The sequence below is a fragment of the Coccinella septempunctata genome, chromosome 6 (assembly GCF_907165205.1).
Source record: "Coccinella septempunctata chromosome 6, icCocSept1.1, whole genome shotgun sequence".
Lineage (NCBI taxonomy): Eukaryota > Metazoa > Arthropoda > Insecta > Coleoptera > Coccinellidae > Coccinella > Coccinella septempunctata.
In genome coordinates, this window is record NC_058194.1 from 29,212,454 (window position 1) to 29,789,169 (window position 576,716).

Here is a 576,716-nt window from a genome sequence, read left to right on the forward strand (position 1 = left end):
GTTTATAAAAGTTCTTTTATGCAATTCAAACAATCCTTTACTTAATCAAAACGTTGAATAATTTTAAGTGATTCGGGTGATATGGTATAGTCTTTTCATATCCGCCTCTAACGAAGATTACGAAATGAATTTCTTGGTTTGGATTTTTTCGAAACATATCCCTAAAGTATCAGAAGCTTTTGTAATCTGCGCTCATTGTATACACATAAAAATCGTTGTGACATTTTTAAACAGTCGAATGAATTGACGATTCGTTATATTTTCGAAGAATTGAATACTTGTCCCCAGAAGCATTTTACTCAGATCAGAACTGACAAGAACGTAATTGATTCACGCATTTGGAAAAGGTTCATTTTTGGAATGTATCGATCTTCATCTTATCTTACTGAGAAGTATCCATGACAACATTCAATGCCAATGAAGATTAAATTATTTGAAGTGTTAGTGAGATTCATTTCCTTATCTAAAACTAATACTTTTTTTCATGAGCAATAATAATAATTCAAAAAAACGTAATTCCACCAAAAAATGTACAGAAGCATTGAAGAGTAGTCGTGGAAAATTCTCAAATGACGATTTCATTGAATCCCCCAGAAATCAAGATTCTACTAATGTAACGCCTAGATATTTTTCCAAAAAAACCTAGAATTCCCACGTTAGTAGGTTGGTTTCAGATCTTAAATTTCTTCAAATCACAATTCGCGAATGAACATCTATTCAAAACGTCAAAGTTTCTATCATGACAGACAAATATATTTCTGAAGCCAACCGATAAACCTTTAGAACCTTAGAGAACCAACCAATGCATATTCTTGACCAATCTAGCTGCACTGATGAGATTCAGTACCTATTTTTCCAAAAAAAATATAATCAGGTGTCTCGCTTTCGATAAAGTGTATATTTACGTTCGTAGAGGAATTAAAACTAAATATTTGTTTTTGTGTATTTGGATAGGAGAAAATTGTACATATTGTAAATAAAAAGTATATATCAATGTTTCTGTTGATTATTGTGCCGGCAGATACTATTATTACCAATGTTGAATTGTATAAGTAAAAATAAATAGTTTAAAAGAAGCTTTTTACTTTTTCCTTGTCCTTTCGTTGTGGTGCAAATGTAGGCGGAATGTTCAAGTAGATTGGTGAGGTAATTTTGGGAACAATCACTCAGTGATGGCTTAGAATAAATACAGTTTATTACGAAAGCGCTGAAGTGCCACATAAAAAATGATATAAATGTCAGAATTGACTTGAAAGTCAGAATTCTGACTTGCAACTCCGAATTCTGAGATACAAGTCAGAATTCCAACATGCAAGTCTGCTCTACAGAGGGCGTTTTGCTCACATGATTCGGCAACAATCGAATGCAACAAAGCAAATGTCATTCGACCAATTCTAGCCCCATTACTGTCTTGCATCTCAGAATTCCGACTTGTATCTCAGAATACAGACTTTTATCTCAGAATTCCAACTTGTACTCAGAATTCCGACTTGTAACTCAGAATTCCGACTTGTAACTCGGAATTCCGACTTGTAACTCGGAATTCCGACTTGTAACTCGGAATTCCGACTTGTAACTCGGAATTCCGACTTGTGTCTCGGAATTCCGACTTGTAACTCGGAATTCCGACTTGTAACTCGGAATTCCAACATGCAAGTCGGAATTCCTACTTGTATCTCAGAATTCCGACTTGTTACTCGGAATTCCGACTTGTAACTCGGGATTCCGACTTGCAAGTCGGAATTCCGACTTGTGTCTTAGAATTCCGACTTAGCAAATCGGAATTATACATTTGGATTTTTTTGTGTGTGACTTGTAACTCGGAATTCCGACTTGTATCTCAGAATTCCGACTTGTAACTCAGAATTCCGACTTGTATCTCAGAATTCCGACTTGTAACTGAGAATTCTGACTTAGCAAATCGGAATTATACATTTGGATTTTTTTGTGTGTGACTTGTAACTCGGAATTCCGACTTGTATCTCAGAATTCCGACTTGTAACTCAGAATTCCGACTTGTATCTCAGAATTCCGACTTTTATCTCAGAATTCCAACTTGTACTCAGAATTGCGACTTGTAACTCAGAATTCCGACTTGTAACTCGGAATTCCGACTTGTAACTCGGAATTCCGACTTGTGTCTCAGAATTCCGACTTGTAACTCGGAATTCCGACTTGTAACTCGGAATTCCAACATGCAAGTCGGAATTCCTACTTGTATCTCAGAATTCCGACTTGTTACTCGGAATTCCGACTTGTAACTCGGGATTCCGACTAAGACACAAGTCGGAATTCCGACTTGTGTCTTAGAATTCCGACTTAGCAAATCGGAATTATACATTTGGATTTTTTTGTGTGTGACTTGTAACTCGGAATTCCGACTTGTAACTCAGAATTCCAACATGCAAGTCGGAATTCCTACTTGTATCTCAGAATTCCGACTTGTTACTCGGAATTCCGACTTGTAACTCGGGATTCCGACTTGCAAGTCGGAATTCCGACTTGTGTCTTAGAATTCCGACTTAGCAAATCGGAATTATACATTTGGATTTTTTTGTGTGTGACTTGTAACTCGGAATTCCGACTTGTATCTCAGAATTCCGACTTGTAACTCAGAATTCCGACTTGTATCTCAGAATTCCGACTTGTAACTGAGAATTCTGACTTACCAAATCGGAATTATACATTTGGATTTTTTTGTGTGTGACTTGTAACTCGGAATTCCGACTTGTATATCAGAATTCCGACTTGTAACTCAGAATTCCGACTTGTATCTCAGAATTCCGACTTGTAACTGAGAATTCTGACTTAGCAAATCGGAATTATACATTTGGATTTTTTTGTGTGTAACTTGTAACTCGGAATTCCGACTTGTATCTCAGAGATCGCAAAGATAGATATCATCTTTGTTCTCCAAAGAGACATTTATTTTTATAAAACCGTTAATGCCCGTGCAGCTCAACCCCTGTAATTTAAAAGGGTGAGGGTTGTAAATGATTACAGAGTCAATGTGAGGAGTTAGGAGAGGCTTAACTGCACTTCTGAAAAGACCCTTATACGGGGTGTTAATGAATAAGTACAACGGACTTCAGAGGGTGATTCTGCATGAAAAAATAATGATATTAAGTTCATTTTCATGGAAAACTTTTTGGCCCATTATGAATTTTAAAAAATATTTTAGGCCTTAAGCGTTCCCATAAAAATGAAGATTACCCTCCTGTATAGCAAACTGTCATTATTTTTCATGCAAAATCAACCTCCGAAGTTAGTCGCACTTATTCACGGACACCCTGTATATTTCTCACCTGGCTGCCCTTCCCACCAAACAAACAATACCTCACGTCACATATTTATTTCAAAGTGGGGGAAATGCACACGGTTGAGGGGTCCAAAATGGAGTGGTAATCGCATATAAGGGCTCGCATCAAATATGCAAATGTTTCCATTGTCCAATTCACCATTCGGTGCTGCACAAAGCCTCGGAGATTGGCGTCGAGAACGTCGAATTTCTCTTGAACGGATTCTTCGGATCAGTGACTCTGGTGAATTTGGCTGGCTGCGTCTCGTCCCGACGACGTTCGAATTTATGTTGCCAAAACGACATCGCTGACGAGCCGTATAACGGATACTTTTGGTATAGCTGAAAAGGAGACGGGTCTGTGAGATTCTTGGCGAAAAAATACGGTGTTTATCTGGGTTCAGTGTTGGTCTCAGACAATTTACAGAAATGAAATTGAGTAGATATTCTATGATAGCAAGAAGGCAATACAAGAAAAATTGGTGTGTTTCCTAATAATTTCAAGAAGCAGACGAATCCACCCCTAAAATCAGTTTTGGTTGAATATATCTGGCAATGTTTTGTAGAAAACCGTCTGAAAGTATCAGGAATAGGAATAGGGAAGCACAGACAAAAGAATAAAGCGAGAAAAGTTATAAGAAATACGGCCAATATAATATAGGTATATATTCTTTTGAAATAGAGTGATACAAACTTTTACAATCTAAAAACAATACATAGAACCAAAAAAAATTTCACTCTCATATTAAATAACTCAATATATTCTCCTCTTAATTAGATACAGTTATTATAGCAAACCTGCAACGTCTCTAGACCTTTAAAAAAACTGTTTCTTCTTGCGTGGCAAACCAGACCTCCACAGCTTTTGTTACCTCCTCGTTGGAAGAAAATTTACGACCTTTTAAACTTTTTTCAGTTGAGGAAAGAGATGACGAATGGAACCAAATCTGGTGAATAAGGGGGGTGCTCTAGTAATGCAAACCCTAAATCATGAATTTTTTGCATGGCAACATGAGAATTGTGTGCAGGGGCGTAGTCTTGCAAAAACAAAACCCCTTTGGATAGCTTTCCGCGTCTTTTCTCTTTGATTTTTTCCGTAGAGTGGTCAGTAATATCGAATAGTAATATCCGGTTATTGTTCTACCATCATCTAAAAAATCAATCATGATTACCCCATGACAATCTGAAAAAACTGAATCAAGAACTCTTCCAGCAGATTTTTGGACATGAAACTTCTTAGGTCTTGGACTACCAAAGTGTCGCCATTCCACATTGCTTTGGTTCTGGATCGTAGAAATGTACCAAAGTCTCAATAGTCTCATCCTTAGTAACAATTCGGTTTAAGAATTCTACATCGTTTTCAAATTGAGCACAGATCGAACGCGATGCTTCTATCCTTGCACGCTTTTGGTCAACATTCAAGCATTTGGGGATCCATTTTGCACCAATTTTTCTCTTGTCCAAATTGGCGTGAACTATATGATGAACGCGTTCGTATGAAATATTCTGTGCTTCAGATGTCCGTTTTAGCCCAATTCGACGGTCTGATAAAATCCTGTCATGAACTGCATCGATATTTTCGGGGACTGTCACAGAAACTACAGAGTTTTGTCAAGAAAACGACAGAAAATATTTTGTATGCAACTGAACAGTGAATTCTACCGAAAGTATGTAACTGCAGAACATGAATTCACGACTAAATTCTCCAGAGAATTTTCGGCTGTTGCAAACGGACTTCAGTATATTTTGTTCAAATAGAACAGGAGTGTAAACCCAAATTTTAAGAACAATCCTATGATCCGTTCTCTGTTAACATAGAGACATGGACTGAGGAATGTCAGCATGAAATTGGCTTTTTTATACAAAGAGAGAAAAGGTCGTCGGGCATTTACCTGTCTCTTTTTTGTTCACACAGAGGTGAGTGTGAACCAATCGAAATTCTAGAAAAAGACAAATGCATGCCCGATGTTCAGTTTGTCTCTGTCACTTTTTTTGACCTTATCTCATGCATAGATGGAAAGGCACAGTCCATGTATATATGTCTATGTCTGTAAACAGTGTGAACATCTAAGAATTCACACAACGTGGCATACTCTGTGAAGATAAACGTCAGTTTGACAGAAGTGAAGTTGGCAGCGACCACAGAAGATCGTGAGTTTCATCAATTAGACTCGTAGAGCGAAATGTGGTCTCGCTAAAAATCATGTTTTTCCTCATTTCCAGCCCCTAATCTTTCCTTCGACGGAAGTCAAGAGTTTCACAATCTCGAAATTCGATTACTAACATGATATCACTTCGTGAATAGCGTGAAAACACGGGGACAAACCTCGCGCATATTGGAATGAGCAATGACAAAGTTTCCCGAGCAGAAATCACACCATAACTTTAGGCCATCACGCGATACGTGCCACCCCCCAATCCCGGCCGTACACAAAAACGAAACCACCCCCAACCCCCTCGTTGTACTCGCGGACGAACATCGCACGCCTCCAAACTTAGATTTGCTCTTTCGCGTCGTCCTGGAGGAAAATTGGAGAAATTCGGAGGCGGTTAGACAAAACAGTTCCACTTCCAAATTGCGCGGAAATATTCGTGCAAAGTTCCCTCCGCCGCGTTTGACACGTTTCCGGTGCTTATAATGAATGTTGCCAAATATCCAGTCGAAGGGATGATTGATACTCGGCCCGTTTCGAACGCTATCTATCAATTCGCCCTCCCGGTAGATTGGTAGAAATGGGTCGGGTTCCCAAAACTGCCGAAGTAATAAAATTCCTTTCGGTTTCGGAAATAACTTGTTCTTGTGAGGAATTAGGCCCCGAAACTTTCAACTTTCGGGAGGAGACGGAGATTCCGAGCCAATAAGACGGTACCATCTTTGATTTAGGAGCAGGAGGGAGGAGGAGATCATTCGATTCTCGATTCGCAAGTCGGTTCGGGTCGGATTTTCGATTTGCTAGTTTTCCATTCAATCTACACCAAATTGGGTATTTCAACGAAAGGTGAAGACGACTTTCGTTTCCGGAACTGTGTTACTCTGTTACTCCAGATGTAATTTCTCATTGTACGAGGATATATTGAAAAATTCTTAGCCTACTTATAGAACCAAACAAAATTTCAAAGTCAAAATATTTTATTAGTCAACATATTCTCCTCTTACGTCCAGTTGCAGGAAAGTCCATTTAAATTTAATACTTCATTAAAATCTTAATCCTTCATTTTCCCCTTCAAAAATGACAGTTTTAAATTTTGATAGGGCATCAAATCTTAATGGACTTTCCTGCAACTGAGCCTATATTGGATACATTTATTACAGCGAACCTGCAACGTATCTAGACCTTTCAAAAAAAATGTTTCTTCTTGCTCTGCAAGCCAGACCTCCACAGCTTTCATTAGCTCCTCGTTGGAAGAAAATTTACGACCTTTTAAACTTTTTTTCAGTTGAGGAAAGAGATGATAGTCGGATGGAGCTAAATCTGATGAATAAGGAGGGTGTTCTAATTCAAAACCTAAATCACGACTTTTGCATGGCAACATGACATTTGTGTTCAGGGGCGACAGGGGCGTTGTCCTGCAAAAACAAATCACCTTTGGATAGCTTTCCGCGTCTTTCCTCTTTAATTTTTTCCCATAGAGTGGTAAGTAATGTCGAATAGTAATCTCCGGTTATTGTTCTACCCTTATCCAAAAAATCAATCATGATTACTCCCTGGCAATCCCAAAAAACTGAAGCAAGAACTTTTCCAAAAGTTTTTGGGACACGAAACTTCTTAGGTCTTGAAGAATCGGAGTATCGCCATTCCATCGATTGTTGCTTTGTTTATGGATCGTAGAAATGTACCCAAGTCTCATCCATAGTAACAATTCGGTTTAAGAAGTCTACATCGTTTTCAAATCGAGCACAGATCGAACGCGATGCTTCTACCCTTGCACGCCTTTAGTCAACATTCAAACATTTGGGAATCCATTCTGCAGCAATTTTTGTCATGTTGACGTGAAAAATTGGACTGCAACTTCAAAAGAAGTAAATTTTCCATTGAAGATGATGACCGATCGGGAAGGCCAGTTTCTGTGTCAGTCCCCGAAAATATCGATGCAGTTCATGACATGATTTTATCAGACCGTCGAATTGGGCTAAAACGGATATCTGAAGCACTGAATATTTCATACGAACGCGTTCATCATATAGTTCACGTCAATTTGGACATGAGGAAAATTGCTGCAAAATGGATTCCCAAATGTTTGAATGTTGACCAAGAGCGTGTAAGGGTAGAAGCATGGAGTTCGATCTGTGCTCGATTTGAAAACGATGTTGACTTCTCAACCGAATTGTTACTATGTATGAGATTAGGGTACATTTTTACGATACAGAAACAAAGCAACAATCGATGGAATGGCGACACTCTGGTTCTCCAAGACCTAAGAAGTTTCGTATCCAAAAATCTGCTGGAAAAGTTCTTGCTTCGGTTTTTTGGGATTGCCATGGAGTAATCATGATTGAGTTTTTGGATAAGGGTAGAATAATAACCAGGGATTACTATTCGACATTACTGACCACTCTCCGGGAAAAAATTCAAGAGAAAATTTGCAGAAAGCTATCCAAAGGTGTTATGTTTTTGTAGGACAACGCCCCTGCACACAAATCTCATGTTGCCATGTAAAAAATTCGTGATTTAGGGTTTGAATTACTAAAATCCCCCCTTATTCACCAGATTTGGCTCCATCCGACTATCATCTATTTCCTCAACTGAAAAAAAGTTTAGAAGGTCTTAAATTTTCTTCCAACGAGGAGGTAATAAAAGCTGTGAAGGTTATTTGGTTTCAAGAGCAAGAAGAAACATTTTTTTGAAAGGTCTAGAGACGTTGCAAATATATCCAATTAAGAGGAGAATATGTTGAGTAATAAAATATTTTGAGATTGAAATCTTGTTTGGTTCTATAGTAGGCTAAGAATTGTTCAATATATCCTCGTATAGATAGTAAGCACCTGTGGAATGAGCATATTGAGAAGGCTGCTAGTGCCTGCCTTGATTTCGTGCAGAAATCTGGCTGGTAAAACTTGGGAATGTAACCCATAAATACTGCGATGGGTCATGACTGTGAGACTCATCAATTATGGGATGAAATTCAGAATATTGAACCAGTTATAATCAATGAAAATAATCGATGACAAAATGCAGTATGTCCACAATTTCATTCAATTTTCAACAATTTTCAACACCAGAGATCTTCATGATGCTCTTATAAAACGAAAATTTTTTTTTATCCGGGCCAGATTCGAGGCAAGCCACCTGATAAAAATCGAGCCGAGGCGAGGGTGGAAACAGCTGATGGCCCTCGAAATTTCACGGACATATCCGTTCAATAGCCCTCTCCGAGCAAAGAGCGCGGAGTGCTCTCTTAGAATGCGAATTTCTTCCTTGGTCGCGGAGGATACTTTCATCGAATATTACACGTTTTTGAAAAGGAAATTTCTAGGTGCGACTTCAAAAGGAATCGATGGAGCTCCTCCACGAAGAGGGAGTTTCCCCGAATTGGATTGATAAAGAGATCAGATCCATCATTGAACAAAATACGGTGGCGCGATTAGAAAATGGATTTTTGAGATTAGCCCCGTTCGGAGTCTTGTCAGATCCTGAGAGGAGCTAATTTATTTAAGAGATTTAACGACATCATCCTGTATGGTCGCAGGATGAAAAGTTCAAGGACTGCGACAGTCAGCGCCGTATTATATAGACTTGTTTGAACCCCTATAGGCCCATGACACTCTGTTGCCGTTTTTTATTGAGTGAATAATTTCGGAAATATGCTCAATAATTCATTCGATGCGTTCTCTGATCTTCACCAGAGACATTGGGGAATAAAACTACTGTTTTCTCGGGGTCTTTCACGATTTTTTGTAGTTTTCAATTCACATTCTTATCGAAGTCGCGTATGATTTTGATTGTATTAGTAGAAACCTTTTCAAAAGTCGTCGAGACTGTAGATGAGCATCTCGAAGTCTTCGACGAACTGTCTGCTGCATGATTCTGAACGTAGGCTCTTTACTGATAGACACAGTCCCGCCCGATCTTGTGCAAGAGTGGTAGATCGTGGGCGTCCACTTCTCGGTGTTTCTGTCACATTTCCATCATTTTCTCGGTATTGATGGACGAGACGGAAAACTACGTTTTCACTAACTTCAAAGAAATTCGCAGCATTCCTCTGATTACGTCCTGCCTTGATCTTACCAATGGCCCTATTTACTTCATTGACAATAAGTTTACATGTAAGCATGATTGCAAAACGAATTTTCAGTCGAAGTTACTTGTAAGAACGTGAAACAGTAATCAGTAACTGATCCAACATTCTTAGAAACGCAAATGACAACAAGTTGCCTGAAAATTAAAAAAAATGTCAATGGAGGAGCAAAAAACCATTCAGATATAGAGGGTGAGTCTTTGACTCGTATAAATATTCCAACATTCGATTCTTGAGGTCAAAAGAAACACTTTCTATACCATTTTTTCCGATTCGGCCCTGATAAAAAGATATAGCCATTTTAAGTTGTCATAATGAGCTATGCCACCCCTGGAAAAACAAAATTACCTTCAGAATAACTAGCTTAATCAGTGACACTACATATTTATGGATCTTTTAAACAGTGTTGTATTCAGCCAAAGTACCCAATTTTTCAAATTTCACAGATACATTTTAATTTTTGGACATCAAATTACGCGAAAACGGCGTATTACACGAGAAAATATAAATAATACTTTTATTTCGTTCAAATATTCATTAGATAGCATCCAACTTAGTTTCAAGAGTTGGTTTCTTTGAATTTTTGTTATTTTTATGGTACGTGATGGCTATATTGGGAAAATTGGAAGACGTGGGTGATATCTTGTGTTCGAAAAAGATTAATCAAATAAATCAAAAACTATATTCCGAAATTCATTTCATTCGATGAAACCGTTTATGAGATAGAACTGAAAATAAAAATTTTTCATGGTTTTTCAACAGCCTGTATCTATTAAACTGAGCCGATTCGGGAAAAATGGTGAAGGAAAAAAGTATTTATTTTGATCTCAAGAATCTACTGTTGAAATATTCGTACGAGTCAAAAACTCACATTTGGCGAAGTTCCACAAGTAATATGGAGTAGGACAGGATGGGCAAAATTCGTTGTCTACTGAGAGGATCTCGAGAACTATAGCAGCTAGAAGAAAACGGATGACACATTCTCGAGCTCTTTTTTCTTGACTAATCCAAATCTGAAAACAGAATCGGCCTATCATTTTTAGATTTCGAGTTATAAAAAAAATTGAGATTTTGACGATTCCGAAAAGTTCTCATAACTTTTTTGTCTTCGAACTAACAGATATGAAACTTGAACCTTGTTAGGCACTTTTATACTTAGAATCTACTGACAAAAGATTATTTTCCAATTCAAAAATAACAAATTCAATAAAAGTTCACATTAAAAAAAAATAAAAATCAGTAATGATTCGAAATGAAAAAATATTTTGAGCTCATCAGTGGATTCTACGTAGAAAATTGCCTGTAAAAGGTTCAAGTTTTAGATTGGTGCTTCAAGGACAAAAAAGTTATGAGAACTTACGAAATGGTCAAACTCAAAAACGTATCGTAGGAGGCTGCGGTTTTCACCATTCTTTGTTTGACCGTAAATGAGCTCGGAAATGTGTCATCCGTTTTCTTATAGCTGCTATAGTTCTCGAGATCCTTTCAGTAGACAACGAATTTTGTCCACCTTGTATATCAGCGAGACAGCGACGACGGAATCAATCTGCAATCTTCGATGTGCGGCCGTCTGAATCCCATCGCGACGGCTAATTGTGATTAATGCAACGCTGCGGTTCCGCCTTATTAGAGAGGCGGTCAGAACGCTGACGTTAAAGGAAATTGAAACGCTGAATATAGAATTCACGAACGTTCCGGCGCCCTCCAGTCCCCCGTCGCGACGCCCTTACATCCGGTTTCGCCAATTCTAGCACGCACGGCCTTCTGCGGTCGACCGCAACCGTGACGCGACGCAACAACTATCGTTAAGGGTCGCTCGATTTGTACCGAGTGAAATAGAAACCGAAAAACACATAATGAAAGCTGCAAGCTCATCGCCAGTGCCAGAAAAAATGGAAAAAATATAATTTGACAGTTTCAGCAAGCTGAAACAATAAAAATTGGTCATAAAGGTCACAAAAAATCATTGTTTTTGAATTATCTCCTCTCCTGGGCTTCAAATTGTTTCCGCATGCATTATAAAAATTGTAGGGCATAACATTTTCTACAAACTTTGTCCGAAGCAATTTCTTCTGCGTTTGAACGTTTTTGAGATATATGGCGACGAATGTACATTATACTAGGTTTCTACATTGACCTTGGCCTTTCGCCAAGCTGTGGTTTAGCTCCTCGCTCTTATTGGCCGTCTAACTCGAAAACGGTTAGAAGTAGGTAAAATTGTTTCAGACAAAAGTTTTATAGAATTTTATTATCTACAACTTTCATAATGAATACAGAATCGTTTGGAGGTAGAGGAAGGGAGATATTTCAAAAAAATTTCGTGTTATCAACCACAAACTGCCAGATTAAGAAAACCCCCCATGCTTAGTGTCAGATCAATGGGTCAACACGTCTGCAACACCGAGATTAACCATCAGTTTGAAAATCTGACACGCTCGAGTATGTACAACGATTTTTTTGCATTTTCAACACGTCCGAACTGTCAGTCCCTTGAAAAGTAGCTTACTTTGGGTCCAATTAACATATCCTCTACTCACCGCGAAAAGTGTCAGATCAATATGAGTTCATTATCAGAGACACGTAGGCCATATACAGTATCTTAATCTGACACGCTCGAGTATGTACACTTGACGATTTTTTTTACATCTTTGAGGACCTGCAGACGCTTTCCCCACCGCTGAAAGTGCATACATCATAGCACCTTTTTTTCTTTCTACCATCTAATCTTAAAAATCCACTTGGTCTCCACGACGCTGGAGTAAATCCCGATTTAGCATCGTCGGCTCCCCAACTATAAGCATCTGATGATTTTAAGCTACGTAATAAGTATGAGTACTTTGACCAAATGTAACTCTTTTTAAGAGATCCACAGATGTATAGTGTCACAGTTTTAGCTAGTTATTCTGAAGCATAGAATACTCAAAGTTCTGAAGGTAATTTCTTTGACCTCAACAATCTACTGTTAAAATATCTGTACGAGTCAAAGACTGACACTGTCTACGGTCTCATGGATATTGGGACAAACGATCAAATGGTTTCAGTACTGAAAGACTGAATGCTACCTAACCATCAGACATTACCTACCATTGTGGATACCAGCTTATTGATATAGAGTCATTCGGGGCAACTGTGCGCACTTTTGTCTTCAAATGTTGAAGCTAGGAAAATTAAAACATATTCATAAGATAGAGAATTTTCTAATCTATAAGAAAACATTAAAAAGCAAACAAACGAAAACGTATCTTTCCGCAAAAAAAGAATTTAATAGAGAAAGTCGGAGTGCGTTCACATGCCCCGTATTGCGGGTAAGTGTGCGCACCCTCACGGGGTAAGTGAACGCAGTGCTTAGTGAACCACACAATCAAAACAAATTACAAAATAATCTCATCAAAATGTTACAATATTAGAGAAATGCTGTTTATTGTCAATACAGAAGCGCCTTTTTACAAGCAGTGCATTATTGTTCGTGCCACAATTCTTTTGGTGAACACAACACTTGATACATTCCCCTGTTGGTGGCTCTTCATATTTTTCTGAACAAATAGGACAATATTGATCGAGTCTTAACCAAGAAAATCAACAATGTCATAATTTATTCCTCACTGAACTGATGCCCATATAATGAATCTATGCGCACACTTACCCGCGCACACTTTCCCCAGTGAGCCAAAATTTGAATTGACGTTATTATAGAGTTGAGCAGCTAAGAGAACCTAAAATTTTTTATTATATATTTAGATCAATATGCCCATGATCGAATAAAATATTGTTTAACACTGTCGGACTCGGAACTTGGACCTGGCAGAATTTGCAGAGATGCTAAAAATTAACAAGAAAACTAGTGAATTTAATTGATTGCAAATAAAAAGTTAAAGAAACGTGGCACGGCTCACTCCTATGAAAAACTAATATGGCGATTCTGCGCCCTTGCTTCACCCAAATGAACCCCTCTTTCATACATTGCATAGTCGAGATATACGCACTGCGCACACTTACCCACTGCGCTCAGTTACCCCGAATGACTCTAACTGCTGCTGCTGTTTATCCATGTGTGGTTATAATTTTCAAGAGAGAGTTGCTGGTTGCACATACTCATCGTAGCCCCCAAAGTTACGTGAAGTACATCTTTGGTACACTATACAACTCTGCATATCAATAACCAAGAGTTAACACGATAATTTTTCAGAATTCTCGAATTCTGCATGTGCACCTTCCACGTAGGTACAGTTGCTCCAATAAATGTACAATTTTCCTCGCATAGTCGGATAAGCCGAAACCAATGTTTGCGGAGTTTCCGCACTCGTGAAGTATCCGCATACAAGATTCAAAAAAATAGCAAACAACCCGATGTTGAACTTCGGCACTCCAATCTCGACTACCTACTCCATTCGCATAGGGGCTCTGTGTGTTTCCGAAATAACGAGGCTAAAATAAATGGTTGTTCCTTTTCATTTCACGCTTTAGATAGGTTGCGCTACCAACTTCAAAACGTTATTTCCAGAGATTACTATTAGGGATGATGTATTCCTCTAATATATTATAATGGGCCTGCAGGGAACTGTTCCATATTTTCCGCTTTACGCCCGAAATTTTGATACAGCGGGAACTGATACGTTGTTGAACTGAAGGGAGGGAGATTAGGTTATTTCTGTTACATTATCTTCGGCCGGGTTCAGGTATTCCGAGTGGAAATTAATCCGAGGGAGGTCTGAAGGGAGAGGTTTCGAATTTCTTAGAGTGAATAGAGAATAACGTCGAAGGGACCATTTCCAAAATCGGATACTACTAGACTTTCGCTTCTCAATCGAAAATTTTGTTTTCAATTTCGAAATTCTGATGATTTTAAGATATCTGAGAACATGATGTGTGCACTGATTAGATTTTGTTTTCCAATTCTGAGAATATGGGATAAGTTTCGTTTTTTTTTCACTGCAGCTAGCGCTGTTTACGAATTGATAGCATTGACAGCTTATTGATATTTGAAAATACTTAATTTAAATACAATATACGAGGATGTATTGATATCTAGTTACTCTAGACCAGTTCCATGCATAAAAAAAATATTACGTTGCCATAGCAAGAGACAATAACTGTGTCGGTGTTAAGTTTGACGTCAAAAAAGTAAACCAGAGTTACGCAATAAATTGAAAGAGAGAAGATCCACCGAAATTGTGAAAATCGAAAAATTGGAGTATGGAACCATCATCAAGTATTTAAAAGGGTTAAAAGGTAAGCGGATTTACGAAGATATGCTTAATACCCTTGGTGATCAATGACGTTCGTATGAACACCAAGGGTATTAAGCATATCTTCGTAAATCTACTTACCTCTTAACCCTTTTAAACACAGGTACTTGATGATGGCTCGATACTCCAATTTTTCGATTTTCACAATTTCGGTGGACATCTTCTCTCTTTTAATTTATTGCGTAACTCTGATTTACTTTTTTGACCTCAAACTTCACACTGACACTTCTTTTGAGTTATTGTTCGTTGCTATGGTAACGCAATATTTTTTTTATGTATGGAGTAGGTCTAGGCTAACTAGATATCAATACATCGTCGTAGAATAGGGATATTTCCAGACTTCCACTCTCAACGGTGTATTTCTGCACTTAAGTAACCAATATTACGAATATATTGAATAGATAATGTGCAATATCAGTGAAAATACCTACTAGTTCAAATGAAGAATGTTCGTGGATGATTAAAAGACGAAGAAACATAATTTCCGAGCGAATGTTTAATCAATAAGGCCCGCGTACGTATTTCCCATTTCATTTATGTGCTTTCATGCCGCAGGCTTCTGGGGAATTCGAATTAATTCGTTGGTATATCAAGGGAACACTTATTTCATGGCATTCAATATGGGGGAAGAGAAAATCTGGCTGTGAGATGTTGTGGTGTTGGGTATTGTACCTGCTCAATTGCTCGAGGCTTCATCTGGAACGTTTTTCGCCAAATAAGGCAGGAATCAAAGCAAGGAAACTGCCTTTTCTTACCAGACATCCCAACTTGTTTCAAACGTGGAGAAAACTCACCTCTTCGTGTTGGGAATGTAGAACATCCTCCGGTACAGGTTCGAAACCTGGAGAGTGATAGTTTCCATCATATTCCGTGCAATATTCCTCGACTGGTGGAGGCTTTTTCCTGTCTTGTATAGCCTCCTCGTAGGATTTCTCGTAGCATTCCTTGATGAAAAGGGCCCTCCTTTTTCCTGCAAAAAAAAACCTTATCGAAGAGTTGTCTACAGAATATTACTACTTTCATTGTATCAAATAGATATTGGGAGAAAAAACTGACTGAGACGAAACATTCTCTTCGTATTCTGAACTTGATTGAGCTAGGAGCTGACAATCTCTTCTTCTAGGAGAGTAATTTCAAGGCAGGCAAAGCCATAGCTTCCAAATCTTTTGTTTCATTAACATTTCGCGCAATTCCTGGCCAATTTGTCTAAAGCGAGTAAGTACCTAAATAACCGAGTACTTTGAAAAACGTGACTGAGAACAGAATCATTCGTTGATGGGGATTTCGCTGGAAGATAGACGTATAAGTAGCTTACCGCTCAGAAAGGGCAATAATAACATCCCCTAGGGAAGATCCACTTGGGTATAACGAGAATTTGTTACCCTATAAAGTTCTCTTTATTAAGTGTTGTCGGTGCTTCATGCATATAACCTGTGTTTTGCCGGAGACGAACTAACTGAGTGTACACTTTATACACTCGGTGACTGCCAGGAAACGACATGTTGGCAAAACAATAAATCCTTTTCCGTTCTGCTTCCTCGATTCGTGGAAATTCCTTGTTTTCATTGCATGATTAGATTGAATATTGAATAGATGCATCATTATTTCCGAGTGCTTCTACATTAACAATGAAGCTTTGAAAATATCATGATAACTGAGTTAACTCAGCAACATCGACTAATGGAAAGAGAGGGTAGGAAAAGCCCTCTTTTCACCCAGGCAGCACCAGACCTAAGCCAACTGTTTTCATGGCACGATCGAACTGAAAAAATCAAAATCTCCCCTAAAGTTTCGAAATCAATGTCCATCAACGAATTATACAGTTTAGGCCACTTGAAGTGTGAAATACGATTGTCGTTTGTAGGTTGCTGCTGAGCTGAAAATGTTCGATTCATCACTGTCGTAAAGGGGATAACCTAAGGGTTGAATTCAAGGGTTCTCATTCGTATAAAATTTGCATTACTACGGACAGGTAGGAGAGATAGACTACCCAGTTGTCCCAGTTAAGAAATCAACGCCATTTCACTCTGAATATAGAGCGAAATATTATAGGTACACACTAAACTGTTACGAGAAATTTTTACTTCTTCACAAATTTTTCGTCATATCTAACATCTACCTGTCTACGCCCATGGAAATCTTATAAGTATTATACAAACGTAAAGTTCGAGTAGTGTTATAATTCATTTTCTCTGTTGCTGTTCTGTCAGTATCTCATGTTATGACATGTTGGTATTTCTAACCTTCTTTCCTCAGGCTTTTTATTATCAGTTTTCTGTACTTTTTGAAAGTTTCTCACTGGGGATAAATTTTGCCCATTCAATTTTGTTTCTGGTAACTGAATTGAATTTACTCCCAGCTCCCCCAATTTGTAGTATTTGCTGCCATTCGCTATTGTCTGCAAGGAATCAAGGAATGTTACACACCTTCGTAAGAGGGTGCATCTATGTTACCAATATATTTGAAACGGTAGGGAATTGAATTCAAGAAACTATGAACTAGAGTCATCTTTCGAACAACTCAAATAATCTTCACTATTCCCGTTTACCGATAAGCCTCGAAATAATTCATAACTACATTAGGTTTACTCCGTTCAAAAAAAAAACAAAATGAAACATCTTTATCTATACAGATTTCCCAAAAAGTTCTGGATTACATTTCATTCAGATGAAATGCAAGAAATTATTATTATTTTTGATCTCAGGATCAACTTACATATGTCATGTATTTCTATTCCTCAAAAACTATTTTCTCTTTCGAAAATAAATGTTATTGAATGAATTCAAAACGATAAAAGTACACTCTCATAAGAACCATCTCTGTTAAAAAAACCTTCATTTAATTACAAATTCGACAACAAATTTCATCATCAATAAAGGAAATTCTTTATCCTATTCAATATATTGTCCTCCTGTCTCACAATTTGAAAGACACAATCTGATAATGAGAAAAATTAGATAAATCTTCATTTTTTCTCTTATCATCAAAATCAGCGATGTGAACCATCAAGATACATAGTGTCTTATGGATTTTGTCTATTTTTTGGATTACCCATAACTTTCGAACCACTCTATATATTTTGTTGATATGTGGTACGTTTATTCTGTGCAACAACTGCATAGTTCATACTGACATAGGCACTGAATTTTTTTTCAGGTGCATTCTAGGAAAAATTGAGAAATAAGGTTCAACCCAAAAAAAACTTATATATATCAAAATTCCTCATTCTTGATAAGAGATTGATTGAGTTGTACCCTCTATTCCGATCTCATTTCAGTGCGGGAAAGTTGATTTTTCCCTGCTATTGGCTGAAAGTGATTTTTCTTCCACTGGTGCGGGAAAATGATAGTTTAAAACTGAAATGAGTTAGTGCAGATGAAATGGTCGTAGAAAAAAAATTTCCCATACCATGAGTAGATACTGAAGCTACTGATTTTTACGCCAGTATCGTGGATAGTAAAAATGAATAGTTTCACACTCACAAATCGAATAGAAGATACAATTTTGTTTGATTCACCTAACTGGAACACATGGAGTTACGGGTAGAATTCTTAGAATGCCTTCTAACCCGCATCCACACTGTTCGAAGATACTTCGGAAAATACGGCAATTATTTCAAATCGTTGGCGATAAATTCGACGAAATTAATTCCAACGCCATCCAACGGGCAACAAGTAATCTGCATGACTGAAACTGAAGCATCGCGCAAGCAGATGTTTTAAATAATACCGAGTAACTTTTTAGATCTCACACATTTGATGATTATTTCTCTCTCAGAACTATTTGAGTGTTAACTGTGTTAAACATGGTGTAGATTAAGAGTTGCGAGGAAATTCAAGGATCAAAAATAGTGTGGGTCTTTCATATAACTGTTTTTGAGCTGCCCCCTCCTAGATACGTATAGCCCCCAAGACTGCACCTGAAAAGCAATTTGTGTCAGCTTAATTTGCTCAATTATCAAGTATAATCAGCAAAATACGTCATGCAAATATTGGAGTTGTTCAATAAATCGTCTATTTCTATTCTGAAATAAGCAGAGAAAATGATAGATGGCCCATATCCTTTAGTTAACATATCTGGTATCAAAGCCAAGGAGAAATCAACTGCACATGGGAGACCATATTTGGAAAGTTTGCTCGGTACCTAATTGAGTTTCAAGATATTCCGAACTCACCTTAGGTATTTATAGGTGACATAAGTTACCTTATCGTAAATAACTTAGTTGTACGTCCACCAATTAGAGTGTCGCCCTTTGCGAAAGTTATAACAAAGTTCTGACTTCCCCAACTTCAGATCTCAATTGATTTATGCCGTTCTGCGTAAGTAGGGCATAATATTCGGCGGTAATTTTTTTATCGGTAATAAAGGAAACGTGACGTCGTTTGGTTTCCTCGCTTTTTTGCTCATCTACATTCTTATTAAAAACTGAAATCAGCAGATGTTGATGGCTTATGCCAAGGGAGTACATAAAGCAAATAAAGTGATGACTTAATATTTAATATAACTAATACAGATTGAGAGATTATCAATTGCAATCGGAGAATCTTTTCGGTTCGTATAGGACACCTTTATATGTACCAATGTTCTCTCCTACTTCCTCTAAAATAAATAGAAGAACAGTGATCGATATTGAAGACTGTGTAGATGAATAAGATGGTGAAAGATGAATTCCCAAAACTCACCGACGTACTGATGTACATCTTCCTCAGGGGGTGAATAAGAAGCTCTCATTGTTGAATAAATCCTGTGAGGAGGGATTTTCTTCTGTCCGTCCCTCATCAGCCATTTTCGGCTGTCTCCGCGGTGGTTTTCCTGCCAGCAACGTTCTGATATTACGCTGTCATCGTCTTTCTGCTCTCTACACCCGAAATCTTCATCTAATTTCTCCATAATGAGTTCGGAGATTAATGAAGGAAACTCATTGACAACTCTCAGCCAGCTCTCAGCTCAATGGCACACCATTTGCCAGTTTTGATAGATCAATTTGCGGTGGCGTTCGTTGAGTTTTGGCGAGTTATTTGTATCAACCATAATAACGATCAAATAATATAAACTTCGTGTCCTGGTTTCTAGGCGACCCCAATTGTGGCTTCATTTTGTAGTTATAAAGATTGGGAAATAAAAGGGGAACCTAATATGGTTAATATGAGATCAAATCATCAATTTCATGGCTAGTATTATTGATGAATATTATGATTTGTGAATCTATATCATCACTTATATATTTGTTTCTTTAGTTTTTCAAGTTATCTAAATATTATCAACTTTTAATGAAATGTTTATCTGTCTGACTGATATTTACAGGTTTATTGAAAGAATTCCTTTTAAACCAAGAGCATAGGCTAGCCTATACCATCTATTAAAACAGAATATTTCCTTAAAAAAATCGAAGAAAATCTTTTATTCCTTCTATAACTATCGAGTTAGGTAATTTTCTCGGAAATTCACAAAATGATAGGACTAAAGCTTCAGTAAATATTTTATTCAATATAATCAACTTATAATACTACATCCCGCATAAGTGTACACCTTACGAGAAGAAAATGAAGTATGTTCTCTTCAATTGAGCCCAAATATCTGTATGTACATAAAATTCAGGATAGGATGGTTCAACAAAAGCATCAGGTTTGCTTTCATAAATAGGTTCTCCGTAATATGTTCCTACTTTCCATCCTTCAACGTCCTTCATAAGCTCCCTTTCAGCATCTCTATTGCGACGAAGTTGTTTAAGGTAATTACGATCCCTTTCAGCCAATAACAATGGATGTATTGCAAGTCTGCCTGACCTACGTTCAAGATCCTCTCTGTGAACTTGAACTCGGTTGAGGTAATAGAGATATGCTGCACCTGCAGTTATACCGAGATAACCAGCAATTAAGGTAGTTCCTGAAAATGAGTTTCTTTTGAGGTGACGATAGTTGTCTCAATATTGAAGACATTACATAATAGTAGCACCCACCTGAAAAATATTGCCTAGCAGGAATTTTTTTATAGGGAATTGCTTTGTAGCCTCCCACTGGGGGCATGTCTTGTTTTCCAGATACAGCAGCCATACTGGTAATTTGTTCTCTATTTTTTGGAAAATTGTTTTGATTAATTCTGTAATGACATCTCGATTTCGAGGTTATGTGTCCGATCAGCTGTCAGCCTGTCAAACAATTGAAATGACAATTTCTTAATTCTGGAAATAATTGGTCTGTCCTGTTAATAGTTCCCAAAAGTAATATAATCGATCTTAATTTTAAACCTCTTCAAAATCCATATCAACTTCAAGTATACAAGAATAATTAGGTGATTATGAATTAGCCTTCAGCCCGGTGAGTTCTCCTAGAATAAAAAGAAAACGAACTTCTTTTAATTTTCCATTCTATGAAATGGACAAAAGCACATTGATCAGAAATTTTATTATGTCCTCTGATAACAAATTGTGATGGTGTCAAAATACTCGAACGAAATTGGTAATGTATCGAAAATGACTTATATGGCTATATGGTACTTGAAAACCATTATTCAGAAAAATAATTTACTGAAATCTTGACCGGGGTAATGAATAAAATGAGTTGAAATGAAGAAGAGATTCAGCTCCGCAGATATTAATCAAAAACATGGCAATGAGCTATCAAAAAAGTTATATAGGTTAGTACGATTCAATTTTTTATACTGTTTCAATCAACTCAATGCAATAATAATATCTTGGATCTCGTTTCAGAACTATAACAGACCAAACCAAACGTTTGGATGATGCTCGAAGCTGTGCCAGAAGTATTTGTGACTTATTCACACCCAACCTCTTGATACAACGACGCAAATTATGTGAATACTGCGAAAGATTGATATTTTCTGATCCAGCCTTGTACGGCAGAAAAGGTGAGGAACTCCTTTGGCGGAAAGTCTTTTATGATACAGTCTCAGCTGCAAAGAAGTTGAAGAAGAATGTGTATACACAGGATGAGATTTCTTACCTCCACAATCATATCTATGCTGGCATTGGTTTTTATCACCACCTGATATCAAAACTTCAAACAACCTACAATTTAAGCCTTCCCAATGTCATTGATTTTCCTATTAGTGAAAATGAGACTGTTCAGAATGGAGAATTGAAGGAATATCATCAAGAATGGGCAGAATTAGCTGTACATCAGTGTTTGATATACCTAGGGGATTTGAACAGATATAAGCTTGAGATTACTCCCAGCTCTAATACGACTTTACCTATTCGTTTTTATATGCAAGCGATATCTTATAAACCTGATTATGGAATGCCGCATAACCAAATGGGTACACTGGCTCTCAGCCAAGAAAATCATCTGGATGCTGTTTATCATTACATGCGGTGTATGGCATGCAAATATCCATTTGATGGAACATCTAATAATTTGATATCACTATTTGAGAAAAATTCTCATTACTTAGAGCAACTACCCCAGCAACATAATGACGCAGATTGTGCTGTTTTGCTTCCGAAAGGTGAACAAGTTAAAAGATTCATTGCTAGGTTTCTCTTATTGATTGATATTTGGTATTTCAATAAGAATATACCCAAAGTATTCAACTTGTGTCATTTGACTTTTAAAGATTTGGACAATTGCTTGTCTTATTCCAAACCAAGTAGTGAAAGTGGCGAGACACCCACAGATGCAGATTCATTAGACTCCGAAAATTCAAATTCACCAACGTATTTAAACAGTCGTATTCTCTTTAAAATCACAGTTATTTGTCTACTTTGTATTTCCAAGTTGCAGTCTGGTAATTCACAGCAAGTTTCAACTGTCACAGCTTTCACTTTAGCAGTTTATTCCCAGTTAGTCCAGAAAATAACTAATCACATACAAGTCAGTGTTCTCAACTATCCGTTGGCCGAAGTAGATGTCAAAAAGCAGAAAAAGAAACATTTTGGTAAAAAACTGAGGAGGCGTAGGAAACTGAAGAAAGATTTAAATGAAGATTCTGAATCTAGTGATGACGATATATCGATGTGTTCATCAGATGGGTCTTTTATATCCGATCAGGAAGATATTCTTGTGGAATCGTCTGAAGACGAACTGGACGTAACCCTTGATACCACAACTTCAGAAGGTGCTGATAAAACCATTGAAAATCATGAAGAAACTGACAAAGCTCTGACAGATTCACAACAAAAGGAGGAAGTGTTGAAAAAAGTGAAGAAGATGGACATGAATGATATGATCGAGATTATTTCCGAGGAGAACTTGCTCCAAAGTATAAAGATCTTGAATGATTGGTTGATGTTGGACACGGCGATACTCAAATCCTGTTGTACTAACACCCGTTGCTTAATTCGTCAAATCACTTATTTGTTGAATTTAGTCAATTTGGAAATCACCGAAAAGCAACTGAAGCATGTGGGTGTCGATTTAACGAACGTGGACAAGGTAAATGAGGAAATTCCACTGACTGAGGATGTAGTTTTGAAAGGTTGGGACTTTTTATCTGGCTCCCAGAAAAAGTTGGATTGGAAACGACTGTCGAAAAAGACTTTTACAGTAAAAGAGGAAGCTATGATACGAATAATAAAACTGAAGGCTTTCGGAAAGCATCTAATGTCTATTTCAGAAGCGGGTATCACATTTGATGAGAAAGAGAAAGTTTATGTTTGTAAAGCAGATGATAAAGAGAAGAAGACAGGTGAAGACGAATTGGTAAGTCCTAACCTTTATTTAATTTGGGTTTGACAGATTGAGTTTGGACAATTATTATTTTCTATGTTCAGCTTTCAAAGTTTTTTGTTGTGGAATCTGCAAAAACAACTTGTATGTTCCAGAACACTCAAGATTTCTCGGAAACTCCAGAAACTCCACCATTAATCAACGGAAAAACAAGAGAAGCATCTACCCCTTCCCCGAACAATTCTCGTGGAGGCCAGTTGATCAAAATGAAGCACATGGGGCAGTTATGGTTGGCATCGGAGGTCAGCGCACTAGAGAATAGAGTGAGGGGAAAAACCTCTCTGTCCCCGTATCTAGTCATAGATGCTGATGCCTTGACCAAGTATAATTTCATGGTGAAATACTTGGTACAGTCTAGGAAATTCATCGTGTTGGTTCCTACTGCCGGTAAGTGTAACATTGTTGGTATTTCTTGTGTTTTTCGATATTTGTTGTGTCGTACGAAATATTGATGACTTTTTTACAGTCGTGTCTGCGCTGGACGATTTGAAGAGGGAGAAACCAGAAGCGAGAGACGCCATCCGATGGCTGGAGACCCAGTTCCAGCGTGGCAACCGGTTTTTCAGATCCCAAAGGCCCCAAGAAAGAGCCTCCATTCCGTTGATCAAGTATCCCAAGAAGAAGGACAAGGAAATGTTCAACTACATCCAAATCATTGAGTGTTGTTACTATCTGTCCGAACAACAAAAAGGTGCAACGAACGTTGTGACTCTGCTGATCGGCAATCAGAACCTACTGACCAATGGGGAAAACAAGGAATTCAGTTACGTTGGTCTTGCTAAGACCGCTGGAATAACTATCGAATCGATCACTCAATTTTACAACAAATGGAAGAAAACGAGCAGAGATAACAGGTGAAATTGAAGATGGGGATGTTGAATTCGGTTAATTTCTGAAAGGTTCGAGAACCTAATCGAGACCAGCCAGCTGACTCGGAGCCAAGTTAAAGTGAATTATTATAATTCAGTATGGAATATTATTATTCATATCAATATTATTTCGCGGGAAGCGTGGTACTTCCGATATGTTTTTGGGCAGACTTTCATTTATGTAATTTAGTTATGTTGAGATGTAATAAAGTCTCAGTTTTTTCAAGTTTTTGTTTTATTCAGTGCCTATTTTGGCTGAGAAATTCTCTTGCAGGAAGTATAGGGAAGGAACGAAGATTTGAGGTTATATTAAGCTTTATTTTATGTAAAGTCGAACTTTAAATTTAGGTTAAGTTCATTGATACCACTTTGAGTGACGTAAATTAGTTATAGCTTTCATTAATACGTTTGACCTGAGTGGATTATTATGATTATATCAAAAGTTCAAAGGGTAGATGAACAATCTTGAAGTTTAAAGGAAAGGTTCTCCATACAATGATACAATGCCACTAAGAAAAATATATTTTTATTCTCCAGCTCTCAACTGGCCTCCAAATAAGGAATTCCACTCAGCACAGCGAGTTGAGCACTTTAAAATATTCGAAAGCGATTGTTTTCTCGTAAATACCGTCGACATTTGTGTATATTAGTTGTTAAAACTCGCGACACAAAAATTCTTCAAATATATTACCTAATTTTCAAGTTTAGAGTTCAAATATGAGCGTTTTCTTATAATCTGAATTCACGATTTGGCCTTAAAAACATGCACGACATTCACTAATACTGCATCAAGAAACGAACGTTAAGAAAAATGGGCTCTGTCAAGATTATATGAACAATATACACATTTTCAGGGTTGGTTTCCAGAAACTTTCCATTGGCTTAACTCTGAAGAAATAAAGGGCATGAAAACACATTTAAAATGTTCAATTTTATGAAAAAATTGTTCGGAACGTCATGCTTTGGACGCAGTCATTCGGTCTGTTTTTCAATTTATAATCCGTATAATCGTGCCTAATCTGAGCACCTGTTTTTGGTTTGTTCTCATAAATAATATGGATATAGGATAGTGGTCTTACATTTCCATTTCTATTGAAATATGTTCTTCCATTTTTCCTAACTTTTCCTAATATAATTGTAAAGAATTCTATATGTACAAGGTTTAAAATGGAGTATCACAAGTAGGGGGTTGCCATTTGGATTTCCTGTTCTGGGGTTTAAGGTTATCTTCAAACCTACATAATGCTCTTTCAAAAACTTCCCTAGTTTGAGCTAATGATGTGTTAAGTGGGTGAATTAGAATGATGCTGACTAGATATATAGTAAGCATTCAATGAAAAATCAGCAGTAGATAAAAACGTTTTAAGAGTATGTCTCGTCAATAATATTGTGAATGTTATTTGTTTTGTTTGGCTGTAATGAAGATTTTTTTTCTCCCTCAAAACTCACTCAATACATTAAATTGGATGCTCATCTGAAATTCGAGGGATGATTAACATCTGGAGAGAATGCTAATGGACAGTAACTTTAAGGTTATTGGGGTATGGAAGAAGGTTTTGGGGTGGAGAAGTTATCGATGTTATATCTAATAGAATATCCACTATAAATGTATAAACGAAATTCAGGAAATAACAAATAAATTCGTCAAGGACAGTCATGATTCATGGATAGCCCATAATCTACTATGTCAAATGAAAATTTCGGTTATTCAGTGAGAAAGAACGCATCAATGAAAGATGAATTCAATATTTATCATAACCTGACAAGAAAGTAACCCAAAATTCGGTAAGGTAAAACTGTTGGGCATTAGAGGCACAATGCTCCTCAATCAGCTATATAAGCCAGGCAGATTTGAAGCTGCCCTATCTGCGGGCAAAGATTTTCTCTAATCTTTGTCTGCAGATGTTTCGCTGTAGTTGCATTCATATTGACTGACCCTGTGAGAGAGAATGCAACAACATTATCACCCCCTTTTGCATGATGCACTTAATTTAAAGTCACTTAAGACCAGAGACAACCAAGGTTGTCTCTGCTTAAGACAATAATGCTTCAAGTGGAGTCACAGATAAACAGTGTCTGAAGTAAAGAGACTAATAAAAATCAAGACATAAATTTCGAAGACGACAGTGATAATACTAGTAAACCAGGATATATAATTTGCAGTTTTTTTGGTCGTGCTCAATTCCGAAGCTTTACTATTGGAAATAAACCCAAAACGTTACCTCTTCAGGTTATGTACCCTTCACACTATAAATCGGGGATCATAAACATTTATGGTATAGCGCACGTAGCAATTCGGTGCAGGGGAATTCAAATTAACCAAGGCATGATACGATGACTGACAGCCTCTTCCATTAGCTGTTATGGCTTGTTTATCGCTCTTCCGGGTTTAACCCACATCATGCATAATGGAGGCTGCTATCGCTCTACGAATTGTACCCGGTCAGAATACGTTAACTGGAAATTATATGGGTATAATTGTTGCGAACAGGTCGATCGTTATGCGCTGAATTATGCAGACTCAAGACCTGAGGATTTGCTTGGTGAGAAAGGTTTAAAGAGTCATACATAGAATAAGCAATGTACTCTTGGACAAGCAATTCTTCTACGACTTCTCTATCTAGAATGATTTTTGAAATTTTCATGGATTTCCCATTCATTTTTCTCTAGTGATAGGCATTTTTATCTTGATTTGTTTTGATATCGAATTTTTAGTTAACTATAGAAAATCATGAAGAGACTCACGAAACTGTGACAGACTTCACAGCAGTTTATTTCCATAGATTCTCCCGGTTCAATTAGTCTGTGTTTATTTACAGTTAATCTAAAACAAGAAGACAAGAACTTAATATAGCATAATCTTTGCTAGAACTAATTATATACTAAATTTCTCAACCATTCAATTGTTCTTTGTCAACTATTCAATGGCTGAAGTAAACGTCAATAAGAAGTAGGTAAAAGAAGCAATATTTCAGTAAGAAACTGAGAGGATGTAAGATGCAGAAAAAAGAATCAAACAGAGATAATTGGTAAGTTCTTAAGCTTTTTTTCAGTTGTATTCGAGAATTTTTAAACATGGTTTCGCTAATCAAGCCATACTTTGATTTGGTTACACCAGATTTTTAAGTGCCCTGTGAAAGAGTCCAACTAAATTCTGACATTTTAGCTTGAAACAGTCCAATGGCTGAAGAAAATCTCAATGAGAAGTAGAAAAAGCATCATTTCAGTATGAAACTGAGTAAGATACTGTAAAAAGATTCAAACAAAAACGAATTGGTAAGTTTTTGATCTATTTTCCAATTAAATTAGGAGTTAAAGATTCGGTTATACATAGTTTTGAGAATCGAGCTATACTCTGATTTGGTTACAACAGGTTTTGAGGCATCCAGTGAAAGAATCCAACCAAATAATGATCTACCCTCAACATTTTAGCTTCAGACAGTCGTTCATTTGATAAGACCCTTCAATTCTTTGAAGGGTCTTATTAAATGAGTTGTAGGTACAACTCTGTATGTAAAAAAAGGCGAACTAAAAGTTTTGCCTCAAATTCTATATCGCCTAAGAATCAAACAAGATCTTGTACTTTTTACTTGGAAAATGGGCAATGAAACGGTGATGATTGCGTGCAAAGCAGCGTGTCGTGAGTGAATTGAATAACATTGCCCAAAGATTTACCATCACCGAGCTAGAAGTCCATTACTTATGAAACAATGGTCACGAATGGCTATGATTCACGTTCATGTTGAATGCTCTGAAACTGCGGTGGGATCATTGGATCGTTTTGGTCGAACAAGTGTAGAGAATTCTCTGGTGAAGGCAGTTTGTTTGAGATGTTTGAGTTGAGATATTTGTTTTTTTCAATTGGTGAAATCGGCTATCTAAAAATCAGGTATTCCTACTACGGTCCTACGAGTGCATAGTTGTTGTTCTGTAGATTCCAGGGAATCCAACAATTGACAAATTATTTTTTCCCAGACAGTTTGGTATGAAAATATAGGTTTTCGGACACGCTGCATCTATTGCAAGCAATTTCGAAAGCCTATCTCTATTCCTTTAGATTTTCATCTTGGAAATGGCATTTTTCGAAAATTGCAATTTTCAATCTGCGATATCTCCTGTTATATTCGTCTGATCCAATTGGGATTTCTGGATATATAATCAGCGTTGCCTAGGCTTCCACCCTAGCACAAAAACTCGATTTCGAAAATCTCGAATTTTTGGGTCAAAAATGAGCAAGGGGTTAGACCCCCCTAAAATGACCTATTTGCTACTTTGTCTTAAAATCAGGATATTCTATTACTCTCCTAGGATATGGAGTGCATAGAATTTGTTTTGAAGATTCTAAAAAACCAAACAGTTGATGATTCAATAGAGAATTGCATTCCAGAGAGCTCTTCGAAGTCAACTCGAAAATGAAAAGTGGAAAAATAAAAAAAATTATTTTCTCCTGAACAGTGTCAGATATTGAAAATTTTGGTATGTAAATATAGGTTTTCGGACACGCTGCATCTATTGCAAGCAATTTCGAAAGCCTATCTCTGTTCGTTTAGATTTTCATCTTGAAAATGGCATTTTTCAAAAATTGCAATTTTCAATCTGCGATATCTCCTGTTATATTCGTCTGATTCAATTGGGATTTCCGGTTATATAATCATCGTTGCCTAGGCTTCCACCCTAGCACAAAAACTCGATTTCGAAAATCTCGATTTTTTGGGTCAAAAATGAGCAAGGGGTTAGACCCCCCTAAAATGACCTATTTGCTACTCTGTCTTGAAATCAGGATATTCTATTACTGTCCTTGGATATGGAGTGCATAGAATTTGTTTTGAAGATTCTAAAAAACCAAACAGTTGATGATTCAATAGAGAATTGCATTCCAGAGAGCTCTTCGAAGTCAACTCGAAAATGAAAAGTGGAAAAATAAAAAAAATTATTTTCTCCTAAACAGTGTCAGATATTGGAAATTTTGGTATGTAAATATAGGTTTTCGGACACGCTGCATCTATTGCAAGCAATTTCGAAAGCTTTTCTCTGTTCGTTTAGATTTTCATCTTGAAAATGGCATTTTTCAAAAATTGCAATTTTCAATCTGCGATATCTCCTGTTATATTCGTCTGATTCAATTGGGATTTCCGGTTATATAATCAGCGTTGCCTAGGCTTCCACCCTAGCACAAAAACTCGATTTCGAAAATCTCGATTTTTTGGGTCAAAAATGAGCAAGGGGTTAGACCCCCCTAAAATGACCTATTTGCTACTCTGTCTTGAAATCAGGATATTCTATTACTGTCCTTGGATATGTGCATAGAATTTGTTTTGAAGATTCTAAAAAACCAAACAGTTGATGATTCAATAGAGAATTGCATTCCAGAGAGCTCTTCGAAGTCAACTCGAAAATGAAAAGTGGAAAAATAAAAAAAATTATTTTCTCCTGAACAGTGTCAGATATTGAAAATTTTGGTATGTAAATATAGGTTTTCGGACACGCTGCATCTATTGCAAGCAATTTCGAAAGCCTATCTCTGTTCGTTTAGATTTTCATCTTGAAAATGGCATTTTTCAAAAATTGCAATTTTCAATCTGCGATATCTCCTGTTATATTCGTCTGATTCAATTGGGATTTCCGGTTATATAATCATCGTTGCCTAGGCTTCCACCCTAGCACAAAAACTCGATTTCGAAAATCTCGATTTTTTGGGTCAAAAATGAGCAAGGGGTTAGACCCCCCTAAAATGACCTATTTGCTACTCTGTCTTGAAATCAGGATATTCTATTACTGTCCTTGGATATGGAGTGCATAGAATTTGTTTTGAAGATTCTAAAAAACCAAACAGTTGATGATTCAATAGAGAATTGCATTCCAGAGAGCTCTTCGAAGTCAACTCGAAAATGAAAAGTGGAAAAATAAAAAAAATTATTTTCTCCTAAACAGTGTCAGATATTGGAAATTTTGGTATGTAAATATAGGTTTTCGGACACGCTGCATCTATTGCAAGCAATTTCGAAAGCCTATCTCCGTTCGTTTAGATTTTCATCTTGAAAATGGCATTTTTCGAAAATTGCAATTTTCAATCTGCGATATCTCCTGTTATATTCGTCTGATTCAATTGGGATTTCCGGTTATATAATCAGCGTTGCCTAGGCTTCCACCCTAGCACAAAAACTCGATTTCGAAAATCTCGATTTTTTGGGTCAAAAATGAGCAAGGGTTTAGACCCCCCTAAAATGACCTATTTGCTACTCTGTCTTGAAATCAGGATATTCTATTACTGTCCTTGGATATGGAGTGCATAGAATTTGTTTTGAAGATTCTAAAAAACCAAACAGTTGATGATTCAATAGAGAATTGCATTCCAGAGAGCTCTTCGAAGTCAACTCGAAAATGAAAAGTGGAAAAATAAAAAAAATTATTTTCTCCTAAACAGTGTCAGATATGGAAATTTTGGTAAGTAAATATAGGTTTTCGGACACGCTGCATCTATTGCAAGCAATTTCGAAAGCCTATCCCTGTTCGTTTAGATTTTCATCTTGAAAATGGCATTTTTCAAAAATTGCAATTTTCAATCTGCGATATCTCCTGTTATATTGGTCTGATTCAATTGGGATTTCCGGTTATATAATCAGCGTTGCCTAGGCTTCCACCCTAGCACAAAAACTCGATTTCGAAAATCCCGATTTTTTGGGTCAAAAATGAGCAAGGGGTTAGACCCCCCTAAAATGACCTATTTGCTACTCTGTCTTGAAATCAGGATATTCTATTACTGTCCTTGGATATGGAGTGCATAGAATTTGTTTTGAAGATTCTAAAAAACCAAACAGTTGATGATTCAATAGAGAATTGCATTCCAGAGAGCTCTTCGAAGTCAACTCGAAAATGAAAAGTGGAAAAATAAAAAAAATTATTTTCTCCTAAACAGTGTCAGATATGGAAATTTTGGTAAGTAAATATAGGTTTTCGGACACGCTGCATCTATTGCAAGCAATTTCGAAAGCCTATCTCTGTTCGTTTAGATTTTCATCTTGAAAATGGCATTTTTCAAAAATTGCAATTTTCAATCTGCGATATCTCCTGTTATATTCGTCTGATTCAATTGGGATTTCCGGTTATATAATCAGCGTTGCCTAGGCTTCCACCCTAGCATAAAAACTCGATTTCGAAAATCTCGATTTTTTGGGTCAAAAATGAGCAAGGGGTTAGACCCCCCTAAAATGACCTATTTGCTACTCTGTCTTGAAATCAGGATATTCTATTACTGTCCTTGGATATGGAGTGCATAGAATTTGTTTTGAAGATTCTAAAAAACCAAACAGTTGATGATTCAATAGAGAATTGCATTCCAGAGAGCTCTTCGAAGTCAACTCGAAAATGAAAAGTGGAAAAATAAAAAAAATTATTTTCTCCTGAACAGTATCAGATATTGGAAATTTTGGTATGTAAATATAGGTTTTCGGACACGCTGCATCTATTGCAAGCAATTTCGAAAGCCTATCTCTGTTCGTTTAGATTTTCATCTTGAAAATGGCATTTTTCAAAAATTGCAATTTTCAATCTGCGATATCTCCTGTTATATTGGTCTGATTCAATTGGGATTTCCGGTTATATAATCAGCGTTGCCTAGGCTTCCACCCTAGCACAAAAACTCGATTTCGAAAATCTCGATTTTTTGGGTCAAAAATGAGCAAGGGGTTAGACCCCCCTAAAATGACCTATTTGCTACTCTGTCTTGAAATCAGGATATTCTATTACTGTCCTTGGATATGGAGTGCATAGAATTTGTTTTGAAGATTCTAAAAAACCAAACAGTTGATGATTCAATAGAGAATTGCATTCCAGAGAGCTCTTCGAAGTCAACTCGAAAATGAAAAGTGGAAAAATAAAAAAAATTATTTTCTCCTAAACAGTGTCAGATATGGAAATTTTGGTAAGTAAATATAGGTTTTCGGACACGCTGCATCTATTGCAAGCAATTTCGAAAGCCTATCTCTGTTCGTTTAGATTTTCATCTTGAAAATGGCATTTTTCAAAAATTGCAATTTTCAATCTGCGATATCTCCTGTTATATTCGTCTGATTCAATTGGGATTTCCGGTTATATAATCAGCGTTGCCTAGGCTTCCACCCTAGCATAAAAACTCGATTTCGAAAATCTCGATTTTTTGGGTCAAAAATGAGCAAGGGGTTAGACCCCCCTAAAATGACCTATTTGCTACTCTGTCTTGAAATCAGGATATTCTATTACTGTCCTTGGATATGGAGTGCATAGAATTTGTTTTGAAGATTCTAAAAAACCAAACAGTTGATGATTCAATAGAGAATTGCATTCCAGAGAGCTCTTCGAAGTCAACTCGAAAATGAAAAGTGGAAAAATAAAAAAAATTATTTTCTCCTGAACAGTATCAGATATTGGAAATTTTGGTATGTAAATATAGGTTTTCGGACACGCTGCATCTATTGCAAGCAATTTCGAAAGCCTATCTCTGTTCGTTTAGATTTTCATCTTGAAAATGGCATTTTTCAAAAATTGCAATTTTCAATCTGCGATATCTCCTGTTATATTCGTCTGATTCAATTGGGATTTCCGGTTATATAATCAGCGTTGCCTAGGCTTCCACCCTAGCACAAAAACTCGATTTCGAAAATCTCGATTTTTTGGGTCAAAAATGAGCAAGGGGTTAGACCCCCCTAAAATGACCTATTTGCTACTCTGTCTTGAAATCAGGATATTCTATTACTGTCCTTGGATATGGAGTGCATAGAATTTGTTTTGAAGATTCTAAAAAACCAAACAGTTGATGATTCAATAGAGAATTGCATTCCAGAGAGCTCTTCGAAGTCAACTCGAAAATGAAAAGTGGAAAAATAAAAAAAATTATTTTCTCCTGAACAGTATTAGATATTGGAAATTTTGGTATGTGAATATAGGTTTTCGGACACGCTGCATCTATTGCAAGCAATTTCGAAAGCCTATCTCTGTTCGTTTAGATTTTCATCTTGAAAATGGCATTTTTCAAAAATTGCAATTTTCAATCTGCGATATCTCCTGTTATATTCGTCTGATTCAATTGGGATTTCCGGTTATATAATCAGCGTTGCCTAGGCTTCCACCCTAGCACAAAAACTCGATTTCGAAAATCTCGATTTTTTGGGTCAAAAATGAGCAAGGGGTTAGACCCCCCTAAAATGACCTATTTGCTACTCTGTCTTGAAATCAGGATATTCTATTACTGTCCTTGGATATGGAGTGCATAGAATTTGTTTTGAAGATTCTAAAAAACCAAACAGTTGATGATTCAATAGAGAATTGCATTCCAGAGAGCTCTTGGAAGTCAACTCGAAAATGAGAAGTGGAAAAATAAAAAAAATTATTTTCTCCTAAACAGTGTCAGATATTGGAAATTTTGGTATGTAAATATAGGTTTTTGGACCCGCTGCATCTATTGCAAGCAATTTCGAAAGCCTATCTCTGTTCGTTTAGATTTTCATCTTGAAAATGGCATTTTTCAAAAATTGCAATTTTCAATCTGCGATATCTCCTGTTATATTCGTCTGATTCAATTGGGATTTCCGGTTATATAATCAGCGTTGCCTAGGCTTCCACCCTAGCACAAAAACTCGATTTCGAAAATCTCGATTTTTTGGGTCAAAAATGAGCAAGGGGTTAGACCCCCCTAAAATGACCTATTTGCTACTCTGTCTTGAAATCAGGATATTCTATTACTGTCCTTGGATATGGAGTGCATAGAATTTGTTTTGAAGATTCTAAAAAACCAAACAGTTGATGATTCAATAGAGAATTGCATTCCAGAGAGCTCTTCGAAGTCAACTCGAAAATGAAAAGTGGAAAAATAAAAAAAATTATTTTCTCCTGAACAGTGTCAGATATTGGAAATTTTGGTATGTAAATATAGGTTTTCAGACACGCTGCATCTATTGCAAGCAATTTCGAAAGCCTATCTCTGTTCGTTTAGATTTTCATCTTGAAAATGGCATTTTTCAAAAATTGCAATTTTCAATCTGCGATATCTCCTGTTATATTCGTCTGATTCAATTGGGATTTCCGGTTATATAATCAGCGTTGCCTAGGCTTCCACCCTAGCACAAAAACTCGATTTCGAAAATCTCGATTTTTTGGGTCAAAAATGAGCAAGGGGTTAGACCCCCCTAAAATGACCTATTTGCTACTCTGTCTTGTAATCAGGATATTCTATTACTGTCCTTGTATATGGAGTGCATAGAATTTGTTTTGAAGATTCTAAAAAACCAAACAGTTGATGATTCAATAGAGAATTGCATTCCAGAGAGCTCTTCGAAGTCAACTCGAAAATGAAAAGTGGAAAAATAAAAAAAATTATTTTCTCCTAAACAGTGTCAGATATTGGAAATTTTGGTATGTAAATATAGGTTTTCGGACACGCTGCATCTATTGCAAGCAATTTCGAAAGCCTATCTCTGTTCGTTTAGATTTTCATCTTGAAAATGGCATTTTTCAAAAATTGCAATTTTCAATCTGCGATATCTCCTGTTATATTCGTCTGATTCAATTGGGATTTCCGGTTATTTAATCAGCGTTGCCTAGGCTTCCACCCTAGCACAAAAACTCGATTTCGAAAATCTCGAATTTTTGGGTCAAAAATGAGCAAGGGGTTAGACCCCCCTAAAATGACCTATTTGCTACTTTGTCTTAAAATCAGGATATTCTATTACTCTCCTAGGATATGGAGTGCATAGAATTTGTTTTGAAGATTCTAAAAAACCAAACAGTTGATGATTCAATAGAGAATTGCATTCCAGAGAGCTCTTCGAAGTCAACTCGAAAATGAAAAGTGGAAAAATAAAAAAAATTATTTTCTCCTGAACAGTGTCAGATATTGGAAATTTTGGTATGTAAATATAGGTTTTCGGACACGCTGCATCTATTGCAAGCAATTTCGAAAGCTTATCTCTGTTCGTTTAGATTTTCATTTTGAAAATGGCATTTTTCAAAAATTGCAATTTTCAATCTGCGATATCTCCTGTTATATTCGTCTGATTCAATTGGGATTTCCGGTTATATAATCAGCGTTGCCTAGGCTTCCACCCTAGCACAAAAACTCGATTTCGAAAATCTCGATTTTTTGGGTCAAAAATGAGCAAGGGGTTAAACCCCCCTAAAATGACCTATTTGCTACTCTGTCTTGAAATCAGGATATTCTATTACTGTCCTTGCATATGGAGTGCATAGAATTTGTTTTGAAGATTCTAAAAAACCAAACAGTTGATGATTCAATAGAGAATTGCATTCCAGAGAGCTCTTCGAAGTCAACTCGAAAATGAAAAGTGGAAAAATAAAAAAAATTATTTTCTCCTAAACAGTGTCAGATATTGGAAATTTTGGTATGTAAATATTGGTTTTCGGACACGCTGCATCTATTGCAAGCAATTTCGAAAGCCTATCTTCGTTCGTTTAGATTTTCATCTTGAAAATGGCATTTTTCGAAAATTGCAATTTTCAATCTGCGATATCTCCTGTTATATTCGTCTGATTCAATTGGGATTTCCGGTTATATAATCAGCGTTGCCTAGGCTTCCACCCTAGCACAAAAACTCGATTTCGAAAATCTCGAATTTTTGGGTCAAAAATGAGCAAGGGGTTAGACCCCCCTAAAATGACCTATTTGCTACTTTGTCTTAAAATCAGGATATTCTATTACTCTCCTAGGATATGGAGTGCATAGAATTTGTTTTGAAGATTCTAAAAAACCAAACAGTTGATGATTCAATAGAGAATTGCATTCCAGAGAGCTCTTCGAAGTCAACTCGAAAATGAAAAGTGGAAAAATAAAAAAAATTATTTTCTCCTGAACAGTGTCAGATATTGGAAATTTTGGTATGTAAATATAGGTTTTCGGACACGCTGCATCTATTGCAAGCAATTTCGAAAGCTTATCTCTGTTCGTTTAGATTTTCATTTTGAAAATGGCATTTTTCAAAAATTGCAATTTTCAATCTGCGATATCTCCTGTTATATTCGTCTGATTCAATTGGGATTTCCGGTTATATAATCAGCGTTGCCTAGGCTTCCACCCTAGCACAAAAACTCGATTTCGAAAATCTCGATTTTTTGGGTCAAAAATGAGCAAGGGGTTAGACCCCCCTAAAATGACCTATTTGCTACTCTGTCTTGAAATCAGGATATTCTATTACTGTCCTTGGATATGGAGTGCATGGAATTTGTTTTGAAGATTCTAAAAAACCAAACGGTTGATGATTCAATAGAGAATTGCATTCCAGAGAGCTCTTCGAAGTCAACTCGAAAATGAAAAGTGGAAAAATAAAAAAAATTATTTTCTCCTAAACAGTGTCAGATATTGGAAATTTTGGTATGTAAATATAGGTTTTCGGACACGCTGCATCTATTGCAAGCAATTTCGAAAGCCTATCTCCGTTCGTTTAGATTTTCATCTTGAAAATGGCATTTTTCGAAAATTGCAATTTTCAATCTGCGATATCTCCTGTTATATTCGTCTGATTCAATTGGGATTTCCGGTTATATAATCAGCGTTGCCTAGGCTTCCACCCTAGCACAAAAACTCGATTTCGAAAATCTCGATTTTTTGGGTCAAAAATGAGCAAGGGGTTAGACCCCCCTAAAATGACATATTTGCTACTCTGTCTTGAAATCAGGATATTCTATTACTGTCCTTGGATATGGAGTGCATAGAATTTGTTTTGAAGATTCTAAAAAACCAAACAGTTGATGATTCAATAGAGAATTGCATTCCAGAGAGCTCTTCGAAGTCAACTCGAAAATGAAAAGTGGAAAAATAAAAAAAATTATTTTCTCCTAAACAGTGTCAGATATTGGAAATTTCGGTATGAAAATATAGGTTTTCGGACACGCTGCATCTATTGCAAGCAATTTCGAAAGCCTATCTCTATTCGTTTAGATTTTCATCTTGGAAATGGCATTTTTCGAAAATTGCAATTTTCAATCTGCGATATCTCCTGTTATATTCGTCTGATCTAATTGGGATTTCTGGATATATAATCAGCGTTGCCTAGGCTTCCACCCTAGCACAAAAACTCGATTTCGAAAATCTCGAATTTTTGGGTCAAAAATGAGCAAGGGGTTAGACCCCCCTAAAATGACCTATTTGCTACTTTGTCTTAAAATCAGGATATTCTATTACTCTCCTAGGATATGGAGTGCATAGAATTTGTTTTGAAGATTCTAAAAAACCAAACAGTTGATGATTCAATAGAGAAGTGCACTCCAGAGAACTCTTCGAAGTCAACTCGAAAATGAAAAGTGGAAAAATAAAAAAAATTATTTTCTCCTAAACAGTGTCAGATATTGGAAATTTTGGTATGTAAATATAGGTTTTCGGACACGCTGCATCTATTGCAAGCAATTTCGAAAGCCTATCTTTGTTCGTTTAGATTTTCATCTTGAAAATGGCATTTTTCGAAAATTGCAATTTTCAATCTGCGATATCTCCTGTTATATTCGTCTGATCTAATTGGGATTTCTGGATATATAATCAGCGTTGCCTAGGCTTCCACCCTAGCACAAAAACTCGATTTCGAAAATCTCGAATTTTTGGGTCAAAAATGAGCAAGGGGTTAGACCCCCCTAAAATGACCTATTTGCTACTCTGTCTTGAAATCAGGATATTCTATTACTCTCCTAGGATATGGAGTGCATAGAATTTGTTTTGAAGATTCTAAAAAACCAAACAGTTGATGATTCAATAGAGAAGTGCACTCCAGAGAACTCTTCGAAGTCAACTCGAAAATGAAAAGTGGAAAAATAAAAAAAATTATTTTCTCCTAAACAGTGTCAGATATTGGAAATTTTGGTATGTAAATATAGGTTTTCGGACACGCTGCATCTATTGCAAGCAATTTCGAAAGCCTATCTCTGTTCGTTTAGATTTTCATCTTGAAAATGGCATTTTTCAAAAATTGCAATTTTCAATCTGCGATATCTCCTGTTATATTCGTCTGATTCAATTGGGATTTCCGGTTATATAATCAGCGTTGCCTAGGCTTCCACCCTAGCACAAAAACTCGATTTCGAAAATCTCGATTTTTTGGGTCAAAAATGAGCAAGGGGTTAGACCCCCCTAAAATGACCTATTTGCTACTCTGTCTTGAAATCAGGATATTCTATTACTGTCCTTGGATATGGAGTGCATAGAATTTGTTTTGAAGATTCTAAAAAACCAAACAGTTGATGATTCAATAGAGAATTGCATTCCAGAGAGCTCTTGGAAGTCAACTCGAAAATGAGAAGTGGAAAAATAAAAAAAATTATTTTCTCCTAAACAGTGTCAGATATTGGAAATTTTGGTATGTAAATATAGGTTTTTGGACCCGCTGCATCTATTGCAAGCAATTTCGAAAGCCTATCTCTGTTCGTTTAGATTTTCATCTTGAAAATGGCATTTTTCAAAAATTGCAATTTTCAATCTGCGATATCTCCTGTTATATTCGTCTGATTCAATTGGGATTTCCGGTTATTTAATCAGCGTTGCCTAGGCTTCCACCCTAGCACAAAAACTCGATTTCGAAAATCTCGAATTTTTGGGTCAAAAATGAGCAAGGGGTTAGACCCCCCTAAAATGACCTATTTGCTACTTTGTCTTAAAATCAGGATATTCTATTACTCTCCTAGGATATGGAGTGCATAGAATTTGTTTTGAAGATTCTAAAAAACCAAACAGTTGATGATTCAATAGAGAATTGCATTCCAGAGAGCTCTTCGAAGTCAACTCGAAAATGAAAAGTGGAAAAATAAAAAAAATTATTTTCTCCTGAACAGTGTCAGATATTGGAAATTTTGGTATGTAAATATAGGTTTTCGGACACGCTGCATCTATTGCAAGCAATTTCGAAAGCTTATCTCTGTTCGTTTAGATTTTCATTTTGAAAATGGCATTTTTCAAAAATTGCAATTTTCAATCTGCGATATCTCCTGTTATATTCGTCTGATTCAATTGGGATTTCCGGTTATATAATCAGCGTTGCCTAGGCTTCCACCCTAGCACAAAAACTCGATTTCGAAAATCTCGATTTTTTGGGTCAAAAATGAGCAAGGGGTTAGACCCCCCTAAAATGACCTATTTGCTACTCTGTCTTGAAATCAGGATATTCTATTACTGTCCTTGGATATGGAGTGCATAGAATTTGTTTTGAAGATTCTAAAAAACCAAACAGTTGATGATTCAATAGAGAATTGCATTCCAGAGAGCTCTTCGAAGTCAACTCGAAAATGAAAAGTGGAAAAATAAAAAAAAATTATTTTCTCCTAAACAGTGTCAGATATTGGAAATTTTGGTATGTAAATATTGGTTTTCGGACACGCTGCATCTATTGCAAGCAATTTCGAAAGCCTATCTTCGTTCGTTTAGATTTTCATCTTGAAAATGGCATTTTTCGAAAATTGCAATTTTCAATCTGCGATATCTCCTGTTATATTCGTCTGATTCAATTGGGATTTCCGGTTATATAATCAGCGTTGCCTAGGCTTCCACCCTAGCACAAAAACTCGATTTCGAAAATCTCGAATTTTTGGGTCAAAAATGAGCAAGGGGTTAGACCCCCCTAAAATGACCTATTTGCTACTTTGTCTTAAAATCAGGATATTCTATTACTCTCCTAGGATATGGAGTGCATAGAATTTGTTTTGAAGATTCTAAAAAACCAAACAGTTGATGATTCAATAGAGAATTGCATTCCAGAGAGCTCTTCGAAGTCAACTCGAAAATGAAAAGTGGAAAAATAAAAAAAATTATTTTCTCCTGAACAGTGTCAGATATTGGAAATTTTGGTATGTAAATATAGGTTTTCGGACACGCTGCATCTATTGCAAGCAATTTCGAAAGCTTATCTCTGTTCGTTTAGATTTTCATTTTGAAAATGGCATTTTTCAAAAATTGCAATTTTCAATCTGCGATATCTCCTGTTATATTCGTCTGATTCAATTGGGATTTCCGGTTATATAATCAGCGTTGCCTAGGCTTCCACCCTAGCACAAAAACTCGATTTCGAAAATCTCGATTTTTTGGGTCAAAAATGAGCAAGGGGTTAGACCCCCCTAAAATGACCTATTTGCTACTCTGTCTTGAAATCAGGATATTCTATTACTGTCCTTGGATATGGAGTGCATGGAATTTGTTTTGAAGATTCTAAAAAACCAAACGGTTGATGATTCAATAGAGAATTGCATTCCAGAGAGCTCTTCGAAGTCAACTCGAAAATGAAAAGTGGAAAAATAAAAAAAATTATTTTCTCCTAAACAGTGTCAGATATTGGAAATTTTGGTATGTAAATATAGGTTTTCGGACACGCTGCATCTATTGCAAGCAATTTCGAAAGCCTATCTCCGTTCGTTTAGATTTTCATCTTGAAAATTGCAATTTTTGAAAAATGCCATTTTCAATCTGCGATATCTCCTGTTATATTCGTCTGATTCAATTGGGATTTCCGGTTATATAATCAGCGTTGCCTAGGCTTCCACCCTAGCACAAAAACTCGATTTCGAAAATCTCGATTTTTTGGGTCAAAAATGAGCAAGGGGTTAGACCCCCCTAAAATGACATATTTGCTACTCTGTCTTGAAATCAGGATATTCTATTACTGTCCTTGGATATGGAGTGCATAGAATTTGTTTTGAAGATTCTAAAAAACCAAACAGTTGATGATTCAATAGAGAATTGCATTCCAGAGAGCTCTTCGAAGTCAACTCGAAAATGAAAAGTGGAAAAATAAAAAAAATTATTTTCTCCTAAACAGTGTCAGATATTGGAAATTTCGGTATGAAAATATAGGTTTTCGGACACGCTGCATCTATTGCAAGCAATTTCGAAAGCCTATCTCTATTCGTTTAGATTTTCATCTTGGAAATGGCATTTTTCGAAAATTGCAATTTTCAATCTGCGATATCTCCTGTTATATTCGTCTGATCTAATTGGGATTTCTGGATATATAATCAGCGTTGCCTAGGCTTCCACCCTAGCACAAAAACTCGATTTCGAAAATCTCGAATTTTTGGGTCAAAAATGAGCAAGGGGTTAGACCCCCCTAAAATGACCTATTTGCTACTTTGTCTTAAAATCAGGATATTCTATTACTCTCCTAGGATATGGAGTGCATAGAATTTGTTTTGAAGATTCTAAAAAACCAAACAGTTGATGATTCAATAGAGAAGTGCACTCCAGAGAACTCTTCGAAGTCAACTCGAAAATGAAAAGTGGAAAAATAAAAAAAATTATTTTCTCCTAAACAGTGTCAGATATTGGAAATTTTGGTATGTAAATATAGGTTTTCGGACACGCTGCATCTATTGCAAGCAATTTCGAAAGCCTATCTCTGTTCGTTTAGATTTTCATCTTGAAAATGGCATTTTTCGAAAATTGCAATTTTCAATCTGCGATATCTCCTGTTATATTCGTCTGATTCAATTGGGATTTCCGGTTATATAATCAGCGTTGCCTAGGCTTCCACCCTAGCACAAAAACTCGATTTCGAAAATCTCGATTTTTTGGGTCAAAAATGAGCAAGGGGTTAGACCCCCCTAAAATGACCTATTTGCTACTCTGTCTTGAAATCAGGATATTCTATTACTGTCCTTGGATATGGAGTGCATAGAATTTGTTTTGAAGATTCTAAAAAACCAAACAGTTGATGATTCAATAGAGAATTGCATTCCAGAGAGCTCTTCGAAGTCAACTCGAAAATGAAAAGTGGAAAAATAAAAAAAATTATTTTCTCCTCAACAGTGTCAGATATTGGGAATTTTGGTATGTAAATATAGGTTTTCGGACACGATGCATCTATTGCAAGCAATTTCGAAATCCTATCTCTGTTCGTTTAGATTTTCATCTTGAAAATGGCATTTTTCAAAAATTGCAATTTTCAATCTGCGATATCTCCTGTTATATTCGTCTGATTCAATTGGGATTTCCGGTTATATAATCAGCGTTGCCTAGGCTTCCACCCTAGCACAAAAACTCGATTTCGAAAATCTCGATTTTTTGGGTCAAAAATGAGCAAGGGGTTAGACCCCCCTAAAATGACCTATTTGCTACTCTGTCTTGAAATCAGGATATTCTATTACTGTCCTTGGATATGGAGTGCATAGAATTTGTTTTGAAGATTCTAAAAAACCAAACAGTTGATGATTCAATAGAGAATTGCATTCCAGAGAGCTCTTCGAAGTCAACTCGAAAATGAAAAGTGGAAAAATAAAAAAAATTATTTTCTCCTGAACAGTGTCAGATATTGGAAATTTTGGTATGTAAATATAGGTTTTCGGACACGCTGCATCTATTGCAAGCAATTTCGAAAGCCTATCTCTGTTCGTTTAGATTTTCATCTTGAAAATGGCATTTTTCAAAAATTGCAATTTTCAATCTGCGATATCTCCTGTTATATTCGTCTGATTCAATTGGGATTTCCGGTTATTTAATCAGCGTTGCCTAGGCTTCCACCCTAGCACAAAAACTCGATTTCGAAAATCTCGAATTTTTGGGTCAAAAATGAGCAAGGGGTTAGACCCCCCTAAAATGACCTATTTGCTACTTTGTCTTAAAATCAGGATATTCTATTACTCTCCTAGGATATGGAGTGCATAGAATTTGTTTTGAAGATTCTAAAAAACCAAACAGTTGATGATTCAATAGAGAATTGCATTCCAGAGAGCTCTTCGAAGTCAACTCGAAAATGAAAAGTGGAAAAATAAAAAAAATTATTTTCTCCTAAACAGTGTCAGATATTGGAAATTTTGGTATGTAAATATAGGTTTTCGGACACGCTGCATCTATTGCAAGCAATTTCGAAAGCCTATCTCTGTTCGTTTAGATTTTCATCTTGAAAATGGCATTTTTCAAAAATTGCAATTTTCAATCTGCGATATCTCCTGTTATATTCGTCTGATTCAATTGGGATTTCCGGTTATTTAATCAGCGTTGCCTAGGCTTCCACCCTAGCACAAAAACTCGATTTCGAAAATCTCGAATTTTTGGGTCAAAAATGAGCAAGGGGTTAGACCCCCCTAAAATGACTTATTTGCTACTTTGTCTTAAAATCAGGATATTCTATTACTCTCCTAGGATATGGAGTGCATAGAATTTGTTTTGAAGATTCTAAAAAACCAAACAGTTGATGATTCAATAGAGAATTGCATTCCAGAGAGCTCTTCGAAGTCAACTCGAAAATGAAAAGTGGAAAAATAAAAAAAATTATTTTCTCCTCAACAGTGTCAGATATTGGGAATTTTGGTATGTAAATATAGGTTTTCGGACACGCTGCATCTATTGCAAGCAATTTCGAAAGCCTATCTCTGTTCGTTTAGATTTTCATCTTGAAAATGGCATTTTTCAAAAATTGCAATTTTCAATCTGCGATATCTCCTGTTATATTCGTCTGATTCAATTGGGATTTCCGGTTATATAATCAGCGTTGCCTAGGCTTCCACCCTAGCACAAAAACTCGATTTCGAAAATCTCGATTTTTTGGGTCAAAAATGAGCAAGGGGTTAGACCCCCCTAAAATGACCTATTTGCTACTCTGTCTTGAAATCAGGATATTCTATTACTGTCCTTGGATATGGAGTGCATAGAATTTGTTTTGAAGATTCTAAAAAACCAAACAGTTGATGATTCAATAGAGAATTGCATTCCAGAGAGCTCTTCGAAGTCAACTCGAAAATGAAAAGTGGAAAAATAAAAAAAATTATTTTCTCCTGAACAGTGTCAGATATTGGAAATTTTGGTATGTTTATATTAGTTTTCGGACACGCTGCATCTATTGCAAGCAATTTCGAAAGCCTATCTCTGTTCGTTTAGATTTTCATCTTGAAAATGGCATTTTTCAAAAATTGCAATTTTCAATCTGCGATATCTCCTGTTATATTCGTCTGATTCAATTGGGATTTCCGGTTATATAATCAGCGTTGCCTAGGCTTCCACCCTAGCACAAAAACCCGATTTCGAAAATCTCGATTTTTTGGGTAAAAAATGAGCAAGGGGTTAGACCCCCCTAAAATGACCTATTTGCTACTCTGTCTTGAAATCAGGATATTCTATTACTGTCCTTGGATATGGAGTGCATAGAATTTGTTTTGAAGATTCTAAAAAACCAAACAGTTGATGATTCAATAGAGAATTGCATTCCAGAGAGCTCTTCGAAGTCAACTCGAAAATGAAAAGTGGAAAAATAAAAAAAATTATTTTCTCCTAAACAGTGTCAGATATTGGAAATTTTGGTATGTAAATATAGGTTTTCGGACACGCTGCATCTATTGCAAGCAATTTCGAAAGCCTATCTCTGTTCGTTTAGATTTTCATCTTGAAAATGGCATTTTTCAAAAATTGCAATTTTCAATCTGCGATATCTCCTGTTATATTCGTCTGATTCAATTGGGATTTCCGGTTATTTAATCAGCGTTGCCTAGGCTTCCACCCTAGCACAAAAACTCGATTTCGAAAATCTCGAATTTTTGGGTCAAAAATGAGCAAGGGGTTAGACCCCCCTAAAATGACCTATTTGCTACTTTGTCTTAAAATCAGGATATTCTATTACTCTCCTAGGATATGGAGTGCATAGAATTTGTTTTGAAGATTCTAAAAAACCAAACAGTTGATGATTCAATAGAGAATTGCATTCCAGAGAGCTCTTCGAAGTCAACTCGAAAATGAAAAGTGGAAAAATAAAAAAAATTATTTTCTCCTGAACAGTGTCAGATATTGGAAATTTTGGTATGTAAATATTAGTTTTCGGACACGCTGCATCTATTGCAAGCAATTTCGAAAGCCTATCTCTGTTCGTTTAGATTTTCATCTTGAAAATGGCATTTTTCAAAAATTGCAATTTTCAATCTGCGATATCTCCTGTTATATTCGTCTGATTCAATTGGGATTTCCGGTTATATAATCAGCGTTGCCTAGGCTTCCACCCTAGCACAAAAACCCGATTTCGAAAATCTCGATTTTTTGGGTAAAAAATGAGCAAGGGGTTAGACCCCCCTAAAATGACCTATTTGCTACTCTGTCTTGAAATCAGGATATTCTATTACTGTCCTTGGATATGGAGTGCATAGAATTTGTTTTGAAGATTCTAAAAAACCAAACAGTTGATGATTCAATAGAGAATTGCATTCCAGAGAGCTCTTCGAAGTCAACTCGAAAATGAAAAGTGGAAAAATAAAAAAAATTATTTTCTCCTCAACAGTGTCAGATATTGGGAATTTTGGTATGTAAATATAGGTTTTCGGACACGCTGCATCTATTGCAAGCAATTTCGAAAGCCTATCTCTGTTCGTTTAGATTTTCATCTTGAAAATGGCATTTTTCAAAAATTGCAATTTTCAATCTGCGATATCTCCTGTTATATTCGTCTGATTCAATTGGGATTTCCGGTTATATAATCAGTGTTGCCTAGGCTTCCACCCTAGCACAAAAACTCGATTTCGAAAATCTCGATTTTTTGGGTCAAAAATGAGCAAGGGGTTAGACCCCCCTAAAATGACCTATTTGCTACTCTGTCTTGAAATCAGGATATTCTATTACTGTCCTTGGATATGGAGTGCATAGAATTTGTTTTGAAGATTCTAAAAAACCAAACAGTTGATGATTCAATAGAGAATTGCATTCCAGAGAGCTCTTCGAAGTCAACTCGAAAATGAAAAGTGGAAAAATAAAAAAAATTATTTTCTCCTCAACAGTGTCAGATATTGGGAATTTTGGTATGTAAATATAGGTTTTCGGACACGCTGCATCTATATTGCAAGCAATTTCGAAAGCCTATCTCTGTTCGTTTAGATTTTCATCCTAAAAATGGCATTTTTCAAAAATTGCAATTTTCAATCTGCGATATCTCCTGTTATATTCGTCTGATTCAATTGGGATTTCCGGTTATATAATCAGCGTTGCCTAGGCTTCCACCCTAGCACAAAAACTCGATTTCGAAAATCTCGATTTTTTGGGTCAAAAATGAGCAAGGGGTTAGACCCCCCTAAAATGACCTATTTGCTACTCTGTCTTAAAATCAGGATATTCTATTACTCTCCTAGGATATGGAGTGCATAGAATTTGTTTTGAAGATTCTAAAAAACCAAACAGTTGATGATTCAATAGAGAATTGCATTCCAGAGAGCTCTTCGAAGTCAACTCGAAAATGAAAAGGGGAAAAATAAAAAAAATTATTTTCTCCTCAACAGTGTCAGATATTGGGAATTTTGGTATGTAAATATAGGTTTTCGGACACGCTGCATCTATTGCAAGCAATTTCGAAAGCCTATCTCTGTTCGTTTAGATTTTCATCTTGAAAATGGCATTTTTCAAAAATTGCAATTTTCAATCTGCGATATCTCCTGTTATATTCGTCTGATTCAATTGGGATTTCCGGTTATATAATCAGCGTTGCCTAGGCTTCCACCCTAGCACAAAAACTCGATTTCGAAAATCTCGATTTTTTGGGTCAAAAATGAGCAAGGGGTTAGACCCCCCTAAAATGACCTATTTGCTACTCTGTCTTGAAATCAGAATATTCTATTACTGTCCTTGGATATGGAGTGCATAGAATTTGTTTTGAAGATTCTAAAAAACCAAACAGTTGATGATTCAATAGAGAATTGCATTCCAGAGAGCTCTTCGAAGTCAACTCGAAAATGAAAAGTGGAAAAATAAAAAAAATTATTTTCTCCTGAACAGTGTCAGATATTGGAAATTTTGGTATGTAAATATAGGTTTTCGGACACGCTGCATCTATTGCAAGCAATTTCGAAAGCCTATCTCTGTTCGTTTAGATTTTCATCTTGAAAATGGCATTTTTCAAAAATTGCAATTTTCAATCTGCGATATCTCCTGTTATATTCGTCTGATTCAATTGGGATTTCCGGTTATATAATCAGCGTTGCCTAGGCTTCCACCCTAGCACAAAAACCCGATTTCGAAAATCTCGATTTTTTGGGTAAAAAATGAGCAAGGGGTTAGACCCCCCTAAAATGACCTATTTGCTACTCTGTCTTGAAATCAGGATATTCTATTACTGTCCTTGGATATGGAGTGCATAGAATTTGTTTTGAAGATTCTAAAAAACCAAACAGTTGAAGATTCAATAGAGAATTGCATTCCAGAGAGCTCTTCGAAGTCAACTCGAAAATGAAAAGTGGAAAAATAAAAAAAATTATTTTCTCCTCAACAGTGTCAGATATTGGGAATTTTGGTATGTAAATATAGGTTTTCGGACACGCTGCATCTATTGCAAGCAATTTCGAAAGCCTATCTCTGTTCGTTTAGATTTTCATCTTGAAAATGGCATTTTTCAAAAATTGCAATTTTCAATCTGCGATATCTCCTGTTATATTCGTCTGATTCAATTGGGATTTCCGGTTATATAATCAGCGTTGCCTAGGCTTCCACCCTAGCACAAAAACTCGATTTCGAAAATCTCGATCTTTTGGGTCAAAAATGAGCAAGGGGTTAGACCCCCCTAAAATGACCTATTTGCTACTCTGTCTTGAAATCAGGATATTCTATTACTGTCCTTGGATATGGAGTGCATAGAATTTGTTTTGAAGATTCTAAAAAACCAAACAGTTGATGATTCAATAGAGAATTGCATTCCAGAGAGCTCTTCGAAGTCAACTCGAAAATGAAAAGTGGAAAAATAAAAAAAATTATTTTCTCCTCAACAGTGTCAGATATTGGGAATTTTGGTATGTAAATATAGGTTTTCGGACACGCTGCATCTATATTGCAAGCAATTTCGAAAGCCTATCTCTGTTCGTTTAGATTTTCATCCTAAAAATGGCATTTTTCAAAAATTGCAATTTTCAATCTGCGATATCTCCTGTTATATTCGTCTGATTCAATTGGGATTTCCGGTTATATAATCAGCGTTGCCTAGGCTTCCACCCTAGCACAAAAACTCGATTTCGAAAATCTCGATTTTTTGGGTCAAAAATGAGCAAGGGGTTAGACCCCCCTAAAATGACCTATTTGCTACTCTGTCTTGAAATCAGGATATTCTATTACTGTCCTTGGATATGGAGTGCATAGAATTTGTTTTGAAGATTCTAAAAAACCAAACAGTTGATGATTCAATAGAGAATTGCATTCCAGAGAGCTCTTCGAAGTCAACTCGAAAATGAAAAGTGGAAAAATAAAAAAAATTATTTTCTCCTAAACAGTGTCAGATATTGGAAATTTTGGTGAGTAAATATAGGTTTTCAGACACGCTGCATCTATTGCAAGCAATTTCGAAAGCCTATCTCTGTTCGTTTAGATTTTCATCTTGAAAATGGCATTTTTCAAAAATTGCAATTTTCAATCTGCGATATCTCCTGTTATATTCGTCTGATTCAATTGGGATTTCCGGTTATTTAATCAGCGTTGCCTAAGCTTCCACCCTAGCACAAAAACTCGATTTCGAAAATCTCGAATTTTTGGACCCCCCTAAAATGACCTATTTGCTACTCTGTCTTGAAATCAGGATATTCTATTACTGTCCTTGGATATGGAGTGCATAGAATTTGTTTTGAAGATTCTAAAAAACCAAACAGTTGATGATTCAATAGAGAATTGCATTCCAGAGAGCTCTTCGAAGTCAACTCGAAAATGAAAAGTGGAAAAATAAAAAAAATTATTTTCTCCTAAACAGTGTCAGATATTGGAAATTTTGGTATGTAAATATAGGTTTTCGGACACGCTGCATCTATTGCAAGCAATTTCGAAAGCCTATCTCTGTTCGTTTAGATTTTCATCTTGAAAATGGCATGTTTCAAAAATTGCAATTTTCAATCTGCGATATCTCCTGTTACATTCGTCTGATTCAATTGGGATTTCCGGTTATATAATCAGCGTTGCCTAGGCTTCCACCCTAGCACAAAAACTCGATTTCGAAAATCTCGAATTTTTGGGTCAAAAATGAGCAAGGGGTTAGACCCCCCTAAAATGACCTAATTGCTACTTTGTCTTAAAATCAGGATATTCTATTACTCTCCTAGGATATGGAGTGCATAGAATTTGTTTTGAAGATTCTAAAAAACCAAACAGTTGATGATTCAATAGAGAATTGCATGCCAGAGAGCTCTTCGAAGTCAACTCGAAAATGAAAAGTGGAAAAATAAAAAAAATTATTTTCTCCTGAACAGTGTCAGATATTGGAAATTTTGGTATGTAAATATAGGTTTTCGGACACGCTGCATCTATTGCAAGCAATTTCGAAAGCCTATCTCTGTTCGTTTAGATTTTCATCTTGAAAATGGCATGTTTCAAAAATTGCAATTTTCAATCTGCGATATCTCCTGTTACATTCGTCTGATTCAATTGGGATTTCCGGTTATATAATCAGCGTTGCCTAGGCTTCCACCCTAGCACAAAAACTCGATTTCGAAAATCTCGAATTTTTGGGTCAAAAATGAGCAAGGGGTTAGACCCCCCTAAAATGACATAATTGCTACTTTGTCTTAAAATCAGGATATTCTATTACTCTCCTAGGATATGGAGTGCATAGAATTTGTTTTGAAGATTCTAAAAAACCAAACAGTTGATGATTCAATAGAGAATGGCACTCCAGAGAGCTTTTCGAAGTCAACTCGAAAATGAAAAGTGGAAAAACAAAAAAAATTATTTTCTCCTAAACAGTGTCAGATATTGGAAATTCTGGTATGAAAATATAGGTTTTCGGACACGCTGCATCTATTGCAAGCAATTTCGAAAGCCTATCTCTGTTCGTTTAGATTTTCATCTTGAAAATGGCATGTTTCAAAAATTGCAATTTTCAATCTGCGATATCTCCTGTTATATTCGTCTGATTCAATTGGGATTTCCGGTTATATAATCAGCGTTGCCTAGGCTTCCACCCTAGCACAAAAACTCGATTTCGAAAATCTCGAATTTTTGGGTCAAAAATGAGCAAGGGGTTAGACCCCCCTAAAATGACCTATTTGCTACTTTGTCTTAAAATCAGGATATTCTATTACTCTCCTAGGATATGGAGTGCATAGAATTTGTTTTGAAGATTCTAAAAAACCAAACAGTTGATGATTCAATAGAGAATTGCATTCCAGAGAGCTCTTCGAAGTCAACTCGAAAATGAAAAGTGGAAAAATAAAAAAAATTATTTTCTCCTAAACAGTGTCAGATATTGGAAATTTTGGTATGAAAATATAGGTTTTCGGACACGCTGCATCTATTGCAAGCAATTTCGAAAGCCTATCTCTGTTCGTTTAGATTTTCATCTTGGAAATGGCATGTTTCAAAAATTGCAATTTTCAATCTGCGATATCTCCTGTTATATTCGTCTGATCCAATTGGGATTTCCGGTTATATAATCAGCGTTGCCTAGGCTTAAACCCTAGCACAAAAACTCGATTTCGAAAATCTCGAATTTTTGGGTCAAAAATGAGCAAGGGGTTAGACCCCCCTAAAATGACCTATTTGCTACTTTGTCTTAAAATCAGGATATTCTATTACTCTCCTAGGATATGGAGTGCATAGAATTTGTTTTGAAGATTCTAAAAAACCAAACAGTTGATGATTCAATAGAGAATGGCACTCCAGAGAGCTCTTCGAAGTCAACTCGAAAATGAAAAGTGGAAAAAACAAAAAAAATATTTTCTCCTAAACATTGTCAGATATTCGAATTTTTGGTATGTAAATATAGGTTTTCGGACACGCTGCATCTATTGCAAGCAATATCCTATCTTTGTTCGTTTAGATTTTCATCTTGGAAATGGCATTTTTCAAAAATTGCAATTTTCAATCTGCGATATCTCCCGTTATATTCGTCTGATCCAATTGGGATTTCTGGTTTTATAATCAGCGTTGCCTAGGCTTCCACCCTAGCACAAAAACTCGATTTCGAAAACCTCGATTTTTTGGGTCAAAAATGAGCAAGGGGTTAGACCCCCCTAAAATGACATATTTGCTACTCTGTCTTGAAATCAGGATATTCTATTACTGTCCTAGGATATGGAGTGCATAAAATTTGTTTTGAAGATACTAAAAAACTAAACAGTTGAAGATTCAATAGAGAATTGCACTCCAGAGTGCTCTTCGAAGTCAACTCAAAAATGAAAAGTGGAAACTCAAAAAAAAATTAATTTCTCCTAAACAGTGTCAGATATTGAAAAGTTTGGTATGAAAACATAGATTTTCGAACACGCTGAATCTACTGCGAGCAATTTTGAAAGCCTATATATTCGTTTAGATTTTCATTTTCGAAATGACATTTTTCAAATATTGCAAATTTCAGTCTCTCTTTTTAAATATCCTCGAGTAACCACTTCAACTAACCGGAAAACGCCCATTAGGAATTGGCGAATTTACTGAGTGAGGATTTGGGGTTAATTGCATCCCTCAACTCCTACAAATCGACAGGACGGAACACGTTACATATATAGACCCGAAACCGGGCAAAGTGGTCGCTGATCCCGTATAAAAATGACGGCACGCTCGGCAATCGATAAATCCAGACTAATTCTGAGAGTATTGCCGCTATACCCCGCCCAACTCTTCAGATTCCGCTGTTTTACCGGTTTTACCGCGACTGGCGGTCTGTGCAGGATCTCGCTACAGGGGCGGTGTCCGAAAATTCGAAGGACACGAAGGGAAATTGTTGATTATCGACAGATTTAATGTCTGAATCGACAGTTGGGGTCGAGCTGCTCTGAAGAGTACCAATAAGTCCGAAATCATGTTTAATGCCGGGATCAGAACCACCCCAGATAAGGCATCACAGGGTGTTCTGCTGTCAATAAACACAATAAACACTAGAACAAGGGGAAAAGTTCTGCGGGTTCAAATTGTTAGCCAGATATGTCTTCCATTAATGTGCTGAACTCTGGTAGAATTATGGTCATCGTATACAGGATGAGTCTTTGACTCGTGAATATATGAGGAATACTTTTATTTTACAAAACGTTCAAATATTCATAAGATAGCGTCCACCTTAGTTTCAACAGTCAAGTTCTTTGAATTCTTTTCATTCGATGAAGCCATTTGTGAGATGAACTAAAAATAACATTTTTTTATGGTTTTTCGTCAGCCTGTACCTCTTAAACCTCGGAAAAAATGTTGATTGAAAAAAGTATGATTCTTTGAACTCAAGAATCTACCGTTAAAATATATCTACGAGTCAAAGACACACCCTGTATAATATCCCCACGTCTATACACATTACTCAATAATTGATAGGTATCACATCACCTTTAAATTTATCTTCCTTCATCTTATCTCATCAGTTATCTGCAACCGTTCTACATGTGTTCATTCAGGAGAAAGGTCTTTTTACCACATCCTACCAAATATTGTATTTCTATTCCAAATATTTGGATTTTATGTATAGAATAAGTAAAAGCACGTAGAATATGAGATGGAATTTGCATTTAGCAATACAGATAATGTTCTGGAAAATTATCGATAACTAAGCATCATTCCGAAGAGAAATGCTTAACAAATATTGTATCTATGCGTTAGATTAGAGACTGTCTTTAGTGTCTTTTATTTTCGCTGTTTGTATTGTTTTAAAAGTTTTCAAACAAATAGAAATAACAGTTCATTTTACTCCTTTCGTTGATCCATACTTTTTTAACTTTAAACTGTCTAACTGTCATCTGTCAGCTGTCGAATCTCACAACTGCAGAAAACTATCTTGAATAGAAATAACGGTTCATTTTTCTCACTTCGTTGATCCATGAAGTAATTTTTTTCAATATTGCCCCTTTCTTTACTTTTTTAACCTTAAACTGTCCAACTGTCATCTGTCAGCTGTCGAATCTCACAACAGCAGAAACCTATCTTGAATAGTTTTCTCCTCCCCTACTTCTCCTATACCACTCATCCGATCAACTTTAATTTGCAGTATGGCTTTCAAACGAATTACGCCTCCAAAATTATGATCTCATCTCGCGTTTTCCCTACGAAAGGCAATGAATTGGCAATTAAGAGCAACCATTCCTTAGGAAGCGCCCCCGAACTTGACTCGTTATCAATTCAAATGAAGCTATTCACATTTACCACTTAACTTCGTACCTAATTAGTTCCCTGCCAAGACCACTGATATTCTGCGTTATTATCGAATAACTCGGCTATCCCCAATCTACTGCCGCCTTAAATTACCCTCTTCTACCCCTTTTTACGTCGTGTCTATCGCGCCTTGGTACAACGGTTGGCGTGATTCTAGCGTTTCTCACATTTGCGCGGAGTTTACACCCTCGCCCGATGAAAGCAGATAACAAGAATTGCCGAGGCATAAATTGGAAACCTTGCCGGCTTTCGTCGTCAATACGGAAAGGATTTTGCAGTTGGAAAACTGGAAATATGAACAAGAGTCATGGACACCTGGACACTGATGTCATTTATTCTATTGGTCTGGCTTTACTTAGGTACTCTCGAAGCTAAGATGGCGTATCGTGGTAATCAAGCAGCGAGAGGGATAGTGGAAACTTTCGAGCTCATGGTAGTAACCTTTTGCCCCGAACAAATCATATAATGTAAGGCAGTTGAATAATAAACGATATTAGGGAATTTTTTATGATATATCTTTGAAACGTCTCATTTTGAGATGACCATTTCAACTGTTTCCCAAAAAAAATTATTTCGAGTACTTAAAAATGAATAATAAAAATGGGTATTTAAAATTTAAAGCGTTTCGTTTCTATTGCACAAGTTGGCAACATCGACTGAAATATTCGTTGATTATAAAGGACAACAAATACGCTATCTTGTTGATATAGACAAAGATGGCTGTCTATGAAGTCTGCGACGAACGAGGAAGGTCGTAAAATTTTATGGGATTTTTATAACCGGTTGCTGTTGAGACTCGCCAGCGAGTACGCGCCTTGTGATGGCTGAAAAACAACAGCTGTTATTTTATGAACAAGCCATTGTTCTTTTTATTTTCTAGTAGGCGCTGATGCCAAATTGTAAACTAGAAACGAAGCGATTTAAATTTTAAAACCTCATACTTGATTTTGAATAGTTTCCGCGGTGCATTTGAAAAATTCATGAATGAAACTCATAATTATTCAGTTTAAACTTGCTTATGCTGTGATAACCCAAATTGAGGAGAATTCCCCATTCAGAACTAAACGTCGCCTCAGAATAAGTCAATCTTAGTTGAGAGTATCCTTATTTTTTTAATCACTCAATTGCAACTTTTTAGTAGTTCAACGTTTCAGCCTAGTTGGCCTAGAAATTTCAACTTCTGTCTTCGAAGACACTAAGAATAAATTCAGGGTATCAAAAAAAAACAGGTGACAGAATATTCATCGTTCGGATATATTGAGGTAGAAAATCGGTTTTACAAAATATCCCTACTTGGTTTTCATCCATAATACTGATGTTTTTCTTTGTTCTCATGAACATATCCTTCGTTATCATAATGAAGTTTCTTATCTTCAATAGTATTTTTAACGGTTTCACTAGTTTCGTTTGAATGTTCTTCTTTTGTCCTTCCAAACTTAGGATCTGGAATATTTTTCGTTTCAGTATTTTTACATGCTTGTTCCGCGTTTTTGTCATCATTTTTCCCGATCTCTCCATTTTGAATCCCTTGTGGCACGACTGTACTTGAAGTTTTTCTTTCGATATCATCTGTCGATCTTTTCACATCAACTTTGTGCATCAGATATATCCAGCTGAAAATATAAGTAAGGAAAGTTAATTCAAATAGATCTAACTAATGCGTTTTGCATTTTGTTGAAATTGTACTCTTAATGTAAGTCGATAACCGTTAAAAGCTTGACTTTCGCACCAAACTTCATCAATTCATCTTGAGTAGTATGAGAAAAAGTGAGGAATTTGAATAGGCCTTCCGCCTCCAGTTAAAAATTTCAGTGCCTGCCTCAATACAGGATTGATAAACTGAAAATATTCTAAGAAATCATCCAGAGGTACTCACAGAAATATGAAGAAGGCAACTACATGAAACATTCCACTGACAAAAAAGAACGCCCCTGGCATGAAGGCGATGGTGCTGTTGTAAACGAAACTGTATAAAGGCCCGCAAATCAAGGGCGTCAAGGCTTCGCACATACCAAACAGCGAATTAGTTTGTCCAAGTTCTTGAACAGAAACCAGCTTCGACATGATCGACCTCAGAGCTATGTGAGAACTCCCGTTGAAAACTTCTGTGAAAGCAGCTGTAACATAATTGGAGTAGAGGAAATTCGAATGAAGACAATTCAGTTCAAGAACTAATAAATTAGCTCATCCCTAACTCACATAGATAAAAATATAGGGGGTCAGGTGCCAGTCCATAGGCCACAGATCCCACGATTTTGCTGGCCATGGCTATCATCCCCAGAGTTGCATCGTCTACCTTCATCCATTTCACGAATATCGTCAAGCATGCTGCAGCACCTGAAATCAGGATATCAACCCTGCCTCACAGGAATCCAGAAGAAGAATCTCACCTGCCATTTGCGTTATACAATGGAATGTATTGAACGCGCTGAAGCTTAACTCATCCCATGCGAATTTTCTCCTCGTGAACATATACATCACACTCATTTCACCTGAAATTGCATCAAGAAATATGACACATTATGTGTTAACTAAACAGCATTAACAGGTTTTAGTTTTCTACTTCGATTGGAAGAAAAGTGCAGCTGTAGCCCTTACTATAGAAGCATTCCTCTTGCTTTTCCTTACCTCTAGAAGGCCCGACGATGACCAGAACCAAGACCATAATACCACAAATCTTCTTCTTCCTATTGTTCGGCCCCTCCTTGAAGCAAATGGAGAAAGTATTCTTTATATGCTGCAGATCGAAGAGGTCGACCAAAAACGGTTTCTTCTTGCCCCCCTTCTCGTCTTTCGCGTCACCAGGTATATCATCCTTGATTATGATGAACCCGTATGTGATCGATATGGCGAAGAACACGATGGATATAATGTAGACTCCGTAGAAACCCAGTACTCTGAATGTCACCCCGCTGAGGGCAATACCAAACGTAGCTGCTACATGGGTCATCATTGCTGCAGTTCCAACCCTCATGGTCTTCGTTTCCAAGCTGCTCTTTCCTCCAACGTAACTGTATATTCCCACGAAGAAGCAGAACCATCCACCTGTCACAGAAGGTGGTACAGCTTCGAAGAAAATGGCGTATTCGACTGATAACTGTAGGAAGAAATAGGTGCAGAGGATGAAGCCTAAGGTACTGACTACTTCTCCGAATATAGGCATGAGAATGAACGGCTTTCTTTTCCCATGTCTATCACTCCATGAACCCAGGAAAATCATGAGGAAAAACGGTACAATTCCCTGTATGGCCGTTCTGATTGCCAGCATGGTAGAAACCAGCTTCTGGACTTGTATCTCCTGCTCAGCGCTGTAACCTGAGGTGTTCCGAACGACCATGGCATCGCAGATCTCTTGGTCGAATCCAATGTTTACCCGGCAGGCTTTTTCTAGATTCAGATTTTCTGTGGCTAAGCTTCCCATAACGGAGGGTCCGATGTAGAGGAGAAGCATGGGTTCCACCGATATGTTGGACAGTGCTGATTGGAGCTTCGAGATCACTGAAGATTTCTTTTTGGTCGCTTTCGCTTTAGCCATGATCAAAGCCGAATTGTTAGCTTGAGGTGTCTTCGTTTCGAACATTGTGTGGATGGATATTGAGTTCAGTTGCTACGAAAACTCTGATGTTGATTTGTGAACTGATGATTTGGCAGTAATAGCATCTTTCATACCTGGAATACAGTAACAATTCGAAGCTTTAGTTTTGAAGTTATCAAATCTAAAACGTGTTATCCGAAAAAAAATAGAGAAGTAAATTAGTAAGGGTAGTTAAGGTTTGCAGCTCCCTAATAGTCTGACTCTAGTGGTGCAATTTTTGGGTTCTTTTTGGACAGAAGAGGCTGTAATTTACCTCTGTTAGCAATAAACAGTAGGTCTTCGTGCCAAAAGGATACCCGAAAAGGCAAAAGGTTTATAATAACCAAAAAGTATTCATAACACTTACCAATGATTTTTTTGTAAAGATTTTCACTCAATTTTTTCTCTGCCGATATCAACCTCCAATCCACTGAACCCTCCAAAGACAGATCAACAATGAAACAAGTGTGAAATCCCATGACTATGTCCTCTGTGAACGATATTTAACAATGTCACATCACAATCATTATTCCATCAAGTCGCCTATAATTTTCGCGAATTCTTCCAACATTATCTATGTTTTTCCGATGCGCAGTTTTTTTCTACCGAATACTGCATGCCCGTGAAGCAGGAAATGGTTACCAGCAATTATTTCTCAATTTATGTACGTATAATGTAATGACGGCCTGCAGAAGTCCTTTGTTTGGAAGTGCTCGAGGAGGGTTTGAGATAATGGCGATATCAATTTCGCATGACCATCGTTTTTATTCTACGTAAGATTTGTAGTGAAAAACGAGAGGTGTGACCTCCTTGGCCTCGTATGGAAATTCATAACTTGTGTGTTTTCCAATAGGACTAGTTTTATTAGCGAAATTCATTGTATATTGCTGGAGTTGCTGACCTGCTCTTCCCACAGATAAACTACATCTCTAAACTGAATCTAGAACCCATACCCAAAACCTGAACCCAAACTGAAAACCTGAACCCAAACCCAAAACCTGAACCCAAACCCGAAGCCTGAACCCAAACCCAAAACCTAAACCCAAACCCAAAACCTGAACCCAAACCCAAAACCTGAACCCAAACCAAAAACCTGAACCCAAAACCAAAACCTGAACACAAACCCTAAATCTAAACCCTAAACCTTGACCCAAGACCGAAACCAAAACCCAGTGGTGAATTCATGTGTATAGGACAGACCGAGAAAAAATGGAACAACTAGTTTTCGTTCCACTCTTGAACTCTTATCAAATTCTGAGTATGTCGTGTGTAAAATATCTTATACTTCAACCAAATGGTTATTGACTAATTCACTATTGAACATAATAATCATGTTATGATAAAATGAGGAAGCGAATGAGATAGTCTGAATTACAGCAGGATAAATACATCTCCATATCGTGAGTCCTCGCAATCCATAAACGTCTATCCGAAACGATCAATAAAAATAATGATAAGGCTACGCCACTGGATTTCGAGTTACGTACAATCTCTTGTATAAATTAAACAGCCAAAGCCGTTAGCTAAACGGAGTGTACATTCACACATGCTTAGTACATGAATGTTGACACTGTATCTTACACATGCTGGTGTGTGTAAGTAGTGAGGTAAGGTTAGGACTCCGGCACTGTGTATACCTACATACACATTGAACCGGTGCTATTATAGTAGCTACTCGTCGATCCGCCGACAAGGACGCTATTATGCCCACATCGTCGGCGAAAGGGATTTTTTCTCTCGCTCGCATAACAGGTCTTCGTTCTGTTAAAGCGGGACACCCAGTCAGGGACTTGCCCGAAAGGTTTAGTAAGAGTCAAGGTCCCTAAAGCTCCAACCTAAACCCTACAGCTGCAATAATAAACCTACATCAGACTATTTGACAAGAGACTTCATCATCACACACTACAGAATAAGTGAAAGGTTGTCGAATTTCGAAAAGCTATATTCGAAATGTGAAAGTGGCATCTTCAGAGCGGATTGGTGGTACCTAAAACCTGAAACCTGTAACCTAAAACCTAAACCTGTAATGAAAATCTTAAAGTCTAAACCTGAAACCTAAAGCTAATACACTGATTTTTAACCCAACAGCCCAACACAAAACCCTAAACACGAAACCTAAACCCCAACTTTTCAACTCAAACCTAAAAACCTAAACCTAAACAGTATAAACTCTTAAGATGAAAACTAGTGACAACCAAAGCTGAAACGGTGTATGAACACATCCTGAGTTCAACTTACCTAACTTAACCTGACCTTACTCAAACCAGAAACCTTAAATTGAAACTACAAACCTAAACAGGTTATAAACGTGAGACCTAGGAATTGTGATCAGTTTTTAATAGTTCTCGCCAAAACCTAAACCTTAAATATAAAACTAAAACCTAACCAAACCAAATCAAACCTCACAAAATCTAACCTAACCTGACTAAACCCAAACCTGTAGCCTGAAACCTAACTCAACTGAATTCAACCTAACCTGACGGTGTATCATGTAACCTAACACTAAAACCTAAAACCAGAACATTAAACTTCTAATCTAAAACCCATAAAAACTTGAACCTTAACCTTAACCGTGGAACCTAAAATTTGAACTCATTCTTGTGAAAATAATGTCAAAATAAAATTGATTTTCATCAGGTATCCGCCATATCATTTCAATATTTGAAAATGGATTTCTTTCTACCATAACTGTGTCATCGTCAATTGAAAACTGAGATCTTTCCTGCTCTAATTATAAGTAACTTAGTTTAGGTTTCGAGTTTGGGTTTTAGGTTTCAGATTTTAGATTTAGGTTTCAAGTTTGAGGTTTTAGGGCTTTTTTATTGGTATTAGAATCTCGTATCAGGTTTTAGGCTTGATTTTCATTCATTCTTAACTTAAAATTGTATATTTGAGTTTCAATGCTTTAGTTCAAGTAGTTAAGTTGTGGTTTAGGTTTCTGATGCAGATAAAATGGATCGAACTGTGCAAAGTATCGAGTATTTGGAATAAATCCATTGTCCATCTTAAGAGTGTTGCTCTATAGGAGGAGTAGGAGGGGTTGAGGTATGATTCCCCTATATCTATCATCAAAATCAGTAAATTTCGTCTAGTTGGAATTTTTTTTCGATGATCCTACACGATGGAAAGACCTGTAGTGTGAGGATGACCTTAGTTTAAGTGTTCCTCTTTATCCAATAAGTAAGGAGGCGTTTTCGGCTTCCCCTATTCGTTCCTCCGGATTACAGGCAACCATCAACTCCACGTGGAGCGTCGACCACCTCTTTCACTCCGGCGCTCGACGAAGCCATAAGGCCGTCCTTCTCTCCGGAAATCTAACCGGAATGAAGAGCGAAAAGCGGCCGAAACGAGTCAGAAGAAGACGGGAACACAATCTTAAGAAACTGGAATTTGCAGTACGATTCTCATCTTTTCGAGACAGTCCAAGCGTATACTTACGGGGGGGCGCTGGGGGGTGTAGTAGGGGAATTTATATGTTTCCTAGGGGTACAGTCCGTTTCACAAACCGAGATGTCTCGCTCTGCCGGAGCTCACCGATTAAATACGCTTGGGATAATGACAAGTTTTTAATTAATTACTTGCCGAGGAGCAAGTATTCGTTTTAATTCAATAAGACTTCATCCGCAGGTGGAGCACTTTGTAGCGGACTGATATTTTAATTGTTCAGACTCGGTCGTTTGCTGTTTTCAGCGATATGATGGAACTGACGGATGATAGGGGGATCGATTGCTTGTTTCCGGTTGTTCCGTGGAATTTTTCAATGGAAGATGAACAGATTGCCAAGTGTAATCATTACTCTGTGAAATTGGGGCCAGTTTTTAGATATTTCTGCCAAAACTAAAGCATAAAAGCTGACCTAAACGAATCTAACTCAATTTCATCCTTACCAAACAAGAATCCTAAAACTAAAACCAAAAACCTAAACACTAAAAATTCAATCTGAAACCAATTGTTGAAACTAACACCTATGAACCAAAACGTGAAGCGCAACAGTAAAATTGTGTTCACTTTTGAGGAATTTCCACCAAACACTGATCCCGAAACATAAAACTCAAACATCGAACCTAACCAACCCTTACCTAGTCTAACCCAACGTTGTCTTAACCATTAAACCAAACCTAGAACCTCAACAGAAAACTTCTAATCTAAAACCCATGATTAAAGCTTGGACCTGAATCATATGACACAAAATTTGAAACCAAACCTAACCAAATTTATGGTAGGTTCATGCAGAGCTTTTGAAAACTAACACCTCAGAAAGTAACCAATTTAAAGTGCAAACACGTTACCGCCTTCTGCCAATTAGATTGGTTCCTTCCTCAGGTCTGAGGGTAGGTTTATGCAGCAAACCCTCACTTCAACTAAGCTAGCTTGACCTGACCTTGCACAAACCTAAAACCTAAATACTAAAACCTACTTTTGCGAATTGTGTTCAGTTTTTAATGAATTCCGGCAAGAACTAAACCTCAACCATCAAATTTAAAACTACCCAAACCGAACCAAACCTAACAGAATCTAACCTAACCTAACCTGACTAAAACCACATCTGTAACCTTACCTAACTCAACCGAATCCAACCTAACCAAACCTAACCTGATCGTGTATCATGTAACCTAAGACTAAAACCTAAACGTTAAACTTCTTATATAAATCCATATAAACTTAAGACCATATAGTGTTTCTTCATGTGTACAACATCAGGAGAAAACCATAAAAAGGATATAATATATACCTTAACCATAAAACCAAAACCTGGCCAAACCAAATCAAACCCAACAGAATCTAACCTAACCTGACTAAAATCAAACCTGTAACCTAACTCAACCGAATCCAACCTAGTCTAACCTAACCTGACGGTGTATCGTGTAACCTTAGACCAAAACCTCGAACCTGCACATTAAATTTCTCATTAAAACCCATAAAATCTCAAGACCACCAAGCGTCTCCTCATGTGTACAAAATGGCGAATGCGACGAAGAATTTTTAACCTTTTATTGAAGCCCATCAATGAAATTGCTTAGATTTTCCTAATGTTGACTGAGTTTTTCCAAGACAATAGATTTTATGCAAGAAAAAGAGATTTGGGAATAAAACGATTTCTAATATTCGAAATTTACAGGCCATGAAACAGTCAACCTTCTTGTGAGCGTCAGAAATTGTCTCCTTCCAAGATTACGCTGAAGTATCCAGGATACTCGGGTTTAACGAACGAAACCAGCCGTAAAAATTGTTTATCAGTTCATTATTCGTCCCTGTTTTTCCTAAAATTATTAGGAAATAAAACGGCTTTTACTGCAAGGAAGAAATATTAAACGTTTTTATAGTCGTATCACGAATGCTAATGTTGTGAAATTATTAATTGAATCGGCCCTCGGTTATGTTCATCTTGATGGGTCCTAAAAGCGATTTTAAACGTTTTACTTTATTAGCCCATCAAGCTGCAGAGTCGTGATTGAGTTGGCGTCTATGAGGAATGGGCATTTAATATTACGATATTGGAAACGTTCACGTATCCAAGGTTTACAAGGTACGTATGAGATTAGGTCACGTCTGAACACTTCTATCAACTTCTGTAAATGAGCAAAAGCCTTCCTTGAATCATCCTGAAGGAAAATTTGAGTCCTTTAGGCTGGACGCGCGATCTTTCATCGCCAAAAGTAAGCTCCTTTAGTAAGGCGTTGATATTACCATTATCTCCGAGTAGAATATTGAAATAGAAATCGGGCTCCCACACGATATTCAATAATCATGCCTATCAACCAGTGTAAACACCCACAAACCCACTTTTCAACAATGAGAATTGATTCTTTCGTTACAGCTCCTTTAGATCGATAAATATTAAATATACAACTGTTCTTATGTAAATTGGATTAAAGTTTCAATTTAGAAGCGCTCTGTTTGGACTGTCGCTTCCTACACATGAATAAATTTTTTATTCGGTGATGCCTCGTTATTATCTACGCTTTTCTTTAAGATGCAACGACTACTGTCATATCTTTCTTCTTTCATTTCATGGATCTCCTTCAAAGCCATTTTTTGAATCGGACTAACTTGTACTAGAAAATACAGTATCAATTTTGTGCGTTAATTTTTAGACACGCTCTATACAGGGTGAATCTTTGACTCGTACAAATATTTCAACAGTAGATTCTTGGGGTAAAAAGAAACACTTTTTTCTCTTACCATTTTTTCCGAATCGGCTCGGTTGAAAAGATACAGGCTGTTGAAAAACCATAAAAAAATTAATTTTTAGTTCTATCTCAGAGACAGTTTTATCGAATGAAATGAATTTCGGAATATAGTTTTTCATTTCGTTGATGAATCTTTTTCGAACACAAGATATCACCCACGTCTTCCAGTTTTCACATTATGACCATTACGTACCATAAAAATACCAAAAATTCAAAGAACCCAACTCCTGCAACTAAATTGTATGCTATCTAAAGAATATTTGAACGTTTTGTAAAAGTACTCTTCATGTTTTCTCGTATAATGCTCCGTTTTCGAGTAATTTGATGTTCAAAAACTGAAAAGTATCTGCGAAATTTGAACAATGGGGAACTTTGGCTGAATGCCACTCTATCTAAAAGATCCACAGGTGTGTAGTGTCACAGATTTAGCTAGTTATTCTGAAGGTAATTTTCTTTTTCCAGTGGTGGCACAGCTCATTATGAAAACTCGAAATGGCTATATCTTTTTGTCAGGGCCGAATCAGAAAAAACTCTTTCCTTTGATATCAAGAATCCACTGTTGAGATGTTTGTACGAGTCAAAGACTCACCCTGTAAAACCACCCCATCTGTCGTTCTGAAGACTATTTTTTGGGAGTTTACTGTCAATGTTTTAAGAAACAACCAGTTGAAAATATTCAAAAAGGTAGTTATATCAGCTTAAGTAATTATAAACACCTAATATGAAGAGGGACGTACCTACTAGTACTAATCAACTTCTACAAACAAATTTCGAAAACCAAGATGAGTGGAAAGTTGTAATCTACGACGAATTTAATACAATAATTACTCCGACACTATTTCAAGCCCAGAACGATAATTAGCGTCGGGTGTATTAAAACGGAGGAAACTTTCCCTAAATTACAGTGTACCCCACACTGATACCTATATTTAATGCGGAGAGTACATAATACATTAAACGAGAATATTTTATATCCTTACCCCGTGTAATTTACTTCGACATGCAAATATAAATGTTACGATATATTTGCGTTTAATATTCGTCGTAGGTTGCGGAGGTATATTTAGAGTCAATTAGGGTTTTCTTCTGATGGCACACATGATACATGTTCGACTGGGTTAGGTTAACGAGATGAAATGACATTTTCCTTTATTTCCCGAAAGCACGGAATGCTTTCATGTTTTGGAGTGCAGCGATGGAATGTCTGATATGACCACGATATTATATTTATGACTTTGACGTGGAGCAAGCCTAAAATGAGTCTTCTCTCTATAAATACATACGAAATGTTGAATTTCCTTTATTTTGTCACTCCCCAACACCGCTCTGTAAATATTGGGTGGGTTATTGTTATGCATAAATGGAAAATCAACTGACAAAAGACCTGTCTTTTTTTCATTTTGTTTTTGTAAAATTCCCGAATCTCCCAAACCAACTCATCATCCGACGACATCAATTGATGATTAAATTTGCGAATGAACTCGATATGATTGATATACCCCAATAAATTACTGAATGAAATGCGTTTACGGGAATAGAAACTGCATAAGTGATGCGGTTTTAATTACCGATTTCCAATAAAACTGGTATTCGTTAGTTGATGGTTGAAAACGGTTTGGATCAACAAGGTCATTATCAATTTGATGTTTTCTGCTCGTATGAAATGGAAGTATACTGCATTCACATTTATTTTAGCAGTCGGTTGGCCATGAAATAATTTTCTCAAGTTTTTGTAACTAGAACGGAGTAAGGTTGGCACTCATGAAATGTCGTTAATGTCATAACGCCGTTGCCACAACTAATATAAATTTTTATTACGAAAATGCCGAAAGTGATTGAAAAAAGAGACACGGTTTGAGGAAGTACTATTTCGAATTCAGGTCCGCTCATTCAAATAGTTATACACTGATATTCTACAATCCACAATAAGTCAGACGGTGGCGAACATATTCAATGTAAGAGAATTTATATAATGTTTCATCTGAATCTAAACGACTTATATTTCAGCTGAATATTTCCACAATAAGAAAGATTGTGAATGAAGAGAATGACAAAGAATTTCCTTCTATTGGGGGACCCAAAAAAGTGGTGGCATTTGACAATTTTATGTTTGATTGAAATAATGCGAAAAGTTTACTACAGGATTTTCGATGAATGTCATCGTAGAATAAGTTCCCTAAAATTGATTTTTCTATTTTTCATTTGACTTGTCCTTTACATTGTGAATGTCTTAAGGTACCAATAAATACCTAATTATTATTATTATATCAATGTATTAAGATGAACAGCCACAAAAACGCGCCAGTTGTCCGGTTAATTGTTTATTCATGTGAAGTTTTTGTTCAAAGGTGAAGTTCATCTTGACTCGAAACTTCCTTTAATTCCTTTTACTTATATTGATGCAAGATGATTTTTGTTGAAGAATTTAACATTATGTAATGTTGTAATTATCTGTTAATTCCTTCGGGAGATACCCATTCCCAACCACTGCATTATATGCATTTCAACTTCGGGTTAATATTTTTGAAATCTACAACTGATTAACGATTCAAACTTTAGCCAAAGATCATTATGATATTATACTGATCTCTTGTATTTTCCATGCAAATAACTGGATTTGTTATGCCTTGAATCAGTTTGTATAAACTTCAATTATGTTCGTTACATATTATCCGAAGAGATTCGACATGGTGATAAAATACGTAATAACAGAAACTTTTACGTAGAAAGGGCAACATAGCGTTGATTTAATACCCAAAAATGTTTTGACAAGTGTCATAACCCCACATTTTCGTACTATACAGAGTGAAATGTGTCAAATTTCCATGGCCAACCGACTGCTAAAATAAAAGTGAATGGACTATAGAAATGAAAATGTAATGAGCTTAAATCCTAGTGGTGTAGCAAGGTTATTCCCGAAATATTTTTATTAAGCCTTCAATATCCGAGAGTGTAGATCTCACAAACAGCAAAGATTTTTCAATTTCTGGAGCCACAATAAATCAACCATTTCATCTTTATTGATAATGGATTAAACGAATAGTGTTTTGACGTTTCTTATTTGACAGTTAATGAGAATCATCGAATCCATAGAATAAATGAGTGAAAAACTTACTTTCAAAACCACCATCAAGGTGGTATAACTTGATCCATCTTCCCTATTCAAAATGTAGGAGATGGGGTTGTTACATTAAGGGTCGAAGAGACATAGACGTGAGTATGGTCTTGGAAAAGGTTCTCCCCCAATCAAAAACCTTTTTTTTGGAACGTATTAATTCCGTTATCTCCCGTGTTTGTTTTTTGAAAGCTCACCAAATGAGAACAATCGCAAAAATTCCATCTGAACGATACATTTCCAGCGCGCACTCACCCAATTCATTATTCACGAGCCCAGATTTCATTTGACAGGAGTTATATTCCCCTTCAAATCCACTCGCACAGATAAAGTCGTAAAAGTTTGCCAGAATTGGCCAACAGCCATCTCGTAATAAATGTGTGGGGTCTTTCTGTCGAAAACGATACGAGCAAAAAAAAACTTCGCAGCTCGGCATAAATCCTATCTGTACCGAATTCAATTTTACTTTCGTTATTGTTCGCGGAAACAGTAAAATAACCATTAATATTTTAACGGCCGGTTTTAATGACCATCAAGTAACACGAATTTATGCTCGTGCAAATGATCCATCAAATTAAAAACAAACAGGTCACGTTTAATTGGAACCAGATGTTTCGGACTGTATCCAAGCTTATTTTTGGCGACACCAATCTGCGATAGAGAGATGCTTGGAGATTCTCCACTTTTATGACAGAACCGAAGAAAGTGTCATCTGCGACATTGTAGGCCCGGTTAGGTCACGCATGGGACAAGTTGTCACAGTTACTCAACAAGAGATCATGATCACAGTTTTGCAGCTCTTTCATTCTACTCGCCCAGCTTCTAACTTTCGGTTTTTCCTCTCCTGAAACCCTTCCTTGTAGGTTCCTTTTCTCCTATTTCACAGAAATATTCTAGGCAAATGAAAGTTTGAGTTTGTGCTCCTTTCTAGATACACTTGTCAGGAAAGGATCATAAACTCTTTTCATTGACTCGTGAATATTTCTGTGGTCTAGGAAAATGTACCTACAAGAAAGAGTTTCAGGAGAAAGAAAACCGAAAGATAACAGTACCTAGTTATGCTAAGAGAGTTCTGGCTCATTCTAAACTTTAAATGTGAACGTCTACGATCCTCATTGTGAGAGACCCACTGACATGGGGGCTTTCATAATGGGGATAGTGGACTTAGACATTTTAGGGTTAGAATGAGCCAGAACTCTTATGAAATAACTGCTGGAGGAATTTTCCAAGACGAAACACTCTAAAGAGTTCCTTGGGAACATTAACACTGTGAGATCCAAGAATCTGGACCTTATCTGAGATATAGACGACAAAAACATCTCTGATGGGACGCAATGGATCTTAAGGTCCCCTTTGAAAACTAAAATCTACTTCGGTATTTCAGAGTTCCATCAACACGGGATAGTCGGGAGAGAGGGACAACAAATATTAGACGAGGCCATTTAATACGAGGATGTATTGATATCTAGTTAGCCTAGAACAGTTCCATGCATAAAAAAATATTGCGTTACCGTAGCAACTAACAATAACTCATTGAAAGTATCAGTGTGAAGTTTGAGGTCAAAAAAGTAAACCACAGTTACGCAATAAATTAAAAGAAAGAAGATGTCCACCGAAATTGTGAAAATCGAAAAATTGAGGTATCGAGCCCTCATCAAGTACCTGTATTTAAAAGAGTTAAGAGGTAACAAGATTTACGACGATATGCTAAATACCTTTGGTGATCAATGTCTTTTGTATGCGACCGTGAAAAATTGGACTGCAAGCTTCAAAAGAGGTAAATTTTCCATTGAAGATGATCGATCGAGAAGGCCAGTTTCTGTGTCAATCCCCGAAAATATCGATGTAGTTCATGACATGTTTTTATCAGATCATCGAATTGGGCTAAAACGGATATCTGAAGCACTGATTATTTCATACGAACGAGTTCATCATATAGTTCACGTCAATTTGGACATGAGGAAGATTGCTGCAGAATGGATCCCCAAATGTTTGAATGTTGACCAAGAGCGTGCAAGGGTAGAAGCATCGCGTTCGATCTGTGCTCGATTCTAAAACGATGTAGACTTCTTAAACCGAATCGTTACTATGGATGAGACTGTGTCGAGTGTCAAGTGTCGTATGTCGTATGTCGAGTGTCGAGTGTCGAGTGTCAAGTGTCGAGTTTCAAGTGTCGTGTGTCGTGTGTCAAGTGTCGAGTGTCGAGTGTCGAGTGTCGAGTGTCGAGTGTCAAGTGTCGTGTGTCGAGTGTCGAGTGTCGAGTGTCGAGTGTCAAGTGTCGAGTGTCAAGTGTCGAGTGTCGAGTGTCGAGTGTCGAGTGTGATCTGTGCTCGATTTGGAAACGATGTAGACTTCTTAAACCGAATTGTTACTATGGATGAGACTTGGGTACATTTCTACGATCCAGAAACAAAGCAACAATCGATGGAATGGCGACACTCTGGTTCTGCAAGACCTAAGAAGTTTCGTGTCCAAAAATCTGCTGGAAAAGTTCTTGCTTCAGTTTTTTAGGATTTCCATGGACTAATCATGATTGATTTTTTGGATAAGGGTAGAACAATAACTGGAGATTACTATTCGACATTACTGACCACTCTACGGGAAAAAATTAAAGAGAAAACACTCGGAAAGCTATTCAAATATGTTTTGTTTATGCAGGACGACGCCCCTGCACACAAATCTTATGATGCCATGCTAAAAACTCGTGATTTAGGGTTTGAATTACTAGAACACCTCCCCTATTCACCAGATTTGGCTCCATCCGACTATCATCTCCTTCCTCAACCGAAAAAAAGTTTAAAAGGTCGTAAATTTTCTTCCAACGAGAAGGTAATAAAAGCTGTGGAGGTCTGGTTTGCAGAGCAAGAAGAAACATTTTTTTTGAGAGGTCTAGAGACGTTGTAGGTTCGCTGTAATAAATGTATCCAATTAAGAGGAGAATATGTTGAGTAATGAAATATTTTGACATTGAAATTTTGTTTGGTTCTATAGTAGGCTAAGAATTTTTCAATATATCTTCGAAATATCACCATAAGTAGTCCTAGGAAATTGTACCTTTAGGATGATCGACCCCAGCAATAACGAATGATCTACAGTTGTTGTTACTAGACGAACAGTGGCAGATTTACGTTTATTCTACCATGAAGACCTCGTTTATTAGACACGCTAAACGGCTTTCATCAAAAAGTAGATAAGAGTTTTCATTAATACGATCGTACTGGGTTTGGAGCCCATTTTGAGCCACCCTCAAGTCAACAACCACCCCAATCCTCAAAAACGTTCGGATCAGCATAATTCCGGTGTCCAAAACAACCCCTCGGCCAGAAACGATAATAAATTCATCAGATATCGAATGGGCATTAACGCAAACGTTTCGTACCACTATAGAGAAGTAATTATGGTGTTCCTGACTCCGGGGTGGGGACCTGGAGAGGTTGTTAAACCGGCAAGAGTCATTCTTTATGCGGCATCAATATTAATTAAGTTACTAATTGGATATAGAAGAGGCAGCCCGGTCTTGCGGTCGCATGGGAATGCAGCGGTGGCGCTGCCCGATCCACAGAGCGCGCCCTTATTTAATAGCCAAACCACAGAATTCCAGCGAGCGGTCGCGTTAGCCGTGCGGTCGGCTAGGCCAACTTGGACGTCCGTAAGCCCATGGTCGGAACTCTTTATAATAGTAATTACTGCGCGGTTTGCGTATATGAAGGTGGTTCGGTAGGGTGGAGTTTTTTTTTTCGGAAATGCGGTTTTGGAATGATGAATCGAGCGGGAGGGAAAAATGAGGTTGGTTTGAGGCGAAGGGGTCGGCTACGAAAGGAAATGCAACGTTTCTCGTCAATCGTGTGGGTGGGCTGCTTTGTGTAATGTTTCTTCTATGAATTAGTAGGCCATGAGATCCACTTGTATACTGCATTCACTCGGTTGGCCATGGGAATTTGACACATTTCACTCTGTATAGTACGAAAATGTGGGGTTATGAAGCTTGTCAAAACATTTTTGGGTTTTAAATTAACGCTATGTTGCCCGTTCTACGTAAATGTGTATGTTATTACGTATTTTATCATCATAATGTTGAATCTCTTCGGAAAATATGTGACGAACATAATTGAAGTTTATACAAACTGATTGAAGGCATACCAAATTCAGTTATTTGCATGGAAAATACAGGAGATCAGTATTATGTCATAATATGCAGTAGCTTGAGGAGAGTTAATGTTCGTTATCTTCTTTGGCTAAAGTTTGAATACCTTACATCAGTTGTAGATTTCAAAAATATTAACCCGAAGATGAAATACATATGATGCAGTGGTTGGGAAAGGGTATCTCCCGAAGGAATTAGCAGATAATTACAAGAATGTTAAATTCTTCAACAGTAATTAAAGGAAGTTTCAAGTTAAGATGAACCTTTGAATACGAATTTCACATGAATAAACAATTAGCAGGACAACTGGTTTGTATTTATGGCTGTTCATCTTAATACGTTGATATAATAATAATAATAATTGGGTATTTATTGGTACCTCAAGACATTAACAATGTATAGGACAAGTCAAATGAAAAATAGAAAAATAAATTTTCGGGAACTTATTCTACGATGACATTCATCGAAAATCCTGTAGTAAACTTTTCGCATTAATTCACTCAAACATAAAATTCTCAAATGCCACCACTTTTTTGGGTCTCCCAATAAAAGGAAATTCTTTGTCATCCTCTTCACTCACAATCTTTTTGATTGTGGAAATATTCAGCTGAAATATAAATTGTTTAGATTCAGATGAAACATTATATAAATTCTCTTACATTGAGTATGTTCGCTTCCGTCTGAAGTATTGTGGATTTTAGAATATCAGGGTATAACTATTTGAATGAGCGGACCTGAATTCTAAATAGCACCTGAAACCTTGTCTCTTTTTTCAATAACTTTCGGCACTTTCGTAATAAAAATTGAGATTAGTTGTGGCAAGGGCGTTATGACATCAACGACATTTCATGAGTGCCAACCTTACTCCGGTCTAGTTACAAAAACTTGAGAAAATTATTTCATGGCCAACCGACTGCTAAAATGAATCTGAATGGAGTATATGTGCTGATTCGCCTTCAAAAGCAATTAAATGAAATCCATAAGTACTGAGGCCACAAACATTCATTTTCGATCTATGAATCGATTTACACTGCGTTCTGTGCTCAAATTTCATTTGTTTCGAGTTCAACGATTGAAATTGAAATTGAGAAATGTGTTCTTCAGATTTTTATGGACGACCGGCGCATTCGCCATTCTGCAAAAACGGACAACTATTATTTATTTCAGTATCGATCATGCAGACCATAGCATTACTTAATAATAAACCCATAATACTGGTTTCTGTATAATCTAAATTGAGGGAAAAATCAAAAAGTTCTCAAAATTCTTCATAGAAAACAACCTTCACATATAATCTATAGATATTCCCTGCCTAAAACTGAGTTGATACTGCTTCTATAGGTCATATCTAGGTTGTTATGAAGAATTGCTACATCGAAGTTATTGTTTTGACTCTGTATTGAAATTAAAACTTCACCAACGTTAATGGAATGCACAAAATGCAACTCATACAATCGAACAATGAAATATTGTCATTCATAACCAAGTAACGATAGGAAAATAAGTATGAAGCTTATGAAAGATTCATTGGAATGTCCATTCCATTATGATATTTCACGTAGAGTATGGAAGTAGATAGAGAGTCAATCATGTACACAGGGGAAAGAAATAACTTTTGCCCATACCATTTTTTCCGATTCGGCCCTGATAAAAAGAAATAGCCATTTTGAGTTTTCATAATAAGCTGTGCCACCCCTGGAAAGAGAAAATTACCTTCAGAATAACTGGCCAAATCTGTGACACTACACATCTGTAGATCTTTTTGACAGAGTTATATTCAGCCTAAGTACCCAATTTTTCAAATTTCACAGATAGGTACTATAATTTTTGAACATCAAATTACTCGGAAACGTTACAGGAGAAAATATGAAGAATACTTTTATTTTACAAAACGTTCAAATATTTATTAGATAGCGTCCAACTTTCAAGAGTTGGGTTCTTTGAATTTTGGTACTTTTATGGTACGTGAAGGTCATAATGAGAAAACTGGAAGACCTGGGTGATATCTTGTGTTCGAAAAAGATTTATCAGATAAATGAAAAACTATATTCCGAAATTCATTTCATTCGATGAAACCGTTTGTAAGACATAACTAAAAATAACATTTTTTATGTTTTTTCAAGAGCCTGTATCTATTGAACCGAGCCGATTCGGAAAAAATGGTAGGGAAGAAAATTGTTTCTTTTGACCTCAAGAATCTACCCTTAAAATATTCTTATGATTCAAAAATTCGCCCTGTGGAGTCAATTCAAGAATTGGCAAACACAATCGAAAAGCATATTCTCCTAGAATCAAAGAGTAACAAGTTGTTACTCTTAAGTAAAATATTGTATCCAATAAATGTTGTTTCGAGTGAAAATTATGTTCACTTATATTCTATTATTGTCTGCAATAAATGAAGAGTTGAAACAAACTGAGAATTAAATGTAAAATTTGAAAGGGAAACACTTTCTGGACTGAACGTCCTTAAAAGAATCAGAAGTTTAGTGGAGTAGCAAGTAATTTAGTTTAATACTGCCCTACTCGACTAAATTCTTGATTGTCACTTGCCACTAATGTGGTTATACATTTTAGCTGAGCAATCAATTCAAAGAAAGAAATAAGTTTGTCACCTTTCGGCTTTCAAAGGAATGTAGTCAAATCTTTTTCAGCCATCAGTCAATAGATATACCGAAAAATACTACATAATTGCATATTTATCGCCTCTATCATCAAAACTCATGCGACAGAATAACAAGTCCCTCGAAATCGTCCGTTCCCCAACAATGTGATTTATGCAAATCATTATTTTTCCAGCAAACACACCGAGATTATAATAAAGCAAACATAATATTCCTTTTTCTCGCCGACTATTTTCGGTGTACCGCTTTCGCTCGCGTGTTCAAGATCGAAATCTTGCTCGGAATGCGGTGTATTTATTCGAAGACGGTATCTTGATCAATAAACGGAAAACTTCGAAATTACCAGGGCCGGAGTTCGGGATGCAGGTCCGGCGATCAAGCCCGACAGTTTTTGGAATGTTAAAACATATCGATTTCTCGATACTGTTGGGTTTTCATTCATTTCTCGAAAAATGAGATCATGTGTCCATCTGTGAAAATTGTGGAGTTGAAAAGGTACACGAAATTTTTGGGAATTCATCGAAGGACTTCGTGAGACTTCTCGTGACTTTCTGGGACTTGCCCAGACTTACGACCTCCAGTGAAATCATATGACCATTATTGTTATTATAACTGGATAGTCGTATGAGTTTTTTCATGAAAAATCAGGGATAATAATAGTATGATACTAGAAACAATAGAGTGCTATCAACTAGTGAAAAATCTTGTAGTTGTGGTACTCAGTTTGCTGATTGAAAAAACATGCACAATCCACCATTCTATAGCCGAATCTTTTCAAGGGAGGCTTCGAAACAAAACTAGAAACTGAAAAGTAAAAAATATATACTCCATTCACTTTTATTTTCATTCACATTTATCTTAGCACTCGGTTGGCCATGGAAATTTGACACATTTACGAAAATGTGGGGTTATGAAGCTTGTCAAAACATTTTTGGGTTTTGAATGAACGCTATGTTGCTCGTTCTACGTAAAAGTTTCTGTTATTACGTATTTTATCACAATGTTGAATCTCTTCGGAAAATATGTGACGAACATAATTGAAGTTTATACAAACTGATTGAAGGCATACCAAATACAGTTATTTGCATGGAAAATACAAGAGATCACTATAATATCATAATATGCACTGACTTGAGGAGAGTTAATGTTCGTTATCTTCTTTGGCTAAAGTTTGAATACGTTACATCAGTTGTAGATTTCAAAAATATTAACCCGAAGATGAAATGCATATGATGCAGTGGTTGGGAATGGGTATCTCCCGAAGGAATTAACAGATAATTACAAGAATGTTAAATTCTTCAACAAAAATCATTTTTCATCAATATAAGTAAAAGGAATGGGGTATTTTCCTAAATTTCAAAATATATGTCATAAAAATCCTTATAACTCAAATATCTCGAAATATATTTTTTTCGAATTTTAACATATTGCATTTTGTCTGTATTCGATTACGAAAATTCTGATTTCAGAAGTGCTCTTGTGAACATTCTACGTCATTTTTACAATCCGGCAACGCCCATTTGTGTCAGTAATGGTCATGAAAGTTTTCTGATCACCATAGACGTAATAAATATCAAGTTTGATGATCACATTTGACAAGAAAAACACATAATGACACAAAATGTCATCGGTTTTAAGAAGGTAAAGACACAGATTACAGAAACAATTTTTTGTAATCTGTGGATATCTTCTTGATCGGTTCCAGTGTTGTCGAATTAACAAAAATTACTATACTTTAATGAAGGCATTCTACGTCACAAGCTTTCCATAGTCGAAGTTTCGAAGGGTGTTTTTCTGAAATGTCTGAATTTTGAAGCGAATCTTTTACGTGTTGGATAACAAGTAGAAAAGGCTTTCCATTAATAATCTCAAATTCGGTTTTGGAGTTTTAGGAAACTAGCCCATTGAAGGAAGTTTCAAGTCCAGATGAACTTCACCTTTGAGCAAAAACTTCACATGAATAAACAATTAACAGGACAACTGGCGCGTATTTGTGGCTGTTCATCTTAATACATTGATATAATAATAATAATTAGGTATTTATTGGTACCTTGAGACATTAATAATGTATAGGACAAGTCAAATGTTAATTCTGCTGAAATTTTTGTTTAAAGGTGAAGTTCCTCTTGCCTTGAAACTTCCTTCAAATCTTTCGACTTCCATTGATGCAAATGGATTTTTGTTGAAGAATTCAACATTCTTGTTGAATTCCTTCGAGAGATACGCATTTTTTACCACAGCATCATATGCATTTCATCTTCACGTTGATTAATCTAAATTCTACAACTGATGTAACGTCTTCAACCTAGCCAAAGAAGATAACCAACAATAACTCTCCGCAAGTTACTGCATATTGTGTCACTAACTCAAAAGTAAAAATAATTATATTTAAAAACTTATCTCTTGTATTTTCCAGGCAAATAAGTAGATTTGGTATGCTTTCAATCAGTAAAAACGTCAGTTATGTTCGTCACATATTTTCCGAAGTGATTCGAATGTGTCAAATTTCCATGGCCAACCGAGTGCTGAAATAAAAGTGAATTGAGTTTATATCTTCGATTTACTCGGAATTTGTGAAGAGTAACCGGGAATTTGGTGGGAAATCATGGGTTTTCGAATACGCCGTTTTCAATTGTGTGAAATCAGAAGGCTAATTTGTTTGAGCTCCATGCAACACCGAAAAACAATAGAAGAGCGAAGATTTATCACAATTTATACAGTTCTTATAGAGCACCGTCGAAATATAAGAGAGGTTTCGCGTAAATTTCAATTAGATATGGGTCGTGTTCGAAATGAAGCCTTTGTGATACGCCGTGTATAATACCAACTGTGCGAAAATTACGACGCAATTAAATCCGCGCATTTCTATGAAGTCATTCCGTTGCAGAATAATGGGCCTGAGATTCTCAATAACTCATTCGGAACAAAAACACTGCCGTTGGAAATACCGAACATATAAAATGTGCAATGTGTCTCTGAACGGCGAAAAATGTTAATTTCATCGGTGCAAACATCAATCTTCGTTGACGTAAAACATGAATACTCGAAAACAGCATACAAAAAAAAATGTTAATGAGTTGATACGACTATCAATTTCCAACTCCTAAGATTTCATTTAGCCACGACATAAGTTTAATTGAAGTTAAAAGAACAATCAATAAACCATTGATCATTACTTCATCTGCATACTTCAATGCGCATCTGCAGCCCTTTTCTTCTATCTATACTCCATTCAGATTTATTTTAGCAGTTGGTTGGCCATAAAATAATTTTCTCAAGTTTTTGAAACTAGAACGGAGTGAGTTTGGCACCCACATTTTCGGACTATACAGAGTGAAATGTGACAAATTTCCATGGCCAACCCACTGCTAAAATAACCATTCTTCCTTATTTCATTATTACGCTTCTCATTATCGATTGATGTTTCGAACGAGTTGGATTAAAACTGGATTCAATCATTGTCTGGCTAATTATGACAGGACTGTTCACGGAGGATTCAAGAACAATCCCTTACCTCCTCGTAGTCGGTTCAAACAATGTTATTAGTTTAATCGCACGCTAGCCCCTATCATTATTTCTGCACGTGAATTGGCAATAATTATCAGTATGCGGTATTATTATTTTCTATTACGCTTATTGGGCGAATCAAGATGATTACACGGTGCCGTGTCTTAGACCCAGTCCTGGGAAGCGAAGCAGAAATGATGGAAATTGTGTGGTTAACTGTGTTTCACACGTTTTTCGTGTAGGATTAGTTGAGATCGTGTGGAAATTATGTAATGAGCGCGTTTTACGCTCGAAATCAAACACCAGCCTTGATTGATATAACTTCTGACCAATTTTTTTGGATTTCAAAGGGGAGGCACTGCTACCTCATGATCTATCATCACATCAGAGCTGTTGTCGCCTTCAAGTTCCACAGTTCTAATGAACTCCAGTATCTGGAATGGCTCCAAGGAGATCTCCAACCAAGGAGACCTTCTTTTGCAAGTTCTGACATCCCAAGCTTTTTCTGCTGTGACTTTACTCCATTCACTTTTATTTTAGCACTCGGTTGGCTATGGAAATTTCACACATTTCACTCTGTATAGTACGAAAATGTGGAGTTACGACGCTTGTCAAAACATTTTTGGGTCTAAAATCAACGCTATGTTGCCCATTCTACGTAAATGCTTCGGTTATTACGTATTTTATCACAATGTCGAATCTCTTCGGAAAATATGTGACGAATATAATTGAAGTTTATACAAACTGATTGAAGGCATACCAAATCCAGTTATTTGCATGGGAAATACAAGAGATCAGTATAATATAAGCTGAAATATAAGTCGTTTAGATTCAGATGAAACATTATATAAATTCTCTTACATTGAATATGTTCGCTACCATCTGACGTATTGTGTATTTTAGAATATCAGGGTATAACTATTTGAATGAGCGGACCTGAATTCTAAATAGCACTTCCTGAAACCCTATCTCTTTTTTCAATTACTTTCGGCATTTTCGTAATAAAAATTGATATTAGTTGTGGCAACGGCGTTATGACATTAACGACATTTCATGAGTGCCAACCTCACTCCGTTCTAGTTACAAAAACTTGAGAAAATTATTTCATGGCCAACCGACTGCTAAAATAAATGTAAATGCAGTATAGCAATGGAAAGGCATTCTGTCACAAGGTGTTTTGTTTCCTCCAGTCACTTTTTGCTAGATCCAATATCTCCTAGTCTTGCCTATAGAATTCGTTCAGTTTTCTTCTGCACTTCCATATCATCTTAGAAGGATAGAGAAGTGAATGCAGGGCATTTTAGGTAGGAGAATATCAATTTGAAGTTTTGTAAAACAGGTAGATGTTGAGTTGGTGACTTGATTCGGTATCTATTGAAAGTCCAGTCCTGTCTTCTAGTTCGAACCGAGCTCCATCATTGCAATAAGGCCAAGTTTGTAATTTTATGCACATTTAATGACACCAGCAATAGAGGAGGAATAATAAAGATAAATCAATACCGTTATTCGATAAAGTCGATTAAGGAGAAATACGATATATCAATTTAGTCTAGGAAATGGACATTCATCGGTAATTCTGCCCAACATAGACGTTATTGTTATAAATCGACACAAAAACATTCCAGGATCTTTCTACTGCCAAGTTAATAGCCATAGATGATTTATTACCAATCACTTACGACTCGTTTCATGATCATTTTTGTTACATTAGGGCCGATATAATCTAAAATAACTATTAGTGGCTAGATACTAGATCCCAAACTTGAGCACCTGGAGAAATTGGAATACTCATAACCAATGTAGGGACGTTAGAGACTTATAAAAGTTACCTACCTATCACATTTCTAGTCAGATTGCTCAAGTTTATGAGAAACTCCTTTATCCTCGTAGGACTACCTATTTTCGAAAAATGAAACTTAATGAATACTAGTATTTCAAGAAATATTTGTACTCAGTTAGGCTAGAGGATAGATTTTGTTACTGTAGCTGAACGATTCTCCAGAAAATTCAGTTCTGAGACATTACTTGCTCGTCGGATGTTGTGGATAATGAATGAATTTGAGTTTCCTCACAATTTTTCTTTACTATTGATATTTAGAGCTTTTCAAGTTAGGAATATAAACTTTCAGAAAAACTATGTATTCAGTGTAAACCTACCTCTGAAATAGTAGGCCAACAGCTTGATCAGTAAGCCAACGCCAAAATCAGTTAGCTAAGGTCAGTAAACCTGGTAGAAATTGTAGCAATGGCTAGATCAGTGAGCCAACAGCTAGATCAGTGAGTTAATCAGCGGCCAGCTCAGTGAGGCAGCGGCTAAATCAGTGAGCCAAAGGTAACTTCAAAAGCCAATGGCTAAATGAGTAAGACAATGGCTATATCGCTAAGCCAATAGCTATGTTATTCAGCTAATAGCTCTTTCAGGTAGACGACGACGGCTAGTACAGTAAGCTAGAGGCAGAATCAGTAAGCCTACTGCTGAAATAGTAGGCCCAACAGCTTCATCAGTAAGCCAACGCTAAAATTATTTAGCCAAAGGAACAATACAACAGTAAGCCACCGCCTAGGTCAGTAAACCAACAAGTATCAATGGCCTAGATCAGTGGGTTAGTGAGTCAACAGCTAACAGCTAGAACACTAAGTCAATCAGCGGCTAGCCCAGTAAGCCAGCGGCTAAATCAGCGAGCCAATGGTGGGTTAGAAAGACAATGGCTACATTAGTAAAACAACGTCTATATCGCTAAGTCAACATATATTTCATTCAGGTAGTTGGACGACGACAGTACAGTAAGCCAGAGGGAGAATCAGTAAGCCTACTGCTTCATCAGTAAGCCAACGCCGAAATCAGTTAGCCAAAGGAACAATACAGTAAGCCAACGCCTAGGTCGGTAAACCAACAAGTATCAATGGCCTAGATCAGTGAGCCAACAGCTGGATCAGTGAGTCAACAGCTAACAGCTAGAACATTAAGTCAATCAGCGGCTAGCCCAGTAAGCCAGCGGCTAAATCAGTGAGCCAAAGGTGGGTTAGAAAGACAATGGCTATATTAGTAGAACAACGTCTATATCGCTAAGAGAATAGATATTTCATTCAGGTAGGTAGAAGACGGCTAGTACAGTAAGCTAGAGGGAGAATCAGTAAGCCTACTGCTGAAATAGTAGGCCAACAGCTTCATCAGTAAGCCAACGCCAAAATCAGTTAGCCAAAGGGACAACACAACAGTCAGCCAACGCCTAGGTCGGGAAACCAACAAGTATCAATGGCCTAGATCAGTGAGCCTACAGCTGGATCAGTGAGTCAACAGCTAGAACACTAAGTTAATCAGCTGCTAGCCCAGTAAGCCAGCGACTAAATCAGCGAGCCAAAGGTGGGTTAGAAAGACAATGGCTACATTAGTAAAACAACGTCTATATCGCTAGGTCAGTAGCTGGACGACGCGCGACGGCTAGATCAGTAAGCCAGATGCAGAATTAATAAGCCTACTGCTGAAATAGTAGGCCCACAGCTTGATCAGTAAACCAATATCGAAATCATTCAGGCGAAGGCAAATTCAAGTTAACGCCAAAATCAGTTAGACAAAGGAATAAATCAACAGTGAGCCAACGCCTAGGTCAGTAAATCAACAGGTAAATCATTGTACTAATGGCTAGATCAGTGAGCCAAGAGGTATATCAATTAGCCCACAGCTAGACCAGTAAGTTAGTCAGGAGCCAGCTGAGTTTGGAAATTGCCGAATGGATGAGTCAAAGATTAGTTTAAAAGCCAATGGCTACATCAGTAAGACAACCGCTATATCGCTTAGTCAAGGACCTTTTTATTCCGCTTACGACTAGATCAGGTGCTGAATCAGTGAGCCAATGGTTTGTCAGCTAAGTCAACGGCATTATCACTAAACAAGAGAGAGGATCAGTAGTAGCACTAGGCTAACTGCTTGATCAGCCAACGACAACGCCAAAATTAGTAATGCAGTAACATGCAACAGTGAGTTGCAAGATAGCTAGATCATAGAGCAATTCACTCACGTTTGTTGCAGAACAGGAAGCAAACAGATTCGTCGTCGTGCCATTCGAGAAGAAATTGTCTCATCTTCAGAGCATCGACTTTTGCCGCAATTTTACGCTGTCATCTAGCCGAAGACAATATTCGTTTCATGTTTAATTCTGCGGTAGCTTCGTCGAGGACCTCGGGGAAAGCCACGGACGGAAATAGGAAAGGCGGACGAGCAGGCGAAACGTAACGGATACCGTAGCTTTGATTTTCCGCGAATCACCCTCAAGAAAGAGAGTATCCCTCGGAAAGTAAACGTTAAATATTTAGCGAACCAGGCCGGCGCTGCCTATCCACTCCTCGTCTTCTTATTCCGTAATTTAAAAGTTAGCCCCAAGACACGGCGCGCCATAAGCGCTGCCTCGTATTATTTATCCTTCTCAAATGACTCCGACCAGCCCGCGTTTGCGTTCAGACACGTTAAATATTTTATTAGAAGTTATTAAAATTTCAGCTTTCGGAACTTGTTCGCCTTCGTCCGTGCCAACTTTCGGGTACAAGATTCATTAGGCTTTATAACAATTACGTAAAAGCCAGCTGATTAATTCAGGCGAAAGTGCTCGGATTGGGTTTGGATGAGCCGTTTTTTTTTTTGGCGAGGTGGTTCGTGGAAGGAGAGACTGTTCGAGATTTGGAAAACGGTGATCGATATCTCCTTGGATTCGTTTCGGCGGATTTTCAGATTCCACGAATTTTATAGCCTTGTGTATGTATATGAACCTCAAAGGCACGCCGAGGTCCCTGGAATCACACTGCCAGAGATCTCTGCTGACATGGGAGTGCCGTAATACGATAAAGCAACTGGCCAGAGACAACAACTGACTCTACTGTGGGTACCAGGGCACTGTGGTGTTGATGGAAACAAGAAAGCCGATGAACTTGCAAAAAGAGCATCAAGGTAAATACCTGCTGTACCTGAGCCTTTTTTTGGGCTTGGAAAGTACCAATACAAGGCAGCGGTCCAACAATAGGAGTTGAACAACAGAATAACCCTCTGGAGAAACACTCCTGGACTTTCTCAGTCAAAGAAATTCGTGATGATTTCACCGACCTACACCAGAAAACTGCTAAAGCTGTCACGAGCAGAGCTTCGGGTGATGGTGGGACTGCTGACAGGGCACTGTCGGTACAAATACCATTTGCACCCTATGGGAAAGTCAGCAGATGATATTTGTAGGCTCCGTGGATCAGAAGCAGAAACAGCTGACCACATGGTAAGCAAGTATCCAGAGCTGGCGGATCTAAGAACCACTCATATGGGGAAACCGGTCCTGGATACTCACGAGGTAACTGCTAAGGCCCCTTAGGATGTTGTCGGTTTTATCAACACCATTGACGATCTCCTTGGGTTCTTATGAATGAGTAAGGTAGAGAACAAAAGATCTACATGGTCGCAGTTCTCGTTCAAATAATAATAATAGCCTTATGTTCAGCTGCATTTTTTGCGATCAACAACATGCATGCCAATGCACCTCTGTTGATGGAGCCTAGTAGTGGATGAGCTGCTCCACAGACCCACAGAGCCTGGCTGCCAAAGTGTAGGCTATGCTGACGACAACTATACTTCCAGCTATACAATCCATCTCTCTGAATAGAGTGGAAGTTTGAAGTTGAGTATCTGGAAATAACCATTCATTCATTCATCTCGTTACCGAGAATAAATCTACAAAAAGACACAAAAACAAAACTATCGGTGCGATCAAACTTCTAATTTCTTAGGGCTACTTGCGACTGTGTGTCCTCCTGTGACTGAAGAGACCCAACCGTGACCAACACATCCTTCCACACTCCGGGCATGGATAGTCACCAAACAGATCTTGCCGCCGCTGTATTCTCCTCGAGTCTTCATTATAACTGTGCACCAAAGACCTCCACTGTGATCTGTCTAACGCTAGTTGTTCCCAGTTATGATTGGCGTCAACTGATTTTAGAGAATGATGCAGTATATCCTTAAACCGCTTATACTGGCCTCCTGGTTTCCGAGCTCCCTCTGTGAATTCGCCGTGCAGAGCTATTTTGGAGAGTCTTGTGTTCTGCATCCTCAGAATGTGGCCGCTCCATCTGAGTCGGGCCCTCGTTACTTGAGTCTCAATTGTTGTACAACTCGCGCGCTGCAAGACTTCTGCATTTGATACTTTGTGGAACCATCTGATGTACATTATTTGTCTTATATGTTGTTGCGTTTGTTCAAGCTGTTTGATATGTCGCCAGTAGGGCGTCCAGCTTTCGCTTCCGTAAAGAAGCGTTGGGAGGACCACTGCTTTGTAAACAGCTGTCTTGGAGTTCAGATTGAGATCGTGATTTTGAAACACTCTGTCCTTTAGCTTCCAGAAGGCCCGTGATGCCGAATTGATACGGTTGTGTATTTTCGTGTCTAGGTTAGCCCTACTATTCATGAAGCTTCCCGAATATTTGAACTGCTTGACCTGATCTAGAGTTTCACCCTGATTTCAGGCTGATATATGTTTGAAGGCCTTCTGGCTTGAATATCTGGGAATAACCATAGATACTAAGTTTCTGTGGAATAATCATATTGGGATGGCTGCTAACGTCATGATTGTGAGACCATTAATCACTTATAAGGCAATAGTCTGGGAGTGCCAAGTGCCAAGGCAAGTTGTAATAGTACGAAAAAAACCCTCGGTGTAATCCAAAGGCTAGCCTATGTTTTCATCAAGCTTTCAGAGCCTATCCAGCTAGGGCACTGGAGATCACTACAGATCTCACACCCCTTCATCTTGTAGAATATAGATCAGCCCATGAGGCTATCCTAGAGCAAATGGTGATGGGATAATTAGAAAGGGACTGAGGGACCCACTGACTTAGCTATCGGCTAATATTCCTGTGAAACTCCAAGCTTGCTAACTCCCATATTTCAAGCATCGACCTGTCATGACATGTGTCATCATGACAGTTAAAATGTCAAGCAATGTTCAATTCAGGTCATGACTTCAAAAATCTCTCCGAAGAGAAATGAAAACGAAAGGATGCGGAATCTGCATCATTTCACGAAATTACCGGCAATTACTGGTCATGACGTTATCCTGCGCATCATCCATGTAACGTACCGTTGCCTGATCGGCCTCGGGCAAACCTATGTAGAACAAATATCGTCATGGATTAAGTCAGCAATACATCCCCGCGGCCATCAATCGTTTTTGCCCGGTCACGATCATAGAACGTAAGTGGGTGTCCGCCTTTAGGTGTATCCTCTACACATCCCAAGAATTAATTTCAGATGCACGCCGTGTAATTGATTCAGAGACGACTGATTTCGATTAAGTTTACAATCGACCCATAACAAGATTTTATGAATATTAACTGGTGGTATGTTAGCCGGATAGAAACCCGTAGTCTACAATCTATAAACATGTATTAAGAGACTAGGCGGCATATTGCCTAGGTGGAGACTTGTATTGGCTGTGTGGAGCCTAACCAAATTTATTCATCGGGTGTGTGGTTTGTTATTTTTTGCCAGTTGCAAGAGTTAAATTACCGTAAAAAATGTACCCTTATCAGTATGAAGAAATGATCAGATTTAGGTTAAGATACATCCAATGGTGAACTACGCTGTTGAGGATAAATGGAAAAAGATTTCACTACTGAACTGATATACTACGATTGGAGAACTCTTCGGCAGATCAGTGTGGATGGGGTAGGAACTGGCGGAGAAAATATAACTGATGATTCCCTCAGAAAAAAACCATAAAAAGCAACTTCGTTTATGTACTGATGTATTGAGTTAGTTGTTTACAGTTGTAACGACGTTCTTTGGATATCTTGAGCGCCAGCTATTCTTTGAAGGGAAAAATAGCAAACCTAACTCAGTGGCTTTGAATTGAAGGCAAGGCAATAAGGAACACAATAGCCACTATTATTAAAATCAGTCAAGTGAGAAGCGTATTACAATTGGTGGAATAGGGACAGTTTCTGCACCCAACGGGTTTGCACGCCAGCCAGAAAATCTTACTCCCAGAAATGATAGAACTGAGTAGGATAGGGGAAAAAGCACTCTTTTCACTCTCTAGTTTCTGCTTTCAACGGGTTTTCACTCCAATCAGAATATCGTACTCCCAGAAGTAGGATATGGGGTTGAAACTGAGGTGTTTACAGTTGTAACGACGTTCTTTGGATATCTTGAGCGCCAGCTATTCTTTAAATGGAAAAATAGCAAACCTACCTTGGTGGCTTTGAATTGAAGGCAAGGCAATAAGGAACACAACAGCTACTATTATTAAAATCAGTCAAGTGAGAAGCGTATTACAATTGGTGGAATAGGGACAGTTTCTGCACCCAACGGGTTTGCACGCCAGCCAGAAAGTCGTACTCCCAGAAGTGATAGAACTGATTAGGATAGGGGAAAAAGCACACTTCTCACTCTCTAGTTTTTGCTTTCAACGGGTTTTCACTCCAACCAGAATATCGTACTCCCAGAAGTAGGATATGGGGTTGAAACTGAGGTGTTTACAGTTGTAACGACGTTCTTTGGATATCTTGAGCGCCAGCTATTCTTTAAATGGAAAAATAGCAAACCTACCTTGGTGGCTTTGAATTGAAGGCAAGGCAATAAGGAACACAACAGCTACTATTATTAAAATCAGTCAAGTGAGAAGCGTATTACAATTGGTGGAATAGGGACAGTTTCTGCTTCCAACGGGTTTGCACGCCAGCCAGAAAGTCGTACTCCCAGAAGTGATAGAACTGATTAGGATAGGGGAAAAAGCACACTTCTCACTCTCTAGTTTCTGTTTTCAACGGGTTTTCACTCCAATCAGAATATCGTACTCCCAGAAGTAGGATATGGGGTTGAAACTGAGGTGTTTACAGTTGTAACGACGTTCTTTGGATATCTTGAGCGCCAGCTATTCTTTAAAGGAAAAAATGGTGGTTTTGAATTGAAGGCAAGGCAATAAGGAACACAAAAGCCACAATTATCAAAATCAGTCAAGTGAGGAGCGTATTACAATGGGTGGAATAGGGACAGTTTCTGCACCCAACGGGTTTGCACGCCAGCCAGAAAATCGTACTCCCAGAAGTGATAAAACTGATTAGGATAGGGGAAAAAGCACATTTTTCACTCTCTAGTTTCTGCTTTCAACGGGTTTTCGCTCCAATCAGAATATCGTACTCCCAGAAGTAGGATATGGGGTCGAAACTGAGGTGTTTACAGTTGTAACGACGTTCTTTGGATATCTTGAGCGCCAGCTATTCTTTAAAGGGAAAAATAGCAAACCTACCTTGGTGGCTTTGAATTGAAGGCAAGGCAATAAGGAACACAACAGCCACTATTATTAAAATCAGTCAAGTGAGAAGCGTATTAAAATTGGTGGAATAGGGACAGTTTCTGCACCCAACGGGTTTGCACGCCAGAAAATCTTACTTCCAGAAGTGATAGAACTGATTAGAATAGGGGAAAAAGCACACTTTTCACTATCTAGTTTCTGCTTTCAACGGGTTTTCACTCCAATCAGAATATCGTACTCCCAGGAGTAGGATATGGGGTTGAAACTGAAGTTCCCAAGAAGACCGTTCGGATTCGACTCACTTGTGATACTACCGTCCGTGGTCCCCCTTAGACCCGCTGTCCTCTCAGACAATTGGTATGGCGAACACCAGATGACCGGTGTATTTGGTCACTTGGCGCGGATATCTTGCCAAGTCATGAGCACGGCTCATTTACGACCAGTCGTTTATGTTCTGCTCTCCCGTCGATTTTTCGCCTTTAATCACGCCTAAACCGTATAACGCATTCTTCATAGGACGCGCAAATTATATTTATTTTAGCAATTTCCTATTCGAGCGGCCCGTGAACGTTTTGTAGCAATTACACACTGTGACTGATTCTTTGATCTCGGTTTTGCAATTGGAATTTCGTATCGGAATTCCAATAAAAAGTTATGGCTTCCATTTAGCGATAGCTGGCCTCGGCGCTATATGGAGAGGTCGTAACTTATCTGCATCTAATAGCCGGTAATTTTCTTGTGGATGTGGAGGTATTGGATTGGGTGGATATTTTATTCGCAATAATACACTTACGCCTTTCATATTGTCCCTTCCTAAAAATATAAAGTGGAATCTCTCAATTGTTGGCTCTCTGCACTGGAAAGATGCCGAGAAGGACAAATTTAATGGTTCTGAATGCTGTATCGAGTGTTTAGGCCGTTATCAACGATAGTTTTTTGCCTTTTTGGGTCGAGTGATTCATAAAGTTACTTATCTTCAAAATAAATGTAGAAGCAGGCTGGCGTGCAAACACGTTGGAGTCAGAAACTAGAATGGTGATCGAGTGTGTCTTTTATCCTATCTTAATCAGTTCTATCACTGCTGGGAGTACGATTTTTTGTTGCCTCGTCTGGCGTTTAAACCTATTGGAAACAGAAACCAGAGTGTAGAGAATTCATTGCCCGTTAAGTGTAAGTCTTGGTTCTGACTGGCGAAGGAATCCGTAACACCACTTTTCTGTTGCTATTTTTTAACTTTTTTTATTTCTGATCAAATCAATGGAAGGTTTGGCGATTTTATTAGTACATCGGACAAAGGAGAAGCGAGTTGCTCCTTGCCTTGTTGGCAACAGTTTAAGAACCGCTGTTTCCACCGATACCATCTTCCAAAGATAGACGTTTCGTCGAATTCGGCTTCGTACTTCAATGCCGCATCAGATATGGGAAAACGCCGGCAAATCAATCAGTCAACCGTAGAATTTGGGTCGCGTCAGAGATCCAAAAATTCAAGCTCGTAGATAGATAGCCTCAATTACCGCATAAAGTGCAATTTCATCCAGTATGAATGCCTGCGATCTCCACTCAAAAATGGTATCGAACGACTCTCTGATTAACATCTATCGAGTGGCATCTGAATGGCTTTCGACCGTGAAATCTTGGTGGGGCTCGAGGTAAATGTTTCCTGTGGCATTGCCACCCAAATCTCGGGGCATTGGATATCCTCGAATTGTTGGATCAACATAAGGAACCTAAAAAAAAACGAAAATCACTGAATTTGGTACAGAGGAGTTTCATGGTGCTACTTATTTCGAAGATGGACTCCCTCAAGATACTTTTTACTGAGCAATTCGTGATTTTCCCGTAGAATTTCATTGAAAATATTTTCCACGATAACAATTATTAGAGAAAAATCATAAGAAGTTGCTATTTTCAATCCCTAATTATATATACTCAATTCAAATTTATTTTAGCAGTCGGTTGGCCATGAAATAATTTTCTCAAGTTTTTGTAACTAGAACGGAGTAAGGTTGGCACTCATGCAATGTCCAAAGATTATAGAGTAGAAAGATAGGAAACGAAGCGACTAGAGTGATGTGAGCGCCATCTGTGTTTCAAATGTGTTTTTAAGGCCCTAAGACTGGTTAAAATTTCAATTCGAGGGACATATGAAATTTTGCGAGATGTCAGAGTCAGATGGCCATTTTGATCAAACCGGTTTTGAATGTTTTGATTCTCGTATCCATAGACAACCTCGTATCGCCTTTTGTTTTTCGAGCCCCTTCTAGTTGCTGATTATTGAAATTGTTGACTAATTTCTTGGCGAAAACCTCAGAATATCGTTCGAAAATTATTGTATGGTGAAGAACTGTGAATCAAATAAAACGAATTTTTTCCTAACAAAAATGGGAATGTAAGTATTAACTGGTAACATGTGACTCGGTCATTCATTGATTTTTGTTTTCAGTGCTACGAAGTGGATAAAATTTTCAGGGCGTAAAGGCCTGCAAACACTACTGACTACACCATGTGCAATGAACATTTTACTGCAAGTCGATTGAGAAGTGTTTATCCACGTGAATTTTTGTATGCAGGAAGCATCCCTTACATGAAGGGCTCATTTACTTTAGGGGAAATTATGACTTTTACACGTCCATTCAAAGATTCTCAATTGCCTCCAATATATTCAGAAATGCAAAAGTTTTATGGATTTCGATTTGGGAATCGGGTGACTGTCAAATTGTTGTTTGGAAAGTCAAAGTTTTATGAAACCTTCTGTGAGTGTTCATTCGTCAATCAATTTGTATATTGTGTCATAAAGAGACCATACCATGAAGAAATCATGAAAAATCATGAAGAAATTATACTGACGGGCTTGAATACAAGGCTTGTATACCTCTGTAAGGTTTTTTTCAATTGTGGTTCTGAAAATTTTGTAAATAATATGTAAGTACCGGAAATAAGTATCCTATGACGGTAAATTGAATATTCGTTCATATCAATTTCTGATATAAATTGTAAAAATTCAACTCAGTTTATTGATTCGAAACTTTTTCACAGAAAAAACACCTTTCACGTAACTATAGCAGATAACCATGTACTCTCGTATCCTAGTCAAAGCTCTATTCGTTGTCCATAATTTCAAATTTTTGTAAATTTTTTATAGATTGCAAATAAAAATTTATCACATCCAACAGCGTATTTCATTGATACCAATCGATTCCAAACAATGCTCAGATGAAAACTAACATCCTGGTCACAAAACAAAACCATCCTTTCGTTTTGTCGCTCAGGATGTTTGTTTTCTAGTCTCAACAAGGTCAATATTGTAATTGAATACAAGGAATAGAATTCGAATTTCGCGCCCCTCAATTATAAAAGAGAAAACTGTTATTAAACAGTTTTTCTGTATTGATAATACGTTTTCAGCGCCATCTCATTGTCAAATGTGTTTTCACTGGCCAAAATGTAGTCGGTTTTTAGTACTAGCGATATGAGGGCGTTTCCTATCTTTCTACTCTATAATCTTTGGCAATGTCGTTAATGTCCTAACGCCGTTGCCACAACTAATATCAATTTTTACTACGAAAATGCCGAAAGTGATTGAAAAAATAGACAGGGTTTCAGGAAGGGCTATTTAGAATTCAGGTCCGCTCATTCAAACAGTTATACCCTGATATTCTAAAATCCACAATACGTCAGACGGTAGCGAACATATTCAATGTAAGAGAATTTATATAATGTTTTATCTGAATCTAAACGACTTATATTTCAGCTGAATATTTCCACAATCAGAAAAATTGTGAATGAAGAAGATGACTAAGAATTTCCTTCTATTGGGAGACCCAAAAAAGTGGTGGCATTTGAGAATTTTATGTTTGAGTGAATTAATGCGAAAAGTTTACTACAGGATTTTCGATGAATGTCATCATAGAATAAGTTCACGAAATTTTTCATTTGACTTTTCCTTTGTACATTGTAAATGTCTTAAGGTACCAATAAATACCTAATTATTATTATTATATCAATGTATTAGGATGAGCAACCACATAAACGCGCCAATTGTCCTGTTGATTGTTTATTCATGTGAAATTTTTGTTCAAAGGTTCAACTTGACTTGAAACTTCCTTTGATTCCTTTTACTTATATTGATGCAAAATGATTTTTGTTGAAGAATTTAACATTCTTGTAATTATCTGTTAATTCCTTCGGGAGATACCCATTCCCAACCACTGCAACATATGCATTTCATAGTCGGGTGAATGTTTTTGAAATCTACAACTGATGTAGGGAATTCAAACTTTAGCCAAAGAAGATAACGAACATTAACTCTCCTCAAGCTAGTGCATATTATGATATTATACTAATCTCTTGTATTTTCCATGCAAATAACTGGGTTTGGTATGCCTTCAATCAGTTTGTGAATAAACTTCAATTATGTTCGTCACATATTTTCCGAAGAGATTCGACATTGTGATTGTGATTAAATACGTAATAACATGCAGAAACTTTTACGTAGAACGGGCAACACAGCGTTGATTTAAAACCCAAAAATGTTTTGACAGCGTCATAACCCCACATTTTCGTACTATACAGAGTGAAATGTGTCAAATTTCCATGGCCAACCGAGTGCTAAAATAAATGTGAATGGAGTATAGTTATGAGATCGAAATAAATTGTGTTAGGAATATCTACTTAGGGCTTCATATATTATGTAGAGTATGACTCAGTGTCTTTCAGTAGAAAAAATTTAGAACCCTAAATTCGAAAAAAATTTATATGATATATATGTGAAGTCCTTCGCATTTATTTACACAGACCCTGTATTCTGTACAGTTCGGTTCTACCGATCTACAGAGCCGCTGTTTCGTTTTCAATGGCTCACTCTGTATTATACTTTTTGTGCGATTTAGGGTAGGTACAGCGTAAAATGAGACGTCGTTTTAAGAAGTGATTTCGATGTGACAAATCGATGTGTTGAATGCGCATCGTTCGTCTTGTGAGTTTTTCATCGCGTATATTTTCGGAGGGTTCCTCAAAAATAATGAACCTCCTCCTGCTCGCGAACTTTTCCATCGTGACCCCATTTTCCGTCCGACGCCCGTGACTCCGAAATGAGAATGTGTCCCAAGTGTCATCCCGCGCCGAACCATGTTTCGTCGCATTAAGCATCATCCGGTTACGAGTTGTTTCGTCCCATACGTGCTTCGAATAGCGATTTCCTCCATGATTTCGTATTTGGACGCCCGCCTACTTACTATACGAACCCTCCGTATACCTCTTTATATTCAATTTCTATTTATAAGCACCTCTTGAATATTCAACGGGCGGATGGCAGAGGTGACTATTTATTCAATAAACGGACCATTGTTCATATGGTCCAGAAGGGGAATCATGAAAAATACGCCTGTCGCGTTTTTTGTATTGGTTATTGTTGCAGTTTTGTCAATACAAAGTTCTTACACGCGGCTTCAACGATAGTTGGGGAGCCGACGATGCTGAATCGGGGTTCACTCGAGCTTCGTGGAGACCTAGTGGATTTTTAAGATGGTAGAAAGAAAAAAGTTCATGATGTATACACTTTCAGCGGTGGGGAAAGCGTCTGCAGGTTTTCAAAGATGTAAAAAAAAATCGTCAGGTCAGGCGTGTCAGATTTTCATACTGATGATTAATCTAGCTGTTGCAGAAGTGCTGACCCAATAATCTGACACTAATCAGGGAGGGTTTTCTTAATCTGCTGTTTGGAGATGATAACAAGTCTTTTTTTTTAATATATCCCTCCCTGTATCTCTAATCATTTCTGTATTCATTATGAAAGTTGTAGATAATAAAATTCTATACAACTTTTGTCTGAAGCAATTTTACATACTCACAACCGTTTTCGAGTTAGAGGACGATAGGGCGAGGAGCTTAGTCACACATGCGAAAGGCCAAGGTCAATGTAGAAACACACTCTAATGTACATTCATCGCCATTTATCTCGAAAACGTTCAAACGTACAAAAAATTGCTTCGGACAAAATTTGTAGAGAACGTTATGCCCTGCAACTTCTATAATGGATGCGAAAACAATTTGAAGTCCAGGAGAGGAGATAATTAAAAAAAACGGATTTTTGTGACCTTTATGGCCAATTTTTATTGTTCCGGTTTGCTGAAACTGTCATATTATATTTTTTCCGTTATTCTTCAATCATGTAAACGTGACTTTTTTTTTGCGAGTTTGGCGCCCACCCACACATTTTCGTCACGCTTAAATTGTCAGATGAAGACAATATATACTTTTCAACATGTAATCAACCACATATATGTTAATCTGACACGCTCGAGTAAATCCCGAATTTCCCTCTTGGGCTCCCCAACTACACGAGTTGCACCTTTAAAATTGGCAGAATTGGTTGATGCAAAACAGTTTGAACCATAAGTCTTATGCAACTTATCGCTATGCCGAAAGATCTACATTCTTACGATGAACCGTTTGGGGTATAAGCTAATTAGAACGTTAATCGATAAAAACACATTCCGCATGAACCGAGAGAGATAATATTTATGGAGGAATTTAATAAGTATGCTGACTCAACACCAAGATACAGTTCCAAAGCAACACATAACCATATTTCCATTTCTCGGCATAAAGTGAGAGGTTGAATTATCCAGATGCTGATCGTTCAAAGTAATCAGCAGTCTCTATTTAATTCTCCTCAGGAAAGCTAGCCACATGTAGAGAAAGCTGTAAAAATTAACTCTATTGTAATTTGGCTATAATGTTCGACCTTTGTAAACTCGCCTTGGTCTCTAATAACTAGTAGGCCGGGCACGGCTTTTGTTCTGCTAGGATGGAACCCGCACCCCAACCCACTAGATTTTATCTCTACTCATATATATTTTTTTTGGTCGGCTCTTATTTTTGCTGGTTCGCCCGCTGCGTACAGATCCAGCAAGCCATGTACTGGCACCTCGGCAGTCCACGTGGACCAGACGCTGGCCGTCACACACGTCTAACGCGACGAGCCGAAACGGTCGCCCTGATTCGTTGCAACTTGCAAATCGTCAGAGTTAACGCTTGCAACTTCAGGAAACTCGTCCGTTTAGGGCGTGTCGACAGAATCGGTCGCTCCTATTGGCCCCGAGACCGCTTTCGGTCGCCCCCATTGGCGGAACTTTGGCTACGAGTTTACAGCGAACGTGGACTCTCAAGCAGCTTGGTATACTGGCAATCAGGGCGCCATATTTATAAGGGTGAAAGGGACCAAAGTGAAATCGCGCGGGTGGGACAAGGACGGATTCGATCCCCGTTTCAGCTAAAATGAGATGCTTTCTGCCAGGCAGCCATTTTGAGGGTAGTTTTTTCTGTTTTTATTTCTATACTTTTCTGTAGCGAATATGTACCCATCGTTTGGGGGTGTGAGTGTAAGCAAATGTAGAAGTGGCGCAGTCAGGTGACCGGACCGGGGGTGGGGTTAACTAGGGGTAAACCGGAGTTTAATAGCGTTATCAACTTGGCATCGGGACAATTAATATTTTCTTGGGATCTGAACATCCAAAACTAATTTCCTCTTTGTCAGATGGAGTTGGGGGTAACTTTCATTATTGCTATCATTGACAAATAAAACTGGGAGATATTAATTCAACTAGTTTGGCTTCAATGCAGGTTGAGTACAACTTGCATTGCAAAATTAATATTTTTTGAAAAATCTTGGGGTCGAAGATCCAACCCCTCTGAGATATGAAACTTTCTCATCCTTTTCTCTTTTCATTTTATTTAGTCAAAATTATCTTTAGGATATAGGTACATTCAATAGAAATCAGCATTGTCCATAAAAATTTTAATTGGATTGGGTGATTATTCATTTTTGAAATAATAATACCATATTTATTGGAATAAAAATTTAGGTAAAAAAAGATTGAAAATGATAATCCTTATTCTATTTTTGAAAAATTATTCCATATTTGTTGAAGCAAAAATCAAAGTGAAAATAATCTTTCAATTTTAATGTGAAAAAGGGGTAATCTACCTGCTGCTTCTGTAATATACCTTAAACACTATGACTACCAAAATATTATGAAAATGTTTGAATAAAATTCCACCCCTATGTTCACGAAATATGAAATTGAGATATTGAAAATTCCTGTTAACAACAATACTGTAATTTAGTATATTGGAATAGTAAATAAATATAAATCATTATGAATTATAAAATTCATAAGTAGGGAGTGAGTAAAAAGTTAAGCACTGAATTCGTATCGTCGATATTTATTATTTTGCAAAAAATGCTCGAACAGGTTGATTTTTATTTGAAATTACGCATCTTTTTATGCATAATTGAGGAATTTGCCATGCACCCTCTACGAGCTATGGGGTTGATTGTTGAAGGGTTGTTTTGAAAGGCAAACGTAACTTTTTTTTTTGTCAGAAATGTATGCATCATTTATTGCTGATGTTGATTTGAACATTACCGGGTTTTTTGTATTAACCATTTTTTTATTATAGGGGTGAAATTGTCGAATTCATTGAAATCGATTTTTTAGGGAACGTTTGCGATAAGATTTCGAAAATATCAATCATTCCTAAAGTGTATGTCATTGATCTTAAAATACATAAAAATATGAAAAATAAAAATTCGAATTAAATAATTTTAGCAATTCCGTCGCTATAATAAAAAAAGGGTTGATACAAAAACTACATAAATGACCGAATTATAATCAGCAAAAAAAGGTCTATACATTTCTCGGGTTAATTAAAATTAATTGAGTACCTTATTCAACCCCTCTTAGGGGGTTAAATGAAAATAGACCTTTTCTGTAATTTTTCTACAAAATATAACCGAAGATATCAGTTTTGTGCGTTACTTTTAATCACTCAGTCTGTCCATCCCCCTATACGATTATTTAGTATTTCCAGGGGGGGAGGGGGTATCAGAGAAATAATCTCACAGTCGGATCGGTCAAATATTCAACAGCCCATTAAAACAAATTCGAATAGCGATCGGCGTATAAATATTGCACTCAACAGTTTCTGAAATGGAGCCAATTCGAGCAATCTATTATGTATTAATTTAGGAATGATGACGTTATGCGTGGGCGTTAATGTAGTTTTGTCCTGGGTGGTATGGAAACGGTTAAATTGAAGCAAATGTTCCCTGTGTCGTGTGCACTAACTGTTGGCATTTTCGGGGTGTAGCTTTTTGTAGTAAGAGAGAATTGGGGTTCTCCGTGTATGTTTGCGGTTTGGCGGGGAGTGCGACGCCAGGGGAAGGAGCGTCAGGGTGGGGATGCCGAGCAGTCAGTCGTTTGTGTGACGCAGAACCGTGCGCTCGTCCATGTACGTTCCGTTCATTGTATAGTGCTGTGTTGAATCGCTGGATCTTCAACTAGTGAAAGTCACATTCTCAGATCGAGCAATTTTTTATTTTTTTCGAGTGGCCAGTGAGTGTGGTGTGTGGTGTTTGAGAGTGTTTTCTTCGATTTTTTTTTCTTTTTGGGTTGGATACACTGACTCGTCGACACGCGTTCCCGATCCGACAACGCGCGCGGGGTATCTCCTTGTTCCGGTGGGATTTTAGAGAAAATGTTTTGCTAACGGAAGATGTACCCGAGTGCTGGAATGAACGCAGCTGCAGCCGCAGCGGCCGTGGCCGCCCGTCATCCGGTGAGTGACTTCCGGTTCTCCTTGATCCGATGCTTATTAAAACTGGATTAGTGGGATCTGCCATTTATTCGTCTTGCGTCTAGACATAATTTGATACCGTTCAGAATCCCGCATTTTTGTCCAATTGAGCTTTTGCAACCCACCCTGCTTTTTCACGCGGTCGGTCGCTGCCGCCGTCGCAAAGAATGGCCCACCTCATTCCCATGTCAACAACTTAAAATCACCTTGATATATACATACAACCTAAACTTTTGGCGCAAAAACAGGTCGATATTGACCTAAAAGATAAAATTTGATCAAGTAAACTTCGAATTTGGACAGCTGATGTTCTGTGGTCCGCAATTCAAAGCACACCTTGATAGTTTTTAGCGTAACTGTGTTTTTATTTTTCCTTATTGAGTTTTAACTCAGATTGGAGTAGATTAAAGGCAGTATTCGAAATGGCTGTATAGTGTTTTGCGAAAGAGGCTGATGCTTGCAGAGTGGTGAGAACGAGGTGTTTGACTGGAAAAAACTGGTCGAATAGCTTCGAAAATGTTGAGAAGGAGTGTGTGACAAGGTTTTAGATCGGAGAGTTCCACATTCACATAAATTTTCTATCGTTGTGTGTACATAATGAGCAATACAAATCTGATAAACCTAATCGTCTCTATTATTTGCATAATTGAAAATCGAAAACAACGTTAAATTAAACAAAAGGCACTTTTACTACTAAAAATCAACACAGAAACAAAAAACATGCAAATAAACGCGTCAGTTAACTAGTCAGAGTAACCACAAAAGACGTTGCAAAAACTCTTCGATCTACTCCAACTGACAGATGAGCGTTTTTCGCATAATTTTATTATTCCTGCCAAAAACCTCGAGACTACTCATTGTATGGTTCCACTGGATACCTAACCTAACATCCATGAAATTGAAGCCCGAAAATCAGAAGAATTGCTGGAGACTAACGTCAAGTAAAATACCTACAGGTAAAATTCTATTCAAACTTTCTCTTTGTCGAGATACCCGTGACGTTTTGAATCTTCCTGTAACGGAATTTATGACGAATGTCAACTCGGGTATTAGGCGTTGACCAGTTGACTAACGCCACGATAAGTTTTTTCATTTCGCTACAATTTGAACGTAGGTATCTCTATAATTTGATGCTGGGACGAAACGTTTTCACTGTGAAATCTCGAAACAACTTGCTATGGATGCCTTCACAGCCTGTTTCGAAGTAGCAGGTAGTTGTCAGACAGGTGGTCCGTCTGCTGAGGTATTTGGTTTGTTACGGCCGTTTCGTTCTTGGTTTATGTAAGTGAATTCGATTGTGCACCTTGTAGGCCAACGAAATTGACGATATTTGGATTTATACTGCAATAACTGTGTATAGTGTAAACTCATTTAAAAGAGCGATTCTATGAAGATGTTCACTACGAGGTTCACTACCTAGTTTTATTTGGTCGTTGAGAATTTGACGACTTACCTCTTTTCTTCGTTCCCTAAGGCGAACCTTCGTTCGACTAAGCATTCTAATTGCTTCGACCATTTCCGGCATTTTTGTCCACTAAGCCATCTTTCGATTCTGAGAAGCTGAACTGCTAGACCGTTGTTTTTATTTCTCGAAAAAATGATACCAGTTTCTTGCTTACAAAACTTCCTTGAAATTTATTCGATACAAGACCGAATGACGGGCTGGGAGGCTTATTGTTCTGTCCACTTGACGTTTTTCTCATTCTACAGAATCTGCATTAATGCGAATGGTTGAGGTCATGTAATTTGATATTAACCAATCTGAATTCTGAACCGATTAAGTTGTGTGTGGTCTGTGATGATTTTATTTTGCGGTTGACGGTACAAACACAGGGTGTTTATTGATGCAAAAGCAAGAAGAAACATGGAATCGAATTATTATGCATCCCTTCTGAGATATACAGGGTGAGTCAGTAACTCGTGCGAATATTCCAACAGTAGTTTCTTGAGGTCAAAAGAAACACTTTTTTCCTTTACCATTTTTTCCGAATCGGCTCGGTTTAAAAGATACAGGCTGTTGAAAAACCATAAAAAAATGTTATTTTTAGTTCTCACAAACGGTTTTATCGAATGAGATGAATTTCGGAATATAAGTTTTCATTTATTTGATGAATCTTTTTCGAACACAAAATATCACCAACGTCTTCCAGTTTTCTCATTATGTCCATTACGTACCATAAAAAAATCAAAAACCCAACTCTTGTAACTAAGTTAATGAATATTTGAACGTTTTGTAAAATAAAAGTATTCCTATTATTTTCTCCTATAATACGCCGTTTTCGAGTAATTTGATATTAAAAAAAATTGCGTGCTACATATTTGCATATGGCGAAAAGTTAAAGTGGTTTTTAGGGGTGGTTTCCCCTTTAAAACACAACCTTAAAACGAACAGTAGGCGATTGACCTTGTTTTCTATATAGGGTAACTTTAAAATCTCGCCATTTTGCAGGATATGAGCGTTTTAAAAAAAACCCAAAAATCGTTATCTTTATTCAGTTCTTCAGGGAGTATGAAAGATTGCACCTGAAGATAACAGAGTGTTGCTTATTACTTTATGACAACTTCGAACGTTTGAAAAAACTATCAACATATGTAGGTGGACGTACGTTACTAAAAAGTACTTTTTCTTCGTAATGTGAACTGATAAAACTCACTATGATCATTTTCGGAAGTGGTGTAATTTACATATGAATTAGACAGTTTTTCTGGTATAATATCGATAATTGCAACTTTTCTATAATGTGTTTTCTTATCATCATAATTAATTTTGAGTGTAGTAACGAATGAATTGCATAGAAGCATCAAGGAAACGTAAAAATAAAAAAGCTATTTACTTCTACATTTTCTTCTTTGCTGTCAAGCTTATGACCACAATTTTTTCCTTATTGTTCATTAAATATCATTCGCTGAATAATAAATGTTTCTTTGTGAAATAAAAAATCATCATAAATGAATTCTCGCGTACTTACATCTGAAAACAGCTCTCTCTTTCGTAGTATTTTCCATAACGATTAATACCCCCATTAATTATCGTAAATTTGTCATTCGAGTTCCCGAAAAAACATAAAAATACCATTTAATTACTGCCATAATGCTGGAACACAACCTGTTGCAAATTAAGTATTCCAGATTTCTGTTTTCGCATTATAGCATGCATATAAATCGTTCGATTTATTCTTGTAGGTAGCTCCTGCACCTGCATATCGATAAATTATAAAGTTATTCAACGTATTGATTCCATTCTCCTATTTAATTCGCGATTAAAAAGTCCATTTGAGTTATGTTATTGTGCTATTTGCTGGCGCGACTGCATATTAAATTAATCGAAAAGTTGTCGTTGCAACAAATGTATACATTTGTTGAATTCACCCAGTAATTATGATACATAATAATTACGAGGAACGTGGGGAGTCAATGACCCCTTTTTTCGTATCGATTATTGAGTATAAAGAGGCGAAACAGTAAAATTAATAGTGTCTTGTTGATGAACGTTCATTATGGATTCATGAGAAGCGAATGAGAAATCGTTTCATTCGATTTATTCAGTTCCAAAGATCGTTTTATTGGTGCAACGTGAATCATGGAGCAGCGATAAACCTATAGGGTGTCCCAACTAAACTTACACACAATTGACTTTCCTAGAATCATCAATTCTTGTTCGGATACAGCCTGAGCTAGGTTATATTCTAGAGTACACGTTTCAACAATGAATCATCGATACATTTTTTATTATATCTGTTAGGTGGATAGAAAATATACCCCCCATGCCATTGACCGAGAAATAGGAGAGTGGAAATCACATTACCAATTTTTTAAAATCCAATATTTACATTGACAACAAAAGGAAACATTCCGGTTTCTGTTAAGTTGGGGTGTCTAATTGTTAGGGTGTCTGCAAGGTTTATAACGATCCTACAATAAAAGTTAAATACCAAACGGGCGTTGAGGAGGGAGAGGGGATGTCACAGAAAGACCCTGGCAATGAATAGGGACAGCTGATATGAATACCCTATTCAAGAAGATTGAAATGCCCTTAGAGCACCCTTCAGTGCAGGTATACAGGGGGGGAAATTTGAGGTTGAGAATTCATAGAATTGCCTTCTTCAAACATGAGGGTTCTATGAGAATTCATAATGGCGGCTTTTATGATGATCAATTTAGTTCCAAGATTTAAGCAACGACTGAGGCAAATACGTGCTTGGGATTTGAGGTGATAAATTTGACGAATTTTCCTGAAAAATCATCCAATTGTGCAGCTAAACAAAGCGGATGACCCTATAAGTTCCCCAAAAAAAGACATCATCCATAACATCCTTAAATTTATACAGTCTTTGACTCGTACAAATATTTTAACGGTAGATTCTTCAGGTTAAAACAAACACTTCTTTTACCATTTTTTCAGAATCGGCTCGGTTTGAAAGATACGAGCTGTTGAGTAATCATCAAAAAATTATTTTTACGTCCATCCCACAAACGGGAAATTAATTTCGGAATATAGTTTTTCATTTATTTGATGCAGAACATCAGATATCACTCGCGTGTTCCAGTTTTCTCATTATGACCATTAAGTATCATAAAAATACCAAAAATTCAAAGAACCCAGCTCTTGAAACTAAGTTGCCCGCTACCTAATGAATATTTGAATGTTTTGTAAAATAAAAGTACCTAGTCTTCATATTTTCTCGTATAATGCGCCGTTTTCGAGTAATTTGATGTTCAAAAATCATAAATTATGACTGAAATTTGAAAAATTGATTACTTAGGCTGAATACTACTCTGTTTAAAAGATTTGCAGATGTGTGGTGTCACAGATTAGCTAGTTATTCTGAAGGTAATTTTGTTTTTACAGCTCATTATAGAAACTTGAAATGGCTATATCTTTTCATCAGGGCCGAATTAGAAAAAAGAGTTTCTTTTGACCCCAAGAATCTACTGGTAAAATATTTGTAGATACAAGTCAAAGACCTAATAGAGGATCATATTAGGAGTTGGGAATGAGCACTAGAAACATCCCTTATGCCCACTACATACTGGGTGTCTTCTGGAAATCATATAATATTCAAACACCTATAGTTTCTAAACTGCTGAATCGATTTTGCTCAAATTTTATTAGCTTATTGTCACTGAGACATTCAGAAGAATCTAATAAAGAACATCCAAAAAGCTGTACTGAAGTAGATCATTAATATTTTATGTCCGAATACCAAAACATCACTATACACGAAAAAAATATTTTCACTTCGTGAAGAGAAGAGAAAAAGCTAATTCGAATAGTACAATTTTTTTGTATCGAGTAGAGGCATCTGAAAAACAAAATATTCCCATTTTTCTCGATTTTTCCATCGAAAAACTGAATAATTCTCGAAATATTCGATCGATTTCAATGAAATTCGAAACTATGATTAAATATAGGGTGTGTAAAAATACCTTCAATATAAAAGACTGTTTCTGATACTTTGTTCTGGAGATCAGGTATCAAAACACAAAAATGTGTATATGACTATCTGTGTTAAATTAGTTATAGGTACGGTCCTGCTTTTTTCTTGTTTTTTCGCTTTTGGATTCTTTTGAGAATCCATTGAACAGGCTCGAATTTATGGGGGTTGAACATTCTATGATTTTCAGAAAACCCCCAGTATCTAAGAAACTAGTATGCACAAGGGATTCGAGCTCGAGTGAAGAGTATCCACAAAATAGCGGATTATACAATTACTTCAGAGTACACTCGATCTAGAAACATTTCACGAACGATGGGAACTGAGCGAGAAACTCTCTAATTTACAGGCCCATTACAGACTTAATAATATCATCACGGGTTTATAACACTTGGTGGTTGGAATTTTCATTTAATGATTATAATCACTTGTGAAATAAGGCAATAACGCCATATGTTGTTGCCCTCGCTCTGGGGTGGATGTCGGAGAGGAACACACAATATAAGCAACTAAAAGCTCAACCCCTACAAATGAGGGTCGAACACCCCGAAACTGCCGACTATATTGCATTACAAAAGGGGCAACAGGAAGTTTGAAGGGCCCTCGCCACGCCATGCGAAGGTCCTCCTGCCGTAGGGGCATCCGAATTTATTTCTTGGAGTGTTTTTTTAGGGACTTCGTTTTTCTGGGAATTCATCCTGAAATTTCGGGCCTCTTCCGTTCATATCGAGTGGTTTTGAAGCCGTTAGAAGTGAGGTCTCTTGGAAGAATCGTCCGTTTTTCGTTAGAATCTCGAATCGGCCGATACAAGGAGTATACAGGGTGTTCCTCATCAAAGTATTCTTTCTCAGGATACCTTTTTTTTCGTTTAATATTTTTTCAGTTCGTTTCCACCATTGGACACCATGTTTTAGTCGGGATATCGACAGGATTATTTCGTCGATGAATTAACGCCATTGTTTGTCGCGCAAATGGTACTTTTTGTTTATTTATCCGAGCCGTTTATCTCGTATTCTATGTATGAACTCAAAACCAACAGTTTCACCGAAGAATTTACCTACATATTCAAGTGGTCTCTCAATATTTGTTCATTAGAGCTCTGGCAATGTTTAACTTTAGACAGAAAGGCAAACTTCAGTTTAAGGTACTTAATAACCGCCTATGAATAATCTGTTGATAATACAATTTACACATTCTGCGGGAGATAGGTGTTTTCCTCACTTATTCTATCGGACGTTGTATGTGATTTGATGTTTGAGACACACAATCGTCGAATATATATTTACCTTCGGAGTTATTTCTTTGTTGATTTGAGATTGCGCGTAGTATACACAGGCAGATTTGTGAAGTGAAGTCGAAGGCATTGCCTCGTCCGCGTCACACGATAAAAATTCGAGTGTATTTACAATTTACATCGGATCTTATCTGGAATTGTAGATTTTCGAACCTCGAGTACTTGCGCAACGACTGAATGAATTGCGAGAGCAATTTGATACCCTAAAACTTGACTGCAATTCAGTTCAAAGCCATATGGACGGGTGATGACGTAGAAGGTGGCAAAGTCAAGTTTAATTGACAGAACTGGGTTCCTTAGCAGTGGCGTATCGATAGATGATAGTGATGGAAAAGGTAAAAAGAAGATAATTTGGAGAGGCAGTGGACCAATATATTCAGTTAATGCCATGCGTGCTCACTCTCGAACAAGAAACCTTTCATAACACACGACGAATAACACGCAAAAAACATAACAAAACGATGTGCTCGCACTCATGCACCATCGAACCTGTAAAATATGTTAAACAATGAAGAAGATAACGTCCACGCTACAGTGGATACAGGGTCTGGTTAAAGTCACGGTGCTGAGTCCGTAAGAGCGCGATTTAAAGAAAACATGTAAACGATACCACGGTGGCGTGGAAAAATGGGCGCCGAATTAGTCACGGTTTCGTGGAGCGAGGAAATATACCTCGTTTCACACTGATACGCACATGGCTCGCTTTGATTAGATCGGAATACGATAAAGTGCTAATGATGTGATTCTGGGTCAGTACCGAGGTCGGCCTGCACGGTGAGTTTTGGCAATTAGTGCGGAATTTCTATGACTGACGCATTAAATGCAGCATTAACGTCATAGAAACCCAAAAAAATTTTTGCGGCGCGTTTCATCCCCTTTTTTCGGGAAATTCACCACCGGTCAATTAAAGGTTGTTGCTTCCAGGAGTCACGTCAAATATCATCGGGAAATTATGTAATCAATTCCGTTTCATAACTCGCGTTGAAAAATCAACATAATTCCTGCAGAAATGGTTTGCGAACACGCGAAAACGACCCCTGTCACGTGAAAGTGCGTGTTTGGAAAAATCTATCTCTTCCCTTTTCCGCCATAAATATATTGACATTTCATTATGATGGGGAAAGACGCCGAGTTAGTAAAGGTCATCGTAGATCCAAATGTGATACATATTCTACGAGAGCAACTCTTCTAGTGGCGAATCTGAAAGTTTCATCGAGCTCGGTGCAACCGTTCGTTCTTGACTTCTTCATATTTTTCGGAATTTATCTTCCAGGAAAATCATCGTAGATCCAAATGCGATACATATTCTGAAAGAGTATTTCTTCTAGTTTCAGATCTGAGAATTTTATCCATTTCGGCAGAACCGTTCGGTCTTGAGGAAGTTTTAACCGAACCCGAGACTTTTTGGGAATTTTTCGAAGGTTATCTTTCGAGTCGATTATCTTCCAGGAAAATTATCGTAGACCTGAATGTGATACTTATTCTGAAAGAGCATTTCTTCCTGTTATAAATTTGAGAATTTCATCCATTTCGGCACAACCCGAGGCACAACCGTTCGGTCCTGAGGAAGTTTTAACTGAACCCAACTTTTTGGGAAGTTTTCAAAGGTCATCTTTAGAGAAATTTCTCTTCCAGGAAAATCATCGTAGATCCAAATGCGATACATATTCTGAAAGAGCATTTCTTATAGTTTTAAATCTGAGAATTTTATCCATTTCGGCACAACCGTTCGGTCTTGAGGAAGTTTAAACCGAACCCGAGACCGAACCCAACTTTTTGGGAATTTTTCGAAGGTCATCTTTCGAGTCTATTATCTTCCAGGAAAATTATCATAGATCTAAATGTGATACATATTCTAAAAGTGCCTTTCTTCCTGTTATAAATCTGAGAATTTCATCCATTTCGGCACAACCCGAGGCACAACCGTTCGGTCCTGAAGAAGTTTTAACTGAACCCAACTTTTTGGGAAGTTTTCGAAGGTCATCTTTAGAGAAATTTCTCTTCCAGGAAAATCATCGTAGATCCAAATGCGATACATATTCTGAAAGAGCATTTCTTATAGTTTTAAATCTGAGAATTTTATCCATTTCGGCACAACCGTTCGGTCTTGAGGAAATTTCAACCGAACCCGAGACCGAACCCATCTTTTTGGGAATTTTTCGAAGGTCATCTTTCGAGTCTATTATCTTCAGGGAAAATTACCATAGACCTTAATGTGATACATATTCTGAAAGAGCATTTCTTCCTGTTATAAAGCTGAGAATTTCATCCATTTCGTCACAACCGTTCGGTCTTGAGGAAGTTTTAACTGACCCCATTTTTTTGGGAATTTTTCGAAGGTAATTTTATCTCCAGAAAAATCATCATAGTTCTAAATGTGATACATATTCTGAAAGACCATTCCTTCTTGTTATAAATCTGAGAATTTCATTAATCTCGGCACAACCGTTCGGCCTTGAGCAAGTTTCAACTGACCTCATCTTTTTGGTCAATTTTCGACACGCGTATACCCTAGAAAAATCATCCGTAGATGTAAATGTGATACATATTGTGATGTGAGCTCCACGGCGTCCATGTTGTCTTGACGTTTTAAATGTCAAACATTTGACATTTGCAAGTTACAATTTGACGTTTGACATTTAGAAATGTGGGACATAGAACATAAATTGTTTGTACGATTAAGATCGAGAACGTCATTGAAAAATCGATCGATTGAATGAAAAAAAGGAAGTGAACGCGTGATTGATGCCAGTGAGGTTGAGATCCTGTGAAATTCTTGACAAATTCTCTGCGGACCGTGAATCCCGTCTCTGGAAACCCCTCGTCGGGATGCTCATCGAGACTGAATTTTACACGGTGTGGTCCGCAAGAGATAAGGTTTCGAACCTTAACAAGGACGTAATTCAATACATCTCATCCGGATGGATAACAGACGCTGGACAAACTCAGCAAACCGCTCTCTTGATAATGGTATGTTTGGATAGAAACAAGAGGGTTGTGTGGGCCCCAAAATGGACCACTCACAACTTTTGTCATGTTCCCGGTGATTGATCCAATTTTATCGAAGTGTTTCGCGAATGTTCTGGTTTAAAATCAGCCCTTTCTGTTGACACAAATATGCTTTGGGATGTTGAGAAGTAAATTAAACATGGATTTTCTCGAAAATTGACCTAGATAATAATAATAATAATAATAATAATAATAACGTTTATTGATCCTTTGAGACATTTATAATGTATAGGACAAGTCATAAGGTGGAAAATAGAAATTACATTAGCTAAGCAATATAACATCATTAAGGTATTCATTTACTGTATAATAACATTTGTTCAGCATCAAGTTCTTAACAGTTTTTCTAAAATTTCTGGAATCGAGAGATCGAACACTATGAGGCAAATGATTATAAAGTCTAATACATTGATAGGAAGGAGACATCTCAAACTTAGTTGTTTTATGCTTAGGGACAAATAGAGTTCTTTCACTTCTGGTACCATAGTTATGAAAACTAGACAACCGAACAATATTTTCCTCATTTTCTTTCACGTGCAGAAGACATTTGAAAATAAAAATGGAAGGTAAGGTTAGTATTCTATGCTCTGTAAATATGGGTCTACAGGATGAACGTGAAGGTATACTGAATATCAATCGCAAGATACGCTTCTGTAATATAAAAGCTCTTCCAACGTCCGAACAGTTTCCCCACAGCAGAATATTATAGGATAAGTGGCTATAAGCCAAACTGTAGTAGATGTTTATGAGTGACTCTAGCGGAAGTAAGTTTTTAACCCTATTCATGGCATAGTAAGAACTGTTCAACTTTTTGCATACGGACTCTACGTGCAAGCCCCATTTCAAGTGGTTGTCAAGGTGAATGCCAAGAAATTTAGTATCATTCTTAGACAAAATAACATTATTTAAATGGTCAAGCACCAGAATACGATTACTTTGCCCGATTGTAAAGTAAATACATTCGGTTTTATTTATGTTTATCATTAAGTTATTTTTATGACACCAGGTTACGAAATTTTCTATTAATAGCTGACATAGAGCCTGAAGCTCATCGAATGTTAGGGCTGAAACCACTACCGAAACATCTATATCTGATAGTTTATTGGTATTGAAATATGTATAAGTTTTCGAACATGCTTGATCTATTGCGATTAACATCGATAGCCTATCTCTCTAGGTTCAGATTTTCGTCTTCAAAATGCCATTTTTGAAATTTGCCAATTTCAATTTGTGATATCTAGTGTTTTTTGTACAGATTTGATTGAAATTTGATTTTTAATCAGCATTAATGATGTTCTCATATCATATTATAAAATCGAATTTTGAAATTTCAAATTTTTGTGTCTGTAATGAGCGGAAATTAGCTGGTGGATTTCGAATACAAGGAATCAGAGTTTTTTACAGCAGACAATTCTGGCCCAGACAAAAATACGTATTCGTTCGTGTAATTCAGGACAAAATACCACGTCTAGAGGGACAGGTAGTTATAAAGAGTCGTCATTAAAAAGTGCTCCTGCCAGAATTCTCAGAATGACCCGAAAAACGTGGCAGGTATTCGAAAGAGACCTGAATTCGATGCTATCTGGGAGCTTACCCCACAGGTATATTTACATAAAAGGAAGTTGTCCAACGAGATTTGCTGTGCGAAATTGGTATCTCTGTTGGCATATTTTTTCTAGCTTTCGGTCTATTATTTCCAATAATACAAAAAACTGAAGCAAGAACTTCTCCAGCAGATTTTTGGACACGAAACTTCTTAGATCTTGGAGAACCAGAGTGTCGCCATTCCATCGATTGTTGCTTTGTTTCTGGATCGTAGAAATGTACCCAAGTCTCATCCATGGTAACAATTCGGTTTAAGAAGTCTACATCGTTTTCAAATCGAGCACAGATCGAACGCGATGCTTCTACCCTTGCACGCTTTTGGTCAACATTCAAACATTTGGGGATCCATTTTGCAGCAATTTTTCTCATGTCCAAATTGACGTGAACTATTTGATGAACGCATTCGTATGAGATATTCAGTGCTTCAGATATCCGTTTCAGCCCAATTCGATGGTCTGATAAAATCATGTCATGAACTGCATCGATATTTTCACTGACACTTCTAGTTATTGTTCGTTGCTATGGTAAATTTCGTGCCTCAATTCTTCTACTTCGGAAAACAGCCTGTCTAGCAAACGTCGAATAAATCAGACTTAGAGAGAAGGCGGTATTCGGCTGATGTCTGGCATCGAAATACCGTTTACGTATACCTATTAACCTCCTCGTTCCAATGGATTTTCTAACGTCTAAGGCAATACATCCAACTGGAGATGCCGATCTTCGATTGTTTCAACGTATCCGAACATGCGGATAAATTCCTACGTTTACTAGATTTGCGGTCGTTACCAGAAGCAATCCTCCGATGCCATTGTGCTCTCGTGAAAATCCTCCAGATCAAATCTTGGATCTAAAGGTCGGTCCACACGCTAGATAAGACCTCCATCAGAAGAAACTCCGATGGAATTTTTCTCGATAATTAATCGAAATGAAAGAAATGTTAACATAGATGAAAACGCAGCCTTAGTCTTGTAGATCGTATCAATAGGTCTCTCTGTTTGTAACGGCTCCTCCCCAAACATTTGTGGACAATACAGGTAGTATCGTCTGAAATTCGGGCACACCTGCCCTATGAAATCATTTTTGTCGTGGGTTGACATCTCTGCCTACACATGCTCGATGCAATTCATGTCTGGAGAGCGAGAGGGCCGGTCCATCCTTTCAATACCATGTGTAGAGGACCCAGTTGATACGAAAATTCGATGGTGTCGCTTGTAATTGATATCAGTCCGATCGAAAAAATTGTAAAGACCAAATAGTCATTCCAGTGGCGGAACAGAACGAACGATCAAAGGAATCGGTGGAATAGTCCGCCTATCTCACATTTCCTGCATATTATCTGTACGGATCTCCGCAGGAATGCCCTCGCCGTGTACACCTTCCTTTGGAGTATCTGCCGACCGCAATCTTTGATGTATGGATGCTGGCGAAGTGCCTCGATTTGATATAATTGGATGATAAAGTTCGGAATCCTCTCGGGAGACCGTTCCTCCGCTGTTGTCGGACCTGAATTATCTCCATCCGATGATCCGGCATTTCCCTAACGTTTATCCATTATCTTTCGGAATATATCTTATAAATTGCGTCACGGTTACCAGGAATTGAATGTAATGGTTTATTAAATGGTTTTTGATTGCACGTTCTCGCTACGAAGAGGTGTTTTCTCAGGGCATTGTGTTCCGGAATGAGGAAGCGATGTATCACGAGATCTGCATATATCGATTCTTCGGTACAAAGGCGGTTATATGCTGAGCCCTCATGAAAATGTGTGATCCGCTCTGCAAACAAAGCCGCTCCTGAAATTGGCGCGTGTTTTGGGACCTGTAGATTAATTATTTCTCACATTCTCAAACCTGAACTGAATGAATATAATTATACTGCTCGAACAATTCGTGGTATTCGGAGACGAATCAGTTACATAAATTTCTTGTGAAACATGTTCAATCATTTTATGATCGTGTGTGTCAAAAACGCACATTTTAATCAGATCATACACAATCAAAAATCGAATTTTCTTTGTGCCAAGGCAAGTTTTATCTGATGGTGATGCCAATAGAGCATTTGAGATAATCCAAGTTGATCAATTTATTCGATGTTAGCCAATGTGTGGTATCATCTTCACTCACACGCTACTCTGTCTTCAGAACTGTTGGTCAAAGACCCAGAAGTGATAGATATCGTGCTACAACGCCGTTTTTTAAATTTTTGGCTTCTCAGCACAAGCCGAGGCACAAGCAAAATGGCAAGTCAAAGTTTTCGAGGTGCCACAGGTACTTCAGTTTCCCTAAGGATAGTCGGAATACGTCTCAATAGAGTCAATTTAACATCAAGCGCTTGCTAAGAAGAGTTCCACTCGGCCGCGAACGCCAGCGTTAAATATTAGAGTGGGCAATGGGATCAGTACACTGTCGATATGAGGGACGTCAAGTACTCTTCACTCAGGAGTCTAAATATGGCCGTTTTTTGAAGGTAATAGTACCTCCGGGAGCCATGAACTCTCAAACATATCTTGATGACGTTAACAACTGAGGAGTCCCATAATTTGGCTCAGCTATTGGCGAAAATATTGTTTTTCTGGATGATCATGTGTATGGATCCCAGTATGTGATTACTGCTAGGAAAAATCAGGGTGTTCCAAATCTAGAATTAGTTCCACGATCTTAATCCAATCAAGCAAGCTTTGTATCATATCAAAAAAGCCTTCGATGCCCACAGAGCACAGCCAAATTAATTTTTGACGGGCAGTTTATTTCCCCGTGGTCAATTCCAAAAGCTCGTTATTCTCATGACTGAAAAAATGGACCAGAAATCCATTCGCAGGGTATGAACCGGGTGCAAATTACCGTAATGGAATCTTGGGACTTGAACACAAGGAGATAAGGTTGGAAAATGGTACAGGGTCGTCCGAGCAACCGGTTCAGCTCCCATATAGCCCATTCCGAACCGTACGCGAAGTCATTAATTAGGGCGAAATTTCAAAAACGCTTTATAAATAACCACTATTAAAGCTTTACTCTGTAGGTACTTAGTTGGAACGGCAGCGATTACGAAAGAGGAGCAAGAATGCTGCCGATGTTTACGGCTTGTAATTCGATTAATTGGTCTGTTGGTTCTTTCGTGTTCTCCCCTCCTAGGTGTCGTTAATAAGAGAGAATCGATGTGTTTTTCGAATTGATATACCGACCGGTACTGGTTTAACAGCTTCTAGATGACGGGGATCACATTGGTAAGATATCTTCACGGTGTATCATATTAGAAGGGGGATATAGGCCTCTTCAGGTAGAAATATATCGAATTTCCCAGATAATACAGGATGTTCCGAAAGAAGATGGAACTCTTTAGAATAAATGCATCCTTGGACCAAGAATCGCGTGAATGGTTCTTAGGCCAGCCAGCTTTGGACACTTGCATACCATGTGTTCAGCTGTTTCTGCTTCTGATCCAGAGCCTACAAATCTCATCTGCTGACTTTCCCATACGGTACAAATGACATTTGCATCGACAGAGCCCTGTCACCAGTCCCACCATTACCTGAAACTCAGCTCGTGACAGATTCAGCAGCTTTCTGGTGTAGGTCGGTGAAATCATCAGGAATTTCTTTGACTCAGTAAGTCCAGAAGTGTTTCTCCAGAGAGTTATCCTGTTCTTCAACCCCCATTGTCGGACTGCTGTCTTATATTGGTCTTTTTCAAGCCCACAGGAAGGCTCAGGTCCAGCAGGTGTTAACCTTGATGCTCTTTCTGCAAGTTCATCGGCTTTTTCATCATCTTCAACACCGCAATGACCTGGTAACCCTAGTAGAGTCACTTGTTGCCTCTGGCCATTTGATTTATGGTTTTACGGGACTCCCATGTCAGCAGTCCGTGATATCGATATGTGCCCCTTTGAGGTTCATTTTAAGACACTCCTGAGCGCATGCGTACACAGCCAGTGTCTGTAAAATAGAAGGTTCACTTCCAAGGGCTCTTGAGTAACATATTCTTAGTGCGAAAAGTAAGATCGAGGGTTTGGAGATGGCGGATCAAAGTGTAAAATTGGAGCTATTTTCGTCGCCGTTCCCTGCCCGCCAAATTGACGCTATATAATCACGGAGAAAGGACGTTGCGGTCAGTAATTATTCGACAACAATGGATATCGGTTCTGTGCTGATTCATCGCGATTAATTTCGTGTAATGGTTTCGCTTTACCGCGACCGAAAGATAAAATCGAACCTCGAGAGAGGAGCAATCGAGACTGCGTTGTGGAACGCAGAACAAATCAGGAAGTCATTTGGAAATTGCTGCGGTTTTTGGATGCGGTCGTTTTATCAGCGCGCGCGATAGCCGCGCACATGTGACTTGGGGGCTTCCTGACAGAAGAAGGATCATACGGTTGCGGTATGGGGAATGGAAGGTCTTATCCTTGATGTGGTGTGAAGAAAAACTGGCGTCCTGGTATTGAACCTTTCATTTTCCCACGCGGTTCTATAGTTTTTGAAACATCAATTCGGAAAAATTTCGAGTCTGCTGGGGATTCAACCTTTTTCTTGCTCATCACCACCTGCACGGTTTGTGAAACTTGTTTCTTAGTTTTAGACGTTAAAAGTACTCGTGAAACTTGAGTGTGAGGGGCAGAATGAAATTGCAACGTTATTTCAGTAGAATTTTTGTACAAAAAAAATGGTTGTTACGTATAAGAAACCTACCTAGAATAAACGTGAGGAAAACACTTTAAATTTGAACTAAGATGAAACATTTTTCCTAACGACACTTCATTCGTTCTTTCAACGATAAGTGATAGTAGCGTTAGTAGAAGAATAAAACGTTTCTTCCTTGCGACTAATTGTAGTCGATATTTTATGGGAATCTCTCTGGCTCAGATTAAGGGAGGTCTAGGAGATAACAGGTCTCTTGTATATCACTTCAAAGCTGTTCTCACCATCACATGGATTGCGACTACTGGTAGAAAGCTTTTCAAGTAGTTGAGCTAAGAGAGTTCTGGCTCATCCCTATCTCAAAATGTGCGCGTCTACAATCCTCATTATGAGAGCTCCCCTGACATCACCAACGTAACCCAAGGTGGTTGTGGTTATCTTGGACCCTCATGATGAGTACGTCATTATGGGGGCTCCCATGGTATCGACACCCTCCATCTTGTAAGTACTTTACAAGGAAAACTACGACCGATATTGGATAATTCGAGGCAACTACCAAGTAGTTGATCAATGTTGTTGTTGACGTCCCCCATACGCTCAGCTGACAGCAACGATGCAACATCTGCGTAATCTCTTGTGGTTTTAATGACCCCTCGTCGAAAGCAGAGGCAACACGGAAAAGGTGGTTGATGCGTATATATTTCAGACATCGTGTTCTATCCGAAGACGGTTCTATTCGAGCGAGATCATGGGGTTGCCAACGGCACACGTGCAAATCACTCGCGTTAGGGATGTCAACGTGGTTCATGGATGTAGGTCTACGAAGTTTGAAGGGGTTGAAACCGCACTCCCTTGACCTTGGACTTTGATAGCATCGTATTTCCTCGCTTCTTGGTTTAATCAGATATATAGTTTCATATAAATTACTAATGAATGGTTGAGGATATTGAATTGATTTGGGTTTTATCTTCAGAACAACCAAATTTTCTTGTGGAACATGTGTGTGTTGAGTTTTTTTTTAGGTTAGAATGGTGATGTTTCAGAGAAGTGATGTATTCATATTGACAATTACTTGTTGGCCTCTTATCTGCATGCTTTCCTCCAAGTTATTGAGAGCTCATTTTGTTGCCAAAGTTGTGGCAAAAGATCTTGGAGCTGTTGAAGCATTTCTGTCTGTGTTTTGTTGGCACCAGGGGCTCTTTCTGTTTGTTCCCATAATGCTCGATTGGATTTAGATTGGGGGGATCGTGGAGGTGCTGTTAGATGTGGAATGGGCTTATTTTTTCCAGCAGTAATCACCCAGTGGTTTCTGTATGCAGTATCTTCAAGAAAAACGAAATTTTCACCGATAGCTGCGCGAAATTGTGGTACTCCTCAGTTCATCAACATATATGTTTGAGACTTCATGGCTCCTGGAAGTAATAGTAAACCAATACATTGATACATAGCTGTATATAAATTGTTCGTGAATGGTTGAGGATATCGAATTACATTGTGGTTTCCCTTCAGAAAAACAAATTTTTCTTTTGGAACATGTGTATGTAGAGTTCTTTAGGTCAGAATGGTAATGTTTCAGATAAGTGATGCATTCATATTGACAATAACTTGTTGACATCTTATCTGCATGCTTTCCACATGGCTTTTTACCAAGTTATTTGGAAAAATCCTGCTCAGTTTGTTGTGGCAAAAGATCTTGGAGCTGTTGAAGCATTTCTGGCTCTGTTTTGTTGGCACCAAGGGCTCTTTGTGTTTGTTCGCCTAACGCTGTATTGGATTTAGATTGAGGGATCGTGGAGGTAATGTTAGATGTGGAATAGCCTGATTGTCTCCAGTAGTAATCACCTAGTGGGATCATAGCATGTTCATCAACATACATGTTTGAGACTTCATGGCTCTTGGATGTGATGGTAAACCAGTCCCAAGAGCTGCATCCTCGAGTCTGACCTCATTGAAAAGGGAAGAATCATTTCGCACTGAAGATCCCTCTGAGAATCCAGTCGGACATTCCCAGATCGGCTCGTCGTGGCTTCGCATGATTAACCGTTTCATCGGCTCCGGTAATCGTGGGAACACGGCAAACACCGTAATCTACTTAGCTACCGGATTACGGAGTATCGGCCGGATTCTATCCAAACATAACCCGTAATGACTCACCTCCGATGCCAGTTTCATTAGGTGTGTGCAATTTCGTGAGCGCGCCCGCGGCCAGCCGAAACGGCGCGGGGAAGGGGGGCTGAAGCAGGACCGGCAAGCCGGGCTGTTTCGTGAGAGGGTCTTGAAAGGCGGCCGTCGAAGTGTGACGGATTGGCTCGGAGATCATGCGAGTAATTTGCGTGTGCGGTCCGGGGCTTGTAATTGAACGCGTCTGTTATTATTTTGTATGTTTTAATTGCGCGGTTTAGTTGTTGGCGGTCTTTTTCGTGTCGAGATAAAGAATTCGAGTTCTTCAGCGATTGTTCGTTCTGTTTTGTTACTTTCCAATTGATCCTATTACCGGTAGCATTCGCGTAATAGATCAAGCAGCAGGGAACCGAAGCGTAAGATCAAAATTCCGTTGACTTGCTCCGAATTGATCCATTTTGTGATGCGTGATTGGGGAGAACGCTGTATAATTTAAACCAAAGGTGAGAGTCACAGGAAGGCACACAGTCGCAATTAGCCCTAAGAAATTATAAGTCTGATCACACCGCTAGTTATTTTTTTGAATGAGTTCTCCCGTCATCGTTTCTAAGATGATTTCGTAGGATTGCTGAAGGAAACTCAACGAATTAGCCAATAATAAAAAGGTCTGCTTAGCTTGGATTCCCGGTCCATCAAAGGAAGAAGAGAGGCTAATATACTTGCCAGGAAAGGAGCGCAAACAACTTTCATTACCCTGGAACCTTTCTCTAATGAGATATTATCGAGGAACTGTGTGAAATACAGACGCTTTCGCTTCCAGATATCTGGAAGCAGGAGTACCCCAGGGATCAGTACTAGGACCCTGGCATTCTGAAGATCCAAGAAATACTCAGGAATATCTAGATAGAAGGGTATCAAGAGAACGTTTGTAGTTTTCATTATTTGCGATTAAGGTTCTTGTAATCATGAATAACTGGACCCAAATCTTTAGGATGAAGCATTGGACGCTAGAAGGAAGTGGGGAAGTGAAATCTCAGTTCATCGATGCGTGGCTAGGTATAAAGGGTGGACTCTCTGGTTCGGTATACCTGGTGTATCGCAGTGCGCTACCTTCTCGACGACGTCGTTCTCGGTGAATGCACCTGAAACGAGCCCGACCCCCGCAGGCTCCCCCCGTCTCGGACCGAGCACCACCTGGCCCTAAATTACTCGAGGAAATGGCTCATTCGCGATCCTGCACGCCCGAAGGGCAATCCAATTCGGACCCGCCCGGCCTCTCTGCGGCGTTGCCCAATTTATGGGCCCCGTATCTACCAAATGTCGCCTTTTCCCCGATATTACCTGTTTCCGACCCCTCGTTTCTACCCTCTCGCGTACAGGGGGATGGGGGCGACGACACCCTTATTTCCTCTCGCACGATAACCCGGAGTCTAGGAAGCAAATTGGCTCACGTGGATGAATTTATTAGTTTCTAGGTCGGGATCGAACGGCTGGAAAGGCGAGAGATTGGATTGAAATTGATGGAAGCGTCGGGGTGAGTCTGAATTTATTCAGACAAATGGGGTTGTCATCCGTCTGCGGGGAATTCTTCGGGGGGGATGAGGGGGCGAAGCTTGCGGGGACAGTTTTTTTGCTGTGGGGTTTCGGCAGGGAAAGGAGACTGGAGAAGGTGTTGGAAGAAACAGAAATACCTTTACATTTCGTGTAGCATGTCTTCATGATCTCAAATCCAGTGGAGGAGTTGAGGCAGAACAATACATCCGGGACAAAATTGTCTTACATCGCCTTCCTGACCCAACGCAGACGTTACAACAGCTCTCCAATGCCTTGATGGACATTTGGCAGAACATTCTTAGAATTGACACAATTCCGAATAGAGCGAGAGCACTACGGAGAGCTAGAGTAGGCCTCACTTGATATTAAACGCTGATTTCGAAGTATTTGTAAGAGAAGAAACCTTTTCCAAGCCTGCAGACTCCACCTGGTAAAGTTAGGTTAAAATGACTCTCCATTTCCCAGAACGATCCTGTGTCCTGGCGCAGAGTTTGTTTCTGACCACAACTGGCATTGTCAGCGTGGTTCAACCGTAAACTCCGACAACAGTTACTCAAATGTTACATGGTACAAGGAACCTTTTTCAAGCCTGCAGACTCCACGAGGTAGAATTTCATTTCAACCTACCCTTCCATTTCCCAGAATGCTCCTGTGTCCTGGCGCGAGTTGTTTTTCCTGAGGAGAACTGGCATTGTCAGCGTGGCATAACCATAAAAGCCAGCAACAGTTGCTAAATTGTTACATGCAAGGACAAGGAACCTTTTTCAAGCCTGCAGACTCCACGAGGTAGAATTTCATTTCAACCTACCCTTCCATTTCCCAGAATACTCTTGTGTCCTGGCGCTAGTTGTTTTTCCTGACGAGAACTGGCATTGTCAGCGTGGCATAACCATAAACGCCAGCAACAGTTGCTAAATTGTTACATGCAAGGACAAGGAACCTTTTTCAAGCCTGCAGACTCCACGAGGTAGAATTTCATTTCAACCTACCCTTCCATTTCCCAGAATACTCTTGTGTCCTGGCGCTAGTTGTTTTTCCTTTGGAGAACTGGCATTGTCAGCGTGGTATAACCGTAAATGCCAGCAACAGTTACCCAATTGTTACATGCAAGGACAAGGAAGCTTTTTCAAGCCCGCACACTCCATCTGGTAGAATTTCATTTCAACCTACTCTTCCATTTTCCAGGATGCTCCTGTGTCCTGGCGCGAGTTGTTTTGTTTTACGAGAACTGGCATTGTCAGGTGGTATAACCATAAAAGCCGACAACACTTGCTAAATTGTTACATGCAAGGATAAGACATCTTTTTTATCCTCCAAACTCCACTAGGTAGAAATTTAATTAAAACCAACCATTCCATTCCTTAGAATGCTCCTGTGTCCTACTGACGAGAACTGGCATTGTCAGCGTGGTACGCCAGCATTTGTTACATGCGAGGACTGGTAGGTTTTCCCAGCACTCCCAGACCTGCTTGGGCCAGTGTCCTTGGTTACAAGAGCTCTAAGAGCAATCTTAAAGACGAGAAAGTCCCTTGAGGAGCTCAAGTGACCGTAATCCTTGACAGTTTACCAAAAGCAATCCGAACAAATTGAGGTGAATTCCAAAATCGTCGGGAAACAAGAAACTTCAATTCTGAACGAAATAATACACGCCGACATCAAAGACCCACCGGTGGTGCTCGCACCAACTTCTTCACATACCCTCGAATAAATGAGATTCCTCCTCGGTTCTCACCAGTTCCGTGTTCAGCATAAAGCCGAGCACAACCCGCCGAACATCTAATTGAAATTTACACCCAGAATTCGAATTCCAGTTCATTCCGGCACTCCGCATCCTTGCGACTGCTACCGACAGTTTTCCTTCCCCTATCTATTAATCGCAACACTCCGCCACTCTAATTGCCTCTTAAATAATCAAGCCGAAACTATCTTAACACCGCTGTAGTCCCGTACTTAGAATTGCGCCTAATGTATTTGCATCAGTCTAACTCGAAAACACATTACCCACTAATTGATTCCTTGCCTTTTCTACGATGTAAATTGGATACAAACACCAGCTTTGTTCTCGGGTAGCATAAAAGTTTCGCCAACGATACGTTGATCGTGTTATCTCATTACGTGCTAGGTTTCGGGAATCCTTTCTGGAGGGTGGATACAGTCTGCCATATTATCCCTGCCAGATAAGGCATCTGAATTGGGAGATTGAAGCTAACTTTGTTGCTGTTTTGTTGTGTCTATCCTACGTTATCACCAACTTTGGATGAACTGGAGGTGATTTTAGATTTTGAAGAGGGTTGCGTTGCACTGCGACTTTGAGATCTATGGTGCCCTGTCTTCTGAAGGTCACTGTCCAGTTCCAGTGTTCTAGATGCCTTCGTGGAGGCATTTTTTGCCTTGGCTGGTGATCTGGAGTTTTATCCTCCTCTCCACATAATCTGCACTAGTCAGCATACTCTTGCTACACTTCAGATACTTCTTGGATCAACCAGATCAAGATCGAGGAGTTTATGCTCCTTTCGTGGCAAGTTTATTGGCCTCAAATCTCTATAGAGCCACCTGTAATGTTATTATCCAAGCCTATAGAAAGGTTCTCGTTCAGCAAGTGTAATTTGATGTATTTCTTTGTCAGCTTTATCAGTTCTTCCTCCACATGGCTCCCAGGAGTGTTACGTCTGGCCGATTCTGTTATGGTGTTAGGGCGTTTCCATTACACTGTAAATCTCTGTGATGAGCGCATCAATTTTGAAGACTCTCGGAGGTGAACTAGAAGTTTGGCGTATAACTGTTTATTAGTCCTTGTTATGTGCCGTAAATTGTCATAATCGTTCATTAAATCTGCCGTTAGCAGCTGTAAATAAACGGGAATACTGGAGCTTTCTTCGAACTCAGTTTATGCATCTCTGGCGACGCCATTAACTAAATTGGATGGAACTTGGCTGTTAGTAGACTTGGCGATAATAATTTAATAGGCCGCGTGTACTTACATCAATTAATTATTTCGTAGTAGGGATTTCGGGCAAGAATGGACAGTAGTTTGACAGAAAAAGCCTGAACGGATTTCTTCAAAGCTATTTTTACGAGAATCTATAATAGTGTATGTAATTCACCATAACTGTCCTACGTTAAATAATTCTTGATGGCTGAGAATTGCGGAATAAGAACATCAAAAAGCCATATTTCGGCAGTTATCACATCAAAACTTGTAATATTTCTTCTACATAAAATACTTTTTCAAATATTTATTGAGTTCAATTTGTTTTTAGCCAGCAAACATTTTAATCGCTTATGACAGAATTTATGGCGTGTTACATTGAAAAAGAACATGCTTTTCGGAACACAGAGCTCATTTCCTATTGACCAACAAAAAACTTTCTATTCTTCTACTCATATTATTAATCTTGCATAAAATGGGCTTAATCTTACTTCTTTACGTCCATATTTTCCTCTTTTTAATAATTTTTGTTTTTTTTTTCAGGTAAGACCATTATCGTCCTGTCCGAATGACAAGAGTGGCAACGAGCTACGTCGATGTCCAAACAGGTGGTATCGAATGTTCTTCATTTGATGCAGAATCTTCCGCCGAATTGCGTTATGGCTAGCTGGCCTTAAGATTTCTTCGCGTTTCGTCGGTAAATAGAAAATTACGAAGTATCAATCGGATCTGTCGGATTTTCCAGTCCGGCTCTGCCCTCCTCCTCGAAGGCGCAGTCGGTTAATTTCGTTTTGTTTTTACCGGACAGGTTTTTGCGGATGGCGAGGCAACATTATCTCAAACATGTGTTGTGTATTAGCGTGTCTCACAGGAGAGTATAATAAATTTATCTCACGCGGTTCTTCTGAGCAGAGCCGGCTACCTCCGTACACTTTTTACTCGTTATTTGACCGTGATGCGGGTCAAGATTAGCCTTCTCGCATTTTCGACCTACCAGAAAAAGGCCACATTTACGTCTGTACGTTTTTATGCGGGTACACGAAGTGTATGAAAATGGCAACGCAAGGAATTGAAAGAAACGTTTTACGATTCTGAAAAGTAGCATTTGGTTTAGCGATTCCAAGCTACACCAGTCAAGTCAACCAGCCAAAACCAGTAGCTCATTTTATCACATCAGCACCTAATTTTATTACACACGTTCAGAACCTTTGGTCAAGCTAGATGGTGCTCCAAGACGCTTCCAATTAAGTTTCAGCAACAACTGTCAAAAAAAGCGCGTTACTATACAATACATATGGCCGCCAGTACTGCCTGATTTACTTATCCAGTGAGCAGCGTGTGCCAGAATGGATTCTGCTCTCAATTTGCCAGCTCGTGCGTTAACTATCCCCATTGATGATTAAACGTTGCCCATCTAATTCCAGCTGGCGATGAATCCAGGTAGAAGAGTACGGATGCGTGACCCGGGGCAGGATAGCGTTGATTGGCGATTTGTCAGGAACCCTGTACATTGCTGGTCCTACACGTAATTACACGCCGTATGCTGATTGTCATCTCATTCGGTATTGCCCTCTACAGATAGGATCTGTTCAAAACAAGGCGCTTGTTGCACCGACAAAGCTATCGGTGTGTTACACATTATAAGTAGAGGGCGTATGAACAGTTCGGTTTGCTGCAGTAACGCTTATAGTCGGATTCGATCCAGAGGATTAGGGGGTCAAACTTTGAGCGCTCACCTTCAGATGGGAAATATTCATTTGTTGAAAGTTCGAGAGGCCAAAGGAACACAAACTCCTTCCGTTGGCCTGGAAGCTTTCTGTGGTATAGTAAACTGTACCTACAAAAAGAGTTTTAGGAGAAAGAAAAACTGGAGAGGACACTCTGGCAGAATCTCCTGAGGCTGGATCTAAGAAGTATCTGGATCATATTAAGAATATGCCGAACGTCTTTACTGGACTTCTCACAGGGCATTGGCTGGCTAGGAAGCACCCACTGAGAATGGCTTTAGCAAAAACCGACCAGTGAAGATTCTTTGGGGAGGATGGAAAAGCTCCAGACCACCGGGTGAGGGAATGCTGCGACATCCTAAGCCAACGCTTTGGACGAGAAACCTTCTTGAAGCATCCCAGATACTGGGTTCATTAGAACTCTGGAACTGGAGGGTGATCTGTTGATGGCGAAGAGGTTATAGCTGCTCTGATGGTGGCACCACACTGATTCAACTCCAGCAGCTACCAAGAGAAGACCAAAATAGTCTTGGCTTGGAAACAATTGTCAACTACTCCGCCTGAACCTGCTGACTTAGAGCGATTAGGTTAGATTACCTTGACTTCGAGGTAAATGCTTGATACAGGAGAATCGGTGACTTCATCTTTGGGTCTCTCGACCTAGGCTAAACTATTGGTATAGACCTGCGACTTCTGAATTAACCATGGGAATAGTCAGAGCGACATCCAGAATGCAGCATAAGCGACGCGGCCTGAAAAGGAGTTATTGAAACGACAATCGACTCGTTATTTTGCAATGTTCATTCGATTATTTCTTCACTGTCGCCGATGCTGCGATACGGCGAGAATAAATAAGATCCGCGGTCTTATTAAACTTCGCAGCGACCTCATGTGGTCCGTTTGAACCGCCACCCACGATCTCTCATAGTTATTAAGTCGCGATTGAGGCTCGTCGGCGTGAGCGAGATCACTCGTGTGATACGCCGGTAGGTGGCGCTGTTTCGCGTGAAAAACTTCACGGCCTTCCATGGATTTAATAATCGAAAGGTGCTGTGGCCGTTATTTATTACGTCGATGCGGCATAGAGAGAGCTATTTTTACGTTACGACCGGCTATGATTTACTCGTGTGGCACTTCGATGATAATCTTGATAGTTTTTATGGATGTAAACGGCCATTATGGTTCGTTACATATTGTAATTTTTTTTGAGGACTTCATTACGTGGGTTTTTTAGGTTATGCCATTATTTTTTTGCGTTTTCTTGATTTGTACCCTCTTTTGTTGTTTTTTTTTTGTTCTATTCATTCGAGAGCTGTGTGTGACTTTGTCCAGGAATTGGATTATACATTTTTCCAATAGGAAAAGGTATATCAATCAGGGTTTGTTGTATGTTTGCTTCGAATAAACCCAAAGTAGAAAAAGAAAATAAAGAACAAGGAAAAAAACATCTTTTCATGCGTTGAAGTCATGGATATTATGAACAACTCACAAACGACTTCCAGTTCAAGCTCTAATCTTTCCTTTCGGTATCCATAGGAAATACATTAGGAATTTATGTGGTTTCGAATACACCGCAAGAGGAGAAACGATAAATACATCAGTAATTACATCAGAATTTTCCCGAGAACACTCTGTCTCTATTTATTTACACTGATAACAGTAACAATGTCGTCTCTATTTGCCTGTTTGCGTAGATAAACGAAGCACACTGATCCAATGTACTCCATTTACGTCTCCACGATAATTCCAGTTTCTCAATGAAACTAGACTGTCGATTTATTTTTTGTTGTGAACTGGGTGATCGGTCAGTCGATAACGATTTTCCTTGTGGTATTTCTACGCTATCCGAAAGCGATAAGGTGAACAACGTCAAGTGGCGTCAATGTAGAAATTTGACCCTAGATATATCAAGGATTTCAGTATTTTCCCCATCCTACAATTTCCAGAAATAAAAGGAAATAGAAAATGGTCATTTTAAAATGAAGAATGAATGTATCAATTGGAAAAATATAAATTCAGACATTGCTGGAATACGAATAGTTACAGGCAGACAAGTATGCTCAAATTCCTATGAGATTTTTTCAAAAACTGCCCCAACAAGTCGCCCTTCAGAGATAACTAAGGAAAATTGACATTTTTAGATACTTTCTGGACGTGAACTTGTGAAGATACCCCGCATTGAAATACTGTTTGAAAGGTTTTGAAAAATCAATTATGTGAGTAGTTTTAGTGAGAGTTTCATTCGGAACACGCTGTGGGACTAGACTATCTCCTCTGCCCGTTGGAACAAACTTTCCTCTAATCGAATTAATGGTTAGATCCCTCACAATGGGATATCTCAGCATACAGCTCACGTTCTTGAACGGCTTACTTCCGCGACAAATTAATTGTATTCCCTATAACAACTTCGTGAGAAAAGAGTATTTGAACTGTTCGATAAAATAAACAATGCCGCAGCTTCGTCCGAAGAAACAAAGAACAACAGTTTGCTTATGGCAAGATGCAAGAGGAGGCGTGTTGAGGCCCATTGGTCGATCAGGACTGGCTTAAGGTCATTTCGCGAAGAATGGTTCAGGGACGGCTTCGGTATCATTTCAAATTCTGTTCTACTACTTTAGAAGCCTTTTTTCCAAATTTAACCAGCTTTCTTTCGAAAGTCAGAACTACCAACGAACTTAGGTAATCAGTTATAGAACCTGCAATAAAATTCCCAAGTCTGTTGCGAATGCCATGAGTATTGCCTGCTAAATTGGTCTCCCACATATTGATTGTCGTCATCCTTACATGGAGAGCTTATTAGAGGTACTAGAATTGACGACGTATAATTTAATGGGAAAATCAACCCACAATTCCCAGTAAACAGTTAATGCCAGTATTTATAATAGTACCCGAGGTAATGGTTTTAATGGGATAGGTACACTTTAGGTGCAACATTCTTGATACTAATTATTGGATGATTCTTGAAATCAGGAAGTAATTAATACGCAGTTTGATGTAATTTTATAGCTTGTTCCTTCCTTGATAAACTTGGAGCATCTGTGATTTTATGCCATCAAATATGTTAATTTTTACTGTGGAAAAAAAGGAATAGTTTTGTGTAAAGGTTCAAGAGATTCAAACTTTTAAAACTCAGTAACCAATTGAGCTCAACTAATGCGATAGGAAGGTTTGTTCATACCAAGTTTTATCTTGCTATTTATGATCCTTTCAGCTTGTTCTCTTCTTAATAACTCTTTTTACATATCCATCCCTGTCAGGTTAAAACGAATATTTCCTAGCCAAAAATAGGCCCTTGTGGAAGCCCTGTTCTCAAATGAAAACGTATTCGTAACTCTATTTTATATTTGTCAAACAAACATTGGTAATATATGAAGTTTTGCTTCCTATCAATCATCGAGGAACTCGTAAAGACGTCCCTGGTTTGAAATAGAATGGGTTGTTGAAGATTAAACGGTATAGCTGCCGGATATTGCGTCTGAGTGTACTTATTTGTCCTGTGTCAATATTAGCAGTCACTCATTCAGGTGTGTATTCAAGCTGCATATCATTTCCTTCACAAATATTCATAGAACCCGTCATCATTGTTGATTCTCAAGGCGCGTCTCTATTATAGATTATGCCGTTTTGTTCATTTAGCTAGGCAACTTTTTCTAACCTTGAGTAGTTGACATATCTCAATCATTGTATTAGTTTTGTGTAACAAAATCGGAGCATACGCTTTCAACAACACAGATTTCTATTGAACTTGTAGAAAAATTGATTTTTCTTTACATCTGCCGTTTATTAGAAAAAAAATTGGCAACGAGGCAGGGACAACTACCAACGTGGATATGGAAATGTTGCGGTTGTTGTAACAAACGAACTGCAGTTAAATTTCCACTTCCATCAGCACTCATTCCAGCCTTTATCAGGACCAAATTCAATTATTTCGAAATTGTCGTCGAACTACGAAAATATAACCTAATTAATTCGCCCAAATGGGAAATTAACTCGAAAATAATACGCCTCCCTATAAATTAATTTTTCCCGTCTCGAAATGCACATGCAATTTCAATTTGGCGATAAATTATATAGAGTCCAATCCAGACACTGTAATTACATATGTTTAAGCTGAATTACCGCTGAAACTATGTAGTTGTGTTTTTGTATAAATATAGCTGACAATTAACCCAGATAAAAGCATGAACCCCCTACTATAATTATCATCACATTCTAAGTTGGCAGTTATTATGGTAAATTATCCGTGCGCAACTTAAACGATAGCGTTTGCCAAGTTTAATAGCTTTGTTGAATTCGAATACGGCTCATTTAATCTTCCAATGGAGTTTGTGATGAATTACCAGGCATTCGCACCGAGATGTGTGAGATGCTGTCTAGATAATTTGAGGTGACACTTTCTAGGTGTTGAAAGTGAGATTTGGTCCATGGGATTGTTCAACAAAGCTATAGGAATAGGGAGAAAATAAAAAACTAATTCTCAATCTGTCAGGTCAGAAGAAACTGAAGGACCAAATTTTATTTCATGAGGAATAATCAAAAAAAAAATGTTTATTACATTATGTTACCTAAAAACATTTGATAAATTTCCCTCCTGGTTGTAACACTATTTAACGATAATACTTGAAATTACTCTCGCTTTTTACGACTCAATATATGTAATCGCACTTAAATTTACTTTAGCGAAACAATTTATTCAGAACAATATGAGGTTGTTGATGTTCTACGAAATTTTCGCATGCTCTGTTTGTACTGCTTGTCCGACATGAGCACTCAAAATAACATAATGAACATGTTCCAAACACTCGCGTAATTTCTGCTTGTAAAATCTATATTTGATTTCATCTGGAGTGGACGCGGGCGGTCTACTCGGTTTCGAATGGATTTGTTATGTTTGTATTATCAGGGTGAGGGATTTCAGCGCATTTCCGAGATTGATCACTCAGATCTGCATGCTTAAGAATCAAAACCAACAAACAATCCCTTGAAATATTTCGATCTAAATAGATTTCAAAATATGGTTAGGTTAATACTGACGTGATTCAGGAGTAAAAAGCTCCTGAATGCACAGGGTATCTCAAATTCCTTGATTCCCAATATCCACACTATACAGGGTGAATCTTTAACTCGTACCTACTAATATTGTAACAGTGCATTCTTGAGGTCAGAAGAAACACTTTTTCCCATACCATTTTTTCCGTGTAGACAAGGTTTAAAAGATACCAGCTGTTGAAAAACCTTAAAAAAGTTATCCTTAGTTCTATCTCACGAACGGTTTTATCGAAAGAAATTAATTTCGAAATATAGTTTTCCACTTATTTGATGAATCTTTTTCGAACACAAGATATCACCTACGTCTTCCAGTTTTCTCATTATGACCATTGTGTACCATAAAAATACCAAAAATTTAAAGAACCCAACTCTTGAAACTAAGTTGGTCGCTATATAATGAGTATAGGCAAGATTTTTTCTGGTATCGGTATTTTAGGAAATGAATCATTTTTAGTAAAAAATTTCAAAAAAATTGGTGATCTTTGAAGAGCTATAGCAGCTAGTCACTGGACTATGCTCATTTTTTTTGTGATAGATTGATTCTTTGCTAATAGAAAAATCCAACTTTCATTCACCTACCGCGAGCAGTTTAGATTTTATGATTTTTCCGTGAAGGTCTAAAGTTTCGGATTTTCCATCGACCATAACTTGAAAACTAATTCTTTCAGCAAAGTTCTGTTTGCATATTCGAAATCAACGCCCTCGAATTAATTAATACTTAAATTTTGGTGGAAATCGGAGAGATAAATTTTTTTTCAAATTTTCCATACATATGTATGAAAAAAATTGCGATTTTTTGAAAAATATTTTTGATCTCCGATCTGAACCAAATTTATTCTGTCGACTAATTCAAGGGCGTAGATAACGAATGTGCAAACAGATATTTTTTGAAAAATTTATTTTTCAAGTTATGGCCGATGAAAAATTGGAAATTTTTGACTTTCGCGGAAAAAATCATAAAATTGAAACTGTTCCCGGTAGATGGATGAAAATGAGAATTTTCTATGTGCAAATGATCAATATATCACCAAAAAAATCAGAATATGTCTAATTCTTTTTCTCTAGGCTGCTACAGCTCCTCAAAGTTGACAAATTTATTCGAAATTTTCCACTAAAAGTGATTTATTCCCTAAAATACTGATCTTACAAAAAATCTAATTGCATATTCGTAATCTACGATGTCGAATTGGTGAACAAAATGACCCAAGTCGATATATATTTTGTACTATTTAACGAAACAGGACCGAAACGCGGCTACCGCCCCTGTGCTGGGCATGCGCTGGACCCCCACTAGGTACGGTCCTGCACAGCTCATTATGAAAACTTAAAATGGCTGTATCTTTATATCAGGGCCGAATCGGATAAAATTGTATAGGAAAAAAGTGTTTCTCTTGACTTCAAGAATCTACTGTTAAAATATTTTGTATGAGTCACAGACACAACCTGTATGTAGTCGTCAGTGGTGACAGACAAAAAGGACTTTAATACCTGAAGTACCTGCGTCCTTTTGTTTCTCTTCTCTGAACCACCCTGTAAATCTGAAATGGGAGAATGCACCCCTGTCATGAAATATCGAATAATATCCGGACAGACATGGATTAATAACATCGGCTATAGTATCCCAGTTGCCCATTTAGGGATGCGTAAAACCCAGTCATGTACTACAATAACAATTGAACGTGTTGCTCGGTGATAGCACTAGCCGACTAGATTGATTTCAGCACTCGACAATGCCGCTGCATTATCCCATCTCCAATTAACAATTCCGACGGTTTTCATTAGCATCAGTTTATTTTATCGGGCGCCATCGAATGCAAGTGTTTTGTTTCGGTCGCCGGTCACTAATTAAATGTTCATTATGCCCGCGTCGGGCGGTAATTGGGAATTTCGATATGTAAATTATTTTCGGTGAATAATGGACAACAACGTTTTGTTTCCACATGTAATCGTTGGAATGCTGAGAATTGGGGTACCCTAACGCGTTGAAGTGACATCGAAAAAAATTGTCGACGTTTTGTACCAGAATGAGGGTGGTTCTTGACTCATTTCAGCTTGTCTAAGAACGAAACATCGTTTTAACTGCAACAAAACAAAAGTATGATTTTCTGTAACTTTACGAACGAAACATTCCAACCTGCGACTGTTTTCATATCCTGACATGTACAGGGTGGGCAAATTTCGATGTTTTAGCACTACAGCTTTTAAAGCAGAGGAGATAGACAAAATCTGATACCCCATTCTCGTTCTCTTTTTCTGAGAAACTCACAATAGTATTAGTGATTTTTGGCCACTTTCTTTTGTTTTCGAGTTATAAGCAAAAATTGGAAAAATGGCGTTATCAAAATAAATTTATATCTCTGCTAATACTGATGATAGAGCTCTGAAATTGAAACATTATACAGGCACTTTTTTACGTAGAATCCAGTTGCGTGCTCGCCTTTTTAGCAGGATTTTTAATTACGAAGCTATGACACAAAGTTATGTTTTTTTTAAATGGGAACATTGAATTTCTGTGCAATTTTTTGAAAGCTTAATTTTTACTGATTTCAAAAATATATAACATCATATGGTTTGTATCAATATAAATAATAGAAAATGGTCAAAAACACTTTTTCCCAATATTTCTATGGTTTCAACTTTTGACGAGCACAGAGAAATGGAGTTTCCTATAACAAAAGCAGTCTCTTTCCGGCAATGTCATTATTTCTATGCTCTTTACCAATTTTCACAAAATTTGAATCAAGATATCTTTTATAAATTTTCATAATAATGAAAATACTTATAGAAGGAGGCAGTGGTAATCATACGATGCTATATTTTTCTATGCTCATCAAAAGTTGAAACCATAGAAATATTGAGAAAAAAAGTTTTTGATCATTTGCTATTATTTATGTTGATACAAACCATATGATGTTATATATTTTTGAAATCAGTAAAAATTAAGCTTTCAAAAAATTGCACAGAATACTATTGTTCCCATTTAAAAAAACATAACTTTGGGTCATAGCTTCGTAATTAAAAATCCTGATAAAAAGGCGAGGACGCCACTGGATTCTACGTAAAAAAGTGCCTGTATAATGTTTCAATTTTAGAGCTCTATCATCATTATTAGCGGAGATATAAATTTATTTCGATATCGCCATTTTTCCAATTTTTGCTTATAACTCGAAAACAAAAGAAAGTGGCCAAAAATGACTACTACTATTGTTAGTTTCTCAGAAAAGAGAACGAGAATGGGGTATCAGATTTTGTGTATCTCCTCTGGTTTAAAAACTGTAGTGCTAAAACATCGAAATTTGCCCATCCTGTACATTTGGCCACCCTGTATACCTCAGGCTTGGAGGAGCCTCTTTGTCTAACCGCAAAAGCGAATCCAATTCCACGAAATACTCGAAAAATTCTCATTGTTGCGACCACCGTCGTTAAAAAAAATATGGGCGATATATTTCATGAATTTTCACGAAATGGAAATAGTATTCGGCTAATTCATGTACCTACGCGCACCAATGAATAATTCAATTTCGCAAATTCGTCCATTTCGATATGGTTATTCGATTGAACATTTTCACGCTCATTGATTTAAATGGACCAATTTGGAGTTTTGTAAATGTTTTGTAGTTGGAGCCTATTTTGCCGTTTCGTTTGGTGGTTGTCTGGACTGGTGCTGCTTCATGATTTATATAAATTATGATGAATAACTGATAGGTTGCACGTTGCTTGCCCAACATTGGGTAACCACACGCAGAAACGATTAGAAATTGAAATATTTCTTATTTTCTATAATCTAATTCGAAAAAAACCCAAAAACTTTGGGACTGGCTTGTATTTTGCTTCACGTGTTTAGGTTCATTGCAAATAATAATTAGCTCCGAAATACTTTCGTATATCGTAGATGAAAAGCATAACTAGGACATACACAAAAAGTCCTTCGTGAAAGAAAAGACAAAAAACATCTAATATAGCATCAATTTCGTTTTCAACTGAAACATCCCCGCTATATCAACTCTTTTCTCTATTGAAAGTGATTAAAATTTTTTTTTGCAGGGTCCACCCCAACCAGGACAACCATTCAAATTCACAGTAGGCGAATCATGTGATAGGATAAAAGAGGAATTCAATTTTCTTCAAGCACAATACCACAAGTGAGTATATATTATCTCATCATTAGGGATTAGTTTGATCTATATGAGAACAGGCTCTATATTCCAAATAAGGCATATCTCAGGGTTGTAGGATTTATCTCAGCATGTCATGAGAGTAGGTAGGGTGAGAAAGCAAAGCAGTGGTCCTCCCAACGCTTCTTTACGGAAGCGAAGGCTGGACTTCCTACAGGCGACACATTAAACAGCTGGAACAAACACAACAACGTCATCAAAGACGAATAATGCACATCAGATGGTTCCACAAAGTTTCAAATGCAGAAGTCTTGCAGCGCACGAGTTGTATAACAATTGAGACTCAGGTAACGAGGGCCCGACTCAGATGGAGCGGCCACATGCAAGACACAAGACTCCCCAAAATAGCTATGTATGGCGAATTTACAGAGGGAGCTCGGAAACCAGGAAGCCAGTGTAAGCGGTTTAAGGATATACTGCATCAATCCCTAAAATCAGTTAATGGCAATCATAACTGGAAGCAACTAGCGTTAGACAGATCACAGTGGAAGTCTTTGGCACACAGTTATAATAGATACTCGAGAAGAATACAGCAGCGTCCAGATCTGGTTGGTGACTATCCATGCCCGGAGTGTGGAAGGATCTATAGGTCACGGTTGGGTCTCTTCAGTCACAGGAGGGCACACAGTCGCAAATAGTCCGAATTTTTAGTCTTTTTGTAGATTTATTCTCGGTAACGAGATTCAGCAATGAATGGATTAGCAGATATGGTGTCCATACTAAGATGACGTGGGCCATTTAATGTCTTCCCCCTAGTTGTCAATTTTGTCTATCACCAGCACCAGTTTCACCAGATATGATAAATAATCATATGGAGGAATTCAGCATCAGAAATCTCGCTAGCAAAAATCAAATATATGCGGATCTCTTGATGCGTATAATAGCCACGTTAGAATTCCGTTACAGCTTCTCTCCGGAACACATGTCCACTGCGAATTGGTTTCGTGCAAAGTCACAGGAATGATTGTCCCATTAGGCGTTTTTTACGCGAATTCCAACGTTTGCATCCACGGTTAATTCAAAAATCGTAATTGGCTGGAAAAGGTCTCGTTAATTTTAATAACATTCCAATCCTCGTCTACTTCCTGCGCAAGAGTGGATGTCGTTTTGGTCTGAAACGATTTTTTGTTGCTGCTGTAATCATGTAAAAGAGGAATTTACCATTTCTAGGATATATCATGGGGTTCTCAGGTCGTATCGTAGATATTTCGATGGAGTAGATCTTCATTTAATCTCAGTTGGATTTGATTGGGAACAATTAATTTGTCAGCAAGATTCCTATGCCATCAGTCGTTAATTGATGATTTGTTATATCATTATATAGTTAATCTAGCATCCATACAAAATAAGTTGTTCTCCTTGAAGGAAAGGTGGATCTGAAAATAAAGAAAAGTAACTTTTCGGGTTGTAAGTGGAATTCTAATTCGAAGTACGAGGATGTATTGATATCTAGTTAGCCTAAACCAGTTCCATGCATAAAAAAAATATTGCGTTACCATAGAAACGAACAATAACTCGTTAGAAGTATCAGTGTGAAGTTTGAGGTCAAAAAAGTAAACCAGAGTTACGCAATAAATTAAAAGAAAGAAGATGTCCACCGAAATTTTGAAAATCCAAAAATTAGAGTATCGAGCCATCATCAAGTTCCTGTATTTAAAAGGGTTAAGAGGTAAGCAGATTTACGAAGATATGCTTAATACCCTTGGTGATCAATGTCCTTCTTATGTGACCGTGAAAAATTGGACTGCAAGCTCCAAAAGAGCTAAATTTTCCATTGAAGATGATGATCGATCAGGAAGGCCAGTTTCTGTGTCAGTCCCCGAAAATATCGATGCAAGTCATGACATTTTATCAGATCGTCGAATTGGGCTAAAACGAATATCTGAAGCACTGAATATTTCATACGAACGAGTTCATCATATAGTTCACGTCAATTTGAACATGAAAAAAATTGCTGCAAAATAGATCTCCCTCGAGATCTCCAATGTTTGAATGTTGACTAGAAGCGTGCAAGGGTAGAAGCATCGCTTTCGACCTGTGCTCGATTTGAAAACGATGTAGACTTCCTAAACCAAATCATTCCTATGGATGAGACTTGGGTACATTTCTAAGATCCAGAAACAAAGCAACAATCGGGGGAATGACGACACTCTGGCTCTCCAAGACCTTAGAAGTTTCGTGTCCAAAATTCTGCTAGAAAAGTTCTTGCTTCAGTTTTTGGGATTGAAATGGAGTAATCATGATTGATTTTTTGGATAAGGGTAGAACAATAACCGAAGATTACTATTCGACATAACTGATCACTCTACGGGAGAAAATTAAAGAGAAAAGACGCGGAAAGCTATCCAAAGGTGTTTTGTTTTTGCAGGACAACGCCCTTGCACTCTAATCTCATGTTGCCATGCAAAAAATTCTTGATTAAGGGTTTGAATTACTAGAACACCCCCCTTATTCATTAGATTTGGCTCCATCAGACTATAATAGACTATAATCTCTTTTCTCAACTGAAAAAAAGTTTAATAGGTCGTAAATTTTCCTCCAACGAGGAGGTAATACAGGCTGTGGAGGTCTGCTTTGCAAAGCAGGAGGAAACATCTTTTTTGAAAGTAGGACTACAACGTCTGTGGACGTTGTAGGTCCGCTGTGATGAATATGTCCCATCAAGAGAAGAATATGTTGAGTAATAAACTATTTCGACAATGATATTTTGTTTGGTTCTATAGTAGGCTAACAATTTTTCAATACATCCTCGTATCAAATGGACAGGTTTTGGTGTAGTCCATTGTTGTGGAGGGAGATAAGTGAAAAATTGAACGACAGATGATTCTTAAACTTTGTATGAGTACAGGGGACAGTCGTAGCAGCCGTGATTGAGATTTTCAGTTATTCCTTTAGAAAAGGTTCTTACGTAGAGAAGACTGTTCCTGGCCTCTACAACTTCTACAGTTGTAATGAATTCCACACGTGGAATATAGATAGAGCCTGGCCAGCTCGACAAACACTCAAAAAATCAAAATACCCTTTTCCCATTGCTAGTGTACAGATTCTCAATCCACTAACAGCCAGATAATCATCATCATCATCATCAATAAATGGGCATCTGAATATCCGTTGAAACATTTCCTAGAACACTAATAGGTCATTTCATATTCTCGTCAAGCTGCTACAACGTGAACCTGCATTCTGAATTAATGAAACGTCCATCGGGAATCGATAATTAGTATCGAATGGTTTCTAATACACCGTAGACATGCCATGTCATCAATCCTATCAATTACATTCATTAAAAATTCTGTTGAATTTCATTACGGTTGAAAGTGGAAATACTACTGGATTACATTTTCGATAAGGAGTTATCGCTGATGGCCATTACGGTCATCGTCGAACTTGCCCGCAGTCAAATATTTGATTTTTCTTCATTATTCGTATATGGATGTACGTATGGAGAAGTTTTCAGATCATTTCTTGATTTCGAGGCCCATATTCAATTGAGCAATTGAGTAACTTGTATGGGTAAAGCTGCTAGCTGATTGATTTATATTTAAAAATGAATAGACGTGTATAATAAAATATTATATTGAATAATGTGAAAACTTTTCATTTCTCTACTACAATATTCCAGAACTTTCACAATATCGTGGAAAAAAACACCGAAAATTTATGGGTTAGGATCACAGAGTACTGTTTAAAAAATTTTTTTGACAAGGGAGCACAGAAGTCATCAAACATAATCCCGATTATTGTCAAAAGAATTTTTTAAACAGTACTCTGTGATCCTAACCCATAAATTTTCGGTGTTTTTTTCCACGATATTGTGAAAGTTCTGGAATATTGAAGTAGAGAAATAGAAAATAGACCTGAATGTATGGCCATTTTAAAAGGAATACGGTGGAACAGATTGATATATGTTTTTATTGTGATGACTCAATTCCTGTAGAATCATTAATGTAAATCTTGTGAAATTTGTCATGTTCTAATTTTAATCTGTTTTATTTTTGTAGCCTTGATAAAGGTCCGATTTGAGACCGAAACGTCGGTGTTTTTGATGTAAAAGAGGAATATCGAAATATACATGTCCAAATACCTGAAAAGTTTTCACATTATTACATAACATGGATGATAATATGCAACATAAATTATATTGAATTTTTTTGACTTTCATTGATATATGTTTTCTTTTTTTCCAGTTTGAAGTTAGAATGTGAAAAGTTAGCCAGTGAAAAGATCGAAATTCAACGACATTATGTGATGGTAAGTTTAGACATCATAGTAATTATATGAATTCTGAATTGTATTTGATCCTAACTTCTCCTGAATGTGCTACGACCATTGAATCTTTTTCTGGAAGGGAGGAAATTGGGATGAATTGGGAACTCAATTACACGGAACGCCTTGCAATAATTAATATCCTCGAGAATTAAGTCCCCCTTTCAGAACAAATATTTTCATATTTGAGAAAGCGTAGTAGAAATTGATGAGAACCTCTTCAAGTTCACGACCGCTGTGGGGTAAAAAACTGTTGGAAGTAATTACCTTCCTGAGCCACTTTGGCTTTGTTGGAATTTTGTCGATTTCGGGGAAGATACTTCAGAGTGTAATAACTAAAAGATTCCTCTGAAAATTCTTGCGTTTTTTTTTGTTATTTTTTACAGTATCAATACATGGAAACCATTAGGAGCTTTTGAAGAGGGTTATGAAAAGAGTTAGGAAGAGCTCTTCATGTCACAGTATATAAAGCGAAATAAACCATTCGTGGCAAGAACTCAGTGGAAAACCTTCAATTAGAAACTGAGGACACTTTGTTCAACATAGGACTAACAACCTATTCTTATAATAGACATAATTGTGACATAACACTGAGTAGCTGAAAGTCTCTATTACTGCATCGTCTAGTGATTTCATCACTCGTTCATAACGCGTCAAATCATGAATGAGACACCCTGTATCATTTCTGCACCGTTTTCTGTAAGCACGAATCCCAGAAACCAGTTCGACGTTTCGTTCAAGATAATCGTCCCACTTTTGAGCTGTTCAAATTGATATTCACGAGATAATAGCTATAATTTCACAGCGTCCGACATTATGATGGATGATTCGCAGGTACGAAAAACATATGTTCGAATAGTCGGTTTCGATGTACAAATTATTAATTTAACCAGGGAACACCCGTGCTTCGATGTTTGTCCTTTCACTTGTACCATTCGAATCGCGGAGCTCTATAAATTACCGATGAACAAAGGTCAAGTTTCATTTATGATATGTTTTTTATCCATATCCGACGATATCTGCTGGAACTGTTGATTTGGCAACGAATGTTTTGTTACGGATTATCGGAGATGATGCATTTTGTAAACTGTTTCAGCGATATCATGCAAGGCTCAGTCTAGATGAAATTTTCGTTCTATATGTTCTTGAACTCCATTCATTAGATCATGTTGCACGTCAAATATTAAATTATCCATATCATAATCGAGAAAAACAGTTTTGATTGGAGCCATCACAAATGCTTGAGCATTCAAAGCCAAAGCATTCTCATGAATAATTCGTAGGAAAAAACTTCAGCAGACAGAAGTTGACGGAAGAATTTTGATTTCAGTCAGTCTGTACAATGCCAACAAAGTTGAAATTTTTATACCATGGGTAATTTTTCATGGACATCAATCCTCTCTTGAGGAACAGTGTTGGAGTCCTTACACTCCAGAGTGGTTGGTTATCCACCAAACTAATCCTGCTTGTTTTTACGGGAATTTGCCTAATATATAATTTTTTCATTAGTTCTTGGTTCTGATGTGCCTTCATCGTTCGGAATCGCACCTTAGCTCTACTCTCCTTTCATTGCCCTTCTTCTACATCTTTTTTTTTGGTGTAGCAGGGGGAAAATCAGCAAGTCAGACGAACCACCCTCTCCTGAGGGGAAACAAGTGTGAGGATTCTCACTCTCCTGAGCTCGAGACCCACTAAAAACGCTTAACTGCTTCTTGAATATTGGTTCCAGGCATTTGCCTATAAACCGTTCATCTCTTAGTCGGTTTTCTTCTCGCACACTATCGTGCTGGGATTTATGTGTTTATCCTCTATTGGATAACACTTTATTGGATTTTCAATAAGTTTCTGTTCTTATTTTAATCTCTTTTTAATTGATCTCTTGGTCTCCTTCGGTAGAAACGCATTCTCCTTTTGTCTTCCTCTGGGTCGTAGTCCACTAGTCTCCTGAGTTTTTGTTTCGGATGGTTTTTCGCTGTTTCGAATAATTTCTCTGCTTTTCTGTTCATGAATTCCGTTTTGGTTTCCCATTTTAGGTCCCTATAAATCTGTCTATTCCTGACAAACCAAGGTGCATCTATTGCACATTGTAGCAGCTTGTTTTCAGTGGTCTGAATTATTTTGATATGGCTGTTTGCCGAGAAACCCCAGGCAACTGATCCATGAGTCAGTTGAGGCAGTTGGCTCGATTCTTCCAATCGATTTCTTCGCTGTCAACATCTAGATTCGTTGTGGGTCGCAGTCTTCTCTTCTGAAGTAATATTGCTTGGCTCTTTTGTCCATTGAGCTTGATTTTCGCACCAGTCATTTGTTTCGTCAATAGTTTCTTTTAGAACTCGTGCTATGACTTCTGGGCTTTGGTGTCGAGTTGCTCTGCCTGTGTCGTCAGCATATAACGTTAGCATGGTTCTTGGATTCTGCGGAATATCGTGAATGTATATGTTGTACAGGAGTGGCCCAAGTAATGACCCTTGGGTTACACCAGCCTCTATATCTCTTGTTGTGGAGCTTTCTCCTTCCACTTAAACGTAAAATCTTCTATTTTTGAGATAATTCCTGATCAGCTTGCATATTTTGATCGAATATCCAGCACATCTCATCTTATATATTAATCCTTCATGCCATACTCTGTGGCTTGTTTATTTTGGAATCCCTCTGTAATGTATTCTGTGAGCCTCAATAATTGTTGCTCTGTTCTGAATCCGACTTGGTGGTATATTTATTTTATTTTCGTTGGGTCTTAGTCCGTAAGATGGGAACTAAGACCTTAGAAATTCACCAATCTAATGTGCAACACGTGAACGCCATCTGCAATAGGATGGGTCTCCGTCTAAGGGTCCTAGTTCTTAGTAACGCTGTATGAGCCCATCCTGAGAAAAAAAATGTGTTCTTCACCAAGTGCAAAGTACGGAGTGAAGGAGTATCGATCGTTAACATCGCGAACTGACATTTGACGGGTCACGAATCGGTAACCGTTCATTTTACAAGGCTGCCAACAGAGAAACCCCAAAGTCGTTCGACTGCCGAGTGATTTGTACGTTATCGGGCAACATATCTTGTACGAGGAACCGCGGAAAGTGGCAGCCAGTCGTGGGTGGAGGCAAACGGCGAGAAGAAAAGAAGACGGATGCACTCTTGACAGCAGAACGGCCGGCCGAATGCAATGGAACTTGAAATTATCGGCTGGTCCTGTTGTTTAACGGTGCCAGTTGGCTCGTGAAGGACGCTCGATCATGAGTAGGCTCGGTCTTTTGTGTGTGTATTGACCCCTCTCTATTATTAGTCGACGCTTCACTTCCGTGCCTAATTGATTTTGTCATTTTGTGTTTTTTTTCTCCGTTCTCCGAGCAGACTTGTCCGCCCGGATGAACCGAGGGGTATAAATCACGACCAAACAAACGTTCGAGCTCTTTCACGCATTGAAATTTCCGATGGAGGATTGTTGGGAGAGGTTCGAATGGTTTAGACGTGTGGGGGGGGGAATGCTTATGGTTTATGTTCGAAATGGAAGGCAATTTCGTCGATTCCACGTCAGCTTGACAGTGAACAAAAAGCATAATGATATGAAAATCCCGTCAAATTCTACCTACCATTTGTTTTCGAACGTAGAAATTGATGTAGAAGAATTATTAAGGCTCACAGAATACATTACAGAGGGATTCCAAAGTAAACAACCCACAGGTCTTGTTTTGCTAGACGTCGCCAGAGCATGGCATGAAGAATTAATATATAAGATGAGATGTGCTGGATATTCGATCAAAATATGCAAGTTGATCCGGAATTATCTCAAATATAGAAGGTTTTACGTGAAAGCGGAAGGAGAATGCTCCACAACAAGAGATATAGAGGCTGGAGTACCCCAAGGGTCAGTACTTGGGCCACTTCTGTACAACATAGACATTCACGATATTTCGAAGAATCCAAGAACCATGCTTACGTTATATGCTGACGCCACAGGCATAGCAACTCGACACCGCAACCCAGAAGTAATAGAACGACTTCTACAAGAAACGATTGACGAAACAAATGACTGGTGCATAAAGTGGAAAATCAAACTCAATGGGCAAAAGAGCCAAGCAATATCACTACAGAAGAGAAGACTGCGACCCACAACGAATCTAGAAGTTGAAGACGAAGAAATCGATTGGAAAAATGAAGCCAAATATTTAGGAATAACGCTTGACAAAGGACTTACTTGGAAAAGTCATATCAGACAAGCAATCCACAAAACGAAAGCAGCGATGAAAATAGTCTCTACCCTCTGATAGGGAGAAGAAGCCACATGTCGAAAGAAACAAAATTGAAGATAATCAAAGCCGTTGCTAGGCCTCAACTGACTTGTGGATCAGTTGCCTGCGGTTTCTCGGCAAACAGCCATATCAAAAAAATTCAGGCCACTGAAAACAAGCTGCTACGATGTGCACCTTGGTTTGTCAGGAATAGGCAGATTTATAGGGACCTAAAATGGAAAACCATAACGGAATTCATGAACAGAAAAGCAGAGAAATTATTCGGAACAGCGAAAAACCATCCGAATTAAGAACTCAGGAGACTTGTGGACTACGACCCAGAGGAAGACAAAAGGAGAATGCGAATTTACCGAAGGAGACCAAGAGATCTATTAAAAAGAGATTAAAATAAGAACAGAAACTTATTGAAAAATCCAATAAAGTGTTATCCAATAGAGAATAGACACATAAATCCCAGCAGGATAGTGTGCGGGAAGAAAACTGACTAAGAGATGAACGGTTTATAGGCAAATGCACGGAACCAATAATCAAGAAGCAGTTAAGAGATTTTAGTGAGTCTTTAGCTCAGGAGAGTGAGAATCCCCTCACTTGATACCCCTCAGGAGAGGGTGGTTCGTCTGACTTGCAGATTTTCCCCCTGCTCCAAAAAAAACAATCTATTCTACAGTTTTGGATATGCTTTTTTACATGATTCGTTTTTGGTCAATAGCAAGGAGAGATAGACGAAAATGATCAGACAAAAACTGTCTGGTGCATCGAATAAGTCCTCATTCATCCCATACGTCATCTTGAAACGATCATGTCACAGAATTGTTAATGAAGATACCCAAACAGATGATACAAAAGAACATCGTTCGGATAAATCCTTGAATAGCCACCTCCCAGGTCGTCTAACCCATTCGGAGTTTCTAACGATTCAGGAATGGGAAGGATGCCCCATCTCTTCAACCGTTCAACCCGTCACGTAGCTTTTGTACCTTGTTTCGGATTTCTCCGCCAACGTCAGAAACGGTAGCTCGCATGTACGAGAGACTTGCTATACGCTTCACAACAAGTTTTCACGTTTGGTGCATGTTACACGGGCAATCAAGTCGTAGGGAGGATGTTGAGGCAGGAATTTATAGGCTGTCTCTTCGAGCGGCGTAAAGGCGCGGCTCCACTCTCCGTTTTGTCCGTCGAGAAACAATTTATGAGTCACAAAATGAAATGTTGTTTTCTGTCTGACTAAATACAGGAACAGTGGGGTAAAAAGTTGTATTGATGACTGAAGGAAGAATGAGTTTGCCACGATGAGAAATGATTCCAAACTCGATGACACTGGAAGAAAATTAACAAGATGTTGGGAAATGCTATCTCATTCACTCCTAAACAAGCATCGTCGTTGGGGAATGAAAAATCTCGCTTATTGCAGCGTAAACCCCGATCTACAATATTTGAACATCTAACTACCAAGAATCGACAAACCACACGTACACAGATATGTGTTTACATTTGATCACAATATCAAACGATAGTTAAATATTTAATACACGTCAAACATCCAATCCAATATCGGGGATTACGTCGAACCATCGATCAATAAACCATTACATCCGGCTATATATGCTGTATATCGAAGTAGATACGACCAAGCAGCAAACTGGATTGATACCGTATTATCTATATTACGGATTGATTTTAATGATATATCGTTAAAACGGCGACCGGGTTGATAATGAGATTAGTAGATGGGTTTGTAGCTCGTTAAAGTGGTTAGATGAAACGTTATCTTAGGTAAATGTCGGGACATAAGTGGGATACGATAGCACGGACAAGTGGAACAATGGATGAGTCAATTACGATCGATTGGATGAACTGGGGGAGAGGCGACTATGCATTTCGTCGATATGTTTTGGGAATTTCAGTGTATCTGTAAATAATGCGACCGATAAAATTCCAGCGGTATCAGGAATTTGTTTTTTATTTTCGAAACCGTTTCAGAGCGGTGTTTTTGATTTACCCACACAATCTATCATAGATACTCCCAAAAAAATACCATTAAATTGTATACAGAGGGTTTCAGAAGCATTAAAAGAGCTGGCGGTGGAGTATTCGAGATTTGAAGTGCGGGATTTGAAAATTTCTAATATCATTTTCCTTCACTTAATGTGACTGGTGATTTAAATTATAAGGGAATTAAAGGGAAATACAGGGTGTTCCTAAATTGAACGTACAAACGACAAGGGGAGATTCCTTAAGTGAGTTTAAGAAAAAAAAGTCCCATAAGCATGGGGTCGCAAACGTTTCGTTTTCGAGATCCAGAGTGTTGAAGTTTGAATTTTTTTCGAGTTTTTTTCTCATAGTAACTACACTTCACAAGATATTCAACTGAAATTTGGCATAGATATTACATTTTAGAGTTCTCACCACGTGACATGGCAATTTCGATAGAAGATCTACAGGGTGATATTTTTTCTGGAACACTGCCACCTGTTCTTCTGATCGTTCAAAATTTTTTTTCTCGAAATCGTTGGTAGATACGACAAAACTACAAGAGACCGAAAAGTTTAGTATAAGAACAAAGCTTCTTTTTACATTTTTTCAAATTAACAGTTGCTCACCAAAAAAAAGTTCTGCAGAAGAACAGGTGGCAGTGTTCCAGAAAAAATATCACCCTGTAGATCTTCTATCGAAATTGCCATGTCACGTGGTGAGAACTCTAAAATGTAATATCTATGCCAAATTTCAGTTGAATATCTTGTGAAGTGTATATACTATGAGAAAAAAACTGGAAAAAATTCAAACTTCAACACTCTGTATCTCGAAAACGAAACGTTTGCGACCCCATGTTCATGGGACTTTTTTTTCTTAAACTCACTTGAGGAATCTCCCCTTTTCGTTTGTACGTTCAATTTAGGAACACCCTGTATAGAACTTGAGCAATTTTTTCTTGATTTTGCAATGAAATATAAGTCTCACTCAATACGATCTTGGGTTCCTTGAATCTTTTCACTTCGTTGTGAAAATGAAAGTTGGAATATTTCATGTTTTCGCAAATTTGAGACCGCTGTTTAAAAGTATCACCATTTTTTCTCGCCGTTTCTTCCCCTTCTAATCTGACTTTTTTGTTTCAGTATTACGAAATGTCATATGGACTCAACGTGGAAATGCATAAACAGGTAAGTCCCCGAAAATTTCAGGAATCCCCGAACACCAAACATCCCCCGACATTCCCCAAAGTCGAACGAGCTACGAGCTCAAAAATTAGGATCAGTCGCCCCGGTTCGAACCCCCGAAACTTCCTACCCGTGTTATCAAACGGCGTACTACGCTTAGGTATGTAAACTTCGTAGGGGTTGAAACGTCAAAGCGTGGAAACCGTACCTTTGGCAATTAACACACCCCTAATCTAACCGACTCTCTTTAAATACATATACCCTGGTTGTTCAACCCCACGCTTACGCCGGGGTTGTTTGTAGAGGCGGATAATAAAGATCGGGGAGAAAATTACCATGGGAATTTCTGAATCTCATTCGTTTTCATGAATTTTTGTATTTAGGGTTTCTGAAAGTTAGGAAGAGTTTTGCTTGCGATTTAATAAATTGCGCAAATATCTGAGAGTTTTCACTACATTTGAAGCAATTTATCGAAGGATTTCAAAAATTGTATTTGTCACATATACAGGGTGTCCCAAAACTAGTGAATCAAAAGTCACATTACGATAGAGTAGATCAAATACTATCTATCGAATGACACCAACATTAGTTGAGCGAAAATGTACCGTTTCCAAAAAAACCTAACCTCAAATTGCCGATTTTCGGTCTACTTTTCTCTTCACAGGGCCAATTTGTGATTAAGGACAGCGTTTTTTGACCATATTATCACCCCTATAGAGGGGCTCTATTCTGTGTAATAAAAATTATGTAGAAAAAACAATTGTTTCAATTTACATTTACTTGGGTTTTCGATTAACCACTTGGAATCATTTCAATTAGGTGTGATAAAACAATAACCTAGAATTAATATGATGTACAATCGCTATTATTAGTCACAAACTGACCCTGTAATTGAAAAAAATTGTTTGAAATTCGGCAACTTTAGGTATTTTCATAAAATTCTCATTATTTAGGAAACGGTACATTTTCGCTGAACTAATATTGGTGTCATTCAATAATATATTTAGTCTACTCTATCGTGGTGTAACATTTAATCCACTAGTTTTGGGACACCCTGTATAGGGAGAGTTTTTGACTCGTACAAATAGTTTGATAGTAGATTCTTGACGTCAAAAGAAACATTATTTTCCTTTGCCATTTTTCCCGAATCGGCTCGTTTCAAAAGATACAGGCTGTTGAAAAATCATAAAAAAAAATTATTTTCAGTTTTATCTCACAAACGGTTTCATCGGATGAAATGAATTTCGGAATTTAGTTTTTCATTTATTTGATGAATCTTTTTCGAATACAAGATACCACCCACGTCGTCTAATTTTCTCATTACGTACCATAAAAATACAAAAAATTCAAGGAACCCAACCCTTGAACTAGGTTGGAAGATATCCTATGAATATTTGAACGTTTTGTAAAATAAAAGTATTCTTCATATTTTCTCGTATAATGCGCCGTTTTCGAGTAATTTGATGTGCAAAAATTAAAAAGTATCTGTGAAATTTGGAAAATTGGGTACTTTGACTGATTGCAACTCTGTTCAAAAGATCCACAGATGTGCAGTGTCATAGATCCAGCTTGTTATTCTGAAGGGAATTTTGTTCCCCCAAGGCTGGCATAGCTCATTGTGAAAACTTAAAATGGCTATCAGCGGGTTTCATAAAACTTTGATTGTCCGATCAATTATTTGACAGTCACTCGATTTATAAAACGAAATCACTGAAATCTTTTCATTTCTGAATATATTGAAGAAGTAGTAATTGGGAATAATTGAATGGACGTATAAACATCAGAATTTGATAGTAGAATGATATTCTGAATAATCATGACTGAATTATTCATCGAAATCAAATTGACGTCTATTCGTCAATCAAGCGTTGATTCCCCGATCAAGCTTTATGAAACCAGGGGTATATCTTTTCATCATGGCCGAATCCGAAAAAATGGTATAGGAAAAAAGTGTTCCTTTTGACTTCAAGAATCTACTGTTGAAATATTTGTACAAGTCGAGGACCCATCCTGTAGACATGGGATTAACGAAAATCCAGTTGCTTTGCAAACCGAAAAAAAATATACCCCATGAGATTTTCCCCGACTAATGACCGATATAAAGACGAGAATGCTCGACTTGGGTCGCAGCTAAATTACCGGAATTCTGCTCCCGACAAGATAACGGCAAATAACTTAACAGTAGGGCAATTACATAGTTAGTGAGGCCGAATTACAGGGTACTCAACAAACAGGCGCGGGGACTGTAAATCTTGGCTGGAGCTTTGCGGCAAGACACAACAAACTTTACAGCAGACGATCTGCGAAAACTACTGCTTCTGTGGTCCGGAGTTCGGTGTAGATTTGGGGGTAGTGATTAAGTTTATCTCACCTCGCGTATGGAAGGAAATGATAGTTATGGAAGGTTAAAATTGAGCTTATTCATTTTTGCATCGCTTTTGAGGGTACGCAGATACGGCAGTTTTAAAACCGCCGTACCTGGCTAATGAAGACAAAAGAAGAGCGATGAGTTTTGTCTTAACAAATTTTGGTTGCTGCAGTTTCGGATTATGATGAATATTCAATTCAACTCTTACTTATGCTCCCTTCAGGCTTAATATATGATATTTTCCAGTTGATTTCGTATATTATTACGATTCCGGGATATCTTGGCTATACTTTAGTAATTTATCGTGTTATTCCATAAAGTTTATGAATATTCATAGTGAATATTATTCCCATTCACTTTGTGAACTCAATATGTTCAAAGTTACTGCCCATTTTATTGATGTAGTATCCTCGGCTCAATACAGAGGGACGGCAGAATGTTGTTTGCCGTACGTGGGGGAAAAGCGTAGACATCTCTGGACTCGCCTAGCTGTATGAGCCATTTGAAAAGAAACAGTGAAAAGTCATTTATTATAAACATTATTGTTGTATTAAATTAATTGATCGTCTGGAATTTTGTTAACCTAATTTATTATATTATTTATTATATTTGACTTAAATAAATTAGGTTAACAAAATTCCAGACGATCAATCAATTTAATACAAAAATAAACTGGTGGAATAAATATATCAACAAACAAAATAAACATTATTGTTATTGACGTGAGCAAATTGGCAAAATACCAAGTGAGAAAATTGCTTTTTGTTGGAAATCTAAACAGAATCAATTGATACGATGAAAAATTCGTCCTTGTGGACAAATTCAGGGTGGTTCAGAAACCGCATGTACAGGGTGGGCAAAATTCGTTGTCCTTGAGAGGATCTCGAGAATTATAGCAGATAAAAGAAAACGGACGACACATTTCCTAGCTCATTTCCGGCGAAACAAAGTATGGTGAAAACCGCAGCCTCCTACGATACGTTTTTGAGTTTGACAATTTCGTAAAGTTCTCCTAACTTTTTTGTCTTTGATGTTACAAATCTGAAACTTGAACCTTCTAAAGGACTTTTTTACGTAGAATCCACCGATGAGCTCAAAATATTTTTTCATTTCGAATCGTGAAGTGAACTTTCATTTTTTTTAATGCAAACTTTTATTGAATTTGTTATTTTCGAATTGGAAAAAATCTTTTGTCAGTAGATTCTACGTATGAAAGTGCCTGAGAAGGTTCAAGTTTCAGACCTGTAACTTCGAAGACAAAAAAGTTATGACAACTTTTCGGAATCGTCAAAATCTCGATTTTTGTTTATAACTCGAAATCTAAAACTGATAGGCCGATTCTGTTTTCAGAGTTGGATTAGTCATGAAAAAGGAGGTCGAGAATGTGTCATCCGTTTTCTTTTAGCTGCTATAGTTCTCGAGATGCCCTCAGTAGACAACGAGTTTTTCGCCCACCCTGTACTTTCTACCGGCCGATATTTGCAGAAGGAAAGAAAAATTTGTAAAACTGCGTAGATGGCGTTGCATTCGAGTTCGAATATTTTTCAGTTGGCTGGGATAATTTTGTTGAATTTTATTCTTGCGTGAAAGCCCTGGGTGGCTTGCGTTGTTTAATTTCCAGTGGCTGACATCACTCTATATGTCGCAGGGGTGCCGGTTAATGGAGAGCGACTATCGATATCTCCCTCCAGCCCGATTGATAATAAACAAGAAAAAATATACTGCAACTGTCGAACATAGCTCGCGCAATAAAAGCCCCGGCCGAGAAACGCGGCGGTCAGCCTTTTTACGACCCGGCAGCGGCGTAAAAGCGCCCATTTTCGGCCGGAAAAACGACCGAGCTCCGCATATAAAACGCCCCTCGAATACCCGCGCCACGACGAGGGCAATAAAGCGCGGGGGAAGTCCGGGAAGCCCCTCTCGAAAAATGACACGTACGGTAGTTTCTCGGAATGGCGGAAAAATCCAATTCTCGCCGGTTTCCACCCCGCGCAAAAAGTGTATCTCGGCGAGATTGAGACCTCGGGTAATGCCGTCGGCGGGCAGAGATGCCGGCCGAATATCAATTGTCCGAAGTCGGCTTGTACGCCACTTTGCGCCAACGTCTTGATTTAATGCGGTTAAACGGGACAAAATGGCCGCTTTCACGTCGTTTCGTCGGCGACTTATGTCCCGGAAGGGTCTCGGGGTTCTGACTCGAATATTTAGGCTTTTCGGTCCACTTACAGCGGTCCAAGGGAGGATGGTTTGCATTGGGTTGATGTAGATCTCGATACGTGGAACGAACGGCTGTATAGTTGAATATAGTGGTAGATAGGGCAGCCTATGAGGCTATCTAGTAGATACAGGTGGTAATGAGTGAATTAAAAGTCAGAGAGCATACCTAGTCCTCTCCAAACATCAACAAGCATTGAGAAGAAATTTAACAAGGTGCTATGTAAATGGGAAGAATGGGAAAAGGAAAACACTGCCCAAAATTTCCAAGTTAATACCATTAAATGGTATACAGATGGTTCAAAAACTATGCCAGGGGTTGTTGCTGGAATATACGAGGCAAGCACTTAGTGTGCACTATCGTTAGGCTGCTGCTCGAGTGTTTTCCAGGCAGAAATACTTGAAATCAAAAGATTCGTGGACATAAACCTGGAAAGGAACTATCAAGGATGTGACACAGCGATCAATTCTGATAGTCAAGCCGCTATCAGAGCACTCAACTCCTATGTCATCGACTCAAAGCTGACATGAGAATGCCCAAGGAAAATCAATGAAATAGGCAAGAGCAACAAGATCTATCTAGTCTTGGTTATAGGTCACTCTGGAATCAAAAGAAACGAGCAAACCAGAAAGGGAGCACAAACGTCACTCACTGGCCCAGACCTTTTTTGTAGTATAGGAAAATGCACCTATAAGAAAGAGTTTCTGGACAAGAAAGAAACCAAAAAAATCTTCTCATTGAGAGACCGTCCTCTGTAACTGACGTCAAAAAATTCTTGGCACTTGAGAGGAAATAGCTGAGTCTAGTGACTGGAGCAATGACTGGCCATCTGTTTGATAAACACTTAAATAGAATGGGACTGATTGGCTGTTCCCTGTGCCGCTGGTGTAGGAGCACTGATGAAATGGTCTGTTGATCTGCAGCAACCTTGAAGGGTTAAGGATGACACACCTAAGGAATACAACAGCCACGATTCCTATGGTGAGAGGGACTCCACTCGGTCAACTTGTGGCGTTTTTGTCAGCGTGTCTCAGGGTTTGAGTCTCTCCAACTACAAGCAGATGAACAATGGGTCATTAGGCCTCAGATCAGCCCAGTGGGACACCGCACGTAGAAGAAAAAGAAGAAAACCAAAAAAAAAATACTCTGGAGGAAACTGAATACGTCTACCGTGGAGTTCAGTGAAGAGTAGGCGGCAAATGTCTTGGCAGAAAGTTCAGCTTTGCATTTAGGAGAGGTCATTATGGAGCCATCGTCTACTGTAAGTGAAAGGAACAAGCTTATGAAGTTGGTATTCCCGTGTTGACTGGTAAGTCCGCCAGAAAGCCTTCAAACAGTTATCAGCCTGGAAGATGAAACTCTAGAACAAGTCAAACAATTCAAGCTTCATGAATACTAGGGCTAACCTAGACACGGAAATACACAACCGTATCAATTCGGCATCACGGGCATTCTGGAAGCTAAAGGACAGATTCTTTCAAAATCACGACCCCAATCTGAAGACCAAGACGGCTCTTTACAAAGCAGTGGTCCTCCCAACGCTTCTTTACGGAAGCGAAAGCTGGACGCCCTACAGGCGACATATTAAATAGCTTGAACAAACGCAACAACGTCATCTAAGACAAATAATGCACATCAGAATGTTCCACAAAGTTTTAAATGCAGAAGTCTTGCAGCGCGCGAGTTGTATAACTATTGAGACCCAAGTAACGAGACCCAGACTCAGATGGAGCGCCCACATTCTAAGGATGCAAGACACAAGACTCCCCAAAATGGCTTTGTATGGTAAATTCACAGAGGGAGCTCGTAAACTAGGAGACCAGTATAAACGGTTTGAGGATATACTGCATCAATCCCTAAAATCAGTTAATGCCAATCTTAACTGGAAACAACTAGCGTTAGACAGATCACAGTGGAGGTCTTTGGTCCACAGTTATAATGGAGACTCGAGAAGAATACAGCGGCGGCCAGATCTGGTTGGTGACTATCCATGCCCGGAGTGTGGAAGGATCTGTAGGTCACGGTTGGGTCTCTTCAGTCACAGGAGGGCACACAGTCGCAAGTAGCCCTAAGAAATTATAAGTTTGATAGCACCGATGGTTTTATTTTTGAGTCTTTTTGTAGATTTATTCTCGGTAACGGGATACAGCAATGGATGAATCAATGAGTCTGCATTGTGTGTGTTTAGTTAGTGTTTATGTCGTCTTCGAACTTTAAGAGAATTGATTGTTATGGTCTATGGCCTAGAGTTCTAAACCAAACGGGGTTCTATGTTGGGTTTGTGCAGTCTTCCTTAAAACCATGACCAGGATCAAGAACTCCTCGAGATTATATCTATTGGCCCAGTAATAATGACACTGAATAGTAATTATGAAAAAAAACTCATTTCGAAATGTTGAAAAGAAGTATTCAACCCATAACAAACCAGTGTGCAGTCAAGACGTATCAAGGGAAATAATATATCGATGTAACTTTTTTCCTCCATTCCCGCAACAATTGATGTGACAGTCGACGACCATCAACAGCGCCCAATTTATAGGGTATCGTTTCCCCCGACGAAAGGGGCGCTATTTTTGGATTTATCGACCCAAACCGTGTTCTTCCCATCGGCCGTCTCCCCTGCGTTGCATTTAGCAGGGCGATTATACCCGTCTATCTGTTTAATCTCTCTCCATTGTTCAATTAAAAACGGAACATTGGGAAAGGGGGACCCTGGTAGTGTGCAGATCCCCCTCGGCGATGTCGAAATGGAAATATTTCGTTAATCAATTTCGCGCCGTGTCCCCTCGTATCACGGAAACCTTCCTTTCGGGCGTTCGAAGATAAAAATGATTGATCTCGGCCGATAACGAGCGCTGTAAAGGCCTTTCGCGCCGGAGTTGTATGATTGGCTGATGACGACAGGACGCCACCTGTTGATAATTTTTTTTTCTCGAAAACCGTTACTTTTAGCGAGAAGTAACAAGGATATTATTTGTTTCTAATGAATCAAGCTATCAGGAATTAATTATGACATGGGAAGCAAGTGTCTCACTCTACTATAGCGAAGAATGAGCTTTTTTATCTGCTACAGACTAAATCAATGGGATTGAACCATCTCAAATTTCTATCTACCACAATCCTTAGATTGGTGTATGTGCGAAGAACAAGTTTCTTGCCACATTTACTTACTGAAAAATGAATACATTCAGTCTTTTTCGATGCTGATGGCAAGATTATTTGTATGGCACCATTTCACAAAACGATTGAGTTGAAACTCGCACAAAATTTGAAGCTTATCGAAAAAAGAAGCCCTAGCAACAAATGGCCTGTCATCAGCAAACAAAATCATCAAACGCATCTCTTATAATTGCATTGATAAAGAGAAAAGGAACAACAGAGGCCCTAGGACGGATCCCTGTGGTACTCCTAATTTCAAAGTGAACTCAGATCATACACTATCGTCGACTTTGACAGTTGCTGGTCTCTTTCCTAGATAACTTTTCAACCAATCCAGAAATATTCCCCTGAAACCAAGTAAAATAATTTTTCAAGGATAGAGTTCAAAGAGAGAGTGTAAAAAGCCCTTGAGAGGTCGAAAAAAAAACCATAGTAACATAGAACCCGTTATCAAGACATTCGTATATGTGTTCAGTGAATTGGACAGTTGAAAGACCCCACACTATTTTTTGACAGGGAATCCCCTGTCTATTAATTACCACCATGTCGCTTCGTCATGCCATAACTTGCGAACTACTCAACCGATTGGAAAAATCTCTTCCTGCGAAGTTTTCAGTTACTTCGTAGAAGCATCTTTGGAAAATAAAAATCAGGTAGACTATGCAGAAAATTTGAAAATTCCATAAAAATCAACTTGGCGCCTACAGAACTTTTTTCTTGAATGGCAGTTATGATTTTGATGAAATTTTGTGGGTGGGTTTGGGTGAAGCTTCGGATAGTTTGAAGTCGCAATCGAGCCCGGTAGGTGGCGTTCCAGTGAAGTTTGGGGATTGTTTTTCAAACGCTTGAGAAGATCTGAAGTAAACTTACATTCGCGCCCTAAATACAAGGTGAGTCTTTGAATTGTTCGAGTATTTCAATAGTAGATTCATGAGGTCAAAAGAAACACTTTTCTCCTATACCATTTTCTCCGAATCGGCTCGGTTTGAAAGATACAGGCTGTTGAAAAACCATAAAAAAATGGTTTTTTTAGTTCTATCTCACAAACGGTTTTATCGAATGAAATGATTTTTGGAATATAGTTTTTCATTTATTTGATTAATCTTTTTCAAACACAAGATATCACCCACGTCTTCCAGTTTTCTCATTATGACCATTACGTACCATGAAAATACCAAAAATTCAAAGAACCAAACTGTTGAAACTGAGTTGGACGTTTTCCAATTAATATTTGAACGTTTTGTAGAATAAAGTATTCTTCATATTTTCTCGTATAATGCGCCGTTTTCGAGTAATTTGATGTTCATAAATTAAAAATTTGATTCCTTGGCTGAATACAACTCTGTTTAATTGATCCACAGATGTGTAGTATCACAGATTTATCTGTTTATTTGGAAGGTAATTTTGTTATTCCAGGGGTGGCACAGCTCATTAGGAAAACTTGAAATGGCTATATTTTTTTATCAGGGCCGAATCGGAAAAAATGGTATAGGAAAAAAGTGTTTCTTTTGGCCTCAAGAATCTACTGTTGAATAATTTGTACGAGTCAAAGACCCACCCTGTAGGGATTCTATTATTCTATCGACAACACTTAATGAATGTTCAGTAATCTTTTACAGTTTTCCCTGAAGGCGAATTTATCGTAAAAATCAAATGTCGTGCAAGCGAGGGACGTTGATAAAGCTCCGCGCTCCGGCGGAATTATTGTTATTAAAATTCATAGTGCCAGTGTATGTTGCGTAAACACCGAACGAGCACGACCGTTCCAATTATAATCGGTGGTGTGGCGATGGTAATCACGCGGAAAGCTAAAGCGGGGGTTGCCGAATAAATTTATCATTTTTCCCATCATCCGTCATCCGTTGGATCGGAACACGAAAACCGCTTTTTAATTAAAACCGCGTCGACCCCTCGCCCCCTATTAGTTATTCAGCCCCCCGGCAAGTTCTTTCCGGGCGCGGTTTTATTTTTATTAATTTCGGCGCTCCGCGATTGCGCTTGTTGATTTTTCCCGCGTATGCATTCTCCCGTTTGAGTCCCGTTCATTACGGATTCATTCTGTTGCGAAATATGCAATCCCGGGCTCCGCTGCCGGTCGTTTTTTTTTTTGGTCGTCGTGTGGCTCCCGGTCCTGCAGGGAAATTGACTTTTTTTTTTGTCGTAGTGATTTTCAGCGATGTCCTGTTACGGTTGACGCGACAAGGTTTCTCTGTTGTTATTGCGGAATTTTCTTGAAACCCCGTTAGTTGGGGAGCCCGAGAGGGAAATTCGGGATTTACTCGAGCGTGTCAGATATAAGGAGAGATACCTCGGACCCTGTGTAGTACCTCTACCAAAAATTAGTTCTGTATTTAGGGGGAATTGTCTAGGATAGCCTGTCAGAATAATAAAAAAAAAAAACGATCATTGTACATACTCGAGCGTGTCAGATTAAGACGTATGGGGTTAATACCATGTTGAAAAGTATATATTCTCTTAATTTCACAATTTAAGCTTGACGAAAATGTGTGGGAGGGCGCCAAATTGAAAAAAAAAACACGTCAAGTGTACATTCTCGAGCACGGTGGCTTTTTTTTCTTATATTGAAGCAAATGATTCAAGATTAACGGAAAAAATATAATATGACAGTTTCAGCAAGCCGACACAATAAAAATTGACCGTAAAGATCACAAAAATCAGTTTTTTTGAATTATCTCTTTTCCTGGGCTTCAAATTGTTTTCGCTTTCATTATAAAAGTTGTAGGGCATAACATTTTCTACAAATTTTGTCCGAAGCAATTTTTTCTACGTTTGAACGTTTTTGAGATATATGGCAATTAATGTACATTAGACTGGGTTTCTACATTGACCTTGGCCTTTCGCATGTGTGGCTAAGCTCCTCGCGCTTATCGCCCTTTAACTCGAAAACTGTTGAGAGTATGTAAAATTGCTTCAGACAAAAGTTGTATAGAATTCTGTTATCTACAACTTTCATAATGATTACATCGAAAATTAGAGGTACAGGAAGGGAGATATTAGAAAAAAATGCCTTATCATCATCTTCAAACTGTCAGATCAAGAAAACCCCCCCTGATTAGGGTCAGATTAATGGGTCAACACGTCTGCAACACCGGGATTAACCATCTAAATAAAAAATCCTACACGCTCGAGTATGTACAAGTAACGATTTTTTTGCATTTTAAAAGGACCGCTGTGACCTTACGTCACGTTCGAATTGTCAGTCTCTGACCCCTCGAGCCCACCGCGCGTCTTTCATATCAATACGCCCCTGTTCGAGAATACTCTCGCAGCACCTCGAGCGATATACGCGATGTTCCCGATGTTTTCGAACGGCGGCAGGGACGTATTCAGGTGATTCGGACGTTACAACATCCAAACACTTCTTAAGATCTAGCAATATTTTTTGAATATGCAACCAGGAAGATTCTATCAGTGTTCTTATTTCTTCTTACTGAAACTCATTTCTGTAGGTATTTCAACCTATACAGCTTACGAGTTAGGGGGCGATAAGCGCGAGGAGCTTAGCCGCACATGCGAAAGGCCAAGGTCAATGTAGAAACCTAGTCTAATGTAAATTCATCGCCATATATCTCGAAAACGTTCAATCGTAGAAAAAATTGCTTCGAACAAAATTCGTAGAAAATGTTATGCTCTACAACTTTTATCATGAATGCGAATACAATTTGAAGCCCAGGAGAGGAGATAATTCAAAAAAACTGATTTTGGTGACGTTTATGGCCAATTTTTATTGTTTTGGCTTGCTGAAACTGTCATGTCAGATCAGATTTTTCCCGTTATTATTGAATCATTAGCTTTAATATAAAAAAAGTCACCGCGCTGGATAATGTACACGTGACGTTTTCAATTGGCAAGTTCGGCGCCTTCCCACACATATTCGTCACACTTAAATTGTCAGATTAAGAGAGTATATACTTTTCAACATGTAATTAACCACATATATCTTTATATGACACGCTTGGGTATGTACAATGATCGTTCTTTTTTACATTTCTGACAGGCTGTCATAGACAATTCCCCCTATATGCAGGTCTAATTTTTGGTAGAGGTACTCTACAGGGTACTCATCTTTGTTAATCTGACACTCTCGAATAAATCCGGAATTTCCCTCTTGGGCTCCCCAACTACTTCTTGTCTTAATCGACTAAACACACGAAATCCGAGGGACGTCATAATTAACGAAGATGAACGAAGAGATTTCCGACGATTATCTCGGCGATAATTAAAACCGCAGAGGTGCCTCGGAAACCTCTCGAGAAATAATATAACGATCCGGCCGGAATCAATAAGCGGTCATAAATTAATGATGTGCTTCGCAGTTCATATATCTCTGCCGTTGGAGGAGCGGACCATAAAAAGGGAAGTGGTTTATTACTAGTGGAGAATCCCGTCGTCGGAACGGCGGCGCGGCGTCGGTGGGGGAGAGAAAAGCGGAGGGTGGTTCGAGGGGTGAAACGAACATCGATTTGCACGGTTCGTGATCACATCAGTGGCCACTTTCCCTCGGGCTGCGGATACGGCGTTACACAAAGGATTTCGGCTGCAGGGCCGGTGTCAGTACCGATGCGATTTATACATCCAAATATTGGCCATTACAAGGTCGAGTTTTTGGCAAGTACAGGGTGGGCAGAATTCGTTGTCTACTGAGAGGATTTCGAGAACTATAGAAGCTAGAAGAAAACGGATGACACATTTCCGAGCTCTTTTTCAGAGAAACAAAGAAGGGTGACAACCGCAGCCTCCTACGAAACTTCGTTTTTGAGTTTGACAATTTCGTAAAGTTCTCATAACTTTTTTGTCTTTGAAGTTACACATCTGAAACTTGAACCTTCTACAGGCACTTTTTACGTAGAATCCGCTGATGAGCTCAAATTATTTTTTCATTACTAATCATTAGGTGAACTTTAATTTTTTTAAATGCACACTTTTATTGAATTTGTTATTTTTGAATTGAAAAAATCGTCTGTCACTAGATTCTACTCACGAAAGTGCCTAAGAAGGTTCAAGTTTCAGATCTGTAACTCCAAAGACAAAAAAGTTATGAGAACTTTTCGGAATCGTCAAAATCTCAATTTTTGTTTATAACTCGAAATCTAAAAATGATAGGCCGATACTGTTTTCAGATTTGGATTAGTCACGAAAAAAGAGCTGGAGAATGTGTCATCCGTTTTCTTCTAGCTGATATAGTTCTCTAGATCCAGTCAGTAGACTACGAATTTTGCCCACCCTGTACATATACAGGGTGAGTCTTTGATTCGTACAAATATTTTAAGAGTAGATTCGTGAAGTCAAAAGAAACACTTTTTTCCTATACCATTTTTCCAATTTGGTCCTGATAAAAAGATATAGCCATTTTAACTTTTCATAATGAGCTGTGCCACCCCTGGAAAGAATAACTAGCTAAATCTGTGACACCACACATCTGCGGATCTTTTAAACAGAGTTGTTTTCAGCCAAAGTACCCAATTTTTCAAATTTCACAGATACTTTTTAATTTTGGAACATCAAATCACTTATAAACCGAGCATTATACGAGAAAATATAAAGAATACTTTTATTTTACGAAACGTTCAAATATTCATTAGCTAGCATCCACCTTACTCTCAAGAGTTGTGTTCTTTGAATTTTCTGTATTTTTTGTAAGTAAGAGTCATAATGAGAAAACTGGAAGGTGTGGGTGATATCTTGTGTTGGAAGAAGATTAATCGAATAATTGAAAAACTATTTTCCGAAATTCATTTCATTCGATAAAACCCTTGAGATAGAGCGAAAAATATATTTTTTTAATGGTTTTTCAACAGTCTGTATCTTTTGAACCGAGCCGATTCGGAAAAAATAGTAAAAAAATGTTTCCCTTGACCTCAAGAATCTACTGTTGAAATATTTGTGCGAGTCCAAGACTCGCCCTGTATTTGAAAAAAAGATTCCCATCCAATCGTTCGAGAACGTTCTCAACTCAAAGTTTGAAAACTGCCTATATCTTTTTCTTTGGAAATTTTGTTGAAACCCAAGCAGCGTTTGTCGTGTTCTGTACCTGCTTTCAGCAGGAACATGTTCTGAATCGATTAGGTTCCTTATCAAAAGACACCACCACCACCAGTCAAACACTCCGATAATCAAATGATCATAACTCAAATCTCTCCTACTACCGCTGATAATCCAACTTGCAGTCCCATCAGCATGTGTGCACAAATCGAATAATGAGATAGATGGGAATAATAAACAAAATTACCGAGATCCTATCCCCCTAACGTGAAATCTATAATTAAACAGACTGAATACACGAGAGACAAACATAATGATAGGTCATGCTTGAACGTTCGACGATCCACCCCATTGCCAAGGGTGCAACTTCTGCAAACATCCCGTTTCACTCCCCCTCGGTCCCGCGGAATAGGGGTCCCTTTTACCCCTCTTCGTCGTGCCGGTGCGGCTTCTTTGGTTCTTTGTCTGCGTTATTTGTTTGGTTAGATTGTTCGATATAAGCATCAGTGCCGTATCTTATTACTGACACTGAATGGAACCCCTGTATTCACCCGAATGGATTAAATGTGCGAAACACCGTCACGATTTTAGTCAGAGGGAGGGCAATCTGTTACAGATATTTTGATAGGGAAAAAGCTCACTTTTCATTATGGAAAATCGAAACATATTGCACAATGGGGGTTCGTTTGATAGAAGGGGACTACAGTGTTGTTAACCCGTGATATTCCCTTCAAAAAATCAAGCCAACAAAGTATACGAATATGATGATGTCCTCCAGTCCTTAATCCCTGAATCAGTTGAAGGAAGCAATGAAATTGACTCCACTACTTCTGTCTTTCCCCAAATGTAAATGTGGGACGCGGTACATTAAAGGAATGTTTGTTAACCGAAACTTTTTTAACGGTTTACAACTTAAAATTGACTGCGATGAGGGCGAAGATTACAAATCTTGACGAATCAAAACAAATATTGGTACATTCGATAGAGTTTGTCAAGATTTAACTGAAGAGTGGAGGTGTACACTAATTTTCATTATTATTACTATAACTTCCGGCTGAGGTGATATTTTCATCAGCAGATACACATCAGTGATGTCAAGTAGCACCCACAACATTTTACTCTGTTAAAACTGTAACGAAAAACTCAATTGCGACCAGAAACGTCTATAAAATCGCGAATTTCCATGTTGAATTTTCCGGGAAACCGCTTCAAACATCCCCCTCATCCGTATTCTCCCCCCCCGGCCCGCCCCTGTGTTTACATAACGCGTGCGAGGTTAATAAAGCGCCACGTTACGTTCGGAGCCAGTGCATGTACAAATTGCGTGTATTTTCAGCGTACGTACGATGTTTATTGAGCCATTCTACATGTGATATTCGTTTTTTAGTGTTACGCGTTGCCGCGGTAGGGGTACCGGAGGGAGATACAGGGGTGCCGCTCGGCTGACAGATGGGGCGCCCTACAAAAGCACACGCGTCAACGCCAATTTGCATTCATGACGGTTACGGGGTATTTTCGTTCAGTTCGGAAATTAGGGGCTTGCTTTCCGCACTTCGCGTTAATTTTGGCCTGTCCCCCCTCGCAGGGGGTGCAAAGGATGGCGGCAAGTTGACGAGGGTACCGGAAAATGGGTCAGTGGTGACTATGAATTGGGACAAGTTGTCTTGAATGGTCTGTGACACTCATTGGTCGTTTTATTCGACCAATTTCAAGTTTTCATAGATACCTAGAGAAGGTATAGCCGCTCTAACAAATATCGCGAATGGAATTATGAGGACAGAACACTACCCAGAAAAATGGAATACAGCAGAAGTCATAGTGTTCAATAAACCATTCAAAGAAAAGAAGTTCCCGCAAAACTACAGACCGATAAGTCTACTGTCGGCGTTAGGAAAAGTAGTAGAAAGAATTATAGCCACGAGGCTAAATGAGGAAACCGAAAATCTGAAACTAATACCACCAGTTCGGATTCAGAAGAGAGCATTCAACAAAGCAACAATTATCAAGGCTCACAGAATACATTATTGAGGGATTCCAAAATAAACAAGCTACAGGTCTTGTTTTACTAGACGTCGCCAGAGCATTCGACAGAGTATGGCATGAAGGATTAATATATAAGATGAGATGTGCTGGATATTCGTTCAAAATATGCAAGTTGATCAGGAATTATCTCAAAAATAGAAGATTTTGCGTGAAAGTGGAAGGAGAATGCTCCACAACAAGAGATATAGAGGCTGGAGTACCCCATGGGTCAGTACTTGGGCCACTTCTGTACAACATATACATTCACGATATTCCAAAGAATCCAAGAACCATGCTAACGTTATATGCTGACGACACAGGCGTAGCAACTCGACACCGCAACCCAGAAGTAATAGAAGGAGTTCTACAAGAAACGATTGACTAAACAAATGACTGGTGCATAAAGTGGAAAATCAAGATCAATGCAATATTACTACAGAAGAGAAAACTGCGACCCACAACGAATCTAGAAGTTGACGGCGAAGAAATCGACTGGAAAAATGAAGCCAAATATTTAGGAATAACGCTTGACAAAGGACTTAGTTGGAAGAGTCATATCAAACAAGCAATCGACAAGACGAAAGCAGCGATGAATAGACCCTACCCTCTGATAGGAAGAAGAAGCCACATGTCGAAAGAGACAAAATTGAAGATAATCAAAGCCGTTGCTAGGCCTCAACTGACTTATGGATCAGTTGCCAGGGGTTTTGCGGCAAAGAGCCATATCGAAAGAATTCAGGCCACTGAAAATAAGCTGCTACGATGTGCAATAGATTCACCTTGGTTTGTCAGGAATACACAGATTTATAGGGACTTAAAATGGGAAACCATAACGGAATTCATGAACAGAAAAGCAGAGAAATTATTCGAAACAGCGAAAAACCATCCGAATCAAGAACTCAGGAGACTAGTGGACTACGACCCAGAGGAAGACCAAAGGAGAATTCGAATTTACCGAAGGAGACTAAGAGATCAATCAAAAAGAGATTAAAATAAGAACAGAAACTTATTGAAAAATCCAGTAAAGTGTTATCCAATAGAGGATAAAATTTCATAGATCCCACTCACTGAGATGATTTCTCGATTTGCCTGTTTTTTTTTGTGCTACAAGGTAGATTGTTAGGTCAACACCTGGTGATGTCTTTGCTATTTTTCGGATACCATTTTTCCTCTTAATTCTAGATTTAACATTACATCTTGGCTTAAAAATCCAACATCACCAAAGTGATGTCGAAGTTATAGCTAAATTTTTATCCCACTTCATATGCTGTTTAGGAAATAGTCTTGTGATAGTTGATAAAATTGTCTCTTTAGTTAAGAAATGGTGTCCACAATCAATCATCCTCTTCGCTCTATTTCTCTAACTTTTCTTTTGAGGATTTCCTTCAGCACTCCTCAAGATCGACTTTGACATCTTACATTTAAGCAGACTCTGAGGAGCATTAAGGGATGGCCCTAAATACACGATTAAAGATCAGAAAACAACCCCTCAAAATCTCCCTCCATTCCAGACGGATTGTTCGACGTGCACCACCTAGTGTTCCACCCCATTACAAACCGCCAGCGGACGCATCGCAGAGCCAATAAAACGCACACATGAACGTACAAATTCCACTCGCGGCTTTAAGTGCGCCACGTGTTCACCCCGATAATACGATAATCAAGGGAACCCCAGCAATCCTACCCCAGTAATGGGACCGGGACGTGGTCGAATTGCTAATTTCCACGCGGCACCCCTTCTCATTCTTCCCCGACGGCGTCCAGACGTGTGTGTTGGTGGTGCCGACGACGAGAGCGTCCGTATCTGACCGGAATGTAACATCGGGATTCTGGGTAATTGAGTGGTTTCGGGAGATGAGAACTACGGTCGTCGAAGTGGGTGATTAGGTTCGGAAGAATCGATTGAAATACTTGGTGAATTGTGATAGATCGCTCAACTTTTCGAGTGGTTTGAGTATCTTAATTTGACACGGCCGAGTATGTTCACCTGACTTTTTTTTTACATCATTGAGAACCGGCAGACGCTTTCCCCACCGCTCAAAGTGCCTTTTCTTCTTTCCACCATCTGATCTTCAAAATCCACTAGGTCTCCACGGCGCTCATGTAAATCCTAGGAAAGCGCTGAAGTGCCACAGAAAAAAAAATTCCAAATGTACAATTTCGACATGCAAGTCGGAATTTTGAGATACAAGTCGGAATTCTGAGATACAACTCCGAATTCTGAGATACAAGTCGGAATCCTGAGAAACAAGTCGGAATTCTGGGGTACAAGTTGGAATTCTGAGATACAAGTCGGAGTTCTGAGATACAACTCCGAATTCTGAGATACAAGTCGGAATTCTGAGGTACAAGTCGGAATTCTGAGTAACAAGTCGGAATTCTGAGATACAAGTCGGAGTTCTGAGATACAACTCCGAATTCTGAGATACAAGTCGGAATTTTGAGATGCAAGGCAGGAGGAGGGCTAAAATAGGCCTAATGACTTTTGTTTTCTTGCATGTGATCCGTGAATGTGTTTTTAGCTACTTGGAGGAATTTCGGATGAATGAAATGATATTCTATTTTTCTCTTCGGTTGCACCATAGCTGAGCTGCCCCAAAGCTTCGTGCTCAGTGCTTGTGAAAGCACTTGTATTATTTTTGTACTCCCGAGAATTATGCTCCTGTGAACTTTTCAAAACCTTCCTTACTGCTTAGTGATTCGAGCACTTTATCGAAATTCCTACATCCACTATCATAATCAAGTTCAAAGTCACTTTAAGTTTCGTTTAGAGTCAGTTTCGGTAGGGTTAAAAAAAAGCTTTAAAATTGATGGGGCTTTAAGTTTGATTATGAAACTGGCCGTTAGTCCCTAGTAATCCCTATAAAGTGCTCGCGAGAGGCCTTCGGAAATAGTGTCAAAACACGAAGAAGCGATCGCCTTATCGTCACCCTACGAGCATATATGGATACTACAGATACATTATATATTATCATATTATCCTGATTCCCGGTAGGTTACGACGAACCACTCAGAAGCTCTGTGAGCTTGTCAGAATCAAAAAAGTCCGTTGAAACTTTTCAAAGAAAAGAGATAGGGTATGCGTAGGTTAAGCTTCCAAATGTGCCTATACATGCCTTAAATGAGACAAATCTGCTCTACTGAGGGCATTTTGCTCACATGATTCGGCAACAATCGAATACAACAAAGCATTCGACTGATTCTAGCCCCACTACTGTTTTGCATGTCAGAATTCTGACTTGTATCACAGAATTCCGACTTGTATCTCAGAATTCCGACTTGTAACTCAGAATTCCGACTTGCAGCACAGAATTCCGACTTGTAACTCAGAATTCCGACTTGTAACTCAGAATTCCGACTTGCAGCACAGAATTCCGACTTGTAACTCAGAATTCCGACTTGTATCTCAGAATTGCGACTTGCAGCACAGAATTCCGACTTGTAACTCAGAATTCCGACTTGCAACTCAGAATTCCGACTTGTAACTCAGAATTCCGACTTGTTACTCAGAATTCCGACTTGCAAGTCGGAATTCCGAATTGTATCTCAGAATTCTGACCTAGCAAGTCGGAATTATAACATTTGGATAATTTTTTTTTTGTGGCCCTTCAGCGCTTTCGTAAAATCTCGATTTAACATCGTCGGCTCCCCAACTATCACTTTATCGAGCTCAGAAGTGAAAATACGGCAAATTTCCCGCTTCTTCCCCTCCTAAACTGCACCCATCAAACGGTCCAACCACGTGACCCTAATTAAACCCATCGCGATCCACCCCGCATTCCCCGAGACCAGAAAATTGCAACGCGCCGTTCGAGCAGCGCTGGCTGCTTCGGCAACATCCTCCCACGGCTATTTATCTGCGGATCCGTCCGGGCTCATCCAACGGCCGCGAGTTATCAGTAATTGCGGAAACTACCGCCGTACAAAGATTAATTATTTCACGGATGGGAACGTTCGAACTTCGGCTCTGCGGTCGAATTTATGTTGAAACAATGGTCGGCCGACCGACTCCGGGCCGAAGGATGTGGAACGGACACCGCAGAAAATCCGCGGTCAGAGTTCAGACCGCAAGGGAGATATATATTTGCAATTAGATAAAGTTCTGCGCTGCGGCGGAATTAAATCCTCCGCTGCGCCGTGTCGGTTAACGGACTTGGGGGGTGTATGACGTTGGTTGGATGCTGCTGAGGCCGTCTTGGGAATCCTTCCGGATATGTTTTATGTGGGGGGAAAGGCAGGTAGGGTGGGTGCTGGATAGTGAACGTGGTGAAACGGTTCTTTGCGAATAAAAATAACCAACTTCCATACATCTACCGTGAATGGTCAAGTTGTTATGATTTTTTCCACGAAGGTCCAAAATTTCGACGAAATTAAGCGACCCGGGTCATTATATTTACTAATTCGAGGTGGGAAATCACGAATATGCGATTAGATTTTTTTAGGTTCAGTATTTTGGGAAATGAATCACTTTTAGTGGAAAATTTCCAAAAAAAATTGGTCAACTTTGAGAAACTGAAGCAGGCAGAAAAAAGGGCACTGAACAGGAGCTGATTTTTTGGTGATTAATTGGTTCTTTGCGAATAGAAAATATGACATTTCATTCATTTACCGCGAACAGTTCAGTTTTTATGATTTTTTTCGCGAAGGTCCAAAATTTCCGATTTTATGTCGACCATAACTTGAAAAATAAATTTTTCAAAAATATCTGTTTGCATATTCGTGTTCTACGCCCTTGAATTAGTGAACAGTATAAATCTGGTTTCGATCGGAGACCAAAAATTTTTTTCAAAAAATCGCGATTTTTTCCATGCATATGTATGGAAAATTTGAAAAACTTTCGATCTCTCCAATTTTCACCAAAATTGGCGTATTCACTAAATCGAGGGCGTAGATTACGAATATGCAAACAGAATTTTGCTGAAGGGATTAATTTTCAAGTTATGGTCGATGGAAAACCGGAAATTTTGGACCTTCGCGGAAAAAATCATAAAATACAAACTGTTCGCGGTAGATAAATGAAATGTAGTTATTTCTATTCGTAAAGAACCAATTTATCACCAAAAAAATCAGCTCAACTCCAGCCCTCTTTTTCGGGCTGCTGCAGCTTCTCGAAGTTGACCTATTTTTTCGAAATTTTCCACTAAAAGTGATTTATTCCCCAAAATACTGATCCCACAAAAAATCTAATTGCACATTCGGGATCTACGACCTCCAATTACTAAGTAAAATGACTCGGGTTGATATCGTTCGAAAAATAAAAAAAAATTCATTCAGAAGAATGTCTGCTACCCGCGCTCCACCATTTCAGTCAAAAATCCCTGAAACCATTCGAGGGTTGAGGTTGTAAATTAGGCATAATGATGATTCGGTCCGATATCAATATAATACTACACTCAGGTACTAATCCAATCATCGAAACCCTTTCGAACTCATTTTTAGGACTCTTACACCCAACCATAGATAATACCCCGATGGAACCGACGACGAACAGTCATAAATCATCGACTGACAGTATTACACCAAACTCTCACTTATAAACTAATACATTTCAATTTCATCCCAACCCCATTCACCCTACACGATCCTCGTCCTCATGTGTAATCATTCCGTCAATATATCATGTGTAACTGTGACCGGAGAGCAGGTTATGCGATAAAAAGCCCGCCAGCCCCTGCATTACGTCGAACGTTCGTGAATGAACTCGGGGTGGAAGGGGGTTGATGGTCGTTAAGGGTCGGAAGTGGAAAAGCGAGGCGGTCAAACCAGTCCCAACCCTCCCCTGTTTTCGGCGAATGCCTTTATGTGAGCCTCGATCTGGGCATCGACTGCTCTACGAATTATATTGTTTAGAGGTTCGATCAACCCTTATTTATCGGGGTGGAACTTGTATTTTAAACTGAAAAACAGGATTTTTAGCGAGAAGAAAAGATTAAATGAACGCTCTAATAATTCAAGTTAGTTCTGCTGAATTCGAATGTAAAAGTTTCAAAATGAAATGGACATTTGGGCAATATACAAGGGGGTGAAAGAATAGTCGAGAAAAAATTTAAGGGGTAATCCCTGGTCGAAAAATAGTGTGGGTGATTGGCTTAAATATGATTTCTTCTATCGCGAATGCCTCATACAGTAATTCCCACGAGATTCAGTGGGAACAATTAATTTTACCGAACCGAGAACTGACCCTTGCGGAACACCACATTCAAAAACTATTCTGACGGACTTCCAAACGTGTCTCTATGGTGAATAAACTACTTAGTACATACCTAGAATTACTGTATATGAATGTCCGCTGATCCAAGCTGGTTTTGCACAAATAAATCGAAAGCTGATTGGAAAACCGAGCTCAATTTCTTTCTCAAATACGTTCGTGACCACGAACGTTATAAAGGGATCCACTCTTCGTGGTAGAAACGCAATATTACCAATCAGAATATTAATTACCGCATTAGGCCGGTAGAAGGGGTTGTTGCGGGCGGCCCATTAATAGTTAATTATTCATCAATGACCGCCAGTGGTGGCGCGACAATCGGCACAGTATCGCCGGACACGTCGATATACGTGTACTGCCATTTATCAATGGGAGCGCAATTACGAATGCATTATATCAAATTGCCAGGCAACTGCATATGTTAATGTTGATGCGTCCACAAGCCGCACCGGGCGGTAGACCACTTTGTGTGACGTCACTGTTGTTCTGAGGCTGACCACGGACAACCGACAACATTCCATAGTTTGCCGGATCAGCGGAGCTGGGACAGGACCGTATGGCAGCCATTTCTGGCAGGAAAATATCCTAAGGCAATATTAACAACGACGTTTCCTATTGCATGAATGCATATTCAGTTTTATGGAACACCAAAGTCTCGTTTTCGAGACGAGACTAGACTTTTCCTAGGCTCGCCCAATACAAGAATCTAGCGTTAGACTCTTCGTGAAATTTAGACGAAAACATATTGCCTCTGGATTCGAAAACTCTGGAATAAGTCCAGGTGTAAAAGCTTCAAAGTATTATCAAAATGTGCCTCAGCTTATGCTTCTGCGAAAGTTAAGGACGAGGCTAATGGACGAGACTCGAGCATTTTTTATATGGCCAGATTAACAATGATGTTTTGTATTGCAGGAATGCATATTCAATGTTATGGAACTCAAAAGCCTCGTTTTCGAGACGAGACTAGACTTTTCCCAGACTCGCCCAATACAAGAATCTAGCGTTAGTCTCGTCGTGAAATTTAGACAAAAACATATTGCCTCTGGATTCGAAAACTCTGGAATAAGTCCAGGTGTAAAAGCTTCAAAGTATTATCAAAATGTGCCTCAGCATATGCTTCTGCGAAAGTTAAGGACGAGGCTAATAGACGAGACTCGAGCATTTTTTATATGGCCAGATTAACAATGATGTTTTGTATTGCAGGAATGCATATTCAATGTTATAGAACTCAAAAGCCTCGTTTTCGAGACGAGACTAAACTTTTCCCTGGCTTGCTCCATTTGAGAGTCTAGTATTAGTCTCGTCGTGAAATCTAGACAAAAACATATTGCCTCTGGATTCGAAAACTCTGGAATAAGTCCAGGTGTAAAAGCTTCGAAGTATTATCAAAATGTGCCTCAGCATATGCTTCTGCGAAAGTTGAGGACGAGGCTAATAGCCGAGACTCGAGCAATTTTTGTATGGCCGAGACTAGGCCTGACTTAATGTTATGTCAGCGATGCAGGGGGAGATTTCAAGTCATTCCGACAAAACGAGACTTATGGGATGAAGTCGAGGCTTATGGAAGCCCCTCTGCATCAGTGACAATAGCGGTAAAATACAAATGAATCGAGTTTGAAACACTTGTCATGAGTCAATCAATAGCTTCAGCTTAGTATTGTTGATCACTGTCCATTTTAACACATCGCAAAGTTGGTAGTCACGCCAGAAAAATTCCGTCGAAGCTTCTGCTCCATCAACCCTTGTGGCACCTTGAATTGGGCCTAATAAAGTGGATTTTTTGTGGTTTTCCTGAGCCTTCATTACCTACTCCTCATTTCTGTGGGAATATCATGCTGGCAAATCGTCGAGGCTTTGCCTAGACTTATTTTTGCTAGGGTATAGTCATTAATTATTAATTCTCTTTTCCACTTCATCATATGGGACTTTTCCAATATCTGATATTGCTTCACGAAACCTTTCGCTGCTTTTGAGTTCGTACATTCAATTTCTCATTAATCTCATGTCCAATCATACCGTCCCAAACACCATTCGCGTACAGCGCAGCTCAATTTATGCATCCGAATATCGCTTTCTTACGCTCCAAACATTATTCGTGTATCGTCTATGTGCCATTCCGGTTAGGGAGCTCCGTGATATGACAGCGGGATTAGGAATTCGTATTCATGTCAGGGATGCAGCATACACATCCTATCGAACCTTAACTGGCTCTACCTATCGTTGTATATGCGGGAAACATACGTAATGTACATACGTATCCATCCAGGCTGAATTGACTCGAATTAAACCAACGTGGCTAGGGCGATTGGAATGTTTCGGTATAGGATGAGTTTCCGAATGAGAGAAAGGGATTTTTATGGGGGTAAAATCAGGATGTTTTATCGGAAATACCAATAAGTGTTTCCTGTTGTGCTATTCTTCTTGTAATGCGCTGAAAATTCCGGTACAAAATGCAAATTTCTCGTTTTGCGTTCGATTTCAATCCTCACGAGGATAAAGTTCAACTAGAAGGGTCTGTGGAAACTTCTACCACTCCTGATTGCAGCCTGCCTCTCAGATACACTAATCCAATATAGAAGCGACAGGGTAAGCATGTTTTATATCGCTTCCCAGTCACGTCGCAAGCACCCTAATAACAACCGTCATTCTATATGACCAAATATTGACACTCCGTGGTCTGTACATACTTCCCGTATGCCCGGGCCCCCTGTACGTCTCCCCCACATCAAACGTCATAGTCCACAGGCAGCCCTGAGCAAACTACCGGCTGCAGCAGTTCTAACGGGTAAATTATTTGAGTTGCTGAACTAACAAAACTAACGGCCCCGTGTTTACACTGCGTATTATCTGTGATGAAAATGTGGCTCGTTCGTCTACAAACACAGAACTGTACGCGACAGCGCAAACTAGTCCTTGTGTGTTCCGATATAGAGTTTCTAGACGACGAAGGGAAAGATAATATGAAACTCCCAGTGATGGTGCTGAAATACTGAAGGTTATGGGAGATCCAGCACTGGAGGCATCAATGAATTGAAGAGTTCGTCTTTGAGTTGTTCGTTTGTTGATGACCAAACGTAATTGACGAAAGAATCGTACGCTTTCGAGAGAGAATGGTGTTCGTTCTTTTAATCAAAATCCACAATTCCCCACGACTGTAATCCGGGAGAAGCGAAATCCCTGGAACTCCTAATGAAGTGGGATACAACCCCGAAGACGCCACCTGTTCCTGACTCCCCGAAGAACTATTCCGACCCGGATCCGGAGTGGAGGCAACTCTAATTGAGATTTTAATTACTCTGCTTAGCGTACGTCGAGAACGGTCCTGTAATAGGCTGTCTAATTATCATGCTGCTCCGCTCCCAACCACTTCCCTCAGACCGCCTACCAACCAGTTTATTTTTTCCATTAGCGAAAGCCGTCTGATGTTTACCTGGATGGTAACAGTGTAGTCATTAGTTAATTACATGAATTATACTCGGCTTTTGTTGTTGTGCCAATTCCCCGATGCAGGACAAGCGTTGAATCAATGCTACACCGCTGATTAGCAGTTTGCTCATGCAAGCGACCACTGGTCCTTATTCTGGACGATCTGGGAGCCTGTACAGCGGCCAATGCCTACAAGAAACAACATCGACTCGAAATGGGACCTTAAAAAGCACCCTCTGAAGAATAATAAACAACTGGGTACAAAGGGATTGTCAACCCTCCTTTTCTATGTTGTGTGAGAACAAATTAGACCTCATTGTGTATATGAAGCTTTTTTTCGACTATACAAGTGATAATGATGCATCTACAATTCCCAGGCCCTATCCCTAAAGATTTGCCCTCTTCCAGGATACTTGTTTCCTTAATTTAATATCTTACGAACCATCAGCTACATCAGAATGATTTCTGGAGTAGTTCCAAAGACCATGCATCGTCTAAAAATAGATCAAATCAGACCCAAGTAACTCTCCTATCGAAAAACTAATCTGATTTTCTTCATGGCATCAGAGTTGCGGTTGGCATGGTCTTCAGAATTATTACCTCGATATCCTGTTTACGTAAGTGATGTAATTAACCCAATGACTATCAGTGAATAATTCATAACACTTAGGTCAGTTCCTTGAATCGACGAGTAATCTCAGCATCGTCATTCATTTCACCTCGAGAATCTTCTGTTGAAATATCTCACCCTGTATAACCGGATGATAAATTGTGACTTCTTCAATGCTTGTCTCATTTAATTTCACATGCATTTTCCTGCTGTTTTCGTGATTTCATGTAACCTTTTACTTATTGGTTCTTGAAGGTTTTGTGACTGGTTTCACCAGGTTGTGGATCATTGGAAAGATTCAATCACTTAACTCTCCTTATTCATTTCAATTTCCTTATGATTGAGCGTATATCGAACGAGTCGATTGATACATATATAAGAGATAACAGTGAACTTCCTAGACCCTTCGTCGATAAGCAAGGCAGTTTCTATTTATGTCCGCAAACCATCTTCCTTCCATATTTCACGTCTGTGTGTCGAGGAAACGAGATGATAGATAAAACTTCCCTTCTGGCTCATATTCACGTGTAAATTTTACCCTCTCGACGTGTTTATCTTTCGCGGCTTATCTACCCCCAGTTGAATCACGTCAGTATTTCACTAGGTACTTCATTCTTTTCATGCAAGTTCCACACTTCAGTCAAGCTCCTAAGCCTCTCTTGATCCTGACGTCTGCAGTGTATATCAGCGTGTTCATCTTCCTCGGGGGCTTTGTGAGTCGAAGCTGTTGTATATGGGAAGATATAGGTTATGTAAGGTGCGATGGGCTTATCGCGGATTGTTGGGAGTTTGGCCTGTCATTAGCGGATTCCCTCCCAGATAATGTGCTACTAGGATATATTGAAAAATTCTTGGCCTACTATAAAACCAAACAAATTACCAATGTCAAAATATTTTATTACTCAACATATTCTTGGAGAGCTTTCCGCGTCTTTTCTCTTTATTTTTTTCCCGCAGAGTGGTCAGTAATGTCGTATAGTAATCTTCCGTTATTGTTCTACCCTTATCCAAAAAATCAATCACTTTTCCAGCAGATTCTTGGACACGAAACTTCTCAGGTCTAGGAGAACCAGAGTGTCGCCATTCCATCGATTGTTTCTTTGTTTCTGGATCGTAGAAATGTACCCAAGTTTCATCCATAGTAACCATTCGGTTTAAGAAGTCTACATCGTTTTCAAATCGAGCACAGATCGAACGCGATGCTTCTAACCTTGCACGCTTTTGGTCAACATTCAAACATTTGGGGATCCATTCTGCAGCAATTTTTCTCATGTCCAAATTGACGTGAACTGTATGATGAACGCGCTCGTATGAAATATTCAGTGCTTCAGATATCCGTTTTAGCCCAATTCGACGGTCTGATAAAATCATGTCATGAACTGCATCGATATTTTCGGGGACTGTCACAGAAACTGGCCTTCTCGATCGGTCATCATCTTAAATGGAAAATTTACCTCTTTTGAAGCTTGCAGTCCAATTTTTCACTGTCGCATACGAAGGACATTGATCACCAAGGGTATTGAGCATATCTTCGTAAATCTGCTTATATCTTAACCCTTTTAAATACAGGTACTTGAAGATGGCTCGATACTCCAATTTTTATTTTCACAATTTCGGTGGACATCTTCTTTCTTTTTATTTATGGCGTAACTTTGGTTTACTTTTTCGACCTTACACTTTACACTGATACTCCTAATGAGTTATTGTTCGTTGCTATGGTAACGCAATATTTTTTATGCTTGGAACTGGTCTAGGATAACTAGATATCAACACATCCTCGTAAGTCTGGATATTCATTGGACGTTTTTTGGTTCATTATTTCCTATGATGAATCTTTAGTATCAAATACGAAAGAATAAAATGAAATTGTTTTTTCGGTGCTCCACTGAACCTTTCTTCAGTTGTGGGTTAGTAATAACGAACCAAAAATCTCTGAACGACCAAAATCGCGGAATGTGAACCTGTGAAATTTACGACACATCACGTAACGGTATAAATGATTTGTTAGATGGGAGCAATGAAAACGCGGAAACTAAAACTGACATCCGGACAATATGGGATAAATCCACTCGCGGAAAACGCGATTTCCAAACATTTTCGACAACGTTCATTCGCTTTTTCAATTAGCCGAAATGAAAAAGCAGAAGCGGCGCGTACTTGAACCGGAAAAATGAATAGTGAAAACACATTGTTTACACTGCACTATGTAAACACTAGTCAGCGAGGATTCACGGTAGCGTAAAAAGAATATATGGGGATACATTACCCGCTTCGGATGGTCGTATTTGCATTCGTAGAATCGGGAGATTCTCAGCTGAATGTCTCCCTTTATTTTCCGAGCCATAAATATGTTAACGGGGCTATTTTTCATCGTATGTCCCATAACTTTCTGGCAACAGTTAGGCGGAGGGCGATTTTCGTTTTATACGAGGGGATGATGTTTCCAAGGGTGCTTGATTGATCGCGCGATTTGTGTTACAGAATTGGATTTTGATATCTGAATATACAGGATGTTTCGCCTGGCAAAAACTGGAAAATAATCGGGGTTCACTTGGTGAAAATTATGTTTTGGGAGCAGATAACTCCCATGAATTTGTTTTTATATCTGATTCTCGTAGAGGGCGCTAGTTGCAAACGAGATATCACCCACGTCTTCCAGTTTTCTCATTATGACCAAAACGTACCCTAAAAATACCAAAAACTCAAAGAACACGACTCTTGAAACTAGGTTTTACGCTGTCTAACGAATATTTGAGACTTTTGTAAAATGGAACTTATATTTTCTCGTATAATGCGCCGTTTTCGAGTAATTTGATGTTTCAAAATCAAAAAGTATCTGTGAAATTTGAAAAATTGGGTAATTTGGCTGAACACAACTGTTTCAAAGATCCACAAATGTGTAGTGTCAAAGATTTAACTAGTGATTCTGAAGGTCCTTTTGTTATCTTTTTATCAAGACCGAATCGGAAAAAGTGGTATGGAAAGAAAGTGTTCCTTTTGACCGCAAGAATCTACTGTTAAAATATTTGTACAAGTCAAAGGCTAACCCTGGGTACAGGATGAGTCCTCGTCTGTCACCTTTTCAATTCTTGGTTCACTAATTCCAGAGAGGACTTCTTCTTTTAAGCTACCTCCACTGGTTGTAAATTTATTTATGCTGGTTGTCTCTTTTCTATCGTACTTTCTTCCTTTCCCATAACGTAAATCCTCTGACTCGTTACTAATGTTATTTTCCTTTTGTTTCAGACTGAAATAGCAAAGAGACTGAATGGTATTATAGCTCAAATACTGCCATTTTTATCGCAAGATCATCAACAACAGGTAGCTACAGCTGTAGAGAGGGCGAAACAAGTGACTATGTCAGAACTAAACGCAATTATTGGAGTAAGTACAACATTTTCATACCTCCGGATTTACAGAAGACAAATGACGTTTTCGAATAAATTCTCCTTTTCGTTGTTGTTTTGCCAACATCGTTGAAAATTTACCAATGAAAAATATCCGTGTGGAATTTTTCCTTTATAAATATTTAATCGGGGTTCGAAATCAATGTGGGGGTAAATGGATGCAAGACAACGTGAAAGAGAAATTACTGTTTGCTCAACAAATTAGCTCTGTTGACAAGAACAGGCTGTCATAAAATAGTGAGTAAATATGAAACACGGTCCATTATAGAACTTCGTATTGTTTACAATAGGAGTTTTTCTCGCGCTTGTTTGCCGTATTCACACATTGACCTAACCTATATTTCGAGTGACTTTGTGCAAATATGCCCACGTACGAAACGGAAACTCTGAAAGTCGTGTTTTGTTCGATTCGACAACGTCGGATCTATTTTTGTTTCGTACGCATTAGATTCGAAAAGAGATTCCTACTTGATTTTATTGGCTGACGTGGATAAAAATGTCGAAATAGTTGAGGGGAATTCTCCTAAATTTGGGTTATCACTGCATATGCAAGTTTAAACTGAAGTTTCATTCATGATTTTTTCAAATTCACCGCGAAAACTATTCAAAATCATCCTTCAAATATGGGGTTTTAAAATTTGAATCGCTTTGTGCGGAGTTTACGATTTGGCAACAGCGCATACAAGACAATGAAAAGAACAATGTCCGATCAGCTTATTTATAAAATGACAGCTGTTGATCTACAGGCGCGTTCTTACTGGCGAGCTTCAACTGCAACCGACCATAAAAATCCGATAAAATTTTACGACCTTCCTCGTTCGTCGCAGACTTCATAGACAGCCATCTTTGTCTATCTGATCAAGATAATGCATTTATTGTCCCTTAATATCAAGGCATATTTCAGTCGATGTTGCCAGCTTGTGCAATTCTCACAAAACTCTTCAAACTTTAAATACCCATTTTTATTTTTCATTTTTGAGTGCTTAAAATAATTTTTTTGGGATTGAAATGGTTATTTCAAAATGTGACGTTTCAAAGATATTTCATAAAAAATACATCATATTCGTCAGAAGGAGTATTCCCTATTACCAGATGATGCTGTAACTGTGGAGGGCACGGGAAATACTGAAATCCTTTCTTCTCAACACTTAGCTTGGGAGATTGTCCATGTAATGGATGACAGCAATGTTTCGCTTCTGTACCACAAGGATTAGAGTACAGAAGGTTTTAATGTAGCTATACTCGCTATTAATCCACCGCGAAATAAAAAATAACTCGACATATTTAGATTTTTTTATGATTACCTTGATGCCTTGTCGGATATAAACTTCATCAATCCTAAATTACACATGAAATCATAAGTTTGCGTACTTGTGCCAAATATAGAAATCTCCGGACTGTAGTTTCGGGATTCCTGGTCCTCCTCAGAGGAACACAAACACAAGTATCTATTTTTAGAAGTTTTCGACGAAAAACGAGATAACATATCAGTTTCATTTCCTATTTCCCTTCCATAAACAATAATGAACCTAGTGAGGGATTTTCAGGCTTCGATAAATCGAACTTGGCGATGGTAATCGAATCGGGAATCTATTGGGTTCCGGAACCGGGTAAAACCGTATCACGCACCGGGTTGTACGGACACGTTGGCCTATTTAATTATCCCCTCAACCTCCAGAATGTCATTAGCCGGCACCCCTCACATAATGTGGAGTGTTTTCCGTACTCGGATACAGTTTCACGTGTCGCATTGGCCCTATTCATCATCATCATCGTTCGGAGAGATGCTGAGTTTTGGGTTAGCGTCGATTCGTCACGCGTTTACGCGGACAGACGCAATTTGTTGGCCTGTTTCGGCGCATTTTTCATGCCTGGGCGTTACCTGGACACTACATCAATTTGTTTTTGTGATTCGGGGAAATATGAGGATGAATTGGAGCGGGAACACTCTCAAGAACAACTAGGCCATGAGATGAGGGGAATAACACCTTTTTTACTGTAACTGTGAAAAGTACGTGGCTATGAGCCATTGTCCCTCATCAGTACAGTGTAGAGTTAAATATTCCGACGAAATTGGTTCTTGGACTACTGTACTCCACTTTTACTGTATTTGCTGACCTAATATGGCCTGCAGTCGCTTGACAAATTGTTGTAGTTTCGTTGACTGAAGGTAGTAGAAGACCAAGACAGCTGTTTACAAAGCAGTCGTCCTCCCAATGCTTCTTTACGGAAGCGAAAGCTGGGCGACCTACAGAGGCGACATATTAAACAGCTAGAACAAACGCAACAACGTCATCTAAGACAGATAATGCAAATCAGATAGTTCTACAAAGTTTCGAATGCAGAAGTCTTGCAACCCGCGAGTTGTACAACAATTGAGAGTCAAGTAACGAGGGCCCGACTCAGATGGAGCGACCACATTCTGAGGATGCAAGACACAGGACTCCCCAAAATAGCTCTGTATGGCGAATTCGCAGAGGGAGCTCGAAAACCAGGAGGTCAGTATGAACGGTTTAAGGATACACTACATCAATCCCTAAAATCAGTTAATGCCAATCGTAACTGGGAACAACTAGCGTTAGAAAGGTCACAGTGGAGATCTATGGTGCACGGTTATAATGGAGACTCGAGAAGAATTCAGCGGCGGCCAGATCTAGTTGGTGACTGTCCATGCCCGGAGTGTGGAAGGTTCTGTAGGTCACGGTTGGGTCTCTTCAGTCACAGGAGGTCACACAGTCGCAACTAGCCCTAAGAAATTATAAGTCTGTTCTTTTTTTATGTATTTTTGTAGATTAATTCCCGGTAACGGGATACAGCAATGAATGAATGGTAGTATGTGAACCTGGGGCCATGGGTTGGTCTGCAGAGAAAGTGAGGGTTTTGTTCAGTCCCCATCCTCCGGTTGGAAAATTTAACGCTACACTGTACTTATGAGGGACAACGATCCCGAAACCGGTCTACAGTTGCGTTCAGACATTTTGACTTCTCTGGGATTTCCTACGATCGTTAAGGACTAGCTTGCGTTATTGGCACGACAAAGAAGGAATACAAATACAGAGAAATTGTTGGCCATGTATTCTGACTGTCGTGTGTTGAAATGATCCCGAGTGTTGTAGGTTTTAGTACTCTTCTTCAAGACGCTTAGATATGCAGGCTCATGAGCTCTCGTAACATTGAAGTCCAACATAAATGGCCCCAATAACGAGAGTCTTTCTTGTCGCCAGTTTTTTTGAGAAGATGTAGCTGATATATAGTACAATAAAACTATTATGGAAGCAAATTCAAGACGCATCCAAGACAAAACTTTCCACGTAATCCGTGGAGCCCATTAATCGGCCTTTCATTATTTAATACCGAATAGATCCCTTCAGTCAACTCCCCACACAAGAACGATAAAACGGATCTCCACCACCACCGATCCGAAGTCGAAAGAAACTAACGAACAGAGCCGTGAAAGGGAGTTTACTGAGCGGAATAAAAATCCGCTAATGATTCCGAGATAGCCCTCGAGGCTTAAAGGGGCGACGGGTCCATCAATTCCCGGCGATGTGGAGCACAAGACGTCGGAATTGCGAGCATCATTTCTCACGGCTCGTAAACGAGACGGCCGGCGACACAAAAACATCCCACTTAAGGGGGCGCTAGGATCCTGTCAGACGGAACAATCAACGATTGCGACGCGGGTCCATTAAGAGCGGTTCACGAACCGTGGAGCGTTTTCTCTCAAGCCGCTCGCACGCTACACGGCGAATTAACGCGTCCACTACGCGAGGAACGCATGCGTTAGATTGATGTGGCTGTGAGTGGCTCGAGCAACGAACGCATGTCCTCTATGACCTGACAGCGATCGAGCAATGCAAAAAGGTAGAGATTGTCCTGCTATATCTCTTATCTTCTGAAATGAGACGAACTCGTCAAAGATTCACACTGAATACCGACCAATCGAACTTCATCTAAAAAATTAAAGAGTCCAGGCGATTCTTCCTCGAGCGTCTGTGAAATACCTGACACAGTAGGGTATTTCGGGTTCACAGAGCGGATGAAATCGCGGGCGCAAATGGGAGAACTCCATCCAATCCCTTCCCGACAGGATATATATATACGTTATTCTATGGCCGAGAAGGCGATGGAACGATATCGGGCCGGGGAACAAGGGCCGCGTTCCGGAATGAGCTCGAACGATTCCTCGGGGGATTTCCATCCACTCGGCACGGTTGGAATAATGAAAATTCGGAAACCTCACAAGGGGAGTAATGTAATGTAATGGGGCGGCAAGCACGGCATCGGGAACTTTGTTTTATTCTTTTCGGACGCGTTGTACCGCAGTCGTTCCGCAGATTGTTGAGGGGCTGATTGGATGGCTCGTCCTTTATTAGAGCTCGGCGAAGATTGGATGAATAACTTGGACGCTCTCGAACTTCTGCGTAGGAAAATTGTGAATTTATCAACAACTAGCCCTACTCTAACCTGCTCTACCCACTCCACTCTACTCTAACCTACTTTACCTTACTCTACTCTACCCCATACTCCACAATATTCTACCCAACACCACTCTATCCAACAACACTATCCTACTCCACTCAATCCTACTCTACACATCCATACCCTACTCCACTCTACCCTAATCTACTCTAACCTACTCTTCCCTAATCTACTCTAACCTACTCTGCTCTTCCCTACTCTAACCTACTCTATCCTACTCCACTCTACTCTATCCAATACCACTCTATCCAACAACACTCTATCCTACTCCACTCAACCCTACTCCACTCTACCCTACTCTTCTCTACCCTACTCCACTCTAACCTGCTCTTCTGTACCCTATTCCTCTCTACCCTAATTTACTCTAACCTACTCTGCTCTGTCCTACTCTAACCTACGCTACCCTAACCTAATCTAACCTACTCTGCTCTTCCCTACTCCACTCAACCTACTACACTCAACCCTACTCTACTCAACCCTACTCCACTCAATCCTACTCTTATCTACCCTACTCCACACTAACCTGCTCTTCTGTACCCTATTCCTCTCTAACCTAATTTACTCTAACCTACTCTGCTCTGTCCTACTCTAACCTACGCTACCCTAACCTAATCTAACCTACTCTGCTCTTCCCTACTCCACTCAACCTACTCCACTCAACCCTACTCTACTCAACCCTACTCCACTCAACCCTACTCCACTCAACCCTACTCCACTCAACCCTACTCTTCTCTACCCTACTCCACTCTAACCTGCTCTTCTGTACCCTATTCCTCTCTACCCTAATTTACTCTAACCTACTCTGCTCTGTCCTACTCTAACCTACGCTACCCTAACCTAATCTTACCTACTCTGCTCTTCCCCACTCCACTCAACCTACTACACTCAACCCTACTCTACTCCACTCAACCCTACTCTTCTCTACCCTACTCCACTCTAACTTGCTCTTCTGTACCCTATTCCTCTCTAACCTAATTTACTCTAACCTACTCTGCTCTTCCCTACTCCACTCAACCTACTCCACTCAACCCTACTCTACTCAACCCTACTCCACTCAACCCTACTCCACTCAACCCTACTCCACTCAACCCTACTCTTCTCTACCCTACTCCACTCTAACCTGCTCTTCTGTACCCTATTCCTCTCTACCCTAATTTACTCTAACCTACTCTGCTCTGTCCTACTCTAACCTACGCTACCCTAACCTAATCTTACCTACTCTGCTCTTCCCCACTCCACTCAACCTACTACACTCAACCCTACTCTACTCCACTCAACCCTACTCTTCTCTACCCTACTCCACTCTAACTTGCTCTTCTGTACCCTATTCCTCTCTAACCTAATTTACTCTAACCTACTCTGCTCTGTCCTACTCTAACCTACGCTACCCTAACCTAATCTAACCTACTCTGCTCTTCCCTACTCCACTCAACCTACTCCACTCAACCCTACTCTACTCAACCCTACTCCACTCAATCCTACTCCACTCTACCCTACTCTTCTCTACCCTACTCCACTCTAACCTGCTCTTCTCTACCCTACTCCACTCTACCCTACTCTAACCTGCTCTTCTGTACCCTATTTCTCTCTACCCTAATTTACTCTAACCTACTCTGCTCTGTCCTACTCTAACCTACGCTACCCTAACCTACTCTAACCTACTCTGCTCTTCCCTACTCCACTCAACCCTACTCTTCTCTAACCTACTCCACTCTAACCTGCTCTTGTGTACCCTACTCCACTTTACTCTATCCAATACCACTCTATCCTACTCCACTCAACCTTACTCTTCTCTGCTGTACTCTGCTCTGCTTCACTCACCATTCCAATTAAATTTGTTACTATGTATATAGACTTAAATTGAAAAAATTGAAAACCAATCCAAAAATTCTTCAATACAATCGTTCCTAATTATTCAAACTTGTTTGTTGTCCGAACACTTTTGCCTGACCTAACAAGTAGAATTAATATCACGTAGACCATGAACAATTGAACAGGTACTTTCTATGCTGCGTCAAATTTCTTCCACACTCTTACAGATATCAGTGATATTACAGGCGTGGGATTCTTTCAAACAAACGGTCATATTGCACTCACCATAAACTACAATAATGTCAAATTCTACAAACACAGAAGACTCTCACGAACTGATTTCTATGTATTTATTAATGATTCTGATTCACTGATCATATTGCTGACTTGAGTCAGCACAGATCCCCATTCAAAATTTCACAGAATCGCATTCAACTTTGAGTAATGGTAGTAGAGAGTGATGGTGGGTACTTTACACAAAATGTACTGGTAAAATGGTTCGTTCTTCTGCAATGAAGTCCCTATTTTTAAAAGCTTAATCGTACCCCTTGCTGAGCTTAAGAAGGCTCCATCTTTTCTAATCCATTCAAACGAATCTTTCCTCCTGAGATTCTCAGCCACCCCAATCTGCCCCGTATCCCCGAACCATCAATAACCGCGTGAAACTCCCCCTCTCTTGAAAATTCAGAAAACGTACTTCGTAGGGTAGTCACGCCGCGCAGGAAACGATAAAACGTCCCCGAATGTGTACACACATAAAAAGGGCACGGGAAAGGGTGGAAACTGCGGAAATAAAAAAGTGATAAAACGGTTACTCTCCGAGAATGGCTGATGTATTCGGTTACTTATACTTAAAGTGTTACAAAGTATGACATGCCGAGGGGCATAAAAAGGGGAACAACTAAATTCACATAAAACTTCAATAAAAGGTCCGGACCCTACCTTCCCGCTTTACGATCATCCGGCTGCTCCTTGAACTCGACTCGCGAGTCCATAAGAACTCCATGAGATGTAGTAAAATATCGAAATATAGTTTTCCGCTGTTGCCGAGACGTAGGCCAGGAAAGACCCATTGAAAATTGGAAATTTCCACAAGTCCTGCGATTCTATTTGTGTTTCCAAGGTTCCAGTGATCAATCATCAGCTAACCATTTGATGCCTGACCTTCTAACCACGTGACTCATGTGTGGACATATCCAAAGCCACCGATTAGGTCCTTTCTAAATAAGCTATCCTTTAATGTTACTAAAAAAACTGGACTAGCACAGTTAACTATAGGAAACGTGTCGACATCGAAGGAGACTATCGATAGACAGGTTTCGCTCTTATTAGAGCTCATCAGAACCGCATATACGTTGATTCTCCCTGGACAAGCTCACCGAGCTGGCAACCCCGCCTGCCTGGCGAAAACCGTAAAATATTAATATACTTTTCCGAGTCGGTGCAGGGCTTCTAATCCCAAGGCGTAGCTGCAGCCTCCTCACCTAATCAACATTCCAATCACCTCCCGACTTTATCGGTACGGGCGTTCGGCAATTCCCGGCCGGAAAATTAAGTGGAGTCGGGAAATTTTATCCCCCAGACACCCTAAGGTTCGGGAAAATCTTATTTTATGCTGCAATCGATCGTAATGTATTGCCGACATGAAGCGAGCCAGATGCTTGAGGCGGGAAGGAATCCGGATCGATGGGGGAGTTTTCATTCTCCGATGGGGTTTTCCGGGAATTTTCCGGCTGATAGATCGCCGTCACGGAATCGTTCGACCGACCCACCGAAAAGGAGCTTTTTGTATACGTGTATGCTTTGTGCGGTGAAGGTTTTGTAATGCGGAAAAGGAAGGGACTGCTTTTCGCTTGACTGCGGCACAGAAACTTGCTGATTTCTTCCTGCTGTCGTCAAGAGACCAGAGGCTAGACGAGATTAGGAAAAGCCCTATTCAACAGTAGATTTCCTGACTTTTCGTGTCTTCAAAAGTCACTGGACATCGTCCAATGAAAGATGAGCTGGCATATTTACTTGAGGTGCATACTTTTCCTCTTCGTTGTTAATTATTGTATCCGTTATTCGAAAATTTAATCCTTTCACTGCAAAGCAGAAGAACCTGCGATATTTCCAGAAAAATCTCCTGAAAACTGATAGAGTTGATTAGTTGATTTCACAATTCCAATCGTCGATCTGGTGATCCTTGAACGGTTCAAGATATCCCACAATAAATCACATTCCTTAATGAGTATACTCAGTTTGACCCGGCGTGAACCATAACTTCCATCAGCGTTATTATATGCACCAGTTTCACACGTATTCCGATAAGAAACAGTTATCATCGACTTGCCACAGAGTCAAGTCAATGTTAACCGACTGAAACTGATAAGTAGGGTATATATTTTGATTTTTCATCGAGATATATCGGGTAATTTATGTGCTCAGACATAGACTTAACATAAACATATTTCCGGCTGAATATGGAAAAGGTAAACAACTCTGGAATCGAGCACAAACAGAAAAATTCCGAATGGCAAGTCTTCCTGACTTTTCGAGTCGAAAAATTGTGAATTTGCAGGCCTTATTTTACTTATAGAAGAGGTGAACCTCCGTATGATACCCCGGTAGTGTCAAATTTATATCCAGTGCCTTTTTCTGGCTGCTACAGCTCCTCAAAGTTGACCAATTTTTTCGAGATTTTGCACTGAAAGTGTTTCATTCCCCAAAATACCGATCCTACGAAAAATCTAATTACATATTCGTGATTTACGATCTCGAATTAGTAGGTGAAATGACCTGGGTCGATATAGCTAAATGAATACATTTTTTTCGGATTTCGTTGGTGGAGCGTGGTTAGCAGACGGCATTCTTCAAAATCAAAATTTTTTTATTTTTCGAACGATAGCAACCCGGGTCATTTTACTAACTAACTCGAGGTCGTAGATCACGAATATGCAATCAGATTTTTTGTAGGATCAGTATTTTGGGATACAAATCACTTTAAGTGGAAAATTTCGAAAAAATAGGTAAACTTTGAGAAGCTGCAACAGCCAGAAAAAAAAAAGACTGGACATAAGCTGATTTTTTTATTATAGAATGGTTCTTCGCGAATAAAAAAACCAACTTTTATTCATCTACCGTTAACAGTTTAGATTTTATGATTTTTTTCAGCGAAGGTTCAAAATTTACGATTTTTTATGGACCATATCTTGAAAACTAATTCTTTCAGCAAAATTCCGTTTGCATACTCGTAATCTATGTCCTCAATTTAGTAAATACTCTAATTTTGGTGGAAATCGGAGAGATCGAAAATTTTTCAAATTTTCCATACATATGCATGGAAAAAATTGCGATTTTTCGAAAAATATTCTTGGTATCCGATCAAAACCAAATTGATACTGTACAATAATTCGAGAGCGTAGAACACGAATATGCAAACAGATATTTTTTTCAAAACTTATTTTTCAAGTTATGGTTGATGGAAAATTCGAAAATTTGGACCTTCGCGGAAAAAAATCATAAAATCTCAATTTTTCGCGGTAGATAAATGAAAGTTAGATTTTTCTATTCGCAAAAGATTAACCTTTCACCAAAAAAATCAGCATAAGTCCACTGCCTTTTTTCTGGCTGCTACAGCTCTTCAAAGTTGACCAAATGTAAAATAATTGAGGAAACTTTTTGGAGTGTTTCAGCCTATAGGAAGATTCTCTTCTGGTTTTTTTCTTCCTGGAAGGTATAATTTTCCACAGAAGTTATGCAGGAAAATGAAAGTTCTTGCACTTTGTATCTGTGCATTTCAGTATTTCAATTTTTCTTCGGTGGTGTTGCTGTCATCTCTGTATCTTTGCTTGTAACTGTTTTCGCAGGTTTCAAGTTTCTCCTATTCTCCTGTTGTTCAGTATCTTTAGTTCTTGGTTCTTCTTGCTTTGGTGGTAACCTAGTGTGACTCCTAGGTATGTCTAGTTCTTGTCCATGTGGTTCCTTCCTATAAATAGATCAGGAACAAAGTTTCCATCGAGTGACACTCAAATTCACATAATCCTTTTGTTTGCCGACCGCTGTAGAGCACAGTCGAATGATCAATAGTGCCGGAAGATAGAAACAACAATCCCATTAATGTCGACGTAACTGACTGGGGCTGGGGCGGCATCTCGATCCTCAGTAGCCGGAGGACTTTTAATTTAAAAAGTTCACTCCAGCGGCGCGTCACTCACGTCGAATGCTAATTGGATTATGATGGTCCCTGCCGGTTGGCACTTTTTATGGCGGCATCATCTGGCAGTCCCTTTTATGCTCAGACAAGCCGGTCGCTGCGCTGCCCTGGTTTTCATCGAATTAAAAATCGAGCGTTCTCTGCCATTCAGCTCGCGGAGGAAGCTGAGGACCTTTAAACTTTGGTATTCATTGGCTTCGGATCGATGGGACTCTTCGTATCTTCGGGAATGGTGTTTCCGTTTATGTTATGTTTTTGGTCCGTTCAAGTTGAAAAAAGTGTCTCACGCGCGAATAAAGAGGTTCTAGATAGGGGGCTGAGGATTCAATCTAAGTGCCACTTGGTACTGGTATTTATCTGGATAAAAATTAACTCAAAAGGCGAGGTTCAGGGGGGTCTTTGAATCTAGTTCATTTCTAGCAATTGGCAGCCCTTGTATATCATTCCAATAGTCATGGTAGGTCATGGACTTGTTGGCATAGACCTGAGACATGAGATCATGGCTTCCATTTCACTTCCTACAGCAGGAGTTGACAATATCAAAAGAAGACACAACTTTCGTCATTCGTTATGGGTTTATGCAAGCCTACTGAGAATAACTAGGTCTGTTTGGCTTCCCGATTACTCAGAAATCAAGGGAAATGAAGAGGCCACTACACTTGCCAGTAAAGAAGTGATATAGGAAGACTTTCAGGAGAAGGCAAACACTGTGAATTCTATTTCTCTCCTTGATGTGACTCACGTTTGTGATTTCACGTCTTCTGGACTAGAATGAAGCACACTTCTCTTAAGAGATGATACAGTAATCCCTCTCTACATTCACCGGAAATCTTCGATCCGTTACCAACCTACCAACTCTAAAAAAATCCCCCATCAACTTGCGTAAACAATGTGGCAGACACGGCATATCTACACGACGTATTCCGGAAAACACAAGTATCGAAAGAGTCATCTGCCATCTGTCCGATAGACGTCTTTCTAATTATTACAAGCGGTTAATTAATGGTCGCTCCGGGGAACTACATAACACCGCCAATTAAATATAAATCTGAAGGCGTACGTATTAATCACAAATTACTTAGCCGGATTTAAATTACATCTCGCCGCAATACTGACCTGTCAAACCATAACCGGTTGATTAATTGATTCTAACTCGCTGTTTTCCGCATCCTTCTTCGTTTGGATTATGATGTGAGTCTACAAAGTAGCTCCTGAGCGTCTTCGATGGTAAACAAAGAAGAAACTATTAGTTTTTATTCAGAATTTTGGCTCGCATCTCAAAATTCTGACTTGTACCTCAGGATTCTGACTTATTTTTATAGAATTATGCCTTGAATCTCAGAATGCTGACTTATATTTCAGAATTCTGTCTTGTATCTCAGGATTCTGACTTGTTTTCATAGAATTTTGACTTGTGTCTCAGAATTATGCCTTGTAACTCAGAATGCTGACTTATATTTCAGAATTCTGTCTTGTTTCTCAGATTTCTGACTTGTCTCTCAGAATTCTGACTTGTATCTCAGAATTCTGACTTGTATCTCAGAATTCTGATTTGTATCTCAGAATTTTGACTTGTTTTTATAGAATTTTGACTTGTTTTTATAGAATTTTGACTTGTGTTTAGGATTATGCCTTGTAACTCGGAATGGTGACTTATATTTCAGAATTCTGTCTTGTTTCTCAGAATTCTGACTTGTATCTCAGGATTATGCATTGTAACTCAGAATTCTGACTCGTATCTCAGAATTTCGCCTTGTTAATTCTTATATGGCACTTCAACGCTTTCGTAGCTTCCAGAAAAATTCTTATGATGTTAAATCCAGAGAACTTTTTCTATCGAATCCACTCTTGATCCGACTGGCATCACAAGTTCCCACCCCTCGGAAAGATTTCACCCCTAAACCTCCCCGTACACCGCACATCTTGATTTGTTATTCTCACGTCGTGTGAACCACGTCGACCTTATGCGACTTAGCCTGACGTGAAACGTAAAATAGTGCGGAAAACATTGAGATTCATGTGGCTGCGTAGCGTATTGAGTCGAACGCTTCCTTCCCTTCTGTCTGACCGGATTAGGGAACAACGAGCTACATTCTGTCCGGTCAGGTGCGGAGAGAATCCCTAATATGCCGACGTCATTTATTCCTGATTCGGGGAGTAAGCGGTAAAGTTTCGGGATAACAAACACTGCTCTCACGGGGGTTGGATTAGTTGGATTTTGCCGGAGAAGCGATGGTTTTTGCTCTGGGAGAGGGTTTCGAATTGCAGAAGGACTCTCGATTCGACAACAACTTGAGGAAGTGATTGAAGTGGGATGGTGGAATTTTCCAGGTTTATAATTGGTTATTGCCTCCAATTTTGATCCAATGCGACCTTTTCGGATATTGAAGTTGCAGGTAGATACACAAGCTGTCTATATTTATACTCAAGAACATCTCAAAATTGATTGATTTTGGACGCTCATATCATTAAATCGAAGAGGTGCTTTCGAGGGCTACTCTGTCGAGTACGCCATCTGTGGTCTGGTAGGCGAATGCCACTCGGGTCGCCTGTAGAACCCTGCCATATGCGGACTTGAATAATCGACACACCGTTAACAACAACGAACAATTCTGACCAATTTCATATCAAGTTATGTTGTGACCAAAAATGTTTTTGTAAAATACCGAGTGCTACTAAATAAGTTTGCCTGTGCATATTGAAAAAGAGTGTTCGAGAATGAGTCCATCGCTGAAAAGACTTCCCAGCCTTTTCGGCGTTTAGGGGCGAACCCGTGAGCACTCACCAGATCGGAAAGTCTCCCCTAAGGGCCATAATTTGTCCACCCCCCACCCCCCTAAACCGTGCGGTGTACGCCTCGGAGGAAAAAGGACCCGAGACCCAGGGCTGCTGCAAATGTAGTGTAAACACGATTCGAACTTTAAATTGAGCAGAATGGATCGGCGTCACGTGACAAGAAGTTATATTTTCATCTTGGGAAAGAGGCGATCGCCCAGCGCCACTCTTGCAGGTCGGGTCTGCACCCCCAACCCCTCCTACCCCATCTTCCCCGTTTGACTCGCGCTGAGGTTGCCATTATTTAAATTTCGCATTGCCGAGAGCCTGCAAATTGATTTCTTCGCCGTCTTTTCCACCCTTCCCGCTCCGCGACGACAGGGGAGGGTGGAGGGCTGATGGATTTACTTATAATTACATTTTTCCGGGGTTCGGAGTTGATATTTAATTAACTGGAAAATGCGGCAGCCGTTTCGCGTCCCGAGCGATGAGCCGCTTAGGGCGGGGTGGATGAGGATTAGTCGAATTGTTATTAAGACGAATCTCTGACCCCCGCTGATATCGATATACCGAATTTATCGCTTAATTCCGCTCTGAGGAATTGGCGAATTCATTTCGGCGCGCCCTCTGGGATTTTCGTTGACGCTTCAAAGCTTGAAGGCTGCTAATGGCTGGCAGATTGATTGCGTTGTGCGTGATTCAGCCCTCAAAATAAGTCATTTCAACAAAATCATCTATATAACATATAAAATATTCAAGATGGCTGAGCTACAACCCCTGGAAGTTCGACAAAATTTCAGTAAATTTCGATACGGGACTGTGGAAGTTGAAAGAATGGTTCAATACTGCCGAGTCTATCTGATTAGTTGCATCAGGTCACACGAAAAAATTGTTGTATCTTGCCATACAAGTTTCGTGGCACCTAGCTGATATAGAAGACACAAGGAACTTCGCTCAAAGTAGCTCAATATAGTTCTGTTTTCATTCAATATAGATGATTTCAAAATAATAGAGATGACCGCAAGGTGTCGCTAGCAACTGGGACAAAAACCGCCTGACAAACTTTAGTCAGACAAACCTAATGTTCATGCTTGGTTAAGGCTCGCTGGATAAAAAATAAGAAAAAACTAGAAATGGTAAATAACTTATTGAAAAAACGTACGAATCAGTTCTTCGCAAAGTAGGCCCTTCTCTTGCTCCCCATCCCTGTTCATTTATTCCTTGGGAGTACGAATTTCCTCGCTTTTCCCGTTTGCCGATCTCTTCCTCGCGTTTTTTCCCATCAATTCGAATCATATTCAGAAAGAGATAAATCTGAATCTGCCTGCGCCCCAAGATACCGGGGAAGGATCTCGTCCCTGAATCAGGGTCGCCATCCCCCTTCCTTTTATAAACCCCAAAATGCGGCTTCCGAAGCGGCGTAGCATGAATAACAAAGGAGCTCGAAAGTTTTTGTCTTCTGCCGGTAAAATGTCGACATTTCTCTTCCGCGAAATTCCGTGCAAATTTCGCTCCAGCTCGATTCCCATGCCCCCTCGTATTTCTTTTACCGATATGAGGCCTCATTATCCTTTCAGGGGTGTTCTCGCTGCTTCTTTTCAACAGACTCGTCCCATGTTGGTCTGTTTTTCATGCGCGATGGGATTCGTAACTTGTTTAATTTTAGAGGAGAGAATAAACCTTTGAATATATTATGTATTTCTCTCCAATTTCCGCTGTGTAGTGATTTCAAAATTCCGTCAACTTGATCTTCGATAGGTGAATCAATATCTATTTTCCTCGATTTGTTCTTGGTCCTATAAGCCAATTGCACTCGTTTTACCCGTATCAATAAACTTTTTTAAATGAATTGATTAATTACTCTGCTGGTGACTTAGTAACCTCAATATTGGCTTATTTGCAGATGAGCGGCATCCCTTACCGAAATGAGAAAGGAAAACCCTGAATGTACAGATAGTTGTTATATTTGATACTCAGAGTTTTATGTCTTGTAATTGTAATTTTACAGTCTTTGTGTTAGTTTGTTATTTATCAGAAAATTTGTTGCTATTCTTCAAATATACTGTGAAAGAAATATTAGTTTCATTGATTCTGTCTTAGATAGTATAGAGTGCAGAGTGATATTCAAGTCAACCTAAAAGAATTCAAAACAAAGACAATCAGTTTCCAAAATAAACCTCTAAGGATAAAAAAATGAAGATTCTGATTTCGAGGCAGTTCCAGAGAACCAATAAAGAAATAGTCCTTTGTCTACTGGACTCAAATGTGTGAAATTTGTCACCGGACAAAGGAAAACTTATAGAAGAGATAATTAAAAAAAAAACTGATGTTAGAAAGATAGATAGTTACTTAGTCAGGTCAAAATAAAATAAACCGATCTTTCGATGAAAATCTGTAGACGGCATCCCGTTCTTCGAATCAAAGCGCCCCCTACACTCCGTTGAATCTATTCAGGAATTAATCAGAACCTCTCGACATCATCCCCTTTGGGAAAAAATTAAAAATAACCCTCCCTCTCCCAGATGAAGTTCGAGATGCTTTCTCCGCATCTTCATATTAAGAATTTAGAACACGAAAATTGAATACCATGCAGAATAAGATGACGGAAAAATCCAATTACATTTTTCAAAGCGGATTTCATAAAGTTTTCCGACGACCTGGAAAAAAGAAAAGGCGTTCGGTTTCGGCCTCGTCTACTCATTTTAATTTTATTACGTTAAGCAATTTAATTTCGGTCTCTGGGGCGTCCCTTTCGACTGGAAGTTTTTCCGGGTGCTGCTGCCCCCGTAGCCCGCCCCTCCTGAGACGGGGGACAGGATTATCTCCGAGGGCTTCTTTGTCCTATCTTCACCTTACGCGTGAGTTGCTGGATCAATGAACTTCGGAATTCCTCTTCGAATGATGCCGAGAACGGAGACGATGAGGGTTTCTGGGTATAGGGGGGGGTTTCAGCAGGGGAAAACAGCCCCAACCAGAAGTTTTGATCTGATACAAGAGTTTCGATTTAAATGGACTCTAGCGAGAATAGAGAAAACACGAGGTATCATAATTTTTTCTCGAGAATCTGTGACCAAATTCTGTTGGATTAATTTTGGGACACTCTGTAGAGCAACCTTCGAAAAGGCAACAAATTATAACCAAAGGTTGCATAAGTATTTGACCTGAATCAAACAATCTAAAACATATCTACGAGTTCACGAAAAATAACCCATTATTTCCAAAGGTACAAAACCAATCAGACTGAAAAACTTTCGTGTTTTTCGTCATATCCCTGCATCAGTTATTGCCCGAATTGGATGATTCTCCAAAATGAAAGACTTACCCCAATTTCCTCCTTTTTAATGGAAACGACGGGGATAATCCAACATAAATCACGTGGGGGTATGAAAGACTGGATACAAGTCACATTGTAAGGACAAAGGGTGGCTTAATACTTCCCATCCGACATTAATCCACCCTTCTGCTTAAAATGAAAGGCGGAAAAGAGAGCGGCGTCTGCTAGCGGGGTGGGAAAGTTTACCCTTGGAGAAATATTTGGTTTTTGTCCTTTGAGCGCACTGTAAAAATATATCCGGTCTTTTGCGACTTACTGGATGCCTTCTTTTGGATTTTACGAGGAAGTTTCCAAGCTGATTAATTTCTGTGAAAAGGGCTTATAACTTTTGAGTGCATCTAAATATATTTGTTTTGATTGTACCATTCTACTTCAATGAAACTCTCAAAAGGTGATATCCCTTTTATAGTTCCATCATGAAGATGGCATTTTATGGTACAAATTGGAGGCAAGAATGACTTGAAGGGTATCCTTTGGTAACAGAGAGTGTACAGTTATTAAAAACACACCGATCATCTAAGAACAAGCCATCAATTTGGCTTCTGAAAAGATACCGAAAGAACTATGTTATGATTCAACTGACTCAAGAATTTCAGTAAAATGATCATGCACAGCGAAGGGACTTCCTTCAATGGATTGTTTAACATCAACAATTTAATGCTGATTTTTCGAGTCAAATCAAACCAGAAGATAAAGCTCCTTTTTATCAAGATAGCCTCGTTAGTTGTACAAATCAATATATTAACGTTGATAATACACATTAACAGGAATAGAAGAGAAAGAGAATCGAATAAATAAATTAAGAGTATGTGGGTTTCGTGCTAAATGGTTGAATTCTAAATTCACGCCTAAGATTTAAAACCAGAGACCATCTGCCAAGAGGTCTATGAAAATCTCTGTTAGTTTTCAGTCCTTAGTTCCTAGAAAGGATAAATAAGCTTGATTCTGGTAATCATTTTCCTCTTCTGGCTCTTTCCTTTGGTTTTTGATTTCCCGCACCAGCCTTTAATTTCGTCGACAGCTTCTTGTCATATTCGTTCTATGGTCTTTGCTAGGGATGTCGAATTGCTATTCTAGCCTCCTCAGCGTATATCGCCAGCTGACGCCCTTCATTCTCACACCCGACATAAATTATTCCGATCTTTTTTCAATTTCCACTTTCACCCCGCTACGGCACTGCCCATACCTCCCCTATCCGCTCTCCCCCTTCGCTCTGACTTACCGCTTTATCCGCCAGATTTCAGGCGCACTCACCCGCAAAGTTGAGTGAGCAGATAAGCCGATTTCTGATCCCCCAGAATGTCACATCCCTGTGCGCCTCGTGTGTGCCGTCGACTTAGCAGATCCTTTGACAAGCTACAACGCCAGAATGAAATGTTTATCGCGACAACGGATATTATTGAAGCCCTCTATTGTTACGCGAGCTAGGGCGCAAAAAAGGGATATCGACGACACGGGGTGGTGGTTGGAAATTTCTAATTGATTCTCTTCAACGTCGGTCGAATGGGCTTGGGGATATTTGATGAATGGAATAGGAGCTAGACCTCATTATTTATGTGTGGTGGCTTCCTCTGTTGAAGATGTAAGGGAATGAGCCCAGTGACTTCCACCTACTGCACCTGTGGCCTTTGGGAAGGTGATCATTATCGAATCTTTGACTGAGGAAGTTCCAGTAGGGATCAAGAACTTGGCACAAGCTAGTCCGAAGAATGAGGCCCACCTATCAACATCATACAACGTAAACAACATTCGCTGTTAGGCAGACGCCATTGCTAAACGATGTTTTGAGGCCTCTCCTATTGTCCAGAGCTGACCATCAGGATAACCGAAGGACTGCAAGATGATACATGACTCTGTGGATAAAATACCAACAGTAGATATGCTTTTGCAACTTTATCTTAGGTCTGCGACTATTTAGGCTGTCATTCACTCTCATGCTGCCTTAACAGAATTTCTTCAATCTCCATTTCATCTATGTACATTCAAACTACCTCGTACTAGACCTACTGGCCTCTACTACTAGCAAGCACAAGCACTTTCACCAATTTTTTTTGTGTGTAGCAGGGGTACACCCTCTCCTGAGGGAGAACGAGTCTGAGGATTCTCACTCTCCTGAGCTCGAGACCCACTAAAAACCCTTAACTGCTTCTTGAACATTGGTTCCGGGCATTCGCCTATAAACCGTCCATCTCTTAGTCGGTTTTTTTCTCGCATACTATCGTGCTGGGATTTATGTGTTTATCTTCTATTGGATAACACTTTATTGGATTTTTCAATAAGTTTCCGTACTTATTTTAATCTCTTTTTAATTGATCTCTTGGTCTCCTTCGGTAAATTCGCAATCTCCTTTTGTCTTCCTCTGGGTCGTACTCCACTAGTCTCCTGAGTTCTTGATTCGTATGGTTTTTCGCTGTTTTGAATAATTTCTCTGCTTTTCTGTTCATGAATTCCTTTATGGTTTCCCATTTTAGGTCCCTACAAATCTGTCTATTCCTGACAAACCAAGGTGCATCTATTGCACATCGCAGCAGCTTGTTTTCAGTGGCCTGAATTCTTTTGATATGGCTCTTTGTCGCGAAACCCCAGGCAACTGATCCATAATTTAGTTGAGGCCTAGCAACGGTTTTGATTATCTTCAATTTTGTCTACATGTGGCTTCTCCTTCCTATCAGAGGGTAGAGTCTTTTCAACACTGCTTTCGTTTTGTCGATTGCTTGTTCGATATGACTTTTCCAAGTACATCCTTTGTCAAGAGTTATTCCTAAATATTTGGCTTCATTTTTCACATCGAAAGGTTGATGGTTAAAATAAGAATTATATTCACAACATAACCACACCCAAAATACGATTGTATCTAAGGGGTCTACCTGAGAAAATCCTGAAGATCTTTCTCGAAGCTGTTGCACGTCTAACATTGTATTTTTTTTTTCCAGCAACAAAGACCCGACCTGCCAAGACTCCTGCAACAGATGCATGCGCAACAACTACCATCCCACGCCGCTCCACCGTTACCCATGATGCCTCATCCAGGTCTAGCTGGAGCACCACCAAGTTCAGCTGCCAGTTTGTTGGGTTTATCTGGGGCCTTAGGAGCCCCCGGTCAACATCCCCTGGCTATGCTGGCCGGCAAGCCGGACATGCACAGGTCGGATGACGTCAAGTCGAACAGCGGTGAGTAAAATCTTATTTTCATCCGATTTACCGGAAGTGTGTGACATGGAAACCGCGAAAGAAGGCTCATATGTTGGGAAATCATCTCCAAATATCCTCACGTTTGGCAACCGTGCTCTTTTACTCGAATTTGATTAACGCGCGGGGTCCCGACGCGTCGAAGAAGGTTGTTTGTTTCGCCCCGGAGAAGTCCTCGTGCCTTTTATGTCACATTATCGTGAACGAGCCATAAACGATGTGGTGGCTGAGAGCGAACAAGAAGAGATCTCTCGGGTTGTCATGCCAACCGGATATTACGGGCGTTCTCGCCGATGCTCCATTTCGTCGGCCCCCCCGTCTCGTCTACGACTCGAGCACGTTCTAGACGGTGCAGACGGCATGTTAACTCATCGCAGAAAGAGATAAACCTTCTAAGGAGAAACGAAACGGTTTGGCGGAAGCTGAGGGGTTTTCAATTGGCAACATTGTTTCAAGTGACAGATAGTTTGACAGTTGACAGATAGTTTGACAGTTGACAGATAGTTTGACAGTTGACAGTTGAATTATGACATTTCATCATGAATCTGTGACGATGAAATCGGGAGTACTTTCGAGCATATTCAAATGATTCTGGTTTGCGCTGGGTTTGTCCTGTCCTGTGTTCCTGGCTCTTCGTGTGATCTATATTGGTTGTGCTGTCGTGTCCCAAGCAATTTTATTTCATACTGTTGTGATTGCAGCCTAAACCCTTTCCTGCACCGAACATCACCGATTGGAGAAAGCTCAGGCGTTCGGAGTGGATTCTCTAACTTCTTGAAGGTACTGGAGTTGTAACACCTCATCCATATGGTCCTTATTGACAGCTCTAGAATGCAGTTGGTGGACACGCCATCAACAGTCCCGTGAACATGACAAGGGCTTGAATGGCTACACCAGAACTCGGAACAAGGGTGTGGAAGAACCTGATAATTGATAACGCCTATAACTTCGTCTGCAAATTGCCCCGATACGGCCCTGTTACTCGTGAAACGTTTCGCCGCCTGTAGGAAACGGATCCATACACGTTCGCCGATTCCGCGTCATTTCCTCCTTCTTTTTACGGTTCTCGTGTGAGGCAAAGGCGTTAAAGGAACTGGAAGTCGCTCAAGTGTCGGTAATGCCATCTAACAACCGCGCATAAACGATAGGCTATAGGAGCCGTGCCGGTTCTCGAAGCGAATAAATTACTTCGGGAGCCGCCAGGACCGGGCCGGCGTAGATGGTTTGTCGGCGGAGATCAAAGTCGATGAATTCACATCGGTGTTTGGATATTTTGGAATGTTGGCATGAATTTGGACGACGTTTAAGGCTTGTATTGGATTGAAATAATGCAATAACTGAGATATACAATCGAATTTATCTCGATTTTGCTGTGACCAAATGGTAAAAGCACAGTAGTCACATTTCAGTATCATAACCGATCTGTACAGAACAAGGTGAAAGACCAATTTGGCGCTGGGTGATTTCGCCTCATTTTGAGAATAATTCGCTCTAGGAAAATCCTGTGTTTTATCCATCCCTGAACTGGCTGACGCAATCATCAGTGAGGTAAGCTAAGCCTCTTTCCACCCTACATATCTATCGAAGCAAATGTGAAGAATTCGTTTCTTGGATCTTTACTATTTCAAATAGGGAGGCCCCATCATAGGATACTTTAGATGAGTGCGCCATCTCTCGTTCGGTAGGCGAGTGTTTCACCTAGGCAGCGCATGCCGTTTGTAGATTCCTGTCAAGTGGAGCCACGGTGTAGCTTTGCCCCAACGGATATTATTGAAGCCCTCTATTGTTACGCGAGATAGGGCGCAAAAAAGGGATATCGACGACACGGGGTGGTGGTGGTGGTTGGAAATTTCTAATTGATTCTCTTCAACGTCGGTCGAATGGACTTGGGGATATTTGATGAATGGAATAGGAGCTAGACCTCATTATTTATGTGAGGTGGCTTTCTCTGTTGAAGATGTAAGGGAATGAGCCCAGTGACTTCCACCTACTCTGGGAAGGTGATCTTTATCGAATCTTTGATTGAGGAAGTTCCAGTAGGGATCAAGAGCTTGGCACAAGCTAGTCCTAAGAATGAGGCCCACCTATCAACATCATACAACGTAAACAACATTCGCTGTTAGGCAGACGCCATTGCTAAACGATGTTTAAAGGCCTGTCCTATTGTCCAGAGCTGACCATCAGGATAACCGAAGGACTGCAAGATGATACATGACTCTGTGGATAAAATACCAACAGTAGACATGCTTTTGCAACTTTATCTTAGGTCTGCGACTATTTAGGCTGTCATTCACTCTCATGCTGCCTTAACAGAATTTCTTCAATCTCCATTTCATCTATGTACATTCAAACTACCTCGTAGTAGTCCACTAGTCTCTTGAGTTCTTGATTCGGATGGTTTTTCGCTGTTTCGAATAATTTCTCCGCTTTTCTAACCATGAATTCCGTTATGGTTTCCCATTTTAGGTTCTTATAAATCTGTCTATTACTGACAGGTGACAGGGTTAAAGACCAATTTGGCGCTGGGTGATTTCGCCTCATTTTGAGAATAATTCGCCCTAGGAAAATCCTGTGTTTTATCCATCCCTGAACTGGCTGACGCAATCATCAGTAAGGTTAGCTAAGCCTCTTTCCACCCTACATATCTATCGAAGCAAATGTGAAGAATTCGTTTCTTGGATCTTTACTATTTCAAATAGGGAGGCCCCATCATAGGATACTATAGATGAGTGCTCCATCTCTCGTTCGGTAGGCGAATCTTTTACCTAGGCAGCGTATACCGTTTGTAGATTCCTGTCAAGTGGAGCCACGGTGTAGCTTTGCCTCACAGTAAACAAATGAATGTAGGACATAGTGGAAACCGTATTCGAGAGAATTTTCTCTGCCATATATAAATTCGAGAACACAACGCGCCGTGCCTCGATGCGGACCTGCCCCCAAATGCAAATAAATTACTTCCATATGCAAGTTCTCGATGCCGAATAAGTTATCGGATTCTTTGATCCCCAGCTCCCGGAATCGGCAAAGGACATTTCATGTAAATTTTCCATCGATACTTGGGCCCCGCATTCCAAACATATCAAATATTAGATTTCCGTGAACGCTGAATTCATGCCGCCGTCAAGTTACGCCTCGACGCATCTGGGTTCTGATTCAGGATCCCTTTGAACTCGTCTCAGATACCCGCAGATTTGCGGGGGAGACGTCTTCTCCTCGGGTTTGAGATGTCTATCGGGAGATGTATCGGATTAGGAACGTTTCCGTGGGAGTGGGACACTTCAGGTGGCGGTTTTTGATCTTAGAACTCGAGAAAACCTTTTATAATATTCCTAGTATGTACGAAGAAAGGAATTGAAATGGTCTGTTTGAATTCACTTGAATAGCGTACAGTTATTCGATGTTGGAGCGCTTTTATTAAGGATCAAGGTACAGTGGTACTAGAACCTATCCACATGCGCACGCGCTAATGCAGTAATGGCGCGTTTAACGCAAGGCTTCGCAGAAACATCGACATGCGCGTTTCGAGGTTCTAGGGTGTCAGCGAGGGCGTCTAATATACACGCGTCGGTTGCTTCACGCAGGATAAAATTACGCGGACAGTTAATCGCTGTATCTGGACAAAGTCTTCACCTCCCATACACTCTGACGCCGTTGGGACGAATTCTGCCGCATAAATTCCGCTCGTGCATCGTCCTTCTTCAAGTGGGAACGCCGCTCAAGACTTTCAGTTGGGGATTCGCTGAGAATTGAGGCGATTAAGCCCCGTTTTCCCAAAAGTAAATCTCCTGGATGTTTTGAAGGCTCGTTAAAAAGCCGCCGCTCCCATTTGACGGTTCTGGCCGGTCAATTATACCGTTCAGCGGCGCGAACCGCAACTCCCAGCATTCACACTCAATTTGGGACTAATTCGCTTACAATGAATCTTCGTTCAAGTTTTCTCTCCGCGCCCTAATGGGGTATCGACCCCGGAGTTGGAAAGAACTTCGCGATCTCCCCTCGCCCGGAGTTTTCCCGAGATGGAATCGCTTTATTACCATTTGGTAACGTCAAATTTATACAAAGGCCGACCGGGATCCGGCATTAAGAATTGAACAACCCCTTTCCATAATAGAACGCGTTAAATCGCTCGAGAAATTCGCAGGCTACAGGTCGTAAATAAGAGCAGTCTTTGCAGCCGCGTTTTCAGACAAGAGCGTTAAATGGGGTGATGGCCCATACATTTTTCTACGCTTTGACTGTTGGCCGCTTTAGGCCGATAGAAGCAGATTATTGTAGGTGCCATAGATGACAACTATCAGCATGAAGAATCGGGAAACTGATTACTAAGATGCAATGACAATATCTCCCAGATTCATCTTGGATTTGCAGACAAAACCTGAAAAACATTTTTTAGTCATAACCCATGCTCAGCTTCTTTAAGTTAAATGAACATTCTCATGGTGATTATCTGGAGAAAACGAAAGAAAAACTCATTGTTTATAGATGAGGAAATAACTAACCAATCTGCAGAATCCACCCTTTTTTCCTTGAAGTTGAAAGTTTCGAGTTTTTCCCCAGTTGAATCGAAATAATAGAATCAATTCTGAGCGAACAACTCTCCAAGATCATCAAAAAAGTTGCAGCAGGGGAGCGAACTTTTCGCGAACTCCACAAACAACCCTTACCCACGCCTTATTGTATAATTACCGCTAAACAAAGAGCCCAGTTCCAAAAATTATTCCGCGTCGTAGACACGACTTCCTCACCCTTGCAGCGCATCCCCCAAAAACGGGGAAGAGACCGCAGAATACGACCGGGGGGGGGGGCACTGAACACATATTTACAAAGCCACCGCCATCAAGTGCCCTCATTGCGATGGAAATTAGAATCTCGAGTGTTCGCCGGAACATCGGGAGAAAAGTTGGGAATATTTTCCGGGACCCTTGATAATAAGGGTGACTGGGAATATTCTACGTTTTCACATCTAATAGAGGGAGGCTTCACGAAGTGCTTTATAATGGAAAAGTGACTTTTCTCTCGGAGTCTGCCGAGTGTTTTATCGCTATCGAGTTCGCGATCGATGCGTTAGGTGAGAAAATCAAAATTCCGTCAACTTGCCTCTATATACACACCGCTATATGAACGAAAATGAGAGAAGATATAATTTCCATACACAGTTTCATCGAGGGACCAGAATGAATAAAGAATGACGAGAAACAATACGTCTGTCGTATGACAGAACTTGCTTCCGCCACTATAGATACTCCGTGATGAAACACGAAAAGTTTAGCACGGAAAATGCGCAATTTCCTAGACTACGAACGGCAATAAATCACATTTACTGGCGATGGAGAGAGTCAACGGACTAGAAACAGGAAGGAGGAGTTGCATTCGAACCCCAGTACAGAAATTGAAACATATTTTGCTACATTTTCCCTGGACGGGGACGATAAAGCAGTTCCCGATTTATTATACCGCTTGAGCTGCCACTCATGGACCATAAAAATTCTGCCTTTACAAATGTCGATGTCGCTGAAAATGTTCTCGTGGTTTTTTCGGGTCATGTTTGCTCTTACGGGGGAGTTTTTGCTCCCCCATTGTTGCCTCTTGAATAATTTCACGTCCCTCGGGAAAATAAGTTTCAATATGTTCGAACAAATTGTTGGGTTGAAACTCGTGTACTCCTCATCATATCTTATAACAAGGAATGCCTCAATTGAAGTTTCAGTGTGTGACATTCCAGTCCTAAAAATCGATAATGGAATTAACAAAAATTAACTGAAGAAAACGCAATGTTTCACAAAACTTAATGTCATAAAGTTTCGACATGTGCAGATAACACAGCTGTGATCAAGAGATTAAACAATACAACGAAACAATAATTTATAGGATGTCTCTTGACGAATAGTTGTACTTCCGTCGACACAGGTGTAATTATGTCTGGGAGTCATGGATGGGTGTAGGATTCTACAGAGTAAGTAAGGCTTGGTTCAGTCTTGGTGGTACAGGTGGCGTCGTCATGATAATTGTAAAATATTCCTCAAGACGTCCCCCTAGTTTCGCTTAAAGATACCATCTCACGGTTTTGTAGCACTGCACTGTACTTTAGAGGGACAATATTCTCGAAACTGGTCTACAGTTTGTATTTACTCTTGAAATTCCTGCGCTGATTCATGACTAGCTCGCATTAATTGTCGTCTCCATTATGGAAACTGTCAATTTCAGTTTTGGGAGTGTGTTTAAGCTCCAGCTTCGTTTCCTTTTCGTTCAGAGATCTCCTATGTCATTCATAATATGGCTGATAATGTGGGCACTTGTACTGGTTGAAGAGCAGAGCTTAATTCGGTTGGGACACCCTGTAACGATTCAAAAGCGGATAGCCCACTGCGAATACTGCGATAGAGGCTCGAAACGAGAGAGCCCGCATAGAATTTCCATGTCACGTACTTTTTGTTCAAATCACAAGAGCACACAGATCTGACACACGAATGCATCGACGTAAAAACAACGACACGTTCTGTACATTTTATCTCAATTGTTTTCGTCTCGATTGTTCCATGTTGCCGCCGATTGGCCCCGTGTTTGCCGTTTGAATCCCGTTGCCATGGATGCTGCAGGTATCAACTCTGCCGAGGAACGTCACGTGAGTAGTGACTGAATTCGTAATTTCATTATGTTATGTTGTTTGCCCGACGTTGCCTCCGCTCCTTTCCGCCATGTTTTTTTTTTCGTTCGATGTTCTAGGGAAGGAGGGGAAGCGATGCGAAGGTGAAATGAAACCATTATTGATGCATGAACATTTTCAGGATTTGTTTTTTTTCCCGTTTATTCCAGGGATTCTACCTGAATTTTAAGCTACATTCTGTTGCATAATGTTGAAGAGAGGATTACGGCAAGCTGATTTTATTTGATCACTTGATATCGATTTTTTCCAAATAAGTCATGCACGAGGCACGACTTTGATTTGAGGCTCTTATGGCCGAAGCTGTGTGAACTATGGGAGATAAAGAATAATGAAGAAATACAATTCTGCAGAGGGCAGATGTCTATCTTCCCTAGATCACTTTCCGAACTATACAGGGTGAGTCTTCAACTCGTACAAACATTTCAGCATTAGATTCTTGAAGTCAAAAGAAACACTTTGTTTTTGTACCATTTTTCCCGATTCGGCCCTGATAAAAAGATATGGCCGTTTTAAGTTTCCATAATGTGCTATGCCGCCTCCGGAAAAACAAAATTCCCTTCAGAATGACAAGCTGAATCCATGATACTAAACATCTGTGGATCTTTTGAACAGAGTTGTATTCAGCCGAAGTACCCAATTTTTCGAATTTCACAGATATTTTTATTTTTGAACATCATATTACTCGGAAACAGAGCAATGTAGGAGAAAGTATGAAGAATACGTTTATTTCACAAAATGTTCAAATATTCATTAGAGAGCGTCCAACTTAATTACAAGAGTTAGGTTCTTCGAATTTTTGGTTTTTTATAGTACGTTATAGTCGTACTGAGAGAACTGGAAGACTTGGGTGATATCTTGTGTTCGAAAAAGATTCATCAAATAAGTAAAGAACTATATTCCGAAATTCACGTCATTCGATAAAACCGTTTGTGAGATAAAACTAAAAATAATTTTTTTATCGTTTTTCAACAGCCTGTATCTTTTGAACCGAGCCGATTCGGAAAAAATGATAAAGGAAAAAAGTGTTTCTTTCAACCTCAAGAATCTATTGTTAAAATATTTGTACCAATCGAAGACTCACCCTGTATATGACATTTCAAACCGAAAGGAATCTACTTCGATATATTCAATTGTCCGTATTCTGTAGAATTAAGACTTCCCGCCACCTCCGTCGATAATTCCTCAGTTTTTCCTTTCTGTCGGGGCGAATTACAAAACTCCCCATCAGAATTTTAATTTCGCCCTCGCCGACCAACTTATGGAAATGTTTATTCAGATCCGATGCGGCAATTTTAATCTCCCCTCTGAGACCGACGAAAACCCCGAAAACTTCCCTACGAGAGAGCGAGAGAGACGTCTGGGAGACGCCGAACGACACGACGCTCGACGTCGAATAAAATACGGGGCCACGCCGTATCCCATAAGTCGGGCATTAGAAATAATATTTCGTTTTGTTGAGTTAACAGCCCGGCCCGGATGGGGCATATTTCTTGCCGAAAGTGAAATATGGTTTGTAATTTCGCTCAGCCATGAAGTTTGCGGTTTTCGTTGGCCTAGAGGGCGCTCGTAAAATGAAATGTGTAAGACGGCCGAGCAGATCAACGCCGCTGATATACGGCGTTCTCCGCTGTGACTTTTGTGTTGCCCTTTCGACAAATCATTATCTGGTTTTTTGATGGGGGGGAGAGTGGAAGAGTATACTCCATTCACATTTATTTTAGCAGTCGGTTGGCCATGAAATAATTTTCTCAAGTTTTCGTAACTAGAAAGTAAATTTGGCACTCATGAAATGACGGTAATGTCATAACGCCGTTGCCACAACTAATATCAATTTTTATTACGAAAATGCCGAAAGTGATTGAAAAAAGAGACAGGGTTTCAGGAAGTGCTATTTAGAATTCAGGTCAGCTCATTCAAATAGTTATACCCTGATATTCTAAAATCCACAATACGCCAGACGGTAGCGAACATATTCAATGTAAGAGAATTTATATAATATTTCATCTGAGTCTAAACGACTCATATTTCAGCTGAATATTTCCACAATCAGAAAGATTGTGAATGAAGAGAATGACAAAGAATGTCCTTCTATTGGCAGACCCAAAAAAGTGGTGGCATTTGAGAATTTTATGTTTGAGTGAATTAATGCGAAAAGTTTACTACAGGATTTTCGATGAAAATCATCGTAGAATGAGTTCCCGAATATTGATTTTTCAATTTTTCATTTGACTTATCCTATACATTGTTAATGTCTTAAGGTACCAATAAATACCTGATTATTATTATTATCTCGAAGCATTAAGATGAACAACCACAAAAACGCGCCAGATGTCCTATCAATTGTTTATTCATGTGAAATTTTTGTTCAAAGGTGTTCAAAGTTCATCATGTCTTGAAACTTCCTTTAATTCCTTTAACTTATATTGATGCAAGATGATTTTTGTTGAAGAATTTAACATTCTTGTAATTATCTGTCAATTCCTTCGGGAGGTACCCATTCCCAACCACTGCATCATATGCATTTCATTTTGGGGTTGATATTTTTGAAATCTACAACTGATGTTGATTGTTTCTCATGACCTCAAGTATCTACAGTTAAGATATTTGGATGAAATTCCGAAAAGAAACGGCCCATAATTTCATCCGATGATTGATTCCGATGAAACCCACGTTCGAAAAAATTCTTTAAATCGATCATGGAAACGGTTTTCGACAAGCGTTACTTATCCTCTTGTTTACAATTCCATTTTCATTAGGGCCTCCGCTGTTACAACATTTACCGTAGGAAATTATGGGGGTCTCGGGAAAAAAACGGGCTAATTTCCAAGCTGGGGAAACGTGGCCTGCGTCCATTTCGTCCCCTTTCGGACATTTGCCGAATAAATAAACCTGGGGACAGAGCTGCCGCTCGCTCCGTTCTATTTGCCTTTGGGTGCTGTTGGCCGGATATTTATCAGCGCGTTCTGTTTTATATGTAAACAAATTAAACGGACCCCTAGCCCATCTTGCGCTGACCGAAAAACGACGACCTGAATAATTGCTTTACTCTGGGGGCTCTCTTTCGATAATCAAGGGTTGCAGATGCGAATAAATAAGTGGAGTTCTCAGCCAAACAAGTTGCTTCGGCGTTTGAGAAAAACCATTTTAGAAGAGGGTTGAACCAATGTATGGTATACGCCAAGACACTAGCTAAATTGGCGCCAAAAGCGAGGACATATAGAATACCAAGGTATAGAAAAACGCCAAGGACTGGAAAATCCTGGGTGACAAACGGGAAAAGCCAAGACTCCCCCCCCCCGTCCGAAGTTATTATACCGACACAAACTATCCCCCGAAATTCCGAATCAAATTAGCCGGGGGAAGCTGGAGAGGGTCGAACAAGTGACAGATCGTAATGTCTTTCCTCCCCTCCCCCCTTGCCGACGTCGTGCCTTCGGGTGGCGGCCGACACGTGCAATCACACCCTTGAATCTCGATTACAACATTAACAACCCCCGGGGTTCGCATCCCCTACGCCCGAAAGTTTCCGTTCTTGGATATTGAGACGCTTGCGGTGGAAGTTCGAAACTCGACACGACGTTACGCGTTCATTTTGACCTTTTAGGAGGTTACAAGGGGACGCTTCAATTTGCACGCCGGAAGTCCCATGTTGGTAGGCTTTATGGGGTATCACCTGGCCTCTAAAGTTCATTATATCCAAGAATGTCCTCTTCGTTGCCTGTCGCGCTCTGGAAATAATTGGTGCGCAATTGACTTTCGGACGTGAAGCGGTCCCGTATAGTCAAAAGCCTGAGACTGCGATCTCACAGAGGCGTCGTTCTTCTGACACCTGTACGACCTTTTTGACGGCATAATCGACAAACGTATTTACACGTTCTTTTCTTCTCGTGGCCTTTTCTCTGACGGACAAACCAGCCCGCGTAAGCCCACTATTTATACAAATATTAGAAATTCTCACGTATAAATAGACCCGTTTGCACCAAACGCACTTAGTGTTAAGTGTCCCTTAAAACGAACCCTTAATTTAAATTACGTTGCACCAACTGTTGAGTAACATTTAAATGGCTAAAGCTAGCCTTAAATTCAAGCGCTCCTGTAATGACCACTTAGGTATTTAAGGACGGGATTCCAACCTAAAATAATTTGTCGAACTCATAAACTGGCTGTAGAACTGCTGTGGTTTTTCTAATAACGTCAAGTACCTTTTATTTGACAATTATCAATAATAATGCTAATTCAGCAACAATAAAATGTCACTCTTTGATAATAATATAATAGTTTACTTGACAATGACTGACAGGACAATGAAGTCAGGTTAATGAAATGACAACGATCATCGGCAACCGACTAACCAATGAAAAGGCTTTATTGGACTAGAATGAAGTTCCACCAAAATAAAAAATTGAAATATCACTAGATATCAAAACTTAAGGGCCCCTTACTTAAGATTCTGCAGTCGTGCAACTGGCAATAAAATTAAGCGTCCATTAACTTTAAACTAAGCTTAGTTAAGTACCCATTCTAAGGGGGATTGGTGCGAACGGGCCTTAGAAATTCTTACGTATAAATAGACCCGTTTGCACCAAACGCACTTATTGTTAAGTGTCCCTTAAAACGAACCCTTAATTTAAATTACGTGGCACCAACTGTTGAGTGACATTTAAATGGCTAAAGCTAGCCTTAAATTCAAGCGCTCCTGTAATGACCACTTAGGTATTTAAGGACGGGATTCTAACCTGAAATAATTTGTTGAATTCATAAACTGGCTGCAGAACTGTGGTTTTTCTAATAACGTCAAGTACCTTTTATTTGACAATCCATTTCATTGTCAATAGTAATGCTAATTCAGCAACAAAAATTAGTCAGTCTTTGATAATAATAGTTTACTTGACACTGACTGACAGGACAATAAAGTTAGGTTAATGGAATGACAACGATCATCGGCAATCGGACAACCAATGAAAAGGCTTTATTGGACTAGAATGAAGTTGCACCAAAATAAAAAACTGAAATATCACTAGATATCAAAACTTAAGGGCCCCTTACTTAAGATTCTGTTAAGCCGCAGTCGTGCAACTGGAAATAAAATAAAGCGTCCATTAACTTTAAGCGACACTTAGTTAAGAACTCATTTTAAGGGGGATTGGTGCAAACGGGCCTTAGTGCTGTGTGTTCTGTTCCCTATGCCACTTAGTATAGTTCCTGGTGTGATAAATCTTTATATTTTTCATTATAAATAAAGATTGAGCCCTGTTTTACATTGTCATAGCATCACGTGAAAACGGCTGCACCGATTTTATTATTTTTTCTAGTGAGACCTTCTTCATACTTCAAAGAAGGTTTTAATGAAAGCAAAATTACAAGAAGTTGCCTGGGAAACAAGAAAAATCATACTTCTCATAACGATCGTTCGAAGTCCTCGAATAGCTCGAGGAAAATAAAGTTTCCGAAACGGTACGTAATTCCCGAACTTTCCCACCCCGACCTCGACCGCAATTGTCGCGTGGGGTAGGAGAATTTCCGCTGAAAATAATCAACAGAATTCGCTTCATTATATTCAAAACCCGACCCCCGTTCGCCTCAAACGCGGGCGAAATATGCGGAGACAATGTAATAAAACAAAACATTACCATAAATTGGACAAAGTGGCGCGGAAAAAAGCCCGGTCGGAAACAAAGAATTCCGGCGGCGAGAGGGGGTGGTCGGGAAATCGTGCTTCAAATTACGCCCCGGCTGAGGGAGCGACAAAAAAGCCGTCGCCGAGAAGGTCTCGGCGACCGAATTAGTTCCGAGGACGCGGGGAAAACATAAGCGACCCCATCTCGATTTATTTTTGCCCGGTCGCGTGGGACTTAATCTATTTTTATGAGGAAGAAGCCGACGGTTTTTCCGGGTGTCATTTTTCGTCGGCAGGTGCGTTTAACGAAGGGGTTGGGGGCGTTTTATTCGCAGGATGGTCTTTGTGTTTAAGGGGCCGAGCACTAAGCGGCCAGGAGTTTGATGAGGTTGGGGATGGAGTTTCATTTTCCCCCACAGTCTTCTTCTCGTGATGCGTCTATTTCGGGTTGAGCGGAAGCCAAACTGTCGCACTGAGTTAGAAGGAAGTCCGAAATTTATTACTAGAAGAACTACACTTTCAGAATATGTATCACGTTCAGCTGTAGGAGATTTCTGGGAGATATACGTGTGGAACACTGACCTTCGAAAATTCCCAAAAAGATGGCGTAACGTTACCGAGAATAAGGGCCTTAGCAAAGCAACGCAACGCAATAGCGACGCGACAACGATCCGATATCCCCACCGTGTATCCAAAGAGTATCAACTCTTGATACTCTTGATACTCTTGATACTCTTTGATGTATCTTTCGGGTTCATCCCATGTTTTACCACCATGTTGTCCCACCAAAACCACGCAACAGCGACGCTACAGCAACACAATTTGATTGCGTTTAAATCATGTCGCTGTTGCGTAGCTCTGGTGGGACAACGACCTAAATCTACAAAAAGACTCAAAAACAGAACTATCGGTGCCATCGAACAACTTATAATTTCTTAGGGCTACTTGCGACTGTTTGCCCTGCTGTGACTGAAGAGACCCAACCGTGACCTACAGATCCTTCCACACTCCGGGCATGGATAGTCACCAACTAGATCTGGCCGCCGCTGTATTCTTCTCGAGTCTACATTATAACTGTGGACCAAAGACCTCCACTGTGATCTGTCTAACGCTACTTGTTCGCAGTTATGATTGGCATTAACTGAGTTTAGGGATTGATGCAGTATATCCTTGAATCGCTTATACTGGCCTGCTGGTTTCCGAACCCCCTCTGTGAATTCGCCGTACAGAGCTATTTTGGGGAGTCTTGAGTCTTGCATCCTCAGAATATGGACGCTCCAACCGAGTCGGGTCCTCGTTACTTGAGTCTCAATTGATATACAACTCGAGCGCTGCAAGACATCTGTATTTGAAAATTTGTGGAACCATCTGATGAGCAATATTTGTCTTGGATGACGTTGTTGCGTTTGTTCAAGCTGTTTAATGTGTCGCCTGTAGGGCGTCCAGCTTTCGCTTCCGTAAAGAAGCGTTGGGAAGACCACTGCTTTGTAAACAGCTGTCTTGGTCTTCAGATTGAGGTCGTGATTTTGAAACAAGCTGTCTTTTAGCTTCCAGAATGCCCGTGATGCCGAATTGATACGGTTGTGTATTTCCGTGTCTAGGTTAGCCCTAGTATTTATGAAGCTTACCAAGTATTTGAACTGCTCGACCTGTTCCAGAGTTTCATCCTCAAGGCTGATATCTGTTTGAAGGCTTTCTGGCAGATTTACCAGGATTTTGGTTTCGTCAATATTGATTCTAAGGCCTAAAGTTTTGTATATATGTTTATAGGGGTCCAACATCATCTGTAGATCCTCTGAGCTGCTAGCGATAAGTGCGCAGTCGATTCGTTAAGAAATAAACATTCGAAGTGGTTCAGAGGATGGGTAGATTTCATTGAATCTACTTGCTTTCGGAAGGTCAACTTTGGACACGCGTATCTCTCAGAAAAATCTCTCTGAAGCTAAAACTGATACATACTCTGGAAAAGCAACTCTTGTAGTAATAAATGCGGGGTTCAGATTTGAAGTGAACCAAGTCCATACAGCCTAGTTTTGAGATGAATGGCTTAGAAGTTGTTTATCACCCATTAATTCAAAAGTGACTTCTTTAGATTCTGAAAGGTTAGAATGTAAGCATATGCTTACATAAGAATAATAATAAATAAAGAAGTCACTTTTGTATTAATGGGTGATAAACAACTTCTAAGCCATTCATCTCAAAACTAGGCTGTATGGACTTGGTTCACTTCAAATCTGAACCCCGCATTTATTACTACAAGAGTTGCTTTTCCAGAGTATGTATCAGTTTTAGCTTCAGAGAGATTTTTCTGAGAGATACGCGTGTCCAAAGTTGACCTTCCGAAAGCAAGTAGATTCAATGAAATCTACCCATCCTCTGAACCACTTCGAATGTTTATTTCTTAACGAATCGTCCTTAAAATTACTCGTTTTTGGGTTTCAATCAAGGACCAAGGACCTCCTTCAAACCACCAGCTCATCCAGTCGTCCTACCCGATCCTACACTCCGGAAGTTTCCAGCTAAGCACGACATTCGGGAGCGGCGACTATTGACTGATCCCGGAGGAATGTCGGGGGGGCAGTTAGACCACCCCCTTCCCCGTGCCCGTAACCGCAACATCAACCCGACCGGCGGGGCGGCTGCGGTCTAGTTGTAAACTTGTGTAGCGCCGCGGTCTGGTGGCGGCTCTGGAGAGAAACACGACACCGACGACATCGCCGCCTCCGCTTTCGGCTGATATCGTCGTAGACAAATCTCGCCGCTCCCAGCAGAAGGAGCTGTTAATAATCGAGAGCGTAAACATCCTGAGGTCTATATTTCTCCCGTTGCGGGAAGCTAAGGGTCCGCATGGACGTGTGGGATCCCTATCATCGTTTATTTATGATGAAGGGATGAGGAGAACTTGCTGACGAATGTCTTGAGCGTTAACTTCATTTCTACATACCTCAGTATTGAAAAAACGGATTTTTGTTGAAGAAACAGGGATGTTTGTCATTCCCAGACTCTTCGGAATACTCTTGTCCAACTATTTCGTCCCAGGCAGTGAATTTGCGCTGCTGTTGAAGAAAGATTAAGAAAGGTCAAGTCCCTTATTGCCTTCTCATCTATCTTTCATAGTGTATGAACCCATGGGTAGAAGGGGCATCATTTGCCGTCTATCCATCAAGCCATATCTCATATGGTATTCTCCATACCTGTCTCGATGATTGCTGACATGTGTATGCCTGTAAGAGGTGTTAGATTCAGATTCAGATTTGATGGAGGCCTGTTTAACCTCAGAGCAAAACCCCGTACAAAGTTTATCACGGAACTTCAATATGCAGACGACTGTGCACTTATCGCTAGCAGCTCAGAGGATCTACAGATAATGTTGGACACCTATAAACATATATACGAAGCTTTAGGCCTTAGACTCAATATTGAAAAAACCAGAATCCTGGTAAGTCCGCCAGAAAGCCTTCAACCAGATATCAGCCTGGAGGATGAAACTCTAGAACAGGTCGAGCAGTTCAAACACTTGGGAAGCTTCATAACTACTAGGGCTAACCTGGACACGAAAATAAACAATCATCAGCATCACAGGCATTCTGGAAGCTAAAGGACAGAGTGTTTCGAAATCAAGACCTCAATCTGAAAACCAGGACAGCTGTTAACAAAGCAGTGGTGCTCCCAACGCTTTTTTATACGGATGTGAAAGCTGGACGCCCTACAGGCTACATATTAAACAGCTTGAACAAACGCAAAAACGTCATCTAAGGCAGATAATGCACATCAGATGGTTCCACAAAGTTTCAAATGCAGAAGTATTGCAACGCGCGAGTTGTACAACAATTGAGACTCATAACGAGGGCCTGACTTAGATGGAGTAGCCACATTCTGAGGATACAAGACACAAGACTCCCCAAAATAGCTCTGTATGGCTAATTCACAGAGGGAGCTCGGAAACCTGGTGGCCAGTATAAGCGGTTTAAGGATATTACTGCATCAATCCCTGAAATCAGTCGATGCCAATCATAACTGGGAACAACTAGCGTTAGACAGGTCACAGTGGAGGTCTTTGGTCCACAGTTATAATGTAGACTCGAGAAGAATACAGCGGCGGCCAGATCTGTTTGGTGACGATCCATGCCCGGAGTGTGGAAGGATCTGTAGGTCACGGTTGGGTCTCTTCAGTCACAGTTGTAGATTTATTCTCGGTAACGGGATACAGCAATGAAATGAAATCTCAATGGTCTGGTGACAAAGATTCCCTAACGGTTTTTTTGGTCTACCTCTCATAGTTTGTGAATCCATGGCAGAAAGGGAAAACCCAAACATCCTTAATAGACCTCTGCTCATTTGAAAGATATCCTTTGTCCTCTATTGCCCACAGCGCTTGTGGAAACAAACTCAGGTGACAGGGTTACCAAAATGGTGCCTTCTCCTGTGTTTTTCATGGTGTGCGAACTCACTGGTTATAGTGCAATGCACAAACACGATCAAACTTCAACAACCTGCAACATTGTTTCGATTGATGTTGCAGGTACGGTTCGCCAGTGAGTACCTGCCTTTACGTCACGAACATTACTCCAACTTCCAAGAACGAAAGAATTCCCACGGAGCGTCTCGTAGATAAATAAATCCCGTACATGCTTCGTGTTCACCATCAGCTGTAACGATTTTCGTAAAGCAAATATTTATACGTTGCAACTCAATATTTTCACCAATAAATTCCGCGCCAACAGAATAGATGAAAAGCTCCCATGAATTATTCAAACGCAATATATGAATGTTTAGCAGTTTCAAACGTCTCATTGGCTCGTAAATCGTCGGCGTAAACATACATTCCAAATGGATGTGGTCAAATGATTTCCGATTCTGTTTTCGCGATTTTATCGCACGGAAAATTTCAGCTCAATTCGAGGGTGACATGCACTTCATCTTCGTATTCCAGAATTGTAGTGGGGGAGAATCCATAAATTGAAGATAGAAACTAGGTTGAATTGGATTTGTATTAATTTTCACTTAGTCTCGATACCCTAGTACCTGCCAGAAATGAAAATTATGACTTTCGTGGCCAAAATTGTCACAAACATAACTTCTTGAGTCTTCTTGTGTGCTTTCGTTCGTTGTGGTATGTTTATTGCAGTATAATGAAGAATTTACGCAACTTATTTTTCGGACCTTTGAAATCTTGTAACTCATGTGACTTAAGCTCTGCTAAAAGTTGAATTTTTCGCTTACCCAGAGGTCTTGATGACAGACCTCTTCTGTCATCCTTCACCATTAGGAGACCTGAGTTTCATAGTCCAAAATTTATCGGCGTCAACAAAAATCTTCAAATACAAACTTCTGGAAGATTAAACTGGTGATGAAGGACCAAGAGCTATCAGAAGACAACAACAACAGCATTCTTTGCAGCTTGTGAACGTCAGAGCGAAATGATTGATTGAGGGTCCACACTGAAGGGTGATTTAGTCTGTAGAAGTCAAAACATAGAAGAGTAGTAGCGAATATAGGTTTTTTTAACATGACAGACTAGAAGTTAACGAGCGTCTAGCCAATAGTTATGGTGATATTCTATTCTTGCAGCAATTTTTAGGTAATTGAGTAATTGTCCACCAGGTACATAATTCTTCCTCCAGGCACTTCAGAAGCGGACGTGGTAGTGCGGACCAACCCTAACGCTAATATCCACTCAGACTCCCTCGACCTAGTTGTAAACTCCCGTTGACAGATCTGGCTTGTTGCCTTCAGATTGGTTTGTTTTAGCATACAGATATATGTAATATGTATAAGTCGAGACGCGTACGGAATAGCTGGGGTTCGAGCCGACCGAACGTAATGTAATATTATTATCTCCTGAATGGTTGTTTCCAACAAGCGGTAACGGAAGCTGGAATAGATCGTTGATGTAGATTGGGGATGTGACGTATGGAACAGCGCGGTTGGAGGTATGTTTTTTTTGTTGTTGAAATGTCCTTCAGTTATAATTGAAATCAAGAATGATTATCTTCTTTTTGAAGAGTTGAATACTGTACTACGAAAAAGAGTGAAAGATGTTCTTCTGTTGAATGGAAGTTCTCAGAAACTTCAGTGAGAGGGTATGATGGTTTCACAATGCTAGTGTTGCCATTTGATAATTAGGTGAGAGTTTTCAGGAGTACCATCCTATGCTCATCCAGAATGAATACTGCTACTCTGCTACGTGTTCTGAACGTGAATCTCCATTTGGTTACAGGACATACAACGTCCGTGGCTTGGTGGTTACAGCGTCGGCTTTGTATTACGCAACCGCAAGGTACTGAGTTCGAATCCGAGCTAGAGAAGAAATTTTCTAGTCGATACGAGTATGGGCCACCATTCACCGTGCCTAAGGTGGTGTAAGGACACAGTTACTAAACCTACACTGAATACAATTGGTTCTCCGAACTCGTACAAGCTCACAGAACTTCTGAGGGGTACTTTGGTTCCTACGGAATATATATGGAAAGAAGAGGGAAAAAATGCTGAACCAGCGAAGGGGACTTCATGGTTTGCTGCTAGATCTGAACCCCCCTGTGGACCTGTAAAAAGAACATTAAGGGAGCCATCTTCCAGTGAGAGTTGAGCAATGAAAGAATTCTTCAGGGAAATACACCTCAACTATAGTTGTGGGTCAATTGATAAGGCACTATGGGTACTAAGACATAATTTCTGACTTAGCTAAGGAGAATCAGATGTTTCAGTCAGTTGAGTTCAGCATCCATTCATTGCAACTCTTGGATTCGAACTATAGTAGACCAGGTACGACTGATGGACTGTCCAACACTACCACCAATACCAAGACTCCTGTGGAGAAACCAAATTTAGGTACCCTGGTCAGCCCTTAAAACACACATTTGGGCTATCCAGTTCTCAGTCTTAATGATGCGAAAGTCATGGCTCTTTTCATGTCTCCCAACCTATTCCTTCGATTATTGGGTATCAGTGCATTGAAGAGTAATCTTCGTATAAATCCAAAGCTTGGTATCCCCAATTACCCTCGAAATCGCCATGCAGTCATTTCGTCCCCCCGAATCGATAACAAGAATTACGTCGGACCAATAACGAAGCAATTAAATATTCGTCTCCATTAACATTGCGATTACGCGCCAACGCGGGTTAATTAAATGTGTGACTCCGCTGGCAGGGGAAGCGAGAACCAGGATGCCGCTTTAATTACATTTAGTATGCTTGCGGGCGCGGCTGCACAAGACGTCTCTCCGAACCCTCCGACACAATCTCCCTTTTCTCGCCTTCACCTCAATTCGCCAAAACATCCCCTCTCGATGCGCTCCTCTCTTTGTCTCTTTCCGCCTTCTCAGTTTCCGACCCGAGGCAGGACCGCACTCGGCAGCTTTTCGACGTGCTCGATGCGGTTCTTGCGGCTGCCGCATGCAGGTCGTGCTACGGCAGAGTACTACCAAGGAGTTTCAACAAATGTGGGAAATAAGAAGACAGAGAATGGTTGTTACCATAGCATTGAGCTCATGTCGCTCTCAAGATGGTAAAGGATGTTGAGGCATCACTTTTCCATTGAGGGAACTGCGCAAGAACCAGCTTCTGCTTTGAGGAACTCTCGAGTCTTGTGGTCTTGATAAACCAGGCTTCTGGTGCCTGAAGATCCTATTTGGTTCACCGATGGTTCTGGAATGTCTACAGGGACTGGTGACTGGTGTGGTCTTTTCCCCTAGGGAAGTACTGCTCGGTGCAGGCTGAACTGTAACCTGTTCTTTCATGCGCTCTGGAAAATATCCGTAGAGGTTACTCCGTCAATAAACAGTCAGAGAACCCTGACATCCCTTCCTGAAGAGAAGTTTGAGTACCTAGAGAATGCGGTAAAGTTCTGAGTGAGTTGAGCTGAGGTAACGTTTTGAGTTTTTGGTGTTTGGTAAAGGAAGAGGTTCCTGGAAACGAGAAGCCAGCATACAAGCGAAAAGCACTCTCATCCCTGCTGTCGTACATCTGTCGTGAACTTCCACATTGAGAGATTGTACTCTAAGCATGAGATCAAGAAACTTTTGTCCCTTGGGAGGAAACAGCCAAGTCTGATGACTGGTGCATTCATTGTGCACCAGTTCAATAAACATTTGAAGAAAATGGGACTTGTTGTTTCTCGTGCCTCTGGTGCAGGAGACTTTTTAAACATATTCTGTTCACCAAATGTGGGAAATAAGAAGACAGAGAATGGTTGTCACCATAGCATTGAGCTCATGTCGCTCTCAAGATGGTAAAGGATGTTGAGGCATCACTTTTCTATTGAGGGAACTGCGCAAGAACCAGCTTCTGCTTTGAGGAACTCTCGAGTCTTGTGGTCTTGATAAACCAGGCTTCTGGTGCCTGAAGATCCTATTTGGTTCACCGATGGTTCTGTAATGTCTACAGGGACTGGTGACTGGTGTGGTCTTTTCCCCTAGAGAAGTACTGCTCCATGGTGCTGGCTGAACTGTAAGCTGTTCTTTCATGCGCTCTGGACAATATCCGTAGAGGTTACTCCGTCAATAAACAGTCAGAGAACCCTGACATCCCTTCCTGAAGAGAAGTTTGAGTACCTAGAGAATGCAGTCAAGTTCTGAGTGAGTTGAGCTGAGGTAACGTTTTGAGTTTTTGGTGTTTGGTAAATGAAGAGGTTCCTGGAAACGAGAAGCCAGCATACAAGCGAAAAGCACTCTCATCCCTTCTGTCGTACATCTGTCGTGAACTTCCACATTGAGAGATTGTACTCTAAGCCTGAGATCAAGAAACTTTTATCCCTTGGGAGGAAACATCCAAGTCAGATGACTGATGCATTGATTGTGCACCTGTTCAATAAACATTTGAAGATAATGGGACTTGTTGTTCCTTGTGCCTCTGGTGCAGGAGACTTTTTAAACATATTCTGTTCACCAAATGTGGGAAATGAGAAGACAGAGAATGGTTGTCACCATAGCATTGAGCTCATGTCGCTCTCAAGATGGTAAAGGATGTTGAGGCATCACTTTTCCATTGAGGGAACTGCGCAAGAACCAGCTTCTGCGTTGAGGAACTCTCGAGTCTTGTAGTCTTGATAAACCAGGCTTCTGGTGCCTGAAGATCCTATTTGGTTCACCGATGGTTCTGTAATGTTTACAGGGACTGGTGACTGGTGTGGTCTTTTCCCCTAGAGAAGTACTGCTCCATGGTGCAGGCTGAACTGTAAGCTGTTCTTTCATGCGCTCTGGACAATATCCGTAGAGGTTACTCCGTCAATAAACAGTCAGAGAACCCTGACATCCCTTCCTGAAGAGAAGTTTAAGTACCTAGAGAATGCAGTAAAGTTCTGAGTGAGTTGAGCTGAAGTAACGTTTTGAGTTTTTGGTGTTTGGTAAAGGAAGAGGTTCCTGGAAACAAGAAGCCAGCATACAAGCGAAAAGCACTCTCATCCCTTCTGTCGTGAACTTCCACATTGCGAGATTGTACTCTAAGCCTGAGATCAAGAAACTTTTGTCCCTTGGGAGGAAACAGCCAAGTCTGATGACTGGTGCATTCATTGTGCACCAGTTCAATAAGCATTTGAAGAAAATGGGACTTGTTGTTCCTCGTGCCTCTGGTGCAGGAGACTTTTTGAACATATTCTGTTCACCTCAAAGTGTTAAAGAAAACATAGCTAGGAAACACAACACCTACTTTTATTATAGTGTTCTCTGTAGACTTGTGGAATTTTTGTCGGTGTGTCTCAGGGTTTGAGTCTCTACAACTGCAAGTGGATGAACAATGGGCCACAAGGCCTCAGTTAAGTCCGGAGAACCACCCTGGCCTTTACGTAGAATGTGAAGGAACTCATAGATCTTGTCATAGATATGCTAGATCTGAGACATGAAACGCGACATTCTCAAGTGGCGATCGAGCTAACGACTAAATAGTTTTCCCTGCAAGGTCATGGACTAGTCAGACCACCAATCCAATAAGCCTTCACCATCTGGCGATGCTCCATGAAGGAAACGTTGAAAAAATATTCCACGACTATCTTCTGGAAAGTCTTGGCCTAATAAATTCTGAACAAGGTGATTGCCATCTTCCAGGAAATTGGAATAGAATTTAGCCTCAGCAGAAGCTCAAGCTTGATGCTGTTATCAAGGACTAAGTCCCTCGAAGGAGTGCAATCTATTGCTGGAGGTTTATTGTTAGACCGTTTAATCATACTGCTGTCGAATTTTTGACGCTTTCAGTTCGCCCCTGTCACCATACAAGCGGCACATCGCCCACCCTGTGGTAGACATATCCAAATACAAATATTCCCCGAATGGAACTGAATTTTTATCGGAAATCCGGAGAGTGGTTCGTATAAATATTCAATTTCCATCCATTGAAATTCCCCTCTTACAACTGACGACGGATTCAAAATCACATCAGGACGCGCTCTCGTTCCATCCCCCTTCCTCCCCCAACCCCCCGCGACAGTCAATGGTCCAATCGACGACCTGAAAATTCCGAATACACCCTCGCGTTTCCTTCTAACGGATGAAATATTACTCTTTTCCAATTAGTATGGAATTTGGGGAGATCAATTGGACACTCGATCGGAAATTTTTACGTCGCATTTTTCGTCTGAAGTCTGGAGTGGCCGCTCGACTTGCAACGGATGAAAATAACAAAGCCACTCGTCCGCTCGGTACGGAATATTGAACGTTTTATGCGGTCGTTTCGAGCGGTGCATACCGATGGTTTTGGCTGCAGTTGCAGATTATAATAATCGATGTTTTCTGATGGAAACGTACACTCATCGACAGAAAGAGCCCATCTACTATTGATCGGTTTATTTGAGAAACATTCGGTACATATTCATAACAGAATGAGAAAGATTTGAGTTGTATCAGATTTATGCGACTGTAGAACTCTCAATAACACGACGAATAAACTTCATTGCGTTGGACAACTAAATGGAGAACGTTCCACCGAAGAAGATTAGATGCTGACCATGGTTTCGGTACAACTTGACCTCGTCAGAGCATCACAACTCCTTCTCCGATGGAAAAACGAGTGCAATTGATCGCTAGCAGCCCAGAGGATCTACAGATAATGTTGGACAACATATATACGAAGCTTTAGGCCTTAAACTCAATATTGATAAAACCAAAATCCTGGTAAGTCCGCCAGAAAGCTTTCAAACAGATATCAGCCTGGAGGATGAAATTCTAGAACAGGCCGAGCAGTTCAAATACTTGGGAAGCTTCATGAGTACTAGGGCTACCCTGGACACGGGCATTCTGGAAGCTAAAGGACAGAGTGTTTCAAAATCACGACCCTAATCTGAAGACCAAGACAGCTGTTTACCAAGCAGTTGTCCTCCCAACGCTTCTTTACGGAAGCGAAAGCTGGACTACCTACAAGCGACATATTAAACAGCTTGAACAGACGCAACAACGTCATCTAAGACAAATAATGCTCATCAGATGGTTCCACAGATTTTCAAATGCAGAAGTCTTGCAGCGCTCGAGTTGTATAACATTTGAGACTCAGGTAACGAGGGCACGACTCAGTTGGAGCGTCCATATTCTGAGGATGCAAGACTCAAGACTCCCCAAAATAGCTCTGTACGGCGAATTCACAGAGGGAGCTCGGAAACCAGCAGGCCAGTATAAGCGGTTCAAGGATATACTGCATCAATCCCTAAACTCAGTTAATGCCAATCATAACTGGGAACAACTAGTGTTAGCCAGATCACAGTGAAGGTCTTTAGTCCACAGTTATAATAGAGTCTTGAGAAGAATACAGCGGCGGCCAGATCTAGTTGGTGACTATACATGCCCGGAGTGTGGAAGGATCTGTAGGTCACGGTTGGGTCTCTTCAGTCACGGGAGTGCACACAGTCGCAAGTAGCCCTAAGAAATTATAAGTTTGATCGCACCAACAGTTTTGTTTTTGAGTCTTTTTGGAGATTTATTCTCGGTGACGAGATTCAGCAATGATGAATGAATGGAATTGATGGACCCTAATTAAATACTGGTAGTAGCTTCTGAGTATTATCGAGTGGTACTCGAGCGCCATCCAGATTGAAACGAGATCCAGTTCAATCCCTCACAGATTGAAACCCAGACGAAGGCAATGGCATATTAACGAAACCATGGTCAGCATTTGCTCTTTTTCGGTGGAACGTTCTCCATTTAGTTGTCCCGACGATGGCAAATTGGCTGGTTCAATACAGATAATTATTGTATTCATTGCCTCCCTGTTGAGGCGTTATCTTCTTTCATTATAAATAACTATTTAACAAGAATACGGAGTGAGATGAGATGCGCCGACAGCAAATTAGCCCCAGACTCCGTCGCGACAAACTTCCTAATCGAATCTAGCCGGTCAGAGCCAATCGTCGACAGCCAGTCAAGTCTGAAAAAAAAAGGCGACAACGTCTCATGTCTCTCGCGGCATCGGCAAATCTCACTCCCAGAAACTAGCAGCCCCTAAATGACTAACGAATTTCAAAGTTTATAATCTAATGCGTTCGCGCGGGGAATTACCGAGTTAACCTCGGAATAAGAAGGGAGGCAACGCGATTTAAAGTTGCGACAGTCGGTAGTGAGTTAACCAAATTAAATTTGGAGAAACCTCTCCTTGGCGAACACGGCCATAATTCAGACTTAATTAAATTAAGAATGCCGTCCCAGGGAGACTGCGGCCCCCGTAGTAATTTTTGGCGCGAGGCAGTGGCGTCCAGGAGGAGTTTACGGGAAATGCGGACAAAAAACGTAGAGTTTGCTTTTGAAACTTTCGTTTCCTCTTCGCGATTTCACTAATGAATTCAATTGAATTATGGAATTTGTAAGGTGTATCTTATGGATTTGAATATACTGCAAGCTTATGGGATTTTAGAATTCTGCTTGAACTGATAAGCAGCTGTCCACAACGTACTGAACAGGGTGGGCAAAATTCGATGAGCTGGAATGGCAGCTCTGTAACCGTGAGAGCTAGAGAAAAATGGATAGCACGTTTTCGACCTCTATTTTCAAAAGATGGATAATGAACAAAACTGCATCCATCTATCTTCTTTTGTTTTGAAGTTATAAGTGAAAACTCGGCTTTTTGAGTTGATGCCTCTACTTCGTGAAATTTCATTGATATCGAAAAAAAAGTAACATTCTATAGATACTTTTTTATGTAGAATGCAATAGCATTCAATACCATCGAATTTTGCCCACCCTGTACTGTAATGTAGATATTGTATTCTCATCCTGATAAGCAAATACAAGGTGAGTCTTTGACAAATATTTTAACAGTAGATTCTTGAGGTCAAAAGAAACACTTTTTCCTTTACCATTTTTTCCGAATCGGCTCGGCTTGAAAGATACAGGCTGTTGAAAAATCATAAAAAAATGTATTTTTAGTTTTATCTCACAAACGGTTTCATCGAATTAAATGAATTTCGAAATATAGTTTTTCATTTATTCGATTAATCTTTTTTGATTATGACCATATCGTGCCATAAAAATACCAAAAATTCAAAACCCAACACTTGAAACTTAGTTGAACGCTATCTAATGAATATTTGAACGTTCGGTAAAATAAAAGTATTCCTCATATTTTCTCGTGTAATGCGCCGTTTTCGAGTAATTTGGTTTTAAAAAAATAAAAATTATCTGTGAAATTTGAAAAATTGAGTACTTTGGCTGAATACAACCCTGTTCAAAAAATTCCACAGATGTGTTATGCCACAGATTTAGCTAGTTATTCTGAAGATAATTTTGTTCTTCCAGGGGTGGCATAGCTCATTTTGAAAACTCAAAATGGCTGTATATTTTTAACAGGGCCGAATTGGAAAAAATGGTATAGGAAAAAAGTGTTTCTTTTGACCTTAGGAATCTACTGTTAAAATATTAAAATATTTGTACGAGTTAAAGGCTCACCCCGTATATTCCTAGAAACTCTTCGTATTTTCTTTGTCACCCAATAAATCAGTTTCACAGCCTCATTTCGTTCAACTCGAGATGAGCATCAAGAACATGGTGAATGAGAATCATCCCCTAAACTCTCACTCCCTCATGGTAACGAGCAGCTGTTAGGCTGATACGCCCCTGCTTCCTTCGCCCCGCTCGTCGTTTTGTACGTTCCAGATGGTTTTACGAGGGCGTTGTTTTGAAAGATCCGCGGCATAATTGTACCTCGAGGGTGTCGTGTCCCCCCCATCTTCTCCGTTGGAGTTGTTCTCACCACCCTCCTCCCTCCCGTACACTAATTGTGTAATTTATTGGAGCGAGGCCACTTAATGGGGATGACAACGGGGCTAGATTCATTCGAGCTGTTTTTGGATGTCTTGTGCCGAAAACTTGAGGGAAATGGAATTTCGTCTTCTGGATTTACCATGTTAATTTCCTTGTCATGTCTCCCCTTCTACAAATCAACCCTGAGACTTCAATGTACATTTCTTCGGAATACAGTCTACTCTGAAGAACTGTGCGATTAATTTTTTTACAGTCTTCAGAAACACCCATTTTTTTTTCTATATTACCATGCAGAGTTTGCCGTCAAGATTACAAAGAAACTATGTATTCACAGTAACAAGAATTCATAGCTCTATCCACCCTCAGCCCAGAGTATGGCCTCCACTGCCTGGATTTTGTGAGGTATAGAAACAACCACATGATACCCTGTAAATGGTCATCATCATTGCTCTATCCCGTGACCGAGAATAAATCTACAAAAATACTCAAAAACAGAACTATCAGTGCGATCAAACTCATAATTTCTTAGGGCTATTTGCGACTGTGTTCCTTACTGTGACTGAAGAGATCCAACCGTGACCTACAGATCCTTCCACACTCCGGGCATGGATAGTCACCAAGCAGATCTGGCCGCCGCTGTATTCTTCTCAAGTCTTCATTATATCTGTGGACCAAAAACCTCCACTGTGATTTGTCTAACGCTAGTTGTTCCTAGTTATGATTGGCATTAACTGGTTGTAGAGATTGATGCAGTATATCCTTAAACCGCTTATACTGGCCTCCTGGTTTCCGAGCTCCCTCTGTAAATTGGCCATACAGAGCTCTTTTGGGGAGTCTTGTGTCTTGCATCTTCAGAATGTGGCCGCTCCATCTGAGCCCGGCCCTCGTTACTTGAGTCTCAATTGTTATACAACTCGCGCACTGCAAGACTTCTGCATCTGAATCTTGGTGGAACCATCTGTAACCTTAATTACTGATAATTTAACCACAGCTAGTTTTTGTAGTGGAGACGGGGTGGATTCAAAAACAAACCTTTCTTTGAGATGTATTAACATGAAATAAATGGGCGCCAACGTATTTGAAATAACTTGGGTGTATAACGGTTGAACAAAATACGTAAATTCCAACCTTAGAAATTGGTTGTTGACTGTTGAGTGAGGTTGAAAATGTCTGAATTTCTCCCGGATCGTGATCACGAACGGTTCACAAGTAATTTACAAGATTTAAGTGTACATAAAAACTATGGGGAAAGCAAAATGATGTGACGTCTGTTGAAAAAAACTTGCGGTTGTCTCCAAGGTTCTCCAAACCAAATCCTCTAGGGTTTCAGGCCGATCAACACAAAATGGCGTCGGTGTCCGGCGAATAATGGCCTCCTCCAAATCGTCCCTTTCCACGATCAAGGAAAATGCAAAGTAGATAGCCCAAGAAAACCCTAAAAAACCCAAATAACAATTGGAATACCTATTTTTCATCAATTTTATTGAAGACAATTCGGTTTATTCTCACCTCTGTAAGAGGGTTCTATCTCCCAAGTCCACGTGAAACCGGAATTCTGAATTTGATATATCCCCAAATTGGGCTCGGATGATCTATCTCTTCCAAAAAATACCATAAACCAGATCTCCTATCCGGAAATTTCGAATAATCCCCTTGCAGGTACCCAGAATTTCAAATTCCAGTCTTCTTCCGAAAAATTCCGTCAAAATCCAGCACCTGATTTCACACCTCTCAAATCTCTTTCTCGAATCTTCGTCCTTTTTCTGTTTTTCTTCCTCAACCTCACTTTCCACTATCCCCAATTATGCCAACATTAGATCCCGATACAAAAATTAACATTGTTCTCGAAATATGAAGAATATTTTCCACATCTGTGACCGCCGAAAACACGTTACATTGTTGGCTACCTTGATACCGTCGATACACAGTTGAAGACAACAAAAATAAACAAACAATATAACCTCATTCCCAATTAATTATTAGTTAAAATAAAACCGTTACATTTCCCCCCTCTGCTTCAATATGATTAACCGCTCACGGTTAATCAGGTATCTGGTAACTCTTCAAGTCCTTCGAATGCCACACTCCTTGACTTTCGCCTGCATCATTCTTCAACACATAAGTCCATGGTGAAATTTTCTGAGATATCGTGTAGGGGCCAATATATTTCGGGGCTAGCTTTTTATTAAAATATTTAGTGGCGTCCGATAAAGCGTAATTTCTTCTCCAAACCTTATCGCCAACAGAATACTCCTCGTCTCTCCTTCTCAAATTATAACGAAGTGCACTCTTCTGCCCAGCGACCTCTAACCTCTTCTTAACGTCGGCAAATAGTTGCTTAAAAGCTTCATTTCTGGGAACTCCCGCTGAAGATTCATCTTCCCCCTCCTGAGTTAACAAATTCTTCTCATAATCATTTCCGGACAACGACATGTTTCTCCCAAAATTAACAAAATACGGTGACAACTTAGTGGTCTCCTGGCGGGCCGTCCTTAGGGCACAGGCAATTTTGTGAATCTCTGAATCCCATTTCCTATGGTTATCCTTAACATACATCGCTAACATGGTCTTGATCGTTTGGTTCTGTCTTTCTGTCGGGTTTGCTCGTGGATGATAGTTAGCATTATATTTAATTTTACATTGATAGCGATCTACAAATTTTCGGAAATCTGAGCTTCTGTACTGAGGACCATTATCACACAACAATAATCTCGGTACTCCAAAAATCAAAAAGACTTCTTCCTCTATTCTCCTTATAATGACTGCAGAAGTGGCTTTTCGCAACGCAAAAATCAATGAAAACTTGCTCAGATAATCGGATACCACAAGAATGTAAGTGTTTCCTTTCGTTGACCTCGGTAGTGGACCCATCAAATCAGTCGATATAACTTCCCATGGTCTTGATGGTTTGGAGTGAGATACTATCTGATCCCGAACGCCCTTAGGGTCATGTTTATACGCAGCACATACTGTACATTTTCTCACATAATTAGCTACATCTTGACGCATTTTCGGCCAGTAATATTTTTCCGTTAGTCGGGAATACGTTTTATATACCCCCATGTGTCCAGCTAACGGAGAGTCATGGGCTGACCTAATGAGTTCTGATCTTCGTTCCTTCGGAATGACTAATTTCCAGAAATCTTCCTTTACTAGCAGATCAGGATAGTCTTGTTTCACATATTTATATAATCTGCCATCCTGTATGCGCCAGCTAAGAAACTTCAGCGGTACTCTCTCCACTTTCATCACCATCCTGTTATACCATTCGTCTTCCACCTTATGTTCAGAGCCTCCTCCAGTCTTTACTTCATCCAACACAGGCATGGTCCTAGACAGCATGTCTGGAAGAGCCATTTCACGTCCACTTCGATGCTGAACTTTGAAATCGTACATCTGCAGTTTAATGGACCAACGACCCAAACGACCAGTTGGATCTTTCAAATTCAGTAGCCATTTCAAACAATGATGGTCAGTTACCACTGTAAAGGGAACACCTTCGATATAAGGTCGAAGCTTCTGTATGGCCCATACCACAGCAAGCATTTCTCTTTCCGATGTCGTGTATAACCTTTCTTGTTTGGATAGTGATCGACTTAGATAACAAATAACCTTGTCTCCCTGGTCATGAGGTTGATATAGTACAGCTCCAATCCCATATCCAGAAGCATCCGTGGCGATTAAGAACTCTTTAGTGTAATCAGGACAGCTCAAAATCGGCGCTCTTACCAGCAGTTCTTTTACCTTTTTAAAAGCGATGTCACACTCCGAATTCCATTCAAACTTCTTATTTTTCTTTGTCAATGCTGTAATTGGAGTCATTATAGTAGAGAAGTCCTGGATGAATCGACGATACCACGAGAAGCTGCCAACGATTCTTCTGACTTCTTTCACCGATGTTGGAGGTTTCAACTCTAGCATAACCCTCACCTTATCAGGGTCTACTCTCAGTCCTTGTTGGTCGATCACATATCCCAAATACTTCATTTCCGGACGACAGAATTGGCACTTGTCCCAACTGATAGTCACGCCTGCGCTCTTGAGCCTTCTAAGGACTTCCTCTAAAACTCTAAGGTGTTCCTCAAACGTTTGAGTCACAATCACGATATCGTCCAAATAAACAAACACAAAGGGTGCCAAATCTGCCAGGACCGTATCGATGAATCTCTGCCATGTCGCTGCAGCGTTGTGCAGACCAAACGGCATTCTCTTAAACTGAAATAGTCCCTTGTGGCAAATAAATGCAGTAAGGGGCTTCGACGATTTTTCCATAGGAATCTGCCAATACGCACTCTTCACATCAACAGTGGATAAATACTTCGCATCTCTGAGTTTGTCCAGTGTTTCTGAAACCAGAGGAAGAGGATAGCTGTCGCGTTCGGTTTTACTATTCAAAATCCTAAAGTCGACACAGAATCGGTATTTATCGGTGTTCTTCTTCTTGACCAGGACAACTGGGGAAGCCCAGGGGCTATTTGACGGCTCAATCACATCTTGCTCCAACATTACATTAACTTCGTCTTCAATCACCTTCTGTAGTACAGGAGAAACTCGATAACTTCTTTGTCTTATAGGTTGTGATGTGGTCTCAATTTTATGCTCAACCATGTTCGTACAACCTATCCCATCTCCCATAGTTTGTCGATGCTCGTGTACCAGCTCTTCTAGTCGTTTCCTCTGCTCGTCATTCAAACTGTCATGCAAATTATTCAGTTCCATGCTACATAAATCATTAGGGTTTTCTGCAAAATGCCATTCATTATGTTTCAAATCAGGGATGATACCCATAACAACCCAGAAATCATATCCCAAGATCAACGTATGAGGAATATCGGGCACAACAAGCATTTCAACAATCTTTACTCTGTCTCTCAGTTTAACTGGTACCTCAACAGTTCCTATGCTCTTTGCTCTCTGACCATTTGCCACTCTGCAATCCGTTGTGAATTCTGTATTAAGCTTTAACTGTAACTTTTTTAAAATCTCCCAACCTTTTCTTCCAACAAAAGTCCTTGATGCACCTGAGTCTAGTAGTCCCAACATTTCATAACCCAGTATATCCACCTTCAAATATGGCCTCTCATCCCCAACGGCGTGGTCCAAGATAAAGTCTAAAACAGGTTTGTAGCCGGACGAAATATTTGATCCCTCTCTAGTCCGACTTTCTAGAAGGGTCGTCGTCCGTTTCCCGAGGAACAGGTAGGACAATTCCGTTTAGTGACACCAACCTTCTTACATCCATAACAGTAAATCTTTCTCTTTTCAGCGCATCCAATAGCCTTATGTCCCGCCTTATTGCAGTTGAAACAAATAATCTCCTTCTGCCTCACTGAATCAGTAGTTCCACCTATCTCAGTGCTTGCTCCTGAAATATCCATTTCTGAAAGCTGTTCCTCTAATTTAACATAGGCAAGGTCTGGCTCTAAAGAACAATTTCTTCGGGATGACGGACCAGGATCAGCAGGGGACATTCTATATTCTATCCGTTTACACAACATTTTCAACTGAGCAATGTTATCAATTTCGAGAGCTCCCAATTGATTCCTGTAAAATGGAGAGATATTTCTCATCAGAATTGCTAGTTTAGCCTCTTCGGAAATTGGACAATGTAATCTTTGAAAATATCTTGACATTATAGCCATGTAGGTCCCTATCGATTCGTCCGGGCCCTGTGTTCTTCGTTTTATTTCCTCCAAGAGATGCTCGGAATAGAAGGGTGGTTGATACTCCTCCTTAAATTTATTTACTAACTCGTCCCAAGTCTGGACCTCTGCTCGACAATCCTGATAAAACTCGTATGCTCTCCCCTCGAAAAGATCAATTCCAGATTCCAACAATATCTCCTTTGTGACGTTTCTTGCTCGCCTCAGCTCTTCCACTCGTTCAAAAAATGCTGTAACTGACATTTTCTTCTTATCTCCAGCAAATTTGATTCCCCATTTGTGAGGTAGTATGGGCTTTATGTTACTAGGTCCAACTGTATTGGAGGTATTTGGTGTACTTGTGCCAATCGGCATCTGAGCAGCAGCACCAGCAAAAGGATCAGGCAAGGCCGCAGCCTGTATACTTCCTTGAAGAACGCATAAATTTGGGGGAATAGGTTCGATTTTTCCTTCAGCCTGGGTAGCCTTCGTGTTCAACTTGTTAATCATAGATAAAGTTTGGGCCACCAAAAGCCCTCGTTGCTTGAATTCATCAGCCTTGGAGCAGGCCATGTTATCTAGACGTCCTAAAACATGATTAAGTTTCGTCTGTAATTTCACGAATGTAGAGCTCTTCGAATTGTCTGAGAAATCCTCTATCACTTGGACGAGATCATCCAATTTCTGTGCAACTGCAACCATATCCTCCTGTACTGTGAAAGGGTAAGGGGGATAATGTAAACTTTCTCCAGACTTTTCCATTTGGCGTGCTAGGGCTAGGTGACTTCTCATTTCTTCTACGGTTCCAGGTGCAATTCCTCTCCATGCTAGTTCATAAGTCAATTCTTCCTTATCAAGGCGATTTATTTCAATTTTTCGCGACATATTTGGTATCTTATCACAACAGTGTTCGAGAACAATCAGCTTCAACAATACTCAGAAAATACTCCAAAAAAAGATTACAGAATCAATGGATCGGATGAAAACCCCTTCGACAAATGTAGGCCCCACGTTGGGCGCCAAAAATGTAACCTTAATTACTGATAATTTAACCACAGCTAGTTTTTGTAGTGGAGACGGGGTGGATTCAAAAACAAACCTTTCTTTGAGATGTATTAACATGAAATAAATGGGCGCCAACGTATTTGAAATAACTTGGGTGTATAACGGTTGAACAAAATACGTAAATTCCAACCTTAGAAATTGGTTGTTGACTGTTGAGTGAGGTTGAAAATGTCTGAATTTCTCCCGGATCGTGATCACGAACGGTTCACAAGTAATTTACAAGATTTAAGTGTACATAAAAACTATGGGGAAAGCAAAATGATGTGACGTCTGTTGAAAAAAACTTGCGGTTGTCTCCAAGGTTCTCCAAACCAAATCCTCTAGGGTTTCAGGCCGATCAACACAAAATGGCGTCGGTGTCCGGCGAATAATGGCCTCCTCCAAATCGTCCCTTTCCACGATCAAGGAAAATGCAAAGTAGATAGCCCAAGAAAACCCTAAAAAACCCAAATAACAATTGGAATACCTATTTTTCATCAATTTTATTGAAGACAATTCGGTTTATTCTCACCTCTGTAAGAGGGTTCTATCTCCCAAGTCCACGTGAAACCGGAATTCTGAATTTGATATATCCCCAAATTGGGCTCGGATGATCTATCTCTTCCAAAAAATACCATAAACCAGATCTCCTATCCGGAAATTTCGAATAATCCCCTTGCAGGTACCCAGAATTTCAAATTCCAGTCTTCTTCCGAAAAATTCCGTCAAAATCCAGCACCTGATTTCACACCTCTCAAATCTCTTTCTCGAATCTTCGTCCTTTTTCTGTTTTTCTTCCTCAACCTCACTTTCCACTATCCCCAATTATGCCAACATTAGATCCCGATACAAAAATTAACATTGTTCTCGAAATATGAAGAATATTTTCCACATCTGTGACCGCCGAAAACACGTTACATTGTTGGCTACCTTGATACCGTCGATACACAGTTGAAGACAACAAAAATAAACAAACAATATAACCTCATTCCCAATTAATTATTAGTTAAAATAAAACCGTTACACATCTGATGTGCATTATTTGTCTTAGATAAACTTGTTGTGTTTGTTCAAGCTGTTTAATATGTCGCCTATAGGGCGTCCAGCTTTCGCTTCCGTGAAGATGCGTTGGGAGGACCACTGCTTTGTAAACAGCTGTCTTGGTCTTCAGATTGAGGTCGTGATTTTGAAACACTCTGTCCTTCAGCTTCCAGAATGCCCGTGATGCCGAATTGATATGGTTGTGTATTTCCGTGTCTAGGTTAGCCCTAGTATTTATGAAGCTTCCCAAGTATTTGAACTGCTCGGCCTGTTCTAGACCTTCATCCTCAAGGCTTATATCTGTTTAAAGGTTTTCTGGCGGACCTACCAGGATTTTGGTTTTGTCAATATTGAGTCTTAAGGCCTAAAGCTTCGTATATATGTTTATAGGTGTCCAACATTATTTGTAGATCCTCTGAGCTGCTAGCGATAAGTGCGCAGTCGTCTGCATATTGAAGTTCCGTGATAAACTTTGTACTGGTTTTTGCTCTGAGGCGCTTCAGATTAAATTGGTACCTATGGTTAGAGGGGGATATTCCTTCAACACTTGACCTGACAGAATTAAGATTTTCTCCACTGAAAGTGGATCATTATGAAGCCAAAAAATTGGCTTTGGAAGGCTTTGAAACCCTCCCTGACTGTCCTTAGTCTCCAAATATCGCTTACGTTCCACAGTTCTGTTTTTTCCACTCCATCAGCTCCACGAGGAAAATCGGCGCATGCTCGGCGTTTCATTATCACATCATTTCTCGCCAACTCGTCCCCCATCTCCCCCCCTCCCCAATTATCATAATAATGAGACAGCGGCGGGGCCGTCTTCAAATAACGTCGCTATCTAAAGGCAAGCGCACATACAACGGCATCGGACGGACGGCATGGATCGGAATAAATTACTTTCAATGGAACTGAATGGAGCAACGCACATATGTGCGGACGGCAGGCATCGCATCGCATCGCATCCGACGGAATTGAGGAACGAGAATTAAATTCCGACCGATGCGTGCTGTGCCGGCCGATCCCGACATATGTGCGATACCAATCGGAGATTGCCGCGGCATCTGCGTCATTTTACAAGTCTCTACATGCAGCGGCTTGTACGGGTAGTCATACGAAATACGAATTCACGGCAAAAGCATGAGTTTTCAGGAGAACTTAATACTGCGCGTACAAAATTATAATGAATTGTACAGGGTGGGCAAATTTCGATGTTTTAGCACTACAGAAAGCTGCTAAAACATCGAAATTACCCGTTTAAAAGTAAACCAGAGGAAATAGACAAAATCTGATACCCCATTCTCGTTCTCTTTTTCCGAGAAACTTACAATAGTAGTAGTGATTTTTGGCCACTTTCTTTTGTTTTCGAGTTATAAGCAAAAATTGGAAAAATGGCGATATCGAAATAAATTTATATCTCCGCTTATACTGATGATAGAGCTCTGAAATCGAAACATTATACAGGCACTTTTTTACGTAGAATCCAGTGGCGTGCTCGCCTTTTTAGCAGGAATTTTAATTACGAAGCTATGATCCAAAGTATGGTTTTTTAAATGGGAACCCTAGTTTTCTGTGCAATTTTTGGAAAGCTTAATTTTTACTGATTTCAAAAATATATAACATCATATGGTTTGTATCAATATAAATGATAAAAAATGGTCAAAAACCTTTCTTCTCAATATTTCTATGGTTTCAACTTTTGATGAGCACAGAAACATATAGCATCGTATGATTACCACTGTCTCCTTCTTTAAGTCTTTTCATTATTATGAAAATTTATTAATTATATCTGATTCAAATTTTGTGAAAATTGGTAAACTGCATAGAAAGAATGACATTGCTGGAAGGAGACGGCTTTTGTTATAGGAAACTCTATTTTTCTGTGCTCGTCTAAATTTAAAACCATAGAAATATTGAGAAAAAAGGTTTTTGACCATTTTCTATTATTTATATTGATACAAACCATAAGATGTTATATATTTTTGAAATCAGTAAAAATTAAGCTTTCAAAAAATTGCACAGAAAACTAGTGTTCCCATTTAAAAAAACAAAACTTTGGATCATAGCTTCGTAATTAAAAATCCTGCTAAAAAGGCGAGCACGCCACTGGATTCTACGTAAAAAAGTGCCTGTATAATGTTTCGATTTCAGAGCTCTATCATCAGTATTAGCGGAGATATAAATTTATTTCGATATCGCCATTTTTCCAATTTTTGCTTATAACTCAAAAACAAAAGAAAGTGGCTAAAAATCACTAGTAACTATTGTAAGTTTCTCAGAAAAAGAGAACGAGAATGGGGTATCAGATTTTGTCTATACCCTCTGGTTTAAAAGCTGTAGTGCAAAAACATCGAAATTTGCCCACCCTGTACAATTTAAGTGACAGAAATTATAGCAACCATTTTTTTTTCGTCCTTCATCAAGTCCGGAAATAAATAAACATATTCTCCAAAATCCTTCCTTTTTTACATATGTCATGTATCCACATTCGTCTACGATTCCTTCGCTTTTGAAACTCTTCTTCCTCCAGAACGAACGCTGGTTCCTCACCGCAACTAATCTATTCCTCCGGAGTCCGGCGATTCCGATGTTATATGTGCGATACCTTCATAAAAATTCCGCCGCTGCCGTGCCGTTCCTTCCATGCCGTCCGTCCGATGCCGTTGTATGTGCGCTTACCTTATAAGTGCACAACCGCACATGGGGGATTTTCAATTTAGGAAATTGAAAGCGGGCAAAGGAATGGGGCGTAGAGCGAGAGAGTGAGGAAGCGGAAAAGAATGAGGGCTCCCCCTTTTTATTTAACGATGCTGTAGGGGTTTCTCGAATGGATATAAAACGCGGTATTAAGCTCGCTTGACAGCCGGAGGGGAGGCCTGACTCGCCCCTAAATGGATTAGATACAGACCGGGGGAATAGGAAAATATTACACAACTAGCGATGATAAAAAAGGTGCGATTTTAATCTCCGACTTGGGGGGGTGGGGGGTGGATAAACCCAGATTTAGCCCTGGGTGTTATGCGCCAGAATCGGGTTAGTGGAAGAGCGTTGAGGCTTGCTTTGGGGTAGTCGTTTGGTGTTTGGCATCGAGTATCTGTGCTGGTACCAAAGGTCGACTACATATTCTCAATTTGAAAATTCTTTGAGGCCTTTTTCGGTATTTTCTTATACTGTTTTGAAAAACTATCAGAATGCATAAGAAATGGAGTGGTAGTAGATATAACAATCGACCAACTTGCTCCACTTGAAGAGCAGATGATGATGAAAAGGACTGTCGACGCTCTGGACAAGTGTTACTAGACAAACTCAGAATATATCAGTGTAGTTGGATAATTGATATTTCATCGCGAATATCTGGTCACCAGTCTGAGAAGCACTATCTTTTTTATAGTTGGAAAGCACAAGAGGGAAATTCGGGATTTACTCGAACGTGTCAAATATGAGGAGAGATACCTTGGACCCTGTAGTACCTCTGCCAAGAATTAGACCCGCATATAGTAGTTGGGGAGCCGAAGAGGGAAATTCGGGATTTACTAGAGCGTGTCAGATTAATATAAGGGGACATACCTTGGATCCTGTGGAGCACCTCTACCAAAAATTAGATCTGTATATAGGGAGAATCGTCTAGGACAGCCTGTCAGAATAGTAACAAAAAAAAACGATCATTGTACATACTCGAGCGTGTCAGATTGAGATATATGTGGTTAATTACATATTGAAAAGTATATATTCTCTTAATCTGACAATTTAAGCGTTAATCGAAAATGTGTGGGAGGGCGCCAACGTTACAAAAAATAACGTCACGTGTACATTCTCGAGCGCGGTGGCGTTTTTTCTTATTTTGAAGCTCATGATTCAAGAATAACGGAAAAAATATAATCTGACAGTTTTAGCGAGCCGAAACAATAAAAATTGGCCATAAAAGTCACAAAAATCAGTTTTTTCGTATTATCTCCTTCCCTGGGCTTCAAATCTTTTTCGCATTCATTATAAAAGTTGTAGAGCATAACATTTTCTACAAATTTTGTCCCAAGCAATTTTTCTACGTTCAAACGTTTTTGAGATATATGGCGATTAATGCGAGGTGTTTAGCAATACATGCTGAAGCGAAAATTCACTCGTTGGAAAATTGTACATTCTAAGGTTCAGTCACAGACAACACTGAAATTTTCGTGACTAATTTCGAAATTGTCATTATAGAAATACCTTGTCATTTTGACGATTGTAGATTAGACTGGGATTCTACATTGACCTTGCCCTTTCGCATGTGTGGCTAAGCTTCTCGCCCTTATCGCCCTCTAACTCGAGAACGGTAAAGAGTATGTAAAATTGCTGCAGACAAAAGTTGTGTAGAATTTAACTATCTACAACTTTCATAATGAATACAAAAACGATTAGAGGTACAGGGAGGGATTTTTATCATCTTCAAAGTGTCAGATTAAGAAAACCCCTTCTGATTAGTGTCAAATTAATGTCAACACGTCTAAAACAGCCAGATTTACCATTTGTATGAAAATCTGACTCGCTCGAGTATGTACAAGTAACGATTTTTTTTTACATTTTCAAAGGACCACTGTGACCTTGCGTCACGTCCAAATTGTCAGTCCCTTGAAAAGTAGCTTCCTTTGGTTCCAATTAATCCTTCAAAAATGTGACACGTTGGAACAATTTTAACATTTTCAACTCTTAAGTACGGCCAGCCCCACCACGCAAACTGTCAGATTAACATGAATTCATTATCAGAGACACGCAGAGCATATGCAGTATCCTAATCTGACATGCTCGAGTACACCTGACGACTTTTTTAACATCTTTGAAAACCTGCAGACGCTTTCCCCACCGCTGAGAGTGCATACATCATAGAACCTTTTTTTCTTTCTACCATCTAATCTTCAAAATCCACTAGGTTGAGTAAATCTCGATTCAGCAACTATTACGCATTGTGACTTTATTTCCTATTTTACTTCCCAAACCAGTATATCTCATTTCCCATGTACCTACCTGTAGAGAATCTCGAGAAGTGCAAGACTGAACTGAAATTCACCTGTTTCTACCCCAATCATGAGAGCCCTTCCTTTGGCCTCCCGGACACGTTCGTCCCCTTTCAAATTACCCCTCCCCCTGTCTCCACTTCCAGGCTCGAATATAATTACCGACTTGCATCGCGACATGCAGAAAAAGCTGCACATCACAGGGTACAATAAAAACGCCTCTCGCATTCCGCGTAGGCGCGCAAAAAAACGGTGTCGCGAAGTTTGACACGTAGCTGGAGGTGCACAGACAACCTGACTTATTACATTTCACTCCGATGCATTTTACAATTTGCGTGCTGGCGCATTCTGTTGCACGTCACGTGATTAAAGCCTTTTATCTCGCGACTCGACGTCATAAAAGGTCGGCCGATTTTTCAAAGGCCTTTGATCATGGCAGCGCTGGGCAGTATAAACATGACGCCTAGCGTCGCAGGGAAGGGTTGTTGGAATAGTCCGTCGCCATCAGTGAGGACCCTAGATGTACGTTTAGTTTCTACATTTCACAACATACGAGGATATTGAAAAATTCTTAGACTACTATAGAGCCAAACAAAATTTTAATGTCAAAATATTTTATTACTCAACATATTCTCCTCTTAATTGGATACATTTATTACTGCGAACCTGCAACGTCTCTAGACCTTTGAAAGAAAATGTTTTTTCTTGCCTTGCTTACCAGACCTCCACAGCTCTCATTGGAAGAAAATTTACGACCTTTTAAACTTTTTTTCAGTTGAGAAAAGAGATGATTAAGTCAAATCTTTTGAATAAGGGGAGCGTTCTAGTAATTCAAACCCCAAATCACGAATTTTTTGCATGGCAACAAGAGATTTGTGTGCAGTAGCGTTGTCCTGCAAAAACAAAACACCTTTGGATAGCTTTCCGCGTCTTTTCTCTTCAATTTTTACCCGTAGAGTGGTTAGTAATGTCGAATAGTAATCTCCGGTTATTGTTCTACCCTTATCCGAAAAATCAATCATGATTACTCCATGGCAATCCCAAAAAACTGAAGCAAGAACTTTTCCAGCAGATTTTTGGACATGAAACTTCTTAGGTCTTGGAGAACCAGAGTGTCGCCTTTCCATCGATTGTTGCTTTGTTTGTTTTCCTACGTGAAATAAGTATACAGAGTGGACTATTGAAAACGAGCGTGGATGCTGAGTAATAGATGCTACACCATAGATCGAAAATATAATACTTGACCAGATACCAATGAAAATTTTCGATACGAATAAATTATTTCACCTTGTTTTAGTCATGAAGCGTGAAATCTGGACGACCTAAATCTTATAATTAATTCAGATTTGTGTCGGGTAGGGTGATTATTCCTTGACTGTGCCAAATTTGTTATTGCTTTCACGAAGGGGTGCCATTAAAGAACATATTGCCTTCATAGAGTCCACAGCTTTCATATCGACTCGGAAAATCTGCAGACAAATTTGAAGGGGGACATTTTTATGGCTTTCACCCTTTTATAGTCCTCCCTTCGAGAACAGGGACGTACTTACGACGTCTGAGTTCGAAAATGACACGAATCTTGAGCTTCAACGCGTTTAATCGGTGAAACCAAGCGCCGTCAACACTCGAAGTGCTAACAATTCGAACTGATCCAATCCACGAGAATTAAAACCTACCAAGATCAATTCCAGATCCCGTTAAATCCGCCGCTAATCCGTCCCTGTACAGTTGCTGCTATTTCCCCTTCCGCCTTCTCCCAAAACCACCCCTATTCGAGCCGAGACCGTTGCTAATCTGTTGTTATTGTACAGAACCCTTGTCATCTCTTTATTTCTCCCCAATTATGAACTACCCTCTTTACATTAGGGTCGGGAGTCCCGTAAGATTTCTCTGTGGATTCATCCGAAAAACAAGTAATGGAGGATTGGCGGTGAATTGATGTCAAGTGAGGCCATTAAAATGACATTATAGTTCGCGAAAGAAAAATAAGAATCTTGATTACATGTGAAATGAGGTATGGTTGGGTGAGATATGAGAAAGTTAGGTTAGGTTAGGAAGCGTCATTCACAGAGCGGTTTCTATACCAAAAATTATGTAACAAAGTTTGATAAGCACAAGGTTCTGAAAGAGAAACCTTCCCGAAAAGATACTAGCAACACATATCGATATCGATTTAATAAATCTCGATTTGGCAACGTCGCCGTATCGAATTTCCTATTGGCAAGCGTATATTTCTCGCGTCGTCTTCAATCTGCATCACTGAGAAAAATCGAACACGAGACTCTAAGCTCGATGAAAAAAATAACGACTGAACAAGCGCTGGCACTTCAACATGCCAAAACCAGCCGACTGCGACGCTTTAGAAAATTAATTGAGCGTGAAAGCGGGCGGCAAAAAGTGAAAATTAATGTTAACAATATTAAATCCAAGTTGCAAAATGGCGCCATAAACATGTCCGCCAAGTCAAAACAATAATCAAATCAGCAGCAGTCTCGGGGATATAAAATGTGACGCTCTGTGCAACCGCAGCGACGTTTTTCTACACGAGAGTTCGGAATCAGGGCCGTATCAGTGCAGGAATTCATAGAGGAGAGTTTCCAAGGAATGGTATCTTTTATTGTGTAAAATTTTTCGTCCACATTACGATGTTTTTTTGTACTGTAACTGAATTAGCAAGTTTCTTCGTTTTTATTTCATTATTTTGTTTTTTGACTTCAATATACCTAGCAACGTATTCTGTAGTTGTACCTAGTGACAGTTCCACTCTCGGTTGTTAAAGCTCATCGTGGATCTGATACTTCTGATCTCCCAAACACATTAGGTTGGTGTTCATTAACTTCGCCAAAACAGCTTGTTATTCTTGCATCAACCTCATTGACAGCTTAAAACAGAGTTTACCTTCATCCACCTGAAGATGTGATTGTGATAGCGAAACACGCGTTGTCATTAAAACTCAATTTCGTGAAAATCATATAATCTGTTTCAATTTGAATCCTTAGTTCGCGAATGTGTAGAGTGACCATCTCTCGCTGTCATCTTAAGAAAAATCAGGCATTCTCATCGTAGATTCCTAACACGCTCCATCAGCCGAAGAACGTGAAACTGCTCGGCACTCGGAAAAACTTCATTACCTCGAATGGAATGGTCCGCAGTTAGCTTTTATGGTGATTGAAAATTTCACGATGCAATTAGGTCAAGTTCTTCTACGAAAGCAATAAATCTTCTGTGTAGTTGTTTCGGTTTGGGACGATTCGCATTGAATTGTAGCCTTCGGTGAAAAAGTGTTATTGGTACTGGTGGTACTAATGCGTGGAAAATTAGGATATTTATATTTGCCAAGACAGAAAGTTCTGAAGGACCCTCATTATAGGGTATCATCAACAGGTTATGGGCCACAAAACTCTGTGAGGGAGTTAACAGCGAGCTTTAGTTAGTATACGAATGATTTCTACGCTCCTTAGTACAAAAAAATTCAAAAATGCATTGTTGCCAGATCTGGCGTTATTTCCTGAAATCCAACGAAATTAATCCATGAATCCGCTGTTTCAAGGGCCGAATTTCCGTCTGTATTATCCGCCCTTCGAATTCCATCGCAACCGCCCATTTCAACAGTTCGACGAACGTGTAATTCGATGCTCGTCGGTCCATCGGGAATAAGGCTCATCAAACGGCTCCCATATATGCGTGTTTCATAATGGGGTCCGTTCGCAAACGGACAAGCGAATGAATTTATGTGTTTGTGATGCGGCCGCCTCGATAACTGGCGCAAACATTAAAATTATGTATGCCGGTCCCGATATATCATCGAATTAATTGTAGCTATCACATCGTTAATGTTCGATGCGACGATGGGACGGAATTGAATTTGTCCCGATCATCATGCGGATGCGTATTCGCGTATAGACCTTTCAGCAGTAATTCGGATTTCCCCGATACTCGGATTTCTTGTACGAATTGGCAACATTGCATTTCCAATATTCTATGATTTTTCAAAATCATATTCTCGAATTGACTGATTGAAGTTTCGACTAAGTGCCACTTGTCAATATGTTAAATTCAGATGTTCAGATTTTTTTGGTGTAGCAGGGGGAAAATCTGCAAGTCAGACGAACCGCCCTCTCCTGAGGGGAAACAAGTATGAGGATTCTCACTCTCCTGAGGTCGAGACCCACTAAAAACCCTTAACTGCTTCTTGGTTCCGGGCATTTGCCTATAAACCGTTCATCTCTTAGTCGGTTTTCTTCTCGCACACTATCGTTCTGGGATTTATGTGTTCATCCTCTATTGGATAACACTTTATTGGATTTCTCAATAATTTTCTGTTCTTATTTCAATCTCTTTTTAATTGATCTCTTGGTCTCCTTCGGTAAATTCGCATTCTCCTTTTGTCTTCCTCTGGGTCGTAGTCCACTAGTCTTCTGAGTTCTTGATTCGGATGGTTTTTCGCTGTTTCGAATAATTTCTCTGATTTTCCGTTCATGAATTCCGTTATGGTTTCCCATTTTAGGTCCCTATAAATCTGTCTATTCCTGACAAACCAAGGTACATCTATTGCACATCGTAGCAGCTTGTTTCCAATGGCCTGAATTCTTTTGATGTGGCTCTTTGCCGCGAAACCCCAAGCAACTGATCCATAAGTCAGTTGAGGCCTAGCAACGGCTTTGATTTATCTTCAATTTTGTCTCTTTCGACATGTGGCTTCTTCTTCCTATCAGAGGGTAGAGTCTATTCATCGCTGCTTTCGTTTTGTCTACTGCTTGCTTGATATGACTTTTCCAAGTAAGTCCTTTGTCCAGCGTTATTCCTGAATATTTGACTTCATTTTTCCAGTCTTCGCCGTCAACTTCTAGATTCGTTGTGGGTCGCAGTCTTCTCTTCTTAAGTGATATTGCTTGTCTCTTTTGTCCATTGAGCTTGATTTTCCACTTTATGCACCAGTCATTTGTTTTGTCAATCGTTTCTTGTCTTGAAGAACTCGTTCTATTACTTCTGGGTTGCGGTGTCGAGTTGCTATGCCTGTATCGTCAGCATATAACGTTAGCATAGTTCTTGGATTCTTCGTGAATGTATGTGTTGTACAGAAGTGGCCCAAATACTGACCTTTGGGGTAATCCAGCCTCTATATCTCTTGTTAAATCTTATGTATACATATTTCACCAAAAAGGTAAACTGAGAAATCAAAATTCCGTCAACTTCGCTCAATTCCTCTTTGTTTCAAGCGTTTTTTTCAATTCTAAGGGATTAACTTATGGCAAACTGGCCTCCAATATAATTTCTGAAGTCAATCAATATGAATAGTATCAATAACATACTAAAAAAGCAAGAAATTCAACCCCTACTCCATCAAAATGCCTTTGGACTCATATTCTCCTTTTTTGGGAGCTTCTTTCTCCATCAGCAAACTATCACTCGATAATCTGCATCAAATCATCCGATTTATGCCAGCTATTTTGCCAAACCTTCATCGCCTTACACCCTTTCCAGTTCCCGCTCGTCCCAAAAATATCTCCTTTTAATTTGCCGTTCGCCAATCCCTCAGATATAATCCCAGGCGTAATCTTCAGTGAATTGCCGACTTTCATCTTCGCCCACCCCGTTTTTGCGCCCCAACGGGGGAAACTCATTCAGGCTCGGCCTGCTCCGGGATCCAACCCGGAATGCTGGCCCCTTCGAGCGTAATAAACACCGCAGAAACCGCTGTCGAGCATGGCTACGGATCCGGGCGACTGACCGGACTTTATCACTGTTTGCCTCAACCACTTAGCGGATTGCCGGATGTACAAAGCGATTTTGGGCTTTCGGAATTGCTCCTCTTCTATTAGGGACTGTTCGAACTGCTAGAAGTTTACTTATGTTCTTAGGAGTTCGATCAACGGACGAGTTCTGTTCATTTTGAAGTGCAACAATACGAAAAAGAAGGAAAACCAAGAAAAATTATCTCAAAAATGGAGACGGCAAGTCATTAAAGCGAGCTGGTCATGAATCAGCGATGGAATGTTCAGAAAGGCTGAAATACCTTATAACAAACTCTGTCCCTCATTTTTACAGTGTAGTGATGAACATTTCAACAGGAGGATGGTGTCTTCAAGCGAAAACGAGGAATATTTTCTGTTATCATCACGATGCGATGATTCAGATAACGTAGACCAAGCGTTTGTGACCATTTCCTACTCAAAACACGAAAATTATACAGACATATAGGCCGAATGATTCCATCGACAACGCTCTCGCCCCAGAAACAAACGCCCGAAAATTAATTCTCTTCCATAATCACAGTGATAACCATGCTGCCGAAATACAGGAACAAAACTGCAAAATACACAATAGCAATTTTTCATTTGACACGATAGAACCGACGCAGTATAATTAATTGGGTTCTGGTATAGGTGCATACATCAAATCATTCAATTTTGTGTTAACTAATGAAATGAAAACAGCGAACAATTGCACGAACATGAAAAGATTACAAAGCTGCAACTGTTGTTGCCCAAATATTCACTTATCTCGATTAATTGCTGATTGCGAGAGATCCCATTCACGAATTATTCCATAATTTGCGATTGTCTGTCGAAATTGGGATGTTCTATTGAAAGTTGCAATAATGCCTGGTCTAGTGTGTGTTCCATATGTCTGATATGATTGTCGACAAACTCCCTATTATAACCTAGACAGGTTACAACTTATGCACATCTAAATAGTTTTATGTTTTCATAATGGTTTCAATGATCCTAAACTCTTAATTCGTAGTTCGTTTGTTCGTAGAGTGGTTTTCAACGTGTGAACTGCACAGAGCAAGCGCAATTCCATTTTAGGTTAGCGCAAATCCATTTGCGCTTGCTCTATACAGTTCACAACCGTTGTGAACCACTCTACGAACAAGCCTAATATTTGCCGATTGCAAATGAAGAAATTCAATTCTATTTTTGTTACAGAGGAATTCGATTTCACCTGGAGACAGAGAAAAATACCGATCTAGGACCCCGCAAGAAAACGAACACAAAAAGGCTAAAAAGGAAGAAAAAGATATGGGCCACGTAAGTATTAAAGTACGTAAATTTTTAAACTCTATAGTTTTTGTTGTGTGTTACATTGAACAAAATGAAATAGAGAGTTACTTTTTACTCGCTCTGTATTCAGCTTTGTCCTATGATATTTTGGTGTAAAAAGCTTGCAGTTGAGTGTTCAAACATCGGAAATAACTGAAAATTTATACAAAAGTATAAAGCGATTTCAAGATTGTAAATAGAGATGCAAAAATTTGAAATTCGTAAGACAATATCGAGTTGTGAAAAGATCAGGAGGAATATATACAGTTAACCCGTCTGAAAAGGAACAATGTCGGTCCTAGACGAATGCCTTGGGGTATTCCTTCACAACACTCGAATAAGTTAGGTGTAATAACTGGCCTGTAAAAAGCGTGATGCTCAAAGCCAATTATGGAGAATGAGCAGTCCAAAACTGCTATTCCTTTCGTGATTAATATATTAGTACCATTTGGAGATGGAGGTGTCGAATTTATTGAAAGAGAACGTAACTAATTCCGGATCGACGGTCGGCATTAATGAGACAGAAGATTGTGGGGGAATTACCGATCCCAGAAAAGCAGCACGTATAATTTAACTGCTACATATTACTCTCGGTTTGTGGATAATAGGCCAAAACATTAAATAATAATAACACGTTCAGCATATATAGCTCGGGGTCCGAGTAATTTAAAACTGAAAGCGGTAACGTTAATGGCTCTGCGCTGCTAGCTGCCAGGAAATTACTTCATTCTCGTATTTGGCCTGATCATTCCGCGAATATGGACAAAACGGGGTATAAAAGTCGGAAGAAATATTCAGGCATAAAACGGTCGTAAATGCGGTTTTCCTGGATTCCTGCGCTCGATTCTTATTGCTGATTAGCAATGGAAATTTTCCCTGGAGAATTCCCCGTAGAGGCTGGCTGAATTCATTCATTTGATTGGCGTATCTTCCAGAACAATTGTGTTTTCATTCACAATGATATATCCCAAATATCTCGACTCATTTGTGAACAATACAGACCTGCATCCATTTCAAAAGGATATGTCTTCTTTTCTCCTATAAGTTCAAGGTAAAGATATATTCTTACACTTGCCTATGAAGAGAACTTGAGTTTTGAGAGCGCTGATACAAATTCATGAATGAGAAACAAAAATTTGTCTGGTTTTTCGTAACGCACTGGTTGCCATGAATTCCATGAATGCATTCAATTCCCTTTCAGCAGACCGACCAACATAAACCCATATCTGCGGTCATCCAAACGACATTCTTCAATTACAATACCACATCCCACCTCGTGTTCCAACAGAGCCTCTGTTTATAGCGCGTTATTTTTACGGCTTTGGCTACGAACGACTTTCGCACATAAAAATATAACGCCCTCGCTTTAAATCCGCTTCAGCGCCAAAAACGCCCCAACAACCACCGGAAATTTCAAATGCTAACCCTAAACTACACGGTTGATAGTTTTCCCCATTTATTTTGCGCTTCGTCTCACTCCAACTGTAGATAAGAACGTATAAAGGAAATTAAGGGCTGTTCTCACCAGTGCAGATCTTCTTTTTGTTCTTCCGAAGCTCTGGTGGGTACAAAATCGTCAAAGTTCGCAGAACGAGGTAGAACTATCCTTGAACTAACTCCCTTCGGTAGATCGCAACCTCAGGTATCTCCATCAAGGTGAAGACAACGACTATTTACCATATAATGGGGCAGTAACCGAGTCTATTTAATATCTTGATATCACGCTACTGCTATAAATTCAGACGGTCTTCACAATGGACAACGTATGCCACCATATGTTCTCATGCAGAAATTCCAAGAAGTGGTCTAACAAGGCGACTAAGATACAAGACACATCGTGCACCGTCTTTGGTACGAGCGATGTCAACAAAAAAGTAGAATTCGAAAGTTGTTCTCTCTCGGGAATTCTCGGTTTTATTGGATTGCGTACCGTACACTGGGATTTTCAGTATGCGATATGAATCTGAGGCAATTTATATCCGCTGCATTCTTCGGGTGCTTCTGTTTCTTTTTTTATCGAACTTTGGCGAGCGCTTTTATCTCATTCATGGATTCTCTTGATGAAAATATGCGAATTGATGCCCCAAATTATTGTTGGAAACTGGAAGAAAAGGCATTTAATTAACGTAATTCACTTTCTTTTGTTGGCCTTGCATTCTCCTGTGACCAGTTGAAGCTTGTGGAAACTCGATCTCATAACGTTTCTTTTACAGCATAGTGACGGCGAGAAGAGCGACCAGGACTTGGTGGTCGACGACGCGTCCGAAGATCCAATATCTCCACCAAACGGTACTGCGTCACCGAGGGAAAACGGCTTGGACAAACTGAACGCCAAGAAGGATCATCCGGGTCCGCACAGCCCCCGTTCAGGTACGTCCAGTAACGCATCGACGCCATCGACCAAAAAATTGGACGGCGACAAGCCCAGTACACCGATTTCCAAACCGGTAACTCCGACATCGGCCGCTGGACCGTCCAGTGGCGCTGGAGGTCTCAAGCCAGTCGTCAAACCGCCGACGCTTGGTCAGTATCCGCCCTACCTGGCGGGTATTTCAAATGGTAAGATGATCATTATTCGACCATTTGAGAGAACGAACATAAGGCTCGTTCGTAGAGTGGTTCACAGCGGTTGTGAACTGTGCAGAGCAAGCGCAATTCCATTTCAGGGTGACGAAAATCCATTTGCGCTTGCTCTGTATAGTTCACAACCTTCGGCTTGTTCGTAAAGTGGTTCAAAACGGTTGTGAACTGTACAGAGCAAGCGCGATTCCTTTTTACTGTGACGAAAATCCATTTGCGCTTGCTCTGTATAGTTCACAACCTTCGGCTTGTTCGTTGAGTGGTTCACAACGGTTGTGAACTGCACAGAGCAAGCGCGATTCCATTTTAGGGTGACGAAAATCCATTTGCGCTTGCTCTGTATAGTTCACAACCTTCGGCTTGTCCGTTGAGTGGTTCACAACGGTTGTGAACTGCACAGAGCAAGCGCGATTCCATTTTAGGGTGACGAAAATCCATTTGCGCTTGCTCTGTATAGTTCACAACCTTCGGCTTGTCCGTTGAGTGGTTCACAACGGTTGTGAACTGCACAGAGCAAGCGCGATTCCATTTTAGAGTGACGAAAATCCATTTGCGCTTGCTCTGTATAGTTCACAACCTTCGGCTTGTCCGTTGAGTGGTTCACAACGGTTGTGAACTGCACAGAGCAAGCGCAATTCCATTTTAGGGAGACGAAAATCCATTTGCGCTTGCTCTGCATAGTTCACAATCTTTAGCTTGTTCATTGAGTGATTCACAATGGTTGTGAACTGTACTGAGCAAGCGCAATTCCGTTTTAGGGTGACGAAAATCCATTTGCGCTTGCTCTGTATAGTTCACAACCTTTGGCTTTTTCGTAGAGTGGTTCACAGCGGTTGTGAACTGTACAGAGCAAGCGCAATTCCATTTTAGGGAGACGAAAATCCATTTGCGCTTGCTCTGCATAGTTCACAATCTTTAGCTTGTTCATTGAGTGATTCACAATGGTTGTGAACTGCACAGAGCAAGCGCGATTCCATTTTAGGGTGACGAAAATCCATTTGCGCTTGCTCTGTATAGTTCACAACCTTCGGCTTGTCCGTTGAGTGGTTCACAACGGTTGTGAACTGCACAGAGCAAGCGCGATTCCATTTTAGAGTGACGAAAATCCATTTGCGCTTGCTCTGTATAGTTCACAACCTTCGGCTTGTCCGTTGAGTGGTTCACAACGGTTGTGAACTGCACAGAGCAAGCGCAATTCCATTTTAGGGAGACGAAAATCCATTTGCGCTTGCTCTGCATAGTTCACAATCTTTAGCTTGTTCATTGAGTGATTCACAACGGTTGTGAACTGTACAGAGCAAGCGCAATTCCATTTTAGGGTGACGAAAATCCATTTGCGCTTGTTCTGTATAGTTCACAACCTTCGGCTTGTTCGTACAGTGGTTCACAACGGTTGTGAACTGTACAGAGCAAGCGCAATTTCATTTTAGGGTGACGAAAATCCATTTGCGCTTGCTCTGTATAGTTCACAACCTTTGGCTTGTTCGTTGAGTGGTTCACAACGGTTGTGAACTGTACAGAGCAAGCGCAATTCCATTTTACTGTGACGAAAATCCATTTGCGCTTGCTCTGTATAGTTCACAACCTTTGGCTTGTTCGTAGAGTGGTTCACAACGGTTGTGAACTGTACAGAGCAAGCGCAATTCCATTTTAGGGTGACGAAAATCCATTTGCGCTTGCTCTGTATAGTTCACAACCTTCGGCTTGTTCGTAGAGTGGTTCACAACGGTTGTGAACTGTACAGAGCAAGCGCAATTCCATTTTAGGGTGACGAAAATCGATTTGCGCTTGCTCTGTATAGTTCACAACCTTTGGCTTGTTCGTAGAGTGGTTCACAACGGTTGTGAACTGTACAGAGCGAGCGCAATTCCATTTTAGGGTGACAAAAATCGATTTGCGCTTGCTCTGTATAGTTCACAACCTTTGGCTTGTTCGTAGAGTGGATCAAAACGGTTGTGAACTGTACAGAACAAGCGCAATTCCATTTTAGGGTGACGAAAATCCATTTGCGCTTGCTCTGTGTAGTCCACAACCGTTGTGAACCACTCTACGAGCAAGCCTATCAGTAGTATAGTTTCGAGTCAAGGCATCATCATTTCGATTTGAATTTCGCGCCAGTTTAACGACCATAGGCAGATTGGAGTTCCTCATCTCACCTTTCTCTCTTTTCGAAACATGTTTGCATTGATTGGATATGACTGTAATGGAATATTTTGCAGGCGCTGCGCCACATGAACTGCAGGCTGCTGCCGCCGCTGCTGGAGCATATGGTGGACTACACAACAACCTGCCACCTGCTTTGAACAATTACCCGAGGCCACCACTACAAGTCGGGTACGATCCTCATTCGCAGATGAGGGCACCAGTGGTACCAGGACTGGGGATTCCTGGTGGAAAACCGTAAGTGTAAATTTTGAATTAAACAATTATTATCTTTATTCGAAAAGTTCGAATGAATGGTTGCACCTTGGTTCTTGACGAACCAACTATTGCACATCGTAGCAGCTTGTTTTCCTTTGATATGGGAGTTCGTCACTAATATCCAAGCAACTGAGACTTGGCAACGAATTTGAATGTTTTCAGTTTTGACTATTTCTACTTGTGGGTCCTTCTATCTTCCACTGGTTGAAGCCTATTCATCGCGCCTTGGTTTTGTCAATAATTTGCTCAATATGACTTTTTAAAGTCAGTCCTTTGTCATTTTTGAACCCATTTGGAAGACTTCAGAATCGAAGACAAATTCGCAGCTTCTTTTTTTCAGTGTGTTATATGAAAAATCTTTTTTTCCAGAGCCTATTCCTTTCATGTGAGTGCAGAGGGCCAGATGCAACCCGTTCCATTCCCTCCTGATGCCTTAATAGGACCGGGAATACCCAGGCACGCGCGGCAAATAAATACTCTGAGCCATGGCGAGGTGGTTTGTGCGGTCACGATATCGAACCCAACGAAATACGTCTACACCGGAGGAAAGGGGTGCGTCAAGGTCTGGGACATCAGTCAGCCCGGATCCAAGAGTCCTGTCTCGCAATTAGATTGCCTGGTGAGTATATTCGCAGATTATTTCCATGGCGTTCCTCAGGGTTCCCATTTGGTCCCCGAATTATTCCCTCCAGTACATATCCTATCCAATAGACCTGTCTGGATTAAACTTCGCCACGTACAAATGGCTTTTTGATACGTCTATAAGCTTGGTTGGGAGTTCACAAGCTATTCTAACAGAAGGGTACTTGTTGTCTCACCTAGATTCAAGCAGAATGGTTGCCAACCACTTAGTTGTCAGTAGGTTCTCTTTACATTCTTCACCTGCTTCATAGAGCGCTTATTGAGAGCTCGTCAATGATTCCGTAAATCCCAACATCCTCTGTTGTAGGAAAGCAGAGGTTTCTCCATAAAAACAGATCAAGGTTGGTTGTAAAATCCTAGACATAAATGAATCCCATAATCCTGTGCGACAACGACCTGTTTAATTAGTACTCTTATCCTTGTAAGAACCATAGTTAGTCAGTTAAAGATTCAACAATTGCTCAAGCTAGTTATTCAACCTTCTTGGACCTTACAATACAAGAGGATGATATTTTAGTTTGCAGCTTGAGCAAATACAAAATTTTGGCAGAAACTTGTAGAATATTGTAGATATTAAAAGCTACCTCCTGGAGTCGATGCACAAACTGCACAAATGCATTGATCTAAGAAAGATGTAGAGGGTCTTAGAGGATATGTGGTCATCCTTCAACATATATTGGTGCATCAGTTCAGTAAACTTACCATTTTTCCTTTTCCAGCAAAGAGATAACTATATAAGGTCAGTCAAACTTCTACCAGACGGAAGAACCCTGATAGTCGGAGGAGAAGCTAGCAATCTTTCAATATGGGATCTGGCCAGCCCCACGCCACGCATCAAGGCGGAGCTCACCTCGAGCGCGCCAGCCTGCTACGCCCTCGCCATCAGCCCCGACTCCAAAGTGTGCTTCAGCTGCTGCAGCGACGGAAACATAGCCGTCTGGGACCTGCACAATCAGACGCTCGTAAGGCAGTTCCAAGGACACACGGATGGCGCTTCCTGCATAGACATTTCGGCCGACGGCACCAAGCTATGGACCGGTGGACTAGACAATACCGTCCGTAGCTGGGACTTGAGAGAGGGCAGACAGCTCCAACAACACGACTTCAGTTCGCAGATCTTCTCATTGGGGTATTGTCCCACCGGCGAGTGGCTAGCCGTTGGCATGGAGAACTCCAACGTTGAAGTTCTGCATGCCTCCAAGCCGGACAAGTATCAGCTCCACCTGCACGAAAGTTGCGTTTTGAGCCTCAGGTTCGCCGCGTGCGGCAAGTGGTTCGTCTCGACCGGCAAGGACAACTTGCTGAACGCCTGGAGAACACCCTATGGAGCTAGCATATTCCAGGTAACTATACATCACCTTATTCTTCAGCGGACGTCTTCTCCCTGAGGTTTTTCCTACGGAGTTTAGATTCTTTGCATGACATTATTGTAAACCTAGTGTGAAATAGGCAAGAACAACATGGTCTCTTTAGTCTGGGTCACTCTGGAATCAAAGAAAACGAAGAGGCTAAACACACACGCCAGAAAGGGAGCACAACCTCCATTTACCAGCCCAGAACTTTTCCGTGGTATAGGAGAAAAAGGGAGAAACCAAAAGAGTAACACTCTGGAGGAATCTTCCAAGATTTTTCGGGGTTTTGAAAACTGCATGATCCAAGAAATATTTGGATCTCAGTAAGAATAAGTTACGCCTTCTCGCTGTCTTCCTCACAGGATATTGTCGCCTAAGGAAGCATATGAGGAGAAGTATCAGAAACTGACGAGAGTAGATTATGTTGGGAAGAGGAGGAAACTTCTGTTCATCTTGTTACAAAATGCCTCGCCCTTGCAAGCCTATGCAAGGAATGTCTTGGACGAAAAAATTATTGGAGGATTGACTTAGCCTCTTTAAAGCACTCTCAGACACTGGAGTTCATTGGAACTCTGGAGATAGAGGGCTAGCTGTAGAGGTGCTTTTTAAGTAGTAGGGAGGTGTTGCATCTTCTTACTACCCTGGAAAATGGCTCTTTGAAGCCCTCGCAGATACTGATACCCTCTTTGATAGCAAGGACGGTTCCAGAGGGTTAGGGGGGACTTTCGCATTTTTATTATGGTAGAGTTAGGATATTTATCGTAGAATTCAAATCTAGACTGAGCGAAATCGAAATTATTATTTTTTTTTACAGTCTAAGGAATCATCGAGTGTGCTGAGTTGTGACATCTCAGCGGATGACAAATACATAGTGACAGGTTCCGGTGACAAGAAGGCGACCGTCTACGAAGTGATCTATTAAAAAAAAAACGTTAGGTTTATTGATGGTTTCGTTGGACGACCAGTTCGAATAAAAGTGCAAGACTTCAGTAGATTAATAAAAGAAATGTGATACTTATCTATAATTACTATTTTCTGGTTGGAAATTTATGAGTTGATTGAAATTTTTAAGTGATCTGACGCTTGAAGGGTTTGTTGATTTCGGTGATCTCCATGACAATTTGATGATATATAGTTATCCAATTTGTATATATCAGGATCAGAAGATGAAGAAGAGTTGGAACAAGTTGGTGGCCATCCAACGCATGAACTCTAAAATGAATAATTTTAACTTTGAATATTGTAAATACAACTGACGAAAATGAGCACATTGTTTTTTGTTATTTAATATGTAGCGCATTATCGAGAATGCAAACAAGATAAAGACAAATGTATATTATCTATATATTTGTAATTAATGCTATTTTAGCGAAGTGTGAAATTCCGAAGTATCTCAGTGTTGCTCCAACTTCGCATGTGCAAAATAGTACCTTTTATGTATATCAATGTGTTTTCGTTCTCCAACTAGATAGCATTTAATACATCCTGAATTTATGTTATAGATTTGTAGATAACTGAAATATTTTATTCTTGTTTTTATTTTCATATTTGATAATTATAGGTTTCTTTTTTCTTTCTTAGATACTTATGTGAGCATTGTGACAAAAACAATGACATTCATTCAACAGGATTTCTTTCGAAATCACCACAATCTTCGAATTATGAAGTCAATATCAATTGTTCAGTATTTCGTATCTTTTGTAATAAAAGACATCAACATTGCATACCTCAGCAGAACAAGAGAAACAATAGCCCAGATGTATTTTTACCAGAAATCGAAAATAAATTATGTTATTTTCATTCTTAAGTGAGATTTTTTTTTCGCCCTACCATGAAGCATTTTCGTGAATTCCAAGGGTTTTCTTCGTTCATCTACATCGAATAAAGAGAAATTAAACACAATCTTACTAAGAGACTGAGTTACACACAAATCTCGGTTGTGAAAAGGTTTTTCTAGTTTTTTTTTAGGAATGGGATAATTCTCGAGTTGATAAATCAGAAGTTTCTGACTACTCAGTATGGGAAAACATTCACTACGGTGAAGTAGAGAGGAAGTTTGGGAAAGGGAACCCAAAACCACCGCTAGACCGCTCTTCGATCGTCTTACAGGCAGAAATATTGGCAATCCAAAGATGTATCAGAAATGTTACATTCATTCATTGCTGAATCTCGTTGCCGAGATTGAATCTACAAAAAGACAAAAAAAGACTATCGGTGCGATCAAATTTATAATTTCCCAGGGCTAGTTGCGACTGTGTGTCCTGTGACTGAAGAGACCCAACCGTGACCTACAGATCCTTTCACACTCCGGGCATAGATAGTCACCAACCAGATCTGGCCGCCGCTGTATTTTTCGAGTCTGCATTATAACTGTGGACCAAAGACCTCCACTGTGATCTATCTAACGCTAGTTCTTCTCAGTTAGATTGGCATTAACTGATTATAGGGATTGATGCAGTATATCCTTAAACCGCTTATACTGGCCTCCTGGTTTCCGAGCTCCCTCTGTGAATTCGCAGTATAGAGCGTTTTTGGGGAGTCTTGTGTCTTGCATCCTCAGAATGTGGCAGCTCCATCTGAGTCGGGCACTCGTTACTTGAGTCTCAATTGTTGTACAACTCGCGCGCTGCAAGACTTCTGCATTTGAAACATTATTTGTCTTAGCTTTGGAAGGACCACTGCTTTGTAAACAGCTGTCCTCGTCTTCAGATTGAGGTTGTGATTTTGAAACGCTCTGCCTTTTATTTTCTAGAATGCCTGTGATGCCGAACTGATACGGTTGTGTATTTCCGTGTCCAGGTTAGCCCTAGTATTTATGAAGCTTTCCAAGCATTTGAACTGCTCGACCTGTTCTTGAGTTTCATCCTCTAGGCTGATATCTGTTTGTGAGCTTTCTGGCGGACTTACCAGGATTTTGGTTTTGCCAATATTGAATCTGAGGCCTAAGGCTTTGTATATATGTTTATAGGGAGTCCAGCTTTCGCTTCCGTGAAGAAGCGTTGTGACATTGCAATTCTGGCAGTCAGGCTTTGATCAAAGCACTAAGCTCGCACGTTATCGATTCTCAGGGTTTGTTCATACAGCGTTACTGAGAATTAATATCTAAGAAAGTGACCAATCTGATTGGCAGATCGCGTTCACGTGTTTGCCGTTAGATTTGTCCCTTCCTTAGGTCTTAGTTCTTAGTAACTTTGAATAAACCAACCATAAGATGATGGAAGTGGCCAATACACTTTTCAGGCAAGGCGCAGAAACTCCTTTCATTGGCCAGGAACCTTTCTGTGGTATAGAAAATGTACCTAGAGGAAAGAGATTCAGGAGAAGGAAAAAACCGAAAGAGGATTACTCTGGAGAAATCTTCTGAGACTGGAACACTCAAAAAAGTACCTTGGGGACTTAAAAACAGCGAGATCTAGCAAATATTGGTGAGCAATCAATTTCTGATTCGAGGGGAAACAATTTTTCCGCTTTTTTCATCTCCGTAACTTCACCCCCCAAACGGAAGTTTATGGATGATTTGCAAACTCGAATTATTAATGAATGCCGTCAAATTACACCAGAAATTAGAGTAATGTACGTGAACTTTTTCAGCAAAAGTTGTATTACTGCATGGAAGTGAATATTTGCTATTTCCAGCATTAAATAAAGTAATCACAAAAGTAAGTACTCTTTCACTATTTTACCTGTCATTTCGTTATCGATGAAAATTTTTAAGTGAAATTTCAAGATCAGAGAGTACTCGAAAAGATCTTCAAAATGAGTTATCGTAACACCTATTCAAAATCAAGTGGTTGTGCTCACCCCCGTTAGGGGGTGGCAGTTACGGGGATGCAAAGAGCGGAAACGTTTTTTTCCCCTCGAATTAGAAATTGACTGGTCCGAGCGATTTTCACATTTTCATTTTAAAACCCGAAAACCGAGGTGTTATATTTTCATTTCTGATATGAAAAATATGATATTTTTGAGGATCTCTCAGTATTTTGCTCTATTTTTCGTTCATTTATTTTTTGTTCTTCTGAGCGAAGAAAATATTCTGATTGAGCATTGAGTATATAAAATACTTTTTTAATACTCACTGGATTGAGTCCATCATATAGGCGTATTCGCCATTTTGTATCTTTGGAAAGACATCGGGAATTGGAAAATCACCATAATCTCGTCATTTCTGGAACGAAAAAGCATTTTAAGGGAAGAAAAGATTTAGAATCTCCTGAAAAGCAACTTAGTTGAATCTCTGATAACTACAAGAGATATTTATTAATGCAACAGTAAAGGCAAGAGAAATTATTCAATTTCGAAAATCCTGCTTGTATGCCGAATGAAAAAAAGGTCCATTCGACTTTCTTATATGAAAAATTCGAGAAAAATTACCGTATACAAGTTCAAGGAACGAAAATTCCTAATTTATCTCAAAATTGTAACATGGTTTTGATTTTGGATTACCCTCCATAGTTTTCATACTACAGATACATACGTACAGATTTCTATTGAAATGAAGGCATAAATTTGAAATGGTGAGTCCAAAATATGAAGAAAATTCTGGTCCAGCCCCCTGGCACTACAGATAAACTCGTGCAGATGGCGTAACCTACACAGAAGCGACCCTAATATGCCGAAATGTTAAGGACCATGTTGATCGAAGTGCTCCAGCATCCCTTGCGATGAATTATCCGAATTACAGAAGAGAAATCCAATATTTTTCTAAGGAATGGATTCGTTCAATGATCCACCAATGTTCATGAATGAAATGAACTTTTACCACCTGTGAATGGTAGGTATAGCTGAGCTGAGTGGATTTGGAAAAGAGATGTTTTAAGAATTACAGTATAGGCATTCAAAGAGTGTTATAATCTGGGGAAAATTTCTTTAATTTGTTTTTTAGCAACAGAATATGCATTGGAATGGTGAAAATTTCAAAGAATCAAACAATTCAATAAATTTTCGCATAATACGATCTCATGGGAGCATTCATAGATACCAATGTCCCAACTTCCGGATGATTTTTGGAAGAATTCTTCGGAATTTGCATAAAGTGGGATAAGTTCCTCTTTCTCCCTTGTGGTTGGTCCATTAATCACACTGGCGTATTCGATTTTGGACAGGAAATTCACACGGTGTCTGTTCGGAACCAATAACCGAAAATACTCAGGTATATGGTCTGAAACCGCATACCTACTTCAAGGTGATTAAAAAAAGGTTACCGCTGGAGCAGCTGCTAAATGGAACAAAATGCTCTGGCACCTGAAATACATTTTTTTTGCACGAACGGTTTTTTTGTAGACAACCCTGCGAATAACCCACAATATTCTATGTTCAATATGTTGGGAAAAAAATACCTTCTCTAATCAGTCTTTTTTTATCTGAGACAGAATCCAGTCATACGAAAGTCACTGTATTTGGTACACAGGAAAATTGTTGAACCGTTGGAAAGTCCATTCAATTGAAAAATTTTCTTGCCTTTTGCCTATTGCAATTTTTTCATGGAACGCAAGATTTTTAGAGACATAATTCAGAGGGCTATAACACAGAAAGAGTGGGCCTGATTTTTGCTGTAATGTTTTATAATTTGACCAGTTCTACCTTCTGTAAAAAAACCTCACCTTTAAATACCTGTATGTCTGATTTCCTCGGCAGTTTTGTGTTCCCAATATTGAGGATAAATATCGTTGCCACATTACCGAGAAATTTACAACAATTTCGGTCTGAAATACGAGCTGGAAAAATCACCACAGAACCTTCTTTGAAATTTGGGCAAAGGAAAAGGCGCACCAATTAATTTTTTGTCGGATTTAACCTTTCAACTCTATCGGTTGATGATGAAAGGAAGCCCAGGTACATTTCCAATTAGCTCGACAAACATTTCTTTGAAAACGGAGATCGTTAAACGGCTTCAAGGTTGACGAAGTCAGTCACTAAAAAGATCGATAAGTTTCGATCTATTACATGGTCTGTGATTGTATAATTACTGCTTGGTCTGGGTACCGTGGTTGAGGATCAGAAGATAATCGAACCAACGCTGTTCTTCAGACATGTAAAATCCATTTGCCAATCGTGGTCACCTTGTTTTGTTGGTTTTATCTGTCGATCTGTTTATTGGTGTGAAGAGACGTTTCATTGTTCATTCGGAATTCAACAGATTAATTAACTGTTTCATTTCAGTGTGAATCGTCTTTAAAACACAAATTGTTATTTCCTAGTGGACGAAGTTCACAAGGATTTATGTGCATTCATAACCATATTTCACAGCTTCATTAAGACATATATACTACATTGATATGAAAAATAAAACGTAGTATATACAAATATTAAGTCCTTTTTATTCTATGCAATCATTTACCTCAAAATAAAGCTGTTACAGAATATATGTCTTGGAATTGATTATTTAAAACGCCTGTTTGAATAGAGTGGCAATCATGATCATCTTCAGAGTTTACCTCCAACCACCTTCAAGATGATACTGTGAAAAAAGCAATTGAAGTTGCGTAATTTCTTCTATTCAATTTCAGGGTTTTATGATGGAGAATAATCAAAAGAAATACTTATAATTTCATAAATAAAACATTCCTCAGAATACGGATTGTAAATGAATAGTAGCCAACCCTGAAAGTTTCTAAGAGTCTCGATTTTCATCTTGGAAATGGCATTTTTGAAAAAATGCAAATTTCACTTGAAGGCTGCATCGAGCTCGATAAAATTTTCAGATTTTTAACTAGAAGAGTAGCTCTTTCAGAATATGTATCACATTTCCATCTGCGGTTATTTTTATTGAGAAAAAAACGGTGACTATCGAAAAATTCCCAAAAAGATGGAACCACCTTCGAGAGGGTGTTTTTGAGCAAGGTCTGCTCGAAAAAAAATGACACGAAAGACCTACATTATTGTTTGACAAGGAATCCAACCTTAAATTGTTATTTACAGCCTGTATAATGAAATGTCTTGAATTTGTTTGTATTTATATAACTAAAACAGTTCGTTTCTACAACCCATCTTGAATCAATTGTTGAGTCGTTCATATAAAGATGTCATTATGAAATAACAAAGATTTTTCCTGATAAAAAAGTGGATATGAAACTTGAACGGCTTGTCCTAGATCGTGATTCTCAAAGAACGCATTGATTTTTTCATGAATTATGTAAGAAGCATCAATCCAATCGACATAATGATTGAACAGCTGCCCGTGTAACAGCTGCTCGGTCGCCCAAATTAAATAGAAAAGAATTCGTTCAAGAAAAGAGGGATCAGCTGCCATATACCTGGAGGACACTCGCAAATTCTTCTTTCAAATGGAAACATCCGAAATCCTGGCTTTGTTCAAATTTCAAAGACGGCGAAACGATGTGAATTCTTGGATTCAAGAAAGAACCGCCAAAAACGCCCTTGTTCGAATGTTCAAACGATGGATTTTAGGTACAAGCGGTGCTGCCTTCAGGGCATACATATTTATTATAATGGTGCTTAGAGACCTAGAGATATGGATCTTGTCCAAGCTGAACCAGGCTGGAATAATACGTGAATAATGAAGTAAGGGGGTGTAAAATATGGGTTTGGCCTCATACAAAGACTCAATTCATCTTCCTGGCAAGAAACAATCAAGTTCAAATTATTGTCGAAATCCTTCATGTCGCTGAGTTGGTACAAATGTCATTTAGGTTCTTTACAGTGCATTAATTCTTCTTTGTGATATTTCCAAGAGATGTTGAAGGAGAATCTGTCAGGGAATCTGCATGGCAAATGCAATTTCTTAAGCGAAAGCGCTGAAAATATTGTTAAACCAAAGTACACCATCAAAGCATTCAGATAGGGTCAAGATGTGTTGATATATTTGAATCGCTCTAACCTAACCTAACTTAACTCAACCTAACCAAACCTAACAACTTTGTTAGGGGGCACAATAGATCTTGGTCGCAGTGAACTGTAACCCCTTCTCACTATAACTATAACCTAACTTAACCTGCCATCAAAGTCTTCAACTGAACTCAACATATGCAGGTGACAGAAAAAGTCCTTCAAGTTTAAGTGGCTGAATTTTCTTCCTAGCAAATAGATTAATTTGACTTGAAACACTATGACAAGTACCGAGAGATCATCTCACGAGGTTATCATTTTGATTTTACGTGGAAATCAGCAGCAACAACTAAAAATCAGATGTAATTTCATTAATCAGGTGTTTTGTTTTGAAATGTAATGCAGAACTCTTCAAAATATTGCAACGATTCTACCAGCAGCTGGAATAGAAAGACTACGCTGTAATTCTGATGAATATCACGTCAAGTTTGAACATAAAACGATATTTTCTTAAATTTGAGTAGCTTTTAGAGGAATAATGAGCTGAAACATGCGTTCCGCCATGATGAATTAACTGTCAAACCATACGAATTGAAATGACAGCCAGTATTATTCTATGATTTCAAATATGGCTACCATGACGTTTCAGGGATATTGACATTGATTATCGCGGGATAAAACGGAGCTAAGAAGATGAAAATGATTATTGCCACTTGAAGTTAGCGACAAGGCTCAGATATAACCCTAACTGCTAACTGGATGAATTCAGATACAGAAGAATCTGATGGAACAATTTTTACGTCTCTATTTCTCAGGTAGGCAGCTGAATGTGAGAAACGTTTCTCTTGGGCTCGAGGTGATCAGGTCCATGAGGACAATGTTTTGCAGTCCATTTTTCTTGTGAGGAAACCTGGTGGCGGTGTCTGCCACCTGGCGTCCCTGGCTTCACCTGGAGGTAGGTCCGCCGTGCCATTTCCCGCATACAGCACGTGTTGCTCCTTTGTTATAAACAATTTCGCAACGTAAAGTACGTCCTGTATGCGCGGCAGAGGGGATTTCGAATATCCAGGCAGCAGGAGGTTTCAAAGTTGGCGGCGGCTGAGAGCGCGAGCGCACGCGCACAACCTTGAATCGTGCGCACATGGCTTCCTATGAACACGCTACCGGCAAATTTCCAGTCAGTTACAAGCAAGCACGGGATACGTCTGCTTGTGCAATTAAGTTCGTTTACCCAAAGAGATATTGAAATTAAAATATATTTTTGTACGAGTGCAACATTTTTTAACTTAAATAAAATCGTTTTTTATGTCTCTAGTGACATCGTTACCTATTCAATTTTGAAAATAACCGAGATAACAGTGTCTGTGTCAGAAATTTTCCGGACAATCAACCTTTCCTCGAACTGTGCTTAAGGGTGGATATGCCTACCAGTTTATTCTCAGACATGGATCGTTCTAGTGGCATCGGCGACGAGAGGGCCCTCCAGTTGGCCCTGGAACTCTCAATGTTGGGTTTCAACGATCCTCTCTCATCCGTGGGAGAACCAGAAACTCCGGGGGACATTTCCTCCTTCGTTAACCCGCTCGTCGGTTTAGAGGAGGTTAGATCGAAGAAATCCCAAAATATGACTGAATGTGTGCCTGTTCCCAGTTCTGAGCATGTGGCTGAGATCGTTGGACGACAAGGTGGGTTTAACTTGTTATCATCGACAACAATATTTATGCGATATTTCGTAAAAAATCAGCCGCCGATCGAGCACAGAAACGTTCTAAGGTCATGGGAATTTAGATTCTACCATCGGCCGAGTTTCTTCGGCGCTTTAACTTCCTGGTATCGCTCAAATTCTGCAACTTGTCTGAAATTCTACACGACTCGTAATATAAATATTTTCCTTTCTTTTATCTTGTGTGCGGAATGTGCCAGTTGTTCCAGGTCAGATTCCGTACACGAAAAGCGCAATTTTTCCTTCGGCGGAGTTGTCAGTTTGTATTACGTTACAGGCAGAATTTTGCAATTACCTCATTAAAGCCAAACTGGTGATATATTCCAGATTAATCTAGATCGACAATTATATGGTTCAAATATATAATAGGGGCTTCGCCTTGTAATACACAAAAACCACCCCTTCCTTGAAAAATAACATTTGTTCAATAAACTGCCAATTGGGTGCTGTGCGTTTAAAATTCGTCTAAACTGGCTAGACCTAAAAATATTGTGTATTAATCATGTGTCTGCGTCTATTCATGTGAAAATCCCCATATTTCACCCTCGCGCTGAGGCCTCTTTGTGGCCGCTTCGAACATCTGCCTTTCTCATATACATAACCTCTTCCAAACTGGTCGAATTACATTTGTGAATCGTGGGAAAAACACCTCTCTAGCCTGGAAACTAAGTACTTCCAAATCTCGAATTATCAAACCGAGCGTTATCAACCTTATCAGTACTATCGTCAGTTTTGAACTTTTTTAAGGTTATGTGTGTTTTTATTGATGTTAATTGTGTGCCATTAGTTTAATTTCCACGATCCACGATGACTTCAAGATACGACCAGACCTTCTATTCTTTTTCGATGGGGAATCGGGAAGGTTAATTCAAATATCTCATGAATAAGCGAGTAACGACGATGACATTGATGATAAACAACTTAACCTCAAATTTTATTTCGCCTATTGAATTTCGCTCTCAGATGTTCGGACTGCGTTAATTTTGGAACAGTTCGATTAATAACCGCATGTAATGGTTATTGGCTATTGCCAATCGGTTGCAGTGGTTTTAAAAGCGCCACTGTGGGCTAGAATTGTTTGGATACGTAGTTGTCGCTCTCTGAACGGCGAGACTGTTATAAAATCGATACGGTGCAGCCAGCCAGAAGTGGGAAAGTCGTTGAAATATTAATGAAAATACACTTGCGCTTCCTATTGATGTAATTTATATAGTTTCCTGTCGCTTCAACTCGCGATAAATTTTTACAGGCGGTGAATGTTAAAGAGTCAAGGTTAAATCGCGTTTTGGCAAAAGGCCCTAGTATCTTCATAGAACGAAGGACGAACCCCATACAGAATCAACGTTTTTTTCAGTATTTATTGCCTGTAGTTTCATCACAATATTCCAGACGCTAGAGATGCTATTCCTCCTAGCAGAAATTTCAAAATATACTAAAACAAATCGCTAAAAACGCTGAAAATTCAATTCCACGACCAGAATTTCATGAATAATTCATGTCAAACACCGTTGGAGCCACGTTTTGCTATCTTTCGACAACTGGAGAAAAAATAAATGAGATTGCTTATTCTTCGGGTAGACCCTCGCGTGTGTGGCGCCTTTAGCACGAAATTTTCGTGGCCCACTGGATCGTGTGATTCCGAACTTCCTGTTCGATCTAGCGTAAGAAAACACTCCGAGATCGAACAAAAACTCTCCCGATAAATTCGAACGCAACAAAAGCGAACGCTCTGAGAATCGGTGTCCGAAGTGTGGGCTCCACATCCTGCGGATGGTATCGGGTATCGATTGATGGGTCCTGTCTACACGAGAAGTATTGGATTTCGCCCTTTGTGAAATCCCAATAACGTACCTAATTAAGCCGGTGTTGCCCGAACGTTGGGAAGAGTGTAGGATACAGAAAAAAGAGCTTTTACGGTTGGTTGGCCAAGGGGCTGATTCCCACACGCTGTTCTGATGTCGTTCGTTTCATTAATTTTCGGTATGGACTCATTTTTGCGTTATATTTGATGGCCTGGAATATTTTTTCTTTTCTGATATGAAACCAGGTATCCTCGACTAGTAAACCTAAATTCTGGTGCGACATAACCACAAAATCGTACGTCTTTGACAGTTCCCAATCTGTCAACTTCACAACTGTCGCCCGGATCCGTCAGCTGCCATTGTCAAAAATGAAAAGGATGGTCAAGGTTTCTGTTTCGAAAATCGTAAACTTGTTCTCGGTCCGTTTGACTTTTCTGGTGCGAAATAGTCACAAAGCCATATTCCCCTGAATTGTTTACTCCACAAGCAGTCGTTCTGTGAAGTCAGCAGGCAATAAAAGACCTCTGGCACCGAAATTTTTTCCCCATATTGACGTAGGTGGCAGTTTTACGAAACCCGAAGGCAGATGTAGCGGTACTTTTGTCGTTAGGCTGTTGAAATGCGCTGACCTTCGATGGTAGGGGTCTTACCCACCCTTATTTTCTCATCTGCCGTCCCTAGAACAGGTAAAAAAATACCTGAGAATTCACGAGAAACGGAGAGATAATGGCAGATGTTCGAAACCAGTTGCCTTCTCATTTTGTTGCTAGCGGAATAATCTAGAAAAGGTCCTTTTTTGTGATGCAGTCGAGTGGGTTCAAAACAGCCCATTTAAGTACCATCTCGAGGGCCCAGGGACAAAAGTCCCTGACGATCTCAATTAGTGGTTTTTATTCCGAACAAAAACTTTCTGAATTACCCAGAAAAAATTCACTTCACCAGAAATGTTCACAGTAAATGTGCAAATTATCCCTACACCATAGATTTTATTTTCATTTTATGTATTCACAAACGGATCTGACAGATCGGAAATATATTTTTCAATCAGTTAATGGAGTGTATTCCCATTTTAATGGATGCGATAACTTATCGAAAATACGTGATTTCAAGAGTGGTAACTGTTCATATAGAGCCTCTTTCAAACTGTTACAACATACTCGCATTAGGAAAAACCGCGCGTGTTTCCTCATTAACTGTCAATATTGAAGAAGGTGCTGACGCATGGTCAGAATACTTTGTTCTTGTACATATTTCTCTTTATGTTGCGCAAATTTCAAAACAAAGATTTTATTCTTCAATAAATTCTTCCAACTATATCGTAATTCAATTCAAGATGTCATTAGTCACTTGTCATCTGTCAGAAATGAAGTAAACATTGTGTATTTTCTCCCATATGCATCCTATTCTGAATAAATTGAGTTGTTTATAAGTCATTCTGAATACCTTGATGATATTTTTACGCACAAATACATCATACCATTTACTTACACACAAATCTGCAAAGACCAACCCTGTACGGTTCGCTCTATTTCATAATTGAATAATAAAAAGCTTGAAAGAAAGGCGAAACTCCGAAACCAGACTCGTTAACTCTCGAATTGTAGCATCGAATTGAAAAAAAATATAAAGCGATAAAAAATTTTACATGTAGTTCGGCCCGTTCATTGGTTGTGCTCCTTTAGCGCTGTAATGAGAAGCGCAGAAAAAGGAAACCGAAGAGGTGCTTCAGAACATTGCAATATATGGTTACAAAGACCTTATTCCTTTCTGCTCATTTGACGTAGGGTAGTAAAGACTGGTATGAACATAAATACATTTGTGAAGTCGGCGTTGCTGTAAGATATTGAAATCGGTTATCGATTTTTTTCCTCTTGGAATGATGCATGGTCTGGTTATGCGAATACTATGGTGGGGTCAAGCCTGGACATTGCCTTCGTTGGAATCAGTTGTTAAACATGCGCTGAAATGTACATTCTTTCGAGGGAATTCCTCATTATACTACGAGGATTTTCATGAATTAGCATTTTTTAGAACCAATTTATGATGATAAGTACATTAAAAACGTTGGAATCAAGAAAAAATCATAACTTTACCATAAATTTTCACAGTTTTTTTAATGTTTTTATTTTTTTATTTTTTTTATTTGTTGACAAAAATAATTTAGTATGTAAAGGTGAAGTAATTGATTGAATATTTGGCTGGATTATAACGAATCAAGCGTAAATTTCTCACCTTTTTTTACTATCGGTGGTTCTGGGCAATTCTCTGTATTTGCTGCAATTTTTTTTTAGTTCCCATGCAGTTTGAATAATCACGAGTAAAGAATTCCCTATCTGCTCGGTTTGGCTAACGAGCGCATCCAGAAATCGACTGAAACCTCGAATATCATCAGCATAAACCAGTCAAAATCGAAAATCTTTTCTGGCGCTTATTATTATTAGATCATTCTTGCATAGGATTCGCGATATAATGAAATTTTATGGCCTCAACAAGGCGAGTCATTTAAAGTTTTATTGGTCATCAGTATCATGAGATTGCAATTCTATTCCAAGGAGCTATTCATTCAGCTCAGCATCGTTCAGGTAGACGATGCTGCTTTATCTTTTTGATCCTCGGATATACGATGACCATAAAGACGTTTTTATTCTGTTTCAATTCATTAATTGATCCCTTATTAATTTGAGGCATGAAAAAAGTGGTGATTTCAGTTTTTTTCGGTCATTCATAAATGCCAACAACATTGTCGCCGACGAATTCTTTTCATTGTTTATGTTTGTATTCGTATAGTAAAGTCAAGTAAAATAATGAAGACGAACATGAATAAAAACAGACAAAGAAGATAAGGAAATAAAAATAATATTTCATGACAATTATAATTATGTATTGTTAAACATGTTAGAAATTATTGCAACATAACTTTGCTTTGATTGAATTTGAAACCATTAAATTGTCTCAGTTTTTTCTCACATTATATTCTAATTTTTCAACAATATTTTCGCTGATTTTCAGAATTCAGAGAAATCAAATTTACTGTTAATTCTTTGGCTTTGGATTGTTAAATCCTATCAGATCGATTTCAGTTTAACAATACTCGCTAGTAAAGGCGATAAGCATCGTTAAATCTCAATGTTTTTTTTAATCCATCATTATTGTTGGGATTGGAGGAACGTGTTAATTTTCTGTTTACTCACTACATTCATATAGTCGCTTCAATGTAAACTGTGCAGAGAAACATGAATTCCACATTCAAGGAGGATTGTGATTTTTTGTTGATATTGTTTATTCAACTTTAGAATTAATTAACTGCCCAATTAATTTTATTTCTCTGGTTACCGTGCATAGTAAATGTGGACGATGTACATAGAATATCTTGAATGAATATCATTTCGACTATTTTTCGATTTTCGTCGGCATCTTTTTTTTGTAATTTTTTTGCGCTGCTCTGGTTTGACTCTTCGACAGTTATCTCAACACTGACACTTCTGATAATTCACGGATAGGAACCGACTTAGGCCAACTAGGCAGAGTGGGCATTTAAAAACGAAATAGTGGCTCTGTAAAATTTTATAAAAACGCTCGATTTTTCATTCTAGGGGGAGATACTTCTGAGATTCAAAATCTTATCTCTTCAACCCCTACAGGTACAACCCCAACCCCTATATTTTGAATAGGGAAGAAGGGGTGATACCTCGTTTGAAAGGCCTTTTATTCAAGATATTCAATTTTTCTTCATTCAATCGATTCGTTTTCGAAATATTCACATTTAAATTTCAAACATCGTAGGTTTTCCTTTCAAGCGTGCAGCGTAAATCAATCGAATTTTCACTCAGTTATTCTGCAAGTTCCTTGATTAATATGCTGTGCACTTTTTTCCTATACCATTTTTTCCAATTCGGCCCTGATAAAAAGATATGGCCGTTTTAAGTTTTCATAATGAGCTATGCCACACCTGCAGAGACAAAATTCCCTTCAGAATAACAAGCTAAATCTATGACACTACATATATGTGCATCTTTTAAACAAAGTTGCAGTTCAGCCAAAGTACCAAATTTCCAAATTTTTTATTTTTGAACATCAATTTACTCGAAAACGGCGCATTACACGAGAAAATATGAGGACTACTTCTATTTCACAAAACGTTCAAATATTCATTAGACAGCGTCTAACTTAGTTTCAAGAGTTAAGTTCTTCAAATTTTTGGTATTTTTATGATGCGTAATGTTCATACTTTGAAAACTGGATGACGTAGGTGATATCTTGTGTTCGGTGAAGATTCATCAATTAAATGGAAAACCATATCCCGAAATTTATTTGATTCGACAAAACTGTTCGTGAGATAGAAGTAAAAATAACATTTTTTCGTAGTTTTTCAACAGCCTGTATCTTCCAAACCGAGGTGATTTGGAAAAAATGGTAAAGGAAAAAAGTGTTTCTTTTGACCTCAGGAATCTACTGTTAAAATATTTGTATGAGTCGAAGAATCACCCTGTATATAGTGATTTAGCAGAATTTAAAAGTGATATTGTAAAAATATCCAACATACGCACAGAAAGTAATATTACAGTGATACTTAGCGTAATTCGAATTGAGAATTGATAGAGTGTTTCCTTGACGCACACTGTATATCCCGCTACGCCTACGCCCAATATTCCGCGGTAGATCTCCTAGAGCCCCAATCACCAGCCGATACCAGCTATCAATTGAACTCCAGTTTCTGTGAGAACTAAACAGGCACACACATATCTCCAGACCAAATCGAATTTCAGCCATTAAAGCGAATCAATCAGTACGATAATGGTACTGATTGAATTTCAGGTGCCCGGACAATAGCTCCTAATTCGATGTGGATTTCCATTCAATAATCGCCAGAACGATTATTTGCGTACGTGCTCTGTCGATGCGATAAATTCGGCGTAAACGTTATTGTTAATAAAACTTATATTCTACCGCTTTTAGGCGATTCGGAAAAGTGGGAAACGCGTTCACTTCTGGAGTTCGAAAAGCTCTCCAAACGAGGCATTGCCACGGAAAACACTCGGAGCTTATTTACAAAAAAATTCTCCCAGAAGAAAAAAACAAATTCGGGACATAATTTTTCCCCCTGTCTTCAAAAATAAATTGTTTGGGTCGAAAAATTTTTGCGATTAAATTATTTACTTCGAGACCTCCTCTTGAGCCTGCAGAACGCCAGCCTCGACCACAAAACTGGATTCGTGATACGTCAGAATCGATTGATACCAATATTTAATTCATTTATAAATGTCAGGGAGTAGTATTGACCCTGTGTATGATAATATTGTTTGTCGGGATTCTTTTTCGATGTATTTATATCTTCTCTCGTGAAAAATGTATCTCCTTTTCGCCGACCTCGGCTTCAATATACTGAACGCAGTAAGTAGATGGTGTTACTTAGCCTAGCGTAACATTTTCCTTGACCTTACCACAATGTGCTCTTCCAAGGTCGCGGGTTATTCACTAGGAAAGGAAGAAAGAGACGGCTGCAGCGTCTGAGTGTACACTCTGTTGATTTCTTCGTTCTCCACAATAGAATGGAATCGACCGCAGTGTCATTACCAGTCATCGACATTTAATACACGTACACCACGGATATTCTGTGGATATGTACGTCTGTGATCGGCGGGCCCTTTGATACCCAATTTGGAGACCAAGAAGAACATAAAATGTTCTTTTTCTTTCCGAATTTGCATTGTCAATATTGGGGAAAGGCCACTAAATCGCAAAATTTTTTGTTCTGATTATTACAACACAGAAAATCTAATCTTCTCTTGGTGAAACGATATATTTTCGATGGCTGTTCAGTGGGATGATTCATTTCATCGCCCCATATTGCTCAATATGAATCACGATGACGACAAGTACTGGGGTTGTCTCCACTGAATATCCTTCGAAATAACCACTCCCTTTTAAGGGGATGTGGATAATGATGTCATTCTTTTCCCTCTAGCTGACTCTCTGGGAAATACACCAAATGAACAATTTGGCCTAAACATCCAAGACGTCTTCCTGACAGTAAACACACTCTCTTGACATTTGTCAAATTCAAAATTATGTTCTATGGACATTCATGATGAATCTTGATATCATCACTGAGGGATAAATAATGAACTACGTTATCTCATTGAAGATTTATAAAAAAGACTCGAAATCATGAACTTAACCAAGACTCTTGTGCTCCTCAGTGGTCCTGTCAAAGCTGATTTGAAATGCCCTATTGGGAAAATTTCTCTATGTCAAGAGACACTTTTGACGTGAAATCTTGAGGCCCAACACAACTTTCAGCCAATAAAAGACATGATGAATTCCTTATGCAGGGGTTGAACATTCTGAAAATCTTCGACTTGGAAAATTGTCGCAATCAAGTCCGTTCGACGATTTCCGCAATTTCCCGGACTTTTCCGCGGATTTGCAACGTCGCGAAGGGTCCGGCCGCCATCCCACCGACGACCATAGCAATGGCGATCGGTAAACAAAGGCCGGAGAGCATAAAAAATGACGATCCCATTTTTATGGTCGATTTCATCGCGTTAGGAGTTCTGCATAAGGCGAAGGTTCAATTCGGTGTTCTCGGCCAGACAAAGAGGAGATCGGATAACCGCGCCCGAACGCTAAACGCAATCTGATCTGGTCGCCATTTTATTGCTCCTTCCGAGCCGGCCAACCACCCAGGCCAGACGTTAAAAAACGAAATCCTTCCGAGAATTATTCGCGGAATTCTGACGGAGAAGAAAAAATCCACTTCGCGTTTCTCTGCGCGCACGGTCAGGTGACCATTAGACGGTCAGGTATCCCTTTGAAATGCTGATCAATTCCGAAGAGGTTTTCAGCATCTCTTCGCGATATTCGTGGCTTTTAGAAGGCATGAGCTGGCCAAGGGGAGGGTTAATACCTCTGTGTATGTATGTGTACAAAACATTTGGCATATCGAGCATGCAACTGCCTCCAGCTTCTCTATTGGCATCAAACTATAGCCCTAGGCTCATTATCCTGAAGATACAAAACGTGGCTATACCAATATAGGCTTTATTTTGACTCCAACATTGATATCCTACACAAACAGTGATGAAACATCGTGTCTTCTTGTTCTTGATTGGCAACTCTGTAAGCAGAACTCGTCAATCGTTTCCAAACCCCATAATTTCATGATAGATCAGCTGGTTTGAGGAATTTACTTAATAAAGCTACCTATAAATTGATAGACGACTCAAATACATCGAAAAACATCGATATTTACACTGCGTTGTTCTTGCACCTCTCTTGGCAACGTGGCACTACGTTACTATGGTGATGACGTTTACCGGCGGCGCTTAGAGAGTGAGATTTTACCTAGGCCCTTACACCATTGGTCAGCGCAACTGACAGCGTTTCAAATGTACTAACTAGGATTTCCTTGATACTGTGGCAGTGTTAGTAAATCTGTTCTGAATCCAACAACGAATATATGAACGGTTAGCTCGATGGAACACACGTGGAAAGCGATCGAACGCAATGTAATTCGCTCGAAATGATCGTAGCGAATCGAATGTCACATTAAAATTTTCCTGTAAGATTGCGCTAAGTTGAACGGTGTGAAATTGAACAACAAATGTCAATTCCGATATTCTCGAGTATTGTTATCTTATCTCGACGAAATGAGGTCGTCGAATCAACGGAAGTAGAAGGTATATACTTAATTTATTTCAATAAAATTGTTGTTGATGACTTTGCCTCCTATGCGGTGACTGTGTTTCCTTTTTCACTGAGGCAATTACAGCATTTAAGAGTTTATTAACTCCGCGCTGCCTCCGTGAGCCATTTGATTTGGAATTGAGAATTTCGGTTGGTTTCTGGGAGCAAATACGGTAAACGCGATAATTTTTATCAGGATCAATATTTTCTTTTGTTATCTTAACGTCAACCGTCCTTTTTTGACGAGATTTGGCCACTCAAGACGCAGTTACACAAGTTTTAATAACGGACACTTGACACGTGAACCTAGTTCGAAATTTACTTTGCCATCGAAGCCAAAAACAGTATGACTCGAACTAACTAGCAAACTTGTCTTCTATCAAACTGACGTAAAACTATAGAACATTTCGGATTGACGTCAAGCTGAAGGGCTAACACACCATCTATTATCATGAACCGTTGAATTATACGAGTCAATATTGTCAATAATGGTCAGTTTTCTATCATACCGCACTTTTATATCACCACTGACGGATAAATAATATTCTCTTTAGGCCCTAAGGCAAACTGGCGGTCCTGTCAAAGTCAGAAGTACGAACGGCCATGTTCGAATTCTATGGTCCCTGAGAGTTCTGCATAAACGTCAAAGTGTTTAGGTTCTTTTCGAGCATTTTTTGGATGTCAGAAATTAAATCCCAGAAAGAATTGAAACTTTTAAAAGAATCCATTATTAGAAATGTGACAATATTATGAAACATAATCAGAATTAATTGAATAAAATCAGGACACAACTGTCAATTAAACAATATGAGAGAAAAAGTACGTAATATCGATAAAGGCGGAATGCCAATGGATTAAAAATCGATGTTAAGCAAAAATTTTCAGATTATCTAGCAATATGTGTCCGTATTTGCAATGCCTGAAGTGCAACACCACCGACTGATAACACATTCGCAAAGATATTAGATAATACTTAATTGAAATGTACTTTCGCCACTCCACACACCGTTTGTCTCTTTATTTGTCCACGCCGAAAAAATGACCGATTTATTGTTTCGAGAAGGGAATTGCAACAGAAACTAGTACCAAGGCGTTGTTTGTAACGTTCCATATTCCATTTTTCTCGGTTTAGATAGACACCCACACCCTTATTTTTCGTAAAAATACAGCAGCTGTTTCATAAGCTCGGAATATCTAGCGCAGATACAGGATTTACCGCCGTATTGATTGTTGGCAAATGTTGAATTGCGAAAACGCTGTATTTTTAGTCACAACGCGATACGAAGAAAATTTTACTGATTTTTTGATCTGCAACGAATAGAAATTATCGAAGAAATCGCCCACCTTTTCAATCGACTTAGTATTTAGCTTAAGAATTTTATGGTTTCATTGGCTAACAGATCAGAGCAAACTAAAAGTCTATAATCAGCAATTTCTTATAGAAACTACATCTTATCGGTCAGTGGAACTCGTTATCTTCATTAGCTTTTATTAATTATGGATCGATGCTAATTGCACATAATATACATAGATGATATTTTTATCCCTAATCTTTTTAACATTGAAATCATCTGAGCAGAGTCGAACCTTATAAAATTATCGATAGTGTTTATTATTGCCTATCGAATCTTCAGTCTACCGACCATTATTGACTGCTCAGCTAATATACAAGGTGTTAAAAAGGATTCCTTGTCAAAAATGAATCTTAGTACGTAGTTGTGCGTGTATATTTCATACACAACATAATTTTAAGTATGTCAACTTTGAGAGAGTTAATGGCGTAGTTGACAATCGTTCTGTAAGTCGTTATATGGAAGTTCTTATAGGTAATTGAGAAAAGTTACGGAATTATGCTTTTCCTCGCAGCTAGTTCTCGAATTTCCATAGGTTATTCGAGTAGGTTTAAGTACGTAATGCCCCAACTGAACTCGTAAAATCCCCATTCTGGACCTTGCCTCGAATTTAAATATTTAGCGATGTAAATTTCTCCCAGCTCCTTCGAACTGGTCGAGGGATCTCCTGCAGGATTAAAATCCAATCAGAATTGGCTTCCAGTCAAGATAGGGTATCGGAAAAACATCCACGCCAATTTGCAATTCGGTCTTTTAATGCAGAAGCAGATTGCCGTTGTTAGACGGCTCGATAATTCCTCATCGGAAAATAGAGGATAACATCCGGTTTAATATTCGGGGTGATGAATATTCGGGTCTCGGGGACTAATGAATTTAAAATCGGAATTTGAAACATCCACGGATTGGCAACAGGATGGCAGAGGGATACAGTTTTAATTGGTATTTCCCCCATGGAAAATTGAAGCGAGTATCTTGTGGGGAAAAAATCAATTTACGAATTATCGTAGGGTTCAATGTGATAAACAGTCAGAGAGGGCACCTCTTCTAGTAATAAATTTCGAAGTTTCATCCAGCTCGGTGAAACCGTTTGTTCTTGAGGAAGCTTTGAGTGGCCCTATCTTTTTGGGAATTTTTCGAAGGTCATCTTTCGAGTAGATTATGTTCCAGGAAAATTATCGTAGATATAAACGTGATACATATTCTGAAAGTGCAACTCTTCTAGTATTAAATCTGAGAATTTCATTCATCTCGGCACAACCGTTCGGTCTTGACGAATTCTCAAGTGAAATTCGCAATTTTTGAAAAATGCCATTTCCAAGATGAAAATCTAAACGAACAGAGATATGCTTTCGAAATTGCTTGCAATAGATTCAGCATGTTCGAAAACCTATATTTTCATACCAAACTTTTCAATATCTGACCCTGTTTAGGAGAAAATAATTTTTTTTGTTTTTACACTTTTCATTTTCGAGTTGACTTCGAAGAGCTCTGTGGAGTGCAGTTCTCTATTGAATCATCAACTGTTTGGTTTTCTAGAATCTTCAAAACAAATTCTATGCACTCCATATCCTAGGACAGCAATAGAACATCCTGATTTCAAGGCAGAGTAGCAAATAGGTCATTTTAGGGAAGTCTAACCCCTTGCTCATTTTTGACCAAAAAAATAGAGATTTTCGAAATGGAGTTTTTGTGTTATGGTGGAAGCCTAGGCAACGCTGATTATATAACCGGAAATCCCAATTGGATCAGACGAATATAACAGGAGATATCGCAGATTGAAAATAGCAGTTTTTGAAAAATGCCATTTCCGAGATGAAAATCTAAACGAACGGAGATAGGCTTTCGAAATTTCTTGCAATAGATTCAGCGTGTTCGAAAACCTATATTTTCATACCAAAATTTCCAATATCTGTCACTGTTTAGGAGAAAATAATTTTTTTTGTTTTTCCACTTTTCATTTTCGAGTTGATTTCGAAGAGCTCTCTGGAGTGCAATTTTCTATTTAATCATCAACTGTTTGGTTTCCTAGAATCTTCAAAACAAATTCTATGCACTCCATATCCTAGGACAGCAATAGAACATCCTGAATTTAAGACAGAGTAGCAAATAGGTGATTTAGGGGGGTTCTAATGCCTTGCTCATTTTTGTCCCAAAAAAATCGAGTTTTTGTCCTAGGCAATGCTGATTATAGAACCAGGGAATTTTTCGAAGGTCAACTTTTGACTCAAGTATCTCCCAGAAAAATCATTGTAGAGCTTTTTGTGATACAAAGTCTGAAAAACCAACTGTTCTGTTCTGACCCAAAAAAACTTGGGTATCTTTCCGTAAAGAATATAATTTTTTCTGAGACGTCTTAAATCGAAGGTTTTTTGACGAATCTGGCGTATTATTCTAATTTTCCGATTAGCATAAATTGAAGGTGAGCTGTGCTATAATGGTCTAATCTGTCATGACGAAACTCTGAATTAATATTTTCAAGTTCACTCTTGTAGTTTATTGCCTTCCCTCGGGTCAATTATCTTGTAAAAATTTATATTGCGTAACTCTTTTGTGCGGATTACATGGCAAATTTCGAGAGAACCTTTCACGGTACAGCGATCCGCAGAACGAACTCTGGATCTTCACGAAAAATGATCCGAATCGAGTAATTCAGAATTTTAAGTTGTTATTCTTACGTTTTCCTCGGTTGTGTTGAAGTCTGATTTATTCCTTCTAAATTATACATCTGGCAGCCTAGACAGCTCAAGAAAAACGCTTTTTACCACGTCAGAAATAGGTGCATACTCAATATTGGAGAAAATCTAAGAAAATTAAAACCCAGACTGATTTTTGACATGAATATATTCCTTAACTTTACACCATGCATATTTATTTTCATATACACCCAGTTATCAAGTGTTATTTCCCATAAAAAGAACGAATCCTTAAGGGAGAGAAAGGTATCAAGAGGTATCAATATTTTCGCAAGGATTTTCGGTCTCTTGGTGCTCAGAGGACAAAATATGTTCGCACGCCACTTCTTCGAGATTTATATCGAAACCCAAGGACTCACATTGTTCGATTTTTTTACAGACCGTCGAGACATCTCAATAAATAACTTGCACTCGTCTGAAGTACTGTTTTTAAATTCTGCTCCATGCTTTCATTCCATCGATGGTTTCTTATTGCAATGCTCATGAAGTTAGTGTCACTTTCCATAAGATCCACTGGACTGATTGAAGGGGACTTCTGTACATCTGTTATCGGAGGTTAAATTTTCAGCTTTATCTCATATGCATACCATCGAATCTGACGAAAAACTTAGCCCCATTGATATCGACTGGCTACTCCCACATTATCTGCCACTTGTAACTTTCTCTCGTCGATTATTCCATAGAGAACAAGTCAAATTACATAATCCCACCATATTTTGGACCTTGATTTCGCTTCAGACCTCAATCTGGCAAACGGCAATTTGCAAAATTGGCTCGATATTCCATAATGACGTGTCTGGAGATCGTAAAATTGGAACAAGAATAGAAGATAGGGGCGTAATCTACCAGAATGCATCTACTGGTTAGACGGAGGGAAACAGAGGTTATAAATCGGGTTATAATGGAAGGTTAGTAATACCACAAATGCGTTGCAATTAAACGTGATTTAGTATCGATTCGAAGGATGATTTACACGGGGAAACTTGTTCCTCTTGTTTATGGCATAACTACGAAAATTTCTGGGCAGGATGAAGGGTTCATTGAGAATTACATATCTTCTATGTTCCCTGGAAATGTACAGGTTTTTCCAGTTACAGTTTCTTTTTTTTTATGTATAGGAAAAACCTGTTTTTTGTGAGCAATAATTAAATTTTTATACCATTCAATAGAGCAAAGGTTTGCTATTTAATAATGAAAAACAATATGAGCCAACTGGCCACCACAGCTACGTATTAATGGAAAATCTTGTTGTGATGGAAATTAGGAAATATTCCATATGAAAGGCAGATCTGTGTACAAGTGTACGATGATTTCTTTAAATGGCAATTACTTTATATTTATTGAATATCTTTCTTACAACAGAGCATTTGAATTATACATACGGTATGCATGTATAACTTGATATAGCCCTTGAAAATGGTCAAATATCCAGAAAAAATAGGATTGCTATTCGAAGAAACCATCGATCACGTTATATCTCAATTGGGACACACTGTACAACATTTTCCTACATCGAAAAGAGCGCAATTTAAAATACTCTTCGATTCACAGAATTCAGTTAGTTATCTTGGCTTATTTCATTCGAAATATTTGATCTGGACGGATTCTGGACGCATGGTTGTTTGACGTGTACCACCTGTCATTCGCGACAGATGTCGCAACCGTTTCCTGCGTTTCTGCATCCTCACCCACTTCAGTTCACATCCATCCACTCGTTTTTTCTGTGAGAAATCCATCGGTGAACGGAAGTGGTTTAATCTCAGGTTTACAGACCTCCATTATGAACACATGCTCGGATGAGCATCTAGGAAAGTATGTGTTTACTTTCAGATTGGTTTATCAATATCTTATGTACCTTATAAACATCTGTACTGAAGTTTTCGGAAAAAATAGTGGTAAGTTTCAAGAGTTGTCGATAAAGAAGCTCTCGTATAAGACTTTTTCACCGTTTCTGATTGACGATGTGATGAAGAGTCCTTTGTTGTCTGCTCACCTTGATGTTGAGCTTGATACCAAAGCAGCCTCTTCAAGAATTTGACCTCTATCGATTAAAATTCGTGATGTTCGTTAAGCTGGTATTTCTAAGAAATTCCAGCATATGTCAGATTCTAATATGGATCTATACATCATCAGCACTCTGGCACATCTAGCAGGAAGTGTCACCAGAGCATAAATTTACACGTCTAAATTTATCCTAAGGGATCTCAAAACCCAATTCGCTTGTCTTTCTATCCCGTTACATCAAGAACTGTATTTTGAGGTTCTAGAAAGGACCTGTACCTGTGTTCCCTTTCAGGATTGATCTCGTTATCTGTTCAAACTCCAATTAGACTTTAAACCTGGTGATTTTCACTTTAAAATCCGATTTTTATACCCATTTCAGACTCCTTCTCGATGCAACTAACACAGCGGCTTTGTTGTAGAGATAACAGCCTAATTTACGACTTACTTGCGCAATATTATTTATATTAAGAGTGGTTCATTCAAATATTTGTGTTTACCTGAGTCACATGTAATCCATCTAACTTTTCTTAGTTACATTATACACCACTCCATTCTCGTTTCTCTGTTGAAAATTTTCTCAAAGATTCGTACATGGGAAAACCATGGTAGTGTACAATATATTATTATGTAGATGTAGTGAATTTTTTGTGGTATCAAATGTTAATTTTTTTTCCTTTTGCAGGTACGTACACTGACGAAATTATTTCAACTCACGTAAGTTCAACAATCAATCGTAAATTCAATTGAATGATGCTCTCGATGCACTTTGGATGTAGATTCTGTTCGACAAGGACGAATGTTAGGTATATTTGGAGTTGTTCCATTGTACCCAACATTTCGAATTTAACGACAAATTTCGAGTCTTTCTTTGATTTTCAATTTTCGGCAGTGAGAGCATTGTAGCATATTCAGAATCATTGATCATGAAGAAGAAGGTTTTAAACTTTCAAATCAACAACTTAAGATCAGAGATGTCCCTGATAACAGATGTTTCAATAGTTTATTTATTTCTGAACAAACAAAATCGATGCATGTGTTGAGAGGAGATCCTAACCCAGTTCACTTCCCATCAACCATCTACAAACGGACGATCAACATTTGAATGGTAACATCCACCTGGCAACGCATAAAAAAAAATGAAACAATCGTCTTAGAACCGGATCCGAAAGAATGAATTTTTTAACGAGAGCCTCAACTTTTCCGTCGAAAGATCACTTTATCTGAATATAATGTTGAAACATTAAAGGTAATCTCGAGAAAACATCGAGGGAATATGAAGTAGGCATTGACACATGACTGGTACGAGACGGCCATGTCCGGTGGTCGATGAGCCCAGCACTATCTGAGCATAACACAGGAAGATGGTGATGGGAACTCACCATGGAGGACGAGCGATCGTTGGCATTTCTTGGTACTCCTTCGCAAACATTATATGCTTGATTTAGCGACGATACCCATGTGATCGATGACCACCTTAGGCATTTCCGAACATCGGCTTGAGCGACTAGACGACATAGTTCTCCAACTGCACGAGCACAATTTCGGAACTTTGGATCGGAGGAGTTATGCGTCTGAAGAACTGCTCACTGCGGAATGTTGGTAGATACTCGGGATTCCGCATAAAACGTGGGAAATTCCGAGGGTTTTCTAGCATTTTCCGGAACGGAAAACGTTTTTCCTCGAAACTATCGAAGATACTAAACGCTGCTTGATTCTTCGCGAACGAATTTCCTAATAAGTCCGGAAATAAACATGAAAACTGGAACCTGCCTACATAACTACGTTTTGAGGATTCCTACAAAATTTGAGGGTCATCTGGTGAATACCTACTGAGATACTAAATTTTTCTATACGAAATTTAGCAAAGGAAAGGTCTCTAGACCTTTCAAAAAAATGTTTCTTCTTGCTCTGCATACTAGACCTCCACAGCTTTTATTACCTCCTTGTTGAAAGAAAATTTACGACCTTTTGAACTTTTATGGAGCCAAATCTGGAGAATAAGGGGCGTGTTCTAGTAATTCAAACCCTAATAAACGAATTTTTTGCATGGCAACATGTGATTTGTGTGCAGGGGCGTTGTCCTGCAGAAACAAAACACCTTTGGATAGCTTTCCGCGTCTTTTCTCTTTAATTTTTTTCCCGTAGAGTGGTCAGTAATGTCGAATAGTAATCTCCAGTTATTGTTCCACCCTTATCCAAAAAATCAATCATGATTACCCCATGGCAATCTCAAAAATCTGAAGCAAGAACTTTTCTAGCAGATTTTTGGGCACGAAACTTCTTTGGTCTTGGAGAACCAGAGTGTCGCCATCCCATCGATTGTTACTTTGTTTCTAGATCGTAGAAATTTACTCAAGTCTCATCCATGGTAACAATTCGGTTTAAGAAGTCTACATCGTTTTCAAATCGAGCACTGATCGAACGCGATGCTTCTACCCTTGCACGCTTTTGGTCAACATTCAAACATTTGTGGATCCATTTTGCAGCAATTTTTCTCATGTTCAAATTGACGTGAACTATATGATGAACGCGTTCGTATGAAATACTCAGTACTTCAGATATCCGTTTTAGATCAATTCGACGGTCTGATAAAATCTTGTCATGAACTGCATCGATATGGGGACCGACACAGAAACTGGCCTTCCCGATCGGTCATCATCTTCAATGGAAAATTTACCTCTTTTGAAGCTTGCAGTACTATTTTTCACGGTCGCATACGAAGGACATTGATCACCAAGGGTATTAAGCGTATCTTCGTAAATCTTCTTACCTCTTAACCCTTTTGAATACTTTACTTGATTATGATGGCTCAACTCTTGTTTACTCTTTACTTTTTTTGTTCGTTGATGGTTACGCAATATTTTTTTTATGCATAGAACTGGTCTAGGCTAACTAGATATCAATGAATCCTCGTAGGCCTACGTACGTCTCAACTTATACTGATTTTTTTCTTGTTCATTCATTTTTTCATATCTGAATTCGGCTATTTCTCAATTTCCTCCGCAATCAACCACTTATGTAGGACGTTCCACACTGATACTGCCCTCCAGATGGCGCTAGCAAAACGCGAAACTCCAAAAACATATCGTTACCGACCTTCCGAGGTAATCACATAATTCATGGGGTGAAATAATAATCATTCATCCTTATTAGAATCTCATTAATAAAATATCCTTTGTGGATACGAGGCCCAATACTTAAGTTAATAGAGGTTAAGAATGGCAGTCGGCCGTTTTTTCGGCGAGCGGCCTTAGTATCCGGCTCACGAAGGACCATAATGGCGCGTCAGCCGGCAGACCGACAGCTGGCCGGAAAGGCGGCCATGCGATCCCACAATGAGAGTCCTTGGGCGAGGTCTGTTTTGCAGCTGCCACCCCAGAGTTCTCCGGTGGTTGCGGCAAACTGGCGTTTGACGGATGGTGGTTCCCAGAATTCGGATACGATACACGATTCGGATAAGAGGATGGGACGGGTCGTGGGTATCTTTTTGTGGGCCCCGTTTACCTGCTGCCTGACATGCCTGGCGCTCATGGGTAGTTTGGAAGATTTGATTAGGGACCGGGGCGACGCGGTAAGTCTTAATTTTAAGACGCTTTTAGCGCCGGGTTTGCGTAAGTGAATGGGGATTCGGAAGATGGAGTATCTGGCCATCACGCTAGGAAATTTTGTGGGTTAATGTACATGTTTTGAGCGGCCACCATCGGAGCAAGAATAGGTGTGAAGGGTATTGCTGTACTCTCTGTAATCAGTTGACTGTTTGGCGATAGATTTACTTGTACAAGCTTCTTCTCCAAACCATTGGATTGGGGTTCATAGACAAGCCCTTTGTTCCACTGACACAGCTACTCCTCAGAGCTAGATCTGACGAAGCTTCGGCTGGCACACCTTGAGTATTGAAGACATGCCAGCCCAGATATGTAGCCAGTCCTCATAGCTTCCTTTATGGTGTTGCTTCGTCAGATCTGACGAAGCTTCGGTTGACACACCTTGAGTATTGAAGGCACGCTAGTCCAGATATGTTCTTGGGCTGACAGCTTGTGGATATTCCATCTGCAACCATGCGTATTTGTACCAACAGCGCTCTGTCAGCGGACCTGAAGCCTATCCCTTATCTACTTCTGGTACTTTTCGGTGTAGGATGGCATGATTTCCTCCAAATGATGTTGGATATGTTGTGTTTTATACAAGCTAACATAAAGATTGGTCTCCAACAGGTGTAACCCTTGATGTTCTCTTGGCAAGTTCGTCAGATTCTTCAATTCCATCAAAACCGCATTGCCATATGATCGATATTAGAGTCAGAGTTTTGGATTTGTCCAGTTACTTTATGGTACAACGGCATTCTCAAGTTAGCTTAGCTTAATTGTTTGTTGGGATGTATACAGGGTGTTCCTATATTGAACTTGAAAAAAATTCAAACTTCAACACTCTGTATCTCGAAAACGAAACGTTTGCGACCCCATGTTCATGGGACTTTTTTTTCTTAAACTCACTTAAGGAATCTCCCCTTTTCGTTTGTACTTTCAATTTAGGAACACCCTGTATATCTGCTACTTTTGAGCGTTTACTTGAAGAGCTAGGGTTTCTGCTTGCAGAACACAGCAATCTAGTCCTTAGGAAGTGGAAACCCTCAGTTTGCCTTCTCCAAAACGATGTGTCACCAAAACTGTACGAAATCTTCGAATTCTGAGCCAAAAAGCTTCTCGAATGTTTTTCTCGAAGTCACCGATGAAAGAATTCAGAATTCATCTGTCAAGTCGACAGATAAGGGCTACTCTAGCGATAGGAATGGAGGGTATTCGATATTCTGGGTGCTTTGTCTCAAACCGTTAGGGTTCTTACAGGTGAACAGAATGTGTTCAGAGCTCTGGTTTGTGTTTTTGCAATAACTTCAGCCAATCTACCCTATTTGTTTTTTTATTCTTATAAAGTGGTAGCCAGTTGGACTCTAGTTTAATCTAAAGTTCAATCCTCACGAGGGCCAGAAGCTTTTTCATCACAGGCTTGGAGGTGAACACTCCACTTTCGAAGAAAGTTAGCTAGTGATATAAATAAAAAAAAAATCTTTACCTTGGAAAATAATCATAAAACAAAGCTCAAACTCTGCTCGAACTTTCAAACCGGCATTTCTGAGCCAAATGCTAGTTTTCAAATTGCTCTTTATCTCTGGAAATGCTGTGATTTTTTTTTTTATATTCCGATTTTGAGCCAAAAAGCATCTCGGATGTTTTTCTCGAAGTCACCGATGAAATAATTCAGAATTCATCTGTCAAGTCGACAGATAAGGGCTACTCTAGCGGTAGGAATGGAGGGTATTCGATATTCTGGGTGCTTTGTCTCAAATCGTTAGGGTTCTTACAGGTAACAGAATGTTTTCAGAGCTCTGGTTTGTGTTTTTGCAATAACTTCAGCCTATCTACCCTATTTGTTTTTTTATTCTTATAAAGTGGTAGCCAGTTGGACTCTTGTTTAATCTAAAGTTTAATCCTCACGAGGGCCAGAAGTTTTTTCATCACAGGCTTGGAGGTGAACACTCCACTTTCGAAGAAAGTTAGCTAGCGATATAAATAAGAAGAAAAAATCTTTACCTTGGAAAATCATCGTAAGACGATGCTTAAACTCTGCTCGAACCTTCAAACGGTCATCTCTGAGACAAATGCTAGTTTTCAACTTGCTCTTTATCTCTGGAAATGCTGTGATTTTTTTTTTATTCCGAGGGAAGCATAGCATCATCGTTCCGGTGCGAGGATGGGTGAGCACCCTGGTTATGAATAAAAAAAAGGCGCATTTCTACTCGCAATCGCCCAAAATTTATCTGATACCTCATCTCGAAGCTCTCGACTGATAACTTGCAGACGTTATCTCCTAAACTTAACGTTCATTGAAAGATTGGTCGTTTAGAATTGAAATATACGTGATTGGTGCATGTCTCTCGACAATCTCCGAATCAGCATCCAATTCATCCGGTATAATGGATGTCATTTTTCCTCGAATGGAATTTTGAAGCAGCCGAATCGCGCGCTTTGAAAACGACGTAGCCAGAGCACACACAGCCCATAATGGATAACGCATTGAAACGGCTGCTTTGTATTCTATAAATGTAATGCCGTATAAAACGCGTGTTCCTAATGCTATTGAGGTTGAAGAGCCATAACTTATTTCTGACGTTATCGTTTTCTACGACTATCTGATAACTCCCAGTTATTTGGAACCAGAGGTGAAGACGAAGTGCTTGATGAAGATGATCTACCGGTGCTAGAGAAGCCAATACATACACATTCCTTCTGCAGTACTCGAGAAAGAACGATCGAAAGTAAAACGTGAAAAAACTCAATGCATTTGATGAACTTCCACACTTTACTCAGCTCTTTCGAATTCCTGTCAAAAATGTCAACTTCCGATGGAAACAAAAACAAACTTTCAACGCTACCTCCCCACTCTCCCCTCAACAGTCCAGATAGGCGACTATCGTTGAAATTTTCATGTTTAATTCGAGGAAATTCTCGAAACATCTGCAGTCAATGTCAAAGACATCGACCGTCTATTTTAAAACGCTCCAGGACGTCGACATGACAAAGTATCAAGTTCACATATACAGGAGACGCACTTCCATTCAAACTTTACCCGCGCGAATTGAAGAACAAGTATTTCTCGTGTTCATTCAAAAAAACGACGACCCTGAGTATCCACCAGCCATAGATAGGTTCTCACGTCGATTATTAACCTTGAGTCCGGCACTGATTCGAGTCTGTTGAACCACAGAACCAGTCGTTCACTTCTCTCCTCCGTCACTCGAGTGCTGCTGATGCTAATTAGAAAAATCGACCTGCATATAAACACTCACATGGCACTTTTTATCGAAAACCAGCGCCAATAATGATTTAGACATCCGGCCTCAGGCTGTCACGCTGTTCGATGGTATCCTGTGTCCTTGGCTTGTCATCGTTCAGGGAACACCAGCATAGGTGCATCGTGGAGACGAGGGCGAAAGTGATACCTCGTCCAATATGCCCTCATGTCTTGGTGCATTGCTGTAGGTCGCTTCGTGGAGGTTGCAGAACACTTTTTTTCGGCAGTTCATGTTACTTCGCTCAAACTGGTTCTGGAAACATTCTGAATGCGATTTTCTGTGCCTATATTCGCCATTTTCGAAGTTCGAAAATGTTTGACACTGACATTCGAAATGTCAAGAATTATTGACACATGTAACGTCAAAAGGTTAGAACGAATTTAGTTGTCAATTCATGTAAGGTTAAGCTGGAAACCAATTTTCACTGAATCTTACTTCTATTTTCAATTCATCAAATGAATTCACATCTAGAGATGCTATTGAGATAGCTTAACCCTTGGTAGATTGTGATATTTCGTTTGAGATTGAGAGAAAATGAGACGGGTTTAAATTTCGAATGGAGTAAGATTCACAGAGTGATGGTTATACATTCTGAAACGAGTCCGTCTTTCTATTCTGTGGAGCTCCATAATTATGATTTCTGCGGTACAAGAACTCAGTTATTTCGGAAATTATAACTCCGCTTGTATCATTTCCATCGAAACCAATGATTTCGTTATTAACGATAACCTTAATCTAAATCCCCCGTCTGCAATTTGTCCAAAACCGCGTTTTTATATGCTGCTTCTCTACGGGAAGAGTTGAGAAGGTTTCCTTTGGCCCAAAAACCTCGAGCGTGTCCTTAATTCAGATCGATTGAATTTCAAAACATAGCGGGAGAAGTTTGGGCGACGATAAAAAGTTCAGGTGATAGATTACATTAGACCCAGTGAGTTTAATGAATAATTGAAGCCACTTGAATAACTCAAACAACTATCTGTGTTAAGTTAGGCAAGATCACAAACATAATCTGATGCTGTATCTTACGGTATCATAAATTTTTTAATAGAGAAGATGTCCCATTCCCCTGAGAACAAAACAGGAAACGAGTTTTGGTAAACATACCTACATTTAAGCGAGAACAACTAAACTTCAACTTGAGATGTTTTGGAGATGGATGGAGTTTCCAACACTTTTCTACAATGATTGTTTGGAGATACAAAGGCTTCTTCAGCTGATTTCCAAGAGATTGATGATGTCAAAGTTTTGGACCATGGTTTCCACAGAGACTCTTTCGTTTTCAATAAAAGTGAGCCTATACTCGAAGTCTCTTGAAATGGCTCACTCTGTGCAGTCCAAAAAGCATTAAAATTTCACAAGTGCTTTTGTTTGACATTCAACTTGTCCCAATTCACATGCACAACAGCTTGGGTGGCTCATAGGTCTAACGATATGGTAATATGTATGAATTTTGCAGCATTTGGATACTCTGCTGAAATTTCTTCTGTATGTTGCTCCCCTGGTGAATTTATGCCAAGGCATGTGAACACGCAACAGAAGATAAACGCTATCTTATCTGGGCCAGCGACCGTGAGATTTTTCTATATTTACCTGAGAACCCTGGGTCCCCAGGTAAAAGAACCTTTGTTGAATTTAGAAACGAGAAACAAAACTCTTAACAGGCAAAAAAGACGAAATCGTAACTGTCTATAAGTATTTGGCTGTGCCGCCTTGCCTAAGGCAAAACCGAGATCAACACACTACAAATATGTGCCCCCTTTTTGGCGCCTGGTCTCGTGATAGTCTACCCTGTCTTTTTTTTTACCACGATCTGTCATAGCGATGCCGAAATTTGCATTGCTAATCGAGGTATGCATTTCGCGATCCTAGGCAGACTAGATTTTTTCTACGTTTTTCGACTCTAATGAAGGAATCTGCGATTTTTTGCCGCTTGACCCCGATTAGAAAATGTCGAAATGACGGCTTAGAACAAAGGACGACCGAAACGTTATGGTTCTTTTTCGCCCAAGCCGCCTTGAGTTCCGATATTAAATTACCGTCAAGTCGTTTATAATCGATCATGACGTTTGCCTCGCTAAATTGCGTTAGGATACCCAGAATCTTGGGGTTTGGGTGAATGGGAGATGTATGTTCGAAGAAAACTGCTTGTTCCATGCAAAAATCAAGGATTTGAGTATACTCCATTCACTTTTATTTTAGCACTCGGTTGACCAAGGAAATTTGACACATTTCACTCTGTATACTACGTAAATGGGGGGTTATGACGCTTGTCAAAACATTTTTTGGTTTTAAATCAACGCTATGTTGTCCGTTTTACGTTGAAGTTTCTGTTATTACGTATTTTATTACAATGTCGAATCTCTTCGGAAAATATGTGACGAACATAATTGAAGTTTATACAAACTGATTGAAGGCATACCAAATTCAGTTATTTGCATGGAAAATACAAGAGATCAGTATAATATCATAATATGCACTAGCTTGAGGAGAGTTAATGTTCGTTATCTTCTTTGGCTAAAGTTTGAATACGTTACATCAGTTGTAGATTTCAAAAATATTAACCCAAAGATGAAATGCATATGATGCAGTGGTTGGGAATGGGCATCTCTCGAAGGAATTGACAGATAATTACAAGAATGTTAAATTCTTCAACAAAAATCATCTTGCATCAATATAATTGAAGGAATTAAACGAAGTTTCAAGTCTAGATGAACTTCACCTTTGAACAAAAATTTCACATGAATAAACAATTAACAGGACAACAGGCGCGTATTTGTGGCTGTTCATCTTGAAACATTGATATAATAATAATAATTAGGTATTTATCGGTACCTCAAGATATTTACAATGTATAGGATAAGTCAAATGAAAAATAGAAAAATCAATTTTCGGGAACTTATTCTACGATGACATTAATCGAAAATCCTGTAGTAAACTTTTCGCATTAATTCACTCAAACATAAAATTCTCAAATGCCACCACTTTTTTGGGTCTCCCAATAGAAGGAAATTCTTTGTCATCCTCTTCATTCACAATCTTTCTGATTGTGGAAATATTCAGCTAAAAGTCGTTTAGATGAAACATAATAGGTTCTTTCGTTTGCATAAAAAGTGTAGCACTTTTCTACACTCGATTTTAGTATTCGTTTGCTGATTGAATTTGAATCTGACTTTTCTACAACTCTCAGTATTCACGACTCTGCATTCTCCTTTTTTTCTCATAAGAATCAGCTAAATCTTGTTAGCATTAAGGTAACTTATCTGATTGTACTCAACGAAGATTCCGCGGTGTAGAAAATTCAAAATAACTCAATTGTAGAGATAATAGTTCATTAGGATCGACCGCACAACACTAAATCAATTGGAATTACAATATCCCTCACAATTGGAATCGGCCAATTAACATCACTCAATATATCTCAACTTAACCAGATATCAGTAAACATTTACCGTTCAGATATCTGCAGCGGACGCTGCCTCGAGATCATTAGTACCTACAACGTATAATTACGAGTAATTGTTATTTTGGTCCATTACAATTGGATTCTCGTTTGACATTTTTTTTACGCAACTTTAATAATAACTTATCGGGAAGGTTATTTTTACATATGCCACAGCTCCCTAATAAATTAATGTATCAGCCTTAAACTGTTTTGCAATAACAAACACCCGGTATTTAAATTCAAGGTGAGATAACGCAACTTGATTCATTCGTTTTGGCGACATTATTGAGCGCTTCATCAACTACGCGTTTAGACGACAGTGCCATGCATAGAAATTCAAATTTTCGGTTTGTTATTTCCAATTATGAACCTTTGAAACCGTGACCCCTTTCGAAATTTCCACAGTTTACGTTTTGGGACAGGCAGATGGATAATTCGTCGTCAATTCCAGAAAAAATTGTAGGCACATTTTCCCCAGGAGAAATCGAAAAATTTATAGAATTAACATCGGATCTCTACTGACCTAAATCACAATGTAACAGACACTCATTGATATTCATCTAAGCGAATTTAAATTCAGGATGCAAATCGATTTGTAATTTCAAATATTCAAGTGAATTCAAATGATGGGTAACACTATTTAGACACTGCATGAATAATTTCAACTTCAATGTTCTTCACGTAATAGGTGTACACATCTCGAGGAAGACAGTTTGGTATTTCACTCTTCGTTTCAATTGTAGTAGAAAGAAAATTGGGCAGTAACTACCATTCTTGATTTTCAGTATTAGAAGTTTCGATAGACAATGTTGTGCATGAGTATAGTCCATTCAAGAATGATTGACATCTTGGGTGGCTATGGAAAATTGAATTCAAGTTGGTAATAGCACATAACTTGAGATTTTGTGTTGCGGAATTCAGGTTGGTATTGTAAATGAACAGTGATCTGTTATAACTGAATCTATGCGCTGAACCACTGACTGACGATAATTCGAATTTTGTACTGCTGTTTATGTCCTTAAATCATTCATTCAAATTGGAAACATTATTCTATCAATTCCGAATGCAGATTAATATACTCTGAATTCGAATATTTCTTCTTTTCAAATGTTTTTCTAGGATATATTTATTTATTCCAGTTCTGTGATTAAAACTACAGAAATTATTTAAGCTCTTTTATGATCAGATATTAAGCTGCGTCTGGACTTTCAAGTCCTACTGGTCAAATGTCAAATCATTCTTGAATGGACTATATAATGAGTATTCAGAAGGAAAAAACATATCAATCGTATGTTTATTCCAAAGCATTATGGATTCACCTTCGACATTTAAATACGAACGTTTTTCGTTTGTGTCCATTTAATTGGCGAATTTATCATAGAAATTCATTAAGCGTCGTTTTATTGCGTAACAGAAAAAACAAGTAATTTATGGATCCACCACCTCCTGCAATAATTAAAGCGACCTCGCTCGATTCAAACAATGAGTATTCGATTATCATTTACAATGCTTCGTTTGTATCAGACAAAGAAGAGCCGTAAGCTAATTATTTAAGGCCTTTTCTTGGGGCAGGGAATTCGAGAGATCATAAGAATTGCAGATGTTTCTAGAATTCTTCGAGACCATATTGCCGCCATCAATCTCTGTTATCCCAATTAGAAACAGCCAGGAAATTGAGAACCATAGATAAGGGCCTTGGCAGGTAGAAGGATCATTTTAAAGGACTTCCCACTCTTGGTTCTAACTTGTTCTTTCACCTATGCGATAGAAAAGCGCTCATAATGAACATTTACTTTGGTGATAATGTCTTTGAAGCTTGTAAGAGGTACGAAAGATGCGAAAACTAACGATTATACCCATTTTAGTTTATCACAGTGATAATGGGGCCGGCAGTTCTTAGAAGCATGAGAAAACGTCGTGAGGTATAGATAAAACAGGCGGGTGTTAGGTATATCACATATTTTTGCTGCACTTTGTTGTGCTAGAGTAATATGGTCAGTAAAAATACCAAAAAATGTGTCCCACGGATCTTGGAAAATGGTTCAGGTGCGACTCCGAGCAAAACTCAAATATTCTTCCGAAATGCACGTGTCCCACCGATGATTTTCTTGGTTATCGACTTATTTTTAACTTGTGCGTGGCCTGGTCCACACTGTATCGACACGTAGTCAATGAGCAGCCTACCAGACGGCTCGTTTCTACTATTTCTTTCAAGTGCTCCTTGTAAACATATGAATGCGTGGGTGCATCATAGTAGTCATTGAACACTATCGTAGGTCATGGCTGACGAGGCGGCTAAAGCAACGACCTACGTTGTCGGATGGTGAGGGCACAGCCGACTGCATGAGAAAGAGGCGATGCTATGCAATTGTTACAAATTATGGGTCACTGAAGGCTAGATCACAGGGCAGGATTCAGACAGTCGGTCGATCAACAAGTTTGAGAATACATCGATAACATCACATCCGAATTTCTCACTTATGAGCCACATTACTCGAAAAATATAAAGCAATTACACTGCGCAAAAAAATTAACGCACATTCTGAAAATTTCAATTTTAATGAAAGTTAACTCTACATTGACTTTATAACTTATTTTTTATGTTCTCTCGGGAAGGTTTTGAACGAAACAAGACACATTAAATGGAAGAAAAAGTCAGGATTTCACCGAATCTTATGCGAAAGAAGAGAAATGAACAATTTTCAAAATACTGAAATGCTGATAAGTGACTCAATACTTGGTATTTCCACCCCTTGCGTTAATTACAGCTCGGCAACGACGGTTCATACTCAAAATGAGTGATCTTAAAATGTTCTGATCTAATCCTTCCCAGATTTCCCCGAGTTGGATTCCTAAGTCATTAAGAGTAGCTGGATGATTTTCTGAACTTCTCAGCCTTCTATTGAGGTTGTCCCAAACCTGCTCAGTCGGATTGAGATATGGACTTCTTGCTGGCCATTCCATTCGAGAGAATTCAACCTCTTCATGGTACTCCTGAACGATGCGCGCACGATGGGGTCTGGCATTATCGTCCATAAAAATGAAATTTTCACCAATTTATGAGGCAAATGGCACTACATGCTCTTCAAAAATGTTCCTTATATACTTATCAGCATTCATAGCTCCATTATCAACGACCACTAGGTCTGTGCGAGCAGTCAAAGATATTCCACTCCATACCATAATCGATCCTCCCCCGAAACCAGTAGTATTCAGGAAATTGCACTGAGCTTCATGTGGACGTCTGTATACAACGGAACGATCACAATGGTAGAGGCAGAATCTAGACTCATCTGTGAAGAGAACTCTTTCCCAATCGGCCAATGGATATGCTCTCTCGCAAAATCCAAACGCGCCCTTCGATGGGATGGGGTAAGAGCTGGGCCTCTTGCCGCGACACGGTCTTAAATCATATTCTCTGTGGCGATTTCTTATTGTCTGAGTGCTAATTTGCACCTCATGAGTTTGCTAAAGCTGAATTTGAAGGAGGCGAACGGTTCCAAACCGTTGTCTCAACGAAGAAACTCTCAAGTAACGTTCTTGAATGGTAGTTGTTACCCGTGGTCTACCCTGTCCTGGTCTTCGGACATTCATACCTGTCTCCCTGAATCGCTGCAACATTCTGGACACACTTGTATGGGAAACTCCAAACCTTTCTGCAATTCTTGCGCAAAACTACCGCTTGGGCACATTCCTCTTGGGTCAAATTGCGTGTTTCGCGTTGCATAGCAATCGAGTGTAGAAAATCAAACGAAAGAAAAACTATTGATCACTAGAATTGATCGAGAACAACCGATTTTAGAATGGAGCCAATACATTCAAAGTCTGATAATATCATTTGTTTGTTATTCCTGCTAAAAATGACAAGAACCGATTTTTATTCTCAGCTTGCAGTTTTCAATAAAGCCACTAAAGTGTGAAAGATCCATATATCTTGAACATTTCCTTTCTAGCGTATATGTTAGTATCACTGGTTTGTTCACAATTTTAGTCTGTTTCTACCCTATCCATTCTAGTAACTCTTCATATTTTCTATAATTCGAATTACTGGCATTTTCTGGTATCACTTTCAATGCAGCATCTTCGGCTAACTTTAGACGGTGACAGTTATTCTTCGAAACCAAGGGTTAGCCGGTCCATCTTCATCTCACTAAACACACGTTCAGAGTTCATTGTAGTTGTAGGAGTGCCTTGTCACCCACAACAACAATCGACGCTGAATGCGTCCCTGGGAGAGTGAAATGACTAGATAGTCTTTTATCGTCCAAGACAATGACGAACATTACGGAATGCAGTCAACCTGTAAGTTGGCTTTATCTGAGTTGAGTTGTAAGGTTTGCGGCGTAATATTGAACGACTGTGTGACCATTAATGGAAGTTGTTTGGATTGCTATTCAAAGCGATTATCATAAGAAGCAAGTACACTCAATTATTCCCGGTCCCTAGCAGACTGATGAAGGACCTGCGAAATAACAAAGCACTCGCAGGTATTGAGGAGGTGCCAAGGGTATACAGGGTGAGTCGGAAACGCCTAGCAATATTTCCAGTGTCCGATGAACTGGAATTGTGAGAATGTTGCTGGATCCATTTTTGACATGCACCAACGTATCTGTTTGCGCTTTTACCGCTCGTGATTCATCCTACGCACATTTGGCAAACAGAACGGCAGCACCAAACAAAAACTCCGACTTCCCAACAAATTGAAACTTTTCCAATTTCGTTCGTTATTTGCCACCAGCCTTTGATCGTAATTTGTTGGATGTAATGACGAATCCTTTTGTGCGTTGCGACGCTGTCGGTTATCAAGACTCCCATGACCTCATCCAGGAAATAAAAGAGCAATTAACTGGGCTCCGACTGATTTGGGTACTGGTGCCTCTCATCTGGTGGCCCCTTTTACGCCATGGAGAAACGGCAAATTGAACGAGGATGGACGGAAAGTGTTCGGTTGAAATTTCAATGAACATACAGGCAAAGACAGGATGTGCCGCACATGTATACAAGTTTTCAGACGGTGACTCATAACGATCGGTTGTTCGGAATTCGAAAGATGCAGAAATCCTAAGACAATGTTACCCGTGGTCGTTGGTATGGCTCGTGGTTTCCAGAGAGGAGCCAATACTGAACATACCTCCCTGAAAAATTCATCCAAATATTGACCAACCTTTATTATTTATGCTTCAGTCTTCTTACAGCATTTTCGACGTCGAATATATTGGGGGTACAATTCAGCTTGAAGCCCATTGAAAAGTTGATGATGTAGAAGGTGGCAGTGTCAGAACTATGTTCGTTAGCAGTGGCGCAGTATCGACAGAGGGTGAAGTTAAAAAACGTTGTTCAGTTGATGAATAAGTCACAGGAATCTCGGCAGTTTATTGTTATCGAAAGATAATCCATTCGATAAACTTAATGGATTGATAACTGGTAATTTCACTTGATGAGGCTCCCCTCGGAAAAACTCCCAATAACCTTGGATCATGATGGCGTCCTTACAGGCATTCCACTTCACTTTAGTAGATACCAGATGGATTGATCTCTAGAAACCACCAGTTGCCACAAAGTTAACGACAGTTTATCCATTGGTTATTGAACCAGATACAGATACGCTGGGATAGAGGAGCCAATACTGAACAAACCTCCCTCAAAAATTCATCCAAATATTGACCAACCTTCATTATTTATGCTCCAATCTTCTTATAGCATTTTTGACGTAGAATATTTGATTGGGGGTACAATTCAGCTTGAAGCCCATTGAAAAGTTGATGATGTAGAGGGTGGCAGTGTCAGAACTATGTTCGTTAGCAATTTCGTAGTGTCGACAGAAGGTGAAGTTAAAAAACGTTGTTCAGTTGATGAATAAGTCACAGGAATCTCGGCAGTTTATTGTTATCGAAAGATAATCCATTCGATAAACTTAATGGATTGATAACTGGTAATTTCACTTGCTGAGGCTCCCCTCGGAAAAAACACCCAACAACCTTGGATCATGATGGCGTCCTTACAGGCATTCGACCTCACTTTAGTAGATACTGGACGGATTGATCTCTAGAAACCACCAGTTGCCACAAAGTTAACGACAGTTTATCCATTGGTTATTGAACCAGAGGGTGAAGTTAAAAAACGTTGTTCAGTTGATGAATAAGTCACAGGAATCTCGGCAGTTTATTGTTATCGAAAGATAATCCATTCGATAAACTTAATGGATTGATAACTGGTAATTTCACTTGCTGAGGCTCCCCTCGGAAAAAACTGCCAATAACCTTGGATCATGATGGCGTCCTTACATCAGGCATTCGACCTCACTTTAGTAGATACTGTATGGATTAATCTTTAGAAACCACCAGTTGCCACAAAGTTAACGACAGTTTATCCATTGGTTATTGAACCAGCTCAGAAACGGCCATTGGCGAAAAACTATCGATGTAATCACCCCGCTCTGTGATCTCTGTCACAACTTACGTTAATCTATATGCCACAATCTGTGGCATTGTGCGTAACTTTCTCTGGTCATCGATGTCAGTCAGGAAAGAAAACAATTCACAGAAACGTCACTCTTTTCTCGCAAATTGAATTTTTTTGGCGATTTGTGGCTATTGCAGCTAGGCGTATGGGACATCCACGAAAAGGTTGTTTCTTCGAGTTTGGACGGTGCGTTTCGCCTGCCTCGTTTTGGGACTGTGGACCCTAGAGCCAGCTACGTGGAGCCATTTTTCTCAACATTCTATAGTTTGTATTCTTTTAGTATTATGTACTGATGACAAGATACTATCTGATAAAGTATAAGAGTGCTCACTAAAGATGCAGCGAAAGTCAATACCGTCTGATCTGCGTCCAACATCGAGGAAAACCAGGGCAGGATTAGTAGATCCGAAAATTGTCATTTCCAACTCATAAGTTGCTGTGCAACATGTTCTTTGTGCCATTACTGATGGACACCTTTCGATTTCTTGAGTTTACTAAAAATTTAACACATCGAAATTTCGATGACAGGGGTGTCAACCTACGGAGGATACTATTCAAACCGTCCCCCACGTATACTCGCCATTATGATTCAATTCATTAACGCAAACCGCGCAGGGTAGTAAACACATCCAAACGAATAGGCATTAAGGTCAGAATGATACAAATTTATTAATATACAACTTAATAATAGTCGCGGCTTTCCTTGTCCCACCCGTCGGTGCTGCGCAGCGCCTTGCTCGTTCAATTTCTCGTCGCATCTCGGGAGGCCTTGAGACGTACCTAGTTCAACATCCGCAGTTGCGGCCTCTGCCGTACGAAAGAGCATGCTAGCCTTCTCTCACGTTTTTTTATCTACCGGTGTGTCTACTGCACCGGACGACCATTTCACTTTCGTTTCGTTCACTTTTTATCGTGCTCATCAGGCGATTACGGACCGTCCGGGCTATTTGGGGCGCTTCTTCGGCTTTTCTGAGCTCGCGGACGGTCTTTTACGACACTCTGACGAACTAGGATGGAATTCTACACGAGAATTGATATTTCACTGGGCGTAGTTGGAAATTATCGCAAGGGACCGAATCGGCCGAGTATGGTGGATGCGGAATTGACACTTTGAAGTTATTTTTATATATTTGGCGGTGTATGCTCATATTTCACTTTTAATTGTGATAATGAAGTGAAAATTCCCTCTAAAAAGGCCAGAAAACACTTGAGGGAACTGAGATTTTTTCGACGTTTACCAAACGTAGATGTGAACATATCCACGCCAGTTTGACAAGAGTGAGGTTAGCACCGAATCGACTCCGAAGCGTTTTTGGTCCCAGTATTCATGAAATTTATTTCTTCACGTTTTTTTTCCAAGGTGAATCGATCCAAAAAAGATCTACTGTCCCACCGGTCATGTAGCTTAATGACCAAAGGGACCGACTATTCCGGATTGGGAAAAAAACGTCCGATAACGCCAGAAAGCGGAACTTAGGCATAAATTCGCCTTTTGTTCTCAGTCGACAGTTCCTAACGGATGTAGATATGGGTATTCCAAGAAACGCAGGATTGTGACTGATATTGCGCTCTATCGTGTTATTGTACCCTCTTCGGTGCTCGTCACTTATGAAACCATTTGTCGCTCGTCTACACCGATGATAATTCTGTTTGTTTCCTTGGCTCCGAGGACCACACGCAGTCTGGGAATAAATAAAACGAGGGAATTTATGGTTCTTCTGGTAAAAACTGAACGCTTCTGAACAATAAGTGAAGAGGAGGTCACAAAGATTGTGCATTATTATGTAGGTCGACCTACGTTGTCTGGACTTCGTGAACTGTGAAAAAAATGCTGGGATTTCGTACTGGAAAAGATTCGTATATTCCGAACGCCAAAGATTTTCACTCAGTGTTCATTAAATACAAATATATGGAGTATTGAGTTGAGTACAGATGAGAAAACGCGTAGCTATCACCCTCATCCATCTACCAAAAACAATGACTACCATAACTTATCAATAAACAGTTTCACGTAAAAGGAAGAAGCTTGGATTCAATGCCAATCGTGTCCTCAATTTCAATGACAGTCTTTCCTTCCAGTACAGCATTAAATCCATCTATTTTCACGCCAGTGTGCGTGTGGCAACTATCTCGTTATAGAATATAGCATGACTCAGGATGGTACTAGCCCAAAACATTTCAGATCTGCAGAATCTACACAGATTGTACCTCCAAATTATTCATCATGCCATGTCTACTCGTGGGATCTTCGACGGATGTATTTAGATTTGTCTTAAGGGGTGAATTTATACTTCAATTGTCAATTTTCGTTGATCCACTCATCTTCTGTCTACTTCCGATATATGACTCAAGGATATGTGTTTCTCACATCTGAAATATGAGCAGAATATCACCTTTCAATACTCCACAACTTACCCAACAGGTATCCTTAAATTTACTTCCATTTGGTACAATCATAAACATCTTAACCCACATTCGGAGGACTGGCTCGCTGATAATTTCTCCCGGCGTAGTCAGCCCACCTTTTCACATCAAACCTATTGTAGAAACATCCGCGCGAAGCCATTACACTCGGGGAAATTTTTAATGATCTCCCTCAGTATTGAACCCACCGTACTGCACGCCACCCCCCTGCTTGCACCGCCGCTTCTAATCTTTCACCTCGACTCCCACCTAACGATTTTTCTCCGCGGAAGGTGAAGTGGAAAATTGACCCAGTTTCCGCGCCTTTCAGATCTCGGTTTTCCTCTCCAATTAGATGCATTCATTTTCAATTGCGCGAAAACTTTCAGCGGATCCGGTATTGGATCCACTCAGTCATTGGGTCGGAAGACGTTGAGGTGGCACTCGAGGTTTTCATCGCACGTGTATGAGTACGGAGATGCATGAACTCGCCATCGAATATCTGAACGAATTCAGTGGTTTTTCATAGAGATAGTCGACCTAGAATCGTTGATTCACTTCCTCCCTCTACCAGAACTGTGATGGTCAAACGAGTTTCCAGAAGAACTCCTTGGTGAAACGACTCTAGAGATTAAAGCCATAACTGATGTCAGAAGTGAAATTAAAATATACCTTTCCAATAGTTCCAAAAAACCTTGTTGGTACTTTACTCAATATGGAAAGAGTTCCCTTTAAGCCAAAGAGTATTTCCAAAGGATCGGCTATATAGGAACCATTAAGAAGAGAATCTCCTCTCGTCAGTTACCCATTCTCTTTTGGTGCTTACTGAAGTGCCAATGTCTTGAAAGCTCCAGCAAGGAAATGTAGCCAAAGAGTATCACCAAAAGATCTCCTAATATAGGACCCATTAAGAAGTGAATCTCCACTCGTGAGTTACCCATTTTCTTTTGGTGCTTACTGAAGTGCCAATGTCTTGCAAGCTCCAGCAAGGAACTGTAGCCAAAGAGTATAACCCAAAGATCTCCTAATATAGGACCCATTAAGAAGAGAATCTCCACTCGTCAGTTACCCATTCTCTTTTGGTGCTTCCTGAGGCACCAATGGATTGCAAGCTCCAGCAAGGAGGTGTAACCAAAGAGTATTTCCAAAGGATCGCCTAATATAGGACCCATCAAGAAGAGAATCTTCACTCGTCAGTTACCCATTCTCTTTTGGTGCTTACTGAAGTGCCAATGTCTTGCAAGCTCCAGCAAGGAACTGTAGCCAAAGAGTATCATCAAAAGATCTCCCAATATAGGACCCATTAAGAAGAGAATATCCACTCGTCAGTTACCCATTCTCTTTTGGTGCTTACTGGAGTGCCAAAGGCCTGCAAGCTCCAGCAAGGAACTGTAGCCAAAGAGTATCATCAAAAGATCTCCCAATATAGGACCCATTAAGAAGAGAATATCCACTCGTCAGTTACCCATTCTCTTTTGGTGCTTACTGGAGTGCCAAAGGCCTGCAAGCTCCAGCAAGGAGGTGTAGTTAAAGAGTATTACCAAAAGATCGCCTAATATAGGACCCATTAAGAAGAGAATCTCCACTCGGCAGTTACCCATTATCTTTTGGTGCTTCCTGAGGCGCCAATGGCTTGCAAGCTCCAGCAAGGAACTGTAGCCAAAGAGTATCACCAAAAGATCTCCTAATATAGGACCCATTAAGAAGAGAATCTCCACTCGTCAGTTACCCATTGTCTTTTGGTGCTTCCTGAGGCACCAATGGATTGCAAGCTCCAGCAAGGAGGTGTAGCCAAAGAGTATTTCCAAAGGATCGCCTAATAGAGGACCCATTAAGAAGAGAATCTCCACTCGTCAGTTACCCATTCTTTTTTTATGCCTACTGAGGCGCTAATGGCTTGCAAGCTCCAGCTAGGAGGTACTAAGAAGTATGTGAACCTTAGCAAGAATAATAATTCTTGTTAAGGTTCAGATACTTCTTAGAGATCTCACAGTGTAAAGGTTTCTAAGGAACATACATTGCTACAGATAGCCATGGATGCCCTTCAGTCAGAAACCATCTGGAACCCTGAGAATCTTTCACAGTGACAGGGAGCCAACAACATTTTGGGTGAAGTAGGTAGGGAAGATCCGTTGATAGGATTTTCTAGCCACTTCTCTGCTTCTTTGCCACTTCCCATGCAGAACATGCAAAATATCTGATGTCCTTTCAAGCTAGAGACTCACAGCTGACTGATAAGTAAGTTGTAGTTCAGTGAGGAGAGCAAATGCAGTAGAGGAAGTCCTTGGATAAAGTCCTTTTCTCTTGGTCGATAGCCGACAACAAACGAAATTGATTATAATGAAGACATCGATTTTTCCTTTTGTATCCCCTTTGTGCCCATTGTTGTCCTTCTCGGCATAATTCACATTTTATTAGCATAAGCATCGAGTAAACTGTCACGTAACAGCGTGTGGGATACCGTCTCGACCTACCTCGCCTCTTTGTTCGACAAAACTACTTACATAAGTCCATTTTCGTACTTGATGGTGTCTACAACAACTCGGTCAGGGGAAGTTAGCAGACAATCAAAAATACGGTTATAAATTTCATCCTTGTAACACTAAACTATACAGATCGATAATCGTGGCATCGAAAATTTGGCCGGTTTCATCTGCGAGTGGGCAGCGGAGCGATCCTGCGAAACTGGTAGTCCAATGTCACCAGGAAGGAATCTTGATTTTTTCTCATCGCTCGTAAAAGGTGCTGCCCGACGATTTTGCTACGAAAAATATCTATTTGTTTACTCGTTAACCGTGGATATCGATTGAAATCATTTCCTTTGTCTCTTTCAGTTATAACGAATTGTTTATTTTCATGTAAATGTTCGACTCTATCTCGTAATTGGAAATTCCTGTCATGTCGATAAAATAGCCATATTTTACGTTCAATTTGATATTTATCACCATTAGAATTCTCGAGTGGTGTAGCAGTTTTGCTGCGAAGTACACTTTCCACTTAAAAATAATTTTCTGGTCCATTCTTGTCCATCAAACATTTACTCTCTTATATCTTCTGCGTTCGTAAGAATTTTCGGGTGACGAATGTGAACAAAAGACCTCATTTTACTTCTCTGCTTTCCTCATTTCGCTGTGTTGAATTTACGTTCAATATTCACCTCAAATTGAGGTGATACATTTAATCCGCGTCAGATTAGCAAACTTCCTGTATACACACATAACTAATCTTCATATTTTGTTTCAGGTTTGTACTTGAACTTCTTGATTGTGCAAGTTACGTAAGTAAGAAATGATTCAGAATCACCTTATCGGTGTAGGAGAAACATGCTGATGTCAGTTCGGAGAAAATGTAAACGTTTATTCTGCATTTTACCGTATCGTATGGCGTTATACGATCAAACTCACCTTATATCTTTCCATATCAGTTTCTATCTCATGTACGTGAAATGTTCCAGTAAAAAATCCGGAAGTCTAAAACTGTGAGATCTATCACTAATGGTGATTGGTATATTGTTTTTATATATCTACACATGGAAGACCTTGGAATAACAATGCTTCGTAATTTTTTGCCGATTCTAAAAAACCAAGTCCAAAATTTCATTCTTACTCTATCATCGATGACCATAAAAGTAGGTACGTCGTCGGCAAGCTCTTTTTAATTTATACCTGCTTAAAATCAATCTGAATCGTGTTGTATTAAAGCGTTCAGCGCCATAATATTCGCATAAAAATCCCGTGTATGTTTCCGAATCTATTCCAGGGACGTCGAACTCCCAAACTTGATCAATTCAAATCATTACCTGTCAATTAGGTAAACGGGTAACATTGTTAACATTTTATATAATTCGTGGTCCTGTTCCGACGCGGAATTTTTGGCAGCGATAGCAGGAATCGCTGGTTCAAGGATGTACATTATTAGATCGCCTTCAAATTTTGCTGACAAAATAAGAATTACAATTCCTAAGTATGTGTCGACGAACCAAGTGGTCCTTCGAGCGGAGATTTGTAATGGTTGGTAATTGGTTATTTATTCGGTACTAGGAATAGTTTTTTTGCCAGGTCTTTTCTATGCCGACCGCGGCTACGCGAAGGTGATATACCTCATTAATTATTGATTATATTGCTCCTTTATGAACCTGTTCAACTATAACGCGGAATATTATAGATGAAATATACTTCCTTGGTTTGTTTCGAGATCGTTACTGGCTGATATGATTAGAGTCATTCATTAATTTTTACTCCGGGATGAAATTGATTTTCATCGATTTCTTAAAACGTGAGAAAAGCTTATTTCATTCCACCTACTGGATTTTTGCAGGATCTGTAGTACACACTCTGTGTTTTGAAATAACGCGACATCATTATTGTAAGCGACATTGAAAACAAAATTCGGTATGAAGGAATACATATACAGAGTGTGGGCCATTAAAAACAAGGCAGGCTCTGTAGGTTCGCAGAACCATATTATACAGAGTGATTCTTCGACTCGTACAAATATTTCAACAGTAGATTCTTGAGTTCAACAGAAACTCTTTTTTCATCTACCATTTTTTGCGAATCGGCTCGGACTGTTGAAAAATCATAAAAAAAAATGTAATTTTTTTACGGTTTCATCAAATGAAATGAATATAGTTCTTCATTTATTTGATGAACCTTCCTCGAACACAAGATATCACCCACGTCTTCCAGTTTTCTCATTATAACCATAACGTACCATAAAAAACCAAAAATTCAAAGAATCGAACTCTTGAAATTGAGTTGAACGCTATCTGATGAATATTTGAACGTTTTGTAAAATAAAAGTATTCCTTATATTTTCTCGTAAAATGCGCCGTTTTCGAGTAATTTGATGTTCAAAAAAAGTATCTATCTGTGAACTTTGAAAATTGGGTACTTTGCCTGAATACAACTATCTTTAAATGATCCACAGATGTGTAGTGTCACAGATTTAGCTAGTTATTCTGAAGGTAATTTTGTTTTTTCAGGGGTGGGACAGCTCATTATGAAAACTTAAAATCTTTTTATCAGGGCCGAAACGAAAAAAATGGTAAAAGGAGTTACTTTTGACCTCAAGAATATACTGTTGAAATATTTGTACGAGTCAAAGTCTCACCCTGTATGAAAACGCTCGGATGCGTCGTTTTTCGACTTCTCAAGTTCAAATTCAAAACAGTATCTCTTCAACCCTTAGTGTAACAACCCCAACGCCTATAAAAATGGAGCAAGTGATACCTCATTTGAAAGGCCTTAAATTCTGAGTTTAGCATATTAATTTTGGAATTAGAATTGGAAATCCAACATATCATTAATCTTTCCTTTTTTCCCATGGTTGCAGTTTTCTCTAATTTCGATCAATTAATTTCCTAACCCTGAAACACATGTATATTAAAAGTTGATGTGATAATTTCATTAATACTGGATGTTCGGTTTTCTGTTTTCTTATTTCTATTTCTATATTCAGTTCATCAAAATGTATCTGAACTGACAGTGGTTTCGATTGATGAATCAAACAAATTGACAACCTTTCACATGATCCAATGTTATAGGGACCTAATAAGTCTTCAAATCCCAATTCTTTCGTGAACTAAGCCTTGCTGTGGATTCACCTTGTCCAACTGGTTTTGGAAAGAGATTTCAGATTCTTCAACGACACTTTCGTTCACCACCATATGAAATTTTGAATTCGATTTACTCACATTAGGTTTCGGAAAAAATCCTAGGGCATTTTTTGGAATCCACAAGCCACAAACAAAAGTGGACATTTCAGGAGGTAGAGGTCCATCATTATTGGACCAAAATGCTCTCAACTGGAGGTCATCTCACACAAACCATTCCATTGGTTTGGAACTCAACAAATACCTGTCTATTCTGAAAATAATCTAGCATATATAGCCACTGAAAAACTACCCCTATCCCTCTTCTAAATTTAAAGATTCAGGTGACCACATTTGAGACCGGTGTGAACCTAGCAGACCGTTTCCAGCAGACCGTTCGACGGAAACACCCGAACGCGGTGACCAGTGGCGTACAGCCAGAATTTTATAACACGGAAACTATTCGCCGGAGCATAACCATATTTGGAATGTAGGACCTTTATATCGACGTGATTAACAACAAAAAAAATCAGCGACTCGCATAGGGATCCAGGGGGTGATTCGTCATCCCCTAAATTTCAAAATTCGATAACACGGAAAGTATTCGCCGGAGCATAACCATATTTGGTATGTAGGATCGTTATATCGATGTGATTAACCACACAAAATATCAGCGACTCGCATAGGGATCCAGGGGGTGATTCGTCATCCCCTAAATTTCAAAATTCGATAACACGGAAACTATTCGCCGGAGCATAACCATATTTGGAATGTAGGATCCTTATATCGATGTGATTAACCACAAAAAAAATCAGCGACTCGCATAGGGATCCAGGGGGTGATTCGTCATCCCCTAAATTTCAAAATTTTATAACACGTGAACTATTCGCCGGAGCATAACCATATTTGGAATGTAGTATCCTTATATCGATGTGATTAACCACACGAAATATCAGCGACTCGCATAGGGATCCAGGGGGTGATTCGTCATCCCCTAAATTTCAAAATTTTATAACACGTGAACTATTCGCCGGAGCATAACCATATTTGGAATGTAGGATCCTTATATCGATGTGATTAACCACACAAAAAATCAGCGACTCGCATAGGGATCCAGGGGGTGATTCGTCATCCCTTATAATTCGAAATTCGATAACACGGAAACTATTCGCCGGAGCATAACCATATTTGGTATGTAGGATCGTTATATCGATGTGATTAACCACACAAAATATCAGCGACTCGCATAGGGATCCAGGGGGTGATTCGTCATCCCCTACATTTCAAAATTTTATCACACGTGAACTATTCGCCGGAGCATAACCATATTTGGAATGTAGGATCCTTATATCGATGTGATTAACCACACAAAAAATCAGCGACTCGCATAGGGATCCAGGGGGTGATTCGTCATCCCTTATAATTCGAAATTCGATAACACGGAAACTATTCGCCGGAGCATAACCATATTTGGTATGTAGGATCGTTATATCGATGTGATTAACCACAAAAAAAATCAGCGACTCGCATAGGGATCCAGGGGGTGATTCGTCATCCCCTAAATTTCAAAATTTTATAACACGTGAACTATTCGCCGGAGCATAACCATATTTGGAATGTAGTATCCTTATATCGATGTGATTAACCACACGAAATATCAGCGACTCGCATAGGGATCCAGGGGGTGATTCGTCATCCCCTAAATTTCAAAATTTTATAACACGTGAACTATTCGCCGGAGCATAACCATATTCGGAATGTAGGATCCTTATATCGATGTGATTAACCACAAAAAAAATCAGCGACTCGCATAGGGATCCAGGGGGTGATTCGTCATCCCCTAAATTTCAAAATTTTATAACACGTGAACTATTCGCCGGAGCATAACCATATTTGGAATGTAGTATCCTTATATCGATGTGATTAACCACACAAAATATCAGCGACTCGCATAGGGATCCAGGGGGTGATTCGTCATCCCCTAAATTTCAAAATTTTATAACACGTGAACTATTCGCCGGAGCATAACCATATTTGGAATGTAGGATCCTTATATCGATGTGATTAACCACACAAAAAATCAGCGACTCGCATAGGGATCCAGGGGGTGATTCGTCATCCCCTAAATTTCAAAATTTTATAACACGTGAACTATTCGCCGGAGCATAACCATATTTGGAATGTAGGATCCTTATATCGATGTGATTAACCACACAAAAAATCAGCGACTCGCATAGGGATCCAGGGGGTGATTCGTCATCCCTTATAATTCGAAATTCGATAACACGGAGACTATTCGCCGGAGCATAACCATATTTGGACTATAGGATCTTTATATCGATGTGATTAACCACACAAAAAATCAGCGACTCGCATAGGGATCCAGGGGGTGATTCGTCATCCCCTAAATTTCAAAATTTTATAACACGGAAACTATTCGCCGGAGCATAACCATATTTGAAATATAGGATCTTTATATCGATGTGATTAACCACACAAGAAATCAGCGACTCGCATAGGGATCCAGGGGGTGATTCGTCATCCCCTAAATTTCAAAATTCGATAACACGGAAACTATTCGCCGGAGCATAACCATATTTGGAATGTAGGATCCTTATATCGATGTGATTAACCACACAAAATATCAGCGACTCGCATAGGGATCCAGGGGGTGATTCGTCATCCCCTAAATTTCAAAATTCGATAACACGGAAACTATTCGCCGGATCATAACCATATTTGGAATGTAGGATCCTTATATCGATGTGATTAACCACAAAAAAAATCAGCGACTCGCATAGGGATCCAGGGGGTGATTCGTCATCCCTTATAATTCGAAATTCGATAACACGGAAACTAGTCGCCGGAGCATAACCATATTTGGAATGTAGGATCGTTATATCGATGTGATTAACCAGACAAAAAATCAGCGACTCGCATAGGGATCCAGGGGGTGATTTGTCTTTCCTTATATTGCGAAATTCGATAACTCGGAAACTATTCGCATGGATCCCTATGCGAGTCGCTGATATTTTGTGTGGTTAATCACATCGATATAAGGATCCTACATTCCAAATATGGTTATGCTCCGGCAAATAGTTTCCGTGTTATAAAATTTTGAAATTTGGGGGATGACGAATCACCCCCTGGATCCCTATGCGAGTCGCTAATTTTTTTGTGGTTAATCACATCGGTATAAGGATCCTACATTCCAAATATGGTTATGCTCCGGCAAATAGTTTCCGTGTTATAAAATTTTGAAATTTGGGGGATGACGAATATCCCCCTGGATCCCTATGCGAGTCGCTGATTTTTTTTGTGGTTAATCACGTCGATATAAAGATCCTATATTCCAAATATGGTTATGCTCCGGCGAATAGTTTCCGTGTTATCGAATTTTGAAATTTAGATGATGACGAATAACCCCCTGGATCCCTATGCGAGTCGCTGATTTTTTGTGTGGTTAATCACATCGATATAAAGATCCTATATTCCAAATATGGTTATGCTCCGGCGAATAGTTTCCGTGTTATAAAATTTTGAAATTTGGGGGATGACGAATCACCCCCTGGATCCCTATGCGAGTCGCTGATTTTTTGTGTGGTTAATCACATCGATATAAAGATCCTATATTCCAAATATGGTTATGCTCCGGCAAATAGTTTCCGTGTTATAAAATTTTGAAATTTGGGGGATGACGAATCACCCCCTGGATCCCTATGCGAGTCGCTGATTTTTTGTGTGGTTAATCACATCGGTATAAGGATCCTACATTCCAAATATGGTTATGCTCCGGCTAATAGTTCACGTGTTATAAAATTTTGAAATTTAGGGGATGACGAATCACCCCCTGGATCCCTATGCGAGTCGCTGATTTTTTGTGTGGTTAATCACATCGATATAAAGATCCTACATTCCAAATATGGTTATGCTCCGGCAAATAGTTTCCGTGTTATAAAATTTTGAAATTTGGGGGATGACGAATCACCCCCTGGATCCCTATGCGAGTCGCTGATTTTTTTTGTGGTTAATCACGTCGATATAAAGATCCTATATTCCAAATATGGTTATGCTCCGGCGAATAGTTTCCGTGTTATCGAATTTTGAAATTTAGGGTATGACGAATCACCCCCTGGATCCCTTTGCGAGTCGCTGATTTTTTGTGTGGTTAATCACATCGATATAAAGATCCTACATTCCAAATATGGTTATGCTCCGGCAAATAGTTTCCGTGTTATAAAATTTTGAAATTTGGGGGATGACGAATCACCCCCTGGATCCCTATGCGAGTCGTTGATTTTTTGTGTGGTTAATCACATCGATATAAGGATCCTACATTCCAAATATGGTTATGCTCCGGCAAATAGTTTCCGTGTTATAAAATTTTGAAATTTAGGGGATGACGAATCACCCCCTGGATCCCTATGCGAGTCGCTGATTTTTTGTGTGGTTAATCACATCGATATAAGGATCCTACATTCCAAATATGGTTATGCTCCGGCAAATAGTTTCCGTGTTATAAAATTTTGAAATTTGGGGGATGACGAATCACCCCCTGGATCCCTATGCGAGTCGCTAATTTTTTTTGTGGTTAATCACATCGGTATAAGGATCCTACATTCCAAATATGGTTATGCTCCGGCAAATAGTTTCCGTGTTATAAAATTTTGAAATTTGGGGGATGACGAATCACCCCCTGGATCCCTATGCGAGTCGCTGATTTTTTGTGTGGTTAATCACATCGATATAAATATCCTACATTCCAAATATGGTTATGCTCCGGCAAATAGTTTCCGTGTTATAAAATTTTGAAATTTGGGGGATGACGAATATCCCCCTGGATCCCTATGCGAGTCGCTGATTTTTTTTGTGGTTAATCACGTCGATATAAAGATCCTATATTCCAAATATGGTTATGCTCCGGCGAATAGTTTCCGTGTTATCGAATTTTGAAATTTAGGGGATGACGAATAACCCCCTGGATCCCTTTGCGAGTCGCTGATTTTTTGCGTGGTTAATCACATCGATATAAAGATCCTACATTCCAAATATGGTTATGCTCCGGCAAATAGTTTCCGTGTTATAAAATTTTGAAATTTGGGGGATGACGAATATCCCCCTGGATCCCTATGCGAGTCGCTGATTTTTTTTGTGGTTAATCACGTCGATATAAAGATCCTATATTCCAAATATGGTTATGCTCCGGCGAATAGTTTCCGTGTTATCGAATTTTGAAATTTAGGGGATGACGAATAACCCCCTGGATCCCTTTGCGAGTCGCTGATTTTTTGCGTGGTTAATCACATCGATATAAAGATCCTACATTCCAAATATGGTTATGCTCCGGCAAATAGTTTCCGTGTTATAAAATTTTGAAATTTGGGGGATGACGAATCACCCCCTGGATCCCTATGCGAGTCGTTGATTTTTTGTGTGGTTAATCACATCGATATAAGGATCCTACATTCCAAATATGGTTATGCTCCGGCAAATAGTTTCCGTGTTATAAAATTTTGAAATTTAGGGGATGACGAATCACCCCCTGGATCCCTATGCGAGTCGCTGATTTTTTGTGTGGTTAATCACATCGATATAAGGATCCTACATTCCAAATATGGTTATGCTCCGGCAAATAGTTTCCGTGTTATAAAATTTTGAAATTTGGGGGATGACGAATCACCCCCTGGATCCCTATGCGAGTCGCTGATTTTTTGTGTGATTAATCACATCGATATAAAGATCCTGCATTCCAAATATGGTTATGCTTCGGCGAATAGTTTCCGTGTTATAAAATTTTGAAATTTGGGGGATGACGAATCACCCCCTGGATCCCTATGCGAGTCGCTGATTTTTTGTGTGGTTAATCACATCGATATAAGGATCCTACATTCCAAATATGGTTATGCTCCGGCAAATAGTTTCCGTGTTATAAAATTTTGAAATTTGGGGGATGACGAATCACCCCCTGGATCCCTATGCGAGTCGCTGATTTTTTGTGTGATTAATCACATCGATATAAAGATCCTGCATTCCAAATATGGTTATGCTTCGGCGAATAGTTTCCGTGTTATAAAATTTTGAAATTTGGGGGATGACGAATCACCCCCTGGATCCCTATGCGAGTCGCTGATTTTTTTTGTGGTTAATCACGTCGATATGAAGGTCCTACATTCCAAATATGGTTATGCTCCGGCGAATAGTTTCCGTGTTATAAAATTTTGGCTGTACGCCACTGGTCACCGCGTTCGGGTGTTTCCGTCGAACGGTCTGCTGGAAACGGTCTGCTAGGTTCACACCGGTACATTTGAGCCCTCCTGAATTTTTCAGATAACCTCCCTCGAGCCGCATAATTTTCCCGATCCCCCCCTTACCCTTGGTCGATTTCACGTCGGAAACGGCCCTGCGGAAAGGGGTGAAACGCCCTTGGAGCCGCTCTCCCAGTGACTCCAAATTCGGGAACTAGTTTGCGATGGCAATGACTCTTATTGAACTACCGGGGTCGACGGCAGCTAGGTTTGTGCCGCCGCCACCACCCTTCCCTCCCTCCTGGGCCTCCGCTTTGGCGGTCGCATCCCCTCAGGGACGTTAGGGGGTTCTGGAACTGGCGCTCTCGACTACCCCCAGCTGGAGAACCAGTTTCCCGTGTATGTTCAAGTTGAAACTGTCAGTTCGTTGGGGATTACTGATGGAAAATATTCGGAAGATGGAAGTATTTTACCTTGAGCACGTGCCGTCATATTTTCGACATTTGTCTGTCGTGGGGATTGTTATAAAAAGGCTTTAAAACCTCGCCCACTCTCATTAAGGTGTCAGCAAGTTATAAGGATTTAACACTGGATTAGCTCGTAAACTACACGTGTGAAATATATGGATTCATTCAGTGAGATTGTGAATTGGACATGCATGACTGGACACGCCTAAAGAGGGCATCTTCCAGTTAAACCTACGGACTACAGATCACGAAATTCTTTCGAGTGTACTTCCATGCAAAATTTTCTGTTTGGAACGATAAGGAAGATCGGAAAAACCACTTTTCAGTCATTTTCCGTCAGCAGTCCTCAGCTGCTAGCCGAAATTTGTCAGTATACTCTTGAAAATTTCGTGGTTGAGTAATGCTTTAATTCATTGAGAGATCGGACGTTCATCAGGCATCAGAAATGTGGAAATTTGAGGCATTTCAAAACTTGTTTGTTGGTTTCCTTAGGGAATTCCTTTTTCGGTGTTTGCAAAGATTCTTGCACCCTCACAAACGCCCTTGTATTATTTGCATCATATCTAGGAAGAATTCAGAAAAGGAAAGAACTGAAGAAGCAGATTGTGTTGGCGCATTCACCATTTTGCAGCGTGCTTCAATCTAATTAGTTTTATTGATTATTTCTATCAAGACACCATCACTATTAACCAAATAGTACAAACCCTAAAGCATCATTCATTCATTCATTAGGGTTACTTGCTACTGTGTGCCCTCCTGTGACTGAAGAAACCCAACCGTGACCAACAGATCCTTCCACACTCAGGGCATGGATAGTCACCAACCAGATCTGGTCGCCGCTGTATTCTTCTCAAGTCTCCATTATAACTGTGGACCAAAGACTCCACTCTGATCTGTCTGACTGTAGTTGTTCCCAGTTATGATTGGTATTAACTGATTTTAGGGATTGATGCAGTAAATCCTTGTACTGCCATCCTGGTTTTCGAGCTTCCTCTGTGAATTCGCCTTACAGAGCCATTTTGGGGAGTCTTGTATCTTGCATCCTCAGAATGTGGCCGCTCCATCTGAGTCGGGCCCTCGTTACTTGAGTCTCAATTGTTATACAACTCGCGCGCTGCAAAACTTCTGCACTTGAAACTTTGTGGAACCATCTGATGTGCATTATCTGTCTTAGATGACGTTGTTGCGTTTGTTCAAGCTGTTTAATATGTCGGCTGTAGGGCGTCCAGCTTTCGCTTCCGTAAAGAAGCGTTGGGAGGACCACTGCTTTGTAAACAGCTGTCTTGGTCTTCAGATTGAGGTCGTGATTTTGAAACACTTTGTCCTTCAGCTTCCAGAATGCCCGTGATGCCGAATTGATACGATTGTGTATTTCCATGTCCAGGTTAGACCTAGTATTTATGAAGCTTCCCAAGTATTTGAACTGCTCGACCTCTTCATCCCCCAGACTGCTGTCTGTTTGAAGGTTTTCTGGCAGACTTACCCTAAAGCAACGTTTGTACATCATACATCAACAACTTGAAGCAAATATTCAAATATATAGACTCGATCAAAATGGGACACTTTTGATATTTATCACGATTTCATCGCTCAGTGAGAAAACTACCGATTTGCAACCACGAACAACGTGAATAACCCCCACGTCCGGGGGCAGCTTATTAAAATTCAACCCTCCCCCAGTCCCGTTCATCCCCAGTTATCAATTTCGTTCTCATCCTCCAATTTATATTTATCACGTCCACGGTCTCCGTATGAAACATCCATTGTTCGTCTGGATATCGAGTTGCGGCATCCACCCCCCACCACCCGCAAACTCTACATCCGCTTTTCCAGTTCCGCTTTCGGGGGTTGATTGCGCTGCAACGGTTCACGTGATGTCTGCACCCCTGACGCGCATTGCAGCAGTTACTATGACTACGTTCCTTCATGCCGACAACGTATAAACTTACGGAAGGTGGATTGATTCCGGTTTACGACGCGTACGTGGAAATTTGAATCGATCCCTCCGGTCTTGGGTGGAAAAATGGCTCAATATTGTTTTTCGTATTCATTTTCGTAAGAAGTAGTGGTTCTGGGTAGAATCCAGCATCAACAATTCTGGAAATGGGGTAGTTTTTAGTTGTCCAATTTTCTACCCTTGAAAATCTTGAAATCCTGAATGAATCATCCAAAATTTTATAATATACAGGCTGTCCCAGGTTGGGTGGTCTATTAGACAGACTTTTTTAGCTTCTCTATTCTATTATCTGAGTATTTTTGTCTAGTACTTCCCTATTCCTGTAATGACCCAATGAAATAGGCATAGAAAAGACACTTCAGAGTTTAGGAAGCTGAATTTTGGAAAATACATCAATGAGATACTGAGGATGAGTTTCGTGCAGAAAAACCTTGCTTGTTTTTCACAGGGTGTCCCCAAATTCTTCGTCTTGTCACTGTATACAAAAACGGCCAAAACTTGATTTTTTCTTATAGAACTCCCTATTTTTCATGTGTTATTCTCAGTGACAATCAAAATAATCATCTAATGATGTATCATGTTCTTATAGGAAAGCTCATGGTTTCAGAAATAAAGTCAAATTTCTATGAAACTGTTCGACTTCTGTGGCTACAGTAGAATCACTGCCACGTTAATTTCGTGAGAATCTAAAATCATTGAGAAAACTCGAGCTGAGGTGTTTGCCTCATTCATACTAAGAATTGTGTTTGTTAGATAAAATAAGCAAGGCATTCTGAAAACCCTCACTCTCATAGAAATTTGACTTTATCAAGTTTTTTCTGTTTTTGTATGAAGTGACAAGACGATGAATTTTGGTACAGCCTGTATATCACAAACCGAGTTTTTTCTACCCGAAAGTCATCCTCAGGATCTCGTTGACCTTTTTTCAAAATTTCATCTTCCTAAAATATGAAATGTTTTTTGTATGCCCATGTCATCGTTTTTCGTAATTTTTTGTGGAAATTTGTCAATATCTCCGGAAGTAACAGGAATGGGGATAGTACTAGGGAAAATACTCAGATGGGGGTAGAGAAGCGAAGATATGATTAATACCCTTGGTCATCAATGTCCTTCGTATGCAACCGTGAAAAATTGGACTGCAAGCTTCAAAAGAGGTAAATTTTCCATTGAAGATGATGACCGATCGGGAAGGCCAGTTTCTGTGTCAGTCCCCGAAAATATCGATGCAGTTCATGACATGATTTCATCAGACCGTCGAATTGAGCTAAAACGGATATCTGAAGCACTGAACGTTTCTTTCGAACGCGTTCATCATTATAGTTCACGTCAATTTGGACATGAGAAAAATTGCTGCAAAATGGATCCCCAAATGTTTGAATGTTGACCAAAAGCGTGCAAGAGTGCTCGATTTGAAAACGATGTAGACTTCTTAAACCGAATTGTTACTATGAATGGGCCTGGGGTACATTTCTACGATCCAGAATCAAAGCAACAATCGATGGAATGGCGACACTCTGGTTCTCCAAGACCCAAGAAGTTTCGTGTCCAAAAATCTGCTGGAAAAGTTCTTTCTTCAGTTTTTTGGTATTGCCATGGAGTAATAAGATAAGGGTAAAACAATAACTGGAGATTACTATTCGACATTACTGACCACGGGAAAAAATTAAAGAGAAAAGACTTGGAAAGCCATCCAAAGGTGTTTTGTTTTTGCAGGACAACGCCACTGCACAAAAATCGCATGTTGCCATGGAAGAAGCGAAGAAAAAAGCGTAAATCAAAATTTTCTTAAAATCGCCACCCACCGTGGGACACCCTATATATTTCAAATCTAGGTTCCATGTCAAAACTCCGAACTGAAACCCAATTTTCCAAATCCGGCAAGATTGAATCAACCTGGTCTTGGAGCCTTGTTCCATTAGCAACGATATAGAGGGGTAGTTCAGTCAGATAAGTCGATAAAAATGTCCCTAGAAGCGCTTGGCCTCAAAGGGTTCATCACATCGACGTTCTACTTTACCGTCTCTATCGGTTGGGGGTTTTTGGCGATATTATTGAAATTCAAATGAGGACGCGCGGGGTTTCAGCCAGAGTTGCAGGCTTCATCATTATGCACTCGGTAATTTTCGCGTGTGTCGGCAAAATCGATCTATTTGATGTTGTTATCGGAAAAAGCTGCGTCGCTTAATACTGCGGTTCATTGCAGTTCCATAGATGAGGGATGATCTGCTAATCTGCTTCGTAATATAGATGAGCATTCTGGGGCTTCGTTCTTTTTCACTACAATCTATATTTTTATGGAATAGCAGGCCACGGATCATGTTGATTTCGCTTAAGGCGCGTGCACACTGATCCAACTTATGCGAAAAATCGACCTCCAACACTTGGCCGAGAATCAGTTAACTACAGAGCTTGCTTGCTCCCTTTTTCCAAGATTGTAGAGTTCTGTGCAGCCAACATATTCACGACCAACGTCGTTGATCCAAATTCATTCATCACGCTTCTACTAGATCCACCAAATCTGATCGGATTTCCAACCGTTATGGAAAAATGTCTCCAATATATAATTTGCGTATGAAGGGGGTTAAACATTGGTGTTTTCCACATGGGCAATCTGTCCCAAACCGACTGCGAAAATAACGAGCTTTGCGCGTGGCTTGAAAACGATGCTATCGCGTACTACATACGTGCAACGTTTATGCTAATATAGCATGTCCTGAAAAAACTCTTTATGAATTCCCCCTTTACTTTCTAGCATGGGGTACAATATCGGATCAAGGTTGGGTTTGGGATCGATCCGAGGCCTATAACAAAGAGGTTACGTTAGCGGGGCGCTGGAACAAGATTGTTTCAACCGAATTTTTCCGATAGCACGTGCTGCGCTTCTAGAAAAGTTCGGTGGCAACGTCTATGCATGTTTTCGACGTGTAGGATGGTGAAGATTCGAGTAGATCACGTTTTGAAAGGGTTTGTCAGCGTTGTTTTCCCTTTCGGAATCGATTTTCGCCCAAACTGCGAGCAATTCATCGAGGAAAGTCGTTGTATTTGAAATACAGGGTGTCCAATTCGATATACGCCAAAACTAGCCACACAATTGATTGTGTCACTTGATTTGATGGTTTTTGCCTACTATATCTTGAGAAATATTCGAACAAGATTGATAGTATGCATCGAAAATTTATGTCTCATGATGAGAGAATGGAACATTTGAGATAACTCCTGAGTTTTCAGAAATAGGTTGAATTTGGTCAGTTGATTAATGAAAACTTGGTATCCAGCTCAAAAAAAGACGACTTCTTGTGAATTTTTACATTATTTCATTACTTATATCCATTTCCTTGTTGATATACTCCTAATAATTCGAAATTGCTTCTAAATCAATGCTACGACATGTAAAAATCAAAAATGGTGATAATTTACAACGAAATTATTTGTTACTGCCTGAATTTCATCAAAATACGTGCTTAACATTCGTTAACATCGACAATTTCCAATCTTCTTCAATAACTCAAGAACTTCACAGTTACCGCCACTTATATTGATGTAGTACTGTTGGTTCAGTAGATACACAGGGTCGGCAGAATGATGTTTGCCGTACTGAAGGATTCTTACAGAAAGATTATCTGAAACTGCGGCAGTACAAATATTTCGAAGAAATTGAAAACATCAATCTTCGAGTAAAACTTTTACTGGTGTCCCATCATCAACACATTGGATGCAATTGATCCCAATCTATCTGCATCTACAAGTCCCAGATGAAGAGCTACTTAGTAACCTCGCAGTTTCATTCACCTTTCATACGTTTGACACAAATGCATCTCGTATTCTTCCGGTTTCTATTTTAATAGTTGTCACATTTGAAGTAGGTATTTAAAAATCCAGCAACCTCTGATTCACCAGGCGATATTAATACAACCGGCAAGCGTTAAACTTAATTGTCAATATTGTTATTTCCTCGTTGCAGAGGCGGACCAGGCCGGTTGCGCAACTAATATATCGCCCTGTGTGTCTCTCCCGATTTATTTCAGGGGTACCAAGCGAAGATTTCTATTGTGCCTTATGTAATCATACGGTTGCGTAATGGGAAAAATATGATTTATCGCTGCAAATGATGGGGAATTCGGCCTCTCCTAGATTCGAAAATTTCAGAACTCGATAACTCGAGTTGTTAGAGTGGAATTGCACCAATACCTTGTGGTTCCTAACGATATGATCAGTGGGGCATGAGAAACTATAATACTCACTGTCTCTCACTCCTAAAGTGAGAAATTATCAACTTACCACCAGGCACACCTTGCTGACAATGTGGATTTTTTTCAGACAAATACATTTCATTGGTTAACGTAAAAGTTATAGGTTGATCAGAATTTTGTCCAGTATTTTTCGAATGTTTAGGTGAGGCAGGTGCATTTAGGAATGCCTTTCTTTCTTCATTACCATCTGACATTAATGGATTCATGAGCATACGCTCGGCAGCGAATAGAAACGTCAGTTGCGCGTTTCAAAAACGAAAATATTAACGTAGACAAGGCTAGGCGTCTAATTAATTTCAGATATGATACCGATTTTTGCCCTATTAACGCGCGATTTGACACTCTTTACCTTTTGCTTTTTTGCGCAAGCATAGGACGTAGGAAAAGTTCAGACGTTTAAGAAAGGAGTCGTTACATAATGACGAATGTATGTCATTCTACACAATATTCAACATGCGGAAAGTAATGGATATTTAAAATTCAGCGTTATATTCGATTCTTTGACATGATCGTATGTAATTTAATGTGGCATGGATCAGCTGACGCAATATATGCTATTCACGCTGAATTAACAAGGAGGGACTATCAAAAATTCATCCATCTAGAGTGGCGGTTAAAGATTTCAAAAAGGTCTCTCACTCTGTAATTATAGATTATGGATTAATATAATATATTTGTAGCTTCATGAGTGCTTCCATTTTTTGTTTCACCGTGGGACTCATTGGTTAATTTCCAGTAGCAATGATAAGCCATATTTTGATCCATATCAGGACATGCAATGCGGTCATTAGGAGCTGCAAAGAATCAGGATAAAGGAAACGAAGGACGAAAATATGAATCGGTTCAAACCAGTGGTTTCTGATTGAGGTTTTTGATATCTAATGGAAGATATATGTTTTCACATTATTTCACCTTCGCAGTCTTGTTTTATCTGAGAATTTACCTTGTGGCTTGCATCAAGAGACGCAGAATACTTGGAAATAACAAATCAACTGAGAAATTTGTTGCGGAATCAATGGAACAACAAAATTTCCTCCTGTCAACGCGGAAAATTAACAATTTTTCCGGATGCTGGCTCTGTAAAGACGAAGCCCACATCCCCAGTCACGTATCCGATAAATACCCCATCCCCCTTCCCAGGGAAAATACAGGATTCGCAGTCGATAGAAATCGGAAAAATTCCACGTTGTGGAAACGGCGTGTAGCAATAAATAACCGGGAAATCTGTATGCAGAGGGTGGCCGTAGGCCCTGACACGTATGGGGGATGAAGCAGCTTTTTCGTTCAATAACCCTGGATGCGTCGCAGCGCCAAAATAGGGTAGGTTAGAACGTAGGAAAATAAAGCTGCGCCGATTTACCGAATTAATGTGCGTAGATCTAATGTCAACGTGAATGAGCCTCTTTATGCCCTGCTTAGAAATGTCACAGATCTGGCGTCAGGCCAGCCATTTTGTATGTCGGGTACAAGACTCCAGTTTATGTCTTGTCACAGGTCCGGCGTGGAAGCTTATTGATTTTGGTCGTAGGAAACGCGGATTACAGTTGTTTTTCTGCTGGAATCCATCGGATTATACGGTGTTGGGGGTCAGAATCGAATTCTGGATTCACTGTTTCAGACTGTTGTTATTCCTTTTGTCTATTTCCAAATCCTTCCTTCTCTCCGTCCAAAAAAGATCGTATCAATATAAAAAATCGATCACTTTGCATTATCAGGTTTCGATTTAATATTATCGGTATCAGTATGTTAATAGATTGTATGATAAGTATTATATCTTTTTTTTCTGTTTCAGGTTTGTATTCCACCTCCCCTACATCACCAATGGTCATCAGTTGAGTGAGTCTGAAAAAATTACATAACAGAGTAAGCCCGATCGTATAGAAATTTCGTAATACGTCCCTGGTTGTTTGCAGACGTCTAGCTGAATCGTCTAGAAATATCTTCAGGGTAAATGCCACCTAGTAATAATAGCACATAGGTTTTTCCATGTGCTGCACCGAAAAAGTTTCGAATATCAGTGAAACACAACTTATGCGTCAGTCTTGAACTTCCCAATCAAATATTCATACGAACCGAATGAGTTAACTCAAACGCGAGATCAATTTTGTCGTAAACGTTTTGATACCGACAAAACAATAACTTTTCTTCTGATAAACACGCTATCGGGAAGTTTCAGAAGAGTGTAAAATGAATGATTCTCTTATAAAAACGGTTTATTTTATGTGCTACTGTTTATCGCTCACTTCCCAACAAAGTAAAGACCCTGAATGTTTTACAATAAATTCAGAGTTGGACGAATAACTTTTTCCCGTTTCACGCTACTTGTTGAACTACTCCATCAAATATTACGACACTAATTGTCGAAGATTATTCTTTGAAGAATGTATATGATTGAAAATGTCTGGCCGCAGTCGGAAATTTCAACTGATTCATTGCCTTCACTAATTCATGAAAATATTTGGATGTAACTCTCTCAGATATTTGCTGTAGCGAATGGAAGTACAAATGAGAGTCTACGTTAAGGCTGCTGTTAAATTATGGATAACAGTTCAGTATGCAGGAACTTATAAAAAGCACAAACTAGTCCTAACAATAATTAGCAATTATCGATACTGTGTACCATACCAAATATAATTTCTTCCATCAATTAAACCTTGTTCAGCGGCAATTCCAATTGCAGCAACTTCCTTTTTCAACGCATACCGAAGATGGTATATAAACATAAATAAACCGATGAATTTTCGACAATTACCTCACGACATGCATATACATAAGTGGAAAATCTTAGAGAACTAATTGACCTCAAGTTCATACGCGAAAATTTACAGCTTTAGCCGGCTTTTTGCCCACGAGAGGTCAACGTACTCAGCGGGCAGTTTGGCCAATACACGTTAAAAGGAGAAAGAATAAATGACATATGAGATACTGATGACAGGCGTATAAGAAATCGGGGTTTATTTTTCTTTTTATCTTCAACCTAGCAGCCGCTTTCTGGTCTGGTCCAATGAAACTTGTCATTAAAACGACTGACTGTGTCATCACGCAATACAATTTACTGGTTACACCGTGCATTCTCCATTTTTTACGAGACAGCGTTTTTTTAAATGAAAACAATCCAAGTTCATTCAAAGGCAAGAAGAGTTCTTGGTTTGTCTGTTATAGTAGCTGGATGTGTCTTATTCTTTTCATAATCAAAAATGCCCTATGTACACCTTTGTCATTTCTACACGTAGTCCTAAATTTTTCTGTCATATGTCACAGAAATGCTTAGATCTTGTGTTATTTCCCATGAAAGATCAAGGCTGCGGTAAATTTCTTTCGTCTTACGTTACTGATACAACACAACAGAACCTGGAAGAGTATTATTTACAGTGTAGCACATTCCCGTGATATATTTTGAATTCAAAACACAACAAAGTCGATCTCGACACTGTCTAATATTAGATTCCGTCGTTTTCACGACAGTTCCAGAATATCTATCTTCATTTAATAATAATTTGTGTCTGAGAGAGTTTAGACTACTTTGGAAAGATTCTAAGGGAGCATTTTGAACACAGGACTTCGTGCAGTTTTGGTGCTAACTTATTATTGCTATCATCCTTTGAACTCAATCCTTTGTTCGATGATTTGGTTGCGGAATTTCAATTACTGGAAACTGATAGTGGTAGCGTCAACTATTGTTAAAAATCTCGTTTTTTATCCGGACAATTAGCATCTATGTCTGTCTTTTGAACGTGCATTCTGAAAAATTATCACCTGCTTCTACGAATCCCGAAAAAAATTCATATAATCATGAATAAACACAGATAGAAGCCACTTCACAGCATTTTTCATCAACAATTGCCATCTGTTGGTTCCAAGTCCAACTCCAACTTTTTTAAATACACTGCGCAAAAATATTAACGCACATTCTGAAAATCTCAATTTCAATGAAAGTTAACTCTACATTGACTTTATAACTTATTTTTTATGTTCTCTCGGGAAGGTTTTGAACGAAACAAGACACATTAAATGGAAGAAAAATTGAGGATTTCACCGAATCTTATGTGAAAGAAGAGAAATGATCAATTTTCAAAATACTGAAATGCTTATAAGTGATTCAATACTTGGTATTTCCACCCCTTGCGTTAATTACAGCTCGGCAACGACGGTTCATACTCAAAATGAATGATCTTAAAATGTTCTGATCTAATCCTTCCCAGATTTCTCCGAGTTGGATTCCTAAGTCATTAAGAGTAGCTGGATGATTTTCTGAACTTTTCAGCCTTCTATTGAGGTTGTCCCAAACCTGTTCAATCGGATTGAGATCTGGACTTCTAGCTGGCCATTCCATTCGAGAGAATTCATCCTCTTCAAGGTACTCCTGAACTATGCGCGCACGATGGGGTCTGGCATTATCGTCCATAAAAATGAAATTTTCACCAATGTATGCGACAAATAGCACTACATGCTCTTCAAGAATGTTCCTTATATACTTATCAGCATTCATAGCTCCATTCTCAACGACCACTAGGTCTGTGCGAGCAGTCAAAGATATTCCACCCCATAGCATAATCGATCCTCCCCCGAAACCAGTAGTATTCAGGAAATTGCACTGAGCATATCTTTCATGTGGACGACTGTATACAAGGGAACGTCAATCACAATGGTAGAGGCAGAATCTAGACTCATCTATGAAGAGAACTCTTTCCCAATCGGATATGCTCTCTCGCAAAATCCAAACGCGCCCTTCGATGGGCTGGGGTAAGAGCTGGGCATCTTGCCACGACACGAGGCCTTAAATCATATTCTCTGAGGCGATTTCTTATTGTTTGAGTGCTAATTTGCACCTCATGAGTTTGCTCAAGCTGAATTTGAAGGAGGCGAGCGGTTCTAAACCGTTTTCTCAACGAAGAAACTCTCAAGTAACGTTCTTGAATGGCAGTTGTTACCCGTGGTCTACCCTGTCCTGGTCTTCGGACATTCATACCTGTCTCCCTGAATCGCTGCAACATTCTGGACACACTTGTATGGGAAACTCCAAGCCTTTCTGCAATTCTTGTGTATGTCCACCCTTCTTCTCGCAAAACTACCGCTTGGGCACATTCCTCTTGGGTCAAATTGCGTGTTTCGCGTTGCATAGCGATCGAGTGTAGAAAATCAAACGAATGAAAAACGATTGATCACAAGAATTGATCGAGAACAACTGATTTTAGAATGGAGCCAATACATTCAAGATCTGATAATATCATCATTTTTATTCCTGCTGGGGAAAAACATCTATATTGAAGAAAACCGTTGAAAGTGGATAACATACGCATGCATAATTCTGATAAAAATAATTATCATTGAGAACACCTTCAGTTATAGAATAAATTCGAGATTTCCATGATGTGCGTTAATTTTTTTGCGCAGTGTAGTAGTCTATATGACCAGAGAACATTCTGTGACGTCCACAAAAAGAGACCTCTCCTATCGATCACCTATATCGCGTCGATATAGTTCTTGTTTTTCACCTCGCTAACAATCGAGTTCGGAAAAGATCTCCGTGTCTTTTTTGGTCGCCAATACCTCAGGAATAAGTCGATGGTATCGCATCCGAGCAGTTTAAGTTGCAATTAAAACGCAATCGAAGTTTTATGCCCCCAGTGTTGGGAGTCGTAATGCAGAAGGCACAGCGTCACAAACAACGTAAAAGAGACGTGGTCGAGGAACGATCTCCGTTCTTAATATAGCCCCGTCGACCTCCTTGTAGACGTCGTGGATTTTCTCACCAGGAGCAAGTTCATTACGACCTGCAGGCCTCCTGGACGCTCGACGGTACACTGCTCTCAGCCCACTTAGACTGCCCGTAATCTAAGCTGCTTATTTGCATAACTTTCAATTATAATCGCTTAATAAATGCGTATGTAAATGGTATAAGGAGCATAGCTGATTTCCAGGTATTTTTCGCGTTCTGCTGTTCTATCAGATTGAGTGGTGAGGGTGCTTTTTGAAGCGTAACGCTGCAATTCTCAACCAAGAGCCAAGAGTTTTGATTTCATTACACTGTGGTATAGTGCTCTTCTGGAAATACAGAGAGAGTGAAAAGTAATGCACAAAATCGATATTTTCCATGTATAATTGAGGAATTCGTCATGCACCCTCTGAGAGGGGTGGAAGGTAGTTGATATTTTTTAAATGGCAACCCTATATTTCGTGCCAGGAATGGATAGACCTCTCTCACTCTATTATAGGGATGAAATGATTAAACTCATTTAATTCTGATCGAAAAACCATCAAAAACAAAAGGTCTATCCATTTCTGGCACAAACTGTTAGGGTTGCCATTCAAAAAAATTCAATCACCCTTCTCACTTCGTGGAGGGTACAAGGAAAACTACCCAGTTATACATGCAAAGTTGTAAATATTGTACGTTACTTTTAACTCTGTTTAGTGTTGAATCCATAGCCATAATTTCAAATTTGTCGTTCAGAGCTATGAAAATTAAGATTGAGAATTAATATACTCCATTCACTTTTATTTTAGCAGTCGGTTGGCCATGGAAATAAGACACATTTCACTCTGTAGGTATAGTACAAAAATGTGGGGCAGCTTGTCAAAATATTTTTGGGTTTTAAATCAACTCGTTGACCGTTCTACGTAAAAGTTTCTGTTATTACGTATTTTATCACAATGTCGAATCTCTTCGGAAAATATGTGACCAACATAATTGAAGTTTATACAAACTGATTGAAGGCATATCATATCCAGTTATTTGCATGGAAAATACAAGAGATCAGTATAATACCATAATATGCACTAGCTTGAGGGGAGTTAATGTTCGTTATCTTTTTTGGCTAAAGTTTGAATACGTTACATCAGTTGTAGATTTCAAAAATATTAACCCGAAGATGAAATGCATATGTTGCAGTGGTTAGAAATGGGCATCTCCCGAAGGAATTAACAGATAATTACAAAAATTTTAAATACTTCAACAAAAATCATATTTTGCATCAATATAAGTAAAAGGAATTGAAGGAAGTTACAAGTCAAGATGAACTTCACCTTTGGAAAAAATTTCACATGAATAAACAATTAGCAGGACAACTGGCGCGTATTTGTGGCTGTTCATCTTAATGCATTGATATAATAATAATAATTAGGTATTTATTGGTACCTTAAGACATTTACAATGTATAGGACAAGTCAAATGAAAAATAGAAAAATCAATTTTCGGGAACTTATTCTACGATGACATTCATCGAAAATCCTGTAGGAAACTTTTCGCATTAATTCACTCAAACATAAAAGTCTCAAATGCCACCACTTTTTTGGGTCTCCCAATAGAAGAAAATTCTTTGTCATCCTCTTCATTCACAATCTTTTTGATTGTGGAAATATTCAGCTGAAATATAAGTCGCTTAGATTCAGATTAAACATTATATAAATTCTCCTACATTGAATATGTTCGATACCGTCTGACGTATTGTGAATTTTAGAATATGAAGGTATAACTATTTGTATGAGCGGACCTAAATTCTAAATAGTACTTCCTGAAACCTGTCTCTTTTTTCAATCACTTTCGGCATTTTCGTAATAAAAATTGATATTAGTTGTGGCAACGGCGTTATGACATTAACGACATTTCATGAGTGCCAACCTTACTCCGTTCTAGTTACAAAAACTTGAGAAAATTATTTCATGGCCAACCGACTGCTAAAATAAATGTGAATGCAGTATAGTAATATGGACAGCGTGTATCGTGATCATAGTGAAATATTACCATTTGGCGTTGTATTCACTGGCCATCGATTGAACAAGCTAAACTTCAGCGAAATCAATTGGCTTCTTGCCAACCTTGTTTTTGTAGATGCTGCTACCTTGAGTCATAAAAATGTAAAACTTATTATCCCTGTCGCAGTCAGTTCCAACAACTCGCCCCAGGATAGGATAATTTTTTCAACCATTAGAACTGTTTATTTTGATCGAAGCCTATAAACAATTATAATTGGCGGCATTTATATGAAATATTTCCAATAGACCAGAAATGTTCGTGTTTGAAACAACAGAAATAAACTTTGTCCAAATCCACACTTCAGAGTCGAATGAGAATTGATTGAAATTGGAGTAACGTTATTTCTTGGGTATGACCAGTGCTCCCACATTTATCAGGATATAATGCACATCCTGTACAGTTGATCGTTGTCAATTAACAGCGTATGTAAACCCTATCGAACGTATTAGTTAAATAATTCCAGCATATATGCCTGGCGCGACCGTTGGATAATAGTTACCAGGAATTTCCTATTGGTTAAGAAACCGAACAAGGGTAACACTAATTGGGCGAATTGCTAATGATAAAACGAATGCTACTGATAATTTATTTACGAAGGAGGATATTACATTGTTAATTGAAAAGTGAACCGAGACTTCATTCCTGAGGATACAGAGCAGGATATTGCCAGTCAGAATTCTCGATATTCCTATATCGAGATCAGCAACGTACATCGATAAGGATTTTCATTTTTCCGCGGAGCAAATCGCTTCCTCTCGCAGGTGGAACGTCAACTTTAGTTTCCCATGGGAAAATCTGAATGAAATGTAACGTAGAACATCTTCCGAATCGAGCATAACATGCCACTGCATATCCTATTGATGATTAGAGTTAAGGTTATGAATTCTTCCTGATAAAGTGCAACGGTTTCAAGTCATGAAATCTTGATGGCCATTTTCCTTGAATAGCCTCCAAAAACTACTCATTTTGTTCCGCTTCATTCGACCATATCTCTGTTGAATTGCCGGCCAACAATCAGAGATACTCCGAATGGTGAAAAAAATAAAGCCATACCGAAAGGCCCGTGGCATTTCGGTTTGGGCGTGGTTTGATCAGACTAAAACTCTATTAATTACCATCACATCGATACCGAACAAGGCATCATTGTCCCATTGCTACAATTAAGATCTTGAAGGAAACGACAGACACGGCGTTCCTATCTGGGTTCACTACGCCAGAGGCTTCGGAATGCAGTGGCGTAGTTAGAATCCAGTTGAATTGTACCAGAGCATTTAAAAAGTGAGACACTAGGTGATGAAAAGTAGGTGTCAAAGTAACCAAACCAACCATAACAGTGTGAAAATTCATGATATGGCCAAAAACATTCAGAGGAATGATACTTGTCATACAAACCTTGACATGAGATAGAATGAGTAGAATTTCATGGGTTCCAAACTGTATCTTAGAATTTATATATGTACCTTAGTCCTAGGGGTCGCCAATTTCTTGAAAATGTCAAGGTCTTGTCTTGATTTCAAGACAAAATAACAGAATCTCTTTCCGTCAGTATTGCCACTAGTACTTATCACTATCTGGCATTGGTGGATGCTGCTGCTTTTTCTTTTTACTGTCGCTTTCGCAGATACGGTTTCAGATTCAAATTTATCATCTTCACTGATCATTCTATAATTTTACCAAAACTTACGTGTTTTCCTATTCCTGAGCCAAATGGCTCAGCAGACATTCTGTTTACTGAAAAGACAATGTCACTCTTGATTAAATAAGACTACCACTTTGTGATAATCAAGAGTAGGTATAGAAAGAAGTTGCAATTCAGTTCAGACCAGATCTTGAAATTTCTTGAGCCACCACAGGATCTAATATGCCGAGAAAACTTTTCTCAAGACAAGAATTCCTGTCTTATCGACCCCTGCTTAACCAGAATAAAAAGAATCTCAGCATTTCGACTGCGAATTCGCAGAAAATTCCCGATAAGTAATTTGCTTGTGTTGTGGTGCGCAGTATCTAGTCCTCATCTGTTTGCAATGTCGTGGTATGACATGGCGATGAGATGCTAATGATTGCTCCGGTCTAGAAGCTCCATTAATTGCAAATGGTACGCATACACATGCCATAATACACTCGGTGTGTGCAGATCCCAATAACAATCGATTTTATCGTTGAGTTATACGCTTCACTTTCTCAATCCGACGTAAAACGAGTGAACAAAATAGTCCTTAAATTAATACTTAATGAGTCTGGCACGTTTATCATTCTGGAATCTACGCCATTGAACAATAAACCGCAATAAATCCTTACCCTAACTGAACGCCGCTGCCTCAACCATTCTTGTACAAACCAAGGTCTTTCGACGTATACCTGGCCATCGCACTGTGACTATCAGCAATACGAAAAACGGGCTCAGTCCATATTATAATAATTCTCTTCACGGGAATGATTTATTCTTTTCATTCCTGTATGCACTCGGGTAATTGGATGGATTGTGGATAAGGAGGAGGAAGATAATCCTCGTTTTAATGAGTTTATAACTTTTCGCACTCCAGTGTGTCTTCTTGCAGAACGCGACAAGTTTGTGGCGAGACGTTTTATGGAGTGACATAGTCGTGAGATATGACCAGACTCCATGGTAGGCTCTGTTAGAATATGACAACTTAGGATCAAGGTGTCGTTGTTTCAAAAACTGGGGAATTCGCAATCCTGTTGCTTGAAGTGGCTGAAATCAGCTTTGAGTAGCTACAGGTTATGTCGAAGCACCTACACAAGAATGGGCTGAAGAAATCTTGATGGCAAATTACATATGTTCTGTATTCATTAGAAGTCAACCAAGAATTGAATTGATATGAAAACGCTGCTTTCTGGCAGTTTTAAGCTCACCAAGACCTTTCATCACTTCGCATGCTGATATGTCCATCATCGCTCGTAAAAGTTTCGTCAATGATGGTGGGATATGGCATGCCTATGACATTTTTGGCGTAAAGCAGTGTCCAACAGGTACATCTTCACTGTATGTCATTTGGTGGCCAGATCAATAACGACACATAGGTTAGACCTTGATACGAGGAGTACTGTGGATCAGTGAAGTCCAGAAAGAGGACACTTGCAGGTCTGCAGATCAAAGCGCCTGGTGGCAGAGAATTCCAAAGCTTGGATGATTCAGTTAAGGCATGGAGATTTCAGAAGTTTGACTGTATGAGATTCAGCTGTATGCTCAAAGAATGAGTGTTAGGCAGATCTAAACCAAGATATCTTGAGGAGAAACCCATTCGAATGTGCCAATAAGCGTTGTGATTGGAAAGGATTTGAAGCAATTCCAAATTGTCGTCCAAATCAGATTCGGCTTAAAGTTGGATTAGGTTTGGGGATACTTTCGACACCAGTAGATGTTTATCTGATATTGGTAACGTTCCAATATCGTCCACACCAAATTTTGATGTACCTCGCCTCGAATTAACCGTTGGAAAACGTTCCGATGGATTTAGCTGAAGAATTGTGGTCTAGAAGTGAGTCTATAACGTTAATGAAGGGTCAGGCAACCATCAGCATAACTGTGGAGATGTGAAACATCCAAGAACGCGTCTTTTTTTCAGTGTCGCTCAGTGTAAGTCGCCGAAAAGGTGTCGGCGTGTCTGTGAGCGATGGGCAATCAACGGACAAAACCACACGGCGGTCGTGGATGGAGGAGACGCCCTTCAACTCACCGTCTACGGGTTCACCTTGCGCGCGGACGCTAACCGGCCAGACTGCATGCGAGGCTTGCAGATGCATAGCGCATCGGTCGTAAATATCTGCTCACTTGGCCATTCACTCCGTTTTTTGCCGGCCAGCCAACCTCCCCGGAGAAAATTCCGTAAAAAATCGATTCCCGAGATCGCGGATCGATCGCTTTGGGACGCGTCGTGTGAAATATGCTCAACCTTGAGCTTCCACCCAATACACTGCTACAAATTGAAGAAGATATTCGAGGGTTAACTCACTCTTTGCAGTATTGCTGTTTACACCATGAGGAGATGCGTTTGTTATCGTATTACACACAACCAAAATATGGTCCTCATGACACTCAATGGCTCAATTGAAGAAAACTACAAGAAACTCATTCCTTGTACGTGTGTTATACTTTTGGCGACATTTCTTAACGCCAGCAACTCTTTGCGGTGGTGGCTCAGTGTGCGTTTGTGGAGGCATTCGTTTTAATGCCTCATTAACGCAATCATGACAGCGGTAAAGTATCGTGATTTGATTATAGAACCTTTGCAGCCATGGGCGACAATTTTAAGATAATGTATTTGCTTCCTGCCTCTCCAGAACAGAATTGTATTGAGCCTGCCTGGTCTGCAACGTCACAGCAATTACCAGACCGCTTTACCAGACCCACCGCAGACATTACAACAGCCCGCCAATGCTTTAACAGACATTTGTTGCCACATTTCTCAAATTCTCATCTTCTCGACACGATGCCGAATAGAGTAAGAGCATTACGAAGAGCTAGTGGAGGTTCCACTTGATATTAAACGTTGATTTCAAAGTGTTTGTAACAGAATTAATCTTTTTTAAGCCTGCAGACACTACCAGGTAGAATCTTTATTATGTTCATTTCTCTGCAATGTTGTCGCTCTACAGCAGGTTAATGGTTTAGAGACACTCAACTTAATACATTAGTACATGATGAAACAAAGCCTTATTTTCAAGTGAAAACAGAAAATATTACCGGTGTAACGACATAACTCGACTGATGACCATTCTTGCCCCATTTCAGCGTTTTTCTATCATATGAAGACAGTCAATAACGGTTATTCCTTTTGTTTGTGGAGGCATTCGTTTTAATGCCTCATTAACGCAACTATGACAGCGGTAAGGTATCGTGATTTGATTATAGAACCTTTGCAGCCATGGCCGACAATTTTAAGATAATGTATTGGCTTCCTGCCTCTCCAGAACAAACTTGTATTGAGCCTGCCTGGTCTGAAACGTCACAGCAATTACCAGACCGCTTTACCAGACCCACCGCAGACATTACAACAGCCCGCCAATGCTTTAACAGACATTTGTTGCCACATTTCACAAATTCTCATCTTCTCGACACGATGCCGAATAGAGTAGGAGCATTACGAAGAGCTAGTGGAGGCTCCACTTGATACTAAACGTTGATTTCAAAGTGTTTGTGACAGAATTAACCTTTTTTTAAGCCTGCAAACACCATCAGGTAGAATATTTATTCAGTTCAATTCTCTGCAATGTTGTCGCTCTGAAGCAGGTTAATGGTTTGGAGGCACTTAACTTTTATACATCAGTACATGATAAAACACGTCCTATTTTCAAGTGGAAATCAGAAAATATTATCGGAGTAACGACATAACTCGACTGATGACCATTCTTGCCCCATTCTAGCGTTTTTCTATCATATGAAGCCAATTAATAACGGTAATTCCTTTTGTTACAGGTTGCAAGATCAAAGCACTCCGCGCGAAAACGAACACATACATCAAGACGCCGGTACGTGGTGAGGAGCCAGTCTTCGTCGTGACTGGACGCAAGGAGGACGTTGCCAAAGCCAAACGTGAGATCCTGTCGGCCGCCGAGCACTTCTCGCAAATCAGAGCTTCCAGAAAAAACAACCTCGCTGGTCTTGGTTCGGGAGCCAGCACGCCCCCGGGTCCGCCAGCCAACGTGCCCGGCCACGTGACCATCCAGGTCAGAGTACCATACAGGGTGGTGGGTTTGGTGGTCGGCCCAAAGGGCGCGACCATCAAGCGCATCCAGCACCAGACCCACACCTACATCGTGACACCGAGCCGCGACAAGGAACCGGTGTTCGAAGTGACCGGTCTGCCTGAGAACGTGGAGGCTGCGAAGAGGGAGATAGAGGCTCACATCGCCATGAGAACGGGCAGCGGCAACCCCCTGAACGGACTCGGTAATCTGACCGGTCTGGACGACAACGACCTCATCACATCCCTCTACAAATCCGGCCTGAGCTCCATAATGAACTACATAGATTCCGCAGCCGATCCCTTTCCCACAATGACATCTTCAACTGGCAGCACCGGCGCTTTTTCCAGCTCCGGCTCGTGTTCGAGCAGCTCGTCGAGCGCAGGAGGTAGGGGTGACCTTGGAGCCATCTGGAGCACCAACGAGAGGGACGAGGGTCTTGGTGAATCCCCGAGTTTCGACAGTTCCACCGCCATTTCCAGCATCTGGTCGTACCCGACAGCTTCGGTAACATCCAGGCCTTCGCCGCCCAACAGCGCGAGTCCATCCGACTCCCTGCTGAGCTCCTCCAAGTGTCTGGTCTGTTCAGAAGGCAAGGTAACGCACGCGTTGGTACCATGCGGTCACAATTTCTTCTGCATGGACTGCGCGAAGAGAGTTTGCGAAGGCAGCGATTCTTCTTGTCCCGTCTGCTCGATAAGGGCCATTCAGGCTATCCGCATCTACTCCCCCAACCCTTAAGTTGGCCGATCGATGATCTCGTCGCTCGTCCCCCTCCCCCTCGCGCATCCCACATTCCCGTCTGGGCCCGCGCCCTGTGTTCAACTCCTCGGCGATAGGCAATCTTCGATCCGCACCTAACATACAACGAATGCTAAAATTTTAAGAGAAATTTTCCTTTATTCAGTTGAATTTATATTTACGTTTCATTGATATTTTTGGGTTTCGATTTTAATGTGCGCTTCGAAGGATGTCAACGCCGCGGAGGTAGTCATCATAATATGCCAGTTCTTGAATATATCACCGATTTTAGTGTAAGAATTGAATATTGGTTTATTTTCCTTTTTTTTTGTATTTTTATATGTATTGAGAAATCAATTGAATTCGCCACCGTTTCCTCTTGAAAAAAAAGACATCATGACGCGACACTATATTAACGTAAAATAATGTAAATTTTATACATATTCGATAAGTGTTTCGTTATTTTTTAAATATATTTTTTTAAGTTTTGCCATGTGAAGTGTCACATTATTAAAGTCTGAATCAGCAATTCTCAAAATATTATTTAAGTATATATTATATATATTAATATTTAAAGTTGAAAAATAATATATGAATAAAAATATAGCAAAACCTTAAAATGAAAAAACATACGTGAATATGGCAGTGAGCATATTTAGGTTTTGTGAAGAGAGAAAAGGTGGATTTTGAGTAAATGTGCTATGAGTTAACGAGAGTATGCAGCGGCAGGAATGGTTGGGGGCCTATCGGCTGTGATCTGAACTGCCACCGATGTCGTGAAGCTCCGACCACAGGGACCACCCCCTAATAACTACATACATATCCCTTATTGTTAGTTAATCGCTCTTGTTGCTATTGTTCTGTTATGTCATGTGATGTGATACATATATTAATATATTAAGTAAACTATATTTCTTATAGCCTATAAGTTGTGAGAGATTGATCTATTTGGTGGTCATGAGTCGGAGATAAGCGCAAGCTGCTGATACAAGTTTTCCTTCCTTCGCTACCGGCTTCCCACTACATCTCGGCTGGTCGTAGTGACTGAACACAAAATCCCACTCGGAAGAATTGAACCTTTCGGCGCGTTAACCACAACCTCGAATCTTCATTTTTTCCTCAATTAATCCCAAATCGACGACATCAAAACTTCTTTCGAGTGGTTGCCGCGACAATTCTCTTTTGCCGTCATCTTAGGTTAGAACGGCCCCCGCCTGCACTCTCGTGCTCCTCTTGATCCTTCAGTATTCACCCATTGCTATTTCAATCGCCACCGTCTAATTTTTTTTTCTTTTTCGTCTTCGCGGACACCAATTTACTTATTTCGTTTTCTGACTCCTTTGCACGCCACTGGTAACACTGACTGATCGGCTGCCCTCGACAGACATCCTGCTTAGATTATACATATAATTAATATATCTTATTATATCAACTAGGATAACATATATTTGTTTTTATTTATTTTTTTATTCAGCCGATTAAAATTTTCGTTATTAGATAAATTTTATATATTTTATATTATTATTATTAATATTACTGCGTGGTCAGTCTCTGGCAGCCGAAGGCGCAGTGTCACCTCGAACTTCGTTTGTTTATACTTAGGACTGTATATAAGTTGTTGTTTTATAGCTATTAATACCATATTTTTCTGGATTACCCCAGATGAACCTTATTAATTATTATTATTTTATTTTTTTACATATTTTTGTGAAGATATTTAACTATTAATGTTAGTACAAGTACATGTCCACATACGTGTGCAGAGTGACTGTTTGAAATAGTTTAATTGGATTTTTGATTAATGATTATATTTATATTGATATTTTAATGAAGAAACAATCCAAAAGGTGATTTTTTTGTCTTTTTCTATTGATTTTTGAAGATTAAATGTATAAGTGTGTTTTCTATTTAGAAATTTATAAATTAGTACGAATTTTTTATGATACGACTGACCTACGCTTAAGAAATTTTCGCTTTGCGGTCGTCGTCTAATGAAACGTCAAAAGGCAAAGCTGGTATTTATTTTTATTTATCCTATGAAGAAACCACATAAGACTAAACCAAACTTTGCCTTTCGACCATATCTTAGATAACTAGCGAATATTTAAGATATTGACTTTTTAATAAAATGCTACCAAATATTGTAATAAAATTCGTGATTTATATTTTTGGTTTTTTTTATTTTCATTATCATTTTTCATGCATTCGTTTCCCCTTCCCCTGCATGTTCCATGTGATCACTGTTGAGTTGTTCTGTTTGATGTTGTCATCATTCCATTGTATGCTTTGTGGGTACTGTAGTGTTAGAAGTAGCTCATGAGGCACATTCGAAAGACATCTCTAATAGGAAAGTCGCGTTTTATATTTTAATACCCTCGTATTCGCATATGAAAATATTTTATTAAAAGTGTAAACATAGACTATAACACTGAATTGATCGTAAGTGACTAAACTGCTCAAAGGTTTGAAGCTAAGCATTCTATATTTTCGGGACGAAGATGTGACGTCTTTTAGGAATTTTGAGGTTAGGAAATAAGGATAGAAGCATGATTAGTTAACCGACGTCGCTCTTTAGGGCACGACTTTTGAGGTGCTGAAGCAACCGATGTTTTGATTTGAACGAAAGTCTTCCCCCAACCCGAAAAATAATCGATCCTCTGGATTATCTGGAGCCATTTCGTTTTAATGGATCGCAATTGAATTTGAATAGTCTAAGCGGCTCTTTCATCGCTGTATTTTGATGTTTTTATGTAATACTATATTTATAATTATAGCGGTGTGGTTTCAACTGAAAGTTTCGAAGATTGGCAACACTCGTCGTCATCAGGATAGCTTATGATACTAGGATTTCTTCAGCCATCTTTTCAGTTAGGCGTTCGATTGCAATTTTAGGGCGACCAGAGGTAGCATCTACGCGCTTATTTCAAAAAGAAGTGTTGCCAACGGGAGATTAAAGGAAATGCTGTAGAACGTAAAGAGTTCGAATAGGCGCTGCAATAATTATTATTATTAGGAAGTATCTAATCGCGTATACATTAATTCGCTGCTACCAGTAGTGGCCCCATCTTCACAATTTGACTGCGAGAACATAAAATTGCAAATCACACTGTATATTAGCATATTTTTGAAACTTAATATACAGGCCTAATTACGACGTTTAAGTAATAATATCTATATTTCATAATTATATATGAAGGTAATTTTTGAAATAGATAAACAAATTACGTATAGATGTTTTTAGATGAAACTGTATTTATATTGTAACAATGAATTACATGAAAAATATTTATATTACTAAAGTATATCTTTTTGTAGCCTCCTGTAAAAGACAAAAGCTTAGGGTCGCAGGTTTGACCTCATTTTGATCTCGTCAGTTAAAATCTACTCCTGAAGTCCGTCATCAAACCTCGTCCCAATGAAACTCTCGAAGGCCAAATTTCGACAACAGTTATCACCAAATTAGAATGCGCAATAAGAAAAACACCCATTTGGACCAGAGTTTTAATTTTTCATACTGAATTTCACACGGGTCTGGCTTGCGCGAAAATTCAACGTGTCATCAGGGTATCCACTCCAAAAAAATCGTCAAAATTACACAAATTCAATATTGAAATTTCGTATGAAAGCACTATATATCTTTTGCAGCCAGAATTTAATATCAAAATTTTGTCTTCTGATCGTAACTCAAAGCAATAAAGTAACGAAAATAACTATAGATGACATACTGTAAATTAAATCTTTAATATTCAAATTTATACTAAAGCAAGGTAGATTAGATCAATATTAATAAGTAGGAGCAACTTACGACCCGGGCTGTCACCGCTCAGCATTTATAAAAATATAATACTACTGAAATTATATATTATAGCTGCAAGAAAATGTTGAAAATATTTCTATAAAATAATAATTGTGTGTATGGTTATTTGTTTCAACGTAATCCTATGAATAAATTCACATTTTAACTATTTACGTTGGTGAAGGCTTTACGGCTGTTGATTTTTTCGTTACCTAGTTCTCATTTGAAAAACTTAAAGATCTGTCCACACTTGATATGACGTGCATCATGTCTTCTTCGTAAAACCTCTGAAAAAATTGAAATTTCGGTATCCAAAAAAACAGCAATACACAAAAAAATGATATTGCTTTCCTCCATTTTCCAGAGATCAAATTAAAAAATTCTGCTTGAAGAATATATGATGCAGGTTATCTTTTTTTGATGATAGACACAATAAATTACTTTCTTGTTTATACAATGTTCGACTTATCCCAATATTCGATCATTGTTTTATTATTTGAAATTCATTTGAAAAATATATTTGCATAAAAACTACGAATCAGTTATTTGGATAAAGTAAGGACAATCAGTTAGGACATGAAATTAGATAGTTAAAAGATCATTACCTACGTTATGATTACAGTGAAAAATCGATTTATATTACGTGTTGGACAGAAGGGAAAGACCAATTAACAATTTGTGTTCCATTTTAAAAGGGAAGATCTATAAACAGAGTAGGGAAGAAATTGCTTCACTAAGAGCCAGATGTTGGGTGAATCTTGAAGCAATCTGAACAAACTGAGCACAATAATTTGATCATATCAAAGCTTCACTGTGATTCGTAAGACTGACTTAAAATTATTTCGGAACAAAAAAAAAACGAAAGTCACCAAAGAATTTTTTTGTCATTCATTCAATCGGTTGAAAATCAACAGCGGTGAAGCAAAGCTGAAAATGAGATTCGAGTGTGATTGTGCATATTTTTCCAGTTACTGAAATTTAAAAAAAAAATCATAGAAGATATTTAGATACGGTTTCTATCACAATATATATTGATAAGTATACTATTGAAATTTAAAATTAATAATTATATGAAATATCTAAATGCTTTATGTAAGTTGTATCATCACTGTTGCTTTTAATGAGATCAAATAGTTTTTACTTGAAAGGCCACACACATTGAAAAATATTTGAAATTTTGGGGAACAGTATGAAACATCGATAAAATAAGTATTCATTCTAAAAACCTGATATTGAAAATTCGGTGCCAAAGTGAAAAGTTACTAAACATTTGCTATGTAGCTATAATTTTTCGTATATTCAAAGCAATAATCAAGAATCATAATCCAAAACTGGTATTATTATATTAAGTATGAATCAGCAATATACTTGATTTTATTACACATAGCAAAGTGATATATTTAGGACCCCGGTGACCAATTCATCAGTGGAAACTGTGCTTTCTCTTAAACTTACAGTCTGATTCCTTTGTAATACCTGACTCTCAATTATATCTGTCCAAAATTGGCATCAACGTCTTTTTTCTGGTTATTAAAAAGTCAAATGAATTTTCATATTCAATTAAACATCATCGTTTCACTATAATTCCTCATGATGAAGCTAGTATGTAGCAAAATATCAGGGTTACGTATATATACATATAGTTTTGCATGATATACTTGAAATATATATACCTAAGTATCCAGATAGGTTGTGTCTACCCTTAAAATTTAATGCGCACTATGCAAATCACATTAGTAATTTTAAAGTATCCGTGGAAAACAGTCAGATCGTTATATTTTCATATTTGATCGAGATTTTTTAAAAGTGCGTCACGATAATCTCGAAAAATTTAATGATATTAAAATTCATCTGATATATTTCAATAGTATGTCGTAAATCCTACATTGGCGTAGCTAGCATCCTGATCGAGAGGGAGGGCAGGAGGACCATTGAATAAGACCGATTAAATAAAAAAAAACAACATTCCAAATTAATTTTTTCCCTGTGTCACATACACCCCCGCCCTCCCTCGTCCACGCCAATGGTAGTTTATTTTAGCTTGCTTACTGGACCTTCATGGCTTTCCGTAATTTTCGAATATTTGGCTGAATGTATATTTAGAGTATATTTTTGAACGATTTTTTTATTATGATTATTTCGATCATGAATAAGAGTTCCACTGAACGTGTTCTCGATGTGAAATATTAAATTGTGAATGTTAATGGTGTGTAATATGTAACAATATGTATTTCCACTGAGTATAATGTAAATTGGACTCTCCTGAACCTTCAGGCGTTCAATGAAAATTTGATGAAATTTCAACAAACTGAAAATGAATATTTATACGTAATATTATATCAACTGAAGTTTTGAGAGGGTTCATCACTTTATGATTTACTCAATTAATTGTGGGGATTTTAATAAGAATTGAAACCAAAATGAAAGTTTATAATCAACGTGTTATACCCGGAAACATATTTTAATAACTATTGACGACTACATAAGTATTCTCGTAACATAATCTTAATGTTATGCGTACAGTATTTTCTACGAGTACACGTTTTTGGGAAGTACTATTAATAATCTCTTCTCAATATTATCTTTCTACATACTAAATACATATATTGAATGTTGCTAAACCATTATATTACCTAATTTATTTTATCATACACCAGTGAATATACATTATAGGTATATTATATATTTAGTGAATTATATTATGATAATAAAATGTATTTGTATGCAAAAACTGTGTTTTAGTTTTGTAAACCCTGAATGGAAAACAAAAATCACTGAATTCCCATGAAAACACAAACACTGACGAAGAAAAATCATGAGTTGTATTCCAGAAAAAGGCAAAGAATATTATGAAAAATCCACAATGCTCAAAACTGATTTTGTAGTCTGAAATCTCAGAAATTGTGGGAGCTATATTCTCAAAAGCAGAACAGGTATATTGCCTCAATAGTACACAACTGTATAACCCAAGTTTCCTTCTGAAATATCACACGCTTCAGGAAATAACAATGAATAAACCGAAATTAAGGGCATTGAAAAGTTCTAGGATTATTGCTTCAGTAATCCCTTTCTCGAATAAGCGATTCTTTTTATGGGTAGGTAAGGAGGGATTGATATCCCCCGCTTCAAAGGTATACACGATTCTATGGGCATTTTACAGAGGAAGAAATTGCGATTGGTTTTTTCATTGTATGGTTATTTCACAATGGACTCGTTTGGTTTCGAGGGTCTCCATACAAAAGACCCGGAATATTGTGAAACTTTATCGAAAACTTGGAATTTCTTATTATTGGAAGTGCAGTCGTGGGAATACGTAGTGGGTGTTATACCAGCCATTTTTTCTGACAGAATACCTACATAGAGAACACCGAGAAAGACGGAATTTTTATGCGATTTTGAACACTGAAAAATGGGAAATTCTAGCTCTATGCCTAATTAGCTACTAGGAGAGATTGTCCCACAACGTACTCTGTCGTAGTCCAAACAGATTTCTATCTAATTCATGAACCAAAGGCGAATCCTATTTGTGTGACTGAAGATCGAATTAATGATTCATTCTCACCCCCAACCAGTCCATATAAATATTGAAATTCAGGAGAAATGTTGAATATTCTAATCGTAAATTCCAACTTTTCTCGGGGGATAAATAAAAGTCCCAAAGAAAGCCATCCACCCCAGCTTATAAAGGTAAGATCAGAATTTAGTTATGAGCTCGATGGGGAACTAGGGGTGGGCTGGAAGATATTTTATCCATTATGAGAAGGGGTCCTAGCACGTGCCCTATCCCTTTCATTTCAACCGCTATAATTTATTAGCATTTTATACGAAATCAGGATGATGCCATGCAAGGACAAACCCAACACCAGGTGACTCCGTTTTGGAAGGATCGTGAGCACTAATGCCATCAGCTATGGTTTTTGGAGCTGTCACGAACTGATACTGATTGTGGTTACGTGAAATTTCAGGAGCAAAAAGATTATGAATGTCACAGAAAATTCACAATAACGAATTTCTTTGATTCATTCGGTGTCCTTATGTAAAAAAGGTATTATTAGCTAATGAAACACGAAATGTGATCATATTTATATAATATATCAACCGATTAGTTAGTTTTTTTCGGAATTGCTTCATAAATATTGGGATTTCACATTGAAAAATTGAATTTATCACACTAAAATAGAGCCACACGAGGATATATTGAAAAATTCTTAGCCTACTCTAGAACCAAACAAAATTTCAATGTCAAAATATTTTAGTACTCAGCATGTTCCCCTCTTAATTGGATACATTCATTACAGCGAACCTGCAACATCTCTAGACTTTTCAAAAAAAAAAAGTTTCTTCTTGCTCTGCAAACCAGACGTCCACAGCTTTTATAACCTCTTCGTTGGAAAAAAATTTGCCACCTTTTAAACTTTTTTCAGTTGAGGAAAGAGATGATAGTCGGATGAAGCCAAATCTGGTGAATAAGGGGGGTGTTCTAGTAATTCAAACCCTGAATCAAGAATTTTTTGCATGGCAACATGAGATTTGTGTGCAAGATCGTTGTCCTGCAAAAACAAAACACCTTTGGATAGCTTTCCGCGTCTTTTCTCTTTAATTTTTTCCCGTAGAATTATCAGTAATGTCTAATAGTAGTCTCCGGTTATTGCTCTAGACGTATCCAAAAAATCAATCACTCCATGGCAATCCCAAAAAAACTGAAGCAAGAACTTCTTCAGCAGATTTTTGGACACGAAACTTCTTAAGACTTGGAGAACCAGAGTGTTACCATTCCATCGATTGTTGCTTTGTTTCTGGATTGTAGAAATGTACCCAAGTTTCATCCATAGTAACCATTCGGTTTAAGAAGTCTACATCGATTTCAAATCGAGCACAGATCGAACGCGATGCTTCTACCCTTGCACGCTTTTGGTCAACATTCAAACATTTGAGGATTCATTTTGCAGAAGTTTTCTCATGTCCAAATTGACGTGAACTATATGATGAGCTTCATATAGTGCTTCAGATATCCAATTCGACGTTCTGATCAAAGATTATAGAGCCTACTATACTCTATAATCATTGGTTCTGATAAAATCATGTCAAGAACTGCCCTCCATCATCATCTTCAATGGAAAATTTACCCTTTTTGAAGATTGCAGTCCAATTTTTCACGGTCGCATACGAAGGACATTGATCACCAAGGGTATTAAGCATATCTTCGTAGATCTGCTTACCTCTTAACCCTTCTGAATACAGAGGATGGCTCGATACTCCAATTTTTCGATTTTCACCATTTCGGTGGACATCTCCTTTCTTTTAATTTATTGCGTAACTCTGGTTTACTTTTTTGACCTCAAACTTCACTCTGACACTTCCAATAAGTTATTGTTCGTTGCTATGGTAACGCGATATTTTTTTTATGCATGGAACTGGTCTAGGCTAACTAGATATCAATACGTAGCATTCTAATGGTGGAAGAATTTCAGAAATCCATTCTAGTTTCCAGAGATAACTTTTTTACCTCTCTAAAAGGTATTATTTCCCTTCATCTTGGTATATTTATTTTATTTCCTACAAGTTCCATATCGATGCTTTTCCAACCTGAGTTTTTTCATTATGGGGCTCTAATCGACATTCCTAAAGTTCACTCTTCCAAAGTTGTCGAAAAAATTGCTCGGAATAGTGTGAAAATTCGTAAATCCGTTTCTCATCTTACAAACATCGTGGGATTGGATAACAGGGGACCGGAATAACCTGCCCTTGCAGATGGCTTTATTGTTGAAATATCACCTTCTTTTTCCGGATGCCTGGGACATCCTGTGGAATCACAGCTCGTTTATAATCTATTTGGCCCCATAAGAGTGTATCTCCCGAGAAAAAATGGGTAGTTTCGAGAGGGTGGGAATATTCTCTCCACTCATCTGCCGTGCTACAGTTGAGAATGGCTACTCGATATTTATTGAAACGATATTTTTTATCGAACAGCGGACGTCCCTGAAATATTGTTCGATTCGGAGGCATTTCCATATGGTTGAATTCAGTTCGGTAGGAGAGGTTTTTTATTGAAACTAAATCTTAGACTGAACAGTTTTGATATCACTAAACTTTGATAAGTTTTCGATATGAAATCATAATATTAGTATCAAGTAATCGTGTAAAGAGGATGAGTCTTTGACTCTTGCGTTACCATAAGAAGTGTCAGTGTGAATTTTGAGGTCAAAAAGTAAATCAGAGTTAAGCAATAATTTAAAAGAAAGAAGATGTCTACCGAAATTGTGAAAATCGAAAAGTTGGAGTATCGAGTATCAAGTACCTGTATTTAAAAGGGTTAAGAGGTGAGCAGATTTACGAAGATATGCTTAATACCCTTGGTGGTCATTGTGATCAATGTCCTTCGTATACGACAGTGAAAAATTGGGCTGCAAGCTTCAAAAGAGGTAAATTTTCCATTGAAGATGATGATGACCGATTGGGAAGGCCAGTTTCTGTGTCAGTCCCCGAAAATATCGATGCAGTTCATGATTTTATCAGACCGAATATTTGGGCTAAAACATATATCTGAAGACACTGAATATTTCATACGAACGCGTTCATCATATAATTCACGACAATTTGGACATCAGAAAAATTGCTGCAAAATGGATGCTCGAATGTTTGAACATTGACCAAAAGCGTGCAAGGATAGAAGCATCGCGTTCGATCTGTGCTAGATTTGAAAACGATGAAGACTTCTTAAACCGAATTGTTACTATGGATGAGATTTGGGCACATTTCTACGATACAGAAACAAAGCAGCAATCGATGGAATGGCGACACTGTGGTTATCCAAGACCTAAGAAGTTTCGTGTCCAAAAATCTTCTGGAAAAGTTCTTGCTTCAGTTTTTTTTTGGGATTGTCATAGAGTAATCATGATTGATTTTTTGGATAAGGGTAGAACAATAACCGGAGATTACTATTCGACATTACTGACCACTCTATAGGAAAAATTAAAGAGGAAAGACGCAGAATGCTATCCAAACGTGTTTGGATGTTTTTGCACGACAACTCCCTTCCACACAAATCTCATTTTGCCATGCAAAAAATTCGTGATTTAGGGTTTGAATTACTAGAACACCCCCCTTATTCGCCAGATTTGGCTCCTACCGACTATCATCTCTTTCCTCAACTGAAAAAAAGTTTGAAAGGTCGCAAATTTTCTTCCAACGAGGAAGTAATAAAAGCTGTGGAGGTCTGGTTTGCAGAGTAAAAAGAAACATTTTCTTGAAAAGTCTAGGGACGTTGCAGGTCCGCTGTAATAAATGTATCCAATTAAGAGGAGAATATTTTTCAATATATCCTCGTATATTTCTTTCATTGCAACATGATAAAAACCATTACACAATTTATATAAATGTACAAATCGAAAATATCACAGCCACAATCAATAATCCTCCTCCCTTCCCACCACAAGAGGATTTCCTCTTCTCAATGAACTTCTCCATTCTCTTAGGGGCGGTTTTCTGGTGCAGAAAATCTATAACAAAATCCACGCTTATTTGATAGTTCCCAACATCGGGAAAACTACAATTGCGAGCCCTGGAGACGATTCCGTAGAGAGTATCCCCGCAAAAGACCGGATATCCCAGATAATCCCTGCAGGATTTGTCGAACTGAACAGTTTCGGGGAATCTACATAAAAATGCATCCGCGTTTTTTCCGTCTATTTGCCAGCATTTGTCCTCCGTTATGTTCGGTAAATTCAGACAGTGGAGCTGGGGATCCAGATTAAAACCCCCCATATTTGTCGCGTAGGTGTAAGCCATGGTCAGGGCAATCTCGCAAATTCCACTGGTTTTTCCTGGATCCATCCGCGGTAGCCTAATAGGCTTAGCCTTTATTATTGGACGTTCCAATATTACAACCGATATGTTGTGGAAAGACAGTCTCTTATCCATGATTGGATGGGGGAAAATTTTGTCGGCTCTGCTTCTATCGGTGCCATTCGGAAAATCCGGCGACACGTTGAATAAAACTTCCAGTTTTTCCGGTGAATTCACGAATTTTTCCACGCAAGACGAAGCTGTCACCACGGTATCATACTCTATCAGTGCGCCACCACAATATAGCTTGGGAACCTGGCTATGGAGCAAAACGAGAAATGGATAATCTGTTGCTTTGCATTTGAAGCTCGAATTTTCCGCGGTTTGGGTGCCGTTGACGTAAAAACGCCGAGGAACAAGAGCCGAATGTAAAAAACATAAAACAATAAGTTCGATCTTCAATGTCATTTTACTGTCGATATTTCTGTGAGAATAGAAGATCGATTCTTCTTCTTGCTGGAATAGGGACATCGAAATTACTTTTCAGTTTCGATCTTGGGACATAAATTCAAGGAATTTGTTGTTGGCCGATACTGGAGTGCAATCCAACAAGGTTGAAGGAGCCAAAATTTTTTATTGAGAACGAGCAGTTTTCATTGACTCGTTGTGCTGAGCATAGATATACGTCATCCTTAACTATACTTCATTCACTTTTATTTTAGCAGTCGGTTGGCCATAAAATAATTCTCTCAAGTTTTTGTACCTATGCTCCATATGCTTTTATTTTAGCACTCGGTTGGCCATGGAAATTTGACAAATTTCACTCTGTATAGTACGAAAATGTGGGGTTATGAAGCTTGTCAAAACATTTTTGGGTTTTTAATCAACGCTATGTTGCCCGTTCTACGTTAAAGTTTCTGTTATTACGTATTTTATCACAATGTCGAATCTCTTCAGAAAATATGTGACGAACATAATTGAAGTTTATACAAACTGATTGAAGTCATACCAAATCCAGTTATTTGCATGGAAAATACAAGAGATCAGTATAATATCATAATATGCACTAGCTTGAGGAGAGTTAATGTTCGTTATCTTCTTTGGCTTACATCATTTGTAGATTTCAAAAATATTAACTCGAAGATGAAATGCATATGATGCAGTGGTTGGGAATAGGTACCTCCCGAAGGAATTGACAGATAATTACAAGAATGTTAAATTCTTCAACAAAAATCATCTTGCTTCAACATAAGTGAAAGGAATTGAAGGAAGCTTCAAGTTAAGATGAACTTCACCTTTGAACAAAAATTCCACATGAATAAACCATAGACATATTAATAATAAGTAATAAGTCTATGGAATAAACAAGTAACAGGGCAACTTGCGCGTATTTGTGGCTATTCATCTTAATACATTGATGTGATAATAATAATTATAGTACCTTAAGACATTTACATTGTATAGGACAAGTCAAATGTAAAATAGAAAAATCCATTTTAGAGAACTTATTCTCCGATGACATTTATCGAAAATCCTGTAGTAAACTTTTCGCATTAATTCACTCAAACATAAAATTCTCAAATGCCACCACTTTTTTGGGTCTCCCAATAGAAGAAAATTCTTTGTCATCCTCTTCATTCACAATCATTCTGATTGTGGAAATATCCAGCTGAAATATATGTCGTTAAGATTCAGATGAAACATTATATAAATTCTGTTACATTGAATGTTCGCTACCGTCTAACGTATTGTGGATTTTAGAATATCAGGGTATAACTATTTGAATTAGCTATCCTGAATTCTGAATAGTACTTCCTGAAACCCTGTCTCTTTTTCAATCACTTTCGGCATTTTCGTAGTAAAAATTGATATTAGTTGTGGCAACGGCGTTATGACGTTAACGACATATCATGATGAGTGCAAACCTTACTCCGTTCTAGTTACAAAAACTTGAGAAAATTATTTCATGGCCAACCGACTGCTTAAATAAATTTGAATGAAGTATAGAAGGGTTGTTTGCTTGTATTGGTGTAATTTCCAAGACTAAACAACAAAAAAATAACCTAAATTCACCGATTGTCTGACTATTCAACCGGTAGATACTATACAGGGAGAGTCTTTGACTCTTACTAATATTTTAACAGTAGATTCTACTAGGTCAAAAGAAACACTCTTTTCCCTCACCATTTCTTCCGAACTGGCTCGATTCAAAAGATACAGCTGTTGAAAAATCATAAAAAAAATTGTTTTTAGTTCTATCTCACAAACGGTTTTCTAGAATGGAATGAATTTCGGACTATAGTATTCCATTCATTCGATGAATCTTTTTGAAACACAAGATGTCACCCAAGTCTTCCAGTTTTCTCATTATGACCATTACGTACAAAAATACCAAAAATTCTAAGAACCCAACTCATGAAAATAATTTGGACACTATATATCTGAAGAATATTTGAACGTTTTGTAAAATAAAAGCTCTCCTCAAAATTTCTCGTATAACGCGCCGTTTTCGAGTAATTTATATCTGTGAAATTTGCGTACTTTGGCTGAATACAACTCTGTTTAAAAGATCCACAGACGTGTAGTGCCACAGATTTAGCTAATTATTCTGAAGGTAAAATTGTTTTTCTAAGGGTGGCACAGCTCATTATAAAAACTTAAAAAGGCTATATCTTTTTATCAGGGCCAAATCGGAAAAAATGGTATAGGAAAAAGTTTTTCTCTTCTCTTCTCTTCTTTTGCTCAAGAATGTACCGTCAAAATATTCGTACGTGTCAAAGACTCATGTAATTAGGAACTTAATAGTAAAATGAGCCATGAGGATGCCTTGTTTGAACCTCAGTTGGCGCACTACGCCCTGTTTCTTAATCCTGGAAATTTCCACATAAAAAAGCTCACTCATAAATCCTTAAAAATCCAGATGCGAGCCTAAAAACCACGCCATGCCAGCGAACACGCGAGGCAAACTTGCGTGAAGGTTAGATATTTCCTCCACAATGAAAATAATTCAGAAATTCCATTATATGAATCCAAAATCCCAATTACGTTTTAATATACGCCCAAGCACTGCTCGACTTGCGTGTGTGTCTTGGGTACTCGAACGCTGAAGGATTGTATTAAGGAAATAAGATGGACGACGGACTACCATAGGGAAACATAACCCTCTTACGTGGGGGATTATAATGGGCTTTCTGTCTGTTGTCGTGATCACAGAGCATGAGTTCTTCTATGGGGGACGTTTATTAAAAGGGAAATAAATCGTATACTTCCAATACGAATGACTCGGGCTCGGCATCGTTCGCAGATAGCTCGAAGGGCATTTTCCTCGTCATTTATTGTTCTGGTGAGAGTTTTCCACAATGGAATTTTGAAGATTACGATGCTATTCGCTGATCCATATCTGGGAACTTCGAATCGCTCCATTTAGCAATTTGCGTTTCATTGAGAGGTATTCAATTACTCTGAATGGTGTTTAGGAAGCCATCTTGATCTGAAGCTAGTTGTCAAGTTGGCATTCATTTGGTTGAATGCAAGTCACGCTGCTTTGTTTACATTTGAGTTTGGTAGAAGCTTTTTTATGTCATGGGTTCCCATTTGAAAGTTTCTGATGAAAATTCGAAACGAATAACGAATCTAGAAAAGCCTTCTCGAATACCCTGTATACGGGGTGAGAAAATTCGAAGGGATTGAATGGCAGCTCTATGACCATAAGAGGTAGGGGAAATTGGATGGCTTTTTTTTCGACCTTGATTTTCAAAAGATTGTTAATGGCCCTCTGCCTTCTTTTGTTTTGAACCCATAACTCTTTGAGTTGGTGCCTCTATTTCGTACAAATGTAACATTCTACAGACACTTTTTCATGTAGAATGCATTGGCGTTCAGTCCGCCACTACATTAATATAATAGTAGCTTTCGATTCAAATATAAACCCCATGCTTTTTTACATATTCCTGTCCCATATCTTTTCTTATCCAGAATATACAGGGTGAGTCTTCAACTCTTACAAATATTTCAACAGTAGATTCTATATCATTTTATCCGATTCGGCGCTGATAAAAAGATATAGTCATTTTAAGTCTTCATAATGAGCTATGCCACCCCTGGAGAAACAAAATTACCTGCGGAATAACAAGCTGAATCCTTGACACTACACATCTATGGATTTTTTCAACAGAGCTGCATTCAACCAAAGTACCCAATTTTCCGAATATCACAGATATTTTTGAACATGAAATTACTCTAAAACGGCGCATTATACGAGGAAATTTGTCATTTGACGGCAGCTTTTATTTTACAAAAAAGCCAAATATTCATTAGATAGCGTCCAACTTAGTTTCAAGAGTTGGGTTCTTTGAATTTTTGGACATTTTATGGTACGTAATGGCCATAATGAAAAAACTGAAAGACGTGGGTGATATCTTGTGTTTGAAAAATATTCATCAAACAAATGAAAAACTATAATCCAAAATTCATTTCATTCAATGAAACCGTTTGTGAGATAAAACTAAAAATAACATTTTTTCATGGTTTTTCAAGAGCCTGTATCTTTGTAACCGGGCCGATTCGGAAAAAATGGTAAAGGAAAAAAGTGTGTCTTTCGACCCCAAGAATCTACTTATGAAAGCGTTTCAATAACGAATTCAACTTAAAACATCTTCAAATTTCAGCCTTTTTCTTAGACTTGGCAACGTTGCAAGTTTTCGTAGGATGTTTATTTTTCGAAAATTTTCCGATCGTATTTTTCTCCGCCCATTCCAAGGGCCGAACAGCCCATTAGGATTTTCGTAATGCGCCCCTGGTCGAGCTGTTCGCCTGCTAAATTCGCAGCCTCTCCCCCTCGATCATCTATTCCAATTTTAATCAAACATACCGCGCCGAAACTTCCGCCGCAGTCCGATACTTTCGAATGGAGTGAACCGAGGGGTCGCACCCGGAGCTAGGGGGGGCGAGAGGGGGCGACTTGACGTGTCCGGAAAGTATAACAAGTTTGAGCGTACTTCATCGAACGTCAATAGGCCTGTTTTGGTTCGCTTTTAGGATGGTTCCAGAACGGTTCAAAACAGTCGCACATTTATTTATTCAGCGTAAGCTCGCGCGTAGCATGCGTGTAGCTTCCCACACCATTGCTGCTCCACTACTTTGAACCGATTCGGAACCGCCTCAAGTGTGAACCAAAACAAAGCTAATATTTGCTTATTGGCTCAAGTATTTCAGGTTAAATCGCCGATTTCGCTGAACATTCACAGGAGTCGCTCCTTGACAGAGCTTTCCCGGGCTGGGGTGGGGAAAATCCTGGTGGAAAGTGAAAAATATCACACTAAGGAACAAGGCTTTACTGAAAATATTACCACGAAAACATATCATGGGTTCACAGGTAATGTATACATGACAAAATGTAACATACGAGGATGTATTGATATCTAATTAGCCTAGACCAGTTCCATGCATAAAAAAAATAATGCGTTACCATAGCAACGAACAATAACTCATTAGAAGTGTCAGTGTGAAGTTTGAGGTCAAAAAAGTAAACCAGAGTTACACAGTGAATTGAAAGAGGGTTAAGAGGTAAGCAGATTTACGAAGATATGCTTAATACCCTTGGTAATCAATGTCCTTCGTGAAAAATTGGACTGCAAGCTTCAAAAGAGGTAAATTTTCCTTTGAAGATGATGACCGATCGGGAAGGCCAGTTTCTGTGTCAGTCCCCGAAAATATCGATGCAGTTCATGACATGATTTTATCAGAACGTCGAATTGGGCTAAAATGGATATCTGAGCACTGAATATTTCATACGAACGCGTTTATCATATAGTTCAATTTGGACATGAGAAAAATTGCCGCAAAATGGATCCCCAAATGTTTTGACTAAAAGCGTGCAAGGATAGAAGCATCGCGTTCGTTCTGTGCTCGATTTGAAAACTATGCAGACTTCTTAAACAGAACTGTTACTATGGATGAGACTTGGGTACATTTCTACGATCTAGAAACAGAGCAACAATCGATGGAATGCCAACACCCTGGTTCTCCAAGATCTAAGAAGTTTAGTGTCCAAAAATCTGCTGGAAAAGTTCTTGCTTCAGTTTTTTGGGATTGTCATACAGTAATCATGATCAATTTTTTGAATAAGGGTAGAACCATAACCAGGGATTACTATTCGACGGCTGTATTCGGGTTCGACTTTTGGACGGTCCGAGAATTGTTCTAAAACTGCGCAAAACTGTTGCGCCCTAGTAAAAAATCCTCTGCGCAGTTCCAGAACCATTCTCGGACTGTCCGAAAGCCGAACCCGAATACAGCTGAGATTACTGACCACTCTACGGAAAAAAATTAGGGTGAAATGACGCGCAAAGCTATGCAAACTTGTTTTGTTTTTGCAGGACAATGCCCCTGCACACAAATCTCATGTTGCCATGCAAAAACTTCGCGATTTAGGGTTTGAATCACTAGAACACCCCATTTATTCACCAGATTTGGCTCCACCCGACAATCATCTCTTTACTCATCTGAAAAAAGGTTCAATAAGTCGTAAATTTTCTTCCAACAAGGAGGTAATAAAAGCTGTGGAGGTCTGGTTTGCAGAGCAAGAAGAAACATTTTTTGTTAAAGGTCTAGAGACGTTGCAGGTTAGCTGCAATAAATGTGTCCAATTAAGAGGAGAATATGTTGGGTGTTTAAAGAGAAAAGACGCGGAGATCTATCCTAAGGTGTTTTGTTTTTGCAGGACAACGCCCCTTCACACAAATCTGATGTTGCCATGCAAAAAATTCTTGATTTAGGGTTTGAATTTCTAGAACACCCGCCTTATTCACTAGATTTGGCTTCATCCGACTATCATCTCTTTCCTCAACTGAAAAAAGTTTAAAAGGTCGTAAATTTTCTTTCAACGAGGAGGTAATAAAAGCTGAGGAGGTCAGTTTTGCAGAGCAAGAAGAAACATTTTTTTTGAAAGTGTAACGGTTTTATTTTAACTAATAATTAATTGGGAATGAGGTTATATTGTTTGTTTATTTTTGTTGTCTTCAACTGTGTATCGACGGTATCAAGGTAGCCAACAATGTAACGTGTTTTCGGCGGTCACAGATGTGGAAAATATTCTTCATATTTCGAGAACAATGTTAATTTTTGTATCGGGATCTAATGTTGGCATAATTGGGGATAGTGAAAAGTGAGGTTGAGGAAGAAAAACAGAAAAAGGACGAAGATTCGAGAAAGAGATTTGAGAGGTGTGAAATCAGGTGCTGGATTTTGACGGAATTTTTCGGAAGAAGACTGGAATTTGAAATTCTGGGTACCTGCAAGGGGATTATTCGAAATTTCCGGATAGGAGATCTGGTTTATGGTATTTTTTGGAAGAGATAGATCATCCGAGCCCAATTTGGGGATATATCAAATTCAGAATTCCGGTTTCACGTGGACTTGGGAGATAGGACCCTCTTACAGAGGTGAGAATAAACCGAATTGTCTTCAATAAAATTGATGAAAAATAGGTGTTCCAATTGTTATTTGGGTTTTTTAGGGTTTTCTTGGGCTATCTACTTTGCATTTTCCTTGATCGTGGAAAGGGACGATTTGGAGGAGGCCATTATTTGCCGGACACCGACGCCATTTTGTGTTGATCGGCCTGAAACCCTAGAGGATTTGGTTTGGAGAACCTTGGAGACAACCGCAAGTTTTTTTCAACAGACGTCACATCATTTTGCTTTCCCCATAGTTTTTATGTACACTTAAATCTTGTAAATTACTTGTGAACCGTTCGTGATCACGATCCGGGAGAAATTCAGACATTTTCAACCTCACTCAACAGTCAACAACCAATTTCTAAGGTTGGAATTTACGTATTTTGTTCAACCGTTATACACCCAAGTTATTTCAAATACGTTGGCGCCCATTTATTTCATGTTAATACATCTCAAAGAAAGGTTTGTTTTTGAATCCACCCCGTCTCCACTACAAAAACTAGCTGTGGTTAAATTATCAGTAATTAAGGTTACATTTTTGGCGCCCAACGTGGGGCCTACATTTGTCGAAGGGGTTTTCATCCGATCCATTGATTCTGTAATCTTTTTTTGGAGTATTTTCTGAGTATTGTTGAAGCTGATTGTTCTCGAACACTGTTGTGATAAGATACCAAATATGTCGCGAAAAATTGAAATAAATCGCCTTGATAAGGAAGAATTGACTTATGAACTAGCATGGAGAGGAATTGCACCTGGAACCGTAGAAGAAATGAGAAGTCACCTAGCCCTAGCACGCCAAATGGAAAAGTCTGGAGAAAGTTTACATTATCCCCCTTACCCTTTCACAGTACAGGAGGATATGGTTGCAGTTGCACAGAAATTGGATGATCTCGTCCAAGTGATAGAGGATTTCTCAGACAATTCGAAGAGCTCTACATTCGTGAAATTACAGACGAAACTTAATCATGTTTTAGGACGTCTAGATAACATGGCCTGCTCCAAGGCTGATGAATTCAAGCAACGAGGGCTTTTGGTGGCCCAAACTTTATCTATGATTAACAAGTTGAACACGAAGGCTACCCAGGCTGAAGGAAAAATCGAACCTATTCCCCCAAATTTATGCGTTCTTCAAGGAAGTATACAGGCTGCGGCCTTGCCTGATCCTTTTGCTGGTGCTGCTGCTCAGATGCCGATTGGCACAAGTACACCAAATACCTCCAATACAGTTGGACCTAGTAACATAAAGCCCATACTACCTCACAAATGGGGAATCAAATTTGCTGGAGATAAGAAGAAAATGTCAGTTACAGCATTTTTTGAACGAGTGGAAGAGCTGAGGCGAGCAAGAAACGTCACAAAGGAGATATTGTTGGAATCTGGAATTGATCTTTTCGAGGGGAGAGCATACGAGTTTTATCAGGATTGTCGAGCAGAGGTCCAGACTTGGGACGAGTTAGTAAATAAATTTAAGGAGGAGTATCAACCACCCTTCTATTCCGAGCATCTCTTGGAGGAAATAAAACGAAGAACACAGGGCCCGGACGAATCGATAGGGACCTACATGGCTATAATGTCAAGATATTTTCAAAGATTACATTGTCCAATTTCCGAAGAGGCTAAACTAGCAATTCTGATGAGAAATATCTCTCCATTTTACAGGAATCAATTGGGAGCTCTCGAAATTGATAACATTGCTCAGTTGAAAATGTTGTGTAAACGGATAGAATATAGAATGTCCCCTGCTGATCCTGGTCCGTCATCCCGAAGAAATTGTTCTTTAGAGCCAGACCTTGCCTATGTTAAATTAGAGGAACAGCTTTCAGAAATGGATATTTCAGGAGCAAGCACTGAGATAGGTGGAACTACTGATTCAGTGAGGCAGAAGGAGATTATTTGTTTCAACTGCAATAAGGCGGGACATAAGGCTATTGGATGCGCTGAAAAGAGAAAGATTTACTGTTATGGATGTAAGAAGGTTGGTGTCACTAAACGGAATTGTCCTACCTGTTCCTCGGGAAACGGACGACGACCCTTCTAGAAAGTCGGACTAGAGAGGGATCAAATATTTCGTCCGGCTACAAACCTGTTTTAGACTTTATCTTGGACCACGCCGTTGGGGATGAGAGGCCATATTTGAAGGTGGATATACTGGGTTATGAAATGTTGGGACTACTAGACTCAGGTGCATCAAGGACTTTTGTTGGAAGAAAAGGTTGGGAGATTTTAAAAAAGTTACAGTTAAAGCTTAATACAGAATTCACAACGGATTGCAGAGTGGCAAATGGTCAGAGAGCAAAGAGCATAGGAACTGTTGAGGTACCGGTTAAACTGAGAGACAGAGTAAAGATTGTTGAAATGCTTGTTGTGCCTGATATTCCTCATACGTTGATCTTGGGATATGATTTCTGGGTTGTTATGGGTATCATCCCTGATTTGAAACATAATGAATGGCATTTTGCAGAAAACCCTAATGATTTATGTAGCATGGAACTGAATAATTTGCATGACAGTTTGAATGACGAGCAGAGGAAACGACTAGAAGAGCTGGTACACGAGCATCGACAAACTATGGGAGATGGGATAGGTTGTACGAACATGGTTGAGCATAAAATTGAGACCACATCACAACCTATAAGACAAAGAAGTTATCGAGTTTCTCCTGTACTACAGAAGGTGATTGAAGACGAAGTTAATGTAATGTTGGAGCAAGATGTGATTGAGCCGTCAAATAGCCCCTGGGCTTCCCCAGTTGTCCTGGTCAAGAAGAAGAACACTGATAAATACCGATTCTGTGTCGACTTTAGGATTTTGAATAGTAAAACCGAACGCGACAGCTATCCTCTTCCTCTGGTTTCAGAAACACTGGACAAACTCAGAGATGCGAAGTATTTATCCACTGTTGATGTGAAGAGTGCGTATTGGCAGATTCCTATGGAAAAATCGTCGAAGCCCCTTACTGCATTTATTTGCCACAAGGGACTATTTCAGTTTAAGAGAATGCCGTTTGGTCTGCACAACGCTGCAGCGACATGGCAGAGATTCATCGATACGGTCCTGGCAGATTTGGCACCCTTTGTGTTTGTTTATTTGGACGATATCGTGATTGTGACTCAAACGTTTGAGGAACACCTTAGAGTTTTAGAGGAAGTCCTTAGAAGGCTCAAGAGCGCAGGCGTGACTATCAGTTGGGACAAGTGCCAATTCTGTCGTCCGGAAATGAAGTATTTGGGATATGTGATCGACCAACAAGGACTGAGAGTAGACCCTGATAAGGTGAGGGTTATGCTAGAGTTGAAACCTCCAACATCGGTGAAAGAAGTCAGAAGAATCATTGGCAGCTTCTCGTGGTATCGTCGATTCATCCAGGACTTCTCTACTATAATGACTCCAATTACAGCATTGACAAAGAAAAATAAGAAGTTTGAATGGAATTCGGAGTGTGACATCGCTTTTAAAAAGGTAAAAGAACTGCTGGTAAGAGCGCCGATTTTGAGCTGTCCTGATTACACTAAAGAGTTCTTAATCGCCACGGATGCTTCTGGATATGGGATTGGAGCTGTACTATATCAACCTCATGACCAGGGAGACAAGGTTATTTGTTATCTAAGTCGATCACTATCCAAACAAGAAAGGTTATACACGACATCGGAAAGAGAAATGCTTGCTGTGGTATGGGCCATACAGAAGCTTCGACCTTATATCGAAGGTGTTCCCTTTACAGTGGTAACTGACCATCATTGTTTGAAATGGCTACTGAATTTGAAAGATCCAACTGGTCGTTTGGGTCGTTGGTCCATTAAACTGCAGATGTACGATTTCAAAGTTCAGCATCGAAGTGGACGTGAAATGGCTCTTCCAGACATGCTGTCTAGGACCATGCCTGTGTTGGATGAAGTAAAGACTGGAGGAGGCTCTGAACATAAGGTGGAAGACAAATGGTATAACAGGATGGTGATGAAAGTGGAGAGAGTACCGCTGAAGTTTCTTAGCTGGCGCATACAGGATGGCAGATTATATAAATATGTGAAACAAGACTATCCTGATCTGCTAGTAAAGGAAGATTTCTAGAAATTAGTCATTCCGAAGGAACGAAGATCAGAACTCATTAGGTCAGCCCATGACTCTCCGTTAGCTGGACACATGGGGGTATATAAAACGTATTCCCGACTAACGGAAAAATATTACTGGCCGAAAATGCGTCAAGATGTAGCTAATTATGTGAGAAAATGTACAGTATGTGCTGCGTATAAACATGACCCTAAGGGCGTTCGGGATCAGATAGTATCTCACTCCAAACCATCAAGACCATGGGAAGTTATATCGACTGATTTGATGGGTCCACTACCGAGGTCAACGAAAGGAAACACTTACATTCTTGTGGTATCCGATTATCTGAGCAAGTTTTCATTGATTTTTGCGTTGCGAAAAGCCACTTCTGCAGTCATTATAAGGAGAATAGAGGAAGAAGTCTTTTTGATTTTTGGAGTACCGAGATTATTGTTGTGTGATAATGGTCCTCAGTACAGAAGCTCAGATTTCCGAAAATTTGTAGATCGCTATCAATGTAAAATTAAATATAATGCTAACTATCATCCACGAGCAAACCCGACAGAAAGACAGAACCAAACGATCAAGACCATGTTAGCGATGTATGTTAAGGATAACCATAGGAAATGGGATTCAGAGATTCACAAAATTGCCTGTGCCCTAAGGACGGCCCGCCAGGAGACCACTAAGTTGTCACCGTATTTTGTTAATTTTGGGAGAAACATGTCGTTGTCCGGAAATGATTATGAGAAGAATTTGTTAACTCAGGAGGGGGAAGATGAATCTTCAGCGGGAGTTCCCAGAAATGAAGCTTTTAAGCAACTATTTGCCGACGTTAAGAGGAGGTTAGAGGTCGCTGGGCAGAAGAGTGCACTTCGTTATAATTTGAGAAGGAGAGACGAGGAGTATTCTGTTGGCGATAAGGTTTGGAGAAGAAATTACGCTTTATCGGACGCCACTAAATATTTTAATAAAAAGCTAGCCCCGAAATATATTGGCCCCTACACGATATCTCAGAAAATTTCACCATGGACTTATGTGTTGAAGAATGATGCAGGCGAAAGTCAAGGAGTGTGGCATTCGAAGGACTTGAAGAGTTACCAGATACCTGATTAACCGTGAGCGGTTAATCATATTGAAGCAGAGGGGGGAAATGTAACGGTTTTATTTTAACTAATAATTAATTGGGAATGAGGTTATATTGTTTGTTTATTTTTGTTGTCTTCAACTGTGTATCGACGGTATCAAGGTAGCCAACAATGTAACGTGTTTTCGGCGGTCACAGATGTGGAAAATATTCTTCATATTTCGAGAACAATGTTAATTTTTGTATCGGGATCTAATGTTGGCATAATTGGGGATAGTGAAAAGTGAGGTTGAGGAAGAAAAACAGAAAAAGGACGAAGATTCGAGAAAGAGATTTGAGAGGTGTGAAATCAGGTGCTGGATTTTGACGGAATTTTTCGGAAGAAGACTGGAATTTGAAATTCTGGGTACCTGCAAGGGGATTATTCGAAATTTCCGGATAGGAGATCTGGTTTATGGTATTTTTTGGAAGAGATAGATCATCCGAGCCCAATTTGGGGATATATCAAATTCAGAATTCCGGTTTCACGTGGACTTGGGAGATAGGACCCTCTTACAGAGGTGAGAATAAACCGAATTGTCTTCAATAAAATTGATGAAAAATAGGTGTTCCAATTGTTATTTGGGTTTTTTAGGGTTTTCTTGGGCTATCTACTTTGCATTTTCCTTGATCGTGGAAAGGGACGATTTGGAGGAGGCCATTATTTGCCGGACACCGACGCCATTTTGTGTTGATCGGCCTGAAACCCTAGAGGATTTGGTTTGGAGAACCTTGGAGACAACCGCAAGTTTTTTTCAACAGACGTCACATCATTTTGCTTTCCCCATAGTTTTTATGTACACTTAAATCTTGTAAATTACTTGTGAACCGTTCGTGATCACGATCCGGGAGAAATTCAGACATTTTCAACCTCACTCAACAGTCAACAACCAATTTCTAAGGTTGGAATTTACGTATTTTGTTCAACCGTTATACACCCAAGTTATTTCAAATACGTTGGCGCCCATTTATTTCATGTTAATACATCTCAAAGAAAGGTTTGTTTTTGAATCCACCCCGTCTCCACTACAAAAACTAGCTGTGGTTAAATTATCAGTAATTAAGGTTACATTTTTGGCGCCCAACGTGGGGCCTACATTTGTCGAAGGGGTTTTCATCCGATCCATTGATTCTGTAATCTTTTTTTGGAGTATTTTCTGAGTATTGTTGAAGCTGATTGTTCTCGAACACTGTTGTGATAAGATACCAAATATGTCGCGAAAAATTGAAATAAATCGCCTTGATAAGGAAGAATTGACTTATGAACTAGCATGGAGAGGAATTGCACCTGGAACCGTAGAAGAAATGAGAAGTCACCTAGCCCTAGCACGCCAAATGGAAAAGTCTGGAGAAAGTTTACATTATCCCCCTTACCCTTTCACAGTACAGGAGGATATGGTTGCAGTTGCACAGAAATTGGATGATCTCGTCCAAGTGATAGAGGATTTCTCAGACAATTCGAAGAGCTCTACATTCGTGAAATTACAGACGAAACTTAATCATGTTTTAGGACGTCTAGATAACATGGCCTGCTCCAAGGCTGATGAATTCAAGCAACGAGGGCTTTTGGTGGCCCAAACTTTATCTATGATTAACAAGTTGAACACGAAGGCTACCCAGGCTGAAGGAAAAATCGAACCTATTCCCCCAAATTTATGCGTTCTTCAAGGAAGTATACAGGCTGCGGCCTTGCCTGATCCTTTTGCTGGTGCTGCTGCTCAGATGCCGATTGGCACAAGTACACCAAATACCTCCAATACAGTTGGACCTAGTAACATAAAGCCCATACTACCTCACAAATGGGGAATCAAATTTGCTGGAGATAAGAAGAAAATGTCAGTTACAGCATTTTTTGAACGAGTGGAAGAGCTGAGGCGAGCAAGAAACGTCACAAAGGAGATATTGTTGGAATCTGGAATTGATCTTTTCGAGGGGAGAGCATACGAGTTTTATCAGGATTGTCGAGCAGAGGTCCAGACTTGGGACGAGTTAGTAAATAAATTTAAGGAGGAGTATCAACCACCCTTCTATTCCGAGCATCTCTTGGAGGAAATAAAACGAAGAACACAGGGCCCGGACGAATCGATAGGGACCTACATGGCTATAATGTCAAGATATTTTCAAAGATTACATTGTCCAATTTCCGAAGAGGCTAAACTAGCAATTCTGATGAGAAATATCTCTCCATTTTACAGGAATCAATTGGGAGCTCTCGAAATTGATAACATTGCTCAGTTGAAAATGTTGTGTAAACGGATAGAATATAGAATGTCCCCTGCTGATCCTGGTCCGTCATCCCGAAGAAATTGTTCTTTAGAGCCAGACCTTGCCTATGTTAAATTAGAGGAACAGCTTTCAGAAATGGATATTTCAGGAGCAAGCACTGAGATAGGTGGAACTACTGATTCAGTGAGGCAGAAGGAGATTATTTGTTTCAACTGCAATAAGGCGGGACATAAGGCTATTGGATGCGCTGAAAAGAGAAAGATTTACTGTTATGGATGTAAGAAGGTTGGTGTCACTAAACGGAATTGTCCTACCTGTTCCTCGGGAAACGGACGACGACCCTTCTAGAAAGTCGGACTAGAGAGGGATCAAATATTTCGTCCGGCTACAAACCTGTTTTAGACTTTATCTTGGACCACGCCGTTGGGGATGAGAGGCCATATTTGAAGGTGGATATACTGGGTTATGAAATGTTGGGACTACTAGACTCAGGTGCATCAAGGACTTTTGTTGGAAGAAAAGGTTGGGAGATTTTAAAAAAGTTACAGTTAAAGCTTAATACAGAATTCACAACGGATTGCAGAGTGGCAAATGGTCAGAGAGCAAAGAGCATAGGAACTGTTGAGGTACCGGTTAAACTGAGAGACAGAGTAAAGATTGTTGAAATGCTTGTTGTGCCTGATATTCCTCATACGTTGATCTTGGGATATGATTTCTGGGTTGTTATGGGTATCATCCCTGATTTGAAACATAATGAATGGCATTTTGCAGAAAACCCTAATGATTTATGTAGCATGGAACTGAATAATTTGCATGACAGTTTGAATGACGAGCAGAGGAAACGACTAGAAGAGCTGGTACACGAGCATCGACAAACTATGGGAGATGGGATAGGTTGTACGAACATGGTTGAGCATAAAATTGAGACCACATCACAACCTATAAGACAAAGAAGTTATCGAGTTTCTCCTGTACTACAGAAGGTGATTGAAGACGAAGTTAATGTAATGTTGGAGCAAGATGTGATTGAGCCGTCAAATAGCCCCTGGGCTTCCCCAGTTGTCCTGGTCAAGAAGAAGAACACTGATAAATACCGATTCTGTGTCGACTTTAGGATTTTGAATAGTAAAACCGAACGCGACAGCTATCCTCTTCCTCTGGTTTCAGAAACACTGGACAAACTCAGAGATGCGAAGTATTTATCCACTGTTGATGTGAAGAGTGCGTATTGGCAGATTCCTATGGAAAAATCGTCGAAGCCCCTTACTGCATTTATTTGCCACAAGGGACTATTTCAGTTTAAGAGAATGCCGTTTGGTCTGCACAACGCTGCAGCGACATGGCAGAGATTCATCGATACGGTCCTGGCAGATTTGGCACCCTTTGTGTTTGTTTATTTGGACGATATCGTGATTGTGACTCAAACGTTTGAGGAACACCTTAGAGTTTTAGAGGAAGTCCTTAGAAGGCTCAAGAGCGCAGGCGTGACTATCAGTTGGGACAAGTGCCAATTCTGTCGTCCGGAAATGAAGTATTTGGGATATGTGATCGACCAACAAGGACTGAGAGTAGACCCTGATAAGGTGAGGGTTATGCTAGAGTTGAAACCTCCAACATCGGTGAAAGAAGTCAGAAGAATCATTGGCAGCTTCTCGTGGTATCGTCGATTCATCCAGGACTTCTCTACTATAATGACTCCAATTACAGCATTGACAAAGAAAAATAAGAAGTTTGAATGGAATTCGGAGTGTGACATCGCTTTTAAAAAGGTAAAAGAACTGCTGGTAAGAGCGCCGATTTTGAGCTGTCCTGATTACACTAAAGAGTTCTTAATCGCCACGGATGCTTCTGGATATGGGATTGGAGCTGTACTATATCAACCTCATGACCAGGGAGACAAGGTTATTTGTTATCTAAGTCGATCACTATCCAAACAAGAAAGGTTATACACGACATCGGAAAGAGAAATGCTTGCTGTGGTATGGGCCATACAGAAGCTTCGACCTTATATCGAAGGTGTTCCCTTTACAGTGGTAACTGACCATCATTGTTTGAAATGGCTACTGAATTTGAAAGATCCAACTGGTCGTTTGGGTCGTTGGTCCATTAAACTGCAGATGTACGATTTCAAAGTTCAGCATCGAAGTGGACGTGAAATGGCTCTTCCAGACATGCTGTCTAGGACCATGCCTGTGTTGGATGAAGTAAAGACTGGAGGAGGCTCTGAACATAAGGTGGAAGACAAATGGTATAACAGGATGGTGATGAAAGTGGAGAGAGTACCGCTGAAGTTTCTTAGCTGGCGCATACAGGATGGCAGATTATATAAATATGTGAAACAAGACTATCCTGATCTGCTAGTAAAGGAAGATTTCTAGAAATTAGTCATTCCGAAGGAACGAAGATCAGAACTCATTAGGTCAGCCCATGACTCTCCGTTAGCTGGACACATGGGGGTATATAAAACGTATTCCCGACTAACGGAAAAATATTACTGGCCGAAAATGCGTCAAGATGTAGCTAATTATGTGAGAAAATGTACAGTATGTGCTGCGTATAAACATGACCCTAAGGGCGTTCGGGATCAGATAGTATCTCACTCCAAACCATCAAGACCATGGGAAGTTATATCGACTGATTTGATGGGTCCACTACCGAGGTCAACGAAAGGAAACACTTACATTCTTGTGGTATCCGATTATCTGAGCAAGTTTTCATTGATTTTTGCGTTGCGAAAAGCCACTTCTGCAGTCATTATAAGGAGAATAGAGGAAGAAGTCTTTTTGATTTTTGGAGTACCGAGATTATTGTTGTGTGATAATGGTCCTCAGTACAGAAGCTCAGATTTCCGAAAATTTGTAGATCGCTATCAATGTAAAATTAAATATAATGCTAACTATCATCCACGAGCAAACCCGACAGAAAGACAGAACCAAACGATCAAGACCATGTTAGCGATGTATGTTAAGGATAACCATAGGAAATGGGATTCAGAGATTCACAAAATTGCCTGTGCCCTAAGGACGGCCCGCCAGGAGACCACTAAGTTGTCACCGTATTTTGTTAATTTTGGGAGAAACATGTCGTTGTCCGGAAATGATTATGAGAAGAATTTGTTAACTCAGGAGGGGGAAGATGAATCTTCAGCGGGAGTTCCCAGAAATGAAGCTTTTAAGCAACTATTTGCCGACGTTAAGAGGAGGTTAGAGGTCGCTGGGCAGAAGAGTGCACTTCGTTATAATTTGAGAAGGAGAGACGAGGAGTATTCTGTTGGCGATAAGGTTTGGAGAAGAAATTACGCTTTATCGGACGCCACTAAATATTTTAATAAAAAGCTAGCCCCGAAATATATTGGCCCCTACACGATATCTCAGAAAATTTCACCATGGACTTATGTGTTGAAGAATGATGCAGGCGAAAGTCAAGGAGTGTGGCATTCGAAGGACTTGAAGAGTTACCAGATACCTGATTAACCGTGAGCGGTTAATCATATTGAAGCAGAGGGGGGAAATGTAACGGTTTTATTTTAACTAATAATTAATTGGGAATGAGGTTATATTGTTTGTTTATTTTTGTTGTCTTCAACTGTGTATCGACGGTATCAAGGTAGCCAACAATGTAACGTGTTTTCGGCGGTCACAGATGTGGAAAATATTCTTCATATTTCGAGAACAATGTTAATTTTTGTATCGGGATCTAATGTTGGCATAATTGGGGATAGTGAAAAGTGAGGTTGAGGAAGAAAAACAGAAAAAGGACGAAGATTCGAGAAAGAGATTTGAGAGGTGTGAAATCAGGTGCTGGATTTTGACGGAATTTTTCGGAAGAAGACTGGAATTTGAAATTCTGGGTACCTGCAAGGGGATTATTCGAAATTTCCGGATAGGAGATCTGGTTTATGGTATTTTTTGGAAGAGATAGATCATCCGAGCCCAATTTGGGGATATATCAAATTCAGAATTCCGGTTTCACGTGGACTTGGGAGATAGGACCCTCTTACAGAGGTGAGAATAAACCGAATTGTCTTCAATAAAATTGATGAAAAATAGGTGTTCCAATTGTTATTTGGGTTTTTTAGGGTTTTCTTGGGCTATCTACTTTGCATTTTCCTTGATCGTGGAAAGGGACGATTTGGAGGAGGCCATTATTTGCCGGACACCGACGCCATTTTGTGTTGATCGGCCTGAAACCCTAGAGGATTTGGTTTGGAGAACCTTGGAGACAACCGCAAGTTTTTTTCAACAGACGTCACATCATTTTGCTTTCCCCATAGTTTTTATGTACACTTAAATCTTGTAAATTACTTGTGAACCGTTCGTGATCACGATCCGGGAGAAATTCAGACATTTTCAACCTCACTCAACAGTCAACAACCAATTTCTAAGGTTGGAATTTACGTATTTTGTTCAACCGTTATACACCCAAGTTATTTCAAATACGTTGGCGCCCATTTATTTCATGTTAATACATCTCAAAGAAAGGTTTGTTTTTGAATCCACCCCGTCTCCACTACAAAAACTAGCTGTGGTTAAATTATCAGTAATTAAGGTTACAAAAGGTCTAGAGACGTTACAGGTTCGCTGTAATAAATGTATCCAATTAAGAGCAGAATATGTTGAGTAATAAAATATTTTGAAATTGAAATTTTGTTTGGTTTTATTGTAGGTTGAAAATTTTCCAATATATCTTCGTTCCTCTATAGAATTTTACTAATGTGCCAGAAGATTTACATTTCAGCTCCCAACAAGACCAACACTCTGTGTTGATCAATCTATGTATTGGGTTATAATAGCCAGAAGTTCAAATATAAGTTAGTTCCAAAGAGCGGTAGTTCTGGAGACAAGTAGTTATAATCTACAGCAGTTCTAATGCGTAATATGGAACTAAATTGTGGTTCGACTATCTAGAAGTTCAAATAACTTATATTTTGTTGTGATTTCATGAAACCTCCCCCTATTATCTCCGTCAGTGATGAAAATAAATCAATTTTTTAAAGCCGGACAATTCAATTAATCCAAAAACTCCCATCTACTAAATTCAATTCGAATCCACATAAAGCTATGGCGAATTTACTGGATTTTGAAGGGCTCCAGCGCCAGTGGGGTGCATTTTAGTACTTCATTGACATGAAGATTTCTTTATATTTTGAAATTTGATATCCCCGCCCAAATACATGAACGAAAATCCGCATTTTCGAAATATTCAACAAAGTGCGGCAGTCTGTTGGCAAACAGTACACACGCCGCCGCCGCCTCTCTTTTGCAGAGTTGCCCCCCAACGCCGTGGCTCGGTCTGAGCTACCCCAGCCTCGCTGCAGCGTAGCCATGGTAACGGTTTCCCTCGCTTGCAACATGGCGAGACTTTTCATTAGGATTCTGTATGAAAGGAGCTGTATCCATTTAGCGGATCTAAGAGCCCGGATACACCTGCAAATTCAAATTAGAAAGTTTTTCTTTGCTTTTTGGAAGAGGGTTTCGGTTCGGCAATATTGATATGGCGCTGCAGTCTAGACGCTGGCGTGAAAATAAAATTCCGGGAAATTTTGCTTCGTTTCGAACGAGAAGATGAATGCTTTCTGTTCTGCTGCGATCAATTGCTGCGATCCTGCTCGAAGGACCAGTGTGGGAAATCGTTTGGGAAAATCTAGTAAACAATCTCAACTCTCAAGTGAGAACATTTACATCCAGGAAATCGAGGCCTCTACTTAAAGTACCTAATAATATACGAGTAGATTCACATTAAATAGAGGGAGGCCCCAAAGTTCTTAGGCCATGACGAGTGAAAAAGATTAACGAAGATATGCTCAATACCCTTGGTGATCAATGTCCTTCGTATGCGACCGTGAAAATTTGGACTGCAAGCTTCAAAAGAGGTAAATTTCACATTGAAGATGATGACCGATCGGGAAGGCCAGTTTCTGTGTCAGTCCCCGAAAATATCGATGCAGCTCATGACATGATTTTATCAGACCGTCGAATTGGGCTAAAACGTATATCTGAAGCACTGAATATTTCATACGAACGCGTTCATCATATAGTTCAATTTGTACATGAGAAAAATTGCTGCAAAATGGATCCCTAAATGTTTGAAAATTGACTAAAAGCTAGCAAGGGTAGAAGCATCGCGTTCGATCTGTGCTCGATTTGAAAACGATGTAGACTTCTTAAACCGAATTGTTACTATGGATGAGACTTGGGTACATTTATACGATCCAGAAACAAAGCAACAATCGATGGAATGGCGACACTCTGGTTCTCCAAGACCTAAGAAATTTCGTGGAAAAGTTCTTGCTTCAGTTTTTTGGGATTGCCATGCAGTAATCATGATTGATTTTTTGGATAAGGTTACGACAGAAACCGGAGTTTACTATTCGACATTACTGACCACTCTACGAAAAAAAATTAAGGAGAAAAGACGCGGAAAGCTATCCAAAAGTGTTTTGTTTTTGCAGGACAACGCCTCTGCACACAAATCTCATGGTGCCACGCAAAAAATTCGTAATTTAGGATTCGAATTAATAGAACACCCCCCTCATTCACCAGATTTGGCTCCATCCGACTATCATCTCTTTCCTCAACTGAAAAAATGTTTAAAAGGTCGTAAATTTTCTTCTAACGAGGAGGTAATGAAAGCTGTGGAGTTCTGGTTTGCAGAGCAAAAAGAAACATTTTTTTTGAAAAGTCTAGACGCGTTGCAGGTTTGCTGTAATAAATGTATCCAATTAAGAGGTGAATATGTTGAGTAATAAAATATTGTGACATGGAAATTTTGTTTGGTTCTATAGTAGGTTAAGAATTTTTCAATATATCCTTGTAATACTCAAACTACAAATTGTTATTCTGCAGATGAGACGTTCGTAGTGAGGTTGTTCTATAGTACAATTAATTCAAACAGTTTTTCAAAAAGAAATAGAAAACTGGCACTGCAAAAAGCTTCCGTAGAAAACGATTAAACCTAATATAATTTCCCCCTGAAAAATGGTGTCATTTTTAGTCGGTTCTGCAAAAAGACTCGAGTCTGAAGTGAAATAATGGAAGTTATTCCTTGTTTGGGCATCCATAAATTCATCTTTTGATCAAATATTCACGTCCATCTGAAACTCGAAGTATATTTGTAACAGCCTTTCTACAAACTCTGATATTTAGTCGTTGGGGAAATTATTTAAATATTCCATTTCTGAATTATTTTCCTGAGAAATGAGTAACTAACTCTTCCGAAGTTGTTTTAGGGACTGTTCATTATTTCGCTCGACTCCTCGTTCATTTGTTCTTGGAAACACAATGAAAAGTCCCTGAGAGAAGTATAACAAATTTTGACGAAGATGTACGAAAAGTGAGTATTTCAGTTATTGTTCGTCAGATTCGATTGAGGAATAACGAGCACTCATTAAGAATTGAAATGATCAACAAATCAATTGGCGTGATTTTTACACTACTCCATCAAAATATTTATGACATTGGCGATTTCCAACGAATTTGATTGGTCAACTTTTATTAATTGGAAGTTTCTTAATATTTCAGATCACAATTTTTCTTCGACAAGTTTCACACTTTTGAAGTGCCTTTATATTCGTCACGTAGCAGAGGCAACTCATCGGTTTTCATTAAACAAAAAAATTCCGTGTTTTCCCCAACGCCAATGTCCATTTTTTTATTCAATGGATGCATCCCTGACCCGTCTGTCCATCACATCGAAAAATATAGATTACAAACCGTAATCGTATAATTCCGATGACATTTTCGCTTATTCAGTTTTTTCACTGTTTGGTGAATTTATAACACCGTACAGTCACGTTGTGTTTTATATGCATCCTAAACGGATTAGTTGTAATTCGTTTATTATTGATGACTCGCTCTGAATTCGTATATACTGGAATTTACAATAACGCGTGTTCGTTATTCTATTTTGAAATAGTAGGCTCAGGGGATCGGGAATATTTCATACATTAATTATTGATATCACATTCATTCGATTTTGTTATGGCTGGAATAAAAACTGGCACAGAATTCAATCATTAGGAGTATAGTATGATTTATAATAATAATAATCTTGTAGTCGAGGAATTGTTGATTGGTCTAACAGTATGTCTCCAGAAAATTGATGCAATTCGAGAATACTTCCTGCACAAGGCTGTTTCATCAGAACTTCATCAAGTAGTTCGTGATACTGATAGTTTTCCCTGTTGAAGCTGCAAATCAAAACCAAGTTAAAGGTTGCAGGCCTTTTCAATTTCAATGTCAAAATATTTTATTACTCAACATATTCTCCTCTTACTTGGATATACTTATTACAGCGAACCTGCAACGTCTCTTGCCCTTCAAAAAAAAAAATGTTTCTTCTTGCTCTGCAAACCTGACCTCCAAAGCTTTTATTACCCCCTCGTTGGAAGCAAATTTTCGACCTTTTCTAGTAATTCAAACCCTAAATCACGAATTTTTTGCATAGCAACATGAGATTTGTGTGCAGGGGCGTTGTCATGCAAAAACAAAGCATCTTTTCTCTTTCATTTTTCCCGTAGAGTGGTCAGTAATGTCGAATAGTAATCTCCGGTTATTGTTCTAACCTTATCCAAAAAATTAATCATGATTACTCCATGGCAATCCCAAAAAACTGAAGCAAGAACTTTTTCAGCAGATTTTTGGGCACGAAACTTCTTAGGTCTTGGAGAACCAGAGTGTCGCCATTCCATCGATTGTTGCTTTGTTTCTGGATCGTAGAAATGTACCCAAGTCACATCCTTAGTAACAATTCGGTTTAAGAAGTCTACATCGTTTTCAAATCGAGCACAGATCGAACTCGATGCTTCTACCCTTGCTAGCTTTTGGTCAACATTCAAACATTTGGGGATCCATTTTGCAGCAATCTTTCTCATGTCCAAATTTACGTGAACTATGATGATGAACGCGTTCGTATGAAATATTCAGTGCTTCAGATATCCGTTTTAGTCCAATTCGACGGTCTGATAAAATCACGTCATGAACTACATCGATATTTTCGGGAATTGACACAGAAACTGGCTTTTCCGATTAGTTATCATCTTCAATGGAAAATTTTCCTCTTTTGAAGGTTGCAGTCCAATTTTTCACGGTCGTATACGAAGGACATTGATCGTCAAGGGTATTAAGCATATGTTCGTGAATCTGCTCACCTCTTAACCCTTTTAAATACTCCAATTTTTCGATTTTCATAATTTCGGTGGACATCTTCTTTCTTTTAATTTATTGCGTAATTTTGGTTTACTTTTTTGACCTCAAACTTCACACTGACACTTCTAATGAGTTATTGTTCGTTGCTATGGTAACGCAATATTTTTTTTATGCATGGAACTGGTCTAGGCTAACTAGATATCGATACATCCTCGTAGAATTTACTTACGTCCAGTCTCATAATAAGATTTAAAGTCACTTTAAGCTTGAAGCTTCCTTTAGTGTCTTTTTTAGTAGGGTTAAAGGAAGGTATAAAGTTAAAGCGACTACTTATGAAGCCGGCCGTTAGAGTTTCATCATTATAAAAAACGCTCAGAAAATTGAACTTGCTGTCCACAATGTAACATGATGAATACTATGTCATTAATGACGATAAATTCAATGTTTTCGATTCAGGAAATAGACTCGTGGATGAAACGCCACCTGACGGTCATCCCATTCATCGTGATTTCAACGTTGAAAGAATTGAAACATAACCGGACACACATTATCATTTCCACTCCCTTACTCCCTCTGTTCCTGTCCATTCTGATGACCGAAAACCCCTACCGTACGTTACTTGCCCATCCACCCCAAAACAACAAACATTCTTCTCTCACAATTGCATGGAATTGAAGGATCAGAATCACACCCCTCCGTAGCCAGGACCGACGTGGGGATGCTGAACGACGTCTACGCCAGCGGACGCCAAAGCTTGGGGTGGGTTTCCATGGCCACCGCTTTTCCATTGTTATCCAACCCATTCGTCTGTCCTGAAATATCCCAATATACGATTCCACCTTGTACTAGGAGTTCTAAAGGCCCCACACACGTCTCGGGTGTTTGTTCTATGGTATTCTAGCCTCCCTCAACAAGGGTTGAATTGAGAAGTGTCATCGGCTCTCGAAAAATCATCATTTTAATGTTATTACTCAATGGAGCGTCTATTATTTGAATGTTGGGATAGCGACAAATAGCTTAACCGAACTGTTCTTGTATCGTATTTGTTATTAGTGGTAGTAGAAGTTTTCGAGGCAAAACCTAAATGACTATAGCTTCCCGAGATGTCAATAGTTCTTGAATGGAGTATAGGTAGTTCACACTATACAAGTGCGGCACCTACTTTACTGTTTATTCCAAGTACAAGAAACTGGGAATTTGTATCAGAACAAAAAACTCTTATATAATAAAAGTAAAAAGAGAATATTTACTCTTCTCCCAAAATATATACTTCCAATATTCATTGATGCCTTGGAACACAAATATGTGGAAAAAATGTGAAATCTGAAGACCTCTCATCATATAGGTGTAATTTCAGCGATCAATAGAAATGAATTAAAGAAAAATACTCTGGATTAGTGGACAGGAGATGATGCATGAATGTGGCGTGTATGTAAACCTTTAGGGCGTCACTTTCGGGAAACTATTGGACTGCTGAATTACTGTTTCGGATAGGATGCACCTGAAGTCTGTTATAAATCTAGAGTCCCCAGGATTCCCTTGTCCAATTCCATCCTTGACGCTCCTTTGTTTATCAGATGAGGCTTTTGTTTCGTTCAACTTTTGTTTTGTCGTTCAGTTTGCTTCGCTTATGCAGCAACGAACTGCTTGATACTTCATAATTGCGATTTAAGGGCGATCAAAGCTCAGCACTGATTTTGAAATGATAAATTATTGAACTTATACTCCATTCACATTTATTTTAACAGTCGGTTGGCCATGAAATAATTTTCTCAAGTTTTTGTAACTAGAACGGAGTAAGGTTGGCACTCATGAAATGTCGTTAATGTCATAACGCCGTTGCCACAACTTATATCAATTTTTATTACGAAAATGCCGAAAGTGATTGAAAAAAGAGACAGGGTTTCAGGAAGTGCTATTTAGAATTCTGGTCCGCTCATTCAAATAGTTTTACCCTGATATTCTAAAATATACAATACGTCAGATGGTAGCGAACATATTCAATGTAAGAGAATTTATATAATGTTTCATCTGAATCTAAACAACTTATATTTTAGCTGAATATTTCCACAATCAAAAATATCGTGAATGAAGAGGATGACACAGAATTTCCTTCTATTGGGAGACCCAAAAAAGTGGTGGCATTTGAGAATTTTATGTTCGAGTGAATTAATGCGAAAAGTTGACTACAGGATTCTCGATGAATGTCATCGTAGAATAAGTTCCCGAAAATTGATTTTTCTATTTTTCATTTGACTTGTCCTATACATTGTAAATGTCTCAAGGTACCAATAAATACCTAATTATTATTATTATATCAATGTATTAAGATGAACAGACACAAATACGCGTTAGTTGTCCTGTTAATTGTTTATTCATGTGAAATTTTTGTTCAAAGGTGAAGTTCATCTTGACTTGAAACTTCCTTTAATTCCTTTTACTTATATATTGATGCAAGATGATTTTTGTTGAACAATTAACAGATAATTATATCTGTTAATTCCTTCGGGGGATACCCATTCCCAACCACTGCATCATATGCATTTCATCTTCGGGTTAATATTTTTGAAATCTACAACTGATGTAATGTATTCAAACTTTAGCCAAAGAAGATAACGAACATTAACTCTCCTCAAGCTAGTGCATATTATGATATTATACTGATCTCTTGTATTTTCTATGCAAATAACTGGACTTGGTATGCCTTCAATCATTTTGTATAAACTTCAATTATGTTCGTCACATATTTTCCGATGAGATTCGACATTGTGATAAAATACGTAATAACAGAAACTTTTACGTAGAACGGACAACATAGCGTTGATTCAAAACCCAAAAATGCATGTTGAACGAAATGTCAAATTCTGTACAAAATTTGAATATCTCAAAAACTAATAGACTGAATGAAAGACATTAAATATGCTGAACCCAAAATGAAAGGGCCTTTCCAGTCAAGTATAATTTACAATATCTTCCCCTTTCAAAATATAGGGGGTTGTGCTTGTGACAATAAGGGCTGAAGTGATACGGTTTCGAAATTGATCCTAGAAGTTGTCCCCTTGTTTCAAAAATCGAAGTGTCTGAGCGTTTTTATACAGGGTGAGTCTTTGACTCGTACAAATATTCCAACAGTAGATTCTTCAGATCAAAAGAAACACTTTTTTCCTATACAATTTTTACCGGTTCGGCCCTGATATAAAGATATAGCCATTTTTCATGATGAGCTGTGTCATCCCTGCAAAAACAATATAACCTTCAGAATAACTAGCTGAATCTGTGACACTACACATCTGTGGATCATTTGAATAGAGTTGTATTCAGCCAAAGTGCCTAATTTTCCAAATTCCACAGAAACTTTTCAATTTTTTAACATCAAATTACTCGAAAACGGCGCATTTTACGAGAAAATATGAAGACTACTTTTATTTTACAAAACGTCCAAATAATCATTAGATAGTGTCCAACTTAATTTCAAGAGTTGGATTCTTTGAATTTTTGGTATTTGTATGATACGTTATGGTCATAATCAGAAAACTGAAAGACGTGGGTGATATCTTGTGTTCGAAAAAGATTCATCAAACAAATGAGAAACTTCATTCCGAAATTCATTTCATTCGATAAAACCGTTTGTGAGATAGAACAAAAAATAATTTTTGTGGTTTTTCAACAGCCTGTATCTTTTAAACCGAGCCGATTCGAAAAAAATGGTTAAGGAAAAAAGTGTTTCTTTTGACCTCAAGAATCCTCTGCTGAAATAGTTGTACGAGTCAAAGACTCACCCTGTAGATATGATTCAATATCACCTTCGACAAATGTATACCATTTCGAAGACGAAAGACTCGAAGTTTCCAGGCCTCATCTCCTTCTTACGCTCCATATAAGACCCTTGGTAGTTTTTGCGGTCTTCTCCTGCCAACTCCGGCCCATTATCACTTGTAATAGGGCCTAAAGTACTCCATCGGACGGAAGGGCAGAATTGAAACGGGCGAAATCCAAAGTGAATCATTTCCGACTTACTCTCACCGTGGCCGGCGGTAATAAGAGAAGGAATACTGTACTAGGAGACGTTCACCTTCCTAATTATGATCCTGACGATCAATTTCGAGGGAGGTTAAGCCCCGAGAAGCATTATTTCGGAACGTAAGATGCCATTACCGGCAACCGGTGCAGCCTCCGCCTGTCCTCGTCGCAGAAGGCGCGCACCCTCACGTCTGTGCTATTAATTATGTGGGGGAAATGTTTTTGAATTTTCGGTAGAATCGCTCCTTTCACTCCGACTAATCCAATTATCGCGGGAATTCTGAGTAATGAAGAGAGTTTTTTCGGCGGTCTTTGCGTCGAGATTTGTCTGGCGCTTTCGCCATTTTGTTATCCAACAGATATTCGTTATAGGGTGGTACAGCGGCTCTGTAGGTCTTTGGACCCCTACAAATATTATAACAGTGGATTCTTGAGGTTAAAAGAAACACTTTTTTCCTTTACCATTTTTTCCGAATCGGCTCGGTTCAAAAGATACAGGCTGTTGAAAAACCATAAAAAAAATTTACTTTTGGTTCTATCTCACAAACGGTTTTATCGAATGAAATGAATTTCGGAATATAGTTTTTCATTTATTTGATGAATCTTTATAGAACGCAAGATATCACCCACGTCTTTCAGTTTTCTGATTATAACCATAACGTATCATACACATACAAATACCAAAAGTTCAAAGAATCCAACTCTTGAAATTAAGTTGGACTATCTGATGATTATTTGGATGTTTTGTAAAATAAAAGTATTCTTCATATTTTCTCGTATAATGCGCCGTTTTCGAGTAATTTGATGTTCAAAAATTGAAAAGTTTCTGTGAAATTTGGAAAATTGGGTACTTTGGCTGAATACAACTCTATTTAAAAGATCGACAGATGTGTAGTGTCACAGATTCAGCTAGTTATTCTGCAGAAAAATTTTTTCTCCAGGGGTGGCATAGCTCATTATGGAAACTCAAAATGGCTATATCTTTTTATCAGGGCCGAATCGGAAAAAATAGTAGATATAGGAAAAAGGGTTTCTTTCTACTTAGAGAATCTAGTGTTGAAATATTTGTAGGATTCAAAGACTCCCTGTATATACCACATACTTGGTGGGAATGTGACTTATACAGGGTGATTATTTATAATTTCGTATGCGAAAAACATTTGGTTTCTTGATTCAATTGGAAGAAAAGTGCAGCTGAAATGGAATGCTAGTGTAAGTTAATGGTGGCAATATTCCAGCATCTACGAGGATGTATTGATATCTAGTTAGCCTAGTCCAGTTTCTTGCCTACAAAAATATTGCGTTACCATAGCAATGAACAATAACTCATTAGAAGTTTCAGTCTGAAGTTTGAGGTCAAAAAAGTAAACCAGAGTTACGCAATTAATTAAAAGAAAGAAAATGTCCACCGAAATTGTGAAAATCGAAAAATTAGAGTATCGAGCCATCATTAAGTACCTGTATTTAAAAGGGTTAAGAGGTGCGCAGATTTACGAAGATATTTTTAATAAACTTGGTGATCAATGTCCTTCGTATGTGACCGTGAAAAATTGGACTGCAAGCTTCAAAAGAGGTAAATTTTCCATTGAAGATGATGACCGATCGGGAAGACCAGTTTCTGTGTCAGTCCCCGAAAATGTCGATGCAGTTCATGACATGATTTTATCAGACCGTCGAATTGGGCTAAAACGGATATCTGAAGCACTGAATATCTCATACGAACGCGTTCATCATCTAGTTCACGTCAATTTGGACATGAGAAAAATTGCTGCAAAATGGATCCCCAAATGTTTGAATGTTGACCAAAAGCGTGCAAGGGTAGAAGCATTGCGATGTAGACTTCTTAAACCGAATTGATACTATGTATGAGACTCGGGTACATTTCTACGTTCCAGAAACAAAGCAATAATCGATGGAATGGCGACACTCTGGTTCTCCAAGACGTAAGAAGTTTCGTGTCCAAAAATCTGCTGGAAAAGTTCTTGCTTCAGTTTTTTGGGATTGCCATGGAGTAATCATGATTTATTTTATGGATAAGGGTAGAAAAATAACCGGAGATTACTATTCGACATTACTGACCACTCTAAGGAAAAAAGTAAAGAGAAAAGACGCGGAAAGCTATGCAAAGGTGTTTTGTTTTTGCAGGACAACGCCCTTGCACACAATTATCAAGTTGCCATGCAAAAAATTCGTGATTTAGGGTTTGAATTAATAGAACTCCCCCCTTATTCAGCAGATTTGGCTCCATCCGACTATCATCTCTTTCCTCAACTGGACAAAAGTTTAAAAGGTCGTGAATTTTCTTTCAACGAGGAGGTAATAAAAGTTGTAGAGGTCTGGTTTGCAGAGCAAGAAGAAACATTTTTTTCGAAAGGTCTAGAGACGTTGCAGGTTCGCTGTAATAAATGTATCCAATTAAGAGGAAAATATGTTGAGTAATAAAAGATATTAGCACCATAATCTGCATTTTCGTGGGACCACACTGTTTGAAATGAGCGATTTCATTAAATGTATACATTTACAATGGAATAACCTGATCAATTTCGAGAAACATAGAATCCGCACCACCGTTAAATGTCCGGTAAAATTGAGCGCATTCAACGTATGAGCTCAATTTATCCACCAATCCATTGAAAGTGAAATATCGTTCGAAACGCACACAACAATTTCCCCGATTTCTATTTACGCAAAACCGAAACCTGCAATGTAGAGCGATTTTCAGTTAATCAGTAACACCGTTTCTAATCGAAACACACTCGCAGATAGGTTAATTAATCTGAATCAAACTGACGTCCGGCAAAACCCTGGAAAGACCCAACTAAATACTGGAGGGCTTACGGCCTACGGTAAATTCAGCGTCGAATTGTTGCAGGTTCTGATTGGGGATCGTTCATCAAATGGTCAAGCTGTCAAAAACAGGATACAATGATATCTATGGTTGAATAATACAATGGAAGGTCTCTTATTTAGTCGCGTGATGAAGTTTGTGGATGATCGATTGGTTTCCATTGAGAATTCTGCGTCAATCGGTTGTTTAAGGATTCTCATTATTGTTGTGCGTGAAACGCCAGATACATCAGACAATTTCATAGTACTAAAGGTCGGATCCATTACTACATGACCTAAGATAGCCACGTCCCTCGCTTCGTCTCTATCATGTAGCTTCCTTTTGTTTGGAATGAACCAGTGGCGTCAAATTTGATGATTACAAGTCTTACCATTATGACGTTTATCCATCGCGCAGTATTTTTGGATTACAAATACCCAGATTTCTGCGTACCACCAGAAGCTTACCATCCAGGGCCTCATTTCTTCGTTGTACGAGGATGTATTGATATCTAGTTAGCCTAGACCAGTTCCATGCATTAGAAAAATATTGCGTTACCATAGCAACGACCAATAACTCATTAGAATTGTCAGTGTGAAGTTTGAGGTCAAAAAAGTGAACCGGGGCTACGCAATAAATTAAAACAGGCCCGGATCTACGATTTTTTCTGACCGGGGCAAAAATTCATGATGGCGCCCCCCCCCCCCTCTAAGGTTCTTAGGAAACATATCATTGCATATTCGTCATCGCGATTTCAACCCGAGTTAGATTTTTCCTAAAATGAGTACTTCAAGAAAAAATCACTCTTATTTTTTTCCCATTGTTCCATTAAAAGTTATATTTTTCCCAAAGTACTCATCTTAGGAAAAATCTAATTGCTTATTCGTAATCTTCGACCACGAATTAGTAGAAAAAATGACTCAGGTTGAAGTCGTTCGAAAAATAAAAAAGTTTGTTTTCACAAGAATGTCGTTTGCAACCCTCGCACACCTATCGTTTTTACCCGCGCTTTACGAACGAAATTATTCCGAACGAAAATTAATTTTTTCAGCGACATATAACGACCAGGTTACTTATTAATTCGAGGTCGTAGATCACTATTATGCAATTTGATTTTTTGTAGGATCAGTATTTTGAGAACTAGATCACTTTTAGTGCAAAATTTCGAAGAAATTGGTCAACTTTGAGGAGGTGTAGCAGCCAGAAAAAAAGTACTAGTCATATGCTGTTTTTTTGTGATAGATTGGTTCTTTGCGAATAGAAAAAAACCACACTTCATTCATCTACCGCCAACAGATTAGATTTTATATAATTTTTTCGCGAATGTCCAAAATTTCCAATTTTCCATCGACCATTACTTGAAAACTTAATTTTTAAAAAATATCTGTTTGCATATTCTTGTTCTGCGCACTCGTGCACTCGTATTAGTGTACAGTACGAATTTGGTTTCGATCGGAGACCAAAAATATTTTTCAAAAAATTCATACAGTATGGAAAATTTGAATAATTTTCGATCTCTGACATTTCCACCAATATTGGTGTATTTACTAAATCGAGGGCGTAGATTACGAATATGCGAACAGAATTTTGCTGAAAGGATTAGTTTTTAAGTTATGGTCCATAAAAAATCGGAAATTTTGGCCCTTAGTTGCAGATGAAATGGGGATGAGTCGGTAATTCCCCAGGCAAAGAGATTACTGGCCCTATGCTTGCGACACATTGTAGACATATCCTATCTTTTAACCTATTTCACCCAAGTGTGGCGATCATTCCTAGAGATGACTGAATAATACATATACAGTTAATTGATCCCTCATTGATTTTGAAGATTTTTGGCATAGTGATGGTTTATCATGTTTCCATTCTATAGTTTCGATTTTAGCACTAGGAAATTAATTTTTTCCGAGAAACTAAAAAAAAAAAATTTAACCTCTGGTTGATTTTGGCGCCCCCTTAAGCTGACGCCCGGGGCAAGCGCCCCGCTTGCCCCCCCCTAGATCCGGGCCTGAATTAAAAGAAAGAAGATGTCCAACGAAATTGTGAAAATCGAAAAATTGGAGTATCGAGCCATCATCAAGTACCTGCATTTGAAAGGGTTGAGAGGTAAGTAGATTTACGAAGATATGCTTAATACCCTTGGTGATCAATGTCCTTCGTATGCGACCGTTAAAAATTGGACTGCAAGCTTCAAAAGGGGTAAATTTTCCATTGAAGATAATGACCGATCGGGAAGGCCAGATTCTGTGTCAGTCCACGAAAATATCGATGCAGTTCATGACATGATTTTATCAGACCGTCAAATTGGGCTAAAACGGATATCTGAAGCATTGAATATTTCATACGAACGCATTCATCATATCAAGACAATTTGGACATGAGAAAAATTGCTGCAAAATGGATACCCAAATTTTTGAATGTTGACCAAAAGCGTGCAAGGGTAGAAGCATCGCGTTCGATCTGTGCTCGATTTGAAAACGATGTAGACTTCTTAAACCGAATTGTTACTATGGACGAAACTTGGGTACATTTCTACTATCCAGAAACAAAGCAACAATCGATGGAATGGCGACACTTTGGTTCTCCAAGACCTAAGAAGTTTCGTGTCCAAAAATCTGCTGGAAAAGTTCTTGTTTCAGTTTTTTGGGATTGCCATGGAGTAATCATTATTGATTTTTTGGATAAGGGTGGAACAATAACCGGAGATTACTATTCGACATTACTGACCACTCTACGTGAAAAAATTAAAGAGAAAAGACGCGGAAAGCTATCCAAAGGTGTTTTGTTTTTGCTGAACAACGCCCCTGCACACAAATCTCATGTTGCCATGCAAAAAAATCGTAATTTAGTGTTTGAATTACTAGAACACCCCCCTTATTCACCAGAATAAAAAAATTTTCATCTTTTTGGCGTGAAGGGAAAAGAAATAGCTGAAAATTCAAGACGAAAAACAGTTTTTTGTGAATAACTCAGAAAATATCCACTTTAGGGCAAGAGTGTGATGCATACACTCACATTATTTTTTAACGTAGATTCAATATCTGCCATAAAAAAATGGGGTTCTAATTTGAAAAAATTGATTTTTCACGATTTTGTCATCCCTAAATTTGAAAGCGATTTTTTCACCCCCAGTATCATGAATCGCGATTTCGATTTTTAAAGTGGTTACATCAATCTTACATCTTGAAAAATCCCAAAAATGAAAATTTTCCATCCAAAAACCTCGAAGTTATTCTTGTTTCAGCGGAGCTCTATTTTCGATTTTTTTTTCGAATTTTACCGCTCAGAGAGAATTTTCCAACCAAACCTGAAAAATGTTACATCAAAATAACTTGAAATTTCTAAGGAATCTATTTCTGCAATAAAAAAATGGTGTTCTAATTTGAAAAACGGAAGTTGACGTCATTTCCGGAAAAACCGGAGGTGCTCATGCCTTGAAAATATTTTAGATTCCATCAGCATCGTGAAATACTTATAAGTGCTGAATTTCATGAAAATACGTTCAGTAGTTTCCCGTATAAATATGGGTGAGGTTCCTCGTGAAAGACCCTGTATAGTAGGCTAAGAATTTTTCAATATATCCTCGTAGAACGAGGATTCTCAATTCTGAGATTTTTTTTATACTGATATATAAGTTCTCGACCCCTTTGATTTGCTTCTTCAATGAGCTGCTACGTTATCAGGAGCACAAATCGTTTGGCAAGTTATTTGGCGAATACTGCACACATTGATTCATTAATTGGAATCTGTTGGAGAGCATTGTTTAATTGTTCAGTTCTCCCGAGCTTGGCATCCAGCTCCAGGTTCATTTCAATTTCGCCCTTTTGTTTACAGTTCACGGTATACCTATAACGTATACATACCTAAAGCGGAATTAGCATTTTGATTAGCATTTTGTTTAATTTACTAGCCTATTCGGGCGTGACTAAATTCTGTACCTCGGGGTTTTGCTGAAATATGTTACATGGCTGCATGAAGAATTTATCGTTAACCTCATTCAATGAATTTCAGTCATAGAGATACGGCATAGACGAGAATATCCTCCAAATTTTTCTGTTTTTATGTATTTATGCTATTTTTGTTGCTCAAGCAGTTCTTGAATGAATAATAATTATTGGCGAAACTACGAAAATCAAAGTATTTTGTACCAAATTTCGAGGTGCATTTATCCCACAAAGCTTTTATTCATGTAAGATTCCAATCCAGGAATGATTATGATTGATTTCATATGTAACGATGATTAATTTCTATTACACGAATAAAATAACAATAAATCAAACATACCTGTACTGCAACGATGATGAAATTAACTCAATTCGAACAGGAATCAAAAACACTACTTATTAACAAACTGATCTATACACGAATAAAACGAAGCATCGATAAGAAACGTTGACAACTGAACATGGACATCATCTAATCATAGACAAGTTCAATCTGCTATGATAGACTATGAACAATTTCAACCAGAGGAATATTTATTGATTCTACATCCAATACATCCAAAATTTTATTTAGCCTCTCATTTGATCCTTTGCAGAATGGACTGTCGACAGCAGTGAAAATTAACATTACACAATTTTTCTTTAAAATGGATTTGAATTCTCTAGAATTAAATCTGCATTGGTCGGTTAATAGAGTTTCTATTTCGATATTTTCAGTCAGAAATCAGAAGTTTATTGAGGACAGGAGTGTAAAAAAATCATGAGCTTTTTGGGTTTTTGGAGTATGAATTGAAGTATAACGAGAAAAATGGTCCACAAGTGTGTGGAGATCTTTTTTTGGAGAGAGGTTGATAAAAAAGCCACTAACAGTATCTAAAGACATATACACGTAAGGACGTGCTGGACGTGAGCTATAAGTAAAAGGAATATCCTTTTATTTGAGCTCATAGACTTACATACCGCTTTGAAACCCTCGTTTTCAACAGAGCAGAGTGGCGCAGTGGAAGCGTGCTGGGCCCATAACCCAGAGGTCCGTGGATCGAAACCACGCTCTGCTAAAACTTTTTCTTCGTTCAGTCCACGAAATGTTTTTACTCGCATTTATCAACATTCAAATGCGTACAAAATGATATTTAATAATAGTTGATCATATTTTGTATGTTATATTTTCGGGTTTTTCCTCGGTTCTATATCAAGATCTGAAACATGCTTCTTATTTGTAATTTTCTCCCAAATTGGGCTTTCAAATCGAAATTTTTGCACAAACAAAGAACTTTGACCATGGAAGTATCCATAGGACAATAAAAGATCGCCGATGTATTCAAATTCCAGGCGCTTCTTTCCGATAATTTAATATTCAAAGATTAATAGGGGAACTCGATAAAAATTCCAATATTTCACCCTGACCTTCTCAAGAACCAACCCATTCAGTTTATAAATAATAAAAACTTGTTTTATCGCGAATTGTTGAACCAGAAACCAGAATTAATCGCTTCGGACAAAAGCGAGATCAGTACCCAGACAACCTGTATAAGCGACACACAGGAAAGGAGCCATGAGGGTCATGAAATTCAATATGCAATCATCGCAAACGTCTGTGCATACCCATACATACACCCTACAAATTGGCCACCCAGACTACCTTGAACTCTGTGAAGGGTCTCACACAGGTACCCTTGACATCTTGCAAAATCCAGTGAGCAAATGACGAAGTGGCTTTGAATGGGCTAAAAAACGAGGGGGTATACGGCATTATTTCTATTGGGGCAGACCGGTAATTCGAACTGATTCAAACGTTCCTCGCCAACAAAAGCCAGACGAGTCTGGGCTTTGAACCTGGGTCAGGGGAGGTTATTTTTCCCACAGACGTCTCGATAGTAGGAAGTTGATTTATCATTTCTTTCCCCAAATAGATGAGAGATGATCATGGTTCACATCTCGAGATCTAGACATGTTCAATTCTGGAATACACTACTAACTGTCAAATGATACGAGTCGCCCATCTCTATTCACTTGGTTGGCCATGGAAGTTTGACACATTCCTGTATAGTACGAAAATGTGGGGTTATGACGCTTGTCAAAACATTTTTGGGTTTTATCAGCGCTATGTTGTAGGTTCTTTACTCCATTCACATTTATTTTAGCAGTCGGTTGGCCATGAAATAATTTTCTCAAGTTTTTGTAACTAGAACGGAGTAAGGTTGGCACTCATGAAATGTCATTAATGTCAAAAAGTCGTTGCCAAAACTAATATCTATTTTTATTACGAAAATGCCGGAAGTGATTGAAAAAGGAGACAGGATTTCAGGAAGTACTATTTAGAATTCAGGTCAGCTCATTCGAATAGTTTTACCCTGATATTATAAAATGTACAATACGTCAGATGGTAGCGAACATATTCAATGTAAGAGAATTTATATAATGTTTCATCTGAATCTAAACGACTTATATTTCAGCTGAATATTTCCACAATCAAAAATATTGTGAATGAAGAGGATGACACAGAATTTCCTTCTATTGGGAGACCCAAAAAAGTGGTGTTATTTGAGAATTTTATGTTTGAGTGAATTAATGCGAAAAGTTTACTAGGTACAGGATTTTCGATAAATGTCATCGTAGAATAAGTTCCCGAAAATTTATTTTCCTATTTTTCATTTGACTTGTCCTATACATTGTAAATGTCTTGAGGTACCAATAAATGCCTAATTATTATTATTATATCAATGTATTAAGATGAACAGCCACAAATACGCGCCAGTTGTCCTGTTAATTGTTTATTCATGTGAAATGTTTGTTCAAAGGTGAATTTCATCTTGACTTGAAACTTTATTTAATTCCTTCTACTTATATTGATGGAAGATGATTTTGTTGAAGAATTTAACATTCTTGTAATTATCTGTCAATTCCTTCGGAAGATACCTATTCTCAACCACTGTATCATATGCATTTCATCTTCGGGTTAATATTTTTGAAATCTACAACTAATGTAACGTATTCAAACACTAGCCAAAGAAGATAACGAACATTAACTCTCCTCAAGCTAGTGCATATTATAATATTATACTGATGTCTTGTATTTTCCATGCAAATAACTGGATTTGGTATGCCTTCAATCAGTTTGTATAAACTTCAATTATGTTCGTCACATATTTCCCGAAGAGATTCAACATTGTGATAAAATACGTAATAACATAAGCTTTTACGTAGAACGGGCAACATAGCGTTGATTTAAAACCTAAAAATGTTTTGACAAGCTTCATAACCCCACATTTTCGTGCTATACAGATTGAAATGTGTCAAATTTCCATGGCCAACCGAGTGCTAAAATAAAAGCACATGGAGCATAGGTACAAAAACTTGAGAGAATTATTTTATGGACAACCGAGGGCTAAAATAAAAGTAAATGGAGTATATCTCTGTCTCTTCACTCTCCTCGTTCAACGAAACAGGACACTGGACTCAAATTCACAGCCTGTACACCTGAAACTTTAACTTGAAGCGTAAAAGGCCCCCTAGCGGAACATTGTAGTCCAATTTCTAATCTGTAATTATAACTTTCCCCGTATTCTATTAAACTGGGGGGGATTTGTTAGCGCTGAAGGCCCAACGATGGAATTTGCAGAAAGGGTCCGAATTTTACCTGACTGAATGGGCGCAGTCAAGGCGTGAATAATTTCGAATTTCTGCTTGTAAACATTAAAAGGGTCTTTGGGGCCCCAAGGGATCGTGTAAGTAAATGGACTTAAATTAGTTTTAGCGTTATTGAGTAGGAGTTGCAAAATGTTCCGAGGCGTCTTCTGTATTGATTTGATCCATCTACTTGTTTCGAGTTATAATCTACTAATAATCACACACAGAGAATCGATTTTTTTCAATCTGACACCTGAATTCATATTATAGACCTATACTTCATTCACTTTTATTTTAGCAGTCGGTTGGCCATGGAAATTTGACACATTTCACTCTGTATAGTACGAAAATGTGGGGTTATGAAGCTTGTCAAAACATTTTTGGGTTTTAAATCAACGCTATGTTGCCCGTTCTACGTAAATGTTTCTGTTATTACGTATTTTATCACAATGTCGAATCTCTTCGGAAAATATGTGACGAATATAATTGAAGTTTATACAAACTGATTGAGGGCATACCAAATCCAGTTATTTGCTTGCATAGAAAATACAAGAGATCAGTATAATATCATAATATGCACTAGCTTGACGAGAGTTAATGTTCGTTATCTTCTTTGGCTTACATCATTTGTAGATTTCAAAAATATTAACCCGAAGATGAAATGCATATGATGCAGTGGTTGGGAATGGGTATCTCCCGAAGGAATTAACAGATAATTACAAAAATGTTAAATTCTTCAACAAAAATCATCTTGCATCAATATAAGTAAAAGGAATCGAAGGAAGTTTCAAGTTAAGATGAACTTCACCTTTGAACAAAAATTTCACATGAATAAACAAGTAACAGGGCAACTTGCGCGTATTTGTGGCTATTCATCTTAATACATTGATATAATAATAATAATTAGGTATTTATTGGTACCTTAAGACATTTACAATGTATAGGACGAGTCAAATGAAAAATAAAAAAAATCAATTTTCGGTAACTCATTCTACGATGACATTCATCGAAAATCCTGTAGTAAACTTTTCGCATTAAATCACTCAAACATAAAATTCTCAAATGCCACCACTTTTTTGGGTCTCCCAATAGAAGGAAATTCTTTGTCATCCTCTTCATTCACAATCTTTCTGATCGTGTAAATATTCAGCTGAAATATGAGTCGTTTAGATTCAGATGAAACATTATATAAATTCTCTTACATTGAATATGTTCGCTACCGTCTGACATATTGTGGATTTTAGAATATCAGGATATAACTATTTGAATGAGCGGACCTGAATTCCAAATAGCACTTCCTGAAACCCTGTCTCTTTTTTCAATCACTTTCGGCATTTTCGTAATAAAAATTGATATTAGTTGTGGCAACGGCGTTATGACATTAAAGACATTTCATGAGTGCCAACCTAACTTCGTTCTAGTTACAAAAACTTGAGAAAATTATATCATGGCCAACCGACTGCTAAAATAAATTTGAATGAAGTATAGATCTACACATTCAGTGAAAGCATTGGAATGAAACATGGAAGAATTAAGAATTGTAAACTCCGACTCGATGTGGAACATTAGAATCCTTCATATTTAATTACATCATGCTATATCGATTGCAAGAGGGTAATATAGGGAAACTAAAAGAAAAGGACAATAACCCTACTAGGGTGATTCAGTGGAAATGCTTCACTTTGAAATATACACGAACTGTGGCCTAGAAGGTTTTCCTCATTCAGAAAAACGACTGGAGTATTGCATATTTAATTTTGATTGTGTACTTTGAAAAAGCAACAATATGTTTATTATTCATCGTTAAATATCAGTTACTTCAACCAGTAATAAAATGTAAAACATCAATTAGAACTGTAATTAATGTTCAAGGGTCGAGTTTTAATTATGAATTGTTTACTCATCGATTTTTTTTCCAGAAGAGTTTTTCTTTAGATAAGTATATACTTATCATAATTCAACGTGTTTTTTCAGCTTTGATACCAATGAAAATACTTTGCCATATCTCTTTTTAATTGATTTTTCCATCAATTAGTGTATATTGATTTTTCGTCAGAACTTTCAAGCGATGAATAAGCTTAATTAATTTTTCCATATGATAACTTACATACTGATGGTTATTTGTAATGTTTAAATTGGATGATGTGTGGTTAGAAAAAAAATACATGCCATAGAGCCTACATGCTCTACAAAAATAGCAATTTTCAATCTACAATACCTCCTGTTATATTCGTCTGATCGAATTGGGATTTCCGGTTATATAATCAGCGTTGCCTTGGCTTCAGTACTAGGACAAAAACACGATTTCGAAAATCTCGATTTTCTGGGTCAAAAATGAGCAAGGGGTTAGACCCCCCCTAAAATGACCTGTTTGCTACTCTGTCTAAAAATCAGGATGTTTTATTACTGTCCTAGGATATGGAGTGCATAGAATTTGTTTTGAAGATTCTAGGAAACCAAACAGTTGATGATTCAATAGAAAATTGCACTCCAGAGAGTTCTTCGAAGTCAACTCGAAAATGAAAAGTGGAAAAACAAAAAAAATTATTTTCTCCCAAACAGTGTCAGATATTGGAAATTTTGGTATGAAAATATAGGTTTTCGAACACGCTGAATCTATTGCAAGCAATTTCGGAAGCCTATCTTCGTTCGTTTAGATTTTCATCCTGAAAATGACATTTTTCAAAAATTGCAATTTTCAATCTGCGATATCTCCTGTTATATTCGCCTGATCCAATTGGGATTTCCGGTTATATAATCAGCGTTGCCTAGGCTTCCACCCTAGCATAAAAACTCGATTTCGAAAATCTCGATTTTTTTGGTCAAAAATGAGCAAGGGGTTAGACCCCCCTAAAATGACCTATTTGCTACTCTATCTGAAAATCAGGATGTTATATTGCTGTCCTAGGATATGGAGTGCATAGAATTTGTTTCGAAGATTCTAGAAAATCAAACAGTTGATGAGTCAATAGAAAATTGCACTCCAGAGAGCTCTTCGAAGTCAACTCGAAAATGAAAAATGGAAAAACAACAAAAAAAATTTTCTCCCAAACAGTGTCAGATATTGGAGATTTTGGTATGAAAATATAGGTTTTCGAACACGCTGAATCTATTGCAAGCAATTTCGAAAGCCTATCTTCGTTCGTTTAGATTTTCGTCTTAAAATGGCATTTTTCAAAAATTGCAATTTTCAATCTGCGATATCTCCTGTTATATTCGCCTGATCCAATTGGGATTTCCGGTTATATAATCAGCGTTGCCTAGGCTTCCACTATAACACAAAAACTCGATTTCGAAAATCTCGATTTTTTGGGTAAAAAATGAGCAAGGGGTTAGATCCCCTAAAATGACCTATTTGCTACTCTGTCTAGAAATCAGGATGTTCTATTACTGTCCTAGGATAGGAGTGCATTGAACTTGTTTTGAAGATTCTAGAAAACAAAACAGTTGATGATTCAATAGAGAATTGCACTCCAGAGAGCTCTTCGAAGTCAACTCGAAAATGAAAAATGGAAAAACAAAAAACATTATTTTCTCCTAAACAGTGTCAGATATTGGGAAGTTTGGTATGAAAATTCAGGTTTTCGAACACGCTGCATGTATTGCGAGTAATTTCGAAAGCCTGTCTACCTTCGTTTAGATTTTCATCTCGGAAATGGCATTTTTCAAAAATTTCTAATTTCACTTGAGAATTCGTCAAGACAGAACAGTTGTGCCGAAATGGATGAAAGTCTCAGATTCATCACTAGAAGAGTTGCTCTTTCAGAATATGTATCACGTTTAGATCCACGATAATTTTCCTGGAAGATAATCAACTCCAAAAATAACCTTCGAAAAATTCCCAAAAAGTTGGGTTCAGTTAAAACTTCCTCAAGATCGAACGGTTGCGCCGGGGTGGAAAAAAAATTACATGCCATAGAGCCTGCATGTTCTATGTCCCTTTGATATGGCAGTAGATTGATTCTTCATTTCTACGTATGGAAAAAGGAAGAATTTTCGTGAGGATTGCAACCAACAATGACTATGTATTAGCAAACCCTTAGGGTCTTAGCGTTGGGCGTTTGAAAGGTGAAATATTAGTTTTTCTTTCATTTCACAGATATAAATCTGTCTTTATTTCACTGCCATTGATTTATCTTCTAGCCATTGTTAAACCCTGCTCCCAATGACCATTGTAAAGTTTTCTATCTCACAAATATCTCATGATCTATCCCCGCATTCGCAACTAAACTTCATTTTCCGGTTGAAGATGAACAAAAGGGTGAAACATCCATGTTTCATCCCCGAAAAAAATCGGACATTGCAGCTGGGGCCCTCAAAACATGCCCGTTATAAATGTGAATATTAATTCCCTCCTTCGAATCGATAGATTTGAAATCCGGAATAATTTCGGCGATAGCCGTTCAACCCTGTTTTATTCCTAACATTTTCTTTCTGCATTGCGCCGTACCACCCTTTCCGGGCTGGGGTCGTCGACCTCCCAGCCACAGCCCTGGATTCACGATCGAAGCCACGCAGTTGTTTGGTTTTCTCCCTGTTCATTCTTCGCAGATTACCCTGGAAGCTCCTGCTACGCACCTGCGAAAACATAAGGACTGATGATTTGCAAATAGGCCGTTCCTTCTGGGATTTGCTCATTTTGCTCCACTAGAGGAAACGCTGACGCACAGTCAACACAATTAATGTTTATAATAATATTTATGCAGCGAATTAAAAGAAATAAGAAACGAAATAACAGAACGAGATGAGAATAAGAATGAAAGATGGACAGATTTTATATCAATGTGTCTTATTTCATTTGGAAACTAATAACAAGCATGATACAATGTTTTTTGACGAAAGTAATGCATCTTTTCCTAACAATGACGTTATATGTGAAAAAAGGAACAATTTTGGCTTTGCTATGAGCAGCTCTGTATAAAAATAAGGGAGTTCTGTTAATGTCTTAGGATATGGAGTGAATAGAATTTGTTTTGAAGGTTCTAGAAAACCATAACAGTTGATGATTCAATAGATCATTGCACTCCAGAGAGCTCTTCGAAGTCAACTCGAAGACGAAATGTGGAAAATAAAAAAAAATATTTTCTCCTAAACAGTGTCAGATATTGGAAATTTTGGTATGAAAATATGGGTTTTCGAACACGCTGAATCTATTGCAAACAAATTCGAAAGCCTATCTCTGTTCGTTTAGATTTTCATCTCGGAAATGGCATTTTTCAAAAATTGCAATTTTCAATCTGCGATATCTCCTGTTATATTCGCCTGATACAATTGGGATTTCCAGTTATATAATCAGCGTTGCCTACGCTTCCACTCCAGCACAAAAACTCGATATCGAAAATTTTGATTTTTTCGGTCAAAAATGAGCAAGGGGTTAGACCCCCCTGAAATGACCTATTTGCTACTCTATCTGAAAATCAGGATGTTATATTGCTGTCCTAGGATATGGAGTGCATGGAATTTATTTTGAAGATTCTAGAAAACCAAAAAGCTGATGATTCAATAGAGAATTGCACTCCAGAGAGCTCTTCGAAGTCAACTCGAAAATGAAAAGTGGAAAAACAAAAAAAATTATTTTCTCCTAAACAGTGTCAGATATTCGAAATTTTGGTATGAGAATATAGGTTTTCGAACACGCTGAATCTATTGCAAGCAATTTCGAAAGCCTATCTTCGTTCGTTTAGATTTTCATCTTGAAAATGGCATTTTTCAAAAATTGCAATTTTCAATCTGCGATATCTCCTGTTATATTTGCCTGATCCAATTGTGATTTCCGGTTATGTAATCAGCGTTGCCTACGCTTCCACCCTAGCACAAAAACTCGATATCGAAAATCTCGATTTTTTTGGTCAAAAATGAGCAAGGGGTTAGACCCCCCTAAAATGACCTATTTGCTACTCTATCTGAAAATCAGGATGTTCTATTGCTGTCCTAGGATATGGACTGCATAGAACTAATTTAGAAGATTCTAGAAAACAAAACTGCTGATGATTCAATAGAGAATTGCACTCCAGAGAGTTCTTCGAAGTCAACTCGAAAATGAAAAGTGGAAAAACAAAAAAAATTATTTTCTCCTAAACAGTGTCAGATATTCGAAATTTTGGTATGAGAATATAGGTTTTCGAACACGCTGAATCTATTGCAAGCAATTTCGAAAGCCTATCTTCGTTCGTTTAGATTTTCATCTTGAAAATGGCATTTTTCAAAAATTGCAATTTTCAATCTGCGATATCTCCTGTTATATTCGTCTGATCCAATTGGGATTTCCGGTTATATAATCAGCGTTGCCTACGCTTCTACTCTAGCATAAAAACTCGATTTCGAAAATCTCGATTTTTTGGTCAAAAATGAGCAAGGGGTTAGACACCCCTAAAATGTCCTATTTGCTGCTCTATCTGAAAATCAGGATGTTATATTGCTGTCCTAGGATATGGAGTGCATAAAATTTGTTTCGAAGATTCTATAAAATCAAACAGTTGATGATTCAATAGAGAATTGCACTCCAGAGAGCTCTTCGAAGTCAACTCGAAAATGAAAAGTGGAAAAACAAAAAAAATTGTTTTCTCCCAAACAGTGTCATATATTGGAAATTTTGGTATGAAAATATAGGTTTTCGAACACGCTGAATCTATTGCAAGCAATTTCGGAAGCCTATCTTCGTTCGTTTAGATTTTCATCTTGAAAATGGCATTTTTCAAAAATTGCAATTTTCAATCTGCGATATCTCCTGTTATATTCGCCTGATCCAATTGGGATTTCCGGTTATATAATCAGCGTTGCCTACGCTTCCACCCTAGCACAAAAACTCGATATCGAAAATCTCGATTTTTTTGGACAAAAATGAGCAAGGGGTTAGACCCCCCTAAAATGACCTTTTTGCTACTCTGTCTTAAAATCAGGATGTTCTATTGCTGTCCTAGGATATGGAGTGCATAGAATTTGTTTTGAAGATTCTAGAAAACTAAACAGTTGATGATTCAATAGAGAATTGCACTCCAGAGAGCTCTTCGAAGTCAACTCGAAAATGAAAAGTGGAAAAACAAAAAAAATTATTTTCTCCTAAACAGTGCCAGATATTGGAGATTTTGGTATGAAAATATAGGTTTTCGAACACGCTGAATCTATTGCAAGCAATTTAGAAAGCCTATCTCCGTTCGTTTATATTTTCATCTTGGAAATGGCATTTTTCAAAAATTGCAATTTTCAATCTACGATATCTCCTGTTATATTCGTCTGATCCAATTGGGATTTCCGGTTATATAATCAGCGTTGCCTAGGCTTCCACCCTAGCATAAAAACTCGATTTCGAAAATCTCGATTTTTTGGGTCAAAAATGAGCAAGGGGTTAGACCCCCCTAAAATGACCTTTTTGCTACTCTGTCTTAAAATCAGGATGTTCTATTGCTGTCCTAGGATATGGAGTGCATGGAATTTATTTTGAAGATTCTAGAAAACCAAAAAGCTGATGATTCAATAGAGAATTGCACTCCAGAGAGCTCTTCGAAGTCAACTCGAAAATGAAAAGTGGAAAAACAAAAAAAATTATTTTCTCCTAAACAGTGTCAGATATTCGAAATTTTGGTATGAGAATATAGGTTTTCGAACACGCTGAATCTATTGCAAGCAATTTCGAAAGCCTATCTTCGTTCGTTTAGATTTTCATCTTGAAAATGGCATTTTTCAAAAATTGCAATTTTCAATCTGCGATATCTCCTGTTATATTTGCCTGATCCAATTGTGATTTCCGGTTATGTAATCAGCGTTGCCTACGCTTCCACCCTAGCACAAAAACTCGATATCGAAAATCTCGATTTTTTTGGTCAAAAATGAGCAAGGGGTTAGACCCCCCTAAAATGACCTATTTGCTACTCTATCTGAAAATCAGGATGTTCTATTGCTGTCCTAGGATATGGACTGCATAGAACTAATTTAGAAGATTCTAGAAAACAAAACTGCTGATGATTCAATAGAGAATTGCACTCCAGAGAGTTCTTCGAAGTCAACTCGAAAATGAAAAGTGGAAAAACAAAAAAAATTATTTTCTCCTAAACAGTGTCAGATATTCGAAATTTTGGTATGAGAATATAGGTTTTCGAACACGCTGAATCTATTGCAAGCAATTTCGAAAGCCTATCTTCGTTCGTTTAGATTTTCATCTTGAAAATGGCATTTTTCAAAAATTGCAATTTTCAATCTGCGATATCTCCTGTTATATTCGTCTGATCCAATTGGGATTTCCGGTTATATAATCAGCGTTGCCTACGCTTCTACTCTAGCATAAAAACTCGATTTCGAAAATCTCGATTTTTTGGTCAAAAATGAGCAAGGGGTTAGACACCCCTAAAATGTCCTATTTGCTGCTCTATCTGAAAATCAGGATGTTATATTGCTGTCCTAGGATATGGAGTGCATAAAATTTGTTTCGAAGATTCTATAAAATCAAACAGTTGATGATTCAATAGAGAATTGCACTCCAGAGAGCTCTTCGAAGTCAACTCGAAAATGAAAAGTGGAAAAACAAAAAAAATTGTTTTCTCCCAAACAGTGTCATATATTGGAAATTTTGGTATGAAAATATAGGTTTTCGAACACGCTGAATCTATTGCAAGCAATTTCGGAAGCCTATCTTCGTTCGTTTAGATTTTCATCTTGAAAATGGCATTTTTCAAAAATTGCAATTTTCAATCTGCGATATCTCCTGTTATATTCGCCTGATCCAATTGGGATTTCCGGTTATATAATCAGCGTTGCCTACGCTTCCACCCTAGCACAAAAACTCGATATCGAAAATCTCGATTTTTTTGGACAAAAATGAGCAAGGGGTTAGACCCCCCTAAAATGACCTTTTTGCTACTCTGTCTTAAAATCAGGATGTTCTATTGCTGTCCTAGGATATGGAGTGCATAGAATTTGTTTTGAAGATTCTAGAAAACTAAACAGTTGATGATTCAATAGAGAATTGCACTCCAGAGAGCTCTTCGAAGTCAACTCGAAAATGAAAAGTGGAAAAACAAAAAAAATTATTTTCTCCTAAACAGTGCCAGATATTGGAGATTTTGGTATGAAAATATAGGTTTTCGAACACGCTGAATCTATTGCAAGCAATTTAGAAAGCCTATCTCCGTTCGTTTATATTTTCATCTTGGAAATGGCATTTTTCAAAAATTGCAATTTTCAATCTGCGATATCTCCTGTTATATTCGTCTGATCCAATTGGGATTTCCGGTTATATAATCAGCGTTGCCTACGCTTCTACTCTAGCATAAAAACTCGATTTCGAAAATCTCGATTTTTTGGTCAAAAATGAGCAAGGGGTTAGACACCCCTAAAATGTCCAATTTGCTGCTCTATCTGAAAATCAGGATGTTATATTGCTGTCCTAGGATATGGAGTGCATAAAATTTGTTTCGAAGATTCTATAAAATCAAACAGTTGATGATTCAATAGAAAATTGCACTCCAGAGAGCTCTTCGAAGTCAACTCGAAAATGAAAAGTGGAAAAACGAAAAAAATTATTTTCTCCTATACAGTGTCAGATATTGGAAATTTTGGTATGAAAATATAGGTTTTCGAACACGCTGAATCTATTGCAAGCAATTTCGAAAGCCTATCTCCCTTCGTTTAGATTTTCATCTTGGAAGTGGCATTTTTCAAAAATTGCAATTTTCAATCTGCGATATCTCCTGTTATATTCGCCTGATCCAATTGGGATTTCCGGTTATATAATCAGCGTTGCCTACGCTTCCACCCTAGCACAAAAACTCGATTTCGAAAATCTCGATTTTTTTGGTCAAAAATGAGCAAGGGGTTAGACCCCCCTAAAATGACCTATTTGCTACTCTATCTGAAAATCAGGATGTTATATTGCTGTCCTAGGATATGGACTGCATAGAATTTGTTTCGAAGATTCTAGAAAATCAAACAGTTGATGATTCAATAGACAATTGCATTCCAGAGAGCTCTTCGAAGTCAACTCGAAAATGAAAAGTGGAAAAACAAAAAAAATTATTTTCTCCCGAACAGTATCAGATATTGGAGATTTTGGTATGAAAATATGGGTTTTCAAACACGCTGAATCTATTGCAAGCTATTTCGAAAGCCTATCTGCGTTCGTTTAGATTTTCATCTTGAAAATGGCATTTTTCAAAAATTGCAATTTTCAATCTGCGATATCTCCTGTTATATTCGCCCGATCCAATTGGGATTTCCGGTTATATAATAAGCGTTGCCTACGCTTCCACCCTAGCACAAAAACTCGATTTCAAAAATCTCGATTTTTTTGGTCAAAAATGAGCAAGGGGTTAGACCCCCCTAAAATGTCTTATTAGCTACTCTATCTGAAAATCAGGATGTTATATTGCTGTCCTAGGATATGGAGTGCATAGAATTTGTTTCGAAGATTCTAGAAAATCAAACAGTTGATGATTCAAGAGAAAATTGCACTCCAGAGAGCTCTTCGAAGTCAACTCGAAAATGAAAAGTGGAAAAACAAAAAAAATTATTTTCTCCCAAACAGTGTCAGATATTGGAAATTTAGGTATGAAAATATAGGTTTTCGAATACGCTGAATCTATTACAAGCAATTTCGAAAGCCTATCTCCGTTCGTTTAGATTTTCATCTCGGAAATGGAATTTTTCAAAAATTGCAATTTTCAATCTGCGATATCTCCTGTTATATTCGCCTGATCCAATTGGGATTTCCGGTTATATAATCAGCGTTGCCTACGCTTCCACCCTAGCACAAAAACTCCATATCGAAAATCTCGATTTTTTTGGTCAAAAATGAGCAAGGGGTTAGACCCCCCTAAAATGACCTTTTTGCTACTCTGCCTTAAAATCAGGATGTTCTTTTGCTGTCCTAGGATATGGAGTGCATAGAATTTGTTTCGAAGATTCTAGAAAACCAAACAGTTGATGATTCAATAGAGAATTGCACTCCAGAGAGCTCTTCGAAGTCAACTCGAAAATGAAAAGTGGAAAAACGAAAAAAATTATTTTCTCCCAAACAGTGTGAGATATTGGAGATTTTGGTATGAAAATATGGTTTTTCGAATACGCTGAATCTATTGCAAGCAATTTCGAAAGCCTATCTCTGTTCGTTTAGATTTTCATTTCGGAAATGGCATTTTTCAAAAATTGCAATTTTCAATCTGCGATATCTCCTGTTATATTCGTCTGATCCAATTGGGATTTCCGGTTATATAACACTGATCGACAAAATTATAGCTTTGTTCTCCCACCTAAGGAAAATATATATTTTTTTAATCTTCGTAGCCAAGGTATAAACGCACGATAAATAAAAAGTGGAAGTTAGCTCTTGTTGTTTTTTAATAATTATATTCACGATTTTTAAAAAAAACAATGCATTATAATATTTGCAATGGTGTAAAAGATTCCGATCGCTTAGATCTTTTGTCTTTTCTGCTGTAGGACGACTCCAGTATTTCTCTAACGATGGACCAACAATAATCAGCAAGCATAGAGGGTTCCCCTTTGCCTTGGTAGCGTTTTTCGAATGACGCGATGTCTTGATGGAATCGCTCTCCATGCTCGTCACTTACGGCTCCCATATTTTGTGGAAAGAAATTAATATGTGATTGCAAAAAGTGTATTTTTAAGCCCGTTTGCAACAGCCGAGAATTCTCTAGAGAATTTGCTCGAAAATTCATGCGCCGTGAATTATATACCGTTGCATATGCACTTTCGGTAGAATTCTCTGTTAAGTTGCATACAAAATAATCTTTGCCGTTTTCTTGCGAGAATTTTGTAGAGAATTCTCCAAAGAATTCTCGGCTGTTGCAAACGGGCTTTAAGGACATGTTGCATCCCATTTTTTGATGAGCCTGTAACATCGTTTTGACGATATTCATATATTGCGGAGATTTGTGATTGCCAAGAAAATTTTTGGTCCCTTCTACAAAGGACAACCAGGCTTCTTTTTCAAAGTCACTCAATGCTGCCAGAAACTGAACTTGTTTCAATAGTTTGTTTATTTTATAAAGTATCGTAGGGTACAGAAGTGCGAATATGGACAATTCACGCATCTCTTTTATTTTGATAACGGGAGCTAAACAAACGTAAGTACTTTTATTTTTGTAATAAGGTGAGGAATACCCAACAAAAAAATATAAATCTGTTAGGTGGGACATGTTGCATCCCATTTTTTGATGAGCCTGTAACATCGTTTTGACGATATTTACATATTGCGGAGATTTGTGATTGCCAAGAAAATTTTTGGTCACTTCTACAAAGAACAACCAGGCTTCTTTTTCAAAGTCATTCAATGCTGCCAGAAACTGAACTTGTTTCAATAGTTTGTTTATTTTATAAAGTATCGTAGGGTACAGAAGTGCGAACATGGACAATTCACGCATGTCTTTTATTTTGATAACGGGAGCTAAACAAACGTAAGTACTATTATTTTTGTAATAAGGTGAGAAATACCTAACAGAAAAAATATAAATCTCTTAGGTGGGAGAACCCTTGTTGCATAGTGTAATCAGCGTTGCCTAGGCTTCCACTATAACACAGAGACTTTATTTCGAAAATCTCGATTTTTTGGGTCAGAAATGAGCAAGGGTATTACTGAAGTAGTCGTTCTGTAGGTTTGAATACTTCCATAGTGAAAAAAGGCATATTATCATGAAAGCATTATGAGTTTCCACCATTTCCACGCCCGCTCATAGTATTAAAACCGAGGAAAACACCCCGTTGAAAAATGATACTGCACCATTTATAATCATTACGGCAAAATTCAAACTGCCAACCGTCATACACCCAAATCGATTTAGACGAAACTAATAAAACAACTGCCATCATTTCACTTTTTCATCGGTGTCAAAACAAACGGCCGTGAGTTTATCTCTGCACAGTTGCGGAAACCGGCCCGGGTAAGGGGGATGAAGGTCACCGAACTCAGCCCCTGGATCTGTTGGGGGTGGGAGCCTGCAATCCGCATTGCAAAAACGGCACATTTCGCCGATGTCGAGTGTGCCATCCCATATTCCGTATATTTTTACGGGTAATACTCCATCGAAATTGCCTCCGAGCGTATTTTTCATTGCGGAAATTGAACATCGGAATCGTTTCAATCCGAAAAATTAATTCGAGATTATAGGGGTAAAAATCTATCTGCTGGAGGTGCAGGCAAATAGAACTAAAAGTCAGATAGTCTGGTTCTCTCTAAACAAGTACGAGTACATCGCATCAGCTAACCTATAATCCATTCACATTCATTTTAGCAGTCGGTTGGCCATGAAATAATTTTCTCAAGTTTGTAACTAAATAGAACGGAGTAAGGTTGGCACTCGTGAAATGTCGTTGATGTCATAACGCCGTTGCCACAACTAATATCAATTTTTAATACGAAAATGCCGAAAGTGATTGAAAAAAAAGACAGGGTTTCAGGAAGTGCTATTTAGAATTTAGGTCCTCTCATTCAAATAGTAATACCCTGATATTCTAAAATCCACAATACGTCAGACGGTAGCGAACATATTCAATGTAAGAGAATTCATATAATGTTTCATCTGAATCTAAACGATTTATATTTCAGCTGGATATTTCCACAATCAGAAAGATTGTGAATGAAGAGGATGACAAAGAATTTCCTTCTATTGGGAGACCCAAAAAAGTGGTGGCATTTGAGAATTTTATGTTAGAGTGAATTAATGCGAAAAGTTTACTACAGGATTTTCGATGAATGTCATCGTAGAATGAGTTCCCGAAAGTTGATTTTTCTATTTTTCATTTGACTCGTCCTATACATTGTAAATGTCTTGAGATACCAATAAATACCTAATTATTATTATTATATCAATTTATTAAGATGAACAGCCACAAATACGCGTCAGTTGTCCTATTAATTGTTTATTCATGTGAAATGTTTGTTCAAAGGTGAATTTCATCTTGACTTGAAACTTCCTTTAATTCCTTCTACTTATATTGATGCAAGATGATTTTTGTTGAAGAATTTAACATTCTTGTAATTATCTGTCAATTCCTTCGGGAGATACCCATTCCCAACCACTGCATCATATGCATTTCATCTTCGGGTTAACATTTTTGAAATCTACAGCTGATGTAACGTATTCAAACTTCAGCCGAAGAAGATAACGAACATTAACTCTCCTCAAGCTAGTGCATATTATGATATTATACTGATCTCTTTTATTTTCCATGCAAATAACTGGATTTGGAATGCCTTCAATCAGTTTGTATAAACTTCATTTATGTTCGTCACATATTTTCCGAAGAGATTCGACATTTTGATAAAATACGTAATAACAGAAACTTTTACGTAAAACGGGCAACATATCGTTGATTTAAAACCCAAAAAAGTTTTGACAAGCTTCATAACCCCACATTTTCGTGGTATATAGAGTGAAATGTGCCAAATTTCCATGGCCAACCTAGTGCTTAATTAAATGTGAATGAAGTATATACTCCATTCACTTTTACTAAAGCTGTGAATTAAACCTTCTATCTTATAGTATAGTGAATCATTGAAGGCAGTATAGATTCGGCGATTTTTCAGCACAATAATTGATTCAAATATCTAAAGAGCTGGCAGAGCCGATAGTTCCATTTACAGGTAGGTCCAATATGTGGTAGTTCACATACATTGTAGTCCAAATAATCAGTAGTTCAAATGGCATCACACGATATAAATTGATTGCTTTGTGTGAATCGGCGAACTATTCGATTTTGCAACATTTAAAAGGCAATAACGACGAAACAATTGAAAATAAAATAAACAGATACAAGGTGAGTCTCTGACATCAGTAGATTCTTGAGGTCAAAAGAAACACTTTTTCCTATACCATTTTTAACGATTCATAATTGTAGTTTTCATAATGGGCTTCAGATTAACTAGCTGAATTCGTGACAATTCACATCTGTGGTTCTTTTGAACAGAGTTGTATCCAGCCGAAGTACCCAATTTTTCGAATTTCACAGATATTTTTTGATTTTTGAACATCGAATTTCTCGAAAAAGCAGCATTGTTCGAGAAAATAGAAAGAAGAATACTTTTATTGCACAAAACGTTTATATATTCATTTGAAAGCATCCAACTTAGTTTCAAGAGTTGGGTTCTTTGAATTTTTGGTATTTTTATGGTACGTACCAAAAATCATAAAATCATGTCATAAACTGTATCGTTATTTTCGAGGACTGACACAGAAACTGGCCTTCCCGATAGGTCATCATCTTCAACGGAAAATTTACCTCTTTTGAAGCTTGCAGTCCAATTTTTCTCGGTCGCAAACGAAGAACATTGATCACCAAGGGTATTAAGTATATCTTCGTGAGTCTGCTCACCTCTCAACCCTTTTAAATACCCTTATCCAAAAAATCAATCATGATTACTCCATAGCAATCCCAAAAACTGTAGCAAGAACTTTTCCAGCTGATTCTTGGACACGAAACTTCTTAGGTCTTGGAGAACCAGAGTGTCGCCATTCGATCGATTGTTGCTTCGTTTCTGGATCGTAGAAATGTACCCAAGTCTCGTCCATAGTACCAATTCGGTTTAAGAATTCTACATCGTTTTCAAATCGAGCACAGATCGAACGCGATGCTTCTACCCTTGCACGCTTGTGGTCAACATTCAAACATTGAGGGACCCATTTTGCAGCAATTTTTCTCATGTCCAAATTGACGTGAACTATATGATGAACGCGTTCGTATGAAATATTCAGTGCTTCAGATATCCGTTTCAGCCCAATTCGACGGTCTGATAAAATCATGTCATGAACTGCATCGATATTTTCGGGGACTGTCACAGAAACTACCCTTCCCGATCGGTCATCATCTTCAATGGAAAATTTAACTCTTTTGAAGCTTGCAGTCCAATTTTTCACGGTCACATACGAAGGAAATTGATCACCAAGGATATTAAGCATATCTTCGTGAATCTGCTTACCTCTTAATCCTTTTGAATACAGGTACCTACTCGATGATGGCTCGATACTCCAATTTTTCGATTTTCACAATTTCGGTGGACATCTTCTTTCTTTCAATTTATTGCGTAACTCTGGTTTAATTTTTTGACCTCAAACTTCACACTGACACTTCTAAAGAGTTATTGGTCGTTGCTATGTTAACGCAATATTTTTCTTATGCATGGAACTGGTCCAGGCTAACTAGATATCAATACATCCACGTATGATACGTAAATTTTTGTACGTGTCAAAGACTCATTTTTTATATAATAGTACCTATCTTATTGGGAAATATAACTGTCAGTATGTCAAATAAGCCTACCCCTTACCCCGTATATTCCCAGTCATTAAACATTGACGGAGCTGATAAACCTCAGCCATTAACTTAGAGAGGACAATCTCCTTTGACGTCGAAATTATGGCCATTAATCAAATTTCATCTCCTTTAAGGCCATCTGATAGCTGTTAGTCGGTGTTCTTTATTGGTCTATTTTCAGCAAGGGGATGCTTTGTAGGTGGATGAATCGAGATACTCGACTTCATATCTTTTAATCGGGAACTAGGCAATAACAGCGATATAAAACGAAATGAATATCAGGTATTTACTCGGCGGGGGTGTAAAAATTCTGCACGAAATGTAGCAGGGTGGAGCCATCTGTTAAGGACAAATGGACATACAAATCGTAGGGGTTGTCGAGATCTCTCCTGTAAGTACAGCTTAGGGAGCTAAGGGTGGGCCTTTCTAAAAACTGATACATAAGATTCACTCACCTATCAGTTAGTTTTCAGAGACGCTACTACACTGCGCAAAAAAATTAACGCAATTCTGAAAATCTAAATTTTAATGAAAGTTAACTCAACATTGACTTTATAACTTATTTTTTATGTTCTCTCGGGAAGGTTTTGTACGAAACAAGACACATTAAATGGAAGAAAAATTCAGGATTTCACCGAATCTTATGTGAAAGAAGAGAAATGAACAATTTTCAAAATACTGAAATGCTGATAAGTGATTTAATACGTGGAATTTCCACCCCTTGCGTTAATTACAGCTCGGCAACGACGGTTCATACTCAAAGTGAGTGATTAATATGTTCTGATCTAATCCTTCCCAGATTTCTCCGAGTTGGATTCCTAAGTCATTTAGAGTAGCTGGATGATTTTCTGAACTTCTTAGCCTTCTATTGAGGTTGTCTCAAACCTGCTCAATCGGATTGAGATCTGAACTTGTTGCTGGCCATTCCATTCGAGAGACTTCAACCTCTTCAAGGTACTCCTGAATGATGCGCGCACGATGGGATCTGGCATTATCGTCCAAAAAATGAAATTTTCACCAATATATGGGGCAAATGGCACTACATGCTCTTCAAGAATGTTCCTTATATACTTATCAGCATTCATAGCTCCATTATCAACGACCGCTAGGTCTGTGCGACCAGTCAAAGATATCCCACCCCATACCATAATCGATCCTCCCCCGAAACCAGTAGTATTCAGGAAATTGCACTGAGCATATCTTCCATGTGGACGTCTGTATACAAGGGAACGTCGATCACAATGGTAGAGGCAGAATCTGGACTCATCTGTGGAAAGAACTCTTTCCCAATCGGCCTCTTCCCAATGGATATGCTCTCTCGCAAAATCCAAACGCGCCATTCGATGGGCTGGAGTAAGAGCTGGGCCTCTTGCTGCGACAAGAGGCCTTAAATCATATTCTCTGAGGCGATTTCTTATTGTCTGAGTGCTAATTTGCACCTCATGAGTTTGCTCAAGCTGAATTTGAAGGAGGCGAGCGGTTGCAAACAGTTGTCTCAACGAAGAAACTCTCAAATAACGTTCTTGAATGGCAGTTGTTACCCGTGGTCTACCCTGTCCTGGTCTTCGAACATTCATACCTATCTCCCTGAATCGCTGCAACATTCTGGACACACTTGTATGGGAAACTCCAAACCTTTCTGCAATTCTTGTGTATGTCCACCCTTCTTCTCGCAAAACTACCGCTTGGGCACATTCCTCTTGGGTCAAATTGCGTGTTTCGCGTTGCATAGCGATCGAGTGTAGAAAATCAAACGAAAAAAAACTATTGATCACTAGAATTGATCGAGAACAACTGATTTTAGAATGGAGCCAATACATTCAAAATCTGTTAATATCATCTTTTTTTATTCCTGCTGGAAAAAAACATCTGTATTGAAGAAAACCGTTGAAAGTGGATAACATATGCATGCATAATTCTGATAAAAATAATTATCATTGAGAACACCTTCAGTTGTAGAATAAATTTGAGATTTCCATAATGTGCGTTAATTTTTTTTCGCAGTGTATTTCTCAGCATGGGATTCTTTCTTCGAATATCTATTTTCTATGGACTTTCTTAATTTCAACTCAATTTTTAATGAACCTTCGAATCTTTGAAAGATTCATTTCAATCGAAAGAACCCAGTCGACTTACACTGAGTATTAGTGGAGGGACGTACCAGAGTGATTGTCTTAATTCCAAACTGTTGCAGACTACCATCTGCGTGTTATGTGTTCTCAGTCTTAATTAATACCCTAGGCTACACCTGATCCCCGTAACGAAGATTATGCGAACGATGTAATTGAGTGTTTTGCTAAAGTCTCGTTTTTCATCGGGTTTTTACAGGTTAGAATTTCGTCACGACAGTATCGAGCTTCTTTGAACGACGAAAAAAGTGCAAATCTTGGAATAAAATTGCTCGGAGCTAGAATCTTAGATTGAATTCGTCTGTACCTAATTCTCATCTCAAATTCCATTCGAGACATTCATTACACTCAGAATCTGCAGCCACACTAGCGCAATACCAATTACGTTGAATGTCTGAACAACTATTTTTCTGAATAATATTTGGCATCCGAAAAAATTTTGATTGGGTGATGGTAATGGTATAAGAATAATTTGTTTCGCGAGAGAATTTTGAAGAAGTTTATCGTAAATGTTTGCTTGTAGAAAGTGTCAACCCCTGAGATACTCTATGAGGTGCAGATTCTGAAGAACTAAGAAAAACCTGAAAAAATGGGTTCAGTTAAAAATTCGTCAAGACCGAACGGTTGCGCCGAGATGGATGAAGTTCTCAGGTTTATTACTAGAAGAGTTGCTCTTTCAGAATGAAATGTATTACATTTCTATATACGATTACTTTTATTGAAAGATAAACGACTCGAAAGCTGACCTTCGAAAAATCCTGAAAAAGATGGGTTCAGTTAAAAATTTGTCAAGACCGAACGGTTGCACCTAGATGGATAAAATTCTCAGTTTTATTACTTAAGAGCTGCTCTTTCAGAATATATATCACATTAAGATTTACGATAATTTTCCTGGAAGAAAATCTACTCGCAAGTTGACCTTCGAAAAATTTCCAAAACGATGGGGTCAGTGAAAAGTTCCTCAAGACCGAACGGTTGCGCCGAAATGGATGAAGTTCTCAGATTTATGACTAGAAGAGTTGCTCTTTCAGAATATGTATCACATTCATATCTACGATAATTTTCCTGGAAGAAAGACTACTCGCAAATTGATATTCACCACTAGAAAGGTTGCTTTTTCAGATAATATATCTCTACACTCGAAGAGTTGCTCTTTCAGAATATGTATCAGATTTTTATCTACGGTTAATTTTATTGAGAAATGAACGATTCGAAAGCTAATCTTCGAAAAATCCTGAAAAAGATGGTTTCAGTTAAAAATTCCTCTAAACGACAAAGTTCTTATATTGACCTCAAGAATTTCTTGTTAAAATATTTGTATGAGCCAATGACTCACTCTGTATATAGGACAAATAAGTCTCAAAATAATACAGCTTTAGATTAATTGTAATGCATACTGTGAATCAAAGACCCTGCTTCGACAGATTGATTGATATTATAAATTGTGCTTGATACAGGAAAATGTTATACAACGTGTCTACAATTTGAAATACGATGACATTGAAAATTGCGTACAAGCAATCGAAAACTGAAAATAATTAAAAGTAGGTACCATTTTCATGCATAATTAAAAAAATATATCATTCCATAAATTCTTCACAGAGTAATATCAATAAAATTTTTCATCAATCAAAAAATATAGGAATACTCGATGCTTGATTGGAGGAGATTAAGAGGACGGTAAACGTAATATCAGTTCGCTCCTGAATATTAAATTTCTGACAGGAAACTCTCGATAATTTTTAATTCTGAAGCTAATCATCCATGAAAAGTAGCTGACAAGATTTTCACCCTTGAATTATTCATCGTTTTTTCAGAATGATAATTTGGGGCATGTTTTGGATAAGTAAATTAATAATTCTACTAAAAACGACAATTTCTACTTTGAATTTGCTTCCCAGATTTGTTTTTCAGGCAAGTGTCAATTTTCTATTCTAAATGTTTAATCATTTTTAACGATTATTGTTCGACACTTTGTAATAACATGGATAATGTTAATAGGAGATTATTTTCTTCAACTTATACTAGTTTCTACTGATACCTATACTTCATTCAAATTCATTTTAGCAGTCGGTTGGTCATGAAATAATTTTCTCAAGTTTTTGTAACTAGAACGAAGTTAGGTTGGCACTCATGAAATTTCGTAAATGTCATAACGCCGTTGCCACAACTAATATCAATTTTCATTACGAAAATGCCGAAAGTGATTGAAAAAATAGACAGGGTTTCAGGAAGTGCTATTTAGAATTCAGGTCAGCTCATTCGAATAGTTTTACCCTGATATTCTAAAATAAACAATACGTCCGATGGTAGCGAACATATTCAATGTAAGAGAATGTATATAATGTTTTATCTGAATCTATACGACTTATATTTCAGCTGACTATTTCCACAATCAGAAAGATTGTGAATGAAGAGGATGACAAAGAATTTCCTTCTATTGGGAGACCCAAAAAAGTGGTGGCTTTTAAGAATTTTATGTTTGAGTGAATTAATGCGAAAAGCTTACTTTCGATTTTCGATAAATGTCATCGGAGAATAAGTTCCCTAAAATGGATTTTTCTATTTTTCATTTGACTTGTCCTATACAATGTAAATGTCTTAAGGTACTAATAAATACCTTTAATTATTATTATTACATCAATGTATTAAGATGAATAGCCACAAATACGCGCGAGTTGCCCTGTTACTTGTTTATTCATGTGAAATTTTTGTTCAAAGGTGAAGTTCATCTTAACTTGAAACTTCCTTCAATTCCTTTTACTTCCATTGATGTAAGATGATTTTTGTTGAAGAATTTAACATTCTTGTAATTATCTGTTAATTCCTTCGGGAGATACCCATTCCCAACCATTGCATCATATGCATTTCATCTTCGAGTTATTATTTTTGAAATTTACAAATGATGTAACCAAAGAAGATAACGAACATTAACTCTCCTCAAGCTAGTGCATATTATGATATACTGATCTCTTGTATATTCCATGCAAATAACTGGATTTGGTATGCCTTCAATCAGTTTGTATAAACTTCAATTAAGTTCGTCACATATTTTCCGAAGAAATTTGACATTGTGATAAAATACGTAATAACAGAAACTTTTACGTAGAGCGGGCAACATAGCGTTGATTTAAAACCCAAAAATGTTTTGACAAGCTTCATAACCCCACATTTTTTTACTATACAGAGTGAAATGTGTCAAATTTTCATGGCCAACCGACTGCTAAAATAAAAGTGAATGAAGTAAAGTAGAAAGTATGTTAACATACTATTCCAACATCCATGCAAAGAATGCGTGACGTGTAAAATTCGCATTTGAGCTCGGAATTCGAAGTGTTGAAAAAGTACACCCCAATTTCCGGGGCTCTAGGTAACACAAAGGTGTCTCTGTAAAAACCCGCTCATCTGTTATACTTTCCGTCCATTCTGGCATTGTTCCCGATTTTCGTGCTGGATCCTAATGGTTCCATCATTGGGCAGGTAACTTCGTTGGGATGAAACAAAGGAAAATAGTCCGGTTCTGCGACCTCTGATAAAACGATTTCATGGCAGGCTGCAAGCTGGTGAATCTCCAGGTGAACGTTTTCTAAAAACGCACCTGCTGTTTTTATCGCCACTCCCGAACTTTAGACTCAACCTACCTGCGTAACACGTCGTTGAGATTGGAGTATTGCTAACGACAATTAGGATAATTTCGATGGTTCAGGCTATACAAGGAGATAATGAACAAACGCGATTAATATACAGCGTTATTATTAGATACTTAACCAATGTCCCAACCTACGATACCACATAAGACTTTATTCAACTTTATATCATGGTAGAGCCATCTCTCTTGAAATTCCGGCAACTTTTACGCGTTCATAATGTTTACTTATGAATGGGGAATTAATTATATCGCCCATGTCATATAGCGAGGTGTGATTCATCAAGAATATCCCTGATGACTAAAATATCAAAACTTGTTAGACAAGAAGCCGAGGAAAATCTATCGAAGACCATTTATTCAAATTAAAAAACCATACATTTATCGAAACGTCCATCTTTGAATTTATCGAGGAGGCGATAAAACAGGCACTTAAAAAGCATTCGAAATATCGGTAAAATTTTAAATGCAACGTTTTGTTTTGCGCTACTCCTTAGTGCATGATGTCATTTTTATACCTGAACGTATACCGGAGTGAAATGCTCGGTTGTAGTTCCTTCCATGTGATCTGTGTTTAACTTATTTATCTTATCTTCCTACTCTATTAAGTGTTGATAAAATTTTCGCAGTTCGACCAATTTCATACAGTTGAAAATTACGTTTTCACGGTATTACGAATTGTGTCAAGTTTCGCGGATATGTCAGTAAACGCCGTTTATATTTGTCCAACAGACAAGAGTTTACAGTGTTCGTGGAAGGGTTCAGCGGAAGATATCATGGACCATTTCATACAAGAGCACGAAGATCTCTTATTGCACAGCAGTGAAATAGACATCGACCTCAGGATTAGTTCAGAAAATAGACTCTTATTCCTAAACGAAGAAATCTTCTTGATACAGCTAAAGATCGAGAATAAATTCTTGAGGATAGGCTTGAGATACTTAGGACCAAAGAGAATTGCAGATTCGATTTATTACGATATCGTGATCAAAGTGGATGACCAAAGTTATTTCCCGGATTATTTTGGAAGTGGACCGAGTATTTTCGAGATTACCGATGGTTTTTGGACAATAAATCTGGATTATCTGAGATTTCTCCACGTAGATCTAACTTCTGTGCAGTGTAACTTCAGCATATCAACCAAACCAGAATTGGCAGTGGAGGATTTTGGAGCAGTGTCAGTCGAAAACAACGCTGATGATGTAGAAGTGGTAGAAGGCTCTTCAAACGAGAACACTGTGATCGACGATGATGAAATCGATGAGATACTGAACGATGACTTGGAGCTTAGATCCTCGAGGGACAAATCCAAAGACGAGGACGCTCTGGACAACATGAGCGCCCTAAATTTCAGCCTCTTGGAGAGCAGCAACAGATACTGCAGGAGATACAGCAGTTTCATGGGCATCCCTGAGGAATTGTTCTCCGAGAAAGTCAAAACGGACCTGAGTTGCGGCAACTGCTTCATTAATATGCTACCCCCGATCTACCTCTGCGTTAATGGGCACAATATTTGCGCGGAATGCAGATACGAATCTTGCAAAATTTGTTACGGCACCGTGACCGAGAACCGTAACAAAGACCTGGAGGATTACAGTAGGAAATGCCTCCATCTGTGCCGTTATCACCAGGAGGGTTGCATGGAGAGCTTCATGTTCAACGAGATCAGGAACCACGAGATAAAGTGCTCCTTCTGCGTCTACAGATGCATGCAGGATTGCTCATTCAAAGGTAAATTCGTCGAGTTTTATTCGCACTTCAGAATCAAGCATCCCAGCTGCAAGGTGTTCTACGCCACCCCCGTGGATTTCCCAAGAAATAGCGAGTTTTTCGTCTGTGATAATAGGTTAGGGATATTTCATTGTACGTCGGTTCTTGCCAAGAACAGCGTCAGATGGATCGTGGTGTTCTTAGGGCCCAGGGACAGGAATTATTCTTGCGAACTGACGTTCAAAGGGGATAAAACGAAGAACGTGTTGTTCTTGAAGAGATTGGAGGACCAGTATTCAATAGCGCAAAGTAAAGAGGACTTGAAGAAAATGAAAGTGAAGGATAAGAATGCCGTGTTGACAATTACCGGATATTTTCAGTGAACGAAGACGATGAGTTCTTCTTTTTCAATCATTCGGTTATTGGAATGTTCGTTTTCATTAATGAATGAATGAATCGTTGGGATGTGAATTCATTCAACTTATATATCAACACTGACGCAATTTCTGATAAATATTACAATATTATTTTCAAACAAATCTTTTTTTTCTAATTACCTGAACACAAAATGTCACAAAGGTATAGAGAAATTCCTTTCATTGTCACCTAAAAAGGACGAAAAGATGTGGCTATAGGAAGATATATAGTTCTTTGACACCTTTTGTCTTTCAAACAAAGAACGATACCAGAGCTGTCCATAGAGACAGTTCTTTTATAGATTTTCAAGTTCAAGGTTAGTAATTCATTGACATTCCAATTCCAGAGGAGAGGGTGATTTTTTTCTGAAGTATAAACATGATAAAATGATAATTTTCATTAATCCAGAATTCGATACCTGTAGTACTTGATTTTTTTTATATTTCTTATACCTACCTACATGTAGGACATAGAGCACTCACTTAGCCAATAATTTCACGGTATAGGTTATTAGTTCGGGACAAATAACCCTTTTTGTAACCGTGGAAGGTCCATTCTCACCTGTCACAGTATGAATACTAGAATGCAACAATATATCCTGTTTCGATGGTGATAAATCAAAGCAGTATGCTAGAAAGTTCTTGACTCGTGTTTTATTCGTTAACCTCTTGTTGAGAGAAGGATTTTCTACCTGAAAACGTTAATGGATACTGTGTTACACCAAGTTTTCATACACTCTGAACCACTCAACTTCTTACATACAGTCTCTAACTTAGAATAACTTCGGTAAATCAAAGACAGTTTTTTTGCAAATATGCTGGGATAAGTCGATGTTTGATGAGAGTAAATATTATATACCAACAGCGTGTCCCAAATTTGAGTTTGAGATTTTCTGATTAGCTACCCAATGAATATCCAATCATGGATCCAGCAAAGTAGGATGGCAGTCTGGAATTTGTTTGTTTTTTCAGGGATTTGATGTGTAATTTGAAGGCAAGTTGAAGATTTTTTCGACGCACCATGTATTTATTCCACTCAAATACGTTTTGCACATCTTCATCGGCAACTGGACTGGCACTGGATGGTTTGATCATTTTCCAATTCCCCTTTGGAGTTACAAACGTTCCTTCAGTTATTCATGCGTCCAAAATGAAAACTGAATCACTTCAATATTCGTCCCATTTATACAATAGAAGAAGTCCATAAAACAACCCTAGGATCGACCCTTCCCTTTATCTCAGGCTCGTATAAAATTCACATCAACATTTCATAACCATGACGTATGTTGATCGTATATATTTCCGAGAGATGAACAAGAAGAATTGAGGCAACATCAACTCCAATTCCTTTGCATATCTATCAGGACGCATATGAAGAAATTCATTATCTACATTTCTTTCTTTGCCTGGGGACACCCCTGTTCTCGGCATTCCATGATATTCAGATATATGCGAAAGACCCTTCTAGATACTTCAACGTCCTTGGGTTGGTTCTCTGTGAGAGCGCTGATTAAAGATGGCATCAACTCACATCATTTGTAACAGTTTTTCTTAGTCTTTATGCTTTGGATTCATTCAATGTATACCCAGCAACATTTTGAATAGGTTTGACTTTAATTCACTTATTTCTCCCTCATCTTCATTGCTGCAAATTGCAAAATACCTAGAGAATGAAGTAGTAGAAATGAATCCCCAAATGTTTGAATGTTGACCAAAAGCGTGCAAAGGTAGAAGCATCTCCTTCGATCTGTGCTCGATTTGAAAACGATGTAGACTTCGAATTGTTACTATGGATGACACTTGGGTACATTTTTACGATCCAGAAACAAAGCAACAACCGATTGAATGGCGACACTCTGGTTCTCCAAGACCTAAGAAGTTTCGTGTCCAAAAATCTGCTGGAAAAGTGATTGCTTCAGTTTTTTGGGATTGCCTTGGAGTAATCATGATCGATTTTTTGGATAAGGGTAGAACAATAACCGGAGATTACTATTCGACATTACTGACCACTCTACGGGAAAAAATTAAAGAGAAAAGACGCGGAACGCTATCCAAAGGTGGTTTGTTTTTGCAGAACAACGCCTTTGCACACAAATGTCATGTTGCCATGCAAAAAATTCGTGATTTAGGGTTTGAATTACTAGTACACCTCCCCTTTATTCACCAGATTTGGCTCCATCCGACTGTCATCTCTTTCCTCAACCAAAAAATGTTTAAAAGGTCGTAAATTTTCTTCCAACGAGAAGGTAATAAAAGATGTGGAGGTCTGGTTTGCAGAGCAAGAAGAAACAATTTTTTTGAAAGGTCTAGAGACGTTGCAGGTTCGCTGTAATAAATGTATTGAATTAAGAGAAGATTATGTTGAGTAATAGAATATTTTGACCTTGAAATTTTGTTTGGTTCTATAGTAGGCTAAGAATTTTTCAATATATCCTAGTAATTAGGGAACTTGGAACCTTTATATTCTCACACATCAGAAATCACACGTATTGACTGCCGCACAAAAAATTCAGCACTGTTCGAAAACAACTCAATATGCAGAATTTGACAGTGAAATTCTTGAATTAATTGTACGAATTATACCTAACTCCAGTTTCGCTCCTCTAGTAATTAGTTATAACCTCGTGGTGTTCCTGCTCGTAATTGATACCTCCGTAATATATTGAGAAAAAAATGATAACTATTGGAATTGGAAGTTCGAACCCTCATTTGATATTTGCCATCTGCTTTGTGCGTGATTCCAAGCTGTCAGCTGTCCCAACTTGTTTTCTACTACCTGCAGGCATAACTTCCGAACAACAAGGTTTATCTCATGGTGGTATTCGAGGTAAATGTCAATTTTTCTTGAACGTTAACGAAATCTCACGAAGAATATAACAGGGATGAATTCACAGGATTCAATGGCAGTTTATCAAGGCTGACTTGAATGCCCCACTAAAATATTGAAGTTCAAATTCATTACATCTTGTTTACGTTGGAAATCGAGCATTTCTGAGATAACTGCATTATGTAGGTACATAACATCCACCGAGTTGGTAAGCACATATTGCAGCGCATCTACAAGATCAGCATGAAACAATTGGCGGTAATTGAGACTTGGCTGTAATTCAAGCATTCATAAGTTATGCGAACAGAATCTAATTAGACCGCCATAATGAAATTCCAATATTAAGCGCCCCAGACGAAAGGCAGCAGACTACAGGTCTGAACATTCAGACTATTCTGAACTGTTTAGACGTTTCAATTAGGATGATTCCCTTCCATTTGGAATGATGATTAATAAACATACGACGCTAGTTTAACTTTCTTGATTCAAACGTGGCAACGATGTGCTATTCTATTTATAATGTACCTACATCTATAGTTTCCCAAATAATGTTTATGGACGAAAATCTATAGGTGCACTATATAGAAAGTGATCTACACGATTTTCATTAGGAGCTATCCCAATACGTCAGTCGTTAACTGTAATCTGTGGTCATCAATTTGACGAAAGTGAAATTAGCCCCGATCTTAGACAGGGGTGGGTAGTACCCATTCCACTCATCGATAGCCAAGAGTATTGTTTTTGGTCTCAGTTTTTGTTAAATTCATTTTATTATGGTTTTTAAGGCCAATAGGTCTGAAAAGCTGGATCTCCTAGCGTGTTGGTAATCCTCTGATTCCATTAATTAGTTCACAGTGAAATCAAAGGTTCACAGGATGCAAAATGAAGAAAATAACTCCAGACCCACATGAAGTTTCTTCAATTCTAACACAACAAATTATCCCGCATTGGGTTGAATAATTCATCGAAAGTAAGAATTCGCGGTGCATCTTGGTATATCTGGCATGTGCCAGGGCAGGTGCTACCAGCAGCTGGACGCAGCTCAAGGTGCGAGTATGTTTGAACACTGACATCATTATTTCCTTCTTGAATCCGCCTTCTTCGTTTTGTAACACGGGGAAAAGCTGTGCCACTTATCGTGCGAAGTTTTTAATTATCCCAATGGTCTCAGAGCGTTCGCGGCCTAGTTCTGCGAATGCAAATTTTTGGGCCGTTTATTTGGTGTGTTTAGCAATACGAAGACGCTTTTTTCACGAGAAGCTATTGGATTTTTCTCAAACTTTCTCCAATACGAAATCGTTCGGTGCTCCAGAGGCAATAGGTTCATGTTTTAGAGTTGTTATGAGCTTTTTTTTTGAAATTCTCAGGTTTATATGACAAAAATGCGAGAAAATTACTAGATTGTTCAAGTAAGATTTTTTATTCAACACTGGAAATGATCTTTTCGACCTCTCGGTTCAATCTCCAAGAGTAGTCGGTCGTCATATCTGTCTCAATCTCCTTCATAACGCTCTTTCATTGTCATCTTGATGAAATCTCCCATCCTTCACTAAAATTGTACAGATTTTCCTGGAATCGCTCTAAATGTGAGTGAAAGAAGTGATTTTTCATAAATTTTTGCACCTTAAACTCTTGTAATCAATCTGTAAGGCATGTATTCAACAAGATTTATAGGTCGGGTAGATAGTTTTCAGACCAGAGTTACGCAATAAATTGAAAGAAAGAAGATGTCCACCGAAATTGTGAAAATCGAAAAATTGGAGTATCAAGCCATCATCAAGTACCTACCTGTATTTGAAACGGTTAAGAGGTTAGCAGATTTACGAAGATATGCTTAATACCCCTGGTGATCAATGTCCTTCATATGCGACCGTGAAAAATTGGACTGCAAGCTTCAAAAGAGGTAAATTTTCCATTGAAGATGATGACCGATCGGGAAGGCCAGTTTCTGTGTCAGTCCCCGAAAATATCGATGCAGTTAATGACATGATTTTATCAGACCGTCGAATTGGGCTAAAACAGATATCTGAAGCACTGAATATTTCGTACTAACGAGTTCATCATATAGTTCACGTCAATTTGGACATGAGAAAAATTGCTGAAAAATGGATCCCCAAATGTTTGAATGTTGACCAAAAGCGTGCAAGGGTAAAAGCATCGCGTTCGATCTGTGCTCGATTTGACTTCTTAAACTTAATGGTTATTATGAATGAGACTTGGGTACTTTTCTATGATCCAGAAACAGAGCAACAATCGATGAAATGGCGACACTCTGGTTCTCCAAGACCTAAGAAATTTCGTGACAAAAAATGTCTTGCTTCAGTTTTTTGGGATTGCCATGGAGTAATCATGATTGATTTTTTGGATAAGGGTAGAACAATAACCAGAGATAACTATTCGACATTACTGAACACTCTCTGAAATACCTCTGGCTTTTCGCTACAAAATTGACATCTAAATTCACCGATAGCTAGTTTATGTTTATGGAAATGGAAAGGAATATATTTTCATGCTCCAGCATTTTGAGTGAAGCTCGAGTAAATCAGTCCCCAGGTTGGTGTATTGTACCCCAGGTCTTTCCCATTCTCGATTCAATCCAGAATTTCACGAACACAATGCACGTCTTTCGTGTCCCATCTGCCGAATTTAATGGCACCCAAACACCGTGTTTACCGTTACGGAACACCTTGGACACAGCAGACATTTCAGTTGCGCCATACGGACATCAAAGGCCTAAAATAGGTCATTCGTGTAATGAAATATTGTAATACGTTATGGTTATTGTCTAGTGAAAACGGCGGCTTTGTTACTTTTAAAAAAATATACGATCTTTGCTGATTGACAGTTCCACGCTGTAATAAAAATGAAGAGAAATTCAGATTGGGTCGTAAAAATGAGACAACAAATTATGGATCGACACGGGTAGGAACCATAGAAAGGGATTTTGCGGTTTCGACATGTTAATTTGTTTCGTCGCTCTTCTCTGTGGATGTGACTTTGTCCAGTTTGTACGAGAATCAGGTCCTTAATTCACAATATTACCTATACACTGCATTGTGAGGGATGATCTTAAGAAATTTGTTTTTCTAGTCAATTCTATAGAAACCCATCCCAATCTGTACGAAAAGTAGGTACTGATTACTCCCTATACAGGGTGAGTCTTCGACTCCTACAAATATTTTAACGGTATATTCTTGAGGTTTAAAAAAAAACACTTTTTTCCATTATCATTTTTTCCCAATCGTCTCGGTTTGGAAGATACAGGCTGTAGACTTCTTAAACCGAATTGGTACTATGGATATGAGACTTGGGTACATTTCTACGATCCAGAAACAAAGCAACAATCGATTAAATGGCGACAATCTGGTTCTCCAAGACCTAAGAAGTTTCGTGTCAAAAAATCTGCTGGAAAAGTTTTTGCTTCATTTTTTTGGAATTGCCATGTAGTAATCATGATTGATTTTTTTTTATGAGGGTAGAACCATAACCCGGGATTACTATTCAACATTACTGACCACTCGACGGGAATGAATTAAAGAGAAAAGACGCGGAAAGCTATCCAAAGGTGTTTTGGTTTTGCAGGACAACGTCCCTGCACAAAAATCTGATGTTGCCATGCAAAAAATTCGTGATTTAGGGTTTAAATTACTAGAACACCCCCCTTATTCACCAGGTTTGGCTCCATCCGACTATCACCTCTTTCCTCAACTGAAAAAAATTTTAAAAGGTCGTAAATTTTCTTCCAACGAGGAGGTAATAAAAGCTGTGGAGGTCTGGTTTTCAGAGCAAGAAGAAACATTTTTTTTAAAGGTCTAGAGGCGTTGCAGGTTTGCTGTTATAAATGTAACTAATTAAGAAGAGAATATGTTGAGTAATAAAATATTTTGACATTGAAATATTGTTTGGTTCTATAGTAGGCTAAGAATTTTTCAATATATCCTATCTCTGTCGTGTAAAATAAAAGTATTCTGCATATTTTCTCGTATAATGTGCAGTTTTCGTATGTATGTACAGTGGCTGATCATTTTCAAATCTTTCAATGTTGGGATGAAAGATAGGACGTTGCATCCATGGTAATATTTGACCGCTTTAAAATAACCACGAGCAGGTACATACAATTCGAAATTCGTAAAACCTGCAAGTGTAATCTCAAAAAAGATCACAGTATTTTCCAACTACGTGTACTCACTCCGGAAAATTAAGGGTTGCTCCTTCAAAAGCCGACTGAAAAGGGTAGCGCACGAGGCACAGTATGTACACAAAACATGAAGAGCTGGAGTTTGAATCCTCGCCAGCAACATACGTGGCCGAATTTTAATTAAAATGAGCAAACAACCTGATTTCCCCTCCCCAAAGAGTTTCCATCTAAACCGTTATTGCCGGGAAAAAACATAATGCTCAATCGGCAAACAAAAACTGAACAATGTGGATTTCTGTTTACACCGGGAATTAATTAGCCTCTCTGTTTTTCTTTCTTCAATCTCCGTTTTCATTATGGATAATGAGGTTCTTCATCGCGTTGTGCCTACTCGGTTATTGAAAAATTCTGCTATGAGGGTTAATTTTCATCATGGATCTAACTATTGATGAAGTTGTTTCCACCTAGCTGCAAAATTACTTATTCACTCCCTTAGGTTACTTACCACACAAGTGGGTATTATGAATAGAATTTTCAATTGGAGTATTCTACTTCTTCCTTTCTTTTCTTTGGTTTATTTTTCGAATCAATTTTAAAACCGTCCAAGTACTTAAGAACGTTTTAATGATTGGTTTTTCAAATTCGCTGGTAAACTATTTCGTTTGATCTTTGTTCGAATATTCTTGTAGGGAATTTCGAGCAACTTGAACTCCTTTTCAATTGGAGTAATTGATTTTGATTCAGGTCCCTATCGCGGGTAAATAATCGCCTGAAAATTAATTTCATTACAAGTTAATGGAAACGAGAGAGAGAAATGTTACAAGAGAGGATGCTAGCTGTGTGCTGTATAGAATTCTCCCTCACAACTCCTAACTCAGGAGGATTTCGAAGCTACAGAAGCAACAATCATCGAGGTAATGCTACGGACGAGGATGTATTGATATCTAGTTAGCCTAGACCAGTTTCATACATAACAAAAATATTGCGTTACCATAGCAACGAACAATAACTCATTTGAAGTGTCAGTGTGAAGTTTGTGGTCGGAGAAGTAAACCAGAATTACGAAATAAATTAAAAGAAAGAAGATGTCCACCGAAATTGTGAAAATGGAAAAATTGATGGTATCGAGCCATCATCAAGTACCTGAAATTAAAAGGGTTAAGAGGTAAGCAGATTCACGAAGTATGCTTAATACCCTTGGTGATTAATGTCCTGCGTATGCGACCGTAAAAAATTGGACTGCAATCTTCAAAAGAGGTAAATTTTCCATTGAAGATGATGACCGATCGGGAAGGCCAGTTTCTGTGTCAGTCCCCGAAAATATCGATGCAGTTCATGACATGATTTCATCAGACCGTCGAATTGGGCTAAAACGGATATCTGAAGCACTGAATATTTCATACGAACTCGTTCATCATATAGTTCACGTCAATTTGGACATTGCTGCAAAATGGATCCCCAAATGTTTGAATGTTGACCAAAAGTGTGCACGAGTAGAAGAATTGCGTTCGATCTGTGCTCGATTTGAAAACGATGTTGACTTCTTAAACCGAATTGTTACTATGGATGAGACTTGCGTACATTTCTACGATCCAGAAACAATGCAACAATCTATGGAATGGCGACACTCTGGTTCTCCAAGATCTAAGAAGTTTCGTGTCCGAAAATCTGCTGGAAAAGTTCTTGCTTCAGTTTTTTGGGTTTGCCATGGAGTAAACATGATTGATTTTTTGGATAAGGGTAGAACAATAACCGAAGATAACTATTCGACATTACTGACTACTCTACAGGAAAAATCAAAGAAAAAAGACTCGGAAAGCTATCCAAAGGTTGCAGGACAACGCCCCTGCACACAAATCCCATGTTGCCATGCAAAAATCTCGTGATTTCAGGTTTCAATTACTAGAACAGCCCCCCTATTTCGGCATATTTGGCTCCATCCGACTATCATCTCTTTCCTCTACTAAAAAAAAAAAATCGTAAATTTTCTTCCAACTCGGAGGTGTCTTGTATTTCCTCAATCACTCAGTCAGCTTGGAAAACGATTATTGACGAATCTAAACTATCAACGAACTCCCCAAAGAAATATCCGAAGATTAAGATGACATTTTTCCAAGTTGGAAAATGTTTTTGCGCTAGAGAATGAAGTTATGCTGGGATGACACCAACCAAGAGAAGTGTGAACCATTTGCGATCACTCTAAGAATCGTAAAACTAATCTCATTCGATTCCTACTCTCTAACCGATTCTCTAAGTAAATTTATATACGTCCTCTCGCACAAGTTGTTTTTTCTTTCGTGCCAGAACAAATAGGCCTATTCCGAATACACATCTCCTAACAGATAGGGTAAGAACTTTTATTGCCCGGGGTTTCCATTTTATGTCCCTGCCGGAGATGAGGATGAGGTTCCTTCTCCCTTCCCCGTTTTTATGGGGTTTTATCGGAGTATGCGGCACCCATGTGACTTGCAGAACTGCTCAATTATTTATATGTTTAATAAGTGAAGTAGTCCCACATGCAGTTAGGGACAGTTGGACACTTGACTTTCCTGCAGGGTAATCAGTTTGCTAATCTTACTCGATTAGGTACGTGATAAGTCGATTGAAACTTCTGACATCATTCCCTTCGTGTTTTAAGGATGAATCTGCTTAAAATATCTTATGATATTTGAGGGGAAATTGAGTGGTACACCTTGCTTCAACTATAACATGTCCAATTCCCAATAAAAATTGAACAGTCCTGGCGTTTTCAGTGGCCTACTTTATTTGGGCCACTCTGTATAGTATGATGTACCCACGATACAGCCCCATGGGACCACAGTTTTTCAACCCTTATGACATGTTCGAATACATAAATATGCACCATTTGGCGAATCCAGGAATGATCTACTTCGTCACATCTCACAGCAACGTGTCCAATTCAGAACTTCTAATACTTTTACGAGCTCACACGGGGAAGTAGCCGCTTTTATTACGTCATTTTGCCGGCGACGTCCCTGCAAAATCACACCCCTGAGATGAGGGGGAAGCAGGGACGTGGCGAGTGAAAGGACCTAAATTTTTTCGGACAATATCCCCACTAAATTGGGAGAGTGTTGATAAAAACGATAAATCAGATGAATAATGCAGAAATATTCCATTTCTTCCCCATTCGCATTTGTAGGATAAATATGTGGTATACCAGAATATACCTTCGGTCGTAAATATAAATCAAGTTGAGGCCGTGCTGAACTGGAAAAGGGTGGGTCCTGAATCAAGGGCTTACAGAATTGTCAGTGTACGAGTTGCAATTCAAAATAAGCTGAAATTGGGATTTTATCAATGAAATACGGTTTTTGATGATGTGTTGCAAAAGCAGGCGTTTTCCAGTGAGATACCAGGTCTATCAAGTCCTTTTATTTTTAATTTTCGCATTTTTACTTCTTGTCTTCCTCAATATGTCCCCCTTTTCTATTCCTACAATCATGATTGAAAGACTTCTGGAAGGACAGTGCAAGGTACAAAAGGAAGATGAGCTAACAGTGAGATGCTGAAATCTCTTCACAGACAAGGCGAAAGGAGTCAGCGCGTTGTCTTGGTGGAGAACACATGGCTTTTCCTTCCACAGGAAAGAAAGTAGTAGGTGATGTTGATCGTGAACAATTCAAATACGAATAGTTATCTACGAGGATGTATTGATATCTAGATAGCCTAGACCAGTTCAATGCAAAAAAAGATTGCGTTACCATAGCAACGAACAATAACTCATAAGAAGTGTCAATGTGAAGTTTGAGGTCAAAAAAGTGAACCAGAGTTACGCAATAAATTAAAAGAAAGAAGATGTCCGCCGAAAATTGGAGTATTGAGCCATCATCAAGTACCTGTATTTAAAAGGGTTAAGAGGTAAGCAGATTTACCAAGATATGCTTAAAACCCTTGGTGGTCAATGTCCTTCGTATGCGACCGTGAAAAATTGGACTACAAGCTTCAAAAGAGGTAAATTTTCCATTGAAGATGATGACCGATCGGGAAGGCCAGTTTCTGTGTCAGTCCCCGAAAATATCGATGCAGTTCATGAAATGATTTCATCAGACCGTCGAATTGGGCTGAAACGGATATCTGAATCACTGAATATATAATACGAACGCGTTCATCATATAGTTCACGTCAATTTGGACATGAGAAAAATTGCTGCAAAATGGATCCCCAACTGTTTGAATGTTGGCCAAAAGCGTGCAAGGGTAGAAGCATCGCGTTCGATCTGTGATCGATTTGAAATGATGGACTTCTTAAACCGAATTGTCACTATGGATGAGACTTGGGTACATTTCTACGATCCAGAAACAGTGCAACAATCGATAGAATGGCGACACTCTGGTTCTCCAAGACCTAAGAAGTTTCGTGTCCAAAAATCTGCTGGAAAAGTTCTTGCTTCAGTTTTTCGGGATTGCCATGGAGTAATCATGATTGATTTTTTGGATATGGGTAGAACAATATCCGGAGATTACAATTCGACCTTACTGACTACTCTACGGGAAAAAATTAAAGAGAAAAGACGCGGAATGCTATCCGAAGGCCTGCAAAAGTTTTTGCAGGCTTGGAACTTTCTCAAAAATGTTAAGCGTTTTGAGGACACGATAAATGATATCGCTGGTGGATTTCTATCTAATCCCCGTTGGAAATTTGCATTGTCATTTGGATCTAGGCTACCTCCGAATACAAACAACCTGTCCTTCCGATCAAATCCCTCGTGAACATTTTCCAGCCAGACTGAACACGAAATTGTGATTAAACGGATCAATATTTCCACCTGAATTGAACGGTGCCGTCGATGCATATTATAAAACTGTGGCGTTGCAGGACTTGCACTTTGTCACTCCATTAGGATTACCAGAATGCGTCGGATTTCATCGACACTGCCGGAGTAGAATCAAGTTCCCTTGTACTCCGGCTGAGCACAACACCCGATCCAAATAGTCCATTAGGGGTTCGTACGCTCAGGTGAATGATCAACGTCGATGATTGCAGGTTATGCTCAGTTTTCACTAACAGGTTTCGGGATTGATTTCAGTCAAACGGACTCCATTCGTTAAAATGCGATAAGGGGTGGAAACACATCGGATTCAAAGGTGATATAATTCGGGTCGTGGGTCTGAAGGTCAAAATGTGGAAAAAAACATACATCAACCTACGTCCTAAAATACACCTCTGGAGAAGTTTGAACCCCTTCATCATAAAGGTGTGAATCTGATTATCGAAGATATTTACAGAAAAATCAAAAATCTATTATGATATTGAAAGGAAGGGAAGTTTTTGAGTTTGTAGGTGATCTCTGGAATTACTGAACCGATTTTTTGAAAATTCTTTCACCATTAGAAAGCTACGTTCTTCCTAAGTGACATAGGCTATTTTTGATCCAGATTTATTAGGTTTTTCCATGTGGAATATCGATATTTTCCAAGGAATTCCCAGGAAAATGGTAGTATGCTTTGATTTATCGGCGTGAGCTGACTAAATGGCTGATGTACATATGTTCGACAGAAATATTTTTCTCTAGCAGTTCTCTGAAAACGTCCAAGGCTACACAGGGTAAGTCTTTGACTCGTACAAATGTTTCAACAGTAGATTGAGGTCGAAAGAAACACTTTTTCCTTTACCATTTTTTCCTAATTGGCTCGGTTTAAAAGATGCAGGCTGTCGAAAAACCAAGACATTGTTATTTTTAGTCTTTCAAACGGTTTTATCGAATGAAATGAATTTCGAAATATAGTTTTTCATTTATTTGATGTATCTTTTTCGAACACAAGATATCACTCACGTCTTCCAGTTTTCTCATTACGTACCATAAAAATACAAAAAATTTGAAGAACCCTATCTTGAAACGAAGTTAGACGCTTTTTAACGAACATTTGAATATTTTGTAAAATAAAAGTATTCTTCATATTTTCTCGTATAATGCACCGTTTTCGAGTTATTTGATGTTCAAAAGTAAAAAAAAACTTTGGCTGAATACAACTCTGTTTAAAAGATCCACAGATGTGTAGTGTCACATATTAAGCTAGTTATTCTGAAGGTAATTCTGTTCTTCTAGAAGTTGCACAGCTCATTATGAAAACTTAAAATGCTTATATCTTTTTATCAGGGCATGGTATAGGAAAAAATGTTCCTTTTGACCCCAAGAATCTACTATTAAAATATTTGTACGAGTTAAAGACTCACCCTGCATATCTGCCTTTCAGAATAAAAAAAAAATCCTCTTCTGTGTATTTTATACAAGGTGTATTGGAAATCTGAAACAATATTTTCATAGATGGGAAAATAACAAAAAATAAGTGCACTTTGTTCAACAAAGTTGAAGCATATAAGCACATAAAAGTATTTTATCAGAATAAACTAAAGGTTATCCAGATCCTCGATCAAGAAACCCATAAATAAAAAAGAAATTCCTCAATATCCCACACATTGCTTGTTTTGTTTCGTTTCAACACCAATCCACCCTGTATTTTCTTCCCTGCAACCGTATACAGCCAGAAATATCCCAAACTCTAAGCCCAGCTAAGTCCGGAGATGGCCATCTTGCAATCGCTCAGATTTAAAGCACCAGGACGGGATGGGAGTTGCACTCACGGAAACGTTACTACCTACCCCCACCTTGTCCGGGGGTCCTGTAAGCTGCTCCGGGAGATGGGAGCTTCATCCGGAACTGCGGAGAAACAAGGGAAGTCGTTAAGCCCCGATTTAATGTATTTGACGGCTTTCGATTGAGGGAACGCAAATTGAATACGTCTTCAAGGGTGGTTTATGCGTTGAATATTCATAAAAACAAGGACGTTTCTTTCTTCGCCCGAAATGGGAATGAAATGTTGGGGGGGTGTGAGAGATGTGGTGGAAAGAGGGGATTAAATAAACATCGAGTTGAATCTGATGAGAATTATCGATTTTTTTTTAATTCGATTCGAATATACGAGGATATATTGAAAAATTCTTAGCCTACTACTAGGTTTGTTTCTGTATCGTAGAAATGTACCCAAGTCTCATCCATTGTAACAATTCGTTTCCAAATCGAGCACAGATCGAACGTGATGCTTCTACCCTTGCACGCTTTTGGTCAGCATTCAAACATTTGGGGATCCATTTTGCAGCAATTTTTCTCATGTCCAAATATACGTGAACTATATGATGAACGCGTTCGTATGAAATATACTCTTTTGAAGCTTGCAGTCCAATTTTTCACGGTCGCATACGAAGGACATTGATCACCAAAGTTAGCATATCTTCGTATATCTGCTTACCTCTTAACCCTTTTAAATACAGGTACTTGATGATGGCTCGATAATGCAATATTTCGATTTTCACAATTTCGGTGGACATCTTCTTTCTTTCAGTTTATTCCGTAACTCTGGTTTACTTTTTTGACCTCAAACTTCACACTGACACTTGTAATGAGATATGGTTCGTTGCTATGGTAACGCAATATTTTTTTTTATGCATGGAACTGGTCTAGGCTAACTAGATATCAATACATCCTTGTATAGTCAGGAACGGCATTATTCTCAGTTGGGAGTTGTGTTGCTCTAACGCGATCAAACAATATCCATGGTCAGCATCCACTCTTCCTCGATGAGATGGTCTTTCTTGGTTCACCCTTAGTAATGGTGGTTAGCTAGATCGATTCAGGGGATCGTAAAATTGTTAAATAGGCTGGTGTTATGGGTTTGACTATCATTATTTCATCTAATCTTGTTTGAATCCATATGAATTCAGCCTTAATGATTATTTATGCTTACCCTTCCAATTTTAACAAAATTGTGAATATAACGGTGCAAAATGGCGAAAGCGCAAATTCCACTGAAGGATTTTGCTCAGCCTGCGTTGATTAGGGTTGGTCCAATATTCATACTTCCCAGTAGATCTTCGGGATAAATAACATCAAGGTATTTTCACCCAAAACTCGCCTCTTTCTACAGCTTGGTACAGGAATTACGTTTTATAACAAGGAACAACGAAATTAAAAGGTTTTGCAGTAAGAATCACCCGATTACCCTGTATACAAGGTGATTTCCAAAGAATATTTGAAAGTTCTTTAAAATGAAAGTACATATTTTTAATTTTTTCTCGTATAATGTGCCGTTTTTCAATTTCAAAAATTGAAAAGTGTTTGTAAAATTTGAAAATAGGGAACTTTGGCTAAATACAACACTATTTAAAACATACACAGATGCGTGGTGTCACAGATTTAGCTAGTTATTCTGAAGGTATTCTTGTTTTTCCAAGGTTGGAACAGCTCATTGTGAAAACTAAAAATGGCTATATCTTTTTATCAGGACCGAATCGAAAAAATGGTATAGGAAAAAAGTATTCCTTTTACCCCAGGAATCTACTGTTGAAATATTTGTACGAGTCAAAGATACACCCTGTACACAATGAACTTACGAAACTCAGCGATCTAAAAGGCGAGAAAAACGCTTAAGTTTTAACTTACGAGTGACGGAGTTCAATAAAAATGAACTTGGAAAAGATTGTGGGTTCAAGAATGGATCCTTGTGGTACTCCATCTACATCTTCTCCTGGCTTATGCCGGTTTGAATTAGCAGCGTAACATTGTTGGTACAGCTCACACCGTCCCATTAAAGTATATTCCCCCAATGCAGATCTCCGCCCTTACGCTAATTTTTCACCCAGATACCGGTGAGTTTGCAGTATTATTAACGCGCGTTACTGCATGAAGCGTTGTCGGGACAGGGAGGAAAATTGAATTAGGACCCATATCGGTACCAGGAAGCGGGAAAGCGGCGGCATGAAAAACGCGGAAATGAAACCATAGTTGCCGGTTAGGCTGATACGGTTCGAACCGGGAGCCAGAGCCATTCAGGGTTGAAAACAGGTGAACGACCGACGTCGACCCAGACCGTCGTCGGGGTAGGCGGCGACCTGCGGCATTGATCTGCCCCGCTCCCGCACAATGCACCCGGAAGTGATGTTGCCGCATCAGACCGATTTTCCCCATGGTCCTGGGAGAAATATCCTCACTTATAAAAATATAAAAAGACAAGATAGCAGAGAATGACATTGATTATTTCATGACCTTGGGTAGATGACGTTTGGAAGTTGTCGAAGGTAGAGTTACTGAGGAAATATCTATGATTTTGTTGTTTGTCCTTTCATCATGTTCGAACAAAGCCATAGATGTGGTACAAAATATTTAGGTTTAGTTCTGTCATGTCTACAAGCCACACTTCCAGTTCATTTCACCCTCTAGCTCCAAAGCGTTATTGAAGTTCAATATCTGCAATGGCTTCAAGGAAGCTACACTTGGTTGTTTGTCCTTTCATCATGTTCGAACAAAGCCTTAGATATGGTACAAAATATTTAGGTTTAGTTCTGTCATGTCTACAAGCCACTCTTCTAGTTCATTTCACCCTCTAGCTCCAAAGCGTTATTGAAGTTCAATATCTGCAATGGCTTCAAGGAAGCTACACTTGGTTGTTTGTCCTTTCATCATGTTCGAACAAAGCCTTAGATATGGTACAAAATATTTAGGTTTAGTTCTGTCATGTCTACAAGCCACTCATCTAGTTCATTTCACCCTCTAGCTCCAAAGCGTTATTGAAGTTCAATATCTGCAATGGCTTCAAGGGAGCTACACTTGGTTGTTTGTCCTTTCATCATGTTCGAACAAAGCCTTAGATACGGTATAAAATATTTAGGTTTAGTTCTGTCATGTCTACAAGCCACTCATCTAGTTCATTTCACCCTCTAGCTCCAAAGCGTTATTGAAGTTCAATATCTGCAATGGCTTCAAGGGAGCTACACTTGGTTGTTTGTCCTTTCATCATGTTCGAACAAAGCCTTAGATATGGTACAAAATATTTAGGTTTAGTTCTGTCATGTCTACAAGCCACTCTTCTAGTTCATTTCACCCTCTAGCTCCAAAGCGTTATTGAAGTTCAATATCTGCAATGGCTTCAAGGAAGCTACACTTGGTTGTTTGTCCTTTCATCATGTTCGAACAAAGCCTTAGATATGGTACAAAATATTTAGGTTTAGTTCTGTCATGTCTACAAGCCACTCATCTAGTTCATTTCACCCTCTAGCTCCAAAGCGTTATTGAAGTTCAATATCTGCAATGGCTTCAAGGGAGCTACACTTGGTTGTTTGTCCTTTCATCATGTTCGAACAAAGCCTTAGATACGGTATAAAATATTTAGGTTTAGTTCTGTTATGTCTACAAGCCACTCTTCCAGTTCATTTCACCCTCTAGCTCCAGAGCGTTATTGAAGTTCAATATCTGCAATCGCTTCAAGGAAGCTACACTTGGTTGTTTGTCCTTTCATCATGTTCGAACAAAGCCTTAGATATGGTACAAAATATTTAGGTTTAGTTCTGTCAACTCTACAAGCCACTCTTCCAGTTCATTTCACCCTCTAGCTCCAGAGTGTTATTAAAGTTCAATATCTGCAATGGCTTCAAGGAAGCTACACTTGGTTTCTTGTCCTAAGCATGTTCTGTTTGGCTAGCAAAGGTTTTCTACAACCAGGCCTTAGAAACCATTCGATGAGAACATGGTGAAGTGGAGGAAACTTCTGTTCACCTGGCTACAGTATGCCTCGGCATTGCAAGCCTACGCAAGGAAGTCTTGGACCAGAAAATTATAGGAGGTATGAGGCCTACTTGAAGCCCTGTCAGATTCCGGAGTTCATTGGAACTCTGGAGATGGAGGGCTAGATGTAGAGGTGGTTTTCAAGTTGTAGGGAAGTGTTTCATATGCTTACTAAGATCCAAATAGATACTTCTTAGATCCTCCAGAAGAAACCGGGAAAATGTGTTCAAACCTGTCTGATAATATCTCAAGAGAACACCCTTTAGGTTTTGCTTTATACAGGATGACCATTTGAAAACTTGCCAGCTCAATTATGTCACGACAAGGATGATTTCCGAGAAAATGCTGGAACAGGTCAATTTCAATTCGTGGGGGATAGGTACCTATATTTTGAGCAGAATTTTGAGCCGACATCTCCTCAACCCTAGGTGTAGGAGCTATCACCCCTAAATTCTCAATAGCGAATAGGGGGTGAGCTATACCTCAATTGAAAGATCAATTGACCCTCTACATGAGTACTATGGTTTGCAAATTTTTATTGAGTCCTTGAAGTAGTTACAGGGGCTGACAATTTGAAAACTTGCCAGGCCAATTATGTCTCGACAAGGATGTTTTCAGAGAAAATGCCTGAACAGGTCAATTTTTGAAGGGAGGGGGACATATTTTGAGCAAAATCAATAAAAAATTGCAAACCACAGTATTCATGTAGAGGGTCAAGTGATCTTTCAATCGAGGTATAGCTCACCCCCTATTCCCTACTGAGAATTTAAGGATGATAGCTCGTACACCTAGGGTTGAGGAGATTTCGGCTTACAATTCTACTCAAAATATGTCCTCTTGCGAATAGAAATTGATCAGCATTTTCTCTGAAACCATCCCCTGTCGTGACATAATTTGACTGGCTAGTTTTCAAATCGTCACCCTGTATGGATAATTTCCATATATTATTATTACTATATTATCCTGATTCTCCGTAGGTACCGAAGTACCCCTCAGAAGCTCCGTGAGCTTGTGCGAGTTCGGAGAACCAGTTGTGTTCTGTGTAGGCTTTGTTACTGTGTCCTTTCGCCACCTTAGGCACAGCACTGTTAATTTGAACCCAACAGTGGATGGTGGGTCCGTACCCGAATGGACTAGAAAATTTCTTCCCTAGACCGGGATCGAACTCAGTACCTTGCGGTTGCAATTTACCGAGCCGACGCTCTAACCACCAAGCTACGGATGCTTCCTGAGGAAGTTGTCTCTATTCTTCCAGAACTGCTTGTGTCAGACTGTTCTTCTTACCATTTTCGACCAATTTTCATTTGGAAGGTGGCATACTCTGAATCATCTAAGGATTTTTGGCAATTTTGGTCAACTGAGTATCTTATCCTTGCAAGTACATACATAAACATAACATTTTCTTATAGATATCAATAACATCTCCTCGAATCAGACCAAAGGGAAGTTTCAACAACTGAATATTCATAGTCCCCGTCTGCCAGAGGCCCAGGCATCGTATTCATTGGTCTCGCAGGACCTTTCTGCCTCCATTTTATGTTTGCCATTCATCCTTATTAGTCGAATAATCAATGGAACGTTTGGGACGAGATTTCATATTGATATTCGCCGATTTGTGGTCGTAAATATCCATTTTGATTCGGTCTCGCGCTATAGGAGAAGGAGCATCCAGAGCAAAAACATTGACGCCTGTGGAAGATCGAATAGTAATTCACTTTGAAGGGGGAAACCCACAGAAAAGCAGCTTAATTGAACGTGGGGATGATGGAGTGGTTGCGAGATGGCGTCTAGAACGCTCTCAGGTTCTGTTTCCTTGAGGAGGAATTATAGGACTGGATGTTTCGTCGCTTTCAGAAAAAATGTTGTTTTTCTTAGGTAATAACCCACAAAAAAGTGAGTATTCACGTTTGGGAGACAGTCGAGCACACAATGAACTGTTGATGCTAGATGCATTGAGATGAATGAAGTTCCTCTGGAAAGTTCTGCCAGGAAACATGGATACTCAAGTTCCAAAAATCACCTGGATCACTTAAGACATGCCTCACCTTCATTCGGTGAGAGTTTGTTTGGCAGATACTGACGAGTCCAGATTCACCATCATTTTCACCAAAAAACGATGCCTTCAGGCAGCATTTGGTCCATTTCACTGATTTCAGTCTTACAGGGGTTCGATGTAATCAACGCCAAAACCCGGTATGAATAAAAATTCGAATGTAGGCTGGAGCAAACCCAATTATCCTCGTGGAACATGCTTGCCCTCGCTGATATTGAGTGTTTGTAATTCCGGCAGAACATTCCAGAGCATGGGGAGAATTCATGAGTTGAGTAAAACAAACTAACAGTGACTGGGGTTACAAGATGTAAGCAGGTCTTTGGAAATATATTGTTACATCTGAAAGGGTCTAGAAACGTAGATTATTCATGTTTTCATGCATAAAAAACAGACGTTAATCCTCAATTAGGAGTGTGAAATGTAAGTATGATACATTTTATTACCCCAGTATAGTCCAGCTTATACTATTTTGGACTTGAAAACTTCTTTAGTCTTTATCTGACTACCACCAATGATAGAAAACTCAGAGAGGATTTTCACGTCAGTTGGAGAGCACAAGTTTGTCTCCAAGTGAATGATCTGTCAAGATCCCTAGTACCCTAGTAAAGGGGTGATATATCAAGAAAGCACTCTGCGTTTTCTGAATAACATCATATCTGATATCCCATTTGCATTTTCATCGTTATCCCCGCTATGAAATCATAATTATTCCGTTCGATAATTGGAGAGTTAGCTAATAATCAGAAGTATGGAAACAATTCAAGAACGGTCATCATTATCGCAAATAATAACCTTAAACGTCATCTCGATTTTATACGAACACTTCCAATTATGTTCGACACTCCGTCTACGGTTGGGTTTCAAATTTAATAACTCGTTAATCTCTCAGAGGAATTCAGAAAATAATCTCGTCAAGTCAGAAGTGCGTTCTGGAAGTTGAAGAGCCTCTTTAACAAAATGGAGTCATTCATACCTCATTACCGTGACACCTCTTGCTACCTTAACAGCTATTTGAACCTTGTTTCGTTCAAGAAATCGAAAATTGTAATGTTGGGGTACAGTAATTGTGAGGAATCATTCAAAAACATGTTTTTTATCGAGTCACACGTTGGAACCTCTATTCTTAACTTTTAAATGGACTGGCTCTATCAGCATGTGTTGGACCTACCCTGCAGTGCATCATTCCTTACAATTTTCTTAGTCAATCTTTATTGGGTACTAATAAAGCACACTTGAATTGAATAATATTGGATCAGCATGAAAGCTTTTGATATCACCGAAAAAAGGTGAAGAATCTGTAATAGAATATTCCCTTTCATCAGGAATATCGATAATTCACTTCCAAAAGAAGACGAGCGAAAGTAATGAATAATTCGTTAGATCCAGAAAATACATCTTTACGTCAACATTGAAATGGTGCTCAGAGCTCCAAATAACACTCCATAAAATGAAACTTTCAAGGGGTATGAGACGAAGGAGCCACATTCAATATTCATAAGACTGATTCACTTTACACGAGAATATTGAATAAGATATTCGATATCACCCAACATGACATAAATGAAGCTACAAGCCTATGAATTATTTTTTGTATTTCTGTTCCAGAATAACGAAACTTTACGAGATTGCTATTTGACGATAACGAGAAGGTTTTCTGTTTGGTGATATGAGTAAGATTAGATCGTAGAAATTGAAAAACAAGATGCTCAGTACATTTTTCCATCTTTGATTGGGAAATTAGAAAAAAAAAGGAGAAGGTTTCGTTCGGTTGTATCTTTGAGAAGTAGGTGAAAGCTGTCTGAGTTATTGAAGTGGAAGTTAAAAGGAAAGAAAATTTGTAAAATATAAAGAAAACTTTGAAAACTATCTTTCTCAACAAACTATTGACATATAAGGCTAAAGTATTTGCACCGTTGATCGGTTAAATTGTAGGTATCTGAATGTTTTCCAACAACAGTATTCTCCAATGAAGTTAAACCGTTAAGAAATCTGGAGAAAAAGACAGTCAGTTAAAGAGCTATTAGGAAACAAAATATTTCCTCTATTTCCAGAGCATGGAATGCTTGATGAGGGTAGAAACCATTTAACCTCCCAAATGTACAAGACGTTAATGTAAACGGGGCAAGAAAGAAATATGGGAATGACCCTTATAAAGAGTAAGGGCTATGTCAATTGGAAATCGAGTCATTCCGAAAGTAAATGAGAAGTGAAAAAGGTTTGTTACAACCTCTCTTCAAACGCTTCCAAAAAATGGAATGATTAGTTAATTGAAAGGGTTAATTTATTCCAAAACATTTATTCATCGTTTTTGTGTATTCTTGTACCATTTCGAGTCAGGTCAAGTTGTTTAGAATCCACAAAATGGCGTCTAGAGAAGGACCAGAACAGGTATATTTATCTCTAGTTAGATGAACTATTCAAGAATATCCTCTGAAAATTTCATGAACCTCAGTGCAACCGTTTGGTCTTGACGAATTTTAAAGTGATTCATCTTTTTCTAAAGGTCACTTTTCGACACCCGTATGTCCCAGGAAAAACATCGTAGAGATAAAAATGATACATATTCTAAAAGAGTAAGTCTTTCTCGTGATAAATCTCCAAATTTCATTTATTCAGCATAAAAAAGTTTGAATTTACAGGGGATTCAAAGGACCAAAGAGGATTCTCATTAATATGATTATATCAACTCATCTATCAACAAAATCTCTCCGTGTTCTTGTATCCTACTCAGATATCTATGATGCTTGGTTTATTTTTCCTCTAATGAAATGATACAGAGGTTCTTTGCACTTGCCATTTTTCGATATTCATAGAAACTGGATTGCTCTGTTTCAGAACAATATATAAATCAACATAACCTCTCGGTCTACATTTTCAGTTACTATTTCAAGTGAAAAATGGTCATAGATACCATTCCATCAATAAATAAGAACAAAAAGCCGAAAGCTGCTATTCATCATGCATATATTCAATGATAACTTCGGAAAAAGGAAGTATCCAGAGAGAGTTCGACAGGATAATGGCAAGATGAAAAACATTTGTCATTTCTGTTCATACATTCTGGTCGGCAGACAGAGTTTGGTCAACTGAAAATATGAAATTGCCTTTCCGACAGGCAGTGCGATTTTGTTCCTAGTATTCATAAATCATAGACGGCTGGTGGTCCAGTTCAGGGCGTTCAGAATTAGTGGTTGTTACCAGAGGGATCACTTGCATACAGAACAGAGCACGGCGCCATATTTCAACGAGCACAGGGGTGTTTTTGTTGGGGGGTGAATTTAATAAGAAAAAACGTCTTCGGAGAATGAAATAAAGATTTGTTTTGTTTTGTGTTCCATTTTTATCAAATCGAGTAAGGGAGGAACTTCGATTGATAAAAATACATAATTATCATTCAACAACAAGAGCTATGTCTCTCCACAGAGCCCTGAGGGCTGGGGACATCCCGACCATCCTTAATTTTTGTTGGAACATAAAACTCGGAGAGAATTGAAATTGAACTGGAATGGAGGATCCAATCTGCCATAACCCTGAGGCTGGGAGTCGAGGATGAAAGGGACAAAAACGGATAGAAAGCAGGAATTCCTCGATTAGATTCTGTCGTCTTGTTCTTTGAATCTTTTAAGGGTATACGTTTGGTGTGTTATTGAAAAGGCTCTCCCATCCATCGTTTCTCTCGTTTTCATTACGCGCCACAAGAAAATTGTCCGCAAATACTGGGTTTTTGAATAAAGGGCGGAAATAAAACAAGACAAATACGAATTCAACATAAAATTGGTCAGTAACTGTCTCGGTTCAAAGTGAAATCTTCAATATCCCAGGGATATTTATTTTCAACATTTATTTCGAATAATTATGTACTCAAAAAACTGCCATATAAAACCCTTTTCACCTTCTACAATAGTTCAAATATTCGATATATCAAACAGCTTTGGCAGGCATCATATGCCAGATTATTGATTCATTCGCTTCTATTTGTCTGGTTTTGTGAAATAACACAACCCTGCTTTTCTTTTTCACTCGATAATGTTTTCCTGAATAAATGATGATGCCATGCAAGCACTGCTGCACTATCATTTGAATGCAGCTGACCCCAATCAATGAATTGAACAAACACAGGAATTTCCTGAATAATATGAACGAAGAATGTACAGGGTGATCAAAATTTGACATTCACTCTCTCATTTCAGAACAAACGAGAAATAGAACAATATTTATAAACTTCTTTTGGATCTGTAATACCTGGTATTGATGTTTGTAGAAACCTTTCAAGGGAAAAGCACATATTTATGTTAAATAATTTATGTATAGTGTCTCTATAAAGACCCTGAAGGTTCTGAATGAACCCACTACTCAATATCGGTGATCAAATATGACGAACTGTGTGTGAATTTAGCATCTCTCCCATCAATGACATCATTTATAATGTATATACGACATTTGTAGAATATGTATATGTATACTATTGATACTCTTGTAGCTTTTGGTTATTATTCGTATAGCAATGCCCTTGGTGGCAGCACACCAATTTTAAACGTTGGAAAATATTGAAATTTAAGGTGACAAAACTGTCGTGCCAGGAGATGCCTTTATATACCACTCACGCGTCAAAAATAATGAAAAATTTTTTACTCTGATTCGTAAAATTCTGCCTCGAGCTACAAATTTGATTGAATTTGAAATTCGAATGAAAAAATAATGAGTTAGGATTGTTATGGAAGACTAACAGATCTTGCTGCAAGGCACCGATTGCTAATTCTTAATTGGAATTTTTTTTGAGGAAAGTTCGTTTGAGTTTTCCTTCAAGTTTTTAATAATGAAATGTTAGGTGCCCCTTTAATGAGAGTTGTTCTTTTCACTTTATACATCCATTTTGATTAGGTACCTAATATTGATCACTTCATTTTTCGAACTTCTCTGCAGATTTTAATGAAGCTTAAAATTTATTTTGCATCAAGACATATATCCAAATAATTTCTTCTGAGATAACGCCAAGAATGATATTTACTGGGCATGGATTATTTAGAAAGCTGTGCAAAATTAACGTCTACTGCCATCTATGAAATCCTTTCGACACATTTTGTATTGATTTATGGAGCTACAGTAGGATAAGCGCTCTCTCTTTTAGGAAATTTGAAGTGAAGAAAATTTGTTAGTATCTCAGGTAGAAACCTCTTCCCTTTTATATGGTTTCATACGAAATAAATATGTGAATACCTTCATTGATTCAAGGTGGATACACACGACTCGAAAGTATTAGATGGATCTATGACTTCTAGTGATCGAAATCAACAAAAAATTTATTATTTCTCAAGCCTTCCTTATTAGAAATGTAATTAATCTTCAGAAAACTTTAATTTTCTATGCCGAATGAAAAATATCAAAAAAATGTCGAGATGACATTGATTTTTTCGAATTATGTTTCACAGCGAATTTTCTAATGGGTACTGGTGCTGGGATGATGTCAGAAATGCAGTCTTTTATAATAAAATAACTGAGTAAGTTAAATGACGAAAGAATCGCGAAAATAATGAGTTTTTAAGAACCATATGAAGAGAAGCTGAAAAATTTCTGTACGAGGAAATAGTCTTCTCAATTCTATTGTTGAAAAATGCCTCTAGGTTCGGATACAAGTAAATCTAGATTATTTGTTTAGGCCTGAAAAATTGCCAGCATACAAGCATGAAAGCGCCATTGCGGGCCTACAAGAAGCGAACGTTTCTACATTAACAGCTGTAAAATTCAGAGATCTAATTAACAGAGTTTCACAGGTAATGTGTGAAATCGTCCTTAAACTTGCTTTTCACCATTCCCACTGTGAGCCAAAATTGTTTCTTTATCTTCATTCTCAATGCCAGATTATTGGCTATCTTTCTGTCACATTGCTTCTTGGTGAACCTACATCAATAGATTCATATTTAAGGCCCAATTCAAAAGACTCTACAGGCGTAAAGTCAAACCAGGTGCTTCTGATATCGTCATAATACAGGACGTTAAAGATGTTGTGCTGTTCTCGGCGGAGGTGAAAGACCTGTCGTCAGAGTTCATAAGATTCTTCCACCTACCAACAATGGATGCATTTCTAAGGGCTGCTATAGTGTATTTCCAGTACTTCTTCCAGGTCAGTTTGATTCAAAATGGGGATCTTTGTAAGAATATCCATATATCCTCATAAAAAGTGTCTTCATTCATTTTTTCAATACTTAATACAAACTATCAACAACAAAAATAAACAAACAAATGATTACCGAGACAATAATCAGTGATAACTAAACGGTCAAGTGCTTGGGTAAATAAATACGAATTCCAAATTGCCAAATTGCATTTCCTTGTGAAATTTTACTGAGATACACCCCCTTTCCCAGATCTGGGATCACGTAGAGCAGAGAAGAGAAGACGCTAAACGAAAATTAACGCAACCAATAGTGACAGTGCTAGAGGATAAAATCATGGACAATATTGGCGACCTGAGGAGCATCCTGTCAAGGGAATACCATCGCTTGACATGCGGCATGACAGATGCTCGGAAATTTTACCACTTGAACAACAAGAACAACGTTTCGACTTCTGACAAAGACAGACGCCTCTTTGAGGCCTTCATGTGCGTTGCTGTGAGGGTCATTTGGTGGACGCTGCACAGGAAAAACTTCTCCCTTATAGGTTATAATGAAAAGTCTGGCCACTTGGATGTGTTGTACTGGAAAGTGTTGCCAAAGACCAAGAATTTGTCAGCTCTACGACCTCTGTAGAGGTTATTTCCACACATATTCATTTGCTACACATTCCTCAACACAATCAAGTTGATCAAGCGAGATGAAGTGTGCATGATGAGCGAAAGTATCGATACATCTGCATATTTCGAAAAAATCACTGCCAATTCCAGAAACTGAGCTCAACAGACTTCTACGGACCAAAGTCTTCAACCTGATCGAACACAGGCCCAAGAGAGTGGATACGTTCGATCTTACCCAAAGCGAGAAGAGATATGTGTGGGGTAAGGCGTGCAGAGATGAGAAGAAGTTGAAGCACAGGTCTCCAGCGGCCCAAGAACTGATGTTTGCCACTCATGATTACAAAATGCTGGCTATTGGAATCACGCATATTGAAACGTAAGCCAAGAATAGGTTGATGATTTGCTGGTCGGGCATTATCGAATGTTTTGGCATTGGTGCGACCGTTTGGTCTTGAAGAATTTTCAACTGACCCTATCTTTCCAACAGCTAAGATAAGTTCAAATAATTTTTTATTTACGAAGGCTAATTCTCCCTAAAATTCTTGCTCTGCAAACCAGACCTCCACAGCTTTCATTAACTCCTCGTTGGAAGGAAATTTACGACCCTTTAAACTTTTTTTTCAGTTGAGGAAAGAGATGACGGATGGAGCCAAATCAGGTGAATGAGGGGGGTGTTCTAGTAATTCAAACACCTAAATTTTTTGCATGGCAACATGAGATTTGTGTGCAGGAGAGGTGTCCTGCAAAAACAAAACCGTTGGATAGCTTTCCGCGTGTTATCTCTTTAATTTTTTCCCGTAGAGTGGTCAGTAATGTCTAATAGTAATCTCCGGTTATTGTTCTACTCTTATCCAAAAAATCAATCAGGATTACTCCATGGCAATCCCAAAAAACTGAAGCAAGAACTTTTTCAGCAGATTTTTGGACAAGAAACCTCTAAGGTCTTGGAGAACCAGAGTGTCGCCATTCCATCGATCGTTGCTTTGTTTCTAGATCGTAGAAATGTACGCAAGTCTCATCCATAGTAACAATTCGGTTTAAGAAGTCTACATCGTTTTCAAATACAGCACAGAACGAACGCGATGTTTCTACCCTTGCACGCTTTTGGTCAATATTCAAACATTTGAGGATCCATTTTGCAGCAATTTTTCTCATGTCCAAATTGACGTGAACTATATGATAAACGCTAACTAGATATCAATACATCCTCGTAGCTGTGTATTTTACTAAATATAATAGTCGAAACTCGAAACTGAATGAATTAATCTAAGTTCTTGTTCAAGGAACGATCCCAGACATAAATTCCTGGAAATAGCTTATACAGCTCCTGAGGAAAAACTGTTCTCTCTAGGGGTCGGACTCGGTTTGTTAGGCTACCCAAGAGATAGACTTGATACGTTACTGAAACCTAGAGAAAGGACCAAGACAGATGTTTTAGGGGAAGAACTTATTGTTCCGCCATTCAACCTGCCACCAAAACAGGAATATGAGTAAGAACAGAATTTGGGAATGAAATTAAGATTATTTGGATGTTTTTTTTTCATTAAAAGCTGGTTGCTTTATCTTAATCGATGCTGATTAAGCCGCTGCAATATTTCAATGATTATAACTAGCCATGGCTTATTTTCAGAGAAATCATTATCAGCCAGTCATTACCACAAGCACCTCCAAAATATAGCGAAACTAGCGACACAAAGAGAAATCGAAAAGTGCAAATGAACCTTTGGTTGAAACACGTGGAATGCTGTGGCAATATATCGCTTATGGTGGCTGATACCACAGCTTCCTTGATGGGATCTTCAATCCATGAACCTGACTCCAGACACTTCGATGCGGATTGACATTGAAGGATATTTTTACCATCAATATAGGCAGGATATTCTTTTGGAATATTCTTGTGGAATAAAACTCGATAACTTTCTGATCTTTTCTTGTAAATATCCTACTTAATTGGTACATTCCATGATTGGAAATATCATAACTGAGATTTCATCAATTTGAAATCAGATTCCAAGTTTCATCCTTAAACAAACGAAACAGCAAACTCACGAGAAGAAAATATCGCATACAAGCTAAAAATACAATTCGAACAATCGAAACAATGTATAACTCTAACTAAAGCTGATTTTTTGAAATCTTCCGAATACTGGGATATTCCTCATTTGCAATTCTAGATAAACACCGAATAAGAATAGAATGAGGGATATGAAAATCAGGCTGTAGCCTATCCATTGACCAATGGCGGCTGCTGACAGAGCGGCCTTGATCAAAAATGCATAATTGTCCGGTATGACTATTGCCACTTTGATCCATAGGTATGGCACCATCACCTCTTGCAGTTTATCGAATAGGCTGAAGAGAAAAATTTAAATTGAATGTTACGTTACGTGTAGAATAGAGTATCTCGAAATGAATTAATCTCTCACCTTATTTCTTTGACTGGGTTCAGTTTGAAGTTCACTTGAAAAGCCACGGAAGCTTCAACTGGTAATCCATACTTAGGTTCGATTATGAGTTCAATCTTGTGTTTTTCAGGGTCAGGATTCATGCCGGTTACTGCTTTTCGATAGGAATCATCGGCCATGTAAAAATGTGGAAGAGAAATGAACGCAGGTGCGTCATACCTAAAAAATAAAACAGCCAATCAGGGCGTGGATTGGCCCTTATCTAAGGCCATTAATTAATTGCCAGTTCAAACCGACAAATAACCTAAGCAATTGCCAGTTCAAACTGGAAAACCATACAAGAGTAATTGCCAGTTTGCACTGCTGACAATTATGTATCAGTGCTAGTTCAAACTGGCAATTTTAATACTTAAAACTTATATTCAACTGTTTAGGGGAGTATTCTTACTGGCACGATGAAATGTCCCTCACGCCACTAGGTAAAACTTCTCGTGGGCTAAAACATGCAGTTTCTGGATATTTTTTACCATTATCCAGCAGCTTATCAGTTGCTACATAAAGATTCCCCTCAATACCATTGCCGCTTTTAGATCCTTGGCGCTCCAAAGTAAGCAAACTGTTAAAAAAAAGTGAAACTTAGATTTTATTTATTTATACCATAAATTGAGAGCTAAAAGTGGCATGCTTCATGATACATCGACTGATAAAATATATGTGACAAGTTCTTAAAACTATCTGTCAGCTGTCACTCACCTGCAAACATCCGGAACAAATATAGAAATGGATGAAGAATCCTTAACCGGATACCATACATCCCCAGTGGTCCCATCAATATCACCACAATCTCCATCGTAAGCTTTCGTGTGGTTTGCGCCATTCCATTCTGTAACGATGCCAGTTTTTTGAACATCACTCTCACCCGTCCACATGGTGAAGTTTCCATCGTAGTACACAGAACCGTTGCGCTGGAGTGGGACAATAAATAAAAAAAGGTTTGTGAAGAATAAGATACTTACATTGTAGAAGAAGCCAAACTTATCGTAGGGAATCTTGAATTTCTTCAACTTCAGCCTCGAGCTGAGGTCGATGATTGGATCTTTGATCCCGTCAAACAGCAACACTTGAGCTGTTTTGGTTTCATCTAGGGTCTTTTTGTACTCGACCAAAAAGTAGTGGAGGGCTCTCCTTATGATGTAATGTTCATCCTTGGCTACATTGGCCATTGCCTAGAAAGATAAGCATCTTAACATGACTTTGGGGGATACTCGACCATGTAGGACCAAACCATTGGTTTACATTGCCATGCAAAGAGATTAAATCTGGATGTTCTCATTGAAAAATACCTTTTCTTCCCTACTCTCTTTGAATTATGGTTAAAGAAGGTTTTAGTATGGTAGATTCTTAATAACTTACTCACCAGGACTATTGGGTCCATTATCGTAACCACATCGTCCAGAGAACCACTGGATTTTTCAGGCAAAAAGTGCCAGTTCCGAATGCTGTTGAAGCTGACAGTTTTGTTATCGTTGAAAACAACATTTGCACGAGTGTGTCTTTCTGCTAACACGTAAGGGCCCAATTGTTGGAAATGCGGTTTGAAATTTCTGTCCCCTACTTCATCCTTGTTGGTCCAGTTGAATAAATATATTTCCGTGTTTATATCAAAGGGCGTTTCCTTCCAATATTCATACTGATACGTATCTGGACCTAGTATGAGTTGCTGAAATAGTAAAGATACGAATATGAAAGGCGAACACTAGTTTTTGAGAAGGAGTCATCCCTTTAATTGGTTCCCAACTACACAGTTACACCCTGTCTACAAAGAAATTCATTTCGATCCAGTTGATAAAGAGGAAATACGCTGTGATGTCCAGAAAAACATGATAGCAATCGCAAAAGAGATAAAACTATCAGTTATATCACATAATTATTATTGGTCCATTGTTCTAGATTGTAGCATTATTGCACTGCCACCTTAAGCTTTATGTGCCCCTCATAAGAGCTGTTCTCACCCTCCACACCTCCAGACATCCACCCTCCAATTCGACCACACCACCACCAATATCTGGATTGGCTTCAAGGTGCAATGGTGAGGCATTCCCTCACCAAGTGATCTAGATCCTTCTCCCCACTGAATCTACTCTTTCAGTTTCTACTAGAGCAAGATATGTCTCTACTAGACTAGAGCATCAAGAGTTTCCTTATGCCACAATGCACTGTAAGGAGTTTTAACATATTCTTGCTGAGATTCAGATGCATCTTAGATCTCGCAGTGTTGAAGCACCAAAGCAATTTTTGGAATGATCCAGCCTCGGGAGATTCTACTACAGTGTTTGTCTTTCGGTTTTTCCTTTCTCCTGACACTATTTCTTGTAGGTTTTGGTCCAATGAAAGGAGTTCGTGATCCTCTCCTAGCAAGTATGTTGGTGCCCACTCTATTTGCTTTGATTCCTGAGTGGCCAAGAACTCAGACTAAACATAACTTGTTTTTCTTGCCTATTTCGTTGATGCTTGGATCTAGCTTGTCGTTAGTGAGAATTTGGTGACAGAATACTCCAGAGCCAGAATATTTTCATGGTTTTAGAGCCATAACAAGTGGGTTTGCCACCCTTTAAAGTCTTTGATGCCCGAACATTTTTTCTTGCCTATTTAGTCAAGTCACTTACCTACTCCACTAAGCGATAACGCTTTTATTCAGTGAGTTATTCGATCATTTCCTGAACAGAGAAAAACTATGTTCATTTAAACAATCAAGGATTTATACAGCCTTCATCGATTTAAGCAAGGCATTCGACTCGGTGAATCGGAGAGCGCTCTGGAAAATCATGGCACGTCTAGGTCTAGGAGTACCCGAAAAATTCCTAGCAGTGTGTAAAAGCCTTCATACCAACAACACCGCTAGAATACAGCATAATGGCTCTACAACCGACCATTTCTCAACCAACTCTGGAATAAAACAAGGCTGCGTATTAGCGCCTTTACTGTTCAATATTTTCGCCATAGCTGTATAGATAATTGCTGACATGAGCATGCCCGTAAGAGGTGTTGGGATAAGATTCAGATTTGATGGAGGCCTGTTTAACCTGAAGTGCCTCAGAGCAAAAACCCGTACGAAGTTTATCACGGAACTTCAATATGCAGACGACTGTTCACTCATCGCTAGCAGCTCAGAGGATCTACAGATAATGATGGACACCTATAAACATATATACGAAGCTTTAGGCCTTAGACTCAATATTGACAAGACCAAAATCCTGGTAAGTCCGCCAGAAAGCCTTCAAACAGATATCAGCCTGGACAATGAAACTCTAGAACAGGTCGAGCAGTTCAAATACTTGGGAAGCTTCATAAATACTAGGGCTAATCTTGACACGGAAATACACAACCGTATCAATTCGGCATCACGGGCATTCTGGAAGCTGAAGGACAGAATGTTCCAAAATCACGACCTCAATCTGAAGACCAAGACAGCTGTTTACAGAGCAGTGGTCCTCCCAACGCTTCTTTACGGAAGCGAAAGCTGGACTCCCTACAGGCGACATTTTAAACAGCTTGAACAGACGCAGCAAAGTCATCTAAGACAGATAATGCACATCAGATGGTTCCACAAAGTTTCGAATGCAGAAGTCTTGCAGCGCGCGAGTTGTACAACAATTGAGACTCAAGTAACGAGGGCCCGACTCAGATGGAGCGGCCACATTCTGAGGATGCAAGACACAAGACTCCCCAAAATAGCTCTATACGGCGAACTCACTGAGGGAGCCCGGAAACCAGGAGGCCAGTATAAGCGGTTTAAGGATATATTACATCAATCCCTAAAATCAGTTAATGCTAATCATAACTGGGAACAACTAGCGTTAGACAGGTCACAGTGGAGGTCTTTGGTCCACAGTTATAATGGAGAATCGAGAAGGATACAGCGGCGGCCAGATCTGGTTGGAGACTATCCATGCCCTGAGTGTGGAAGGATCTGCAGGTCACGGTTGGGTCTCTTTAGTCACAGGAGGGCACACAGTCGCAACTAGCACTAAGAAGTTACAAGTCTGTTCGAATTTTTTATTTTTTTCTTCTTCTTTTTGTAGATTTATTCCCGGTAACGGGATACAGCAATGGATGAATGAATGAATGAATGAATGAATGTTCATTTATCTCACCTTACGCAGGTAGGAGTTGAAGACATCCGCCCAAAATAACACCAACCATAAACCAATAACAAAAAAGGTTCCGAATAAACTGAAAGCGGTCCATTTTTGGACCTTTTGAGAACACACCATCCTTCGATTCAAACCACTAACCTGACACTTCAATATTGAAGGACCAAAATATGATTTTCAAGTAATATTGAATTCTTATCAGATATGGAACTCGATCCAGATTACTGACCATCGTTGAGATCGATGCTGCCTCTGGTGATGAAATTCCTGTTTCCTACATTTTATCGCACAATTGATTTTTCAAATGTTCAAAATGTTATCAGTATCGGAATGGAGGGATGCATATATTGTTCTTTATCTATCATCGGATAATCATTGATCTTCCCAATAATTGAAAAAATACACCTGGCTATTATAGGATATAAACACTAATTTAAACTGTAGTATCATTATTGTAAAAGACGATAGTGTATAGGACATCTCAACCTGTGCCATATGTGCAAAATATTTATTGAAAGTTATGCTATAATGGTGAGTCCTTGACTGGTACAAATATTCACCAGTAGATTTTTGAGGTCAAAAGAAACACTTTTTTCCTATACCATTTCTTCAGATCCGGCCCTGATAAAAAGATATAGTCATTTTTCATAATGAGCTGTGCCACCGCTGGAAAAACAAAAGTACCTTCAGAATAACGACCCAAATCTGTGACACTACACATCTGTGGATCTTTTAAACTTAAACCGAGTTGAATTCAGCCCAACTACCCAGATGGAAGACGTGGGAGATATCTTGTGTTCGAGAAAGATTCATCAAATAAATGAAAAACTATATTCCGAAATTGATTTCATTCGATAAAACTGTTTGTGAGATAAAACTAAGAATAATTTTTTTTATGGTTTTTCAACAGCCTGTATCTTTTAAACCGAGCCGATTCCGAAGAAATGGTAAAGAAAAAAAGTGTTTCTTTTGACCTCAAGAATCTACTGTCAAAATATTGGTACGAGTCAAGAATCACCCTGTTTACGGGTGAATTACAGAATAATGATATGACAAACGACTTCAATATTTTATAATACTTTTACAATACTAGTAAGGATTCAGATTTAGGAACAGGTAGGTACACACAGAAGGTTTTCATCCTCTATATTTTCCAATCCTCACATGAGAAATAAACAAAATTATTTATTGACAGAAATACGAAAAAAATTTGACCAACATTTTTAACAATCGGTTAACCTTGATCATAGATCAATTGAAACCATTCATATTGTTTTTTAATACTTCAGCCTAATCTACATAGATCGTCGATTGATATGAAAACGTCAAGTTTCGAAATATATGTTTATGCAGCATAATGATCTGTTCATTTTATAATCTTATCTGCTTCTGTTTTAGATCCAAAACTTGGTTACTATTACGGTAGGTATACTACCGTCATCTACGAGAATTAACTGGAACCTTTGATATTGATTTTCATACAATAATACGGCAGTTATTTGAGGTACACCTCTTTCACACTGAGTAAAACAGGTTTCAGTAAAATGTAGATATCTTCCGAATACTATTGATGCCTTATTATTGTAGTTATTCAAAAAGCGTATTCTTGTAATTAATAGGAAACCAAAATAAATGGTACTTTGGTACCAAAATAAATGGTACTTTGGTTTCGACAAACAAGATACCAACAATTTAAACACCATTGTTCTACTCAAAAACGTATTAATTCCAGAATTATTGTATTGTTATATTCATAATATCTAGTAGTTTTGATCTTCATCCAGTTGTAGGAGGATAACTGCATAGGTTGTTATAGAGCTCAACGCACTGAAGAGTAATGCTCCATTGAGCACTAGCGAACTTTTTATTTCCATGAGATGCGGTTCATGAAGAAGTCCTAGAAAGAACCAATGCACCTACAAAATTCTTGTCGTTGAAAATATTCGATTAGATAAAAATTGGTGTATTGAACCTCCTTCTTATCTCTAGTGCACATCTTTGGAGAGGATATTTTCAAGTAGTCGAGCATCTGGTCGTTCTGAAATATTCAATGAATGTCTCAATTAACCCACAAGAAAAAAAATGTTTAGGCTGGAAGGCAAAAAGTATCAACGAATCCATAGCTAGTAAAAGTTAATATTTTACTAAATTTACTTGTGCAGGCAATCTTTTATTATGAATTGCGTCCAGATCCAAGAAAAAACTTCTGATTATCAAAATTTACATGCAAACTTGTAGTTTCAACATTTTCTCGAATAATCACTCACCACAACCGTTAAAAAACAGCACGCTGATATAATTTTGAGGACTCTGAAAATGGATAGTCCGATCCAGTAGTATTTGAAATCCTCTGGTTGCAGTTCCCCCTCTGTGTCTATTTTTAACGCTAAAATCGTGTAGGTAACCATGAAAAAATACTGGAACAGCGTGAACACAACAATATTCGAAAAATTTCCAAGAATCATCTTGCAGCATATTCTTACTTCTTTGATAAAACCAATATAGCATGTTATACTTTGAGCCATTGAAGTATTCTGAAATTTTTTGTCGAATATATCAGCTGAAAGAGCTAGGGTGATCAACGAGAAGCTAAATTCGCTTATATTAACACTAAGTAGAATTTCCGAATGAACAAAACAAAGCGTCTGCATGTACATAACCACAGTCATTTGAGGAGCTTTGAAAATCATTATTAATCTACATAGCAATACAGATTCTTCCGCCAAAAACTCGATCAACATGCACCACCTCAATTTGAGAAAGAAAGCTTTTCTCGTGGTTATTTTATACTTCCAGAATATTTTGTCGCAATATTTCAAGTAGGAGCTTGAATTGGAAAACAAAGAAACGACATGCGTTGAAATATTCAAGCAATGTACGATGAAACTTGTGTATTTCTCCATTACCCTCGAATGTAAACGTTCCATATTGGGAAGTAATGCATGAAACAAGTAAATTTCCATTATTACAAGAAACAGTTTCCAGGAGAATAGAAAAAAAATTAAATACTTGTATGGCCTCTTTGTGCTCAAATCAAAAGTTGCTATTTTTTTCAATACTATAAGTGGTTTTAGGATTAATTCTAGTCTCAACAAAGTACTAGAGTTTCTTGACATACTATATTACGATCAAAGCAATCAACTGGCTGTGTTACGATAGGAATAGAATATGGTGTTATCCAATTTGTAAAGGCATCAATAACGACATCAAAAACTACAGGGTAATAGTTCATCGTCAATACATTGATGTATAAAATTATAATTCCCAAAGATATTAGTTCATCACTCCAAGTAATGAATTAACTTTTTATGGAATTGATGAGGGCTGTTCGAAATATGGAAATTAATGTGCATGGTATGACTACTGTATACTGAAATCTATATAGGTTGGTATGGGTAGTAATGTTTTTGTACTACTCAAAATTGAAAAATACAATAATTTGGAAAAATCTACAAAATTAAACAGAAGTTTTAAGATTATTCCACCATATAATCAGATAAAGTTATTGGCATGAGATTGGTTTATATCCCAATGATAGTTTTTGAGTATTTCAGTTTTTAAATTTGTTTCAACTTCACCTTTACTTCCACCTGATCTAAAAAATATCAAGAATTCATATTAATTCAGTCGGAATTATCAGAAATTCTGATGGGTATATACCACCTAAAATATCATCAAGTGTTTTATCACCACACTTAATCCCTGTTAACAGCCTGTAGGTACGTATGTACGTCAAATAAATTGAGTATCAGAATCTGATCAAGCAAAACAGATAAATATTAATAATTTTCTTTATTTTCAAGCTGTCGGTTGCATACTTTCAGCGTAATTTAAACAAACTCAATTAAAACAAATATTGTCAATGATTACAGATTACAGTGGACAGAATTATTTCGAAATGAACCGAAGGTCAAAAGATAAAAATGAATTCAAGGCATAAGCGGGCATTCTAGCAAGTAGGTAGTTTGGAATCTATTTTAGGGATTTAGAAAATGTCTGCTTTGAACAGGTTAGCGTGTAGTTTGACTCGAACTAGTGGCACTGTGTTAGAAAAACACTTTGTGTGTATCCTTTTGTTGATTGTGTATCTGTTGGTTCTCTATATTTGACCATAGGTTTTCCTTGACTTCAGAATGAAGCTAGTATATATCCAGCTCGTCATAAAGGTAGGTTAACTATTGTAAAGATGTAAATAAACAATGTAACTAATGTAAAATTTGGCGTGAAATTGGTTCATCATTCTTTTCCTGATTGAGATGACAAAATATTCAATGAAAGATTTCATAATCTTTGTATGTATTCATTCATATTTAAAGTTTTCTAGAAAATATAAATACATGTACTGTTAGTGACGTAGGTAAGGAAACGACGCCCTTGGTTCATCTATATACCATAGGCGGAACAAGTAGTGGGACTATGAATAGCAGCCACATCCCAAATGTAATTCAGTTTCTTCACTTCCATAAATTTTTTTCAGTTACGTTCAACTGGGAGGATCCCCTCAATTTAGAGTCGCAGCTTACTCAAGATGAGAAGATCATCAGAGACTCCTTCAGATCATATTGTCAAGAGAAATTGTTACCAAGGGTGGTCCAAGCGAATCGACATGAGGGTATGTTTTTCCCACGCAACTCAAAAAGTTTTCAAGCCATGAAAGGTCCTATATTTTTCCTGCAGTTTTCGACACGGATACCTTGAAGGAACTAGGAGAATTAGGAGCACTAGGTTGTACGATTAAAGGCTATGGATGTGCTGGGATATCCAACGTGGCCTATGGACTTTTAGCCAGAGAAATAGAAGCTGTTGACAGCAGTTACCGTTCATCTCTCAGCGTACAGTCTTCTCTAGTCATGTCCTCGATTGACCAATTTGGTTCTGAGGAGCAAAAGGAGAAATATCTTCCGAAACTCGGTGAGTATCCGAAAATAATATTGAATTTTTCTTTTACTTTTCATCAAGAGTATCACTGTGTGTACGCCCCTTAATTTATCGCCCTGTACGTTAGGATATAGGATTACTGCCAATAAATTAGCAAGGCCCGGCGCTTTATCCTATCAGTTCCTCATCAGACCGTTGATGGATATCGTCAGCTTCAATTTGCAGCATATCGATTTCTCTTGGTCCCAAGTCTTCTTACATTCCTGCGAATCTGAAAGCAACCGGAGCGGACTACAGCCGGCACGAAGGGTTAATAGACCATACAGGTCCTATTTTTAGAACTGCGAAGCGTTGTTTTTCACCTCTTCATTTGATTCAAGGCACGTATTAACATCAGAATTCATGTGAGCGAGTTTCAGCGTGGAGTTTCTTCAGGCCAGGGTTGTTTGTTTGATACGCACATGTCTGGGAGGTCTGGACTGTTTGAATCCACTTGTCGGCGAACAATAGATATTTATTAGTTGCTTTGATACACCTCAACACAAATTTCGATGTAGAACAGATCTTGAAAACCAAATTGCATAATTTGTTACGAATTGCAATTTCGGAAATAAAAGTCCCCGATTTTTCATCTTAATTTTTCTGTTAATTACATAAAAATAAGAGCTAGGTACTGTTAATTTTCAGGGTAGATTCAAGGTAAAGTGCGTTAACAGACAATGGAGTAAGAAGCAACTGACATTTTTCTTCAAAATAAAAATACCTCATTTTCACAGTGTCAACTAAATTTTTTTCACTTCAATTTTTGTTATAGCTAAAGGAGAACTTATTGGCAGTTTCGGCCTAACAGAACCTGACTATGGTAGTGACGCAGGAGGCATGGAAACAAAAGCAATTTTTGATTCCAAAACGAAGACATACTTGTTATCCGGGAGCAAAACATGGTAAACAAAACTTTTTTATAATGGAGATTATATTCATTTCTGAAATTAAATTCATAATCTTGTGAATGATCTAAAAAATAACGTCATTGATGTCTTTATTTATCAGAGACTCACCTTTGAGCTACGTCGGGAAGCTCCATAAATACTAGGGCTAATCTAGACACGGAAATACAAAACGGTATCAATTCGGCATCACGGGCATTCTGGAAGCTAAAGGAAAGAGTGTTTCAAAATCACGACCTCACTCTGAAGACCAAGACAGCTGTTTACAAAGCAGTGGTCCTCCCAACGCTTCTTTACGGAAGCGAAAGCTGGACGCCCTACAGGCGACATATTAAACACCTTGAGCAAACGCAGCGACGTCATCTAAGACAGATAATGCACATCAGATGGTTCCACAAAGTTTCGAATGCAGAAGTCTTGCAACGGGCGAGTTGTACAACAATTGAGACTCAAGTAACGAGGGCCCGACTCAGATGGAGCGGCCACATTCTGAGGATGCAAGACACAAGGCTCCCCAAAATAGCTCTATATGGCGAATTCACTGAGGGAGCCCGGAAACCAGGAGGCCAGTATAAGCGGTTTAAGGATACACTACATCAATCCCTAAAATTAGTTAATGCCAATCATAACTGCGAACAACTAGCGTCAGACAGGTCACAGTGGAGTTCTTTGGTACACAGTTACAATGGAGAATCGAGAAGGATACAGCGGCGGCCAGATCCGGTTGGTGACTATCCATGCCCTGACTGTGGAAGGATCTGCAGGTTACGGTTGGGTCTCTTCAGTCACAGGAGGGCACACAGTCGTAACTAGCCCTAAGAAATTACAAGTCTGCTCGAAATTTTTTTTTCTTCTTTTTGTAGATTTATTCCCGGTAACGGGATACAGCTATGAATGAATGACGTCGTATCTCACCTCCATAAATGCCATCAAATAATTGATTCTTTGAAAAGCTGAAGAAGAAAAACGAATGGTTCTTGTACAAGTCAATGCTCCCAAAACAACAGTTTTTCCACGAAAAATTCAATTCGTGCATGACTTCTGACTTTATAATGGTGGATCAGGTGTTTCAGCCTAATGAGTCAACCATCCGTCTTGGCGTTAAATGTCAACTCTTCTGTCTGTTGCCAACGCTGTCAAGCCAGCTATACTTATCATAGGACTAAATTCTTCTGCATCAACCTTATCACACCAAAACTTGAATAGAGCAGAATGATTGACTGCCAACTCAAACAGTCAGCCTACTACTATTGATACAACATTGATATGCCTAAGTGACAGAGAACACCCAGTATTCATGAATTTATTCTAGGGACTTTCTAGGGGGATATATTTGTTCAATTCAGGATAAATATCGCATGCTGCAAATACAGCCACAATCACGTTGGCTCATTTTGAAGGCTATTATGTCTTCCCATCTTGCAACCATATAACTTGGTCTGGGACTCCATGGGAATAAGATTACTCCATTTACCCCATGATCCATATACTCTAAACGCTCTTCAACATGTGGTACAAGTTCCTAGGATGAGAGGAGTAGGTCCCAACGTGTTTCTGGGTACATAAGACCTCGTGGTCTTATAAATTTTTTCTTTTCTTCCTACAAGGCACTTGGTTCATACACTCCTGGAACTTCTGTTAATAAAAAACCTTGAAATGTTGTAGGGATAACGAACAAATTCATCGTCCACCATTTTGACAAATCCTCTTCAAAATTTCAGGATCTCGCATGCTCCAGTAGCGGACGTTTTCATTATATGGGCAAAATTAGACGGCAAAGTGAATGGTTTCATACTGGACAGAAAGCACCAGACCGAGGACAGTCTAAAAACACCCAAGATAGAAGGAAAACTGTCCCTGAGGATATCATCCACAGGTATGGTCCTGATGAACAACGCCATCTGCCCCGAAGAAAATAGGTTACCAAACGTGGTTGGCATGAAAGGACCTCTCAGTTGCCTAACCAACGCCAGGTATGGCATCGCTTGGGGTACCATGGGAGCAGCAGAGTCCTGTTTGAGGTTAGCAAGAGATTACACGTTGGAGAGGAAGCAGTTCAACAAGCCCCTTGCGGCCAACCAGCTCATGCAGAAGAAAATGGCGGATATGATGACTGAAATAGCGTTAGGGTTGCAAGCTTGCTTGCATGTTGGGAGACTGAAAGACCAGAACATGTAAGTTTGCCAAAGCTGAAAGGTACATAATTTATCTTCTCACAATTTTGTTTTGTTCTACTCCAGGCACTGCCCAGAGATGATATCCCTTCTCAAGAGGAACAATGCTGGAAAAGCTCTGGAAATCGCCAGGGTAGCTAGAGATATGCTTGGTGGAAATGGTATTCATGATGAATATCACATAATGAGACATATGATCAATTTAGAAACTGTCAATACTTATGAAGGCAAGTAGTGTGGCTTTTATTTTTACTCCAGAACAGATAATCTGTAGTAGATCTTACTGACATGTTTGTTGATTGTTGATTCATCTCTCTAATTTTTCAGGGACACACGATATACATGCCTTGATACTGGGAAAATCTATAACTGGAATAGCCGCATTCTAAACTGTGAAATATTATCAATAAAATGATCCTAAAGTTACTTGTGTTTTCATTATGCTTTCAGTTATGTTTTACATTGATGAAATATGAAAAAAACAATAGACCGTTTAATTAAATTGGCATCGAATCAACTGCCGTATCAAAAACAAATTCAGTCATATATTTGAAGAACTTTTTATAGATGATCGCACATAGTTAATCGAGTAACTTATAGATCCATGAAAATTTGCTGTAAACAAAAACCATTTTAATCATTATCTAATGAGATTTACATTGTTGCGAAATGAATTGAACAAGGATGCAAGTATTTGGCCTTTTAGAAGTTTTTCTATGATGGATATTCAATAATCGAATGAATCATTAATACAGGTACCTATTGGAATAACTCAAACTATAATTATCTACAATATAGTATCTGATGAATTTCTTATGCCTGTAGAATGTATTTTGACGAGTTTTCTCTAAGAATTTCTTAAGTACACTCATCAGTGCAACAATAATAGCACTATTTCGTTCGTCTCTCATTTTTTAATAGCACAATAAAATAAAAATCCCAGGTGTCCAAATTCTAATGTGCCTATATTCTTGCAAATTCAGCACCCAAATCGAAAATTTAGGAGAAATTTTTGCTGTGATTTTGTAGGTATGAGATTTTCTTACAGTGGGATAATATCCAATAAAGAAGATAACCTTCATTCCAATTCGCATTTTTTATATTTATTACTTATATTCGAGCGAAAATATTATTTCATTTTCATTCTTTTTTTTTCGAATGATGAAGATAATTTAACTCATATATTTTCATATATAGGTTTCAATTTCATGCCCAAATACTTCGGGAGATGTACGACGATGAAAAAATCAAACCCAAGTACATCAAATAGTCTGAAATAAAGAAAAATGTTGATCTACTCAGAGTTAAACAAGAAGCGCAAAAATTTATATGCCAGTTGCCATCAGTTGACAAGAAAATCTGTTAATTTGTGATATAATCTCGTACGTAACTCGAAGTCTGGACAAACAACATCATTCATACGAGAATTTCTATTTTCGACCAACTGTGTACGTAATCAATTTGACATGTTGCACTCTTTGCCCAAAATACACATTTTCTCACTCGTCTAACGCTTCATACACTATATTTTTTTCACCGTCTCCCCAACGGAAAGAATAAATTTAAATATAACGAATTGAAAGTCTAGTTTACTCTTTGAAATGAACATTGTGTCTCGAAATGATGTGAAGTATACAAACAGGTGTCCTAAATTTTTCGTGAAAGCCGCAAACAAACACAAATATTGGGCACAAACTGAACATCAAGGAAAACACTATGGCAGACAGTTATCTTCCAACATTAAACATGATTGATAACCTCCTTTAGCTGTATTTTCCACTTTGAATGAGAAGAGAATAATTTTTCATGTTGAAAACACATCACACATTTTCTAGGAATTCACTGCTCAGTAAAAGGCAGTTTAGCGATTTAACATTTGAGATCGATAATTATACTGGATTTTTGTGATCAGTAAAATTTTTGAATATTGAAGTTTATATAAAATACCAATGTCATATCATCAAAATGAGCAAGTTAAACAATTCTGCAGAGAAAACAAATATAGAATATACATATATGCATTATATCATTTATTACTATAACAAAATTGGCTTGATCACTTGAAGATTAAACTGGAAAAAAATTCCTTATTTTATTTACAGCAAGCACTACAATACATTTATATTATTATCCTCCATGAATATCCAATTTCAATTTATGGCCTCTATTGATTTCTTTGTTTTCTTATTTTTGTGTTAGTTATATTTTATTCACTTCCACTGGGTTTACAATATAGTACATACTTACCTTTATTATATTCTCATATTTTTTTATTTATTTTGTCTTTTCTTGTACATATTAGCAGCATAAAATATGTAAATTCCACACGTTTCTTTTTAATTATTCACAGAATCTCTTTTCCACTACTACCTACAATTTTTATCAGTCTAGCTAAAGCCGGGTCCAGACGTACACCCCAACGTTGCGTGCACAGCTTAACGTGGGTGGTAGTTTGTCGTCCCTTTGATAACATCGTCGTAGGTAGCCCATAAACGGGCATACTACTCTGTAATCTGTGGGGCATACTTAATAAAATGCCTTCACACAAAACAGTCCTCATACTTTGAAGTGCCTAAGTCTGGATCAGGCATAAGCTATGTGGGAGGGCGATTGACTTACTTACGGTCGTAAAGTGTAGAGAGGGCTTCACTGACGGTCGTAAAATGTGAAAAGGGCTTGACTTCGCCCGGTTTCGAACCCACTATCCACAGACGCCTTAATGAAAATCTAAATGAATTCACAAATGGATAAACCTCTGTATACGAGGATCAGTTTTGAAGGTGCTGAATTTTAATAAAATCGAATTCCAATGAAAAAAAATATATATTACTGAAAACAACTTTTAGAATTATTTTAACAATAAATATAATTACATACCATTCTTCAAAGATTCATGATCAATGACTATACTCTTACTAATCTATTATAAAGGGATATACATACATGTAATAAGTTTACAAATAAATTCAAATGGATAATACCTTAAAATGTATAATTCTGATGACAAACATTTTTAGGAGAGTCATGATATTTGACTTGGGTTCAGTCCTAAAGGTAAAATATTGTTTAACAGGTCCAATTCAATAAAATCAAACTGATGTTAGCCTTAGTTGCCTCAACATCGAGACCTCCTATCTTTTAAAGCTACAAAGATTCTTCCACAAACATTAGTATAGTAGCAAATCGTAATGCTAGGTTTTAGAATCAATCCTGAACATGAAGCAAGAACATATGATTGATTATCTGAGATGAATTGATGTCAAAAACAAAAGCTGTATTTTTGACCACTATTTAATGTAAATAGTGCAACCTATACTATGTTACAATATGTACAATAATAGTCAAATCAAGATAATGCACAGAATCTATTCCTAGCATCTAATACTTCAAACCTACCTAGCCAATAATTCATATTTATATGAGCCACATCAACTGGAACTAAAGGTACAGAGTGCACAGTGTCTGGAGAAGCAATATGGCATTGCTGAAACAACAGCCTTAGGAAATTACACAACTACTTACATAAATGAAATGATGTTCTCCTTAAAATTCAGCAAATTCTTTAGCACATTTCTCCGTTGATGATATACGTAGTTGTTCCTCTTCATAGTCGTCAAAGTTGCTTGTATCCCCTGGTCCCTTACAACGGGGTATAAAAGGAGCTTCAATCTTTCTTTGGAAGATGGAAATCCAATCAGTGGAAGCAAACCATTTATGTCCTTTGATGTCATTGACACCAGCTTTGAGATTACCATAACGTTTTGTAAGATCTACTTGTAGTAAGTTTCGGAGAAGGTCCTTCAGATCAGATCCAAAATGGGACGGGAAACGGACTTTTCCAGACACGATTTTCTCATAAATTTGTATTGGTTGATCCGCAAAGAAAGGTGGATATCCGGCAGCCATCTCATATACGAGAACCCCCAATGCCCACCAGTCAACAGCTTTGTTATAACCTTTACTGAGAATTATTTCTGGAGCGAGATATTCTGGAGTTCCGCAGAGTGTCCAAGTGCGACCTTTAACCCTCTTCGCAAACCCGAAATCTGTCACTTTTAAATAACCCTGAGAATCAATCAACAAATTCTCAGGTTTCAGATCTCTATATATCAGATCCAAGTAATGGAGGTATTCGAATGCAAGTACTATTTGTGCAGCATAAAATCGTGAGTGGGGCTCTGAGAATCTGCCAACTTTTCTTAAATGAGAAAACATTTCCCCTCCTGGTACATATTCCAGCACCATATACAAATTAGAATTATCTTTGAAGTGAAACCTTAAGCTGACAAGAAATGGAAAATTGATAGCTTGTAAAATTCGCTTTTCATTGAGAGTATGTTCAACTTGCTTCAATTTGACAACTTTTTGTTTATCAAGAATTTTCATGGCATAGTATTCCTTAGTTGGTTTATGTTGTACAATCATCACTCTCCCAAAGGAACCCGTACCTAAAGTTTTTATTCGATCGAAGTCGTCGAGGCTGGCAGTGTTTGTCGGATTTTTTTTCCATTTTTCCTCGAAATCTTCCTTTGCTTGGTCCAGAAATTCCTTGACACTTTCAGCTGAATCGACTTTTTTGTTCGCAGTAGCGGCATTGTTGCCCATGGTTTGAACTTTTAAACCTTCCAGGGCTTCTTAGAAGACTAAAAACCCCGTCTTTACCACCAAGGATATTAGATATTCTCGGTTGGAAGGGCGGAAAATAAAGATGTCACAATGGATCGAATGAAATGGCTTCGCCCAAATTAACTTATTTCATACATCATTTCTTTGTTTAGACACCTCCTCCGCAATTGATGGAACACACATCAACGACAAAAACAACACCAAAACTTTTTATTTTCTCAAATTTTATAGATTTTCAACGAAACTAATTGGATGCATAAAATGGCTGCGAACACAAGGTTTTTTTTGCGAGATACTGCTTCCAAATAATTGCCCCTGAAAAGCAGTTTTGAGCGACCACGGATTTCCTCGGTATGAGCCGAGAACCGGCGCAAATTAAATTTAGGTTCAACGCATTGCTTAAATTTCTTCAAGCAACTAATTAATAAGAACACCAATTAATTATCTATCATTTTTAGATTGATCATTGTTGGAAAAGTAAAAGCAATATCACATTTGACATCAACAGTATAACATGGTCATGAAAGGGGAAGAATTATTCGGTTTTGTGCTTCTAACAGGTATCAGTTGTCATTGTCAAGTTGTATGTCAACTTGTTTACAGTTACCAGTGTTTGGTGATTTGTTGATGTTTGGTTGAATTCATAATAACTTGCCGATAGCTCTCGATGTTTGGAATACAAAAATACATCTCATAAAATAGTTTTGGTTAAATTTCAACTAAGAAATAACAGGTTCGATATACTACATCTCAAAGTGACCTAGAAACTGAACACATGTATTCTAAAATCTAGAGAAGATTTCATTCAAACAATTGGCATTACGTTTCTTGAAGTTTCAGTATTGAAATTGGCGAAATTTGTTTACTTATCTTTGCCAAGGAAGTGAATCCAAATCTCCCAAAATGAAGTAATGTTGTACCCAATATGGCTGAGGTGAGTTCTGCGAAAAGAGATGGCCGAACTAAAAGTTGCACACATGAAGACAAACTATTTGACCCTTCCATTGAAATGCTCCTTAATGAATTCGATGACGAAAGAACATTAGAGGAAGAAGAAGCGTTAGCTGCTGAAGAACCTGTTGATGCATCAGTGGAGTTATCAATTCTTCAGCGAGAGAGTGATATGCCTATTGATGAACTATTGGCTTTGTATGGATATAGAGGTGATCAGCAAGAAGAGAGTAGCATATCCAAAGACGATTTAGAGTTATCGAAAGATTATGAAAGTGAAGCTGATCAGCATCAGCCATCAAAACTAGAAGAAATATACAAAACTATACCTGACATGAATCAAGACGCTTCCCGTTTACTACGCTCTGTTTCCAGAGTTGGGGAAGAGGAAGATGAAGACTATGATTACAGCCCTGACGAAGAAGATTGGCACAAAACGAATAAGACCATTATGGTTGGTAGTGATTATCAGGCTCAAATTCCTGATGGTCTCTGTCATTATGGAGATGCACTACCTTATGAAAATGATGATAAACTTTTGTGGAACCCCTATTTGATTAAGCCAGAGGATGTTGAAAATTATTTGAGGAAAGCAGCTACCATCTTCAAGCCCTCAATTCCAGTGGGCAATCAACTGAAAGATGATGAACAAGCACTCTATTTGTTACAGCAATGTGGTCATAACACAGATGAAGCCCTCAGGAGGCTTAGAATGAATGTTATTTCAAACACTGATTCAATGAGCCTTTGGTCAGAGGAGGAATGTAGGAACTTCGAATCAGGTATACGAAGCTATGGTAAAAATTTTCATGTCATACAACAGAATAAAGTGAGGACCAGGTCAGTAGGTGAATTGGTTCAGTTTTATTACCTTTGGAAAAAATCTGAGCGACATGATATTTTTGCAAGTAAAACCAGATTGGAAAAGAAAAAATATACTCTTCATCCAGGTGTTACAGATTTTATGGATAGATTTCTTGAGGATCAAGATGGAAGAGATAGGAGCTCCTCCCCAAATGTACAGAATGTGGTGGAAAATAAGGTGTTAGAACGACATCGTTCTTCTTGAAAAATGTATAAATTTTTTTAATCTCTTTTGTATATAATTAAAATTATTGAACCTGTAATTTGACAGAGCTCATTATATTTCAGTTTTTTACAGTTAGTTTTTTTTTATTTTTTTTATCTTGCAGTAACATTCACTAATAGGAAAATTTCTTGATACTGGTATGTCACTAGCTAACTCTTGTGAGGAGATCCTTACTCTCTAGGTTAAGAATTTGATAGTAAGTATTTTTGTATATTTCAATATAAACATTTTTTATGAAAATGCTTTGAATTGGTTCTGAAGCCTTGACAAATAATTCCTCTTCCGTAGAGTAAGAAATTATCAAAAACAAAACTAACAACGCCATCGAAGATTCAAATTCAAAAAATTTCAATATACTGAAAATCAGGATTGCCAACTTCATAATTGACATTCACAACTGACATCATGCATCAAAAACACGTACAAAATTGCCATTCAAACACATATTCATCATAAAGATTTATCAATAACAAGTCCTAAATTATTTAATTCATCCTGTATAAAAAAAATTCCCATCACATGATCTCGGTCGTCCTATCGCAAAAAATTTGACATTTTGAGTGACGCCACTGGCGTACATGCGAATAATTTCTATGACTACCTGTCATCGATTTATTTTAGAAATCCAGTGTTGATAATTGTGTAACCTTAATCAGCTGTTTGGCAGTATATTCCGTTGGTTCTAAAAATGTTTGCAGTATTACCAAAGACTTTATTGTAAGTAAAACTAGCTTTAACGAGGCTTCATAATAGTTTACCCATTTCTTCCTCATGCTTGTAATTGAGCGGGAATCTGAGCTGTATTCGGCGAAGAATCAATAATTGCTGCCGGAGGGGTTAGCTAGAATCCCAAACGTTAACCTCTTATACAATAGGTGTCTCAGGTTTTTGTCTAAAAATAAAAATGCTCTAAAAATACAACTTACACAATTCATAATTCATCATTAGGAAACATCACCTGTTCGAAACAGAATAAATATTTATCGTTTTGATTAACAAAAGAGAGGGTTCCAATTATATTTTGGATCTGAAAAATTTGGTTGTTGCTTCCAAGTAGATTCAAAAGTTTTGTAACAAAAATCGCTCTTCAACAATATTATTTGCCACTTGTTGGAAATTTTGCAATATAGCCTTACCAGGAAAGTTTGAAATTACAGTTCCTTTATCTTGTATCATTTCCTGTTACTCTTTTGAAGTTTCATAAGCTTGCCGAAGCAATACAATCCAAATCTGAGCTTTTATTACCCACAGTACTTAATGTCAGGCTAGCCATGGTTCTGAAATCAACAATAATAATGATGTAATGAATTTTTTTTCTCGTTTAGCAAAAGGTATTTCCAGTAACATTGGGTAACTCCTGTATAAATAATGTTTGTTATTGCTCGCTTTGAAAGTATAGATGAAGTGGTTTCATTTATAAAGTTCTATCAGCTCGCAAAAATTCAAAAAAGAAATAAGTTTCTGGACCTAACATGAGCCAGAGAGGAATATTTTCAAAATTTCAAAAAATATATTATCTACTGAAGATATCGCTCATTCTTTTGTGGGCTTGGATTCTATCCAGTACGACATCCGTTATTTTGATAAGATTAGGTTTCGTGTTGCACCTTTAATTCTCCTGGAAATAAGCCAATAAACAATGTCACTGAGTGCATTTATGTACTTTTTACGCCCATATTGGTTCCACCAAGTAATTTAGTTTCGACTTATAATTGGCTCCAGTAAAAATTGCTCGTAACTCAATATAATGATTGGAATTAGAAGAAATACACCTCGAAGGAATAATTTTTTCAAATTGATTTTTTGGCAACGGTATATATGACTATATTTTCAGAGCGTGCTATAGAAACAATGTCAGCGTTTCATCCTTGATTGAAGTGCAGGGTGTAAAAAAATAACTTTGTATTGCCACTCTGTATATACAAATGCGATAGCCATATTTGAAAATTGATTTATCCAAAAACGACGTTAGCCCGATCAGTTTCTGCATGCATAGGGTCCATTTCTGGCGGACACCCTGTACATATATTTTGGGGTATCTGCATGAGAATCATCTACCACTTGATATTACTGAATTTGATGAAGAAAAATCTGCATATTGTGAGGGAAGGTGCTTGGGCTGGTTCATAAAAAACTCATTTCGATTGCCAAATATTCAATTTGTTCTCAATGAGCAATTAATATTGAATGCAAGGTTATCATTCTTGATATATTATCAGTTATAATTAATTTCTCATATCATTTTACACTTATTCCATATCAGATTTATATCCTGGGGTGCAATGCAACAAATTTAAAGTTTATTTCAAAATTGTCAAAATTTTTCGAAATCTTACAGCTTCCCTGCCAAGAAGATAACTGAACAAAAAGGAGTTTGAAAATTTTGAATATGCATCGTTGAATGAATGGTAGAGAAGGAATGTACCTGAAATAATGACACGATATACTTCAGACAGCGGATACTCAAGTTTAGTAACAACACTCGATTAAGAAGAAGATCATCCTGAACAGAAATCCTATCTTCTCATTTCTCTTTTTGATGTATCTTCTGGAAAATTAAGATTTCACTTTTTAATCAGGATTTAACACAATTTATACCTCATCATGCCAGAAGTTGATGAATGAACGATCTCTCAAGTTTATAATTTTGATTTTTTTATGTAAAAGTATGGATTTTGTAAAGAGTGTTGAAAGAAAATAATAAAAAGAAAAGAATTTTTGGAATTGATTTTTTTTTGGACTAAATGGTATGCCCTCATGACGAGTGTTATGGGTAGGAAAAAACTGCTTAGTCGTTATTTTGAATGAAAAAGTTTACACGAACTTTATTTGCCGGAATGATCAAAGTTCTAATAAGGGCCATAGATATCCCTTTAACTATCCATATTTTTTGACACAAAATTAATTCGCAGGCTGTGACAGAGCATCTAATTCGTCGAATGCTTCGAAAGAACGTGCTTAACTTGAATATTCTCACAATTACTCTTCCGGTTTTTATTACTTCCACATAATTTCGTCTATTATAGGTCATTACAACGTGTATGGGATAATTATGTTTGTGTTTTATTGCAGTATATAAACATCCTATCGTACTTATTATCTCACATATATGTGACTCAGCATACAGCATGTGGAATATTCCTAGTTATTAATTTGATCGCACTTAAACGCAACATATTCATCCCATAAGCTACACAAGATATTTTATTTCACTAATTTGAATAGGAGTTGAATATTTCAAATACAAGTTAAAAGGCATATAGTTTGAGAAAGACAAAATAAAATAACCTTTATTCTTACAAACATCCACAACAGAAAATTGATTATTGAGGAAAGTAATACAGATTTTGATCTCCTTTAAGTTTTACATCTAGACAAAGTTCCCAGAATAAGTCAAACCACAAGAAAATATATAGGGTATCTAATATTACCTAATATTTTTTATGTCCTCCACTGGAGAAGGCCCATAGAATTTGAGGTATGGAAACACGAAGGCGCCATTGACGTCTAAATTACATCACAGGCGCCATTAATGTCTAAATTACATCACAGGTGCCATTTATGTCTAAATTACATCACAGGCGCCATTAATTTCAAAAATTTTACAGCGATATGAATTCTTTTGATAATTTCTTTCCAGTAGAACTATTTTAATGTGGTTTTTTGATATTGCGGGAAATAATAAGTTTAAAAAACTGCACTTAAATGTACATTGTAAGAGCAGAAGCCAATATCTAAGTGACTTTACTGTCTTGAATTAGGATTTTCCTTCCAGAAACTAAATTTTACCGCACATCCTTTGCTCCTGCGTGTGTTTATTTAAGTCATATGAAATTTGTTTGTTGAGTTCTCAATAAAATTCTTCGAATTTCGTTTTATTCCATCCTTGATGATCGATCAAGAACAATGGCGGACAAAACGGGCTTATTTTAGGCGCCCAACAATGCCCCCAATGTCACCAATCTTCGATAAAAAAAAATTTCATCTGATATCTACCGCGGATTCGTAAAATTCGCTAATCTTTAGTGACCTAGTTAGTTTAGTTGATCTAAAGGGCTAACCAAACAAAATGTGGAGATTTTGGGCATGTATCATTTGTTTCAGAGTTCCAAGAACCATCAAACTCAACACCGCTTCTTTATCGGAAGCAATCAAGATTATTTTTAATGACAGGACGAATAGAAGAGGTTACCATGAAGTTGTTGGAGATGTGCTCACACCATCCCAAATTATGGGCATCGATCATTTGAGAGATCCAAGACTTAATAAGGTGAGTTATACAACGACTCAACACAGTAGACCTGCTACATAGTCTACCTGGAAGAAATATGGTCCTCACATTCACCCATCTAAAAATGATATTGTTAGAGCGGACAACTTGTGGTGGTTAAAATAAAAACTTTGCAGAGTTTAGAGAGAAAGAGATATTTCTTTATTTATACTCTGAATTATTATATTACACTAATTACTCAAGATACCAAGGTGGCACCTTTCACAAACTCTTTAACATAAGCCTCTCTAGTGAAAGGTGAGTTTTAGGCTCAGTACAGTGAGGTTATGTACACAATTTCAGGTGAAGCACCAATACCCAAGAAATTCCCCAACTCTTCCAACTTTGACTTATGTAGTTACGTATTCATCTAACATATATCTCTTTCGGAGTAAACTTCTTCATAGTTCCTGTAATTTCCCATTTAAGTCAGACAATTCCTGTCCGTTCTAGGGTTTGGCCTTCACACTGGAAGAACGTCAAGCGCTGGGCATACACGGCCTTCAACCTGCCCGTTACAAATCTCAGGAAGAACAGGTGCAACTGTGCAAAATGTCGGTGGAAAATTATCAAGAACCGCTCAACAAGTACCTGTACCTCTCCGAGTTGCACGACCGAAACGAAAAATTGTTTTTCCGACTATTGTCCGAAAATATCGAGCAACTTTTACCCATCGTTTACACCCCCACCGTCGGCCTGGCTTGCCAAAGGTTCGGATTGATCTACAGGAGGCCCCACGGTCTTTTTATCACAATTAACGACAAGGGACACGTGTTTGACGTGCTCAAAAACTGGTAAGTCGACTTGTACTAACAAGAATGGTTCTGCATGGGATGAAATAACAATTCTGAAAAGAACAAACGACCAGAAATTAATGAAGGTCTGAAAAATTCACTGTGTTGCTCTGAAGAAGTCCAATGAGGCCGAAACTATGGTCAGCATCTACTCTTCTTCGGTGGAACGTTCTCCCTTTCGTTGTCTTGACGATTACAATAGTTTTCAGATTGCAGTCTTCATACAAAGGCTTAGGGGCACTTAATGTATTTTAGCCGTGTTTGAAGAACTGTCACGTGACGTGAATGGGCTTAGGTGTTCCTTAGAGATCGTTGTTGAAAACGGGCATTAGGTTTCCCTCAAAACAACAAAATATTGACCTTTGTGTCAAGTCCGCCGTTTTTTCTAATAGCGATAATGATTGATTTAATAGGGTCATCTAAATTACGATTACGAAACTTGAACAGCGAAAACGCATAGGAAATTCCTGGAATCACTTATACAACATAGCGGTTATCCAACTAAGGATTCGATTAATTGAAGTGGATATAATTTCTAAACCACGGTTTACCTGCTTCTTTGCGACGTTGAAAGGGTGATGTTTTTGACATGTCTGTTTGTATTCATGTTAATATATCGTGTTGTGCACGCGCTTTTATTGTGTTTTTCATTTGACGAGCTGACAATCCGCGTGAATTCAAGGAGCTTGAAGATTTAATTAATTACAATCGACATTATGAAAAAAATGTCATCTTCAGCCTGTTTGATCGAATTCAGGATTGGTCTAGGATGACGATAGATTTTGTTGTATGCATCTACTACATCATTAGAAGTGTTTTCAGAGTTTCTAATATTTTGCTTTCGTACAAATTCATTCGGAAAAAATAGCTAGAACTACAAGTGTTTAAGTTGTACTGTGGTTCTTCTTTGAAACTAATTTTTGCTGAATCTGGTGAATGATGAAAATCTGCAGAAGAATAACTTTTCAGGCCTGAGCCTGACGTTCATGCTATCGTGGTGACGGATGGTGAAAGAATATTGGGGCTGGGAGATTTGGGTGCTTGCGGCATGGGTATTCCAATTGGTAAATTGGCGCTTTATACTGCTCTTGCAAGAATCAAACCACACCATTGTTTGCCCATTTGCCTTGATGTAGGAACTGACAATGAGGTAAATCGTCATAAAACATACTAAAACCCAATTCATTTAACTTCTGAATAAATGGGGCAATTTCCAGCATCTTTATATACAGAGTAAGCAAAAAGTAACGTACAAAATTGAAAATTTTCCACATGCACCATTTACCTGAGCTGAACCCTTTCTACTTGTGAGGATGAAATGGTTCTACTTATCTCCACAATAATACATGAAAATTTTTCAACAAAATCGTAAATACCGAATTTTGTACTTTACTTTTTACTCACTCTGTCATTGTATTGTATTCTTTATTTAAATGATTGTAGATATTTTCATTACATATTTTTTTTTAATCACTAATTTCAATAATGACGAAAAACTAATATAGCAAGTGCCGATATGCAGTTTAAACTGAAAATTATTATTGGTTATTGTCTTCTTAAGCTGTCTTTAATATTCAGAAGAAGAGAGGATTTTTGAATATTGGGTCTGGTTTTTACCCTTCGGGGACACATAAGCACTACCTCAACTATACACTATTACTATACGTCAAACTGCTGTCTTGAGCAAGTGTTCTTGAGGGTGTCTTCACTATAAGAATAAACATTCCTCTTTACAATTTTCTTTCTAGACAGTACTAACTACTATTTTGCAACTGCTGCTATTGTGGAAAGATTCTTAAACTGTGTGCTATCTCTGGCATCTTAAAACAACATTGAACACTGCATAGTTTTGTCAGAGTACAACTCAATAAAGTTAATTGAAAATAAATCAGTTTTATTATTATGGTTTTGGGACTAGTTCAGTCTTAATCAACATTAACGTAAAAACTCTGGTTGTTGGGTCGATTATGGCACTTGTAATCTGTTTCTGAATCACCCTTTGTGTGAATTTTATTTTAATCAACAATTTATCAAAGCCTACACCCTAAGGGATTGATACATCCGAAGAATACCAATATTTATAGGGTTGAACTTTCAGGCTCTCATGGTAGATCCCACATATGTAGGTCTGAGGCAGAAACGGGCTAGAGGAGCAGAATACGACGAATTCTTGGACGAATTCATGTCAGCCGTCGTGAAACGCTACGGACAGGACACCCTGATCCAATTCGAGGATTTTGGAAACGCCAACGCTTTCAGACTGCTCGAAAAATACAGAAATAAATACTGCACCTTCAACGACGACATCCAGGGAACCGCTGCCGTAGCCTTAGCTGGTACAAAATCCCTCACAAATTGAGGAAATCTGAACAAACTATATCTCATTATAGGTTTACTGGCTTCCAATAGGAAAACAGGAAAGAAGATATCAGAGCACAAGTTCTTATTCTTCGGAGCTGGCGGTGCAGCCCTTGGAATTGCGGATCTGTGCGTCAAGGCCATGGAAAGGGAAGGTATGAGCGAGGCCGAGGCTAGGCAGAGGATTTGGATGATCGACGTTGACGGTTTGGTGACGAAATGCAGAAGTCAGCTTCTTGGACATCAGAAATACTACGCTAAGGAACATAACCCCGAGAAAGATTTCTTGAAACTCGTAAACGAAATTCAACCTTCTATCTTGATTGGTGAGTGACGAATTGTCTATGTCGATACTTGGAAAGGTGGCTGATGTTTTTGTTTTCAGGGGCGTCTGCTACTGGTGGTGCTTTCACTCCTGATATTCTGAGATCGATGGCGTCCTTCAACAAGCATCCCATAGTGTTTGCTCTCAGTAATCCCACTGCCAAAGCTGAGTGTACTGCGCAACAAGCATATGACCACACAGAGGTACGTCTCTGTTTGTTTGCCGGCCAAAAATTGCCTCAAATTTTGATTTTTCTTGTATATTTGAAACCTTGTAAATAAACGTCATTTCCTGTGGAGCTCAAAAGCCTTTGTAATATGCCCACTCAGATTAGCTCTACTTGAATCAATTCTTATCAGAAGATTCGCATAAATTGTTTTTCCAGGGTCGAGTTGTGTTCTGCAGCGGTTCGCCCTTCCCTGACGTGCATTATGACGGCAAAATTTACCACCCTGGACAGGGCAACAACGCATACATCTTCCCCGGAGTAGCTCTTGGAGTTATCCTAGCTGGCGTTCATCACATCATCGAGGATTACTTCATCATAGCTGCGCAAACGGTCGCCGATAACGTGAAGGAAGAGGACCTTGCGAAGGGTAGCCTTTACCCTCCTTTAGGGTCGATAAGTGAAGTATCCTTGCAGATTTCTACCCTCATCATGGCTGATGCTTACAAGAACGGTAATTTGAACATTTTTTGAGATGGTACTTTAACGTACGTGTATACTGGGGAGATAGGGGTGTACTTAACGTCATATCTCGTTAATATCGAAGTGAATGGTCAAAATACATGGGAAAAAGTATTTTTTAATTTATATACTAATTGAAGTCTTTGTTTGTTCTTTTAGGTAAAGCTACATTTTACCCAGAACCAGAAGATAAGCGAAAATTCGTAGAATCGCAACTGTACAGTCACTTCTACGAGAAATCTCTGCCTTCTACGTGGAAATGGCCGGAAGCTCCGAAAATCCCGACCAAACCTCTTACATCCAAAACGAAAATAACAGTTTCTTAAGTTAGGACGTGTACGTTTCGGTAAATCTGAAAGTATTTATTTATATTTCGCTGTGATTTCATTTGTATTAGAAAACGTTGAAGAGAAAAAATGTTACGACTATTGTATGTATATTGTATGAATTATACATAAGAATAAAATTGATTTCGATTTGATCTTGTCTTTTAATTATCACTGATTAAGTGAGCAAAGTCTTGGCTAGATGGTTCTGTCCACCAGTCAGTCGTGGTCAGTTGAAAGAACGTCCGAGCGATTGCACCAAGCTCGGTGAAATTTCGAGATTTATTACAAGAAAAACTGCTCTTTCAGAATATGCATCACGTTTAGATCCACGATAATTTTTCTGGAAGATATTCGACTCGAAAGATGACCTTCGAAAAATTCCCAAAAAGTTGGGTTCAGTTAAAACTTCCTCAAGACCGAACGGTTTTGCCGAAGTGGATGAAATTTTCAGATTTATTACAAGAAGTGTTGCTCTTTCAAAATATGTATCATAATTGGATCTACGATAATTTCCCTGGAACCCTGGAAGAAAAACTACTCGAAAGCTGATCTTCCGAAAATTACCAAAAAGTTGGGTTCAGTTAAAACTTCCTTAAGAACGAACGGTTAGGCCGGGGTGGATGAAATGTCGAGATTCAACACTAGAAAGGTTGCTCTTCCAGTTTTTAGTATATGTCACGTTCAAATATACTATTAATTTTCTGATAGATACCTAACTCGAAAGTTGAAAAATGGACAAATTAAAAAATTTGATTTTCTGGTGAACAGTGTTAGATATATGAACGTTTGGTGAGCAAATATGGGTTTTCAAATACGCTTAATCTATTGCGAGCGATTTCGAAAGCCAATTTCTCTCAGATACAGATTTTCATCTCTGAAATGGCATTTTTCAAAAATTGCAATTTTCAATCTACGATATCTCCTGTTATATTCGTCTGATCCAATTGGGATTTCCGGTTATATAATCAGCGTTACCTAGGGTTCCACCCAAGCACAAAAACTCGATTTCGAAAAACTCGATTTTTTGGGTCAAAAATGAGCAAGGGGTTAGACCCCCCTGAAATGACCTATTTGCTGCTCTGTCTGAAAATCAGGATGTTCTATTACTGTCCTAGGATATGGAGTTCATAGAATTTGTTTTGAAGATTCTAGAAAACCAAACAGTTGATGATTCAATAGAGAATGGCACTAAAGCGAGGCGAGCTCTTCGAAGTCAACTCGAAAATGAAAACAGGAAAAACAAAAAAAATTATTTTCTCCCAAACATGGTCAGATATTGAAAAGTTTGGTATGAAAATATAGGTTTTCGAACACGCTCAATCTATTGCAAGCAATTTCGAAAGCCTATCTCCGTTGGTTTAGATTTTCACCTTGAAAATGGCATTTTTCAAAAATTGCAATTTTCAATCTGCGATATCTCTTGTTATATTCGTCTGATCCAATTGGGATTTCCGGTTATATAATCAGCGTTGCCTAGGCTTCCACCCTAGCACAAAAACTCGATTTCGAAAATCTCGATTTTTTGGGTCAAAAATGAGCAAGGGGTTACACCCCCCTGAAATGACCTATTTGCTACTCTGTCTGAAAATCAGGATGTTCTATTACTGTCCTAGGATATGGAGTGCATAGAATTTGTTTTGAAGATTCTAGAAAACCAAACAGTTGATGATTCAATAGAGCATTGCACTCCAGAGAGCTCTTCGAAGTCAACTCGAAAATGAAAACTGGAAAAACAAAAAAAATTATTTTCTCCCAAACATTGTCAGATATTGAAAAGTTTGGTATGAAAATATAGGTTTTCGAACACGCTGAATCTATTGCAAGCAATTTCGAAAGCCTATCTCGGTTGGTTCAGATTTTCACCTTGAAAATGGCATTTTTCAAAAATTGCAATTTTCAATCTGCGATATCTCCTGTTATATTCGTCTGATCCAATTGGGATTTCCGGTTAAATAATCAGCGTTGCCAAAGCTTCCACCCTAGCACAAAAACTCGATTTCGAAAATCTCGATTTTTTGGGTCAAAAATGAGCAAGGGGTTAGACCCCCCTAAAATGACCTATTTGCTACTCTGTCTGAAAATCAGGATGTTCTATTACTGTCCTAGGATATGGAGTGCATAGAATTTGTTTTGAAGATTCTAGAAAACCAAACAGTTGATGATTCAATAGAGCATTGCACTCCAGAGAGCTCTTCGAAGTCAACTCGAAAATGAAAAGTGGAAAAACAAAAAAATTTATTTTCTCCCAAACATTGTCAGATATTGAAAAGTTTGGTATGAAAATATAGGTTTTCGAACACGCTCAATCTATTGCAAGCAATTTCGAAAGCCTATCTCCGTTGGTTTAGATTTTCACCTTGAAAATGGCATTTTTCAAAAATTGCAATTTTCAATCTGCGATATCTCTTGTTATATTCGTCTGATCCAATTGGGATTTCCGGTTATATAATCAGCGTTGCCTAGGCTTCCACCCTAGCACAAAAACTCGATTTCGAAAATGTCGATTTTTTGGGTCAAAAATGAGCAAGGGGTTACACCCCCCTGAAATGACCTATTTGCTACTCTGTCTGAAAATCAGGATGTTCTATTACTGTCCTAGGATATGGAGTGCATAGAATTTGTTTTGAAGATTCTAGAAAACCAAACAGTTGATGATTCAATAGAGCATTGCACTCCAGAGAGCTTTTCGAAGTCAACTCGAAAATGAAAAGTGGAAAAACAAAAAAATTTATTTTCTCCCAAACATTGTCAGATATTGAAAAGTTTGGTATGAAAATATAGGTTTTCGTACACGCTGAATCTATTGCAAGCAGTTTCGAAAGCCTATCTCCGTTGGTTTAGATTTTTCATCTCGGAAATGGCATTTTTCAAAAATTGTAATTTTCAATCTACGATATCTCCTGTTATATTCGTCTGATCCAATTGGGATTTCCGGTTATATAATCAGCGTTGCCTAGGCTTCCACCCTAGCACAAAAACTCGATTTCGAAAATCTCGATTTTTTGGGTCAAAAATGAGCAAGGGCTTAGACCCCCCTAAAATGACCTATTTGCTACTCTGTCTGAAAATCAGGATGTTCTATCACTGTCCTAGGATATGGAGTGCATAGAATTTGTTTTGAAGATTCTAGAAAACCAAACAGTTGATGATTCAATAGAGCATTGCACTCCAGAGAGCTTTTCGAAGTCAACTCGAAAATGAAAAGTAGAAAAACAAAAAAAATTATTTTGTCCTAAACAGGGCCGGATATTTGAAATTTTGGTATGAAAATATCGGTTTTCGAACCCGCTGAATCTATTGCGAGCAATTTCGAAAGCATATCTCCTGTCGTTTAGATTTTCATCTTGGGAAGGGCATTTTTCAAAAATTGCAAATTTAACTTTCACTGACAATCCGTCAAGACCCAACGGTTGCCCCGAAAAGGATGAACTTCTCAGATTTATTACTAGAAGAATTGCTCTATCAGAATATGTATCACATTATTCAGATCTATGATAATTTTTCTGGAAGAAAAACTACTCGAAAGCTGATTTTCGAAAAATTCCCAAAAAGTTGGGTTTAAATGTTTCCCATCATATCGGAGGCACTCTCTATATGCATGTACATATGGATATATTTTCAGTGAATTGACTCGTCTAGAAAAATGAAATTTTTCTCATCCTCCATTGTTTTTACGAAAAAACAAATCAATAAATGTCGAGAAAACCAATCATCCTCACGGATTTCATAACCATCCTCCCCTAGCGAGTGACATTTTCTTCGGGCGTTAGATGAGGAGAAAATTCAGTTCCATTTATGAAATACCTGCTATACCCCCAGATAGAGAGATAATTAAATGATTCCTTTGATGCAACCCATCCGAATGTTTGGATATGCGACACGCATTATTTTGTTGATGCACGCAAATGCATTTATCTGAACGATGTTCATTCGTTTTTCCCTTTATTAGTGATACCAATCTCATTAAAAATTGGTGGTCATACTAAGAATTGCAATTCTAGGAAAGAGACTTCCAGGAATTGGTGATGGATATCTCAAATTTTTAATTTCCATTTTACATCGTTCACTACTCATGTCGATATCGATGTATCTTTAAAATTTTGAGTGAAAAGAATGCTTGATCTGAATGAACGATGGTTGAAATTGCATTTATTTTACGTATATACTACACAGATACAGCGATTCCGATTGGGAGATAATCCAAGAAGAATTTAATTACAAAATCAGAGCAAAATACGTTGAAAACTGGTAGGAAATCTGCGTCTTTGATATTCAGGAAAAGGGGTTGAAAAATTCACCTTTTTTTTCGACCATGAAAGTAAATAGATCGATATACACATGCGCGTGATCGTACGCGATCTTTTGTTGAAATATTTCGCAAACTAAAATTATACAGTGTCGTAGAAAAACAGTTTCTAACCTACTGATTGAAATCAAACGGAAACTAAAATATTCCAGATCTCTGCGAATTTTTATCATTGCAATATCGATATATAGCCCAAATTTTCATCATCGTAAAAACGTATATGGATTATTTGTTCACGTTTCACATAAAGAAAATATCCAATATTCCTTCTGCAAATAGATCCTCAGAGAAATATTCTGTAAATGTTAGGTACTAAGAAAAATGTGCCAATATAATTTTTTTTTAATCACGACCGTGATTTAAGGGATGGTCATTGTATTTCAACGTTTTTAATGAAATTGTTCATCTTTAAAAAGAAAAACAACCAAAAATCTCGGCATCCGAACAATATACCTCTATATTTATTTCTTCCTTCGACCATTCTGTTGATACCCACCCTATATATTTTATTATAATCATTGACATCGACATGTACTTACGAAATTAGTTCAAGACTTCTATACAAGACTAATGTTAGACCATTATCAATGAACGTATGCGTGAGCCTATTTCCAGTAGGATCAATATAAAAGTTCTAATAGACGTAATAATTCATCAAAAATAACAGCTTTGGACGAATATAGTATTTTTTCAGGACGATAATATGAATACTCAAGTGTGAACGATTGATTTTCCATAAATTATAACTTGGATATCCCTATCTATTATCACGTAGCATTGTTGAAACTGATGAACTTTTTTTTTGGTAGCAAAACGAGAAAGATACTATCTAGCGTATGGATACTTTTCTAGATAGTTTTACATGTTTATTTATAATTAAGAGCACAAAAATTACTCTTAGTATTTTGCTCACAAAAGGAGGAATAAAACGAATAAACAAATCTTTATTAGTATTATTCTTACAGATTGAAAATCGGAATATTTCTCGTAAAACAGTAAATAGGCCACGTTATACTTCCAGCACCCCTTAGGTAAATCTATTTGCCGATATTTTTAAATAATATCTGATCGATTATGAACGTTTTCAATCGCCCCAATATTCTACCCCTGGCAACCTTGTCTGAATTACCGCAAAAAGTTCATCCCCCACCCTCCGATAGTAGGCCGAAGAAGGAGTAATAAAAACTCGCGAAACAAATTCAGGCATTCAAAAGAAAAACTTTCGCGGACATACTCGAGTTTGTGTGCGATTTATCGGAAATTTACAATTGTCCATCAGTCCTATTCATCTGTTTCTTCTATATTTTATGTGAGTAAGAACATTTTTTATTTACCATTTTGAATTTTGGCGAACGTTTCATATTATGGGAGTAATTTTCATCAGAAAGCTTTCATAATGTAGAATATGAATAGAGGTGTTTCAATCTTAATTTCCAAACCAACAAAATTCAGAAATTTCACTGTTATATTTCCTTTCATTTGCTTTGATTAACTATTTCCAAAGATCCAAAGCTTTCGCAATGGATCATTTAAGAAAATTTTATTTTCCTAAGGAAAACCTCACAGTTGGCAAGACCTAAATATACTGCTTCAACAAATCTTCTAGAAGATTCAAATCTTAATTCATTTCTGAGGTCCTGTTTGGTGCAATACCCATAATATTCATAATGAAAATTATCATTTCGTCGACGATTGCTATAAAAAGGAGATCGTTGGCAGTATACAGAGTGATTATTTATGGTGGAGGACAAAAGCATTTTTTTGGGTTGTGGAGTAACATGGGGTCAAAAACGTTTCCTTCAAGATGTGAAAACCCTCTTCTCACCCTATGCCTTCAAAAAGCTATTGGAGGAAATGACTTCACAGTCTAATTTTAATTTTAAACCTGCGGTAAAAACCAGCCTGTATCTGTGAGGGAGCTTATCATAATCATCTACTTTTTCCTGGATCATTCAAACACGAGTAGGTACCTCATCTGGTTGTAGAATCGACCTTGATATCGATTCACATAAAAAATTCCTATGTCCACTATGAGGGTGTTATATATAGATCCAGTAATTTTGGCTCAGAACTTAAGGGGACAAAACGTTGAATGAAAAAGAATAGCTTCACAGAATGAGTTATTTCGACACACTGTTTTATATAATATACGAGGATATATTGAAAAATTCTCAGCCTACTATAGAACCGAACAAAATTTCGCTATCAAAATATTTTATTACTCACTATATTCTCCTCTTAATTGGATACATTCATTACAGCGAACCTGCAACGTCTCTAGAACTTTGAAAAAAATGTTTCTTCTTGCTCTACAAACCAGACCTTCACAGCTCTTATTAACTACTCGATGGAAGAAAATTTACGACCTTTTAAGACTTTTTTTCAGTTGAAGAAAGGGATGATAGTCGGATGGAGCCAAATCTTGTGAATACGGGGGGTGTTCTAGTAATTCAAACCCTAAATCTCGAATTATTTGCATGGCAACATGAGATTTGTGTGCAGGGGCGTTGTCCTGCAAAAACAAAACACCTTTGGATAGCTTTCCGCGTGTTTTCTTTTTAATTTTTTCCCATAGATTGGTCAGTAATGTCGAATAGTAATCTCCGGTTATTGTTCTACCCTTATCCAAAAAATCAATCATGATTAATCCATAGCAATCCCACAAACCTGAAGCAAGAACTTTTTCAGCAGATTTTTGGACACGAAGTTTCTTAGGTCTTGAGGAACCAGAGTGATTCCATTCCATCGATTGTTGCTTTGTTTCTGGATCGTAGAAATGTACTGAAGTCTCATCCATAGTAACAATTCGGAATTCGGTTTAAGAAGTCTACATCGTTTTCAAATCGAGCACAGATCGAACGCGATGCTTCTACCCTTGCACGCTGTTGGTCAACATTCAAACATTTGGGGATCCATTTTGCAGCAACTTTTCTCATGTTCTCTGGTTTACTTTTTTGACCTCAAACTTCACACTGACACTTCTAATGAGTTATTGTTCGTTTCTATGGTAACGCAATATTTTTTTAAGCATGGAACTGGTCTAGGCTAACTAGATATCAATACATCCTCGTACATACTCTCGCCATTGTTTTATGGTTTTAATTTGGATAAAAAACTTCAGATTGAACAGATGAAGGTAGTGTAACGTCAGAAGGCCATGAAAGATAAAATAATTCTTCAGACTAAAGATGAGCTAGGATCAATCATAACGCTCAGGTCAGCTCTCTAAAACTTATCACTCCGAAACTGATGGGCGGTGGAAAGTGGTAGTGGTGGATGGACAGTGGAAAATGGATGATGGTGGATATTGCAGAGAGGACAGTGGACAGTTAAGAGTTGATAATGGCCAGTGAAGGCTGCAAGGGGTGAAGTTTAAATGGTGGGCTGTAGAAAGTGGTAGTTGAGGGTGGACAGTGAAGGGATGATGGTGGATGGTGCAGAGTTGACGCTGGATGGTGAAAGGTTGGCTTGTGGAACATGCATGGGGGTAGGGGCGCATCCTCAGGTACCGGGGGTAAAATTACTCCTCCCAGAGAAGAGTTTTCCACATTAAAACTACGAATGCAAATGGGAATAATGGAGCATTTGCTTTTTCTTGAGTTTCAAATGTGTTAATATTGTATTTCTTGACTTTTTATGATGAATATTGTACCTATATCAGTCATAGTGGTGAATGGATAGTGGAAAATGGATGATAGTGGATAAACAAGAGAGGAAATGGACAGTGATGAGTTGATGTTTTCCCAATGGAAGGTTCAGGAGATTTAATGGTGGGCGGTAGACAGTGGTGGTGGAGGGTGGACAGTAGAAAATGGATAGGGAAGGGGGGATGGTGATTGGTGCATAGTTAATGGTGGATGGTTAAGGGTAGAGGTTGCCCAGTGGAGAAGCAAGGCGTGGAATTTTCATGAAAGGTGGTAGTGGACGGTGAACAGTGATGGGGTAATGGTGGATGGTGCAGAGTGAATGGTGGAGGAAAAGGTGTGGAGGTTGGCCTGTGGAGGGTGGACAGTGTAGGCTGGACTTGGGAGTGTGGACTTTGAGAATGTATAATAGACTGTGGACGGTGAAATGTGGATTTTGGTTGTTGGAAAGAGACCGCTGGATGGTGAAGAGTGAGCAGTTATAATATCGCTTCTAAATCTGCAAATCCTCTGGAAAATCCTCGTAGTTAGGAACATGGATGTTGAAGGAGAGATGGTGATTGGTGCGTAGTTAATGGTGGATGGTTAAGGGTAGAGGTTGGCCAGTGGAGAAACGGGGGTTGGAATTTTGATGATAGGTCGTCATGGTGGATGGTGTAGAGTGGACGATGGGCGGTAGAGACGAGATGGTGGACAGTGGATAATGGACGATGGAAGGTGGACGGTAAAGACTTGAGGGCAGAAAGTGGAAGGTGGATAGCCAAAGAGTGACTGGTGGAGGAAAAGGTGTAGAGTTTGGCCTGTGGAGGGTGGACAGTGTAGGCTGTGTGGACTTCGAGGATGGATAATAGGTTGTGGACGCTGAAGGGTGGATTTTGGGAGTTTGAAAGTGGCCGCTGGATGGTGAAGGGCTACCGTTATAATATCGCTACTAAATCTGCAAATCCTCTGGAAAATCCACGTAGTTAGCCAGCGGTTTTTCCTGACAGTTGGTCCCAGCTCCTCCTCCGCATCCTCATCCACGTTGAGACCATAGAAAAAGGGTCTCCACCCTCTCTGACCGGCGTGAAAATCCAGGCTCGCAGGAAACGGCGATCGCGTTAATGTGAAAGGTCAAAGAGGGGTCCATAGAGTTGTTTGTATCGGCGGCGGCGGCGGCAGCGAACATCCATATTTCCCGCACGGTGGCGGAACGCCCGGAAAAGCGCCGGTCCTGGGAAACTGGGTGTGTGGGTGGATTGCGACGACGGTCGTAACGTTGGTGGCGGCTTACGTCGGCGGTCGCGGGCATTCCCCAAATCAGAAACGAACAGGGGGGTGAAGCGTAAAGGTGTTCAGGCTGCCGGTAAAACATCAATAAGATTTTGTCAATGTAGTTTGTAGTTAGCAGCCGAGCGACCCATGTTCAACGTCTGAACCGCAACAAGTGGAAAAGCAAGGTGGGTAGACAGAAGCTGTTGAATATATATGTCTAAAAATAACACCCTTTCCATTGGCTACCACTGAATCACACCTCGACGTATTTTCAATTTTTTCTCTCCCAGTTTCTAAAACCCTCATCCTTCATCCAAAATACCTCGTCTTCTCACAATTATACACAAACTCCATGCATGTCTCATCGGAAAAAAAAACGTAGTTCGATATTATTACCTCAAAAACAGGGCGGCACCTGCATCGTATCTAAGTGGGCGGAAGTTTCAGCCGTAGGGCTGATGCAGGTAATATACATCCGCTAATCCCCAAACCAAACAGCGATTCGGCTAAGCCTGAATGTGTGCAGAAATTGGGTTTGTTCGGGAGTTACAGCCATCCTGGATTCGACCGAATTGTAATATCCACAGGTTGTATTCGAGTGACGTGTATATACCTAAACCAGCGGTAATGGTTATTGTTGTACGGTGGATTATTAATGAGGAGTGCGTCCTTTTTTTATCGTGCATCTTGAATGTCTAATGTGGGAATGTATCGGGTCGGAATTTTCCGATTTTCTTTGGGAAATCGATAAAGCGGACGGTGTCGTTCTTTTTTATTCGTCTTGCATCTTTTGGTATGTCGACCCTTCATTAAATTTCTTTTAGATTTATATTTCGATATGCTTTCCTGATTTTTTTGCAACCTTTTCTGTATTGTCACTCAGATTTTACGAAAATCTATAACGAGAGCTAGCACTGAAACTGCATTCGTAATAAGATTTTCAGAACTTCATTACTAAACAATTAATGCCGTTGAAGATGATCATTAAAAAGTTTTTTATTGTATTATGTAGTGGAAATACCAATATAACCTGAAACTCCTTTAAGCTGCAATGGTTTAGTATAAACGAATTATTTCGCAATATTTCATGAATTTATGTTCAGAAGTTCATAGAAAAAAAAGCTGACAGATTTTTTCAAATTGAATCAATTTTTTGCGTGTTGGATTGCAATATTCATCATTGTTTTGTTAAAAAACTCTGAATTCTGAAGTAGTTTCATCGCATACAACCACTATACGAGTATGATTACATTTTTCAAGTCTAAAAAAAGGAGCTATATAAAATAATTTGAAAACAGTCTGAAGCATTGGAAATTCGATATAAATATTTTTCATATAAACTGAGCAATTCAACTGAAGCGAGAGAAGAATTTGCAACAGTCATCCATCATTCGTAACTCAGAAAAAATACATTTTTTATCATTCAGTTTGATAGGAATCGGAAAACCATAGCAATTCATTTCCCATAAATAATGCAAAAATTATAATATTATTCCATTAATGAAGCCCTGATGACTGTCTACGGACAAAAGTAAGTTCAAATTGAAGAAATGGTTGCAAGAATTTACAAAAAAACGTCATTTCTTGACGTAACAAAACAATAAGTAAATATTTCACATCATAAATCGAAAATAATGAGCAGAGAATGAACAACGAAAAGATTCTACCAAAAATTATTAGAATATAGTCGAATTTTTTCTAGTACTTTTCTGAATGAGTAGAAATTAATATTAGTTTTCCATACTTCACCAGCAAAATGATATATATTTCTTCAAGAATCTACCCATTTGAAAAATATACAAAAAGAAATCATAAAACATTCACCGATTTATTTCCATCTCTACATAATAAAAAAAAGGCAGAAATATATCGACACCAGTGGTTCCTTCGCCATTTTGTAACACACAGGGATTATTTTTTTGCATCTCCGGAAAAAATCTTTCTTGAGATTTATATGACGAACATTATATGGAAATATCGGAGAGATGAAGAAAAATAGTTAGTTATCTCGTCTTATAAAATTCACCTTCGAAAAACTAAAATCCTACAATTTATGAGCAAACTTCGTTGAAATTCATCTTTAAATCAATTCAAAAATATAAAACAACAATTTTTTAAGATAGAAAAAACTTTTACTGATATAGATTCATACATAATCCAGAAGAATTACTCTGTTACTGAAATATATCCATGCTACTAGCTCATTCGCCATTTTGTAACGTAAAATAAATTTCACAGATATTTCGATCTTCCTGAAAGTAATTGAATGACATCACATAATATATTTCTATGAAATGAAAAAAATTATATACAGAACATGACACTTTTCGTCCAGCAAATAAGAAATAACTCATCAGATAACTGGAATTTTATATTTATGCCACTCATAATAGAATGGTGGGAATACATTCCTATATTCGATTCAATGAATAATGTTGACGTCGATACGGATGAGCTGGAAGTTTCAATTTTCCAAATTACTGGCTGATGGATGAATTTGTAGATATCACAATTCGCTTTCAATTCTGAATTCGATAATGGTTTCCAATTCGATTTTTATCAATATATATAAAATATAAGTGAGAAAAGTGATATGCCATTTTTGTAAAGTAATGTTGTAAAAATCATTTTCATATGAAAAGTTTTGATCAATAATTCCAGGCTATATTCAGAAGTAATATCCAAAGTTTGACAATCAAACCGTGCAACAAGGTTATGCCTTGTAGGAGTACATCTTGGAGGAACTGGAAAGATATTCAATTTAAATTATTGCTCAAACACTGGAGACATTGAGTAATGAAAGTTATTTGGGTTGAGTTCAAATTATAACCAGAAATTCTCACCCCATCCTCTTTTAATCTTCCCCATCCCCTGTTCACCCAAAAGTATTATGTGGTTTATTGAATTTTGCCTCGTAATATTCAATTTACGTCTCACTCAGCTCTGTCATTTCCCGGAAAGTTATTATGTGTAACAATGTAAACAGTTGTCTGCTTCTCGTGTTGTGAAATGTTATGTAGGACAGTGGGTTGGAATGTTATCTTTACAACTCGATTAAGAAATGGTCGTTGGTGAAGAATTACCATGAAAGAGAGACAATAACATGATAATTGTTGATGACAACTTTATGTTCAATTTGAACAATGATCGACTTTTTAATGAAATTCAAAACATGACAGTATTTGTAGTGATGATGAGAAAAAACTTATCAGACATGTCGATTTTTTTCGAAACACAGTCCTCAAATTTCATCCCTCGAGAAACTTGCAATCCAGGAACTATTTGAGAAATTTTTGCTCGATATTTTGTGATCAAAGGCTTTGCTGAAACCACAGATGAAATATTAGGTTCTCCTTCCTTCTTCATGTGACAGCAGACCATCAAAACTTGTGCTATACGTATATCACAGATTAAATGAAATTAATCTATGACATATATGTTGGGAATATCGTAAAAATCCATTTTAGAAGAGTTTCACTACAGAAAACTCACCCAATTACTATGTACAGTGAAGAAAATTGAATAGAAGCAGTGTTTCTCACTATCCTCTTTCGAAGCGTCATAAAATATTCAATTTCATTCGACATTTTTTGCTTACACCGTTCGTAGGTACCCTGACAGATAGACAAGGATGTACGCTTGGCGGTTTCTCCTTTTGCGAAAGAAAACCTTGACAAAATCACCAAGTGCTTGGAATTACTGAAAGGATTGCTGAACCTGGTGCAATCAATATAATAGAAACTGGAAAATCCCTACAAAGGTGGTTTCACTTGCTAATTCTCACAAAGGGTCGATTTCCTTTCCATCTCACGTTATCGGCAGAGAACTGGCACTAACGGGAGTTAAATGAAGAAATACGATACAAAGGGATTGGAAGAAACCCAAAAGTGGCAACGAAATCCATTCGGGCGCAATCTGAAATTTCATTATCAGCAGAAGAATGTGTAGGAGATGCTTAGCGCGACTGCAAAAAGCGGCATTAATTGGCCTGGCTGCTTGTTTAACCTTTCTATTCTTGCGTGGGATAACTTTGGGAGTAGGAGGAATGGCTGGTGATAAAGTTCAAATGTTGTAAAGCTCATTCTGAAGAGATGGGCGCATCGTGAACAATCAAAGTTTTATTGCATTCGCGTCTGACGAAAATTAGTGGTTCGGAAGATACTAGCTCCAACATCCTACATTCGAATAAACTATTACGTTATTATTTCATTAAATGACTCTAACGCTTTTAAGTATCCATAAAATTATGATATCTCCATGAATTACTTAGCCTCAAAATGGGTCGATCTGGGAATGTATGAAGGATTATTATAGGCAAAGATTATAGAGTAGAAAGATAGGAAACGCCCTCATATCGCTAGTACTAAAAACCGACTATATTTTGGCCAGTGAAAACACATTTGACAATGAGATGGCGCTGAAAACGTATTATCAATACAGAAAAACTGTTTAATAACAGTTTTCTCTTTTATAATTGAGGGGCGCGAAATTCGAATTCTATTCCTTGTATTCAATTTCAATATTGACGTTGTTGAGACCAGAAAACAAACATCCTGAGCGACAAAACAAAAGGATGGTTTTGTTTTGTGACCAGGATGTTAGTTTTCATCTGAACATTGTTTGGAATCGATTGGTATCAATGAAATACGCTGTTGGATGTGATAAATTTTTATTTGCAATCTATAAAAAATTTACAAAAATTTGAAATTATGGACAACGAATAGAGCTTTGACTAGGAGACAAGAGTACATGGTTATCTGCTATAGTTACGTGAAAGGTGTTTTTCTGTGAAAAAGTTTCGAATTAATAAACTGAGTTGAATTTTTACAATTTATATCAGAAATTGATATGAACCAATATTCAATTTACCGTCAGAGGATACATATTTCCGTTACTTACATATTATTTACAAAATTTTCAGAACCACAATTGAAAAAAACCTTACAGAGGTATACAAGCCTTGTATTCAAGTCCGTCAGTATAATTTCTTCACGCTTTTTCATGATTTCTTCATAGTATGGTCACGACACAATATACAAATTGATTGACGAATGAACACTCACAGAAAGTTTCATAAAACTTTGACTTTCCAAACAACAATTTGACAGTCACCCGATTCCCAAATCGAAATCCATAAAATTTTGCATTTCTGAATATATTGAAGGCAATATTGAGAATCTTTGAATGGAAGGTAAGGTTAATTGGTGTAAAAGTCATAATTTCCCCTAAATGAGCCCTTCATGTAAGGGATGCTTCCTGCATACAACAATTCACGTGGATAAACAGTTCTCAATCGACTTGCAGTAAAATGTTCATTGCACATGGTATAGTCAGTAGTGTTTGCAGGCCTTTACGCCCTGAAAATTTTATCCACTTCGTAGCACTGAAAACAAAAATCAATGAATGACCGAGTCACATGTTACCAGTTAATACTTACATTCCCATTTTCCTTAGTAAAATTCGTTTTATTTGATCCACAGTTCTTCACCATACAATAATTTTCGAACGATATTCTGAGGTTTTCGCCAAGAAATTAGACAAAAATTTCAATAATCAGCAACTAGAACGGGCTCGGAAAACAAAAGGCGATACGAGGTTGTCTATGGATACGAGAATCAAAACATTCAAAACCGGTTTGATCAAAATGGCCAGTTGACTCTGACATCTCGCAAAATTTCATATGTCCCTCGAATTAAAATTTTAACCAGTCTTAGGGCCTTAAAAACACATTTGAAACACAGATGGCGCTCACATCACTCTAGTCGCTTCGTTTCCTATCTTTCTACTCTATAATCTTTGATTATAGGATGACATTTTTAATACAGAACATCGAGTTTCCTTCAGTTGCTTTCGATAAGAAGTTTAATCATGAACATTCTGGAATACACCACTTGACAAATTTTCACTGTTTGTGTTTTAAGACAAAAAAATCCAAGAAACTGTTGAAAAAACATCAACTCACTGTTTAGTTTGATGGTTCTAGAAAAATACTGACGGTGACTCGATGAAATATATCCAGGAACACTTAATGAGATTCATAGAGATAAAAAAAACTATCTATTTCTATTTCTATGAATACTTAATTCAAAAGTTGTTGAGCCATTTGAATTTATAAACTATTTTTCTCGTTATATCGGCATGAAATAGGAGGAAATTTTTTTAAATGCGTAGGTACTTCAAAAATAGCAACTCTATACTCAAGAATCGATTCTTCCCGTCCTCATTTATATTTCAAACCGTTGGAATATTCAATATTGTAAGCTTTTGAATGGTATATCGAATGCCACAAAGAGAAAATTGGATATTCGGTATAAAATGACTGCAATTTTCCAATACATATGTAATGTGTTCGAAATTGATTGAATATTCAAAGATATTCAATAACTACTCGATGAGTTACCGACTTCTTCTTGCTATAAAAAATTCAGTATAGGTAATATCAGTGAGTATTTAACTCAATTCTACAGTTTGGGTCGTACAAATATTTTAACAGTTTCTTGAGGTCAAAAGAAACACTTTTTTTTGTTTTACTATTTTTGGCGAAATGTCTTCGATTCGAATGCCTATGTAATATTACAGCCAATACCATTCTCAGTCAAATGAATGTTACGATCAACTTGTCAATTTTATTGTTAGGTAGTAAATCAATATTTTCTTGTCACTTTCAACCTCCAATCTTTCTAATACCCTTTTCATTCTTGTTAATGTATAGGAAAAGTTAATAAAGCGAATGGTTTGCCTACAAATTATGACCACAGAATATTCTTTGTTAGAGATTTTAGTTTCCGACTTATGCCAACAATGAATTCACAGTAAATCTTATTATTTATTTTATTCATTTATCTCTTGTAATTTCTATAATATTTTCTATTTTTTTCAGAAAAAATGTGCCGATCTTTCTGGAAAATTTACAGGTGAGAAAAAAATTTCTTTAGGGCGCTTTCAGAGAAAACAAATATTCATTTCGCAGAATATAATTTATAATATTAATGTGATCAGCTTGATTGTTATCCACATATATGTTTTCGACGACGAATTTTTAACCAGAAAAAAACTTTGAAGTACGCGCTCTTTTTCTTGAAGAAAATCTATGAACTTAGGCGTGTTTTCCCGAATAACCTAGAAATACGGAAATTCCATCTAGCAATTCTGAGTTCCCTTTCGCATTCCTCCGAACTTCAATGAGACAATCATCGGACAAGGATCACAGTGCCAACTTTCTACAGCTTACTCATTTTTTTCAGTTTTTTACAAACTCTTCACAACCGAGAAACTTAACCGCAAAAGGATGCCCATCCAATCCCTATTTTTTCCGAACGAACCTGAAATACCAACAGAAAATTACTTGTGTTCAATACCTGGATTTAATAGGACACTACATTATTTGAAAAAGCGTGAGTATTCTCTTAGAGAAGATTAGCGAAGGATTTTTTTTGTTGTTGGACGCGACCGGTAGAGAAAGAGTAGAATTTGAAAATTCCGTATTTAGATTCGTAGGAAATCAGTAGATGATTTCGTATTAGACTGGTTGGGAACTCGAAAACTTCAAAGAGCGTTTTAATGTGGATTCTTATATGACTGCACGAGAATTGGAATCGTGATGATATCTTATGAAAGTCTCTGACAGCTGACAATATCACAAAAAAATAGCTTGACTGAAATACTGGTCCAGAACCCTCCTTACTTCACTACTTACACCCCTCAAAACTAAAGATCTTGTGAAATTTTCATTTCAACGCCTAGAAATTGATTTAAAAATTTTAGTACTTAAATTTTTCCTGAAAATTTTTATGGTTTTTTTCTGTCAACATCTAACATATGAATTTTTTCAAAGAGTATTGCCAAATGAATTATATATCTTGAATTCCCAGTCTTCTAAATCAGAAATTTTTTATCTAATTCATTATGAATTAATCATCACGATTCTGATATATTCCAGATCATATTTCGATTCAGGTTAACCAGACTTTTGTTTTTGAGTTCTTCACCCTGTAGAACTCACTGTAGATTCTGTTCTGTCCTTAGGCGTTTGTCCCTGTCAGTAAATCCCTATCCCCAAATCGATTTTTTTATCTCATCACCATATTTCGAAATTTTCCAAAACCCAGTTTCGTATTTTTATATACAGGGCTGCCCAGAAATTAATACAACAAAATTTGACCACAGATTCCCGGAAAAAATAGTGATCTCCTGATTTTATCTCGAGAATCCATAGTGGACAAATTTTGTTGCATCAATTTAGGGACACCAGGTGTTATTGTGGTAGATATATTCAAAACAGTAGGTAGAAATTTTTGGGTAGGTATTTTCGAGGTAGAGACGTGTTTTAACCCAACTTCTCCTGTTTTAATTCGTTTAATGTTTGTTTTAATGTTTTCCCCAAATTTATAATTCACCATAATGAAAGCAACTCGATTCCAAAAATACTTTTTTCAATTATCGGTGATGAAGTTTTCGTTCTTTCTCGAGGAGATAGTACACGGGAAAGAGATCAATAAGTTACGCTCAGCTGATTTGGGCCAATGAAAGGAAGATGGTTCCTAATTATCAGATTTCTGGAAAAAAGTTACTCTAAAAAATATATGATTGAGATTTATTCGCACTTCTCAAAACTGTACTCAGAGATATTCTTGTATACAGTCATCATATTTGGAAGGAGCAACAGTTGTCTCTGATAAATATAAATGAACTAGGAATGCTCGATTTTGTTCTGGGAGTAGAATTTAGTGTGATGAAAGCCATCAACGTTGCATCTGAGCCCTTCGCACATACAACCTCAAATCCTTGTGATTTAGATTAGTGGAAATCGTCATGTTACATGGGGAATTAATCAAAAATGACTTTGTCCACTTGTCATCTGTCAAATATTGACAGCACTTTTTTGACAGCCCAAAAATGTGACGTTCGGCGTTTATTGGGAGAAATAGCCAAAAAAACTCATAGGTTTCCGTGAATTTCGAAAATGAACGCTTAATTTCGACATGGTCAATACATCTACGCCAGAGCAAAGACGCTACGTAACCCAAGGGCATCTCTGACGTAAACGCCCACCGGTTGGCGCATACCGAGCCCATGGGCCACGAAAGAAAGCTCAATGAACAGGGGGCAATGAACATTAAGAAAAATCGATTCTTCCCGTGTAACTTTGTCAGAGATATTTCAGCGAAGAGCCAGTTTTGGCACTTCTCATCATTCGGAATGCAGGCTGCTTTTGACACCATGACAGGGCCAGGCTGCAAGAAACGCGGGATTTGGTCCTGCGAAGGAGGACCGAAGACTTCGGAGGATCAATCTGACGAATTTCTGCGGCGTATACATGCGCGGTCTGATCCTTCTTTGTCTCCCTTTCATTCATGAGGATTTCCGAATTATTTTTAGACGCCAGCGCTGGACGGCTCAATAAGCACGGACGAAAAAATTTATGAGTTTACTGAACAACGATCCTGACCAATGGGGAACAACATAAACATTCTTCCCGATCGATTTTTACCTGTGTCGGCAGAAATAGGAAGGAATAGTGGGAACACTGGGAACGGAAATCTCTCCTGTTTTATGTGGCATTATGTCCGTTTTATTATAATGTTACGTATTGAATCATTCAATTGAATACTCTGATTTATTTAGCTCTATTTGCATATACCGTGATTTATCTACACTAAATCTACATCTACACTTGTCGCACTCTTAAAACCGCCTCTGTATCGCTAACTGTTTCTTCACTCCCATTCCAGTTACTGTCTGAATATTGCCAAAAGCCACAGAGGCGTACTTAGGGTCTTTCGTACCCACAAGGAATACCTCCTTCAACCCTATTTTTTGGCAATAAAATTGGCGTGAATTTCCATTAACGAGGAAATGATTCAAAACTGGAGTTTTGAAGAGGGCTAGTCCCTCCCAAGCACAACTGATTAACCACCTGAAGCAGCTTTTTAACGCTTTGCTGTATATTTGATTGAAAATTGCTTATGGATGAATCTTTCGACGAACACTTCATTGTACAAAGTCGAAAAACGAACTTTTCTTTCGAGGGGACTCATTTACATGACCTGATTTATTTTCCTGAAAAGTTTACGAAAGCTGACAATCTAGTTGCTCAGATTTTGTCAGGGTTAGGATTGTTGCTTATCCAGATTTTGGTATGTCCCATATTGCAATGAAAATAATGTGTGTGCCTCGTGGGTGGACACAAGAAGCAAATAGAGGAAGACCAACTGGTCCACCAAGTTGTACCACAAACGGAAAGCTCTAAAAATCGTTTCACTCCTACGTGTCAAATCAAGAACCAGTAGATTAAACACCTGAAAGGAAATTTTTATAAATATATATTTACATATAGAATAGATAGGTAGGTTGTTGTGTCCTCAAACCCCTTTCTTGTCAAAGAAGTGTCAATGAGATAGTAAACCTGGAGGTGTATTATTTAGCTTTTATAGCTAAGTTATCGGTATATTTCTCATGGAATTAACTTGGCAAAATGCAACATTCGGAAAGCGAAAGAGACGATATTGCTGTTATAGTTCATCCTGGCTTTCTCATATTCTTGATAGATCGAGTGAATCAAAACGGCAAAAACATAATCATCCCTAACCTCTTTACAGGAAATGGGCCTCTTAGCCATGGTGATTTGATAGGATAGTTGCATGGGATATGAGGACTGTATTAGCAGTCTTATGGGTCTGTGTTTTCGCAGAAACAAGAGAAACCTTCTTTAGGAGGCCGAGTGACTTATCCTCGGAGAAGGAAATATTCAACAATTTAGCAAGTAGCTCGCAAATAATGCTTCGATCGACAAGAGGAGCGAGACAGTATGATATTCCACAAATAGGTGAGTACCAATTATAAATAAAAATAATTTCATAAGAATTAAGGAAACTGCAACGAGATACAATTCTCGATTTTTCTCGTGGCACCATTACCAAGAAAAAAACATTTCCTGATCAATCTAGAATGTTCAACATCTCATGCTGTTGAAGAAGGATTACGAATGTATCTTCTGTCGATTTCCATCACGTCTCAACATCAGCACTAACAAGATCAATGCATCATTCCTTATATTACGTGTTCCCACAAGTTTATCTGCTAGATTCTGGAATCAGTGCACCACGAGAGACGTGAAATCCAACGAAATGATTCTCGCCAGAGGGATGAAGCCCTGAACCGACTTTAATAATCTATGAATTTGACGAGGATCGATTGGTTCCAAACCGGAAAGAAATCGGGGGCTGTAGAATATTTATTAGAGTCTGCTATTTCTGTAACAGTGACGCACGTCTATACTGATTGCCAGGATTACCTTTCTCTTCTGATCCACATTTCACTTGTTCCTGTTCTTCGGGAATCCCTCAACTTGGTTTTATTTCAGTACCTATCCGTATATAGGGTGAACCAAGTGATTCTCATTCAGAATCAGCCAATATATAACCGTTTTTTTCACAAAAATCCTCATCTAATTCATAGCACTTCAGGAAAAGTTTTGGTTGCCACTGCTCATCCTGCCACAACTTTCAACCAGCCAGATTTTACCAGGCGTACACTTCGGTGATACATCAAATTAAAGTTTATTACTAGAAGAGTTGTTCTTTCAGAATATATATCACAATTAGTTTTACGATGATTTTTTTGGGAGATCCTCGTGTCAAAAGTTGACTCTCGAAAAATTCCCAAAAATATGGGATCAGTGGAAAATTCGTCAAGACCGAATGATTGGCATCGAGGTCGATGAAATTTAATTCATTTATCATTACTAGAAGAGTGGCTCTTTTAGAAAATGTATCACATTTGTACCTACGATGATTTTTCTGAGAGATACGCGTGTCGAAAGTTGACCCTCGAAAAATTGGTGTCTTTCGCTCCTATTCATTTAAGAGGTGGCAACATTTTTTCTCGACAACTTTGACCTAGGCAACCCTATGCCAAAGTATAGAGAGCAAAATAAGCTTTAATTTGATGCCCCGAAATTATTCCTGACTGCTAAGAACTTGCGGCAACTTGCAACTAAAACTCGTTGAGTTCCTAACGTCTATTGCTGTGAAATGAAGAATTCTCAGTTGAAATTGGGATATGTTTGAGGTCCGATAAACGGCAAAATCAGTCTTATTGTTTCAGAAGTAAAAAATTATCAAATGAAAGGTACAAAACTCGATTTTTCTTCCAGAATGTCCACCAGCGGTGGACGGTATGGACAGGTTTGCCTGTCCCTCCCCGGATCGACAAGGTCGATACCACTGCATTGATGATCACGTCCTATGTGACGGTTTTATTGACTGTCCTGCAGGTGAAGACGAAGACAGACAGGACTGTATGTTTTATAAAACGGTGAGTGAGATATATTGACGTCAAGATCGACAAAAAAAAGTTGCTGCCATTTAAAGAATGATAACTGAAATTTTCTTTCTTGCAGACTAAAGCGCACCTCGATGTACTGGCTGATGCCCTGCTCCAGTGGGCAAGAGGCCGTTAACACAGGCTACAATGGCGATATGAGAGAGCCCTCGCTTGTCAGGTCCGTGAGCTCTCCTCTTATCAAAATCTACATTCTACTGGCCTACACAGAGAGTAAAAAGACTATGCAAGCTTTAGACCCCTGGTCGCACTGCCAGATGTAAATAGTATAAAAATTCAAGAAGATGTAAATAACCAAAGAATCAATAAAAACCTGCGGCAGTACTTTCATTAGATTAATGTCAACCGAGCTGGATGAATGATATATGGAATTGAACAATATGAATTTCAATAGAATCTGATAAATTTATACTTCATATGCTTTTGTCTCGAATATTCAGGTTTTATTTGAAATGTGTATTTTTTTCCAACGAGTAAATAAACCTACCTTTCCTGTCCTTTAAACTTCACCTACCTACCCAAATATGGCACAGTGCATTAATGGGGAGTGCCTATTTCTATACAAAAGAAGTTACTCATTCAAAAGATTCATCAATCAAACATGAAATGAACAAGAAAAAAAAACGATTTTGCTAATCGTTTCACCATAAGCAGAAAATACTCAAATAGTTTGAAGGGATGCAATCATTTAAAAACAAGTCGAAGCACACATCATTGTGCTATTAATGCACATAAGAAAATATTTTTTAATCTCAGTTCTACATAAATTCATCCACCATTTTCTCTAAAATTATCAAATCTGACAGTCTGACAGACTAATCAGATCTTAATTTTATTTGTTATCCACGATCGATGCATACTGTGATCATAATATGGTTGTTTCCTTGAGCATTATAACATTTATCAATCCCTTAATGAGTAATGAGCCATTATTAACTGGTCAAGACGATGTCAAGTTTGGTCAAATTATGCAATACTCATGATATGTTCGTTGTATGTTATACTATTCTCCTGAAAGACACTAATATTTCAAAGATTTGGTGCCATTTTGTAATGTATTTAAAAATCTCAAATGGGAAGACTTAGCTAGACCGTCTTGCGCACGATAATATTTTTTTTCGAAAGGAATTAAGTGCGCCACTTTAATCTTTCGCAGACAACACACAATTCAAGGCAATGTATGATGAATAATAGCAGTGGTTGATCATAGAAGTTAGGTCAAAAGGGTCACAGAGCGAGGGTTTCTAACCTACCTAACCTAAATACGAAATAATCAAAACATCCAAACAAAACAAATAATTTGATGAATTTATGAATTCAAGTCGTCAATTTGTATAAATCAACACCACACAATAAACATGGGTAAGTGGATACTTTTCAGAGTATCGGTTCAATTCTTAAGAATTGTCTTCTAAATTGGCTCCCCTAATTATGAATTCACTTCTATAGAGGATCTACCCTCCACTAGTACAGCGAAACCTAAGGCTGGTTCTAATAAGAGAAGGAGAAGACGGGAGAGTGGATCTAGTGACGAAGAAAGATGGTTAACAGCAATTGAATCTGGGAAGTTGGAGGATGTTGATGACGAATTGCAAAAAATTAAGCCGAAAGATCCCTCCTTGATGACTGCACGACAAAGAGCAATTTATGATAGAGGTAGTGAAGGCAGCACTCAAAGTATTCCTACTCTGATGTCTTTGCCTACGGGATACAAGGTAACTGAAAACAATTCAACTGAGGAAAGATCTACACGTTTTGTTTTTGTTCAAGGAAAAAGTTATGACTGCTGAGGCAATTCAAAAAGCTGCCATCAAGTCCCAGAAGCGTAAGCAGCTGGCCGATGAAAAGAGGGAAAAAGATAAGAAAAAAACGATGGAACGTCTACTCAAAAAGCAAGATTCCAAGATATCGAAATACCCAAGAAACAAGACCACCAAGACTGTCGCACCTGTTATTTCGTATAAACAAAATCTGAATTCAACTAGTTTGTTCTTTCCAGAAAATGAATTTCCTTTGAAAGAAAATCAAGTGGCAAAAATTCCTGCTCCTAAATATTGCGGCATGGAATGTGGAAATCTGAGAAAATACGCTTGTTCCGTTACTGGTGTACCTCTGTGTAGCTTAGAATGTTACAATAAAAATAGAATTAAGCATCATTTTTGATGTTACAATTGTATATTATGTAAAAGTGTAGTGGTCAGAGAAATATTTTTCTAGTTCAGTAAAAATACTGTTTTATCTTCTTGTGTTGAATCTGTGATATTAAATTTTTAATAATTTTAACTATGAAAATGTAGTTGTTCAGAAAAGGTATAATTAAAATTGGTTTGGAAATCTGATCTAATTCATTCCCCCTCTTTTTTGCCTCATTCTCAAAAGATTCAAGAGAATATACTTTCAAAGTGGATCAGAAGATCCTTGGATTAAATTAACTGGCTTTGATCCAGAGAATTCACAACCGCCAAAAGCACTGCGCTTAACGAGTTCATAAAAACACTTAAAAATTCCAAACATCCCTCTGATTCTTGATGTGAGAAAACAACTACTAACACTAGTTATACTTCATTCAAATATATTTTAGCAGTCGGTTGGCCATGAAATAATTTTCTCAAGTTTTTGTAACTAGAACGAAGTTAGGTTGGCACTCATGAAATGTCGTTAATGTCATAACACCGTTGCCACAACTAATATCAATTTTTATTACGAAAATTCGAAAATGCCGAAAGTGATTGAAAAAAGAGACAGGGTTTCAGGAAGTGCTATTTAGAATTCAGGTCCGCTCATTCAAATAGTTATACCCTGATATTCCAAAATCCACAATAAGTCAGACGGTAGCGAACATATTCAAGGTAAGAGAATTTATATAATGTTTCATCTGAATCTAAACGACTTATATTTCAGCTGAATATTTCCACAATCAGAAAGATTATGAATGAAGAGTATGTCAAAGAATTTCCTTCTATTGGGAGACCCAAAAAAGTGGTGGCATTTGGGAATTTTATGTTTGAGTGAATTAATGCGAAAAGTTAACTACAGGATTTTCGATAAATGTCATCGGAGAATGAGTTCCCTAAAATGGATTTTTCTGTTTTTCATTTGACTTGACCTATACAATGTAAATGTCTCAAGGTACTAATAAATACCTAATTATTATAATTACATCAATGTATTAAGATGAATAGCCACAAATACGCGCAAGTTGCCCTGTTACTGTTTATTCATGTGAAATTTTTGTTCAACGGTGAAGTTGCATCTTAACTTGAAACTTCCTTCAACTCCTTTTACTTATGTTGATGCAAGATGATTTTTATTGAAAAATTTAACATTCTTGTAATTATCACTGCATCATATGCATTTCATCTTCGGGTTAATATTTTTGAAATCTACAAATGATGTAAGCCAAAGAAGATAACGAACATTAACTCTCCTCAAGCTAGTGCATATTATGATATTATACTGATCTCTTGTATTTTCCATGCAAATAACTGGATTTGGTATGCCTTCAATCAGTTTGTATAAACTTCAATTATGTTCGTCAGATATTTTCCGAAGAGATTCGACATTGTGATAAAATACGTAATAACAGAAACTTTTACGTAGAACGGGCAACATAGCGTTGATTTAAAACCCAAAAATGTTTTGACAAGCTTCATAACCCCACATTTTCGTACTATACAGAGTGAAATGTGTCAAATTTCCATGGCCAGCCGACTGCTAAAATAAAGTTGAATGAAGTATACAAAAATCGACACTAGCTGGCGCACCGTGGTGTACTGTATACAGGGTGAGCCTTTGACTCATACAAATATGAATCGGCTAGGTTTTAAAGATACAGGCTGTTGAAAAACCTTAAAAAATGTTATTTTTAGTTCTATCTCACAAACGGTTTTATCGAATGAAATGAATTTCCGAATATAGTTTTTCATTTATTTGATTAATCTTTTTCGAACACAAGATATCATCCGCGTCTTCCAGTTTTCTCATTATGACCATTACGTACCATAAAAATACCAAAAATTCAAAGAACCCAACTCTTGAAACTTAGTTGGACATTATCTAATGAACGTTTTCTGAAATAACAGTATACTTCATATTTTCTCGTATAATGCGCCGTTTTCGAGTAATTTGATGTTCAAAAATGAAAAATTTCTATGATATTCGGAAAATTGGGTACTTTGGCTGAATGCAACTCTGTTTAAAAGATCCACAGATGTGTAGTGTCATAGGTCAAGCTTTTTATTCTAAAGGGATTTGAAGACGTACTGAAAGGGTTAAGGATGAGGGTGAATAAAAATAGACAAATTCAAAGTTACATTACATATTTATTTCCCATCATTTGGACCCTATACAATTTTATAACTAAGTACGTTGTCAGGTAATACAATCTTTGTATGGAATGCTTATTACGAAAATCAGGGCAAGATGGTAGGTTGGGTTATACAAATATCTGACTAGTATCAACAATAACTATTCCATCGTGAACAGTGTAGGTTTCATAGCTTCTCGACTGTACTTATTTATCTAAACCAACAATTCAACACGTTACATTAAGTAAACTAATTCACGATTTCTACTGATGAATCAATATTACAGTAAAGATATGCACTCCCCTGTTCTCAGACAGGACTACTAAGGCTAGGCAAGGGACTTAAAGCCCCACCGATTGCTTTACGGGTGTACGCTGCTATAATACACCTATAGAAATTCTTATACCTAATACAGTATAATATATAGATATTTCACGTGTCAAAAGAATCGTTACTCCATAATATATTTTTTTCATTTAAAGTTATGTAAATTGATATTGTTTAAATATTATCAAATATTATATGAAATTATTTGCTAAAATTTAAGATGTCACTTGACAAGGGGCACAGATCATGATATGTTTAGAAAGTGGTGTTTACAACCTATTTACCTAAAGCAGAGAAGGCGACTGTGGCTAGTTCAACAGTGAAAAGTTATATCACAAAGCTATATTCCATCGTTTTTCACCACCCAGAAGCTTCGAATCGATCATCCTACTTATACCCTTCTTCACAGAACTCTCTTTTGGTCATTTAACTCGTCGCTCATTTCGAAATGACGATAACAAATTTGGTAAAAACAGTCATCTGTACTTCAGTATACAGACACTAGAAACAGCTTTCGAAATCTGAATGATATGGTGTCAGTTCTACTCAAGACGGTGTTTTCACCCAAATCATTTTTGATCATCTCAATATCTTTTTTATTCCTGACATGCAGCATCCTAAAAAATATGCAAAAGCTGATGCTAAGTGGCAATGCATCATGCAGTTTAGCCGCTTCCATAATAGAAACGGCTAAACATTCAGAGAACAGACGCGTTTTAGTACTTCCTATAGGTCGTTCAATGTACTTTGGATAGATTATAAACCTTCAAATTTTGTGTGAACATGGCATCTTTATATCAATTCGTTGGTAACAGCTGCAAGATAAACCTTCACTGTGAGGCGTATGTGAAAAGTCTTTGGACTAAGGAAAATTTTGCATTGAGATGACCACATGCAGAACAATAATGTGGGTGGACCAACACCAAACTGCTCAACGTCCTTCAAAACCTGCTTCATCTAGTATTTTTTACATATAATGCAGTGGCCGACTGGTTTTGAGCGAAATTTTCTAAAAAAATGTGAGAGTGTTCTTGCCTACAGCGTTATGGAAATCTCTTGACGAATTTTCCAGCATCTGTCGAGTAATTGAAGCGAGTTATAGTCGTCAATCATAGCCTGCTTGATACCGAGTTCAGTCAATCTAATTTCAACTCCACGCTATATAGTAGTCAAACACATAATAGATACCTAATTGACTCAAAACGATGGAACTATTTTTCATTCATTTTTTTTTGTTGGTAATAATTATGAACATATAAACACAACACAACATTCAAAGGTCGGATTGCATAAGAGGTAATTATTATAATTTCATTCCGTAAGAATTAAGTTGATATGTTTTCTAATAGTCCCCAAAGACAATTCGCCGGTAATATACAAGAACCGGCCTGATCACCCTGAACGGCAACCACCCTACCCGCGCAGACTCGGTGATCTGCTGCGCATGCCTATAATCGACATGCATTGGACGGAAACAACACGCAGAACGAGATCATTGCGGTAACAGGTAACGGATGTTTTCATGTAAGGTTAGGTTAGGTTGGGCTCGGTAAGGTTAGTTTAGGTTATGTAAGATAAGGTTAGGTTGGGCACGGTAAGGTTAGTTTAGGTTATGAAAGATTAGGTTAGGTTGGGCTCGGTAAGATTAGTTTAGGTTATGTAAGATTAGGTTAGGTTGGGCACGGTAAGGTTAGTTCAGGTTATGAAAGATTAGATTAGGTTGGGCTCGGTAAGATTAGTTTAGGTTAAGTAAGATTAGGTTGAGTTAGTAGAGGGGCTATACCAGTATCATGCCTTGTGGTTTTTATGTTACTCAAGTTGATTTCTCGAATTCAAGAAAACATGTTACCTGTTAAAGAATGAAACCGTATCAATCTGCATATAATTTTCCAAGATCATAATCAATTGATCCTTTTTTACTGATGATAGATTGAGTAACTATTCTGAAGTTTTTGCGGAACGTTACCAAACTGAATTGGTCGTGTAATTAATTCAATTTTAATGAAGTAGAGGAGAATTTTTAATCTTTCAAATTTGATTTCTTGAAAATAACAGACCTTTTTGTCCGAAAATATTGTTATCTTCATATAAAAAGTAGAAACACTGGTAGAATACTAAGTTTTCCAATTAATCCTTCGAACTATATAATGGAAAAAATTTAGTTTTACTATCATACAATTATATTTTTACATATTATGAAAAATAAGGCAATGTATTGAGATCACAATTGAATCAAAAATATATGTCATTCGACAAATTTGATAACGTTCCGTGCAAAAGAATTTCCTTAATTCATTTTCAACATCTGTTTCTTCTTAGCAGGAATCAAATCGATTAAAATCTTGGAATGACTTAGACAGAATACATCTACTTTGATATTTCATAGATATATCACATTTACTTCACACAAAAAGCACTACTTCAAATTTACCAATTAAGTCTCAGTAAAAATTGATCGGAGGACCATTGATCAAACATTGGTTCTCAACAAAAAAAATCTAATAAATAATAAATAGAATCAAAGACAATAATTTAACACATCTATAACAACACAAACCCGATAATAAGATAGTGATCAATTGTCCCCTAAATTCTAAGGATTCTTGAACCCATTTGTAACTTTGGTTATTTTGAAAATAGGTATTTGAAAATTTTATAAAAATAATTATTATTTATTTCATTCCCTGCTTTCACGGGGAGAACGTTGATATTGACGTAAAAAATACCCATCTGATGGTTTGAATTATCGATTGATTCTTTTAAATCGTTCCCCCCTCAAAAACAGAAATTTTTTAAAATTAACCTTTGGTGAATAACTTATGTACCTATATTAGACTATCATTGCAAATACGGACCCACTCGTGGAGGTCCAAATAGTTTTTATCAAAAAGTATACTTCGCAATGACATATTAGATATGTATATGAATTTGTATAATTTTAAATCATTTCGAATCGAATGGCTATTATTTCCATGTAGTTGTTTCACAATATGGGTACATAAAATATGAACGAATAATATCGAGTTGAAAAATGTTTCATGCAAATGTTAACAGTGAAATTATCACAAAATACGCTGGGTAAGGTTAGAAATATTTGGTTTTGAATCTTATGCACTTAAAATAATTTTTTGTAAATGCGAAAAAACTTATTCTGTTGTACTTCGTTAATAACTTTGGATTCTTAAATCTAATATTCTTTTAGAACAAAGAGAGAATGTCAGAAAATGAAATAAATCATACGACTTACCCTAGATAATTCATCTCATGTAATATACAATATTGCGATTCAACAAATGCAGATTCCAATATAAGCTGAAGCTCCTACTGAAATTATTGTATTACTTGAACGAATTTTTCATAATAATTTCATTATGTTTGTATAGGTATTCGAAAGGTTTATCGATGATATCGTTATAAATATTTCTTCTAATAAAATTCAATTTGACTGTTCGAAAAGCTTATTAGCTATGTCTTATCAATAACTAGATAACCATATAACATTCTGTCTAGGACTAACTAGATGGATGTTGGTCATATTTTGCGCAGTGACCAAAAATTTGACATTTACGATTGATTGTAAATCGGCGAATTAACGTCAATTTTTTTATGAATAAATTTTTTGAAGTTGCCACAACACAAAATAAAACCAACACAAATAAACTGAAATATCCCAGAATTGCTAGGAATGTTAAAAATACATACACAAATAATACTAATCAAAAAGGGTACAATATTAGTTACAATCTATAACTTAAGTTAGGGCACCTTTGGTTTGTTTCTATCAATCATCATTCGTAAATATTTTTAAAGGGCTTAAACCAGCAAAAGTACATTAGTTGAAAAGAGCGAGCCCAAAATAAAAATTCAGAAAGCTCGATACACCGTTTTCAATTCCAAGAAGTCCTCCTTTATAATTTTCTATAATTCAGGTAACATACCTCACAAAGTTGAGAAGTTTTCATTAAATTGGTTCCTATCGATAAGCAAATAATTTTTTCCATTCGAAAAATTCAAAGGAGATTAATAATATACGTTCAAGAATTAATTGCAGAGATAAGTACATCGTACAGTTGAATTTCTGGCCCATCAAATTCAACCGGTGTGTCCTGCCACAATCATGGTTCGCTGTCAAGTGCTCAGTTGCATGTATGTATTAAGATTGTCCATTTTCTTCTCCCTTTGTTGCTCCCTGCCAACAAAATTTTTTCATTGTACTGACTTATCAATTCAAGCGAGACAAAATCGAGTGATAATTTTCAGTGAATACTGTCCATGTGATTATTGATTTAATTATATTACCTACATTATACAGGGTGTGAATGAATAGGCACGAAGAAATTCAAGGGTGGGTATTTTATATAATTTTTCTGCTCAGATACAGCCCGCATGATATCACTCAATTTTGTTATCTGAAACCGATCACAAATACAGACGTTATGCAAAGCCCTTTCGTGACCAGGAAATCAGTGAAGTATCTAGGTATAACTCATTATTATGTTTATCTGAACATGGTACGATTCAACAATTCAATCAGAAAATGAACTAAAATTAAAATAAGACACCACAAATATTTATTAGGAAATGAGTGGATAAAAGTCTTACGAAAACATAGATTTCTGGTTAAGAAATTAAAAAGATGGAAATGAAAAGAAACAAATGGAGAATAATTTCATTCAAGCAATAATAAATCGATACAAAGAAGGAAAAAATATGAGAAAAGTAACACTCACAAGGAAGAGAATTGAAGAAAACCAAGAAAACTAAATTACACGACTTTCATCAGGATGAATAGCTTCTTCAGTTAGGTGAAGGAATCACCAGATAATACTGCCTAATTCGAATGCACTAGTGCTTGCCGTACTCCTTCGAGAAAAGCTGATCTTTCTCCAGCGATTGATATAAAATTAGTTGGGTCCATTTTGAAAAAATGGCTTCTACTGTTATTAACGTCTCAGTGCTCTCAGTGGCTCTGGTATTTGGTTGTTCTTACTTGACAAACCACAAAGCTTGCTAAGAGTGTAATATGGTCGAAGGGGGTAAACCTGTCGGATTTCTGGGTCAGGAAAAGGCGGTAATGCACAGCTACAGATCAAAAAGAAGCAATGCAAATGTAAAAGGTGATTTTAAGACCGACCTCTCCAGCCATACGACTTTTGGCGTACTCAATTCGAATGGGGCCACGATCCGAAGAGATCAGAAAGGAGCCTTGGAGAGCGGCCATGACTCGCGATGCGTGGTTAGCGTCTTGGTATTCCATGAAGACGACTGGGTAATCTCCCTTGCTGTGCATGCGCAGGCGACAGAAGCCAGGGAAGCTGTGCAACAAGAACACCAAATGTGCTACTCAGTGATGGTGAAGGTGGGTGAAAAAAGTGGCTACTTCTATCTAAGATTTGTTGAATAATCGGTTTTGTTTTGTTGTCGGTGCTGGGTGGAGGTTTCAACAAAATAGGGGACGAACCGTGAAATTGCTCCGGTTAATAGAAAGAAGCGAACATTGCTGATTTTCGAAAAAAAAAAAATAAATCTGAAAGGTGGACCTGAAAATCACTTTTTACATTGTCTTTCCATTTGATAGATCAAGGGTTGCAACTCAGTTTCATTTCACTTTGTGTCTTTGTTCTTGGGCATTTCATATTTTGTGATTTTTTTCATTACTTATTTACCAAACATTTATTTGAAGTACCTTAGTATAACTTGAAATATTTTGAAGTTATCAGAAAGGAATTCGAATACCTGCTCAAGGAAAGCAATTTTAATTGATAGTCGATAAATATGAAGTTGTGATTTCTTCCAGAGATATAAGTCGTATCATCCAGAGATATAACTGGTATCTTCCAGAGATATAACTGGTATCTTCCAGAGATATAACTGGTATCTTCCAGAGATATAACTGTTATCTTCCAGAGATATAACTGGTATCATCCAGAGATATAACTGGTATCTTCCAGAGATATAACTGGTATCTTCCAGAGATATAAGTCGTATCATCCAGAGATATAACTGGTATCTTTCAGAGATATAACTGGTATCTTCCAGAGATATAACTGGTATCTTCCAGAGATATGAGTGATATCTTCCAGAGATATAAATGATCTCTTCCAGAGATATAAATGATCTTTTCCAGAGATATAGTGAGTGATCCCTTCCAGAGATATAAGTGATCTCTTTTAGAGATGATAACAATGATACTAAGTTGCAACCGTTTGAATTTTGTAACCAAACCAACTGAAAACAAATGATATTGTTTCCATATGTGAGTACTATGTAAAACTCCAAAAATAATGTAGATGGTAGATATATGATTATAATCGAATAGATATACAACTTATCCATTCTCTCGATTATTGTACTATGAATATGTGTAAATTCATGCATTTGCATGGAATATGAACAGAATATTACCTACTGTGTGATTGTTAGAGCTCACATTGAAAATACAACATTTAAGCATTCCAGACGAATGAGTTCACTCTAGCCAGACTCATGAATCGATACTTCAATTTGATCACATGACTGTGAATGATTTAGTACTAAAAAATAATCATATCTAGATCCTGAAAATGGAAATATCGTAGTTTTATCACGAGGTAAACTCAGAAATGTATAGGCCACCCGCATCAGCTTAAGATTCTGCTGGCCCTATGCCTACACATATAATTCAAGAAAAAACTGTATAGTGATTTATTTCCCAAAATACTGATCCTAAAAAAATATAGTTGCATATTCCTGATCTACGACCTCAAATTAGTCAGTAAAATGACCCGGGTCGATATATTTTGTACTATTTAACGAAACGGCAAGCAGTCCTCCTTAGAGACCATTTCATCACATCATCACCACGTAGTGATTCATATCTCGCTAGGTTGCCCCTGCAGCAGCCTCTAGCTGACTTGAGCCCGCATTCGTCTGGAACGCTGGATAAAACTCTGCTGTGTGCATTTTGGTGGGAAAAAAAAAGGATCTGGTTGGTACTCACCTCGCGAAAATTTCCTTGAGCTCGTGCTCCGACACAAACTGGCCCAAATTAGCCACGAAGAGCGTGGAGCAGGGCGGATTGCTTACTCCCATTCCAGGCTGGGATGATGACGATCCCACGGGAGAAGCCAAGGCAGGACTTGGTAAAAAGTGTGGCAGAGAGGCATGCACCGAGGTCAGCGCTGTTGGTGGCGGTAACGACATCGAATGCTGAAAATATTCGTGTTTGTAGGATGCGTCTTCACATATAACTCCATTCACATTTATTTTGGCAGTCGGTTGGCCATGAAATAATTTTCTCAAGTTTTGTAACTAGAAAACAGTAAGGTTGGCACTCATGAAATGTCGTTAATGTCATAACGCCGTTGCCACAACTAATATCAATTTTTATTACGAAAATGCCGAAAGTGATTGAAAAAAGAGACACGGTTTCAGGAAGTGCTATTTAGAATTCAGATCCGCTCATTCAAATAGTTATACCCTGATATTCTAAAATCCACAATACGTCAGACGGTAGCGAACATATTCTGGTAAGAGAATAGAGAATTTATATAATGTTTCATCTGAATCTTAACGACTTATATTTCAGCTGAATATTTCCACAATCAGAAATATTGTGAACGAAGAGGATGACAAAGAATTTCCTTCTATTGGAGACCTAAAAATGTGGCGGCATTTGAGAATTTTATGTTTGAGTGAATTAATGCGAAAAGTTTACAACAGGATTTTCGATGAATGTCATCGTGGAATAAGTTCCCGAAAATTGATTTTTCTATTTTTCATTTGATTTTTCCTATACATTGTAAATGTCTTAAGGTACCAATAAATACCTTATTATTATTATTATATCAATGTATTAAGATGAACAGCCACAAATACGCGCCAGTTGTCCTGTTTTGTTTATTCATGTGGAATTTTTGTTCAAAGATGAAGTTCATCTTGACTTGAAACTTCCTTTAATTCCTTTTACTTATATTGATGCAAGATGATTATTGTTGGAGAATTTAACATTCTAGTAATTATCTGTTAATTCCTTCGGGAGATACCCATTCCCAACCACTGCATCATATGCATTTCATCTTCGGGTTAATATTTTTGAAATCTACAACTGATGTAACGTATTCAAACTTCAGCCAAAGAAGATAACGAACATTAACTCTCCTCAAGCTAGTGCATATTATGATATTATACTGATCTCTTGTATTTTCCATGCAAATAACTGGATTTGGTATGCCTCAAATTAGTTTTCATAAACCTGAATTATGTTTGTCACATATTTTCCGAAGAGATTCGACATTGTGATAAAATACGTAATAACAGAAACTTTTACGTAGAACGGGCAACATATAGGGTTGATTTAAAACCCAAAAATGTTTCGATAAGCTTCATAACCCCACATTTTCGTACTATACAGAGTGGAATGTGTCAAATTTCCATGGCCAACCGAGTGCTAAAATAAAAGTGAATGGAGTATAGATGGGACTGAGGAATTTGCAAGCTATTTTTGGTTCGGATGTGGGAGACTTAGTTATCCAGTCAGCAAATTGTTACAGATTTTTAGGGAATTTATTATCTTCATGTTAAGCCCTGTGGTCACAATTTACTGACAGGGTAGACGTCAAACAAAACTTGGGTATATGTTGTGTGTATGTCAAGTGGCGTAAATATTATTTTTTACAACAAATGCTACCCCTTTATCCCTCCTTTTCTTCCAATTCATCAATTTTTTCGAGCTAAACCAAGTAATTCCAATTCTACCTTCAATCGATTAATATAACCCAACGAATTTTTTTTCTCGTTTTGTCGAACTCTTTCAATTCAATTACCGCCGTTTTGATCGTATAAAACCAGTACCGAACATTCGAAAGACACAGATCCGTATTTCCAAACATGAAAAAGTTGTTCGGATGAAATATCATTGGCAATATATCAATCCCCTGGAACATTGTGGCAATTTCATCGCCGCCAATACGATATAATACCTGATTTATTGAACGACCGAAGTATCCAAATACGAATTATTTCACGATTTTTATGATATATCTGCCATTCCTTCAAACATCCATGAAATATGCTATAAAATGTGTGGGACAAGAAGCGTTAAACTGAATATGCACTTAGTCATCGTGTAAGATGACGTTTACTCTTTTATCGAGACGATAGGAAAGTGAATTGAACAGTAAAAAGCAGCTAAATAAAACGAATTATGAATATTTCCTGGTTTCGCAAAATACAGTTAGTAAAGCATGAAATTGCTGTCGTACTAGTTGAAGTGCTGCATTTGCTCATGGGGATCCAAGTGCAAGAGCTACACTCGCACAAGATCGGCTAACTACACGACTGAAGCCCTACTTCACAACACACTGACTGGACAAGGTCGAATATTTACTTTGTTGTTTTCTCTACAATGTTATCGCTCTTAAGCAGTCTTGCTTATTGTTGCCTGAAATAGTAGGTTAACAGTGTATTTCACTTAGAAAGAGCTAAGCCTCCTTTGACTTGTCTGACGCCATAGTATGACCAGCTCGGGCCAAACCCTATTCGAAATGTCCTTCACGAACGTAGAAGGCAGGGTATTGTCATTAGACAACCGTCAATCTCGCACGTCCAATTTTACAGAAGTCACCCTAGATTTTCTTCACGCTCGATACCTACGACGTGGAAGAACGAGGTCTGTGCGTTAATAATACACTGCGCAAAAAAATTAACGCACATTCTGAAAATCTCAATTTTAATGAAAGTTAACTCTACATTGACTTTATAACTCATTTTTTATGTTCTCTCGGGAAGGTTTTGAACGAAACAAGACACATTAAATGGAAGAAAAATTCAGGATTTCACCGAATTTTACGTGAAAGAAGAAAAATGAACAATTTTCTAAATACTGAAATGCTGATAAGTGATTTAATACTAGGTATTTCCACCCCTTGCGTTAATTACAGCTCGGCAACGACGGTTCATACTCAAAATGAGTGATCTTAAAATGTTCTGATCTAATCGTTCCCAGATTTCTCCGTGTTGGATTCCTAAGTCATTAGGAGTAGCTAGATGATTTTCTGAACTTCTCAGACTTCTATTGAGGTTGTCCCAAACCTGCTCAATCGGATTGAGATCTGGACTTCTTGGTGGCCATTCCATTCGAGAGACTTCAACCTCTTCAAGGTACTTCTGAACGATGCGCGCACGATGGGGTCTGGCATTATCGTTCATAAAAATGAAAATTTCACCAATGTATGGGGCAAATGGCACTACATGCTCTTCAAGAATGTTCCTTATATACTTATCAGCATTCATAGCTCCATTATCAACGACCACTAGGTCTGTGCGAGCAGTCAAAGATATTCCACCACATACCATAATCGATCCTCCCCCGAAACCAGTAGTATTCAGGAAATTGCACTGAGCATATCTTTCATGTGGACGTCTGTATACAAGGGAACGTCGATCACAATGGTAGAGGCAGAATTTAGACTCATCTGTGAAGAGAACTCTTTCCCAATCGGCCTCTTCCCAATGGATATGCTCTCTCGCAAAATCCAAACGCACCCTTCGATGGGCTGGGGTAAGAGCTAGGCCTCTTGCCGCGACACGAGGCCTTAAATCATATTCTCTGAGGCGATTTCTTAATGTCTGAGTGCTAATTTGCAGCTCATGAGTTTGCTCAAGGTGAATTTGAAGGAGGCGAGCGGTTGCAAACCGTTGTCTCAACGAAGAAACTCTCAAGTAACGTTCTTGAATGGCAGTTGTTACCCTTGGCCTAACCTGTCCTGGTCTTCGGACATTCATACCTGTCTTCCTGAATCGCTGCAACATTCTGGACACACTTGTATGGGAAACTCCAAACCTTTCTGCAATTCTTGTGTATGTCCACCCTTCCTCTCGCAAAACTACCGCTTGGGCACATTCCTCTTGGGTCAAACTGCGTGTTTCGCGTTGCATAGCGATCGAGTGTAGAAAATCAAACGAAAGAAAAACTATTGATCACTAGAATTGATCGAGAAAAACTGATTTTAGAATGGAGCCAATACATTCAAAATCTAATATCATCTTTTTTTATTCCTGCTGGGAAAAAACATCTGTATTGAAGAAAGTGGATAACATAAACATGTTTAATTCTGATAAAAATAATTCTCATTGAGAACACCTTCAGTTGTAGAATAAATTTGAGATTTTCAGAAGTTTTTTGCGCAGTGTATAAAACGGACGGTGGTAATATATGGTCGGGCTGTCGTACTATCGATCTGTGTCGTTTCCGTTATTGTGTTATGGTGCAACAAAACAAAAAATCCATTGTGGAAAGACAGAAACCATGGTGACACTAACATGATGATGCACGGACGCGCTTGCTTGTTGCAACTGACTTTCCAGAGTTTTGTCTGTAGATAGTCAAAGATAGGAACGTACTGGAACCTGAGGGTGGAGTGCCGGATGAACTAGCGTCGCATGTTGTAGGGCAGCCCCAGGTAGCTCGGTGGCAGAATAGGCCAGAGGATGGTGCCATAGCTCGGGGGCCCCTGGAAAAAACGGCGTGCCCAGATCTGGAAAAACACAAGAGTTATTAAGGACTGAATCGGTGGAAAATGATCAGTATGACGTCGACCAGAGGTATGGATGTCTACCACTTCGTTGATTTAGTCTCTTGTCTTCAGAAATGCTTCACCTTCAACTCTTTGCTATTGCGTTGCATATTTTAAAAATAGGTCATTGCTGCTCGCTCGATTGCCCAGAAAGGTTTAGAGAGAGGAGACAAAATTTATGTTTATTTATTATTACATTGATATTGCCATTGAAGATGGTATTTTAATGGCGTGATGGCGTTAAAAATCTCTTTTTACTGCCTAAGCAGGCAAAGTGGTGTTTATGTCGTAAAAGAAAGGTATACTGCATTCACATTTATTTTAGCAGTCGGTTGGCCATGAAATAATTTCCTCAAGTTTTTGTAACTAGAACGGAGTAAGGTTGGCACTCATGAAATGTCGTTAACGCCGTTGCCACAACTAATATCAATTAATATTACAAAAATGCCGAAAGTGATTGAAAAAAGTGACAGGGTTTCAGGAAGTTCTATTTAGAATTCAAATAGTTATACCCTCATATTCTAAAATCTACAATACGTCAGACGGTAGCGAACATATTCTGGTAAGAGAATAGAGAATTTATATAATGTTTCATCTGAATCTAAACGACTTATATTTCAGCTGAATATTTCCACAATTAGAAAGATTGTGGATGAAGAGGATGACAAAGAATTTCCTTCTATTGGGAGACCCAAAAAAGTGGTGGCATTTGAGAATTTTATGTTTGAGTGAATTAATGCGGAAAGTTTACTACAGGATTTTCGATGAATGTCATCGTAGAATAAGTTCCTGAAAATTGATTTTTCTATTTCTCATTTGACTTGTCCTATACATTGCAAATGTCTTAAGGTACCAATAAATACCTTATTATTAACATAATATCAATGTATTGAGATGAACAGCCACAAATACGCGACAGTTGTCCTGTTAATTCTTTATTCATGTGAAATTTTTGTTCAAAGGTGAAGTTAATCTTGAGTTGAAACTTCCTTTAATTCCTTTGACTTATATTGATGCAAGATGATTTTTGTCTTGCAATTATCTGTTAATTCCTTCGGGAGATACCCATTCCTAACCACTGCATAATATGAATTTCATCTTCGGGTTGATTTTTTTCTGAAATCTACAACTGATGTAACGTATTCAAACTTTAGCCAAAGAAGATAACGAACATTAACTCTCCTCAAGCTAGTGCATATTATGATATTATACTGATATTGTATATTTTCCATGCAAATATCTGGATTTTGAATGTCTTCAAACACTTTGTATAAACTTCAATTATGTTCGTCACATATTTTCCGAAGAGATAAAATACCTAATAACAGTAACTTTTACGTAGAACGGGCAACATAGCGTTGATTTAAAACAAAAAAATTTTTTGACAAGCGTCATAACCCCACTTTTTCGTACTATACAGAGTGAAATGTGTCAAAGTTCCATGGCCAACCGACTGCTAAAATAAAAGTGAATGGAGTATATGAATATCTGAGGTTCTACTTTCTGACAGTTCATACGCAATGGAAGTTGATTTTTTGACCAGTTTATTGAGTTGAAATGGTTTGTAGCAAAAAAGAAATGTTGAAGAATAATACCAAACCGTGGGAATAAAAGTGCTATCAATTGGGTATAAGGGCCAGCCTGAAGTGCATAACGCAAAGCTTCATAAAAATACCTGTATAGTGTCAGATGTAAATTTGGGTGATGTATTTTATGCCAAAGCTTTCAACTTCGTCTTTCCTCTCAGACATATGTAACCAACATTGAACTAAATCGCCCTATCCCCCCTTTTCAATGAAAATTTTATGTTTTCTACCATACTATTTACCGATTCATCAACATGAGTTCGTAGAATTCGAAGATTCTACATCGAATTGAGTGAAACTTAGGTCCCTCTCTTGATTGAAAACTCTGATGAATAATGAAGTTGCCTTAAGGCAATAAATTGAACTAGCCAATTTGCCATCGTCAGGACAACTAAATTGAGAACATTCCACCGAAGAAGAGCAGATGCTAACCATGGTTTCGGTCTCATTTGACCTCGTCAGAGCAACACATCTCCTTCTCCTATGGAAAATCGTTAGGAATTGATGGATCCTTATTAAATACTGGCAGGCGCTTCTGAGTATTATCGAGTAGCACTCGGGCGCCAACCAATATTAAACCGAATTATGATGAATTTCTTTCTGTGATGGCTACCAACGCAGAATTCCTAACAAGACAGACCAACCCGCTTGCTCTCTAACACAGGGTGCATTTCAAAGGGGAAAATTTCTGTACAAGCGACTAGATCAACTGACAGTGGAAGCTTCAAGGTAAAGTGGTAGTGATAAAACTAGGTCTGGTGCAAATGTTTTTCCTGGCCGATGCCCATCGAAAAGAGGTGTTCAGGGGTGTACTTACGTCCTGTGAGGGGGTGCATCAGAGTTGGGTGCGTATTGGCGGCACTAGCAGCTTGCTGTTTAGGCTTGCTAACCTTGGTGTTACTTTTAGCAAACTCCAGTCTGATGGTCTGAGGCATGTCGGGGTCAAACCTTACGCCCTGCTGCAAAATTGCCCACAAAAAGTGTGATTGTGAATATAAAATGCTTAAATAAATGTCGGTGATCGTTTAAAGGGTTTGGATTGGATGGTGTGCTTATGGGGGTTGTTTTTTGCTAAGCTATGAAGCGAAATACCACTCGTACCAGATGAGCCCTCGACAATATGGACAAGAATTACCCTAATGTACAAGATCGATGTGCCTTTTTGAAACCATGAATGAATGTTACTATACGCCATTTATTGAAGCATTTCTGCCATGTGAAACATCCCTCTGCTTGAATGAATGTAGTTCTGAATGTTATCCAGAAATATCAATAAGTATTTTGCATAATGAAATTGGTTGTCAGTTATTTTTGAGGTGATGAAGGATATTATTTATATTTAAGGCGAAATAACGAGAAAAATATCGAAAACTCAAAACAAACAGACGTAAAAGAGATATGCTTCAATATTCAGTGGGTATCAAAGTTTTTTCTTCCAAAGCACTCAAATTTACTCGTGTAAATTGCACCCAAATGCCGAATCAATGATGTTATATCGTTGTACTCATATTATTGTATATTTTCCAAAACAGTTTATATATTTGATAGTTCGACTTATGAAAATTTAAAATGTTTTTCGTTCATTAATATTTATTTTCCCTTTTCTTCATCTTTCTTTCATTTGTTCAAATATTGCATTATTTTTTTAAGTGTATATGAATTTTTGAATTACAAGATAAATTAATTTCCCGTTTTATGTTTCTTATTGACAAACTTATTATTGTCTTTGTACTTTTTCTTCCTGATAAACTCATTATTCTTAAAAATTTTTACTAATTTTTCTCAATTACTCTGAAATCTACAAAACACAATAGCTACTACGTGTTTTTGGATTAGTAATTTAGGAATTATTCTCAATATTTGGATCAAATATGTATTTTTCTTAGAGAGGGTTTCAATTCTCGAGAAATTTTCCTGCAAATATTCATCCCCCTAGAACATTAGGTAGATCCTGAATCGTTTCCTTGATAGTTTATCAGGTTATTATAGAGCTGGCGTTCTGTACATCAGTTTTCCAAAAGTTGAGAAACAAAAAAGCAGCGTTCATCTAACCATATAACATTCTTAAGCCAAGTATGAATCGCTTTTCAGTAATTTATACCTTTCGACATGAATTAAATGGTCCTTTTCATTTGATAACGAGGATTCAGCCAGAAAATTTTCAGCGGACTGTTCGAAAGCATAGGAAGGCATTTCACATTACTCTTTTTTGAAACGGGTTTCCAACTTTTCTTCGCCGCAGTTTTCCAGCTAACAGATCCTTGACCTCCAGTCTGATTGAATGAGCTTTTACCCATTACGCAATAAGTGAGCTGTACATGTGATTCACTGAAAATGCTGGAAGATTCTTCAACCAACTTAGGCACTTCATTTGACTCCCCATGATTGTATTTAATAAAAAAAATTCCGATTATACAGGTTGAACGTATGGATATTTACAGAGGTGGATTTCCAATAATTTTTTTGATTTACTCGAAAGTAGACTGTCAATGTCACTGGGACAAGAATAAAACGTAGTTCACGCCTCTGGCTGGCAGCTTCAAAGCAAGAGCACACACACGATGCAGTTCATGCATCTCTTTCGGGGTGGAAATATGTACGTATGTTACAGGAAATGGACGTTGATTCGATATTCGGCATTTTGTTTATACAATTACCCACCTGCAGGTCCTGTTTTGCCGCTTCCGCTCCAGCTCTCGTGTGGAAAGTTACGAAACCTACGGGCTGCAATACAGAAAACAGGATTACTACAATCCAAGCCATCAGTCCAAACAGTCAGGAACGAATGGTACGTCCAATAAGAATTCGCGCGTGTTATTACATGGAAAACTAACAGGGAAATATTCATTTTATGGATTCTATGGAAGGGCAATCGAATTCGTTCGTTGATTTCGATATACAGGATGCGCCAACATGTAAATTTGTCACATAATTGATTTTTTCGCTCTTAGTTGGTACACCCCGAGAAATAGACGTTTTTTCGGGAGGTTTATTTTGTTGTTCAACTGGAAATTTGTTAAAAATCGTCTTTCTGCCTCTTTTGTTGGTTTCTGACTTATGATCCATAGGGCAGGGGGTGATTGAGGACTATATTTCGCAAGCTTATTGTCTTTGAGACACTTGAAAGAATCCAAAAGTAAAAATCAAGGAAAAAACAGGACCTTACAAGATCATTCCATGTCCGGGTACCAAAATACTATTCTGTACAAAAGAAATTCTCAGTTTCAAGAAAAAAGGAAAAAATGCTAAGGAAATCAATAAACAATTCTGATGGACATATTCAAGAACAGAACTGAATTAACGGAATTATCGCTTTTTCTACTCTGAAGATATGTGATTCATGTTTACAAGAATTAAGTTGATACTCACCGATGCAGTTTTACCATTTTTACTCGTAACTTTGAGCAGAGAACCCTCGTAACCCTGAAAATGAATATGGACCATTCAAAAATCATTACAAGGAGAGGAATGAGAAAATGGATTGAAATATCTGTTTAAATTTGATACAAGAATACCATTGCCAATTAGATAGTCTGAGAATAAAGAGTAGGTATAGTTTAGTTTATAGTTTGGTAACGAGGTTATATTTCACTGCTACCTTAAAGACCACTCTGTCCAAAAGAGGTAGTCTAAGAACAATGAACAATGGACCATCAGCTTACAGGGCGAGTCTTTGACTAGTACAAATATCTAAACATTATATTCTTGAGGTCGAAAGAAACACTTTTTCTCTTCACCATTTTTTTCAAATCAGCTCGGTTTGAAAGATACAGGCTTTCGAAAAATCATAAAAAAATGATATTTTTAGTTCTATCTCACAAACGGTTTTATCGAATGAAATGAATTTCGGAATATATTTTTTCATTCATTTGATGAATCTTTTTCGAACACAAGATATCATTCACGTCTTCCAGTTTTCTCAGTATGATCACAAGTACCATAAAAATACCAAAAATTCAAAAAACCCAACTCTTGAAACTAAGTTGGAGGCTATCTGATGATTATTTAAACGTTTTGTAAAATAAAAGATAAGTATATTCATATTTTCTCGTATGATGCGCCGTTTTCGAGTAATTTGTTCAATGTTCAAAAATTAAAAAGTAACAGTGAAATTTGAAAAATTGTACTTTGGCTGAATACAACTCTGTTTAAAAGATCCACAGATGTGTAGAGTTACAGATTTAGCTAGTTATTCTGAAGGAAAATTAGTCTTTCCAGGGGTGGCACAGCTCATTATGGAAACTTAAAAAGGCTATATCTTTTTATTAGAGTCGAATCGGAAAAAATGGTATAGGGAAAAGTGTTTCTTTTAACCCCAAGAATCTACTATTGAAGTATCTGTACGAGTCAAAGACTCACCCCGTATACGCAAACCTTTCCATTCGAAATAGCACAAACTAGGGCTTATCCCGTTCATGAACAATATTGTTTTGGGTGCTGTATTTGTTGTTCGCCACATAATGCTTTTCAGTCCATTCAATTTGATCAGCTTCAGGTCGGATTTAAAGGTTAACACCCTAAAAGCGACGGCCTTGTTTCATCGGTTCCCTTTAATCCCACTGAAATGGAATGTCTCGAAACGTATATATTACGTAAATTCCATGCAAATTGTGTCCTTGTTCGAACGTAAATCAATGTTTTCCTCTTGATCGATGCAGTCCGTCAATATTTGGTTTCACTCGAGCTGTGCGAGTGGGGTATAATAAGGGAAAGCTCTCTTGGTGAACCATCTGACTTTCGGTGAAAAACTGGGGGTTCGATAAGAGCTGATGAAGTTAGGAATTCATCGATTATCTATATCTATTCATCGTAGAGTTGGCAACGTCTTAATTTTTTGAGGCGTAGGACTATTATTTCTTCATAAAGTGAAGCAGAATTGGTTTAAAAACTACCCACACCTGACAGCAAAAAATTTCTAAATAGTGATTCGAAAACCGCTAAATCGATTCCCACAAAAATCGATGGGCTTTTCAGATAATTAATTGTATGGTAATGTGTACATAATATAGTATTCTGAATGGAAAAAGATACATGCTGATCACTATTATCAAATCTTAACTTGTGAAAGCTCACCTCATAGGCTCGGAACAATAAATATAATTCTCTTGGTTTGGCGTCCATTGGCAATCCGCTAACGAATAACGTTCGGACCTGGAAAAGAAATAAAATGTTCAACATTTTTAAAATAAATATATTCCAAGTTTGGTAAGATTCCTAATGTACTAGAGAGGGGATATTCAATACTATTTGTGATAAGCCACATCACCGAAGGGTGGAAGTTGAAGAAATTCTAAAATCAGTCATCTGTAAACACCGTTCAGGTGTGTAGTATGAGGATATATTGAAAAATTCTTAGCCTTCTATAGAACTAAACAAAATTTCATTGTCAAAATACTTTATTACTCAACATATGCTCCTCATAATTGGATACATTTATTACAGCGAACCTGCAACGTCTCTAGACCTTTAAACAAAAATGTTTCTTCTTGCTCTGCAAACCAGAACTCCACAGCTTTTCTTACCTCCTCGTTGGAAGAAAATTTACGACCTTTTTAACTTTTTTTCAGTTGAGGAAAGGGATGATAGTTGGATGGAGCTAAATTTGGAGAATAAGGGGGGTGTTATAGTAATTTAAACCCTAAATCACGAATTTTTTGCATGGCAACATGAGATTTATGTGCGGGGACGTTGTCCTGCAGAAACAAAACAGCTTTGTATAGTTTTCCGCGTCTATTCTCTTCAATTTTTTCCCGTAGAGTGGTAGAGAGTAATCTTCGGTTATTGTTCTATCCTGATCCAACAAATCATCATGATTACTCCATGGCAATCCTAAAAAAACTGAAGCAAGAGCTTTTCCAGCAGATTTTTGGACACGAAACTTCTTAGGTCTTGGAGAACCAGAGTGTCGCCATTTCATCGATTGTTGCTTTGTTTCTGGATCGTAGAAATGTACCCAAGTCACAACCATAGTAACAATTCGGTTAAGGAAGTCTACATAGTTTTCAAATCGAGCACAGATCGAACGCAATGCTTCTACACTTGCACGCTTTTGGTCAACATTCTAACATTTGGGGATCCATTTTGCAGCAATTTTTGTGATGTACTTGATGATGGCTCGATACTCCAATTTTTCGATTTTCACCATTTCGGTGGACATCTTTCTTTTAATTTATTTCGTAGCTCTGGTTTACTTTTTTGACCTCAAACTACACACTGACACTGACACGTATTGTTCGTTGCTATGGTAACGCAATATTTTTTTATGCATGAAACTGATCTAGGCTAACTAGATATCAATACATCCTCGTATATAGAATCCCAGTAGATCTTGGACACTCGACACTCGTATAAATATAGAAGAATAATTCTTGATGAGAAATAACGAGAGGAAAAAATTATCTTAAAGTCCATTTTCCCCTGACAACCAACATGGTTTAGTACCAATTTTCATTTCATTGCTCTTGCGTAGATTTCATTTTCAGTCGGTTTTCATTTGGGGCATTAATTAAAACGAATGTTCAAAATAAAGAAGGTGGCTATTACACAGGCTTCATTCTCAATGGGGGACTATGTGTGCTATCTCAGCAATCTACACGTTGGAACGTGCTAGAATTGCCTCTTGCAAAGGTCCTCTCTCATTATAAGAGTTCATCTCCTGAATTTCAGTCAGGCTTTTGTCATTTTTAGCGTTTATTATATTTGAGGTACTAGATGATTATCGCCACATTTTTTGCGTCATTCTCGTATAAATTTTAATTCGTTTAATTCAAAAATGGCGACAGAAGATATTTCTACCATTTTCATCTAGAAATTTTCAGACAGAAGACCTTCAACTGCTAATCCTTTTGTTTTTAAATGATCATCCATTGATGGATAAATCTAAGGGATAAAGCAGGTCATGATTCCAGTAACACCGCCAAATATTCGATGTTTTTTCGTCGTGGCATCAACCCTGATATTTTCCAATTTTGCCGGCAATGTGGTTCGTCAATAATGGAGAGGATTAAAGTAGAGAATCGTGTCATTTCAATAATTCGAATATGGGCATTCAGATTTGTTTCACTCCGGTGATTTGGGTAGACTGTAGCCGTGATGAAGTCAGTAGCGTACCAGTGACACTTGATTGACGGTTTATCCAAGACTACCATTAGCTTCCGTTGCATTATTCAGGCAGCAGAACAGGAGCTGATTTGGGAATTCGTGAAAAGATATTTTTTCAGGTTAGCCAAGTTTCCAAAGCTGAACTTGGAATATATCAGAAAGTGGAATTTGATTCGAAATGTTGAAGATAATATGGAATCTACAGACATCGTGAAATGCATCCCCTGCATCTTGACCCCAAAAACCTGTATGCCTGCCAATATTCTGTTAAAATTTGACAGAGGCAAATGAAAGTCAGTTTTTGGAAAAGCAGGATAAGCAAAATTTTTGTGGTGTTACCAAAAATACTAATTTCTACGAGTGGCTGTAAATCTGACGAGTTTTTCTCAAAACCCTTATTCCTTTTGCTGGTAATCCGATGGTGAAGTACGAAGAAAAAGGTTTGTATGTATGGCACTCTAATAGAAATACTACAAAAGCATCGTATTGTAAATTTCATCGGTCCCTGACAAATTTCAACAAAATAATGGCTACAATACAGGTCTTTGGAGGTAATATCGAAGGGACACTCCCCAGTGGCTTCTCATACTAAAGTTAATACGTCAGATTCATGAAATCCTCTCGTGGATTCACATTGTATCGAATACAGCCCTGTGGCGGATATTTCAGGGGTCAGGGCAGCCCATAGACAATTCTACTAGTTCGCTCCACTGCCCGGTTAACTCGATCAAATTATTTATGAAAATTGATGGGTTTTTGATATCAATTATTCATCCATTATACGGCGGGAGCCGTTATTCTGTTTGGTCCCGGTAAAACTTGTACCGAATTTATATGATGGATCCGAATTACCGTCATGTAATTTACATTAGGCTGTACGTATTATTATGTTCGCTTTCCTGGTTATGAGATGTCAATTTACTTACTTTCCCCCTCATTATGTGGATTATGATGTGGAGCTTGAAGAAGTTCATTACTGTTCTCAGTAATCGCTGTTTCTGGCAAGATCTTCAATTTGGAATTGTTTGAATATAATTAATTATTTGGAGGAACTGATGTTTCGTTTAAGCCTGGTACCTATTTTCTTTTATTTAAATAATTTTTCGGGCGGTATTCCTTCGGGATATCTAGGACAGAATTGGACAAACAATGAATTCAGAATTACTGAATAATTAACCTGTTCGTATTAAACATTCCTATTAAATTCGGGGTTACGTCTGTGATTTACTACAGAGGGAGATGTACATCATGATTGTGAGATTGATAATAACCTATGAGGCAGTAATCTGGTTTGCTAAAGCAGAGCAGCTTTTGATGCCTGTGCTTGGATCACTGGAGCTATGAGAACATATCCACCTAGTCACTTGAGGCCATCACAGATCTCACTCCTCTACATCTACAACACCAAAATCCTGGTAAGTCCGCCAGAAAGCCTTCAACAGACATCAGCCTGGAGGATGAAACTCTAGAACAGGTCGAGCAGTTTAAATACTTGGGAAGCTTCATAAATACTAGGGCTAAGCTGGACACGGAAATACATAACCGCATCAATTCGGCATCACGGGCATTCTGGAAGCTAAAGGACAGAGTGTTTCAAAATCACGACCTGAATCTGACGACCAAGACAGCTGTTTACAAAGCAGTCGTCCACCTAACGCCTCTTTACGAAAGCGAAAGTTGGACGCCCTACAGGCGACATATTAAACAGCTTGAACAAACGCGACAACGTCATCTAAGATAAATACTGCACATCAGATGGTTCCACAAAGTTTCAAAGTCAGAAGTCTTGCAGCGCGCGAGTTGTACAACAATTGGGACACAAGTAACGAGGGCCCGACTCAGATGGAGCGGCCACATTCTGAGGATGCAAGACACAAGACTCCCCAAAATAGCTATGTATGGCGAATTCACAGAGGGCGGAGCTCTGTGCTATAGCTATAATGGAGACTCGAGAAGAATACAGCGGTGGCCAGATCTGGTTGGTGACTATCCATGTCCAGAGTGTGGAAGGATTTGTAGGTCACGGTTGGGTTTTTTCAGTCACAGGAGGGCACACAGTCGCAAGTAGCCCTGAGAAAGTATAAGTTTGATCGCACTGATAGTTTTGTTGTTGAGTCTTTTTGTAGATTTATTCTCGGTAACGGGATACAGCAATGAGTGAATGATATTCATCGCTAGCTATATCACATAATAACGAGAGAGGATCACCTGACAGATTTCAACAGGCGCAATTCATTCACAATCATGATTTTGTAGTTGTCGATTCTGGATCCCAAGTTTAGCTGCTTTCCAGAGTTCGAATTAAACGATTTCTCGTGAGAAGCAATGGAGAGGTAATCAGGTATTACATTCTCAAGGCCACAGAATCTTCACTATTGTTTTAGTTGAACCCATTGTCGTAAGGCCTCTGTAAGTAAGCCAGAGAAGAGCTGAAGCAGTGTGGCAGGTGGCACTTTTTGCCACCTCCTCTCAAAATATGAGAGATTCTAGGAGGAGGGTGCCCCACAACATCAAGCTTCGTAGCTTGTTTGAGATTGGGCTCACCCTATCCGAGCAAGTTCGATATCTCGGTGTGAAACTGGACCACAAGTTATTGTGAAACAAACACATTGAGACTCAATGTAATCTTTTGGTCTACTCGAAGAGTGCTTGGTAAAGGATGGGGCTTCAAACCACACATTATGCACTGGTTGTACACTGTAGTGGTGAGGCCTATCCTTACCTACGCACCTCTGGTGTGGTGGACTTCCATGGGGAAGAACTCCAGCCGCACCATTATGACTAGATGTCAGAGGAACGCATGTCTAACCATCACAGGCGCTCTGAGATCCACCCCTACGGCAGCTATGGAGTGTCTGCTGGGCCTACCACCTTTGGACCTGATGCCCGGCGCACGCAGGACTTCCAAGGAACGAGAAGGCAGACATACTTGCAAAGCGTGGAGTCCGCTCAGCTTTTGTTGGTCCGGAACCGGCGCTGCCTATCTGTCAAGAACTTCTTCAATAGATGGCTAGACAGCAAATTTTCCTCTGGATGGAGCATGAGAAGTGGTCTCAGACAGTCGAGGTTTCTCATTGAGAGACCATCCTGTGTGCTTGAGGTCCAAAAACTCTTAGCTCTTGAGAAGGAACAACTGAGTCTAGTGACAATGACTGGCCATGTGTTTAATAATTACTTAAATAGAATGGGACTGATTAGTTGCTCCCTGTGCCGCTGGTGCAGGAGCACGGGGGAAACGGTTGAACACATTCTGTTCTTCTGTATCAACCTTGGAGACTTAAGGATGACACACCTAGGAAACACAACATTCACAACTCCTATGGTGAGAGGGACACCTCTCTGCCGACTTGTGGCATTTTTGTCAGCATGTCACAGAGTTTAAGTCTCTCCAACGTGGGGCACCGAACGTAGAAGAAGAAGAAGAAGAAGATTCTACAGTCCATAATTCAGTGTCATCCAGTATTTCTGATTCATCTGCTCGAAAATGGAAAATAATAAACCGGGATAACATTACTCCTCGAATAGGTAAGCCAGAGGGGTCCTCGAACACATTTCGCGAGCTGACTTATCCAGTCCATAACTCCGTCTTCATGACCAACAGGCAGAATGCCAAATTCCTCACGGAACAGGAACAGCCCATGAAGGAATTCAGTCGTGTATGACACTTAATGCATTGGGCTGTTTGGGTAAATTGGAATCGTATAGAATGTACGTGTATACGGACGGTATTAGTGTTATGTTATGGGCCTATACAAAGATTGGGTACTAAAAAGTTGCGATGCCATCCTGCAATAAAACCACCGGACGGAGATGACTCAAACACATGTGACACAGAGGCGCCGGACCTTTCTGTAGTAAAATTTTTAGGGGTGGCGTAAAAATTTTCATCAGGGCCATATATCACGTATATGGGTTCCTTTTGAGATATCGAGAATTAAAAATGGGGTTGGGAACGTCTTATTGCACTCGGTTTCTCCTGGGTCATTGCGGGAATGTTTCAAGATAAATTATCATTTCTAAAATCTTTGATTTTACCGGGAACTGAATGATTCAGGGATTATGGAAGAATTAGGGCTTTCAAACAAGCTAGAAAATCTTTCTTATCAGATCAGATTCTTCTTCTTTACTGGACCAAGTTCGTTATTGAACTGTGTATGCATATTTTGTAAAAATGTCCAGAAATCATATTTTTATAGTCCGAAAAAGCCACCCTCTGATTGTATATGCTGTATGTCCCCAATATGAACTTGAACAACATTATTATACAAGGTATAAAAACTTGGATCATTTCAGATCGAAATTTACATAAAAATTAGATCCCTAAGGACCTATAGGTCCAGTTTAATTTCGAGATGAGTTCAAGTTTGGGCCCAGCTCAACGAATTGGAATAAAAGAAGTGAGGATATATTAGATAATTCTAAGCCTACAATAGAAACAACCAAAATTTCAATGTCAAAATATTTTATTACTCAACATATTCTCCTCTTAATTGGATACATTTATTACAGCGAAACTGCAACGTCTCTAGACCTTTCCAAGAAAATGTTTCATCTTGCTCTGCAAACCAGACCTCCACAGCTTTTATAACCTCCTCGTTGGAAGAAAATTTACGACCTTTTAAGTTTTTTTTAGTTGGGGAACGAGATGATAGTCGGATGGAGCCGAATCTGGAGAATAAGGCGATTGTTCTAGTAATTCAAACCTTAAATCACGAATTTTTTGCATGGCAACATGAGATTTGAGTGCAGGGACGTTGTCCTGCAAAAACAAAACACCTTTGGATAGCTTTCCGCGTCTTTTCTCTTAATTTTCTTCCCATAGAGTGGTCAGTAATGTCGAATAGTAATCTCCAGTTATTGTTCTACCCTTATCCACAAAATCAATCATGATTACTCCATGTCAATACCAAAAAACTGAAGCAAAAACTTTTCCAGCAGATTTTTGGACACGAAACTTCTTAGGTCTTGGAGAACCAGAGTGTCGCCATTCCATCGATTGTTGCTTTGTTTCTGGATCGTAGAAATGTACCCGACACTCATTCATAGTAACAATTCGGTTTAAGAAGTCTACATCGTTTTCAAATCGAGCACAGATCGAACGTGATGCTTCTACCCTTGCACGCTTTTGGTCAACATTCAAACATTTGGGAATCCATTTTTCAACAATGTCCAACTTGACGTGAACTATATGATGAACGAGTTCGTATGAAATATTCAGTGCTTCAGATATCCGTTTTAGCCCAAATCGACGTTCTGATAAAATCATGTCATGAACTGCATCAATATTTTCAGGGACTGACACAGAAATTGGCCTTCTCGATCGGTCATCATCTTCAATGGAAAATTTACCTCTTTTGAAGCTTGCAGTCCAATTTTTCACGGTCGCATACGAAGGACATTGATCACCAAGGGTATTAAGCATATCTTCGTAAATCTGCTTACCTCTTAACCCTTTTAAATACTTCAATTTTTCGATTTTGACAATTTCGATGGACATCTTCTTCCCTTTAATTTATTGCCTACCTCTGGTTTACTTTTTTGACCTCAAACTTCACACTGACACTTCTAATGAGTTATTGTTCGTTGCTATGGTAACGCAATATATTTTTTATGCATGGAACTGGTCTAGGTTAACTAGATATCAATACATCCTCGTACTTCGAATACTTTGTGAATCTTTCTATGAAACTTTCATCGTTTTTGTTCCAGCGATCAAACGCTAACTCCCATGTAAACCTGGTGCGAATAAAAAAAATTAATCCCATTTCTCATATACCCGGTTCATGTCGAAGACCCCCACCGAGTGCTCGCTTATCTACGCCATCATCATTATAATTTTCATTCGTTGTACAAACAGACAATATTCGTGCCCGATAGTGATTTTCTTTTGTTCCTAGGTAAAATATTTCCGTCGGAAACTCGCAATTACACGTGACAATGGAGGATTCAACGGAAGCACGCCGAAGGTTCCATTATTTGTTCGTTCTGTATGGTACATCGGCCATAAACGAAATTATTGCCGAAGGATGGGAATGGGAACATAGCGGATCTACACTTTCCATTGTGGAAATGATTTTGTATCGAAATGTTGAAGTTTCGTAACCTGCGTATCCTTGCTGCTTCCGCTGGTTGTTCACCTCACGCATTTCAACAGAAATGAAACTCTGATGGTCAGTTTATGCAGAGGTACTAAGAATCAATACCTAAGAAAAGGGCTAGATGACGTAAACGAGTTTGCGTTCTTCCCATGGTACCATTGGTCCATTTCTTCAGGTATTAGATCTAAGTAACTCTGCATAAACTCACCATTACAATTTCAAACCGGAATTGGAAAAAACTGACGTGGTCGAGAACTTTTGTGCATTTGACAACCAATTTGTTTGGCTATCCAGCAATCCCAGATGCAATCAGATGCTTTGAAGACTCAAACAACAATTTTTTCTCGAAAACCCAAATTCTGATAATTTTTGAAATGTAGGTACTTCTCAAGACGTAAACTGTTAAATTTTTAGGCGGTTTATAATTTTTCCACGTCCTCAAGAAACATATCTGGGCCTCATTTCATATAGACTTGAATTTTGAACAATGTAAATTAGCTTGTTGATACACTTCTGAAGTAGGAACAAGACATTTTTTCCATTTGATGCATCTTAATGCATCAAACTAAACAAATACTACACGTGTCTCGCTTAAACGTCAGAATCTTCAGGTGGATGAAGATGGCATAGCAACTCGACACCGCAACCCAGAAGTAATAGAACGAGTTCTACAAGAAACGATTGACGAAACGAATGACTGGTGCATAAAGTGGAAAATCAAGCTCAATGGACAAAAGAGCCAAGCAATACAGAAGAGAAGACTGCGACCACAACGAATCTAGAAGTTGACGGCGAAGAAATCGACTGGAAAAATGAAGCCAAATATTTAGGAATAATGCTTGACAAAGGACTTACTTGGAAAAGTCATATCGAACAAGCAATCGACAAAACGAAAGCAGCGATGAATAGACTCTACCCTCTGATAGGAAGAAAAAGCCACATGTCGAAAGAGACAAAATTGAAGATAATCAAAGCCGTTGCTAGGCCTCAACTGACTTATGGATCAATTGCCTGGGGTTTCGCGACAAAGAGCCATATCAAAAGAATTCAGGCCACTGCAAACAAGCTGCTACGATGTGCAATAGATGCACCTTGGTTTGTCAGGAATAGACAGATTTTTAGGGACCTAAAATGGAAAACCATCCTGAACAGAAAAGCAGAGAAATTATACGAAACAGCGAAAAACCATCCAAATCAAGAACTCAGGAGACTAGTGGACTACGACCCAGAGGAAGACAAAAGGAGAATGCGAATTTACCGAAGGAGACCAAGAGATCAATTAAAAAGAGATTGAAATAAGAACAGAAACTTATTGAAAAATCCAATAAAGTGTTATCCAATAGAAGATAAACACATATCTAAATCCAACACGATAGTGTGCGAGAAGAAAACCGACTAAGAGACTAGGGTTTATAGGCAAATGCCCGGGACCAATATTCAAGAAGCAGTTAAGGGTTTTTAGTGGGTCTCGAGCTCAGGAGAGTGAGAATCCCCACATTTGTTCCCCCTCAGGAGAGGGTGGTTCGTCTGACTTGCAGATTTTCCCCCTGCTACAATAAAAAAAAGTACCACTCCATCAATCGAGATTTATCTGGACCCAAACTTCGCGATAATTTCAAATGTGGAAATTAATTCCGCGATGGCTGTTTTCCCAAGAGCGGCCTCGTTAATTGCTAATTGCGAGACTTTCCCCAAACTCCGGAGGAAATATAGTTCCCATGTCAACTACTTCACGCCACGTCCACGGTACTTCGGAGAACACAAATAAATCAATTCACAGAGACCAATGTACATGTTAATTCTCCCTAACTAACTTGTAGTATGTAGATAAGGGGCGCATCGTTAGCCGAATTATTCGATTTCCCAGCTGAATGTAAGTGAGCCGGCTACCAAAGTCTTGATCCTGCAAATTGAGGATTTCCATCAACTAATCCGATTGTTCGTTGCTGATTCGGAAGATAATGGCCTTCGGTATAGCCGAAAAACTCCGGTACGGGTGGCCCTATTTGCCCTATTATCTCGCCGTTTTCCGCAGATCCTTATTTATTTTTTCCCCTCGAAAGTTGTAGCGTTTACTGACGAAACTGGAAGCTTACTGGTCAGCCTTTTTGATGACCGAACGGTTGCAGAGAGTTCGATGAAATTCCGAGATTTTTTACTAGAAGAGTTGCTTTTTCAAAATATGTATCACATATGTGGAAAAAAAATATTTTCTCCCAAACAGGGCCAGATATCTAAAATTTTGGTATGAAAATATAGGTTTCCGAACACGCTGAATCTATTGCGAGCAATTTCGAAAGCCTATCTCCGATAGTTTAGATTTTCATCTCAGAAATGGCATTTTTCAAAAATTGCAATTTTCAATCTGAGATATCTCCTGTTATATTCGACTGATGCAATTGGGATTTCCGGTTATATAATCAGCGTTGCCTAGGCTTCCACCCAAGCATAAAAACTCGATTTCGAAAATCTCGATTTTTTTGGTCAAAAATGAGCAAGGGGTTAGACCCCCCTAAAATGACCTATTTGCTATTCTGTCTTAAAATCAGGATGTTTTATTACTGTCCTCGGATATGGAGTGCATAGAATTTGTTTCGAAGATTCTGGAAAACCAAACACTTGATGATTCAATAGAGAATTGCACTCCAGAGAGCTCTGCGAAGTCAACTCGAAAATGAAAAGTGGAAAAACAAAGGAAATTATTTTCTCCTGAACAGTGTGATATATTGGGGAGTTTGGTATAAAAATATAGGTTTTCGAACACGCTGTATCTATTGCAAGCAATTTTAAAAGCCTATCTCCGTTCGTTTAGATTTTCATCTTGGAAATGGCATTTTTCAAAAATTGCAATTTTCAATCTGCGATATCTCCTGTTATATTCGTCTGATCCGATTGGGATTTCCGGTTATAAAATCAGCGTTGCCTAGGCTTCCACCCAAGCACAAAAACTCGATTTCGAAAATCTCGATTTTTTGGGTCAAAAATGAGCAAGGGGTTAGACCCCCCTAAAATGACCTATTTGATACTCTGTCTGAAAATTAGGATGTTCCGTTACTATCCTGTGATATGGAGTGCGTAGAAATTGTTCTGAAGATTCTAGAAAACCAAACAGTTGATGATTCAATAAAGAATTGCACTCCAGAGAGCTCTTCGAAGTCAACTCGAAAATGAAAAGTGGAAAAACAAAAAAAATTATTTTCTCCTAAACAGGGGCAGATATTTGAAATTTTGGTATGAAAATATAGGTTTTCGAACAGGCTGAATCTATTGCGAGTATTTTCGAAAGCCTATCTTCCTTCGTTTAGATTTTCATCTTGGAAATGGCATTTTTCAAAAATTTGCAAATTTCAATCTGCGATATCTCCTGTTATATTCGTCTGATCGAATTGGGATTTCCCTTTATATAATCAGCGTTGCCTAGGCTTCCACCCTAGTACAAAAACTCGATTTCGAAAATCTCAATTTTTTGGGTCAAAAATGAGCAAGGGGTTAGACCCTCCTAAAATGACCTATTTGCTACTCTGTCTGAAAATCAGTATGTTCTATTACTGTCTTAGGATATGGAGTGCATAGAATTTGTTTCGAAGATTCTATAAATCCAAACAGTTGATGATTCAATAGAGAATTGCATTCAAGAGAACTCTTCGAAGTCAACTCGAAATTGAAAAGTGGAAAAACAAAAAAAATTATTTTCTCCTAAACAGTGTCAGATATTGGAAAGTTCGGTATGGAAATATAGGTTTTCGAACACGCTGAATCTATTGCAAGCATTTTCGAAAGCCTATCTCCGATAGTTTAGATTTTCATCTTGGAAATGGCATTTTACAAAAATTGCAATTTTCAATCTGCGATATCTCCTGTTATATTCGTCTGATCCAATTGGGATTTCCGGTTTTATGATCAGCATTGCCAAGGCTTCCACCCAAGCACAAAAACTCGATCCCGAAAATCTCGATTTTTTAGGTCAAAAATGAGCAAGGGGTTAGACCCCCCTAAAATGACCTATTTGCTATTCTGTCTTAAAATCAGGATGTTCTACTGCTGTTCTAGGATATGGAGTTCATAGAATTTATTTTGAAGATTCTAGAAAACCAAACAGTTGATGATTCAATAGAGAATTGCACTCCAGAGAGCTCTTCGAAGTCAACTCGAAAATGAAAAGTGGAAAAACAAAAAAAATTTTTTTCTCCTAAACAGTGTTAGATATTGGAAATTTTGGTATGAAAATATAGGTTTTCGAACACGCTGAATCTATTGCAAGCAATTTCGAAAGCCTATCTCCGTTCGTTTAGATTTTCATCTTGGAAATGGCATTTTTCAAAAATTGCAATTTTCAATCTGCGATATCTCCTGTTATATTCGTCTGATCCAATTAGGATTTCCGGTTATATAATCAGCGTTGCCAAGGCTTTCACCATAGCACAAAAACTCGATTTCGAAAATCTCGATTTTTTAGGTCAAAAATGAGCAAGGGGTTAGACCCCCCTAAAATGACCTATTTGCTATTCTGTCTTAAAATCAGGATGTTCTACTGCTGTTCTAGGATATGGAGTTCATAGAATTCATTTTGAAGATTCTAGAAAACCAAACAGTTGATGATTCAATAGAGAATTGCACTCCAGAGAGCTCTTCGAAGTCAACTCGAAAATGAAAAGTAGAAACAAAAAAAATTATTTTCTCCTAAACAGTGTCAGATATTGGAAATTTTGGTATGAAAATATAGGTTTTCGAACACGCTGAATCTATTGCAAGCAATTTCGAAAGCCTATCTCCGTTCGTTCAGATTTTCATCCTGGAAATGGCATTTTTCAAAAATTGCAATTTTCAATCTGCGATATCTCCTGTTATATTCGTCTGATCCAATTGGGATTTCCGTTTATATAATCAGCGTTGCCTAGGCTTTCACCATAGCACAAAAACTCGATTTCGAAAATCTCGATTTTTTAGGTCAAAAATGAGCAAGGGGTTAGACCCCCCTAAAATGACCTATTTGCTATTCTGTCTTAAAATCAGGATGTTCTACTGCTGTTCTAGGATATGGAGTTCATAGAATTTATTTTGAAGATTCTAGAAAACCAAACAGTTGATGATTCAATAGAGAATTGCACTCCAGAGAGCTCTTCGAAGTCAACTCGAAAATGAAAAGTGGAAAAACAAAAAAAATTATTTTCTCCTAAACAGTGTCAGATATTGGAAATTTTGGTATGAAAATATAGGTTTTCGAACACGCTGAATCTATTGCAAGTAATTTCGAATGCCTATCTCCCTTCGTTTGGATTTTCATCTTGGAAATGGCATTTTTCAAAAATTGCAAATTCCACTTGAGAACTCCTCAAGACCGAACGGCTGCATCGAGCTCGATAAATACTTCAGATTTTCAACTAGAAGAGTTGCTCTTTCAGAATATGTATCACATTTAGATCTACGATAATTTTCCTGGAAGATAATCGACTCGCAAGTTGATCTTCGAAAAATTCCCAAAAAGATGGGGTCAGTTAAACATTCGTCAAGACCGAATGGCTGCACCGAGGCATATACAATTTCGATATTTATCACAAGAAGGGTTTCTCTCTGAGAATTTGAGAAAATAATTTTTTTGAATATTGGAAAACGATTTTATTTCTCCTTTATGAGGTCTCGAAGTGTTAAAGTTTCCAAGAAAGGTTTTTCACGTGAAAAGTAGTTCGATTCAGCGCTCATTAAACAGCATACCGTTAATGGATATTTAAATTCTTCACGCACACGAAAAACGACATCGTCTGTAATTTCATCGACTTATTTTATTAAAAATTTCCCATCTCGGCCATATAATTGAGATAAAATTTGCGTGTTCGAATCCCATAAGACTCAGGGGTATACTTTGCAGGGGTGTGTTTTTAGGGCTTGCCCAAGAACATTTTGGGAGCGGCTATTACGAGCTCTATAAAAAATGAACTTTACAGTTCCAATGTACCGCCGCCTGTTCTAAATAATTCGCAGGTGATAAAAAATGTTGAATAAATTGCTGAATTACCAAGTTTATGGCTAATAAAGGAAGGTCTTCCAGAAATGTAATTTTCAATCGACATATGTACATGGGAAACTGCACAATTTATACATTTTCGATTCAGAAAAGTGAAGATGAAAGTGAAGAAAATCATACAAATATACTTTTCAAATATTTCAGTCACTTTTGAGGAAAGATTTCAAGTAATATATATCCATAGTATATTATGAGTAAAAATAAATACATAGATTAATGACTAATGGTTGAATTAAACGCCTAGGTTTAGAAGTTTCGAGTTCTGGATAAAAGTTGAATAAACAATTTTCAAATACTGAATAAAACACGATTACATGTCCTTTCAAAAAGGATCGATACTACTGAGACTAGGCATGTCGAACTTGTACCTAGTTTCGATAGCTGATGTTGAATAATGAAAGCGTATTTCCAGAACTTTCCCAAAAGTAAAACAGTCTTGTTCATGTTTTGGCCACTCACGAGAATTAGATAGTTTATTGATGGGAATGAAGTTTTTCTATAACGTGAAGTTTAGCTCCAAAACGAAACTGATGGAAAGTAATAAATGTTCACGATTAAGTTGGAAGAGGTCGAGTAAAGACCCCATTTATTTTATACTCTGGATAAAACAGCAATGAACGTTTTCCAATATCCTAAATTTCTGTGTGTACCTATTCCTTTTATTCATGGGATAATCATGAAATAATACATTGAAATCATAATAGGTATGAAACTTTGTCACTCATTTCTAGTGTCATCAATAATTTTTACTGAACATCTACGGATTCTCAATACGATATAAAGGGTGTCCTCTTTAAAATAAAAAAGTTTGTTAATTCAGTATCAACAAAAAAAAACAGTATGCATGCGCCATTGTAGTTTCGTAAACACAATCTTTTTGGTTTTAAAAATATCAATTTGGTTAATATGAACTATTCCAACCCTGTTTTATTCCGGAAGCCATTGTGTGAAAGTTAATTTGATATAAGGATGTGCTTTTACTGTATCAAGACTTGGAGCGCAGCATTATTATTCAAGTATTGTTTTTTTAACAGTTATATGGGAACGGAACTGCAATTATTATTAAAAGTTGATATCAAGATGGACTGTCACTATAGAAGTAATAGAGTATAGAGAGTTGCAATTATTCATTTGTCCATAGGCTCGATTTAAAAGATACAGGCTGTTGAAAAACCATAAAAAATGTCATTTTTAGTGCTATCTCACAAACGGTTTTATCGAATGAAATGAATTTCGGAATATAGTTTTTCATTCATTCGATTAATCTTTTTCGAGCACAAGATATCACCCACGTCTTCCAGTTTTCTCATTATGACAAATACGTACCATAAGAATACCAAAAATTCAAAGAACTCAACTCTTGAAACTACGTTGGACGCTATCTAATGAATATTTGAACGTTTTGTGAAATGAAAGTATTCCTCATATTTCCTTGTATAATGCGCCGTTTTCGAGTAATTTGATGTTCAAAAATAAAAAATTTCTGTGATATCCAGAAAATTGGGTACATTGGCTGAATGCAACTTCGTTTAAAATCTCCACAGATGTGTAGTGTCATAAATTTAGCTTGTTATTCTGAAGGGAATTTTGTTTCTCCAGGGATAGCATAGCTCACTATGAAAACTTAAACTGCCTATATCTTTTCATCAGTGCCGAATCAGAAAAAAATGGTACAGGAAAAAAGTGTTTCTTCTGTCCTCAAGAGTCTACTGTCGAAATATTTGCACGAGTCAAAGACTCACCCTAAAAAATATGCGTTGATTGGCAGAAAGCATATGAGAGGCAAAAAATACCAAATCTTGCTATTTATGTCTTAGATTTTATGAATTTATTTCTGGGAGTAGCAAGAATAGAAGTAGCAGCAGTAAAGAATATGACGAACTTAGTGTTTTTGTTACAGGATTCAAAAATGGAGTTAGTCAGCTTCCAAAACCACAAAAGCAAAGAGCTCCCATACTTGAACACTCCCAAAAATCCGAAAATGTGTTTATACAATATAATACGAGTTCGTGCTCCTCAAATTCTTGTGTCACAATTAATTGGCTGTGCTGTATTAGTTTATATTCTATTTACACAACCCTTGACTGTATTTTGTAATTTGTATTTTAAATGAAATTAGTTAAAATACCGTATTTTGTAATAAGAATTGATTCAGATGCATACCACCCGCTGAATTGAACTAGCCAATTTGCCATCGTCAAGACAACTAAATGGAGAACGTTCCACCGAAGAGGAGCAGATGCTGACCATGGTTTCGGTCTTATTTGACCTCGTCAGAGCAACACAGCGTTTTCCATCGAAGAAGGAGCTGTGTTGCTCTGACGAGGTCAAATGGGGCCGAAACCATGGTCAGTAGAGGGTCCAACTCACGGCGAGGAAGGTCCTGGTTCTAACCTCGTTCGATTCTTTCCACCAAATCGAAAAATTTCGTCATCGAGGACTGTATAATCAAAGAGTAACAACTCTTTGTATACTCTTGTATACTCTTTGGTATAATGGCGTGAAACAAAATCGAAGTGACATACTCTGCGCCGTTTTCCAATCAGAAACATAACTTGCCCCCCAATTGACATTTTAAATGCCCGATAGGACAAATCCAGATGCCATGATCCCCATCAAGTTTCGGTACTTGAAATATCGAGTACAATACGGCCGCGAATCAAACCGTCATGCAAAACGTCATAACGCGATCGCTGTTTACGACGTCGGCAATTACTGAACGTACTCTATAGCTGGCGGACGTTCGAACTCCAATACATATCGGAATTGAAATTTCCGGATGAGAACAGCCCCCATTGTTGTGTTTTTTCATTTTCGCAACGATGTATGGACGCTCCAGCGTTTTCCATAGTCGCGGTAAGTGGGTTTTGTCGATTTCGAGCTGTTTCTTTTTTTTTAGTTACTTCAGAACAGTTATTTTCATCGTAAATTCATAGTCCTCCATTCATTCATTGCTGTACCCCATTACCGGGATTGAATCTACAAAAAGGCATAAAAAAAGAACAGACTTTCAATTTCTTAGGGCTAATTGCGACTGTGTGCCCTCCAGTGACTGAAGAGACCCAAACGTGACCTACAGATCCTTCCACACTTAAGAAGCGTTAAGAATGTAATACCTGATTACCTCTCCATTGCTTCTCACGAGAAATCTGTTTATTCGAACTCTGGAAAGAAGCTAAACTTGGGATCCAGAATCGACAACTACAAAATCATGATTGTCAATGAGTTGCGCCTGTTGAATTCTGTCAGGTGATCCTCTCTCTCGTTATTATGTGATCTAGCTAGCGATGAATATCATTCACTCATTGCTGTATCCCGTTACCGAGAATAAATCTACAAAAAGACTCAACAACTATCGATGCGATCAAACTTATACTTTCTCAGGGCTACTTGCGACTGTGTGCCCTCCTGTGACTGAAGAAACCCAACCGTTAACTACAGATCCTTCCACACTCTGGGCATGGATAGTCACCAAGCAGATCTGGCCGCCGATGTATTCTTTTCGAGTCTCCATTATAACTGTGTGCCAAAGACTTCCACTGTGATCTGTCTGAAGCTAGTTGTTCCCAGTTATGATTGGCATTAACTGATTTTAGGGATTGATGCAGTATATCCTTAAACCACTTATACTGGCCTCCTGATTTCCGAGCTCCCTCTGTGAATTCGCCATACATAGCTATTTTGGGGAGTCTTGTGTCTTGCATCCTCAGAATGTAGCTCCATCTTAGTCGGGCCCTCGTTACTTGAGTCTCAATTGTTGTACAACTCGCGCGTTGCAAGACGTCTACATTCGAAACTTTCTGGAATCATCTGATGTGCATTATCTGTCTCAGATGAAGTTGTTGCGTTTGTTCAAGCTGTTTAATATGTCGCCTGTAGGGCGTCCAGCTTTCGCTTCCGTGAAGAAGCGTTAGGAGGACGACTGCTTTGTAAACAGCAGTCTTGGTCTTCAGATTGAGGTCGTGATATTGAAACACTCTAACCTTTAGCTTCCAGAATGCCCGTGATGCCAAATTGATAAGGTTGTTATGAATCTTGTTGTTGAATTGTTATTTATGAATCTTCCCAAGTATTTGAACTGCTCGACCTGTTCTAAAGGTTCATTCTCCAGTCTCCAGGCTGATATGTGTTCGAAGGCTTTCTGGTAGAATTAACAGGATTTTGGTTTGGTCGATATTGAGTCTAAGGCCTAAAGATTCGTATATATGTTTACAGGTGTCCAGCATTATCTGTAGATCTTCTGATACTGCATACCTATAACATGACGATAATATGGCTCCATAACCTTCAGTTGACAATTCAAAAAACTCATCAAACCTTCTTTCTAAGCTCTATCTGTTGTGATACAATAACAGTGAATATTCCAATGAGTTTCTTTGAGTATTACATGGCCGAGGAATTGTATTTCAATTACATTTAAAAAATTGGAATTCTACCTAACCCTGGCTGCTTTAACTTCAAATGAGTGGAGCTTAGGATCTCCTTGAAACTCGTGGAGGCTACATTTCTTCTGGTGGACTTGCAAGGCTGCTGAAAATGGGCTGGGTTTTGTTCAAAGCTCGGGAATATTTTCTACCCTTCAACCACAGCGAGTTGAACACGTCTCCCATGTTTGGTGTGATGCAGGACCAATTTCAGGCCGCTGTTTTATTTTTTACATATGTCATGTTCGATATTTTAGTGTTTCCGTACTTCCACGCCACATATTCGAAAAATTCCACATAACACGTCGATATTTCCTCCCCTACATAATGCATCACGTGATCGCGTCCACCGGCAAACGAAAAATCCGTGAAATAATTCACCAGTCAATACTTCCCGACAATATATGAATAATAGATCGCGTTAGCCCGTATCAAATTTCGGAGATATCGTAGACTGTCCTTTTTTTCCCCCGCAACGTTCGGTTTCCATCAATCAACGACATGAAAGTTGGTATTATTTAAGCGAGACCCGTGCATATTTTCCCATTTCACCTTTTCACAATAAATATAGAGACAAAGGGAAAACCGTGAAGTTGCGTGACAGTTCGATTTTTCTGAAAAGCTCGCCGGAACAACTACCTTCGTGGTTTAATATCGCAACTATAAAAATGAAATGGTTATTAGGAACTTATGAGTCACGGTAAATTTACATTCCGTGGAAACATGCTCTAGGCATGAGGGGCACGAAAATGGGAGCAAAAGGTTAAAGCTATATGCATACAAAATATTCTAGGGAAAACTGTGGAAACGCTCGCCATACGCTGATGTGAGTTGCCACTTTCTCTCTTGGAGGAATAGTGAATTTTCATTGGGGAAGTTGACCCTCTAGATTCCAGATTTTGAAGGGAGTTCGTTGCATTGCACGGTGACTTCAAGATCTCTTCTGTACACCATAGAGGTCCTCCCTACTCGTTATGGGTTATCTTTAACAATCTTCCTTTCTACTTGGCATCGTTTTGGTGGCTCTGTTCGTTCATTCATTGATGTATCCCTTTACCGGGAATGAATCTACAAAAAGACATAAAAAAAAGGACAGACTTATAATTCATTAGGGCTAATTGCGACTGTGTGCCCTTCTGTGACTGAAGAGACCCAACCGTGACCTACAGATCCTTCCACACTCCGGGCATGGATAATCACCAACCAGATCTGGCCGCCGCTGTATTCTTCTCGAGTCTCCATTATAACTGTGCACCATAGACCTCCACTGTGACCTGTCTAACGCTAGTTGTTCCCAGTTATGATTGACATTAACTGATTTTAGGGATTGATGTAGTGTATCCTTAAACCGCCTACACTGGCCTCCTGGTTTCCGAGCTCCCTCTGTCAATTCGCCATACAGAGCCATTTTAGGGAGTCTTGTGTCTTGCATCCTCAGAATGTGGCCGCTCCATCTGAGTCGGGCCCTCGTTACTTGAGTCTCAATTGTTGTACAACTCGCGCGTTGCAAGACTTCTGCATTCGAAACTTTGTGGAACCATCTGATGTGCATTATCTGTCTTAGATGACGTTGTTGCGTTTGTTCAAGCTGTTTAATATGTCGCCTGTAGGGCGTCCAGCTTTCGCTTCCGTAAAGAAGCGTTGGGAGGAGGACTGCTTTGTAAACAGCTGTCTTGGCCGTCAGATTAAGGTCGTGATTTTGAAACACTCTGACCCTTAGCTTCCAGAATGCACATGATGCCGAATTGATACTGTTGTGTATTTCCGTGTCTAGGTTAGCCCTAGTATTTATGAAGCTTCCAAAGTATTCAAACTGCTCGACCTGTTCTAGAGTTTCATTCTCCAAGCTGATATGTATTTGAAAGGCTTTCTGGCGGACTTACTAGGATTTTGGTTTTGTCGATATTGAGTCTAAGGCCTAAAGCTTCGTATATATGTTTATAGGACTCTCTAATTCCCCAAAAACCCTCAGTAATATTGCCCCACATTTCCGATGCACCTTGTATATTCAATTTATTACGAAGCTACGAAGATTCCAATGATTTCAATCAAGCAAATGAAGAATAACCAAACTCTTGATCGAGCAAACACAGTTTGGCGAAACCCAAGTGTTTCAAGATATCTTTCAACTTTGTACAAAACATTTGTGTCTTGATATTGAGGTTTCAAGTATATGGACTTGAATCTGTGGTGAAAATCTGTATCAGGGTTGAGCTAGATTAAGTGCAATAAATGTTGGACAATTTATACGTCTTCTACTGTAGACTTGTGCTTTATGCTTATATAAAAGTGGTAAGCAACAAGTGTACATAAAGTTAACGAACGCATGATGAGATTTTAATTTATTCAAACTGCGATTTATTTTCGTCATGCCCACTGGTTTAATCTTATCAAGTTAAAACCGTATTTACATATAATTACGGAGATCAGGAACAATGGAGAGCTGTCCGCTGACGAGCACTTTCCTGATACTTTATTGTAGCGAATTTTGATCTAGAGTACTGATTGTTGAATAATATACGAAGCATATTCGACAAAATCTTGTAATAGACTTTCTGTTTGAACAAACTAGTTTTGTACATCCAACAATTTATTGTTCAATACCAAGTAGATACAAAAAAACTGCTCAGATCTATAAAAATGTTTCGTTAATTCAAGCATTGAAGGTTTTACTGCTTCTCTGGAATGCCTTCAAGGGTATTACTTCCTCGCCCTGCAATTTTTTTCGTCCAAAGCACTTTTTACGTCGGCTAGCACACTGCCACCGAGTGCCACCATCAAGTGATTTGGTTTCATCCCTTTTCTCATAGAATCTGCTAACCCATTATCTTTAGGTGCTTCCTGTGACGACAATGCCTTGTAAGGAATCAAGTAAGGAGACAAAGCAGATCTCGCAGAGCCACAAGTCCAAAAATCAAGAGTTATCAAAGCAGCTGCTAGGCCTAAAAGGACCTAAATAGTTTATTTCAACGACCTTATAACCAGAACCGATTGTTCGATTGAATTGTTGTATTCTTGAACGGGAGAATCACTAGTGAAAGCAAAAAAATGTCTACCATTCCACGGTCTATTTCTTTAGGTACAAACATTACCGTCAAACTCATGCAAGTTATCCTGAGAGAGCCATACTTCATTCGTACGGTTAAGGTATATCCTGGCGATTATACTCGCTTTCCCTCCATACATTCAATTGGGAAATGGAGCTGAGCCAGCCCTTGTTTGTCTAAAGTAAACTGCTAAATGATTCACGAATCCTGCTGGATCGATACAGAGTCTACTTGATTCTAAATTCTGACCCGGCTATAGCATGCAGAAGCTTAGTTTATGTATTTTTGAAATAATTATGGCCAGTACTCCGGGTAAGACGAAGGACCAAATTTGCTGACGTGAGATGCTTTCAATATTAAACCGTGGATGAAAATATTATGTGGGGTCTATCAACCGAGACTTCTTCATCAGTTTACAACTTTGAAACGGTGGTGACAGAAATGGAAGTTGGTTCAGAACAGAATTAATTTTTGTTGTTCGACAAGAATAAACTTCATTGCGGCTTATGTCGTATTTCGTAACACTTGAAGTAACTCTGAGTTTAAACGTTAGGATATGTGACCCAGAGCTGAATAAAAACGGATTATTGTCACTATGTTGACTTGCAGGTATAGCCGATACTTTTTAAGACCACACATGCTTAACTGGACTTTGTAATTCGATTTATAGTGCCTTCAGGTCCACAACTCTTTAGGCGATAATCATAAATTCTCATTATCACCATCAGAAAAAACTAATAGGTTGCTTATTATTTGCAGGCAATCGAATGAATGATCAAAGATGTGAAAACGCTGAATTGAGGAAGTGTGGCCTCTATATTCCAAATTGAAAGTAAATATATTGAGTGGCACTCAGTTAATTAATTAATCGGTTGATTATAAAACGATCAAAATCGTTTTATAACCCTTCAAAGAAACATATAAGTGGTTATAGCAATTAATTTCGAGGAACAACCACCGTCTGTCTATTTGCAAGTTGACGGAATTTTGTAAATGACATTGATACTTGCATCAAATAATAAATCAGTTGAGAAATGCGTGTGACTTCGAAAAAGATTCTAAATCAGTAAAATTCAAGGTTTGGATCTAAAAATTGTGAACTTGTTTATAAGAATATTGGCCGAACAAAATTTTAGAGAGATTTTATGAGTGAAAAAAACAAAGTTCAAATGACTACAAATAATTACAATTACAATTATACAAAACTTGCCTCTTACGAAGTACTCGTAAATACAGGGTGGTATAAACTAGTTTTCACTCCTGAAATTCAGCAAAATTTTGAAATTCGTAAGACAATCTCAAACTAAATCTCGTTACCGAAAATAATTCTACAAAAAGACGAAAAAACCAGACTATCGGTGCGATCAAACTTATAATCTCTTAGGGCTACTTGCTACTGTGTGCCCTCCTGTGACTGAAGAGACCCAACCGTGACCCACAGATCCTTCCACACTATGGGCATGGATAGTCACCAACCAGATCTGGCCGCCGCTGTATTCTTCTCGAGTCTTCATTATAGCTGTGGACCAAAGACCTCCACTGTGATCTGTGTAACGCTAGTTGTACCCAGTTATGATTGGCATTAACTGATTTAAGGGATTGATGCAGTATATCCTTAAACCGCTCACACTGGCCTCCTGGTTTCCGAGCTCCCTCTGTGAATTCTCAATACAGAGATATTTTGGGGAGTCTTGTGTCTTGCATCCTCAGAATGTGGCCGCTTCATCTGAATCTGGCCTTGTTACTTCAGTCTCAATTATTGTACAACTCGCGCGTTGCAAGACTTCTGCATTTGAAACTTTGTTGAACCATCTGATGTGCATTATTTGTCTTAGATGACGTTGTTGCGTTTTTTCAAGCTGTTTAATATGTCGCCTGTAGGGAGTCCAGCTTTCGCTTCCGTAAAGAAGCGTTAGGGGGAGCACTGCTTTATTAACAGCTGTCTTGGTCTTCAGAGTGAGGTGATTTTGAAACACTCTGTCCTTTAGCTTCCAGAATGCCCGTGACGCCCAATTGATACGGTTGTGTATTTTCGTGGAATTGCAATTTAACTCTATTATTTTGATTCATTAGAATCACTTGAACCTCCAAATTTTCAACCCTATAAATGAGCATTTAACGAAATAATGATCTCAGAAATCCATTAGCATATTCATTAAAACAATTATGAAACACTCACAATGCCCCTACTGCCATTAAAGGTTTCAAAGAGGGTAACTAACCCGCTTAGCGAAAAAAGATGCCATCCTTCAAATAAAATTGACCCATCTCAGAATTTTCCGGAAAACTTAATTTTCACCTGGTATGTTCCAGTGCCTGCAGTCCAGATTCTGACATTCAAATTTATATGACGCTTCAAGTTGCATTTCATCGAACCACAACCCTTTGTTCTCCATCCGAAAGAATTCCATCGGACAAGGCCCCAATGAACATCGTTTGTAACGTCAAACACACGCCACAAGCAGGAGGGCGGAAAAACCCTTTCCCGGTCCTGTGCCCGAATTGTCAATTCTGCTCCACTTCGTCCTTCCAACTCTCTGTAAAGAAGTCACCACTTGCAACCGTGAGCTCCTTGAACCGCAGGGCTGAATGAGTCAAGCGTTCAGAGGGGAAACTTTGCGTTCCACATTTCCGAACAAAAGGGTTAGATGGGATTTGAGAGCGCCCGGGGCACCAGGCAGCGGCATTGTTTGCGATTAAAGGCGTGTACACGACGATTTCCGCGAAATATCACAGATTTTTCATTCGCATGAAACGGCGCATTGCGAAGGGGTGAATTGATGAGGATCGGGGGCGAGTGGATGGGTTTATAGAGAGAAATAATTCATTTCGTCTCAGACGAATTTATTAATTACGAAACGCTCGAAAATCACGAGATAAATTAGTTATATGACGTGTATCATCGATAGAGCTCGACGAAGTTGACGGAATTTTGAATTTCAGCTCTTATCTACTCCAATCAAGAGAGATGGTTTAGGGATGCAAAAACACGTTGTTTTGTTGAAGGGGTGAATTTGATAGTTTATATCTGATAGCTGCTCGACTTTCGATCGTTGATTGTTATTGAAAACCCCCATGAATCCCCAGAATGCTGCTTCGCGAAAGGTTTCAGGGGATGCAGTTTGTTTCCGTTCTTTCCGTGGTTATCTGATAGGGTTGCAATTGCACGAATATTTCCTTTCCTGGTACCGTTCTCTCCGTATATTTTTCAAAGGGTTTCAGGGTGACCAGAACCCATATAATCACAAGGACGATCGCGATTGCCAGGTCTAGAAGTTTGACGCCAAAACCCTGGTATTCATACGGTATCATTTTTTTTTTTATTTTTGGTGTAGCAGGGGGAAAATCTGCAAGTAAGATGAACCACCCTCACCTGAGGGGGAACAAGTGTGGGGATACTCACTTTTCTGAGCTCGAGACAGAGTAAAAACCCTTAACTGCTTCTCGAATGTTGGTTCGGGGCATTTGCCTGTAAACCGTTCATCTCTTAGTCGGTTTTCTTCTCGCACACTATCGTGCTGGGATTTATGTGTTTATCCTCTATTGGATAACACTTTATTGGATGTTTCAATAAGTTTATGTTCTTATTTTAATCTCTTCTTAATTGATCTCTTGGTCTCCTTCGGTAAATTCGCATTCTCCTGTTGTCTTATTCTGGGTCGTAGTCCACTAGTCTCCTGAGTTCTCGATTCGGATGGTTTTTCGCTGTTTCGAATAATTTCTCTGCTTTTCTGTTCATGAATTCCGTTATGGTTTCCCATTTCAGGCCCCTATGAATCTGTCTATTCCTGACAAACCAAGGTACATCTATTGCACATCGTAGCAGCTTGTTTCCAATGGCCTGAATTCCTTTGATATGGCTCTTTGCCGCGAAACCCGAGGCAACTGATCCATAAGCCTAGCAACGGCTTTGATTATCTTCAATTTTGTCTCTTTCGACATGTGGCTTCTTTTTCCTATAAGAGAGTAGAGTCTATTCATCGCTGCTTTAGTTTTGTCGATTGCTTGTTTGATATGACTTCTCTAAGTAAGTCCTTTGTCAAGCGTTATTCCTAAATATTTGGCTTCATTTTTCCAATCGATTTCTTGCCGTCAACTTCTAGATTCGTTGTAGGTCGCAGTCTTCTCTTCTGCAGTAATATTGCTTGGCTCTTTTGTCCATTGAGTTTGATTTTCCACGTTATGCACCAGTCATTTGTTTCGTCAATCGTTTCTTGTAGAACTCGTTCTATTACTTCTGAGTTGCGGTGTCGAGTTGCTATGCCAGTGTCATCAGCATATAACGTTAGCATGGCTCTTGGATTCTTTCGAATATCGTGAATGTATATATTGTACAGAAGTGGCCCAAGTATTGTCCCTTGGGGTACTCCAGTCTCTATATCTCTTGTTGTGGAGCATTCTCCTTCCTACGGTATCATTGAGTATTAAGGTTGAAATAAGGTCATTTTGAAGAAACTTGAATTTGTGTTTATGAGCTGAATTGGGACAAATGGTAAAGGGAAAAAGTGTTTCTCCTGGCTGTGTCTGGTAATTTTAGACTAGATAGGGAAAAACATTCTGGTACCAGAAACAGCCAAAATCAAGCAATTTGAGATCCCTGTATATTCCCTTGCCCACAAATAACTAAAGAAAAGCATTGATCTAAAAGAACTACGCAGCAGTTGTGGTCCACAACTCCAATAGCAATAATTCCGTTCACTCGTATAAAGATGAAAAGCGCAGAAAGCACAACCGAAAGGCTTGTGTAGGGATTTCTATTCCGTGAGATCATGAAATGAAATCAGTCGTGACACGTAGCGTGAAAGTTTCCTGCGGAAATGCATCGGACAATTCAGTAAGTGCCTCGGTGATTTCATGCTTAATTGACCAAACAGAATGGAGAGGGTGAAACCCATCTGAGCTTGGCTGATCTAATTCTTTGATGCCCCAAACAATGGAATGGTAGTTTGGATTTCGATTGGACCTATCCCGTCATTGGATTCCATGATTATTGTGATCATTGCACACCTCCTGAGCTAGTCAGTGAACCTTGATTCCTGAAAATGAGTCGATAATACGAAACCGTGACGGGCAAAGATTTTTTGAGAATCTTCTTGAATAATATGATCCCAACAATCCTAGTTCTCTGAATTCTGATTGAACATAGAGATTCACTGGTGTTATTACCACTGATATTAAGTCTTTTGAACCATTAAATACCTTCAGCATGATCTATCATCAAATGCTATGATCAGGTGAACAGCAACACATACCTGTTACTTTAAGGTGTAATGGTTGAGGTTACTTGCACCTATTGATCAAACTAGTTGAAAGAAAATTTCATTAACCTTCTGTTAAAGTAATAGTTTCGGTTTGTTCGAATGTTTTTGGATGTTCTTGTTTCCTCGAAACAACAGCTTTGCATTATTAGCAATAGCATACATTTTCGATTTCGTTTCGGTTCATATCACAGCAGCAATAGTTGAATTACATAATATTTTTTGTGCGAACAAAGATTTGAAAATATTTCACAATATCATTTCATGCTTTATGAGCAACGTAATGGAATTAAAACGATTATATCAAAGAATTCCTGACTTAATTGCCACAACATGACCTTTGTCAATAAAAACAATTATTAGAACATGACGTTGTAGACAGTAGAGCAGTTAGTTCAGATCAATTATATTGTAGAACATACATCTTATACTCACAGGGATTGGAATCATGCCATTTGTTAGAAATCCTTACCTGGAAAAAAATCACAATTAGAAAATCGACAAAAAGTTTTATTTTCAATTCGAAAAAGTTAATCGAAATGTGTAATTTATTGTATTGAATGAAAATTAACTCAAGTTCTCTGGTGAGTTATAAAAAGCCACCCCTGAACTTAGCTTGTTTCGTTTCGAACAAATGAAGTCTCTTGTAGAATTAAGAAATAAAAGGAAAAGTGTAAAGAAGGCAAGAAAAGAATTGATAACTATTTTTCAAGATTTTTTCCTTCCTCAAATGGAAATTTGTTCTGTGGTAATCGTATTGACTTCCCAAATCCTCATTCCCTTGATGAGCTGACAAACCCGATTCAGCCCTTTTCTGGGCACAATCCCCAGCTGAAGGGGCGAATGCAGCAAGTAAGGAAAACAAACTATATCCATTCGATGAAGTTCTAATTACACGGGCGACTTCATCGCCGCGTGCATTTTTGTATTCGCTTTGAGTGTCGGCTGTGAAATGAAATATGCGAGTACGAACTCACTAATTGGATATGCAAGAAAGCCGTAGCTATTACCAATTTGTGCATCAAGTATGAATTGCTATGCGGGGGTATCCACTTGATTTTAATGAACGGCGACAAAGTTGAGGGTTTGCTAACGAATCGCGCGATTTCTGTCGTATGTTTGTTTTTCGGATTTTGATAAGGTTTGGTTGAGGTTGTTTGCGTAGACGATGCTACCTTCACGGTTGGTTATATATGTAGGGTATAGTGTTGAAAGAGAGGCCAGATAGGAAGACTTCAATTCTTGAAGTGGATCATCATGAGTGGTTACCAAATTTGACGATGAAAACGTTGTTTCTTCAACATACTATGTATACCATGCCTAGGAGTTCATTATCTAGGATGATTAATGAGCACACATATGAATGATCAGATGCAGCAGGCATTTGAGCTTTGAGGCTTTCATGTAGGTACCAGAATAGATGTACCTAGTGCCAGAAAATAAAAATTCATTCAATCTACCAACGGAACGGATCTCAAAGATATTTTTTGGTGTAGCAGGGGGAAAATCTTCAAGTCAGACGAACTACCCTCTCCTGAGGGGGAACAAGTGTGGGGATTCTCACTCTCCTGAGCTCGAGACCCACTAAAAACCCTTAACTGCTTCTTGAATATTGGTTCCGAGCATTTGCCTATAAACCGTTCATCTCCTAGTCGGTTTTCTTCTCGCACACTATCGTGCTGGGATTTATGTGTCTATTCTCTATTGGATAACACTTTATTGGATTTTTCAATAAGTTTCCGTTCTTACTTTAATCTCTTTTTAATTGATCTCTTGGTCACCTTCGGTAAATTCGCATTCTCCTTTTGTCTTCCTCTGGGTCGTAGTCCACTAGTCTCCTGAGTTCTTGATTCGGATGGTTTTTCGCTGTTTCGAATAATTTCTCTGCTTTTCTGTTCATGAATTCCGTTATGGTTTCCCATTTTAGGTCCCTAAAAATCTGTCTATTCCTGACAAACCAAGGTGCATCTATTGCAAATCGTAGCGGTTTGTTTTCAGAGGCCTGAATTCTTTTGATATGGCTCTTTGCCGCGAAACCCCAGGCAACTGATCCATAAGTCAGTTGAGGCCTAGCAACGGCTTTGATTATCTTCAATTTTGTCTCTTTCGACATGTGGCTTCTTCTTCCTATCACAGGGTAGAGTCTATTCATCGCTGCTTTCGTTTTGTCGATTGCTTGTCTGATATGACTTTTCCAAGTAAGTCCTTTGTCAAGCGTTATTCCTAAATACTTCTAGATTGGTTGTGGGTAGCAGTCTTCTCTTCTGAAGTAATATTGGTTGTCTCTTTTTTCCATTGAGCTTGATTTTTCACTTTATGCACCAGTCATTTGTTTCGTCAATCGTTTCTTGTAGAACTCGTTCTATTACTTCTGGGTTGCGGTGTCGAGTTGCTATGCCTGTGTCGTCAGCATAACGTTAGCATGGTTCTTGGATTCTTCGGAATATCGTGAGTGTATATGTTGTACAGAAGTGGCCCAAGAACTGACCCTTGTGGTACTCCATCCTCTATATCTCTTGTTGTGGAGCATTCTCCTTCCACTTTCACGTAAAATCTTCTATTTTTGAGATAACTCCTGATCAACTTGAATATTTTGATCGAATATCCAGCACATCTCATCTTATATATCAATCCTTCATGCCATACTCTGTCGAATGCTCTGGCGACGTCTAGTAAAACAAGACCTGTAGCTTTATTTTGGAATCCCTCTGTAATGTATTCTGTGAGCCTCAATAATTGTTGCTCTGTTGAATGCTCTCTTCTGAATCCGAACTTTTCTGGTGGTATTAGTTTCAGATTTTCGGTTTCCTCATTTAGTCTCGTGACTATTATTCTTTCTACTACTTTTCCTAACGCCGACAGTAGACTTATCGGTCTGTAGTTTCGTGGGAACTTCTTCTCTTTGAATGGTTCATTGAACACTATGACTGTTTTCCATTTTTCAGGGTAATGTTCTGAATCTCAAAGTTACAAAAGTTGGTCACGTAGTCAACCTTCACCCCAATTCCTTTCCCAGATCCAGCGGTTTTGATTGGAGATCTTCCACCGTTAAATCGTCGGGAGTCATTAAAAGAAAAACTTGATATCTCGTGAAAACGGAAATATAACCGCCCACCAACTATAATTCCATAAGTTTACAGAAACACGAAACGGCAATATCGAAGAACAGTTTTCTCGAGTTCGGTTTATCTTTTGAGTTCCAGTTCCACGCCAGCCTTATCCCCTTCTGGAAAGATTACCGGAAAATCCAGCAGAAGGGAGCGGAGGATTCCTCGTCAGAATGGCAACTTTTCCGAATCGATGTGTTGAAAATTAGGGATGGGTCGGGTGCCAACCCAATCGTTTCGAGATACATGCTCCTATTCAGGAATACATCTATTTGCCTGTAATTTAATTGTCTTTCCATTTCACACCCCTGTTCGCGAAGAGTTGCCAAATGTAATTAATTATTTTGTAAACGAAAGAGAAGAAATAACAAATTTTTTCAACGTCTAATTCTCTTTAGCTCTGCAACCACTTTTTGGAGGACCTGAATACTAATACCTCGGTCTTAAACAAAGGTCTATGCAGATGTAGCATTTCATGACAGGTCACCTTGAAGTTACTCTCAAGGTATCTCTCCAAGAATCTGGATAAGGCTCTTAGATCTTGAGCTTATATTTGGTACTTTGCTGTACTCCTCCATCATTCTACATGAGCTTTTGGTGGATTAGCCATGTTGCAGAGTTCTGATAAGAATTCTTCTAGAATCTTACCTCACGAAGTTTGGATTTCAAAAGACCGACAGAACCTAGTGGAAAGGCAACAACTACTAGAATTCATACAAGGTGAATCTTTGATTCGTACAAATATTTTCCAACAGTAGATTCTTGAGGTGAAAAGAAATACTTTTTTCCTTTACCATTTTTTCCGAATCGGCTCGGTTCAAAAGATACAGGCTGTTGAAAAACCATAAAAAATATTTTTAGTTCTATCTCACCAATGGTTTCATTGAATGAAATGAATTTCGGAATATAATTTTTTATTTATTTGATGAATCTTCTTCAAACACAAGATATCACCCAGTTTTTTCATTATGACTATACATACCATAAAAATACCAAAAATTCAAAGAATGTAACTCTTGACACGAAGTTAAACGCTATCTGATGTTTGAACGATTTATAAAATAAAAGGATTCTTCATATTTTCTCGAATAATGCACAGTTTTCGAGTAATTTGATGTTCAAAAATCTGTAAAATTCGAAAAATTGGGTACTTTGGCTGTGTTCAAGGGGGAGCGCCCACCAAAGTAGCGTAGCACTGACGTGGCACACACATGACACATCTGAGTAAAGTGTCAGTTGCGTGAAATATGTTATTCTCAATTCAAGTTTGAAAATTATGGATCGCCTTTGTCATGTATGAGCTATGTCATGTACTACGCTACTTTGGTGGGCGCTCCCACTAAGAGATCCATAGATGTGAACTGTCACAGATTTAGCTAGGTATTCTGAAAGTAATTATGTTTTTCCAGTGGTTGCACAGCTCATTATGAGAACTCAAGATGGTTAGAGTCATTCGGGGTAACTGAGCGCAGTGGGAAAGTGTGCGCAGTGCGTATATCTCGACTATGCAATGTATGAAAGAGGGGTTCATTTGGGTGAAGCAAGGGCGCAGAATCCCCAAATTAGTTTTTCATAGGAGTGCGCCATGCGACGTTTCGTTAACTTTTTATTTGCAATCAATCAAATTCACTAGTTTTCTTGTTAATTTTTAGCATCTCTGCACATTCTGCCAGGTCCAAGTTCCGAGTACCTCAGTGAAACAATATTTTATTCGATCATGGACATATTAATCTAAATATATAATAAAAAATTTTAGGTTCTCTTAGCTGCTCAACTCTATAAGAATGTCAGTTCAAATTTTGGCTTACTGGGGAAAGTGTGCGCGGGTAAGTGTGCGCATAGATTTATTATATGGGCATTAGCTCAGTAAGGAATAAATTATGACATTGTTGATTTTCTTGGTTAAGACTCGATCAATATTGTCCTATTTGTTCAGAAAAATATGAAAAGCCACCAACAGGGGAATGTATAATATCAAGTGTTGTGTTCACCAAGAATTGTGGCACGAAAAATAATGCACTGCTTGTAAAAAGGCGCTTCTGTATTGACAATAAACAGCATTTCTCTAATATTGTAACATTTTGATGACATTATTTTGTAATTTTTTTTGATTATGTGGTTCACTAAGCACTGCGTTCACTTACCCCGTGAGGGTGCGCACACTTAGCCGCAATACGGGGCATGTGAACGCACTCCGACTTTCTCTATTAAATTATTTTTGCGGAAAGAAAACGTTTTTGTTTGTTTGCTTTTTGATGTTTTCTTATAGATTAGAAAATTCTCTATCTTATGAATTTGTTTTAATTTTCCTAGCTTCAACATTTGAAACAGGGTATGGCTTGAAAGGCAAAAGTGCGCACAGTTGCCCCGAATGACTCTATATCTCTTTATCAGGGCCGAATCAGAAAAAATGATATGGGAAAAAAGAAACCCAGCCTGTATATGATAGATGAGTCTGATCACAAGCATTTCCTGGTGATTTTCGCCTTTCTTGTCACAAACCAGAACTTTTGGTTTTTCACAATTCCCTGGGTGCACACGCCATGAATGCAGTGTGAGACTGTTCAAAAAGGCCTATCTTTTTTAGGGAAGCTGGATCAGGTATTGGGTTCTCTTCGAATTAAAAAAAATCAAAGTTCATTACTCGTTGCAAAATAACATCTTGTCGTAAAAAACAGAAGGAAACCTAATGATTTTCCGTGAAAACGAGCACGACGTCGATGACCAGTCATCCATCAGGGTAAACATCTGAGTTAAGTGTCAGTTGCGTGAAATATGTTATTCTCACTTCAAATTTGAAAATAATGGATCGCCTTTGTCATGTATGAGCTTTGTCATGTACTACGCTACTTTGGTGGGCGCTCCCACTAAAAGATCCATAGATGTGAAGTGTCACAGATTTAGCTAGGTATTCTGAAAGTAATGATGTTTTTCCAGTGGTTGCAAAGCTCGTTATGAGAACTCAAGATGGTTATATCTTTTTATCAGGGCCGAATAAGAAAAAATGGTATGGGAAAAAAGAAACCCAGCCTGTATATGATAGATGAGTCTGATCACAAGCATTTCCTGGTGATTTTCGCCTTTCTTGGCACAAACCAGAAGTTTTGGTTTTTCACAATTCCCTGGGTGCACACGCCATGAATGAAGTGTGAGACTGTTCAAAAATGTCTTTATCTAGTTAGGGAAGATGGATCAGGCATCGGGTTCTCTACGAATTAAGGAAATCAAAGTTCATTACTGGTTGAAAAATAACATCTTGTCGTAAACAACAGAAGGAGACCTAATGATTTTCCGTGAAAACGAGCACGACGTCGATGACCAGTCATCCATCAGGGTGAACGTCGGGGTCACAGAGTCACGTACGCGAAAAACGTGCATCGCTCCGACACATCCCTGGCAGATATTCGACCCCTGTGCGGTAAACCCTCAGACCGGCCTTCTAATAAACGACTTCATCCGACAAACGCCTTGCGAACAGTCCGGGCAGGAGGGAAGTATTTTGTCGATACATCGCGCCGAATTTAACGAGATTGAAAAATAAATTTTCGATGTGCCTCACTTGAATCGCCCAGCGATTGATTTATCGAGATTCGGAAAACGGCGAATGCCCGACAAGTTGCAACGTGTACCTTTATGAATAATTCGGCAGGTAACAGATGAGATAGGGTGATGTATGGTTGGGGGTCGTTGTAAATATACGGTTAAGGAGTGTACGCACTTTACGCGCCGAAAATATGCCCTATTTTGAGATGTGTGGGTTCGCGGATATACGGGGTGGTTCACAGCGATGGCCTTTTAGGCGTTTTTGGAGAACTATACTTCATTCAAATTTATTTTAGCAGTCGGTTGGCCATGAAATAATTTTCTCAAGTTTTTGTAACTAGAACGAAGTTAGGTTGGCACTCATGAAATGTCGTTAATGTCATAACGCCGTTGCCACAACTTATATCAATTTTTATTACGAAAATGCCGAAAGTGATTGAAAAAAGAGACAGGGTTTCAGGAAGTGCTATTTAGAATTCAGGTCCGCTCATTCAAATAGTTATACCCTGATATTCTAAAATCCACAATACGTCAAACGGTAGCGAACATATTCAATGTAAGAGAATTTATCTAATGTTTCATCTGAATCTAAACGACTTATATTTCAGCTGAATATTTCCACAATCAGAAAGATTGTGAATGAAGAGGATGACAAAGAATTTCCTTCTATTGGGAGACCCAAAAAAGTGGTGGCATTTGAGAATTTTATGTTTGAGTGAATCAATGCGAAAAGTTTACTACAGGATTTTCGATAAATGTCATCGGAGAATAAGTTCCCTAAAATGGATTTTTCTATTTTTCATTCGACTTGTCCTATACAATGTGAATGTCTTAAGGTACTAATAAATACCTAATTATTATTATTACATCAACGTATTAAGCCCGTTTGCAACAGCCGAGAATTCTCTAGAAAATTTACTCGAGATTTCATGCGCCGTGAATTATGTACCGTTGCATACACACTTTCGGTAGAATTCTCTGTTCAGTTGCGTACTAAATAGGCTCCGCCCTTTTCTTGCGAGAATTTTGTAGAGAATTCTCCAGAGAATTCTCGGCTGTTGCAAACGGGCTTTAAGATGAATAGCCACAAATACGCGCAAGTTGCCCTGTTACTTGTTTATTCATGTGAAATTTTTGTTCAAATGTGAAGTTCATCTTAATTGAAACTTCTTTCAATCCTGTTAATTTCCAACCACTGCATCATATGCATTTCATCTTCGGGTTAATATTTTTATATAAGTTATTTTATTATTTTTATATAAATGATGTGAGCCAAAGAAGATAACGAACATTAACTGTCCTCAAGCTAGTGCATATTATGATATTATACGGATCTCTTGTATTTTCCATGCAAATAACTGGATTTGGTATGCCTTCAATCAGTTTTTATAAACTTTAATTATGTTCGTCACATATTTTCCGAAGAGATTCGATATTGTGATAAAATACGTAATAACAGAAACTTTTATGTAGAACAGGCAACATAGCGTTGATTTAAAACCCAAAAATATTTTGACAAGCTTCATAACCCCACATTTTCGTACTATACAGAGTGAAATGTGTCAAATTTTCATGGCCAACCGACTGCTAAAATAAAAGTGAATGAAGTCTTAATTTCGTGCTGAAACTTCGCATGTTGGGGTTTTCGACCATAAAATTCCTTCCTAAAGCATTTTCAGGTTCTGCAACTGCGGTGAATCACTCTGTACAGGGTGTGTATGACTCGTACAAATATTTCAACAGAACTACCCTATAGGTACATATTTTAGGGGACAAAAAATCTGTGGTCTCAAAGCAGCGATCGTTCCCCTTCTCTCTATCTCTCCATAGTGAAGACGAAGATTTTGCCTTGTCATAGAAATCGTCTGTATCGTTTAAATGTCGTCGCTGAACAACTATACGAGGATCTTAACATTTCGCACTTCCGTAACAACATTTCTTACTGCAGTTCCGTCCGATGGCCACCAAGATAATTCGTGTAAAATGGGACAAAGAAAAACGCAAATGGGTCATGGCCTGCTTAATCCACATCTGCACTTCTCCGTTTCAACAACAACTAAAGTCGATCCCACACGAATGGAGCCGCTTGGCCGGTCAAGTGAAAACTCCATTGTCTGCGTACTCCGGATGGAGTTTTTTTTATTATTCCGTTCTGTTCTACCGTGTATTGCGTCTCGTACTAACGATCAAAATGGCGCATATCCATACTGTCCATTAGGGATCAGGCCGAACTCCGTTTTACAAATGGATTTGTATCGAATAAAAACCAGATACGAGGATGTTTTGATATCTAGTTAGCCTAGACCAGTTCCATGCATAAAAAAATATTGCGTTACCATAGCAACGAACAATAACTCATTAGTGTGAAGATTGAGGTCAAAAAATTAAACCAGAGTTACGCAACAGATTAGAAGAAAGAAGATGTGCACCGAAATTGTCAAAATTTAAGGGTTAACAAGATATGCTTAATACCCTCGCTGAGCAATGTCCTTCGTATGCGACCGTGAAAAATTGGACTGCAAGCTTCAAAAGAGGTAAATTCTCCTTTGAAGATGATGACCGATCGGGAAGGCCAGTTTCTGTGTCAGTCCCCGAAAATATCGATGCAGTTCATGACATGATTTTATCAGACCTTCTAATTGGGCTAAAACGGATATCTGAAGCACTGAATATTTCATACGAACGCGTTCATCATATAGTTCACGTCAATTTAAACATGATAAAATTGCTGCAAAATGGATCCCCAAATGTTTGAATGTTGACCAACAGCGTGCAAGGGTAGAAGCATCGCGTTCGATCTGTGCTCGATTTGAAAACGATGTAGACTTCTTAAACCGAATTGTTACTAAGGATGTGACTTGGGTACATTTCTACGATCCAGAAACAAAGCAACAATCGATGGAATGGCGACACTCTGGTTCTCCAAGACCTAAGGAATTTCGTGTCCAAAACTCTGCTGGAAAAGTTCCTTCTTCAGCTTTTTGGGATTGCCATGGAGTAATCATGATTGATTTTTTGGATAAGGGTAGGACAATAATCGGAGATTATCATTCGAAATTACTGACCAATCTACGGGAAAAAATTAAAGATAAAAACGCGGAAAGCTATTCAAAGCTATTTAGGGTTTGAATCACTAGAACACCTCCCTTATTCACCAGATATGGGGCAAGTACCAAGTGTGCACTATCGTTAGGCTCCTGTACAAGTGTCCTTCAAACGGAAATACTGGCAATCGAAAGATGCCTAGATGTAAATCTAGAAAGAAACTATCAGAAGTGTGATATAGATTCATACAGATAGTCAAGCTGCCGTAAAGGCACTGAGCTCCTATGTCATCGACTCAAAGCTGATTTGGGAGTGCCGGAATAAACTCAATGATGTAGGCAAGAAGAATAAGGTCTCTTTAATCTGGGTTCCCAGTCACTCGGGAATCGTAGGAAACGAGAAGGCCAATAAACTTGCCAGAGAGAGCGCACAAACGCCACTCACTGGCCCAGAACCCTTCTGTGGTATAGGAAAATGCACCTACAAGAAGGAGTTTATGGAGAGGGAGAAAGCCGAAAGGGAAAAACTCGGGCGGAATCTCCCAGGAATGGATCACTCCAAAAAGTTCCTTCGGAACTTTGAAACTGCTGGATCCAAAAAATATCTGGATCTCAGTAAGAACCAACTACACCTACTCACTGGCTTTCTCACAGGACATTGTCGCCTAAAGAAGCATCTGTTGAGAATGGGTTTGTCGGACACTGACGAGTGTAGATTCTGTGGGGAGGAGGAGGAAACTCCTATTCACCTGGTTACGGAATGCTTTGCCATTGCAAGCCAAAGGAAAGAGTGCTTTGGACGAGAAACTTGTAGGAGTGGGGAATTATCCTCGTTGAAGCCGTCCCAGATATTGGATTTCATCAGATCTCTGGATCTGGAAGGCGAGCTGTAAAGGGCGCGATGAAAACAGCTCTGTTAGGGGGCACAATAGACCTTAAGGTCGCAGTGAACTGTAACCCCTCCACACTATAACTATAACTATAACTATTCACCAGATTTGGCTCCAGCCGATTATCATCTCTTTCCTCAACTGAAAAATATTAACATTTGGTCATACATATCTTCGAAGCAAATGAAGATATGGTGAAGCTGTTGTCACTAATAGACTTTTGCACGAAAATAGACTTCAGGACTCATTTCAACTTTTTCACCTATCTAGTCCATAAGAACCATCAGCCAAAATCAAGCAACTTGAAATTGGTCTTTAAAAAAGCAGGAAAAAAATCGGAAATACTCCATAAAAATCAATTCAGGAATCAGATTCATCTCAAGGACAATCGACAGTCCAATAAAACCTCAAATGGATACTAGATTTGGGAACCGAGCTCTAAAACCTCACCTCACCGAGCTCTAAAATTCAGACCAACCCCCTATGTGGATTTCGCGTAATCCTTTCAATTAACAGGATTTAATTGCATATTCCGTTGCAGCCATTTACACATGAAGGCGTCGATGATCCCATCGCAAACGCTCGGCTAGAAATTCATAATGAATTTTCGTCTCGTTCTGGTAGTGTTGGGATGATAGTTTGCCCGAAAACTTTTCCCATATTGACACTTGAACATTGGTTAAAGTAATAAGTCCTAAACCTGTGATCCTACCCCTGAAGTAGTATGGAAGGACATGAGATACAGATTGATTAGTCAGATGGAGCCAAATCTGGTGAATAAGGGGGGTGTTCTAGTAATTCAAAGCCTAAATCACGAATTTTTTGCATGGCAACATGAGATGTGTGCAGAGCGTTGTCCTGTAAAAACGAAACACCTTTGGATAGCTTTCCGCGTCCAACATAGGTTCAATATTTGGGTTCTTTGAATTTTTGGTTTTTTATGGTACGTTATGGTCATAATGAGAAAACTGGAAGACGTGGGTGATATCTTGTGTTCGAAAAAGATTCACCAAATAAATGAAAAACTATAATTCAAAATTAATTTCATTCGATAAAACCGTTTGTGAGATGGAACTAAAATTAACATTTTATGGTTTTTCAACAGCAAAAGATACAACTGTATCTTTTGAATCGAGCCGGTTCGGAAGAAATGGTAAGAGAAAAAAGTGTTTCTTTTGGCCTCAAGAATCTATTGTTAAAATATTTGTACGAGTCAAAGACTCATCTAGTAGAAAAAGTTTTCGACTATCAGAAAAAAAAATTTCCCGTAATTTCTTGATGCTCAGTAGATTCTCAATTCGAATATATGAAAAATATGGATTGCGCTGTGGAAATTTGAAATCAACATTCGGAACATATTGTCTATGGTTAGACAGACTCAACCATTCATTTTGGGACACCCTTTTTTCTTTTTTTTCTGATACACAAATAATTCAATGTCTGATAAAAATATTTCACCAGATTATTAATATACTACGATGTCATTGACATCTATCTTCTTCTTTCAAATTTAGGAAGAAGCTAATCGATACTTCAGAACATGAATTTTATTTATTTCAGAAGGTTTTTCTGATCTCGTTGAGAGCGACGAATTGAGCTCTCGAGGTGTAGCAAATGTGGGATTATCTATCGAAATCGTATTAGACATGATATGTGGCAGAAGATCGCAATAAAATAAACCGAGGATATTTATAATTTCGGTTTTGAAATTCATACGGCGCGTGTTGCAGTTGATATGTAAATTTTTCGATAAAAATATGGCACACCCACGATCCGTTCGCTACAAATATTTATATAGTGCTGTTCGAATTTATTTCTGTAGCACATCGGTAGTCTATTTTGTCACCTTAGCGAACGCAGATGGAGGAATTTGTAATGTCCAATTATAAATTACAGCGGATTAATATTTGTGTGTTGCAATTTCTCATCCAATTTGCGATTCTCAAAGAAAATGATTGCAGATTAATTTTTATGCCACTTAATACTGATCGAGTCCTTCGTCAAGGTTTTCTACTGTTGCATGGTTAGGATATTCATAGATTAAACCGTGGAAATATACACCGTACCCATAAACAATCTGCCCCATTGAGATCATCAGTTTTCTACCACAAGTACATACCAAATTCTTCCCTTATGCTCGATACAAGCGTATAACGCTTGCTGGTGTGTTAAAAGAGGCCCCAGCCTATGTATTCGACGATATAATTAGGTTAAGAAGGGTTTCACTAAAAATGCCAACTCCAAATATGTATCTTAACTGTTCTGCTACTTGAAACTCTAACTCGCTCGAGTTCAATCCATTCAATGTGTGACCAAGCGGAGAAAGGAAAATATCCTGTCCTTGTTGGATGGAGGATTTCGTCTTTTATTTCACCAGACTCTCTCCAACTCTTACAGGGAGGGACTGATAATTCAATATAAGGGCTATCAATCTTACTTCGAGCAGTTGGATAGAGGTGATATTCGGTCAATATTTGGGAGATATTAATTGTATTACAAAGTTTCCTAGGATAGATTGACTTTTGTTGTTATGTTCTTCCCTGGGATGAGAAATATGAGAATAGACCTATAACGAGGGTTGAAAAACAGGCAGTGTAATTCATTTGACAGATGAACGTATTGCAACGTTCTCTGGGTTAATCAAATTGTCTTTTTTCCAAAATGTCTAATTTGTTTACACAACTATTATGTACAAGGAATTACTCTAATTTATTTACACACTCACTAATTTACTTTCACTATTTTGCACTTTGTAATTCTTCGGAAATTCACTGTTCACCCGCTTTTTTTAGAACACTGACTCTTGAGCCCACCGCGCGTCTTCTATATCGATACGCCCCTGTTCGAGAATATTCTCGCAGCACTGAGAGTGATATACGCGATATTCCCGATGTTTTCGAGTGGTGGCAGGGCAGTATTCAGGGCATTCTGACGTTACACTATCTAGATTCTAGATTTTAAGCTAACAATGGGCATTCTCCCATCACCCTTCACCTATCACATAATGAAGAGGTGTGAGATATGTAAGATGAATCTATCAGGAAGGTTCGAAAGCTAACTTTCCATCCAATGAATCCTATGAATTTTGGGCAATATCATTATCAAGTTGATATAAGTAATTATCAAGAGAATACCTCATATTGCACAAGTTCTTTTTCAAGTATAAATTAACCTAACCTTCCTTCATTATAATAAATTATTCTGAATTCCCAAAACAAACACTTCATCAAATAATATAACAGTTTCGTGATGTCATTTTCATTCGATTTATTCTTCGTCCCAAATTCCACATATTCACTAGATGTGAGATATCTTATAACAAAGGCTATTCAGCTGGTGTTTCCTCATTTCAAGTTGGCAGAATGATAACACTGGTAATTAATAACAGTTATGTAATACAAGCTACTCCTTGACTTCAAGAATGTATGTTATTATTATTTCATGAGAACTTATTCAATGCTCATCTTTACATTTGAACAAACGATCGAAATTCTTAGTTCAATTTGCTGGGACCTTTCACAGAAGTGCGAAAAGTTTTGTTATTGCTGACGTTTCTGGATTCTCGTCTATGAATTTTCCCACCCCTGCAGAACCACAGATTTTTAAACTTCCCTTCAACGATGACCCATAACTATATGATTACAATATAAGTTGCTCAAAATCGTTCCTTATTTATCTATGGTCGCATTTGAGAATAGTGAAATCCCCTTGTTTCATAAAGAAGGAAAACGCAAGTTTTAGTAATTATTCTGGTAACATGAAGGCCCGTCTCCGATTCCTCGGTTTCATAATGTCAATTAAAACTCTCCAAGGAGAAGAAAATTATATCCATTACGGCCTTTGAGCTAATTACTGAAATATATCCGATAGAGAGTTGGAAGAATGGACTGCTGCTTGCAGAGGAGACGTTGCCGAGGTAACAGAATTACACTGCGACCGAGAAAAAAAGGGTTTCCTAGGGATGTATAAAAACTGAATTAACGTCCCAGTTTTATTTCCTGTTGACGCTTTCGAATGTCGCTGTATATTCCACAAATTATTCTTATCTTCTATACCATACAAGTTTAATTGGCTACCTTCTAACGTTCAATTAATTCACTCTTCAGATAATGGACCAGCAGAAAAAACGGAAAATTCTCTCGAATGAAAACAAGACGATTTGTGGCTGACGCTTATTTTTCAATGTCGAGAAAAGATTTAGAGCTTTTCATGCTGATTTTCGAAGAATTATTTCTGATAATGAACTTTAGAATGGGCAAAAAATATCATATTTCCATTTTGTGGGTTGGATTAATCATTAATCTATAAATATGTTTTGTAATTTTTTGCTGCATGATATTAGGTTAATTTATAGTAGAAATATGTTCTCTCATTATATTTTTAAACCTCGAAGAAACGATTTCAGAGGATTATTCGAACAAATACATCGAGAGTTAATGTTAAATCCGAGATTCTCTTCAGCCATCTATTTCGATGGCAAATCAACATTTCAACTAATTAAAGCGATATTATTATTTATAGCACCAATGAAAAAATATTTAATTATCGATATGAATTGATGGTTGTGCAACACCTGAACGTGTAGAGTAGCTCCGATATGCCAGTTTCTGTCTGTCAACGCTGTTTGCCCACTTGAAATGGTGTGGCAGTAGCGTGGTGCTTGAAACGGTATGCTATTAACAAATTCATCGATGCGTTTGCCAGGCTTTAAAGATTTACGATTATACGTTTAGGTATCTTGGAATGTATCGTTCAGCGGTTTAATATTTATAATTTTCTGATAATTGGCCACTGCTCATTATAGATATAATGACCTAGAAAAGAATTTAGTCATCGATTGATTCATTTGGCAAATATCGCCTTTAAAAAATTGCAATTGGTTCTTCATTATTTTGGTGAAACTATATCAAACATTTCAGCAGATATCGAGAATACCATTTGGTGCCAGCTCCAAAACTTCCATCGCCAGTTATTGTCGTAATTTTATTTTACAAATATCAAAATCTGTATTTCTTCAATATTCTGAGAACTAGCGTGATCATCTTGAATTTCATCTGCCATCTTGAAGGGTTATTGGAAGTCAACGAGCCCACAAAATTTCATCAAAATCCGACCACTCATTTTCACATTATAGATATCGGAAAATCAAGGCCAAAATCTATAAATCACCCTGTATCACCTGAACTGATGGCCCAAAGTACAAAAGGAGCAAGTTTCCTGAAAGGCACCCGTATAGCAATAAACGAAAAACAGTGACAGTACCATCCCTCGAATCTTGAGCTTAAATTCAAAACATCTATTATACTATGCAGCATCTTATCCACATTTTCCTGTTGTTCCTTGGGAGGACAACGATCATTACGCTGCACAATAGAGGCCATTAAAGGCGACTCAGCAGGAGCAGAAATGATTACATGATAAATGTTCCCGCGACCATTTATGGCAAGTATATGAAACTCCTTAATAGAATGGAAAATTTGTCTTCGTTATGAACTCGTATTATTCCCTCATATACCTTTTCCCTGAAGGAGTTTCCTCCTCCGAGAATATCTCCCCTTTCGTTCGAAAACCACCAATTTGTTATTCTGCTTGTCAGAATCAATTCGGGGGATGAATTCGCTCATAGCTTGACAGAAATTACACGTCAGGAATTCCCAGAGGTCGCCTAATGACCTCCGTTTGACTGATGTTATTTTTTCTGGGTCACTAATACTAATACTTGTCATTTATGTTCCTCGCGATTCAGGGAAGCTGCTGGTTTCGACGGAATCATTCATCAAGCAATTAGGCAAAAGGTCCTTGTCTTGATTGTTATCTATTTATGATGACATTCTAAATTCTGGCAATTTTTGGCCAAGAGTATCTGTGAAATTGGAAAAATTGAGTAGGTACTTTGGCTAAATACAACTCTTTTAAAAAGATCCACAGATGTGTAGTATCACAGATTTGTCTAGTTATTCTGAAGGTAATTTTGTTTTTCCAGGGGTGACACAGCTCATTGTGGAAACTTAAACTGGCTATATCTTTTTATCAGGGCCGAATTGGAAAAAATGGTATAGGAAAAAAGTGTTTCTTTTGACCTCAAGAATCTTCTGGTAAAATATTTGTATGAGTCAAAGTCTCAACCTGTATATCATTAAATTTTACAGTCGAATCTGCCCTATTTCATTTCCGTCAGTTTCGAGAAAAACATTGAAAATTGCTATGCGGTACCATAAAAATATGTCAAAGATAGGTACACATTATCTTTTGAGAAGGAATCATGCACCCCCTGAACATCAACTATTCTGATAAGTGATAAGTTATATTTCTACAGATTCAAGGGATGAAAGGAGAGCAAGTCTAACGTCCACCCTGTATACGCGACCATCGATTTGCCAGCAGTCTCGAAAGGAATCGCATTTCCACCCTCAAAAATTCGTTACCTGCGCCCGCAAAGGGGATGAATTCCGGAGAAATGTCGGAGAGGATTTCGCCTCATTTTCCATCCACATTCCCCAGTCCAGATCCCACCCCTCGTGATACACGCGCACAGCGTTGTTCTCAATCCAAATTAACTTATCCGTCTAAAAATAGCGTTGCGTTGAAGGGAGTCGCTAAATTTCTCAGATGATTAGGCTTGACCTATTTGAGAGCGATTCAATATTCAGCGAACCAGCTGTTGCTTCTGCTCCTGTGACAGGTTCAACCATATATATTTTCAGGCGGGTTTTCTCCCACAGTAATTAGTCAATAAACCATTCATTAGGATGCTCCTAATTATCCGCACAACAGATATTTCACTCCGCTGAATACGTGGATTGTTCCGGTGGCCAATTTTTGGAATAATAAATTTCGAGAGGTGACTGGGCTTTCGATCAACGTTGTTCAAATCGCGACAGAATGAAAATTGCTGTCGTTTATTGAATTTAGTGTTGATGGTGTGGAGTTGGACGACTTCTCCAAAAAGTTTTCAACGGTCATGCATGTGAATTCATTAGTTTTTGTAATTCAGAGGTGATTCCCCAATTAGGAGCATACGAAAAATTTGTGGGAGAGGAATAAAACTGTTATAAGCCCGACTACAGGAATCTGGACTCGTTTTTGTGAGGGAGAGATGATTACTCCACTTCCAAAGTACAACAATTACAGTTGAACACTACTTATGAAGTGATGATTTCAATCTTTTGGTTCTACTTTTAGGATAACGACTTCACTCTGATAGTATAGCGACTTTCTTTAAATCATCCAATTAGTATTATGATTATTCTTTCTTCAATCAACAGGTATCAAAACTACTACCCACTGAAAAATTTTTATTCGTATACTCTTTTCGTTGAATTATTGCTACGCCAACCACTATTTGACTATGCTTTTGGTATAACGACTGTTGGTACAACGACTGTTGGTACAACGACTGTTGGTACAACGACTGTTGGTACAACGACTGTCAGTATAGCGACTGTTGGTATAACGACTGTTGGTATAACGACTGTCGTATAACGGCTGTATTACGACTACATGATATGTATAACGACTTTAGGACTTTCTTTGTCTATACTTTCGATATAGCGACTTCCTTGTCAAAATATTGTCATTCTTCAACTTCAACAGGCAGAGTCCTTGACTCGTACAAATCTTTCAACAATAGATTCTTGAGGTCAAAAGAAACACTTTTTTTCTTAACCATTTTTTCCGAATCGGCTCGGTTTGAAAGATACAGGCTGTTGAAAAACCATAAAAAATATTATTTTTAATTCTATCTCACAAACAGTTTCATCGAAGCAAATGAATTTCGGAATAAAGTTTTTCATTTACTTGATTAATCACCTACGTCTTCCACTTCTCTCATTATGATCATTACATACTATAAAAACACCAAAAATTCAAAGAACCCAACTTTTGAAACTAAGTTGAACGCTATCTAATGAATATTTGAACGTTTTGTAAAATAAAAGTATCCTTTATATTTTCTCGTATAATGCGCCGTTTTCGATTAATTTGATGCTCAAAAATTAAAAAGTATCTGTGAAATTTTGAACTTTGGCTGACTACAACTCTGTTTAAAAGATCCATAGATGTGTAGTGTCACAGATTTAGCTGGTAATTCTGAAGGTTATTTCCTTTTTCCAGGGATGGCTCAGCTCATTATGAAAAGGTTAAATCCTTTTTACCAGGACCGAATCGGTAAAAATGGTATAGGAAAAAAGAGTTTAGTTTGAACTCAAGAATCTACTGTTAACATATCTGTACCTACATGTCAAAGAATCGCCCTGTATCAAAACCTCTTCGACTATACTATTGGTACAACCGATTATAGATTCGGTGAAACGACTTTTTCGACTATACAGTTCGTGTAACGACTGTTTTCGACTAAACTATCACTATAATGACTCTTTTTCGTTTATACAATCAGGATAACGACATTTTTTCGACTGTTCTATACGTTCAAAGTCTCTAATGTAAATGTATCAAATCTTCCTAATGAAACAAAGAAGACTCAAGCTAACTAACTACCATATCACCTGTCTCATGTCAAAGCGAATAATTCGTCAAAATCTCAATGTGTTGCTCGACACCTTCACAGCAAATTTTCCGTTAGTTTCTACGTCATTTTCGTTGAAGTTGGCCATAATGGTCAATTCGAAAATTTCACGGATCGTTTTCCTCATAAGTGAAATATATTAGATGAATGGACCGTGATTTATTGCCTGACTAATATGATCTGTTGCTTTTAATGCTATAATTCCTATGCACAACGACTTTACATCGATTAAATTTCAGCGTAACGATTCTACTTTCGCAGAATTACAGTTGCGCCTTGATTTAAACTATCTTCAAATAAATTGAGATTGCTTGGCGTCTTTGGAGTTAATCCAAAAGCAAGTGGCAAAGTTATCCACCTTTTCCATATTGCATTCAATTGTTTGTTCTTCTGTCTTCTGTCATCTGTCACCTGGTTTCCGCCATATTGTGGTGTTACTTAACGTTGCTCTATGTTCGGAACTCACAGGGATGATATTATTTTTTTACAATTTCAAATTGAAATAGTGGAGTTTACGAAGATATATTGAAAAATTCTTAACCTACTATAAAACCAAACAAAATTTCAATGTCAAAATATTTCATTATTCAACATATTCTCCGCTTAATTGGATACATTTATTACAGCGAACCTGCAACGTCTCAAGACCTTTCCAAAAAAATATTTCTTCTTGCTCTGCAAACCAGACCTCCAAAGCTTTTATTACCTCCTCGTTGGAAGAATATTTACGACCTTTTAAACTTTTTGTGAATTGAGGAAAGATACGATAGTCGGATGGAGCCAAATTTGGTGAATAAGGGGAGTGTTCTAGTAATTCAAATCCTAAATCACAAATTTTTTGCATGGCAACATGAGATTTGTGTGCAGGGGCGTCGTCCTGCAAAAACAAAACACCTTTGTATAGCTTTCCGCGTCTATTCTCTTTAATTGTTTCCCGTAGAGTGGTCAGTAATGTCGAATAGTAATCTCCGGTTATTGTTTTACCCTTATCCAAAACATCAATCATGATTACTCCATGGCAATCCTAAAAAACTGAAGCAAGAACTTTTCCAGCAGATTTTTGGACACGAAACTTCTTAGGTCTTGGCGAACCAGAGTGTCGCCATTCCATCCATTGTTGCTTTGTCTCTGAATCGTAGAAATGTACCCAAATCTCATCCATTGTAACAATTCGGTTTAAGAAGTCTACATCGTTTTCAAATCGAGCACAGATCGAACGCGATGCTTCTACCCTTCCACGCTTTTGGCAAATTTTCCATGTGCAAATTCACGTGAACTATATGATGAACGCGTTCGTATAAAATATTCAGTGCTTCAGATATCCGTTTTAGCCCAATTCGACGGTCTGATAAAATCATGTCATGAACTGCATCGATATTTTCGGGGACAGACACAGAAACTGGCCTTCCCGATCGGTCATCATCTTCAATGGAAAATTCACCTCTTTTGAAGCTTGCAGTTCAATTTTTCATGGTCGCATACGAAGGATATTGATCACCAAAGGTATTGAGCATATCTTCGTAAATCTGCTTACCTCTTAACCCTTTCAAATACAGGTACTTGATGATGGCTCGATACTCCAATTTTTCGATTTCCACAATTTCGGTGGACATCTTCTTTCTTTTGATTTATTGCGTAACTCTGGTTTACTTTTTTGACCTCAAACTTCACACTGACACTTCTAATGAGTTATTGTTCTATGTTGTGCTATGGTAACGCAATATTTTTCTATGCATGGAACTGGTCTAGGCTAACTAGATATCAATACATCCTCGCAGATATTGCAAAGTCTAAAAATCTTGAAAAATTCGTATATTTTTCTTATATCCTACATGCTCGCAAATGGCGGAAGTGACTTGCCACATCGACATCCTCATTACTGTCGGTCCTACCGTCTTGAAACACCGGGAGAACGAATAATTCATTTTCCAACCCCAATATCGAGGCGTATAATACAGTTTTCCTCGACGCAGGTTGCGGGATCAAAACGCGACCTAGTGCGGTAATACATTCCGGATAAAATAATAAAGGGCGCGGAGGGGCGCGCGGAGCAAGGGGTAAGGGAGACAACGGACGTAACATATGCCTTCCTGCGGGGCAGCTGGTGCGGAGGCAACCAGGTGAAACGACAGGTTATTGCCACGGAGCGCTGGGGCGACAGATGCGAGCAATTCACCTTGATACGAGGGAATTAATGCAGCGGATGGACGTTCTTCGGAAGTCCGCGGATGGATCCGGTGTTCCGGAATATCATTTCCGAGGGTTATAGTGAAGGTCGGAGGCGGTTTGGGGAAATTCGTCTTTTCTTACACTGCACAAAAATTAATTTGCGTACATATAGGGTGAGTCTTCGACTCATACCAATATTTTAACAGTGGATTCTTGAGGTCAAAAAAAACACTTTGTTCCTTTACCATTTTTTCAGATTCGGCCCTGATTAAAAGATATAACCACTTAAAGTTTTGCTATGGAGTAATCATGATTGATTTTTTGGATAAGGGTAGAATAATAACCGGAGATTACTATTCGTTATTACTGACCTCTCTATGGGAAAAAATTCAAGAGAAAAGACGAGGAAAGCTATCCAAAGGTGTTTTGTTTTTGCAGGACAACGCCCACAAATCTCATGTCATGCAGAAAACACCCCATTTATTCACCAGATTTGGCTCCATCCATCTATAATCTCTTTCCTCAATTGAAAAAAGTTTAAAAAGTCGTAAATTTTCTTCCAACGAGGAGGTTATAAAAGCTGTGGAGATCTGTTTTGCAGAGCAAGAAGAAACATTTTTCTTTGAAAGATCTAGAGACGTTGCAGGTTCGCTGTAATATATGTATCCAATTAAGAGGGGAATATGCTGAGTAATAAAATATTTAGACATTGAAATTTTGTTTGGTTTTATAGTAGGCTAATAATTTTTCAATATATCCTCCTATAACGCACCGTTTTCGAGTAAATTGAAGATCAAAAATTAAAAAGCATCTGCGAAATTTGAAAAATTGGATACTTTGGCTAAATACAACTCTGTTTAAAAGTTCCACAGATGTGTTGTATCATACATTTAGCTTATTATTCTGAATTAATATTCGTTTTTTCAAGCATGGCATAGCTGCTTATGACTCATACCATTTATTCGTGTATATCTCAACAAATTTTTGCGTATAGAACGCTCAAATAGTCTCGGGGAAATTCTCCAAGAGGAAGGAACTTGCATCAAGATAACAAACGACATATGGTTAATGATCCCTGACCACCCTGTTTGTATTTCCCAATAGGTAAAAAACGTACTCAGTAACAGACTACCTTTAGATTGAATTACCTGAAGTTCAACCCTGTAGACAGACTGACAAGAAAAGGGCAGTAATTATCAACCCCACACCTGTCGTTCAGCTGATACTTTTGGAATAACGGTTTGAAAATAGTTCAACGGTTGACAAAAAATAAAGAAATTCTTTGCCAATCGTGTGATATCTCTGGGGAGGAGTAAAATAAACCTGGCAACAATTTTCTTCTTTGTCATTCAGAACCCTAATACGTCACTAAAGTACTTACAATAACTCCATATTCTTTGTAAGAAGGTTGATGTAAACATACCTGAAAAAGAAAAAATATGTCAATACTCAATGATACAAAATTGTAAACCATAAATATAAGTGTCGAAGTTGAAATGAAGTACAGGTATTGGTTCCTGACATAGCTGACATTGTTCATACTATGTCGACTCTGAATAGTTTTATCTTCACCTCGTGAATAGTTAGTATACAGGGTGTTTTCAAAGGTGAGGCAATTCTTGGTAAAATAACTCTTACCTTCTGTCAAAAAAAAAAGCCCCACCTTTAAGTACACTCCGTTTAGTTCATATTATTTACTATAAACCAATTTGCTTTCATTATCATATCCTTTTCGTATTCAGCAACGATATTTTCGTCGTTTTAACAATTGGAATGCATAAAATGTGTTACGTGGTGAGTTTAGGCTTCCCCATACTCCTATGACAGCCAGGTGTTCAGGAACATACATATTAGCGAAAATGGAATGGTTCCAAGTTATCAGAACAACTGGGCAAACTATCCGATGATTTTCTATAGTCGTTAGGTCTATGACCAATAAATAAATCAACAAATTACGATCACAATTCCACAATATTTCAGAGTTTGTGTATCCATTCGATGAATATCGTTTTATCATTCCATTTCTAAGATTAGAATCGGTCTGGTTGAAATATGTTCGTGCTTCTGATAATGAAAAATTATGAAAATAAAAAATAAGTGCCACACGTAAGCGTTATCGAAGGGAGTGATATAATTATAGCATGTACGAAATAGCTGCGATAACATTTCGCTCTAGTTATTCCAGAGTTCTTTAATTTTTCAGTTTATTCACTCCGTCCTATTTGCATAATAGTGCTCACAGGCGTGCTGTGCAGGGAGGGAAAGTAATGGAAACTCAAAAAAAAAACATAGTCATTTGTAAGAGAATTAAAACATTGATAAAAGCTTCTTTTGATTCTCTTTTTAGTGGAGGAGGATTCAAGATTCAAGGAACTTCAAAGTTGATTAAGAAACAACCTCTAAACTCTGCTATCTATCTGATTTCTTGAGTTTCATGGAATTAACATTGTTCACAAGGCAATCATTTTTATCTACATGCAGCCATTGTAGTGATTGCTTTATCGAAACATACATTTGATATAGAATGAGGAGGAAATATGAAATCGACTGTAGGTTAACCACAGGACTATATTTCACACACAAATAACCCGCATATTACTTCATTATCAAGTAGGTACGGAATCCATTAACGATAAAATGTAATTTCCCTCAATTCAACAATGAATATTGTAGATAATTCCACCAACACAACAATAATGTATTAATAGGAATCGAAACATAGGAGGTCAAAATAGAGAAAAGAAGACTTGTCCACTGTCGTAAACAGGATGGAAATGATATTGCGCGCCACTGTTCCGACTTTACTCTCCTAATATTGCTACACTTTGCGACAGGAATATTCACATTTTAATGTATAATGAAAGGGCAAGGTCTGGTGCCTTTATTGCAGGAGCTATTTGGCGTTATTTATGCCTAGAAAGCCAACGTTAAGTAAAACGGGCAAATGTATGAGAAATGGATATTTCTCACATTATGACTTTAAGTTTTATGTGCAAAATGGAAATGTGCTTTCGGTAATTTGTCCACTAGCACACGTGTGTACCAAAGAGTGTCATAGTTGTTAAAATTATGACTAGATCCTAGCCTAGATAATACCTGCGCAAAAAAATTAACGCACATTCTGAAAATCTCAATTTTAATGAAAGTTAACTCTACATTGACTTTATAACTTATTTTTTATGTTCTCTCGGGAAGGTTTTGAACGAAACAAGACACATTAAATGGAAGAAAAATTCAGGATTTCACCGAATCTTATGTGAAAAAAGAGAAATGAACAATTTTCAAAATACTGAAACGCTGATAAGTGATTTAATACTGAGTATTTCCACCCCTTGCGTTAATTACAGCTCAGCAACGACGGTTCATACTCAAAATGAGTGATCTTAAAATGTTCTGATCTAATTCTTCCCAGATTTCTCCGAGTTGGATTCCTAAGACATTAAGAGTAGCTGGATGATTTTCTGGAACTTCTCAGTCTTCTATTGGGGTTGTTCCAAACCTGCTCAATCGGATTGAGATCTGGACTTCTTGCTGCCCATTCCATTCGAGGGACTTCAACCTCTCCAAGGTACTCCTGAACGATGCGCGCACGATGGTGTCTGGCATTATCGTCCATAAAAATGAAATTTTCACCAATGTATGGGGCAAATGGCACTACATGCTCTTCAAGAATTTCCTTATATACTTATCAGCATTCATAGCTCCATTATCAACGACCACTAGGTCTGTGCGAGCAGTCAAAGATATTCCACCCCATACCATAATCGATCCTCCCCCGAAACCAGTAGTATTCAGGAAATTGCACTGAGCATATCTTTCATGTAGACGTCTGTATACAAGGGAACGTCGATCACAATGGTAGAAGCAGAATCTAGACTTATCTGTAAAGAGAACCCTTTCCCAATCGGCCTCTTCCCAATGGATATCCTCTCTAGCAAAATCGATGGGCTGGGGTAAGAGCTGGGCCTCTTGCCGCGACACGAGGCCTTAAATCATATTCTCTGAGGCGATTTCTTATTGTCTAAGTGCTAATTTGCACCTCATGAGTTTGCTCAAGCTGAATTTGAAGGAGGCGAGCGGTTGCTAACCGTTGTCTCAACGAAGAAACTCTCAAGTAACGTTCTTGAATGGCAGTTGTTACAAGTGGTCTACCCTGTCCTGGTCTTCGTTCCTTCATACCTGTCTCCCTGAATCGCTGCAACCTTCTGGACACACTTGTATGGGAAACTCCAAACCTTTCTGCAATTCTTGTGTATGTCCACCCTTCTTCTCGCAAAACTACCGCTTGGGCACATGCCTCTTGGGTCAAATTGCGTGTTTCGCGTTGCATAGCGATCGAGTGTAGAAAATCAAACGGAAGAAAAACTATTGATCACTAAAATTGATCGAGAACGATTCCATTTTAGAATGGAGCCAATATATTCAAAATCTGATAATATCATCTTTTTTTATTCCTGCTGGGAAAAAACATTTGTATTGAAGAAAACCGTTGAAAGTGGATAACATATGCATGCATAATTGTGATAAAAATAATTATCATTGAGAACACCTTCAGTTGTAGAATAAATTTGAGATTTCCATATTATGCGTTAATTTTTTGCGCAGTTTAGTTTGGTCGTTAAGCTATCATACGTTCATGTGTCCATTTTTTTTTATGAAAAACTTTCCGAATTGAGCTCGAATGCTCCCGAATGAAACTCGGTCGACTAATCAATGCCCCAATATCCATTTCCGGTATGATAAATTCGAATTTTTCGCACAAATTTTCCGGTAGAATTAGCAGGTATCCTGTCCAGGAAACAATATCCAGTTCTCGTTAGGAAACTTTATTGTTCATCCGGAATTTCGGGGTCTATTGTGCCGAGAGGAGGGTTCCACGGGAAATTGGGTTTATTCTGGGTGATATATTAGGGCACTGAACATTCTTCAGTCTACTGGCTGCCTCGCAGAAGACACTGCATTACGAACAGAATTACTTGGTGGAATGCATTAAGTAGGATGTAAAATATGTTGGGGTGTTTTGGCCTGGTTCGTGATAATGTTAGTTTTCGAGAAATGGGTCGTCCAAGTCGGCGATAACTATTGAAGGGGTTTTCCTTCTGATATTCGAAAGAATATACAGGGTGAGTCTCGTAAAAATACACTGCGCAAAAAAATTAACGCACATTATGGAATTCTCAAATTAATTCTACAACTGAAGGTGTTCTCAATAATTCTCAATTATTTTATCATAATTATACATGCATATGTTATCCACTCTCAACGGTTTTCAAAAAACATCTGTATTGACAGATGTTTTTTCCCAGCAGGAATAAAAAACGATGATATTATCAGATTTTGAATGTATTGGTTCCATTCTAAAATCACTTGTTCTCGATCAATTCTAGTGATCACTAGTTTTTCTTTCGTTTGATTTTCTACACTCGATCGCTATGCAACGCGAAACACGCAATTTGACCCAAGAGGAATGTGCCCAAGCGGTAGTTTTTCGAGAAGAAGGGTGGACATACACAAGAATTGCAGAAAGGTTTGGAGTTTTCCATACAAGTGTGTCCAGAATGTTGCAGCGATTCAGGGAGACAGGTATGAATGTCCGAAGACCAGGACAGGGTAGACCACGGGTAACAACTGCCATTCAAGAACGTTCCTTGAGAGTTTCTTCGTTGAGACAACGGTTTGCAACCGCTCGCCTCCTTCAAATTCAGCTTGAGCAAACTCATGAGGTGTAAATTAGCACTCAGACGATAAGAAATCGCCTCAAAGAATATGATTTAAGGCCTCGTGTCGCGGCAAGAGGCCCAGCTCTTACCCCAGCCCATCGAAGGGCTCGTTTGGATTTTGCGAGAGAGCATATCCATTGGGAAGAGACCGATTGGGAAAGTGTTCTCTTCAAAGATAAGTTTAGATTCTGCCTCTACCATTTTGATCGACGTTCCCTTGTATACACGTCCACATGAAAGATATGCTCAGTGCAATTTCCTGAATACTACTGGTTTCGGGGGAGGATCGATTATGGTATGGGGTGGAATATCTTTGACTGCTCGCACAGACCTAGTGGTCGTTGATAATGGAGCTATGAATGCTGATAAGTATATAAGGAACATTCTTGAAGAGCATGTAGTGTCATGCCCCATACATTGGTGAAAATTTCATTTTTATGGACGATAATGCCAGAATAGTACTGAAGGATAAATGATATTCCCTCAACAAAATTTTCTCAGAAAATCGGCCAAATTTCAGCAAATTATGAATGAATAAGTCCAATATTCAATGGTAAAATTGTAAGCTATGGTAATGCAGACTGCACCAATCAAAAAAGTCCTAACTAATATCATAGCAATTTTCTGTATTTTATCACACGCAGCTTGTTTTATTGTACCCTGTCGTAGATAAGGGTTGTTTCAGACTCAAATCTATTTAGAAACTCTATCAAGATCCACTGAAATAAACACGTCTGTGAGTAACTTTTCCACCATCTCATCTATCCCTCTCTTTCCTCGGCCTTAAGAAAACATGCCCTTAAATCACATCACACAAGGCAAACACCTCCATACTAAAACTTTCCGAGAACGACCGCATATAAATATCAAACAATGAACAAGAGAATTGGTCCCAACTCAGCGAGCAATTATAGAGAGAGCTTTTTGCATGCTGTTAGGAAGTTCTGTCCGAACTTTCTGAAAACGTTCGGGCAAAATATTCGATTGGGATTCAATTCCTCTGTTGACCTCATCCCATTCCATGGGATATTTCATTCGATATTCATAAACCGGGACCAGAGAACTGTTTGAATACGTGCTCGGTAATTATAAAGTTATCGATCGCACACAGGAGTAGGTACGGTCCAAAGTTGTCTTGCAGCGATTTAGGAAATGGATTGATTCTGGAATGGTTCTGATGTGCTTCCAGGTTTGAACCGATTATTTCATAATTTGTAGGCACTTGAAGGGTTTCGCACACTCGATGAAACAACGAAACTCGTGCTTGTCTGTCAGTGTTGAAATTCAGTATACAGGGTGAGTCTTTGACTCGTACAAAAACAACACAAAAAACACTTTTTTCCTTTACCATTTTTTCCGATTCGGCCCTGATAAAAATATATAGCCATTTTAAGTTTTCATAATGAGCTGTGCCATTCCTGGAAAAACAAAATTACCTTCAGAATAACTAGCTGAATCTGTGACGCTACACATCTGTGCATCTTTTAAACTGAGTTGTATTCAGCCTACCCTATTTTCACAGATACTTGTCAATTTTTGATAATCAAATTACTCGAAAACGGCGCATTATACGACAAAATATGAAGAATACTTTTATTTTACGAAACATTCAAATATTCACTAGATAGCGTTCAACTTAGTTTCAAAAGTTGGGTTATTCGAATTTTTGGTATTTTTATGGTACGTAATGGTCATAATGAGAAAACAGGAAGAAATGGGTTATATCCTGTGTTCGAAAAAGATTCATCAAATAAATGAAAAACTATATTCCGAAACCCATTTAATTCGATAAAACCGTTTTTGAGATAAGACTAAAAATGATTGTTTTCATACTTTTTCAATAACCTCTATCTTTTAAACTGAGCCGATTCGGACAAAATGGTAAAGGAAAAAAGTGTTTCTTTTGACCTCAAGAATCTACTGTTGAAATATTTGTACGAGTAAAAGACTCACCCTGTATACAGACAGTAAATGAATAGTGGCGAAAGAATTTAAGGGAGATTCCTTGTCAAAAAATAGTGTGGGTCTTTAATAAGATTCAAAAGATGGCACCAGAAAGTTACTTTTGATATTTTTCTTAAAAACCAGCAAACTGACCAGCAATGAAATTGGGCAAACATTCTAGGGTGGTGCTCCTTCATAATAATCAGCAGAAATCCAACAGAAATTTGTTCGCCTGTTAATGACGGTCCAACATAATTTCGATGGCCCAAAATTGATTTTCTTCTAACATTTAGTTTAACACTACAATTTACAATGATCATCAGTTCTTCGCAAAATGAATAATTAGGTCCTCCATTATGTAAATATTACCACCGTGTTACGGTTGTGCAAAAATCCACCGATTCGAGACATATCTGGGTGTTTAGAAAGTGGAAAATTTCGTAATGTGCATTAGCGTTAAAGTGCTTTTTTATAGGACACGCTATAGTGAAAGAGACATTATATGGTATAAATAAATCGATAATTTCCTCAACCAAGCAAAGAATTGGACATTGAAATGTTCTCATCAAACAGAAGCAGAGGAGATTCTGGTGAAATGTGCATCTGAAAATTGAGGTTCTATTCACACAAAAAAGTTGTTCAACAATGCAACCCATGAAACTTGGTGGATCAGTCAAAATTCATATTCCTTTTCAAATCAAATACTATTCACTACACCATTTTATTGAAACCTGGTACAAATTCCAAGAGTTAGACATCAACATGATAATATAATAATTTTTTTTATGGCTCACTCCTCAACGATGACTGGTTTATTTGGTTCTCGAGTTAACTCCAGTAATTTGAAGGTCAGCATTTTGAAATTTGCACTTCAAAAAGCTTGTAAGCTGTCTGAACTTTAGGCGACCACAGAATTTTTATCTCCACTAGATATCAGAGCTTCAATATTGTGAAAAATTAACCAATGAAGCTATATCTATCCAATCTAGATTCGTCAATCACCGCCCTGCTCAAAATATCGATTATTTCCCACAGGAATATTTCGAATGTAACAATTCAAATATTCCTCGGTTATCAGGAGAGTGAAATTACTCAGAAATATGAAATTATGCACTGCCACGATAACATCCAAATGAACGGAAATACCGTATCGATTTTGGGCAAGCCATATAACATATTTGAGTTCATCATTTGCGAACCGCACAGTTTCGTATATACATTATTGCGGCTTGTTTCTAGTAATTAACGCTTAATTAAGGGACAACCAGTTATAAATAAAATAAGGGGCACTGGACAGTTGAAGATTGGAGTATTTGTTCACAGATGAGTCTAGTTTTCGTTTGATCAACTACTATAGAAGCACTCTTCTCATCTGTTATTCCATTTTTTTATGAAACTCCACATTCCTTCATTCTTCTCTGGAAAAATCAAGTAAACGTACTGTGGTATCAGATTTGAATCTTGAAGAGCGAATATTCCTTAAATAAATTGTTGAAATCAATAATTGAGCAGTGTAAAAGGTGAAGATGTAGATTTCAGAGGGTGTTGAAAAAATTCAGTCAGGGTTCCCCATCGAAAATAATGGTCCAAAATCGATTATACGCCAAATGAATTGTTGAATAACGGCGAATTTAATTTCTTCATTTGAGGATAATTTGAATCCCCCTTGGGCATTGATTGCCTCAATAAAATTTACGGGAGTATCGAACAAAAGGTCGTTAAGTTTGATGCACAATGTTTTATTTTCAATTCAGATTTTAGTTCCTTTTGATGCCGTTATGTAGGTGTTCGGGAAAGAATGGAATATAAAATTTTCATGTGGTCGTTACGGTAAAAGGGAATTGGACGATAAGGAATAATGAAGTGCGTGATAAGTTATGGTTGAAGATATGGCAGAACGAGAGTTTGAAGTTATTCAATAAATTCTATGGGAAATTATATAATTTGTACGTAGCTTTTCATCTTCCTCCTTCAAGTAATAAATCTTTGAATTTTTTCGAGTCGCGTATCCAGAAAAAGCAACTCTTCTAGTAATAAATCTGAGAACTGACCCCTTCTTTTTGGGAATTTTTCGAAGGTCAACTTTCGAGTAATTTTTCTTTAAGAAAAATCATCGTAGATCTGAATGTGATACATATTCTGAAAAAGCAACTCTTTTAGTACTAAATCTGAGAATTTAATCCATTTCGGCAGAACTGTTCGGTCTTGAGGAAGTTTCAACTGACCCCATCTTTTTGGGAATTTTTAGAAAGTCAACTTTCGAGTCGTTTTTCTTCCAGGAAAATTGTCGTAGATCTAAATGTGGTATATATTCTGAAAGAGCAACTCTTCTAGTGATAAATCTGAGAATTTCATCCATTTTAGCAGAACTGTTCGGTCTTGAGGAAGTTTCAACTGACCCCATCTTTTTGGGAATTTTTCGAAAGTCAACTTTAGAGTCGTTTTTCTTCCAGGAAAATTATTGTAGATCTAAATGTGATACATATTCTGAAAGAGCAACTCTTCTAGTAGTAAATCTGAGAATTTCATCCATTTCGGCAGAACCGTTCGGCCTTGAGGAAGTTTCAACTGTACCCATCTTTTTGAGAAATTTTCGAAAGTCAACTTTCGAGTCGTTTTTCTTCCAGGAAAATTGTCGTAGATCTAAATGTGGTATATATTCTGAAAGAGCAACTCTTATAGTGATAAATCTGAGAATTTAATCCATTTCGGCAGAACTATTCGGTCTTGAGGAAGTTTCAACTGACCCCATCTTTTTGGGAATTTTTCGAAAGTCAACTTTCGAGTCGTTTTTCTTCCAGGAAAATTGTCGTAGATCTAAATGTGGTATATATTCTGAAAGAGCAACTCTTATAGTGATAAATCTGAGAATTTCATCCATTTCGGCAGAACCGTTCGGTCTTGAGGAAGTTTCAACTGACCCCATCTTTTATCTTTTTGGGAATTTTTCGAAGGTCAACTTTTGAGTAGTTTTTCTTCCAGGAAAATTGTCGTAGATCTAAATGTGGTATATATTCTGAAAGAGCAACTCTTATAGTGATAAATCTGAGAATTTAATCCATTTCGGCAGAACTATTCGGTCTTGAGGAAGTTTCAACTGACCCCATCTTTTTGGGAATTTTTCGAAAGTCAACTTTCGAGTCGTTTTTCTTCCAGGAAAATTGTCGTAGATCTAAATGTGGTATATATTCTGAAAGAGCAACTCTTATAGTGATAAATCTGAGAATTTCATCCATTTCGGCAGAACCGTTCGGTCTTGAGGAAGTTTCAACTGACCCCATCTTTTATCTTTTTGGGAATTTTTCGAAGGTCAACTTTTGAGTAGTTTTTCTTCCAGGAAAATTGTCGTAGATCTAAATGTGGTATATATTCTGAAAGAGCAACTCTTATAGTGATAAATCTGAGAATTTAATCCATTTCGGCAGAACTATTCGGTCTTGAGGAAGTTTCAACTGACCCCATCTTTTTGGGAATTTTTCGAAAGTCAACTTTCGAGTCGTTTTTCTTCCAGGAAAATTGTCGTAGATCTAAATGTGGTATATATTCTGAAAGAGCAACTCTTATAGTGATAAATCTGAGAATTTCATCCATTTCGGCAGAACCGTTCGGTCTTGAGGAAGTTTGAGCTGACCCCATCTTTTTGGGAATTTTTCGAAGGTCAAATTTCGAGTCGTGTTCTTTCCAGGAAAATTATCGTAGATCTAAATATGATACATATTCTGAAAGAGCAACTCTTCTAGTAATAAATCTGAGAATTTCGTCCATATCGGCAGGACCTTTCGGTATTGAGGAAGTTTCAACTGACTCCTTCTTTTTGGGAATTTTTCGAAGGTCAACTTTCGAGTCATTTTTCTTCCAGAAAAATTATCGTAGTTCTAAATGTGATACATATTCTGGAAGAGCAACTCTTCTTGTAATAAATCTGAGAATTTCATCCACTTCGGCAAAACCGTTCGGTCTTGAGGAAGTTTCAACTGACCCCATCTTTTTGGGAAGTCAACATTCGAGTCGTCACTCTATGATATCTTCATTCAGACAGATGGATTTCATAACTGGGAAACCTCATCCTCATCAGCTTTCGAAAGATATACCTTTACTCTTTCTACATCAATAATCACAGTTTAAGCAAATTTCTTCAGTGGCAGATCCAGAAATTGGAAACTGAGCTTGAACAAATTCATCAATAATTTGTTGTAATGATTTCCTACAGTAATTAGAGTAACGAGAAGTCTATTTTAATTGGTGTGGCGTCACTTCGCGTGCAACGTTAATAAGAGGTGAGTGACTCATCGTAATCAACAGGGAATGTTACATAAAAAATAACTGTATGTGATAATCTCATATCTCACAGTGCTACAGCAGCGAATCGAGCACGACTTACATATGGATGTTGTGTATCTTCAACTGAACCCGTTGAAAATAAGAAAATGAAATAGGGAAAACGAGGTTTCTTGAAAAAAGAGTATGTTGTATTCCCTTCTAAAGGATCCCATACAGGCTTCAACTCGACGCGTATAAAACTGAATATGTATGGAAACCTTAATAATATGCGGATACGTTAATTTGCGTTCAAAACTAATTTTATATCGCAATGGAGTACCTGCAGGTGAATATTGAGAAATATAATTAGGATCAAATCTCTAGTTTATTTCGATTCAAAGAACAATGGATTTCCATGTTGAAAATTTATCTAGTTATTAGGGGACTAATTAAGTGCACGTAGGATGATGCAATTAACCATTCATACTGACCGCCTTGGACTTCAATCTGTTGGTTTCGGTTCCATCTCACATCTTGTACCTATAAAATCGATTGTGAAAATCGTGACTTTTGTTCTATAGAAAGATTCATCGAACACATTATCAAAGACTAAAAACTAAAGGTGCTTCATGCATTCTTCCTTAAAACTAAGACAAAAGACTTTGCACTTATGTTTGGAGGTTTTAATGGTAGCCATCTTCCCAAGAAAAAAAAGTCTCGAAGTTGAATAGATAGAACCTATTACCAAGGTGTTTACCAAAACCATTAACCCTTTTATCAACTCATACTTCTCTCCACCAGCAAATCGGTTACCTAACCTCAATGGTCTCGGAGCGTATGGCACACTTTACTCGTGCTAAATTGTCCATTGTTTCCGTTTTCCCAGATCTATTGTCGAAAAGCTTTCACGAGTACAAACCTCGGCATTGTACAGCGTAATTGCATTACTACGCAGAAGTTGTCCCTCTACCAACCAGGGATAATAATACTTTTTTGTTCTTTCTCCATTGTTGGAAACGCAAGAGATGAATTATTATTCTAATCTCGGCCTTTAAATGATGCAAGTAGTTCCCATCGAATCGAGAAACGCTGGAAGTGGGAAGGTTGAACTAGATTCAGATCCTGAAATTTCAATAAGATGCATTCTTCTCGTCTTAACGTGGTTTTAGAAATTCATCCAATAGTAGTGAACACCTAGTTTAATGAATTCATTGCATCAATCTAATCGTAGAAGGGAAAAATTGAATGTCTTATGGACTCAAAACAAGGTGTTTCAACCCAGGCAATTTGTACCTCATGACGAAGTGCTACTAGAGTCTGTGGAGAATGAGCTTAGTGGAGTAATCGTCTTCCTATTATGTCCCAGACGTGTTCTATGGGTGAAAGATCGGGAGAACTAGGTGGCCAAGGCTGAAAATCGACTTGATTGTCTTCAAAATGGGACAATGTAGCTCTGGCTACATGTGGTCGAGCATTATCTGGTTGGAAAAGTGGGTTAGGCATCCGAATATAAGACAGAACCTACTTCCAAGGTTCCAGTTGAGCCACATCACTTTTGAGAGCTGAAGTGAGAGTGGCAGACTGTTTATTATTGTTTCGAATTGCTGGAAATTATACTCCTGAGAAAAGATCATTGTTTGGGTCTTCCAATCGTTCAATTGTTGCAGATTCTTTTGACACCATTCGTTTATCTTGTTGAGAATCCATTTGCTGGCTTCTATGGAGGTACTCAAAGGTATTTCAGTGGCGACTGAAGACATCAGCAGGTTCTCATCCACGGAGCTGACGCTGTGGTTCTGTATTTCAATAGTTTGCAATATTCCAGGAGAGTAAATCATTATCAGTGCGAGGAAAGGGAGGTTTTACGAGGATATATTGAAAAATTCTTAGCCTACTATAGAATCAAACAAAATTTCAATGTCAAAATATTTTATAACTCAACATATTCTCCTCTTAATTTTATACATTTAATACAGCCACCTGCAACGTCTCTATACCTTTCAAAAAAAATGTTCCTTCTTGCTCTGCAAACCAGACCTCCACAGCTTTTATTACCTCCTTGCTGGAAGAAAATTTTAGACCTTTTAAACTTTTTTTCAGTTGAGGGAAGAGATGATAGTCGGATGAAGCCAAATCTGGAGAATAAGGGGGGTGTTCTAGTAATTCAAACCCTAAATCACTAATTTTTTGCATTGCAACATGAGATTTGTGTGCAGGGGCGTTGTCCTGCGAAAACAAAACACCTTTGAATAGCTTTTCGGGTCTTTTCTCTTTAATTTTTTCCCGTAGAGTGGTCAGTAATGTCGAATAGTAATCTCCTGTTATTGTTCTACCCTTATCCCAAAGATCAATCATGATTACTCCATGGAAATCCCAAAAAACTGAAGCAAGAACTTTTCCAGCAGACTTTTGGACACGAAATTTCTTAGGTCTTGGAGAACCAGACTGTCGCCATTCCATCGATTGTTGCTTTGTTTCTGGTTCGTAGAAATGTACCCAAGTCTCATCCATAGTAACAATTCGGTTTAAGAAGCCTACATCGTTTTCAAATCGAGCACAGATCGAACGCGATGCTTCTACCCTTGCACGCTTTTGGTCAACGTTCAAACATTTGGGGATCCATTTTGCAGCAATTTTTCTCATGTCCAAATTGACGTGAACTATATGATGAACGCGTTCGTATGAAATATTCAGTGCTTCAGATATCCGTTTAAGCCCAATTCGACGGTCTGATAAGAGCATGTCATGAACTGCATCAATATTTTCTGGGACTGACACAGAAACTGGCCTTTCCGATCGGTCATCGTCTTCAATGGAAAATTCACCTCTTTTGAAGCTTGCAGTCCAATTTTTCACGGTCGCATACGAAGGACATTGATCACCAAGGGTATTAAGCATATCTTCGTAAATCTGCTTACCTCTTATCCCTTTTAAATACAGGTATTGGATGATGGCTCGATACTCCTATTTTTCGATTTTCACAATTTCGTTGGACGTCTTCTTTCTTTTAATTCATTGCGTAACTCTGGTTTACTTTTTTGACCTTAAACTTCATACTGACACTTCTAATGAGTTATAGTTCGTTGCTATGGTAACGCAATATTTTTTTTATGCATGGAACTGGTCTAGGCTAACTACATATAGATATCAATACATCCTCGTACATTGATCGAACCAGATCCCTGGGATTTCGATTGTCTCAGACTTCCCCAACGTCAAGTCACCCACATAAGTCGAGTTCAGTTGAGACTGAAAGCGAGATCCTGATAATTTGTCACCAGAACTCTGTACATACCTATTAAACGCGTGTATAGATAGTCTAGACCCACATGTTATGCGTATTATAATTCCCAGAGTAATTCGAAATAATGAGGGAGAAACGTTATCCCACGTTCTGAGGGTATCACTTCAAATAAGGCTTTGTGTATCTTCCCATCAAGGTCCGTTTATTATTAAGAACAGAATTGCGCCAGCAGCGGATCCAGAGCTGAGATCGCGAGATTATTGTTCATCGTGATAGCATGTGTATGTAATTGTTTGAGTTTCTCCGAAATAATGTTCTGTGTTCAGACCTCAATGTTTCTTTGTTCTGGGGACCGCAAGGGGAAACGATTATCCTATTTGAATCGGTGCGGAAATTTTCGGAAAATTCGCGCGCCTGTGTTTAATTTTCCGGGGGTTTTGTTTGAGGTGCCAAATGTTCTATTTGATCGCGAGCTGCGTGAAAACTTTGGACATGGAATTCGATGATAACGGAACTTCCTCGAGAGAAATTTGACAGTTGAAGTTTATGTTAGAACTCCAAATGCTAATGTCAAATTTCAAAATTATCTATTAACTTGTCCCCCGTTGGGTCAAGGGACAATTGCTTATCAGCTTTCGAACGTTTGTTTTAACGATGTGTTCATGCTTTGAGCACATAAAAATTGTGTTTATCACGTATTGAAAAAAGAAGAAAAAGAAGAGGTCACATTTTTCGTTAGTGGAAGAGTTTCTGTCATAGACATAGAGACATGGACTGTGCCTTCCTTTTCGATCTATGCATGAAACACGGTCGAGAAAGTGACAGAGAGAAACTAAACATCGGGCATGCTAGTTGTCTTTTTCTGGAATTTTGATTGGTCCGCACTCACCTCTATGTGAACACAAAAGAGACAGATAAATGCCCAACGATCATTTCTGTCTTTCTATAAAATAGCCAAATTCATGCTGCCATTGCTCAGTTCATGTCTCTATGTCTATCATAGACATATAGATAGACATGTCTCTATGTCTATGATGTCTTTGCTTGAAGGCCAGACAAATGGTATCAAACTTCTGTGACGAGACATATCCACCTATCATAAACCATAGAAAGATTGTGGGAACCACAATACCTATAAACCTGCATTCTAACACGCACCGTGTATTCTCATTTCATTTCAATTGTGCGGAACAAACAGTTGTCGCAAATCTCGGATAATCTACAGTCATTTCTTACTTTCCGTATCCGTAGAACAAATTGTAAATTATCCGATCTCAGCGTGAAGTGACACTGATTCTGAATATCACTCCCAGGGTTCCCTCAATTTGTCATTGAAATGTCCTAGAATTAACGCCTACTGCGTGCGTTGTTTCGCTCTGAAAGGGAATGTTTCCTATGTCGATCAATCGATGCGATTAAGAATGTGGAACACGTTCAAGTCCATATGAATGCTGCAAGCTCACAGCAGCAACAATGATTCCGCTCTGCATTTTCGATATGCCTTCTGGCTAAGTGGAATTTTCACACACAGAACATCGTCTTTTCTTGTGAAAACAGCAAATCGGGTTTTTCTGAATTTAAAACCGACATAAATTCAATTTCGTGAACTTTTGACAAGGAGTTTCTTTTGTGCCTCAATTATATTGTCACAGAAGAAATTACATATGAATACAGTGTGAGTCTTTGACTTGTACCAATATTTCAACAGTAGATTCTTGAGGTCAAAAGGAACACTTTTTTCCCTTACCATTTTTTCCGAATCGGCTCGGTTTGAAAGATACAGGCTGTTGAAAAACCATAAAAAAATATTATTTTAAGTTCTATCTCACAAACGGTTTCATCGGATGTAATGAATTTCGGAATATAATTTTTCATTAATTTGATGAATCTTTTTCGAACACAAGATATCACCCACCTCTTCCAGTTTTCTCATTATGACCATTCTACAACTGAAGGTGTCCTCAATGATAATTATTTTTATCAGAATTATGCATGCATATGTTATCCACTTTCAACGGTTTTCTTCAATACAGATGTTTTTTCCCAGCAGGAATAAAAAAAAGATGATATTATCAGATTTCTAATGTATTGGCTCCATTCTAAAATCAGTTGTTCTCGATCAATTCTAGTGATCAATAGTTTTTATTTCGTTTGATTTTCTACACTCGATCGCTATGCAACGTGAAACACGCAATTTGACCCAAGAAGAATGTGCCAAATGGTAGTTTTGCGAAAAGAAGGGTGGACATACACAAGAATTGCAGAAAGGTTTGGAGTTTCCCATACAAGTGTGTCCAAAATGTTGCAGCGATTCAGGGAGACAGGTATGAATGTCCGAAGACCAGGACAGGGTAGACCACGGGTAACAACTGCCATTCAAGAACGTTACTTGAGAGTTCCTTCGTTGAGACAACGGTTTGCAACCGATCGCCTCCTTCAAATTCAGCTTGAGCAAACTCATGAGGTGCAAATTAGCACTCAGGCAATAAGAAATCGCCTCAGAGAATATGATTTAAGGCCTCGTGTCGCGGCAAGAGACCCAGCTCTTACCCCAGCCCATCGAAGGGCGCGTTTGGATTTTGCGAGAGAGCATATCCATTGGGAAGAGGCCGATTGGGAAAGAGTTCTCTTCACAGATGAGTCTAGATTCGGCCTCTACCATTGTGATCGACGTTCTCTTGTATACAGACGTCCACATGAAAGATATGCTCAGTGCAATTTCCTGAATACTACTGGTTTCGGGGGAGGATCGATTATGGTATGGGGTGGAATATCTTTGACTGCTCGCACAGACCTAGTGGTCGATGATAATGTAGCTATGAATGGTGATAAGTATATAAGGAACATTCTTGAAGAGCAGATAGTGCCATTTTCCCCATACATTGGTGGAAATTTCATTTTTATGGACGATAATGCCAGACCCCATCGTGCGCGCATCGTTCAGGAGTACTTTGAAGAGGTTGAAGTCCCTCGAATGGAATGTCCAGCAAGAAGTCCAGATCTCAATCCGATTGAGCAGCTTTGGGACAACCCCAATAGAAGGCTGAGAAGTTCAGAAAATCATCCTGCTACTCTTAATGACTTAGGAATCCAACTCGGAGAAATCTGGGAAGGATTAGATCAGAACATTTTAAGATCACTCATTTTGAGTATGAACCGTCGTTGCCGAGCTGTAATTAACGCGAGGGGTGGAAATACCAAGTATTAAATCACTTATCAGCATTTCAGTATTTTGAAAATTGTTCATTTCTCTTCTTTCACATAAGATTCGGTGAAATCCTGAATTTTTCTTCCATTTAATGTGTCTTGTTTCGTTCAAAACCTTCCTGAGAGAACATAAAAAATAAGTTATAAAGTCAATGTAGAGTTAACTTTCATTAAAATTGAGATTTTCAGAATGTGCGTTAAATTTTTTGCGCAGTGTATAAAAAATGATATAGGAAAAAGTGGTTTATTTTGACCTCTCTACTAGAATCTACTGTTAAAATCATTCAGTTATGAATATAACATAATAAAATCTTCTACATTCCTACCCTATTCTTGTCCCCATTCTGCCCCATTCATAAAAATAATGAACTGAAATATCCCCAGTATAAATTTTCCGTCTGATGTATCAAAAGATCCTCACTTTTTCTCGATTTCCTGGTCGAACAATTGCCAATCGGATCGGTTCCCTTTCAGTCGGTATAAATTAAGTAATTCTTTCACGGGGAAATTGCCAGAGCACCGTTTTTCAAGATATTTTCCTCGTTTCCCTTCATCCGCTCCCATTTATTCGGAATTATAATAGTAGTTATTGAATGCGAAAATTCAATTCTTCATTATTTCGGGTATTTCATTTCCTCGTGATCATTCTTCGAAAACTCGTTTTTCAGACAGAATGGTTGAATGAGCCGGGTGGTTCGTGAAACTTTATTTCTAAGAAGATCGTAACTCCGCAGAAAAGTCCATTGCTCTGTATATGCACAACGAAAAAACTGGCTTTGATTTTCTGAATTTATTCCAAATTAGAAAGTCGAGTATGTTGTCATTATCAAAAATTTCGTATACAAGTAGGCTATGGTAGATTGGTGGTTGATATTCTGTATTTGAACGTGATTCTTAGCTTTTTCTGTACTATATTCTAATTGTCCATTATTGTCCGACTCTTTCAAGGCAGGATTGACGTCCAGACTTAGTTGTTTCTATGATTTTTATAGCAGTTACCTACCATAGAATTGAAATAAGTATGACTTAATTAATAATTCAATACTGCCTTAAAGAATAAAGGCCGGCTTCATAATCAAACCTAGTCCCTTTAATTATAAAGTTTCCTCCAATCCTACTAAGGGCCGGTTTCATAATCAAACCGAAAGTCCCTTTAATTTCAAAGCCTCCTTTAACCCTACTAAAAATGACAATAAAGGAAGCTTTAAGCTTAAAGTGACTTCAAATTTGATTATGAAACTGGACGTAAATTTTCTGGACGTTAAGGTTAATACTGCCTTAAAGAATAACGGCCGGTTTCATAATCAAACCTAAAGTCCCTTTAATTATAAAGTTTCCTTTAATCCTACTAAAATGACAGTAAAGGAAGCTTTAAGCTTAAAATGACTTTAAATTTGATTATGAAAGTGGACGTAAGTCATGTAACATTTAAGTCATCAGACTATATAAATCACTGAATAATATCATTGAAGAATATTGTCTACTTGAATTTTAAAATATCGAAATAGAGAAGGCCCATTTTAATGCTCGTATTTCTCAAACTTGCCACTGCGTGGCAAGTTCAATGCCTTTTTCGTTTTCCTCAATTCCCCAAAATATTTCGGCGATTATCAAGATCAAAGCCGATTAAACTGGATCGTACAATCATGCCCACAAGAAGACTATGATCTAAACATTCAACTGATACACAGAATCGATCTATTAATATCGGTTGCATTTTTCCGACGAGAAGAATTCTGTATGAATTGAACGAAAGGAAACGGTTGGACCGTTGTTTGGGAGTTCAAAAAACTCAGGAGATATGACGTGAATGCATAATGTCTTTCGTCTATGTCCTATGTTATGTAATCGAGTACCTAGAAGGTCTATCTATATCATACACTCGACGAACCAGTGAAGAATCTTGAAGGATTGAATTTAATTTTCTACTCAAGAAATTCATACAAAAATTTATACTCATCTTGTTGGTGATTTTACATGTTATCTTCGAAAAGTTAACTACTACTAAGGAAAGCACAAAGGATGAAGTTGAGATAATTTAAACGTAGAAAACGTTTTAATTTTATTTTACATAATTTGGATACAAAGTTCTGAGATTTACCAAAAAGTATCCTCTTAGTTTTAACAAATAAACTTACTTGGTTTCAATATACCATGTCAGCTTTTAGCTGATTTGTACATACACACTGACAACTCAGTATTGTACAAATCAGCTCAAAGCGATGTACAGGAAAAAGTCTGCCATGTACAATTTTACAGAAATAGGTGGGAAAAGCCACCTCTTTGATGGTACTCCATCTAAAACGTTTCTCTCTAGAATCCATGCATGAGTGAAAGACCAGTTACAACCTTGTACGAAAAATAAACAGTACAACAGGAGAAATATTGTTCTTCGCGCTAAAACAAGGAAACATATTCGTCCAATCGCAACCGTAAACCACAAAACGTTCTCCTGGTTACATGCAATCGAAAACGAAAGTACAACAATCTTGAACAAGTGTATCGAGGTGTACCTAGATTGCTGTTTCCTTCCTTGAAAGATAAAAAAATTCCGATTGGATAAGTCGGTGTCGGCGGATTTGAATACATTGTCGAGAATTTCGACTCGTGGTGTGGAAATACCGTTTAGATTTTCTCGTTGGAGGTAGGGAAACACCATATAGAATATGCTAAATGGTACCTAGATGCCACAATGAAAAATTTCATTGGTCGACCAATGATTTATATCGATATAAATTAGTGGAATTATCTTCGAAAAATCCTGGAAAAGATGGGGTCAGTTGAAACTTCCCCAAGACCGAACGGTTCTGCCGAAATGGATGAAATTCTCAGATTCATTACTAAAAGAGTTGCTCTTTCAGAATATGTATCACATTTAGATCTACGACAATTTTCCTGGAAGAAAAACGACGATAAAGTTGACCTTCGAAAAAAAAAATTCTCAAAAAGATGGGGTCAGTTGAAACTTCCTCAAGACCGAACGGTTCTGCTGAATGGATGAAATTCTCAGATTTATTACTAGAAGAGTTGCTTTTTCAGAATGTGTATCACATTTATATCTACGATGATTTTCCTGGAAGAAAAACAACTCGAAAGTTGACCTTCAAAAAAATTGTCAAAAAGATGGGGTCAGTTGAAACTTCCCCAAAACCGAACGGTTCTGCCGATATGGATGAAATTCTCAGATTTATGACTAGAAGAGTTGCTCTTCCAGAATATGTATCACATTTAGAACTACGATAATTTTCCTGGAAGGAAAACGACTCGAAAGTTGACTTTCGAAAAATTCCTAAAAAGATGGGGTTAGTTGAAACTTCCTCAAGACCGAACAGTTCTGCCGATATGGATGAAATTCTCAGATTCATCACTAAAAGAGTTGCTCTTTCAGAATATGTATCACATTTAGATCTTCGATAATTTTCCTGGAAGAAAATCGACTCGAAAGTTGACCTTCGAAAAATTCCCAAAAAGAAGGGGTCAGTTGAAACTTCCTCAACGACGAACGGTTCTGCCGAAATGGATGAAATTCTCAGATTTATTACTAGAAGAGTTGCTCTTTCATAATATGTATCACATTTGGATCTACGATAATTTTCCTGGAATAAAAACGACTCAAAAGTTGACCTTCGAAAAATTCTCAAAAAGATGGGGTCAGTTGAAACACCCTCAACACCAACTGGTTCTGCCGAATTGGATGAAATTCTCAGATTTATTACTAGAAGAGTTGCTCTTTCATAATATGTATCACATTTGGATCTACGATAATTTTCCTGGAATAAAAACGACTCAAAAGTTGACCTTCGAAAAATTCTCAAAAAGATGGGGTCAGTTGAAACACCCTCAACACCAACTGGTTCTGCCGAATTGGATGAAATTCTCAGATTTATTACTAGAAGAGTTGCCCTTTCAGAATATGTATCACATTCAGATCTACGATGCTTTTTCTGGAAGATACACGTGTCGAAAGTTTTCCTTCGAAAAATGTCCAAAAACATGGGAACTGTTAAAAATTAGTCAAGACCGAAGGTTGCACCGAGCTCAAAAACTCAAAACAATGAGATTTCAAGAATGATGTATTCACAGCTATAACGTACAATAGTGAAAAAGTATAGAAGTTCACGGAAAACTGAACTGTAAAGTCCAGAAGTTCAAAGTTGTGGCAAAATATATCGGTGACTTATGTGGATTGTGGTTTTAACAATAAACCTTCATTTTCACTGTGCCCAACATTGAACTCCGACCCGCAATCTCAAATTACGAAACGAGAATGGAAGTGAGGAAGGAACAGCGAATATATACCTGGTGTGGTGAGTGTGCCATATACATAACATAGTGTGACCGCGCCTTTGATAAACACCAGTGCATAATGGGTTTTAAAACAGGCTCCCCGGCCTTACCTTTCAAGAATCTACTTCGCAGACCTCTAGTCTAGTTCTTCCATTCGCGTCATGAAATTATAATGATGCAGAAAAGTAGGGCGTTCTTCAGATCATGGTTGTGCTCAAGAAGTTAACCTGCTCGACCGAGAACGCATGAGAGAGTGCTATTGTTGTTTGGTGAGGAAATAAAGCATGGTTGGGCAATTCAAGAATGTTCACAGGTTGAATGTTACCGATCTGCAAAAGAAACTTTTGAACGAATTCGAGTAGATTAAGCTATAACACTCAGACATCATCAGGAAACTTGATTGATGATACGAGTAGGGGAAGAATTTCGAAATAAACCCTTTGACGTTAAGAATTAGTAGTTCTATTACATTTTACAATTCGGGAGAATTTCCTCTTGGAAAATTTCGATATTATGCTTCAGGTAGAACGAATTCCTTACACTGTGTAAAAAATTTACATGCGTTTAAAAATATTGTATATATCGTACTCGTTTCACATTAAAACTCGATTTCTAGTACATCAAGGACATGAAATGCGCAGTGCTGTTCCAATCATGATGAATGTGGAGGTGCAGTTAATGACCAGTGGGAAATAATTACTCTGGAATACATATATGTATTGTTGTCAACAAATACGAACAGTAATTATCGAACAAACTCTTTCGAAGAATACAGATTTCCATTTAAAAATTTGAATAATGGTTGTACACACATGCAGTTTTCATGGTTACTCTGAAAATTTCAAAAAGAAAGAGAATCCTGTTTTGAATCCTCATTTCACTCAAAATTTCTCTACCTACTTCAAGGCGCAGCTTCCAGGCACTTATTTCATGAATTCCAACCATTTTTCGAAGTAAAATTCAGGTTTAAATCTATGAAAAGCCAATAAATCCGAATAAAAATAAAAAACTTATCAGAAAAATAAACGTTTTCATCGAATATCTTGCAAAATATCCATAAGCTCTACAAGATTTAATAGATTCCTCATTTAGAACGACCCAAAATGCTATTTTTATAAATGACTTGGGACATTTAGATCTTTTAATATCAACAGGAAACTAATTCTCGAAGACTCGTGACACTTCTTCAAGTTATCATACACCCGATCCTCAATTTATTGATGGGTGAAGACAGGTGCAGGCCTTAATTTCTTCAAATAAGTGTCTAGTCCCGCATTTTGTAGATAGTGGTCAACCACCACTTGCATTTTGATTACAACCGTTGCCATAAGATAGATCGATGGACGATGAAGAATTAGAATATATTTGAATGCTTCAACATTTATCTTAAAAGACCTACACTATTTTTCAACAAATAATCAACCCCAACTATTCATTTACATCCCGTATATTAGTACTTACGTTTTTTTCTGGGAAATCCCCATAATATATGAAAATTGCTGGCAAAATTAGACCCTTACAAGATTTACCATCAGGAGCTTCTAGATTTTCCAAATTTATTGAAAAATTCATTTAAGGAAACGCTTATTTGAGTCTTGAATTCTTCCCCTCAAATTTTATTTCAATTTCAAGAAAATTACTGAAAGCAAAAGTTTTCCAACTGATCCAGAAAATATAAATTGTCATATTTGAAAGGTAAATCTCAATATTTTGAGGACTGTCCTGAGTATCTTCAAATTGTATCTGCCATCATGAAGGGCGATTGGAAGTCAAAGTGTCCACAAAATTCCATCAAAATCGGTCCACTCATTCTCAAGTTATAGATATCGAAAATGAGGACCAAAATCCTTAAATCACAAAGTACAAAAGAAGCAATGTTCCTGAAAGACCTAGACGAGGTGCATTCACCACTAGCCTATATATGGGCAACCACTCGTGACACTCTGTATATTTAATGAAAATCGAGGAAAAAGAGAATTTTTTAAATGAGAAAGAGGTTTTTCCTTTAAATAACCTATTTGTTGTGATGATAAAGGGTTGCATTTTCTTGGGAAGATCCACATTATTTGAAATTTGTCAGGGCAAAAATCAGGCGTATAGTATAAAAACTAGATAGTATAAAATTAAGAGGAGAATATGTTGAGTAATAAAATATTTTGACATTGAAATTTTGTTTGGTTCTATAGTAGGCCAAGAATTTTTCACTATACAGGGTGTTCCTAAATTGAACGTACAAACGAAAAGGGGAGATTCCTCAAGTGAGTTTAAGAAAAAAAAGTCCCATAAACATGGGGTCGCAAACGTTTCGTTTTCGAGATACAGAGTGTTGAAGTTTTAATTTTTTTCAAGTTTTTTTCTCATAGTATCTACACTTCACAAGATATTCAACTAAAATTTGGCATAGATATTATATTTTAGAGTTCTCACCACGTGACATGGCAATTTCGATAGGAGATCTACAGGGTGATATTTTTTCTGGAACACTGCCACCTGTTCTTCTGCAGAACTTTTTTTTGGTGAGCAATTGTTAATTTGAAAAAATGTAAAAAGAAGCCTTGTTCTTGTACTAAACTTTTCGGTCTCTTCTAGTTTTGTCGTATCTACCAACGATTTCGAGAAAAAAAATTCAAACTTCAACACTCTGTATCTCGAAAACGAAACGTTTGCGACCCCATGTTTATGGGACTTTTTTTTATTAAACTCACTTAAGGAATCTCGCCTTTTCATTTGTACGTTCAATTTAGGAACACCCTGTATACTCATATAACGCACCGTTTTCGAGTAATTTAAGATCAAAAATTAAAAAGTATCTGTGAAATTTGAAACATTGGATATTTTGGCTGAATACAACTCTGTTTAAAAGATCCACAGATGTGTAGATTCAGCTAGTTATTCTGAAGGTAATTTTGTTTTTCCAAGGGTGGTACAGGTCATTATGAAAACTTAAAATGGTTATATCTTTTAATCAGGGCCGAATCTGAAAAAATGGTAAAAGAAAAGAGTGTTTCTTTTGACCTGAAGAATCTATTGTTGAAATATTTGTACGAGTCAAAGGCTCACCCTGTATTTATGTTTTGATAATCAGAAAAAATTTTCCAAATTTTCAGTGTTCCAAGAGCGCCTGATTTTTGCCCTGACAAATTTCAAATAATGTGGATCTTCCCAAGAAAATGCAACCCTTTATCCTCACAACAAATAGGTTATTTGAAGGAAAAACCTCTTTCTCATTCGAAAATTCCCTTTTTCCTCGATTTTCATTAAATATACAGAGTGTGTCACGAGTGGTTGCCCATATATAGGCTAGTGGTGAATGCACCTCGTTAAGGTCTTTCAGGAACATTGCTTCTTGTACTTTATGCCATTAGTTTCGGAGATACAGGGTGATTTATGGATTTTGGCCCTCATTTTCGATATCTATAACGTGAGATTGAGTGGACCGATTTTGATGGAATTTTGTGGACTCTTTGACTTCCAATCGCCCTTCATGATGGCAGATACAATTTGAAGATACTCAGGACAGTCCTCAGAATATTTCAAATATGACAATTTATATTTTCTGGATCAGTTGGAAAACTTTTGCTTTCAGTAATTTTCTTGAAATTGAAATGAAATTTGAGGGGAAGAATTCAAGACTCCAATAAGTGTTTCCTTAAATGAATTTTTCGATAAATTTGGAAAATCTAGAAGCTCCTGATGTAAAATTTTTAAGGGTCTAATTTTGCCAGAAACTTTCATATATTATGGGGATTTCCCAGCAAAAACGTAAGTCCGGTATAATTATATTTTTCTGTGAATTTTAACTTGTATTTTGTGTGGCATATCCTGATTTTGTGGATTTTTCTGGACGGTTCCCCTCAATCTTGACTGTATTTCTCGATTTTTCAATCGAGGGGGCGTGTTAGCACCCCTATCCAACTCACCTCTTCTTCCCCATTGTTGGTGTTGACAGAATCCATGCTCTGGCTCAGGGTGACTCCTAAGGGTGCTTCCATTTCCTGATCAGGTGGTGTTAACGAGCCGGACTCGTGGCGAGCCCTCTTAAGGGACGGTGGAGTGGCGGCAGGCAGAGGGGACACGCTGTCTCCCAGAGGGTGCCGACCTCTCTTCGTCGTGTTAAAAGAGGCCTCCACGGTTCACGATAGTCTTACTACCCTGCGAGCTGCACATACACAAATTCGGACCAAAAAAAATCGACTCGAATTGGGGCACACGAATACGCAGAAATGACAAACAACAACAGTAGCGTCGACGCGATTTGAACGCTGCCCTGTCACTTGCGAGACTCGCGATCCGCGCTCTACTGGCGGTGTCGGAAATGAAAATTAAGGCGGGGGTGGGGCACTCACTCAGGTGAGTGGGTTTGCAGTGTAATTGCGTCACCGGCGTGTTCCTCGGGCCGCGGGGGTTGTAAGCGCGTACGGTGTCTAGCTCGGACTGCTGCCTGCCACCCTCCTCGCTCGCAGGTAGAAAGGAGGAATGGCGGGCGACGTCAGGTGGGGCGTCTGCGCCACCGCCGTCACTATAGAGACGTCGCTACGTGGGGTTCACCTGCCGCGTCGATTTCACGACATGTGTTTCAACTTCTTTATTATGCTGTCGATAACGGAGGACACCTACCCCTAAATACCTCCGGTGTTTGCGGTTGCCGGACTTGAAGGAGGGGGATTAGGGTTTTGGGTACTTCTATTGTACGTGGTTTATGAACATACCTAATAATACTGCACAGGGTGGTGATAATTTTCCTATATACAGGATGGGCAAAATTCGTTGTCTACTGAGGGGATCTCGAGAACTATAGCAGCTATACTCCATTCACTTTCATTTTAGCAGTCGGTTGGCCATGGAAATTTGACACATTTCACTCTGTATAGTACGAAAATGTGGGGTTATGACGCTTGTCAAAACATTTTTGGGCTGGACTTTACGGACAGTGATCGATTTTGTTCGTAATTTTTTTATAGATGCAGTTTTTCATGAGAAATCGTTTGGTACTAGTCTCAACTCCGGCAAGCTCGTAGTTTAGGAGATATTAATTTTTGAAAATTGCATTTTTCCCATATAATTTGACAAGTTCGATGGATTTTTCTAGGTTATATCCGTCAAAACCACAGAATATCAATAGATTTTTGTGTTGTTTCTATGGTTTCTATAATTCAAATTTAAGGAAATTCGAATTTCAAATACATAATGAAAAGTAAATCGAGTCATTCTAAAACATGAAGGTTCACCTCCGATTTTATTGACAATTTTTTTGCTTCAGTAGGTAAAAGATTATCGATTGATACGAATTTATATCTTAGCAATCTGTAAATTTGAAAGTTTTCGTTCAAGATTCTCAAAATTTCATCCAAAAGCGTGAGATATCATAATATTTTTGGGTTTTAAATCAACGCTATGTTGCCCGTTCGACGTAAAAGTTTCTGTTATTACGTATTTTATCACAATGTCGAATCCCTTCGGAAAATATGTGACGAACGTAATTGAAGTTTATACAAACTGATTGAAGGCATACCAAATCCAGTTATTTGCATGGAAAATACAAGAGATCAGTATAATATCATAATATTCACTAGCTTGAGGAGAGTTAATGTTCGTTATCTTCTTTGGCTGAAGTTTGAATACGTTACATCAGTTGTAGATTTCAAAAATATTAACCCGAAGATGAAATGCATATGATGCAGTGGTTGGGAATGGGTATCTCCCGAAGGAATTAACAGATAATTACAAGAATATTTGATTCTTCAACAAGAATCATCTTGCATAAATATAAGTAAAAGGAATTAAAGGAAGTTTCAAGTCAAGATGAACTACACCTTTGAACAAAAAGTTCACATGCATAAACAATTAGCAGGACAACTGGCGCGTATTTGTGGCTGTTCATCTTAATGCATTGATATAATAATAATAATCAGTATTTATTGCCACCTTAAGACATTTATAATGTAATCAAATGAAAAATAGAAAAATCATTTTTCGGGAACTTATTCTACGATGACATTCATCGAAAATCCTGTGGTAAACTTTTCGCATTAATTCACTCAAACATAAAATTCTCAAATGCCACCACTTTTTTGGGTCTCCCAATAGAAGGAAATTCATTGTCATCCTCTTCATTCACAATCTTTCTGATTGTGGAAATATTCAGCTGAAATATAAGTCTTTTAGATTCAGATGAAACATTATATAAATTCTCTTACATTGAATATGTTCGCTACCGTCTGACGTATTGTGGATTTTAGATTATCAGGGTATAACTATTTGAATGAGCGGACCTGAAACCCTGTCTCTTTTTTCAATGCTAGTACTAGTATAGGTAAATATGAAGTAGGTAGTCATGGAAATTCTTGTATTTCCTCATTTTCCGAGAATCTTCTCGAAAATCTGGAATGAAAGTGATCTTCATAACCTGACACAGAATAGAAGCATGAAGTTCATTATCATACTGCCAATGAAAATAATCTGCCAACTTGACCGAACTAGTTTTTGATTTTTTTTTTGGAAGAACAATTAGAGGCACGACGTATACTTTATATTCTGAATCAGAAGAAAATATGGCTCTAATGTACTTATGTGAAAAAAACATGTGGTTTATATTTGAAAAATGAAAGTGACTATTATACCACTAAATGGCGGACTGAAAAAAATCTTTCACTACGCCACTGCATTCTACATGAAAAAGAGTCTGTAGAATGTCAAATTTGTTTCTCAATATCACTGAAACTTTACGAAATAAAGGCAGCAACTCAAAGAATCAAAAAATGAGCACTAACTTATATAACTTTAAAACAAAAGAAGATAGAGGGATGCGATTTTGGCCATCATCCATCTTTTAAAAATGGATCCACTGAAATAGGAAATATAGGCACAGAAAAATAATTTCATACTTTAGGAAGCTGAAATTTCGAAAGTATATATGTGCCTGAGGATGAGTTTCGTGTGGACAAAAATTTCTAATATACAGGGTGTTCCAAAATTCTTCGTCTTGTCGCTCGATACAAAAACGGCAAGAAGTTGATTCTTTCAAATGGAACACCCTACATCGTCAATAAAAGAAAGAAGGTTAACCATAAATAGGCATTAAATTTAACAGTAAATATGCCAAATTGTTTTTTCCTTTCCCTTTGTATGTTTATAACATGTAAATACGCATATAAGGTTATAGGGTCCCTTTCTAGCGGACACCCTGTAATCAAATTGTCCACTACAATTTTTTGATCAGTGTATTCCATTACAACTGTCCTCCTGATGTTCACTTCACTGACCATTCGTAGTGTAGCAAGGGTTGTTAAGTGATTTCACTGATTGCACATGTGTTAGAACCCATGTCATTTAGCATCTGAGATTTCCATGTGTTGAATGTGTTTGTGGGAAACCACTCCAACACATTCGTGTAATTCGATAATTATAATTTGTTTCTTCGATTCGAATGCATAGATATCCTTTCAAAATGCATCTTGAAAATCGAAAACGTTCCTTACTTTCTTTATTTTGTAGAATATTTCACTAGATATACCTATTTTTACGAGAAATGAGAAAATCATAAGAATTCTATGTTCTATGTTCCACAGATTCCAATCAAGGTGAAACTGAACCTGCGTCGATTGAAATCTGTAAAATGCACAGCTGGTTTTTTCTATCAGGAAAAACCCTTTTCCCTTCATTTTCACATTAATGAAAATAGTTCAATAGAGGAAAAACTTATCGAAATTCTTTTTTGAACAAAGTTCATGAAAAGATGTCAAATTCGATGTTATAAAATACAAAAATATTACTAGTCAGTTCTAAACTCAAGCCAGCCAGCAACAATTTTTTTTCGGATTGTGATGTTATTGATTTTTTGACGTCATTATGAGTAATGCGACTACCTAAATTATTCAGATCTTTAATAGGTTATCGATATAGAACCAGAGTTTGCCCTAGTTAGACTATAATGATACTGAAATGGAGTTTATGGCAGTCATTATTTCATTTATTCTGTGTGCGGGTATGAATAAAATATTATAAAGTTCTGGCCAGTCGCTCTTTGACTTCTACCTATCACCATATACGAAATGAAGAATTGACGAAAAAGTAAAAAAGCTTTGGAATTATACGTCCTTCAAGTAAATCTATGGTTAAGATACATTTGTGCATAGAAAATTTACTTTACATTAACATAGAGACATCACTGTCTATGAATTGCATAGACAAATTTTCTGTGAATCCCTTTGTTTTCATCATATTCTGTTGCATTTAATTTCTATTCAGCCGGATCGATATCAATCAAAATTATAATCAATCATAGCGTAGAAACTAATCAAGAAATAAGCAGAAATTGGCGGCAGATAGTCTAGATAATATTCTGTGTGGTCTATAAACTGCACAGAATGATGTATCGATAGGTTTGAATGTACCGTTCCACCCGTACCTGTACACCCGATAACCTTTATTAGGGTGCGTGTTCGATATTTTTACGGACGCCAATCGACCTGTCCAGCCATGGCAACCCGATGCTCAACCAATACAACAAACGGCAAACGATCGATAAAACTGTTTATGAATTTATACGATGGCGAAGTAAGAATAATTAACGAATAGGAAAGATGTTAGCCACGGACTTTTTGGCTCCCAATAGGATTGGGGTTATTGAATAAGTTATCCGGAATGGGCTAAAAGGTTATCTCGATGGGTTTCTCCCTCGATATGGATACAGATCGTATTTTTGAGGTATCGACGATAAAATTCCAATTTGGAAATTGATATATTTTACCCTCCGTCGCAAAGCATAGAACGAGCGTTCAAAATATTTCTCGTCAAGTAGATGGATTTTGAAGGTTGATTTTCTATGTCTGCTTGAAACACCACAGAATTCGCCAGATTTATAATATGTCAATGCCTTCAAGATCTAGCGTAATTTTCGGAATAAAATAAAGAACTTCTTCCAATAAATATAAGCCATTGTTGAACAATTTTCTTGCATGGCAGTTTATATAGACAGTAGAATCTAAAGATAACCGAAGAATTATAGATTTTATGGTATAAGCCAGAGAGACACATTCCAGACGAGCCAGAAGGCTTTTGAGTACAAATTATCTTTTAGAACGCGAAGAAAAATCAAATATACTTCATTCAAATTTATTTTAGCAGTCGGTTGGCCATGAAATAATTTTCTCAAGTTTTTGTAACTAGAACGAAGTTAGGTTGGCACTCATGAAATGTCGTTAATGTCATAACGCCGTTGCCACAACTAATATCAATTTTTATTACGAAAATTCGAAAATGCCGAAAGTGATTGAAAAAAGAGACAGGGTTTCAGGAAGTGCTATTTAGAATTCAGGTCCGCTCATTCAAATAGTTATACCCTGATATTCTAAAATCCACAATACGTCAGACGGTAGCGAACATATTCAATGTAAGAGAATTTATATAATGTTTCATCTGAATCTAAACGACTTATATTTCAGCTGAATATTTCCACAATCAAAAAGATTGTGAATGAAGAGTATGACAAAGAATTTACTTCTATTGGGAGACCCAAAAAAGTGGTGGCATTTCAGAATTTTATGTTTGAGTGAATTAATGCGACAAGTTAACTACAGGATTTTCGATAAATGTCATCGGAGAATAAGTTCCCTAAAATGGATTTTTCTGTTTTTCATTTGACTTGTCCTATACAATGTAAATGTCTTAAGGTACTAATAAATACCTAATTATTATAATTACATCAATGTATTAAGATGAATAGCCACAAATACGCGCAAGTTGCCCTGTTACTGTTTATTCATGTGAAATTTTAGATCATCGGTGAAGTTGCATCTTAACTTGAAACTTCCTTCAACTCCTTTTACTTATATTGATGCAAGATGATTTTTATTGAAAAATTTAACATTCTTGTAATTATCTGTTAATTCCTTCTGGAGATACCCATTGCCAACCACTGCATCATATGCATTTCATCTTCGGGTTAATATTTTTGAAATCTACAAATGATGTAAGCCAAAGAAGATAACGAACATTAACTCTCCTCAAGCTAGTGCATATTATGATATTATACTGATCTCTTGTATTTTCCATGCAAATAACTGGATTTGGTATGCCTTCAATCAGTTTGTATAAACTTTAATTATGTTCGTCAGATATTTTCCGAAGAGATTCGACATTGTGATAAAATACGTAATAACAGAAACTTTTACGTAGAACGGGCAACATAGCGTTGATTTAAAACCCAAAAATGTTTTGACAAGCTTCATAACCCCACATTTTCGTACTATACAGAGTGAAATGTGTCAAATTTCCATGGCCAACCGACTGCTAAAATAAAGTTGAATGAAGTATATATGTTTCAACTTTTTGTTTTGTCTATAATATTTTGTCTATTCTCATTGTGCGGATCGCTGTGTTTCTCGAAAGGTATCTTACGTTTCACGAAAATCAAATAAATATCCCATCTTGTCTTCTCAAGGGTATTCTATTGGTGTATTGTTCACAATAATTAAAGCCAGCGGTGAGCCGAATATCAATTCATGGATTAATTAACTTCTTCTCAAGTGAAATCTGCAGGAGAAAACTCATATATTCACTATTATTCAAATTTTATCAACCAATCTCGAAGTATATTCAAGGTAGATGAAGTTCTCTCAGCAGTATGTATGCTCTACTACTAAGTCATTGTACAATATCTCTCAAATATCAAATTCATCAGAGTGAATTTGAATAAAAATGAGTGACATCGATTTAAACTTCCCATCCTATGCAAGCTGCGCCCTACTGTAATGTCCATAGAAGATTTTCAGCAATTTCTAATTACGCATCACCAAAAAACGCCTTAGGAGAACTAGGAAATTTGTACAGTGTTACCAGATCTATTATCTCAATGGTATATCTACTGATATTCGGCTTACTCCTTTTTACATTGAATTTGGAGGAGAATATAGAGAAAAATTATTTGTACAGGCCTTCAATGGAGCTTATCGCTAAGTAGCTGATGCTTGCATTCATGGCATATAAATATACACTGCCAATATAACACGTTTTCTTGGACTAATATTCTGAAATATTGATCTGGCAACACTGAAAGGTCGATGGTTCATG

The 576,716-nt window shown here is 38.4% G+C and overlaps 20 protein-coding genes and 1 non-coding gene across 27 annotated transcripts; 13 read left to right on the plus strand and 8 right to left on the minus strand.

The window, feature by feature from the left end:
* Positions 1-3,337: 3,337 nt before the first annotated feature.
* Positions 3,338-19,711, minus strand: LOC123315297. The gene is made up of 3 exons (XM_044900946.1): positions 19,464-19,711; positions 15,576-15,751; positions 3,338-3,640 (listed from the first exon to the last, which is right to left on the minus strand). The coding sequence occupies exons 1-3, from the start codon at positions 19,669-19,671 to the stop codon at positions 3,455-3,457; spliced, it is 570 nt and encodes a 189-aa protein (XP_044756881.1). The 5' UTR covers positions 19,672-19,711; the 3' UTR covers positions 3,338-3,454.
* Positions 19,712-20,248: 537 nt separating this feature from the next.
* LOC123315102 (NADH dehydrogenase [ubiquinone] 1 alpha subcomplex subunit 13) lies at positions 20,249-20,927 on the minus strand. Its single transcript, XM_044900668.1, has 2 exons — positions 20,741-20,927; positions 20,249-20,667 (listed from the first exon to the last, which is right to left on the minus strand). The coding sequence occupies exons 1-2, from the start codon at positions 20,832-20,834 to the stop codon at positions 20,312-20,314; spliced, it is 450 nt and encodes a 149-aa protein (XP_044756603.1). The 5' UTR covers positions 20,835-20,927; the 3' UTR covers positions 20,249-20,311.
* A 241-nt stretch (positions 20,928-21,168) lies between these two features.
* LOC123315101 (protein SMG5) lies at positions 21,169-24,563 on the plus strand. Its single transcript, XM_044900666.1, has 4 exons — positions 21,169-21,417; positions 21,491-23,441; positions 23,564-23,855; positions 23,935-24,563. The coding sequence occupies exons 1-4, from the start codon at positions 21,347-21,349 to the stop codon at positions 24,324-24,326; spliced, it is 2,706 nt and encodes a 901-aa protein (XP_044756601.1). The 5' UTR covers positions 21,169-21,346; the 3' UTR covers positions 24,327-24,563.
* A 30,018-nt stretch (positions 24,564-54,581) lies between these two features.
* Positions 54,582-57,841, minus strand: LOC123315217 (proton-coupled folate transporter-like). The gene is made up of 5 exons (XM_044900827.1): positions 55,980-57,841; positions 55,742-55,843; positions 55,551-55,688; positions 55,228-55,468; positions 54,582-54,964 (listed from the first exon to the last, which is right to left on the minus strand). The coding sequence occupies exons 1-5, from the start codon at positions 56,929-56,931 to the stop codon at positions 54,652-54,654; spliced, it is 1,746 nt and encodes a 581-aa protein (XP_044756762.1). The 5' UTR covers positions 56,932-57,841; the 3' UTR covers positions 54,582-54,651.
* A 37,178-nt stretch (positions 57,842-95,019) lies between these two features.
* Positions 95,020-244,845, plus strand: LOC123315813 (transducin-like enhancer protein 3-B). 3 transcript variants are annotated; one of them, XM_044901674.1, is made up of 13 exons: positions 95,020-95,411; positions 128,827-128,924; positions 133,145-133,208; positions 140,584-140,628; positions 169,883-170,020; positions 189,575-189,812; positions 196,427-196,452; positions 235,930-236,043; positions 238,257-238,413; positions 240,843-241,023; positions 241,414-241,663; positions 242,406-243,029; positions 243,853-244,845. In XM_044901674.1, exons 1-13 carry the CDS (start codon positions 95,349-95,351, stop codon positions 243,958-243,960), a joined length of 2,106 nt encoding a protein of 701 aa, XP_044757609.1. In that variant the 5' UTR covers positions 95,020-95,348; the 3' UTR covers positions 243,961-244,845. The 3 variants fall into 3 exon arrangements, with proteins under 3 accessions (XP_044757609.1, XP_044757607.1, XP_044757608.1); XM_044901672.1 differs by having other exon boundaries at positions 95,022-95,411; positions 238,257-238,602; XM_044901673.1 differs by having other exon boundaries at positions 95,023-95,411; positions 235,930-236,031; positions 238,257-238,602.
* Positions 244,846-251,989: 7,144 nt separating this feature from the next.
* On the plus strand, positions 251,990-322,120 carry LOC123314867 (RNA-binding protein MEX3B). Its single transcript, XM_044900262.1, has 2 exons — positions 251,990-252,508; positions 318,946-322,120. The coding sequence occupies exons 1-2, from the start codon at positions 252,244-252,246 to the stop codon at positions 319,953-319,955; spliced, it is 1,275 nt and encodes a 424-aa protein (XP_044756197.1). The 5' UTR covers positions 251,990-252,243; the 3' UTR covers positions 319,956-322,120.
* An 8,999-nt stretch (positions 322,121-331,119) lies between these two features.
* LOC123316025 (trypsin-like) lies at positions 331,120-332,004 on the minus strand. Its single transcript, XM_044901935.1, has one exon. The coding sequence runs from the start codon at positions 332,002-332,004 to the stop codon at positions 331,120-331,122; it is 885 nt and encodes a 294-aa protein (XP_044757870.1).
* A 6,487-nt stretch (positions 332,005-338,491) lies between these two features.
* LOC123316155 lies at positions 338,492-339,454 on the plus strand. Its single transcript, XM_044902147.1, has 2 exons — positions 338,492-338,978; positions 339,053-339,454. Exons 1-2 carry the CDS (start codon positions 338,873-338,875, stop codon positions 339,262-339,264), a joined length of 318 nt encoding a protein of 105 aa, XP_044758082.1. The 5' UTR covers positions 338,492-338,872; the 3' UTR covers positions 339,265-339,454.
* Positions 339,455-339,792: 338 nt separating this feature from the next.
* LOC123316026 lies at positions 339,793-343,061 on the plus strand. The gene is made up of 2 exons (XM_044901936.1): positions 339,793-340,960; positions 341,086-343,061. Exons 1-2 carry the CDS (start codon positions 339,793-339,795, stop codon positions 343,059-343,061), a joined length of 3,144 nt encoding a protein of 1,047 aa, XP_044757871.1.
* A 24,251-nt stretch (positions 343,062-367,312) lies between these two features.
* Positions 367,313-367,384, plus strand: Trnam-cau. The gene has a single exon. It is a non-coding gene; the product is annotated as a tRNA-Met (tRNA).
* Positions 367,385-392,487: 25,103 nt separating this feature from the next.
* Positions 392,488-394,233, plus strand: LOC123315002. The gene has a single exon (XM_044900513.1). It carries the CDS (start codon positions 392,690-392,692, stop codon positions 394,082-394,084), a length of 1,395 nt encoding a protein of 464 aa, XP_044756448.1. The 5' UTR covers positions 392,488-392,689; the 3' UTR covers positions 394,085-394,233.
* Positions 394,234-419,096: 24,863 nt separating this feature from the next.
* On the plus strand, positions 419,097-422,371 carry LOC123315585 (protein phosphatase 1 regulatory subunit 36-like). Its single transcript, XM_044901340.1, has 7 exons — positions 419,097-419,212; positions 419,371-419,485; positions 419,638-419,835; positions 420,080-420,374; positions 420,598-420,823; positions 421,731-421,937; positions 422,078-422,371. Exons 1-7 carry the CDS (start codon positions 419,133-419,135, stop codon positions 422,286-422,288), a joined length of 1,332 nt encoding a protein of 443 aa, XP_044757275.1. The 5' UTR covers positions 419,097-419,132; the 3' UTR covers positions 422,289-422,371.
* Positions 422,363-427,214, minus strand: LOC123315584 (protein croquemort-like). The gene is made up of 7 exons (XM_044901339.1): positions 427,007-427,214; positions 424,270-424,572; positions 423,869-424,078; positions 423,606-423,817; positions 423,301-423,468; positions 422,874-423,071; positions 422,363-422,799 (listed from the first exon to the last, which is right to left on the minus strand). The coding sequence occupies exons 1-7, from the start codon at positions 427,124-427,126 to the stop codon at positions 422,559-422,561; spliced, it is 1,452 nt and encodes a 483-aa protein (XP_044757274.1). The 5' UTR covers positions 427,127-427,214; the 3' UTR covers positions 422,363-422,558.
* Positions 427,215-428,704: 1,490 nt separating this feature from the next.
* LOC123315549 lies at positions 428,705-430,644 on the minus strand. Its single transcript, XM_044901286.1, has 3 exons — positions 429,274-430,644; positions 428,979-429,044; positions 428,705-428,922 (listed from the first exon to the last, which is right to left on the minus strand). The coding sequence occupies exons 1-3, from the start codon at positions 430,120-430,122 to the stop codon at positions 428,767-428,769; spliced, it is 1,071 nt and encodes a 356-aa protein (XP_044757221.1). The 5' UTR covers positions 430,123-430,644; the 3' UTR covers positions 428,705-428,766.
* A 165-nt stretch (positions 430,645-430,809) lies between these two features.
* LOC123315548 (glutaryl-CoA dehydrogenase, mitochondrial) lies at positions 430,810-435,431 on the plus strand. The gene is made up of 8 exons (XM_044901284.1): positions 430,810-431,071; positions 431,146-431,172; positions 431,484-431,618; positions 431,684-431,917; positions 432,699-432,828; positions 434,553-435,005; positions 435,072-435,232; positions 435,333-435,431. Exons 1-8 carry the CDS (start codon positions 430,999-431,001, stop codon positions 435,392-435,394), a joined length of 1,275 nt encoding a protein of 424 aa, XP_044757219.1. The 5' UTR covers positions 430,810-430,998; the 3' UTR covers positions 435,395-435,431.
* A 2,378-nt stretch (positions 435,432-437,809) lies between these two features.
* Positions 437,810-439,941, minus strand: LOC123315259 (cAMP-dependent protein kinase catalytic subunit 1). The gene has a single exon (XM_044900888.1). The coding sequence runs from the start codon at positions 439,608-439,610 to the stop codon at positions 438,549-438,551; it is 1,062 nt and encodes a 353-aa protein (XP_044756823.1). The 5' UTR covers positions 439,611-439,941; the 3' UTR covers positions 437,810-438,548.
* A 271-nt stretch (positions 439,942-440,212) lies between these two features.
* Positions 440,213-441,747, plus strand: LOC123314987 (mesoderm induction early response protein 1). The gene has a single exon (XM_044900494.1). The coding sequence runs from the start codon at positions 440,557-440,559 to the stop codon at positions 441,649-441,651; it is 1,095 nt and encodes a 364-aa protein (XP_044756429.1). The 5' UTR covers positions 440,213-440,556; the 3' UTR covers positions 441,652-441,747.
* Positions 441,748-442,233: 486 nt separating this feature from the next.
* LOC123314986 (NADP-dependent malic enzyme) lies at positions 442,234-450,588 on the plus strand. The gene is made up of 9 exons (XM_044900493.1): positions 442,234-442,389; positions 445,777-445,942; positions 446,396-446,736; positions 447,706-447,886; positions 448,835-449,072; positions 449,127-449,420; positions 449,480-449,622; positions 449,805-450,099; positions 450,267-450,588. The coding sequence occupies exons 1-9, from the start codon at positions 442,361-442,363 to the stop codon at positions 450,431-450,433; spliced, it is 1,854 nt and encodes a 617-aa protein (XP_044756428.1). The 5' UTR covers positions 442,234-442,360; the 3' UTR covers positions 450,434-450,588.
* Positions 450,589-459,531: 8,943 nt separating this feature from the next.
* LOC123315710 lies at positions 459,532-472,435 on the plus strand. Of its 3 annotated transcripts, XM_044901539.1 has the most exons (6): positions 459,533-459,825; positions 466,521-466,554; positions 466,885-467,034; positions 470,239-470,465; positions 471,795-471,955; positions 472,041-472,435. In XM_044901539.1, exons 4-6 carry the CDS (start codon positions 470,288-470,290, stop codon positions 472,098-472,100), a joined length of 399 nt encoding a protein of 132 aa, XP_044757474.1. In that variant the 5' UTR covers positions 459,533-459,825; positions 466,521-466,554; positions 466,885-467,034; positions 470,239-470,287; the 3' UTR covers positions 472,101-472,435. The 3 variants fall into 3 exon arrangements, with proteins under 3 accessions (XP_044757476.1, XP_044757474.1, XP_044757475.1); XM_044901541.1 differs by lacking the exon at positions 466,885-467,034 and having other exon boundaries at positions 459,532-459,825; positions 466,521-466,547; positions 470,232-470,465; XM_044901540.1 differs by lacking the exon at positions 466,885-467,034.
* Positions 472,436-473,200: 765 nt separating this feature from the next.
* Positions 473,201-474,316, plus strand: LOC123315709 (INO80 complex subunit B). Its single transcript, XM_044901538.1, has 3 exons — positions 473,201-473,344; positions 473,432-473,697; positions 473,753-474,316. Exons 1-3 carry the CDS (start codon positions 473,341-473,343, stop codon positions 474,143-474,145), a joined length of 663 nt encoding a protein of 220 aa, XP_044757473.1. The 5' UTR covers positions 473,201-473,340; the 3' UTR covers positions 474,146-474,316.
* Positions 474,317-478,928: 4,612 nt separating this feature from the next.
* On the minus strand, positions 478,929-570,102 carry LOC123315443 (protein couch potato). Of its 3 annotated transcripts, none has more exons than XM_044901135.1 (8): positions 569,567-570,097; positions 494,831-494,908; positions 493,127-493,180; positions 492,419-492,481; positions 490,575-490,713; positions 487,999-488,132; positions 483,596-483,804; positions 478,929-480,805 (listed from the first exon to the last, which is right to left on the minus strand). In XM_044901135.1, exons 1-8 carry the CDS (start codon positions 569,636-569,638, stop codon positions 480,745-480,747), a joined length of 810 nt encoding a protein of 269 aa, XP_044757070.1. In that variant the 5' UTR covers positions 569,639-570,097; the 3' UTR covers positions 478,929-480,744. The 3 variants fall into 3 exon arrangements, with proteins under 3 accessions (XP_044757070.1, XP_044757069.1, XP_044757072.1); XM_044901134.1 differs by having other exon boundaries at positions 490,575-490,716; positions 569,567-570,095; XM_044901137.1 differs by lacking the exon at positions 478,929-480,805 and adding an exon at positions 481,626-481,931 and having other exon boundaries at positions 490,575-490,716; positions 569,567-570,102.
* Positions 570,103-576,716: the final 6,614 nt, after the last annotated feature.

Bases quoted from the DNA above. Each gene is read 5' to 3' on its own strand.
- LOC123315297 (XM_044900946.1), bottom strand. From the start codon at position 19,671: ATGGAGAAATTAGATGAAGATTTCGGGTGTAGAGAGCAGAAAGACGAT. The intron at 15,752-19,463 runs GTGAGTTTTGGG...TTTTTTTTGCAG, and splicing joins AGATGTACATCAGTACGTCG to GAAAAAGGAGGGCCCTTTTC. The intron at 3,641-15,575 runs GTGAGTTTTCTC...TCTCCTTTTCAG, and splicing joins TACATTCCCAACACGAAGAG to CTATACCAAAAGTATCCGTT.
- LOC123315102 (XM_044900668.1), bottom strand. From the start codon at position 20,834: ATGGCTGCTGTATCTGGAAAACAAGACATGCCCCCAGTGGGAGGCTAC. The intron at 20,668-20,740 runs GTGGGTGCTACT...ACTCATTTTCAG, and splicing joins TGCTAGGCAATATTTTTCAG to GAACTACCTTAATTGCTGGT.
- LOC123315101 (XM_044900666.1), top strand. From the start codon at position 21,347: ATGAAGAAGAGATTCAGCTCCGCAGATATTAATCAAAAACATGGCAAT. The intron at 21,418-21,490 runs GTTAGTACGATT...ATCTCGTTTCAG, and splicing joins CTATCAAAAAAGTTATATAG to AACTATAACAGACCAAACCA. The intron at 23,442-23,563 runs GTAAGTCCTAAC...TGTATGTTCCAG, and splicing joins AGACAGGTGAAGACGAATTG to AACACTCAAGATTTCTCGGA.
- LOC123315217 (XM_044900827.1), bottom strand. From the start codon at position 56,931: ATGTTCGAAACGAAGACACCTCAAGCTAACAATTCGGCTTTGATCATG. The intron at 55,844-55,979 runs GTAAGGAAAAGC...ATGCAATTTCAG, and splicing joins CATCGTCGGGCCTTCTAGAG to GTGAAATGAGTGTGATGTAT. The intron at 55,469-55,550 runs GTGAGTTAGGGA...ATTATGTTACAG, and splicing joins CCCCCTATATTTTTATCTAT to CTGCTTTCACAGAAGTTTTC.
- LOC123315813 (XM_044901672.1), top strand. From the start codon at position 95,349: ATGTACCCGAGTGCTGGAATGAACGCAGCTGCAGCCGCAGCGGCCGTG. The intron at 170,021-189,574 runs GTAAGTACAACA...TTTTTTTTCCAG, and splicing joins AACTAAACGCAATTATTGGA to CAACAAAGACCCGACCTGCC. The intron at 238,603-240,842 runs GTAAGATGATCA...AATATTTTGCAG, and splicing joins CCTGGCGGGTATTTCAAATG to GCGCTGCGCCACATGAACTG.
- LOC123314867 (XM_044900262.1), top strand. From the start codon at position 252,244: ATGCCTACCAGTTTATTCTCAGACATGGATCGTTCTAGTGGCATCGGC. The intron at 252,509-318,945 runs GTGGGTTTAACT...CTTTTGTTACAG, and splicing joins TGAGATCGTTGGACGACAAG to GTTGCAAGATCAAAGCACTC.
- LOC123316025 (XM_044901935.1), bottom strand. From the start codon at position 332,004: ATGACATTGAAGATCGAACTTATTGTTTTATGTTTTTTACATTCGGCT.
- LOC123316155 (XM_044902147.1), top strand. From the start codon at position 338,873: ATGGTATTTTTTGGAAGAGATAGATCATCCGAGCCCAATTTGGGGATA. The intron at 338,979-339,052 runs GTGAGAATAAAC...TGGGTTTTTTAG, and splicing joins GATAGGACCCTCTTACAGAG to GGTTTTCTTGGGCTATCTAC.
- LOC123316026 (XM_044901936.1), top strand. From the start codon at position 339,793: ATGGAAAAGTCTGGAGAAAGTTTACATTATCCCCCTTACCCTTTCACA. The intron at 340,961-341,085 runs GTAAGAAGGTTG...AACCTGTTTTAG, and splicing joins AAAGATTTACTGTTATGGAT to ACTTTATCTTGGACCACGCC.
- LOC123315002 (XM_044900513.1), top strand. From the start codon at position 392,690: ATGTCAGTAAACGCCGTTTATATTTGTCCAACAGACAAGAGTTTACAG.
- LOC123315585 (XM_044901340.1), top strand. From the start codon at position 419,133: ATGTTTCACAGCGAATTTTCTAATGGGTACTGGTGCTGGGATGATGTC. The intron at 419,213-419,370 runs GTAAGTTAAATG...TTATTTGTTTAG, and splicing joins TTTTATAATAAAATAACTGA to GCCTGAAAAATTGCCAGCAT. The intron at 421,938-422,077 runs GTAAGAACAGAA...GCTTATTTTCAG, and splicing joins CCACCAAAACAGGAATATGA to AGAAATCATTATCAGCCAGT.
- LOC123315584 (XM_044901339.1), bottom strand. From the start codon at position 427,126: ATGGTGTGTTCTCAAAAGGTCCAAAAATGGACCGCTTTCAGTTTATTC. The intron at 423,818-423,868 runs GTAAGTATCTTA...GTCCCACTCCAG, and splicing joins AGTTTGGCTTCTTCTACAAT to CGCAACGGTTCTGTGTACTA. The intron at 423,469-423,605 runs GTGAGTGACAGC...TTTTTTTAACAG, and splicing joins TTTGTTCCGGATGTTTGCAG to TTTGCTTACTTTGGAGCGCC.
- LOC123315549 (XM_044901286.1), bottom strand. From the start codon at position 430,122: ATGTCAAGAAACTCTAGTACTTTGTTGAGACTAGAATTAATCCTAAAA. The intron at 429,045-429,273 runs GTGAGTGATTAT...TGAATATTTCAG, and splicing joins GCTGTTTTTTAACGGTTGTG to AACGACCAGATGCTCGACTA. The intron at 428,923-428,978 runs GTTCAATACACC...AGAATTTTGTAG, and splicing joins GCACTAGAGATAAGAAGGAG to GTGCATTGGTTCTTTCTAGG.
- LOC123315548 (XM_044901284.1), top strand. From the start codon at position 430,999: ATGTCTGCTTTGAACAGGTTAGCGTGTAGTTTGACTCGAACTAGTGGC. The intron at 431,619-431,683 runs GTATGTTTTTCC...TTTTTCCTGCAG, and splicing joins CCAAGCGAATCGACATGAGG to TTTTCGACACGGATACCTTG. The intron at 432,829-434,552 runs GTAAACAAAACT...TCAAAATTTCAG, and splicing joins TTATCCGGGAGCAAAACATG to GATCTCGCATGCTCCAGTAG.
- LOC123315259 (XM_044900888.1), bottom strand. From the start codon at position 439,610: ATGGGCAACAATGCCGCTACTGCGAACAAAAAAGTCGATTCAGCTGAA.
- LOC123314987 (XM_044900494.1), top strand. From the start codon at position 440,557: ATGGCTGAGGTGAGTTCTGCGAAAAGAGATGGCCGAACTAAAAGTTGC.
- LOC123314986 (XM_044900493.1), top strand. From the start codon at position 442,361: ATGTTTGCAGTATTACCAAAGACTTTATT. The intron at 449,421-449,479 runs GTGAGTGACGAA...TTTTGTTTTCAG, and splicing joins TCAACCTTCTATCTTGATTG to GGGCGTCTGCTACTGGTGGT. The intron at 449,623-449,804 runs GTACGTCTCTGT...TTGTTTTTCCAG, and splicing joins AAGCATATGACCACACAGAG to GGTCGAGTTGTGTTCTGCAG.
- LOC123315710 (XM_044901541.1), top strand. From the start codon at position 470,288: ATGAGGACTGTATTAGCAGTCTTATGGGTCTGTGTTTTCGCAGAAACA. The intron at 470,466-471,794 runs GTGAGTACCAAT...TTTTTCTTCCAG, and splicing joins GTATGATATTCCACAAATAG to AATGTCCACCAGCGGTGGAC. The intron at 471,956-472,040 runs GTGAGTGAGATA...TCTTTCTTGCAG, and splicing joins ACTGTATGTTTTATAAAACG to ACTAAAGCGCACCTCGATGT.
- LOC123315709 (XM_044901538.1), top strand. The intron at 473,698-473,752 runs GTAACTGAAAAC...TTTTTGTTCAAG, and splicing joins CTTTGCCTACGGGATACAAG to GAAAAAGTTATGACTGCTGA.
- LOC123315443 (XM_044901137.1), bottom strand. From the start codon at position 569,638: ATGGAAGCACCCTTAGGAGTCACCCTGAGCCAGAGCATGGATTCTGTC. The intron at 494,909-569,566 runs GTGAGTTGGATA...TTTCTTTTCCAG, and splicing joins CCAACAATGGGGAAGAAGAG to GTCCGAACGTTATTCGTTAG. The intron at 493,181-494,830 runs GTGAGCTTTCAC...ATTCATTTTCAG, and splicing joins TATTGTTCCGAGCCTATGAG to GGTTACGAGGGTTCTCTGCT.